General features: G+C 37.5%; 1 protein-coding gene across 3 annotated transcripts; it reads left to right on the forward strand.

The window, feature by feature from the left end:
* Positions 1-151,770: 151,770 nt before the first annotated feature.
* On the forward strand, positions 151,771-451,138 carry THSD7A (thrombospondin type 1 domain containing 7A). 3 transcript variants are annotated; one of them, XR_006740961.1, is made up of 29 exons: positions 151,771-152,316; positions 257,492-258,329; positions 286,606-286,854; positions 289,833-290,014; positions 319,601-319,756; positions 321,115-321,327; positions 352,633-352,827; positions 365,776-366,010; positions 370,814-370,929; positions 378,669-378,801; positions 380,204-380,307; positions 392,248-392,442; positions 394,865-395,128; positions 406,070-406,248; positions 408,675-408,680; positions 410,680-410,813; positions 419,031-419,184; positions 420,714-420,858; positions 422,207-422,322; positions 425,946-426,063; positions 426,308-426,453; positions 426,861-427,035; positions 433,145-433,318; positions 437,440-437,535; positions 440,880-440,962; positions 441,308-441,518; positions 444,602-444,689; positions 445,353-445,635; positions 445,863-451,138. XR_006740961.1 is itself a non-coding variant. In XM_045578315.1 (28 exons), the coding sequence occupies exons 1-28, from the start codon at positions 152,121-152,123 to the stop codon at positions 445,435-445,437; spliced, it is 4,986 nt and encodes a 1,661-aa protein (XP_045434271.1). In that variant the 5' UTR covers positions 151,771-152,120; the 3' UTR covers positions 445,438-451,138. The 3 variants fall into 3 exon arrangements, 2 of the variants coding, with proteins under 2 accessions (XP_045434271.1, XP_036285205.1); XM_045578315.1 differs by having other exon boundaries at positions 445,353-451,138; XM_036429312.2 differs by lacking the exons at positions 433,145-433,318; positions 437,440-437,535; positions 440,880-440,962; ... (2 more) ...; positions 445,353-445,635; positions 445,863-451,138 and adding an exon at positions 429,150-431,405 and having other exon boundaries at positions 151,772-152,316.
* Positions 451,139-552,361: the final 101,223 nt, after the last annotated feature.

Here is a 552,361-nt window from a genome sequence, read left to right on the forward strand (position 1 = left end):
AAGAGATTATGATCTCCTGAAACTGAACCAGGGAAAAATCTCTGTAATTAAGAAATTACATGTATAAATCCAGAGAAGTTGCCTCCCCTTGAAAAAGGCTTTTGACACCCCCGGAATCTCTAGTTGTGTTAACTGGGTGAAAGTCTTTCCCCTGTGCAAAGCCAACCCATAAAAAATGGAAGAGGTGCTGTGTTTTCAAATGCAAAAACTCAACAACCAAAAGAAACAAAACAACAAAAAATCACAAGGACACAAAGAAACATGGTCAAACAAAGGAACAAAATAAAATAAAGGAACAGAGATCTACAAACTATCTGACAAAGTAAATTCAGGATAATTGTCTTAAAAGAGGTCAATGATCTCAAGGGAATACAGACAATAACAAAATCAGGAAAATGCATGAATGAAATGAGAATATTATCAAAGAGATACAATGTATAAAAAATAATCAAACAAATTCTGGAGCTGAAGAATACAATAAATGAAATGAAAAATTCAGTAGAGGGGTAAAACAGATTTGATTAAACAGAAAAAAAAATCAATGAGCTCAATGACAGGTTATTTGAAATTATTGAATCAGAGGAGCAAAAAATAAAGGAAGAATATATAAAAGGAAGAAAGCTTAAAGGACTTAAGGGACATCATTCAGCAGCTAATCTATATACATTTCTAGAGGCCCTGGTGCATGAAAGTCATGCACAGGAGAGAGGTCCCCTCAGTCCAGCCTGCACTCTCTTCAACCCAAGACATCCCTCTCACAATCTGGGACCACTGGCTCCTAACTGCTCACCTGCCTGCCTAATTACCCCTAACTGCCCCCCCTCACCCCCCCTCCCCCGGCCTGGTCACCCCACATAGCCTGCTGTTCGGTCATTTGGTTGCCTGTTACTAACGCCCCTACTAATCTGGTTGCCCCATACAGCCTGTTTGGTCATTCATTCAGTTGCGATGGTCACTTAGGCTTTTATATATGTTTATATATATATATGAGTTCTAGGAGGGAGGGAGGGAGGAAGGGAGGGAGGGAGGGAGGGAGGGAGGGAGGGAGGGAGAGAGAGAGAGAGAGAGAGAGAGAGAGAGAGAGAGAGAGAGAGAGAGAGGCAGCATATTTGAAGGAATAATGGTTGAAAATTTCCCAAATTTGAGGAAGAAAATGGACACCAAAATTTAGAAAGCATTAAAGAAGTTCAAGTAGAATGAACTCAAAGAGGCCAACACCAAGAGGCACACTATAATTAAGCCATCAAAAGTCAAAGACAATGACAAAATCTTGAAATCAACAAGAGAAAGAAAATTTTTTTATGTACTAGAAATCTCCCCTAAGATTATGACAAGATTTCAATGCTGTTTTTATTATTAAACCTGACAATTTGTCTAATTACTATACAATAAATTTGATATGTTAACTATTTGGGGCCTATTTTGTAAATATAATTTTGGTGATGATACCTAAGGGTAAAATTGCTGACATGTCACAAGGACATATACATTCAGCTATGTTCAGCTTTAATAGGTGCTGTCAAAAAGTTTTCTCAACTGGTTTTATATGTTTTGAGCAGCATAAGATAATTTCAGTTCTGAGCTTGCTCACCACCATTTTTTGTGGTCAAACCATGTATTTAGTCTTCTTATGTAGCACTCTCTTATTGTAGTTTGTACTTGCATGCCCCTAAGACTATGAGTATATCTTTATTTTTTATAAATTCAGGATAATTGTCTTAAAAGAGGTCAATGATCTCAAGAGAATACAGACAGTAACAAAATCAGGAAAATGCATGAATGAAATGAGAATATCATCAAAGAGACAGAATGTATAAAAATTATACAAATTATCAGTGATTTATAAAGATATAGATCACTGGTGACTTAGATAAGTGTACTCTCATTAGTGAAATGCTGTTCAAATATTTTGCACATTAAAACATTTTCTTGCCATTGTTTTACTAATTAGCAGTTTTTTAAAAAAACATTTTATAGGTATGAGTATTTGCCAGATAAATCTATACTAAAAAAGGGTAATATGCTAAATAAACGTCCATCTGGACAAAGCCACAGTGGCTATGAGGGCTTAGGGCTGGCACAATGCAGGAAAGGCGGGAGGGTCCAGAGCTCATGCGGGAGGAGCAGGCAGGTGAGGTGCTGCTGGTCCAGTGCCATGGCTCCTTTCGAAGAGGCTGCAATAAGCTGGCGCCTCACCCTCTTCCACAGAGGCAGTGCAGGACAGGCCACGGCATGGCCTGGTCCCAGTGCTGCCCCTTCCACAGAGGCAGCCACAGAGGCAGCCACAGAGACAGCAGTGTGGGTCCGGTCCAGGCACCACGCCTCCGCAGAGGCTGGCTAGGATGCAGCCTGCTGTGTCTCTACTTCCCACCGCCCCTCCCCAGGCAGCCTGGCCCCAGATTGCCCCCACCTCTCAGTGTGTGGGGGCCAGGGCCAGCACTAAGAAGTGAGGGCCAAAGACCGGCAGCTATGGTGGCTGGCAGTGGCAGCAGCAGCAGGTGATGGGGGCAGCACCTTCCCCTGATCAGCCTGGTTGTCTCCCACAGAGGAGGACATCCCCTTCAGGCTCCTGGTCTGTGAGAGGGGGCAGGCTGGGCTGAGGGACCCACACAGTGCATGGATTTTCGTGCATGCACCGGGCCTCTAGTACATGTCTTCTTTCAGTTTTGAGTCTTCTGATGAACATAAATTCCTCATTTGAATCAAGTCTAATTGAGCAATCTTTCCTTTATCGCTGGTGTTTTTGTGTTCTATTTAAGAAAGTATTGACTTTCATTTGGTTATAGGTTTTTTTCTAATGTTACTAATATCTTCTGAGTTGGGGCTGAATGTAAAGATTATTAAAATGGAGAAAGAATGGAGGATTTAGGGTGTTAGAGTATCTCATCAGTGGTTTTCAAACTTTTCTATACATTAGAAGACACCTAGAAAGTTAAAAACAAACAAACAAACAAACAAACAACAGAACTGATGCTTCTCCTGCACTCTAAACTGACTGATTCAGAATCTCTTGGTTTGGAGCTCAGGCATTGGTATATTTTAAGCAGATGTGAGAGAGAGCATTTAAGCAGAGAATAATAGCCAAAAAAAGGACAGCATGGAAGCAAATTTGATGAATATCAGTTTGGGCCAGACTCTAGGCTCCAGAGAGTGATGTAATTGTGAGTCACATCAGAATTAAAGCTGTGGTTTGGAGAATTTTGAGTCCTGAATAAGGATTTAGTTTAATTCAACAAATAGTGGGGGGTTGAACATGGCTTTTGAGAAAATGAATACAATTCATTAATACCTTAGAAGGATTAATATGGCAGTGCAATAGGGGGAGATTAGAAGTAGGGTGGGGGGGGGATAAGAGCAAGTATTTTAGCTAATCTGTGCAGTCTGGCTCTGTAACCCTGCTAATCACCTGAAACTGTATGGTGAATTCCCCGTGTACAGGATATTTCTGGCAAGAGGATCTAAAGCTATTATTAGGTTTTCAAAGGAATCTGAAAAGTTTCAAAGGCTAGAAACAACTGAATTAGGGTTATTACACTTTTCCACTTAACAACTATTGAACAGAACAAACCATGTTTATGGCAGTTGAAATGGAAAAAAGACGGATGGTAGAAATGTTTGTGGGTGAAATAAGAGGTGTTAAAACTGATTGAATGTGTGTTAGGGGGGAATATAAAAAGATGAAAAATGGGGAGAATGAAAATATGATTAAGAGGAAAGTGATCAACAGGAATGAGCAATGGAAGAGATATTAAGTTAATCTTTTAAACCTTGAGTTAGGTAGCTCAAACTGAATTTCCAAATAATCTGGGTTACAGTGGATCAGAAAGAATAGTCATTAATCAATCCTGGCTCTTTATGTATTTTCCTTAAGTATTCACAGGTTATGACAGGTAGAAGACTAATTGTCATCCTAGTCATTTATTCTATGCACATAAAAATATATCCTTTTATTTTCTGCGTGGTGGTTTGCCCATAAAAATAATATTAAAATATGTATTGAAAATAGAAGATCTTTAACCATAGATTTCAAGAAAATAATTATTTTAAATGATAAAAATATGTACTTAAAAGTTTATATTTGTTTAAAGAATTACATATATCTCCTTTTATCCCCATCAACTCCCACCCCCAAGATAAGCCCCAACCGCCCCAGGGTACTTGTCTATTGGTTATGCTAATATGCATGCATACAAGTCCTTTGATTGATCTCTTATATCTCCCCATCCTCTGTCTTACCTCTAAGGTTTGACAATCTGTTAGGTGTTTCCCTGTCTTTGGATCTATTTTTCTTCATTGTTTATGTTGTTCATTATATTCCACAAATGAGTGAGATCATGTGATATCTATCTTTCTCTGACTGACTTATTTCACTTAGCATAATGCTCTCTAGGTCCATCCATGCTGTTGCAAATGGTAAGAGTTTCTTCTTTTTTATAGCAGTGTAGTATTCAATTGTGTAGATGTACCACAGTCTTTTAATCCTCTCATCTACTGATTAGGCTGTTTCCAAATCTTAGCTATTGTAAATTGTGCTGCTATCAACATAGGGGTGCATATATCCTTTCTGGTTGGTGTTTCCAGTTTCATGGGATATATTCCTAGAAGTGGGATTACTGGGTCAAATGGAAGTTACATTTTTAACTTTTTGAGGAAATTCCCTACTGTTCTCCACAGTGACTGCACCGGTCTACATTCCCACCAGCAGTGCATGAGGGTTGCTTTTTCTCTGCATCCTTGCCATCACAGGTCGTTTGTTGATTTGTTTGATGATAGCCATTCTGTCAGGTGTGAGATGGTATCTCATTGTTGTTTTGGTTTGCATCTCTCAGATGATTAGTGACTTTGAGCATGTTTTCATGTGTCTCTTGGCCTTCTTTCTGCATGTCCTCTTTTGAGAGATGTCTATTTAGGCCCTTTGCCTGTTTTTTTATTGGATTATTTATCTTCCTTTTGTTAAATTTTATGAGTTCCAAGGGATAAATTTTTAAAACTCCAAAATTTTCACATAGTGGTAGTTAAAATTATGGCACAAGGAGCGGACAGATGATCTAAAACTTACCACTGTTTTCCAGTTAAAGCTATGGTGAATAAAACAATTTGTGATTAATGAGAAAAAAATGGCAGATTCATATCTTCAACCATATTATGTATGTTTAGGACCAGAATACCAGGCAATGGCATTAGAAATCCTTGGTTAAATAAAAAAAGAAGCAAGAGGAACCATAGTTTTGTGTTTGGAGGATTGGACTCAGAAAGAAAAACCACATTTCATTTATACCAATCAAATACATTGAGTGTTGCTCAAGAACAGTCTTTGCAAATGGTTGCCACTTCAAACAGAAAGTGAATCATCACAAAGTTTATCTGTGCTTATCATCAACTTGCCACTTGATTTGTACAGCTTCGGGAAGCACATTAGCTTTTCATGATAAAATTAATTTAATTTTCTAAGATTTGACAATCTGATAACTTGATAGGGGCTTAGTTTTCTTTCTTTTCCTATACCTCTCCATACCCCAAATTTTCTTTCCTCCACTACTACTACTAATACTAATACTTCTACTACTACTTCTTCCTCTTCTTCTTTCCTCCTCCTCTTCCTCCTCCTCCTCCTCCTCCTCCTCCTCCTCCTCCTCCTCCTCCTTCTCCTTTTTCTTCTTCTTTTTCTTTTACTTTGTGATGCATTCAGAAATTTGTTAGGCATTATTGAAATTAGGGATCAGGGAAATTGGAAAGTCTTATTCTGTTTCACTATTGTTGGCTGTTTTTTAAGCATACCTTAGCAACCTAGAATCAAGTTCACAGATGGTGGGTACTGTGGATTTTAGCAGATGGGTGGGAGGAAAAGCCAAAAAAAGATGTCATGGGCAGATGCTGATGAGAGTATTTGAAACAATAGGCAATGGGATCTGAGCTAGATAGGAAGGACAGTAAAGCAAGATGATGCCACCAAGCAGGAAAGATGTAGACATTGGAGCCATTTAAATATGTTTTAGAGCATTGAGAGTGGGAACAATTAAAGCAAGATAATGAAAATCTGGTGTTTATACTCAGAGTGTGCAGTCTAAAGTCTTTTTATAGAGTAAATACGCAATAAATACTCTTTCTAGTGCCTTTTTTTCAGCTCACTAAGGAAAAGATAATTTGATGTGTGATATATAACTCCTTTAAATTATAAAAATGTGAAATTATTATGGTTTAAAATGATTACTAATGCTAAATAAAAATAGAGGTACAATGGCTATGACATATTAGAAAAGAACTATAGTAAAAGAAAGTGCCTTTTAAATGACTAAGACATTTTGTTTACTTTAACATTAGTTTTTAGAGTCTCTTTCACTGAGATAATTATACTGTTCATTTTTTTTGCAATATACTGATTAAGCACAGTTGGAATATGAGCATATGAAGCACTAAACTACTGTAAAAGAAAATATCACACTATTAACCAGTTTTTCATTTTGTATCGATATATTAAGTAATGAGGTATTAAATTATAGATATTCAAATTACCTTTATTTTTGCTTTATGGAAAACTTACTTAAAGATAGTATAAAAATCTACCTACTATAAAAGTGAATAAAAATACATACTGTAGTAAATTAGCTATGATGTCAAATCTTATATGGAAAACACTTTTGGGGGGGATTTTATTGTAAAAGTAATAACAAGAGGCTAACAATTAGAACTGCTGCTAGATGACAGGATAAAAACATTAAAAAGGCAAAACATTAATTTATGATGAATTATAATGCCTGATATGATCCAATTAAACCTTGGTCAAATTCATATTTAACTTTGTTAAAAATAACTTAAACTTAATTGTTGATACTTTTATTTTCCCTTACCAACCTAAGATGTGATTGCTTGAATTTTAATGAAGTTGGGGAAGGGCCAAATATTAAACAAACAGAGGTGAAGAGAGGTTTTGCTTTACCATTTATTTCTATTGTTGACAACTATTCAGAATTTATACAAGAGTTTTGGTGGTTAGAAATAGGTGGAAATTTCTGGCAAAGAAAAATGTCCTCACATTCAGATGGGGGTCTGAATAAAATTTATGCCTATGCAAATATAGGACTCATAGTGATCACCATGCTTTTTAAACTGTTACTCAAAAAACAAATAATTTCTACTGTCAAGGAACTTACCATCTAGAAGCATAGACAGATAAGGAGATAAGGTGTCTATGAAGCTACCAAGATGTATGAAGCTTAGGTCTGTTTTCATCAGATGAGGAATCAGAGGGAGCTGCACAAGGAAGATAATACTGCAGTGGGAGCTGGATGGGCAAATTGGATTTCATTGGTTTGGAGAGGGTTTGCGGGCCTATGTGAACAGAGATAAGGATTGTAGGTGGGGGCCAGGATATTGCAGACAGATAGATAAGATTGTGCAAAAGTCTGGAAATATGAAGGAATGTTTCACATGCTAAGTACTAAAAATAACGATGCATGGCAAAAAATGTAAGAGAATTATGAGGGATGAAGTTACAATGTCGGGCAGGGGCATATTGTGGAAGGACATATGCTAAGGTAAAGAAATTTATTGTTCAGTCTACAAAAGGCAATGGAAGGAGAAAAAGCAATGGAAATATTTTATTTATTTTAAAAAAATACTTTTTATTTATTTTTATTGATTTCAGAGAGGAAAGGAGAGGGAGAGAGAGATAGAAGCATCAAATATAAGAGAGAATCATTGATTGGCTGCCTCCTGCATGCTCCCTACTGGGGAATCAAACCTGCACCTCAGGCCGAAACCAGTTTGGCTCAGTGGTAGAGCTTCGGTCTGCTTATGACACTGATAATTTCCCAACACAGATAAAGGCCATTTTTTTTTTTTTTTTTTTTTTTTTTTTACCAAGATCTATAAACCAAAATGTAAGTTAGCCAGTTAATAATTTTCTATGACTTTCTCCCTTGCCCCTGTCCCCCAGCCATACTCTAAATGAAATTTGTTCTCAATGTAGGCCGTCGAAATAGTTATTCCCTCTTCCTGCTTTTCTCCTTCTTGAAGTAAATCCCATCTTCCCAAAAAACTTTCTCTGACTACTCAGTCTAGAATTTTACCACTCCTCATTGAGTATTTCATATCCTGGTTTCTTTTGTCTTTTTGGAACTAGTCATTGGTGATATTTTCTTTTGGTTTGTATTGGTTATTGCTGGTTAGTCCTCATCTCCACTACAGTAGCATACAAGATCCATAAGCATAGTCTTAATGTGCCTAATTCACCTTTTTATTCCCAGCACCCAGAACAGTTTGACTCAATAGTGGGCTCAGCATATATTTGTTGAATCAATCTATGTCTAACATAAATCTCCATTGGAAGCAGCTTTTACTATTTCTAAGAAAAGCAGATTCACACTTTTAAAAATGCTTATTTTACCTCATGTGTTTTTGGTTTGACTCTATATAAATTATCTAGAATATTTAGTCTAGAATAGTTTTTTTTAAACCAAGAAATTAATTATAAAAAAGAAATAAAATTAAACATTAAAAAAAAAATCAGGATCCAAGACTAAAACTTGGACTTACAGAAGCACACTTAAATATGCAGGGATTTTAGGAGCATCCAGTTAATATCTTGTAATACAATACTTTGAAAAGAAGTATGAAAAAAATTATATATCATTAAGATCAATGTTTAAGAATGCTGACAATGGAACCACTAGCAAATATCTGTTACAGGAAACTCTACCAAAGGAGCAAAACTGGAAGAAGGTAATTAATCTTCAAGAGTGAAAGTGTTGTAATGACCATTGTCCTATTTGAGATATATAATTGAATTTTCAAGAACCATAGACTCATCTGCTTTTAAAGGTGAAAACAATTAATATGTGAAGTTAGGACATTTCCTTAGCTTCACACTTATTTTTTAATGAAGAGTCTCAAACCGTTAATCTAGGTGAGATGCCTGTAATTCCTGATCAAAATCTCTCCAGGGCATGTTGACTAAATAGCTCATGATCATAGCCGGTGACAGAGTTTTAATGGGTTTCACCCACAAGGACTTCATGGTGCAAGAAGGGATGACTTTTCCTACAGAAGAAGCATTCTTTTCTTTTTGATGCTACCACCTTAAAATATCTTTTCATGAATTATACAAAGCTTACAGCATTTCTCTGAGTCCAACAGAACTTTTATGCCCTTCAGTGATAAAGTTTCAAAGAAAGGCCTTCTCCCCCATGAGAAACGAGGAAAGGAAAGTTTCATTCACTATTCAACATAGCACACAGGGCCAGGCATTGTGATGTGTAAGAGGTTTACATTGCTAAGTAAAATAGAAAAGTTTCTTGCATATTGGTGTTTTCCACCTAATAAATAATGGTTTTTTGTTTTTTGAGAACAGCTTGTGCTTAGTCTCTGAATGAAGTGTTCAAGACATAAAACAGTGGAAAAATTATAAAATCTTCAGTTAGAAGATTTAACATAGTTGTTTAACATGGATAAATATTATAAGACATCATTAATGCACATATGTGGTATGCAGAGCTTTTTTTTTACATTAGTAAATAGACTGAATTCACATTAGATTACCATTTTTATAGGACATCCAAATAAAAAGCTAAACTTTATGAACCTAGATTTATGTTAGAGAATGCATGAAAGAGAAATTTCATCTGAGTTGCAATTTTGTATTAGTCTTTGGTGTAGAAAACTGTATTCCTTTTGCTATTACTTTTAAAGAAGGGATACATTTTACTATAAAACCTATACAAACTTAGTCATGAGAAGAAATATATATGTATTTCTAGGATCCCAATGTGACCCATTTTTGGACCATATAACATGGAATCCAATGTGATCCCACGGGGGCCCATCTAACCAAGACCTGATCGGGGTGATAGGGACCAGCAGGTTGGCTGTGGGAGTGCACTGACCACCAGGAGGCAGCTCCTTCATTGAGCATCTGTCTCCTGGTAGTCAGTGTGCATCACAGTTACCCGCTGACTGGTCATTCAGTCAATGGTCATAATGGTCACTTAGGCATATATATATATCTAGGAACCCAATGTGATCCATTGAGATGTTAAAGGGATAATTGTGCTTCTGGATGTTGGAGAACAAGTGATCTCTAAAAGCTTAACATAATAAAATGCAAAGACTAGTTATAAATTGACCCACAAAAAAGAAAAATGGATATTTTCCTCTACGATTTTATAAAAAGCAGAGCCAGGTCATTTAGTTATTTTTACTTTAAGCTTAGATTAGAAGATAAACTGACACATTTTCTTCTTATGATTAAGTTTGTGTAGGTTTTGTAGTAAAATTTACCTCTTCTTTAAAAGTAATTGCAAAACAGAATACAGTTTTCTACATGTAAGGCTAATACACAATTGCAACTCAGATGAAATTTCTCTTTCATGTGCATTCTCTAACATAAATCTATGTTTATAAAGTTTAGCTTTTTATTTGGACTTCCTATAAAAATGGTAACATAAGGTGAATTCAGTAGGTGCCTATTTATTTATGTAAAAAAGCTCTGCATACCACATATGTGTATTAATGATGTCTTATAATATTTATCTTTGTTACACAACTATGATACCTGAGCACACAAAGGAAGATATTGGCAGACACAGCCCCAACTTTAAGGTAGTTGTAGTCTATAATAACATGGGTAAGAACAGTCATATCAAGAGTACTTGGGCACACAGACAGTGGGTGGTGGGAGCTTGCCTGGGGTGAAATGGCTGGGGGGTGTCAATCAGGGAAAAAGAGAGACATATGTAAAACTTAAGACAATAAAAAAAGTATTTGGGCAAATAATGCCAAAATTAAATAATAGTTTGAAATTACAGATGCTCCTCAACTTATGATGGGGTTAAATTGAAAATGCACTTAATATATTGAAATTACCAAACATTATAGCTTAGCCTACCTTAACCGTGCTTTGAACACTTCCATTACTCTACAGTAAGGCAAAATAATCTAACATAAAACCTATTTTATAATAAAATGTTAATTACCTCATGTTATAAAAATAAGAAACTTAAAAATAATAAGCTTGGGTATTGCTGAATTTTGGAAGAAATCAACAAAATAGTTATAGATATAATGTAAATAAATTCAGAAAAAAAGTTATTATTCTTGGGGAGAAATTCAAAGAAAAATATAGGCTTTTACTGATAGTTTGAATGGTAAAGGAAATAAATCAGAGAGAACTGAGAGCTGGATGTTCTTGATATCAGGTTTCCCACAGTATAGTGAAGAGTTTCATCCACTGAGAATATATTGATAATTAGATTACATACCAGCTATCAAATGCAGTTATATGATGAAGTCATAATGAAGCAATAATTGAGAGTCCCACAGCAGGACATAAGACAGCAGGAAACAATATGGACAAAATATCCAGTATTATTTTTGTCAGGCAATTCCAATATGGGCTTGGCTACTTATCATAACTTTATCTCTAAAACTGCATTTTCTTATCCCCAACATAGAAATAGTAAATAGTACTTACAAACACTCTCTGCCATATTAACAGTAATGGTCTATGGTTTGGATTGATCATCAAACTCATGCGTCATGGTATATTTTGACCAACGCCAAATTGTTCAGCTTTAAGGAAGGGGAAATAGGGGGAAGAACCCTGCATATAAAGCAACATCATAGCAGAGGCAATGTATTCTCCATGATTAACATGCACTGCTTTGGATGTCCCAGTCATTCCATACTTGGGACAATGAGATCATGAGAAAAGATGCTGAACAACCCAGGCTTAGAGGAGTATTCAGCGCTGCAATATCTTTAGCTGTTTTCTTTATTTAGACAGTCACCTCATGTGCTCATAATTAGCTCCAATCTTCAGAAAAGTTGCTACTTATCAATATAGATTATTCATTACTTGCTCTGGACAATAAATCAAGTGTTTGATTCAATAAATAGTTCTTGGCTAGATTCTCACTTATCTTCTTCTATCTAGTAACTTATTTTACTATAAATTTTGTGAAATACAGCTTGTCCCTCAAAAATGTATAAACACTTTAACAGCTGATGGCAGAACTGACGTTTTTTTTTTCTCTCTTTTTTTTCAGATTTAATTCATTGGATTTAATAATTATTCAATGGAGAGTTGACTAAGGGTTGACTTAGGCATCCCTAAAATTTGAGAAAAAAAGCACAGATACAGCTATTAATTTTTCCTTTTCACTGTCTACCTCATGGGAACTTATGGGTATTGAATGAAATACTATAATTGCAATGAATGTTAAGCACAGTGAATGGCCCATGATGCTTAACAAATATTAGTTAACTATTATCCTTATTAATAAGTTTCAACTTATAAGACTGATATTGAGTTTTGAGTATTTTTCTGACCAGATTTTATTTAGGCATGGTATCTGTAGCTGTGGTCACTGTTTTGTAATTATTACTACTACTGCTGCTGCTGCTGCTGCTACTACTACTACTACTACTACTACTATTACTACTACTACTGAGCATACACACCTTTATATTTTTCCTTTGTACCACATTTGGAAGCAATGTTTACATTGCTTTTTAATCAAGTATTGAAGATACTTAATTTTTTTATAATGTCATCACTAAATGAACACATACATGTTTATGTATTAGGTATAGTAATAATTAATGTCGTTTTCTAATACTTTTTTAAATTGAATTTATTTAAACAATACAAAAAAATTTAATCAACAATATAGTTGCCGTTGTTTTCTACTACTTGTGCCCAACGCTCAGGAAGCATTTTATTAATAATCCCTCTGTTGTAAAATTCTTGTGATTTTGATGCAAAAAAATCGGTCAATGCATTTTTGAGGCATTCTTCATTATTAAATTTTTTTCCAAGAAGAAAGTTTTGCAAAGAACGAAACAAATGGTAATCGGAAGGGGCAATATCAGGAGAATATGCAGGTTGAGGGAGAACTTCCCATTCCAACTGGCGCAGTTTTTCAGCAGTGATTCTTGCAGTATGCGGTCGTGCGTTATTGTGGTGAAGAATTACGCCCTTCCGATTAATCAGCGCGGGTTCTTTTTCTCTTAAAGCTTGGGCTAACCTTTCCAATTGGGCACTATACACTGCACTTGTAATGGTTTAGTTAGATGATAAAAGTTCATAATGAAGAATTCCTTTAAAATTCCACCAAACACACAACATCACTTTTTTCGCATGCAAGTCAGGTTTTGGCGTGGGCTGCGGAGCCTCATTTTTGTCCAACCATTGAGGCCGCCTTTTCAAATTAACATACAGCACTCATTTTTCATCTCCGGTAACAATTTGCTCCAAAAACAGCAAACGGTTTTGACGAGAGAGGAGTGAACTGCAAATTGTGACTCTTTGATTACGGTTGTTGTCGGTCAACTCATGAGGAACCCATTTTCCAAACTTTTGGACTTTGCCAAGTGCACGCAATTGATTGGAAATTGTTTTTTGTGAACAATTTAAAGTTGTCGCAAGCTCTTGTTGGGTAATTTGAGGATGTTGCACCAAAAGAGCTTGAAGAGCTTCTTGATCAAAATTGGACACACGGCCTCGACCACTCTTGTCATCTAACGAAAAATTTCCCTTGCGAAATTTCTCAAACCAACGCTGGCATTTTCTGGCTCTAACTGCATCTTGACCAAGAGCGCTACAGATGTTTTTTGCAGCCTCACTTGCTTTTCTTCCTAATTGGAACTCGTAAAGCATGCAGTGCCGAATATGCTCTTCATCCGCCATCTTCTTAGCCCTAGTTTTGCAACAAAAACCAAACCAAACACAAACTTTTTCAAGCAAAACTTGTTAATTGCACTTCACACATTCTGTAGATACCACATGTTTGAAGGTTATGTCAATACAAGTCAACGCCAAGCAAGATTTTAAACGAATGTTAAAAAACGACATTAATTATTACTAGACCCTATACTATTAATGAGAAATAAGTGGTTGTGATATTAAAACTATGCTTATTTTATAGCATTGGCTTTTTAAATTCTTAGTCTTCACTCAAGCAAAGTTGCTAAAGATCTTTTTCCTATCTTCAACAAAGTACTAGAATAATTGCCAAATTCTAGTGAAGTTTACAAATAGAAATTGATGTTCCATAGTATTAATTTACATGCACACTTATCCTTTAGTGTTATAGCTCTGAAAGCAAAGCAGATGGGAGATTACAGCATTAGTCTTCAGAGGACCATAGAAGTAGAGCAAGAAGGAAAGCAAATAATGTAGCTCTTTAGATGTTTTCATGGCTACTTTTCTCCCATGACTGTCTGAAATCTGTAGCAGAGAAATATCACACTTCTGAGTATCTGGGTGTCCTCTGACCCTAGGCCTTCTTATTTTTCAGATTTGAAAAATTTTTGAGCAAATAATTAGGGAAAATTATTTTTAAATTATATTCTTGTTTCTTGTTTCTTTTCTCTTTCAGCCATTTCTCTTTCTCTATTCTCCTTTTCTCCAATTTAGTCTGATAATCTCTTAATTACCTCAACCAACCAACTGAATTAAAAAACAAAAACCTGTAAAAGGTATAAACATTTAAAAAGTACAAAACAATAACCAACCAAAATTGGGACAATTCTTTTATAGTCAGAGTGTGTTTTCTCTTAGAAAGGATGCTTCTTTATGTATGAGGAACATATTTCTCTATGCTACTTTTTTTTGGGTAAATAATCTGGATTCCTAAAGGTGAGTAGGACTGTTTTTACTATACAGGCAAGAACTGTCTTTGAATGGAAGTGCCCAGGAGATCAACAGACAACTCTTTTTCTTAAATATTTCATGCTTAAATGATGATACTGTTTATTTCCCAGCAAGACTTAGAACTCAGTAACAGATAATGCATTTGTTTCCTAATGAGTCCATGAGTTAAGTCAGGACTTAATCATGTGCTAGCACATGCAGACTTAATAGTAATATATACTGAGGTCCTAGCATTTCGGACTGACAAAAAAAAAAAAAAAAGAGTAAGTAAAGATCCAATATAGAGCAGGAATATGAATACAACTGCAAGGCTGGATCTTGCAGTAAGTAACTACCTGCATGTTGTCTGAATGGCTTGGAGAGAAATTATAGATGTGGCGATTGTGGCTAACGATAGAGCCCTATGAGAAGCAGAAGTCTAACTGGCACAATGTAAATTTGTTGACATTGTGATCCAAGTGATCTGTCCACCATGAAATAATTTTGGTCAGTGATTGGGTCTGGGATGGGAGTGTACTGCACATTGAGGTGATAGCAAGAGTTAAGACAAGACAGCATCAGAACCAAGCAAAGAATGTGTGACTCAGGAGACGAGACGTTCCTTCCCTCTTTGAGAGCTGGTAGTGACAGGTGAGATGGAGAATCACAGACTAGTAGGTATGAGCTCATCCTGCTGAGAAGTTGGTGTAGTCTGTGACTATACAGGCCTGACACCATATACTATGTGGATAGCTGAGAGGTCAGTTATAATCCCCAAAGGCTGATAAGCAGAAGATACTGGAGAGAAGCCCACTCAGCTTCCACCTCCTTCACTTATTCATTCCCACTCTTCCATGGGAACCTTAGGAATCCTTGGGACACATGAGCAAAATGAGTAATTTTAGGAATAGATAAGCTGAAGTATATAGGCATCTACTGTCTAAGTCTTTAAAGAAGCTTGGTTTAATGAAATGATTTCACAAGTTGAAATACAGCCAATAACTGTGGTAACTTTTTGCCTAGTATTTCTTTCCCAATCAGCAAAGACCTCATACTATGATATGAGCACTTCAGTGTTGTTGTTTTTTAAATATATTTGGCACTCATTTTTTAAAAAAACTTTTCTCTCTCGAGGATCCAAGATGGCTGCGCCCAGGTGAACACCTAGCCGCAGCCACACACAACAATTTCAATAAAAAACAACTAAAATATAAAACGGACATTGCCCAGAACTACAGGAAGGTTGACTGACTGGAAATTCTACAGCAAGAAGCAAGGAGAAAACCAGAAGGAGGCGCGGAGGAGCTGGAAAAGCCCAAGAGAGGAAGAGAGAGTTAGAAACATCAATGAGAGAATCATCGATCAGCTGCCTCTTGCACACCCCCTACTGGAGATGTGTCTGCAACCAAGGTACATGCCCTTGCCCGGAATCGAACCCGGGACCCTTCAGTCCCCAGGCCGACGCTCTATCCACTGAGCCAAACCGGTTTCGGCATGAAGACATTTCTTCACGAAAGAAAAATAGATCAAATAATGATTCCCACAGGAATGACGGCCTATCTCCAGACTCTTGATATTCCAATAAACAAGCCATTCAAAGACAATTTGTGCAAGGAGATTAATGACTACATTGAAAATAGAATGGAGAGAAATCAGCGTGGAAACTTTGTGAAACCTAAACTGCAAGAAGTTGTGACTTGGGTGAAGAATTCATGGGAGAAAATCACTGACAGTTGCATTACAAATGCACTGCGAGCAGGCTACCTTGACAAGAAGTACTCATTTAAAGACAGTGCTATTGCTAAACATGAGAGATTTGGTCCACTGATTCTGAAAGAAATGGAGTCACAAGAAATTCACCAGGAAATTCAGGAATTGGATTGTTATGATGATGTTCCAGAAGATGATGACATGATTGTCATTGAATAAATGAGTAAATTCTTGATACTGTAGGATTCACAGTTTGTCTGGTTTGTGTTGACAACTACCGTACTACCGTACCGTATACAGGTAATAAATTTCCTTTATTTTCATTTAACAACAACAACAACAAAAAAACAAAAACAAAAACAAAAAACCTTTTCTCTCTGGTTTTTCTCAAACACAAAGAATTCTAACTAAAATTCTCACTGCAGGAACTCTAGGGTTCCTTGGTCTGACATGTTTGAATGTTATAAGGATGGTATTATGACCTTGAATAGTTGGAACTGCTATCTATTGAAGATTGTAAGCTTATGACCTTATAACTTGCTCTCCAAAATGTTAGAGACATCACTTTTTAAAAATAAAATTGAAGGCAGATTACATTTTAAACTCAATGGTAAGGATCTATACTGCATTAAGAATATACAGTATTCTTAAAATGAATAAGTATATTCTTAAAATGAATAAGTATTAAGAATAAGTATATTCTTAAAATGAATTAGATCAGCCATTTGATGGAAACTATCTCCATTTTCAGGTTATCCCTCCATTTAACCATTTTTCTATGTTAGAAAACGTATGTGGTGCATGTGAAATACTCTTCAATAGTCTATATCTCAGTTCCCAAACTCAGATTTCAGGAATAGCTAATCTTAGAGTTATTAATGCCTGTTTTAACACTAGACCTACTTCACTAGGTGACTGATCGAATTCAAAGTTTAGGAACCAGCTAGTTGTGGGCCCATTCTTCACACTTAATTGCAACAGTTTGTTCAATATTCAGAAAACATTTGTTGCTTGCCTACTATGTGCTGGAGACTTTGTAGGTACCAGTGATCCAAAAGGATGAACAACAAATCTTTCTTTAGGAGGAACACCACACCCTCCATCGAGTTCTAAAATACAGCACAATGTGATACACATTGCATTAGATAAATGCAAGTGCCACAGAAGACAAGACAAAAAGCCACCTGCCTTAGGAGAGAAGAGGAGCATGAACTATCTCACAGAAGATGTGACTTGTTAGCTCAGTCAAAGCAAATTTCCAGAGAAGCAGAAATGCCCGGAAAGAGAAAAGTAGCTATCCCCCATATGTTCAGAGACAATGAAAAGGTCTTGAGGTTGGAGCCTGATGTGCATAGACAGAAACCTATGGCTTAATTGAGAAGGGCTGTATGAATTATATTAAGGAGAGTCCCACTCTATAGGTGATGAGAAACATTGAAAGATTTTTAAGAAAAAGTCACATGACTGAATGGAGGTCTGTAGTTGCCCAAGTATTGAAATGAAAGTAATCTCTTAGAAGGAAGGTTGTGCTTTAAGGGCTCCACTGCATCGAAACAGCAAAATAACGTTATTATGAATAAACACACAGCATAAAACAATCAGTCCTGATAATTTAAATTTAAATGATTGGATTACTGCCATCTAGGACACAGAATCAAAGATTTCAGTACCTTGTTGTGGGCAATGTTCCCAATGAAGCAAATTCTGTATTTTTATGTAATGAAAGAAAAAGCAGTAATTAAGTTTATAAACATCTCACATAAAGTGTTTTTTTACTTCTCCTCTTTGCTATTGGAGCTTTTTGCTTGCATGTGGAATTCTTAAGTGTGAGTCAGCTGTGACAGCCACAGAGCTATCACACAGCACACCAAAGTGGCCTGATTCATGTTTGTCCTTCATCAGCTCAGAGAATCCTTATTCAATCTCCAGGGACACAGGAGAAATGAAAAAAAGCCTAAGGACAGGCCAAGGAGACTCAGACTATTTATAGAACAACCTTATGTTAGAATCAGCTCTTCAAAGAAAGGAAACTAAAGAGTTTTGTGTGTGTTTAATAGAAACAGCCGCATTGTGAAACGCAAAGAAACAACTCCTCTATCAAAGGAACACTTTGTAATTCTAAAATAATGCAGGGATAGACGTAACAGTAACAGTGAGCTATAGTGGAATGAGCTATAGTGGAATAGTCAGCTTTTCTTTCTTTCATTGTTACCTTGGGGATGGTGTATTTTGAGAATATTTTCTTACGCCAACTCTGCTGCTGCCCCAAGACCAGCCAAAACAGCAAAATATTACAAAGTTAGCTTCACTCTTGCACCTTGAGATTTAGCTGTATACCCTTGTTGACATTTTAAAATAGATTTTTACTTTTATTGATTTCAGAGAGGAAGGGAGAGGAAGAGGTAGAAATATCAACGATGAGAGAGAATCACCAATTGGCCGCCTTCTGCACACCCCCTACTTGGGATGGAGCCTGCAACCCAGGCATGTGCCCTCGACTGGAATCAAAACTGGGACCCTTCAGTCCGCAGGCCCATGCTCTATACACTGAGTCAAACTGGCTAGCGGCCCCTGTTGCATTTTTGAAAGTATAAAGATTGATAAATATTATCACATAGTGACTTTAAATAAATTATTCCACATAAATAATATTTAAAATACTTTAAGCCCCTCTTGTGAATTGTAAATTTGGCCCAATTGAAAATGTAAGAGAGAGACTTTTTTCTTTTTTCTTTTTGTTTAGAACCATTTTCATGGTGCTATAGTTATTTTGCAACACTTTTATTATATAACCGGGCCCAGAAGATCCCCATCCCCCATCTGTTCACTATAATGTTTTCTTCCTGTTTTATTCCAGGAGATGCCAAGACAGCCTCCTGGTGGGTTACCTTAGCAACCTCATGTGTCATGTTTTAGAATGTCCCAGGGCTGCAGTTTTATTTCCATTTGCATGCATTTCAGTCAGCTAACTGTAAATTAAAAAGGCCTATTGGAGAACAAACCGCTTCTCCCCCCACCCCCCCTTGCAGAATGAAAAACAGATAATTAGGATTACTGTTTTGTAAAATCCACTTATATTTAGTACTGTAGGAAAAATCGGGTTACTCTTACCTAAAGTCAAGGTATTTTTTACATTGAATTTTATAAATGATACTGTAATGTCAGATAACAGAACACACAGTGTATTATGCACACAATATAATACCCAGTGTGATTGCTTGATCTGATCTTTGGAAAGCATGTCACTTTGCAATCTTCTGATGACAACCATACAAGTCTCTTATTAATGAAGCTTTTGACATGTCAATCCACATAAGATTGCAGTGACTCAAAATTATTTTATTACTTCAACTATACATTCCAAATAGCCTCCAATCAAATATTGAAAATATTTCGCTTTAATGTTTTTCATCTGTAGAGTTCCATCTCTTTAGCTATGCTTTTTCAAAGTTAATGACATAATTCCTTTTTTTATAAGCTTAAAATACTTTAAACATATTTTGATGGTAAAGAGCTAACAATTTGTATTAATCTTTAAAGATAGATTGTTGCAATTTTATAAAAAGCAAGAGGTGTGAACATTTGTGTAGAGTTGTATGTCAAGTTAATAGCAAAGCTGAGATAGAAAACAATTCTCTTTGAAACTCCAGTGTTTATGAGTGAGAATGATAGATCAATGTTTTCAACCCAGGAAGATATTTTTTGCTTCTTGGGAAAGAGTTCAGGTATTCTGTGATCACTGATAATATTCTAGTAGGATATTCTACTATGGAATAGTGACATTTTTGTGTTACCCTGAAATTATTATAATAACCTTCTCTTTCTAAGAAAGGGTCTCTGAAGAGCTTTTTCTGAGTAATTTTGAGTAGGACCATATATTGAACTCTCTTTCTACCTTTCATTCCTTACAGGCACGGGCTGAACGTGCTTCAATATGTGCAGGGCAATTCAGTTGCAACTTTCTTTTACAGTGTCCCCTCCTAGGCTTGAATATCCTCACCATGTCCTATTTTAGCTTAGAATGTGATTAAAATGATGCAAACAGATGATTGCTGTTCATAAATTTTCTATTTTCTAAAGTTGTCCCCATCCTAAGTATTAGGAGGATCTTCAAATACAGTGCATTCATTGAAGGTTGTCTGTGCCTGAATATCGTGTGTGTGTGTGTGTGTGTGTGTGTGTGTGTGTGTGTGAGAGAGAGAGAGAGAGAGAGAGAGAGAGAGAGAGAGAGAGAGAGAGAGAGAGAGAGAGAGAGAGAGAGAGAGAGAGAGAGGGAGAGAGAGAGAGAATAACCTTAGAGCAATGTGGTTCTTTTCGACATGTGTTTAAAATGAATAATTCAATAGGGAGTAAGAGATGATCTTTTTTTTTTTTTTTTAAACCCGAAAAAGAGTAAAACTAGCTTGATATCTTATTTATTGGTGTAAAAATCCTTTGAAGTAGGTCATAAGGAGACAGGTCAGGACTAGTACCAGACTAACTTTGGTAGTGTCATTCAGCTTGGTCATGGTAGATAAACTATCAAAATCTCAATTTGCTGTAGCTATGTCTTGTTCTTAAAACACTATTAAAGTCTCTCCAAACTTTAGCTGAACATGACATCAATAATTGCTTCGATTTTTTTTTTAGGTTATAGTGTTAATGCTTGTATCCCAAGGCAGATCATTTCTCATATAATCATAGTAAGGTTAACTAGCACTGAATGACTATTGGAGTAGATTCTCTTTGGTACTGAGTCTCCATAATTGAGAGCATTGGGCAGATCTTCTAGTCAAGCATTATTTTTTAATTTACAATATTTTTATAGGACTTTAAATGCAGAGGGATGCACCTAAATGCATCTTTGTTCATGGAATATTATCAGTCAATATTGTTCTATGCAAAGCTCCTTTCTTGTTTTCATTCTTTGTTTTTTACAACTTTATTGTGGCATAATTTACATAAGACAAACTACACATACTTAAAATGTATGATTTGATGCTTTTTGATATATGAATATACCTGTGAAACCATTACTATAATCAAGATAATGAGCACATCCATCAGTCCAAAAAAATTTGTTTTGTCTCTTTGTAATCTCTCCTTCCCTGTAATCTTCCAACCATGGTTATATGTTTTTTAAAAGTCATTATAGATTATCTTGCAATTTCGATAATTTTCTATAAACTGAATCATACAGGATGCATTAGTTTTGTCTGGCTTCTTTCACGCATTGTAATTATGTGGAGATCCATCCATGTAATAGAGTGTATCAATGATTCCTTCCTTTTATTGCTGAGTAGTATTGTATTGTATGGAATTTATCAATTCATCTGTTAATGGATATTTGGGCCATTTGTAATTTTTGTCTATTATATTAAAGTTGTTATAAGCAACCATATATGTCTTTGTGTAGACATATATTTAACTTATCTTGTGTAAATACTTAGGTATGAAATAGCTGGGTTATTTAGATGAATTTTTACTTTTTTAAGAAAGTGTCAAATTGTTTTTACAAAATGGATGTGCCATTTTACAATCTCACTAGCATTGTGCAAGCATCCTACATTCTCACCAATACTTGGCCCTTGCCAGTCTTTTAATTGCCACCATCCAAAATCATGTTTAGTCATTTTCATTTCCCTAATGACTAACAATTTTGAGCATCTTTTGTTTATTTGAACATCATGTACTTATTTGCTATCTGTGTACCTTCTTGGGCAAGGTGTCTGCTTATTTATTTATTTTGTTTGTTGTCTTGTTTTTAATCTTCAACCAAGGATATTTTTTCATTGATTTAGAGCACATGTGTCAAACACAAGGCCCGCGGGCCAAATCCGTTCCGCCAGGCCTTGCAATGTGGCCCGCACTGCGCTGTCATCACTGCACTCCGCTGCGTTTCCATCACAATGACAGTTTATGACTGTTCAGTAAACCATTCGGCCCGCAATTTAGGCTGGATTTTAGATTTTGGCCCCTTCTCTGATTGAGTTCGACACCCCTAATTTAGAGAGAGAGTGAGAGAGGGAAAGACAGATAAATATCAATGTGAGAGAAACACATAAATTGGTTGCCTTCTGCATGTGCCCCGATCAGGGTCCAGGCAGGGGTCCCAGAATCAAACCTGAGACCCTTTGGTTTGCAGGCCCATGCTCTATCCACTGAGCCAAATCAGCAAGGGCCAAAGTGTCTGTTTAAACCATTTATTCTGAAATATGCTAGAGTATGGGGCAGGTGTTGTAAATATTGAGAATGCCTGTGAGAATTACAAGGGTCACCACCTTCTGCTCACATAGGATCTGTGCTGGAGAAGTCTAGGTGATTATGAAATACCCCTGTGTACAGCACACATAACCACAAACCTTAACACTCTCTTTGGTAAGGTGAAACTTCACCTTTTAGTCATCCTTATATTAGATGTTCAATATTAAAACATAATATGTCTCATGCTGCCTTTGTGTCTAAGCTCTTTGCTTTTACCTGTTCCACTTTTTCACCATCGTCAGTAATGATCTTCATTTGCTGACTGCAATTTGTCAAATTATAATTGAAGAGAGGGTTAGATTAAAAGACCTCTAAGTTATACTCTGGCTACGAAATTCTGTGCTTCCTAGAATATATTAATTTTTTTATTTAGCTCTCTTAATTAGTTTTGAAGCTTACCAAACAGCTGTGCAGTCATTTTGGGGTGAAACATTTTTTTTCCTTCATTTTTTTTGCCCCCATTTATCCTTTTTCCTTTATTGTCTGAAGGGAAATGCAGAAAAAGTTTCAAGTGTTCATAGTCTAAATAAGTTCTTTTGATTTTTCTACTAGGAGAAATCCAAGGTTTTCAACTTCATTCTCTCGTCCTTTCTTGTTCTTATTTATTCATTCTTCTTTATGTCTGCTGACTACCTGCTTTCATAAAAGGCATATTAAAAGAATTATTTTCAAAATTTTATATATTCTTATTAGCAAAGTGAAATTTTCTATATTCTTAAGATTATCTTGTGTATACTTGATGAGGTAGTTTTCAAGTTCATCAAGAGAGCCTTTCCATGTATCTTTTTTGACCTTGAAATTATGGATTGTTATGAGACAACTGAGACTCCAGAGTTATCCAAAGTCACAGAATAAGTTGGCTCTAGTCTGAGCTTAAATTCAGGCTTAGAAATTTCTGAATCTTCAAGTCTCAAGAAGGAATAGAGAGTTTCTTTATTAGATACATTGAGTCTTACTGTGCATTTTGGAGAGTTCTTAAACAGCTTTCTGGTAATCAGCCAGGTCAGTGAAGAAAAGCATTAAGTCAGTGTGGAAGAACAGAAAGAATAAAGGGTCAAGAACAGGTGTGGATCATCTGGGACAGAATGAAAGAATATAAGATAGCCGAAACCGGTTTGGCTAGATGGATAGAGCGTTGGCCTGTGGACTGGAAGGTCCCGGGTTTGATTCTGGTCAAGGGCATGTGCCTTGGTTGCGGGCACATCCCTAGTAGGGGGTGTGCAGGAAGCAGCTGATCGATGATTCTCTCTCATCGATGTTTCTAACTCTCTGTTCCTCTCTCTTCCTCTCTGTGAAAAATCAATAAAATATATATTTTTTTAAAAAAAGAAAAGAATATAAGAAAAAAAAATAGACATGTGTTCTTGCTCTCATTTACTGACTGTTGTTGAGGAAGGGCTTACATTTTTAGAGCTTCTCTAAAATGGAAGATGAAATTTCCCTACTTATTTCAGATACTTATGAGTAATAAATGAGTAATAAAGTAATAAGTAATAAATAAGTAATAAAAAGATCTGAAAGTTTTTTGAAATTTGAAAAGTTGAAGACACATGGAGAATTTACAAATGGTAAAGTGAAGTCATTACCAAGAGAGTGAGCAAGTTTTATGGGATGGCCATGGAGGTGAGTCAATGCAAGAGCTCTAAACATGGAATTATGGTGATAATTCCATAATCTTTATTGACTGCCTTTATTTTAGCTACTTTAAAATTTTGTTTCACATAATTCATTGCCACAGATAGAATTAATCTTTTAAAAGTTATATGAATACATTTAACATAATCATTTTAGAGCAGTTTTTTCTCCATGTCAAGGAAAATAAGGACTGGCATTAGACCTTTAATCAGAAAATAAATTATATGTATTTTAATGTATAACACATTTTCATTAAATTGGTTTTATAGATGAAGGTCTGAAACTTTGTCTATCACAGTATGTTGTATTTTTCCCTATTTTTTTTTTCCCCAGAGTTGACCAGTAAATTTTTTATTCATTTTCTGTCAGGTCTCTATTTGGGGGGCTTCCTATTAGTCAAGGAAAGGAAATAAAACATAGCATGCCAGTAAAGAAATTACCATGCACTTCATTTGCTTTCAGTTTTGAATAATATAGATAAAATATATATGATAGACCCAGGAAAACCCTAAATGTTGTCTCCTTACTATTCAAAGCACTCAAGGAATAACTTATAATGTAAAGAAATAGATTTGTCCAAGTTACTTGTAGAATTCAGTATTTGAAAGGTTTAGATCTGTGATTCTTTTTTTTTTCTTTTTCTTTTTAAATAATTCTTTAGTGTTGAAAGTATTACATATATTCCCCCCCTCCCCATTAACTACCTCCAACCCTCCCCCCACCCCCTTGCCCCAGGCCTTCACTGCCCTAGTGTCTGTGTCCATGGCCATGCATATATGCATACAAGGTCCTTATTGATAACCTCCCACCCACCCACCCTCCCCCACCTTCCCTCCAAGATTCTGCACTCTGTTCCATGCTTCCACGTCTCCGGATCCATTCTGTTCAGTTTGTTACTCAGATTCCTCATATGAGTGAGTGGATCTGTGATTCTTGAAGGGGAAGAGGAAGTAGTTCCGCTTCAAGGAAACTTTGGTAATATCTGGAGTTATTTTGGGTTGTAACATGTTTTGGGGTGCTACGTCTCTCTATCAGGGGTCCTCAAACTTTTTAAAGTGGGGGCCAGATCACGGTCCCTCAGAGAGCTGGAGGGCCGGACTATATGAACTACTAATTCCTACTGTAACACCTCGGCTGCGCTCACTGCCCAAAAAACCTGGCGGGCCGGATCAGACTCCTCTGCGGGCCGCATGTGGCCTGCGGGCCGTAGTTTGAAGACGCCTGCTAGTTAGTGGATGCCAAAGAGGCTAAGCATCCTACAATGCACAGGAGAGTCCCCCCGAAGCAATTATCCTGCACAAAATGTCAGCTGTGGCGGGTTGGCACAGCCAGCCCTTGGCATACTCAGTCTCGGGCACTTTATGTGCAGCACCAGCTCAACCAGGTTCAGTGACCCTGAGAGGGGGCGGCTGAAAGGCTTAGAAAAGACAGACAAGAGATTGAAAGCTGGGTCTCGGTGGGACGTTGCCCTCTCAGATGGAGAGAGACAGCATTGCAGACTACACATGGTCAAGATGTTTACAACATTCTTGTGGGTTTCCCTCCTACTCAATTACATGCACCTGAACTCTATCAAGCCCTCATCACTCAGGCACGTGGGACCACGTGTTCGGACCATAGGTTTAAGCTTACAACTACAGCTGTTGGCTATCATTGTGCTGGGAGGGCTCTGCCCTCCAAGCTGGCACTTGCACATGGCCACGCGAGGATTGTGCCCTCTCGTTGGTCCCAGGCTTGAACCTGGCCATACACTGTAGCTGCTCTCCACAGTCAGCACTGCTGACATTGAGAAACCTTGGCTTAGATTCAGTGGGTGATAACATTCCATGATTACTTGAAAAGAGCCTATTCATTGAGGGTTGTGGAAGGAAAAGCAGAGCTTTCATAGAAACAGATTGAAATAAGAAAAAGAAAGCTATGGTTTCAGCGTCCAGCAGTGCTGTGCTGTGCTGCTCACCCCAGGCTCACCGGACACTTTGAGAAGTTAGAGGCACAACCCAAGTAGACTTTTAATAAGTTCCATCTGAAAGCTGTCCTACTAAGGGTGTTGGGGGACCAGATCCATGGCCGCTTTGGCCTTTGCGTACCATGGAGGACGGCTAGGAAGAAAAAGAAATGGAGGGCAAATTAGACTAAGAACAGAATCCAAAGAGGAAAGTGAGGGAAGGGAATAGAACATAGTGGCATCTTTTGTTGTTCTCTTCAGTGTATTTGAGGGAAGGAGGAAAGTGGGGGTCACTACAGAAAGGGCTTGGGGACGATGTGGAATGTTTGGCTCAGGATCAGTTTTGAGTGGAACACTATGTGCCAGTTTCTCAACGCAGCCTTAGGAGGCATGGTGGTCCTGATCCCGGGACTGGCTAGGGTGCTGCCACATCCCATTTGGTGTACGAGCTTCACCACTGGTCCTTGGTGGACCCTTGCCAGGGGGAGTGACTCTTGGTGCTCTGACCAGGTTGTTCAGGAAAGGGTGAGACATGCAGAGACGTGGTGCCACCCCACTTGCTTCCACTGGGTCAGGAATGGTGAGGCCTCAGGGCACTGGGCTGGTGCATAGTGGCTGGAACCCGAGGCCAGGGCAGCCTGGGCGAGTCCCTGCGTTTCTCTGTTAGGCGGGGAGCTTGCCACTGTACCGCCTTAGGCTGAAGGCGCAACCAGCAGGGGCCCTTGCAGGGAGCACAGGGCCAGCCTGGCTCCAAGAACCAGGGGCGCCCCAACAAGTTTCTGCCTTCTTGGGCCCCGCCCATCCCGCAAGTCCTTTCCTCCAGGGCACTGCAAGGAGCCCTAGGATGTGCCTTGGGCACACAGCCCCATCAATGTGTGGTCCGGATGTTATACCAGAGAGGGTCCCTCTCCCGCAGGTCCTCAGCTCTGTGCCCAGTTCTTTTGGGCAAGAACCCATAGTCAGTGCTGCTGCTTGTAAGTATTGTCCGCTTAGTTAGGCAACATCCCAAGAACTGAACTTCCAAAATAGTCCTCCCTCTCCCTAATTTAGTGTGTGTGTGTGTGTGTGTATGTGTGTAGAATGGGGCTATTGGACCGGATGGAAACAATAAATATCTTAAATCAGCGCCATTTATGGTTTAGTTTCATCGTTCCAAGCTGTCATCTTTTACCCCCTTGAACAAATATGACCTCAAGTTAGACTTAGTGAAAAATGAAGTTCATGTCTTGAATAAAATGTAGAGGGTTCTCATGGGATGAGCAGACCTAGTTAATGGATTCATTCCAGTCAGCTGAGACAGGGCTGTTAACAAAGTGGCAGCATAAGTCATTTCAACACTTTAAAAGTTCCATCACCTCTTTCTTCTTCTAGAGGTAAAATTATTGTCTACTTCTAGAGGTAACATTTATTTTATATGAAAAGGAATTTAAGGTTAAGTTCACTAATTGGGTCATGCAAAACCCTGGCTCTGTGTATATTTTAGTGGAAAAAAAAAACCTCCCCAATTTGAAGAGTTCTGTGAATGTAACCTATTTGGAAGAAGATCATCAGGAGGGAGGAGTGTGTCGGTTGGAGATAAGGAAGCTTTTCAGGAATATAAAACAAATTTAATGCCAAACTTGTCAGCCAAAGCACTTGGACACAGCTTTGGTTCCATGTGCGATAGAGTAAAAGGAGTCTGAAGACTTTGTTGGATCTTTGCTGACTGGTTGTATGATCTGAACAAATCACTTAGTAGCCATTTCCCTCAGTTTTGAAAAACAGAGCCAGTTTTTTTTTTTATTGTTGGGAATATGCTGTAGAGCTATTTTCCACACTGTTCAATTAGCATTGTCACCCAACAGCTTTACGTAGATCAAGTGGAGGTGGGGTAGGGTGTTTCCCAGGTGATTCTGATCATGTTCGTCTTCCCTCCTCCCCAGGTAACCCTTGAAGCCTTCTGGATTAGAGGCTGGGTAAGTAGTCATTTGAATTTATAAACTCATGAAATATTTTATTTTTCTGACCAAGTTTTTCTTCAGTTTTTTGTTTTCCATCTGAGGCACAAAAGTAGTAAAACCTAGGTTTAAACAGGATAGGGTGACAATTACTTTACCTGGAGTTGTATTTGGAATATTTAGTTGAAATATTTTTGTGTCTTAACATGAGTATATCATATCACACATGTTAAATTCACTGTGTGTTTGTGCAGGCTTAGACTTCATTTATTTATTTTATTTTAGGAAGGGAGAGAGAGATATAAACATCAATGATGAGAGAGAGTCAGCTGCTTCCTGCACACTGGGATCATGCCCACAACTCAGGCATGTACCCTGACTGGGAATTGAACCATAGCTTCCTGGTTCATAAGTCCCGCTGGCCAGGCCAGGCTTAGATTTAAAAAATGAATACTTTCAAAGTCTTACTGAAGTATGAGAAAAGAGCTTTGTAATTTCCAATTTGGTTCACTGTGTCTCAGGCTGCCTGGATATGTTCCTCCATTTAAATTGGTCTCACCCAAACCACTTATAATGTGCCCTGCCATTCTGATTTCACTGGAATTTGCCTTGAATCACAAGTACCTGTGATGAATTTTTATCGTTATGTTGAATATTTATGCTATTTTATCATTAGTAGGCCACGGTTAGAAATTATCTTACATTTTGTTTATAATTGCTATAATATATACATGTAAATACATGTAAAGTTCAGTAAAACATTAAATTTTCTCTGATTAGATTATGAATATGCATATGTTCATGGGATTTTGAAGGATTGGGGATTGGATACCCCTTTTAATTGTTGATGTTAATAATTTGAACTAGGAGTTCTCTGCCTTTGATAAGCTGTTATTTGGGATTGCTTAGGCTGGATGGATATTCTGTGCAGATTTGATTCTACAAGCTTATGAGCTATTTCCAAGGTTACAATTCAGAAAATTCTCCTTTTTCTCTTTAACTTCTAAGATAACATAGCAGGGTGTTAAAATGAAAGAACTTCAACTAAGGAATACAAGAACTGTGCCATTGTGTTAGGCACATTTTATGTCACGACCACTCTACTCACATAGAACTTGGAGAGAGTGAAAATCTAGTTTTCAATTTTGAGCTTATCTGATAGTATGAGGTGTGAGTAGAGTTTTGATATGGCTGTTGAAACCTGTAGAAGGCATGTTTGGGCCGAATTGTGAGTGCTTTTACTCCTTTCCCCTGGGGGAGTGGTAGGGGATGCTGTAAGCATGGGGGGAATGTTTTCCCCTCACCTGAGGTCAGGTTGGAGTGGCTTCAGATTGTTCATGCCTAGGGCCTCATCCTGTTCTTGGCATGTAGGTGGTTAATACATGTGCCTGGAAAGATGAGAGAGTGAGCTGCCCCTGCCGGAGCTCAGAGAGCTCAGAAGCTGCCTCAGGAGTAAACAGCAATGACATGTGGTAGGGAAGGATGTACTCATTTGACTGATTCTTGGGAAGGAGTTGGCCTGAAGCCATTTTGAAAGTTTCTCTACCCAAGAGGACTAAAGGTAGAGCCTCTGGAAGCTCGAGGAAGTGAGTGGAAGCTCGGGCAGACAAAGGAATTTTCCATGGCAGCAGAAGCTCACTGTTCACAGTGGTCGAATCTTTAGGAAACAAGCAGATGTGTTCCTTCTGTCAGGAGTTGTCCTGTCACCCAGAGGACCCTGACTCCATATGACAATGGTACCTGCCCCTGTCCCTTCCCCCATCTGACCTCTGTTGAGTCACGCATCTAGTCAGTGAGTGTGGAGGAGGAGAAAGAAGCACCTAACCCTGACACCACTACAGGTTCCTCAGCCTAAAATGGGCTCAAGATGGGCAAAGAAGCCGTTTTATCTTTCTAGGAACATAGAGGCTTTGATTTTTGCATTAAGTAGACATTATAACTAGTGAAATGAAATTATTCTTTTAACTAAAGGGAATTATAAAGCTGTGGATGCTTCCTGAGGTTTTATGCAGGAGCTGGGAAGGAATTAGCCTAAAGAAGGTTTAAAGACAGTGGGAGAAAGGGCTTTGTGCTCACCAAGGAGTCTAACTTTTTAACGAAATAGTTGTCCCATAATAATTATTTGGACTCAGGCTCAGCTGTGGCATCTCAGCCATTGTGCTTAATCTGGCCATAGCTTTGGTTTTTATATTAGAACATGAACATAATATCAGTGCCTATCTCAAATCATATTGTGAGAATTAGCTTATTATTAAGATAGTGCCTTACGCAAAAACAAATATTACACATATTATTACCAGTGACTTTTATACAAATGTCATAGCTCCTAATTGAGTGTTGGGATCATTTAGGTACTAATTTATCTCATGTTAACTTGAATTATCAGAATGACTTGACTAAGGCAATAGGAACTAACAGATTTCTGAGCCGGGGCCAGAAGAAAGTGGTGACCAAAAAGCATACACTTGTCCGGCTATTTAATTGCAACTGTAGCTTCCAGATGTGAGGAAGGAAGCTGCAACCTTCCTAACCAGTCTTTTTCAACTTCTTCAGTCACAAGCACAATAAAACAGCTTCTTAAAGATACACCTAAATATGTAGTTGTGGCCATTTTTATAAAATAGTTTTAGGAATAAAAGAATCAGAATAAGTTCAAAATGGAGCTCAGTGGTTGAAGGCAAAGCTAATACTTCTAGGTCAGATTATGTAGAAGTTTAAATGCAAGTGCCAGTAAATTATTTTCCTATTAAAAATATATTTCATTGATTTTTTACAGAGAGGAAGGGAGAGGGATAGAGAGCTAGAAACATCAATGAGAGATAAACATCAATCAGCTGCCTCCTGCACAGCCCCCACTGGGGATGTGCCCGCAACCAAGGTACATGCCCTTGACTGGAATTGAACCTGGGACCTTCCAGTCCTCAGGCCGACGCTCTATCCACTGAGCCAAACTGGTTCCGGCTAGTAAATTATCTTCACATAACCCAGCAGCAAATGCACATGTGACTATGGGCAAAATATGTAAACATTTGAAATCTCAGAACCACTGCTATGGCTATAAACACCAGGAAGGTTCATGCTCAAATGGCGACTATCTAATTAACATCACTTTTGCTTTCCTTGTCTTTAACCTTTGATTGTCTGGTGAGAAAAATAAATCAATGTATTATATTATGAAACGAAAGACATACATTTCATGGGAATCATATGTATGTTTAGGAAGGCACTAAAGTGGGTAGAGGGGCTTTGATAGCCTCATAAACATAAAGGTTTTGGTTCTAGCCTTTTTATTAACTTTCAGTGAAATCACACAAGCAAGTATCTGCATATTAGGGAAAATATCCTCATTATTAAAACACCCAAAGGAGAAGGCATCCAATTCTCTGAAAAGTACCTCATTATGACTTGTTCAAGCACACAAATTGAACTATAATGTATAAAAATGCTGAATATTCATGGTGCATTTTTCTATCTTTAAAAGAAAAAATATAGCACTTTTATCTTTCTGTCTCTGTTCTCTTGACTTCTAAATGTGGTTTCAAGGACACTTATTTCTCCTTAAATATGTAATCACTAGGATCTGACAAAATAACTTTGTGCAATTCCCTGTTCATTTTCCCTCTATAGCTCTTAAATTGCCAAGATAAAAAAGAAAAATCCAAGCATGGGAGACAGGATGGTGCAGATCCATCTGAACTTGGCAGCATCCGTTAAATGTCTAAGTTTTCATGTCGAGAGATATATAGTATCAGTATCTTTTCATAATGTAAGCTATTTGTTTGAAGAACAGTAAATAATATAGTTTTAGTGAAAATGTCATAAATATTGACAGTTTTATATTTTTAAGAACTTCTTTGCTGTGCCCATCTTGTCTTCTGAAAGCAAATGTTCTAAACAAACTTGGAATAGAATTTTGAATTAAAATTATACTCATAGGCTGCACACTCCTTAATTTTATAGCTGAATCTTAAGTCAAACTACTGAAATACTGAAGCATGGCCAAAACTGAAGGCTAAAAACTAAACTATACATCTTTATTCTCCATGATAAAAAGCAACTCAGGAAAGTTAATCTGTGACAATAACTTGTTTTATTTAAACTATTGATTTTGGATAATTTTACTTAAGTGGACTGGTAGAATCGCTCTTTTGATATAATATTAGTCTTGTTTAATGAGTGGATAGGAAATAATACCTTAAAATTGTTTATGTAAATTATCTTCTTAGTTTATTTAGAGCTTCATAATCTGTGAGAGAGAACATTTAAAAGTTATCTGAAAAATAGAATTGTTGTATATCTATTAATATCCTTTCATTCTTCAGTAAAATATGGCAGTCTTTCTAAAACTCTTGTTTTTTTAAAAAAAATATTTTTATTGATTTCAAAGAGGAAGGGAGAGGAAGAGAGAGATGGAAACATTAATGACTCATCATTAATTGCAATCCCGGAGTGTACCCTGACTGGAAATCGAACTGTGACCTCCTGTTTCATAGGTCAACACTCAACCACTGAGCCACACCAACTGTGCAGGGATTGTTTGTTTAATAAATGTTAAGGAAAAATTGGCAATACATTTGGAAGGAATTGAATAGATTGTGAGTGAGTTTAAATATACGGTGTGCCCAAAAATATATACACACATTTTGAATAATGATTAAAAACTGTTTATTAAAATATATTTCATTTTTGAAATGGAGTTATCAGCTGTTCATGTGTGTATACATTTTTTGGGGGATACCGTGTACATTTAGTAAGAAAATATTTTAAATTTAAGTTAGGCTATACTTAAACTAATTACTTAAAGAGGATATTAAACTTATTAATGTACAAAACAAACCTTATGATTTATAAGAGAAATGATTGTGTTAATAGTGTTATTAAAATCAATACGTTTTTACATAAAACAGTGAATAAACTTAGCATTCGGTTTTCCTTAGAAGCTTTTGAGAGTTCCTATAATTTTACAAGCATTTGTCTACTCATCAATCTTGAATTAAAATTTTCTTTCTTCAGTCACCATGATTTAATGTAAAACAACTTTTGCACAGGGTAAAAAAATGATGTCCTTAATTTACCAGTCATGTGAGAGACTTGATTTGAAAGTAGTATGTAAGTAACAATGAAAGCTGCTATTAGAGACAAATATAAAATACATTAAGTAATTTCATAAGGCTTTTCATCTGTTTAATGTATAGTGATTTTAATGTCATTGGGAGTACTTCAGGGAAGATTTGGGTCATTAAATAAAAGGTGGATGGTGGTTCATTCATGTCAGTTCCTGAAGTTGGTTATAAAATGCATCATAAAGTAAACTTATCCTCTTTGCTATTGTGTCTTTAGGTATATTTGATATTGTGCATTAGATTACCAGAATGAAATTGTGTGATTTAAGCATTTAATTGGGTGATTCAAATCAGAAACATTAAGTATAGGAGCCTGGGACATCTGTGAATATTTTAAATATTGTGACTTAGGTAATATATCATAATATATTTAAGGAATGATTGGAACTGGGTTATCTTCCATAACAGTTCAAGAATCCAGAGTTACATTTGGTTCTAAAATTATATGATCATGAGCTTGTAATTCTTATTGTTGGTTTATCATAAAACAAGGACAGTGTTCTATGAGCATATATCGATGGTTATCAACATAATAGTGCTTTAATCACCCACACTAGCAATTTTATATTGCTATATGTTGGAAGGATGTTGCACTTTTGAATTAAAAAAGCAAACAAATAGAAAAACTAGTCCACTAATAGTAAAAAGTGTGGGACATTGGAACCAGACTAGTACATGCAAATCTTGGCCTCACCATTTTCTAGCCACAATTAACCCTCATGCTCTCACAAGATGGTTGCCTATGGCCAGGTCAGCAGGGGACTTAGTGATGGATGACCAAACAACTGAGCAAGCAGGCTGTGTGGGGTGACCAGGCTGGCATGGGGGGCAGTTGGGGGAGACCAGGCCAGCAGGGGGGGCAGTTAGGGGCAACCAGGTTGGCAGAGGGGGGCAGTTAAGGGTAACCAGGCTGGCAGGGGGGCAATAAGGGGTTACCAGGCTGGCAGTGGGGGGCAGTTAGGGTGACCAGGCAGGCGGGTGGGTGAGCGATTAGGAGCCAGTGGCCCATGGCTGTGAGAGGCATGTCCAACTGCCGGTTTGGAGAGAGTGCAGGCTGGGCTGAGGGGACCCCCCCTCTTCACCCTCCCCATGCACCAATTTTGTGCACCAGGCCTCTAGTTTATAATAGTTTAGGATATTTTCTTACTATAATTTTTCTAAACAAATAATAAGATAGTATGACCTAATCCTTTCTCTTAATGTTTGAGTCTTGAAGCACAGTAAATACAAGAATCTCCTTTTTAAAAATTAATTCTCACTGGAGGATATTTTTTCCATTGATTTTAGAATGGAAGGGAGGGGTTTGAGGGAGAGAGGAGAGAGGAGAGAGAGAGAAACATTGATGTAAGAGAGCCACATCAATTTATTGCCTCTCATACTGCCTCAACTAGGGTGGGAAACCTGCAACCCAGGAATGTGCCCTTGACTGTAATGCTCTACCTACTGATCCACACCAGCCAGGGCACAAGAATCCCTTTTATTTATTTATTTTTTAAATTTTTTATTGTCTAAAGATTTACATGTCTCCTTTTCCAGCTATTGACCCCCCACTCCTCAAGCCATGCATGGAGGGCAAGCATCCATGCATATTAACATAACACATCCATTGGTTATGTTAATATGCATGCATAGAAGTTCTTTGGTTGATCTCTAAGCCCCCCACCTTCCCTGCCATTTGTCTCCGGATCTTTTCTTGTTCATCAGTTTATGTTGATCAAAAAATCACTTTTAAAAGCATCTGATATCAGACAATTTAAAAAAAATCATTATTAATGCTTTGATATTCAAATCATTTGTTCCTGAAGTTTAGGTAGGTAGGTTGTTCTTTTCTTTAGTTTGTAATTGTTTAACTCTGGTATTTTACCATTTGTCCACGACTTCCCATCCGATTCTATTTTCCACCATGATGTTCAGTAATTTGCTAATTTTACTCTGTAATTGATTTAAAATTTATTTTATGCAGTATTACGGTCAATACTTCAGTTGACAATCAGTGAGGAACTGAACAATAACTAATATTAAATATGGAGATGAGTGTTAACAGTTTCATAGGTCATTAACACACGAATATTTTTGGGGTTAGTGCTTCGCATTCTTGAAAATATTCTAAATCTTTATTCAGTGTGACTGAAGGGTTTGGATTATCTCACTTATTCTTGGTCCCATAAGAAATTATTTTCTCAGGATGCACCTCACTTTGGAAGCCCAATTTAACATCTAGCAGAAGCAACTAAGAACATATTTTTTCCTTAAAATATTATAGATATATCAAGAATGCCCCTGTCTTTTTATGTCAAAATACCACTCAAAGAGTGTCATCTCCAAACCCCTCAATGTTATCTGCCCTGTTTTCATCTGGATACCATCTAATTGATGAGTCTTTTTTTTTGTTTTTGTTTCTGTTTTTTGTTGTTTAATTGATGAGTCTTTAAATATGTGGCAAGCAAGTACAATTGAAATACTATTGAAATACAACAGAAGACACATATTTGTGGCATGTATCTGTAAGTCAAAATGATATAATTTATACTTAATTTCAAATATTTAATCTATGAGAGGAATCATGGGTTCTTTTAAAAAATAGGAAAATAGTAAAGAGCTAGCTGACTTCTCAAGAAAGTACTCTTCTATGAAATAGCAAAAGAAATTTATTTATAAATTATATGTCTAGAGAGAACTTTTTAGATTTCTGTACCATGTTCATTAAATTGCTAAGTATTGAAAGCATGGCCTACTTATCTCCAACTTGTGCCTCATAGTACGTATTTGCTCTATTTTGTGAACTGCTATTTTCTCCCTGAGTTTAGTGTTCTGCAGAAAGCACTTCCAAAATTGACTCATTAAAAACAGATAGTTCTGTGAATCTTAATCAAAGATTCGTAGTTTATATTTATCTGGTTCACAGCTCTTTGAATTGCCAATTTTTGTTGAATTATTTACATAAAAATGAATACATTTTAAATGTTCTCTAATTGGCAGTGTCTAATAATATCTCCTATTGCTACTAGCCTTGTGGACATTAACAGAATTGTTCTGAAAAATTAAATTGGCATTTTGGGAAGCTGGCCTAGATATCTGGTTTCTGGAAAATTAGTGATTTACGGCAGAACATTAAAAATCTCTTAAATTACCTCACTAGTTTCTTCTATCTTCATGGACTCTATCTATTTTTGTTTTTTTATTTTTTATTATTTTTTTAAAAATATATTTTATTGATTTTGTACAGAGAGGAAGGGAGAGAGATAGAAAGCTAGAAACATCAATGAGAGAAAGTCATCTATCAGCTGCCTCTTGCACAGCCCCTACTGGGGATATGCCCGCAACCAAGGTACATGCCCTTGACCAGAATCGAACCCGGGTCCCTTCAGTCCCCAAGCCGACGCTCTATCCATTGAGCCAAACCGGTCTCGGCGTCTATTTTTGTTTTAAATTGTTTACCTTCTAGTTCTGATTGGGTAGCTCAATTGATTAGAGCATCATCCAGATATGCCAAGGTTGTGGGTTCAATCTCTGGTCAAGGAACATACAAGAATCAAGTAGCGAATGCATTAATAAGTGGAACAACAAATTCTCTCCCTTCCTCCCTTCCTCTCTCTCTTCATCCTCATCTCCCTCCCTCCCTTCTTCCCTCCCCTTTTCTCCCTCTCTCTTCCCCCCTTATCTCTCTAAAATCAATCAATAAAGTAAATTGTTTGCCTTCTAACCACTGAACCTGGAAAAACTTAGGTAAACACCAGCCAACAGAAGGAAAATTCAATAAATGTCATGTGACATAATTGCCTAAGAGCATAGAAACCATAAAGCCAAACTGGAATCCTTTTTTTGTCATTTTTTAGTTGGGTAGGTTTCTTAAATATGACTTTGTTTTCTGTGGCAACAAATAATGACATCTATGTCATGGAGCAGAGATGAGCTAATAGACATAAAAGGACTCTCAGTGCCTGGGATGTGGAAAGCACACAGTACATGTATCTGCTTTAGTACCTGCAAAATACAAATAACTAGAAAGTTATCTTCAACCCTTTGTCTAACAGTAACAGGAATCCTAAACCATTTTTAGTATTTTTCACATACGTAATAGATGGAAATTGATTAACTGAACTTTTTTCCTATGATTGTCCTTTGCACCAGCCTTAGTCCTGAGAAACTTAAAAAAAAAAAAAAAATTAACCAAATCCAGGACTGAAGCATTTAAACTGACAAGATGTTTTATTTTAAGAGGTATTATCCACAATTCAAACAATATGGAAAAGAGGTTCAGAAATGTTGTTTGCTGTTCAGGATGTTTGATCCTATACTGTAGGAAAAAAACCCACAATAATTCTCAGTAAACACAGACCCCATTCTAAAAAGAACTCCATTACAAAGCAATAACATGCCAACTTTTGGGTGTGGTTCTGGAGTTTGTGATTCCCTCACCCACCTCTCAGAGAGGAACCTCTAACACCTGAGGGCCTGTGCATTACGGAGCCTATGGCTGGGGGATGGTGTCCTGGATCTGATGCTAGCTTAAAGTATCTTCTTTGATTTCAGAGAAGATTATTCTGAAAAACTACTCACATGTCCTATCTACTTTCCTATTTACATGTTTTCTTTTTTCCTTGTTTGCTCTTCTATTATTTTTAAAATTTAGTATCTTTTTATTTTCACATATGATTACTCTTAAAATTTTATCTTTATTGTTGAAAATATTACATATGTCCTCCCCTTTTCCACATTGACTCCCTCCACCCCATATCTGTCTCCCCCCGTTCCCCCACTCAGGCCTTCACCACACTATTGTCTGTGTCCATGGGTTACACATATATGCATAGAAGTTTTTAGGTTAATCTCTCCCTATTTCTCTCACTCCCGCCTTCCATCTGAGATTCTTCAAAACCTAGATAAGCAGACCACAGGAAGGGCTTATCGCAAATGAGGGGAAGGTGGAGTGTGTTTTCTCAGTTCTCTCCTGAACCAGTGCCTGCAGACCTCATGCGGATCTGATCCCACACTATACAGAAAACTCAGGATGAAAATTCAAAGTAAGATCTAGAGATGGTTTAAAACATTTCTGAAGCGACAAAGCTGAGTTATTTTTCTGATATTAATACAACTTTAAAATGGCAAATGGCTTCTCAAATGTATCTTTTTCTAATACATTGAATATTTTATAAGTTATAACCTGTATGGCCGGTCAGTAATGTTACACATTTTAAAAATAACTGATCCACAGCCTTCAATATTGATTATAGTTCTACATGAATCAATACTAATCTGTTAGACAAATTAGTTTTTATATTGACCAAAACATAGTCATTATATGCATATTAGCTAGGTGCCATAACATGCATTGAATAATTTCAGAGGTGAGTGAAGAAGGTAGAGCTTTTTATATAATTTGATATATAAAATCAAATGGCTCAGTAAGTGAAATAAAATGTGTAAAATGTCCTGTACAATGTCTGCCACATAAAGGAGTTCATTAAATATTCTTACCTCCCTTGATTTTTAGCTTTCAAAATAAGGATATTAATAATTTAATGAAATCCCTTTTATACAGATAACACCAGAGAATTTGGCATTGGAATCAAGGACCATAAGTATGATGTGACTGCCTTACTCTTTGAGTGGGGAGTTGGATAGAGATTTCAAACTGGGGAAGTAGTGAAATGTTTTATAGGAACATTTAATGAAAAGGTCACTTCCTCTTCTGCCTCACTCAGGGCATGACCCATACAATCTGTGCGTGGGACTTTGAACTACTTGTCTAGGACTTTGAACTACTTGTCTCTGCTACTGCCATTTCCCCCTCAACACTGTTAGTGTTCTTAGCTATACCCTTAATTCTGTTCTTCTAACCTGCATTGCTTAGTGGAGTTCTCTTTTTACTCTACTTAAAAGCACCCCCTCACCCTAACCTGTTTGGCTCCGTGGATAGCCTCAGACTCAAAGGTCCCAGGTTCGATTCTGGTCAAAGGCATGTGGTCAAGGGCATATACCTTATTTGCAGGCACATCCCCAGTGGGAGGTGTGCAGGAGGGAGCAGATGTATGTTTCTCTTTCATTGATGTTTCTAGCTTTCTGTCCCTCTCCCTTTCTCTCTGTAAAAAATCAATAAAATATAAAAAAGCACCCCCACTTTCTTTTTTGTGACTAAAGACACTTAAGCCAGCGATTTTCAACGAGTGTGCCACAAGAAATTTTAAAATATGACTATTTAGTTAGGGGCACTGATCTCTTTACTCTTATATTGTCAAATAAAAAAAGGCAATAGCCAACACAACAAAAGCTGTCTGATATGAATGAATCAACATCTATTTTTGTCAGATATTCAAAAAATAATATAATTTTTGGTGTCACAGAATTTATTGGTTTTATGTGTGCCACGAGATGAAAAAGGTTGAAATTTGCTGACCTAGGTTAACGTTTTCCTTTTTGATGTTTAAAGTTTTAACCAAAAAAAAAAAAAAGGAAAAACTTTGACTTAAAATATGTCCAGCAAAAAATGATCAGAGACAACTAAATAAATACTAAGGGGCTAGTGTCCACTTGGAATGGAAAAGGAAAGTTAAAAAGTAGAAAGTAAAAAGAGAATCCAGATCTCAAAAAGAATTTGCTCAAATGAGTGATGTAATCTTTGCACATCATATAAGGAAATGGCAAGTCTTTATTTATTTATTTATTTATTTATTTATTTATTTATTACTACTAACAACTTCACATTTACCTGGGTGCATGAGGCATAGCTACATGAGCATGGGAACATTGATGGTATGTACACCAATGCTTTCAAACTCTTGCAGGAAGTAGCAGGATACATATTCTTTAGATGAAATTAATAGCACAAATTGTGGCTATCAGGTTTGACATTATTGAAAAAATATTCTGAGTATGTTAGAACTTCGTTGCTGTGTTTAATGCACATTGTAATCTGACAACCCAGAACAGAAAAACAGTGTCTCACAAGGGGCTCTTCGCTGGCATCCCTACACAGGGAGTTTATTTGAAGAAGTGGAGAAATTTGATTCCTCTTTGGAAATCAACTCCCTATTTCTTATGACTGAATTTTCCTTACTTAGAAAGAAAGCCCTTCTTGTTTTCCCCTGAAACAGCACTGTTGTGTCACCTATTTTATCTCACTAAGGAACATTTTGTTTGTGAACCAAAAGTAATTTCTTGTACAATAGCAAGTTCAGTTTCATTACTGTAAGTTTAATTAATTCTTGCTAAACATAATGAGTTTGAAATATGAACACATGTGGCTATAGAATAATAAAATGGTGTTTCTCTCAAGTTGTTTTCCTGTATAGAGAAGGTGGAGAGGAATACGGTATAGGGGAAGAGGGAAAGAAGGAGTGGAATGGAGGAGGAAGGGGAGAGGAAGAGAAATAACTATTCAGTTGTAACAATTCAGGTTAGAAGGTAGATAAGTGTTTCTGACTGAGGTCTAAATAGTATTAATCAGGCCATAATTAGGATACACTAGCATCAGTGACAGTTTCACTAAATCACCGTGATAACATAATGCCTGGGATTTAGTTTCAATAGCTTCAAGATGTTTCATTTTCTTGTTTCTGCGTGAAAAAAAATTATATATATATATATATATATATATATATATATATATGTATTGATACATATATATACATACATATATATGTATGTATGTATTCAGGCATTGGGGTTGAATTTAGGCAGTTTTACCTAAATTAAAAAAAATTATGTCATGTTAAGTCATATTTATATAAATATTCTAAATTGTATAAATGTAGAGCATCTAAGATGTACTTGGAATAGCTTTGTTTTTTCCTCTGCTATGATCATGCATAGAAATACTTTTAAACAATAATTATAAAATCTATGTGAATAGAATTACATACAATCTTTAACCAATAAAGGTAAGCAACATCAAAATTAAATAGCTTTTGAGAGTCTTTATACACTGAGTGGCCAGATTATTATTATCTCTGAATACTTAATAATCTGGCCACTCCTGTGTGTGTGTGTGTGTGTGTGTGTGTGTGTGTGTGTGTGTATGAGGCCTGGTGCATGAATTCAATGAAATGATGCATGGGTGGGGTCTGGCCAGCCTGGCCAGGGAGAAGGGACATGAGCAGTTCGCCGACCTGCCTGCTGGTTGAACTCCTGGTTGAAGGGACAATTTGCATATTGGCTTTTTATTATATAGGATATACACTGAGTGACCAGATTATTATGCATTCAGAGATCATAATAATTTGGCCACTCAGTGTATAGTATCACCTTCATGATGCACTGTGTACCCTGGTAGATATTTCGTAATCCATTTAGTTGGAGTTCTACATTGGCTGACTGACTTAAGGGGTAAACCAGTAATGAATGTCAGGCTCTAGCCTTTGTACTTCTCTTCTGTCTGGGATCATGGTCTCAAGTCCACAGACTTGGTAATTCTTCAAGGCCTTTAAAATGTGTAATTTGGACTTTGGATAGTTTTCCTAAAACCAGTGCTCACCAGGAGAATTGGTCTGTAAGTTTTTCTGCAGACCAACAACACAATGCATAATTGAAGATGCAAAATATAAAGTTGCTTAAGTATATTATTTATTTTAGAATTGGTGATAACCGATATCAGAACACATGACTAGTATACTTAAAATTATTCCTACTGCCTAGTAAATAGCTGCATGTTATGGGAGTGAGTAAACTAATGTACTTAAAGACAATATTTAATGGATAGTGGATAAGTTGGTTCCTTAATTGGTTAATCTGGATTTTCAAGTCAAATCATAGCCTATGTTTTACACTACAACATTATTCCATTGAAAAAGTTACATACATGTATAACCTGTGGTTGAAGGTCCATGTTTTAGCTAGAACAGGATTCCCACTGTAGGTCATGTTTCAACTTCACCTATTTCATTTTTTATCATTGAAATCAATTTTTTTGTCCTGTAATAAATAAATTGGTATTAGGTAAAGCATTTGAAGCTGAGTAATAGTACAAGTAATGATGACAAGTATTATAAAAACCTGAAAATGTATTAGTATACCTTGCTCTTGACTGTTAGTAAAGAGCTCAATGTAAGTTCACATTTCTTATAAAAATGTCATTTCTTATTGTCCCTGATGATAATCTTCTCCTTCAATAAATTAGAGGAAATGCCATTTTATTACTTCACATAACTCAACACTATGAATTACTACAAATGCGCATTAATATACCATTTCCCCAGAAGCCTATTTCACATAGCTTTGGAAACAAATGAGAAAGGCACATGAAAGGAATTAGATATTTAATCATTTAGAACCACTGCTAACATACGGCTTTGACATGACACTTTAACGAAACAATGAAGTGATTTATTTAAGAAAAATAGACAACAAATTACACTCTGAAATATTTGGCTTCAAAAATTTCAAATGTGAGTCATTATTATTATAATCTGTGGGCGTTAATTTAAGTATTGATGCTTTTTATTGATTGTTTGTGTAGATCAGTCTAATAAGGAAAACATTTCCTCCTCATTACTACTGCCAAACCACACTCATCAATTAAGCGGCATCTAATGAAGTGAGGATGGTTGCCTAAAACATTAGTATATTTACATACTAGAGAAGTTTGTGTTCTAATGAAGTTTTTCTGGTACTTGAAAAGTCAATAGTAGCATGACTTTCACTTGAGATGTATACAGTAACGAACATCGTATATGAATAATTTGTTGAGGCAATTTCTTATCTTTGACATGTTATCCATTTTGATGAATGTATTAATGTCACCATTCTTTATTTTATCATAGTGAACATCAGCCCTGAGCCTGAGAATGAAAACATACAATTCTATATAAATCTTCATATATTATTGCCTTCTTTTGCATTTATTCATATGGTGAATAAATCCCAAACAATTTAGTGTATTCTTGCTAAAACAAAATTTTGGTTTTTATCTTTTAGTACTAAGTGGCTATCAGTTAAAATGCATAGAAGTTTTTTTTTTTTTTAATTTATCTTCAGTATTGAAAGTATTACAGATATCTCGTTTTTCCCCCCACTGACCTCCTCCACCCAGAACTTCCCTCCCCATCCCAGGCCTTCACCATACTATTGTCTATGTTCATGGGTTGTGCATATATACATATACATTCTTTGGGTAATCTCTCCCCAGTGAGAAAAAGGAGAGAGAGAGAGAGAGAGAGTGAGAGAGAGAGAGAGAGAGAGAGAGAGAGAGAGATAGATCTCAAGAAATATCAATGATCAAACATTGATGATCTACTGCCTCCTGCAAGACCCCTACCAGGGATTGAGCCTGTAACCTGGACATATGCCCTGACCAGGAATCTAACTGGCAACATCTTGGTGCATGGCTAACTACCTGAGCCATACTGGCCAGAGCATGTTTATAGAAGTTTTTACAGGCACATGAATGCACTTGGTGCGTTCGAGCATTGATTCATTTTAACCATAGTTTGCATTCTATACACATGTTCTTACTTATATAGATACAACAAAATGTTTGGATTGTTGAACTAAGAATTATAGAAATAAATGCTAGCCACCAAGATCTCTACATGCAGAAAAGAAAGAAAAAAATAAATAATTTAAACAAGATAATAATAATTGTTACTATTATAATTATGTTATACTAGAGGCCCAATGCATGAAATTTGTGCAAGAGGCTCGGTCCTCGCAGCCGGAGCAGATTGCCTCAGCCCTCGCATCCCTGGCTGCATCTGGAAGGTCATCTGGAAGAATACCTGGAAGGATGGCCTGAAGCTTGTTCAGCTGTGTACTCTAATTAACATATTACACTTTTATTAATATAGATTAAAAGATATTTAATGCTTATGAAATGCTTAGAGTTCCTGACATTTTAGCATGACACAATGAAGCTCATAAAGAAGGAATGATAGTGACTTGGTTGTCTTCAGAGATGAAATGGGACATGCTAAAGAGCAAAGCTTAAAAAAATATAGTCCTGGTCCAAGCATGTTTTAGAATGTGTGATATCAAGTCATGGAACTTTATCATTTATGTATTACTATTCATACTTTAAAAATGATTTTACTTATAAGATTTATTAATATTCATATGCAGTTTGACCTCATACATGTAAAATTGTATTTATTTTCCATAATAAGCATGGTTCTTAGTTGCACATGCCAAATCTGAGAGGTGACACCTCTTGGCAGAGAAGCTTCCATTCATCTCTTCCTCTTGACATGTCCTGAGTAAAGAATTTTCCAGACATCTTACTACCTTTTTATAATGAAATGACCAATGAATAGAAACTCTGAATATTAGGCATTGTGAGGAATCAATAAGGTTCTTCTGGAACCTTAAAACAGAAGGAATTTGCTAAATTGCAGGTTGAAAAAATAGAAAAGGTGGAAGTTGAAGGAAGGAAGATTTCCTTCTTGTAGATCCTATACTCTTAAAACAGAGAAAGGTGTACTGAATTTCAAGAACTTCCAATATTTAATCTTTACCCTTAAGAGAATGAACTTCTGTCTTCTTTTGGGTTTTAACAAACCATCCAATGATCTCTTCTCTTCTTTAATCCTAGATACACACCAGGCCCTACCTTCAATGTTGAATCCTATTCACACTGCCCTGAATCATCTGTTCCTTTTCTTTCCCTGGTTCTGCAGAAGTGGCCTCCCCTAGTAATATATTTAAAGCAGGAAAACTGTTCATTTACAAAGTAAACTTTGCCTTTTTCTGACCTTTTAAGCAATGTTGTAAAAATAAAATCCTATTTGGCTCTACATTTCCCTGCTTTCTCTGGCAGAACGGTAGTGGTGATAAGTAGGGGACTAGATAAATACACCTAAATTTGCAAAAAAAGTTTCAGTGCTTACACTAAACTTGATTTGTATGCTGATGCATGCTAATTAGCACAGCAGGTTTCTCTAATAATAACAGGATAATTATTATGCTGCTCAGGCTAAAATGTTAGCTCATGTGGCATGCTTATCTTGTCCTTGTAAAGGATTGATTTCACTAGTGAATATGATAAATTTTTAAAAGCAGATTATTGTTTTTGTGTAAACTCCAATGTCTTGATAAACAAGGGATATAATTGCAAGAAAATAGGTTTGGGGTTGGCCAAGATAGGGTTAACAAATATAACATGAGTAAAACAATAATTAAAATGTGAGCAGGCAAATTCCCTCAAGCACTATTTTAATGATGGACACATTCCAAGAGGGCTCTTACCTCCTCAGGGCAAAAGCTAGAAGCCCCTTTTCTGTCTTAGACAGGAGGATGGCATCTCATTTTGGTTTCCAGGTAAACCTGTGAGGAGAAAAGCATCCAGACATGCACAGAAAGCATGCTGCTTTCTGGGAGGGAAAAACACTACAGCTATGAGGATCAGCTTCTTAAGAGATTCCTTGTTTTGCTTTTGCATACATAAATTTGCATTTGGGACAAAGGCGGTTTTTAAAAATTAAGACCCTTTTATATTTAGACAAAAGGAAACATATTTTTCTTCCTATTATGCCTTAGACTGAACCTGGAAGGGATTTGGGGGATTTCTCATTGTTTCCTTTGAATGGGCACTTATATGGATTATGATGTCATACTCATTTTGTAATAATATCCCATTTTGCAATGTACTTTATTGTGGACATTGCTATGTGTGAGTTGATGTACTTTTTCCTGCTTCGGGATGCTGAGCACGTCCTCGGAACTGGCTCAGTGCCTTGGCAGCTCTCTCCCGTCATGATTGCTGATGACCATAAAGCCCATGACCTTGCCAGCTCTCTGTAGAGTCCCCTGGGAAGGTCTGGATTCCTTATATAATAGTAACCCACACTCACTGTCAGCATTTCTGTGTGTGGGCAATTCCTTCTATTTAATCTGTAGTTCCCAATGCTGGCCGAGTATTTGAACCACCAAGATTTTTTACTGAATTGGTTTTGGGTATTAGTATGTTTTTTAAAGCTCCTCGGGTGATACAGTGTTCATGCTGGGTGGAGAACACTGCGTTAGATGTTTTAGGGAACCCCCAGGGCCATTCACTCCTGGCAGGGGAGGGGGGCATGGGGACTGTCACTTTCCTTTATACCTTCTCCCTGGACTAGGCCATTCCACTTACTACTTCTTTCCAAAGAGACTTGCCAAGTCCCACCTTCCGGCTAAGTTTTGCTTATTTTTGGGCACTGGATCTTGTACTGAATATGTCAATTTCCTCTGGGTTTCTACCTTGTGGCTATGTAGGACTTGGACTTTATTTAGTTCACCTTCCCTTCACTTCCTGTAGCTCCAGGTCATCCTCCTCTCCCAGCTAAGAGAGGAAACTGGACTGTAATCCATACTATACGATATATACAGGCTCATGAAACTGTTGGCATTTTACCTTAGTGTGTGCCTCCCAATTCAAAATGTTTGCAACCCCTCTATTTAGCATCCTTTTCTATAATGCAATGAAAATACATTAGCATTTTGCTATGTAACTATATGTTATTAAAACAAGTACATTTTTGGCCAAAAAGAACTCTATGTCACTTAAAGCTAGATAATATGGATCATTTGTTCCCTCTTCCGTGTATCGGTAATTCTAATTAGGTCAACTTGCAAATACTTTTTACCCAGGAAGTATAATTACTGTCTTTTCAAGAATGTATGATTATAGTATGAAAATTTTGATCTTCATAGATAAACTATGTTGATAAGTATGGTGCTATCTATTAGGAATATAGCTTGGTAACAGTTCCACATGATAGCAGAAAGGTTGGAAACAAAGGCAATTCGTCAACCAAAATATATGAATCAGTTGAAATTTTCTTTGGAAATAAAAATCTTTATGTTCTATGACTTGCATATTAATTGTTTTATATGGCAAGTGTGTTTATTTTTTCCCCTATGGGGAGAACTATTCTTATCAAAACAGATATAAGGGTGTGTGTGTTTTTTAAATTTTTAAATAAAGAGAGCCTTGTTTACTTAGCAAACAGTGTTGACATACCATGTATCTATTTATATGCATTCACAAAGTTTCAACAGTCTGCACTTTTACACTACATGGTGTTAATAGCAGTGATATTAAGATTCCTCAGGATATTTTTAGTGTTTTTGTAGTTGGCTCAGTTTTATTATTTGGAGTTAGCTAACTAGCTACAGCGTTCTCTCTATAAAGGAGCATTTTCACAGATGAAAACTTTTAATGACTGCACAGGATTAGGCTGTTGCAGTTATGATGATACTTTCTGCCTGTATCATCATAGAAAGACCCTGTAATATTTCTCAAATTGAGCTAGAGGGTAATCATTGAGGCAGAAATCCTGGCTCAGTAGCAGAGGTTTAGTAATTATATGGTTTGAATTGTTTTATTTGAAGTAGCATAAACCAACTAGAGATACTTCTTAAGTCAAAAGGCAAATTAATAATGAGGGTACCGGGGCACAGCCTGGAACCAAGGGGCAGAATTCACCCTTGTCTCACTAACACAAACAGGAAAAGTCATTGCGGCTTCATCCTTCACCTTCATTCGTCTATGCATGTCTGTTTTACTATTTTTGCAAACAAGTTTTCTACTTTATCTACATGGTGGGCTATGACTACCCCATCTCCCTCTATTGTATGTAGTTGGCCTAAGCATATATGAAATTTAAGTGGCTCTGGAAAAGAGAAATCTGACTAGTTGGTCTTTGCTCGGGGACCTACCCTAGGCCATCACTACTGAGGGCATGGTATTGGGATCACAGAGCACTGACCTCTGAGGGCTTGACCCAATGAATGCGAAAGGGCAATAAACTAAAATTGGTTGGACAGACAATCAAATAGTATTAACTTTCATTGGGAATGCACAAAAAGGTCTAATTCTATTTGTGTTTGAGGCTTGGAGGTATTACTTGCAGCCAAATGTTTCTCTACCTCCACTTATCTCTAGGAATGCCTCTCAACTCCTTTCCTGTATTTTTATAAGTACAACCTGCTTGCCACTTCCCATTTTGTCCCTTGAGATCCTGATTTGGTGTCTTCTATAACCCTAAGGCTGGAACAGCATATCATTTATCTTGAATTAAAGTGAAGAAAAGAAAATATAGGTTGTTCCTTTTCCTTCTTTCTCTCAACCTCAACTTATGTTACCATAGCAGCAGAGCCAGTGTAATAATTGTCATCCATAATTTTGATAATCCTATATAATAAAAGGCCAATATGCAAATCGACCTAACAGAGGAACAACTGGTTGCTATGAAGCACACTGACCACCAGGGAGCAGATGCTCAATTCCAGAGCTGCCTCCTGGTGGTCATTGTGCTCCCACAGGGGGAGTGCTGCTCTGCCAGAAGCCAGGCTTGTGGCTGGCGAGAACAACAGTGGTGGCGGGAGCTTCTCCCGTCTCTGCAACAGCACTAAGGACCTCTCCGGGGATATCTGAGAATGGTCCTGGACTGTGAGAGGGCACAGTCCCTGCTGAGAGACCCCCCCATTCTCCAGTGCACGAATGTCGTTTACCAGGCTTCTAGTGGTCAATGTTACTGAATGTTCATTCTGTGTGCAGGACTGGCTGGTCCTAAGGTTGCCCCATTTATGCTAATAAAAACCTTATACACAGACACTCATCTCCATTTTACAGATGGTAAACTAAAGCTCAGAAAAATTAACTTTCTAGAGGAAGCATAAGCATTAAGTGATGGTGTCGGAATTCAACTCCAAGCAATCTGATTTCTAGCCTAGTTTCTTAGCTAGGTTTTTTTTTTTTTTTTTTTTTTTTTTTTTTTTTTTTTTTTTTTTTTTTTTTTTACAGAAGTGTTGTGAGTACTGCCAGGCTTCAGGCCCACATCCCTTGCTTCCCCACCACCCATTCCATTCTGAGGAGGCTTTACTAGGTTCCTCATCCAGACATTTGTCTCAAGCTCTCTGCACCTGCATAGTGAGTCCTCCTGTAGAGTCACACCTTTACTTTCGTGCAACGTGGACTTTCCTAGGGAGGGAATAAGTGGATCAATGTCCAACCTCTGTTATGACTTGAAAGTTTGTGTCTCAAATTCCCCATCAAAAATTGAAATACTCACCCTCATGGTATTAGAGGGTGGGGTGTTCAGGAGGTCATGAGGGTGGGGCTCTCATGAATAGGATTGGTGTCCTTATAAAACAGAGGTGAGAGCTTGCTCTCTCAACTCTCTGCCAAGTAAACACATAGTGAGAAGACAGCCATCTGCAAGCTTCTCACAAACAAGTCCCATATAGTCTGTAGAGAAACTCCTTAATGCTCTTTATAAGCCCATATTTTGTTCAGTTTCTATTCCTGTTTGTATTTGAAATACTGAAATGATGGATCTTGAAAATAATTCTAAAAGCGAGTTCCTGATGGTTTGCCATCCTGGCAAAACACAGTATCAATAGATACATTATGTTTCAATTTCTCTTCAAATTATGTTTCAATTTCTCTCTCTATATAGGAAGACCAATGTAATACCAACAATAAACATAAAAAAAACAAACCAATAAAACCACTGTTTGGGGGGAAAAAAAGTTGACACGTTCAAAGTCCCAGCTTTCTTGACAAATTGCGATCTGACTTGGTTTTCTTAATATGAGTTTACTCTCTCTGATTCAGTGAAAGGAGTGTACATGTTGCTTACACCAGCGTTTTTCAACCGCTGTTATGCGGCACACTAGTGTGCCGCGAGATGTTGCCTGGTGTGCTGTAGGTGCAGACAAGACAAGAATTTTATAATTTTTCACTATTTTGTTTACTTAATATTTTATAATAAAGTAATTATAAAATACTTTCTTTGTGTTTATTTGATTCCTATTCAAGAGAATTACTTTATATATAGTCAATATAGGCACAGAGTTAAATTTTTTAACATTTTCTAATGGTGGTGTGCCTCGTGATTTTTTTCTTGAAACAAGTGTGCCTTTGCCCAAAAAAGGTTGAAAAACACTGGCTTACACATAGTAACTACCTTGCCAGTGTGTTGTAATCATTAATCTGGACCATTAATCTGCTCCTGAGTTCCAGTGGGTGCCAGTGGTCCTATGATGCACCCCAGTTTTACATTTTAAAGTAAACTTAAAGAGAATACGCGTAGGAATGTGTGTTAATTTCCTATTGCTGCTGTAACAAACTACCAAAGCTTTAGTGGCTTAAAAATGACACAAATTTATTATCTACGGTTCTACAGGGGTCCCAAGTTCAACTGGCCTGAAATCAAGGTGTCAGCACTGCATATCCTGTGGAAGACTTTTGGGGAGAACATATTCCATTGTTTTTTTTGTTTTTGTTTTTGTTTTTGTTCTTTTCCTGATTTCTAGAGGCTGCCCATATCCTTAAGCTTCTGGCATACCCCTCCACCTTCTGAGCCAGCAAGGTCTGTCTCTCTGATCATTTTGTTCTTACATCTCTCTCTGACTGCAGCTAGAAATAGTTCTCCATGTTTAAGAATTCATGTAGTTACTCATTGGGCCCACATGACTGATCCAGAATAATCTCGCCTTCTCAAGTTCTTTAGTCTTAATGAGATCTGCCAAGGCCCCTCTGCCATGTCAGGTCATCTATCACAGGTCTGGGGTCTGTGATGTGGACAGGTTTGGGGAGAGGAAGGACATTATTCTGCCTTCCATAGAATAGTTAAGGGAGCAGCACACAGAACCAGTAGGTAAAATGAGCAAATTGATTTATTTTTGGTAGCACTTTTTCCTCCACATAAATGATCTCTCAGTTCTCACAATGTGCGGTATTCTGCTTCTACTTTATTTTTGACTATTCCCACTTTATGTGAAAATCAAAGCTCATAAACTTGTCATAAGTCATGCTACCAGTTATAGGAGAAATCAAAGGCTGAATTGGACTTTCTGATTCAAGACTCCCTCTCCTATGGCTGTTCAGATTGTGTATATGGTAGAAGACAAAAGGATGCCCTTGAAAATTACATGCTAGTCCCTGGTTCAGGAACCCTCTGGGAATGTGGTCAATTGGTCCAGGCCCTAAATAGATTCCTTTTAGTAAGAATCATAAATCTTTTCTGTGACTTGTATACTGTAGGTAAAATGTGCAGACTGGCCAGGGCAGAGTTTGTATTTGAATTAAAATTTAGGACAAATAGAATTGAATCTGAAAATTTTATTTATTTATTTTTAAATATATTTTATTGATTTTTTACAGAGAGGAAGGGAGAGAGATAGAGAATGAGAAACATTGACCAGCTGCCTCTTGCATACCCCCTACCGGGGATGTGCTCGCAATCAACGTACATGCCCCTGACCGGAATGGAACCTGGGACCTTTCAGTCCGCAGACCGACGCTCTACCACTGAGCCAAACTGGTTTCGGCTGAATCTGAAAATTTTAATAATCTACCTATTTTACAGGGAAAAATAGTGAAGAGTTTACATAAATTATTGTAAAGACTAGTGCTTCTCAGACTTCGCATCAAAATCATCTGCAGGGTTTCTCTGACTAGTGTTGTTAAGGGTTGGAGCATTGGCCCACCTATCGAAGGGTTGCAGGTATGATTCCAGGTCAAAGTCATGTACCTGGATTGCAAGTTTGATCCCAGCCCCAGTCCAGGCATATGTGGGAGGCAACCAATCAATGTGTCTCTCTCACATTGATCTCTCTCTCTCTTCCTTCTCTCCTCCCCCCCCCCCCCCCCCCAATTCTACTCTCTGAAAACACACACACACACACACACACACACACACTACTGGAAAAAATATACTCACGTGAGGATTGACAAAAAATAAAAATCATCTGGAGGGTTTGTTAAAATTCAGATTGCCAGGCTCACCCTCAGAGTGACTGATTTCATACGTCTGGGGTGAATTTGCATTTATAAACTATTCTCAGGTGTGATCTTAAGAGCTTCTGGTCTGGGACCACCCTTTGAGAACCATTGGAAAGACTTTAATTTATATGGGCAAACTCCATCTTTCAGGTCAGAGATGGGGACCAGATGCTTCAATTTCTTAAACAAAATTGCTTAATATCTGCTCCTGAAGTAAATTTCTCATCAGCTTTATGTAAAGAACACCCTGTGATTCAAGTTTACAGCAACGTCCAGGAACCAGTGGATTATTATTAATTTTATGTGGTGCATGAGTTTCCATCATTACTGTCATCATCTTCAACTTCAAAACCTGGATGTGATTCTTCTTTTATTTTAAATTGTTTTTCAGATTTTTATTATATGGCTTAGAGTTATCTCCCCCTCAGCCCCCAATGTGTATTTTATCTTATTAGGATTTTTTAATATTTAAATTCTTTGTTGTTGAAAGTATTATATATGTCTTCTTTTTTCTCCATCGTCCTCTCCCTGCCTGCTCTGGCCCCTCAGCACAGGCCCTCACCCCCACATACTGTCTGTGTCTATTGGTGAAGCTTATGTGAATGCATACAAGGCGTTTGGTTGATCTCTTAGCCCCCATCCCCACCCCCAGCCTTTCCTGTGAGGTTCTGGGCATGATTCTTACCTTTACCCCTCTGGGGTTATAACATGAACTATGATCATTTCCTTCATGAGGAAGACTCCAAACTGATTGAAGACACTGAGCTCTGTGTCTGCTAGTTTCTGGTGTTGGCCTTTTGCTTCTTAAATTGAGCCCAATTCAGAGGGGTTCTGCCTCAAGCCCTCCTGTCTGCAACCCTGGGCTAGATTCCCTCCTGGCTCTCTGGACCACACTTCAAACTATTGTCCAAGTGTAGTCCCTCCTCTACCCAAAGTAGTTTTGCTGTGCCTTTCAGATTATTATCTGGGAAGTAATACTCCCATATCATCTAGGCATGACCTGCATAGAAAGTGTTAGTGCCAATTTTATTTTAGTCAAACTGGCTAGTACTGAGAGTTGCTATGAACACCATGTGTTCCCGAAACTACTGACAGCAGTTGCCAAAGAGCTTAGATCAAATGGTAATTGTGATTGAAATAATTGTTATTTATTATATAATTTGAGCGGTTCTGGTTTCCATGGAAAGATGTTATGAGACAATGTATTATGATAGACAACTGACAGTTGCATAGATAATACTAAACCACATGCACAGGGCACTCAGTTCTGGTGCCATGTTCTTACAGACCTTCTTGAATTCCCATTGTTGTAAACAAAACAGTTATGTGCTTCTCCACACCTGCATGTCTGACCACCAGTCTAGATAATCAACACTGGCACCCCAGGGTAACTTTTTTATTTATAACATTTTAATTGATTTCAGAGAGGAAGGGAGAGGGAGAGAGCGATAGAAACCTCAGTGATTGAGAGAGAATCATTGGTCACTTGCCTCCTTCATGCCCCCTGCAGGGAATCAAGCCATAATCAGGTCATGTGTCCCGACTGGGAATTGAACTATGACTTCCTGGTTCATAGTTCAATGCTCAACCACTGAGGCACAGCAGCGGGCTCCAGGATAACTTTATGAAAGTTTCAAAGGCCTTTACCGAAAGACATTTTTGTCTAATAAATGCAACTCAAAATGCAGGATGCCTAATAGCCATTAAAAAAATTTAGCATATTATTATTTTCATTACAAAAATAGCAAAAATACAGTCCCAATGGGGAAATTTACATTATTTATTATTTTTATTATAAAATGCTCTGGATATAAAGTAGTTTGTTGCTTTTTCTGATGTGATCTTTAACAAGTAGAGGAGCAGATAGTGTAAGCACAACTATAGAATGCTGCATGATCGAACGAGTGAAATGTCATAATATTTTCAGTACTGGATAGAATTCTTACCACACATTAAATTGAAATATGAGAGAAGCAAGACTTCTGCTGCCACACACTTGGGTAAAGAGTCCAGTTTTTCTGATACAAAAATAAAGTAGCCATTCCATTATCTTTTGAGCAATATCTCTGAAATATTACTAACCTCCATGGCAGAGGTTGCTTAATCTGCAAATTTATCAGCTAGCAAACCATTATTATTGCTAATAACCCTTATTCACATTACCCAGAGAACTGCCGCTTCTACCATCCCTTAACAAATGGAGTGCGGCATAGTGGGCGTACTGAAGCCTATTAAATTTTCACACATCATTAGTCCCCACCTCCTTTAAAGTTTTAGCTTGTATTTTTTTTTCTTTTTTGTCATTTTCTCCATGAAGGCATTTTCTTTCTACTATTGACAAATATTGGGCGAGATTTCATGCAGTTTAGTATAATTATCTTCTGTGATTTTATTTAAAAAATAGTCAAAGCATTGGCTCAGCATGGGTGTGTGAAAATGTGGTGACTCAGTCTGTTTGATAACAGTATTTCAGGAGTACAAAGAATTTGTTTTGGCCATGTGAACGGTGCCAAGCTCACAATACAGCACGTGACTTAAAAACAACAAAAACTATGATCCTTTAGTTTGACTGTCATGGTTTACCATGATTACATCACAGTGGACTCTCAACAGGATCATTTTTCAAGGTTGAGTTCATTATGAAAACATTGACTTTTGCCTCATTTTTTATTCATCTACTGGCTCAAGGTCATTTATTTAACTTCTGCACACCATGTTTTGGCACTTTCCACCTATGTTTCTGCTGAATTAAGTAAAAGTATTTTCAGAGTATCATACAAATGAAAGAGTAGGCCTGCTTTTAGCTTCTAATAACTTGATGTGTTTTTCTTTTTCCCTCCATAAATTTCTGGAGGAGAAAGCACCCTATCAATTAACAGTGAGTATTCTGCCTTTGGCCAAATTAAGACAGACTAGCTAATCACCTTTATGATCTCTCAGCAGTTCTTGAGAATCAGGGTATTTATATACTAGTGAGTACCAGGTGTGTCAAGTCACAGATTGGTCTTTTTGGATCAGGCTTGAACCAGGAGTCAGGATATGTATTGTGAAAGTCAGCAGAACCAGCTCTGTTTCTCAGCGGGTCAAGAAAATAAAGTCTGAATTTTCACAATAGCTGAAAATAGGATAAATGGGTGACTGGATTAGATTATGTTCCTCAATAAAAACAATTTTTTTTATTGATTTCAGAAAGAAGGGAGACAGAGATAGAAACATCAATGATGAGAGAGAATCATTGATTGGCTGCCTCCTGCATGCCCCCACAGGGGACTGAGCTCACAACCTGGGGATATGTCCTGACCAGGGAATTGAACTGTGGTTTCCTGGTTCATAGGTTGATGCTCAACCACTGAGGTATGATGGCTGGGCCTCAATAAAATTTTCATATGCAAATGAGGATGAATGAGTCTTTAACGTAGCATTTGTAAAGCCAGGGCCAGCATGTAAAGATCTTGGGAGTCATAACTCTCATCTTTGAAACAACAATAAAAACATAAAAAACTGAAAATTAACTCTATAGAGAGTTAATTCATCAAGGAACTGAAGTCACAAGTGACATCCAATATTATATTAATTTCAGTGTATAACATAGTGGTTAGACATTTATATAACCAAGTGGTTCCTTCACGTAAGTTTAGTACTCACCTGGCACAATACATAGTTTTATTACAATATTGTTGACTATATTCCCTATGCTGTACTTCATTTCACTAGAAAAAGCTTAGGTATGGGAAAAGTCAAAAAGGAATTAGGTTATAAGAGTATTCCTCAGTTCTTTCTGCTTTTATTGATATCACTTCTCCTATCTTTTTAAAAAAATATATATTTTATTAATTTTTTCACAGAGAGGAAGGGAAAGGGATAGATATAAGTTAGAAACATCGATGAGAGAGAATCATCGACCAGCTGCCTCCTGCACACCCCCTACTGGGGATGTACCCGCAACCAATGTACATGCCCTTGACCGGAATAGAATCTGGGACCTTTCAGTCCGATGCTCTATCCACTGAGCCAAACCGATTTTGGCAACTTCTCCTATCTTGTTCTGCTTATAAACTTTACCCTTCTCAAGTCAGAAGGAGTGCAAACATAGCTCAGAAGTTAATAGGTAAGACAGCCCTGAAAATAAGGACATTTTCTGAGAGAGTGGAATGCACAGACAAATTGATGATAGTGTCCTGCTTCCCTGTTCTTTAGTGTATCTGGATTTAAAAATACTTTCTGTCAAAATTTCAACTGCATTTCTATGTTTATTTTCAACTGTATTTTTATGACTAAAGAAAGTCTAGATAAAATTTAATTTTAGATTATTTCAACTGGTATACCTTTAAAAAATTTGAGTTTCTTTCCATCTCCTGTATCTACTTCCTTCAGTGCAAATAGCTTCCATACACAGTCACAGCCCCAGGCACACTACTCATTAATTCTAACTCCTGGATCTCGTGATTAACATATTCAGAGAAACCTTAATACTGAGCTTTTGCTTATAATGATTTCTCTCTGCTGCCACATTAAATTAGTTCCAAATGGAATTTGTTTATATACATACTCTACATGCCATACAGAGTGACTCTACATTGTATTTAATTATTTTGACAAAAATTATAAAAATTTATATCTTCATATGCACTTGCAACTCTATCAACTTGAGTGGAATTTTATAAAACTGTACACTCAGATTTTAAAATTTGCTAGTCTTTTTTATGTTTCTGTCATGACTTGTCTTTCTTACTCTTTTACTCTAGGTGTGTTTTTTTTTTTTAATTGGATGTTAAAAAGTATGCATTGTGCTAAAATATGTCACTTAAGGTCTTTGCCTTGGAGCAACTGACTCTGGGCATGATCTCTTATTGAATGTTAATTACACATCAGAGGAGCTTAAAAGTAGTGTTGAAAGCTACTATAGTCTCCTAAAAACCTGGGAATATTATAGTTTCCAGGTTTTATTTTGCCTTTTCTTAATATATACATTTATATTTTTATTATTTTCTCTTTACCCTGAAGACTCTTCTTACTCGAGGTTTTGTATTGTTCTTATTTTAAAAATTATTTTTTATTTATTATTATTTTTAATATGTTCCCCCTTCTCCCCATTGACCTCCTCTTACCTGCCCTGCCCTCTACCCCATCCCCCCACCACCCTATTGTCTGTGCCCATGGGTTATACATATATGCATACAAGTTCTTTGGTTGATCTCTTTCCACCCACCCACCTTCCCTGCCTTCCCTCTGAGATTCTACAGTCTGCTCCATGTGTATTATTATTACTATTATTATTTTCATGCTGTGCTATTATTTATTTCAATGTAGGTCATCATCTTATTTGCATATTGGTAACTGATATTGAGTTCATAGCTAGGGATGAAATCTTTCTGGTGATTTCTATTTTGCTGTAGGAATCTGATGCTAGTCATATTTCAAGAGAAATAACATTCTTCATAATTCATACCATCTTGCTTTCCTTTTCTTGCCAACCTCTGTTGCCTCAAGCCATTTTTTAGAAAAATTGACAGTGGGAGGACTGACTTGCCTAACTTGGCCTGTGGGTAGATCTCATTCATTAACAGTACATCACGTCTAGTCAGCATAGTGATGGGGCTACAACCTTCTCTTCTCTAGATTCAGTTCTAAGCACCTATTCCCAAAGTGAATATTCAGAATATTAAGGGAAATCTAAAGAATTTACTGTAGGCTTCAGGTAGTTGACCCAAAGTTTTCAGACTTAGTTGCATTCAGGGGTCTTCAAACTACGGCCCGCGGGCCACATGCGGCCTGCAGAGGAAGCTGATCCGGCCCGCCAGGTTTTTTGGGCAGTGAGCGCAGCCAAGGTGTTACAGTAGGAATTAGTAGTTCATATAGTCCGGCCCTCCAGCTCTCTGAGGGACCGTGATCTGGCCCCCACTTTAAAAAGTTTGAGGATCCCTGGTAGATGATGGGGTAGGTGGCTTAGCTGAACAACTTATGCTATAATTTCCCTATTCTCTGCCCTTTTCCTCAGTCCTCTCCTTTTAGCTTCTTTCGCTTTTCATCTGAGCTCTCCACCCTCCAACACACAGGATGTCCCAACCCTTCTGTTTTCAGTTATCCATTGGTTCTATCAAATTTTGCAGCTGAAGTGACCTGTGGAAAGTTATCCCCACTCTTCCCCTATCCTGAAGGTTCCCTGCTGGCCCTGCAGAAGGAGGATCTTTTGTGTTAGCGTTTCTGTGTCCTCTAGTCTGTTAGAGGAGCATAATGATGACTTTCTTTCCCATTAGGGAAAAAATTGATTATGGAGTAGGATAGGTGTTTTTACTTCAGGCTGTGTTATTTTCACAAAAAGAATCTAAAATCAAACACACCTCCCACTGTGATGATTCATTTATTTGTAAAGGTCCTCTCGTACAGCTGGTCTGTACGAGAAATTCATATTCCTTCTATTAACATAACTTTGACCTTATTTGTAACAAACAAATAACTACAATAATAACTCTGTCCTTATTATAACACAGGAGCATTCGCCTTTCCCTGCCCAGGGCTATGTTAAAAATTGTCTTATATTAACAGGCAATGAAAGGCATTATGCCCATTTGCTTCTCTTCAATTTCTAGATTTTTTTTTTTTTTCATGAATAATAGGAAGTATAGGAAAGACATTCAGTTCACCAAATCATTTTATAAAATAAAATTTTCAGCCTTGGCTGGGGTGGCTCAATTGGTTGAGCATTTTCCTTTGCACCAAAGAATCATTGGTTTGATTCTCAGTCAGGGCACAAGCCCAGGTTTCAGGCCTGATTCCTGGTGGGAGCATGCAGGAGGCAGTTGATGGATGTTTCTCTCTCACATTATTGTTTCATTTTGTCTATCTCCCTTTCCCTTCTTCTCTCTCTCAAATTAATTAAAAACATATTTTAAATAATAATAATTTGTTCAGTGTTGTCCTCAAAGTAATAAACCAGGAGACACACATCCTCTAAGACAGTGGTCAGTAAACTGCGGCTCGAGAGCCACATGTGGCTCTTTGGCCCCTTGAGTTTTTAGCAAAGGCCAGCTTAGGAGTACCCTAATTAAGTTAATAACAATGTACCTAACTATATAGTTTAAGTTTAAAAAATTTGGCTCTCAAAAAGAAATTTCAATTGTTGTACTGTTGATATTTGGCTCTGTTGACTAGAGAGTTTGCCCACCACTGCTCTAAGAGAGTCTTACTTTCTTCATTCCCATTCTAATCATTGTATATTTTATGTTGTATATCAAAGAGGAACGTTTACAAATACCTTTCTGAAACATTATATTTTTTTCAAATTTTCAAGACAGATAATTTAGAACTAAAATTATAGATGCTTTTATTTATGAAGGAAAGACAGAATAACAGGATAATCTACAAAACTTTGCTAAGAACACTCATGCTACGTATTCTTTGAGAATAATGAAGATTATCTTCATAGTCATGTAGATCTCTGAGTCTTTTGGGAACAATTTCTGGTGAATGCTGACAAAAGTAATACAAAAGCACTCAGGGTTGGTGTCCTCAAAGAATGAATATTTTCAAAAACAGATATGATTATACACTTTTTAGAAATAGCCACCAATTGCTACATTTTAAAATATTTTTATAAAAGTGGATTACATATCCAATTGTTATTTTAAAAACACCTTGAAGCTTTTAGTCTTCATACAATGTGTTTATAAATAATATGAATCAGAACTTTAATTTTTCTGAATGGTCTTACATTTTCTCTTTCACATATATTCTGGTATCTGCTGCTGCTTTCTCTAGTTAGCTAAAGCCTGCTATTAGTCCAAATCCTTATTATTGACATTATAAAATATAGAAACTATTCTTCACTCCTGATCCCTACCATTTGTATATCCCACTTTATTTCATCTTTCTCTGTATTTCTTGTTTACTTTTTTCTTTTCATCTTTGCTTACACCTGGACCAAATCATTACCAGATATTATCTTTATGATCTATTGTACCACTGCAGCTGGGCATCTTCATAACCTTTTATGAATGATTTGATCTTGGAAATGGGAAATGGTAGGAAGTGTGACCATCGTAATACAAAATAGTGAGCAAAGCCTGGCCAGTGTGGCCCAGTGGTTGAGCATTGACCTATGAACCAGGAGGTCATGGTTCGATTCCCAGTCAGGGCATATGCTCAGGTTGCTGGCTTGATCCCCAGTGTGGGATGTGCCAGAGGCAGCCAATCAATGATTCTCTCTAATCATTGATGTTTCTATCTCCCTAACCCTCTCCCTTTCTTTCAGAAACCAAAAAATATATATATATTTATTTTTTTAAAACAGTGAACAAAGTTAAATTTAATTTTTATGTAAAACAATTATAGAGTAAAAATATGTTCACATTTTTCAAATTGGGTAATGCAGTTAATGGAATTTTTTACATTGTCAGGATAAAAATTAGTTTTCATCCTGACAATGTAAAAAATACTATTACATTGTCAGTATAAAACTTAGTGGGCATCTATTTATTGACTACTATGTGACAGTTGCATGTGTTAGTTACCCTTTAACATCCTCTCTGAGCTACTGAATGGATGTCAGATACCATTTTAAACAATGTTGAAAAACAACACCAAGTTTTATTCATCTTTTAAATCTTTGTTAACTATTTTTTATGAATAAAGTGGGATAACTTTTCTCATAGGTCAGAAGCCCTGTTATCCACTGTGGATAATAGGTCAGAAGCCCTATTATCAAATGTGTAGGCTGGCACTTGGTTACTCTGCTAGGTTTTTGTAATACAATAGGAATGATCACTAGCCCTGTTATATTGTCCCTTCTTCCAGGGGAACCCTAGAAATAAAATTCCCAGGATCCCTTTTCTGTAATGGTTCCAAGTTATATTCAGTCAATGAGAAGTATTCAAATAATAGTAGTTATTAGAGAGAGCTAAAATCAGAATTTAAAATTGGATGCTTTGGGATCTGCTATACACACCAATTTTGATGACCCAGCTGAGTTCATTTGAAGTTCTGATTCATCTTGGATCAGTGAACTTCCACTGAACATTTGCAACAATTCTGAACTCAGTCCACATGGAAGTTTTGCAAATGATAATTTTCAAATAGCTGCCATTCAAAACAATGACAAGAAGCAACTGTTAAATTCATTGATAATTCTGTGTTACCTTTAGGGCAGACAGTGGTTTCTATATTTTCTCTCTAAGGGTCATATTTTTGCTGTTATTTCTGTACAAGGGGTGCTTTGTCTGTTGATATCGTGATGAGCAGGAGCCAGCTGTGTGTGGCCTTGCTGTATTGATCTCTTCTGTTGAAGTGTAGTGAACGTGGTCACTCTGAAATCCAGTCAGCAAAGCCCAGTAACATAAGGGTTGGTTAGAACCAGGCCAGATGGTAACATTATCAATAAGGGAAACACATTTTATCAGAGATGGCAACTAATTCTTTGAACAGCCAAGTTCATTTTTTAGAAATATGAACTCTAGAAATTTGTTGGATTAGGATAGCTAATACAGAGATTTTTTTTTTAGTACATTAAAATTTTCTCCAGCTGCTTTTTGTTCCATTTTCTTGATAAATATATAGTAGCTCAAAATTGCTAAGGAGACACTTCATAAGGATAGTTCACACAGAGGTCTATAAAAGATTGCACTATGTTGTATCATGTTGCATATGGTGGTATATTCAGTAATCTTAGTTGCATGTCTTGAGCCTTTAAATACATGTTGGAGAATGAAATATATATTTACACTTTGAAATATATATATGAAAAATATATAGTTTTAGAATATAGTATGTGCTATAACTAGAAATCTTAAGGACAATGGTTATGTTATATTTGAAATTTTGTCTATGAGCTATTATAATACCCCTGACATGCTTTATTCATAAAGCAGTATAAATGTTCAATCAAAATCTATATTGGAAGTATCAGTCCTTTGTATTTCAGGGGTCAGAAAACTTTGAGGTAAACAAAGTAGCAGGTTAATGATTGCCCCTAAAGATTGCTGAGATGGTTTAAAGAGAGTCCTGGATGGAGAAACACAGAATAATGTAAATGTAATTAGTTCTCTAATTTTAGATTCAGTTGTTGTGCTATTTCTTCTTCTAGATATTTCAGGGTGGCATGTGCAGCCATATCTACATATCTATATATCTATATATCTATATATCTATATATCTGTATATCTGTATATCTGTATATCTGTATATCTATAATATATATCTGTATATCTATATATCATCTATATATCTATATATCTATATCTATATCTATATCTATAAAAACCTAAGCAGCCATTACGACCCGCTGACTGAATGACCTATTGACCGATTGCTATGACAACACCCTGACCACCACGGGGCAGACGCTCAATGTAGGAGTCAGTGCACTCCTACAGCCAACCTCCTTTGGCTGGCCAACTTTCATGGTCCCTCCTCCCAGTGACTCCGATCATCCCCCATCACTGGCCAGGCTGAGGGACCCCACCTATGCATGAATTTGTGCACCAGGTTTCTAGTCTAGAATATAATGAAGAAGCAATAGTTTGTTTTTAAGTGAAAGAAACATTTTCATAATCACAAATATAGCTTAATTTTGTATCCTTGTGTTTTTCTTCATGGTGGAGATAATTAAGATCAAGGTTGTTCTAAAGAGCAGAGTATTATGAATTTTAGAAGAACCACTTCATTGAGAAGTAGGAGGACTTAATTGTGTTTTCAAATTTGGGCAAGTCTCTTGGTCTTCATATTCTTGAGTTTTAAAATAGAAAAGTTAACCCTAAAAAATGAGACTTATTAGCAACATTTCATAAGTATAAAAATTTAAGCTTCGAGAGACTATATAACTGCATGAACTACCAGGTATTTATGGATGTTGGGATTCAATCCCAGTCCTGTACTCATGTGAAACCTATCTTCAGGACTAGGAGTCATTCCTAATTTTACAAGATTTCTGCCCATAATTTTGGGACCAACTTTTCTTAGCATCATTTATTCTACCATTAATGTTCTTAGTTGTTTGTTTGAGTAAGAAAAACATTAGAAATTTATTTTTGTTATTGTTGAACCCCCAGTCACTTATTTTTTAACCCTTTAATTTTCCTTGCAATAACTTAAAGTCAAAGAGCTAGACATGACTGGGTTGAAAAGTGACCCCATCAGTATTTTCTCCTTTCAAATAAAAAATATTTTTTAAAAATTTCTTTTATCTCCACTGATATCACTTAGAGACAGAGCTAGGGATCACTAGATATGATTGTTATTTGAATAGCGCATTTACTAAAAGACAGAATTTGAGTTAAATAATGTAATCTTGATTAACATCTGATTTTGACATTAACATTTCTTATGAGTATAGCATTGGAAGACAACAATGAACTTCAGTTTTTATCATTCACTTCTATGGTTTAAATACTATCTACATGCATAAATGTGATCATTTATGTGCTAACCCATAACATTTTTAAATAACTCAAACTTATGCATTCAGTTTCCTAGTTGACATTTCCACTTAGCTATATCAAAAAATATTTTAACTTCTTAAAGTGAAATAAAATATACATATAAAAAGTGCCCAGTAACCACTATTCTAATACTCAACTACTATTCTAACATTTTAACTTTATAGCCATCAATATTTTAAATATATATTTATATGTTATTGATTTTTTAATTAATATCTGTTTATATAAACTGTGCTTCATCAGTACAAGGTTTTATTAATCATATTTCATAGCACCTAGCAGAATGCCTGACAGTTAGTAGATTGCTTATATAATATCATTGAATAACGAAGGGACTGTGTAAAATATAACCAATTTGTGAGATGCACACACACATAACCAGTTTGCTGATATGTACAGAATTTCCAGGTTAAATCAAGGGATAGGAAGAAAGGGTGAGCTGATTGCCAGTTATTGTGCCCATATTTTCTAATGACAAGATTTAATTAAATGTCTACATGTTCCGGTGCCTTCTTTGCCATTATTCAGCAAAATACAAAATAGTATTTTCTTCAGATGTAACAAATAGTAGTCCAAACATGCTGTCTAAATATTTCTCATGCGGAAAATTTTTGTACTTGTTTTTTTATCACCACTTTGAAGAGCCTCGTTAGGTCCCTTTGCTAAAATATGCCAATAGAATTCAGCTCAAAGCAGAGAACAATATGACCCTGTTTTGGAGTCTTATTGAAATTGAGAAACTCCTGCCCAAGGAAGCTGATTATATTTGCATCGGTTTTTGTCTCTTACTAAGGAATTCATCTCAAATTATTTACCCTATGAGAACCACTTTATGTAACTGCTGACAATTTATAAAAAGGCAATACTGTATAACTGGATTATAGTTGATAGCTTCATTGAGCACAAGTAATTAAGAGACTTATTTTAACCTCTAAAATGTGACATTTGCACTTATATACTCAATAATGTACTGCTGAGATTACTGACATTCCAGTCACAAACTTTTTTTCTTCAGGTAGGGTCAGAATCATTCTTGAGCATTTTAGGGTATATACATTTAACTTTGTCAGCCATTAGCTTCAATGCTGAAATAGTGGTATCATTCATAAACCCACATTAGGAGTTTTTCTGATCAAATGGTAGAGATTTTTGCATTTCTGGATAGTTTCTGTTAGTTTCTACTGTTTATAATTTACTCTGAAAATAATTTAGAAACATTAATATACAGGAAATTAATTTATTACTAGTCTAAGTGTTGAGAGGATAACACTAATAATTGAGAAGTAGGACAAAACAAAGTCAATTCACTCTAATATATCCTGAGTACCTTGCTTCTGCAAAACAAAATAGAACTAAAAGTCAGGAATATTTAAGTTGTTTTTTTTGTTGACCAGTTGAAAGACATAATTTATAGGAAACAGAAATCTGCACTTTAAGAGAATTTTCCTCAAATGTGCAATGTATATTTCAGAACTTTGGCGGGGGGTATATAGTAATTTTTAATAATTTAATTGGGAACCTGTGCCAGATGCATCTTAAACATTAGAAGCACCACAGATGAATTAATTTGTGATTCAAGATGGTTTATAGATGAATGAAAAGAGCTAAAATATAGCATTCCACAAGAGAGCAAATGAGATGTGCCTTACTGCTAAAATGAAACCTGACTCAAAAAAAGGCAGTTTGGAAAAATAAAATGGTTTGTTGTATGGTATTTAAATGTGCTTAAGAAAATAGCCATGACTTATGACAAATGTGAGGTTGTGTAGAATAATTTACTGAATACTATTTTGTGGAAAGATTTTGTAAAATCATGTTCATGTTAGATTTATTTTTTCCATTAAAGTATCAAAAGCTCCTTAGCAGTTTCAATTCCGTAAGGAAACTATAAATTATTGGTTTGATGCATTTCTCAAAGCTTATTTGCCTATTATATTTGATCTTGAATAATGAGAAAATAAACTTAAAGTAATAAAATACTGCTTTAATCTTATCTCTGTTTTATTGCTTTCATTTTTTCCCTTATGATGAAATGTGTATTCTGACAAAATTTAGAGCAGGGGGAAAAATCAACAAAAGAGAGGTTGTCATTTTATTTTTTTCTCAAATAAACAACTAATAGTAATGTAAAGATTAAATGAGTTATTTTTTATTTAAAAAAAAACTAAGAGCATGAAGTCTTTGTTTTTTATTGGTTAATATTCTTTAGAGAAAAAATTAAAATATGACTTATTTTTTAAATAAGTAATTAAAATGATCTAATTTTGAAATTAGGACAATAGTGTATTGGCAGGTTATAATTAATAGAGAAGATAAAGAACCATGTCTTAGAAAACAGTTCTCATATTCTTGTATTTTTTCCTTCTGACCTCTGAGTACAGATATATAGTTTACTTTTCTCTCATAATTGGTTGATTAGCTCAGCATGTTCCTCAAACTAAAGGAGAAAACCAACACATAGGCTCATTAACACCTTAAAGCATGAATACAGTTAATACTGCTGTCAGTACTCACCACTATGGCTCAGTATTCCAAACTTACAAAGAATAAGTGCTGTGGACAGAATTTTGTCCTATCCACCCCAAATTTATAGGTTGAAGCTCTAACTCACAGTATTGACATGGTAGGATCTTAAACCTATGAAATTGGTGCCCTTACACGAAAGAGAAGAGAGAGAGCTCTCTGTCTGTATCATTCATGTGAGGATCTAGGGTGAAGCCAGTCACCTGCAAGCCAGGAAGAGAACTGTCACCAGAAGCTAACTACGCTGACACCCTAAAATTGGACTTTCGGCCTCCAGAACTGTGAGAAAATAAATATCCATTGCTTAATCCATTCAAACTATGATTTTTTTTATGGCAGTCTGAGATGACTAGTGAATAATGAATAATGAAAATAGTGTACTTCAAAATAATGCAGTAGAGACAGATTGACACATTCTGATGCTTAGTCTTAAGGGATACTTATCTGATATTCCTGATCCAAGATGTCTTCTTTGCAGTAGGGTTGATCTGGATGTTCAGTGAATGAGGACCACAGTCTACTTGGTAATTTCTCAAAAGTTTTTTGCTTATATTTATTAGATAGTATACATTTTTATGCCACATCACACTTGGGATTCATTTAAAGTAGAATAAAGGCAGTTAGCAGCAGCTTTTGACTCAATATCTATTGCCAGAATCATTAGAATTCAGTCCCTCCTCTCAAATCCCTTCCAGGTGCAACTGGGATATTTCATACATGTTCTTGAATAACTTTGTGTGGCTACCTTCTTTTTAATAATCCTTTCTTAAATTTACCATGTTTTCTATATATATTAGTCAGGATCAGTTTCTGCTGCATATAACAGAACAAAATTAAGAACATCTTTTGAATTTCTTCCATTAGCCATGAGCAAGTAAGTGCTGGTGGTGCTTACGGGGGGTTGTAGGCGGTAAGGCATGTAGACTCCTTATGTATAGATTTTTATTATTATTATATGGCATTTCCATTAGATTGTATTCCCACTGGATAAAGAGATCTTGCCTTTGTTACTTACTTCTCTCTATATGTAACTTCTCATATATATAAACCCTTATACAGTAGTTTCTTAATATGCAAATGAATGAAATAAAGAGTTAAGGGAGTTGATACTGAAAACACAAATAAAGGTAATTTTGTGAACTATAATTTTTAAAGTGTTAAAAAATAAAATTTTCCCTGTGGATAATAGGGAAACTATTGTTCAATGATACTATTGAACATTTCTAAGATGAGACATGATAATTTTTTTTAATACTGACCACACTTTTTTTTTTCAGACTAGACTAAGCACATGTTTTAAAACCTTATCACATATTTTCTTATAAATTCTGACAGGTATAATTGATGAAAAAATGATTGTTTTAAATGTTTTTGAATTTAAAAATATTTAAATCTTTCATATAGTTTTAAAGTTAGTTTTATTGAAAAAAGAACAGATTATTTTTATGTAAGTGGCTAAAAATAAGGCAAATCCTATCTAATAAAAGAGTAATATGCAAATTGATCATACCTCCACTACACCCACCAGCCACGCCCACCAGCCAATCAGAGTGAGTATGCAAATTAACCCCAACCATGATGGCTGTGGCCACAGAGAACAGGAAGGAGGCTTGGGTTTCTCGGCAATGGAAGAAACCAAGCTTTCCAACTGCCTGGCTGGCCTAGGCCTCCACTCAGGGCTACAAAATTTCAATTATAGAAGGTAAACAAATCCAGACAGAAATGGTGGCAACCACAGAGCAAACAGAAGGCTTGGTTCCACTCCAGGCTACAAAGTTTCAATTGTAGAAGGTAAATAAATCCTTGCAAACCACCACAGGCCCCTCGCCCAGGCCGGCCCACACCCTAAAAGAACCCCCACCCTGATCCGGGACAACCTTCAGAGCACTAGGCCCCCACCCAGGCACCAGGCCTCTATCTTATCTTATAAAAGAGTAATATGCAGATTGACCATCACTCCAACACATAATATGGCTGCCCCCATGTCATCAAAGTTCCTGCCCCCATGTGGACACAAGATGACCACCAAAGATGGCCAGCAGGGGAGGACGGTTGGGAGGCACCAGGCCTGCAAGGGAGGGCAGTTGGAGGCGATCAACCCTGCAGGAGAGGGCAGTTAGGGGTGACTATACCGGTAGACGAGGGAAGCTGGGGGCAAACAGGCTGGCATAGGAGTGATTAGGGGATGATCAGGTTGTCAGGCAGAAGTGGTTAGGGGCAATCAAGAAGGCAGGCAGGTGAGCAGTTGGGAGCTAGCAGTCCTGGATTGTGAGGGGGATGTTTGCCTGTTTAGACCCATGGGATTGGGCCTAAGCGGCAATCAGACATCCCTCAAAGAGTCCCAGATTGGAGAGGGTGCAGGCTGGGCTGAGGGACACCACCACCCCTCCCCCACCCAGTGCATGAATTTTGTGCACCAGGCCTCTAGTAGGGTAATAATATAATTCATATTTCTAGTTAGTGAGAAGTACCAATGCAATATTTTGGTTTTAAATAAAACTTAAGAAAAGTATAGATAATTTTATAACTTTAAAAAACTGCTATTGATGTATAATGCACATACAGAAAATTGCACGTATAACAGACATATAGTTCAATTAATTTTCACAAAATGAACATTATCATAAAAAAATAAACATTATCCATTAAATCTAACTTTAGTAGCAACTGGGAGCCTTCATATATGTTAAGCATTCTTCTTACTTCTAACAGATAGATTAGTCTGTTCTCATATTGGATATAAGTAGATTTATATTACACATAGATTTTTGAATCTGGCTCTTTTGCTCAATAGTATGTTGGTGAGAGTCAACCATATTTTATCATGGTTCTAGAATGTTCATTCTCATTACAGTATAGGATCCCATGTACACATTTATATCAAATATATATATTATCAGGGGTAGAACTCTGATTTCTTTTTCATTAATTATACCTGTCAGCATTTATAAATGCTTAGCTCTAGTAGCTACTGCCAAAATTTTTCAAAATTATTCTATTAATTTACATTCTTAACATATCCTTCCAACACTTAGCATTAGTTTTCTTTTTATAAAATTGAATTTTTTAAATAGAAGTGTAATGATAAATTATCATCTCTCTGCTTTGTTTATTGAGAGGATGCCTATTTTTCAAAACTACAAAGGTGTATTATGTGTAATTTTGGTTGTTATAATGAAAATCACAAAGGGAATTGTTTTCCAAAAAGGCTAAAAATGCGAAATAGAAGCAGTGTTTGAAGATGAGGGAGCTTGGAAGTAGATTGTCCCTGAACTTGTAACTCCTTGGAAATTGAGAGACGTCTTCTCCTGTCCATGAAATTTGTATACTTGCTTTTTTTTCTTTTTCTTTTTTTTTCTTGAGGACATAAACTCCATGAAAAGAATTTGCCTTTCCATTGATTGCTATAGTTCCCAGTAATTAAAACTGTGCCTTGCACATAATATTATAGAAGTCTACGTATATTTGTGTGATGTGTAACGGAATCTCATTTTCCTTCCCAACATCTCTCTAACCAAGGTTCTCTTATCTTTACTTTGCTTGTAATGTAATTGAGTCTAAAAAAGGTTATGTGACATTCTTAAGTGAATAAGAATTAGAATAAGGTCTGTTTGAGATAGAAGAGCTTTTCATTCACTCTAAGTGTCTACAGTGGTTAGTTACCTTCTGAGAAACTGTATGGCGGTATAATAGCTAAGGACTCATGCTTCAGGGTCTAACTTACTGATCATCTCTGCCCCCATGACTTTGGGCAAATTACCTAACCTGCCTTTTGTTTACTCATCTTTAACTAAGGATGCCAGTATCTATCCCATTAAGTTAATACCTGTGTGTAGGAAAAACTTAGATTTTTTTTTTTTCTTTCCATGTAGGGAAAAACCCAGTTCTTCCCTTTCATCTGTCTCTCCTGTGTGTTTCCTTTACTCTTCATGCAAACATTTTACTTTCAGTCACCTAACATGTGGAGGCCTTTTTCACACGAAGCAATATTTTTGCAATACCAGCTGGATGTCCAAAAATTAGCTAATTTCTGATACTCTCTACCCAGAGGTAACATCATATCCCACAGGTTAAGGGCTCAGTCCCGTAAGACTGCCGCCCTCCATGCTCTAGATGCCAACTAAGTAAGTCCCCTGGTTACCCATAACTTCTGTTCAGTTTGGCTACAAATCAGAGACCCTCATGACTTTGTCCCAGGTTTGATTACTTTGCTCAGGCAGCTCATAGAACTCAGAGAAACACTTAAGTTTACCAGTTTACTAAAGGAGAAAAGATACAGATGAATAACCAGATGAAGTGACACATAGGACAGTGTTTTCGTATGATATTATATATAGCACAAGGTTTTTGTTTTTTAAATATATATACATGTATGTACATATAGATATATATTTGTTGATATCAGAGAGGAAGGGGGAAGCAGAGAGAGATAGAAACATCAATGATGACTGGGCATGTGCCCTTGACGGGAGTCGAACCTGAGACCCTTCAGTCTGCAGACCATTGCTCTATTCAGTGAGCCAAACTGGCTAGGGCGGTACAAGGTTTTGATGTGTAGATTATTTCACCTTAATATATTTAACTGTAGTTGAATTTAATGATTATATGTTATGAAAACCAAAGTTTGAACTTTTCGCTTATTCATTCAACCACAGTAAAATGCACTTTAAATATTTTTGTGTTAAGAGGTTTTTAGAGTCCATCTCAATAGTCTTAAGAACCTCAAGTACTTTTCCTTCAAAATATACCCATTAAAAATTACATTCATGTTGTTCCAGTGTAAGTTTTCATTTTGGTTTGCTTTTCTAACACTTTCTTACTTTAGCAAAGAGCTTCATTTGATATTTTAATAGCTTAATTATGACCTTGCCAGCAATTTCCATGTTGACATGTTTTAAAAATTCTGACTGCCAACTGATTTGAAATATATACCTCATATATTTTAATGGTATCATGTATTTCTCTGTAGTAATGTGTTCTTGGCTCTTTAACATTTGGATATAAAGCATTATTGAGATCTAGAGGTGAGACTTATAATCCTGAGAGCACATTTCCCCCCCTCCTTTATTACTCGTGAATGGGAGTGCATGCAAAGTCAGACCCTGACCTCAGCCACCCTCAGCCCTCCTCCTTCTTTTGTACTTCTCTTCCCTCATCTTCCCCCTACATTTTTCTTCTAAATTAAAGTGTTCATTAGCACTATTACAACCTTTGGATTCTTTATGGTTTTTTCCACAGCATCTATAATATGAATTTCCCCTTTTGTCAGCAAAATTATGACAGTTAAAACACATATTTTGAAAGCTACGTAAGCATTCTTCTAAAACAAAGCCTGGCTTTAAATGCAGTTTATTTTGCACAGTGGAAAGATATTCTTTGTAAGCCAGAGATTTGCCCAAATGCTTCTTTCATTTCTCAATATGTCACTTAAAATTTTGCACAGAGTAGAAAATGTCTAATAACTTAGGAATGGTGAATATAATTTTAAATACAAATACATTGTTAAGGCAATTTTTCAAACGTTGATATTTCACATTTTAGTTTATGACAGTTGAAAATTCATTAATTGAGAAATAATTTAAGTGCCTGAGGACATCTTTATTCAACAAACACAAAGAAAAAGAAATAAAACAAAGAGGAAATGCATTTATTTAATGCTATTTGTATGTAATAAAATATAAACAGATGCCAAAAACACTTTTATTGTTGTTTTTATTATTGCTGTCTGTTTTTAATAAGTCTGGGGGAACCAGAAACTAACTTATTTAAAGTTTATTGTGTGTCTAGTAAAGAACCTTTCTGGTTGTCCCTTCCCCTGATGTAGGAAGACAAGCCTATACACTGTATCTTCATTAGGAGAGATGGTTAGTGTTCTGTACTCTCTTTAGAGTTCAGATATCCTTTAATACTAAGATTTACTTTTATCCAAAATATTAACTTTTCTTTGAGAATTTTCTGTGATCTTTGTGTTCATTCCTGAATACTTTCTGATTATTTTCTAACTCTAAAATTCGGTGTCAAGAAAATAAAATAAGAAGTTGAAGCAGGAAACTTATTAGTATCTTTTTGGCAAATGCCAATTGAAAGTTTGGTTCAAATGAAAGGTAGGAAGGTGTTTTTATCCATTATTATGACTCATTATCAAAATGATGGAAAATTTAGATGAAAAATCAGTGGTAGAGTTACATACTGAATTCCAAATATCCTATATCCATAGTTGGCAAACTACAGCTCGTGAGCCACATGTGGCTCTTTGGCCCCTTTAGTGTGGTTCTTCCACAAAATACCATGGCCTGGGCAAGTCTGTTTTGAAGAAGTGGCATTAGAAAAAGTTTAGGTTTAAAAAATTTGGCTCTCAAAAGAAATTGCAATCATTGTACTGTTGATATATGGCTCCGTTGACTAATGAGTTTGCTGACCACTGGCCTATATAATCTATACAAATAAAAGGGTAATATGCTCATTGTAAACCTTGTTATATGTGGTCTAATTACTAAAATAGCTTCCTGACTTATTTCCTTCTGGTCTCTTACCATATTAATTCTACGTTTGGCTATATTTCTATTTTTAAAATACTGATTCATTATATATATATTTTTAAAATTGTTGTGCTTCTACTTTCCTTATGATTAATACCAAGTTTTTATTATTGAACTTTTAAGGATCCCCGAGCTTGGCCTTTTATTGAGTAAGGAAGTTGTTTTTCTTTCCACATCAGGATTGACATGTCCTCCATAATATTGTAGATGCTCAGAGGCAACATAATCTAGACAACATATATGACCTTAAGCATTTCCCTGAACCTCTGAATTTTTATAGTTATATCTGAATGAGAATAATAAAACTCAACTTACAGAATTATGATTAGTAATAAGTAGAGTAAATCACTTTGCACAATGCTTTGAAGATAGTGAGTTCTTTTTACGAGAGTTGGTTCTCTTTCTTCACCTTCCTGCTCCCTTTTATTTATCACTAGAGGCCTGATGCACGAAATTCGTGCACTCAGGGGTCCCTCAGACCAGCCTGCGCCCTCTCGCAGTTCAGGACCCCTGGCTCCTAACTGCCTGCCTGCATTGGAGGTGAGAGAGGCTCCTGCCACCACTGCTATGCTCTCCAGCCTTGAGCCTGGCTTGTGGCTGAGTGGAGCTCCACCTATGGGAGTGCACTGACCACAAAGGGGCAGTTCCTCTGTTGAGAGTCTGCCCCTGTATGGTCAGTGCATGTCATAGTGACCGGTCTTTCCTCTGTTCAGTATATTTGCATATTATGGTTTTATTCCCCATAGCTCTTTTAATTGGGCATCCCATTCATTTTGTGCCTAATATAAGTTCTTTACATATATCTTCATTAATTGTCTCTTTTCAAGGTTCATCAATGAAGCAAATTAGTCTGAAACTAGTAGTGTATTTATTATATATTAGGGGCCCAGTGCATAAAACCGTGTGGGTAGGGTCCCTAGGGCCTAGCCTCCTGCGATCAGAGCCTTCTTCCGTTCGCCAGTCCCCAGGCTGAAGGCTGCGTCTACTGCCAAGCTATCAAGCCATTGGGATCCCAAGCTCATCCCCAGCTGCTCAGGGAATCAGGCCTGCAGGAAAGTAGGAGCTGGTGACTTCACGTCCATATGCATGTGCCGGGCCGACCACTGATGGAATGCGCTATCCACTTGGGGCCACTCAACCGCTGCTGCTGTTGCTGCTGGAGCTTGAGGCACTGATGGGTGCTGATGGAAGCTGCAGGGTGCAGCCGTGACCTACCTGGGTGGACCCGAGCAGGCAGCGCATTATATCAGTGACATGGGTGGACCCGAGCAGGCAGCGCATTACATCAGTGGCCGGCCTGGCATGTGTGTATGGAGGTGAAGTCGTCGGTGCCTGCTTTCCCACAGGCCTGAGCCCCTGAGCAGCCAGGGATGAACTGGTGATCCCAACGGTCTGATAGCCAGCCCGCTCCTCCCTCTACCCACCCCAATTCCCCTGTTCACTATGGCTGATCCATCGGAGCCTGCGGGCTGGGGGCAGGAACCAATAGGTCAACTATTCAGCCTACTCTCCAGTCCCCAGTCCCAGTCACCCCACTTGTGGGCTGGAAGGGAGGACCCGAGACGTGCTCAAATGCACCTCATGTTGACCGGTCCTTTGTTCGTCATGGTCGTCACAGACACTGCTTTTATATATAAAGATGTTGCAACTTGAAAAAAAATAGCATGTGCTGAATATTTGAAAAAGACAGAAAATAGAATTCCTGCTTTAACTTCTAAAATATTAAGTGTGAAAAGATAAATTTTACATAAAAGAAAATAAGTCATTCATTGGTCCTTGCATTTGCATAACTGAGCATGACTGAGATAGGCAGTGTCAGCTTGAACTCTGAGTCTTTGAGACCTACATTGCGGTAACACTGTGGCATCTGTAGCAGTTCTCTCAGATTCAGTAAAACACAATTATTTTTCAGTTGCACTTCACTCTGGTGTTTCTGTTCTGCTCCTGAGTCCTGTTTCTCATAGTATCTCCCCTTAAGGTGAGCTAGTTGAAAGCGTTTTCACAGAAAGGAACCATAACCAAGGGATCTATGCCCTAGAAGCAGTTGCTAGCAATAAAAGGACTTTGGGGACATTTCAAACAACCTAAAGTACATAAAATTACATCTTCATTCTAGAGCTAAGGATTCTTTAGGAAATAAAACTTTTCTGAGATCATAGTATGGGAGCTTTTAGTGTTGCATTTTTTTATTTATTTATTTATATATATATTTTTTTTATCACTGACTCTTTTTCCCCCATCATCTTGCAACTTTTTGTCCTTTAGTGTTTAGTGAGTTATACATTTTTTTGGTTGGCTAAAGTCATTTCATTTCATCATAGACAACTATTCATTTAGACCTCAAGCATCTCCAAGAAGTTTATATATAAATATTTTATTAAAATAATGGCTTCTGGCTCTCAAGAGAACCAGCATAAAAACCATAGCCCCATTTATAAACCACACTGACTGAGTTTAATAAAACAACAGTATCTATAAGAACCTGACAAGTTAAAAGCAGCTCAAGAACTTCATTTATATTCTGGATTTATGTTATTTTGCTTTTTCCTATATTTTAGATACAAACTTTTAGGCATTCACCTAATTTGTAGATGCATATAATTATGTGTAATTCTAGACTAACTGCTCTGGGGCATACACATTATTTTATAATAGGTTGTAGTCTAAGGCAGTGGTTGGCAAACCCATTAGTCAACGGAGCCAAATATCAACAGTACAACAATTGAAATTTCTTTTGAGAGCCAAACTTTTTAAACTCAAACTTCTTCTAATGCCACTTCTTCAAAATAGACTTGCCCAGGCCGTGGTGTTTTGTGGAAGAGCCACACTCAAGGGGCCAAAGAACCACATGTAGCTCACAAGCCGCAGTTTGCCGACCATGGGTCTAAGGATTGGCAGTGTAGTTAGAAAAGAAAGAATAAAGCATAAAATATTAGATATTTAAATTAAAATGAGGCTATTCCCTAATTGGTTTGGCTCAGTGGATAGAGTGTCAGCCTGCAGACTGAAGGGTCCCAGGTTCAATTCTGGTCAAAGGCACATGTCCCAGTTGTGGGCTTGATACCTAGTAGGGGGCATACAGGAGGTAGCTGGTCAATGATTCTCTCTCATCATTGATGTTTCTCTCTCCCTCTCCCTTCCTCCCTGTAATCAATAAAAAATATTTTTAAAAATGAGGCTGTAACTATCAATTATTTCATAACCACCTTCAGCTTTACAATAAAAGACATGAAAATAAAAACATAGAGGTATAAAAAATCAGTAGCTATTAATAAAATCTAGAAAAAATTTCAATGAATTGAAAGGCTATTACAACTGAATTTAGAATGTAATCCAAATCTACTTAACTGCTGGAAACAGAACATACCTCTTGGTCTGAAGGAAGATTATATGGACTTTTCTCCATCCTCTATCCCCCAGTTTAGAAATGAAAGGGCAACCATCTATACTTCATTGGTGCTGTTTTTTAAACAGCCTTCGTGCTACTCTCATCATTCTACCCTTGCCATCTTTTATACTAATTTGTAATGAAAGTTATGGAAATGATTACTAGCAGGCAGGGAATGGGGTGAAACTTACACTGCTCTACCATATTTGTAGATAAAGTATGAGGGGAGAGGAAAAGAATAGCACTTTGCATTAGGAATTATGGTTTTTCATATGTCCCATATTTAAAAAATAAAGGGGTAGTCTCATACACAGATGACACAGTTCCATCCGAGGTTAACAAAGACTCCTCCAAAATCTCTGGGTTGAGGTGTGGTTCAGGAAAGTGGGCTCAGTTATTCAAAGTGGAAAAGAAAGGTGGGAGTATGGGCAATCCACACACCTTATTTATTTGTAATGACTGGGCATCTTTTCCTTTATGTTGCAAGATCTGTGTATTGCACTATGTGCCCACCACCCACTCAAACCTTCTCGTGCCACCATATATTAGGACTCCCCTCTCTCCCCACTTTGTTCCCTCTGGCAACAATCACACTGCTGTTTGTGTTCATGAGTTTCAGTTTTATATTCTACATATGAGTGAAAACATATGACTTGTAGCTTTTTCTGGCTGACTTATTTCACTTTGCATAATGTTTTCAAGATCCATCCATGCTATTGCAAATAGCAGTATTTCATCCTTTCTTATGGCTGAGTAGTATTCCATTGTGCGTGTATGTACCATATCTTCTTTATCCAGTTCTCTGTTGCAGGACACTTTGGTTGTTTCTATGTCTTGGCGACCATGAATTCTGCTGCAGTGAACATAGGGGTGTATATATCTTTGCAAAATACATGATTAAAATTTAAGACAGATGTAAACATAGTTCTTGTTTTTTTTTTGTTTTTTTTTTTGTGTGTGTGTGTATGTATGGGGGGGTTGTTAGCTTGCCTCTTCATTTCTTTTTTTTTTTTTAATCTTTATTGTTGAGAATATTACAGATGTCCCTCTTTTTTTCCTTTATTGCCCCCTCCATCTGGTTCCTGCCTTACCCTAGGCCCTCATTACCCTATTGTCTGTGTCCATAGGTAATGCATATATGCATATAAGATCTTTGTTTAATTTCTTGCTGTCACCCCAATCCTTTCCCTCTGAGAATCCTCAGTCTGTTCAATTTCTATGCCTCTGATTCTATTTTATTCACCAGTTTATTCTGTTCATTAGATTTCTTATTTTAATTTTTAGATTTAATTGTTGATAGGTATGTATTTGTTGCACTTTTGTTGTTCAAATATTTTATCTTTTGCTTTTTCTTCTTCCTCTTCTTAAATAATACCCTTTAACATTTCATGTATTACTGGTTTGGTGGTGATGAACTCCTTTAGCTTTTTCTTGTCTGTGAAGGACTTTATCTGACTTTTAATTCTAAATGATAGTTTTGCTGGGTAGAGTGATCTTGGTTGTAGATCCTTGCTATTCATCACTTTCAATATTTCTTGCCACTTCCTTCTGGCTTGCACAGTTTCTGTTGAGAAGTCAGCTGACAATTGTATGGACATTCCTTGTAAGTAACTGCTTTTCTCTTTCTGCTTTTAAGATTCTCTCTTTGTCTTTAGCCCTTGACATTTTAATAACGATGTGTTTTGGTATGGTCCTCTTTGGGTTACTCTTTGTGCTTCCTGGACTTGTAAGTCTATTTTTTTTTTCACCAGGTAGGGGATGTTTTCTGTCATTATTTCTTCATAGAGGTTTTTATTATCTTGCTCTCTCTTTTTCTGGCACCACCATAATGTAAATGTTGGTATTCTTGAAGGGCATTACCAGGGTGGTGCAAACAGAAATGGCTGCCAGTCAGCCCTGTGACTGACCAGGGATGTCCCAGCATAGGAAAAAAGATCCCTGTGAGCACCTCCATCTGGGAGAAAGCTGCCTCCAAGTTCCTGCCCTGATGCCAGACATTTCAGGTCTTCCTTATATGTCTGTGTCCCCAAAGCCTTGCCCTGGTGCTGGAGCTCAGAGGAAGCGGGACCTTGTAAGTTTAGCTCATGGTGCCTGCCTTTTAAGACGAGCACCTGGGTCTCCAGCAGCCTCTGTGTCACTGAGCCCAATCTGCATAGGTTTTTACAGCCTGTAATTCTTACTGCTCATAGGGACTTATTTTTCTAGCTCTGTGAGCCTGGGCTGGGGATCTGGTGTGATGCTGGTACCCCTTGATCCTCTGGGTGGGTTCTGCAGTGATGATCTCCCTCTGGATTAAAAAAAGCGATACACATGGATGCCAAACCAGCCTGCTCAGCACATCTGCACATTTTACCAGTCTCAGTGTGCTTTCTTCTTCACTTCTCTAGTTGTAGGACTTCCATCCATCTAGCTCTCTAGCAGTTCTAGATGATAGTTGCAATTTTGATGTGATTGTGGGAGGAGTCAAGGACAGGTATTTACCTATACTGCCGTATTCAAATCCTCTGTCAATAATTATGTTTTTATTCAGCTTTTTAACTGAATTGACTCCAGATAATACTCTCATAAATACTGGTGTTTTTTTCTAAGGATATATTTTTATTGATTTTCAGAGAGAGTGGAAGAGAGAGGGAAAGACAGAAATATCAATGTGAGAAAAACACATTGAATGGGTTGCCTCCTATGATTGTTCTCCAAAGCCTTGGCCATGGAGGAGCCTGCAACCAGGTACATGTCCTTGATTGGAATCTATCTACTGAGCTTATTTGTGACGGGGGCTCATAAATATTGCTTTTTACCTCCATTCACCTCACACTGTGCTTTGGAATTTGCTTTTTAGAATCTATTTTTCTTTATTAGACTAGCCAAGGAGATGTTTTATTCCTTTGTTCTTTGTATTCTTAAGAAAAATGTGATAAGGAACATAAATGCTTCAAAAATTGTGTTTTATTTTAAAGTTATCTGCACTATTAGTTATCTGATGCGCTACTAAGTGAAAAGGTAAGTTAAAATATAATGTACTCAAATGACCAATTTTTTATTAATGAAGGAAAATTAGGCATGTATATATTTGTATGAGATAAATTGTGGTATAGAATGATACATGCAAACTGATTTCCTTAAGAAGTAAGGTTTTCAATGTGGTAGAAAATAGGAGCCATTTTAAAAAATATGTTTAAATTATATAACTTATGAAAATACGATAGGTAATATGTTTTGAGTGTTTATAGGAATCAGACACTTTTCTAAGTTCTTTACTTAATTTATACCTCACAGCTAGTAAATAAGGCTCTATTATTTTCCCATTTTATAAACAGGGAAATTTAAGCACAAAAAGTTAGGGACTTTCCCAAAGTTTCACAATAGTTGGCAGTTGAGGTTCTAAATAGCTTGTGTTTTTGTTTGTCCTTTAGTCTGGTCATTTAAGAAGAAAGACAGTTAATAAATAATATTTTATAATAAGATCAATTTGCTTAATTTAGTTACTTTATCTCATTATACATTTGTCCAGAAGGCCTTAATTCCAATGTAGAATGAAATGAATTTTGATTCTGGCTAACTTTAAAGACCAGCGAGAATAAACCCAATCAATAATTTCAATGAAACTTCCATTTGACAATAGGTAACATGCCAAGGAAAGTCAAGTGTGTATAAATTCTTTGTGTCTTGATAGAATCTTTCAGTGTATTCTCTAATTTCTAATTCATACATGGTTAATGTGACTCTTGATTTTCTCCGTGGGATTGAAATACATTAGGGAGGACCAAATTCCCTTCTTTTTCCCCCCCTGAAATATCCTTTAGGGTCCTTTAATAAAAGATATTTTATAAATGCTGAAGGCTTTTGTTTAAGAATTGACTCTACTCTGGAGGTAAACATCTATGGTGGGTAGTAGCATCTGGTACACATGTTTAAATCAGGAAAGCATCTTCTATACAACAATTTTGACAGATGCTCCTTTTTAATGGGTAAGCCAGGTTATTCTCAAAGGTACTGAATAGAGAAAACAGTCATATATTCAATGGGTTGAGTTTTCCTTCTTTTAATTTCCCATTTCCCCATAACTGCTTTTATCTTTTCACTAATTGCTTCATTAATGCTTTGGAAATTTAGGATGTTTGTTATACTCTGTAGTTGTTAAGTCGCCTAAGGCAGAGTAAATTCTAAATTTAAATAATCTCAAACTTATCACGGAAATGCTACCATCTATAGTTATTTTATTTAACACTTAAATGTTTTTAGTTTATTCTGCCATTGATAGTTTTTTGTGCATTTATACTTGGTAGACTTGTATTTAGGATATTATGGAAATGATATCTCAGTTTACAAGTTTTTAGTTGTGTTCATTTTAATGATTTTTTTTAGCATATGACATATGAAAGACCTATTGTTATCATTATATATTGAAGATTAAGAGTTGCTTATGGAAATTTTTAACATCAGTATATCTAAGAATGAATACAATGCATTTAAGAGATATTAAGAGATAGATCTTTCTATTAGTATTGGAAGTATAATTGATACTGAGCTTGTGATAAATATGTTTTAAGTATAATATGAGTTGATTAAAGTTCTCTTATTAGACACTTGACACTATTCTCAGGTTAATATTGAAAAACGTTAAAATCTCCATGTAGTGATTTTAGATATGTTCACAAGTATCTAATGAAAATATAACCTCACTTTTGGACAAGGCAAGAAAAATATAAAGTGCTATACAATACTTATTACCTGAATTAATAGATTTAGACTGTGTGTTAAATATGACTAGCCTGATTGACCTAGCAAGTTTATTTTTATTTATAAATTCAGATGACCTTAAAAATAGAATGCTAAGGTAGATTCCCTCATTTCTATTTTATTTTACTCAAATACAATATGATACTTATTTTGCCACACAAGTATTCCAATTGATTAAAGAAAACTTTTGTATTAATATAGATTTTTGAAGTATTATGTTGTTTTCCATAAACAAATAAAATAAAATCCTAAAACACATTAGGATAGCATTCAAATGTAATCATTTCATTTAGCTTTTCATCAAGAAACAGTTTGATCTTCAGAACAATCTTCTGAGCTAAAGAAAATAAATGGATGATTATTGACACTGTATAGATGAAGAGATTCAGACACAAAGAAGTTAAAAAAATTTTTAAGGGTGGAATGAGTGTCAAGTATGCTGAATATCAGTGTCCTTTTATGTCAGTTATACAGGAATGGCCATAAAATCTTAGAATGAGTAATCCTTCTATTTGTTATGAAGCATGAGATCACAGAGTTTTATAGTAGTACAAGCAGTTTTTCCTAGCATTGAAAGAATTTTTAGAAAAGGATACAATTCAAGGGATATATATATATATATATATATATATATATATACACACATACACATACATTTGAATAAGTGTAACAAATAATTTCATAAATTAAAATAGCAATAAAATAGACTTATAAAATAAAGGCAAAATAATTATGTTCTAATTAACATACGGAACAATAAAATTGCAAATAGTTAATTGACTATCTCATTCATTCATTATTTTATGCCACAAATATTTATTGAATGTCTACTGGATGTTGGGCCCTGTTCTAAGATTGGGAATAGTAGAGTGAATGTCTTTCAGAAAGTTGTCTTTCAACTTGTATAGTTTCTTGAATGCTATATAATGATGATAATTATGGGTACTGATGTTTAAATTCTATGTACTTTCATATTAGGACTTCTTTAACATAATATACATTTGTATTATAAACAGTGGCATGATGATGATTATCACTGCTGTAGTTTAATGTAAAACATATTCAGTGATGTTGAATAAAACAAAAGAAAAACCCCTATTCCTCCCCTCCCCCCAAACCTGACAAATAATGTAAGGGTGATAAGAGAAATTGGAATAAAGGTACTTTGTCAGTTCTAATTATCCTAATTTGTAAAAGCAAATATGCCCACCAGATGTTACCACATGAGTTAATTCTGTCTTCAACATTAAAAGTAATTAACTTACATGCTTACACTTGTACAATTTCTTAGATTGCAATTAAATCCATGTTATGACTTTCGACAACCCTCTTTGAAACTAAAGCCTTTATTAGAGTGATGTAAATTCTCTGCGAATGGGAAAATTCTGGCTATTTACTTATACACTATCCTTTGAGGAGATGGCCCAGACCAGGGCTAACCATTCCCAGCATTAGTGGCAGGAAGTGGGGCCTTCGACTGTGTCATCCTGCTATAAGTGGCTGCTTGGCTGCTGCTCATTGAAAATTCCCTTGACACATTTTCTTTGTCTCCACAACTCCTCCAGAGTCCCATAAAGGGAAAGTAAACAGAGGCAGTGATGCTGTGGCTGTTTTCCATCTGCTGGTCACCTAATTGAATATAATAACAGCACCTAACATTTATCATATGCCAGTCAGTTATCTCAGTGCTTTACATATATCTAGATTTTTAATTCTTACTACAAGTCTTTCCATTGTTTTTTTCAGTATCTGTAGATGCACATATTCAGGCCCAGGTGGTAAGGAAGTCAGTAAGCACACATTTGAACCGAGGTGGTCTAAATCAGAAGTCACACTTATAATAAGTCATGACTATGGAACAAAAACATTTCATGATTTAGATTTTCTACTATTCATGTTTATCTCTCCAACCTTATCTTCCTATCAATAAAAGAGGAAAACCTTCCGTCACAGAGTTGTCATTGGTAAAAAATTTTACGTCTGAAAAAATATTTAGAAACTGTAAAATGCTATGTAAATATGAAGAATTATCATTATCACTTGGTGCTATTGATAATCCCCCTTCCCTTTTTTTTTTCCTGGCATTATGGCAATGCTCTATTTTAGCTTTTCTGTTTTTTTTTTTCTTTTGCAGGCATCATTTTTTTTTTTTTTTTAACAACCTCCCAAAAAGGGGGATGGAGGATGTAAATCCAAGGTCTTAGTCTTGATCTGGAGAATGAATATGTTACCCAGTATGACTTGTCCATTTCATAGATAAGGAAACATATTTTGAGTAGTTATCTGATGCCACAGGGTTAGTTTTGTCAGAGATTGTATTTGTTCAAGGATTCAACTACCTAATCTGAAGTTCTTCCACTGCATATGTTGGGCTAATTTAATGGGAGGCATTTTTGTATTGTCTTACTTTTACGTCAAAGGGTATCAGATTTTAAAGTTAATAATGGTTAAGACATAAAAATTTAAAGAGTTAAATGTTTTAAGATTACTTCTTTATAAGATTGCAAGTAGTAATATCCATTAAAAGTAGAAGATGGAAAAGATTAAACAAATTGTTTTCATAATAAAAAGATATGCAGTATCAAGGCAGAGTAACAAAAAAACATCTGTTTTTACGTCTTTTGGGGCAGGAAAAGAAACTAATTAGTTTTGGACTAATTCAATAGATGTCATTTCATTTTAAATTACTTCTGTCTACCAAAATAATGCATTTAGATGGAATAAGTACAATAAAGAAGATGGGTCTAAAACAGATGTCTAGCAATAGACATTCATACTACTAAAAAACTATATATGGAACTGCCTGCTAGGCAGGTTTATGCAGAACTGAATGTTGGGTCATTTTCAAGAAAATGAGTCTGATTGCAGTGCTTAGATTTAGTCACAGGGTTTCATTTTCAATCAACAGAGAATATCACTTGGTCAAGCAAGATGGAGTGATGTGCTTTGGAGTTGGCAGGGAAGAGGTAGGTGAAGAAGAGAATTGGTTGAGTTAATTAGTCCATGTAGAAAATTGACACAAGTGTTTATATTTTTGTTTTTAATTTCTAATTTATATTGCTTTCAATTTGGACTGTGCATGTGTATCTGTGTATCCACATCTATATATGTATTCACACAGGTTACCTTAGAGTTAAGCAATAACATATATTGTATTTAATTTAGAAAAGGTTTCATTAGACTTAACCAACCCTTTGTGCTGAGTTTTTGTTTTATTTTTTAATAAGGAAGAGAATGGTTGAAATGTTAGTCTGAGATGGTAGCAACCAATTATGTCAAAACGTAAAGGAATTTTAATTTAAATTGGCAGAGTATTTATGATAAACACAAAGTGCTATATTTAAACTTTAATGGCAAACTGAGTATCTTTGGGCATTTTCTTAGTGATACATAACCTCATAACCTATACAAAATAAATAGTATATAAACAATACTTACTTTATAACTAAATACTAGTTTTTCTTTCCCTGGACTTTATGAGTACTCCTTAGATATTAATCTGTTTATTTAAAACTAGAGTCCCGGAACACAAAATTCATGCATGAATAGGGTCCCTAGGCATGACTGGCGATCATGGCTGATCTGCAGGGCAACCGGCTGGCCTGGGGCCTGAGGGCTGGGGGCAGCTCCTGTGTGAGCATCTGCTCCCTGGTGGTCAGTGCACATCATAGTGACTGGTCGTTCCACCATTTGGTCAATTTGCATATTAGGCTTTTATTATATAGGATATTTCCTTCATGCCTTTACATAATGCATGGGGCAAGTGTTGGATAGGATGAATATAAGTCTTGTTGCTGAGAGTTTATGATTCCTTAAGGATAAAGACTATGACTCCCAAATCATGGTGATATGGAGCAGTGTTTTCTAAACTTTTGACATATGTGTACCCCTTCTATAATTTTCGTAACGCTGAGTACCCCTCGTACTCATGAGATTGTAGAATTAGGTGCAGCTAAGCATGGTGCAGTGCATATCCCCACCAAACTCTGGTGCAATGCATATCCCCACCAAACTCTTCCCGTACCCCTGGGGGTACGCGTACCACACTTTGGGAAACACTGGACTATGGGATTGGAACTTTTAGTATGCTCTATGACCATATGTAAAGGCAGCAAATCTAGGCTGGTGTAGGGCAGTAGGAGATATGTAAGAATCCAGGGAGAGATATTTGGTTACAATTTGCAAAGCATGGAGTGTTGACAAAAGCAGATTATGAATTGTCTAATGAACTATGTTAAGAATTTTGAAATTCATCTCATCAACAATGGAAAAACCATAAAATGGGCTTAATGAGGAGAGAAGTAAGTGAGCCATTTTGCATTTTAGAACATCATTGTTTAAATTGATTTGCTAGTTAGGATTCTTTTTTGGCGGATTTATTATCTCTAAATGTAGTTACAGTTCTGTGTCAATGAAGGCTTATCAGATACTACAATAGTAAAAGGAAAATTGTGATCTTTTTTTTTCGTGTTTTTTTTTAAATATTTTTATTGATTTGAGAGAAAGAGAGAGAGAAATCCATCAGAGAGAAACATCATTGACTGTTTGCCCTCCTGCTTGCCCCCTGTTGGGGGATTGAGCCTACGCCTGCCCTGACCAGGAATGGAACCCACCTAGCCCGTGACCCTTTGGTGCATGGGTTGGCACTCAACCAACTCAGCCACATTGGCCAAGGCGATTCCCCCCCCCCCCCCTGTTCCATTGTTAAGAAACATCACACATCAAACTATAATGTAACAAAATGTCAATTTGTAAATTAATGTAAAATAAATTTTGAAATGTCCATATGGAGATGTTTGTTACACAGCCAATAAAAATCACATTTTGTACAATATTTAATTGTATGCAATATGCTTAAGCAAAAAATAATGAAAGCTGAAATGGGTTTGGCTCAGTGGATAGAGAGTCGGCCTGCGGACTGCCCAGGTTCGACTCTGGCCAAGGGCATGTACCCTGATTGCGGGCACATTCCCAGTAGAGGGTGTGCAAGAGGCAGCTGATTGATGATTCTCTCTCATCGATGTTTATAACTCTCTATCTCTCTCTCTTCCTCTCTGTAAAATAAATCAATAAAACATTTAAAAAAATAATGAAAAGTTTCATGTGATAACTGGAATTATAAGTGATTTTTTTTGACATTGGATATCTTCGATAAAATTTGAAGTGAACTACTTTCTTCATTTTTGAAGGACTTTTCCTACTTTTATTTAATAAGCATATTTATCACAAGTTAAAAAATTTTTAAATTAAATTATTATCTCTGTACATATACCATTGCCCCTCCCCCCCCAAACATGCCCTCCCTTCCCAGAGTTTTGTGTCCTTTGGTTGTACTTATATACATGTATACAAGTTCTTCAGTTGATCTCTTATCTTCCTCAGATAAAATATTGATCTTGTTCATTTCTGGTTCACAATTATCCATCGTGTGTTTATTAGGCATATTGCAACTTGCTAGGTTATTTGGGGCCCAGTTCAGATGACCCCAAAATATCCCACAATGGCATATTAGTTACTTTGAATTAAACATCTATAATACTTTCATCACTAAAAATAACTTAAAAAATGAAGTTACTTGATAAGTAGTCCATGCAAGAAGGCACATTGACCCTCCCAGCCTCCCTGAATGCAGGAAATAAATCCTCTGTGTGGAGCATGCCCTTCTTGGTCCAAGGGTCTGAGAGGGAGACATCCTTCCTGCCAGAAATAAGGAATTCATTGCTGACAATCCTATGTAAATAAACCTGTTACTTATTTACTAATTTACTACCAAAGCCTGAGCTTTGTTTAGGTTCTTTAGTAACGAGCCTCCAAACCTAAGTCTCTTTTTCCTGTTAATTCTACACAAAGTTATAGTTTATTTTTGCAAAAAAAATAGAAAAAGCTGGCTGATTCATCATTTCTCTGAGCATCATTTGTGATCTGTGTGCACATATTGAATTGATTTTTCTCTGTTAATCTTGTTTTGTGTCAGTTTTATTATTAGTTCAGCCTCAAGAAACCGAAGAAGGGTAGGAAGGGGGACATTCTCCCTTTTCCCTCGTGTATAATAAGACTCCTGGAGGCTACGCCAGAGTTGTTCCAGCTCTGGGAGAGTTACAGTTCTGAGGAAGATCACTGTCCCCCCTGTTTTCTTTATTTATGTACTGTTCCTCTCAAGTTCAACCAATGCTGAATCTCCTTATGCAAATAACCTCGCATTTATTCTGATGGTCCCCCTCTCCCTTTTCTTCTCTACCTCTCTTCCACCAGGCTATTCTCTAATGGCAACCTTGGGTTGCTCCAAGAAAATTCTGTTTCAAGTAGCTGTCTTTTGAATTTATGTATGCAAGTCCCAGTTTCCTTGGATCATCACAGTCTTCTAGTATCTAGAAGACGAGTGTTATTTTTCCCCCTAAATATTACTGATTGCTTTTCATTGCATTGATATATTAACATGTTAAAACTGGAATGTGCTGATAAATGTGCAGCAACTGGCTCTGAAAGTGGGGGTCAATAAGCCCTGATTTGTAGCCACTGTCCCTAGTGTAAATAATTCCATGATTGCAGGTTTCACCCTACCAACATGACATCACTGTTTGTATTGATGGGAAAGGGATATGAACAGTTGGCTCTTGTACATTGGTATGATCCAGCCCCGGCATACTACTGAAACAGTCTTTTCCCACAACATGAGGCAATTAAGAAGACAAAAAAAAAAATTGTGTTCAGGATAGAGATCTCTGAAATCCCATCATCCCTCAGATGAACAAAATGAAGTAAAATGATTCAAGAGAAAATGGACTTGAAAAAAATTCTCCCTTTCATTTTAAATCATTAGCATTGTTCATTCAGTCCTGGGTTTAGAAACAGAATAATGTTGGCTTTTTGTCTATCATCCTCCTCTAGGTTTTGAAATCTAGCCTACAAAATGGCCATCAGAGAAATGTTTCTAAAATGCTCATGCATCATAAGAAAAATAATTTTTCCTCTACCCTTCTAGGTTCTTGGCTGAGACATTCCCCTACCCCTACCCCTCATAATGAAAGATTAACTGGAGAAAAAGAAACAAATTTCATAACATGTATTCCTCCTGTTTATGTGGGAGATACCCAGGAAAACTGAGTAACTCCCTGAAAACGATCCAAGCCACCATCTAAAGACAAAAGATATTTGGGAGTGGAGGGTCCAGTGAGGGAAGGGGAAGCTGTTATACAGATTTAAGTCAGTGCTTTACACATAGTCTAGAGACTTAGAGTCATCCTCCTTTTGTTGAAATAAAGAGGGAGACACCTTGCAAAGGTAGATTTCCCTTATAAATATACATTCCTCTTACAAACACTAACTTCTACTTAGTTTTGAGAGCTTTTAGCATTAGCTCTTTCTTAAACATAACCAGCCTAAAACTTTAGTAAACCTTATGCCAAAGATGCATATATTGAGGTGACACATTCTGTTCTTCTTCTCTGCCCTTCTGCCAGCTTTTTAAATTAGTCTGGTTTATCGGTGCATTATGTTTCTTCTACTTGTTCTTGACCTGATTAGGTTATATCTTAAAATTTGAAATGTATAAAAATAAATATAAAAAATCATAATTACATAAAGAAATATCTACTGTAAATATTTTTGATGAGTTTCCTTCAAATCTATCATGTCTGAGTCTATGTGTGTGAGTATACATAAATATATATGTAAATTATTTTTGCTCAGCACATCATACTGTATAATTTTATATTCTTCACTTTCCTCTTAAAAATAAATCATCATTTGCTACATGGTAAAAATTTCTAGTAATCCCTATTGGTAGTAGTTACATTATATTTTGTGATAAATATAATCACTTATTATTTGTAGAGTTTGAAAAATTAAGAAATTTATAATTATTTACTATTGCAGTACATGCTTTGAAAGCACATAATTTATATGCATTTCTAATTTTTTTCTCCTTGCAGAAGCATTCCCAAAATGAAATGAATTGTCATAAAAAGTATAAGTGGAGCCCTGACTGAGTGGCTTAGTTGGTTGGAGCATAATTTTATTAGTTCCATACACCAAAAGGTTGTGGGTCCAATTCCTGGCCAGGGTGCATATGGGAGGCATTTCCCTCTCTCCCTTCCTTTCTCTCTAGGATCAATAAACATATTCTTGGGTGGGGATTGAAAAAAAAGTATTCAAGGAGCAGTTATGTATATGTTACTTAGATAAAAGACACAAGGAAATCCATTGGTAGTAGATTAAGGAAATGGGAGAAAGAAAAGGTGGTTTTTGTGCTCTGGTGACAGCAGTTATTCTTCCAAATGTATGTCATCCTAGATAGATACAAACAATGAATGGGAATCACTCAAAGTTTTATTTTCTGTATTTATTTATCCATTATATTTGTCCTATTATAAACTGATCAGTGCCTGATCCATACCTTATTAAAAAGACCTAAAATTTGCTGTGGAGTAGGAGCTGGAAGGGTTGCAGCTATGAGTTATTTTGAAGTGGTGGACAGTGGGTTAACATGAGGGAAAATTGCAATACATCAGTGGATGGGTATGTCTCATAATAGACACTGCAAACTGTGGTCACTGGTAGTGTGTGTGTGTGTGTGTGTGTGTGTGTGTGTATTCATACATAGCTCTGTCCTGCTGGATACAGTTTTCTGTTGTCACCAAGTGTTATAAATGACATCACATTTTAGCAAACACAAAATACTTGCTATGCTAAATTTTTTTTCTTAATGTTCCAATTGTATTGGAACAAATTCACTATTTTTAAATGTTAAAGCAGAACTGACTTTATGTGAGAAACTCAAATGCCTACTCTGGGAATCCTTTTGGCACTGTGATTTCTTTTTTTTTCCTTTTTTTGATCTGTTCAGGTTATCTTCTGGAATTATTTGTGGTCATCTCATTAATTTTTATCTGCATTCAGAGTATACTACTCCTTTCATGGTCTGATATTAGTCTTTGCTTTGGCCCAGTGCCCAGCTCAACATTTTATATATGAGCCAACTGAGAAAAATATGAGGAAACTAATAGTTCCCAAAAGAAATTTTTATAACACGTTTACATCATTTCTCTGCTGCAACTGAAGCCATCTCTCCTTTGGAGCAATTTCCCCCCCAAAATAGTGCTCTATACTAGTGGACTTTGAATAAGTACTGTTTTCTGTGAAGCATGGTCCACAGTGGATAGATCTATTTATCTACACATGTTCTAATAATCAACCTTTTTCTATTATTTGTGCCTTCCTGTGTGTGGTTAGTATCTTTCGTTTCACTGCAGTAAAGCTATTCAGGCATATAACTGCTATTTTCATTCTATATCAACAAAGAACAAAAAGTTGTCAACAGTGCAACAAAAGTTGTACTGTGGTGGGCATTTCCCCATCAATATCTACATATATAAAAGCCTAAGTGACTGAATGACTGAATGACCAAACAGCCAGTCAACCGGTTGCTATGACGTGCACTGACCACTAGGGGACAGATGCTCAATGCAGGAGCTGCCCCCTGGTGGTCAGTGCTGCTCAGCTGACCAACGGGTGCCAGATGCCCAGCTGATGGCTGTTGAGCGCAGCTGCAGCAGTGCTACCAGGTGGTGGCAGTAGCAGGTGCAGCAGGGCCGGGTTTATCAGGAGTGGTGCGGAGGCTGTTCCGGGCTCTGGCTCCTTTCTGGCCTCTTTGCACACTAATACATCCCTCAGGGGGATGTCGGACTGCTGAGGGGATCAGGCCAAAATCAGCTGTCCGACATCTCCTGAGGGGTCCTGGATTGCTAGAGGGTACAGGCCAGGGTGAGGGACCCCACTGGTGCATGAATCCATGCACCGGGCCTCTAATATATTAATAATGATTGATTTTTATTTGTAGGCGTTACTGCTTGCCTATTTAACCTTCAGGAACACTGGGAGAAAGTATTATTGTAGCTGTCCACAAAAGCTGATTGTGATATTGATGATAATGTGCACCTTAGTGAAACAATTAATGGAGTTCCATTTCTATTAAATTTATTGTATACATCCCATTGCAAATACATTTTAATAGTGCATTACTAACTTGACAACTAATGGATAGATGATAAGCATTGCTATTTAAGTTTGAAATAATTAACCTGAAGGCCACATTCGTAATTATCTCCATCCAATGTTCCTATAGCTCCATTCTTCTCTAGAGATATAGATTTCATTTGAGAGGATTAATCACTAGACTTACCTATTGTGGTCCAATTAAATAGATACTAAATCATTACAGTGCTTCTTCATTCACTGAGATTGAGAGCTTGGTTGGAGTTGAAAGTAGTTCTTTTCTATAATGAGCCATTGGTCTTCATTATAGGTAGATTTGGAATCTCCATCTCTCTCCCTGCATAAAAGGAACCACTTCTAAGCATTTGCTCTGCTTTTTACCTGGGATATATTAACATGCCAAGCATTTTGATTTGTGTGTCATGACTGCCCCCCCCCCCCAAATATTCCTTTGAATCACTTTATTAGAGAAGAATTTCATTTTCTAGACATCTTACCAATATAAACAGTGCTTGTTCATCAACTTGAAAACTTCAAAACAAATGAAATCAATCTCAAAATTTTGTCAGCTTTCTAGATCATGCCTTCATAAGCATCTCAGAACCTTAACTTCTTTTGGAACCCCACCTTGCAGCTTTTTCAATATTCTTTTTCTGGATGAGCACATAGCTCTTCACACAGCTGGCCAAGCCAATGACCTGGACATTGACCTAGAGCACATTCCTTAACTTATTTTTTCAAGTACAGAAGACATACCTAATACATTTTGTTGAGTAAAATAATAGTGCATACTGTTTTACAAAATCTTGTTGGTTTTTATCTGAATTCATATCTCCTCTCTGAATGATGACCTGAGAATAAGAGGTAGACAGATGATTACAGCTTTAAAAAAAATTAGCCTAAGGAAGGGGAGGCTGATAATTTGGTGATAATTGGCTGCTTTTTAAACTATCAAGAGCCTCCTTTAAAATATGATAATGATTAGTTTATAACAACATTTCAGTTTATTGATGGGTGAAGTATACTCAATTCCAGGACAAACTTTTTCTGTAAAGGCGATTAAGAAACAATGTAGGCTTTGGTACTAAGGGGCAAAATTGAGATTATTTTTATGTCGGTCCCTATATCATCCTTTAAAATGTGATCAAATAAAAATGTAAATACATTATTTTAATCCCACCAGTCACATAAAAAACAGCCAGATTTAGTCTGCAGGCCATAATTTGCAAACTCATGCTCCGTAGCATACTATAAGAGAGTATCAAATTCATGGTGCAACGAAGCTGACTAAATTTTTAAAAAAACAATTAATTCCCAAATCATATGCCTTATAACTCCAATTATGCTATGTTAAGATTTTTATTGGGGGATAACAATTTTATATAAGGCTTAATTTTTATTTTTCTCAGTGTTACAGTTTCTTAGTAGATGCAATTGGTAAAAATAATAATAATAATAATAAATAAATAAATAAAAATAAAAAACAAGTAAAATTATTTAATTGCATTTTTACAGCAATTGCATGTGAGCAACAGATCATTTATATGGAAATGAGATTAATTCCATTCATTTCTTGTCATGAAGAGAGGTGATGTTAACCTAATTGTTAGATACTAGAAAAAAATGCTCACATTTGGATTTTTCACAATATCACCTTACTTATAACACAAATGTCATTCAGAAGAAGTGTTTATAAAACTTCTGTGTTAGTTTCTCTCTAGATGTAAATTCAGACGTGCTTACTCCCCCCCACCCCCACCCCCTTACAGTTAATAGGACTTTATTGTAAGGATACCTAGGGTTAGCTAGAGAGTCAGGAAAAGCTGGAATGTAGATTGTCCTTGTTGAGGGTACATCATTAGCTCTTGCAGTCTGTCAACAGCTCTCGTGACTCAGTGGAAATTGAGTTCTGCCCTGATTTGGCTCCCTTCGGTCCTTCATGCTTTTTTGTGCTCTGCCTTTTCTCTCCATTTTCTGATGAGCACTGTGATTTCTATGCCACAGAGATTTTGCTTACTTTCTTTTTACTGAATATTTGTGTATGTTTCTAGGATTTCTTTTAAAATTATTAACCTTGGCAGCCTCTGAAGGTGTCTCTAATCAAGAATGTAGACATGATTCCCTATGAAGGGTTTGGGGTCTAGTTTGAGAGTTTAACCCATTTCCTCTCTTGAAAACCATGTGTGTTGGATTGGCTTTTCCTTTGTAGAGGCAGTCAAAATCAAAGTTTACAACCAAAAACACTGTCATTGGAACAAGTTACAGTCAATACTTTAATATAAAAAATGATGATTCGAATATTGTTCTCCTAGAAGTTTTAATTTTCTTTTACCACTGTTTGGTTGGTACATATGTGCTATTTGGTCAAGCAGTTTCTTTATATCCATTTTATTATTTTGAGTAGCCACTTAAAATGGCTTTTGGCTACTAAAGCTATTCCAAGCATATCAAGTGGTTGATGCAATAGTCAATTTTACATAAAAGGAAAACAGCTGGACTAAAAGACTGAATTTTAACTGCTGCCCTACAGCACAGTTAACACTAGTGTTTTAGGAAGTTAGATGTTCTTATATTACTCAAAGACAGAAGAGTCTAAATGTTGATACTCATAAATTTACAGCTGACAAGCATCAAACCACACATTAAGAATAATAAAGAGTGTGATGAGTAGGAGAGAGCAACCACAGTTTAGTACACTTATGGAGGCTTTGCAAGATGCTAGTTCACAGTTGCCAAGTCATTTGATTTTGTCAATTAAAACTAAAAACTCAGAATTTGTTACAAAGCATTATGGGTTGAAAACTTCTCTTTCCTCCCACCCAAATTTGTATGTTGAATCCTAATACCCAGTACCCCAGAATGTGATCTTATTTTATTGTGAAGTGGGGTCTTTACAGAGATGTGATGATGTTTAAATCAGTCATAAGAGTGGGTCCTAATCCATTAAGACTGGTGTCATTATATAAAGGGAAATTTGGGTACAGAGATACACCAGAGAGAAAAATGATGTGTCAAGACATGGGGGAAAGTAGCCATCTTTAAGCCCAGGAGAGAAGTCTGTAACAAATCCTTCCTCACTTCTAGCCTTTTACATGACACTGAATTTCTGTTGTTTGTGATATTTGTTATGGCAGTCCTATCAAACCAACACACAAAGTCTCCCTCATTTTAAAATATTGGCAGCCTATTGAATTAAAGTTGAAACCAAAACGTACAGTATCTCCATCCTTTTTTCTTTTTACTCAGAATTATAACCTATTTATTTTAAACCATTTTACCATCAAAGGCAGTAGGCCATGTGCACCTGCCATTCTATGCTTGTAAAATGATAATTTAACATTAGTCAATGTATGTATGTATTTGTTTCAATTATTTTTTGTATTAATGCTAAATAATAATTCTTGCTAATTCTTTGTTTCCAATTCATTTTATTCAAGAGTGATAATTCAGTTTGTTGAAAAATTAACACACTGAATCAAATATTTTTACTTATCAAAGTTTCTTTCTTTATTATCATTACTAGAGGACTGGTGTACAAAATTTGTGCAAGGGGAGGGGGTGACCCTCAGCCCTCCTGCACCCTCTCCAATCTGGGACCCCTTGGGGGATGTCCGACTGCCGGTGTAGGCCCAATCCCTGTGGACATCCCTCTCACAATCTGGGACTACTGGCTTCTAACTGCTTTCCTACCTGATTGCCCCCTAACCACTCCCCTGCTGGCCTGATTGCCCACAACTGCCTTTCCCTGCTGGCCTGATTTCCCACAACTGCTCTCCCCTGCCAGCCTGATTGCCCACAACTGCCCTCCCCTGCTGCGACCCAACTCCTCTACTGGGATCTGTCTTCAGTGTGTGTGCAGCCATCTTGTGATGGCCATCTTGTGATGATGTGAGGGCATGATGCCACTTAGGCTATTATTAATACAGATTTTTATTTTTTAAACCAGACCATTTCAGTATCCCACTGAAAAACTCAAATCCAGTATTTATGGTCAGGGGAGCAGGCCATGACCAATCACTGTACAGTCACTCAGCAGTGGTTGTGGGCATAGCAGGTAATCAGCCTATCATAAAGTACTCTACAGAATAGTTCAAGTCACTGATTAAACACATGTAAGATATGGGCCAAATAAGGCTTGTCCACAAGTTTGTAATCTTTACTCATTCATGTTTTGAAGAGAGACAAGTAAAACTCAAAAGCATTTATGATTGGTCAAGACTTATGGCAACTGTGTTCATTAAAAAATTCTCTTAAATCTGTAACAACCGAATAATCAGGAGAGTTGCATATAGATAACAGAATGCATCAAAAACTATTTATCATTTAAACATAATACTTCTCTTGGCACTATTTGACTTCAATTCAAATTCCAAATTATGTAACAACGTAGTCTTTTTGGTCTGTTAGTGAAATGTAAATTGAAATAAACAACTGTACTACTAGCAGTTTATATATTTCACATTCATTAATGAGCATGTTGTTAAAATTACTATTTTCCCTTCGTATTTTGGACTAAATTAGGTTTAATTAGTGTATGTTATAGTAATAATTTTTTGGGGGGAAATTAAGTATGTATCAATATTTATTTCATAAGTGAATGCATTTTCTCATTGCAAAAAATATTTTGAAGAGATATGACCAAATCAATTAGATAAAACATTACATGTGACTCATATTCCTGACCTGTGAAATTAACTAGTTGGAGTATATGAATTATAAGTTCTATTCTAACTCTTAGGAAGAACAAACAAAAACAAAAGCAAAAGGGATATAGTTTTATCCCCCTAGTTGTGTAGATGATTAGAGAACGAATATTATAGAAAACAAGAAAGCTGTATTCATATGAATATCATGTTCTTTGATGTCAATCCATTTTCTTTAGACCTTTTTGCTAATGGCACAAATTATCTATAGCCTATTTAAAGAGGGTACAGATTATTTTCCCCCTATTTTAAATTAATGAGCATTTATTGAGGATTTTTTTTTTTAGAGTAAACTGCCTACAGACCTCAGCATATACCTCAGAAGACTCTGCTGTCAGGACAGGAACATAGCACTTGCAAAATAAATTATTCTAACTGTAATTACTATTTCTGTTGGTTAATAAGAAGGGAAAATCCTGAAATGCATATAACCAAACTTACGCCATATGCAGTAGCAGGTCCTTTGAGGGTATGAAAGAATGATATAGAATTTATTCTGCTTTGATGATACTGTAACTGAGGAAAATGTCATTCTGGGAATACAGACATTCACTTCTAGGTTATGATTAGCTAGACTGGAAAAACTGATGTTTAAAGAAGTAAGCCCTTTGATTTCTCTAGAGAGTTTCTGCAAATATCTGCCACATCTATGGCATCTCGTAAAGAATAAGTGCTCTTTTGGATATAATCCTAGTGACAGACTCATAGTTTCTCACCCAGTTCCAAATGCTAATTTCTCTAAATAATATGTAACCCCAAATTCTAAGCTGTATACTTGCCACTAACTTTATAGGATGAACATATATGTCAGAGCAAGGAGAAAGAATAGGGTTTAGACAGGATGATTTATTTTTGAAATATATATCTCAGTTATGATTGAAATATGTGCAGCAGCTGGTTTTTACTATAAAATACTATTTATTTACTTATGTATTTATTTATCTTACAATTTAAACTGGATAGATCTATTAAACAAACAGCAATGACTGGCATTATAGTTATCCCACTCAGGAAAATACACTCATTTATAGAATATAAAAGATCACTTCTGAATGCATTTTGTAAATATCTGGGCAGCACTTTAAGGTGTTTTGCCCAGGTTTTATAGGCTGCCACAGTAATTTTTTTTCCAAGTGATAAATTAGTTGAAGATACATATGAACCCTGTTGTACAACTGCTTCTTTCCATTTACCATTGGATTTTAGAAAACCCAAGCCATTCTCACAACAGGACAGGTTAAAACCCAATAGCATCCCAAGTAATGACAGCATTAACCAGCAGTTATAACCACCAAGGGTACTGAGCTCTAACCACAGGGAATTCATTTTTCTAAAGAACTTAGACTACTTAACACTTTGCCAGATGACAACAGATAAGTGATGAGTGAGTTTTATTGCAATTTACAATGTATAGTGACACTTAGAAATGTTTTATCATGTTAATATTTGTAAACATATTCTTTCATGTGTTTTCATTACTAAAGGGATGATTTCAACTATACTGATTTTTCTTTGAAATACACTTAGAAACAATAAAAAATAGTATAAAACTCTAGGAAATATAATTTGTTACATAGTTGTTTTTTTATGTGACTACCAAGTATCTATCTTATTTATGAGATCTTTTGTTCCATGACTCATACAGTAAGGAAAGGTTAAAAAGGGCCTGTTATGAACTTAATATTTATATCTTAAAGGACAAAATGGCTATGTTTCTACAAAAGTCTCCTCAAGAGCTATTGAAAAGCTAGCCTTAAGTTGCCCTATCTACAAATATTCCATTTTGGTAGATCAGGCTGAAATGGAACAAAAAAACTGAATAGTAACATTGTGTTTCTCAGAGTGATTCTGATGAAAATGATCCTGAGTGGGAGAAAATGTGGAGAATATTAGAAGCAACAACACTTAATGTAATGAATAATTTAATCACTAACTTATTCTTTTAACCATTCATTTAATATATATTAATTAATTACATGCATGTGACCAGTAACTCAGTATAGGCTTATATGATACAGAGTGGAGCAAAGTAGCTTTACAGTTGTTTGTGTGGAAAATAAAGCAATAATTATTAAATATTAATATATGAATAAACTTGTGTGCTCACAGCCATAAACATACTTTTGCCCACCCTGTATTTGTGTTGGAAGACATCAAAGGATACAATGTCCTTATTCTTAGTTTTATTTTGTTTTTAGGACATTAACATTGATATACTTTTATTAAATTATAGATCTTATTGGAGTTTTATCAGTTTTTCTTTTTTTTTTCTTTCAGTTTTTCTTTTAATAGCCTGTTTTGTAGAGTCTAGTGAAAAAAGTAATCTGATGAACAAAATAGAACCAGAGGCATGGATACATGGAACAGACTGACAGAGGGTCAGAGGGGAGTGAAAATGGGGAGCCTGGATGAAAGAAGGTGAGAGATTAGCCAAAGAAAATATGCATAGCTCATGGACACAGACAACAGTGTAGTGATGACCAAAGGGAGAGTGGGTTAGGAGAGAGTGGATAAAGCGGGGAGGGAAAGGGGGACAACGGTAAAAAGTGTCAAAAAGACACACAAACAAACCCACATGGAATAAATTAGTAAATCTAGATGAAATAAAAATATGTCAAATGATTAAATAATTTTTAAAAATCTCTCAAATAATATAATAGCATTTTAATTAGAAAATATGCTGAATATGATTTCAATACTTCTAAATTTATAAAACTTTTAGTTTATTCTTTGATTAAAAGTCAAGATGAGGTGTACTTACTGAAAATAACACTAGGTATTCCCAAACCCCAAAATGCCAATTTAGTGAATAATTTTCTGTTTTTAATTTAGATTTCTTATAATGCGAATTATTTGTCCTCATCCACAGATGTGTATTAAGACTCAGAATGGCCAAAAACAGTTTGGCTCAGTGGATAGAGCATCCGTCTGCGGACTGAAGGGTCCCAGGTTCGATTCTGGTCAAGGGCATGTACATTGGTTGCGAGCACATCCCCAGTAGGGGGTGTGCAGAAGGCAGCTGGTCGATGATTCCTTCTCATTGATGTTTTTAGCTATCTATCCCTCTCCCTTCCTCTCTGTGAAAAATCAATAAAATATATTAAAAAAAAGACTCAATGTTACACCAGGCAAGTATTAGGGTCAATAAACCTTGAAGATACCTTGTTTGTCTTTGACTGAGACATTTTGCTTTACTCTTTATTATAAAAAAATAAAACACATTAAGAAACATCAGAGATTTTCTTACTATAAGTGACTCTTCTTCATTGTTTTGTAGTTTTAAAGGCCCCTAAATATTCATATTTTTTTAATTAAAAGAGATTAAGGGTATGGTCTCCTTGGATAAACTCGAAGACTTAATATAATTTCTTTGCATAGAATAATATTTTTGAGGAATAGAAGAGACAAACTAGGGCTATTTTGGCAACAAGTAAACAATTAAAAATATACAAAACCAAACAAACAAAAGCTTATACCTTAAACTTTATACTTTTTCCTGATATGTTAAAGAAAAAGACAAATTGTATTATTTTTAATAAAATTTTTATCTAATAATTCTAGTTAGAAAAATGTATTCAAACAATTATTGAACTGTTATTTTAGTCAAACATAGTTTCCTCTTACCTGTGACATTCAGGGAGTCAATGAAAAAACAAAAAAGAGGGATATCAATAATACTTTCAACAATAAAAATAAATACCTATTAAGTTACCATTTCTGTTAGGAGATTGTTCTTTTTGTTTTTGTTAAGAATTGTCTAGTTTCATGCTGGTTAATTATTTTTTAAACTGCCAAATTTTCGACAATATTTCTTGTTAGAGCATTAGAAAAAAATGTATATGCAGAGACAAAATTATCTGACCTATTGTATTTATTAAAGATATAAAAGAAATGGTGTGAGCTAATTGAATCTCTGCTAAGTAATTACCAATGAAATGAGTTTGACCATTTTCATTTGCAGTGGGAAATTTAAACAATATTGTTGAGTAAATATTAATACTGTATTTGTGCAAGCATTAAAGGCACAAGCTTCTCATTTTAATTCCAAGGCTGTGGATTAGAAGAAGGAAAAGATTAGATGGAAATATCCTGCAGCATAAATGTATTCATGAGTTGGATAAATTATTTTAAATAGATTCAGATTTATAAAAGAATTTTCATATGCTAATAATTGCTCTTAAGATGATTTGACCATTTGGGGGTGAGATAACCAATTCTTCATTGAACATTATTAGAAACTAAGGGCCTGGTGCACAAAATTTGTGCACTGGGAGAGGGTGTTCCTCAGCCCAGCCTGCACCATATCCAATTTGAGACTCCTGGCAGGCAGTTGGACATCCCTCTAACAAGCTTGGACTGCTGGCTTCTAACCACTCACCTGCTTGCCTGCCTGATCACCCCTGAACCACTCCTCTGCCAGCATGAGTGATGCCTAACTGCTTCCCTGCCTGCTCCATCACCCCCAACTGCCCTCCCCTGGAGGCCTAGCCGCCCCCAATTGCCCTCACCTGCTGACCATCTTGTGACAACATAGGGAAAACCATCTTATGATAATGTGGGAGCTGCCACCCTGTGATAACATGGGGGTGGCCATCTTGTGACATGAGGGCATTAGGGTTAATTTGCATATTACCTCTTTATTATGTAGGATAATACCCTCTAGTAATTTTTTAATAAACAGAATTATTACATGGCATAATTTATAGAAGATAATTTGTCAATTATCTACCTTTTAGATAGATAGCAGTGATAAGGATGCATCCTTATTGTAATAGCCTTTTGTGAACTTTCCTCTAGGTCTTAAAAATGACAATAGTTCTTCAAATCTAAAACCATAGTATTAAAGTTGTTTTCAAAATGTCACTGTTGACTAGCATCAAATTTTACAATGGGTAGTTAATATTGTGTAAGCTTAACATTTATTTTAAGATGCATTTGGAATGAAATAGATATTCTCTCTTTTTTAGAGGAAAATGTTGATACTGCCTAAAATATGGTTAGACAAAGAATATTTTTTTTCAGAAAATGCACTGGATTACATGAAAAGAAATTGTTATGAAGAAATTATGTTTAGGATAATGTATTCTAAAGCCAATGCTACCTTTGAAATGGGTGAAAATGCTGAGGTGGCAGTCTTTTTCTCTGTGAATAGTCCCCAAAGGGGAGAGATTGTAATCTTTTTGCACTGAACAAGGTGACATGTGGACTGTTAAAATTTTAAAAAATATATGTTTTGAGTTAAAGGAAGGATATGAAACATATAAAGAAAGTAATAGTGTGACTATTATTTATGTGCTTGCTTCTCCATCATTCAGTGGCCTGGGCCCTGCATGAGACATGCTTCTCCATGCTAGCTTTTACTTCTGCCTGGGATACATGTTCAGTTCCATATCTCTAGCTTTGTTAAAAGGGGCAGAGTGAAGTAATTCTCAGTGAAAAGGATCAACATACATAAATCTTACTTCCTGCACCATTATCTAAAATGCTCTAAGCTCCAGGTGAGAAAGCTGCCAGTTGACCCTGTGATTTTTAATCTTGTTATTTTCTGAGCAGAGAACCTATATGGTGCTGAAACCTCTGACCTAAAGAACTGTGAGGTAACAAATGGGTATTGTTTTAAGCACCTAATTTTAAATTTTATAGTGATTTGTAATGTAGCAATAAATTACTATATTGGTAGAAGAAATTTCTTTATACTGTTGATTTCCCCCAAAAAAAATTTCTCAGGTTTTTTTTGGCATATGTTCTGTATTTACTTAAAAATTATTTTTCTGATTTTTTTTTAAAAAGCAATAAAAAGTAATGATCATTAACATTAAAATTGCATTACATATTAACTTTCAATCATATTAAATTATCATAATTTATAATAAAATGGAATTTATCTCCACTTACACCTTTTTATTCTTATGATATTGATTTTCCAACATCATTGTATAATTTTAAGTAGTTCATTTTTATTAGGTTTAATTTTAGTATAAGAAAATTTTTGTTATAGTTTTCAGATATTTTATAATTTTGAAAATTAATATTAAGAATATCATTAATAATGCTATTCACAAAGAAATATTTTCTTTTTCAATATATATTTTAAATATTCAATATTTAATTTTCTTGGTTAATTGTATTAGCTAAAAACTTCAAAATAGTGTTCAATGGCATTAAAACTTTATTTTACCATTGCATTGGCATGGTTCACATTTTGCTTTAAGAAGATTAGTTTGTTTTGCTGTATAGAATAGATTGGATCAGAGAGATTTAATGGCACTAGGAAGAACAGTTATGATGTTATTTCAAAAGTCTGGCACAAAGTAAAAATGAAACGAAGTACCAAAGAGATAAAACTGACAGAACTTGGGGAGTAATGGAAGACATTAAAGGGGGTAGATGAATTCAAGCTGACTTTCAGGTTTTACATATAGGTGACTATATCACTGGTGAATAAATTAACAAATACTGACAAGAGCATGGGATGTAGGAAATAGTTGAGAAGTCGATTAATTTGGATATAACTCTATTGGGCCTGTAATGCTGGAGGAACATCTTGGTGTAGGCAATTTGACTGTTACAGTTAAGATTCTCATGAACATCCGATAAAGGGTTAATATCCAAAGTTGTATAAGGAATTTAACTTAACAAAAAGAAGACAATCTTTCAATTGAATACAACTTAACAAAAAGAAGTCAATCTTTCAATTAAAAGATGGGCAAAGAACCTAAATAGATACTTCTCCAAAGTGAACATACAGATGGCCAAGAGACATGAAAAAATGCTTAAGAATCTCATAGAGTAGTCAAGAAAGAGGTAGCTTGAGAGTTTAGTCCTGGATTAAATTATGACCCTGATTTTGCTATGAATGAACTGTTTCTCTAAAACAAATGAGTGAACTCTCTGAATTTGTTACTTCATGTACTGAAGCAAGAAGGCAAATTAAGTTAACCAAACATTTATTGAGACTCTGCCACGTAGAAGATATTGTCCTAGGAATTATAGGGCTAAAACTGAAGTGCTCTGAAAGAGATGAAAGAAGAGCTATAATTAATTTTGTTGGATAAAGATGAATAACTGTGTTTGGGGGAGGGGCAGATAGGGAAGAAAAGATCTTATTTTGGAATAGTGATTCATTGTATTGAAATGGAGTTGGGATGGCAACATAGAGGGGAATAGGTTAATAGGTTAGGAGAGGAGATTGGTTCAAATTTATAAGAAACTTCATGCCCAAACCAAGGGTATGGCTTTTGAGATCATTGAGAAAACATAGATTGGTTTTGCCTAAGGAAATGGCTTCAATCTTCACTGTGTTAGCTCAAATCTTCATTCTTTCTCATATGAATTACTTGAGTGTCTTCTCATATTTATCTCCAATGTATTCAGACTATTTTATTCTCAGTACAATGAAATGGAAGAATTTTACTTTCCTAATGTAAACAACCCAATATACATTCCTCCATATCTCAAATATTTAAGTATATTTCCATTGCCTACAAGATTAAGTGTGAGCTCCTTAGCATAGTACATGGTTATTTATGACCTCTCCTGTCTTCCTCCCAGACTATTGCTTTCACTTTCTAATTTGTATTTTAGTCCTTAAGACCTGTTTATTATGCAAGTGCAACTATACCTAACCTTGCACATGTTATTCCTTCTGCCTAGAATAATTTCCCTGACCACTATGTTGCTTACTCAGGAAATATATTGACTCAAACCATTATGATAATCATCTCCTTTATGAGAATTTCTCTAACTTCCGTTTTTGCTCATGATAGCCTTCCAGTATTCCTCTCTTATTCGCAGGGATATGTTTCAAGATCCCCAGTGGATGCCTAAATCAAGGATAGTACTGATATACACACACACATACACACACACATATATACACACTAATAAAAGAGAAAGATGCAAATTGACCATACCTTTGTGACACACACCAGCCAATCATGAGTGACTATGCAAATTAAGCCAACAAAGATCGCAGGCTAATTTGCATACACAGGCACCACCCCCAGCCACTCCAGGCTTCTGGGCAGTGTGGGAAGGTGGAAAGGCAGCTTTAGGTTGGAGCAAACTCAGAAGCTCGATGCATGGAGATTCATGCAAAAATGGGCTTTCTATTTCCTAGCTGCTGGCACTGCCTTTCCACTCCGGCCAAGCCCTGGAGCCTCCTCTTTCTGCTCTGGCCCTGCCTTCCCACGCTGCCCACAGGTTCTGAGAGACCAGGAGTGGGGCGGAATGCCTGCGTCATCCCGCCCTTCCTCAGTCACTCAGTACCTGTGTATGCAAATTAACCACCATCTTTGTTGGGTTAATTTGAATATCACTCCTGATTGGCTGGTGTGCATAGCAGAGGTATGGTCAGTTTACATGTTTGTCTATTATTAGGCAAGATACACACACACACATTATGTTTCTTCCTATACATTTATGCACACATACATACATATATACCATGACAAAGTTTAATTTATAAATTAAACATAGTAAGAGATTAAAAACAATCTTACCTATTAATAGACAAACATGTAAATTGACCATACCTCCACTATGCCACCAGCCAATCAGGAATGGTGGTTAATCTGCCATGGTGATGACTCAGGTGTTTTAACCCACTCCCAGTCTCTCAGGGCCTCTGGGCAATGTGGGAAGGCGGGGCTGGAGTGGAAAGAGGAAGCTTCTGGAGCAGAAAGAGGTGGCTTTGGGGACTGAGCAGAAAGGGGCTGGGCCATAGTGAAAATGCGGTGCTGGCAGCCAGGGAAAGGAAAACCCATGCTAGCATGAATCTTCATGCATCGGACTTCTAGTAACATAATAAAATAGAGCAATTAATACACTGTAATAAGTTGTGTGAATGTGTTTTCTCAGAACATCTTATGGTACTATACTCACCACCTTTCTTATTACACAATGCCTACGTGCTGAAATGAAGTGAGTGAATGACATAGGCATTGTGATGTAATACAATAGTAGGCTACTTTAAGATATATTTGAACACAATCACTGGGATACTGCAACAGGCAATCTGAAAACATAGATGGTTACTAAGTGACTGACAAATAGCATATATGGAGTGGATTCACTGGATAAAGGAATGATTCTTGCCCCACAGGGATGGAGTGGGACAGGTTGAGATTTCATTGTGCTGCTCAGTGCACAACTTATAACTTAAGAATTGTTTATTTATGATTTTTTTCAGTTAATATTTTCAGACTTTAATTGACCATTAATAACTGAAACCCAGAAAGCAAATCATAGGTGAGGGGGGATATTGTATTCATATCTACATTACTGTTATTTTGTGTGCACCCTTCACTTGTTGGGTGTTAAAATATTATTTGTTCAATTATCTTTTTTCCCCATTAAGTGGATATTCTTGAAGAAAGGGCTTATGTCATATTTTTTTTTAAATTTTTTTATTGATTTAAAAGAAGAAGGTAGAGGGAGACAGAGAGAAACATCAGTGATGAGAGAGAATCATCAATCTGCTGCCTCCTGCACACTCTACACTGGGAATTGAGCCCACAACCCGGACATGTGCCCTGATAGGGAATCAAATCATATCCTCTTGGTTCATAGGTCAGTGATCAATCACTGAGTCACACCAGCAAGGCTAGGTCATAGTTTAATGTTTTCATTAAATATTTAGTCTGAGATATTTCATTTTAGCCTTTACCAGCAATTCTAGGCTCAGACAGGTCCACATCAAATCACTAAATAAATGTCACTGTAGACAGATGCATCTCACTTGCCTGAATTGCTATGTCTCTAGATTGTAAACATTTCTAAGTTTAAGGTAACACTCACTTGCAAGTTTAGGGGGCTATGAGTTTATCTAAAACAATCAAAAATATGTTCATTCATTTGGAGGCTATAGGGTATTTTCATATCTTTAGCTAAAAATCTTTCTATATCTGTAGAAAATGTTATAAAAAACATATTCAGTATTTTATTTCTCTAATCACATACACACTTGTAGACTTGCATCACAATTTATTTCGAAGTCAATTTAAGACTTTCCTCTATTAGCACATTTATAAAACTAGGACATCTGCTCCTATTGGACACTCAGTCCCATGTGTGAGCCAGCTGCAGCATGCATTATTTATTTGAACAGCTGTTTGATTTATAAGTTTCAAGTTTTTCCTCTAAAGGCATCAGTATATATATAGTTTGTGTGTGTGTGTGTGTGTGTGTGTGTGTGTGTGTGATTTAGGGGATATACAGATTTCTATGAATAGGACCTGATTAATTAAAATAATAACAGTGAGAAATCTGAAACAGTAAAGAAAAGGCATAGTGATGTTTTATGTTCTGGACAGAACTTACTAAAATACCTAACTTAAAGATAAAAACTTTGAATATTTTTATTTATACAAGTACTTATTAGTTGATCAAACCAGTAAAGTTGTTACATACAGAATATGCATGGTCACATGACAGACAAAATTCAAACAGCTTAGCTTTGAAGAATATTTTATTATTTTCTAATTTGATCCTATAAATTTTGTCAAAAACTGAATTATTTAAATTCTAGGTCTTTTAAATATTTTCCAAGAATTAAAAAATTAGAGCCAAAATATTTTTTAAATTGAATGTATTCTTTTTCCTAAAACAGTAATTGTTTTTCTTTGTTACTGTCATGAGGTACAAGACAGACAATGATAAAAATAAAAGTATGTTAAAAATAGTTTATGTACACATTTAAAATGGGTTATATGTAATTTTCAGGTTGTTTACTGAGACAAAGGGATGAAAACTGATTTCTGAGAATTTCATTAGAAATTCACACCCAATAAATACCACACAAAGAGTACTACAGAAGGTTTCACTATAGTTATCATATAACAGCCTGCTCATTTGTGACATATTCACCTATATTCTTCACTAGCTAAAGCTTAGATCCTGAAATAGTCACTTCGATGGTTGATTTGTATGGATCACATGCCATATTATGGGTTATTTTATTAGGATGGGTACTGTATTACATGAATTCTGATGTTTTTAAAATCATGGATTTCTGATATGAAAAAAATTAGAAATTTTATTTATTAGCATGAATACTGTTTGCACAATGACATAATATCATGTAGTCAAGTTGTCCAATGAGATCTATTGCATTGGTTTTCCTTTCTTGTTATTTCCTGTCTGTTTGATGATCTTATTTTCTTGCTTTCACGGGTTCAAAATATCAAAATCTCTTGGTAGTAAACTATTTCTTAGACTCCAAAGATCCACTGTATGTTTCATGCCTTTTTATTTCTGTTCTCACTTTTCTTCCCAGGCTCCATCACTGCTGTCCAGTTCATAAATAATGTTCCACGTATTAAGGAATAAAAGCCTTCAAGCTAGCTTCCACATACCTGACTGTCTCTTCAAGTCACCTCCAGGCACACTAACATGTATTCTTTTCCCCATATACACTCTGCTTTTCCACCTCAAGTTTTTATTTGTATATTTCTAGCCCCTAATATATGCAAACAATGTCTTATACTCTTTGTGGTAAAAATCATGGCCAAATAGATACAATCACATGTACTCATGAACTGTATCAGATTCCCCAGATGGGCACTTTCTACCTTTTGTAATTTCAAGATAATTGTAGAGATCGTGACATATTTATAGTATATATTTTTTACATTGTGTGGCTTTACTTGTAAGATTCTAGAGTTGTGGTCTCCTGTACTGTAGAAATTAGCCACATGAGCTAAGACTAGTCTGAATTGAGATGCCCTATAAATGTAAAATGCATACCATATATTGGTGACTTAGTGTAGAATGTAAAATAGTTTAATAATCTTTATAGTGACCTCTAGCAGCTGCAAGCATGTCTGTCTGACTGTCAGCAGTCTTCACATTTTTTTTTTTTTTAGCGCATTCAGGCCTCACAGGTACAACTTAACTAGTTACTGCTCTTTTTTTTACTATGGCAGAAAGTAGCACAAACATAAAGATGTTTGTAGAAAACTTTACTATGTTGATATTGAATTGATTCTAAAGTTACCAGTTTCCAGCAAAATAGCCTGATTGAAAGGAGACCTAGATCATCCTGGAGGGTAGGGGTGCTTTTCTTCCTCCCACCCCCCTTTCAATTCTATGTACAAAAGAAGCTAACTGAATCATCCTCCAAGCTTGAGTTCCTTCCTAGTGTTTCATACCCGTTAGAACAGCCTTGAGGTGGAGCCATAGTAAAAAAAGAGCAGTAACTAGTTAAGTTGTACCTGTGAGGCCTGAATGCGCTAAAAAAAAAAAAAAAAACAACAACAACCCAAAAAACCAGCTTCTTACATAATTCAGGGACTAACTTAGGACTAACGAATAAGTGTTACTTGATAATAATCAATTTTTGTTGCTTTGTGTTTCATTAAGTCATGACTTTGGTTTATGATGTGAAGACTGCTGACAGTCAGACAGACATGCTCTCAAATCAGACTTGTGTCTTTCTGGTACAGAATGACCTTGCAGCACAGTTGATGGACTCCTCCCACCTCTACAGCCAGGAGCATAGCAGTGTCCACTTGAATGGCAAATTGTGATAAAGTAACAGGAGCAAAATTGCATAGCATAATCACTGCAATTTTTTATTGAACTGAGCCCTTTGCTCTTTCTCTTGACAGAACAGTTTATTGAATGTGCATGTGGAAAACAAAGAAAGGCAATAAAGAAAAATACCTTCCTCTCTCTCTCTCTCTCTCTCTCTCTCTCTCTCTCTCTCTCTCTCTCTCTCTCTCTCTCTCTCTCTCTCTCTCTCTTTGCTTGAGAATAGAATAGAGAGAAAATGTGTCTACTTCCAGAATGTATTTTTTAAGTGGAAGAACATTTTCAGGTGCAAACAGACTCTTTAGAAATGTCATAAAACTGTACCGCTCAAGGGCAATGCAGTGACGGATGAGGCTTCTATTTGGCAGCCCAGTCAGCTTGAACAATGGAAGTTTCTTGTGTCCTGTATTCCCGGAAATGGGGAAATTCTACCAACTAATCATTTCTTTTCATTAAAAGATATAAAGGTGATTTTTTAACAGATAGCTAATTTATTTTGTACATTCAATAATAAAAGGTCTGTCGGCTCCAGGTTCAAGTTTTATAATGAACATGATTTAATAGGAAGTCAATTATTCAGACTGTGAAAATTGACACTGGGAATTTCTGGGTTTGAATCATAGCTTTAGCATTGATGCCATTTGAGTTATTTAGAATGAGGCTTTGAGGCTTTTCTTGTCATTCTTGAAGTTAATAATTTTTGGAAATAAAATACTGAAATTTTTTTATTTCACAGTCGCTTCACTTTAAAGCAGGAGCACTGTGTATCTACCACAAAATGTTTTGGTGACATTTATTAATAAAACAAAAGCCTCAACTTTTAGACATTCAATTTTATTATTTGGTTGTTTTTTTGTTACTACCCATTCCAATAGATGTTTGATTCTGATATAACCGAATTTTCATTGATACTGCTAGTATAATTTCAGCTTTCTGCAAAATATTTTAAGTATTCTTGAGGAAAAGCTCATAGTTAAAATAAATATAAAGGGTTTTGGTATTTTACCTTTTATACAATTTTATTCCCTCCTAAGATAATTTTTTATCACAAAAATTTGAAATAAATTATAGAATTATATAATATTGTCTTTAATACTAAATATCTTGGTCAAGATATTAAGTGGTTTTCTAAAAGTTACTTAGCCAAACATTATTTTATAGAGCATTTTATTTTGGAACTCCTTCAAAATCAAGTAGTATAAACTATATTTCGCTTCACACTTAACAAAGTCTTAGTAAATTTATTTAGAGAAAAATCCTTTATTTGGCAGAATAGCTTGAAAAGGTTAACAGATATTTATTCTTAACTGTTCTCTAGAGATTTCCTACTATTTATTTCAACTTTTGTTACTTATAAACATTCAATGCAAATTAATAATGTCTTACCTGAAAGAAAATTGGACTTACAGTATCAGGGGTTAATAAGTAACTAAAGTTTAGCCACTCTTGAATACCCATTGGCTGTTTTCAGCATGCCCCTTCTATTGGTACTCCAATGTGTATTTGCCAACTGAATAAAAATGGTTTATTGAACACTGATATGTAATTGAGAATTTAAAAGGAAAGGGCAATGCCAAGGACAGAAGATATGAATTTCATTTCTCTCTCCTTCTCCCCAGAAGCATTTGAGTTTATGTATTTATATGGTTCTCACAATTTTATCGTTCAGTCTCTGGGATTCAGATATTATTTAGGGCTTGGAACGCTATGGTAAACAACAACATTTTAGATCATCTCTTTTAGTGTTTTGTCTCTTTAATTCAATTAAGTGAGTAACACATATGTAGGAAAGAATTGAATGGCATTCAAAAAGAGTTGTCATAAAGATTATGTACAGTTAATTACTCAACTATTGATGGGGCTCACATATAAAGAAAAGTTAAAATACTAACATATTTTTATCTGATTTACTAGCAGGTATATCACTATCAATTTTATTAGTTAGCTTATTTTATATGTCCTAGATCCAAATTTTGTTAAGATATACATTATGCAAATAAAATAGAAAGCAATTTTCCATGTGAGGTATACATACAACCTAAATTTTTAAGTGGGCTACTAAACAACAAACCAGTGAAATTAATTTTATCACTTTGATTAGTATTCCTTTCTGTAGCAGGCATTTTGCACCTGATTTCATACCATCTGTTTGGTGTATTAAAACTCACTCTTGGCTTACAAGTTTTAATTTGAAGTTTAAGTACTAGCTGATAATTTTCTCACGTTTTCTTACATATTTTCTTGTGAATCTGTGTGAATTAACAGAAAACTATGATTTATTGCCCATCCTGTGCCGTATGTTTTTTGTGTTGGATTCTTATTATTTTGGTAGATTTTTATTTTTCTCAGATTTTGTCATTGGTTAGCTTCCTTACATCCCTGAAGCATATTTTTTTCCCCTGGTAGCTCAGTTCCATTCTCAGCCTGGAAGGATACAGTTGCTGCAAAGGCCCCTGTTGCTACTGTTTTGGCACTGATAGGCTTCTGCTGTTTTGGCATAAATGATGCATGTTCACAGTGAGAAAAGTTTTCTTGGTATTTGAGAAGACTGTTATTATGAATATGATGAATTCAGAACCAGCATGTGTTTTTGCACCCTGCATTCTATTTTTCTCCATTGTTTATTGTTATGGTGCCTCAAATAAGCATGATTTATTTTCACAGTTTTATATAAAGAGCCCAATGTACTCTCAGGTACGCATCCGAACATCTTTTGTTTTCCTACATGGTTATGTTTTTCTCCAGTTTATACTTGACACTTTTTTTACTATTTTTGTTCCTGTTTAGAATTCTTCTTTAGAAGATGTATGTGCTGTTGAAAAGCTCAGGCTTTGGGAAAAAAACATACCCTTGGTTTTATACCAAGCTGCATTCCTTGCTCTGTGATACTGGAAAACTTATCTCAAACCTTAAGTCTTAGTTTCATCTTATCAGAATGAGGATAATAGAATCTTATTTATAAACTTATTTTGATGATTTAAATAAAAAATGCATCTAATATATGCAGCACAGGGAAGATGTTGGACAAATTTTAACATCCCTTCTATCCAAGGATCTCATTAAAATTTTTCAAGTTAATAAGTGTTGAGGAGAGAATAAGGCTTATTTCTACTGGTCTGTGGAGCTTTAGTAAATAAATTCTGCATGGTCCTGTCATTCTAAATTGATTATATTAAGTTCTACAGCTAAAACTAAATGCTCAGGCTTTGGGCAACAAACATTTGAAGTTTTAAAACTCTGGAATTTGACTAAAGTAGGGTGACTTTGACCAAGACAAGGCTGGTATTAAATAATCTCATAGTGAGCACTTTCCTTTACAGCATACCTTAAAAAGGACCAAGAAGTCTCTCCTCCTTGCAAAGATAGTCTTCCCAATAAATATATCTCATTCCCACCCATTTGAGGAACATGTAATTGGCACAGAAAAGATTCACTGACACATACTAGAACAAGCAGGTATAAAATGAACAGGCACAAAATATTTACATAGTTTCCCAGTGTCCTTCCTTTAAAATTTTATTTCATAATTAAATAGGGAAAATAGTGTCTATGGAGGTAAGAATCCTGGCAAATACCACTTTATCCAAGCTATCAAGGTTATACTAGTAACACACATGGACCTCAGAGATTCCCTGATAGGATACACTAAGAAGGGCATGTCATCTCTGTAGGATTCTCCCCAGTAATGTAAATCTGGTTCCAGTCGTGAGAAAACAGCACTCTAAATGGAAGGATAGTTTAAAAAATAACCCAATAGTGCCCGTCAAAAGTGTCATGAATGTCAAGGGAAGACTGAGGAAATTACAGATAGGAGGAACCTGAGAACTAAATGCTATGTTAGACAGAACTGGATCCTAGAACATGAAAAAGACATTAAAGGTCAAATTTACAAAATCTGAATACATTCGGTATATTAGTTAAAAGTATTATATCAAAGTTAATTTCTTAGTTTTGATAAATATCCTATGGCTAAGTATAATGTCAAATAAGAAGATGAGTGAAGGATCTTCTTGGTGCATCAGGTATACTATTTTTTTAAATACATATTTTAAATATATTTTTTATTATTGATTTCAGAGAGGGAGAGTGAGAGAGAAATAGAAACATCAATGACAAGAGAGAATCATTGAGTGGCTTCCCCTTACATGTTCCACATTAGGGATCTAGCCCACAACCTGGGCATGTGCCCTAACCGGGAATTGAACCTTGACATCCTGGTTCATAGGTCAACACTAAACCACTGAGCCATGCTGGCCAGACTGTCCTATTTTTGAAACTCTTATGTGACTCTAAAATTAATTGCAAAACAAGTTCTAAAACTGGACATTTTTATCTTAAGCTGATAAAGCAGACTATATTGATTGTGATCAATAAACTCAGTTTTCTTTAACCATGTTCCAATCTACTATTCAGCCCCTTTTTTCCTATGTGTTTTCCTAATCTGCTTATCTGACATTTTTTAGAAATAACTTTGCTACACTCTGTTAGTCACCAACGTATACTTGATGCCTGAAGTTTGCAGAAAAATATTTGAGTAACATTATTTCCAAGGACCATAAAGTTTTTAGAAAGTGTTCAATAAATGTAAAAAGTGTGTTATGTAATTTTATTGCTATTTAAAAGCATTTTATTTCTAGAAAAATTGCAAAGACAAAACCAACAAACAAATAACAACAAAAACCTAACAACAATGCCTGTCTGAAAGGTAATATTGTGAGCATCAATTAAATTTATTTTCATTGTTTCCTATAAGAAATATTTACATTTTATTTTTGGGTGACTCTTTAAGTGAGGGAACATTGGATGGACATTTAAGAGAAAAGTTAAACATTAGGGACTGGATTTCATTATATTAACATAAAAAGTGAGAAGATAGCTTTTCCCACATAGTACAAAAAGTTGTGTTTATAACATCTAATGGAAAGATTTATTCTTTTATTTCAATCAGGTCCAGAAAATTATCAGAGGTTTTTTGCAGACTCGTTTAGAGCTCAGCAAGTAGGTGGCACAACTAATAATTAAGTGATAGAAAGGCAGTGATGTTTGGTGGTTTACCTAATACCTCCATATGCATCTATTTGCCATAAGTGCTCTCTGAGGAACTTAAAAGTGTGAAATACTCTAAGAAAAACCTGAAACCAAAAATATATTACCAAGACTGCTATCATTAAAGGGAGTTATAAGAATGACATCATAATGGAATGAAGTGAGGTGAGAGAGATACTGCCTGTTTGCTAGAGGGAAAAAAAAAAAAATTCTGACTTCTAAGTAATGTCAAACGAGTAAAAATGAGTTATATACAAGGAGTGGAATTGATATTATTTTGAACTATTCCTGTGTAATAAAGACCAAAAAAAAAACTTACTTCAGATAGAACCTTATTTTTTTTTATAGCTTATATAGATTTGTTTATTTTTTGCTTAGCATTGTGTCTGTTGTTTTGCATTATTTTCTAAACTTCTAGTAGGATGTGGAAAACAACCAGTGCAATAATTTAAGCCACAAAAAAAATTGCATCAGACTTTGTGGGTATTGAGTTATCAAAGAAGTTGTTTTGTTACATTGCTGCCCAGCTGATGTAATTTTAAGGAATTTTTGAGTCTTTTTAATTTTAGCCATTCTAATGAGTATGTAGTGATTGAAATCTCATTGGAATTTAATTTGCATTTCTTTGCAAACCTTCATGTGCATATTTGTCATTTGTGAAAGGCTGGATCAAATAGACTATTTTTAATTAGGGCTTAATTTTTATTATTGAATTCTAAGATTATTCTAGCTACATGTTCTTTGGCAGAAAATGCATTGTGATTATTTTGTTATGTGTGATTTGTCTTTTTATTTTCTTAATAGTATTTTTCAATGAGCAGTGTTTTAAATTGATATTCAATTTATTCTCTTTTGTGTTTTTTACTTTGTGCTTCTTATTACCTATCTTAGAAATCTTTGCCTATCACAGGGTGGTAAAAGTATTTCTGTTTTCCTTGAGAATTTGTGTAATGTTAACTTTTAAATTTATACCTGTAATTTATTTACAGAGCTAATTTTTGTATGTGGTGAAGTTAAAGGTCAATGTCTATTTTTTCCCCTATAGAATAACCAGTTGTTCCAGCCACATTTATTGAAAGGCTATCATTTTCCCCACTGAATAGCTTTGGAATCTCTTTTGAAAAACAAATGGCCATGCATATGTGGGTCCATTTCGGGATTATCTACTTGATACCACTGAACTCTTAGCCTTTTGCCAATACCAAAAAATGAAGATTACTGAAAATATACAGTACTCTTCGCAATCAAGTAGTATAAAACATCTATCTGTGTGTTTTTTTGTTTGTTTTTTTTAAGAATTGGTTTATCTCTTCAAAATCCTTTGTATTCCTATATATATTTTAGAACCCACCTATCAATTTCTTTTTTTTTTATTTTTAAATATATTTTATTGATTTTTTACAGAGCGAAAGGGAGAGGGATAGAGAGCTAGAAACATTGATGATGAGAGAAACATCGACCAGTTGCCTCCTGCACAACCCCTACTGGGGATGTGTCCGCAACCAATGTACACGCCCTTGACTGGAATAGAACCTGGGACCCTTCAGTCCACAGACCGATGCTCTATGCACTGAGCCAAACTGGTTTCGGCTATCAATTTCTTTCTTTCTTTTTCTTTTTTTTTTTTCTTTTTTTTTTTTTAATCTTTATTATTGAGACTAGAGGCCCAATACATGAAATTTGTTCAAGGGGCTCAGCCCTTGCTGCCTCAGCTGTCTTGCGGCCCGGCCCACTTGGTCATTTGGTAAGGTCCTTTCTGAAGGTTGTTCTGGAAGGTCATTCCTCCATCTGGTCTAATTAGCATATTAGCTCTTTATTATTTAAGATTATTATAGATGTTCCCCTTTTATCTCCCCATAGCCCCCCTCCATCCTGTACCTGCCCCACTCTAGGCCTTTGTCTGTGCCCTTAAATATATATATATATATATATATATATATATATATATATATATGTATATATATATATATATATATATATATTTATATATGCATATATACATATACGATCTTTGTTTAATCTTTTCCCGCCTCACCCCATTCCCTCTGAAAATCATCAGTCTCCATGCCTCTTATTTTATTTTATTCACCAGTTTATTCTGTTTATTAGATTTCTTTTTAGTTAATTTTGATTTTTAGATTAAATTGTTGATAGGTATGTATTTGTTGTTGATAGGTATGTATTTGTAGCCCCTTTGTCATTCATATTTTTTTATCTTTTTCTTTTCATTTTCTTCTTCCTCTTATTAAAGAATACTCTTTAGCATTTCATATAATACTGGTTTGGTAATGATGAACTCCTTTAACTTTTTCTTGTCTGTGAAGCTCTTTATCTGACTTCCAGTTCTAAGTGATAGCTTTGCTGGGTAGAGTAATCTTGGTTGTAGGTCCTTGTTATTCATCACTTTAAATATTTCTTGTCACTCCCTTCTGGCCTGCACAGTTTCTGTTGAGAAGTCAGCTGACAATTGAATGGGCATTCCCTTGTAAGTAACTAACTGCTTTTCTCTTTCTGTTTTTAAGATTCTCTCTTTGTCTTTTGCCCTTGACATTTTAATTATGATGTGTCTTGGTGTGGTCTTCATTGGGTTCCTTTTGTTTGGGACTCTGTGCTTCCTGGACTTTTAAGTCTATTTTTTTTTTACCAGGTAGGGGAAGTTTTCTGTCATTATTTCTTTAAATAGGTTTTCAGTATCTTGCTCTCTCTCTTCTTCTTCCATCTCTGTAATGTGAATATTGGCATGCTTGGAGTTGTTCCAGAGGCTCCTTAGACTATCATCATATTTTTGGATTCTTTTTGCTTTATTCTCTTCTGGTTGGTTATTTTTTGCTTCCTCATATTTTAAATCATTGATTTGATTCTCAGAATCTTTTCTTCTACTGTTTAATCCCTGTATGTTATTCTTTTTAAAAAATATATTTTATTGGTTTTTTACAGAGAGGAAGAGAGAGGGATAGAGATTTAGAAACATCTATGAGAAACATCCAATCAGCTGCCTCCTGCACACCCCCTCCTGGGGATGTGCCCACAACCAAGGTACATTTTCTTGACTGGAATTGAACCTGGGACCCTTCATTCCACAGACCAATGCTCTATTCACTAAGCCAAACTGGTCAGGGCTGTATATTATTTTTTATTTAAATAAGTGTATGCTTAAAATAATAATAAAAAAATTATACTGGTCCTTTTTCTTTTCTTTTTCTTTTTTCTTTTCTTTTTTTCTTTTTTTTTTTTGAGGATTCTTGAGTAACCTTATAACTGAGGTTTTGGACTCCATATTTAGTAGTTTGCTTTCTTCTGTTTATTTCATTTGTGACATGTTTATTTGTTTCTGCATTTTGGCTGATTCCCTGTGTTTGTTTCTATGTACTGGGTTGAGTTACTATGTCTTCTTGAGTTGGGAGAATGGCCTCATGGAGTAGCTCTTCTAAAGGGCCTAGTGGCTCAGCCTCCCCAGTCACCTGAGCTGGGCACTATACACGCACCCCTTTGTGAGCTGTGAGCACAGCCTCATTGTAGTTGAGGCTTGTTATTGGTATCACCGGGAGGAATTGGCCCCCAGACAAAATGGCTTTGAGGACCAGCTGCGACTACAGTGGGAGAGCTGCTGTGCAAGAGACACCCTTATAGAGCAGGACTTGCTTCAGTGGGGCTTTTCACTGAGTCTGTCCCTTGAGTGTGCCAGTTATGGTCTGACACTAACCACTATGTACACCGGCTCTTGGGTCTCCAGGGAGTTGCAAAATCAGCCACTGCCTGGGGCCACCTAGCATAAGCTACAGAGCCATCTGCAGGTTTCTCCTTTTTGTATCATGTTTGGAAGCACCAAGTAGCAGTCCAGCTATGAAGAAAGACAAGCTAGTGCTGCTGCCTTTTATGATAGGTTTGGGGCTCTCTGACCTAGTTACAGCTTGTTTGGGAGATTGTAGCCTGAGCCGGGTCAGGCCATTCATATGCAAAAGCCTCTTCTTGGGCAGGGTTGTAAATCGAATGAGGGGGGAGGGGGCTTTTAGGGAATCACTAGGGCAGAGCAGGCAGAAATGGCTGCCAGTCAGCCCTGTAACTGATCAGGGAGACCCCAGCATAGGATAAATGATCCCTATGAGAAAGCCATCCCCGAGTTTCAGTCTAGTTGCCAGACAATCCAGTTCCTCCTCGTATGCGTCTGTGTTTCTCCAGAGCCTCATGATGTGCTGGTGCTCAGAGGAAACAGGACCTTATAAATTCAATTTGTGGTGCGGCCTTTTAAGAGGAACAGCAGGGTCTCCAGCAGCCTCTGTGTCACTGAGGCCCAATCCACACTGTTTTTTTTTTGTTTTGTTTTCCCCTGGTGGTCTAGTGGTTAGGATTCGGCGCTCTCCACACTGGTTTTTAAGCCCGTAGTTCTTACTGCCCGTTAGGACTTCTTTTCCCAGCTCTGGGAGCCTGGGCTGGGAGTTTAGTGTAGGGCTGGGACCCCTTGATCCCCTGGGCAGCCTCTACAGAGACTATCTCCCTCCTGATTAAAAAAGTGGCACACATGGGGTGCTGGTCCAGCCCATTCAGCACCCCTGCACTTCCTACCAGTCTCATTGTGCTTTCTTCTTTACCTCTCTAGTTGTAGGACTTCCATTCAGCAAGCTTTCAAGTGGTTCTGGATGTATTTTAGTTGTAAATTTGATGTGGTTGTGGCAGGGGCGACTACAGGCATTTAACTATGCTACTATCTCCAAGATCTCCCACCTGTCAATTTCTTAAAAAACACACACAACTATTTTTGGATGGGATTGTGTTGAATCTACAGATTGATTCATTTGGGAGAATTTATAGCTTAACTATTTTGACTCCATTTGTGAATGTAGGGGATGTGTGTGTTTGTACACACACATATCTATATACTATTTAGTATGTTGTATATATTGTATATAATTATATTACATATAGCATACAATATAGGTAATATATGGTATTACATATAATAATAATAGATATTTTATATAGCATTATTAGATATAGTTATTGTTACATTATTACATATAATATACAGTATACATATTCTCTATTTAGAATGTCTTAGTTAAGTTCTTAAAACATGTACTTAAGAAAATATCTGAGTAAATTTAAGAGAAATTCTTATCAAAGTAGTTTTTAAGTTGTGTCCATTTTTGGCATATTTTAATAGAAAAAAAAAGAGCATAAAAGTCCATTATACCAGTGAGAAAATGTTTTCAAAGGAATAGTGGGTACAGTTGTTTCATTATAGGGGTTAGGCCTGAAAAGAACTTGGCAACAAGGAAGACATGACTCTCATAACCTGACCATAAACTATATTTTGGCTTTTCATCCCAAGAATATCCCTGTTTCAATTTTTTCCCCCACCCACTGGTTTACTCAAAATCTTCCTTAGGTTCTTTTATTTTTCTCTTTTTATACATTTTCTCCTTTTGTGACACATAGGGAAAACTAGCTCTTTTCAGTTTATAAAAATAGGTCTTTCAGGTCCATATTACGTTCAACCTTACCTTACTTTATTCTAATGTTGATCTTCATATTTCCAAATCACATTTCAACTTTATTAGAGGATATTGGAATATGACTTATTTGGATTGGAGTTATATGATTACATATTAGCTTGGCTATTCCATGGTACCTTTTTCACTTAAGCAAATTTGTTATATGCTGTCATCGACACAGATATTTTTGTTTGCTTTTTAATCCTCACTCAAGGATATTTTTCCATTGATTTTTAAAGAGAGTGGAACGGGTGGGGAGAGACACAGAGAAACATTGATGTGAGAGAGACACATAAATTGGTTGCTACCCACACACCTGGGCTGAGACTATGCATTGAGCCTGCAACCCAGGTATGTGCCCTTGAGCGGAATCGAATCTGGGACCCTTCAGTCCGAGGACAGACGCTCTGTCCACTGAGCCAAACAAGCAAAGGCATAGGTTTAATTTGAAAGACACAAAGTAAGAGACAATAGGTCTTTTTATTCTTATCATAGTTTTTTGTTCCTCTTCATGGCAGATTGGTCTTTTGTCAGCATCAGTCAATTAGAAGTGGCTGTCAGGAGTGCTGTAAGGGGAAAGACAGAAGCTACATATTTAGAGGGTAAAAGTGGCATAATCAAGTAGCAATGTCCATCAGGGGCTTGGGTGGCACCTGCCACTGTCAAACCTGTATTCTACTATTTGCCCCAAATGTGGGCCTATTCCCTTGTTGGTCCTCTCATTAGAAAAAATGGTTCAAAAAGAAATTCTAATGTTATTAATTCATTCCAGCCTTAGCATTTCTAATATTCTAATAATATATAATAATGTTATAGTCACTAATTTTGGTTTCATATGAGCATTTTTAAAGTCATTGAATTTCCATTTAAAACCAAGTTTATATTTGTATTTGTAAAGGATAGGGAAAAACATTAGTTTTTCATTACAGTTAGTTTGTAAAGCCCTAGGCCAAAGTGCTTTGATGAATTTAAATGACATCCCACATTTGGAAAAAGATTAGAATCTAATTATGAGATTATTGAAACACAAGCCTTATTTAACCCCAATTATTTTATATTAAACTAGAGGCCCAGTGAATGAAATTAGTGCATGGGAGGGGGTGTCAATCAGCCTGGTTTGCACCTTCTCGCAGTCCAGGACCGCTGACTCCTAACCACTCGCCTGCCTGCCTGCCTGACCACACCTCACTGCCTCTGCCTGCCTACCCCTAACCACTCTGCCTGCCTGCCTGATTGCCCCTAACTTCTCTCCCTGCCAGCCTGATGGCCCCTTACTGCTCTCCTCTGCTGGCTTGATAGCCCCTAATTGTTCTCCCCTGCCATCCTGATGGTCCTTAACTATTCTCCCCTGCTGTCCTGATCATCCCTAACCACTCTGTCTGCCTACCTGATCGCCCCTGTTTGCTTGCCTGCCTGAGCACCTCTAACTGCTCACCTGCCTGCCTGATTGCCCCTAACCACCTCTGCCTCAGCCCCCTCCGTGGCAGCATAGTCTGGAAGAATGTCCAGAATGACGTCTGGAAGGTTGTTCGGCTATTTGGTCTAGTTAGCATATTACACTTTTATTATTATAGATTTCGATGTCATATGGAAATCATTGTTAGGGACTTGTTTTTTCCCTTAGTCTCTTGAAAAAAACATATATGTATATATTATTGATTTCAGAGAGAAAGGGAGAGGGAAAGAGAGATAAAAACCTCCTGCACACCCCCTACTGAGGATCAAGCTCACAACCCAGGGATGTGCCCTTGACTTGAATTAAGCAAGGGACTCTTTGGTCCAAAGGCTGATGCTCTATCCATTGAGCCAAATCGGCTAGGGCTCCCTTGACACCCACAATATTTCAGGTCTCTTGACTACTTTGGCTTTGCTTTGCTATTTCCATTCACAGATAGCTCAAGTAGTTTTGAGACTTGACTATAGATTTTAAATGAATTGTTAAAAGAATACAAACTTGTAGTGGTAAAATAAATACATATGGGGATGTAATATACAGCATAAGAAATTAGTCAGTTGTGATAACTTTGTATGTTGACAGATGGTAACTAGTTTTGTTATGGTGATGATTTTATAATATTTGTAAAAATTGAATCTCTGTGATATTCACCTGAAACTAATAGGATAATGTAAGCCAATTATCCTTTAATTAAAAATATATGAAAATCATCAGTTCTTGAGCAAAGTTAGGAGATCACTGGATTCTTGGTGTAAAGTCATTGTTATATCATTTAAAAACTAAAAATAATACCATGATGTAGCTCAATAATACCAGGATGGCCACAGCTTATTTTATAGTTAGTACTTGCCTAATTAAAAAACATGTTACCTATCTGAGTAATTTTTCTGACAAGTGAATTATATAATAAAGACGTCTGTGAACAACTATAATAGCTTTGGCATATTTCATTTTTAGTGATTACTAGTTTTAAATCTTACACATTATTTTATTTCTGTTGTTAATAAGACTTAAAATGTAAATGTATTTAAGCACCCCTAAGGAATTACATTACTTCATCTGATTTATTATTCAAGGCAGTTTTGGATTAAATATTTGATGATTTTTTTCACTCCAAATAAAACATTGGTATAGCTTTCTATTCAAATAAGAAAAAAGGGCATATTGTATAAAGGCTTTCTTACTATTACTTCCATATAAAATTTAGCAGGCTGCTGTATAGAAATTATCTTTTATTTATTTGTGAACTAATTTATTAGGAAAAATAATACTTTTTAATTATGAAGTGCTTTTAGATGATAGGTTCATTAAAACTTCAAACTTTTTGCATTTCTCACCTATATCAGTAAAAAAAATTTTTTGTCAGATATTTTGAATCTCAGGTGGAGAAAGCTGGGCAAGTGGCCTTCATGTTCATATTTCTTTAAAAAATCATATTAGTGTGATTTAGCTCATTCTATGATTTATTTTTTCTTTAAGTAAAATCTAATCTTTCACCCACATTTTCTCATTTGTTTACTGAGTTAAGACATTTATTTGTTTCTTCTTAGATAATCTGTTATCTTACCTTTATTGAATTTTTAGATTACACGGGTTGCATTTATTACTTGATTACTAATGTACTAGTGGCCTGATTCACAAAATTCCTGCAAGGCGCTTGGCCCTCACAGCCCTGGCTTTGTCCAGAAGGTTGTCCAAACAATCATTCTGCTGATCGGCCATCAAGCCTAATTAGCATATTATGCTTTTATTATTATAGATTAGTCTACTTTTAAAATTTAATACCTTTAAATTTAAACATTTCATTTCCATGAATGTTTTTAATTCTTTGAATTTTCTCAAAGTTAACTCTGTATTATAAAGTTTAAATTTCTATGCTAGAGTTCTTTCTAGAACTGAACATCAATTTTATAGTATTTTTAGAGATATTTATAATAATGTATTCCCAAATGTGCTCTCCAGGTTTTTAAAAAATTATATATTTAACAAGCTTTTATTGAGTACTTTTGGTATTCCAGCCACTGTGTTGCTCACTGGGGTATAAAAATGTACACAGTTGGTCTCTATCTCTTCTTTTTAGATACCTTGTAATCTAGATGAGAAAGGTACTTTCTGTTGTACAGCAATAATTGAAGCAATGGGATGGCCATAACTGCTTTATTTTGTGATGCACCATACTTTTGTAAGGCTAGTGTGGTTTGATAAGTATTGGCAAAGAGAATTAATTTTATTTTGTTTGCTTTTTAGATGAGTATGGCATGCCTGTGTTTGGCAATGATATTTCTTTAACTGTAGAATTGAGATAGAAAATTGAAGTAGAGAAGGAGACAACTTGAAAGAGTCCCTAGTCTTGCTTAGGTTGGAGAAAAAATTTATTTCTTTAGAAAAGAGCACATGAATAATCATAAATTTGCTCATCATGCTAGCTAGTAACAAGGGACACATTTGAGGAAGTCTACACCACTTAGTATGAGTATTTTCTTCAGTCATAATCCCAGGAGAAAGAAATTCTTTGAAAATATTTATTAAGAGAATTTATTAAGGAGTGCACTCAGCAATAACATCTCTGAGGAACTGCGGAAACTAGAATTGGGCAGAGCTAAAAGTTGGGTTGCAATGTTTTGCAGCCAATATTTTTAAGTGTACAGTGAAGTTGTATTAAGATCATTAGCATTGTTTTATGCCCACACTTCTTTTCTTTTTCCTTCTTCCCTCCCTCCATCTCTGCCTTTCTTCCTTTCCTTCTTATTAAATTTATTGGGCAACATTGATTAATAAGATTATATTGATCTCACATGTACAATTCTACAACACATCATCTGTATATTGCATTCTCTGCCCACTACCAAAGTCAGTTTTTTTCTTCTTAAAAAAAAAAGTTTGTATTGATTTCAGAGGGAAGGGAACAGGAGAGTGAGAGAAACATCAATGATGAGAGAGAATCATTGATTGTCTGCCTCCTGCATGTCCCCCATTGGGGATCAAGCCTGCAACCCGGGCATGTGTCCTGACCGGGAATTGAACTATATCTTCCTGGTTCATAGGTCAGTTCTCAACCACTGAGCCACGCTTGTCAGGCTCTATAGACTTCTTAATTCCTGTTTGGGTTAAGATCATTTGCAATGTCTAATCTTCTAGATCATGGGCAGAAACAATTTTATATCCTCTAAAGAAAACGGTATTATAGATCACAAATATTTTATCCTTTGTTTTTTGCTTAATTTTTAGATTGTTATAGTACTGGGTATAGTAGAAAAATTCTTATATTTACTAATGTGTATTCTCCCTCTTATTATTCTATTTACACACACACATGCATACACACACACACACACACACACACAAACGCGTGCACATAAAGTGGGCAAAATTATGTTTACAGTTGTTTGCATGGAAGATAATACAATAATCTTATCTAATAAAAAGAATAATATGCACATTGACCGCCACTCCAACACACAAGATGGCTGCCCCCATGTGGTCAAAGATGACCGTCCCCATGTGGACACAAGATGGCCTCCACAAAATGGCCAGCAGGGGAGGGCAGTTGTGGACAATCAGGCCTGCAGGTGAGGGCAGTTGGGGGCAACTGGGTCAGCAGGGGAAGGCAGTTGGGAGTGTCTGGGCAAGCAGGGGAGGGCAGTTGGGGGTAACTAGGCTGGCAGGGGAGCAGTTAGGCATTGATCAGGCTGGCAGTAGAAGCAGTTTGAGGCAATCAGGGAGGCAGGCAGGTGAGCAATTGGGAGCTAGCAGTCCTGGATTGTGAGAGGGATGTCCCGTGGATCAGCCTAAATGAGCAGTCTGACATCCCTTGAGGGGTACCAGATTGGAGAGGGTGCAGGCTAAGCTGAAGGACACCACCCACCTCTGCACAAATTTTGTGCACCAGGCCTTTAGTTAATAAATAATATAAAAATAAACTATTTTGTGTACTCACAACTATAAATCTGCTTTTGCCCCAACCTGTATTTGCTAGTAGTAATCATTAAGATCTAGAAGTTATTTTTAATACAGTTATTAAACAATTAAATTAAAGTCAATTATTAATTTTATTTAGCATCATCATTCTTGGGATAGCTCTAGAGAGACCAGGGATGGGTAGGTGCAAAGTAAGGAAAGGGCTGAAATAGTCTCTCTCACAAAGAGCAGATTCCTTCCTGAGTAACAAATCAAATTTTAAATTGAATCTAGCATGAATCTTTTTAGAATAACCCTCAAAAGCCAATTTGCTAATATAACTTATCTGTATTGAACAGTCTACCCCATATTTTATCTGGTATCCATCCATAGGCCAGAAAGTAGATTTCTTAATGAAAAGATTTTCATTTTCAAGGTAATTTCCTGTTCGACCCTGCCGAGAAGCATATCTATTCTTTTGAACTTTCATATTGTTTGACTATGACTGTTGTTTTTTTTTACTTATCAGATTTCAAATCACCCACTGTGAACTTTAGAAACCATAATTAACTTGCTATGTTGGCGCTATCTCTTTTATTATTTATTTTACATAAATAAACTGAAAATCTATTAATGTCATCATTTTAACTCATTCTTTTAAACTTTCCTCCTATCAAAAAGCCAAGTCAAAGAAATGAGAGAAAAAGAGTGCAAAGTATAGGTCAGAACACTCATTCCTATATCATACTATCAGTTTACATCTAAAGGTACATTACCCACTAGGGCCCGCTTGTTGAAGCAATTGTGTACTTTATGTTTGCTATGCGGTTATTAAAACTTCTGTGTAAGTACTTAGGGGTCTGTAGGGAACTCTATTTGTCACTCTGGTTCCCTTTAACTCATTTCATCGTCTATGAGAAAATATTGTAGAATGGAAACAGCTGCCTAAGTTGCCATTGGGGGCCCATTCCCAAGGATTTCTTCCTTGAGCAAAAGAAACCACTGCTAGTGCCATTCACCCCAGGGATCTGTGCCTTGAAGAACAAAATGTCTAAAGTGAAATTAAGTGACAGAATATAGTATGGCGAACTCCAGTATTACCAGATCAATAGAAATCACTGAAGGCTTTTTGGTAAATTTCTTCCCCTCCCCTTTTATACAAAATGGAGATGTCCAAAACCCTAACTTGAAAATGGAATGATTTTTTCCCCCCCTGTGGATACTTTATTTTTATTTGTATTCTGTTTATTATTATTTCATTTCAAAATACCAAAACCAATATGTCTTATTATAATATTAACTGCTTACTATGATTTCATGGGATAGATTTTAAAGATAACTTAGTAAAAAAGAGAAAATAATATTGTGATACTTAATTAGGTCAAGTTTTAGCATTTTAAAATAGTTTATTTTTCAATAATCAAACTTACTGTATAAATTTAAAAACTAAATTTTTCTATAATTCTAAAAAACATTATTTCAATGCTGCCAACATCTAGTTTCTTTATTAGCATATTACCTAGTTTTGTGGTCTTTTTCTTCTTTTTTTTCTGCAGACTTCTTTATCATGCCTTAAAAGAAAAACACTACCATTATGCAAAAATTATATAAAATATTTAAGCTGGGTCTAAAGCAGTCAACATGACTAATATCATAGTTGATTCGTTAAAAGATATAATAATGGCAGACTGGTGGCTGGAGCAGTGAATTATTGAAGACTGTTAATGTTTTGAAATGTAGCCTCTGGGTACTTGTCATATCTCTGTCCAGTCAGCAATATTTGCAACCTTTCTGGGACACATGGTACAAGAAAAAGTTTTAAGCAGTAAAGAAAACCAACAACAAAGACATAGCCTTTTGTCATTTTATTCTTAGTCAGTAATTTAATTAGAATAATATAAACTCCAAATTGTTAAGCACTGATTATGTTTATCTGATATTTACAGATTGTCAACTTTTTTCCCCCCCTTTATTCCAATATAGTGGTTAGATTAGGTTGAAAAACACAGGAAAAATTCATGTGTTCATTATTATCTCAGTTTCTAAAATTAAATTGTTCTTGATAGACATGTAAATTATAATGTTTAAATGAGTTTCTTTACATGGTGTTTTTAAACTAAGAAAATTTAGATATAAATGATAGCTAAGTAAATTGAAAGTAGCTCTTTTGAGATTTCGTTTACCTCTTAGTCTCAATAAAGAGTGATGACCCTAGCTGGTTTGGCTCAGTGGATAGAGTGTTGGCCTGCAAACTGAAGGGTCCTGGGTTTGATTCCCGTCAAGGGTACATGCCTGGGTTGCAGGCTTGATCCCCATTAGGGGGCATGGAAGAGGCAGCCAATCAATGATACTCTCTCATCATTGATGTTTCTAACTCTCTCCCTTCCTCTCTGAAATCAATAGAAATATTTTTTAAAAATTTATTGTATAGCTTGAAGTATTACAAAGAGTAGTACATATGTCTCCTTTTTTCCCCCCGAAAAACTTTTTTTTAAAGAGCTCTGTATTGAGCTTCTGATGACCACGGTTTTGCTCTCAACTCTGCTTTTGAATCAATCATTGCTTTATCAATTACATTATCAAATTATTCAACAGAGACTAAAATTTTGTAAAGATAATATTCTATGATGTAAAGATTAGAAAGTCAAGGCTTTTTTTAATATCTAAATTTTGAATATTTTTATTGCAATATAATGTAGATGCTGTGTTTAAATAAAACTAGTGTGATTGATTTGTTTAAATATAAAATTTACTTTAAATAGTTAATAATATTTGAAATAAGGATACATTTTTGGAAGGCAGGATTTAAACTTTTTCTTTGCTATCTATTGTAGTGAGTGAGCTTTCATTTTAAATATCTTTTATAAATATGATTGTGGTTTTATCTAACATATTTTAAGAAAAGATAAATACAAAAGCAAAGTGGTGAATTTTGTTAAAACTTGAAGTTTTGAAGATGAAGTAATATAAAAATAGAAGCTGACACTACTGGCGTAGTTTTCAGCACTAATTAAGTTGTGGTCTACTGATTCCCATATGGTTTGCTTGGCTGCCACGATCATTGTTCTCTTATCTCTAGGGCTTTAAAGGAAGCATGGAAATAAGTGGAGGCCCATGTGCCCATGGTCTAATTAGAATTGGGCAGTTAGCCTAAGCCAAAATTTAGCACTTTACTTGTCCTATTTCCCTTATGACAAATTATTTTATTTATTTATTAATTTTTGTTTTCCTTTTTACTGAATTTATTGGGGTGACACTGCTTAACAAAATTACACAGGTTTTAGGTGCACAATTCTACAACACATCATCTGTACACTATATTGTGTATTCACCATCCCAAGTCAAGTTTCTGTCCATCACTGTTTATCTCCCTTCTACCCTCCTCCACTGCCACTCCTCCATTTCCCCTTGGCAATCATCACACTGTTGTTCATGTCCATGAGTTCTTCCTTTTTTTTTTCTTGTATGCCCCCCACCCAGTCCCATCCCTGACAGCTGTCAGCCTGCTCTTCCTATGAGTCTGCCTTTATTTTGCTAATTAGTTCATTAGATTCCACATATGACAGATTATTTTAAATCATTTTTAGTGAAACATCAAATATCTTTTCTTCAAGCAAATATCTTTGCCTTTTGGAAAAATTATTTTAACTCAATAAGTATTGATAAGGATGATTATGTATACTGAACTGTGGAAGGTAATGAGGAAACAACTAAAATGGGGTTCCTGCTCTCAAGGAGATTCTAATAACATAGAAAGTGTAGGTATGTGAACAAATAAATATCATAGTTATTTTCAAAGCCGGTGTAATCATGTTTGCCTAGGTAAATCAAGTAATAAATGGAATGATTTCAATAAATATTTAATTCTACATTCATTCCTTGTCTCTTGAGTAATAGGTAAATTGTTAGTCATTGTCCACACACTGTCATTATTTTTGTACAAGAGAAAATACTTTGGAAAATATTTGGAAAACATATAAAAATAAGAAAACTCCTTATTTTGGGGGTCAAATAGGAATGTCTTCTTTTGTCCTAAATCCACCATATCCAAGGTAACTTCTAGGAATGCAACACAATAGATAATAATGCATGAGGCTCAAAAAAACAACACTGGTAATCACTAATATTTAAATTATAAGACATAAAACTATGATGTATTTGCTTTAAATTGCTTACTTTTTGTTTGTTTTTATAATTTAATTACATTTAATATTCCCATCACCATTTATCTACTTTATGTCCTCTTCCTCCTCCATCCCCACAATCACCACACTATTGTCCATATCCATGAGTTCTCTCTTTGTTTCTATCATTTTGTAAACATTGCCAGAAAATTCCTTCTATTATTATTATTTTTTACCATTGTTTCTTCTTTTTCTCTCTTTTGCCCCTAGAATTTCCATTATAGGTAGCAGGAATTTTATGGCAATAATTGATCTGTCTTATGATACTACATTTTCATTATCTTACTTCTGAAACCAGGGAGAGTTTCTTGAACTTCATTTTAACTTGATATATTTGTTTTTATGTAAGATGCAAAAGTTATATACATCCTCCTGGCTTGGAAAGGGGCAAAAGAATGGAAAAAGGACAAAGAATTTGATAACAGAGTGTCCATGAATTGTGAATTTGGCTTTGATTTAGCCAATCATTCTATTGTCTTTTCTTTTTATAATAAGTCTCAAACAAAGAAATATTATAGATAAATAGAATTAATAGCAAATATAATTCCTAATAAGCTTCAAATCAGAAAGTTCTTTGGCACTTTGATGTTTTTACTTTAATAATGATAATTGCTAGGATGTTCTGTTACTCAAGTAGAACCTCTTGCTTTGTTTGTTAACATTTCAAACTGTGCTCAGGATGGAACTGCTAAGCCAGTTAAATCTGAATGAACACCATTTGGATTGCAGATATGGATCCTTAATCAAGTGACTGTCAATTAATTACTGCACTGCTTGAACAACTCAGTGTCTAAAAAGGATCTATGACTAACCTGAGATAATGACAGTTTCCTATCATTGTTTTCTTTGCTCTTTTTTATTGTTTCCTAGTGTGACTGTAATTGTTTGATGTTACAAAGACATAGCCTGACAGATTCTACTCTTGTTATCCATATGTATTCTTTTATCTTTTCAGTAAAAATATAAACTCAGAAACTTTGGAACTGAGGCTCTTTGTTCTAGAAAATAAACCCATCAACTTATAACAATATCACTTAATTTGAATTATTTTTATTTGATGCTTTGGAAATAACCTAAGGCTAGATTGCTTCTCTAGGCAGTTTGGGTAAGGTGATAAAAAGCCCATCGCCCTCACTTTGTGAGATGCTAACCCCCATAGTGCACACTAACGTGTGTTTTGTTAGCCCTCTGTGCCTGAATGAATCATTATATTCAGTAACTGAAGTATCATACACCCCTGCTCCTGTTTACTCCGCCTTGTACCACAGATGGAGTAAATGGACCTGCAATTCCTCAGGGTTTTAAAAAATTCACTGTCATAGTTTAGAAATTGTGACTGCATCATTGACTTCCTGCTATCACAGACTGGTTCAGGGGGCATCCTAGATGCAAAGCCTGCATAGATTAAACCAGGAGCTTTGCGTAAAATCTCCTTATGGGCTGTTAATCACCAAAGCAGAGAATATAATAGATTGTAAATATTTACCAGATTTGTGCTTTCATGTACAGCTGTGTCTAGGTGATTTAAGGTTTGCACAGCAATTTTTTCAAAAGAGTTTTGCAATTCTCAACTTAAACAAAGAAAACAACCCAGAAATGTATCATAAATCACAATGGTTTTGTAAAAACTGTAAAAACAGACTTAATATTATCTGGTAACTGCATATGGTTGCATGCTTAGGTTTAAAAAGATGTGAGTCTACATAAAAACTCATTGAAGTTTTTCCCCTGGGAAAACAGGAAATTGACAAGTCCATTCAAAGGGCAGAAAAGCAGCATAGAGTGAATACAAATCTTAGGGACAGGGATGTCATGGTTTCATTGATGACATTTTACTTGGCTGATGTACAGAACACTCATATCAAATGCATACACCATATAGGATCTCTATTTAATAAAAACCTGTCTCATGGATAAGCTCCTTCTCCCCAAGTGGACATTGCTTTATTTAACATTTTTAAATTGCCTGGCGAGACCTTTAAAGGGTGAATATTCAGGCGGCTGACATTGCCCTGATTTGACCAATTGTGCTTCCCTCTTCAGCCAGAATCTGTTTTGAAAATGCACACCCTCAAACACAAACCTGCTGTGCGAGTCCTGTAGGAAACCGGATGAGGAAACAAAAGGCTCTAACAATAAGCCACATGTATAAACATTTACCAGGTATGAGAATTAAAATGAACTCTATCGGAAGACGTTTATTTTCCTAAGAACACATTGAGATCAAAATCAGTGTTTGGAAACAGTTGTTAGAATAAACTCAGACATCCTTACAAAGGAAAAGAAACTTTGCACTTGAAAAGATGAAAAAGTCATGGGTCTTTTATGGCGGAAACCTTAAACTGTATGAATGAAAGATTAAAATATTAAGTGAAAATTGTTTGAAAGCATACAAACTGCTCTAGCAGCCTTGAGAGACAGAGGCTAAATATTTAATGATCCCATTTCTATATCAATGGAGGCATCTAAATGCTAAGTTGGATTTTCTTGAATAAATTGCAAGAACCAATTACCCCAACTCTGTGGCACATACAGCAATAAATGTGCTAAATCGATAAGAAAAAGTCAGGTTAATTTGTGTTAATAGTCTGTTCTTAACACTCCAGCCATTTATTTAAAGTATACTATGGAAGTATAGAGGTATAGCAGCTATTTCACAAAGGTTCCTCACGTGGAAAGAAAAAAGAGACTGTGTAATTAAGGTCTGGAGACCTGCTGTTAGGGCCTTGAGGGATGAGATAATCATGGGAGCAGGGAGGCTTTTATGCCACTTCCAACAGAACCAGCACGTTCTGTAGTAAACCTCTGAGGTTCCCGGTGCCGACTACAAAACGAAGCCCCTGGCACATTTTGGGCAGGGGTGGGACATGGAATGGGGTTTATTGAATGCTTGTCTAAGATTCCTGCTTATCTGTAAGCCTAGCTTAATTTTATCATCTGAAAATTAACTTGCCCTACTTTGATAGATTAGACATTCCTGCTTAGGATGGCATGAATTCAGGAAGAAAAAAAAAGATGGAAACTCAGGGCATATATAAACCAATTCACTTTATAGATTCATCTGTGTAAAATGAGGAAAGCTTCAAAATGCCAACAAATAAAATTTGGGGAAAGGTGGAATAGTTTCACGTGTAGTAGAGTGTGATTGCAGCAGTATTTGGATTGTCTTTTTTTTCCATGACCTTGAGAAGCAATCTTTATTCTAACATGATATTGCCATGAGTCCTGGCTTCTGTGGGAGAGTGTCAATTGCCCAGATGCCATTACATTTGTCTGTTTCCATTAGAGTTCTCAGGTCATTGTGCTCACTTATTTGTCTGGGTATATACATTGGTCTAGATATTGGTATGATGAGTTTAAGGTTTTTGTTGTTGTCGTTTTTACCTCTGTCCATTGATTATTTTTAAAAATAATTCTGTATTGTTGAAAGTATTACATATATCCTCATTTTTTCCCCTCTGACCTCCTCCAGCTCTCGGCACCCCCCACCGCCCACCCATTGCTTTAATTCCAAACTGTTAATGCCAATCTACTCATCCTTCTGTATTTCAATAGATTAAAGATGACTATTTAAGTCGACTATTTGGAACAGTGACTGTTTTGTTAGAATTCTAATTAATCTGTTTTTGGCAATGTCTCTGCCAACATGAAGTCAAACCCCTTTTTCTGATGGGAGTAAGTGGGAGAAAACTACATTCTAACACTAAAAGGTTAAAGATCATGTTAACTTTTTCATTTCTCTATTTAAGCTCACGAGAACTTTTACTTTTTCATATAGGTTATTGATTTTCTTTGAATTATACATTTACCTGGTTTATAATACTAAAGAAACTGTTAAGGATTAAACTAAAATAATTGTAGCAAAATAAAGGTAGGAGCTTAAACCAAGACATGTAACTATATGGCATATGTATTCTCAAGAGAAAAAAAAAACCAGGACATCTTAAGGAACATTGAATAATATGGAAATTGTCATTCAACTATCAGAAACCATAAAAGAGTTTTGTTTAGATTGAGGCTACCATTGGTTTGTAATTCCTGTGATCTTTTCTGAGGATTGAGAGGAAGTTACACTGATAAAGCATTTGAAACAAACTTATCAAATAAAAGACAGTAAAATACAGTTGGCTCTTCCAGGACTGTGGCAGTTGATAGCTAGGATTCTTTCTTGGTGAGTAAATAGGAAAAAAAAAAAAAAAGAAGAAGAAGAAGAAGAAAAAAAAAAATTTACCTGTAAAAATATGTCAGACCTGAAGGCTCTCCCCCTGAAGGGATGGGTTGTAGTGGATTATTCTAAAGGCTAAAGAAGTGTGTACCTTTGTTGGATCCAAGTTAAAGCAAACAAGCAACTGAAAGTGTCATTTGTTTGATATCATTTGAATATATATTGGTAAGTAGATGATACCAGAGAATTACTATTACTTTTCTAGAATGTGTAATGTTATGCAGTTATGTAGGAGGATCTCCTTATTTTTAGGGGTTGCATTCTTAGGTATTTAGTGATGAAATGCCTGTGATTTAACATAAATTTCAATAACAACAAAAAGAACAAATATATATTGAGAGAAATAAACAGATACAGTAAAATGTTAAGTGTTGTTGAATTGAATCTAGGTGATAGATATAGAGGTATTCATTGTAATTTATTTAACTTTTTTTGTGCATTTAAATATTTTATAATAAAACTAGAGGTTTGGTGCATGAAAATTCAGCCCAAACTGCCCCCTCTCACAGTCTGGAAGCCCTCAGGGCCAGTAGGCAACCCAACAATCAGGGAAAGGCGACACCCCCATCACATCTCTGCTGCTGCCACTGCTGGTAGTGCAAGCCTCGGCCAGCCCTGGTTACCTGATCCTCGGGCTGGCCCTAAGTGGCTGGGCAGCTACCATCCAAGGCTTGCCTGCACCTCAGGCTGGCCCTGGGCGGCTGAGAAGCCAACATCAGAGGCTTGCCTGTGCCTCGGGCCAGCCCTCAGTGGCTTGGGGGCTGAGGAGACTGGGGGGAATCAGGAGGCAGGCAGGTGGAGTGGCCAAGCTCACCTGGGGGTAGGCTCAGCCGTGCCACATGCCTGCTACCCTGGCGAAGCTGAGGGGACTGGATGCCGCCATCTTGTGGTTGTGGGTGCTGCCATCTTTGAGGATGTGACAGTCAATTAGCATATTCCCTCCTTATTGGCTGTGGGTGCTGCCATCTTTTGTGAGGGCATGACAGTCAATTAGCACATTCCCTCTTTATTAGACAGGATATTGAATAGACTCTATAGACTTTATAAAGGAGCATAGGAGCCAACTGAAAAAGGTCCCAATGGCCAAAGCCATTTACATAACAATTTGAGCAGTAAGTTAAGTAAAATAATAGATTATAGTGTAAAATATAAAATAATATAATTATTTGTATACATATTAATATAAACAAATTCCAATGTATAAGAATTCCAAATAATTTGTGTAGATACTTTGTTCTCAAGGAGAGGGAGCTTAAATCCCCACTCCTTAGGATGAGACTGCACATACCATTTTCCTTCCAATGAGTACAGTGTGCAAAGGGGGAAGAACAGAGACTAACCTTAAGAGAGGTCAATGGGGGAAAAAGGAGATATATGTAATACTTTTAACAATAAATAATTTAAATTAAAAAAATAAATGCATAAATAAGTGGAACAACAGCAACAACAAAAAGATTTACACTGGAACCTAACAAACACTACCTAAGCCAGATGATCAGATCAACATCAACATTAATGAAGAATGTGGATGTTAGGTACCCTTGACATGATGTAATAAAAATGGTGTTTTACCTCTGTGGTCTTCCAGTAACTCGTAATCCCACTGTTATAATGAGAAAAACATCAGACAGTTTCTGATAGCGGGGCAGTTTACAAAGTACCTGATGGATACAGAAAACTGCATTGTAACAGAAAAGAAGATTAGGCTAAAACTAAGAAAATGGGAATAAGTTAGGAGTTTTAGTTATCAATTTCATTCAATGTGAAAATCCTAATTCAACTCAGTTCATCAATTCATTAGCTAAATCAATAAAACCTTAGTTGAGTGTAATATATTTCTGTGAAGATATATTATTAATTGTGAAAAACCTAGTTCACATTTCAAAATTTAACTTTCATCAGATTCCTCAATAAATATATATTTGGTATAGAATTCTTTCTTTTCTTCCAAGGACTTTTTTTTGTCTGTTCCCTCCAAAGTATGTCATATGTTACTGATTAGTTACCACTTAAGATTTTCTCCTTCTTTGTGGGGAGATTGATTTTCATAATAAATTTGTCTTGTCCTAATAAACTAATTTGATAATTTATAATATGAAAGTAGTATAATTTAAAAGTGAAAGGGAACAATGGATCTAATGTGGTAAGTGTTACAGTGGCCGATGGAGGGATATTTTTATTAGATTAGAAATATTATATCTCACAACTGAAAATGCAAATTATGCAGTGCCATAAGGTTCCTTTCAAGCACAAAAGATAAAATTTGCATATCTAAATTGGATCAGACCAAATGGGCTTCCCTAGTCTCTCTCCCCTGAGCAGCAATCAGCCTAAAAAAGCCTGCAGGTAATCCCAGTTGAGTTTTGAAAGTTCACATTCAATAGTCTCTATGTGTATGTATTTGTATGTGTACTTACATATATGTGTGTAATTTATAATATATGTATAAATATGTATTCAGTTTATTTTCATTTTAATTTCTCAGAGACTGACAAAATCCTTCAACCTTTTTAAAATAACTAATTATACCTTTTTTAAGTAACTAATTATATGTCCATATTGCTATTTTTTCACAAATATATTTCTCTGCTGATGATTTTTCGGTGTGATAAATATTTGAAACTTTGAAGCCTAAATAAAATTATTTTTACATATTAATATTAATAGGCTATACTCTTCCATTCATTTTTAAGGAAATGTCTGAAATATTTAATAAAAAATAAACTATTTTGCTGACCTATTTTTTAAATCTAAAAATATCCTACATATTTTTTAAGTTCAATTTTTTATTCAAATTATGTTTTGTTTTTTTGGCCACTTTATTTATGGGTATATATATGCAACTACTTTTGCATATAATTCACTATTCAACAGATACAAAGTTGACTCAACAATGGGGTATGGTTAAATTTTTATATTTACATGTATTTTAATTTTCCCAAAAGAATTAAAATTGTTGTTCAAGAACTTTAAAATCTTACTTTTAAAAAATATGTCTTTATTGATTTCAGAGAGAAAAATGGTGATTGAGAGAGAGATAGAAACTCAATGATGAGAGAGAATCATTGATTGGCTTCTCTCAGATGCTCTTTATTGGGGATTAAACCTGGACATGTGCCCTGACCGGGAATCAAACCATGACCTCCTGGTTCAGAGATCAACACTCAACCACTGAGCCACGCCAGCTGGGCAAGAACTTTGAAATCTTATCTGGGTTGATCACCTTTTATACATTTACTAGAGGCCCGATGCACAAAATTCATGCAAGAGGGTCTGTCCGGAAGCCCTGGCTTCATTGGAAAGATCATCCAGAAGGTTGTTCAGCTGCCTGGTCTAATTAGCATATTATACTTTTATTATTATAGATAACTTTAGATGAAAATGAATATAAGGGAGAAGGCTTTAGTTGTATTAAATGATCACCTCATCATTAGGACTTATAGACACTCTTGGAAAAAGTTTGTAAAATAAATAACAGAATTAATTAATTTTGGATTCTATTGACAAAGACACATTTCTAAAAATATTCTAGGACAGTTAGGAATCAAACCTTTTGGCTTTAGCCACACTCAATATAATTGTCTCTAACTTTTCTAAATGTACTTTGTCATTGAGTGAGAAATTTAATGTTCATTCTTACTTGATAATAGCATAGACTATCCACATCTAAAATGCTGAAGTTCTGGGCATCCTTCAGTGGATGAAAATAAACAAGACTGTAGAAAATTTAAGAAGCCAATTATTGGAGAGGGCTCTAGATTGATGATAGTAAGTCTGTGAATATGAGTTTTCCATTTTTTGTTACTTTGTGACAATAATCTTAGATGCAGTTGTGGACTCCATAATCTCAGTTCTTGAATAAAATTGCTAAAGAATAATATATATGTATTTTTACTCTTTGTTGTTACTATGAGAAAGATAATGGTGCTGCTGAACATTTCCTATGAATATTAAGAATGATATTAGGAGATGAGTTGAACCCTGGGGTTAATACCATTCCAAAATACTATCAGGAAATACCCCAACAACCCATGAACCCTATTTAAAGAAACTCTTAGGCAAAAAATCCCCACAAACTCAACCTCAGACAAACCAGTTCATGTTGTATCTGTCTAACCAGTACCAACTGAATGTTGTCAGCCTTACTAATAGCTATTCTCTCATTTATAAAAGGCTGTGACAGTATTTAGTGAGTAATAAAGTATGTATTTTATTTGTTCTTTTGAAGGAAATAAGAATGGATAAAACCAAAATGAAAAGGCGGGAGATAGAAATGCTTGAAATTATGTAAGTAATTAAACTATATCTCACAGAAAAAATATTGCTTGAAATTGAGAAATATCTATAGAAAAAGAAACACGTCTTCTCTTCCTTGGAAAATTATAATGTGGGAAAAAAAAAACACATAGCTTTTCTTCTTTTAGAATGAAAATTCCTTTATGATACCAACACTGGGAGTATTTTTAAGAGCTGTAAGAATGTAGTTCATTTCAAGCTACTATCCAAAATAAAGAAGGCAAATAAAATTTCAGCAGTCCACAGGGCACATAACATTTTTTTGTTGTATGTAATTTACAGGTCTAAAAGTACACTGGTTGATTTGCTTAGATCCTAGACAACAAGGACATTTTGCAAAAGGAAAGGACCAAATCCTGACCCAGACCTACCGCTGATTGAGTTTTTGCCTTGGGCAATATGAAATGTTATTGCAGTTCAGATTTTGCTACTGAACTTGATGTTTCATTGTCAGCATTCTTCAACTGCATATTGTGTGAGCTTTACCTAACTAGTGACTGCAAGAAGTTCTGAACCACAGACTGCTGTTCGCCTGCTATTTACTCCCTTTGCCCCAGAGCCAATTGATATGGAAACCATGATCCAGGGAGATTTACTTGGGTCAACTCTTAATTGCTCCTCCCACATTTTGGTAGGATTGCAGCACAGGAGTTGAAGCCACCAATGAATTAGACTTGGACATGTGAATAGAAAAGTCTCTAAAACGCATGTACTGAGACTTCATGTTTAGTCTGTGTTTATTTACGTGGGTTATAACTGGGAATACCTATTACAAAGTGTGGAGATTATCTTGTGAAAAGTTTCAGAGCCTTACTAGTGCCCGTATCTTGGAGAAGGAAGTTTAGAGAAGACAATTTTGGCTGCTGTTGACTGTACAGCAAAGGCCTGGAGGAAGAGGCACAGAATTTTGACACATGAAAAGCCAAATTTTCTTTCAAAGTTTATTGAAGAGAAACTGTATGATTCCCTTAGTCAAAATCTCTATAAAAAAAATGCATTTTGCAACATTTGTTATTTCCGCTAAAGGAGAAAAATATCCTACAAAATTTGATGCCTGCATATTTCTTCAACCCCATAACTTATATTCTCTTTTTAGAAATTTTCTTTACTACATTATTATCTTGTACACCTAAGACACATACAATGTTATGTATCAGTTATATATCAATGAAACTTGGGAAAATGATTAAGAGAAACATTTTTTTAAAAACTCTGTTTCCAATAGTTCTTTAACATTTTGAGAGTTTTTGAAGACTTCTTGTAATAAGACTATTTAGTTTTTTGGATTTTAAGGATTATTCTACTTAGTAATGTCCCAATTAGAAACTAAGTTTTTCATCTTCATTTTACTTCTACGTTTTGGGAGATTTTCTTAACTTTACCTATTAAAACCTTTGTGTGATTTCTACTACCATATTGTTAGGTTTAAAGCTAACTTGTGCTCTAATACTTCCTCCTGATTTTATTTTCTTGTCTCTCTCTATTATTGTGTTTTTTTTTTCTCTTCCTTTATTTTTACCCATTCACTTACTTAAAAAAAAATATGACATATGCATGTGTTAGTTTATGTCATTTGTTTCAGAGGCTTTCTGTTTATTATTGGTAGGCATTTAAGAATAAAGTTCTGAAACTCAAATCAGACACTTCAGAGAGTTTTCTTATCTTCTAAATAGGTAGTATTTTATCCAAACAGCATCTATTTCCTTCATTGTTTCTCCATTGATTTGAAATGCTCCTTCATCATATTCTGAACTGTCACTATACTTTTGCTTGTTTAAATCTTCTGTCCAGTGATTTGCCTGCAGGCCCATTTTGCACATCTCCGGCTGTGCCACTTCCAGACCTGATTGCTGCCTCTGTCCCTCCAGTTTGCGAGTGGGGTTTGCACCCCAACCCTTCACTGTTTTCACAGAAGCTAGGGTTGCAGCAGTGGGGCTGCCTTTCTCTGTTCCTTCAGATGTCTCAATGGGTAGATCTCTCAGACATGCTTGTGTGCCGAACAAGGAATCATTTGTTGGATTAAAGGGGAGAGAACAAGAGGTCTTCTTTTGCTGCCACGAAGCTTATGTCACCCAAATTTTCTTTTTATATGTCTTATACTATATATTTCTATTAATTATTACATTTTTTTAGTTTATCTCATTTTAAAATTATAAATAAAAATCTTTTAAATCACATTTTATAATTTATTATTCATAGTTTTCAGAAAATTAATGATACTTTATATGTTAAAATTTTAATTTCTGAATTCTCTTTTTCATTTTTAAAGATTTTTCTACTGCTACTTTTGGGTTTCTCAGATATATAATTTTTAATTACTGATAATTTTCATTCCTGTTTCTAGTAGTTGTCTATTTATTTCTTTATTTTGGCTAATCATATTTTCTTGTACTACTAGAGTAATATACAACCTTTCTGGTAGTAATAGTATTTATATTATGTTCACTAATTTAGTGGGAAATATAGTAAATATTTTATGAGGTATATAATTGCCTTGTGGTAGGAGTCAAGCATCATTTATCATGAAAATATCAACCTATTCTTTTTTTTTTTCTTAAGAAATTCTATCAAATTTCTTTTTGGCATATGATGATGATCACAAAATGTCTCTTTCTCCCTATGAATATGGGGAATAATAAATCCTAATCTTCAACTCTCTTACATAAATGGACATGACTCTAAATAATATTATTGTGATATTCTATTTCTCTATCAAGTAACACAGTTTACTAATATCTTATTTCAAAACTTGATATCAATATTTATTAGTGAAATTATCCTACAATTTTCTTTTGTATCTTAATTATTATTATCTTTTTATTGTTCTGGCTTCAATGAAACAAGGAATGCAACTCCAAATTATATACTAACTCCATATATCGATATGTTATCTACATCAAGTTTTAAATAAATTTAGGGGAGATGAACTATATGTATTGTCTCAAGACAAAGATAGCTTTTTGCTATCCCCTCTCCCTTCCTTCTCCATCCAGCCTTACATCAGGCTGTTTTCTCAGTTAGTAGATTTGTCTGTATTTTTTTAAGAAACAAAATTTATTTCTATGAGTCCAGTGGAAGGGGTGTAAAGGGTGTGACTCATATAGTTATATATGGTTTTGTTTAATTTTAAATGGTAGAAAGAAAGGTTACCCCAACTACGACATAAATAGTACACGAGTGTGGTCATATTTATTATTTTATATAGGATAAAATAATAATTACTTTTTACTCTACTTTATCCTTTCACTGGTACACAACCAAACCAATCTTCTACTACCACATATGAAAAAAAAACTCTTTTATATTGTCGCTTAAAAGTGCTGAACATTAGCCATCCACCTTTTATATGAGACCTTAATAGTTTATCACTGCTATCACTGATGCTAAATTACTGATCATACTATTTCAACATCATGATACTCTGTAAATTGACATTTATATTTCCTTAATATAGTTTTCCAATTGTATTCTGTTAACAGTTTGACTGACTTTGAACTTTTGAAATGAACAGCTGCTAAGGCAATTGAACTTGATTTGTAAGAAAAATTAACTCATACTGTAATTGGACAACATTTCAATTGATACTTCTCATTTTTTAAACTTCTCTTCTTAAGAAAATATATTTCATTGATTTTAAGGAGGAAGGGAGAGGGAGAGGTAGAAGCATCATATATGAGAGAGAATCATTGACTGGCAGCTTCCTGCACACCCCCTCCCAGGGATTGAGCCTGCAGCCCAGGCATGTGCCCTGTCTGAGAATCACATTTGACCTCCTGGTTCATAAGTCAATGCTCATCCACTTGTCCAGGTTTAAACCTCTCCTGAATTCACATTTATTAAACGAAATAAATATACCTTTGAGCCTGCTCTCACCAATTCAAGGCAGAAATGGAATTTAATAAAAGACAATGTTAAAGTTTTATGTTTGCCAAACAAAAAAAGTAAAAGGACTTTACTTCAAAGCTGTTACTAAGAGAAAATGAATTTTACAGTTCTGCGTGTGTCTCTTAATAACACATTGACCCTAATCAAAATCATTTACTGAAAAAAATTAATATTGTAATCTCTATGCAAGTTTGAGGGTATCAAAAACACATTATTATCAAATAAAAAGTCTATAAAACTTTGAGTAAAAATAAGGCAATATTCTTTGGAAAACTAATGTTTTGAATTTCATACTCATTGAATTCAAGTTTATTTTTATTAAATTTTCTTTTTTACAGTTTCAATAATCTTTAGTAATTTTTATTATTTTCATTGCATTTGTTAAATAGGCTGGTATTTACATTAACAATGAGATATATAGCATCTATACAACAAGGTCAAATTGTGGACAGAGTCACAATTTTGAAGATAACTTACTTTTTTAAAAGTATGAAACTTTTGGTGATTCAGTAGTTTCAAAGTTAGATTCTAAAAGTATTTCTCCTGCCCTAACCAGTTTGGCTTAGTGGATAGAGTGAAGGCCTGTGGACTCAAGGGTCCCAGGTTCAATTCCAGTCAAGGGCTTGTACTTTGGTTGTGGGCACATCCCCAGTAGAAGGTGTGTGCAGGAGGCAGTTGATTGATGTTTCTCTCTCGATGTTTCTCTCTATCCCTCTCCCTTTGTCTCTGTAAAAGAAATCAATAAAATATATATTTTTTATAAAGTATTTCTCCTATCTCAGTCAAATAAATCACAGAAACTTGTTAACATTCTGGATTGAAAATACATAGAATGAAACATAATTTGATGATGGTTTTATCATCTGCCAAGGATGCCATAGATGTAAATATAGACTATAAAATTTACAACTTTTTTTTAAAATAAGTTTTTATTGTTCATATTATTACAAATGTTCCTTTTTTCCCCCCCACCATTGCTCTCTTCCACCAGGTTCCCACCCCACCCTCTGCCCTTTCCCCACTCCCCATTGTCCTCATCCATAGGTACACAGTTTATGTTCAGTCTCTTCCCACATCCCCCTCTCCCCTTTTCCCCAAGAATCGTCAGTTCACTCCCCTTCCATACCTCTGATTCTATTATATTCAACAGTTAATATTGTTCATCAGATTTTTTTTAATTTCCTTGGTTTTTAGATTCACTTGTTGATAGTTTCGTATTTGTTGTTCATAATTTTTATCTTTATTTATTTTTCTCTTCTGAAAGAACCCCCTTCAGCAATCTATATATTTCTGGTTTGATGGTGATGAACTCCTTTAGCTTTTTTTTATTAGTGAAGCTCTTTATCTGACCTTCGATTCTGAGTGATAGCTTTGCTGGATAGATTATCTTTGGCTGTAGGTTCTTACTATTCATCACCTTGAATATTTCTTGCCATTCCCGTCTGGCCTGCATGGTTTCTGTTGAGAAGTCAGCTGACAATCGTATAGGTGCTCCTTTATAGGTAACTACCTTCTTTGCTCTTGCTTCTTTTAATATTCTCACTTTGTCTTTTGCTCTTGGAATTTTAATTATGATTTGTCTTGGTGTGGTCCTCTTTGGATTCTTTTTGTTTGGAGTTCTGTGCCCTTCTTGGACTTGTAAGTCTAATTCTTTCACCAGGTGGGAGAAGTTTTCTGTCACTATTTCTTTCAGTATGTTTTCGATATCTTGCTCTCTCTCATCTTGTGGGACCCCCATAATTCTGATGTTGGTTCGCTTGAAGTTGTCCCAGAGGTTTCTTACATTATCTTTAATTTTATGGATTCTCTTGACTTCTTGCTTCTGTAGAGGAGTGTCTTCTGGCTTTTTATGTTCCAAATCTTTGACTTGATTCTTGCGATCTTCCATTCTGTTTTTAGGACTCTGTATAATATTTTTTATTTCAGACAATGTATTCTTTATTTCTTGTTGATCCCTTATCATTTCTTGTTGATTCCTTATTAATTCTAGTTGATCCCTTTTCTTAACCTCATAGGTCTTATCGATCTTTTCTAGGAAATTCTTGAAAAACCTTATAAGCGTAGATTTGAACTCTATATCCAGTCGCTTTTTGTCCTCCATTTCTTTCGTTTGTGATCTATTTCGTCTCGGCATTTTCACAGCTTTCCTGATGGGGTGGGGCTTCACGGTGAAGCCTACAGGTTCGGCTTCCGTCAGCCCCGCCCTATGTGGCTCCTGAGTATCAGGGTCCTTCAGTGCTTGCTGCAAGCGCCTCTGAGAGAAAGGTGCCCTCGATTTTCACCTGCTACCAAACAGTCTAAGCTCTCCCTCAATGAGCCCAGTATTGGGGTTCAGTTCAGTTGGAAGTGGAGTCAGAGGTGGCATTCAGAGCAGTCTGGAGCCCTTGTCTCCTTCCCGCCAGGGCAATCCCGTGGCACAGCCAACCGTCCCTTCTCTGCATGTAATGTGCGCGCCTCCAGGATCTCCTTTCGCCGCTCCCCCGGGGTTCCGCCTTACAGCCCAGCTCCCTCTGTGTGAGCCTGGGTCCCCAGGGTCTGGCCTAGAACTGGGGTTCAGAGCAGTAGGAACTGGGGCCCAGCACAGTCGGAGTTTTATCTCCTTCCCACTAGGGAATGCCAGCCAGGCACTCGGCCTCTCTCCTCTCCAGCTCCGTCCTCTCCGCGCGCCACGTGTTTCCGTACCTTGGGCTTTTACAGCTCCTCTGCTCTTCCTTCTGGTTTTCTCTTTGCTTCTCGTTGTAGAATTTCCAATCAGTCGACTTTCCTATAGTTCTGGGTAATGTCCATTTTATATTTTAGTTGTATTTTATTGAAATTGTTGTGTGCGGCTGCAGCTAGGTGTTTACGTGGGCGCCGCCATCTTGGATCCCTAAAATTTACAACTTTTAAAGATTATTTTCACCTGATTATTGTTTGTAGCAATGTTGGGACAATTGAAGAAGTCTTGCATGGAATTAAATTTGTCAAACCACTGGTATCTGGAGCTTTAAAGATTGGAGATGGCTCTGTGTAATGCAGTGACAACTTAAGTTTCCTGCAGCCATATAGGGATGTGAAAGTAAGCTTTAATTTCAGAGCGGTATGCACTCATGATCTTTTTGCTACACAATGAGCTCTGATTAATGCTTCCACTCAAGGTGCTGAGATATCGATAATTATTAACTCAACAAGAATCTTAGCTAAAATATAAACAATTAAATGAAGCTTTTAGTGCAGATTTTACAGGTTTAAAGAAGATTAAGCCGGGACTGGTTTGGCTCAGTGGATAGAGCGTCGGCCTGCGGACTGAAAGGTCCCAGGTTCGATTCCGGTCAAGGGCATGTACCTTGGTTGCAGGCACATCCCCAGGAGGGGGGTGTGCAAGAGGCAGCTGATCAATGATTCTCTCTCATCGATGTTTCTAACTCTCTGTCCCTCTCAATTCCTCTCTGTGTAAAATCAATAAAATATATTTAAAAAAAAAAAAAAAAAAAAAAAAAAGAAGATTAACCCATTAATTATAAGAAATTAGTCACATCTCTCCATTGTTGCTATTACTAAATGACTTATAGTACAAATTAATTTGTAGGATTTAATTACCATATTCTTATTAAAAATAAGTGTAGAAAACTCTACTAATCTGGCTTCTCATAAAAGTTCTTCTATTGGATTAATATGAGCTTCAAATTTTTAGAATTAATTGTGAGGAATAATATCCCACAACCATTTTGGGTAGCCACAGGCAACAATGAAATTATTCTGCTACCATTATGATCAGAAACAAATAATATTTGATAACATAGCTATGTAAAATAAATATTTTAATGAAGACTGACAAATCAAATGAACCAGTTTCAAAAGTAACATACTTTATGGTCATCTCTAGGTCACTATAGTTGTTAGGGAATTAAGATCACAAAAATGTTAATTAAACTCAAAGTAACCACTACACTGGGAGACCCAAGATAACTTAGGCATTCTGCAATTATCTTTGTTGAAACACAGACTTGGTGTTTTGCAAAGAAATCATTTGTTCTGCCTTAGTGAAGCTAATTATTCTCAGCATGCAGCCACTGTTTCAAATTGCAACAGGCACATCAGCCTTTGCTGTATGTTGTAGGAATTAAAACCCAATCAAATGAGATAATGAAGTGCACACAGAGAATATAGTACCAGTTTTGCAATGCAATAACAGTGAAAGCCATTTAAGGAAATGTTTCAAAAATCGTAATTTAGAGAGGAAAAACAAGTTGTAAAGCAAATGCTTATGAGTTTATTTTAATTACTTATTGCTTAGAGGTAAGCATTGGGTTTATTTATTGTATGGTTAAGACTCTTCTTGTTAAAGACTGAGGAATATGGTGGCTAACAGCCCAACATGAAGCAGCGTAATGCGGGAGCTTTTTTAATTTCATGGAAAACTAAGGAAATAATATGTATAATATGTCATAGGTAAACATATACATTGCAGGAATTTCATGAGACTACATCAAGAAAATAGTTATTAAGAATAGACTACCTTTCTTGCTCCTTTGTACTTGTATGTTCTAAAATAATGATTAGTGCTTCTATTCATTAAAAATCACCATCTGTTCTAACATCAACAACACGCCCATTTAAAAATCTCTCCTTACTCTTTTTTTGTGTGAAACTTATTTTTTTCTAAGAATACATAAACCATCAGTAGCCCCCATATATGCAAAATGAGCTATTGAAATGTGATAGGGTCTGGGTCTGAGTCCCATTTTACTAAAGAGAAATCTCTTGTATTAATAATTGAAACCCATTGAGTAAATATAATTTTTAATTGTTTGCTTTGCTGTTAGTTTTCTTCACACAAGTCTTTGTCAGTGATGTTTCCTGACCTGAACCAACACTACCTTTTAAGTCACACAGGGTGAAATGAAGATGGATTATAGGTTTTGTCCCTTGCTCCTTAAGGCAGAGTAAGCTTCCTTTTCAGTTGCCAAGAAAGTGCGGTCATCTCAGCAGCCTGGAATGTGAAAACAGCAGGATTCACACATCAGCAGTGACAACACAGAGAGCAGGAAGTTTCTGTTCATTACACACTGTGTGGCCTGCCTTTCTGGGGAGTTTATTCTGCAAAGTAATCGATTGAGGATAATGCCCACTGATAGTTATTTACATGCTCACAGAAAACCCTAGGTATTAACACATTTATAGATTTCTCTCTTGCTCCTGTGTTCTTTCTTCATATTATAATACATTTTACCTTTGTGTACATAATGCTGGTCATAATATTATGTTGTCCTAGAGTCAAGGAATGCGGCAGTTTGAATAGCACATACAGTTCCAAGCTCAGTGCCACGCATACATGAAGGCTCAGTGAGTGATACATGATGTGTAAGTCACTGTATCTCCAGAGCTTGACACAGTGCTTGGCACATAGTAGGGACTCAATAAATGTTTCCCCACTGGTTGAATGAATGGGTCAATTTTCATCAAGGGTTTGATTGGAGAATATATTTAGTAGAGATCACTTAAGAACTGTAATAAAATTGAGTACTATGAACTTTCCCATAACCACACCTGGGTATAATGGGAAGGGCTTAGATCTAGATTTCTGGCTCTCATAAGTTTGATAGTGTTGCTCTTAAGTCAGTGTTATATTCCTACTTTGAATTTGGACTAAAAATGTAACAACTTCAGAATATGCAATCAGCTGCAAGATGGGGTTTCTATCACTTTTCATTTGGAGACACATGCGGTTATAAGGGCATCCTGCCCACACTTTGGACCTTCTTTCATTGGGTTCTGACATCCCAGCTTATGTTAATCTTTTCAGTTGAGGAAAGTAAAATTGGATGTTGAGCTATTTGTTTAGCCAAAATCTGGCAGCTCTCAACCCATTGTTCAACTTAAAAAGGAAAAGGAAAACATTTTTAAATACCTTCTTCTTTTCCTTTTATTATCACCTCAGATCTACTCCAATAGTTTCCAAGCCACAGATTAGCAAATGAAAGAAAAGTTATTTTCTTTGTAAATTGCAAAAGGATGCAATTGTCATATGCTGAGACAGGTTAGCATCTGTATCTCAAGGGAAAAACTTTTAGAAGTAGCAGATCTGCCAGTAGCAATTAATTAAAAAGCTTTTCGTACTATTTTCAGTTACAGACATGTACTAGCAGCTTGAGAAAATTGGTAGTGATGTCTGCTGTCACCACAGGGTAGTATAGTGGATGGAGCTAATTTACTGACGTTTGTTTTTTCCTCTCAACGTGTCATATCTTCATCTTACACTGAACTTGATTTTTCATTGTCACACAGTGAATTCTACATCACTATAGATTTTTTTTATTGCATTATAATGCATGATGTTTGAGAGGTAAGCATATCTTATTCTACAAGAATGAATGCTTTTGCATCTGTAAATGTCAAGATATGTTGAACAGCTGGTCTCTTTTCACCACCCACCAAGCAGAAGTACAAAGAAAGGCCATTCTCTGAGCAAAGAAAGATTTATCAACTTAAAATAATCAGTAGCAGGACTGTCAACAATACTTGTCAATTTTTCTAAACCAAGTATAACTTTTATATAATAAATTTTTAGCTCAAGGACAAGCTTCATTTTTTTTTTAGTTCATTTATGGGTAATTATGTATGACAAGCTTCATTCTTTTTTAGGAAAGTACTGTCCTTGAATTCATTGTGCATATCTGTCTTGAAACATTTGGGCACACTTTTTTTCTTTCTTTCTAATTACTACATTAAAAAACAATTTAAAATTTTAGGAATATGAATTACTTATTTAAATTATTTCCTCCTTTTCACAAGTACTTGTCATGCCTCCATCATGGACCTTGTACTATACATAAATTCAGGTTAGACAAGTATCTGTGTATTTTTTCACTGCACAATTTCTCTACAGAATCACTGATTTTCAGAAAGCCATTTCTAATTTGGACAAAACAAAATGGATAAAGAAATATGGTATCCTGTGACTTTCAAACTCATCACTAACTACATGGAAAACATCGTTAAACTTCTGTGTATGCTTAACTTAGCTACTTCTTGAAGCACCTTTACCATGTATTATAGTTAAGATCCATCATATAGTAGGCTGAGTTCTAGCTATCAGCCTGCAAACTAGGAGAGGAAGTGGGGCAGGCCCAGCAAGGAAGAAGATGTGCCCAGCTTTTTGTTTTGTTTTGTTTTGTTTTGTTTTGTTTTTAAGAGAGAATGGAAGGGAGGGTGAGAGACACAAAAAGAGAAATATCAACGTGAGAGAGAAACACATTAGTTGGTTGCCTCCTGCTTGTGACCAAACCACAGCTGGGAATTGAGCTTACAACTGAGATACAGTCCCTTTGACTGGAGTCAAATCCAAGACTCTTAATTTCACAGGCTGACGCTCTATCCACTGAGCAAAACCGGCTACAGCATATGTGTCCTTTTCACTCTGTTAATGCAGGGGGCAAGAATCTCTTTTCAAGGACTCCTGGGATTCTCAATTGTTTGTTAAAGGCCTGTGCCTTCTCATTATACATCTGTAGGACATCAACACAACTGGTGATTATACTAGTGAATTCTGTTACACTTATATACTTTGTGCCTCTATACTTTATTTTCATTGTTGACACTATTGCAGATGACCCATTTCATCCCCGTTACCCTCTTCTACCTAATAATCCCCCTTCCCTCTGGTCATCACCACTTTGCTGCCTGTGTCCATGGGTTATGTGTACATGTTCTTTGGTTAATCCCTTCTGCCAGGGTGTTTCCTACAGAAACAGTCTCCCAGGTCACCACTGGTGACCTTTTTTTTTTTTTTTTTTTTTTTTTTTTTTTAACATTCTGGTGTTACCTTGTACTGGGGGCTACTAAAGTTTCAGTACCATATATGATGGGATCCTCATTGTAAGGTTTATGGTGAGTGATCATTCCTCCAGCCTTAGAGGGATCTGAATCAAAGTATTCTACATTTTAATCTGATATTCAAAACAAGGGGTCCCACTATTTATAGTAGATTCTTATTGTTTCCAAGCAGGTTTAATTTTGTGAAACTATCTGAAATTTAGGTTCTACTCTCCCTTCACTACACATCCCTACAAACTAACAAACCATTCAACCATCCAACTAGCTAACAAACAAAAGTCATTATAAAGTAAAATAAATTAAGAGGAATATAGAATCTGACTTTTAGTCAGATTTGGGAGAGAAAAGAAAATCTATGGCTACTTATTACAAAACCAAAAAGTTAAATGTTTTATCTTTTAATAATTTGGTGGGTGTGGCAAGAAGTGGGGAATAGAAAGAAGCCCAAAATAAATTTTGTCTACCCTAAATCTTGGTCAAGTATGACACCTAGAGGCCACACAAACAGAATTCCTTAAATAGGGCAAGATGCATTTATGTAGGGAAAAATATTTAAAATGTTTGTTTCAAAATGGGACATTGTTTGACACTACCCTATATAACACTCTATCTATGAATAACTATATTTCTTCACTTAGTTATTGTTTTTATTCATAAAAACTGATGCTATCAAAAGCTCTTTCCCTGTCAAGTAATTGAATTTTTGATGATTGATTTTAAATGTTGGTACCAATCATTGAAAGTCATTATCCATATGTCTTACAAGTTACAAAATATGTTTATATGTTCCTGTTCCCTAATAAAAAACACTTGCATAGATATGTTCCTACCCTCCCCCACTCTCTGGAGTTTGGAAATGATAGAAAAATAATAAAGACAGATGAAAGGATATCACATGAGAGGTGATAGTTTTAGAATTGTCTCACTTATAAGCATTAAAAAATATGCTTTGCATTTTTCATCCATTGGTTTGGAAAACTTTTATAGCCCTGGCTCATTAATATGTGAATAGTTCTTCATGAAAAATGATGAACGATTTACTTCATGGCAGACTGTACAGATGGTCAATTTAATCTGCATCCTTGAGACTTCTCATGACTAAATTTTGACATCATGTCATTAAGCATTTGTACGTTATTTATATCATACTCTAGAAAACAAAGAATGCGATGTCTCGCTCTCTTTTGCCGTCTATCAGTTTTATTGATAGGATTTACCCAGCTGGACACTACAGCTTTCACAAAGGAGCATGCATCTGAATATATATATATCGCTTGTGTCTCCTCAGAGACCCATACATTTCTGTCCTCAAGTGCAATAAGGACATTGTTATGGAACAGATATGTGGCAGTGGTGGAGACAGATGTTTATATGACTTAGTTTCTGTAACCTTGTCCAGAGATGTCTTTCCCGCTGACTGATTGCGTATTGCATGTTTGTGTGTGATCCGTAAGCCTTGAATAAATTGGAATTAGAAGAAGGAAACCAGTTGTTGGCTATTTTCAAACAGTATTGCAGAATATTCACTCTGGCTGTGTATTTTTAAATGGTAGCAAATTTTGATTCAGAAGTGGCCCCTGGCTCTTAAATAGAATGCTTGAAATTGTGGCTATCATGTTTAAACCTTTTCCCCAGGTGAGCCGTTATTATACAACCATGGGTAAATATAAAGACTAGAATCTTAAATTTTCTTTTGACATTAAGCTATTAGGTATGGCTTCTGATGACTTTTCAAATGGCTAAGTAATTACCCTGTATATTAAATTGTACTAACTAGACTCCTTAGTTCTCTGTCTTCCGTTCTTATTAATGAGTTTCTACTTGGTGAATTGATTTGGACTTCCCAAGAATGCTTAGCTGGGGATGATATTAACAGAGTACTTGTGGCATGAAATCCTCCCTGTGCCAGTTACTGGATTTTAGGGTTTAGGGCCCTTGCTAGCTGAGAAATAAAAACAAGCAGGATAGGAAAACACCACCATTAGTGGCACGGCAGTTTTCCCAAAGAGGACAGAGCCAGCCAGGTCCTATTTTTCTTTGGTGTAGTAACTGTTTCTGGGTTGGTGTTCTCCTTCAGGGAGCCACACGTTAGTTAAGATCAACCCATAATCTTTTGATTGTTGCCTGTTTCTCACCAGTGAAGAAACAGTAATCCACACTAGCTTATCTCTCCTAATCACAGACTCACATAGCTAGGGCTCTCTGAGCTTTTAATTCCCTCTTACAGGCCTAACAGAGTGGAAAATAAACAAAGAAGGAATTTGCAACCTTCAACCTTTGCTAATTTCCTCTGATGTCAGAATACTTAAACAGGCAGGATCTGGAGATTATTTGATCAAACCTGCTCTTAATCTAATGCACGCAGAAGGGCTGTGCCTGGAATGATCTGCAAAATGACAGGCGTCCCAGGAGAGCTTTATGGAAGGTTTCCTTTTTCAGAAACAGTAGCTTCCACAATGTAAACTCTTGGGTTGGCTCTGCAGATGGAGTACATTCATAAAAGTATTTTTCCTGCTTTTTAAATTTTATTTTATTTGGCCAAACATTGATGTTGACCCGATGCGAATAGCTTTCTCTTTGCAAAGTTTTTAATGGGCTAAATGCTTTGCTATTATTTTAGCTTTACTAGGAAATGAGTTAATAAAAGGTCATAATTGGGAGGGGGAGGAGAGAAAGAGAAAGGGCCAAGTATTATCAGATTTCACACACATCCCTCTGTTACTACTAGTTTAAGAAAGTGAAAACACAAAGAACAAAAGGCCCAAACCCATGAGGTATTTTAGATTATATTTTTCTACACTAAGAGTTCAGACAAATTAGAGCCAGGGATTTTTAAGTAAAGAATTTACTGATTTGGAGCTATCAAAAAAACACACAAAAACTTAGTTTTCCCTTTAATTTTATTCACAAGTGTAAAGTAAGCCTATTTTGGACAAAAAGTAGATAAAGGACTAGCACTTTTATTGACTCCTTATCTGAAATTCTATTTTTGATTACTTTTTGTAAAACTATATAACTAGATAGCATTGTGAATACTTACTGCATACTAATTCTATTTTTTTTAAAATCTTATTAAAACACAATGTACTTTGCTGTGTCAGAGGTGATCAATATTACAATTTTATTGAGAACAAATTGTTTTAAAAAAACATTTTAAAAAGTGGTTAAGCACATTTCAGCAGCAAGTAAACACCTTCAGATGTTTTTACTATGTTTCCCCCCACCACCACATCTGATCTTGAGTACTGCTCCCTCAAAAAGTGACTCAGAAGATTAGCGGTTACAATAAAAGGCAAACGCGGATGATGCTTTGTGTACACATAGACCCTGAGAAGAACATGCCACTCCACCTAGCAGTGGACTCGCTGGGTGACGAGGGGGCATCTCAGTGCCTGCTATTTTGTCACGAGGGAGCCTGGCGGATGATGATTCTTTTCATTGGTGCGGCCTCCCAAACATATTTCATCGCACCATGTGCATGGGAGTTCTTTGGGCGGGCGTGTCGCATCTGGTCGCCCCCCTCTCGGTGCTGCTGGCTCGCTGCCTTGCTCGCCCTCTGGCTCTCGCCCCCCACCCCCGCCTCCAGCCCCCTCTCCCTCTTCGGGCTTACGGTCCCTCCACCCCCCACCCCTCCACCCCCTCCACCCCCACCTCCCCACCCCTCCAACCCCTCCACCCCCTCCAGCTGGCGGCGGGCGCTGCGCAGCTCCCGGACTGGAGGACCTGCTCCGCCAGCCGGGCCCCCTGCAGACGGCTGCCCGCCCGCTCGCCCGCTCCCTCGCCACTAGGACTTGCCACTGAGCGCGGAATGGCAGCCGCAGCAGCATCCCCGCCGGCGGCGGCGGCGGCGGCGGTGGAGGCAGCCAGGGCCACCGCGGACGCTATTGTTCCCCGGTGTTAAAAGAGCCTTTTCCCTGCTTTTCCTCGGGAAACAAACAATAGCAGGGCACAGCTCTGCTTTCTGCACTCCTTCGGGAAGACGCTCGGAGGGCGCAGAAAAAATCCCCTGCCGTCCGTGTTCTCAGGATCCGGACAACTGGAGCGGCTGCAGGCGGCATGGGGCTGCGAACAAGGCGCTCTGCGCCCCGGAGCCCGGGAGCCGCGGGCCGGGGCGGGGGCCGGGGCGTCCGGCAGCTGCTCCCGCTGTTCCCGCTGCTGCTGCTGCTGCTGCTGTGGTGCCCGGGCGCCCGCGGGGCTGGGGCTGCGGCGCCGGGCGAGGCGGACGCGCCCACCCTCTATCTGTGGAAGACTGGTAAGTGGGACCGAGCTCGGCCCCTTCTCCCCCTCTTCACACCTTTTCACTGCGGGCTTCAGGAGGGACCCTGTGCTCGGCCACGAGGGGTCCGGCTGTGCCGGGCTCCTAAAGAGAAAAGTGTGATGCGTAGGAAGGGAATTGGGTCATGTCCCAGGCTATTGGGAAAGAGAAACCTAACAACTCAGAGGCATCCCTGAGCCGCTGGAATGAGTCTCCTCTCTCTCTCTCTCTGGCAGCTCCGCAGTTAGGAAGGGCAAACCGGCGCTGCACTTTGGAGATGAAGTGCAGTGTTGTTCACCTCTGGATTCTCATTCTGATGTGACTTTCTTAAATCTGTGTCTAGCAGAGAGCCCGCACACAGGGTAGCCCCAGTCTCTGTGCTGTCTTGAGGCAAACTCTTTGCTCAGTGCCATGATGCGGACGCTTGTAGGATCGAATGTGCTAAGTATAGCTTTGTGATCTGAGGGACACGTGGACACGGGCCAGACAAGGGCAGTTCTGACAGTTGACCCGCAAAGATGTGGCTCCAGTGAGCTCCGAGAGAGCAGGTGCAGCTCAGTCCTTCCCCGGCGAATTTTAAAGGGCTCAATTGTTAGGGTATTTAAACTTTTTCCGTCTGGAGGATTCTCTTGCCTTGTTTTCAACCCACAAAAGCAGCAAGGAATGAATCGTCCCTCTGAACCTCCTGGCAGAGTGCTGACTAGAGGTCCTGGCAGGGCAGTGACGGGCAGGAAAACAATGGAGTGAGGGAAGACTACCCCCTCTCCAGCGGCTCCTCCCTCCTCCAGAGGACACTGAGAATTCTGTAGCAGACTTGAAACTTGCGATGCTTATCAGAGTGAAGTGAGAAACATTGTGCTTACCGCTTAAGGCCATGGATCCATGTTGAGCAATGATGCCTAAATATTAAGAGAAGGATGCAGTAGAGAGGGGGAGGAGGGTATGTATGTTTTCAACCTGGGATTGCAAACAAGTTACTTCAGCGGTCTGTAGCTACACAGATCTGCTACACAGATCAGTCTGCTCTATAGTTATACCAAATCCGTAAAGAAGTTTCAGCTATCCAACAACTTAGTGGGTTTGGACAGAAATGGACTTAAAGCTAATGTACACAATCGTGCATGAAACACACACACAAACACACACGTTTTTAGAAAAGCCATTTGGATGAGTGTTAGCCATTCTCCTTCATGCTTGCAGTTTACAGATCAGTTGATGAGTGGATGTAGATAAAATCAGATTAATTAATTTTAATTTAAAACCAATGGTTGAAGATCTCTAATTTAGCTAAAGTCATGGCTTTACTTTTCAAAAGCTCAGTCATAACAAGCAATAACCAAACTATAATTTCCATTAAATAATATTATTTGGATGCTCAAAATAGTACTTGGCTGGTTGAAATGTGTGCTATTAAAATAACAAGAGCCAAGTAGTTATTCAGATAGAGGAAGAGTCCAGGCAACATTCGAGTGCAGGAACTGAGGTGCCAATATATGTCAACATAAATGTCATGGTGGCAACCCAAGCCAATAAACAGTTTAAAATAGTGGAAAGCTGTCAGGAGCAAGGATATGGACACCTTGGTTCCAGCACCAGTTTCGGCTCTTGCTAGCTGTAGGAACCAACGTTTACTTTTGACCCTTGGTGTTTTCAGCTGCATATAAACATGATGATACCTTCTCTGACTATTCACAGTGTTATGAAGAGCAAATGAGTAAGTTATGAGAAGTAATCTGTAAACTCCAAAGTTATGTTCATGTTCAGACATAAATAAGCTGGTATGAAGAGAATGATAAAGACATCTTTTTATTGGTGATCCTCAGTTTGGTTAAAAAAAAATGCTGAATTAAACTGGAGAGCAAAATAATGACCTCTTTCTTATTTTTGAGAGGGAAAAGAGACATTACCATATCTATAAAGGAATTGAGAGTAGTTATCAGAGCAACTAGGGAATATTTAAAGGTGAGGGATACATTGTAAATGAAAACACCGAGGTGACAGAATCATGAGTGTTTCTCATTTGATGAAAATGAAGACCCAGAAAGGGAATTGGGGGAGAAAAATGAGGTGAGATAGTCCAGGATATGCATTCCATTGGGGAAAGGTTGGTCTTGGTATAGCATATTATAGGGGGGTCACATTCTTGGTGAGATTTTTGAAGTGATACAGTGAAAAGTACATAGGATGAGAAAGGGACAGGAACTCTAACACTGTGTTTACAAAAACAAGCTATAGAACATTGGCAAAGTCATTGAATGCCAAAGTAATTTGGTTCTTGGTTTCCTATTTTGTAATATTCATTCATTAGAAAAGATAATACCCAAGGGCCTTGTCAGCCTGAAAGTGCTTCAAATGTATGTACATGTACATACACCATAAACATGCATATATTCATATATATACATAGTGTATTGACATGCATAGAGTATATATGTATATATATTGTATATGAACATAGTACATGAAGTTTATGACACATATACTATATACTACATATTATATGAAAATTTAATATAAATTGTATATTAAATGAAAGTTTTATTGTCAACCCACAACAAAGAATTATTGATGACTCACTGTGTGACTTTTATGAAGTCACTGTTGCAGTAGAAGCTATCTAGGCTATTGTCATCCCTACTCTCAAGAAACTCACAATTGAATAATACTGTACATATACAACAATTACAACATGGCATACTATCCTATCTAATAAAGGAGTAATATGTAAATTAACCATCACTCTGCTACACCCACAAGCCACATCCACCAGCCAGTCAGGAGTGAGTATGCAAATTGACCCAACCAAGATGGCTGCCACCACTGAGAGAGCAGGAGGGAGACTTGGGTTTCCCCTGTGATGGAGGAAGCCAAGCTTTCTGCACACCCTGCTGGCCCAGGCCACCACTTAAGGCTACAAAGTTTCAATTATAGAAGATAAATAAATCTCAACAGAAATGGCTGCCACCACAGAGCGAGCAGAAGGCTTGGCTCAGCTCCAGGCTACAAAGTTTCAATTGTAGAAGATAAATAAATCCCAGATGCCTTGGGTCGCTGAGGGGGTGGGGGTCAGCGTGGCTGGCCTCCTCAGGCCCCTTGCACAGGCTGCCCCACACCCCATGGAAACCTCACCCTGATCCCGGACACCCTTCAGGGCAAACTGGCTGGCCCCCACCCATGAACCAGGCCTCTCTCCTATTTAATAAAAGATTGACTATCATTCCAACACACAAAATGGCTATCCCCATGTGGACACAAGATGGCTATCACAAGATGGCCAGCAGGGGAGGGCAGTTGGGAGGGACCAGGCCTGCAAGGGAGGACAGTTGTGGGTAATCAAGCCTGCAGGGGAGGGCAGTTAGGGGTTCACAGGTCAGCAGAGGAGGGAAGTTGGGGGCAAACAGGCTGGCAGGGGAGCAGTTAGACATCAATCAGGCTGGCATGGCAGTGGTTAGGGAGTGATCAGGCTGGCAGGCAGAAGTGGTTAGGGGCAATCAGGAAGGCAGGCAGGAAAGCAGTTGGGAGCCAGCAGTCCTAGATTGTGAGAGGGATCCCAGATTGGAGAGGGTGCAGGCTGGGCTAAGGGACCCCCCCACCCCCAATGCACGAATTTCATGCACTAGGCCTCTAGTACTTATAATAAAACATTATGAAAGCAGAGAGGTTGTGTAGTTGATAAAGGGGGTTGAGGAGGCTTTAAAAGAAAAGCTAATGTTGATCTGTATTTTGAAGGATGAACTAGATTTGTTAATTAAATTCCACATATGAATGAAACCATATGATACTTGTCTTTCTATGACTGGCTTATCTCACTTAGCATCATGTTCTGTAGGTCCATCTATGCTATTGGACCTACAGAACATGATGCTAAGTAAAATTTTCTCCCTTTTTTTTTTACGGTGGAGTAGTATTCCATTGTGTACATGTACCACAGCTCTTTTGTCACAGTCATTTGAAAGTTACAATAACTTTCAAATTGTCTTTATGAGAATAATTGAAAACATTAAACATGGAGGTAAAGCACATTTTTATTATTGGGAGGTGAATAATTAGTTTTTCTGATAAGCTACTTATTTCCTTTTTAATATTCTATGGAATTGTTTCAATAATAATTATGGCTAATTCTGATCATCTGCAATTCTCAAGAGTATCAGTGCATGAAACAAGATGTGGTTGATTTAACAGGAGTAAGGCAGAAAATAGAGAATACATTCAATTTCTATCAATTTTTATCATAGAGATGTATTTTTAAAAGGTCTTGAAGTGACTGAATTAACTGTTTTAATAATGAAATTATATTGAAATTCAATAAATAGGTACATGCTAGCTGTTGCTCAGAATTCAGTTGATGAGGGTATTTAAAGGTGTGAGTTTCTCTCAAGGAAATTCTTTGTCACATTAAATGCTTCTGAAGAAGGTTCAGCCAATACAAGATAATACTATTAATGACAATCACTCTCTTTTACCTCCTTAATTGTGCATAAAATAATTCCATGCTTCAGTGAAATGTAAAAAAGTATTATCCTTTTTTTTAATTTCATGTACTTGTACTAATATAAAATGTTCTGCAGTGTTTATGGAAAAATATCAGTCTTAATCTTACTATTCATTAAATAACAAAGGAGAAAGGGATGCCATTCAGGTCATAGTAACATGAGAGTGGCATTATCTTAATAAAAATGATTTGCTTTCAGTTTGCCTTAATTTGGAATATGACACAGTTTGCTCATTAAATGAGGATAGGCATGGAGCAGGGTGGAAAGATTGTGGGTATCAATGTCAGTTAATCCAGAGCAACATGGATAGAAATATACCCACAATTGTTACCTATAAAATTATTTTTCTTCCTGAACTATTTTTTTTTCTATCTCCATTATGCATTCCATAGAGGTTTTCTGAGGATTAAATATGGTAACATGTAATGTCCTAGTAGAATGCTTGAAACATACTAGGACTCTAGTAAATGGTAGTTTTATTTTTGCTGTTCTTCTGTTATAGAAAGCAATGGCTACTTAATTTTATGACCTGGAGCAGGTCCAGTTATGTGCATTAACTTTCTCTAAAGCATAAACTTTTGTAAATGCACTAGAAATGACAAATTGATACAGTTAGAGTGCTAGGTACTCCAGCACATTATAAGGGAGACGGTATGGTGAGATGGAATGAACATGGATTTTAGGATCTGACCAGCCTCTGTTTAAAACTTGCTTTTTCCTGATGGTCAAGTTACTAAAACTCTGTGACTTAGTTTCCTTACCTTGGAATGGTGCAGAAGTTCTGGTGTGAGAGGGCATTTGTGGTGATTTAATAGGTAGTAACTAGCAAGTATCTAGCACAATGCCTTAAATGTAGTGAACATTCTAAATGTTAGTTCTCTTTGCATTCTTTATCTTTTTATCCCTAAAAAGTATACTTGTAGAATTATACTGATCCAACACATTTATCTGTGTTCTCCAACTAAAGTACACCGTGGAAAACAAAACAAATCTGGAAAGAAGTTATTTTATTAGAGGCTTGTCCCCCCCCCCCCCCCCTTGGCACATATGTATACAGCATGGACTAAAGACCACAAAATTATTTTAAGCAGAAAATTCAGGCTGAATTATTTTATTAAAGATTTTTAATACTTGGTTTTGTGTTGTGTCTCAGGGGATTTCTCAAGAATCTGACATTTCACATTCTTGTAATTGACATAGTCACATATGTCTTCAAATTAAATTATTTTACGGTAGAATTGTTTGTAGTTTATGCATTATTTTTGATTTATTTGTTAGATGATTATTTAAATAAACATAAAAAATACTGCCTGGCCAGCTGGCTCAGTGGTTGAGCATAGACCTATGAACCAGAAGGTTGCTGTTTGATTCCGATCAGGGGGTTTCAGGCTCCATCCCCAGTGGGGGATGAGCAGGAGGCAGCAGATCAATGATTCTCTCTCAGCATTGATGTTTCTCTCTCTCTCTCTCTCTCTCTCTCTCTCTCTCTCTCTCTCTCTCTCTTCCTTTCTCTCTGAAATTAATAAAAAATACATGTTTTTTTAAATAATTTTTTTAAATTATATTTTATTGATTTTTTTACAGAGAGGAAGGGAGAGGGATAGAGAATCAGAAACATCGATGAGAGAGAAACATCGACCAGCTCCCTCCTGTACACCCCCTACTGGAGACATGCCCGCAACCAATGTACATGCCCTTGACTGGAGTAGAACCTGGGACCCTTCAGTCCGCAGACCGATGCTCTATCCACTGAGACAAACCGGTTTCGGGGGGGGGGGGGAAAAAATACATGTTTTAAATATTACAGTTTTTGTCTTGTTTTCCTATCCTTCTTTCTTAGCATACATAACACAGTTAGTGCTCAAAATTCATTAATTATTTGGATCACAAAGTCAGATGTTCAGGTGGTTTTCTCAATGGACTGTGGTAACTCAGGTCACTCCTTATGGAAACTGCAGGTAGGTGCCTGGTTTGGAAAGTGATGGAAGCCCCAGCCAGGACTGATACGAGGAGTGCTGTAGAGCAGCACACACCCTGACTTTTTCTAGGGATTGTTGCTCTGTAGAAACTGGCTTGATGTTGGCGGGGTGAGATGCTGACATTCTGACTAGGGTGCTGGGGAAGTGTGATGTGCTTTGGAACCTTTTAGGAGGCTGTGAAGCCATCATGGTGACATAGGTTGGAATGGTGACACTGTGCAGCGGGATCTCTGTGGGAAGGGGAGGGTGGAGGCCTCTCAGTCTAGGAGGTGCTTGGAATTAATATAAAGGCACTTTAGAGTGGTCCTTAACAAAGAAGCATTGGGGAAAATACAGCTTTCCTATCACAAGGCCATCACAGAGTGTGAGGTAGAGGTGCTAATGAGTCTTAAGGTAGATACTTTTTTCTAACTTTTTTTTCAGCAGAGTTTTACTCTTGATAATTTTAGAATGCATTAAAATGATGAATGATAAAGGAAGTTACATTTAATCTCCAGGTACCCAAGCAGAAAGAAAAGTGGTATTTAGAGGAAATAATATAACAATTAAACACATTGGCAAGGAGTAGGGGAAGCATAGTAAAAAGTATGTGAAATCATAATCTTTTTTTTATCACTCTTATTGTTCCCATATTATTATATTAATACCAATATAATATTATGAGAAAATAAATGAAATAAGGACTAAAGCACAAATGTGCTCCTTTATATGGACAATAGTGTTCAAATGGCACATATAAGAGTAATGTTCAGGGGGCTTTAGGCCCCAGGAGACATCCTAGAGATGGGCCACGTGGAATTTACTAAGCAACATCAGTAAATTTAGGAGAAGCTATGCATGACTGCTGAAACCTGGGGGAAAGTGAGACATTGTAAGAGAGCAACAAAACAAGGAGAGAAAAGATAAAACAGGCAAATCATTGTCATTCTTTAAAAATTATATTTGAAGTCCATGGTTTATGATAGGGTTCACCTAATGTACATTTTATGGCTTGGACAAATATATAATGACGTGTATCCACCATTAAGTATCATACAGAGTAGTTTCAGTGACCTAAAAAGCCTCTGTGCTTCACCTATTCATCCCTTCATCTCTCTTCCTCCCCCTACATCCATGGTAACCACTTATCTTTTTTCTTTCTCCATACTTAAGCTTTTTTAAGAATGTCATGTAGTTGATATAATCCAGTTGAGCGTTTTCAGATGGGCTTCATTCACCTAGTAACGTGCATTTAATTTTTCTTCATGCCTTTTATTGGCTTGATAGCTCATTTCTTTTAATTACTGAATCATATTTCATTGTATGGATGTAGCACAATTTATCCATTGACCTGTTGAAGGACATCTCAGTGCTTCCAAGTTTCAGAAATTATGAATAAAGCTGCTATGGACATCCATGTGCAGGTTTTCAACTCCATTGGGTAAATACCCGGGGGCACGGCCACCGGATCATATGGGGAGAATATGCTTAGTTTTGTAAGGAACTACCAAACTGTCTTCCAAAATGGAGGCACCATTTTGTATTCTCACCAGCAACGAGTGAAAGTTTCTGTTGCTCCACATTCTCCTCACCAGTGTTGTCAGTGTTTTGAATTTTAGTTATTTTAATAGGTGTGTGTTGTCATTTCAGTTTGCTGTCCCTAATGACATAATATAGGTGTGTCAAACTCAATCAGAGAAGGGGCCAAAATCTAAAATCCAGCCTAAATCGCGGGCCGAATGGTTTACTGAACAGTCATAAACTGTCATTGTGATGGAAACGCAGCAGAGTGCAGTGATGACAGCGCAGTGCGGGCCACATTGCAAGGCCTGGCTGGACGGATTTGGCCCGCGGGCCTTGTGTTTGACACATGTGACATAAGATGTTGAGCATCATCTTTTCATCTGTGTAATTACCCTTCAATGTTTCTTCTCTGATGAGGGGGTCTGCATTCTTATTAAAATATGAAGATGAGTAGCATGAGCAGGGGGAATTCATGTGATAGTTCGGAGTCTCAGTCCACTGTGCTGCACATGTACTTCTTGCCCTGATGGTGAACTACACTAAAGACAATTGTTTTATAAAGAGAAGGCTCACATGGAAGTTAAGTAAAGAATACATGGAGCTGGGCCTAAACTGGTCTAGTTTGTTTCATCTTTAGGGGGACACATTGTGATAGAGTTTGGGCATGATGAACAGCCCCTTGAAAGGTAAGAAAATGGTCTGCTATATTAAAGGTTAATTTGAGCTTGCGAATGTGAGATTTTCAAGCGCACAACACACGTGCTGTATTGCTAGATGACTGTGATCTGGTTTATAAATCATCTAGTTGTATATGCACTCCTTCTTGCTCTTGCATGGAGGAAGCAATAGGCTGGTATAAGGCTGACGTACAATATCCTCCTGAACTTTTGGGAAGCCGTGGAAGTCCACTGTCCTTAGGCTCTGGTAAGCTGTCTGGGAACTATTCTGCTACTTCGATTGCTCCCACAGAGCTCCCCACGGACACAGAGTGTTGAGCACACACAGAATGGTGGTGGTAGAACAGTGACTCAGAAGTAGTTTGTGTGTGTACATAGGGGTAGACATACAAGACAGTATTGAAGTAGTTAACCTGGAACTATAGAGAACGCTTGATGGAAAATTAATTTTCCCAAGCAAATGTATTAAGCACAGGCATTGACTATGTAATTTGAATAATTTAACTTATGATATATGGCCAATGCAAGGCTTTCAAATTGTGTACATATTCTGCATTAAAAGTTGTCCCTTGGATTTTAATAGCAGAAGCAATAACAGGACATTCTGCATATCATAGATGGATGTGTTTACAAGTAGTAATATGTCTCCTAAAGAATGGCATCAGAACACAGATAGTGCCTATTTGGGGTTGCACTATTTAAATATTATTTTTGTTTTCTCTACTAAAACCAGAGAATGCAACTATAAGTGGCAGAGGGGTCTATTGTATTCAGGTACTTCTCATTGACAATAAAAGTAATTAGTTATAAAGAATTGAACCCATATCCCAAAATCAAAGAAGCACTGATTACCAAGTAGTTAAACAAATACGTATTTGTGCACATTTGTATGTGTGTAATAACTAAAATCACAATAGATGTTCAAGAATAAGCTTTTGAGCCAGACAGAAATGAGTATTGACCTAATTTTGTAATTTATTAAGATTAAGGCCTGTAATTTCCCTGTGTCTCTTATTCCTCAACCATACAATAGGTACAGTATCAGTATCTACCTCCCCAGGTTATTTTACAGATAACTTGAGATAAACACAGAGGCCACTTAGATGGGGCTTGGCCCGTGTCAGTGCTCAGTGTTTTCCCTCATGTATTGTGATCCTGGTGTGAGCTGGAAGAGCCTCCTCCCTGAGGTAGAGTTTGTCTCCTGCATCTGTCTGCACTCTTTCCTTCTTTTTGATTCTTTTTTGAAGCTGCATATGTATCTCAAACTCCTCTTCTTCTACCTGCTCTGAGAGTACAGTTGCACAGCCCTCAGCCTTGCTGTTATCAGAGTTATTCAAAGTGTAGTTTTAAAACACAGAGACAGTCTGCCTTAGTGTTTTATTTTTACATGAAATCATGCATGTCTTTGTCATACAGGAAATACTGAAGGTGTGACTTGTTAAGTGGGACTGTGCATTCCAAACTCCTTTGTGTGGAAACACTGAAGAATATTCTTGGCAAGACATTTGTGATCTGTGACCCTTTGAATGAAAGGGCATAGGAAGTCTACTGTGATCCTCTCCCAAAGTCCTCTTTTCTCTCCTTAAAGGAGATCTCTCTCTCTCTCTCTCTCTCTCTCTCTCTCTCTCTCTCTCTCTCTCTCTCTCTCTCCTTTGTGTATATAAATATGTATATGTACCTACATGTATATTTATTATTATTATTTTTAAATATATTTTTATTGATTTCAGAGAGGAAGGGAGAGAGTGATAGAAAAGCAATGATGAGAATCATTGATTGGCTGCCTCTTGCATGCCCCCTACTGGGAATTGAGCTCTCAACCGGGTCATGTGTCCTTGACCCGAATTGAACCCAGGACCTTTCAGTCTGCAGGCCAATGCTCTATCCACTGAGCCAAACTGGCTCAGGCTAAAATATGTGCAATTATGAATACTTTTCAGTAAAATCTTAATTACACAAGAATTTTTGTGAAAATATATTTTAGAAAACTTTGTGCCAACCGTATGCTCACCAGGAACCTGCTCATATAAAAAATCTTATTGTACAAGCCTTTGCCTGACCTCCCACTAACACAGTTTTCATTTTAAGATTCTTTTATGTCTAACTATCTTCTTGTGTTTGTCATTCTGGTGCCTGAGCAGTGTCTTCAAACTGCAGTGTTGGCACAAATGTCCAAGAAGTAATTTTTCTAAGAGCATCTGCCTGTTGCATAGCAATGCCCATCATTTATATGAACTATTACTTATAAATATTTTACATTGATTTGATATCCTTAAGCCAGGACTGGTAACAGACTTGGTGGAATAATATGGATTAGCTATTATTTTTTACTGTGTGTGTGTATAATAATGTATATATATTTTCTTATAAACATTAAGTTCATTTAGAGCCATTGCATTGCACAACTTTAGGGACTCCAGCCATAGTTAGAATTAGATGACCTTTTTCCTCCATCAGCTTGTGTAGATCAGGTTTGATTAAATAAAACTTGCAGACACTTAGTGTCTATTTTATGCCAAATTCTGTGCTTGGAGCAAATATGAATATTATGTGGACACATCCCTCCCAAGTTCCCTGTTGTGTAAATAAGTAATTCTTGTCTAAGAAACTTTCTCTAAAAACAGAAGCATATACATACACAAACACACACACACACAAAACAAACAAACAAACAGACAAACAAACAAAAAACAAAACAAAAAACAAGAAAGTTTGAAAAATAAATAATTTACAAAATGGACAAAGGGAGAATTTCAGAATTCCAGTCAAAGAGGAGCAATTGGGAAGAAATGAAATGGCACATGTCCAGGAACAGAAAGTTCTGAGGCATAAAAAGCTCGGAATGAGCTGGGGTGGGAAGAAGGGAGTGTGCGGACTACACAGAACCATAATCAGGAGCCCTGCCTTAGTTTGCTGTTGTTCAACTCCTGGAATCCAGGAGCCAAGTCTATTTGGACTGATACAGTATTACCAAGAATACAAGAATATATTTGCAAATGTTAAGTCCTATGTGGATTTATGAGTTTTAGAAGATTGTTAATTTTATAAACGAACTATTGTATTTCTCCTTACAAACTATGAGAGGTGCTACCTTTAGGTAATGCTAATTAAACAGTTATTTTAATAGTGGAGCATCCTCTCTGGCTTTTATATATATGAGCTATTTAATACTTTATAATTTTGATTAGACCAGTGTTGAAATGAATACGCCTTAAATCTGTGTGCCGTTTCTCCGATGGGGTCCGTGACAGAGATATAAATGAGTGATGTGGACCAGGCATGATGTAAAAGCTGGTTGTACTAACTTGTCTGTGTGGACTTGGCTAATTAAAGAGACAACACCACTCATTTACTGTGCTGTGGGTGTATTATTTGCCATCATCATCCGGGGAGCCCAAGTTAGATTAGGGGGTACTTACTAGTTTACAACCTTTGCCTTTGGCAATCATATCAGGTAATTCTAAATCTAAAGCTTAAATATATAGGGACAGGAAAAAGATATTTGAAAAATACTTTTTATTTGAGTTTTAGAGTATGACTACATGAGGATACACGGATCACCAAAATCAAATTAAAGTGCCCAAGCAGCCCTGTTGTCAGCCAACAACAACATTTCCCTGCACTTCTCTACACGCTGTGCTTCATTAGTTCTCATTAGTTGACCGGCCCTGTGGAATAAAAGGAGCTAGGAGGAGCGAGGCACCCGCGGCCTTGAGCTGGTGTGTGTAATCACAGAAATGCAGCGAAGATCATAGGGGCCAATCATTCTGTAACACAGCTTCTCCTGACAGCTTGCAGCGGTGACTCTACACCTCTAATGGGAGAGTTATCAAAATGGATTGGGATTTATGGAATCCAATAATTCACAAGGAAAGCTTTGACTGCTGCGGAGAGAAATTTCTCTTCCTGTCTTTTACTGCAAGATTTAGTGTAACTCCTTCAGTTCCCTTGGCTTGTTTTATAAGACAGCTGGCTTTGAACTGCTTCCGCTGGGAAAATGCCAGGAGAAGAGAATAAATATTACAGAGCAGACAAGGTGGTCTTCCAACCTTGGTTGATCAAGTGCCGCCTCACTGTGAACTCCGTGATGTCCCAAAGGATAATGAAAGTTTCAGAGCTTTCAAGTTAATTCTCCTCAAAGTTATTCTCTCTCTTGAGAGAATCATCTAAAGACTAAGAGAATTTGGTTATTTAATGAACATGTGAAAATTGGGGGAAGAAGAGATTATTGTACCATGTCATCTCTCTATATAAAAGCCTAAGTGACCTGAATGACCGGTTGCTATGGTGCACACTGACCACCAAGGAGCAGACGCTCAATGCAGGAGCTACCCCCTGATGGTCAGTGCACTCCCACAGCAGGAGCCCCACTCAGCTGACCTGCCCAGTCCACAGCCACTCACTCCCTCAGTAGTCTTGCAGGTCCAGTCTCCAGAGAACGGGCCAGGCACTGATGGACCAGTGCTGCCAGCATGATCCTGACAGTGCTGCTGACCTCCTGGAAGTCAGCCTCGAGCACCACAGCTGCTTCCCCTCCCTAGAAGCTCCACAAGGAAGAAACAATATAAAAGCGACTGTCAGGTGGCTCCCAATAACCAGTGCGAATGTCAGCAGGACAGATCAGGATCCTGGGCTGGCAAGGACATCCCACTCCCCTTCCCTTTGAAACCCCCTCCATGCATGAACTCATGCACCGGGCCTCTAGTTATATATAAGGGGAATCTGCTTTGTTGGCCATATGCAAAAAATTGGAATTGCTATCACAGACCCAGTTTTGAACTGCTTTTTGGATATCATTTAGATTCCATGCAGTTCACCTGCTTAAAGAGTAAAGTTCAATGGCTTTTAGTATATTCACACAATGGTGTGTTCCTGATCACAATCAATTTTAGAACATTTTGATTGCTTTAGGAAGCTATCACCCCATTTCTCTGTGTCAGCTCAGTACTAATCTATAGATTGGCCTATTCTGGACATTTCCTATAAAAGGATCAGGCTGTCTGTGGTCTTACGTGACTGGAGTCTTTTACTTAATCAAGGTTCATCCATGTTGTAGCATCTATCAGTACCCCATTTCTTTTTACTGCTGAATAATATTCCATTGTATAGGTAGACCACATTTTATTACCCACTCCTCAGTTGATGAACATTTGAGTTGTTTCCACTTTTTGGCTATAATTCTCCTATGAACATTTGCATACAAATTTTTATATATTTTAACTTCTCTTTGCTAGGTCTATGTTTAATCTTAAGGAAATTCCAGGATTTTAAGAGATCTTAAGGAATCTTAAGAAACTGCCAGACTATTTGAGATTATGTTTTCTAGGAACTTCAGTGGTATAGTGGTCATTTGAGAAAATACATTAAAGATCCAATAAAGGTACATTGTGTAATTAGAAAGTAAGTAGTAGAAAAGTAAAAGTATATTTATAAATAAAAGTAAGAATAAAAGTACATTTAGGAGGAAAATCTGAAGTAACCATGAGCACACTTGATAGGATACCTAAAACCTTTTGGGTTTTTCATCTGATCATATAGTGAAGGCTTCAATAAAGAAAAAGAATGTAGGTGGGATGAGTTATACTGTGATGACTTAAACCAAGACAGGATGACTTAATAACACCTATTTAAAATGCAGACTGTTGAATCTCAAATGGAAGATGTGTGGGGGTGGTTAGGAAGATATTAACCAAAAGAACTTGTACTAGTATGTATATATATGCATAACCTCTGGACACAGACAATAGGGTGGTGAAGACCGGGGTTCAGGGTGCAAGTGTAAGCTAGAAGGGCTCAATGGGAAAAAAAGGGAGACATCTGTAATACTTTCAACAATAAAGATAAATTTAAAAAAATAAAATGCATAGAGAAATCTAAGCGAAACTAATGAAAAATTTTAAGTGTCAGTGCAATTTAGAAGTTGCAGTTGGATTTTACAGCTTAGTGAGTATACTAACAATACCTGCTAGAGTTCCCTTGGTTCTCCACAGTTCCCTAAGCACATACGTTCTTTCACTAGGTTCTCACAATTTCCTCATTCTTGTAGGGTGGGAACGAAGGCTCTCCTCTAATGAAAGAGTAAACCTGGGTACCTGAGGTCAGTTGATTTGACCTAAGCCACACTTTTACTATAAGATTAGCAGTCAGTGCAATGCTTTTGGTTTCCTTTATGCTACAGCATACACAAAATAATAATTTTATACAAAGCACTTGGAAACATACTTCTACTATTTTTATACTAGAAGAAATAATCTTCACTTGTGTGAAGGGTAAGCTCAAAATATTTAAATGAGCATCATATGGTATAAATAATAGGCAATAACAGAAAATTAGGTTTAATACTTTTAGACAAGCATAGGGAAATATGGGAAATGATAGCAGATTTGTGTTTTAACTATTCAGTATGTTAACTGAGCATTTTACAGTGTTCTTGAGACTTTAACATTTATTTTTTAGAGCAATCTTCAATTTGTTACATTGAATAATAACATATTTAATCTAAATAGTTAATTGCCCTATAATAAATAGAAACATATGCTCATATGTTTGTTTGTTTTTTGTGATGCAATGAATCTTAACATAGAAAATTATAAAGTGCTGCTTCCAGTCATAATTCAGTATTTAATTTCAGTCTATTGATGTTACCATTTTTTTAAAAAAACAATGTAATGTAGATTTAACCTGGATTTTCTTGACAGTTTAACACAGGAATTTATACTGAGCCCCATACAACAAGCATCCTAAATCTCACTTTATATTTCCCAAATACCCTACAGAGCTTCTCTCTGACCCTCCTGTGACATCCTACCTTCCACCACAAACACACTCTAACTTGTAATAATCTCCTTTACCTGTCTTATGTAGTCTCAGGCTCCATTCACTCTCTCATGAAAATTCTCTTTACTACTAAGCTCTTTCTTTTCTTTCTCTCTTACCTTCTATGTCTGAACATCTGAACATCTGTGTTGTGTTTGGGTGCAATATGCCTTCTACCTGTAATTTCAGGAAATCATTTTCCAAGTATCTCTGCTGATAAAAGTTCATGAGTAGAAGTATTATGGACAATAGAAATGTTAACTTTTGCAGTGTTCTGCACAGGGAGAATTGCAATCCAGCTGTAGTTTTCATTTCCTTTTCTTCCCTGAAAGAGACAGAATGAAAACCTTGTTTACAGGCAGCCAAACTGTTCAGTGTTGACTGCTGGATGTAATACAGCTGTGAAATGGGCTAGGATTTATTATTGGAAGTGAAAGAACTAGTGTAAATTTATTCAAATGAAATCCCTTGCAAACACTACAGTAAATAGGCTTTGGAAATATTCTCATTCTGTCTCTTGTACTTTAAAAATGACTTTTCTCAAGATTCTACTTATCTTTAGGACATGTGATAAAAGAGATGAACATTAGGATTGTCAGCATTCAGGGATTTATGTGGTGTAAGGTTCTCTTTCCTATAGTGTGATGGGATTTTAAATTTGAATTCAGATCTATGCTAGTCTCTTTCTAAATATTGGAACGATATCAAAAGTTCCGCTTGATGAAGTAGATGACTAGCCACCTCTAAATGCATCATGAGCACATTCTAGAACTATTTTCTCTTTCAGTATATATTACAAATTTACCCTAGAGGAAAAGTTGGAGTATTCTTTCCATTTGAAGATCTTTACAAAACTTTTGTATAGTTCATGTCTTTCTTTTAAACTCGCTCTCTCACACGCGCTCTCTCTCTCTCTCTCTCTCTCTTTCTCTATGTGTGTGTTTTGTGCAGCTGATAATTCTCTTGGCCATTGCACACAGGAAATTTGGATCTTAATCAAAGTCTGTTTAATGGACAGAAGAGACATTATACACAAATCACCAAGTTTTAAAATATTATAAACCAATAAAATGTACTTAATACTAACATCATACTGCACATAATTTAATCTGTAGTTTATTGTGATGTGTAAATGCTATTAGAAGGCTGAAGTGCACAAGAATCTTTGTTATGAACAGAAATTTATTGCTGTAATAGAACTGTGAGGAAGTTCTGCGAGAAATTTCTGGTTGGTATCACGATTAAGCCACATTGGAGGAGTCTTTCAGTTTTTCTCATTTAATTGTGTAGTTTCAGAGCATATTTAAAAGTACCAGTATTTTTCTGAATGACTCTCTACAGTCAGGATTGTAGAGACCCATATCATTCTACTCACACCCATTCCTTTGAGAGTTGGAATTAAACCATTCTAAGGCAATGCTAATATCTTCAATGATTTTCCCTACATGTAAGTGTGTGTAGTGTTTATCATATCTTTTTGCATAATATTAATGCATCTAGAATGGAAAGATAAACTTGAGATGAAGACAAAGTGTTTGATATTTTATTTTTCAAGGAAAGCTATTCTCCACTTTTCCCTCTTTTTAATATATTACAAACATGTTAGTGATGCCAGTAGAAGGTGTGGTGCCCTTTGAGCCTCTTTATTTACTGCCCCAACACTTTCCTGACCCCTGGGCCAGATCCTCTTCTGTGGGGAAATACAGACACATGGGTCTGGTCCCTGGTCACTGACAAGCTCCTACCTTTGAAAGAGATGAAGATCGATAGCCATAAATCAGTGTAATTGGGGCTTTGGAAGAGGCACGTGGGAAGTGCTCTAAGGACACTGAAGAGAGAGTGATCAATCCACCCAGGCTGGGAAAGGGCAAGACCAGGAAAGGCCTGCCAGAGGTGTTGACAGTCATGTTAGGCTTGAAAGCATGAGTGAGGATCTGGGAGATGAGAGAGATGACAGGATGCTCACGGTAAAGACACAAAGGTGTGAATTAACAATCTATTCATAAATGGCTTTTATATGCTAAATAGCTCTGTTCCTACCGCTGGACCCTACAGCAACTCCCTGTGGGTCTCCGCAGCAACCTCAGTGACCCGTCTGTCTGCCTCTTGTTCTCCCTCCCAAGCGTGGCAGCTTTAGGAAGCAGCCGCCGTTGTTTACCTGATTTCTACTTCCCGGTTTCATCTTCTTGTCATGCCTCCATGCGATTGTCTGCTCGACTTCCACATTCTGACTTTATTCCTGGTTGATTACTTGTCCAAGTTCTTCAGTTTCATGTTATTTAACCGAATGGTCAGTTCAGTTCAACCTCCTTGTCAAGCCCTCTGTTTCAGGACCCCGAACTTCATTCAGTGTGAGCCCAGAAACACCAAACCACTAAAGTTGGATATTAGATACAACTTGCAGCTGTAGTTAGTTACCTTGTATCATACCATTGATGCTTTGGTACTTATGAGACCCATTTGGGGGCTTTAGTGGGAAAACCAAGTAAGGTCTGCTTATGAGAAATGTATCTTAATTAGACCCAGGAATTAAGCAAGTAATAGTTTATTCAAGTTTAAAAAATGTCTTAGCCTGGTCTTGATATAATAATACTCACTGTAATATTTAGCATAGTTAATTGTTATTGCTCCTCTCCACATAAAACATAATTTGATGCATTCACAAAGCTGTGAACATCCAATAAGTGGACTATAGTTTTCTTACTCTAATAGGCAACTGCAGGAAGGGAGGGATAGTGTGGGTGGTAAAATGTAGTGTCTTCTTTGAAGTTTCTGGTGTCTAAGCTATAGACAGCTGTCACTCTAAGAGGGGAAGCTTACCAATTTAAAAATTGCCCTTTTTCAAGACTCAGTTCAAATACCAATTCCTCTGTGAACCTTTTGTGATCTTTCTTCTTGATTTGTGGTACCACTTTAATGACAATACTTGATTTTTTTTTTTTTTTGGCACCCATATGTTTATGATATGTGCCTCCACAGAAATACCTGTATTTTTTTTTTTTTTTTAACTTTGGTGATTCTAAATGTGAACTTCTTCAGGCAGGGGCTATCTTAGTCATCTTTGTTCCTCAGCATCTATGCCATACTGAATATCAACATGGTTGATAATAAAGACATTACTGAACCATATTTTAGATTACATAATTTTATATCACATGCTATTTTGCTTTGTAACATTCGTGATAATTTTCTTAAATATTCTTTAAAAGTTTGATACCTTTTAAAGGAGTATATTTTCTATTATGTAATACTAGAGACCTGGTGCACGAAATTTGTGCACTGGATGGGGGGTTTCCCTCAGCCCAGCTTGCACCCTCTCACAGTCTGAGGCCCCTTGCTCCTTACTGTCCACGAGCTTTCTGTTCCTTACTGCTTGGCTTGCTGCTCCTTAATGCTGCTGCAGAGGCAGGAGAGGCTCCTGTGACCACCACTGCACTTGCCAGCCGTGAACTCAGCTTCTGGCTAAGCGGCTCTCCCCCTAAGGGAGTGTACTGAGCACCAGGGGGCAGCTCCTGCATTGATTGTCTGTCCCCTAGTGGTCAGTGCGCATCATAATGACGGGTTGTTCTGGTTGTTCTGCAATAATAGTTGCTTAGGCTTTTATTATATAGGTTGTTTCTTTCTTTTTTTTATTATGGGAAAGATGCTATGAACTAGGTTGTAAGTATATATTTTTGCACATTTCTAAGTGTTTTTTTTAAATGATGCAGTTATTCATTTTAAGAGATGAACATTTTTTAAGATGCTTGACATAGATTGTTAAATTTTTATACCTCCTAGAAGGGAATAAAGGTGTACATTCCACATGACCAAAACTGGGCAGAAAGGTTTAAAAACATTTGCCAATATGACAAATCTCAAGTCTTCTATATCAATATTATTAATTTTAAGTTTCAACTTTTAAATATGATTAAAATATATATTTTCCATTTGTTATATATATGGAAAATATATATTTTTGGTAGTTGTTTGGCTTATTTATTTATTTATTTATTTATTTTTGTCTCTTTCTAAACTACCCTGAAGAGGATGGAGCTGGGGCCTGGAGGTGCCCAGTTTGGCATCACCACAACAGCTCAGCAGGGAGAATGTGAGTGGATAGGAGAGTGTGGATAGAAGTGTGTGGACAGAAGTGAGGGGCCCTCTGGGGCACTTGGAACTGAGAACAATGGGTCGCATGTAGAAGATAGGCATGGGGTGGATATCAACAGTGTTCTGACAGTGTTTGACTTATTGGTTATCGTTCATTTTGGCATCACTTAATTTAGAATTATTGATCCTAGTTATGAACTGGGGGGGAAAGTTAGCTCTGAAATGCAAAAGATACACCTAGGGAACATGGTTTTTACCAAAATGCTTCAGAGTGCAAACGTAGCCTTGCAGAAGACTAGGTGCCCCCCTGTACCCCCTTTTTATTTTATTTTATTTTTATTTTTGCAGTGAATTCAGGCCTATGTATTGTAATTGTAGCAATTGTAGCAATTGATTTAAAATTTGTGTTAGATGATTTTATTACAGGGAGTAAACTGTTCAGACCTCTCCTTAGGTGTTTTAAATTTTTTCTTAATAAATGAAAAGCATACTGTATTAATTTACAGTAATAAATTAATGCTACAAATAATTCAGATTACATTTAAATAGTTTATTCAAAATACGTTTGGCTTTGGTTGGGGTTAAAAATTGCGATATTTAATGTTATTCTAATTAGGTTTATAGATATATAAATATTCAAATGAAATGGATTGTAAAATCAGTAACTTGTTTTATGCTTTTATTTTCTTTTATTATTTTTTCATATCATCTATATACGAAAGAAAGCAGACTTTTGATTTATTCAAAATATAGTAAGTAATTACAGCCTCTCCTAATACACAAAATAAGTAGTAGGTGGGAATACCTGTGTCTTAAATGCTTACCTCAGGCTATTTTCCTGACCGGTAGTTAATGCCAATTTGAAATATTTATGCAAATAAGATACTGTGTAGATCTTTTCCAAATCCACTTCCACATGACAAAGTTCCTGTGTCATGTGGCAACTATCCATATGGCTACAGCCAGTTACCGCATGTAATTTAGAAGGCCTAAAGGTGTAGCAGAATCTATAAACTTTCCTTAGAAAAAATGCAAAAGAGACACCTAGGGCAGTGGTCAGAGAGCTGTGGCTCACGTGCCACATGTAGCTCTTTGGCCCCTTGAGTGTGGCTCTTCCACAAAATACCAATGTCTGGTTGAGTCTATTTTGAAGAAATGACGTTAGAAAAAGTTTAAGTTTAAAAAATTTGGCTTTCAAAAGAAATTTCAATCATTGTACTGTTGATATTTGGCTCTGTTGACTAATGAGTTTGCTGACCACTGACCTAGGGAACATGATTTTTACCAAAATTCTTCAGGGTACAAAGGCAACTATCGATAGTAATGGTTGCTTGGGTCTATGCCATATCAACATAAAACTTTAAAACAAATTTAAAAGCTCCAGGAAGGAAGAGAGCACGTAAGGGAGTGAGAATGAGAGCAAGAGTAAGAAAGAGAAAGAGAGAGGCAGTGGGGAAGAGGGAGGAAAGAAGATTAATTGATTTCAGTCTATAAAAATAATCATGCTGCATCGAATATTTTGTGCAGGTGAGGCATTATTTCAGAGGTCTTAGATGCCAGTAGAGGAGAAACACAAAATTCCAAGGCGATTGCATGGGAAAAATAGAAAGCTTAAGCAAGACACAAATACACAGCCAAAAGGAGGGTCCTTCAGGGCTGGCATCTACATTCTCTTAGCTGCATACTCAACACCTCTCCACCAGCTCTCTGCTCACCACCACGGCCATCAGCCTTTCCTGCTTATTTACCCTGAGGTTCTGAATGACAGCAACCATGTCTGAACTCTGTGGACTAAAATTGAAGTCTCCTATTTATAAATCCTAATAAATTTTCTTTTAACAATTTCTCATTAATCATGGGAAGATGAACTGTATAGTTCCAAAAGGTCTATGTTTTGCATAGTGAATGTTTTAATTCCTGGAGACTTACTTTCCGTAAGGGAGGAAACTTGACCCAGAGTGATAAATACTTATTTTAGCCTATTTTTCCTTAGGAAAAATGCTAAAGATATACAAATGATATACACATGTTGTAGACTTGTAGACTTGAAACCGATATATGACTTTATTTTTTAAACATTTCTGAAACCTATATAATTTAATTAACCAATATCAACCAAATAAATCCAATAACATAAATTTTGAGATTAATTTAGGGAGTTATTTCAATTTAGATAAATTAAAAATAATTTTTCCTGAAATAAAAAATGCAAAAAATGTAGAATTTATTGCATAAATTAAAAAAGATTGACCTGAATTAAATACATATATCATGTTGCCTGATACAAAAGAACTGTGTTGAGTTGGCGGAGAAGGAAGTGGATTGTAGAAAAGAAGAGATTTCCATTTTCCTTTATATCTGGTCTGAAAGACACCACTAATGATCTTTAATTCCTGAGCAGAAGTTTGATATGGATATGATTCTAGGCCAAGAGGGAGCTATAAACTTGGCTTAATAAGAAATTCTCAATTAAATTATGCAGGGAAACAGTGTACTGTATGAGCTCTGAAGTACTGGCTGTAATTTTTCAGGTTCTGAGTAAAATTGTTATGCATCTGTGTATTACATCCTTGATTTTTATATTTTAAAAAGAAAGTGTAGAAAGTATACCTATATATTTTGAGCCCACAAACTTTTCTTTTACCCACTGTATTTTACTGATTTTAATGGAAATGAAATAACATTATAACACAATTAAGTGAAAATATAACAAGGCGATCTTTATGCACTTGAACATTCCTGTTTTATCCCATTCTCATATTAGGTGTTGAAAGTGGAACCCAAAATTCATTATGTTGTACTTCCAAAACTCTCCAAACTTTTTTTTTTATTTTTTATTTTACATTTGATTATGTGATCAACAGATTGATAATACATTTACATATTTGATTTTTATTTACTTCTGCTCTTGTTCTTAAAAAAATTGAAGAAAGGAATATATAAGAAAGCAGAAAAAATTTGAATATTAGAAGTCCAAGACATGTTTAAAATTAAGCATGAATCTTTTCATTTTTCTTATTCAGTTATTTAAAAAAAAAACACAAAACTAGAGACCTGGTACATGAAATTCGTGCATGAATAGGGTCCCTAGGCCTGGCCAGTGATCAAGGCCGATCAGGGCCTTTCAGCTGCTGGCCAGAGCCTTCCTTCTGATTGTCAGCGTGGGCCTCTTTTCCCCAGCTGCCAGCTGGTGGGGTGGGGGTTGGGGATGGGGGTGGGGCCTTCCTTAATTCTGCACTGTCCCCTGGTGGTCAGCACACATCATAGCAAATTGTAAGTCTCCCAGTGGAACTCCTGCGGAGATAATTTGCAAAATATATATATATATATATATATATATATATATATATATATATATATACACACACATACATACACACACACACACACACACACACACACACACATAGTTTGAAGGGGCTGTTTATAAATTTTTATATCTGACTTTTTAAATTTGAAAAGTATATGTAGCATTTCCACATAACTTTTTTAAAGGATCAGTATCTTGCTAAAACTGGTTTGGCTCAGTGGATAGAGCGTCACCTGAGAACTGAAAGGTCCCTGGTTTGATTCCAGTCAAGAGCATGTACCTTGGTTGCTGGCACATCCCCAGAAGAGGGTGTGTAAGAGGCAGCTGATCAATGATTCTCTCTCATCGATGTTTCTAACTCTCTATCCCTCTCTCTTCCTCTCTGTAAAAAATCAATAAAATATATATTTAAAAAATAAATAAAAGCATTGGTATCTTATTTAATTACTATATAATATCCAGTTTTGATCACCTTGTAATTTTTAACACTTGTTTTCTCATTTTTTGTATTAAAACAAGTTATAATCAGAATTATTTCATTTTAATATATTTCCTTAGTTTAGATTTCTAGAAGAAAAAACTGTACCTTGTATTATTATGATTTCTCCAGTTCTTAAATTTTTATTTATTTTGTAAGTCTAAATTTAATTTCTATGAAAACTTTTCTGATTTATTCCTCAAAGGCAGATTTTTTTTTCTAATTCACTTTATAGTTCGTGTATGCCATAGTTCTCTTTGTCATGGCTTTATGTTTTTACCTTACATATTAGAAGAATAAGTTTTTCTCTATGGCCATTGTCTTTTTATTGTTAATTATATTTTGTCTTGTTTATAAAGTAAGTATTAATTCAGCCATTTTTGATGTCTTAAAAACACTTCTTAGTTCCTTAATCTCTTTTTTTAATTCCTTCTTATTGTCTTCCCATCTCATCCTCTTAGTTTAAATTTTCCAGTGGTTGTCCTTTTCTGTTTCATAGAGATTGTGTAATTCTTTTATTCATTTGGAGACACCAAATGGATTTATTTAATCTTTTTCCTATTTCCAAAGATAACATCAAACACAGAACAAAATCTTAATTTGATCCATGGGAATCTAACTTTGAAATCACGATGCTATGATGCATTGCCAGGATTAAAAAAACTACAGCTCCCAGGGCCAAATCTTAACCACAACCTGTTTTTGTATATAAAAACTGCCACACGGCCACATCCAGTCCTTTACCCATTGTCTCTGGTTGCATCTGGGCCACAATGGAGATGTGAACAGTCATGACAAAGGACTGTATGGTCCAAAACATCATCAACTATTTATTATCTGGCCCTTTACAGAACATGTCTGCTGGCCTACAGTATAGTGGAGATTTTAAAATGTGTTAAATTTCTTTTGCTATGTTTACTTTAGGCTACCCACCCCTTTCCACCCTCTAAGAGCTTTCAGGATTTCTTTTTGGAATTTATAGATTCCTCACTGGATAGTTTTGGGAGATATTGCATTTACTCCATGGGCCAGATACATAACTGTAGCTAGTCTATTCAGGTATGCTACCCTTGGGATTTGTATTTGAGTACATAACTTTGCTGGTGAATCTTTTAGTATATTGTCACCACTATAAGACTTGCTACAGGATAGAGTCGGGGGAGAGCAGAGATGTTCATAAATTTAGGATGATAGAGTTTGGAGTTAAGAGTCAGATTTTTAAAGACTCATATACCATGAAGAGTAGTTTGCAGTGGGCAGCCATCAAGAACTTCTCAGCAGGAAAATGACATTCAGATTTATGCTGTAGGGCAGGCAGATCACTGCTCACTGTGGAAAAGCTCTGTTGTAAAATGGAAAAGCTTTTACATTACAAGCAGAATGATCAGGTATAAGTCAGAATAATCCAAGCCAGGAAGGGTAGGAAAAAACTTCAGCCAAGCAATAACGATGGAGAAGTAATAGAGTGATGTGAAGGGAGTAAAAAGCAATAATAGATAAGATGGCAAGAGTGAACAGGAGAGGGGTAGACCATTCCAGGGGTCCTGGTCTGGGTGACTGTGTTTATGGTAGGAAATGCCCAGTGAAGAGTGCTTTTACTAGGAACTAATGGCTCACTTTGTAGACATATGGAGTTGAAGGGGTCTGAGGGTACTCAGGTAAAGTTATAAAATGGTAGACCACCAGTAAACAAGAGTAAAATTAGGGAAAGCCTTTGGGTATATCACCAGGAAGTGCCCCAAAGTAATGGGTGAGCAAGGAAGAGGAAGCAGCAAAAACGAATAGGATGAGCCATCCAGAGAGGACATGGTGCATTGCACCATTACTTTATATGCTCCCCTCATTTCCTGTAAACTCTGTGAACTTCGAAAGTAGAAATTATTTTTATTTGCTTATGTGAAACAAAAATTAACCTTTAGTATAAAAATTTGAAATTTAAAGAGCTAAACTCTATAGGTAATGCCCTCCTTATTTCTAAAAATCTTCTTAAAAGGAAGACAAGAGGAGATACCCAGGCTGCCATAGTTTGCTATGGAATTCACTCTGTGAAACTTTGTTCCTATCAGCAGATAAAACCTTACCATGTAATGCATTTAGCAGAAAAACCTCAACCATCATAATCAACTCAACTTTGGGAAACCACAAATGTTTCCTAATCTTAACAGAGGGTAAACAAATCTGATCTTACCACTTATACTACAAAACTTTGGAGGAAAAGGAGAACATGGGCTTGGCGGCTGCAGGGGCGGGGCAGATAACATTTTTATCAGTACGAAAGAGAAGCAGTCCAATAAAATTTCCATAGTTATCTATAATAAGAGATAACCAATACCAATTGCCAAAGAAATCGGAGGAAGGGCTCTGGGTGTTAATCAGAGCAGACCCAGCAGAGTTAGCTGCTGAGACACACAGACTTCAAGATTTTAGGCTGTCATCTCAAACTGTCTTTATGTATTGACTAATCTGTGTTCCAGCAGGCCAGTAAAGCACATAGTATTAAAGTTGTCCGTAGATATAAAATAAATAAAATTTAAATGTAATTTTCTTTTACTTTCATTTTGTGAATTTATAGTAGATAAGAAAACTATTCAGGGCTTGATTTCCAACCTTCTTGACATTTTTCAACCTTCATAATATTGAAAAACCTGATTACAGATAATAGTAGAATGTGGAGGAATGTATAAAATGGGTTTTGTTCTTTGCCCGGCTAGTGTAGCTCAATGGTTGAGCATTGACCCATGAGCTAGGAGGTCAGGGTTTGATTTCTGGTTAGGGCCAGGGTTGTAAGCTTGATCCCAGTAGCGGGTGTATAGGAGGCAGCAGATCAATGAGTCTGTCTCATCAGTGATGTGTCTCTCTCTCCCCCCCCCTCTTCTTTCCTCTATCTGAAATCAATAAAAAAAAATATTTTTAAAAATGAGTTTTGTTCATTAAAAAAATGGGAAAGGCAGGGAGAAGTTGTATGAGTAGTAAATAAAGTAAAAAAAAAAAAGTTGTGTTTTTCATGCAAGATACATAAAAATGTTAAAAATCACTTATTGTATCACTGTCTTATCAGAATGAGTGTTTGCCAGTCCTAAAAATTTTTTTAAAATGATTAAAATATTTTTTCTCTCTAGAAGGGAGATGGAGAGAGAGATAAAAATATCAATGATGAGAGAATCATTGATCGGCTGCCTCCTGCATGGCCCTACGGGGGTTCAGGCCCGAAACCTGGGCATGTGCCCTTGACCAGAATTGAATCCAGGACCCTTTAGTCCACAGGCTGATTCTCTGTCTACTGAGCCAAACCAACTAAGGCTGCCAGTCCTTATATGTATACTATTTTTATAAAGTTGTAATAATATATATGTGTGGCATTTATATATACATACATGTGTACACTGGAATCTTAAATTTTTGAAATAATCATTTGGTAAAAGCTTTTCTAGACATCAGCATTTGTCAGCATAATGTTCTTCATCCAAAAACAAATTATAATTTTAGGGAAATCTTTAAGTAGAAAAATATCAATTTTTAATGTAATTTTTAATTTGCTTCTACAGAAATGTTCCTTTTATCTCTCATTTGGACAGTATTTTATAAATCTTAATCCTGCCTGTTGTGCTAAAACAGTTAATGAATCTGCATGTAAGAGTGTGAAGGGTTTGAGTATGAAATGATTCTATTGCAAAATGAGGCACAGGGTGCTTTTTGCCAAAGCTCTCCCAATTCTCTGGACAGTTGTTCTTGCCATTCCTTCAGTGCAAATGTTACCAGTCCAGTCAGAGGATATCATTTTACACCTTAGATCCCTTAAATAGAGTGTATTTTAGTTTCTCAATAATGTTGCTTATTTATTATACATGTCAGACAACACCATCCCCTTTCTGTTTTTTCATTTTCATTTTCTGTGCAGTATAGCAGGATTTGAGCTCTTTAATTTGGTTTTCAGCCCAAGCAGTTTGGTTGCCTGGGAACACTCAGCATTTGTGGCTCAATCATGCATGCCTTTATTTGGACTTTGATTGAGAAGTCAATAAATATTTAATTTGCCCCTTTCTGACTTCAAAAAGTGAGACTCTTTACCTTTTTTTTTTTTTAATATTCTATTTCAACACACATTGTGTATCTCCTTGTCTCTTCTCATTTTTATCTCCATAAGATTTAGCATTCGAGCAGATACTGAAAGAAACGTATCAGTGCCGTGCAAAGATTTTGTTATTCATATTTTATAGCATTTAACTTCCCATTCTAGATATATAAAATTAGGTATACAAAGTAGCTTTCTTCAGCAAATATTTATGATGCACAGTTGGAGGCCCAGAAGTCCATTTCACATAAACCCTGCCCTCAGGGAGCTTTTGGGATACACGTGAATACTTATACACCAAGTGCCATTAGGAAAGTGCAGGTGAATGGCCTTTTAAAGGAGGATCAGCCCAGTCTCTGAGACAACAGCACTTTTGGAGTTGACCCTGAAAAGCTCAAGGCTTGTCTACTTGGAAAAGAAGACAAGGGAGTATGGTCTCTTGCCTAGTGGATGGCAGTTTTATACTTTTGTGTTTCACATCTAGATCTGTGATTCATTTTGAGTTAATTTCTGTGAAGGGTATAAGATCTGTGTCTAGACTCATTTTCTCTTGCCAGGTGGATGTCCAGCACCATTGTTGAAAGTAAATCTTCTCTATTGTATTGTTTGCTTCAGTCTCAAAAGCAGCCATTAACCAATTGCCTCTGTGAGGCTTCAGGATGTACGGGTTGGTACAATATTACTTGACCCTTTTTTTTGTTTGTTTTGGTGAACCTAGACATCTAAAAAAACTAACATTTTTCTACTGCTTACGTGTTGGTAATTTAAAATTTATATGAATTCTTTAGAGCAAAGCATAATAACTCCTGGCATTAACATGCCCTGAGGGCCAACAGCTTGTAACCATTGCACTGTACTGAATGATTGGTGACAAAATAGAGATAGTAAGCATATAGAGTTCAGTTATCATTTTAATTTTTTGTCAGTTGGGTGTGGAAATAGGGAGAGAGATAAAAGAAAGTTAGATATCTGTTAACATCATAGTGGCTTGCAAATAACGAAAATAAAACTACAATGATTTTTGTTCTTGTTATTGGTTATTTATTATTCCATTAGCAAGAACTGTGGAGTGAGGCATCCAGGGAGTTTTGTGGCTGAAAAATATATCAGGGTCCCAGGTGCTTTCTGCTTTTCTACTTCACCTTTCTTAGCATCTTCTTTGTAAGGTGATGACTTACGATTGCAGCACAGCTACTGCACCGCTAGACTTAACAACCACGCTCCAGGCTGGGGGAGGCCGAGGAAGAGAAGTTATTTCTCCTGTCAAGACTTTGCCTTTCTGTATAATGAGGAAATTTCTCCCCAGGGTTTTCTAGCTACATTTCTAGCTACATAACCATGTACGGTGGCTATTCGTGACTACAAGGGAGGATGTGAAATTAATTTGGTGTACTTGCCTTCCTTTTATAGGAGGGTAAGGGAAAATAGTTTTGTGGGGTTGGTCCAGTGCTTTCCACAATGTAGTTCTAGGACAGGAGTGAATATAGAAAATTAAAATACTTTATAATGGGATAAAGGACTTGGTGGAGAAGGAGCAATTGAAGATTCAAAATGAGAAAAATAAGTGAAAAGTTATTATTTGAGAAGAGAAGGGAGAAAGAAAGGGATTAACATGCAGAGATACTCTGTGATGGACAAACCAGTTGAAAGGTTATCATTTCAGATTAAAATGGAAAATGAAATCCAGGGGGAAGCACAAAAAGGTTTCAAAGATTTCGAAAAGATGAATGAGAGATTACAAATTGGCCCGATAGCCCATCTGAGTATTGAGAGAGTTATTTTGTAGAGCAAAATTTTAGCATATTACTTTTTAAATTTTTATTGAGGCTTGGCAAACTGATTGCAACTATGTGTGAAGTTCAGTTGAGGCTAGGATGTATTCAGTGTTTATAATTGAAAAAGCAGATCGTGATATAAAATATAGAGAATATATGTGAGTGAATTCAAAATGCTTACTAGAATATTATTTTAATAATCATGGATTTGATCAATTACATAGGTTATCCTTTGCAGTGTGGGACGAAACTATACAAAACACAGACACAGATCATTGGGGGTATCTGTGATTCTAGTTCACATACTCCTGATATATTTGATAAAATGTTCTAAAATTGGCCAAAGGTTTTATATATGTTTTTATTCATTTAAGAGAAAGGAAGGGAGAGGCAGGGAGAGATAGAAACATCAGTAATGAGAGAGAATCATCCATCGGCTGCCTCCTGCATGCCCTCACCTGGGATTGAGCCCCCAATACGGGCATGTACCCTGACCAGGAATAGAGCAGTGACCTCCTAGTTAATGGGTCCAGGTTCAACCACTGGCTGGACGAGGGCAAAGTTTTTACTTCCTTTTATATGTCATAGAGTATATTCATAAATTATTTAGTTGTGCTTCATATTAATCCTGCCACCCAATTGATTGATGACTTGAAAAGCAAAGGAAATAGGTAAATCAATAAGCAAGTTAATATAACAGTTCATTCAAAGGAGGATGAGGCCTGCAGAAGCAGAAATAAACATCCAGTGGTAGAAGAATAATAGGAAGATGTAAGGTTGACTAAATAAGCTTAGGTGTAAATTAGAAGCTTTAACTGCAGATGATTCTGAGAATTTTTGCCTTTGCACAAAAAGAACATGACCTTAATTAAGAAGGCAAAACACAGGTAAAAAGTACTTTCCATAATGAATCTAGTTTTGATCCTAATGACCTTTATTCGTCAGACACATAAATTCAGATGAATATATCTAAGAAGGAGTTGGAAACTTTGATGTCCTTTTCTGTCAGTTTATTGGGTCTATTGCCTCTAATATTCTTTGTGTTGTTGGACATGTGAGTATTCTCTTTATTAAATTTAGGACTCCTTGTGATAAAACAGTTAGTAAATCTCTTACTGATGATATCAGATGGCACCAAATGTTCTCCTTCTGGGCTGATAGGGACAACTATGAGTTTGAATCCTGTGAAGAACATGGGCTTTATATATATTGAGCTGAGTAATTTATATTATTATTATTACTTTTTTTTTTTACATTTTCATTTCTTGGACATTGTGTCTGGTCATTTGCTGTCATGCAAAATAAGCAGCACTTTCTATTCTGTCCTCAGAATTGTAAATTATATCATTAATGCTTTTTTAACAATTGAGAATATAACACAGAATGGATACCTAACTGAGCAAATGTAGGACAGTTACACTTCTTGATGATAAATCAATTGCAAGATCTATTGCAGTGTTTGGAAAGTTATTAGTCGTTACTACTGATGGCTGAAATGCCTTAAATTTAAATTTGGCTTGATGAGAGAGAATCGTTAATAATTGGCGCTTTACATTTTAAATAGCTACTTTCAAATTCTATGATGTTAGGAATTTTTATATGAGAACAGTTTTATTAATTATCTGGATGTGCCTTTGGCTCTTTCTGAACGCTTCTGTAATGTTTTGTCAGTTCATTCAATACATAAAATGTCCACATTTCCAGAAGCTAATTTTTAAAAATTTTACAAATCGGGTATAAAAAATGGGTTGATAAACTCCAAGTTTTACACAACACAGCAAACATTAAAACAAAGACGTGCTGCTTTATCCACCATGATATGAATTTAAAGTAGTTTCTGTATAGTCATTAAACAAAATGAGACCTGATCATAATGGACCACCCTCTCTATTAGCAAATAAGGTTGTGAATAGTGACCAAATAATAAAGGGAGGGCTTTTTTTTTTTTTAATTTCCTTTTCTCTCTCTAGGGAATTCTGAAAAATTATAAAGCCTTCAACATTTTGCTTCCAGGCATTGTAGTCACAGCAGCTTGATGTGTTCCATTATTGGACTTGATTTTTCATATGCAGATTCCGTCTCTGGGGAAAACTTTCATATGTGAGGTTAGAACAGCTTCTTCTGCAAATTTGTTAGCTGCCCTGGAGGCAAAAATAAAACACATGCCCTCACTTTCATGTTTCAGATCTTTGGTGGTCTGGAAAGAGGCAGCCCCACCCCCACCCAACTCCCACCAATGAAGCTATCCAGAGAATCATTTTCAGTTTACTTCATTGAAATGGAGGCATTTTGGGGGGAAATTTAGAAAGTAGGTAGCTACTTTATTATTTGAATATTTTTAAAATAACCTATGGGACATTTAGTTTGTTTACTCTGAGTTTTTAAAATTGTAGTAAAATATGCACAATAAAATGTATAATTTTCACCATTTTAAAAATAATTTTTTTATTTTCATTACTGTTGACTTTTAATGCCTCAAAAATATTTATCCTTTTGTTCCCAGCAAACATAAAGGAGCCTTTATTAATAGTTAAATTCTTAGGTATACTGAATCTTATTTAGGTTCTTGATTTTATTTCATCATGAGTATTAGTGTAATTATTATAGTTGTAAAAAACATTTCTTATAAAATACAATTTGGCCTCATATCTACATTTCTTCCAGATTGTCTTGGCTGTTGGAATATTCTTCTCCAAGATGAATTTTAGAGTCACTTTTTCAAACTCCAGTAAAAAAGTATTACTGGAATATTGATTGGGATTGCATAGAGTAATCTGAGAATAATGTTATCGTTATAATAGCAATTCAATAAAGATTGAAATATTTTGATTGCCACTTCATTTATCAATGTTTTAAATGAGCCATTTCACATTTTTTCTATATTTAATTTCTACTTACATATTGAATTATAAACGTACACATGCTGTATTTTTCTCCATATAACATCTTCAACGGCTTAAGATTCTATCTTGTTTTTATATATTTTTTTCTAATGAGCATTAAATTAAAACTCTTTGATTGGTGTGTTCATTTATTCATCTTTATAGTTAGAAGTGCCTAGAATGTAATTAGTATCCAAATTGTACCTAGTTAGAAAATGCTATTGTTGATTTTTATAATTGGCGTGAAAGAGTTAATATATTTATGGGCTTTTAAATTATGTCATAAAGATGTCTTGTAATATTAATTATAAGAATCCTTAACGGTCTCTGTTAATATAGGTATCTTTTTCAGCCTTGACAAATTAGCCTTTGGGGGGGGGGATTAAAAAGGAAGGGTGTTGTGGGATACTGGTATGAAGAAATTATATCCTCTTTGTTAGTCTTCTATATATAAAAAAAATACAAACATTTAAAATATTCCAATATTTATTAGGTAAATTTATACAAGTGCAGTTTTTCTTTCACATGTAAATATGTCCTTGTGTGTTTTTTAAAAAAATAGAAATGTTACAAAATTCTGATTGTTACTATACCAAAATAATTTTATTTATTCAAGAGCTCTTGACATATTTCAATATATTTGGAGATAGAATATTAATTCATAAATATTGACCTTGCTTTTAGTATTTTTTGTTGTAAATATTCACTATATTTTAAAAAGGTAGTGATGTTATGTATATTTTTTCTCAAAATATTGGATGTTTAAAGCAAATTATTTAAACCACAGAATCTAGAATTATCTGGGATAATTCTATTTAAGATTCATTTTTCATACTGAATTTAATATTTGGAGTAGATTAGAGATTTATAGGAAGATCTGAGCAATGATAAATTACAAAAGTCAGATTGAAAGTGTCATTTGGCAGTATCCAGATGGTAATAGTAGTAGTTGTTTTTTTTCATGGAAAACACTGGTAAATGTGGCTCTTTATTAGGACTAACCTTGCTCTTCAAGTATACTTTTAACTTTAGAAAAATAGAAGCTATGTTTTGTAATTTCATATAACTTCATTACAATTGGACATTGAGTAAATCTGAGATTAAACCAGATTATTGCAGTTGCAGTTAAAATATAATTCTTGGAATGTTATTATTCTCATTAGCAAAATAAATATTTGGCTTGGCTTCTGAATGCAACATTAATTATTTAACTACTAATTTCTTAAAATTAACATTGATTTAACCTGATTCTTTTATTTATTAGAAGTGTTTGAGTACAATAAAATAATATTCAAATAGTGAAAAATAAAATAATTTAATAAAAGCATTCATGATAACTCAATGTTATTTTTTCTTCAAGTATTTTTAATTCTATGTGTTTTTTTAATTTTACATAAAAATCACAGAATATTCAATTCACTGGGTAAAAGAAAAAATGAACAGGTGGTATAATGGTATGAATGTTTAGAAAACCACTATTTACAGTCATATTTTAACGTTTGTTGACATATCTCATAATATTTCATATTAGCACGAAATGCAATAGTGACAAGGAAATGGAATTCAAGATTAGAATAATAGAAAAGAAATATCTGGTTTGCGAAAATGTTGTTTTTTTATACTATTTAATTTTTAAGGTGTCTGAGCTAATAATTGCTATGTATTATAGGTAACCATAAAGATATTTTTAGATTAGATTAACAGGAGGACTCACTTTGATAATTTTCATTTACAATTAAACTACTAGTGAGTAAAATTAAATATACAAACACTTAGATATAAATAAATCAACTTGATATAAATAAATTGGTAATTAAAAATATTTTATATAAATATTTGGAAAGAAAAGCTGCAGATAGTAAATAGTAGTGAGTGTATAACTGTTTACTAAAATGAATAAGTAAGGTGAGGGAGGATTACATGGAGAGTAGTAAATGCCTATGTGTAAATATCAAAAGTGTTTGTAACTATACATAATCAATAGAATTTTGCTTAGAAAAGTATGTTTTCCTACAGACTAGTTCTTGAGGAATAGATTTATACAAAAAGATAAATTTCTAGTTAAACTTATTTATCATCACAAGCTAATGTTAAATGGATACCTAATGATAACCTATGTACACACTTTCTTAAGTCCCAACTAAGGGACCACTACATTGATTACTTAATAATTAACTATTGTTTAGTTACAAATGTATTTGAAATCAATTTTTCAGAATAGACTACTCCATAAGTGATTATTTTAAAATCCATTAAATGTATTATGATAGGCCATGTGTTTAAAAGTATGAAGCATTGTTATCTTGGGATGGTGAGTTTGACTATGAGCCACAAAATTTGCAAAGCAAGTGATTGTAATTCAAAATATATATTTTCACTTAAATATTAGGTAAGGCTTGAAGAACAAAGTATTGTACATTATAAATGAATAATGCACAAGAAGTTGTCCTTAATTTTATCTTATTAAAAAATTAAGATATATGTATTAAACACATGGAAAATCTCCCAACACTATTTTTAGAAATGTTTTTATTGATTTCAGAGAGAGGAAGGGCGATGGAGAGAAGTAGAGAAACACTGATGGTGAGGGAGAATCTTTGAGCAGTTGCCTCCTGCATGTTCCACACCTGGGATCATGCTCATAACCTGGGCATGTGCCCTGACCAGGAATTGAACCGTGACCTCCTGGTTCACAGGTTGATACTCAACCACTGAGCAACACTGGCTGAGCTCCCAACACCTTTTAAAAAATGAAACCATTATTTCAGTGTCCTTTTTTCAAGGAATCTGTTCTTGAGCTCAGAATCGTATAATGGAGTTGGAATCATTTTTGGTCGTATTCATCACTAGTTTCCTAAAAAGTGCCACTAATACCCAGGAAGAGAAAAGTGACAATGTAACACATTGTCATGCCAGAGAAGAGGCTTTGAGTGTCATGCCTTCCAACCTAAAGATTCCTAACCATCTCAAGACTTCTAACCATCTCTCGCCATGCTCAGAAGTGTTTAAATGACTCTATGTTACCATGAGTATGCATTGCATGGCATTGGTTGTATATATCCTGGTGTCAAGCCAGTTTATGATAGCAGCTGGTTTACTGAGCACTTGAAATATGGAGAACTGATGAGGTGGTTTTGCCTCATGGCAAGTTCATGGTTTCAATTGCCATGAATGTTGAGATTGTGTGGTACCTTGTAGGACCCTGGTTCCTTTGCAGATGAGCTTTGAAGGCAGGTAACACACATTCTCAACATTAACATAAATACCATCACTAGATTATGATACTAAATAGTCTGACAAGTATGGTCTCTTTATTTAAATTTTGGTTGAACATTTCTTGCACATTACTTATCAGATATTTCATCCACATCTCTCTAGATTACATTTATGCTATATCCTTTGATTATAAATGAGCTTACTTACATTACAAAATCTTTAGAGAATAGTTAATATATTTATTTCAGTCCCATTTCAGCTCTTCATTCATGTTGTAATAATGAGCAAATATCTAAGGAATCTTGAGGTCACCTTTCATTCCTACTCATTCCTTGGATCTCCTCTCACACTTCTGTCTTCCTATGCTCAGCTTGTTCCTCTTTGGGCTTTTATCTTTCCACCACACAATCTCATGCTGATCTTTTATTTTCTAACTCCAAGGAAAGCCATAAAGCTGTTCTTCATTCATTACAATTTCAAAAAGAATTAATTAAGAATCAATTATGTGCCAGAAACTCTTCTATGTTTTTCATCGAGCAAAAATCCATCCCTCTTGGAGCTTATTTTGAGATAATGCATACAAGAAAAGCGAAAATACCATCTAAGCAAATATATAGCATTTCGAGAAACAGAAAATGCCCTGAAGCTTAATGTGTGTTGCAGTTGAGTTGCAATTTTAAATAAGGTAGTTGGACTAGGGCTCATTCAAGTGTCTTTAAATAAGGAATTAATCATCTCAAGAAATGATATTCCAGGCTGAAGGAATAGGCAGTGCAAAGGCATGCCTGATATGTTTGAGAAACAGCAAATGTGCCAGTGTGGCTGGAGTGAATTAACAAAAGGGGAAGAATTACATGCAGAAAGATCAGATCAAGTTGGGTTATAGGCCATTGTAAAGAATGGCCTAATTCAGAACAAAATGGCATACCAGTATACAGTATAGAGTTTTGAGCAGAGGAATAACATGATCTAATTTTTAAAATTTATCTTAAACCCACAGAAATGTTGATATAATATTCAGTCTACCCCTGTATACTTTTCCCCTAGATTCATAAACTTGATTTCTTTCTACAGTTGCTCATTCTACACACACACACACACACACACACACACACACACACACACACACACACACACTTTGCCAAGTCATTAAAAGTTGACTACAAACTTCACAACACTTCCTCTTAAACATTCCAGTTTGCATTTCCCAAAAACAAAAACCTTATCCTACACAGCCACAACCCATGATCACACCTACGACAAAAAATAGCAATTGCAAATTTGCCACATTTTCAAATTTCTCCAGTTTTTTTTTTTAATGACCTTTTTAGCTGTGTGGTTGTTATTTAATTCTGAATAAACCAAGCCTCACTCATTGCATTGGCTGAGTTGTCTCTTTAATTCCCCCCAATCTGAGTCCTTTGCCTGCCTTTATTCTTCATGGTATTTAATCTTTGGAAGAATTCAGGTCAGTTTTCCTGTAGATCACTCTTCATTCTGGATCTGTGTGACAGGCTCCTCATAATTGGATTCAGGTCCTAGTATCCAAATATACTTTGCTTCTTTTTGTTTTAATTGCTTGGATAGTTTGGCAGAGAAAATCAAACTTGTATTTTATAAAGACCATATGACATTCACTTGTGTAATATCTATAAGGACAGACATTGAATCAACAGAGTTATTTTTAAGAGTCATGTTTAGCTTAAAAGATAAATGAGACTCTTGGGAGAGTATGATCTTGGGTTCAATACCTTGTGAGTTTGCCTTGGAAAGTTGTATCTTATTTACCTATTTCACTTTTCCCATAGGGCAGGCCGTTGATTTCTAAATTTTGGAATGTTCTGGTTAGAGGTGAATTGATGAAATTGCTGGTCAGGCCTGATGACAATTTAATATAGAACAAAACTGGATTGAGTGACCTTTGCTGTAATTGATGTTGGCCTTTCTTTTTGTTAAGTGACTGGACAATTTATCTAACTTATAGGAAATATTGTGATTGCTAAATGGAATGTCATAAATGAAGATATACACCATTCATCTTGAAAAGGTTCACTGGGCAATAGTAATAAGAGAAGGTCAAGGGGCATGAAATTTCATAAACTTTCTTTTAAAATTCATTGTCCTTCCACACTTAAGTAGTTCAATTTTTTTAAACTTTTATCTATTTACTTAGAGTCAAGTGTCACTGAATATACACTATGACACTCAATTGTTAGAATATATTTTGCTAGATCATTACAAAGTCAAACTACTACTTAGATTTCTGTCTGGGATAAAAAATCATCTTTGTTTATTCTTTGAGATGGAACTCAGGCTCAGATAATTATTATTCAGTTAAGTTGCTCAGGTTCTGATGGCTTACTAAGGAAAATTGGATTTATTTCCTTATAGTGTCACACATCTTTGGTGTCCACACAGGCTAGAAGGGACAGAACCATAGAGTCATTACCAGTTTGGGGATAAAATGAAAGACTGCTGCCATGTACTGAATTAAACTACTCAAGGGAAATCAAAGCAGGTGAAATGTGTATAGCAATCTCACTTTGTGATAGAGTATGTGACTAAAATAAACTAAGAAAATATAGTTTAAAAATGTTTTTAAGTTGACAATAGCTTAAGTTCTTTCTCTAGAAATGATTATACAAACCAAATATATTTTAAACTCAGCCTAATGGAGATACGGGAAGCTAAGAAATACCCAGAATGTGAGGTTTCAGCCAATACTTGAAAGTTGAATGGAGTTGGTAAGGTAGATGAGAACAGAGATAGATATCAGCATGTGCATGTATCTGACTGTGGGAAGATTTGCTAATAAATGAGGTAGGAGTATAATTGGTTTTGAAGGAATAGTTGTAAAGGAAGATAAACAATTCAGAATGGACTCACCAATTATACCAAAGTGCTTTTTATTTATTTTTTATTTGTTTTGGCCGGGGATAGGGACACAATAAAGAACTTTGAACAAGGGGAAAATACTAGAGAGGCGATTGTGATATCCAAGTGGAGAAGGGTTCAAAGGGTGTCTGTGGCAACATTAAAGGCTTTTATAGAATTTGTCATTTTGCAATTCCTTTATATGGTATTACTTCCCATTCACTTGTTAATAAGTCTCTTCAGAGACACACTTTATATATCCAAGATATTTGCTCTTTATAAAAAAAAATCCATGCTAAAAGCATCTTCCTAAAATAAGCTCTAAAACAGTGTGTCCTTGTATCTCCAAAGATGTTATATATTAACCACATGGTAATCTTTTTCAACTTTAGATGAAAAGATTTTAGATTTTCCTTCTCCACGAAACAAGTATTCATTTTTATATCTTGTTCACCATTAATGAAATGCTTTATATTAATGAAAACCCAGGGCCCAGTCAGAAAGGATATATGCACCCCTATGTTTAGAGTAGCACAATTCACCATAGCTAAGATTTGGAAACAGCCTAAGTGCCCATCAGCAGATGAGTGAATTAAAAAACTGTGGTACATCTACACAATGGAATACTACACTGTGGTAAAAAAGAAGTTCTTACCATTTGCAACCATGGATGGAACTGGAGAGCATTATGCTAAGTGAAATAAGCCAGTCAGAGAAAGATGAATATCACATGATCTCACTCATTTGTGGAGTATAATGAACATAAAATGATAAACAAAAACAGATCCAGAGACAGAGAAGCATAGGTCAGACCATCAAACCTCAGAGGGAAGGTAGGGGAGGGTGGGGGTAAGGAGGAGAGGTCAAATAAAGGACTTGTATGCATGCATATAAGCCTAACCAATGGACAAAGACAACAGGGGGGTGAGGGCATGAGTGGGGGGTGGGAGTGGCAATAAGGGTATAAGGAAACATGTAATATGTTTCTTTAATCAATAAAGAAATTTAAAAGATTTTATATTTAGAAATGGGTTTACTTTTTAGGAATTAACTATAAAAATCTTAAAAAGCATTTTATGTCATTGAAGTTTTTCCTCAAGTTTTAGAAACAGCAATTAAACTTTTAGTCATTACTCAAATAGTTTCTCTTTTGTTCGACATATTTATAATTTTATATTAGACATGTTTTTTTTAAAAAATGTTTTTACTGATATCAGAGAAGAAGTGAGAAGGAGAAAGATAACCATATCAATGATAAAAGAGACTAATTGCTTCTTATGCAACCCACACTGGGGATCAAGCCTGCAAATTCAATGTGTGCCCTGATCAGGAATTAAACCCCAACTTCCTGGTTCATAGGGTGATGATCAACCATTGAGCAGCACTGGCCAGGCTGTGTTAGATATGTTTGTAGCTTATCACATTCTTAACAGTATGAAAGGCTTATATTATTGTAGAATTATAGCCGGCAGGCGTGGCACAGCTCTCTCATCACTGATCTTTCTTTTTATATATTTATTGTTGAAAGTATTGCATATTTCCCCTTTTTACCACCATTTATTCCTTCTAGTCTGCCCTCTACCTCCCTCATTATTGGTGTTTCTGTCTCTCTCTCTTTTTCTCTGAAATCAGTTAAAATATTTATATAAATAAACAAAAGGCCTCCACAAAACATTAAAAAAAAATTGCAAGGTAGAATACTATAATATGGTTTTATTTGTATTTCAAAATATGTAAAGTTAGTGGACAATTAGCTTTTAAGTAGTTCTTTAAAAAATAGAAATGATTAGTATCAGATCAAAACAAGTATAAACCTCATAACTTATTTGTAGTTAACAGCAATAATTTTGATTATCTGTTTTTAATTGGTTGTTTGCTGATATTATTAGCACAGTATGTGCTAAAGCCTCTGGTACAACATGAAAGCTGTAATAAAATCTACTGTAAACCATCCATGAAGGGGACTTTTACAGATGTTGTGATTATGTGAGCCTAGAGGCTACATTGCAATAATTGGCCTCCTGTGAGGCTGGAGTTCTGCATTTGTTCCTGGAAACTCAGTGAACAAGAAGATTGGATTTCACAACGTTTGCGTTTGTTGACTGATACTCTCTGTAGCAACATCCACATAATGGTGAACAGCAACCTAAGCTTGCATCACTGTCTTTTTTATACAAATGAAAATTATATTCTCTGTGTTTCCCACTACAGATTCAGCTATCTTAATATTTTTGAAGTGACTATTCAGTAAATATTATTTTCAACACATCGTATTTGTTTTTTTTCCCCTCTGTGCACATGCATTTAAACTCTTCTTATAACCTCCAAGTCTCCTCAATCATCATTCAGTTAATTGTTTTTGATCTTCTAGCTTGAAAGTTTTACACTTGATAACTATTCAGCGATATCAGAAATATTTAACAAATTCTAAAGTTAGTATTTTTCTTCTTGTTCTCCAAAAGACAAGTATTGTGTTTATCTACTTACACTAGGTAATCATTTATTTTTGCAGGCAGAGACTGTCTTTCTGATATGCATTTCTAGCACCTGACATAGGGCTTGTAATGTGCTAGACTAAAAACTCATGGAATGAAAGAATAAATGAATAAACCCAAGAAGCCAACTTGGTAAAAAAATAATTTGGATTCTAATAATAAGCATATTTGTATCAGTATAACAATTTGATTAAATTTTTCTGTATTTCAGTATTCTTAAATTTACAATATTTTTAATTTAAAATTTCAAGAGGAAGAAGTATTGAAGTTATTAGAATCACAATTAAACTCATTAGAGAAGCAGGTCAAGTGCCCATCTTTGTATTCACAACTAGAGCTACTTCATGGTATTTTTATAGAAGAATTGATAAAAATGAACATGATAAACATTAAAGGTACAAAGCACTATAAAATATTTAATATGTATAATGTGCTAACTCATTGCAAGTTATCAAGTCTATTAATATTTAAGATTCTCACTTTTGTGTATAATATGTTTTCATTAAATTATAAAAACTAGTAATTTTAAAAGAGAAAATATATTTTCTTTCTCTTCTGGAAAGCTAACACAGTTAATAATTGATACAACCATCAAAATATCTTTCACTCAAATACCTTGTACCTAGGTTAAATTCTAGGTAAGTGAGTGTTATTCATTTCTGGAAAGCAGACACTATTGGCATGAGGCAGTGATGATGATCAGTATCATCATATTTTAAAAATAAAGGCAGGCCTGGCTGGCATGGCTCAATGGTTGAGCATTGACCTGTGAACCTCGAGGTCACTGTTTGATTTCCCAGTCAGGGCACATGCCCGGGTTGTGGGCTTGATCCCCAGTGTGGGACATGCAGGAGCCAGCTGATTGATGATTCTCTCTCATCATTGATGTTTCTCTCCCTCTCTCCCTCTCCCTTCTCTCTGAAATCAATAAAAATACATTAAAAAAAATAAAGGTAAGAGGGAAGGAACAAATATTTCTTGTAACTTATTAGATTGCCACCTCCCTCCTCCAAATAGTAAAGTTTAACACTACCCTGTAGAGTGTGGGGTGAATTTAGTGACTCATTTCCAAATAATACATTTTTAATAAGGAAATTATCACTTTACAATGGAGAATCCTGGTAAAAACTACCCTAACCAAATGCTCAAGGTTAATATCCCTAGTGATGTAATGTTGAAATTATATAACCTTTACATATTGGGATGAAAAAGGCATTCCATCGATGAGATATTTGTTCATAAAACAAATAACCACAGGTTAATAATGAGAAAAGCATCAGATGAACCTAAATTAGGGAACATTCTACAGATTATGTGATTAGTTCCTCAAAATTGTCAAGGTCATTTAAAAAAAAGTCTGAGGAACCGTACAGTCTAGCCTGAGTATCCTAAGGAGACATAGTAACTAAATGCAATGAAGAAATTCTAAATTGATCTTAAAAAGGTTATTAGTGGAAAAAACTGGTAAAATCCAAATAAATCTAGAATTCAGTTAATAATAGCATACTAATGTTGGGTTTTCATTTTGACAAATGTGCCATGGTAATCAAAGATTTTAATATTAAGGGGGCCGTGGAAAAGTTATCTCAGAATTCTTTATATAATCTTTGCAATTTTTCTGTAATTTTTAAATTATTTCAAAATGAATGTTTACACTTATATAAAATATAAGGGCAAATGCAACAATTAATAATACCAAGTGAATACAGTTTTAAATTCATTAAAAGGTCAATTAATCATGGTACAAATGTAATGCAAACACATTAATCTACTTATTTTAATTGAAAACAAATAAATGTGTATTCATTACTAAGAATTTTTTAAAAGGTTTTTTTTAAATAGAATTTTATTGATTTCAGAGAGGCAGGGAGAGGGAGAGAGGGATAGAAACATCAATGATGAGAGAGAATAATTGATCGGCTGCCTCCTCTGCACCCTGCACTGGGGATAGCTCCCAACCTGGGCGTGTGCCCTAACTGAAATCGAACCATGACCTCCTGGTTCATAGGTCCATGCTTAACCACTGAGCCACACCTGCCGGGCCATTACTTAGTCTTTTGATGTCAGCTAAAGGTTTGGCTTATGTTTATTGCCACATGTTTTGGTACATTGGTCACAATGAATGCAGGGCCTAGTTTTAATCTAACAAAACAGTTATATTAAAGTACAATAAAAAAGAGATCTTCTAGTTTATTGTTAAGAGGACAGTTATTATATTAAAAACATTTATCTGCAGCCCTGACCAGTGATTGGAGTGTCGGCCTATGCACTGAAGAATTGTAGGTTCAATTCCCAGTCAAGGGCACATACTTGGGTTTCAGGTTTGATCCCCAGTCCTGGTCCAGGTGTGTGAAGACAACCAATCGATGAGTCTCTTTCACTTTGATGTTTCTCTCCCTCCCTTACCCTTCCTCCCTTCCACTGTCTCTAAAAAAATCAATGGGAAAAGGTCCTTGGGTGAGGATTAACAAAAATCACACCAAAACCCCCAATATATTTGGTTTTGGCAATATCTAATCTGGTATCTGAAAAACCATGAGATATTAATTTATGAGAACTGTGTGGATTAGTTTTGGGTTCCTATAAAACAAACAACAGGGCACCCCTAGAAATAGGTAGCAGTAAGAGCCTCTGAAGCAGTATAGTGTCAGGCCATGTCAATCTAGCATTAAGTGTCTGACAACTGGTTTACATTTAAAGTGGTTGCCTGGGGCAGAATGTAATAGGTGTCAGCCAAGTTAGCTATGTGCTCAAAGTTTATTTAATGATGGAATATTCTGTCACACGTTATTTTTATCTTAAGCTTGACTATTTAAAAATCCAGACCCTTGTTATTTTTTAATGGGCAGCTTGAATATCACAGAATAAGCCAGAGGTGCTTTTTGAAGAGATCCCTAAATGCAATGTAGGCATATTCGTTGGTAACCATAGCATAGGATTAGTTGTCTGCTAATACAACTCTGAATGTTTAGTAGGAGATAATAAGTGAGTTTGCACATCACTTTGTACTTAGTCTTCGTATGACCATGTTGTACTTTGTATCTATAGTGAAATGACAGTTTCCAAGAGGAATTATATCCTCAAGGAAACATATTATACACCAAGAGGAATATGTTAAAATGCAATAATTGAAAATAAAATCTGAAACCAGAATGAATAGTGTTAGATTACAAAAGGAGTGCAATATTTATTCTTAATTATTTGATGTTGTCAAAGAAGCATTGCTCTCCATTGAACTCATCCTGAAATTGATGAGATACTTACAGAACATGCAGAAGATAAATTTGATCTCTGAGACTTAGGTGCATGTTCCTTGTGGGTGATAAATTTATTTCCAGTTGCTATAAATTTCAGGTCTAAGAGATAAGGAAACACAGTACTAGTAAAACTGGGTTTGGTGTTTCATTCTAAACACCTCAACTATTTATTATTGAGCTGCCTTGTAAAGATAATGAAAATCAATAAAGCATTGCTAAGTATCTCATCTATTAGGGCTATAAAATATTTATATGCTTTCATAAATGTTAATGAAAGAGACTAGGTAAACAAATGTCACTGGCCATAAATTAGAATTTGGAAAAGCAACGATATATAGCACAGTGTTTTAAGTCATAAAATTTCTTGATCTTCATCCTTTGAATGAACCTTAAACGTTGTAGCTGATTTTTTCAGTTAGGAAGAGGAGTGGGAACTCCTAATTGCAGAGGTACATTTCTAACTGTGATGGTGATATCATTAAGGAATTATGTAAACTTTGAGGAACAAAATCATAATGACATAAAGACAGCCATTAATCAAGAGTGTAGTGCTGTGTTTTAAAGCCCTGGCCATGGAGGGGGAAATGCCACCTTTGAATAAGGGGCTTCTTCTCTCTGATCGGACCCCTCCCACTCAGATGTGCAGGTGATAAGTGTGCAGCAGCAGCAGGGATCCTTATGAACAGCAACATCCAATTCTCTGGCAGTCTCTGCAAGAGCAAGTGCCATGCACAGAGGCTTTCCTTCTCAGCTGAAGGGGTGTGAATTTTCTATGAGAGCTTTGTAGAAAAGGAGATAGAATTTCTGGGTTGTGCATCTAAGCCTTCATCTGTTAGACAGTATAGGAGTTCTTGGAATGTGCTCCATCAAGCCTCATTATAAGGATTTGGATTGAGAATTATCTTACACCTAGAGGCCTGGTGCACAAAAATTTGTGCACTGGTGGGGACAGTCCCTCAGCCCAGCCTGCCTCCTCTCACAGTCCAAGAGCCCTCAGGAGATGTCCTACTGAAGGCTTAGGCCCGCACACCCTTGCCCTCCCTTCTTAGTGCTGCCCCTCACCCCCCATTGGGGGTGATCTGGGGCCAGGCCAGCTGTGGGAGGGGCTGTGGGAGGTTGAGGCACAGCAGGTCAGGTCGCACCCCTTCCAGCCTCTGCAGAGGCGTGGCACCAGGACCAGGCCTCTGTGGAAGGGGCAGCACTGGGGACCAGGACCACGCAGCCCCCTCTCCCATGGCTTCTCCAGCACCACCGCCTCTTTCGCACAGCCTCTGTGAAAGGGACCACGCCACCCCACCCCTCCCGTGTCCCTCAGCCTTCACAGCCGCTGTGGCTTTGTCCGGATGGATATCTGGAAGACATCCAGTCTAATTAGCGTATTACCCTTTCATATTAGTATAGGTAGGTATAGTCTGGAAGCAATATATACAGTAAATACTATTTAACTTGTTTCTCTTTACTGGGAATAAAATTGAGGCAATAGGCAAAGGAACTAATTTTTACCGATGTAATCACTTTGAAAGAGGAATCAAACTTTTAAATGACAACTAAAAAAACAAACAAACTTGGTTAGTTGTTTTTCTTGCCCTATCCTGTTGTTATATCAAAGACTGTTGACTCTGATCATTCTAAGTCCAGTTGTTTTTTATACTGCCTCTGATTGCCAGCTTCCTCTGAAAATCACAGCTAGACAATGAACAAGAAGCAGGGAGGTCCAATTTTTATTGCACTTACGTTTTAGTACTCCTACAGTTAAAGGTGGAAGATTTGCTTGAAGGAACAGGAGGCACATGAACTTGGGAAGACTGTGTTTAAGTTCTAGATTGAGCTCTATGTGACCTTGGGCATGTCACTTATTCTTTAAAATTAACACCCACATCTTTAAAATGAAAATAGTTATGCTGCATTATCTAACATAAGGATTGTGTATGTGTACTAGGTGAACCAGTTAATTATGGCAGATTTTGTAATCAAAGAAAACACAATAATTTCAAAAAAAAACATCAAAAGTGCTTTATTCAAAGTAATGTCCATCACTAGCTACACATTTCCCCCATCTTTCAGGTAATTTGTGGATACCCTCCCAATAGAACTTTTCTTGTTTCGAGGCAAACCATTCAGAGACCCAATTTTCCACTTCTTCGTATGCTTTGAAGGGCTGCTCAGAAAGTGCGTGTGCCATTGATAGAAACAATTGGTCATCTGAAGGAGCAAGGTCTGGTGAATATAGTGGGTGGGTTAATACTTCCCAGGCAAGATCTTTTAATGTTTCTTCAACTGGTTTTGAAGTGTATGATGGTTTGTCATCATGAAGCAAAATTACTTTGCTGTGTTTTCTGGCACATTCTGATCATTTTACAATCAAAGCGTGGTTCAAATTGATTATTTGTTGTTAGTAACAATAGTGTTAATGGTTTCACCTGGTTTTAGAAACTCATAATATACCCCACCTTCCTGATCCCACCAAACACAGAGCATTGTCTTCTTTCTGAAGCCATTTGGCCTTGCAATCAATGATGATGGTTGATCTGGATCAACCCATGATTTTATGCATTTGGGACTCTCAAAATAAATCCACTTTTTATCTCCAGTCACAATTTGATGCAATTTTTATCTCCAGTCACAATTTTGTGCCATTAAAGCAACATTTTACTGATGACTTTCCGGTTTTCCATTTGTCTTTCGTTCAGTTTATGTGGCATCCATTTTCCTTCCTTTAAAATCATCCCCATTGCTTGTAAATGATCAGAAATTGTTTTCTGAGCAATGTTGAATCTTTCTGCAAGTTGTTTTTGAGTTTGACATACATCTCCATCCAATAATGCTTGTAATTGTTGGTCTCCAAACTTTTTTGGTTAACCTGGATGTTCTTTGTCTTTCACAATGAAATCATCACTTTTAAAACCAGTGTTCACAAGTATCTTGAGATGGAGCATGTACATCACAAGCTTCCTGAAGTATACGATAACCTTCAGCAGCACTTTTCTTTAAAATAAAGTAATGAATTTAAACTTCCTGCAAATGCTATTTTTTGGGGGGCTCCCTGCCCCACTTACACAGAGCCCAAAAGAAGTGTAACCAATTCTATCCCCTACCACAACCGCCACACAAAAAACAGCTTCTGTCTTTCCAGCTAGCCACCCCTCTCAGTCTGATCTGACCTTCCCAGTGTTCTCACTTTCTGGCATATAAAACAGTCTCCTCATTAAGTCAGCAAAATGAAAGAAATGCCAAAATATTTTCAAAGGGTTTTTATTTGCCTTCTTTGAAGTCCTAGAATGTCTTTTTTTCCCCTTTACCATTAAGTTTTCTGTTTGCATATAGGGGGATTATACTTCGCTCTCTCTCTTTTGAATATCAACACCTTTATGATTTTGCTGCCAAAAGAATAAAAACAGTATTTAGAGCTTTCTTATCACAGTCTTACACTAGCTTTGAACAGCCCTTGAAATGAAAGCCTAATTAAATTCTACATTTACTATGTCAGAAATATTAAGTATTATGAAATATGCAGAACTGGCTCTAGCTCCTATCATATGGACCTAGTTTAGTATTATTATTGCTATTATTCAAAATATATCTTTCAATATTTATCTTTATTATTGGAAATATTACCGATATTCCCCTTTCCCCTCATTGACCCCCTGCACCTGCACTGCCCCCCCCCCCAGGCCTTCACCATGCTATTGTCTGTGCCCATGGGTTATGCATATATGCATATAAGTTCTTTTAGTTGTTCTCTCTCCCCCACCCCCCACTTTCCCTCTGAGATTCATCATTTTAGATGTATTTATAACTTTAGCAAAGTGCTATCTTTACTACCTATGTATTCATCTTTAGAAAAGCATCCACTCAATGTTAATAAACACTATTTGATACTTCCTCACCTTGATTTTAATCTGCAAATGTGGTTGTAAATTAGGAATGTAAAAACGCTTTGGGGAACTTTAAGCATGTGAATGTTTAAAACAACATATTTAATTTTTATTTTTTTAAAATATATTTTATTGATTTTATACAGAGAGGAAGGGAGAGAGATAGAGAGTTAGAAACATCGATGAGAGTCATTGATCAGCTGCCTCTTGCACACCCCCTACTGGGGATATGCCCGCAACCAAGGTACATGCCCTTGACCGGAATCGAACCCGGGACCCTTCAGTCCCCAAGCCGACGCTCTATCCATTGAGCCAAACCGGTCCCAGCTAAAACAACATATTTAAATATGATTAATACAACACATGAAATAATCAATATACTGCCATTTGATTGTAAGAAATCAGGTAGTATTGGTTCCACTTTTCTGTTCATATTGTTTTCATTTTAATACACATTATTTTTTATGTATATTCATTTGTAATAGAAAAAGAAGAATCATCTTTGCCAGTTTCTTGTTCACTTGTTTCTGTGTACTTTGTCCTACCTTCAACTCATGTTTACACTTTTCAAGCCATTTTGGGAAAGTTCATTTATGCTACTCTTGATTATATAATCCTTTAATTTCTCAATTAATGTAGAAGGAAACTTCAACTCATTAAACAAGTGAAAATGAAAGAAAAGATATATCATGCCTTTGCTAGATCAAATTCTGCCTTCCTCTCAGAATAGCATATGCAGCAAAAGGATGGGTGGGGTTGCCAGCATCCATTTTGTACCCTAAATGTTAATAATACTTAATATGTTTCCTATTTTATAGGTAAGATATATTAGTAAGAGTTAATGAAACACATGGTGAAATTTTTGTAGGTTCTAATAAAGTAGGTCTGGGGGAAATCCAAGAGTTTGCATTTTAACAAGTTCCCAGGTAATTTAGGTTGCTGGCCTGTGGACCACATTAGGAAAACAAGATCCTATAACACTTCAGTGCATTTTTTTTTTTTTTTTACAAAGATCATAGGGAATTTGCTTCTAATTGGAAAACAGCTATAGAAAATGGGGCATCCTACATAATAAAGGGGTAATATGCAAATAGCCCAAATGGCAGAACAACTGAACAACCAATCAAAGCATAATATGCTAATTATATGCTAAGGCTGCTCAATCGCTTGCTATGATGTGCAGCAGTGATCACCAGGGGGCAGACAGTCAACTGGTCGACCAGTCACTATGACATGCACTGACCACCAAGAGACAGACAGTTGACCGGTCGACCAGTCACTAAGATGTGAACTGACCACCGGGGGCAGATTGTCTGACAGGTATGTTAGCTTCCTGCTGGATTCTGGTCAATTGGGACTGAGTGAGATGGGCTGGACACGCCCTGGCGCCCTCTCACCGTCCCTCCCAGCCCAATCGTGCACCGGTGGTGTCTCTCATCCTGGCCTGTGCCCTCTCCCAATCCAGGACCCCTCGGGGGATATCAGAGAGCTGATTTCAGCCTGATCCCCTTGGAAGGGCATGAGACATAGGCTCATGGCTGGTGAGAGCACTGTTGAGCAGCACGAGCCTCTCCAGATAGGGACTGATTGGGCACAAGCCCACAGCAGGCACAGTGGGGTGGATGAGCAGGAGCAACAGGTAGGAGCTGCAGGTGGCGTTGGACTGTGTGTTTCGACCCAACACTGGAAGGCCACCAGAGGGACCCCACTTGGGCATGAATTCGTGCAACAGTCCTCTAGTTATTTAATGATTTTCTAAGAGTCAAAATAAAATATAAAATAAAATAAAAAGAGATACCAATTTGTAAACTTTTGCAGTACCGAGGGAAAAGGTTTAGTATTGTTATTAGAAATGGAAAATAATAAATATATCCTGAGAGAAATGTAAATTCTACTATTATAAATGAACACATCCTACTGAGATTGGAATTCCCTTAAGTATTGTTTTGAGGTTCTCTTCTGTCATTTATTTAAAACACTAGAAGTATCAAATCTCCTAACTTTACTAGAAAAGTATAAAGAATATATTGAGGTCTTTCACTTTTTAAAAACATGAAATCCTTACTGGTGTTGCACATCTACCCATTGTGCTAAATTGGTAACAGTGTTTATCAATTATTTCAACATTGTGATCCCCAAATGATTTTATAAAAGGAGTAATAAATGAAGGTATCACTTCTAATAGGCATTTCTATAGGTGATATATTTATCAACTTATTCTACCATCATATCTTTGTTTTGAATTGTTCCTCACCCTTATTATAGGTGTTATCATTTTGAGATTTCACATTCTCATGGTAGGGCAAGAGAGAGGGGGGGAGGGAGATTGTTATAATTAGAATGAAAATATGATGACCTAGGAAAGAAGAAGGTCAATGAGGAAAGGCAAGGAGATATTGGAAAAGGAATGAATGAAGCGTTTAAGAGAGTTGAAAGTGAATATCTGGTCAATTTCAATGGCTGTACTTCACAAATATGTATCTATAACCTGCTGCATTCCTGGTACAAGGACGATTACAGATTTCTCCCCCCAACACCTCCTGCCCCCATCAGTTGTAGCCTATATTTTCATTCAAAAGATAATAGCTATATAATGTGGTATAATATCAGCATTTGGGGCTCAAGATTAAATTCAAATAATGATTTGGATGCCTCTGAAGTATGCTTGAGAACCCTTGTCATCCAGCCGGTGTTGGTGTATCATGTGGCTCTTATAGAGCTCCAACAGCTTTGTCAAGAGCTGTGCTCCAAACTTCTATGGTTTTTTACAATAGAGAGACTGGGGTAGACATGAGGAATTACTTTCAGGCAGTTGGAAAGGTAATCTAGAAAGCATGAGGCCCACCAGGCATGGGGCATTTGTATTTTACGATTCCCAAGTCAGTGTTATTTTCTTCAGAGGATGGAAGAAAATATAAGGGGACATAGTTCATTTCAGCACCACTCCTACACTGGTGGGGATTTATATGGCACTCACAGATAAAACAGCTAATGTGGAAAAAAATATCGGTCCAAATTGCCTTTCTCCTTCATTCAGGTATGCCATGAGGGAGTCACAATCCATTTAGAATATCAGTACGGTCATTGTCCAAATCATTCAGTTTAATGCATAGAGGAGAAAGGGAGTCATTAGGGCACCAAAAAGGGAAGGGAAAAAAAAATCAATTCCGGGCATCTCTCTGCTTGCAGACCTCAGGCCAAAACAGATTGAGTACCGAAAAGTAGGCAAAAGGGAAATCCCGGATTTCATTGTGCAGTTCATGGCGCTGCTCCTATTATGTGACTAATGAACCTTTCACTTTGAATCAGTGTGTTTTACTGCTGAACCTGATCGTGGTTTCCGAGACCCAAAACTGTGATGAGTGGCAGAAGTTTTAGATGAGGTGAGGGATGATGGATTGTCATTGTCACATTATTAATAGAAAAGTTCATTATATATTAGAAATAAAAAACATGATATTTTATTCACATCTCTCTTTTGGGCTCTGGCTCCAGCTGCCAAAATGAATTCTATCATTTCCAGACTGCACAGCTTCTCCGGAAGATGTAGAGCCTTTGGCAGTACATACATTAAATTACTTTTTATTCTGCCTCATGAAAACTGCTTCACACCATCTTGTTTCTCCATAAAGCAATTTTTCTAAATAATTTAAAATGTGATTAAACTAAAGTGTGATAACCATAATGAAAGAACAATTCAAATTAGTATGTCTTGTTTCTGTTGAAATAATTGAGTTTTCTAAATCACTTTCAATGTATTTATATTATACATGTATTGTAGAATTTAGTATTATTATCTCTTTTATAGGTGAAAAAAATAGAGACTCACAGAGGATAAATAATTGCCTTAAGGGGACTCCCAGCAAATAAGTATTAAGTCTATAATTTACAAAATTGTGAATCTAACCTAACTATCTTGATAATAAAGGTTCAAGAAATCAAGAGATTTGTACCAAAAGTCACATAAATGCTTATAGATGTTTATAAATATAATATGTATTATGCTTATCTATTCATACATATATATGTATGAATGCATGTATTTAGATAGCTAGATAAATAGTAAAAATACTGTAAACACCTCAGCATGCACAAATAAAAGTCCATTTTAAATAATGAAGTAGTTTATTTTAAAAACTCATTAACCACATAAAATTCAATATTAAAATAATTTTCTGTTTTTATATGACCCTACTGACATTTCACTTTCCAAGCTGGATTCTAAATTAATGTTTACTTTATAGAGTGAGAAAATAGTGAATTTTAGTAGATCCACTGTCATTCAAAGTCAAGCACCTAAGCATGTCTTTCACAACTTGAACAATGAAAACATTGCAGAAAACAATTTATTTGAAGATGCCTAGTACAAGTCTTAATCCTACAAACTCTTCAATGCTTAAGCAAGCTCAGTTCCTATGTGCAGTTTCTGATGAGAACATCTCGGGTTTAAGAATATAAAATTAATCCCGTTAATTCTACTTCATTGTATGTGTGAGTAAATTAACAAACAGTATCAGGCCTCCCTAGGATTTAGAAAGTAGGCTTTATTTTTATTAGTGTTTTTCATCTTAAAAATTCAGCATTTTTAAAATAAAAGTACAAAGGACTTATATTAAAACTTAAGTTAAAAATATATTTTTTCATGAATGATGTTTTAGTAGAATTTTAAATTTTTCAAAAAAAAAAATGTTCAGCAGTTAAATGGCTTCTCTGCTGCCTTTAATTTTGAGGAATTTCATTAATTTATGCATTGTTCTTGTCATAGGCCTTACTAAACACACTAAAAATTTGTGTTTAGGGGTTTAAAGAAAAAAGTGTTTCCCTTGTTTGATCTGGGGAAAATTCCTCAGTAGCATTTACTTTTTTGATTATTGCACTCACAGCTTACACAGCAAGCAGGCTTTATCAATGATTTTAGCTATTATACATACTTATGCATGTTTCTCCTTGTGTTCATGTAAAAACTTGGCTTCCTTAAAAGTTCACAGGAAGTTGAAAATAAACTGAAAATTATTTTTAAAAAATCTGAGTAGTGTCAAAATATCAAAATTTAGGCTTACGTACATTCTTAGAGTGGGGAATAATATACATTATATTAAAATGTGTATGTTTATATGTATGTACACTTATATGTATACATATTATAAATACACATTTTTCTCTTAATTACATTTTTACCTAGGTTTTGAGCCACAGTAATATTTCACATGACTGGTTGTAGTAGTAAAATCAGTAAGAGCTCTGCTGTCAGTACCACAGAGTCAGATCAGAGGAGTAACTTGAAAGTGTTTAATAAAGAGATGCTTCTATTGCATATGCCAAGAATGGAGCTAGCCTAAGGTTTTGTCCTATATTGAATTCTAGACTAAAAAATATGATAGTTTGGCTCCAGAACAGTATTCAGTCTAAGATTCTGAATAATATTATATGTCATTAAATGGAAACTTCATTCCATATACTTAGGCAAAAAAGTCTAGTGTCTTCTGTGATCCCTCTCTTACCCCTGTACCGCACATTTAATCTATTAATGAGATACATGAGCTCAGTTTTCACAGTACATCCCAATATCAGCATCTTCATGCCTATTATTTTGATTCAAGTCACCGTCATCTCTTGCCTGGATTATTGCAGTAGCTTCCTAACTGGTATCTTTGATCCCACCTTGATATGTTTGGGTCTATTCTCAATTCAGTAGCTAGAGTGTACATTACCCATACTTCCTGCTTTATTCAGATTATAGCCAAAGTCATGATGACCTATATGATCTGGCCCAGTTACCTCCTGTCTGACCTTACAGACTACTAATCTTCTTGCTCATTCTGCTCCAGTACTACTGACATCCTTATTATAATTGGACACACTAGTCATGTTTATCTCTCATATCCTGTGAACTTGCTGTTCCCTCTGCTGAAGTGTTATTTTTCCACATAGATGCTTAGCTCTTATCCACTTCATCTCCACTCAAGTGAGAACCCTCTGACTGTAGCTCCAAATAAAAGTGAAAAAAATCAATCCACCACTAACAAGTAAGCAATAGCAACATTTCCAATTTGCCTCATCTGCTTTCTTTATCTTCTTAGTACTTAATATTATTTAACATACAATGTAATTTACTTATTTATCTACTTTATTTTTCTATCTCCTAAACTAGAGTGCAGGCTCTGTTAGGGCAGGGACTTTTTCTTTTCTTCATTTCCATGTGCAAAGTACTTTGAACATCCCTGAAACCTAGTAGGCAATCAATCAATGTTTGTTGAAGGAATTAATCAATTTATTTAAAAAAGATAGTTCATAGGAATGGAAAATATATTGACTCCATTGCTGCATTTGTTTTGTACATGATCAAAAATTTTAACAGGATGTTTTGGAGACATGATAAAAATAACCATTATATGGATATTAGAAGGGAGGTTTAGCATACTAACGACATACATTTGTTTTTCCAGGCTAGTATTTTATATTCAGCTTATTTGTATATCTAAATACCAAATGAGTTGCTGCTTCAAGCTCTCAAAGTCATATGAAAGAAAAGCACATCTAAATGGCTTACATAAAGAAATAAAGGAAGCAAGCAAGAAAAGAGAGATATGCTACTTGGAAATGTAAATTGGCAAGAAAACAAATAAATCAACTCTGTGACCTTGTGCAAATTACTGACATTTTTCTGGATAAAATCATTCACATATTTAAAGTGAGGATATAGAAATAGATGATTTCTTAGATCCTTTATAGTTCAAAAATCTTTCATTATTGTATATAGAACATAAATGCGTTCTTGTTTAAGAGATATATATATATATATATATATATATATATATACACACACACACACACACAGAGAGAGAGAGAGAGAGGGAGGGAGGGAGGGAGGGAGGGAGAGACTGGGGTAAAAATAGGTTTACACCTGTGAGTACATGAAGCACAGTTTATTCTTATATATATATATTTTGAACAATGAATACTTCTGATTAGTGACCCAAGTTCTATTGACTTGGAAGAGCCTAGTTATTTTAACTAATTATCTTTACTATGAGGAATGAGAGAAGTGTAGGCCAGACTTGCACAGCCAAACATAAGTGAAAATGATAATAGTATCCTCATCTGGACCCTCTTTTTCATATGATTATTTCTGGATTCTCTCAGAGAACTTGGACATACCAGTGACCACATTAACAATTTGCTGTGGTTTTCAAGCTTGGAATTCTTTTAAAAAAAAATACATTTTTTATTGATTTCAGAGAGGAAGTGAGAGGGAGAGATAGATAGAAATATTAATGATGAGAGAAAATCTTTCATTGGTTGCCTCCCACACTGGGGATCAAGCTGGCAACCTGGGCATGTGCCCTGACCAGGAATCGAACCACTGAGCCACTCCAGCCAGACAAGCTTAGAATTCTTTGAACTTGATTGAGAAGATCCAAGTATGAAGAGGGACATCAAAGAAAAAGAATAATTATACAGAGTACTTGATGTATGCTCTTTAATGGTAAATTTAAATCTCTTTTCTGGTATATTTAAATCAAATAGTATCTCTCACCTCCAAATATTTCTATACTTTGAGAAAAATTCTAGATAAATGGCTTTTTTTCTTTTGTGGAATTTTTTTTTTATTAAGAAAACATTTTAATGTGGAATTGTTAAGATATGTACACATATAATACCTTAATAAAAAATTTTTTTCATGTATTTGCTAATAAAAAAAACACACAACAAAAACAGGGCAGAGACTGGGAGAGGCACCTTTAACTCTGTCAAGATGTTGTAATAGATTAAGAGTTAATCACTTATTATGAAAACATATGTTGTTTGACATGAATTCAATCAAAATGCTATTAGAAGGGCCTCTCATAATGGTCTCAGTTTAGTCTTTACAAAGTGGAAACTAGAAATACCTACCTCATAAGGTCAACGTGAGGATTACTTGAGAAAATACATTGTAAATCACAATGAATGTTGCATTGCACAGAAAACACACTTTAAAATATTATATTATTATGCTGTTATTTTATTAATATATTTGGAGATTTCAGCACTGCAGGAGTTATGATGTCAGTGCTTTCTAAACTTTTTTGATTGTGACTATCATAAATAATAGTTTTAAAACTAGGACAATATACACAGATATAACTTAAAAGTTTCCAAGAAATAACATTATTTTACATGGTGCACTCGTTTTTGGTTTGTTTGTTTTTCCTCTCGTTTCATTATTTTCCTGTTTTATTTTCCCTATTCTATTCTGTTCTGTTCGCTTTTAAGAGGACTGTCCATGGTCCACCATTTGAAAACAGACTATATTACCAGCATTCCATTTAAAAAATGTGAGGCATGGGAAAAGTTTAGGACCCACTGATAAGAATGACAGTGTTTAAGTGACAAGGGAATATATAGTTTCACTGTACCTATTGAATTTGTATAGGTTTTTCTCTAGACTCAGAAATATGACTTTCTGACTTCTATAATATCGGTGGAGATGTAAATTTTCCTTCAACCATAAGAAAAAGAACTTATGCATGAGATATACTTTAACTTGCTTCCAGAGACTTATAGTAAGCTTTTGTCAATCACTCTGTCCTAGAAGTTTCCTTATATTCTGTGTACACTTACATAGGCCCACATGAGTCATCTGCTGAAGGGGCAGAATGACAGTAAATTCACCCCTCATTCTCAGAGCAAGGGTGAGCAGGCAGTCCAATTATGATAGATTAGCAATCGTCTCATTTCTTTTAAATCTTTGCAACACAGCATGCTTTATTTTTTAATTAGTTTTTTAGTTTCTTTTTTTCTAATATATATTTTTAATCTTTATTATTGAAAGTATTATGTATGTCCCTTTTGTCCCCTCATTGACCTCTTCTAGCCTTCCCCCACTCCCCACCCCAGGCCTCTACCACAGTTTTCTGTGACCATACATATACCCTACTTTCCGGCATATAAAACGACTTTTGAAATGAAAAAAAGCCTGCTCAGATTGGTCTATTAAAAAAAGAACTGGTGTTGCCTAGGAAGTGGGGGGGTAGTCTTATACAGCGAATATAGGCCTAAACCTATGTTTTAACTGTAAAATTAGGGGGTCGTCTTATACACTGGAAAATACGGTATACATACAAGTTCTTTGGTTGATTTAGACAAGCTGAAAAAGACATTTAGAAAGGAAAAGATTATAAGCATAAATGTGAGTCCAGTAAAGTGACATCAGGACTTTTTCAGGACTTTTTTTATTTTATTTTATTTTTTTTAGCATATTCATTAGTTTCTTCCTGTCCTTCCCCTATGAGGGGTGGGAGGAAAACAAGTGCCTCAGGAGTTGAGTTATACATGATGTACCTGGGCTTCTCACTGGTTCAGCAGCATGTGCTATGCAGAACAGGGTTAATAGATGCGACATAGCAATGGAGCTAAAGATTAAGGCATCCTGTGTTTGGAAGAGCTATGACATTATCTGTCCACTCAGTCACTCTTTACATATGCATGGGCATACAATAATGGATGAGAGGCAAGTAGAGATATAACACTGTGGAAGTTCAAAGGAAGGAGAAATTTGATACTGGGTTTAGACTGTTCAAGTTGGAAGGAACATTAATTTATCAAGTTTCAGGATTAGTGTCTACTCTATATGAGTTATGTCCTTTGCCTTGTCATACACTTTAAGAAACTTTATTGGGAAATTGATGATTTCTACATAGGAAACAAAAAGAGTTTGATTCTTACAATCTATACTAATAAAAGGATAATATACTAATTAGACCAGATAGACTGGACATCTTTTGGATGTCCTTCCGGATGTCTTTTGGACAAAGCCAGGGTGGTGGAGGCTGAGGCAGAGGCAGTTAGGGATGATCGGGCACGCAGGCAGAGTGGTTAGGGGTGATCAGGCCAGTGGAGGAGAGTGGCCTGAGGGGTCTCGGGTTTGAGAGATGCAGGCCGAGCTGACAGATCCCTCCCTCCCCTCCTCATGCAGAGCATAAGGCTAAGGAAGCAAATCTGATGCTCTTAGTGGATCATTGGGCATCAAGTTCATCCAGGTCATGGAAACCTAGGATCTTGCAAATAGCTGTGTCCATAGGAAGTAAAAATAAATGCTGATATTTCGGAGTGAGGGGAATACCTAAAACATACTACCTAAATTAATAATTTGTGCTATATCAAAATGTTGACTTCTTTTAGATTTCAGTAAAGATTAGGTCACTTCTGTACAATCTGTAAACTCAAAAGCAAGTGGGTTTTTATTCGATGAGAGGAAAAAGTTATATATTCTTTGCCTGGATTTGTGATGATATATTTCTGTTTTACAAGCCCAAGCAATAATGAATAATCTCTATCTACAGCAGTAGACTATGAATTGTAATATTAGTGTTGTGTATATAGAGACAGCTCATGACCCGGGAATATAGGGTAGTAAATGGACCAGTCTTTTTTGTATGATGCTGTCATCATTCTCTCTCCTATTTTTTAAAAAAATATATTTTATTGATTTTTTTTTTTACAGAGAAGAAAGGAGAGGGGTAGAGAGCCAGAAACATCAATGAGAGAGAAACATCGATCAGCTGCCTCCTGCGCACCCCCTACTGAGGATGTGCCCGCAACCAAGGTGCATGCCCTTGATCAAACCTAGGACCCTTTAGTCCATAGGTCGATGCTCTGTCCACTGAGCCAAACCAGTTAGGGCTCATCATCCTCTTTAAGTAAATTCCCAATTTATACTAGACCCGCTAGTCAGCTGTAAGATACTCTTGAAACAGACACTATAGACACAAATTCTTTAGTTTTCAGATCCATATTTATGTGATATATTGCATGAGGGGTATTTTGAATATTTCATTTGCTGACTTATCTATGAAGAAAGTTTCAGCTGAGCATTTTTATTTATTTACTAAAGGTCCAGTGCATGAAATTCGTGCATGTGGGGAGGTGTCCTTTGGCCTGGCCTGCAACCTCTCCAATCTGGGACCCCTCGGGATGTCCGACTGCTGATTTAGTCGGACATCCCTCTCTCAATTTGGGACCACTGGCTCCTAACCGCTCACCTCCCTGCTGCCTGATTGCTCCTAACCACCTTTGCCTGCCTGCCTAATGCTCCTAACCACTCTCCCCTGCTGGCCTGATCACCCCTAACTTCTCTGCCTTCTTGCCTGGTTGCCCCTAACTGCCTCTGCCTCAGCCCCTACCACCGTAGCTTTGTCTGGAAGGATGTCTGGAAGACGTCTGGTCTAATTAACATATTACCCTTTTATTAATATAGATTTTCATTGTTTGCTAGGCTAAACTATTAAAAAATAGGCCCTTTCTGATGACTAAAAAAAGGAAATTTGAATAAAATTACTGAGCACCTAAGAGACTTGCAGTTTTTATTGATGTGAATACAAAGATGTTAAGTGACAGTTCTTATCTCAACTGGGATATTCACATATCAGTTGGTCTTCCCTACATTTCTTTTGTTCAGAGTCTTTACCCATAGAATGAAAATAGAGCACAACTGACTTATCCTTTGTCCCTGGTGTTACAGACTTCCCCCAGTTCTGACTGGGATGTAACTGGCTAGCACTTTTTTCCTTAACAGAAATTACCATGAGTGCCTGCATTGCACTACATGTTATAGCTTTATGTTTAATATTCCACATAATCCTAATACCTGTCTTACTAGTAGCTTCCTCATGAGAAAATTGGTGATGCTAAAACTTGAAAGTGCAGGTGTGAATTAATACTATATAATAAAAGGGTAATATGCAAATTCACCCTAATAGAGGAATGACCAGTCACTATGATGCACACTGACCACCAGGGGGGCAAACACTCAATTCAGGAGCTGCCCCCTGGTGGTCAGTGTGTTTCCACAGGGGGAGCACCGCTCAGCCAGAAGCTGGGCTCACCAGTGGGAAATGCAGCAGTGGTGGCGGGAGCCTTCCTGCCTCCTCTGCAGCACTAAGGATATCAGACTGCGGCTTAGGGGAACAGGCCTAAGCCACAGTTGGACATCCCCTGGATGTTCCCAGGCTGCCAGAGGGATGCCTGACTGCCAGTTTAGGCCTAATCCCCCAGGGAGTGGGCCTAAGCCAGCAGGTGGATATCCCCCAAGGGGACACAGGCTGCAAAAGGGTACAGGCCAGGCTTAGGGACCCTCCTCCACAAGTGCATGAATTTTTGTGCACTGGGCCTCTAGTTTATACATAAAGGAAAAGAAACAACTATGGAGATATTAAGTAGTTTTATAAGCTAATAAATGCAAGATTTAAGATTTAAGCAACATTTCAGAATCTTCACTAGGTCCCAGGAATGTCACACAGACCTGGGAACATTGACACTACCAATCATAAGGAACCAGATTTGAACTCTGGGCTATGTGGTTCAAGGGTAGACACCCTTTGTTCCTTCCTTTGTTGCACATGGAGTGGAAGACAAAACCCATGGTTTGAAAGACTGAGGCACAAAATTATCAGAAGCTCTTTGTGTATTTAGCTAAATACGTAGAGCACATTTGCTTATTTGATTGATTTATATTCTTTAATTTACCAAGGTTTTTAGCAGTCCCTTGGAGAATAAAAGAAGATAGTATTGGGAATATTCCTAAAGCTTTTTCTACAAAGGAAGTAAATTATAAATTTGTTTGTTGAATTAAAAATTTTAGTTCACATTATTTAATAGTTACATCTTAAAACCACTTAAGATAGTCTCTTCAAAACATTTAATAAGTACATTATTTTATCAAATATAGTAATAATCATGATTATTATTTGAATAGCAAATATCAGGAATTATCTCTCTCTCTCTGTCTCTCTCTCTCTCTGTCTCTCTCTCTCTCTCTCTCTCTCTCTGTCTCTCTCTCTCTCTCTCTCTCTCTCTCTCTCTCTCTCTCTCTATATATATATATATATATATATATATATATATATATATATATCACCTGCATAATAATCTGCTAGTCTAAAGCAGAGGAATGTAAAAAATAGAAATTTAATAATGCAATCAATTTTTTGGCTTATAGGGTGAAATGATAAATCAGTTATCCTCCTCAGAGCAGTTTGCAAACTTGATCAATCGTGCTTTCTTGAGAAGTAGGTCAGCATTCTGATTCTCTCTTCATTAGAACTCAAGAAGTGCTTTTTAATTCTGCATGCGAGAATTCAGCAGGGAATATCTCTTCCGGATTTTACCCTCCAATAATTCTGGCCTCCACCCCCTTGGGACTTGCAGGTAAAATTTTGCTGCTGTTTTTGTAGATGAAGACTTACACTATCCATTGCTGAATTTCCTCTCTGAGACATAAGCCTTAATGAGTGGATGGAACAAAATCAGAGACACTGGGAATTAATTTCAGGTTCCCCAAATGTCTGAAAGACAGATACATTACAAGGAAGTACATGTATTTGAAACTAGAAAAGCCATGAGCAATAACTCCATCAATGTTTGTTTTGTTTTTTTTTATTCTCTCCCGCCCCTCTTCCCCAACCCCATTTTTTAAACGTAAGATGCATTTAATTTATCTGTGATGCACTGGTTCTCAAGGCTTGTCCCATGGCCCATCAGCATCACCAGGGAACAGGCTAGAAATGCAAATTCTCAGGTCTCACCCCAGACCTACTGAATCAGAAGCTTCTGAGTAGATCCAAGCAATATGTTTAAACAAGCTTCGATGGGTTGCTCATACTAGGTAACGTTTTGAAACCACTTATTTTTTTTATTATTAAATTTATTGAGATGACATTGGTTAATAGGATCATATAGGTTTCAGGTGTACATTTCTATGATATAATATCTGTATATTGCACTATGTGCTTACTACTCAAACTACTGCTTTAATGCATACAACAGACCCCTCAATTTTGTAAATAGTGCTCATTCAATTATTTGTGTTTTCAATAGAGTCAGATCATAAAACTAAATTGGACTAAAAATTTACAGCACTCCTAAGTACAGTGTCCTTAAAGAAGTATGTAGAGGGAGCATGTATCTTACCTGCCTTTTTAAGTGTTAGCGACCAGCACGCCTGGCTGCATGAAGTCATATCTAGGTCAGAAAGCACATTTGCATGAATCCTGTTGGAAGCCAGAGTACCGTTAGCTTTCATGTCACATGGGAAGGGATCAGACGTTAACTAGAAGGAACCATGGCATTTCTTGACAAACAAACTTGCTGTGCTTTCTGTGGCTTCCCTGTTAGGATTTATCATCTAAATCTAAATGTTTATTTCCCCACCAGTAAGGAAAAGAACATTTTTTGCAACTTCCATGTTCTGATTCTTTTAAGCATTTAATGTTCCACAATCAGAGATACTTCATCTGTGTCTGTCAAGGTCTTATTCTGTTTCTTTCTTTTAACAATATGTCAGATACAGACTAAAATATAGACCAAAAGAGACAGCAGTTGAAATAGACAAGAGTCTCCTTCTGGTTCCTTCCATCCTAGCTGTGAGTTATGGTCATAGACTCAAATCTGATTCATAAGTAATTCAACTCATCATAACTCACTTACAAGGCCAAATCATGACATTGATAAGTCAGAAAGCACAGTAGCTCTGACATTCAGGTGGTGTGTAAATCATGCCAGCAGAATTCTTTTTTTTTTTTTTTTAAATCTCAGGCTGATCGGACTATAGTAGGGTGTTTGGAGTATAAATTCATGTGGTAAAGAGAATCTATCATTAAAGAGGTATCCATTGGTTACCTATTGTGTATAAGACACTATGGGGAATATAAAGATCCATTTCACATTGCTCCTATGCAGCTTGAACAGAGATTTGCACCAAGCAGGGTCTTAAATATTCTGAACAAATGGTTCAGACACCCTGCATCCTTGTCTTCAGTATAGACTAGCTCAGGTTATCTGAGTGCTTTCCATGGGCAGGCTTAATATAGCTTAATACTTTTTAATTTTTCAGGGCTTAAATAGAGCTTAGTATACAGTAAGTTTAAAATTAGTCAAGGTTGTTCAATTTCTTCCCTGTCTGAATTTTCCTAATAATAACTTTTTCAACTATTCATGTGTCATCAGTCATATGTTGCTTAAATTTTCATTATGTTTCCTTTGTTGATGTGTTTTATTTGCCCACAGACATTTAGACATTTAGCAACCACATTAAATAGCATTCTATACACCTCAACTAGTTGACTCACAATAACTCTTTGTTAATGATTGTGGAAATTGCACATTAGCATACAGTATATTAGATCACAGTATAAGAGATGACACCTAACAGAACACTGTCAGCTTGAGGGTCCAAAACTTTTGAATTCAGAGAATCCATAAATCTCTGGGCTGGAATAAGTGGAGAAAACATTATGGCATAATCCAGAGCTTGGGTAGGATTTAAAGATAATTTACTCAGAAGACTCTGAGAAGACCTAGTTTCTGAAAAATTAAGTGATTTATTTTAAAGGTCTCAAGGTTTTATGGTGGCTTGAATTTTGTTCTCCTGGGTTGCTGATCTTTGATAGATTTCATTAGCAGTTCTTTGTGCAAGGATGTGGTCCTTTTGCACCCTCAGTAGATGTAATATAGCAATGGTTAGAAAGCAAACAGAAATTATGGTTTCCACTTATTGTTGGTTATTCCTTTTGTTCAGACATATGGAAACATTCTCACATCTATGGAAAACATGAGTAGAGACCCTTTAATTTTATTTTAAAAATGAATATGCTTTAATAGTACCCATGGTGCTAAAGTGTCACTGACTTATAACGAGTATTTCTACATGCATTGAAGGAATAATTATAAATATTTAATACTGGGAAATAAATTATAACATTGTCCCTATATTATCTCTGTAACATATATAACATCTGTTTTCACTCCAGGCTTTGAGGCAGGTGTTTTGAAGATTAATAAATCTTGATTAGGCTTAAAGAAATGGGGTGGAAAAATATAGAATGGGGGGCAATTTTAAGGAATACTTAAGTGAGTTCTTGGCATTCCTCGGCCTGATTCAGCTGCATGCTCTTTTCTTAGCCAATTTATTGGTTCATTGTCTTAGGTTTAAGAAAATATGGATAGAGGAAGAGATAAAATACACATATTCAAACTTTTTGACAGTCTGGAAAAAATAAGTAGAAAACATAAAGAGATTCTTAAAAAAAAATATTTTACTTGTATGAGCTCCTTTCATTTTCAAGAGTTATTTTGGCCCAAGACAAATGAATTTCAAAGGAATATCAAATAAGCACTGAAGGATGCAGACATGGGAAGGAGAGAGTACCACATGCTGCTGAAGGCTTTAGAGTGGATTCCTTTGGGTCTTGCAGGCCCTAGTTTCAATGCGCATTTTATGTTAATTAAAAATAAGAATGAGATTTCACCACTGCTAGGGAAGACTGTAGACTCTCTGATGGTTTATCCTGCTAGGCACATGCATCTAAGGTTTTTCAGAGATTATAATGATACAATGTATTGATTTTTAGCTAACAAACAGCAAAACAAAAATCAGTTGGGCCTCCCCTTAATAATAAATGAGTTTTCCATGATTCCTGAACCCAAAAGGATTATATATACTGGTTCATCAAGCTGCCAACCCACTTGGCATATGAGGCAGGGTGTAGTGGTTAAACAGAAGGTCTGTAAAAAATTAATAGTCCATACTAAGAGACAACATTCAAAGTAGGAGGGCCAAAAATCTCTTGTAAAGACAAACACTGTGATTACCTTCCCACTGTGGCGTCACTGTGATTTACAGCTACTTGGGCATGAATTCAAAGAAAACCATGGAAGGAATCAGAACTGTTATTGGTGTCATGGCTAGAGATGAGAATTCAGAGGTCTATTTCAAAGTGTTCACTCTGCGTCATGGGCGAAAAGGACTGTCTAATTTTCTAAACTCAGTGCCACCTCCCTACATGGTTTAATGGTTAAATCATTTTGGAAATTCATTCCGTTTTATGTTTAAGCCAGTTGAACATTTTGTGAATGTTTTCTCTAGACTGCACTATTCTGCCTCTTTGATTCATGTTTTTTTATAAAAAGGAGGGAGATGATGTCAATGAGAGACTCTTCTTGCGTACAAAGACAAAGCTGAAAACCCTGACTCAGAGCTGAGTGGATTGCTTGGTATCTACTATGTTCAGATAATGACAAGAAGATGACTGATCACTTATTCACCAATAAGTCGTTGGTTCTTTAGGCTCTGATAAATGTATCTTAATGATTTTCTGTTAAGCTTGGGCTTAATCTTTGAAAGTAATTGGAACACATTTTCTCTGGTTTTTACTAGTTCACCTGTTTTATAGATGTATCTTGTTTTAAGATGCAAATGTGTTCCTGCAAAACAGTTGATATTTTTGTTTTTAAATTTTTAAACATTTTAGATGATTTTTAAAATCCTTGATTTTTAATTTAAAAAAAGGGTTTAAGTGTAGATGTTAATGTACTCCTGAAAAAAAGCAAAACACACATGTCATGTGTGAATAGACTATCCTTGTGGATAGAAGTAGATTGGATAACTGCCAAAGTATAAAGAATATCTTTGTAAATTATTGCTGTTTTTCTTTACTTTCTGCGGAATCATAGCCTCTTAAATCTCATTGTGTGCTTTCCCACCAGCAAGTCCAGTATGCAGTTTCTGCTTTGAAATGGTCATTTGCATCTAATTTTAAAGTAGCACTTAGTTTTATATATATTTAGTGTGAATTCATATTTAAGACCATAGCATTTGGGTTGACATTGGCACAATACACATATTCTAGCTGTAACAAAATGAGATATGTATACAAATTACAAAGTAATGCCTTTTGAGCAGTGCATTTTAATGTAAATGTAATGTCTGACAATACTACATTTAGATATTATCTACATGTAGGTATTAAGAACAACCTTCTTAAATCAATTTTAAAGTGTAAAATTATGGTAATTCTGAAACATGTTGTAAGAACCAGATCAATGTGGTTTCAAAGTATAATAGTCAAAAGTATAACCTGAATCATTTGTATAGCATGGAAACTATAATAATAAAAATGCTATTGATAATTGTGTGCTTTTGTATGTTGCAACATAGTATGTGCTCATTCATTTATTCAAAGAGTTTATATTAAAGGCCACCTGTAATAGGCGTTCTTAGAGGCACTGAGTAATAATAAAACTGGTATACAGAGGGTGAGGTCTTAAACTGTGAAAGATGATTATTTATTTTGGTAACCCCTACTATATTCACAAATAATTTATAGAAATTAATTTGTCATGGATTATGATACTTCAAAAACATTTTTTCATAGAAAAAAAGGAATTGCTGGGTAATAGGTAGTGAGGACCTGAGCAGGGAGGAGTGGGTAGGGGCTCAGGGTGGGGGATTGGTAGATATCTGTAATACTATAAACAATAAAATATATATTAAAAAAAAGTTAAAAAGGAATCACTTGCCTACTAAATCAAGTGACAGGAAATGTACCTAAAATACAGTACAAATTGTATTATAAAATCGAACAGATAAAAATGTAAAAAGGTAAAAATCCTCTTACTCCTCTCAATCCCCAATTTGAAGGCATTTTCCTCCTGTCCTTTTTTGTGGGGGGAATGAAAGAAGTTGGAGCACAGTGTAAGCTCCAGCTGCAGCAGGCTGGCTCGGAAAGGAAAGTGAAGAGGAAATCCAAGTCCCCTGTGCCTCTGCAGAGGAAATAGGATTCCTGGAGTCACAAAACACCCAATTAAGTGAGCATCACTGGGGCACCTTTCGGAAACAGAGGAGGGAACTAGGCCTGGCTTATTAAAATTCGGAGGCACTTTTATATTAAATTAGTAAAATTTGTAAAAGGTACTTTTTTGAACATTGTATATGACTTTTACTCAACAATTAGCTGAAACACGTTTTTAGGTTATTTAACTATTTCTGTGATTCTTATTAGAATAAACATAATCATGATGAGGCCTATTATATTACTTAGTTCACTATATCTGTAGACTGAAGGAGTCAATTTTTTTATGTTATCTCAAATTGCCAGCATAACAATAACAGAAACTTTCAAATTATACACAATAACCCAACCATGTTTTATTTTTCCTCTCTCGCCATGGGGAATTCGTCACTATGTATTTTTTCAAGTCATTTAGTTCTGAAATGTCAATTAATGATTAACATTTCAAATGTAATGCAGCCATTGCACTTAGATTAGGTAAAACACCTACTGGGAGTAAGTATCCTTTTACTTTAGAGAGCTATTTTAAATGAAGCATGTTAAATTATATGATTTTCTTTATGGTACCCCATAATATGGTGTCCAAACTACTACATATGCCCCAGAATTTCACAGAATTGATATAGGAGTAGTTTCAACTTTTTCTTGGTCATGCATCATTAACAGATTGTACACTGTGGACCTTTTCCCCAGTAAGAGTGTGGGAAGAGAAGCAGCACATATACATATACAAGAGAAGCTGTCCTATATAGTTCATGGACCCAAGGCTAGCCTAAGATCACAAACCCCACTCTGGGCAGTTGAATTGGTGGACATGCTTCCAAGAGATGATTAAAAACTGCCCTTTATGAATTTCTCCCACAACTACTGCTTAACAGTGAACACTACATAAAAGTGAAAGGAAATGGGCAAGGGTCCAAAGGTGTGTGGGAAGCTTTGGTCTTTGGTGGAAGAAAAACATGTGTACTGGAATAGAAAGTAAAGAAGAGAGAATAGTCCCACAAAATAAATAACGACAGCAATGTAGCAATAGTTATTATTTATTGAAACTTATGTGCCAGGCACCATATTATGCAGCTTATATGGATAATTTAATCCTGCAACAAGTCAATAAAATAGACTTAAATTCCAATTTCACAGATAACGGAACAGAGTCTTATAAAAAACAACTAACAGACCTAATGCCACCCGTTAATAAATGGAGCACCCCACCTCCCTGGCCCAGGATATAATCATTATGCAGAAATTAAAACAGTGGCAGGGTTGATAGGTTTGATAGCAGAAAGTTGATGCTTATCAGTGGTCTATTTGGTGATAAGGTCTGAGCCAATTATATCCTGGACTAAGGGGTAAGTTTGATGAGAGATTGATTTAAAAATATTTTAAGTGCTTTTTCTTTTTTCATGGAATATGTCTTAGAATGGACCAGAAAAGATGGTATGACTTGCAGAATTTATATGAGGATAATGATCATCAATTTATAACAATCTGGCTGATGATCAGATTTCCTCCCACCCCCACCAGCTCTGAGAAACTATAGTGCAGGAATGGAGGAAGCAAGCAAAAGAAAGATACTAGGATTTTGGCATGTCCACTAATGACACCATACGGTACTGTATCAAAAGATAAATAAGAAAAAAAATGTGAGAACATCAAAGAAGTAAATATACTCAAGATTCTAATAAAGTTAAAAAAAAAGTTGGTAGTGGGGGAAACTGAACAATCCAATTGAGGATAAAGAAATCATACTCAGAACGCATAGTCCTAATTTGGTGACCTTTCTGAGGATCCCAATACCCCTGAGGCACCCAAGGCTCTCCTCTCCTGCTTTTTCTCCTTGTCCATCTAATAAATTTAGCGAGTGAGGCATTGTTCTAAAACAGATATTCTACCAGTATCTTTTTCACAGTTTCCCAAGGGCTGAGCATACGTGACTACAAGTGTCTATCTCTATTCCCCACAGGTTAAGTCACTGAAATTGTACCTTGTGTATAATTTAAAAAACTTAGAATTCCATGACTAGTAAGGCATCCAGAGTATGGTAAAAGTATGTTTATAGTGAGTACACAGACTATATTGTTGTATTTATTTATTAATTTTTATATTATTTCCATATGGACAACTGTAAACCTACTTTGCCCCACCTTCCTTTTAAATATATCAAGAGACATTATTATCTAAGGTCACTTCCTATGTCTTAAAAATATTTTATTTATAATTTTATCCCCACGTTTAATTTTAAAATGCTGAGGATTTTTGGACTTCAGGCAGCCTTGTGTTATTTGTAGCAGTGTTGTGCATGATTCATTGCTTTCAGTTTTGCCTTATAGTTGAATTAAAAGTTATAAAAAGTTCTAGGTAAAAACTATATTTTCCCTACTGTGTTAAGATACTCTTAAGGAGAGTTTTCTATGGTTTCTTCCTCTCAATTAAATAATTGTTCTGTTTATAAAATTAGTGTAAAGATTAGCTTATGGTTGAAAGATACCATTAACTAAGTGATAATCTAATCTATTCTGAAACCTGTTTTGTTTTCAGCTCAGGTCTGTGTCTGATGCCAATTAAACCCAATTAATTCCAGTTTCGGTGTGAGGAATTTTTCTTCTGCCTTCCCTTCCCTGGATAGAGGGGATGCTCTTAATTGAAGCTCCTCTGATCTCCCAGCTTTGCTCTTCAGAAATGATATGCTACATGAAGCATGTTAATTTGTTCAGTGAATTTCAATAAGTCCTACTGTCCATCAGTCTCTTTGATCAGAGCATTAGAAAGATATAATATGTGAAATCAAAGGGAAAGAGGAGGTCGGAGTATAATCAGAGACCACAACATATATTTAATTTTTATATTCTCTGAACAAAAATGTATTAAATGTTGATTGCATGTAAGCCTTTACTTCAGGCACACTGAAGTAAATAGCAGTATGTTTCATAAACTTTTAAGAACCATGGATGCCTTCAGAAAAGAGCAAGTATTAATTCCAGAAGAATAGCAACTTCTCAGTTGTGACTAATGAGAGATGCAGTTTAATGACTGGGTAAACTATGGACATTGGATCTACCCTGGCCCAGTTTTAATCCTAGACCACTCATTGGGGGTAGTAAAACAAATGTCACTTAGTAAAAAATTATTTGTTTTGAAATACAATCTCTTTGGTCCTAAGATTTCTAACTGACAGAGGAGAAATAATAAATAACAAGCTCGGGTAGGGGTGTGTGTGTGTGTGTGTGTGTGTGTGTGTGTAATTGGAAGTCATTTGTATTATAGTTTGTAGTTATGCCCCTAGGTCTGTAATTAGGCAAGTTAAGACATTTGGGGAAAGTTTTTCTAGCCTCTTAGAAACTTCAGTGCTGCCAGGAAGGAAGTTTGAATGATGGTGTTCAGCAACACACATGCTTGTTCATGTAGGAAGGGTGAAACCGATGTGGGGCCATTCAGAGAGCTGATCTTGCCTAGAGAAAGCAGCTAGCTCAGAGTGTTGTGCACATTTTCCCTGAGCAGAAATACTTGGCCTTGAGCACGCATTCTCGAACAGGTGTTTAATAGAGTATCTTTTTCAGTTTCCCAAGAGCTGAGCATACGTGACTACAAGTGTCTATCTAAGAAACTAACAAGAATTACACTGAGCTAGCCTAGTACCAGAGGCAGGGATGAGAAGCAAAAGATGTCAGTGACCATAATATTGATAATAATATTTGTAGCTAATAGACATTGAGTACCAACAGATCATATGAGACAGGCATTTATAATCTAATTTACAGATGAATTAAAAAAGCAACTATTTAATATGCTCAGGCAGAATTTTACGATGGTTTCCAAAGTTTCCCAGCTCCTGATTATTCAATCAAACACTAATCTAGGCACTGCTGTGAAGAGACTATTCAGTTGATTATAAAATATGGAAAGTTATCCAGGTAGGCCTGCCTGAAAAAAATCACAAGAACCCTTCAATGTGGAGAGTTTTCTTAGGCTGGGGGAGAAGTCAGAGATTCAGACCGTGAGAAGGACTTGAGGTGCCATTGCTGCTTTGATGAGAGTGACTCCCTACCAATAGCCAGCAAAAACAGGGACCAGGGTCATCTGGTTCTCTCACAACTGGTAGATTTCCCATAGACTCTACAGGCAACCACCTAATCTAGCCAATACCTCTATTTCAATCCTATGATACCAGTCATACTAGATATCTGGCTTACAGGAGTATGAATGAATAAGTAGGTGTTATTTTAAGCTATTGTGTTTGTGGTGATTTGTTACATAGCAATAGGAAACTAATATAGTCCTAAATTTTACTGAGAGCACATGCTCTTAACTGCTAATTCTATAGAAGCAGAAGATATGATTAAGATGTGAAATAGACATCAGACCTAGGATATATTTATATCTAGCAGAGTTAAGGCCTGGAGGTTACAAGGAACAACCAATAGCTTGGTATGAGAAATTGTCTCCAGAGGAGAAAATGATCTAGGTGTGCTCAGATCTTGAAAGAAAGATAGATATAGAGATAGAGATCAAGATAGAGAGATAAATATAGTCATATAGAGAGAGATTGAGGGAGAGGAAGAGAGAGAAAAAATAGACTGAGTGTTTCAGAAGTAGGATCTCTCTGTAGCCCACTTATCACACTAGAGGCTCCATGCATGAAAATTTGTGCAATTGTAGGCCTTCCTTCCCTGGCTGCTGGCACTGGCTTCCCTCCGGCACCCAGGATCGAGCTGCTTCCCTCCTCCAGCTGCCTGCAGGCACCCTGGACCTGGGCTGGCTTCCCTCAAGCCCCAGATGGGTCAGGAAGGATGTCCAGAATGATGTCCGAAAGACATCTGGTCTAATTAGCATATTACTTTTTTTTGTTATTATAGATGAGTCAACCTTATAGTTTGAGACAGCACTTTCAGCTTAGAGGTATTTGGGAAGTGGGCAAGAAGAGTATGAGCATGTCATCTAGAGCCTTGCAACTGAGCATGTGGCTTGGGGACCAAGATTATCTACATCACCTGGGAGTTTTTTTTTAGAAAGGCTGCATGTCAGGTCCCACCCTACACCTAGTAAGTCATAATATGCATTTGACAAGGTTCCAAAAGATTTATTTGCATACTAAAGTTTTTAAAGTGCTTTACTAGGAAACTAATAGCAGTTTCTGTATAACAGTTTCTATCAATCTCCAAATAGGTGTAGCTAAGGATAAAAGATCTTTGTGGAATTTGAAGGATTCTTCTTTATTTTCTATTTTTAATATCCTCCTAGTGAATTGAAATGATTATACATATATATATATATATATATATATATATATATATATATATATATATTAGAAAAACTGAAAAATATTGTCCCTTAACAGTTTTTCTAATATATATATATATATATATATATATATATATATATATATATATATATATTAGAAAAACTGTTCAGAAGATTCAAAGATGAAAAAAACAGATTGCTGAACTAAGAAATAAAATAAATAACTTGTGTCCATGAATTTTTAAATGGTATGCACACATCTTTAAATAAAGATCTACATAATTGAAAATCTGTTTAACTTGCATATGAAAGCCCTGATAACATTTATTATATGCTCCATGCATGATCTAATTTATTTTGTTATATGACATCCCATATAAAAGAAAAGAAAAATGCACACGTGTTGTGTGTTTTTAATGGTTTGAGTAGTATGCATATCTTGAAACATGGCACTAGAATCCTAAGAAATATTATTCCATCTTCAAATGGAATAGCAAGTATCACCATTTTAAATTATGCAAACATATTTTTAAAGTAATGAGAATTACAAAAGAATGTTTAAAAATAAGTATATGGCCAAAACTGGTTTGGCTCAGTGGATAAAGCCTGTAGACTGAAAGGTCCCTGGTTTGATTCCGGTCAAGGGCATGTACAATACCTTGTTTGTAGGCGCATCCCCAGTAGGGGGTGTGCAGGAGGCAGCTGGTCCATGTTTCTCTCTCATCGATGTTTCTAACTCTCTATCCCTCTCTCTTTCTCTCTGTAAGAAATCAATAAAATATATTTTAAAAAATAAGTATATGAAAAGGGACAATATTTTTCACGTTCTTATAAAATAAAAACAATAATCAAAGATTGCATTTCTTCAAAGAAGACAATGCAAACAATCTAGGCATTTACATTTAAATACAAACAGTTCTTAAAATTACCAAGTTTTTTTTAGTGTGAAGCTGAAATAACTTGTAGATGAAGTCTGTTATTTTCCCCTAGGCTATGAAGTTATTATGAATATGGGCATACTTTTGCTCCCCCTGCCTTAGTAGATGGATAAGGCAGTGAAAATAAACAACCATGAAATCCAGGCACAACAGTCTCAACATGAGATTGCCATTAATATCAAAATAAATCACTATAATTTTCAGAAATATTTGTGGAAGATAATTTAATCTTTCACCTACTTTCAGGAAGGGCCATATGTAAGCTGGCAATCATAAAAACACTCCAGTTATAAGATAATTTCTAGTAAAAATGTATCTGTGAGATTCCTGCCATTTGGTTATACATACAATAAACCTGTTAAATTTTTTCCACAGACAGCATTAAATGTGCTAATTGTTTATTTTAGTTAATAACTTTTGTGTTAGACTTGAATATCTTTTTCCTTACTAAGTCAATTTTTTTAAGTAGGAAAATAGAATTACATAAAACTTAACTGGTTTCCAAAAGTTATGATATTTCCAATATCATATAGTGAGTTTTTATTTGAAATTAATGCCCTTAACTATGTCATTTTCGTACTCTTACTGTAGGAAAAGAGATTACATTATTTAATCAATTTCCTTCTGTTATCTCATAATTGGAAGCCTGCCAGGAATTGATCTAACGAGTGATATCTCCTTAACCTGATCTATAATCAGAAGACCTCCTATAAAGTACAGTTTATATCTTTAGCATGTTATGTCTTATGATTTTCAGAAAGAAAACACTTTATAAAAGAAGCAATTTAATTCAAACAGTTAAAATAAATATATGGTTTATAAAATGTTCAACCAATAAATACTATCTCCATATAATTTTAAGAGTATTCTTCTTATGCACTCTTCTGGCCCTGCTTCTAAATAAGTGAAAGACTTGACTAGAGAACCACAAGATTTTTCTAGTGTGGGACGCTAGATTGGGACAAGTAAAGGTGTTGTGTGTGTATATATTACACATTCAGTACCCTTCCTGACACCTCCGACAATGCAAATTACAGTCACTTTTATGACACACTATTCACAGGAGACCCAAGAAGTCAGTTATGCGGTAACTGCCACACTCCAGTTACCTAGGTGGAGATTTCACCCTGGGGAAGTGGTGCCACCAAATAGCAAAACTATCAGATTCTGAAGTTAAGTGCAAGTTTGAAGGGGATTTAAAAATAAAAACATAGGCAGTATTTATCTTTTTTAGTTTACATTTTTAGTTCCACAATTAACCTTTAAAGTAATTCATTATCTCAAATTTTAAAGAAACATATTTTTACAGATGAGAAAAAGGGAAGGGGAGAGCGAGGTAGAAACATTAATGATGACAGAGAATCATTGATTGGCTGCCTCACGCACACCCACTACTGGGAATTGTGCCCACAACCCGGGCACGTGCCTTTGACCAGAATAGAACCCAGGATCCTTCAGTTCGCAGGCCAACGCTCTATCCACTGAGCCAAACTGGTTAGGAGGGCATGATCTCAGTTTTTAAGAATTATTCTGCATTATGCAAGATTTACTTATATTTTGTATATATTTCACTTATACTTTTAGTGTATTGAGCTAAGGATTTGTAGTCATAAAATTAAATTGATTAAAAAAATAAGCTGATAAAAAGTTTTTAAGAATTGGTGCTAATAAATAAGCTGGGCATCCTGAGAAATACAAAGCTTAAATTAGTGTGTGTGTTTTTTTCTAGTGAATTTTCTCTAGGGTTTTTTTTTTTTTTTTTTTTTGTGAGTGTGTGTTTGTGTGTGTGTGTTTGTTTTGTTTTGTTTTTTTCCTCAGAGAGAAGGAATAAAAAGCACAATGTAAATAGAGCAATACTAGTGCAATATAGGTTTAGTGCAATAGGTCTAAACTATATTTATGTACTTCATTTTCCTTTTTTTTTAATGGCCAGGGGACATAATGTTTTAAAAAGTTAATGCTTTCAAAAGATTAAGGCTCTATTGCCTAGATAGAACCTGGGATTCCATGCCTCAAGGTCAGCATCTAACTAGCCTGAACACAGAAGTCACACTGTATCATTAGTATGACAGAAGTCCATTTATTTTCTTGCTGCAAATTTGCTGTATTGGGCTTTTCTGGCCCTTAATTAGTTATCTGACTTTTAGCAATGTTAAGGTATCTCAGCATTATCAATACAAAATCAAAAGAACCAGTAACATTTCAGGGCACCTTCATGAATATATGCTTATTTTTAAGTCACTTTTATAAAAAACAAAACAAAAACTAAAACCACGAAAAATAAATGAGCTAAGTAACTCAAAACCTGACCTGATTCTTCAACTTCAAATACCTATTTAAAATGATTAGACCTTTTAGTTTCCACAAATGACATTGCTCTCTCTTCACATTACCATTTTTGAAATCAGCAAATTCCTTAATCTTTGTACTTCCTCTTCAGTGTTGGATGATTCCAATTTCAAGTGTTGTTTTGAACCGAAATAGAATCATCCCAGAACAGCTCAATGATACATTGAGAAATAAAGGTGTCTTTGGAGAAAGAACTTCAAGTGCAAATTAACTTGAAATAATTTAACCTGAGTGTGGAATAATTTGCAGTCTTTCTTCGGTGCAGCTGTGGGAATTGCTTAGGTCCATCCCTTTGGGGGAGTTGCCTGGCTACTTGCAATTTTGTCACATCTGTCAGCTGTAGCTAAATGGAAAATATAGTAAGAGGTAGTGTTACAGAGATTTGGGATGTTCCCTGGAGGGTCTTGTCTCCTTGCAGCAGTGAATAAATTATGTGAAAGCTGAAATGAAATACAATATTGTTGATTTGCCAACTCATGCAATCTGAGAGTGAAAAAAATCACTTCTTAGATTCAAGGTTTAAATGCTCTCTAAAGCCAGAAGCTCCTATTGTGGCTATATATTCTGACCCAAATAACAAATCAATGTTATCTAGGCAGGTTGTCTGTTTTCTGATTTGTAAGTTTTTATGAAAATATTTTCTGGAGTAATAATCATTATATCATATCTAGGTATATTCAACAAATTTTTATTTTTGAAAAAAAAGTTACATGGATTCAGACATAGCAACAGACCTACAATATTAAGTATCAGAGTCCATCAAAAGCTAATTTAATGATTGTGATTATACAGTAAAAAGGCAACAGCTTCCCGATCAACTGGGGCAACATACAATTAATATATAGCTACAGCACCAGGTGTCAGACACTTAGGAGTTTACTAAAAGGTGTCATTGTGCAGTGCTTATTTACATGCATTTAATTGGTGTTATTTTTAGTGGAGGAATTTCATTTCAATTCCCAGAATGAGACCTAAGTATAGAAACTGGGTGATCTTCAATTTGATCTTCTTATTATGCAGGTTCCTGAATTTTCTACAGAGAGATCTTTAACTGACAAGTTATTAACAATAGTTTCCTCTTTCATCTTGAAGACTTCTTGTGAAGGTTAATGAGAGGACATTTGGAAGCATTTATAAACCAAAGGATCAATAGTGATAATAATTATATTTTTGGGATTCAATTAATAGCTGGAAAACAGGAATTACACATGCCTTTTTCTTGGGCTTTGTTTTTTCAAGAAATATTCACTATACATTAAATCTGTACAGAGTACCATATAAGATATAACATTGTGTAAGTCATCAGGGTCCTCAAGGAATTTGTAGTCCACAAATATGGTAGCATATAACAAGCATGAAAAAGAAATTGTTAACTGACTTAAGGAAAATGAGGATTCAGTTTGGTCTTCCTGAGATTATCTGTGAAGTTTTCCGGGAATGAGTTGGGTCTTAAAGAGGCAAAGAGCAGTCAACAGTCTGGGAATGTAATACAATGATGTTTCAGAAGGTTCAAGGCAAAAGATAGGTTGGTCAATGGCAAATAATACAATTAGATCCAAATATAGTAAATCAAACTATTATGTTAAAAATCAGAAGTTGTATTTGGGTCTAGTAATAATTAATGTCGTTTTTAAACAGTCGTTTAAAATCTTGCTTGGCGTTGACTTGTATTGACATAACCTTCAAACACGTGGTATCTACAGAACGTGTGAAGTGCAATTAACAAGTTTTGCTTGAAAAAGTTTGTGTTTGGTTTGGTTTTTGTTGCAAAATTAGGGCTAAGAAGATGGTGGATGAAGAGCATATTCGGCACTGAATGCTTTACGAGTTCCAATTAGGAAGAAAAGCAAGTGAGGCTGCAAAAAACATCTGTAGTGCTCTTGGTCAAGATGCAGTTAGCGCCAGAAAATGCCAGCGTTGGTTTGAGAAATTTCGCGAGGGAAATTTTTCGTTAGATGACAAGAGTGGTCAAGGCCGTGTGTTCAATTTTGATCAAGAAGCTCTTCAAGCTCTTTTGGTGCAAAATCCTCAAATTACCCAACAAGAGCTTGCGACAACTTTAAATTGTTCACAAAAAACAATTTCCAATCAATTGCGTGTACTTGGCAAAGTCCAAAAGTTTGGAAAATGGGTTCCTCATGAGTTGACCGACAACAACCGTAGTCAAAGAGTCACAATTTGCAGTTCGCTCCTCGTCAAAACCGTTTGCCGTTTTTAGAGCAAATTGTTACCGGAGATGAAAAATGGGTGCTGTATGTTAATTTGAAAAGGCGGCCTCAATGGTTGGACAAAAATGAGGCTCCAGATTGTGCTGCTATGAACATAGGGGTGCATATATCCTTTCTGATTGGTGCTTCCAGTTTCTTGGGATATATTCCTAGAAGTGGGATTACTGTGTCAAATGGGAGTTCCATTTTCAGTTTTTTGAGGAAACTCCACACTGTTCTCCGCAGTGGTTGCACCAGTCTGCATTCCCACCAGCAGTGCACGAGGGTTCCTTTTTCTCCGCAATCTCGCCAACACTTGTTGTTTGTTGATTTGTTGATGTTGGCCATTCTGACAGGTGTGAGATGGTACCACATTGTTTTTTTGATTTGCATCTCTCAGACAATTAGTGACCTTGAGCATGTTTTCATGTGCCTTTTGGCCTTCCTTCTGTCTTCTTTTGAAAATGTTCTATTTAGGTCCATTGCCCATTTTTTAATTGGATTATTTATCTTCCTTTTATTTAGTTGTATAAGCTGTTTGTAGATGTTGGAGATTAAACCTTTATCAGTGGTATCATTTGCAAATATGTTCTCCCACACTGTGGGCTTTCTTGTTGTTTTGTTGATGGTTTCTTTTGCTGTAAAAAAGCTTTTTATTTTGATGTAGTCCCATTTGTTTATTTTCTCTTTAACTTCCATTGCCCTAGGGGTAGTATCAGTGAAGAAGTTCTTTTGGCATATGTCTGAGATTTTGCTGCCTGTGGATGCTTCTAGTATTTTTATGGTTTCCCGTCTGATGTTTAAGTCCTGTATCCATTTTGAGTTTATTTTTGTGAATGGTTCATAGCAGCACAATCTACAATAGCCAGAATTTGGAAACAGCTTAAGTGTCTGTCAGCAGATGATTGGATCCAAAAACAGTGGTACATCTACACAATGGAATACTATGCTGCCATAAAAAAGGAATTCTCATCATTTGCAGCAACCTGGATGGAATTGGAGAACATCATGCTGAGTGAAATAAGCCAAACAATGAGAGAGAAACACCACATGACCTCACTCATTTGTGGATAATAAAGAGCATTATAAACTGATGAACCAAAAGATAGATATAGAGACAGTATATCAACAAGTAGACTGTCAAATTACAGCGGGGAGGGGAGGAAGATCTGGGGGAGATAATAGATCAACCGAAGGACTTTTATACATGCATATAAGTACAACCAATGGACACAAAACTCTGGGGATAGAGGGGATGTGTGGGAGGGAGTGAGGGGGGCAAAAAAAAAATCAATAAAATATCTTAAAATAAATAAATAAATAAATAAATAATAAAAAAAATGAGGCTCCACAGCCCACGCCAAAACCTGACTTGCATGCGAAAAAAGTGATGTTGTGTGTTTGGTGGAATTTTAAAGGAATTCTTCATTATGAACTTTTACCATCTAACCAAACCATCACAAGTGCAGTGTATAGTGCCCTATTGGAAAGGTTAGCCCAAGCTTTAAGAGAAAAAGAACCCGCGCTGATTAATCGGAAGGGCGTCATTCTTCACCACGATAACGCACAACCGCATACTGCAAGAATCACTGCTGAAAAACTGCGCCAGTTGGAATGGGAAGTTCTCCCTCAACCTGCATATTCTCCTGATATTGCCCCTTCCGATTACCATTTGTTTCGTTCTTTGCAAAACTTTCTTCTTGGAAAAAAATTTAATAATGAAGAATGCCTCAAAAATGCATTGACCGAATTTTTTGCATCAAAATCACAAGAATTTTACAACAGAGGGATTAAAATGCTTCCTGAGCGTTGGGCACAAGTAGTAGAAAACAACAGCAACTATATTGTTGATTAAATTTTGTTGTATTGTTTAAATAAATTCGATTTTAAAAAGTATTAGAAAACGACATTAATTATTATTAGACCTAATAGTATTTATTTGGAGATCACAAATTGAAAGAAAAACAAAGCTCATAGGAGGAAATTTTATCAGAATCCATTGTTCAATCCACAGAGATGGCAATCCCTTTGGCCTTGACAAATTTAAAGATATTGAATTCATTGCCAGTATCTGACATCATCTTATTTCCCACACAATTCTTATTTCCAGAGTTCATGAACTTCTGATCAGAACTATAATGGTGGGTTTGTTCTCTTACAGCCATCATCAGGAAACAACTCATTTTCCATTATAGTTAGGACGTGTGTTTTCCATAGTATGTTACTGCTGGCTCTCCAGTTATGTATGTTACCTGCCTGGTAGTATAGATATATGGGTTTGTAAACTTCATTAATATTTCACATTCATAATACTTTTTACTTCCTTCTCTTTGAACATTACTAAGAATTTTTTTCTTCTGAGATAGCACCTTCATGTTTCATAGCTTTTTAGAAGTTCTTCCTTATACAGAATTAAAATCTACTTTTATATTACAGCTATTTGTCTTATATATGCTTAATGGAATCACATTAGAAGTTTAATCTTTTTTTTCTGTGATAAATCTTTAAAACAACGTATTACCTCTTCACAATTTCACCCTCATTTATGGATTTAAATAACTGCCTACTGAGCATGTCTAGGTCTTTGTTCCGCACAATATGTCTGAATTGGGTTGAATTGATCTACTCCACCAAATCAGATTCTATTTCTGTATTCCCTAGCTTAGTTACTGGTCTCAGCATTTATGAAATTATTCAGTCTAGAAATCTAGTCTAGACTCTTTATTATCTTGATTATTGTTGGTATATTTTCTATTTTGCCAGTATTCTTTAATTGAAGTTTATTATGATCAGCAAGAGATCTACAGAAAACACAATTCTGTGATGAAAGAACTATGAACTTTAAAGTTAAATATAGTTGGTTTAATATCTTATTTCGTCCAAATGCTACCTGCATGATCCTGAGAAATGTAGTCACCTCACTGAATCTTGCTTTCTTCATCCATAAAATATGAATAATATCTGGTCATAGAATTATTGCTGGGACTGAGGATACAGTCTAGGTTAGTTAAGGATTCTGGCATGCAGCAAGTTTATAGTCAATTACTTATCTTAGGTTTATATTCTAGAACTCATCACATCATTGCAATATGTAATAGTCATCCTAAAATTTTTGTAGAGTACTCCTTCTGAACTAGAATGTGAACTTCCACTCTTGTGATAGATATTATGTTAATTTATATTTCTAAGAAATGTAATATAATGGTACATTGAGGTTAGAAAAGTTGGAATAAGAAGCATATTGCATATTTCAGTTCAAATATTATGACCATGTTCACAGTTACTGTGCTTGAACAGAAACCCATCTGTCCCTTTTCTGATTGCTATGAACTTAACAACCCTCATGAGCAGTGTGATGAACAATTCCTCAAGCTTGTGAAAGTTTCAGCACCTCACATTCAATGGGCATCACAGCCTGCTGCTCTCTCTGCAAGGCAGCATGAGTCATTAAACTCTCTGATTGGTATTGTGCCCTATGTCTGAATATTCCCAAAATTCAGTCGAACTGGAAAACTCTTCAATGGAGATAGAGCTTGAATTTTAGTGCCTGACCTCGAGTACTATATCTAAATCCAGCGGGGATTGATCTGATGGTTTCAGGTGGCCTGAGAACAGCATAGAGTTGGTCAACTTTTCCCCTCTTGCTTGAAATGTATGCAGGTCAACAGCAATTAATGGAAATGACTTACTAAGAGAGTGGTCCTGTAAAGTCCCAAAGGAAGTCACTAATCAACTGCAGCCTGGCTTAGGAAGATAGGCAAGAGGTGCAGCAAAATGAGACCCTGGGAAACAATGACTGATGGAGTCAGTGGTTAAACGTGGCAAGTCTTCTTAGCTACACTCACTGATACTTTCATATGCCTGCATGTTTTAAAATCTCAAATTGGAAACTTCTTTGAATAGCCCTATAAACTGAATTATTGGGATCTTGGGGAAAATAAGAAATGAAATTATTCATCTGAGTTTTTGAAATAAATTACTACAAAAATATTATCTAACTTTCATGAGAGTAATAAGTAGAGATGCCTTAATGAGTTGCAAGTCTCATATATTATAGAATTTTTTAAAAAATATGCATGTAATAATGTTGTGAACCATGGTAACAGCTGCCATATATTATGGTACATGAACCTGATAACATCCAGGTTCTGTATACATTTTTTTCTAATATGCTCCAACAGTAATCCTGTAAGTATTACTCTTCTTGTTTTCTAGATGAGGAGAGCAGAGTATAAAGATAGTCACTAGCAAAGCTATTACATTTCCATTAGGGAAATATAATACCATAGCTACCACTCTTTCATTATAGAAACAAAATAACATGGTGTCTAATTATGTTTAACCGCTAGTATTCTGACTGGATATATCAGCAATCCCAATCTTGAACTCAAGACCAAAAGTTAGTCTCACATTGAACATTTTTAGCTGGCTAACTTTGAGCAAGATACTTTAAGTTTCCCGAGTTTATTTTAATATGTAGAGAGTATATGTTATTACTAACTTTACTAGATTACAGGATCCATCCAGTTACTACATAATAAAAGTGTTGAATAAATTTGAATTAATGTATAAATTTATTTGGAATTACATTCCCTTCAATTTTAAGGAATATGAATACCTAACACATTGTGGACATTTTCACTTATATATAAATCATGTTCCTTCTTATATTTCTTTCAAAAATATAATAAAAATGTCACCTTTTTTTTTAAAAAGTGAGGAATTATTTAAAAGTTCTGTGACCTTATGATTTCAACATTCCATTTAAATTTTAACCGATACCTATCTACTTAGATAACATGTAGTTATTTAGAAAATATCATTTAGCATTTCAGAGACTAAAAATGGATAAGGGAAACATTACCCAAATATCCCACTATATGAACATATTTGTATTCAACTCAGCTAACATTTTAAAAGGGAATGTTTCAACTAAGCAGGAATGTTAGGAGTATCAGCACAAATATGTGTTTAGTTTTAGTATATTTTTAAAAAAGATTCTTTATGAAAATTGTTGACTTGTTGTTTTTTTAAGGAGAAGAATTAGAAAAGCATGAGTTGTTTGGGGAGTGGCATAAATTAGCCTTCAGTGTGCTAATCTCTCCCCCCCCCCCCCCCCCCCCCGCAAAAAAAAAGGTCTCTCAGGATGAATCAGCAGACCATAGAACAAGAGTCCTTAGCAAAACTAGCTTATCTCAAAATTCTTTTTCTTAAATATTTTTTTATTGATTTCAGAGAGGAGGAGAGAGGGAGAGAGAGACAGAAACATCAATAATGAAAGAGAATCATTGATTGGCTGCCTTCTGTATGCCCTCCATTGGAATGTGCCCTGACCAGGAATCGAACAGTGACCTTCTGGTTCATTGGTCGATGCTCAACTACTGAACCACCATGGCAAGGTTCAAATTTCTATCTCCTGAAATACTGGAGTAACTTCCTTAAATAGTAGAGCTGAAGAGAAAGCACCAACATCACAATAGGTCCTCATCTATATTAATAAAAGGGTAATATGCTAATTAGACTGAATAGACCAGACATCTTATGGTCATCCTACCAGACAAAGACAGTGGCAGGGGCCAAGGCGAGGCTGTTAGGGGTGATCAGGCCAGCAGGGAAGAGTGGTTAGGGACGACCAGGCAGGCAGGCAGGCAGGCAGGTGAGTGGTTATGAATCAGCGGTCCCAGATTGTGAGAGGGATGTCCTGGATTGGAGAGGGTGCAGGCCAAGTGGAGGGACTGGCAATACCCTTTCCCTCCCCCCGCACCCGCCCCCGGTGCACAAATTTTGTGCACTGATCCTCTAGTAGGAAACAAAATACCAGAGAGCCAGTGGAATAAATTGTTGCCATGAGTCAGACCTAGGTCTCAGGATATACAGCTTGAGAAAAAGAGAGATAACTAAGGTGTTGTTGTTGAACTGAGGACTTACCTTCATTCCAATATATTTATATTGTCCCTAAAATATTCTGCCATACAAATTTTACTTTGAGAAGCAAGCACTTTCAAAATATATAGCCACCTCACATTCACTGAAACAAGGTGAATGCATTCTTTGATTCTAGTATATTCACCAAGTTTAGTTACTTTTTAGAGCCTGAAAAGTTAGGTAGAAAAATATATTGTAGTTTGTTTTACTAGACAAGCAATATATCCCTCGGAAGATTAGTTCAAGAAATACTTTGATCTCTAAGAACTGCAGAAGGTGGAATGTTGTTGTTTTTTCTCCATTCTAAGAGTATGTGGTCATATTGAGTATTTAGGTTCATATTTGCTGTTATATATTAATTATTTATTTGCATGAAGCTAGACAACTTTCATAATATTTCCCTTGACATAAAAGGAAATTTATAATTTGGCAGTATTTTAGTAACAGCCAAAGCTTTGAATTTAATACTGGCAGGTACAAATCCCTGGAGCTCAGCTTGGCAGGGCTGCTCTGTGGGCTTTGTCCAAAGCTAATCTTTTTTCATTCTTTATTCCAAATGGGTGAGAGCTTTCTTAGTTGGAATAGATTCCATACATAAAAAGCTATCTTCACTCCATTTACTATTGATTTGTAAAGGCTTGACCTCTTATATTTTTCAAAATTGTGGGTTAACCCCCTTGCCTGAAGGAAAATGACACCTGGGAATGATATTTCCACCTTCTAAAGTAATGTCACTATAGAAACCAGACTAAAAATGGCCTGTGACACTAAACTGTGGCTCTTAAGAGGATAACATAATTTTCTTGGTTTGATAAAAGAGAAAAAAAATGTTTATATTTTCAGTTGACCAATAAAGAAGAAAGAGTATGGACTGTCTTTCAAAAAGTTCCTCAAAACCTTTTCTCAATAGGATAGGACAAGGATGAGGTCACAGAAGTGACATCTACCCTGTGCACTGGCAGTTGTTAAGAGTCATAATCCTGTTCCAGTAAAAGCTACTTCTCTATTTCAATCAGATTAGGGGAAATGACAGTTATGAGAAAGGCATTTTATTGCACACTATGATATTGAAGGCAGTCATTGAACCAGTAAGTGCTTTGACCTGACATAATAGTTATCATCATAGCAGCTTTAACCAATTTGGTCATAATTGCTGGGAAGATAGTTTGTCAAATAGAGAATTCCTCAGTTCAAACTGTGCAGCTTATCTTTATGGCATAGTCCTATCCCAGCCAGAGCTTACATTGTCATATCTTAAATGTATATATAGAAATTGATGTTTGTACACATTTTAATCCTAAAAAGGGAATTCTAAAAAATAAGTTTATTCACACTTGAACAAATAGAGAAGAGAGACAAACTTACTTTTAAAGTTATCTTTATAGTCTACATGAATTCCAGTAAAGTCTACAATATATCCTTCTTTATAGCTTGAACTTTTACATTTTGCTTACTCTAGATCTCAAAGACTTGCTCGGTGACTTACCTGTGAAAGAGTAAGGCTACTGCAGAGTAGTAGACTTGAAATGCAGGCACACAAAACTATTACTTCCTGGTCACCTCCCTTTTCCACGCCCCCATTTCACTCCCACCTAACCCTACCTCCCGCCTTGATGCCCTGCAATCCTGCACATCCATCATGGTTTGTATGTTTTTTTTTCCTGTTCAGAACATTGGCTTGTGTTTTTCTCTCTGCCTGGAATGTCCTGTTCTTGCCCCTTTTTATGACTGCCGCATCATCATTTTTCAACTCTATTAAAATGTTACCTCTGAGGAAGGTCTGTCTGTGTGCATCCTGGATAGGCAGCCCCTGCACTTTTCTAAAACAACATTCTTTTGTTCTCCTCTGGCCTCATCTCATTTTGAATGTATGGGTGAATGATGATATGGAGTGCCTGTGTCCTTCCTCTCCAGTAGACCGTACTAGTGAGTTTCAATTCAGGCTGCCCTTTATCTGAGGAGCTTTTAAACAATGCTGATGCTTGGGCTCCATCTGCTAGAAATGCCCAGTAATTGGCCTTGGGTAAGGCCCAGGTATCATTATTGCTTAGAAGTTCCCCAGAGGTTCCTAACAGCAGAGTTGAAATGCTCTGCCCTGGGGTGTAGGAAGGTACTAGTCCGCTTCATTGGCTGCTGGCACGGGGCTTGGCAGGTGTGAGACACATAATAATCATCTATGGGATATGGATGTTTGAGTTATTGTCTGGCTTATCACTGACATTCTCATTTTCTTTGTTTTCCAAAATGTTCCTTAGAGATGATAAAAATATCCTCAAACAACAATAAAAAAAATCTAAAACTTGAAATGAAAAAGAAACAAGTGTAAGAGTAAACTTTCAAAATGAAAAACACATCCTGTTTTCCCTTTCAGTACCTATAAATATAAAGATATTTTCCTTCAGGTCTTATACTGATTGTTTTAAGAATGTCTGTCACAGCATGTGTCCCTAAGCTATGTGTATGGATATTTCATTTTTCCTAACTGGGAGAAGGTATCTGGAAGATCACTAAAAAGCCATAAATCAGTATTTCCAGCACACGACAGTCATTTTTGCTCATTACAATCAAAATAAATAAATTTTAATTAAACATAAACTTATTCTTTTTTGTTTATTATAAAAATAATTTATTTTTAGTATTATTTGTATTTTAGTATACATTTTTTAAATAACTGGTGATTTTGTTCTATATCAAAGCCAGAACTAGGATATGGCAAGAGAGGTATTTGTCTCAGTGTAAAATTTCAGTGCCAAAACACTCAGTAATAAAATAACATTTTAATGTAATATTTTAAAAAGAAATATGAGAAAAAATCCAAGATAAAATCACATTTGGCTCAGTGATTGAATGTGCACCATGACCCAGGGAGCCCAGTGCTATTCCTGGTCAAGGCATAGGTTTGGGTTGTGGGGTCTACTGGAGTGTGTAGGAGGCAGCCAATCAGTGCTTCTCTCTCACCATTGATGTTTCTATCTCTACCTTTCCCTTTCTATCTCTGAAATAAAGAAATAAATTTAAAATTTTTTTAAACAAAGACTCTTGCAATGCTGAGCTGTATCAGAGTCTGAGGCAAAAAGAAAATTTGTACCCCTACCTATATCTTTTAAATTTTTAATAGGTAATTTTTATCACAACAACCTATTTGCTAAAAAATGTTTTAATGATCTATGTTTAATTATTTTATGCTAAAATTTGGCACAAAATGATTTATTATCATTTCCGTTAAAACATGGAAATTTTAGTTAAGCTAAAGCTAATTAAAATTTTCATAGATTGTCTCATGGTCAAGAGAAATTTTCAAACATTGCAACTTTCTCAACTCAAAAAGAGTCAGGTGAAGAAGTAGATTTTGAAAAAAAAAAAAAAAGATGAATGAGTTTGCTTTTATTACAGTCAGAGTCCACACATTTCCTTTGTGCCTCAGGCTCCATCATGGCTCCCCATAGCACTGTGATGATTGGGAATTTTTACTTACTAAGTAATGCAATTGCCTTCCCAAAAGAAAACGTGACACTATTAAATCAAATCAAAATTATTGGCAAAACTGATACAAAGATGATTATTCTATGTTGATATTGAAGGTTTAACATGTATGTCTTTGGAAACGTCGCATAATAGAGTACAAACATAAATATGCAAAACTTGTTCAAAATAAAGAATGAGCAATAATTGTATTAACACCTTAATATTAATCTAAGATGTAACATAATCCAATGAGATAATTTTAATAATAAAATGAAAGTGTGATTTAATGGCTTAGTATCAGCTGATCAAATTCATTTTAAATGCAGTGAATTATAAATAGCAATTGTACAAACTATTTTCTGATAGCAAACAATAAGAACAGGAATAATATTTTAAGCAAAAAGTACATTTTGAATTTGAAAAACAAAATCCTTTTTGAGATTTTAATATTTTCCCATGGGAATATCTAAAAGGAGGAAGTATAAAGATTCTCTAATTAGGAATGCCCACAGCCAGGAAATGAGCAAATCCTCCAAAGTTGTGATATCAAGTATTCCAGAAGTTCTGTAATATTTTGTAAGCTCTAACAAGAATAACTTTATAAAAGTTAAGAATTAAAATATCCTATATTAATAATTAATGTCAAAATAATTAATATTATTTTATTTTTAAAAGTGAGAGGGAAATAAAGAAAGAAGCTAAGAGAGCAAAAAAGATAAAACAGGTATTATTATTATTTAATATCCCTTAATCATAAGAACCTCAATAAACTATTTATTATAAACTCTCCTACTCCCTTTAGGAATCTGTTCAGTAGATAAACACAGAATACAAAAATTGAAACTGCTATGGAAAATTTTAATCATCTTTATTTGGATTACATATTATTACAGATACATTTGTAGATGGTATTTCATTGCCCTAGTAAGATTTAGTGACAACCAAATGCATCTTGTTTGAACCAATATATGTTATAATTTTCTAGTCATCTACCTATAAAGCTAAACATTACAATTGAGAAAGGAAAAAGCAACCAAGATTTTATGGGACCATTTTTTAAACGGGCATGTAAAACTATAAATGGGTTTCACAACAATTCAGCAAACTGCAAAATACAATGAATAATAAATGAACACAAGGCCGGCTCTGTAGCCTGTTTCTCAGCAAGAGGAATATCTTATTGACTTCTGAATCTCATGCCTATAAAATTCTTGTACTTTTCTTCCTCCAATTTAAATAATTAAGTATTTGATTATTACTAGTAAACAACGTATAGCTCAGAATCATGTCTGGAACTGAAAAGTAAACAGTTTTATCCTAGGAGTGTGGAATGTCTTATAACTGAAACCAGGCAGCACTGGGGACAAACCAGAGGCTATCAAAGGAGCTGGCCATTTAAGTTTCCTCTCATTTTGAAGATTGATTTCATGAGTGCCGGGGACATCAGGAAAGCAACTAAAAGCATTTACTACTTTCAGTCCTACTGTTTACCATCGGAAGTCTATAAATGTTCCTTTGTTGCCTTCAGGAATTCATTCCATAGGCAGGACCGGAGAGCTCGAGAGCTCTCCATCTGCTATTAGCCTCCAGACCTGCACTCACAGGAGAACTTATCAGACTGGAAACATCAGCAAACTTGTTAACTCTTAAAGAAATAACACTGTTCTACAGAAGTTAGGGAGTCTCACCCTCTGGAACTGCCAATCGACTCTGAAAATGTGAGCAAAGAGCAAAGGGTGTTAATTTAACATCACAGCAGTAAAGCAAGAGATATACAGATATTTGGAGCAGGTTGAGTACTCCATATATATAGCTTATGATACTTTGAAAGCATCTTCAAAAAGATGGGATCGAATCTCTGTAAATAATAGATTTATACCAAGGACTTTGAAATACATGAGTCCCGTGCTTTTGTTGAATAACTTAGTGCTGTCTACATGCTTTGATATGAGCCCCCTTCACTCCAGTGACTCATTCTGTTAAGACTATCGGAATTCTGGAAGTGGTGCATCTTCACCTGCGTGTCTTTGGTAAAGTCGGTGTGTTCCCAGCAGAGCTGTGTTAGATACAATGATGGCACAGCATTAATGCCCATTAACACTGGTTTGACATTTGATAAATATCATTTCATTTAGCTGCCTCATAGAGGCGTAAGGCAAACTCTTGAATACAATATTCTCCTTTATGTATAAAAGTTAGGAACCCAAGCTCCAACCAGATTGTGCCCTGCTCAATGCCTGGATCGTCTGTCCCCCATTCCACAGCCACAGCCTGTAAACTTTCGGCTTCTGCCTACTCAGTGAAGATTCCTCTGTGGTAATGGCTCTCCATTGTCCATACCATAGAACCCAAAGGTTCAAGTGTAAACTCATTAGCCCACCCTTAAGGCTCTGCAAAATCTGGTAAACAAGAGATTTCCAAGCTCATGTCCACTGCTTATATCTCACATTGTAATGAGACTGGACTTCCAGCAACATGTTAGTGCAAAGATTTTCTGCTTTTTGTTCTGCTTGGCATTCTTCCGAACACCCATAGGTTGCCTCCCGTATGTGCCTCAACCAGGGATGGAACCTGCAACCAGGGTGCATGCCCAGACCAGGAATTAAACCAGCGACCCTTAGGTGCACAGAACAACACTCAACTAAGCAAGCCACACCAGCCCGGGCAATGAGTAGACATGTCCATTTTTCTGACTTATTTAAATATGCTTGCATTAAATTACAAAAGATTTTCAAAATGCAGCAATACAATCTTTCCTAAATGATTAGCTGTGGAATGTCAACCTTTATATTTTTAAAAAGAAATATTTATTTTACATATCCTTAAGTATATTTTTAAACAAAATGTATTATAGATTAGCATAATATTTAAAGGAATAAAAAAAACCAGTTTGATCCCCACAGGACACTCAAATATACTATATGACATTGATAATAATTTATTAAAATATAATTTAATAAAATGTTAGTGGTCTCAAATATATACTAGTCTCTGTAATAGGCAATACATAATAGGCAGAATTTAAATTATAATAACATTAATTATTGCCTGCTACTATTTAAACACCTACAGGAACTGCTCAAGACATTTTCTAAATATATTATTTTTAAACTTATTTCTTACAATCTTTTGAGGTCCAAATAATGAATTGTGGTTCAGTGATGTCAATAGTCTGGTCACCTTTAACTGGCAAGTTAGAGGAAGGTTTACCTTTAAAAGAGTAGAGCCTCTTTCTTGCACAGACACTTTCTAAAACTCGGGGTGGAAGAAGAGGCTCGGCAATATTATCATGGGGTCACCTATTTTTGTATTTGTTGTCTTAAAAACTTGCAATTTGTGTCTGTTTATTTTCTCATTCTATAGGAAACTCATTCTTGGACTTGATTTTGTATCTGTAACTTTGTCTTCTTTTCTCAGAGAGGGCTCCCAAATTGTACAAGCTTCGGATCCTATAAAACCTACATCTGTTCCTGCAGCTAAAAAAGTGAGCTGGGCGGCTCCAGTGTTTAGGAGTCCCAGGGACACTGTCCTGTTTTCATTGTGGCCTAGCAATTTCAGAGAGAGCTCACTCAAGGAAAAGGTTTTATGGGCAAACATCCAGAGATGACAAGGGATGAGTATCCCAAACCCCTCATCTCCCAGCACTGTGGAGGGTTTGTGACCGTCACACTGCAGAAAGCTTTCTAGAGAAGAGAGAGGGACAGATTTTGATTATGGAATGTAAGTGGCAGAGAGCTCAAGAAAGGCTCAATTCAGGACACAATAGACACTACACTCATATTTGCCTTATTTTTCCTTTAGGGCACATGTGTCAAACACAAGGCCCGAGGGCCAAATCCGTCCCGCCAGGCCTTGCAATGTGGCCCGCACCGCGCTGTCATCACTGCACTCTGCTGCGTTTCCATCACAATGACAGTTTATGACTGTTCAGTAAACCATTCGGCCGCGATTTAGGCTGGATTTTAGATTTTGGCCCCTTCTCTGATTGAGTTCGACACCCCTACTTTAGGGTTTTTAGACCTCAACCTTACCACTTACCACTTCTACTTATACCATATTTACTGAATTTATATGCCTGCAAAGCTGTTCTAGCTGGCAGGGTCTGAAAATTATTGGTAATTAACATTAATGGGTAGGAACAACTTTAGTGGCAATTAAAAAATCCTTGGGCATCGAGTCATAATAACTAGTTCAGATGGTTGGCTCTTGTAGCATTCACATTTCCTCGTTAGAAATGAGCTTTGTTGCATGACCTTCTATCTGCATAGAGAACTGGGATTTTTCTTTTCTTTATTTGGAATCTAAACATGCTTATGCCATTGAGAAGCAGCCAAGTAAACTCTTGACATCACAGACAAAGCCTTTTGAATTGGTATTGATGGCCCCTGAATTGTGAAATTCTGCTACAATTTAATGCTTAAGTCACCCTTTCCCTTTTCTTTGATTTGCATCCATCTTATTAGAAAGTGACACTCTTTTATTGATTCCATTCAATCCTTGAATGAGAAGATAAGAGAAATGAAAATGTGACAGAGATAAGAGGCTCTCAAGGTGATCCATGGAGAGAGACCAAAGGGAAGGATTGTTTGCAGGGAAAACTGGGGTCTCAGGAAGTGCTGCAAAGGGGACAGTATTTAGAGGTTAGAGAAAGCGCTGTAAGGTTACACCATCTTGTACTTGAGAATCCGATCCGCTGTATATCCCTGGTGTAGTAATTTCAGTATCTTTTATGTTTGTTATAGTTGATAGTCATATGCAACCTCACAACAGTTTCAGTGGCTCTTTGCTACTCATTGCTGAATAATTAAAACGTCAAAATATGTCTCTGAACCTTAGGCAAATGTCTGATTTCTAGGTTCTTCCCTTTCAGTAATAATAATAATGCTAAATGCATGACCTACTTAATAGACATTCCTATGAGGTTTGTTCTCTTATTATCCTCCATATAAAAATGAGGAAATAGGTGCTTACAAATGTTAAGTGGTCCAAAGAAGTATAATAAATAAAAGACAAGCATCTGCATAAAGCCAGGTTTCTCTGTTATCAAATATATTCTCTCCATTCTGCTCTTCGGACTGCCATAGATTGTCTTTTGTTATAAATAAGGGCAACAGACATGTTTTGAGGTACTTTGATAATCCTATTTATTATTCTGACAACTAACATTTTATATTAGAGAATTTTATACTTGAGAAATTTATTGAATTTATCATAAAAGAATGTGGATGATAAAGACAGAAATAAATAAAAGATGATAACAAAATTTTATACTAGTGGTGAGGTCAGAGAGCACCAATATAATAAAAGTGGTGGCTAAAGAGACAGTTTTTAGTCCTAATATTATATAGAAGAAAAAGAGTCTAGAATGTAGGACAACTTCTATATTTACTGTAGCATGTTACATTTATTTTAAAGAAAAGTTTTCATAATTCATATTTTTTTTAAAAAGGAAATGATATAAAAATAAAATAAAGACCTATTATCATATGAGGTCTGATAACCCTGGTATATGGATCTCTTGTATCTTATTATTCTAAGCAATTTTTGGTTGAATGCTAGCCATGTACCTTGGTTGCAGGCACATCCCTAGTAGGATTGATGATTCTCACTCTCTATCCCTCTCCCTTCCTCTCTGTAAAAAAATCAATGAAATACTTTTTAAAAAATGATGTAGGAGACTCTGTATAATTGATATACTCTTCCAGGTAGGATTTATGTGTGTGTGTGTGTGTGTGTGTGTGTGTGTGTGTGTGTGTGTTGTTTAGGCCACAGAAATATCACCTTCATCTAATCTGGAATTTAGCAAATTAGAAGCATATACGTATATATATATATTTTCTTTTTACTTTATTTACAGAGTCAGCATTTTGGAAATTAAAATTGACAGTTGGGTTATTTTCCTTCTTTCTGGTCAATCCTATACATAATATTTTCTTCTCAGGTCTATAAAATGACTAAAAATTTTGTTTATACTTTTTACTTCTTGGCCACAGTTTAAGAAATGGAAAATTGCTCAAGAGTATAAGTAGAGATGAATCTCAGATCTCTTTTGCATTTCATTTTTGACTGGGATGTTGCTTCTTCAAGTTCTTACTCCATTAATGTATCTCTGAAGCCTTCAAACAGATTTTTTTTAAGCTAGCTATTCTAATTGTTCTTTTTGGAAAGATTATTTTGAGTCAGAGATAGAAGCAGAAGAAATCTTTCTCTGTTTTAAATACACATTCATATGTACTTTTAAAATTTCTGGTTATAAGTTTCCTTTTTTATAATTATCTCTATTATAGGTACATCATTTATTTTAGTATATGTTACCAGGTAGAAATTTAACTTATTTTGTCAAAGAATTAATAAAAAATTTAATGTTATTTATTTTAGTCAGTTTTGGTTAATATAAAATCCCACTTTTATTACATTTTGCTTACAATATATTAATTTGTTGTGCTTTTGAATATTTTATTATGTTCAGTTGAGCTGTTTTTCTGTTTTTACTTGGGCATCATATTTTATTTTTTACATAAAATATGACAATATAAAAGCAGACAAGGCCCAATATCATTGCTTTTATTCATAATGTTTATTTTAGATATACTTGATTTTAACAATTGGTGATGTTTGGAATAATTCCTCTTCCAAAATTATTAGAATTTTCTGTTAGCCTTTGCTTTAATTTTAAGTGTATAGTAGTTTTTGCATGTTTTATTTAAGCTCATCCTCTGAGCGGGTAGAATGTTGCATGAGGCAATAACTGCATCGTTTTTAAACATCCTGATGCATCCAGTGCTTCACATAGTATCTGGTAGACAGTTGCTACTCATTATCTCCTACTTAAAAGCATCAATGAATTCATAAGTTATTCTAGGAAAAATTGGTTTCTTTCCATATTAATTCTTTTCATGTATAAGCATATCCCTCTCCATCTACACTAATATGATGACCCCTTTACAAATCAGTATAAATGAATGAACTGTGCCTTTTAAACTTTAATACACATACAAATTATATAGGAGTCTTCTGAATATGTAGATTCTGATTCAATAGGTGTGGGGTTGGACCTGAGATTCTGAATTTCTGATCATTGTTGATATTGCTGTTCCATGTATTATACTTTAAGTAGAAAGGTCTAGAATCTTAGATAGGACTTTGTCTATAAATTTATATTTTAACTAAATTAAGGTCTTATGGCTCACTGGTGAAGGTATCTTCTCACTAATATATATTAGCAGTGATATATATTTTTTAAATTAAGCAGCTGGGATGTATATTCATTAAATAGGTGCTATCATAGAGATCTATTTGAGGAAAAGTGGTAAAGAAGGTGAGTGTGCACAATATTGGGAGGAAGCAAAATACAAGATAGGCTTGGAGAGGGAAGGGGAGGTCAACTTGTCCTAAGAGCTCTACTTTAAGAGCAACGGAAAAGCATCAGAGTTCTAAGCAAAAAAGTGGCATGAACAGACTTAGATATTGAAAAGAATCCTCTAGCTGGTTAGGGCAGAACACAGATTAGAGGTGGGCAAACGTGGACAAGTGGCTAACACTTTTAAATTCCAAGTTTGAGTACAGGTTATTCTAGTGCTTTTAAGCACCTTAATAAGATGCTATCATCAGTGAGAGCTGGTAACTTATGGCCAAGCATCTACACAATACGGAGATCAGTGACATGTGGGCAATTTCCAATAGAGCTGGAAATAAATTAAAAACATTTTTTTTAATTTGAATAAATTCAAAACCCAAAATATATATCATGTAATTTTCTTTTGGAAATATCTCCACAAAGTACAATTTAAGTCCTAAGAAATATACCTGATACTTGATAATTTTTCCCATATTTTTCACTCACCTTTGAAGGCATAAAGCATTCTACTGAGTTTTACTAAGAATCCTAAAATACTGTCAACTGTATTTTATTTGTGCTCATTTTCTTTCCAAGAGACTCAACAATTGCCATATTTTCCAGGAGCTACAGAGATCAGAGTCAGAGATAAAGGAATTCCCCCACCAGTAGTACTCTTACTTTATAATTCCTTATGTCAATTGAAAACTGCAAGATATCAAAGAACATAAGACTGGAATTTTTTTTACTGTGTAACAGTCTGAAAGACTGCTTATCTATGGGTAAAAAATGTAGCCATTGGCAAAGTGAGTTAAAGAACGGTCTAAGAGGTGAGATTTGTGAGATCAGTGAAGCTCAAATCTTCAGGGCAGTATATATCACAGAAGAAACCAGGATGCTTCAGGACTACAGCAATTAAGAAAATGGGGCTGGCCCTCAGAGAGACATTGTGACATTGAAAAACATGCCATTGAAATAATGAGTCAACCATTAACACCATCTGAGCGAACGCAGACCTATATGGGGAAAAGAATTTTAATTCTATCACTTCTTAGAGTCATCTTTACAAGCATATTAGCAAGTGAAAAGCAAGTCTAAAATAAATACACCTGATAAACATGCCCATCCCTCTGATTATAACCTCAGAGAAAGAAAAAAACAAACAAACCAAAATAAAAATAATGTTAAAGTTTATTAGTTTAAACAATCATGAGCGGCTCTATCTCACACTTTACATTTTAATTGTCCAATGTCCCTGAGCAGCTGGTTGAGATTTAGATTGGTTTTTAGGCATAAATCTCCTTAAATCTATAAGTTCATTTTCTCACCAATTAGTTTTGCAATTGATGCATTTTTGATGTTGGAATCTCCACCTGCTGGTCGCTTATTGATGCCGGCAGGATGGCCATCCTGTCTAGTGCATGACTTTCATTATTGTCACTTTTTTAATATAATATTACCTTGACCTTCATAGCCAGCTACTTTATTTTTTAGATAATTCATACAAGATGTCACACTATTTAAAAAAACAAACAAAACAAACCCAGAACCTTTCCTTTGAGGATTTCTAGAAACAGCTCACCAAGTATCTATTAAGGAACAATATCCATTATATTTTAAATGTTCTATGGAAAGGACTCTCATATCAATTTTTATTGACAGTCTAGCACTATAGTAGGAACTATAAAAGGGATATAATAAAGCTCCTATCTCTGAGTGGTTTAAAATCTTATTTGAGAAATAAGTTTGCATACACAAAATACTTGGTGAACAATAGAGTACAGAATTTAACAATATGACAAAACATGTGGGACACATAGTGTGATAAATCTTCTTTAGTCTCTCAATGTACCTATTGGTGTCATGGGTGTTAAATAATTAGACAATTGGCACACTGGTTTTTGGAAAATACAGGTGATATAAACTAATGCCTAGAGCCAAGGAAGATACATCAAAGAGATAAACATTAAAAATACATACTGCTAATATATTTTGAGATCATAATTTCAGTTCTTTTGTATAAATACCCAGTAGTGGGATTGCTAGGCTGTACTGTAGTTATATTTTTAAATTTTTCAGGAACTATTGTACTATACTGTTTTTCATAAGCACTGAACCAATTTGCAATCTCACCAACAGTGCGCAAGAGTTCCAATTTCTCCTCATCCTCTCCAACACTTGTTCTCCTTTGTTTTTCAGATAATAACCATCCTGACAGGTGTGAGGTGATATCTCATTTTTGTTCTGGTTGCTCTTACCTCATGATTAGTGACATTCATCATTTTTTTATACTTGTTGACCATTTATGTCTTCTTTGGAGAAATGGCAGCACTAATCATGATAGCCAAGATGTATATAGAAACAACTGGAATGTCCATGAACAAATGAATAAAGAAAAGTTGGTATGCAATGGAGATTAGAACAGTCAAACTCATAAAAGCAGAGAAAGGAGTAGTGGTTGCCAGAGGCAGGGGGAGGGGGAAATGAGGATCTACTAATCAGTATGCATAAAGTTTAGTTAAGCAAGATGAGTAAGTTCCAAAGATCTATTGTGTAACATTGGACTTAGGTATGGTCAACAATAATGCATTATACACTTAACATTTTTTGAGAGTAGACCTCACATTAAGTGTTCTTTCCACAATAAAACAAACTTTTGAAAAAAATATTAAAAATGAATTCTGGTAGGAACACAGTTTAGGTAATAATCCAAGTGCAAGTTTCCTCTGTGCTTCTGCTGTGTCCTATTTAGCCTGGAGACCATCTGTGGGCTGTGAGCCCCTAAGCCCTATGTACCCTAGCAAATAATGAGCATTCAGTGTAGCATGCTCAGAACATTTTTAGTGTTGGAATTGTTCCCTATTAAGAGACTTTAATGTATGAGTGGAATTTTGATTTAAATAATTCTCTTTTCTTTCCACCAATAGAATACTAAATGGAGGCAGATAAATGTGTTAAGCATTAACTATGCGATGACTCTTATTTCTTCATAACATGATATGCACACCATGTCAAAGCATGCAAACATATATTATGAACATTTATCTCCAAACATAAACTAAAACTTATCAATTCTAGAATATATAATGGAATTACACTCTTTTGAGAGAAAAAGGTTTAGGGAATGATTACGCAATGCATGGCACTTCAGGAACCCGGATTAGTGAATGCTGCTGATTAATCTGACTGAACCCAGAGGTGAAATGCACATCTACTTTCCTCAGTCAGCCTCTGTATAAGACAGATATATGGTATATATTCAGGCACAATATTTTCAAAATGTCTCTTTGTTCTTATGGAGTTCAGTTAGCCAAGCAATGACCAAAAGAATGGCCATTGTGAGTAAATTCATTACACAGCACAATGGTAATGAAGAAAGTCTGAGCCTTAACAAAATGTGTGTGAAATGAGTTAACAGAGTATTTAGAGACTTGAGGTGAGACTCACCATGTTGAAATGAATATGAGATTATTTGCATTTTTATTTTAATAAGAATAGAATATATCTATATATAGTTTATTTATAATATGTCTACTCCATCTAATATCCTTTACTAGTTCCCACATTGTTCTGTGATATTATTGTACATCTAACAGTGCCACAGAAAGCAGTAAGTCTAGTAATTAGACCAGAAGTCTTACTAGGAACAACAAAAAAAGGAGATTATTTATTTTGAAGATTTAAAATATTTAAAAAGCTGTTAGGAAGAGGTAGAGTAGAATTCTTAGAGAGGAAAATTTTATAGGAATATAGAGAAGAAATACTAAGTCAATAAATAAATTCTCCTTCACCAGAATGGGCAACTTTGTGTAACAATGAGCACTTTTCAGCTGAAGTGTTCCATCTGAGGTTAAAAGAATGTAAGAAGAAGAAAGATTGTGTTATAGGATCTCTGTGGTTCCTTCCAAATTATAGATGCCAAGATGAAAATAATTTTTGTTCATGTCAGCGAATGATTTATGGAGCCTAAGATAACTGATAATTTACTAATTTGAGTTTGAGAAATAGAGTTTCTTTGTGAGCTATTCATCTGAATCAAAGTTTCCTGAGTTAAAATGTTACTGAGCTGGAAAGTAAGGACATCTAGGTTTGGACTCTGACTTGGATGACTTTATAACCTGCATTTAACTTCTGATGGTCTTAAGATCTTGATTATAGCCCAGCCAGCATGGCTCAGTGGTTGAGCATTGACCTATGAACCAGGAGGTCATGGTTCGATTTCCAGTCAGGGCACATGCCCAGGTTGTGGGCTCAATCCCCAGTGTGAGGTATGCAGGAGGTAGCCAATCAATGATTCTCTCTCATCATTGATGTTTCTATCTCTCTCTCTCTCCCTTTCTCTCTGAAATCAATAGAAGATCTTGCTATAAAATGTTATACACTATCACTAAGTGTCCTTCAGTTTTAAATTTTACAATTTCCATGATTGTGCAACCAAAAGCTCCCTTATTCTTTCTCTAACCATCTTTCTTAATTGATTCTCCCACTATCATACTCTTGGACTCAATTACTCAATGAAACCACCTGTATCAATGCCCCAAATATATATATATATATATATATATATATATATATATATATATATATATATATGTGTGTGTGTGTGTGTGTGTGTGTGTGTGTGTGTGTGTATATATGTATATATATGTATATATATTTAAAATGTATCCTTACTGTAATTTTTAATCAAGCAAAAGAAATATTAAACTTACACTTCAAAACACTAATGATGTGTTCTAAGTTATAGATTGGCCTCCTAATCTGTTACGAATATAATCAGACTTAAACAATTTTGACTATTTAATACTTAAAGAATTTATCAGTCATAGAAATTTAATATGCAAGGATAAATTTATACCTAAATATGGAAAAAATGTGCTTAGAAACCCCCACACACATTCACACACAAAATGGATCTTCATTTCTGTCTAATTTTGTATAAAATCTTAATTTTTCAGGCTAAAAGACACTTTTTCTGGTTAAATATATCATGGCTACAATTATTAAAGAACAATTAACATAATTTCATGCATCTTTAAAAATGCTATATTGGCAACATTTCTTTGAAGATAAAACTGATTATCTGATTTTATTAATAGAGGAGATGTTTTGTATTCTGTTTCACAGATAGGGGAAACCAGAATTCAAAGAGGTTAAGTAATTTTCTTAAGAGAGATCAAACACAATAAGAACTCAAAACAGATTACTAATATATTTGGCAACTGTAAAATCACTGACTCCTCATTCATTGTCTTACCAGGTTGAAAGAGCTTGTCTTCATTTTATACACTTAACTTGATATTCTTAACATAATTTATTTTAACGTTTAATTACTTATTGAAGATGAAAGCTCATCTTGACTTCAGAATGATCTTTTCTTATCTAGCAAAGTGATTTGTCATTTGAGAATTATATTTTAAATTAAAATAAAATTAAATTAAAGTAAAACTCAAGTCAAAAGAACTGAGCTCCCCTTTTGTTTTGAAAAAATAAACTTCAAACTACTTTATGACAGAAATATTCAAAATTGAATTGTTTTTGTGTCCATAAATCTTTACAAAAGGAGTCTTCTAGACAGAGTGCATATTTTAATGAAGTTAATTAGAGTGGTATTTGAATGCCACAGTATGCCAGGCACTCAAGTAATGTGTAGGACTGCTTCAAGACAGACATTTAAGCTCACATATTTGCTTATGTCCTTAGAAAAAATTCTTTTAAATGCCCAAATGAGTACAAAGTAGACAAAATTATATTCCAGTGCTGAAAAAAAGAGAAGGATAATATCTATTTTCCAGAAATGTTGAGGTCTTTCTGGAGACCACAGTACGCAAAGGATTGGAGTTAAAGGAATAAAGACTTTACACTCAAAATAGTTAAAGGATGGATCTTTGAGGACATAAGCACCTAAGATTCCCCCAATAAAAGCCCAAATCTGGAAACAGCAGTCTGAAGATCTGAGTGTGTGTGTGTGTGTGTGTATATATATATATATATATATATATATATATATATATATATATATATTCATAAATTGCTGGTAAGAGGCAAACTAGTACATTTTGTTGGGCATTTTGGTAATACTAGCTATATCAAAAGCTTGATAATTTGCAAAACTTTTGATTAAATTATTTGACCAATGTACAATAACGGATGCTCATTGTAGCATGCTTTGTAAACGATTAGGAGGGGAAAGACCTACATTTTCACAAATAGAATATCAATTAGGTAAGTCATGGGAAATTAGTACAACATACTGTGCCACTATAGGATAGATCTAATTGTGAAAATATGAAGAGCAAATGAGATTGAGTGACTGTCTAGTAGGTTCTTGTATCTGAGGCTTCCACATCTATTGAAATTTAGTCATTTTAATAGCAAACAACCAGGTAAAAATGAAGATTATAAAATCATTTACAGCACAATCTCAAATTTATATAAATATATATTTTAATTGTCTAATAGGATTATATCAAAATATGAAAAGACGACTTTTCTGTAGTTTATAGGATTTATGAGGAATTTTCTTTTCTATTAATGAGCTGTAATTTCTAATTTTTTCTAAACTAATGTGCTTGAGTAAAAAAAAAAGTGTGTGTGTGTGTGTGTGTGTGTGTGTTTTAATTCTGTGAGCTGTGAAGTTCAAAGTAGGATACTGTGCAGCATTCAAGAGACAGAATTTAGTATATTAGTAAGTCATTTGTGCACTCCTTGATCCTGCAAACTAGAACATGCTGTTCCATAACCAAATCCAGGAGGGAAAAGGCACTGTCTCATCCGAACGATGCAAACATATTTAGCCTAACAAGAAACTGGCTCATTTGAGGCTTTTATAGCACACAAGGACAGAAAGTAGTTCGCATAATTTCCGCATGCTCCTTTTATAGTGTTTATCTTTTATAAGGTTATTTGGAACAGTTGCTAGTCACCTGTCAATAACGTGGCCTTTTATAGACTCAGCTTTATATTGTTCTCATGCCCTTGACATATAAAACACAGTATTAGAAGAAGTCAGTGTTGAATATGTTGAGCAAAATACTAATTTTAAATTTAAACGACCATCTTTTGTAGACTGAAATAGAGTTTAGAATGACATGAAGAGAATAGGCATGTTGTAAAACCCTCTTTAGCAGGAATGAAAAATTCATTTTTTATCGACACTTTTGGAAAGTTAGTTAAGAATTATTTTTTTAAAGCACTAGCCTATGGAAAAATAAGCCAAGTAGCACTCATTTAAAGTTGTTATAACAATTTTGCATAATCTTATATCAGTTCCAACTGAAAATATTTCTATTGTAAGCCTATCAATTATGTAAATATTTGGGTTTCTAAACACTCACTTCAAATTTTTTTTAGTTGAATAAGACATCCAGCATTTCTTTCTTGACTTCCATAATATCTGTCAGGCTAAATGTTCTACAAATATATTTTTGACCTACATCCTAGAAGTATTTTTCATGATACTAAATGAATACAATCCTACAGATCAGTATGCAGGAATACATTTCCTCTTATAAAGGGACATTAGCCAAGGCCTTAAGTAAAAAGGGGCCTAGTCTTTGCTTTGTGCAGTTGGAATCCAAGTTCCCTTTATGTTATAGTGAACAAGAACAGCAAGTAAAGCAAGTTTTAAACCGAGGCAAATTCTTTCTGTTCTTATTAAGAAGCAAAACACACACACACACACACACACACACACACACACACACACACACACACGTGAACAAACACATACCACCTTTCCAACTCCATCACTTCCCACTCTTAGTAATAGGAGACAGAGAGCTACAATTTAATATTATGCAGAGATATAGGAGTTCAATAGCAGAGTCCCCTACTGTGCTTGGGAGAGGATTTCTTTGTGTTTTTCTTGATAGAGTTTGCATATTGTGCTTTCAGTTTGCCCTTTGAAACATTTGTTCTCCATGACACATGGTAGCTAATTGGGCTAACAATTCCTAGCTGTCAGGAGCAATTTTAGATGTGGTCCCCTTTCTGTTCAATGTGTGATTATTTTAAAACTGCTGGAGGAAAGGAGGAGACAGCCCTTCATCGGGTCTACCGCGGTAAAGATCTGATTTTTCAAAGGGGTCTGCTAATTGGACATGTGTAATACCCAAGGTGCAATGAAAAGATAAGACAGCAGTTAAAGCCTGCAAAGTGAATGAATTTTTTTCAGGTTCACTTGTGATTATTTTGCCACCTCCACTTTGGCTGGGGCCCTCATATATTTTATCTTCAGCCTAGAGGGTGTTTTTGTAGATCTCCATGGAATTTTCTCTGGATCGCCTGTCTTCTGGTTTTCAATGGAAATATACTTGGAATAAAATAAGCCCAACATGGTTACCTATGCATAGACGGTTGATAGGAATCTGTGATGATATTTTTGGAATGAAAGTTGAATTGTATTTGTACTTAGAATGTATGCTTTTTCTAGTTATCTAAGTAAACCTTAGATATGCTTGCTCATTGTCAATGTATGAAATACTGTAGAAGTCTTCTTGAACTCAATTTCTTTCTTTCTTTCTGTTGGTATTGACATCAAATATGTGGTACAATTAAGTATTTTTTTTCTTTTTTTCTTTATTAAGGTATTACATATGTGCCCTTATCCTATTACCCTCACCCCTTCACCCCCTTGGGGGAGAGATCAACCAATTAAGTATTTTTAAATGCAAAATGTATCATTTGCTATAAAATTTAAAATTTTTACTTTGAGGCTAAAAAACTAATTTCTTAATAGTCCCAATCTGATTAATCAGTATAATTTCTCAATTAATACAAAAGTTTAGAAAACAATAAAATATCAAGAAGTTCCCACAAGTTATACCTGGAATTTAGACTCTGAATTAATGCAAGACACTTATATTGTGAAATTTAGGTGTAACAGCATATAACTTGTAACTTGAAGGTCTGACATAAATCTATCTTAATAGGCTGTGTTTCGGGTAGGGAGTAAGGATTACTGATTTGGTGAAGCACAGTAGGGAAAGGAATAAATACCAAAGATATGTGGAATTAACTGTAAAATTTTATATATATTATTATGTTCCCTTATTGAGAAGAATCCTAGGTTCTGTGATTCCTAAACTGAATATTTACAAAGTATCTAGAGAGCATTAGCAAGTTTATAAGTATATATTTTTCTTTGACAAATTAAAAATAAGATTAAAATATCTTCTGGCATTGCCTGTGGGCAGTGTAACAAACTCACTGGCTTTCTTACCTCATAAGGTTCTGACATCATCACTTTGGGAAGACTGTTTCTGTAAATGCATTTTAAGTCCTTTATGACTTTTCACATATGAGATTCATAAAGCAGTGATATATAGGTATGCCAAATATACAGTTATTACTTTCATGCAATAATGATTAGTTAGCACAATATTTTCAGTTGATCTCTTTTCTATTTATAAACCCATTATTTCATTTGTAATAAAGATAACATTATCAAATTATAAACACTTTGATATATAAATAAAAGTAAATGTTTACATTAAATATAAGCACATTCTTCATATTTTATTTGTTGCAGTTTAATTACATTATATAGGTATACCTAAGTCTTGAGCTCTAAAAATCTAGGCTAAATCATTAAACTAAAAGACGGGAATAGAATCAGAAATTAAGGTTTTGTTATTCATTCAAGATATGAACTTGGCAAATCACTTTCCCTTCTTGTCACCAGTTCTTTTCATTGATAGAGTGAATCTGTTGGCCTCATTTAGTAGTTTTCACTTTACAGCAATAGAAACATCTTGTCAGACAAAAATCTCATGCATAATCTCAAAATGTATAAAAATAAATAATAACAATGGAACTTTTCTTACAGAAGCAACAATGCAGGTTCAGGAAGGGCAGAAAGGTGGGGTTGGGAGACCCTGAAGTCCAACCCCATATACTAGCCAGAACCTCCTAAATGGCCTATTAAAGATGGCTCTAGGCTACATCAAATAATTTATTAAATTCCATGGAGCACATTTTGAAAATCATACAATTATGTGATCATTATGTTTCTTTAAAATTTCAAAATTATAATTGTCAGTTTCATAAATTGAACAGATTTGTCTGTTAAAGCACTGGAGTCTTATTCTCTTCCTTAAAAAAAAAAAAGAAATAATGCAGGCAGATATGAGGGTTTCAATCTATGCTAAAAAGGATTCAAAGGTCAAAGGCCCATATTTCACACTAGTATCCCATCACACTACACCATAATACCAAATAGTTCACACCTAGGAAATGAATAGATTGAAGGAACTCCAAATAACCCTTCAATGTTCAGAAAACTGCATATTCTTTTAATTAAATTTAAATTATCTAATCTGTTTTTATTCTTCACTGGGGAGATGAGAGAAATGATAAATTTAAGGGCAGAATGAGCTTAAATAATGATTTCTACTTGGATTACCAGAAAGTAAACACTTCTGTCAGCACACACATATACAACTACTAGAGGCCCGGGGCATGGCATTCATGCACTGGGGGCAGGGTGGGGGGCCCTCACCCCTGCCTGCGCCCTTTCGCAGTACGGGAGCCCTCGAGGAACATTTGACTGATGGCTGGGCCAAAGCTGCAGTTGGACATCCTTACTAGGACATCTTTACCGCTGCCACAGAGGCAGGCCCTTGTGCTCACCAGCCGTCACCCCAGCTTGTGGCTGAGCAGCGCCCCCCCAGCCCCAATGGGAATGCACTGACCATCAGCGGGCAACTCCTGTGTTTAGCGTCTGCCCCCTGGTGGTAAGTGAATGTCATAGTGACCGGTTGTGCCGCTGTTCAGTTGATTTGCATATTACCCTTTCATTATATAGGATTAGATTCTTAGTCACAATGTGTAGCAATAGAAAATGAGGCAGAACAGAGCATATTCTACAAAATAGTTCATTGCTTGGCAGAATAAAAGCCTGTGGGAGATTAAGTTCTTCACATGGGTCCATTTTCTTTCCCAGTTACCGACATGGGTGGTGGTGATGAGGCAGGAGTGGAGTTTTCACTGTGACTCATTTCTGATGTCCCCTCCGAAATTAGAGAGCAGGGGCTCTCTAACAACCTAAAATGAAGGAACTGAATAAAAGCAGACTTTCCATAATCCCCAAAGGCCCCAGCGTGAAAGTGTTCCAGCAGTTACCTTATATATTTAGTCTGACACAGTTCCCCTGAGTGCAGATCATTACTTTGCAAAAGTCTTGCACGGAGACCTACTTTCTCACCCTTCAGGGAAGTTCCTGTACTAGATCTTGACATGTCTTTTTCTGGAACGTGAAGCAACCTGCGGTTTCCCTCTGGCAGCGCTGCTAACTCTTGTGTCGTGTTTAGGTCCGTGGGGCCGGTGCATGGGAGATGAGTGCGGCCCGGGAGGCATCCAGACCCGCGCGGTGTGGTGCGCGCACGTAGAAGGATGGACGACGCTGCACACCAACTGCAAGCAGGCCGAGAGGCCCGGCAACCAGCAGCGCTGCTTCAAGGTGTGCGACTGGCACAAGGAGCTGTACGACTGGAGGCTGGGGCCCTGGGACCAGTGCCGGCCCGTGGTCTCCAGGAGCCTGGAGAAGGCCCTGGAGTGCGTGAAGGGGGAAGAAGGCATCCAGGTGCGGGAGGTCACGTGCATGCAGACGGAGAAGGGCGTTCCGGCGGAGGAGGACCTCATCTGCGAGTACTTCGAGCCCAAGCCGCTGCTGGAGCAGGCCTGCCTCATCCCCTGCCAGCAGCCCTGCGTCGTGTCCGAGTTCTCCGCCTGGTCCCAGTGCTCCAAGACGTGCGGCAGCGGCCTCCAGCACCGCACCCGCCACGTGGTGGCGCCGCCCCAGTTCGGGGGCTCGGGCTGCCCCAACCTGACCGAGTTCCAGGTGTGCCAGTCCAGCCCGTGCCAGGCGGCCCAGAGCCCGCACAGCCTGCACGTGGGGCCCTGGAGCGCCTGCACCGCGCTCCCCTCCCGGCAGGCCCGGCAGGCCCGGCGGCGGGGCCGGAACAGAGAGCAGCGGGAGAGGGACCGGGGGAAAGCCCTGAAGGACCCGGAGGCCCGGGAGCTCATCAAGAAAAAGAGAAACAGGAACAGACAGAACCGCCAGGAGAACAGATACTGGGACATCCAGATCGGCTATCAGACCAGAGAGGTCACGTGTACCAACAAGACGGGGCAGGCTGCGGAATTGAGGTAACCTTGCATTACCGTTAGCTGCACGGGGTGTGTCTCTTGTCAGTTCGCTGGTCTCTTCGCAGTGGTCGGCAAACTCATGAGTCCACAGAGCCAAATCTCAAAAACAGTACCAGGATTGGAATTTTATTTTGAGGGCCAATTTTTTTATACTTAAAACTTCTTCTGATGCCACTTCTTCCAAATAGACTTGCCCAGGCTGTGGGATGTTGTGGAATAGCCACACGCAAGGGGCCAAAGAGCCGCATGTGGCTCGCGAGCCGCAGTTTGCCGACCATGGGGCAGGTAGGGGTGTCGAACTCAATCAGAGAAGGGGCCAAAATCTAAAATCCAGCCTAAATCGCGGGCCGAATGGTTTACTGAACAGTCATAAACTGTCATTGTGATGGAAACGCAGCGGAGTGCAGTGATGACAGCGCGGTGCGGGCCACATTGCAAGGCCTGGCGGGACGGATTTGGCCCGAGGGCCTTGTGTTTGACACATTCTAGAGGGTAGGGGCCAGGAATGCTGATGAGCATTATAGAGTGCAGAGTACAGAGAGTCCTTCAGACATGCTCTGCTCAATCCCGAAACCCACGTGCATACAACCTAAGGTATAATGGTTAGCACCTTAAGCTTTGTGGGTTTCCTGGCATTGTTTCTGTTTTGCGCATGCTTAGCACTAGACAGCTTGAGCTCATTTCAATTGAGAGGTTAAAATGAGAGGTTCTCTGAGAGCTGCTGCCGCTGTAGGTCAATAGAGCTGATGGGGGGGAAACAAATACGTAAAGGCCTGAGTTTTTGGGATTTTGAATTCAGATATTTATTTTACTAAGCATAAGACACATTTGTAATCTCTCCAAGTTTATAGTATTTTGATAATTACCCTATAAACAAAATCTGAACAACCACCCAGGGAGCTATATCTAAGAATAATTCTCTTTCACATTTTATAAAAGGTAATAACTTTCCCCAGAGAAGAAAAGGGGAAATCAGCAGAAATTAAGGTGTTTAATTGTGAGTTTTCTAGTTTAGAAAATGTGTAATTAATTGGCTGCATTTTCTAGGCCAGAATTATTTGTCAAATTATCTCTGAGTAAATAATGACAATGTTATGAAGCAGCTTTCTCATGTGTGCTTTATTGTGAAGATATTCATTGAGGATCATTCATTAAGGATGAGCTAAAGGGTTTAATGTTCTTCAGATATTCTGAATTTTGCTTTTGGATAAGCCAGACCATGTGGGCGTGGCTGATGTGGATAATTTGCATAATTGCCCTTTCTGAAATATTTATGCAGTTATGATTTGGACTGAACTGAGAGAAATTGTGGTAACATCATTCAGAATTTTATTTCCTATGTATTGTAGAAATTACATTGAAAATGTCATCTACTTCATCACATGTCTGTTCTTTAATTAAAAGCACATAAGAAATTTCACTGCCATTTCAACCCAAGTGCTTCTGGTGAGCAGCTGGGTTGTTTTCCTGATGACCCCTGGAAGTCTTGTATCAGATTACATTTTCCTCTTTTTTTTGGCTGGGAATATAATAGGACTGTGTGACATGCATGTTGTACACTAACGTACTCCACTGGCTTCCTCTGTTTCTCATAATCATTATTTTTCTTTGCTTATTTTTGCCTAATGATTTTGCTGTCTACAGCTTTTGAAAGCTGGTTTGAAGCCTTTTTCAGTGCAGGATATAATGTAAATTAACGAACATACAAACAATTGACTTATCTAAGACAAGAATTTCTCTCAGTATACCACTGTTCTAGTCACTGATTTTAGGATATTTGCTACTACCTCCCCTCTTTGGATTGACACAGTTGTGTTTTCTCTCAGCCCTACAATAGTTTGCTCTTTCTCCATTTTGGTGTAATCAGCCCAACTCCTTGCCTGGTCTTGCTAAGGGCTGCTTGTTCTCCTGCCTTCAGTGTCCACGTTCCTTAAAACTCCGTGTGTGTGTGTGTGTGTGTGTGTGTGTGTGTGTGTGTTCACTTCTGATTCTGTCAGATGTACTTTCAAGTCAATTCCTGTTTTTACTCTTTTATGACTATCCTTATTCTGCTGATTTCTTGGGTCTTTAAGACAACTTGAGTTGTCTCCTGATGTCACTGGATTAATATGGTGTAGACATTTAATTTAATGTAGACTACTCAATTAAGAGTGTAATTAGCATAGTACCTACTACTGCATAGACTCGCAGGCGTCTTCAAACCACGGCCCGCGGGCCACATGCGGCCCGCAGAGGAGTCTGATCCGGCCCGCCAGGTTTTTTGGGCAGTGAGCGCAGGGAAGGTGTTACAGTAGGAATTAGTAGTTCATATAGTCCGGCCCTCCAGCTCTCTGAGGGACCGTGATCTGGCCCCCACTTTAAAAAGTTTGAGGACCCCTAGAGTAGGGGTGTCGAACTCAATCAGAGAAGGGGCCAAAATCTAAAATCCAGCCTAAATCGCGGGCCGAATGGTTTACTGAACAGTCATAAACTGTCATTGTGATGGAAACGCAGCGGAGTGCAGTGATGACAGCGCGGTGCGGGCCACATTGCAAGGCCTGGCGGGACGGATTTGGCCCGCGGGCCTTGTGTTTGACACATGTGCAGAGCCTCACGTACCCATGCAGCTGCTTAAAATAAATATATTTTAAAATCTGTAGATCATTTATCAGGTACTTATATTGGAAATACCATATCTAATTATTCTAATAAAATGATAGTGCATGTATGTTATAAATCATTAGGGCGTAGGTGAAATGTTAAGTTAAGCAAATTCGTTATTAACATTTTTCTTATTTAAGAATTATATATAAGAATATACATGACATGAATAAGCATATATAATTAGGAAAATTAAAGTGTTAGTAAAGAAGAGACAAAACCAGGTATTTTGACCAAATTTTGCTCAAACATTAGAAATAACAGTGGAGCTAATAAAATGAAAAGTAAATGGATAACACCATCAAAACACAAGGCTACAGATCATGGATTCGGTGATTAAATTTAAAGTGTCTCATCTTATATAAAATTGAGAAATAATTTTATCATGTAAGAGGATAAAAAATTAATTACCATGGCTTAAAAATATCATTATAATAACTAAATGAATTTAAATAAATAAACCTATGAGTATTATTGAAATAGTTGGTAGACAAATAATTTTAGCAGACTTACTGCTAGAACTCTCAAGTTAAAGAAGATAGATCTTCCCTGCTTCCTGCTTTATAAACAGACTAAAATCAATAAGAATAAAAATGCAAACAGAAGTTCCATTCTTTTATGTTCATAAGAAACAATCATAGTCCCAAACCACAACTGGCAGAGAAGATTTAGAGAATCTGGTAAAGTTAGATGGGACTTTGGGAAGAAACTTAGAGCAGCCCAGTGTCTTTGGAGCTTTTATGAACTCAAAATGTCTGAGTAGCCTGAACTTTCTAAGGGGCCAACCCAATGATACCTTGTCTATGGCCTGGTCTGCGTTAGTAAATGGGCTGCTGAAGAGTCTCTGAGATCTGTTTGAAGACAGAATGGCATAATAGGCAGGACTAAACAAGGAAACTCACTGTGCCGTTACCACCAAGGAAAGGCTATCCGTTTGATGGACTGAGGGATTGAAGATTGGTGCCAGTGGAAGAGAGTTCTAAGTCACTACACACACACCACCTACACAATGGGCTTCCCTGTGAAGCAGTGAGTTTCAGCCAGGCTTAAATAGAGTATTACCCCCAGGCCAAAAGATGGTATGAAAGTATGGGCAAAAAGTTCTCCAAGAAACAAAAAGTGTAAAAGATAATACTTTTTTTTTCCCCTGAACCAAAAAGAGAGGGAATTTCAATAGTCAAAGAAGAGTGTAGAAAACAGAATGAGCTTAAAAGTGATTTGGCAGAGAGTGCAAAAGAAATGGAGAATTCTAAACCAAGAAAAGAAATGAAATTCACATTACAAGAAACAAAATATGAGAAAATATTCTGTGGTAAGTGTCACTGATATAGTGAACAGTTGCAGAACATTAAGCCACTGTAATTTTTTTTTTTAAGATGATGGATATGAAACAAAATGTCACTATATGAAATTCTGGTGTTACTTGGATAGGACCAGAAAAATCAGAACAGACATAACAAAGACATAACAATATAATGGAAAACTGTACTGAAATTAAGGAAGAATTTAATCCATAGATTGAAATTGCACAGGGCCAATATTCTTCTGGAAGAGGAAAAATAATATCCTCAATTGATACAGAGCAATTGTTATAGAGAGAGATAGACAGAGACATCAAACTGAAAGCCGGAACGATAATTCTGAAACATTAGATGCTTTCTCTTTAAAGTAAAAAATAAGATAGGCCATCACATTATTTCCACTGATAGTTAACATTCATGTAAGTATTAGTCAGTGTAGTTGAAAGGAGAAAGAAATGAAAATTAAAAAGTATATTGCAAAATTAAGATTTCCCCTGCCAAATTTTATAAAACTCAAGATAATAAATTGAAAGTATCTTATAAGCAACAAAATAGCTCAATGGGACAGAAAGGAAATATCCCAAAATCAATATATTCCCTAGATGCAAACAGCAATTAGTTCAACATTGATGGAAACAAAGGATTATAATATCCATTTAAAATAGTAAAAAAAAAATCTGAAATAAACCTAACTATGGAAGTTCTGCACATAACACCAGACTTTGACAAGTGAAGCAGTAAATGCGTGCTTGTTTAGAACATGCAGTAAATATACCAATTGTTCCCATAGTAATTTCTTGACTATTACCAAGGAAAAAATAGGTCTATAATAAAAAGCCAGGAAGATTCTGAAAAATAAAAGTAAAGAGAAAACAAACCAGCATCACCAGTAAATTAAATGCATTTTATTCCATGAATAATAATAATTGTATGTTAATACATGAATAATCAGATGAAACAGAATAGAGTCTGATTTAGAAGGGAAAAAAACACCTTAAAATATGTTTCCACTGATAGAAGGAGCATTTCCAATTTTGGTGAAAATGAACATGTTTCTGTTTAAGGGTCAATTGCTTTGCCATTTAAGGAAAAAAAAAAAATAAAATAAAATCACCTGTTCCTTTGTCAATTGTTATTTCAAAACAAGTCCTGGTGTCATTCAGTACTTTTAAATGTTTCTTTCAAATTCTAGGAAAGATAGAAAGTTAATTAGTTTTTCACATGTTCCACAAACCAGTTCAGAGTAGAACATGGAGACAAATATGTACGTAGTGGATAGGGAAGATGACAGCTCTCAATGGTCTTAAAAGTAACTGCAAGGTTTTCCTCACTGGATGTGCCATGTGATCCTGAGGGCTCATTCCCACACTATGACTTCGTGAATAACTGCAAAAAGAAGGGAGTAAATTGCCCACTATTTAAAGTAATGCTGACTACTTTTAGGTTATTCAGAATCCATTTAGGACATTACTATTTCTCATGTATAAATAGTAGGCTTTTAGATTAAAGAAATTTCTGTGATACCCAAAGTGTCAATTTGCCTGCGAAGGTACCCATCATCATTTCTCACAAGCCTGCCTCCGCTGCTTGCTGGCCACATTTGACTAAAGAAATGGAGTCAAGATGCCCACAGTCCTTTGTCGATGGTATATGACTAATAAGAGAACCTTAACTTCTCTCAAAATGTAGAGCTGACAGGGCACTTTGCCCTTGAGAGCCACTCCTAACCCCTTTCAGATTCTGCTTATGTGCCCAGAGGCTGATCTTTGAGCATAACTAATCAATAACAATTAATAATAATAACAATAACATTAATAAGGCTTCCTAGTTCTCTTCTGATTGGATTCCACCCATGGGAGGCAGCAGCCATGTATGTGAAGGTGGGAGAAAAGGGAAGTTGGAGTATGTAGTCCTGTCCTTTTGGATCAGCCGTGGCTACTTTCCTATGGTTTTTGTCCTGCAGCTCTATCTACCAGTAAGTCCCTCTCAGGTTCTGGTGAATCCTTTCCCTCGGCTCTTTTATTGCCTTGGGATGATCATCTTCCCAGAATTGCTAGTCCCTGGGTGCTTCACTATCTCTTGACAATTTTTCTTAACACTGTGACACTTTTAATAATCCTTTTATTAAACTCTTCTGATTTAGCCCATAAGAGTTTACAATTGGTATTCTGCTAACCCTGCTGGATATAACTGATATATAGTATTATATAGGAGGATTACTTAGCTGGCATTGATGATGGTGGACTAAAAGCTAATATTGTCAGTATATACCTAAAAACATAAAATCAGAAGTTGTTAGCTTGACACCGGTGTCACTTCCCACATCCTAATGCTGTGACTGTTTCATCACACTTACAATATCTTCTTTCCTACACTTCTATTACCTCTCAGGAGTTTTTTAGTGTAAATGATGATCCTATCATGGACAGCTGAACAAAAGGGAGCTCTTAGGTAGCATTTAAAACATGTTTAAGTGAAAGGAAAAGATTTAGTCTGGGAATTAACCTTAAGCCACATTGTAGATATCACTGCCTAATCTTTCCTCACATGAACTTAAGAGTCCATTCCAATTCCCTTGCTTTTATTGAGAGCTTTATTAGAACTTCCCATTTGATTGTTCTAAGTTTAGCTTTCTTCCTTGAACTGGTGTGAGAACGAGATTCATTGAGAAACTTCCTTGAGCTGGCACTTCCTGGAACAGCCTGGCCAGGGATTGGGGCAGTGACCTTACATCTCTTTGTCAGGAACAGTGATCTCATCCATTGTTTTCATTTATTTGCTGGAATTGTGCTAGTTTTAGGTGGGTGGTACTGGAATATAACAAGAAAGGTTTAAATGGGAGGAAGTAATGTTAAAAGGGAAAAAAATCCACATAGGATAGGAATTTAATAAATCATTCATGTTCTGTTTGTGCAACATAATCAAGAATATGAGTTTACTCCGAGTCTGTATTTAAATCATGTATTTTATCATCTTAAAATTGTTGTGCATTACTGAGCATTATTTTAGGCCTCTTCTCACGCTTCTACCTTTTTTCCCTCTAATCTTGTATCATTTTTTTCTCTAATCATATGTCATTATTTTTTTCTAATCTTGTATCATTTTATTATACAGCAATTACTTAACTTTTCCCTAAAAGTTTCTTTGACAGATAGTTTATCCCCTATTTAGTACAAATATGTGGTCATCGATACTAGATTTTAAAAGGATGTGATCATGGAAAATATTTTTAGCTAGTATTTGCCAGCAGCTGAATTGTAAATGTATAAAGTAACTGGGCCGTGCTTAATACAAGAAGCCATTGTATTGAAAAGATCTTGGAATGTTGGCATAGTCATGCACAGTATAGAGTGTTGGAACAAACAAAGCAGATTTTTTATAAAGAAAAATCAATTATGACCACTGATAATTCTTCTCTGTGGTTTAAAAAAAAAACTTTTTAAAAGACTACTTATAGACATAAGCCAGACCACTAATATATTTCTATTAATAGATGAACAATAATAAACATAGTAAAAGGTATTCACACACACATACATATCCTAACTCGAGATTAATAACTATGAATTTGTCATAAATTATTTTCAGTTGCTTGAAATTTACATACTTTTGAGTTTCATATGAGATATGGTAAAATGATACAATTTAGTGTTCATGCCAGTTTTCAAAGAGTTTTTATAAAAGATATAATTCTCTGGCAGGTTCTACTCTACCAAGGATCCCATATAGGGGGGAAAAAAGAGAGAGAGAGAGAGAGAGAAAGAGAGAGAAGAAATAGAAAAACAAAAATACAGTAGATGTCATATAGTTACAGCTATGTGTAAATCATTGTTCCTTCAATTTATATCTATAATTTTATGCATGTGAGACAAGGAGAGAAAAATAAAAAGTGAGGAAAATAAATAAGTAAAATTACTTTAAATTACTGTAACTTTATACAGACCCAAATATTTCGCGTCTTTAATAGGTTGTATATGCTATAGTTCATGGTTGGTAAAAAATGCCTCATGAACAGATAAATCTAAGATTAAATGACTAAAGTTTTCAAAAGAAAGCTGCATCTGTATTGACTAGAGAAATTTACTAAGTTCATAGAATTTTATCAAGTTCCCCAAAATGGCTTGTATTTACCTTAGTGTGATGTAATGGGAGAAGTTTGCATTCCAAGTCAATCATGATTTTTTAAAACTCTGTGAAGTAGGAATGGGCAGCTTATCTATGGTGAAGAACTTATAGGACTCTAATTAAAGGAACATGTAAATAGTAGTAAATAAATTTAACATGGACTCCTGATGACCTTAACAGCATGGCAGAGAAATTTTAGGGGTTTTCCAATAAGCGGAAACAGAATCATATGTTCATAAACAGGAATGGTGTCAGAATGGATGGGGGGCCCCAAATCTTAGCATTTGGGCAGCCAGGGCTTAGATTATCTTTATAATTCAAGAATAGGACAAGGAATGCCTGGATTCTAAAGTGTCAGTCCTGGGGATTCTGAGGTCAGACACACCATACAGGATCAATTTAAGAGCAAATTCAATCTTGGCTGTTTCTACTTAACAGTTTGTATCTTCTGTTGTATTAGCCTGGTATTAGCCTCCAATTTCCAAAACTCTGATAATTAAGGGACAAAATGCTAGGATGGCTGTGTTAGCTAACATGGAACACTGATAAGTAGTAGAAAGAGGACAAGATGTTGCCTTTTCTATTTTGGTGGCCAGTTATTTCATGCTCCTCAAACAATATGCAGACTTTAAATCTGCCATTTTATTTGGGGTCCCGGTTGCTCAGTAGGTCAGAGCCAAGGACCCTCGGGGGATCACACCAGACCACTGAAGCAGACCCTTGGCTGTGCCTGTTGATACCTTCTAGGATGATAGACAACTAAGGTTGTCTTCTACTTTTTGCTAAATATCTCCATGTATATTACTTTGATCCTTATAATTAGGTACGCTCCCCAAGACTCTGCACTCCCCAGGTTTTATTTACCCTTCAGAAAAGGAAGAGAACGGAATGGAAAGAGATACTCTTTAAAAAAAAAAAAAAAAAAAAAAAAGATTTTTTATTGATTTCAGTGAGGAAGGGAGAGGGAGAGAGAGAAACATCAGTGATGAGAGAGAATAATTGATTGGCTGCCTACTGCACTCCCCCTACTGGGGATTGAGCCTGCAACCCGGGTATGTGCCCTGACTGGGAATCAAACTATCACCTCCTGGTTCATACGTCAATGCTCAACTACTGAGCCACGCTGGCTGGGCGACTCAGTATTTCTTAATTATCTTATCCTTAATTGTTTCCCAACTTGTAGGACACTGCTGGGAATTCAGAATAAAGCTGGATACAAAAAGACTTTGGTTGTACATTCGTGTCTTTAAGGGCCAAGGATTTATGTCTATAGTCACCCCTCCATAAAGATAGAATTCTCTGACTTAGTTCAGATCTATGTGGAGTATCTACACTAATAAAAGAGAAAACTGCATTATAATTGACCGTACCTTCGCTATGCCCACAGCCAATCAGAGCAAGTATGCAAATTAACCCAACAAAGATGGCAGTTAATTTGCATACACAGGCGCTGATTGGCCTGGGGGCTCATAGGCCTTGAGACCCTCAGAGCTTATGACTGCAGGTGCCAAGCAGCTGGGGGCTGGGCGAGTATAGGACTCTCTTTCACGGCCCGCGTAGAAAGAGTTCCAATTCAGGGTTCAGGTTCTGGAGAAGGGCCGCACACAAATGAAAAGAGACTTGAAGAAATTCAATTTGGCGATTTGGGGGCCAGGCGGTAGTCCAACTCTAGTGGGAGAACTACTCCTGCTCTGGCCCTGCCATCCCCTTTTATTAAGACATCTTAAGCAACATAAACAGAAATTTACATGTAGCCCTTAGGCAGGAAATAACAGAAACTTTCACGGACAAGGTAGATTCTGCTTCAGCTAACAAAATCTCAACTAAAGGTTAGAGCAATTAAGGTTGTTGACCAGCCTTTCTGGCTTCCTGTCAACATCTCTTTTTCAGTGAAACTGATTTGGTTTCCAGCAGGCAAGAACATCCCCGTGTCACCATAGTGATGCGGGGATGTTCCCGCCCCGCCTGCAGCCACTTGGGAATGCTCCAGCACCAAGCAGTGGTTTGGGGCCACGACCCCAGCCTGGGGTCTCAAGCCGGCAGAGGTGCCAGCACCCACATGGTGATTCCCTCCAGCCCAGCCTGGGTTCTCAGCCACTGAGTCACACCAGCCAGGCAGATATGGAGGAATCTTAAGTGTTTCTTTTTTAATATGTATTTTATTGATGTTTTACAGAGAAGAAGGAAAAGGGATAGAGAGCTAGAAACATCTATGAGAGAGAAACATTGATCAGCTGCCTTCTGCACAGTCCCCACTGGGTATGTGCCCCCAACCAAGGTACATGGCCTTGACTGGAATCGAACCTGGGACCCTTGAGTCTTCAGGCCATTGCTCCATCTACTGAGCGAAACCAGTTAGGGCTGACCAATATGTAAAAGAAAAAAACCTTTCTAAAAAATAGGGAATATGCAGGGGAGGGCAGTTGGGGATGATCAGGCTGGCAGGAGAGCAGTTAGGAGTGATGATCATGCTGGCAGGCAAAAGTGGTTAGGAGCAATCAGGCAGGCAGGCAAGCAGTTGGGAACCAGCAGTCCAGGATTGTGAGAGGGATGTCCGACTGCTTGTTTAGGCCAAAAGGGTCCCAGATTGGAAGGGTGCAGGTTGGGCTGAGGGACACACACCCCAGTGAATGAATTTCATGCACCAGGCCTCTAATTTTTATATAATAAAGATGATAAAGTAAGGTAATTAAAGGAAAATAAGGTAAACCAAATTTGTAATTAAAAAATAAAAATAGAAAAGTAAGAATTGTGTTAGAAGTTATGAAAAAATTGTTATTAAGGGGCTGTCATAAATACAAACATGAAGTTTATAATATATCTTGACAGAAAGAAAGAAAGAAAGAAAGAAAGAAAGAAAGAAAGAAAGAAAGAAAGAAAAGAGAAAGAAAGGTATAGAGAGGAACTATTAGGTCTAGTAATAATTAATGTCGTTTTCTAATACTTTTTTTAAATCTAATTTATTTAAACAATACAACAAAATTTAATCAACAATATAGTTGCCGTTGTTTTCTACTACTTGTGCCCAACGCTCAGGAAGCATTTTAATCCCTCTGTTGTAAAATTCTTGTGATTTTGATGCGAAAAATTCAGTCAATGCATTTTTGAGGCATTCTTCATTATTAAATTTTTTTCCAAGAAGAAAGTTTTGCAAAGAACGAAACAAATGGTAATCGGAAGGGGCAATATCAGGAGAATATGCAGGTTGAGGGAGAACTTCCCATTCCAACTGGCGCAGTTTTTCAGCAGTGATTCTTGCAGTATGCGGTTGTGCGTTATCGTGGTGAAGAATTACGCCCTTCCGATTAATCAGCGCGGGTTCTTTTTCTCTTAAAGCTTGGGCTAACCTTTCCAATTGGGCACTATACACTGCACTTGTAATGGTTTGGTTAGATGGTAAAAGTTCATAATGAAGAATTCCTTTAAAATTCCACCAAACACACAACATCACTTTTTTCGCATGCAAGTCAGGTTTTGGCGTGGGCTGCGGAGCCTCATTTTTGTCCAACCATTGAGGCCGGTTTTGATGAGAGAGGAGCGAACTGCAAATTGTGACTCTTTGATTACGGTTGTTGTCGGTCAACTCATGAGGAACCCATTTTCCAAACTTTTGGACTTTGCCAAGTGCACGCAATTGATTGGAAATTGTTTTTTGTGAACAATTTAAAGTTGTTGCAAGCTCTTGTTGGGTAATTTGAGGATTTTGCACCAAAAGAGCTTGAAGAGCTTCTTGATCAAAATTGGACACACAGCCTCGACCACTCTTGTCATCTAACGAAAAATTTCCCTCGCGAAATTTCTCAAACCAACGCTGGCATTTTCTGGCACTAACTGCATCTTGACCAAGAGCACTACAGATGTTTTTTGCAGCCTCACTTGCTTTTCTTCCTAATTGGAACTCGTAAAGCATGCAGTGCCGAATATGCTCTTCATCCGCCATCTTCTCAGCCCTAGTTTTGCAACAAAAACCAAACCAAACACAAACTTTTTCAAGCAAAACTTGTTAATTGCACTTCACACGTTCTGTAGATACCATGTGTTTGAAGGTTATGTCAATACAAGTCAATGTCAAGCAAGATTTTAAACAAATGTTTAAAAACGACATTAATTATTACTAGACCCAAAGAAATAAATGCAAGGGTTGAAATGAATGAAAACTATTTTTTAATTGAATTTGTCATTTTGGATAATGCAGTGTTGAGAGAAACATAATGGATCATGTCATGTATTGTTAATTTTGACAACTGTGAAAGACTAGGAAACACTGTGAAATCATCATGAGAGATGTATGTGCGCTGATGTTCCATCTTAATTTTAGACTTGCAAATTGGATATTTGAAACTGTTTGCATTTGAACAACCAAAGCAAGGTGTTGCGAAATAAATCAATTTGAAAAGAAAACATTATTGAAGTGATTTGTGGAGTTCCTTGGGAAGAGTGCGCTGGTGACATGATTTTGCATAATTTCATTTTACCTCCTACTTTCATTATGAAGCTGACAATCCGGAGCCCAGGGAAGCCAGAGGAGCTAGTGAAGCGGAGAATGAACTGGGAGTGGGGGCAGTTGTCCTGTATTATTCTGCACTGATCATCTCTATTAGAAATGACTGAATCGGTAATGTCAATTTTTAGAGTTGGTAATCTCCTTGTAAATCTGATATTTATATTTTCATTTGTATACAGCTGCATGATAGTACTTCTGCATACAAATTAAATAAACTAATCTAGGGCAGTAACTTCAGTGTCATAGGTATATCATTGATTTCAAATTTAAATAGTTCTGGTGAATTTTGTTCAGAAAAAAAAATGTAAAAGGCAGTATAGGTAAAACTATTTTAGACTTTTAAAAATGCTTTATAAGTACTAACATGTAGCCGAAACTGGTTTTGCTCAGTGGATAGAGTGTCGGCCTGTGGACTGAAAGGTCCCAGGTTTGATTCCAGTCAAAGGCATGTACCTTGGTTGCGGGCACATCCCCAGTAGGGGGTGTGCAAGAGGCAGCTGAATGATGATTCTCTATCATAGATGTTTGTAACTCTCTATCCCTCTCTCTTCCTTTCTGTAAAAAATCAATAAGAAATATATGTTTTTAAAAAGTACTAACATGCAATATATTTAGATTAAGAAAATTATTAAATCCCCCTCTATTTACCTTAAAGTTACTGCCCTTTATTGAGTTTTAATTAGAATTACAACTTTTAGGTATTTGTAGAAAGGAGGCATAAAGTAAAAACAGAATTGTTAGTTAGGTTTAACTAATTTTTAGTGAGAAAAGCTATCACCTAATTGATCAGATGCTTGGCAACCCCATGGTTTGACATTATCAACTTACTGTCTGTATTAGAGAGAGGTAACTGGATGTCCCAGATGTATGAGACCAGACTAGTGCCTTATTCTAGGTTAGAGATGAGTGGTACCTGATAGGGGCATGCGTATCAGCAATTTCCACTTATACCACGATGGAAATGATGTGAGATATGCACACATAGAATAATTATAAAGTTGTCACATTATTTTAGAAAGACAACATAGTTATATATCATTTTTATAATTAGAGAAAATCATAAATATTTAAACTGACTCCCATATTAAGGTCACTTGATATACATATGTTTCTGTGCCTTTTTCTATATTGTTTATCATACAAAAAGTATAAAAATGAAAGAAATTATTCTTTATTCATATAGCTATTTTAAATAAAAAGTCTTCATAGGCCGAAACCGGTTTGGCTCAGTGGATAGAGCGTCGGCCTGTGGACTGGAAGGTCCCAGGTTCGATTCCAGTCAAGGGCATGTACCTTGGTTGCGGGCACATCCCCGGTGGGGGGTGTGCGGGAGGCAGCTGGTCGATGTTTCCTCTCATCAACATTTCTAGCTCTCTATCATTCTCCCTTCCTCTCTGTAATAAGTCAATAAAATATATTTTAAAAAATGGAAAAAAAATCTTCATAGTATTTATAATCATATCAAAATTTATCTCTGAAATATATTATTTATGAATAGATATAATTGCAAAATTATAGTTGAATTACTTGTGAGCATTTGTAGTAATCTATAGATATAAAAGCCTGAGTACTGGATGACCAGACAATTGGCTGATGGCTATGATGTGCACTGACCACCAGGGGGCAGATGCTCAATGCAGGAGCTGCCCCCTGGTGGTCAATGTACTCCCACAGCCAACCTCCCTAGGCTAGACAACTTCCTGCTGTCCTTCACCACAGCCTGTCGGTACAGATCAGCCCCAATTGCCAGCCAGGTTTAGAGATGCCACCAGTACACGAATTTGTGCCCTGGGCTTCTAGTCAATATTATAAAACTATGTGAAAATTTCTATCTGAAAGCTTTGAAAATCCAATATATTTTAGTAACAATAAATGAAACTAGTTATTTTTTTTTTAGTTTCCTGATCATATTTCTTCCCCTTGTATCCTATAGCTTACATGTAAATATATAATTTAACTAGTGTTCCAGTACATAGATTCATGCACAGTGAAAGGAAATTAATTAGAAGAAACATTTTAATATCACTATTTGTGTTTTCCTAATGAAAAAACAACAACAAAAAAACAGGATTCCACTGAGTATCCTATCTACCTATTCTAGGACTTCGTGAAGATCAAATGAGATGAGGCATGGGAAAATGCTTACAAATATTTGGTTAAAGTGTAAAATGTTTGCACCTGGCTATAAAGCAAGTTGGGTTCCTGGACTGAAGAAAATCCGAGGATGCTAGTCGCTAGGGAGAGGAAGCTGGGCGTTGCTACGAGACATCATTTTCTGGCACCCACCGCCACTGTTTCTAGGCTGGGCTATGGACCATATTTTGTGCCATGGGGTTTCAGCAGTGCCCCATGGTGGGGTGTCACTCTGGGGTTGTAGTAGGACCTATGTCCCATTGGGGGCAACCGAGTAGTGCTTTATGGGCACCAGGTCCGCAGTGCCTTTTCTCTGTAAATGGCCAGTGTGCATAATGGCAGCTCCTGCTTTGAGTGTCTCCCCCTTGGTGGTCAGTGCACATTATAGCAACTGGTTGGAGGATACTTAGCATATTAGCTTTTATGTATATACATACATAAATACATACATACAGACGGACATAGATAATATTTGAAATATTTATTTTTATTACTCTTTTTACATAGTGGAGATACTTATTTTTCTGTTTATATAAGTAATACAGATTATCTTTAAACCAAGAACAATATATTAAAATATAAGGAAAAATGAAAAGCCACCTAGAATTCAACTACACTGAAATAACCATTTTGTAATATTTTGGTGGTTATACATCATGTTATGTATTTATATCCTATAGTTTCACATAAATTGGATTATGCCATACATGGTACATTTGTTATCCCCTTTCTTGCATTATATTAACACATTAAGCACATCTTCATTTTCCCGTGAAGTATGTTAACAAGCTGTAGTCATATGAACCTATACATATCAATTGTACATATACATGCATATATAAAACTAACTTTTTAAAAATTTATCTTTATTGTTGAAAGTATTACAGATGTCCCCTTTGTTTTTCCCCTCCACTGACCTCCTCCACCCTGCACCTGCCCCTTCCAAGCCTTCATCACACTGTCTGTATCCATGGGTTATGCATATATACATATAAGTTCTCTAGTTAATCTCTCCCCCCACCAACCCACTCCTACCCACACCTTCCCTCTGAAATTAGTCAGTGTTCCATGGTTCTATGAAACTAACTTATTTTGCTTAAGTTTTAAAAAATGGATTATACTGTGCACATTTTTCTGCACCTTATTTTTTCTTAAATGAAACTTTTAATTTATACAGAATAATTCTAATCAAGTCTTCTTAAATCTCCCATTGAGGGGGTTAACTTTATTTCTAGTTATGACCACCAGGAAACAACCTGAAATAAATATCCTCATATATATGTCCATGTGAATTGATATTTTGATTTTCTCTAGAGCATATTCCCAAGTGTGGGATTGCTGGATCAAATTTAATTTTAAAAGATATTTATAGATGTTTTTCAAAAAGGTGGTGAACACTAACATTTTTCTTTCATTTCTCTGAACAAAAGCTCTTAGTTGTTGCTAAGCTCATACATATCAAGTCATATCACATCATTTTGAATTTTCATTTCTCTGGGTAGAAACCTGAGAAGGTCATTTGTACAAGGCTCTTTGAGTTTCATTTTCCATGCATCTTATATTTGCAGAACAAAATATGTGTTTTTCTTACCAATTTTTGGCTCATGTTATTTATAGTAATTAAATCTTTGTAATATCCATATAAATATTTTCAGATTTATCAATGATTTACTAATTAGCACAAGTTTTAAAATTTAAAAATATCAGACATGTCTTTTTTTCTATTATAGTTTCTGAATTTTCAGTTGAGATTAAGGTGACCTTCCTAGATATAAATTACAAATTTGGTCTCTTAAATTTTCTAGAGGTTTATATTGTGTTGTTTAAATTTACATATTTCCTTTATTGATTTTATTTTGTAAATGTGTAAGCCAGGGCTTCAATTTTTATTTCCTTTCCTTTGAATATCTGTTGCCATTTTAAACAGGTTGTATCTTCCCCATTTATTTGAACTAATCATAGCTTAGAATTTTAAAAATAGAATTCTGGATTCTCTATATTATATGACTGATCTATTTGTCTTCTCCTGTACACCACCACATAGATTTTTCTACAGTGAATATATACTATATTTTGCTATATTTGAAGTGGCAAGTGCTTCTTTCTGTTCTTCTTTTTAATGTTTGTGTGTTTTTTTTCTATTCAAATGACGAGGTGTGTGTGTGTGTGTGTGTGTGTTTTGTTTGTTTGTTTTAAATAAGTTTTTATTGATTTTAGAGAAAAAGGGCCTGGATGGAGAGAGAGAAACATCAATGAGAGAGAAACTTCGATTGGCTGCCTCCTGCATGTCCTCTATTGGGGATGGAGCTGGCACCCCAGGCATGTGCCCTGACCAGGAATTCAGCCATACTTGGTTCCTGGATTGACACTCAACCACTGATCCACACTGTCAGGGCCAAATGAGGAGGTCTTTGTACTTACTTGTAAGAGGGAAACATGTTGTGATTTTAACTAGGATTATTTTTATTTAAATGTAACTATAAATGGCCATCAAATAGTTTTCAGTTTCTTCTGGTGTGTTATGTTTTAAAAGAATATAATTTTATACCAATTCTGGATAGTTCTTACTGCATTTATCCTAAGCATATTATGTGATTTATTTCTTGCTAATATAGAGATTTTAACATTATTTTTGTCTACATGATTTTTACAAGTGTAAATCTATGGATTTTTTTTTTGCATTTAGCTTATATCTATTTACATTGCCAATTCTCTTTTTAATTCAAAAAATGTTTTATTAGAGTCTCAACTTGACGACACTACTTTTCAAGTAAATAGTGATAGCATAGACAAAAATATTTTTTCATCTTTTCCAGTGTTTATATTAATTATTTTATTTGCATCATATTTTTACTTGAATGAACAAAGCAGTTACAACTATAATCAACACTTTTCTTTTGGGGGGATTTAGTTAAGTTTGCTGAAATAATTATTTTTAAATATTATTACAGAAGGAGAAAATTTGTGATCAAAATCAAGTCATGTAACAATAAAGAGTATTTGAGTTCTCTTTTATCTTCAGAAATTCTTCAAATAATTAAAAAATGTCACATTTATTCTGTGCTTCACAATGGGATTTATTATAAAAGTAATTCAAGATGAAGAAGCTTCATACTGGAGATTCTATGTTACAGAATTTATGCAAATTGGATCCTGTTTAAGGAAGTGCAAAGTGTTACTAGTTAGAATTCCTGTTCTGTTAATTCCCATGGGAAGCCAGAGTTGGCAGTGAGGCCTGTGGTCTTCAAATACAGTAATATATTCTTCCTCTCTGATAGCTAATTGAAAAGAGTCTCTTTATAATGGCAGTTTTCAATTAGCTCTCGATCTCTTAACTAGCCTATCACTTAAAGAGTAAGTTAGCATTGAAACAAAACATTGTGGTTAATTTTCCTTTATCCTAGCTCACTTCCTAATTAGTCCAAGCCAGAACATCTAACAAGAGGTATTCATGTAACAGCAAAGAAATTAGTGATTGTTGATAATCAGTGATAAATAGAATGCTGAATAGTGTGAAGTACTTGTATTATTTGCCAACAAGGAAAAACACAAGCATTATTTTTAAAATCTCACAGTGATTTATCCATTTCAGATCTCTGTTAGCATTCATATAATGTAATTATAATCTGTCTACTTTCAATAAGGATTTGGAGGTGTTTTATAATAAAGAACAAAACAAAATGAATGAACAAATCAGTGCATGAATTTATATATATATATATATATATATATATATATATATATATACACACACACACATATGTAAATATGTACACATGTCTATGTACATATAATTGGCAAAAGAGGACATTATATGAGGTATTAAAATCACATTTGAAGTTTGACTATAATAAAGAACAAAACAAAATGAATGAACAAATCAGTGCATGAATTTATATATATATATATATATATATATACACACACATATATGTAAATATGTACACATATCTATGTACATATAATTGGCAAAAGAGGACATTATATGAGGTATTAAAATCACATTTGAAGTTTGACTATAGCACTTAAAAAAACAAAAGTTAGGCTGACATACCTGAGCAGCTAATAGAAAAAAAATGAAACATGATTTACATTTTAAATTATGTCAGTGTGCACACGTGTGTGTGTGTGTGTGTGTGTGTGTGTGTGTGTGTGTTGTACATATAATCGTTTCTTCTGTCAGCTGCTAGTGAACTGTGAGATCACCAGTCTAGTCAATCATTCTGTATAATTCAAGAAGGATCAAAGTCCTGTGTTCTAGATAGAAAGTTTCTTTTAGCTAGAGGAAATTTTGGATTCATAGAATGTCTTGCCTAGATATATCTGCATATACTTACAATTGTTTTTCAAAGCACTATTATACCATCACTGTGAGATTCTAAAAATAATGCTTTTTTTTTCTTGAAGAATAAGGTGATGATTACCATTAAACAAAAAAACCACTTAAATGAATTATTGTTAGAAAATAAAAATCAATAATCAGTGATTATTCACAATCTTCTTCTATTCTTTTTGCTATTAGTGTTTTTCCTTTTGCCTTTATTCTCTGACGAGAAAAAAGGAAAAAGCTGCCAGGATGTATTCTATTATGAAAAGGAATTAGAGCAACAGAAGAGATAGGGTGGGGGTGGGGAAGTGTCTGTGGGTTAACTGAGTAAAAGAAGGAGAAATATAAGCAGTGCTGCTAAGAACCACATTTTTCAGGGTTCCCTTTAATGTGAGAAAAATTGAGGAAAAAAACTGAAATTTCTTCAGTGTTACAACATTCTTGGATAGGACAAAGGAATGCACCTAAACTCTATGTCTGCCTCTCTGAATAGCCTTGGATCAATCCTATCAGATGTGTTGTTATTACAGGACATGTACATTTCAGGGCTTCCCCCTTGTGTCCCCTTGACTTGATTTTTTTTGTTACATGCCCGACTTAGTGAGAGGTAAAATGAAGACACTGTGTTGAACTAACTTCCAGGTGCATGTTGTGATGATGCATTTGCCTCTTAAAAGCAAAGAGATATGAAACTGTGATAACTTATGCAGGAAGGAGTGTGCAAAGTTGCTTGGACTTGTAATGTGCCTTTATTGGTGCAGAGATTTACATACTTATTTAATTAGTTACATAATTTTTATTACACATAAAAACTAAGGGATTGAAACATTTTTTATTTAACATTTTAAATAGAGTATCAGCTTAGTAACAGAACTGTTTTAAAAAGTAAACGTAGAGCCCTCTGTACACTGTACAGCAAACTGAATAATAGCGGACTATTTTTTAAAATGTTAAATAGTAAAGGCAAATAGAAGAGACCATAAAAAGTATCTAATTTGTGGATGGATTTCCTCCATTAGAGTAATTAAAATAATGAAGGAAATCATAGAGGTCAAAATTACATAATGTGGTGGATGAAATACACTGGGAGAGACCAGACAAAGCTGGATTAAGTCAATGTGCTTCCATTTATTTTAAATGGACTATAGTCACTATAATTGCACATTGCAATTAGAAACTAGCAACTAAAAGAGAGCCAAAAGAAAAATGCATACCCTTGGGCTGAAGAGGAGATTAAGTTTAAAAAAACAAAACAAAACTGAGAGCCATTTATAAATAATAGGAAATGAGTACACTATATATTTGGGCAAAGCAGTAATTACAGAATTAAGTGAATTTGTTAGGAAATTAGTATTAGTATACTGATCAGTGTTCTTATCTGCAAATAATAGAGTCCACAATAGTTAGTTTAAAAACAGAAAGGAGTTTGTTGCTGGCAACAGGCAGAATTCCTGGGTTAGACAGGGAGACAAGCCTAGATGCCACACACCAGAAGCATATCTGGTAGAATTACACCTCCCGAGAGGTGACAGTTCCCAGGAGAGGTCCCATGCCTTTACTCACCACTCACTACTCACTCTCCCTAAAGACAGAAGCTCTATTCTAATCAGGGAAGAATAACCAAACACCTTTGTGACTGCTTATGTCCTTCTCGGACAATCACATTCTTAAGTTGCATGCAGCTGTGTTCTTAACCCTGCCCGCTTGCACATCATTGTATTAGCCTTGTAGGAGCCAGGTCACATGTGTAACTCAGACTGTGCTACGAAGAGGGAGAAGAGCAGGGTCATCCTGGGTGCTGCTCACTAAAGCCACGAGGAGTAGGAATCTGGTACCTTTCCCATAGGCAGTAATTCAGGGTATCATAGCAAGGAGCTGGGTACTGTCAGAACCTAGTGAGAAACTCAAGGATTCTCACTAGGTTTTGAGATGGCAGCACATAAAATGCTAAAGGCCAGTGGCAGCTATTCTATGCATCTGGCAAGTTACATAACATTTTTGGGACGTATAATAGTTTTTAACTCACCCATAAAATTGAGGAGTCAGTTGAGGGCATTATCTTGGATTCCTTTCCGTCATAGCTGTGCTTCCTGGATTAACACCTTCAACACCCGCCCTGTGTTTTTGTATATTGCTTTGGTTCAGGAAGTTTATAACCCTGTAAATTATAAAATTATTAAATCTATGAATTTACTGCATTTGATTATAAATCCAGTATGCATAGTAGCTATTCTGAGCAAACAGTGAAATATAATGCCTATGAAACCTTTAAATCAATGATTATGGTTGTTAATATTAATGAAATTGATCAACAATATTTATTACCTTGTAAACATTTAATGTACAGTCATTATTTTTTCAAGTGATATAACAAACAGGTCTTCTGTCTGAACACACAGTTACCCATTAATATTAGAGTGAATATACTCTGAAGGATAGCCTTATTAATCAGTTATAGAATATGTAGCACAATAAAATAACATATTGCAATCAATCCTCCCACCCCAAAATGAAAATCTATATATTTAAAAGTGCCATCTGCATATATTTAATGCATTATCTTTCTCTGCTTAAAATAGAAATTGGATCAATTTCCACAATAAATGTTGATTTGCGTAGGTCTTCCCTAACACTTGAGGCAGACTGCAATAAAAGAAAAGTGTGTCTTATCTTTCCACAGTCTTATAGTTTTGACAACTATGTACTATTGAGGTTGAAATGTGAGGTTCTTTCATATCTATGTTTATTCCGAGTCTATATCAAAGTTCAATTTATAACTTGAAACCTCCTATGTATTATTAGAAGATGTCAAATAGGTATTTAAAAAGGGAATCTGCCCTCTCTTTTTATTAATCGCCCTTAAGCATCCTCTTTGTAATTTAACAAAAGAGATTTCCAATGAAATTTAATTTTCTGTAAAGGGGAATAACTTTGAGATGTATATTGGAACATTGTGAAAAATTATGAGATAAAAAATATAGCTAACAATGGGGCAGTTTTTCATTAAGTTGAACAAATACTCTAGCATGAATTCCAATATAGCTGTAAGGACTGTATTTTTCCTATTTATTGCAATTTATCTAAAGATGTTGATTTTCAAGTCCTATTTCTGACTCTTGATTTCTTCCCTGAGCCTTTTTGAAACCTTTAAGAATGCATTATAGAATGGCAAATAGAGTTATCGCCATTTAAATGATGAAGCTTTCCTATTTCTCTGAGTGTAGAAAGAACTAAGCAAACTGTTCTTCATCCTGCAGACTGCATATCTCAAGAGTTTATTAAAGACTTTTTGATTCATGGATAGAATATTTTAAAGTACTATTTCTCAAGAACTCTTTATGTCTTCCAAGCCTCTTCTACAGTTTTATTACTCATAAAATGCCCTTGACTATCTTCAATGCTACATTGACAATGATTTCTTCCAATTTGGTTACCTACATCATGAAATTTATCAATTGAAAGTATGTTGTCTATGCCTTGCCCAGTATTGAGGCAAATTAAACAAAAGGATAAATAAAATAAGGCTGCAATATTTGAAGTATAAAGTCCAATAGAGGAGAAATAGTATCGCACATGCAGAAATTAGAGATGAACAAGGGACAGTAAATAATCAAGTGTTCCTCTCTGTGTCCAAGGAGATACAAGATTAGGTTAAGGGAGAATTTAGGTGTCTTCCAGAGAAGAAAGTTAATGTTGAAAGTTAGATTCAAATTTTTAAGTTTATTTGTATCGTCTTTGTGCCTAACATTTATAGGAATTGACAATTTAATCAATCATGACTATGGGATAAAGCCTCCATGAAAGCCCAAAAGGTCTGGGTTTAGAGAGCTTTCCTGTTGGTGAACATGTGGAGGTTGGGGGAGTGTCCCACCTGGAAACTACTTGGAGGTGACAAACTTCTTCTACACATTCTCCGATGCATCGTTTCCATCTCGTGGTTCCTGACTTATATATTCCTTTCTAGTAAACTGGTGAGTTAGTAAGTAAAATGCTTATGTTTGTCTGAGTTCTGTGAGCTCTACCAAGTTAACGGAACCCAGAGAGAGAGAAATGAGAACCTTTGATGTATAGCTCGTCTGTCAGAAGCACAGGTGACCATCTGGGCTTGCAACTGGCAGCTGATGTGTGTGGTGGGCAGTCTGGTAGGATGGAACCCTTAACCTGTGGAACCTGATGATACCTCTGGGTAAAGAGTATCAGAATCAAGTTGATTTCTGGAACAACTTGCTATTGTCTGGGAATTGCTTGTTGGTGCTGGGAATCCCCTCTGCTTCAACACACGCACAAATTCTTTCTTTCTCTCTCTCTCTCTCTCTCTCTCTCTCTCTCTCTCTCTCTCTCTCTCTCTCTCTCTCTCACACACACACACACACACACACACACACAGATACACACACATACACACACACATTGAAATTGGGTACAGAACCCAAAATAACCCCTAAAATATTCATGTAGTTATGTTTTTATATATTTATTTGTTTAGTTGATGTTTTAAAAACAGAGGCAAAAAAAATCCTTCATGCTAAAAAATGTCTTCGATGAAAAGAATTGCCAAAATCATCCATGCCACATAACGCAGTTTTCGAAATCTGGCAGGTAGTTTTTACCCAGCCTCGTGAAGCTATCTAGAGTTTTCACTCGGGTGGCTTTGGGATGGTGCCATGAATCTCCATGTTGGTCCGTTGCCTGAACTGCACGGGCGATAAGGAAACAGCTGCCTGTAAGCATTTGCTGTGTGAAAGGACAGAAAATGCAGGCACCAGCCCTTCCAGGGAGGCCTCATTGCTGCAGCAGTTTATCCCATTACTAGAGACGTGCCGTGCTGATAGCCCACATTCAGCTGTTGACCGGCAGCGTGGCCCTCAGCTGTAATAGGGAGCATATGATCACTCCAGCTGGCAGGTGACACCATCTGGCAACATTCCCGGCAGCTCAACAAAAGATTTTCCAATTTCAAAGCAAGGGGAAAGACCTCTGCCTTTTTTCTTTTCTTTTTTTTGAGTGGTTTGATTATGAATGCATTTTGCTTCCAAAAGAATTACTGCTTCTAACTTGATGAATTCTGCTAAGGAAAGGGCACACTCAGAGAATGAAATTAGCTGGGGGGAAAATTTGTTAACTTCTCTTTTACATTGATAAATAAGTGATAACTTATCGGAAATTAAACTTGTGCTTAAAAAGGACTGCAACTTGAATGTACAATAGTGAAAGCTTGGAAATGTTTGTTGGTGTTTTTTGTTAAAGGTTCCATCTGAAAACAGCCTATAAGAAGTGAGACTGGTTAGGTTATGAAAACATAAGAGTCTTAAGTTTTATTGGAGAAAGGGACCTTAGTGGACTTTTAGGAAAATGTGATTTCACCAGGTAGAAAAGCTGTGGGGCAGAGTACTCGCTACCAGGTCAGAGTCATGCACCTCAAGAGTGGCAGCTTGGGCACGTCTGGGGCCCTTGACCCTGAGCACCGAAGTCATCATTTTCTAACTTGCTACAGATTGGGGACTCAGAAAAACTGGGCAGTCCTCTGGGTCCATTCACTTTTTTCATTGAAAAAGTAAACAGTAGATGAAAAGGAAAAAACAAACGTACCTGAGCATTATATTATTTTATTAATCGCTGAATATAATGCTAACATTAAATCTGTTCATATGTACACATAAGATATGGGGCCATAGAAATGACTGCCAATTGGTTGATGGTTCTCAGAACCATATCAGTCACATATCGGTCTATGTAAAAAACGCATCTATCTCAAAAAGCATGTTTTTTTTTTTTTTTTCTGAAATAGTCACTAGAGTTACAATAATACTCTATATGTGGTTACCCTTATATTTTGCTGACCAAGATTAAGACAACCACTTTCATTCTTAGAACAAACTACCTAATCAAATAAAATGTGTGATTGTGTTGTCATAACAGAGTACAAAGCCCACATATATATTTTGCTTTATACAAACAAAATGAAAATTTAATCTCTGAACACCAAATTGTGTTATTTATATAAAATTTGGGGGTGCTTGTTGATACTATGAAAAGGTTTAGGGTAATATCCTCTATATAAATAATCTTCCTGTAACATGGATAATATTATTGAATTGGTTTGTACCTTTACAGGAAGAAAAAAAATGTTCTTTAATTCAATAATATTATAAGTGCTTATTATTGACTTATTCTGTAGGAGCTAAAAAACAAAACTAAAAAAAAACAAAACAGATTGCTAAGGATCCTGTTTATAGATATCTTCTTACGTGCCCAAATGATTTCTATTTATGAAAAAAAATCGTATGAGCTCATCATACTCTATAGGCCTCATGAAGAAGCTCGGAATTGGGCTGGGTTTGGGGGTTACCACAGGTTAGCTGGCTCATGAATCATCCAGTACCACCAGTACTGGTTCTTCTCAAGTTATCTATATTAAAGGATCAGATGCTGGCTGATTTTTATTTTTGTGTTTATTTGATTTTCTATAACTCCAACAACATGGTTTTACTGAGTATGTCTAGCATGTAGCTCATGTCATACACATCTTACCGTGGAATTCAACATGAACAAAACTGGCCTGTATAATGTTTGGTGAATCATGTCCACTGGTGGTGCACTTGAGTGTTGCAGACTTTAAATTGCTGTAACAATGCCTCAGCATTTACTTTCAGTACTGTGCTTAGCTCATTACATATCCCTCACCAACAGTTGCACTCATCTCTGGACCCCATTTTGAGTAGCCCTGTGCTAGTGGTATTTCCTGTACTACAAAGGCAGAAAACTAACACACAGCAAAATCTGCAAAGTTGCTTGCAGCCAGGTTTCTGGACCTGATTTAGACTCCAATAATGTGCTAGGTCTGGGCCTGGATTTTAAACGGAAGTCAGAGGAAGAAACAGACGTACCCATTTAACAGGGAAGTTTAGTGGCAGAAATGAGGCTTCTTGTAGCCACCAAAGAAGCTTTCCGGATCAGAGAAATGGTGAAGTGATTTTGAAGGCTGGAAGCTGGAGGCTCGGCTTAGAAGCCTTTCCCTCCAGCCTATCCAATTGTTGTATAAACCACCTAATACCTGATACTAAATTTCTTTTTGTGTGATTTAGTTGGTTCCTATTGTCTGAAAGAAATAAGGCTGCACTGATAAAGATCCATTTGCCAATTGTAATTATTGGGTGGCTTTATATTTTTTGACTGGTTAGCCGTTAGCTCTAGATCAGCGTTTCCAACCTCATTGTGCATATGGATCACCTGGGAATGTGAATACACTGGTTCTTATTTAGTAGAATAGCCTGGGGGGTCTGAGATTGTGCAGGTCTATCAAGCTTCCACAGACCAACCAACAAGCACAGCGCATTCCTTTGGCCTCCCAGAGTGTCATGTTTTTGTGAAAATCATAATGAATAGGATAGATAGTTCCCCTACGCTCGATGGTGTCAATTTTTTGCATGGCCAGAATGAAGGAGAGAATGGCTAGAGAACGGCAGCTGAATAATTTAGCAACCATGGATGATTTGGTGAACTTATTTAGTTTCACTAATAATAAAAAAATGAAGTTGATAAATATCACAGTGCTCATGGGCCTACCAAGGTTCACTGGAAGGCCACTTGTGAATTATGCAAGCCTAAAATGAGCCCCAGTACATGAGCGCTCAGCTACTCTCCTGGCCTTAGCTTTTGTCCTCTGATACGCTCATGGTTTCTAAAAGTCTAGAAGTCGTCTGGAACTTTACCAAACCCTGAACCTTCTTTCTGGGTCTACCTACTGGGTTCTTCTCTCTCTTGGATACAACCTGGGTGCATCCATTTTAAATCTCATGAAGGATAGGACATGTATCCAAGAGGAAATTAAATAGGAGAAAGTTTGTAAGAGAAGAAATACAGAGGTTATCATTTGGACATTATTTTGCCTGATTTCATGAATAAGCTCACAAGTATAAGTGTGAAAACTTGCTTACCACAGTTTTGCTCTATGGTTAGTGCTATATCTAATGCACTGTTAATTCCCGGTACATGATATTTGAGTAAAAATGACTTATTCTGTAGGTGCTAAAAAATATGTCTAATATTTATTGAAATATTAGTCCTCTCTGTGGTTATAAGAAAAACAGAGCTGACTCATGAGGCCTTTTGACCACCACTCGCACTTCATCCTACTTTCCAGACATCTCAACTCAGACAAATAGACTCTGATGCTTCTAGCTGTCTCCTAAGAATACAATTTTTGAACACATGCCAGTAAAATGAAGAGCATTTAATGTGAGTAGCACATTAAAATGGACCTGCCTCAGTACGGTTGATTACCTTAGTTAAATATAGCACCTGAATGACAAGAAGAACTATCAGTGCATTCTTCCATTGGAACAAATGGCTCTATTATGGCGACAGACTGCCTGTGTCTCATAAACATGCATTATTGGTTACTGAGAATGGGCAAGAGTTCAACTGAGAATCAACACGAGGTCTATCAATTCCAGGAGTATTCTCAAAGTGCATATGTCCTTAGTCATGGACATTCATAACATCATCTTCATCTTCATATATAGACATTACAACTTAAAATCCAACATTCCTGCAATTCAGGAAGGCATAGATAGATTAGAGTTCAGACATAAATACTTTTCAATAAATATTAGACATATATTTACTGGATATATCTATAGTAATATAGATATAAATGGATTCTATTTCTAAAGGTTATGGTATATTTAATTAAGATATTCGTATGTATACTGTGTATTAAAGTGTGAACTGGAAAAGTTGATTTATTTGAATAAACATGCAATATAATTATTAGTGACAATCAACATTTCAAATGATGCTAATGATAATGTTAAGCAAACTACTTTTTCTATTTAAAACCGTATTGTATTGAGTTGGCCAGGCATGTCTATTTAAATCACTAAACAGAATGGAAATTATCATATGGTAACAGTTCCTGGTTTCTCATTCTCTAAATTAAAACAAATCTGGAGTGAGTGAAATGAACAATATGGTAAACTTCGTTTCGGCTAATTTTGCTTAGTCCCTTTATTTTCTATTTCCCATAAATGGTTTAACAACTCCTACAAAATAGGAGGAAAAGCAAATGTTAGCTTTGGGTCTAACTGCTTTTACACATCATAAATGTTGATGCATTTTCAATGAAATTAGAATTCCACCTCCAAGTAGACATAAAAATGTCCAGGCTGATTTCACTGTGGAACACAGAAGGCCAAGTTCATAACTGCCTGTGTGTGTGATGAGAATATCAATGCTCTTTTGCAGATTGTGCCAGCAGGAGAAGCTGCCAATGACCTTCCAGTCCTGTGTGATCACCAAAGAGTGCCAGGTGTCGGAGTGGTCCGAGTGGAGCCTCTGCTCAAAAACTTGCCACGATATGGTGTCCCCTAAAGGCACTCGTGTAAGGACACGGGTCATCAGGCAGTTTCCCATTGGCAGTGAGGAAGAGTGTCCAGAACTTGAGGAAACTGAACCCTGCGTGTCTCAAGGAGAGGCAGCTGCCCCCTGTGCCACGTGAGTGAATCAGGCTGCAGCCTCTGTCGCCGTCTCTGCCCAAATTGCATGTCTGTTCAGCTGTTTAATTCCAACTGAAGAGTAGGTTGAGAAATAGTGATTTTTACAAATCTTAAGTGAGGAAAAATATCTCTTTACAAACACTATCCTAAAAAAATGATTTTAACCAATAAAAGTGTTGTTAGCAAGCTGTATTTTTCAAATTTCCATGAGGGCTAGACTTTTAGCAGCAATTCTCTGTTTATATATTTCTGTAATAGGTATTGGCAAACTTACTCTTCAAAGAGGAAGAGTGCAGCCCTGTCTGGTTTGGCTCAGTGGATAGAGCGTCAGTCTGCGGACTGAAAGGTCCCAGGTTCGATTCCAGTCCAGGGCATGTACCTTGGTTGTAGGCACATCCCCAGTAGGAGGGAGGCAGCTGATTGATGTTTATTGAATTCTGAAATATTTGGCACCATAACCTTATTCTTTTTATTGTTTAAAAATATGACTTCCAAGACATTACTGTGAATCATCTTCAAAATAAATACATTTCAGCTTAGTCTGAATATAGAGTACTTAGAATATTTATAAAAAAACAACTTGGAGAATCTCAGTTTCTCAGTAGATATATACAAGCTTCATTTGGTTTTCCTCTGGAATAGTACAAGCATTTAAAGAACATGAACTTCCTGAGTCAGAGAGGAGGAAAATATTACTCCTACTCCTGCTTCTAAGAAGAATAACTGAAGAATAGTGACGGTTTGTATGAGACCTTCCATCCTGCAGCACTTTGGAATCCTCCCTTCTCCCCCGATGTAACAAGTGACTGGAAGCCCAGAGAGCTTCCTGCCTGTCTCCTCTGCCAGCTCCTCTGATGCCTAGGCTCCTCTTCACGTAATAGGCTCTGGGAATTTGCCTGGATCTCCAGCCGGAGTATCCGTGCCCTGTGAATTTCTTTTATTTTTGTCTCAAGCTAGGTGTTTTATTCTTTCTCTTCTTAGATATTCAAGCACCATTAACAAAATAAATATATATTCTGAGTCTCTTTATCTCTCCCCCCGCCTCGCTGTTGGGAGAATAGCACTTTTAGAATGTGTGACCAATTTACTCCCTCTTCCCCCCGCCCCCCCCCCCCCCCGCCCCTACAGTTGATTTCAGAGAGGAAAGAAGAGGGAGAGAGACATAGAGACGTCAGTGATGAGAGAGAACCATGGATCAGCTGTCTCCTGCACACATCCCCACTAGAGACAAAGCCCGCAGCCCAGGCATGTGCCCCGAATGGGAATCGAACCATGACTTTCTGGTTCATAGGTTGATGTTCAACCACTGAGCCACACCAGCTGGACACCAGCTTACATTATTGGAAATGTATTCCTTTCTTAGGACTCCGTAGGTGACCTAAATTGAGACTGCATTCTATAAAAATGAAAAGTGTTAGTTTAACTCCCCTGATGAATGATTTCATTGGCTTTACTTTTCTCACACCCCTGCCTGCCGCCTTCTACACTTTGCCCAAGGCATCAACTACCCATGTTTTTAGAATTAACCTGAATGCTGTACTTCCTTTATAAACATGTGTCAGGAGTGTTATTGCTTGATGCGCCTGTTCTGCACCTTTGTTAAGCCATGAACCCTCACTTATGAAGATGAAAAAGGGTCAGGAAAGTCAGCTCTCCTGTCATGAAACTTTCCCATTGACAAAGCAGAGCATGGAGATCAGACATCGCAGAGCCCATTTAATATCTCCTCCTAATCAAGATGAGCATTAGCACATCCATTTGTACCTATGCTGGCCGTTAATCTGATTAGTAAGGGAGCGTCTTGGTTAAAGTGACTCAAAGTGCTAGATGAGCCATTTTCTTTGTGCTTTCAGACTATCTATTTTCCTTGAGGTGGAGAAATGCCACCACTTCCTATCTTCTTTGGCATCAGGAAATGGTTCCCTGCCTATCTCCTTAAAGCGTGTGCTGGGCTGACAAGATCCTGACATTTCTTCCACATCATAATCTTGATTGGAGCTTTAATTTAGAATCGCAGATTGTCTTTCCTGTGATCCACTGATTAGAAACGTCAGCTCTTTTCGTCATTTATCAGCACTCATCAGGGAAGCTCAGCGCTACAGAAAAACACTCATTCTTTTTTGTTGTTGGTAATCTTCACCAAAGGATATTTTTCCATTGGTTTTTATTTATTTTATTTACTTATTTTTATTGTTTAAAGTATTATATATGTCTCCTTTTTCCCTGATTGACATCCCTTCCCCTTTCCATTGGTTTTAAAGAGAGTGGAGAGAGAGGAAGAGGGAGAGACAGGCAGAGAGACTCATTTAATGATTGCCTCCCTCCTGCACCCCAACCAGTGCCAGGGATAAAGCCTACCAACTGAGGTGTGTGCCCTTGACTAAAATTGAACCCTGACCTTTGAGTCCACATGTCGATGTTCTACCCACTAAACAAAACTGGCTAGGGCAAAATCACTCATTCTTGACAATGAAGAGAAACCTCTAAACTGTTGTTACATTTTTTTAATCCTAAAGCACAATTATAATTTTGATCTAGTATGAAGAAGCAATTTTCATGCATTTTATTAAAGGCAAAACAAATGTTTGGGTTGATCATCACTTGGAATGTTTTTCATTCTTAGATTCAGCCCCACTTTGTTTATAAGTATCGAAAAAGAGCAAGCCTGAGTTTAGCTTAACGGAACATAAAATTTCATGTTTTCAGCATTATGCTCTCTTGTAATAAAATATTTATAAGCAACCTCCAGTGATCGCAATTAAAACAGGATCATCTTAAATTAAACTCTTCCTTAAACGGAGCACTGCTGAGGATAAAGGATAAGAGATTGAATCTGAATCTACACCAGAGATATGGTAGTTTACGATTGCTTCAAGAGGAAAGTGTTTTTTGAATTATTTTTTTAAGAAAAAAAAATGAGCAGAGCAGAGTTTTTTCAATAGACATGGCTGCCACTGATGGCGTTTTCTTTTTCAGGTATGGCTGGAGAGCCACAGAGTGGACTGAGTGCCGTGTGGACCCTTTGCTCAGTCAGCAGGACAAGAGGCGAGGCAACCAGACGGCTCTCTGTGGAGGGGGGGTCCAGACCCGAGAGGTGTACTGTGTGCAGACCAATGAAAACCTCCTCTCACACTTAAAGACCCACAAGGACAAAGAAGGTAAGCTGTGTTTCTTTTCAAGGATCAGGCATGGAGACTGAGCATGGGATGCTGCAGGAGTATATATCCAGTCATCTGGGGCATGCATAGCCATATTTCTGTTCACATTATGGTTGCTGACCACTATGGTGAACGATAATTCAAATTTTGGTAATAACAATTTAATTCAATTCCATCTTTGATCAGTTCTAATTTGTTGACAGATGTATCATTAAATTTTCTAACTTTAAGCTCTGAGTGAAAACTTAGGAGTAGTTATTTATAAAAATAGAATAAAAACTAATCTTATAATTATATGCAAAGAAGTATATATTCTAAAGCCCAATGTTTTTCGCTTGGTATAAGAAGTATAACCTGCTTATAAAAAAAATCCTCCTTTTTCTATTTATAATGTGGTTGAAAAATATGTTAATTATAGTGTTGAGTTAAAAAATTCAACTTGAGTTTAAATGAAATCAATACAGAATAAATACAGAATCAAACTACAGTAAAAACAGAACAAAAAGAAACATTTAACCCAAAAGTCTGACTTATTTTAACCTTATTAAACACATTTTAGAATATTTTTATTTAAATCTCAGTTTTGAACCAGATATAATAAATATACAAAAGGGTAAGTGATTTTGAGATGGCCAGGGCAAAATGTATAGATTATCATACATTAATATTACTCTGATATTCTAATCATTATTGGATCAAGTTTATATTCAATTACTAGCTTTTATGTCCATACAAATATGGATATTTTTAAGCAATGCTGTAAGCTAACCCTCTTACATTTCTCTCTACCTGAAGGATAACAGGATGTCTACCACTAATGTATTCAATGTATTTTTAGTTAATTAGAGAGTTCCAAAAATTATGTAAGATGGTGAAGATAGAAATGTCAATACAAATTTTGTGTCAGGAAAATGTTCATAGTCATCATGAGGGCACGTAAACAAGCCAACCTATAATGATTAAAGTATAATATGCTAATTAGACCAGAGAGCTGAACGACCTTCTGGATGTCCTTCCGGACAAAGCCAAGGCTTTAGGGCTGAGCCCCTTGTATAAATTTCAAGCATTGAGCCTCTAGTAATTAATAATGCAATATGCTATGAGTTAGAAATGAGTTTTAGAATCATGGTAGGGGGATCACAGAAACAGAAACCTTCATAGACGAGGGAATGGTACTTGAGCCAAGTGATGAGGAGAATGTGCCATAAAGTTAAAGGGGTCGGGAATGCAAGAGGGAACAGCATTAGCACACCATTAAAGAGGAGCAAAAACAAAAGAGAAATCTTGCCAGAAAAGATGAGTATATTGTATTTAGCAAGTTGTGGTATGATGGGGTAGTATTTCCCAGCAAATGTGTTGGTTGGAAAGGGTAAAGAATAAAGACCTTAGTTCATATTAACAGAGACCAAAAAAGGGGACAGGAGATATGTAGAGAATGAATCTGATCAAGAATAACCAGAAAAAAAAAGAGAGGAAAGAACCAAGAGAAATGGGTGTTTCAAAAACAAAAGATGATTTTACTACCTCCCTGAAAAGGAGTGGCACCTGTGACCAGCAATTCATGAAAAACAATCACGGAAGTTTTGCATGTGTAACTTGCAAAATTTAATTGTTTTTTATCCACTAACTTTCATAGCGCGTCAACTCATTTAGGAATCTAGCCTCGGGATACATTTTACTGCTAATATATCTTGAAGTTGTAAGGAAGAGGTATAAAACAGGTAATGTTAGTACATTAATATTTTCTTGGCCACTTTAATGGCTATGTTTTTAACACTCTTAGGTGGATTTATTATAGCCGTCCTCTCAGAATAATATAATTTCATTGCTAGAGGTAGTTCGGAGTTTAGTTTCTGAATGTCAATTATGTCCTGTAGGTTATTACTTTCAAAAGAGCCTTTGGGGTTTGGAATTGGAACTGGATACATTTTTAAAATCATTTTGTTATGGAGTTTCCCTCCTGCTGTCAAAACACAGCAGAATGCCAAATAAATAAATAAATAAATAAATAAATAAATAAATGTCACACCAAAAAGAAAAAAGAAAAAGAATATTACTGTAAGATGTATCTTTTGGAGTAGCAAATGCCAAAGCAAAGATCAGTGGATATAGAAATAATCAGTTCTTTTAAAATTAATATTTATCATGGAAGCATGTAACATGAATAACTTAGGAATATGTGTCCTTTTATGTCACATAGCAAGACTACTATAATCCTCTTTGGGGGGAAACAAACCAGTCAGTTGATTTTTTCCTAATAGTTTCAGCTTTTACCTCTCAGAATTTAGACTATGTAAGTTTCTCCCAAAAGAACTTAGCATTTCTCAATAGGAAACTTCAATACACCAGCATCCCAAGGACTATAAATATGTGTGGCTGGAGCTCAACGTGACTGTGGAGAATGTTCCGTGTATCTTCATTCAATAACTATGAAAGGATGAAGGCTTACTTTACGAAGAGAGGGAAATCTGTCAAAATAACTTCCTCATCAATTCTATGAAGAAGGTACTGACCTCAGGAAAGTCTGACTGTGTCACCATGAACATCCTACCCTAAGAGCAATTTATATTATACTTCATTTGAAGAACAAAATCTACACTTGTTTTGGCAGATCTATACGTCGTGTTCCAGAAAAGTTGTTTTCACCAAGCTATTAACATACATTAGCTCAAAATAAAATAATTCAAAAATAAAATTTTTTGAGACAAAAATACTGAAAAAAGATATTCAATTCATATAACTTCCTTTATTATCTTGGCATATCATATTTATTTTATAGGTAGTGACCACCTTAGCACGATTTAATTCAATTTTCACGGCCTTGGGTGGTGTGAGTCAGTTAACAGTAGTAAAGACAATGTTGAATGGAAATGTGACCTAGGATGTTGAATGGAAATACTTAATGGGACCTGGGTAACCCTTCCAACCCTGACAACTGAGAAGAGCTAGCAATAACACTCAGACAATTCTGTTCAGCCAGCTGATTAGAGTTCCAGTAGTCTGAAAAGTGTCCAGCTTACACTGGCATGAAATCTACCATTATCAGAAAGTGACAGGAAGAAGCCTTGCCCATGGCGAGGTTACTGGGGTAAGCCCTAGAAAGCTGATGAGATGTTGCTGATCATTGGACGCATGAACATAAATTGATTTTTTTATTTATAAGCTCAAAGTGAAATGAAAGCAGATTAATTACAGTCACTAAGAATTTCTTTCATTTGAAATAGATTGAACATGTTTTTAAATGAGGGCAACCAAAAGCATTGGTTATAAAGCACCATGGAGCTTGCCGTGATTTATATTATAGGAAACTTATGAACATTCTTTGGTAGAAAATATATCTAATAATCCACGTGAAATCTGGATGAGGTCTGTAGGATTTGAGGTAATTAAGAAAGACAACATGGATAATGAGCCTGTATGATGACATAGCATGATATAAACCAGCGGAAAGTTCTGGAGGATCAATGGAAAGATGGATGGAGTGAAACATGATTGAGCTGTGAATGGATAGACAGAAGGATGAGCACATACTCTGCAATAAATTAAGGAGAATAAAAATAGTCACTATCCCTAAATGAAATAAAAATTCTTTATGGTCTTTGTAGTCTATTATCTACCATTTCCATAAACTAGCCTACTTTACTCAAAGCTATTTTGAAAAAAAAAAAAAATAAGGATATTCTTATATTGTAGTTCTGTTTCCCTGTGATTTCAGAAAGTAAATATCAGAGTACACCAAAGGCTAGTGCTGTACCTTTCCTACCCATCATTTTGAAATTACAGGTAGGTAAAAATATTTTACATGACATCTCAATCAGAAATGTGTATCCCTACAAATTCTCTGATACAGTGGTAGAAAATATAGTGGTTTAGTTCTATGTTGCTAGAACTATATCAAAGCTGTCCCATAAAATAGAAATTATTTAATGTTTCTTTGATTATAGCATCATTATATGGATATAAATTATAGAAAAACATAAACATATTTAAAAATTTATTTATGTAAAACTGTCACTAGGACCCCCACAATTATAAAAACAGATATGTAAAGTTTGGTTGTGAACACTTTGTTGAGATAAATTAATGAAGGTATGACCATTTTTCATAATTTATCATATTTTTAAGCATAGTACTTTGTGCTCTACTAATGTCAATATGGTAAACGAAAAAGGAATTAAATCACACAATGGCTACATTTTAGAAAGAACCTACACTGAAACAGGGAATGTCAAAACCACTATAATATAGACAATCCCTAAGTGAACCAGATCCTTCTTGGAAATTAGATCTCCGGATATTTTGTGAGAGAGAAGGGCTGTTACACTATGAAGTTTCTCTGGATCAGTAGAGTAAAAAATAGAAAGAGAGATGCCAGGAGGTTTCAGCCACTGGGATAGAAGCTAATAAAAATGTACCTGCTGGGAATTAGATTAGCTCATCCCTCGTCTACTCTAGAAGTCAGTTGGAATTTTTAGTAGAGGAAGAGCTTACTAATGAGATACCAGGAAATACTCAGCCAAAAAGATACAAAAGAAAAATATGATGAAGCAGCTTGGACATCATGTAAACATAAAAATAGTACTTACACTACTTTTGATTTAGTTAACATTTAGTAAACATTTGTTATTTGATATGTTTGTTCTCTCACTTGTAAAATAGTTCAGTTTAATTAGTCTGAAGACTGCCTCTTGAACATACCAAACATACTTTCTTTAAGACCTTTTCTATTTCAGCAAGAGTTTATAGTTACACCAGCCTGTTCTTTACCCATGAATAAATATTTATTCACACCTCTGAGTTGGAATAGAGGAAACATGACTTAGTTGTTAAATCAAATGATGAGGGTCAAAATACACTTTATTTCAGGCTGGCCACTCATTTCAGAGAACGTATATTATATCTATTTTCTCTCTTCTAATAATACAGATAGCTTTAACATCAACCGAATTTTCATCCTAAGGCTACTTTCAGTAGCACACTAGACAATCAGAAGACCTGGTTTTTATTTCTGCGTGGCCCTCTGCCCTTATCCACTTAACTTTTATTTGTCTGAAAAGGCCTACTTAATGACTCTGAAATACGACTGGAAATGGAACAGCAGAACAACTGAATATCATCCTACATAGAACATCTAGACATGCAGACTACAGTATTGTTTTAAATGCTTTTAAGAGCAGAACTGATGTCTTGAAACTAAATGATTCCCCAAAAACAAACCAGGAAAAGTGAACTAATGCTTTCTGTGGTCATCTTTGGGTAGGGATGGTACAGGAAGAGAGTTGCACATTAAGGAGTCGGGGGGGCGGGGGTGAAGCCCAAAAGGGTCATGACATAAAAGTTTTAGGCAGAGAAAGAGAGCACAAGCAGACATGTTGCATTACACCATCCACCTCAAAAGGTTGTAGCATCAACGAATGAGCAGAGAAATTCAATTTACCTTTGGAGAGAGATGATCAGAAGCTGGTCAGCTTCAGCTTCAAGTTGGGGCAAAATCAAATCTCTCCTAAGAATTCCCACTATAGGTCTGTACCCCCACTAGTTTAAGTTTCAAATTTATGGTACTTCCATGAGTTGAAAGACCACTGAGAAATTAACATAACAAATGGTGTCAGGTAAATGGTACAACTGGGTGCCTGACAGAAGCAAAAATAAAAATTATGAAGAGGGAATCCCTTAACCCAAGCCACAGGATTTCCACAGATAAATTGCATCATTAAAAATTGCAGATTACACAAGGAAAAATAATCCATAGTAAACAGGATTTAAAATGCCCAACAAAGAGTAAAACTAGAGTCAAGATTGGAAATAGCAGATAGAGATCATAGAATGAATATGCTAAAACTTATTAAAGATGTAAAGAAAAAATTTAAATATTAGATGTAATGAGTCAGAATGAAAAAAGAACAGATTATAAAAGAAATAAATTCTAGAACTAAAGAGTACTTTGGCTGGAAATACCGTAAATGAAGAGATTAGAGAAATTAAGCTAAACAGTTAATTAACTGAAGATAAATACAAGGAAATTTATTCAAAATGCAACACTGAAAAAAGTTGAAGATATATGTGAATAGTCGTGCAGAATTAAATAAGAAGATTCAGAATGAGAGAATCAAGGGAAAAGATGAATTTCCTGAATTGATGAAAGACAGGATTGTGCAGAGTCAAGAAGAAAAGTTTCCAAGCAAGAGAATACTATATGCACATTTAGGCACAATGTAGTGAGATTTCAGCTCATAAAATGCAAGAACATATTAAAAAGAATTAGAAGTTAAAAATTAACTTCAAAGGAATTAACAAATTAAGAGCAAAATTTTCAACAGCTGCAAAGAAAGCAAAATAATAAAAATGATGTATTAAAGGTACTGAGAAGAAAAAAACTTTCAACCTAAATTATTTATCCAGCTCCCTATTATTATAAATTGTGGGCAAAATTAAGACACAAGTAGAAGGCTTTACCTCATTGAACCCTCACGGAAAGAACTGCTAAATGATAATGTCTAGGAAGAAGGAAACTGACCCCAGAAAAAGAATTCAAGAGATGCAAAGAATTTGGAAAACACCTGGATAACCTATTTAACTATAGGTCTGTATGAAGCAGTGCTGATATGTTTCATGACTAAACACTGAACAATTAGTTAATGAACACCATTAACATGTGACATGAGGGAGTGGTAAGGAGTATATTTGGGAAAGGATAGAGATACTAAAAATCCTTATATATAAATAATTAAGTCATTGTGCATGTTAAGTATTTAAAAAATATTTATGTAATAAATATCCTATATAATAAAAGCCTAATATCCTAAGTGTCTGACCATTCATTTAACCTTTTGGCCAGTTGCTATGATGCACACTTACCACCAGATGGCAGATGCTCTGACTTGTAGGTTAGCTTGCTGCTGGGGTCCCGCTGATCAGGACTGGGCAATACTGGCTGGACATGATGTTCTGAAACATCTGAAAATTCATGAGTATTTCAAACCTATCTCCTTTTCTATTATTCTATTTTTTTTTCCAGTTTGCTAAAGGAAAGGTGAATGACATTGGCATTATTACCAGCGGTCCCTCCCCAGCCCCAATCGTGCACCGGTGGGGTTGCCCCTTGGTCTGGCCTGTGGGGATCAGGCCAAAATCAGCTCTCCAACATCCCCCGAGAGGTCCTGGATTGCAAGGGGGCACAGGCCAGGACAAGGGACCACACTGGTGCACAAATCCATGCACTGGGCTGCTAGTTAATATGTAATTATATAATCATAAGAGAGCATAATCAGTTCTTAATAACAATTATATATATATACTTCATAATCTAACAGAGGAAATAAAAGGAACTAAATAAAATCCAATTGATTCAATAAGAGGTACTGAATAAGAGAAAAAAACTTTTTCTTACAGATGATCTAATTAAAACAAAGAATAAAAATTTAGAAATATGGGTTTTAAATATCAAAGTTTATTACATAAAATCGTTTTTAAAAATCATTGCTACATCTATGAAACCAACCAGCTGCATTGTTAGTGTTTACAGTGATCAAAGAGTTTGCATCACTCAGTCTGAACATTCCCCACTGCTGGCAAATACATAACACGCTAACAGACCACACACATTGCATTTTCCAGGCAGAGCCCTCTTCACATCAATGTACCAATGAAGATTTTATTTTCTCAAGGAAATAATGTGCGATTGACTGAAATTGTATATGTGCACAATGCTAAAACTATTTGGAAGGTTGAATGGTTAGATAGGTTAAATGGCATCTGATAGAAAATTTTCTTGCATGATAAAAAATGACTAAACTTTTCTTCAGTATATTTAGAGTAAAGGTTAATCTCTACAAACATAACACATAATAAAAAATTATATTGCCAAATTGGCACTGTTCAATGAAGCATGAAAATGATTGCAAACTTAAAGCTGAAGGAGAAAATTCTGAAACATCTGAAAATTCATGAGTATTTCAAACCTATCTCCTTTTCTATTATTCTATTTTTTTTCCAGTTTGCTAAAGGAAAGGTGAATGACATTGGCATTATTACCAAGCCAAAGGTAATAAAGACAAAGGAATATAATAAAATTCATTATGTGTGTTGAGGTCTTGGACAAAGTCATACATGATGTGTTGATAAAATAACTGTGTGACATTAAACTAATAAGGATAACACATTGGAAAATAATCTTATGACACACAGATATATTAATAGGCTAAAAACAGTGGAATTTCTCCCACTATGTGAGGCCTAATGAAATACTTACAAATACCTACATTGTCCTGAGTGCCCTCTCTGAAAGAAAGTAATAGTAACAATGATGAGGATGATATGGTGATGGTGACAATGTTGATGGCATTTATAAGGCACTATGTGAATTACTTGGTTGCTGTGGAAATTAAATGCTTAATGTGGGAACAACCAGTTGGAATCAATGCCTTCATGTTAAGCTCATTCTGTGTCTGTAATCACAAGTGTTCCTCTCCTGCACATCACTCACATCTGATGAATGAAGTGCTGCAGATTTGGATATCTCACTTGGTATTCCTTCATTAACTCAATAAGTATTTATTGAACAACTGTTAGGTTGCATCACTCATTTAGATGGTGACGGTAGAATGTTTAGGAAAGCAGACTTGATCCCTGTCCTCTGGGAGCAGCCTGTATTAATGGCTTTGTTACTGGGGGTTCAGGACTAACCCTTCCCAAGGTGGATGTAGAGAGACTTCCCAGACATCCCAGTTTGGGGCTTTTCTATGAAGCCCTGGAAACACACTATACATCACAGTTCATCCTTAGTAAAGAACCCGCACCCTTACTCATTGGGTGAATTATTTTTCTGGAAAGCACATACCCTCAAAATGCAGTGTAAGAATCACCTGGATGATTTAAGGAAATGCAAAACTTCCTGGATGTTATCCATTAAGATTATGGTGCTATAGTTTGGAATGGATACAGGAATCTCTGTCCTTTTTATGAGCACAATTGTGATTATAATCAGGAGTTGATTTTACTGAAAGGCTCATGAGAGTCCTCTTAAAAGGCTCTTTGCAAAGCTTTGGGCGAGACTGAGATAGGGACAGGGAAGTCCATGTTTTCTGAGTCCAAGTCTTATGCAATTTAGGGGCCCCTTATTGTTAATTTCTCTCTTTCTCTCTCACTCTCTCTCTCTCTTTCTCTCTCTCTCTCTCTCTCTCTCTCTCTCTCACACACACACACACACACACACACACACACACACACACACACACACACACAAATCACTAAGATCTCTGCTAGGGTCTCCGAAGGAGCCTGTACCTGTACATGTGAAATATTCTGAACCTTAAGCTTCATGGGGGCGTCTCAATAAATCTGTCCCAAATTCTAACATAAATTTTGGCCTCTTTTAAAACCAAAGACAATCCCTACATTAAGATGAAAAGCAGAAGCACAGACATTTCTGTCCTGAAAAGGCCTGTTCCCCACAGTTCTGGAGGGGGAAAACAGAGTGCCTGGGGAAAGTCTCTCTATGTCAGTTCTAATACCGGTTTTATTTGTACTCACTGAGCCCTGCTTTTAGGTTCCAGAGCTGCAGGCCTTTAGAAAGCCATTATACCTTGCTGGTCATTAAGCTAGGAAATTGGAGAGGAAGAACACCTAACACTCACAGATACTGTTTCATCTTACTTCATACCTGTAACGCAAGACAGAGAGAAGCCATCACTGTTAGTTAACGACCTTCCATTAATGAGAGAAGAATGGGGGATAGAATGTCACAAAACCTGACACCGTTGAGTGCCTATAGAATGTGTGATTTTTGTAACCCTTAAGCACTGATTTCATCGCTTCGGTTATGGGTGAGTGATGGCACCAGGAGGGATTTTGAAATGAGCACTCAGGGATGCACACTGGTGAATGAATAGCATTTTTTTTTCCAAGGCACACTCCTGCTATCTAAGAATGTGAAAGAAATGGTTTGTGGCTGCCTGTTCCCTGCCTTGCTGATGATTGCTCAACAGGGAGTAGCTACTCTCACCAGTGTTAACAGAGGAGTACAAACTACATTGTGGAACTCATTAATATTTATTCTTCTAAAAGCAATGGGCAATAAAAAGGGAAATAAACCAGGGAGAATAGCAGTGGGAAAGGAAGCCATGACAACAGATTTGTCTTAGAAAGGTTGCGCCATTTGTTCACACAAAAAAATACACTAAAAATTCAAGGATCCATGTTATTACTAGTATATTATTAGTCTGGAATCCACTAAAAAGGCTTGTTATTGAGTGAACTAATCTGTGAAAAAAAAATATGTACATTAAACACATTTCAAGAGTTCAAAGTAGCCACCCATATTCTAATATTATATGCATTTAATGTACTGCCTCACTATGTCACATTTTCAATAATAAGCAAAGCTATACAGTATCAGAGCCTGTGCTGTGTCTATCTATGGACACAAACCTTCTCTAACCGAAGGATCACCTCTGTTCAACAGAGACCAGTGACATGGCTGGTCTTTTTCTTCTGCTGCTCCTCCATTTTCTGCTTTGGAATGCTTCCAGCATTATCTTAGCTCTCCGCATATCCCTGCGTGTTTCAAATAATCCTTTTCACACTGTGAGACCTCAATAATCTTTCTTCATCCAAAGCCTGTAACCTTCTTATACTATATTACACAGTTCACTATGGGATTACATATAGTTCTATTCTTTTAAAGTACCTCATGAATATTCAGACCAACTCCCCAGGATTTTAAGCTTCTGAGGAGGCCAAAGCATCTTCCCCTCCTGAACTTTATTATTTCCCATCATTCTATTAACATAGGTCTGGGTACAGTTGCTAATGTGTCATTTAGAAGTATCTTTTTTTAAAAAATATTTTATTGATTTTTCACAGAGAGGAAGGGAGAGGCATAGAGAGTTGGAAACATCGATGAGAGAGATACATCGACCAGCCGCCTCTTGCACACCCCCCATCAGGGATGTGCCCGCAACCAATGTACATGCCCCTGACCGGAATCGAACCTGGGACCCCTCAGTCCGCAGACCGACGCTCTATCCACTGAGCCAAACCGGTTTCAGCCATTTCGAAGTATCTTTAAGAAAGACAGAGAAAGCCCTTTAATATGAGAATGTTGACTTCCTAGACATCTAATATATAGTATATCCTTTCGGATTCATCTATCTGCCTCGCTAACTTCATTTTTTTCTTCCTGTGCTTTCCTTTCCTCTGCAAAGGGCTTAATGAGATAACATATGTAAAATATCTTAGCATAAGGCCTTGCATTAATATATGCCAAATGAATGGTAATTACTTTTGTTTACTTTTCTGGTTAAATTGAGAAAAAGTAAGGAATTTGTAAAATAGTAGTTTTACTCCAAATCTTCCACACTTGGAAAGACATAATTGTATGCTGGCCTTGCTAGCTGAGAAACAATGCAGGCTGTATAATTCATGGATTCTTTTTACAATTTCCCAAAATCCTACGTGTGCTTGCATTGTGTCTGAAATTGCTCCTTTCTTAGAAAATGCAGACTTTCTCTGCATTACTCCAGGGTAGGAAGAAACAGAACTTATTTTACTTCTGTAGTTACTGGAGATAGAACCATTTAAACTTTCCTTACTTTGTGATGCTGAATCCATGAGAAGTCTAAGTAACATCTATTGCCAAAGAATTCTTGCAACAGCCCTGGGATTGTTCGGTTGCTCTAAAAAAGAATACTTTTGTTATTGAAATGCTCAATCTGAGAATGCCATGCTGGTCTATCTGCCCCTTACACTACACAAGACTTCTGGGCATCTAAAACCACATTGGTTAGGCAGCATTATGCCTTGGAGACTTAAGCTCTTTTTTACGAAGCAATATTAATGAATAGATGCAGAGAAAAGGATTGTTAGAAAAGAGTCTTGTTTTTTGTTGTTGTTTGTTTTGTTAACAGTTTCTTAGCGAGGTCTGGTTAGGAAGAGTTGGATCTATCAAGTTCATATTCCATTGGGAATCCCAGAAGAACTTTGAGAATAAAAAGTCATGTTCTTCACTAAGAAAGCTGTCAATCCATTTCTCACTGCCTTCCAAAAAACCATAGCACATGGGTAAAAGCAAAGAAACTAACATGCTGTGATAGGTAGTGTTTTCTCATTAATACAGGACTAAGTGGATAATAAGAGAATAAATTTCCCAGACATACTGAGACAATAAATGTCAGAGGACAGACTCAAAGCCAGTGTTTTGAGTACAAAGTCTGTTCTATCCAGTCATACCACTACTGCTCTGTGAATTTGCTTCAGAGTAAGTAACTGAGTGGCTGTCTGTAACTTTAGAAAAATTATTGGAAGTAAGTGCATTATATCCAATTACCTTATGATATGCTGTTGCAAAAATAAATGAAAATGGCATAGAGATCTGCCTTTTATAACAGAAAATGGAAGGAAATTAAGCATAGTTTGAGCTTTTTAGAATTCAACTCAAGTTCATTCCCTGAGATAGTTCTTAAAGTCAAAGTGGAGTCTTGTCCATGGTTATTTGAACCAGTCTGATGTAGAATCATATGAAATGCATATTTTTTTAGGTCAAGAAGCTGTTTATTAGTGGCAATTTCGTATGGTTCAGATGAATAGGGAAAGCTACTGTGTTGTATCAAGTCACCTGGTATTAACTATACTCCACCCAAGGATTTTCACTGTCAGAATTAAGCCTGCAGCTACTGGCTATGAATTACTTGTAGTCACTGTTTCCATGTGAACAGTATGCACTTGTGGTGTATGTAGTGTGCTTTCTAGAGGGAAGTTATTGTATTCTATAAAAATATGTAGATTCCCCTTAATACATACTTTTTATGGAATGATAACTCATATCTGAAGGCTTGAGAGTGACTTGAATTCATTAAGCAGTTTTGACTCTATGTGCCCTTAAGAAAGAAATCTGCATTCAATGGTGTTATTTTTAATACTTACCTTTGTCCCACTTTGTTTTATGGAAATGCACACAATAAAGGGAAATACAGTGATTTTAAGGATAAATGGATGAGGAATATGGGACAAAGAAAAAATGCTAGTAGAATGAGAACACCAACCCAATAATGAATATATAAAGGTAATGTACAAAATGTGTGTCATAAAAGCCTTTGAATTTCTTGATATAGGACCACAAATTTTACTCAAATAGCCAATGCAAATAGGCACTCTACATTAATCATGAAACTCACACTGCCCATTACACTAGAGAAATCACTTGTAAAGGAGAAGCAAAACAATTTCTGGGTTTAGGGTCAGAAAGAAAATTCACAAGTAGTCCTTCATGGAGAGGAAACTGTAACTATGCTGAATTACAATCTTATTCACCTCTTTACAATAAATACCACAATGAATTGTATAAGGAAACTTTTGCTTTTAGCAGTTTTCTTCAATGTAAGCCACTAGCATAAACATGAAAATGTAACTCAGCAAAAGCAAATTAGTGAGGGATAATATGATACAGTATAGATTTACAGGTTTCTGCTAAGCGTGATAACCTAGGAATAGAGTTTGGAATATCTAAATGAATGGATGTACAGATTTGCCCTCAGGCAACTCTCCTCAGAGCTTTGATAGATACTGGGAGGCAGAGAGTTCCCTTACATCCCCTGACACAAGGATCTGGAGTACTGCTATTTTGTTTTCTATTCAGTTACAGTTAAATGCAGAGACACATTTTCCAGCCATTATCTAAGTGAGGATAGGGTTAGCATCCTTAAAAGAAAACCAGAAGGCTTGAAAAAGACATAAACTTGAATAAAATACTATTTCTTTGGAACCGGGAGATGAGCCCAGGCCTAAGTAGATGCAGGGCAGAGAAGAGGCTTAGGCACAGATACAGGGAAATCAAAGGCCCGTGCATCCTTCCATAGCTCATAGCCCATAGCAAAAATCTGAAACGGATGCAAGAGATAACCAGCTTCAACTAAATGTCATCCCTTAGAAGAAGCAATTTAATTTTCTGGCATCTTCTTTAAGATAAAATGACTTTCAAGTCTAAATCTATGGAACTAATTGAGTTAGTTAACTTGAAGTAACAATGATAATAATAAGAAGCATTAGGAAGATAATACATAGACAATACATGTGAGACACTTTTATGTTTCTTTGCTTATTAGACACTATGAGTGTATGGAGTCAGTACTATTATTATATAACATTGAGGGAAGTTAAATAATTTTATGAAATATAGCTAGTAAATATCATAACCAGAATTGTGAATCAGAAAGTCTAGCCCCTCAGCCTGTGACCTTAATCATAGTTTAGGGTTATTAACTGTAAGCCAGTTTGATGTTGAGGAAACACTGTCTCCTTTCTAAGTGGTTTTAAAATATGTGCCTTTCTTGTAAATAATAAATACATCTCAGGGCCAATGGTCTGTTAATATTTTTCCTACTGAATGACAACAAAACTATACATGTATGATGATGCTCATGCTTCTTTTTTATATATCAGAAAATCTTGTATTCGTTTATTTGTTCAGCCAGTATTTACTGAGAGCCTTCTATTATAGGGGCTCTTCTAAATGTTGAAAACAGAGAAGTGAACAACACAGCCAAGATCCCTGCCATCATAGAGTTTATACTTTATTGGCGAGAGACAGAGTATAAGAAAAGAAATAAATAAACAAGATATTTTCAGATAGCAGTAAGTTCTATGCAGAGAATTGAAATAGGATGAAATGAGAGAGAATGACTGGGGAATTATATTATTTGGATCACCAGGGTATTTGTTTGGCTTCCCAAATTTATATACCTAGCCTAAAAATTTCCCCTGAAAAAACAAACTCTTATATTGATCCTTCTATTTGACACCTCCAATTATATCAGTCAGGTTTGCTTGTTTCCCTCCACACACTCTATTAATGGCAGAATAAATGTAAGCTTTAAAACAACATCACAGTATCTATATCCAAATTGATAAACTCCATGATCTGTTGAATAGATGTGTTAAAATAAATCCCTTAGAGCTACTCAGGTTGGGGAATCACAAACAGAATAGGCAACACATAAGTGTTCAGTAAATATTTATTGAGTAAATAATGGCCCCCAAGGGTTGATACAAATGATTACTAGCTAATTGTTATTCTGTCAAATTTTCTTCTTCTGGTTGATGCATATTTAGAAATGTATCACAAAACCTGGTAAGTTCATACTTTAAATCACATGTGTCAAACACAAGGCCCGTGGGCCAAATCCGTCCCGCCAGGCCTTGCAATGTGGCCCGCACCGCGCTGTCATCACTGCACTCCGCTGCGTTTCCATCACAATGACAGTTTATGACTGTTCAGTAAACCATTCGGCCCGCGATTTAGGCTGGATTTTAGATTTTGGCCCCTTCTCTGATTGAGTTCGACACCCCTACTTTAAATAATCAGAAAAGCAAACATCTTGTTAGGCTTCTGCTTCCAGCCATAATTGAGTAACTGGAACTTTCTCAATAAGAATAATTGTGAAGTGGGGCAAAATATGCAAAACAACTGCTTTTAGGCATTAAGCAACAAGGTGCAGAAAACTGATTATCACTGTGAGGTGATCAATCCTTTTCATTTTCTACCGGAGGCTCTTTACAAACACAGAGCTGGAGAAGCAGAGGCATACCAAGCATCAGGACTTTCTGAGCTAGAGTCAGAAACCTAAGTTCCAGGCTGCTGAAGTGGCTGGAAAATTCAGGGCAGGGTACATGCAAGGGGATCTGTACCGGGAGTGGTGGAACAGAGTCCAAGATTCTAGGTGGGGATACACTGTGGGTCCTTGGCCCAGGGCTGCGCTGCACAGGTGCAGATTGGGACTCTGTAAAGTCTGGCGGAGATCCGGTGCTGCAAGGCTGTGTTGAAAGGTGACCTTATAGGCAGGGCAGTGCTGGGAGATGTCAGAAGAGTACTAGCCCCTCCTGCGGTTCTTGGGAGTCAGAACCACACTGTCACAGCCAAGGTTAAGCCTGAACCAGACAAGCCCGAACCCAAAGGAAACCAAACCTGAAAAGATCAAAACAGCTTCCAGCCATTTAACTGTTTGACAGAAAGAAACAAACAAAAAAACCTTTAGAAAGTAAAACAGCCTAATCCAGAATCTCTATGACATATCACTCACAATGTCCAGAATATGATAAAAGGTCACTCCACATGCAAAGTAGTAGAATGAAGAGATCAATTACAAGAGAAAAGCATTCATTAGGAATATACCTTGAGAGGACCCAGATATTAGAATGAGTAGATAAAGACTTTAAGAAGCCATTATACATATGTTGGAAAACTTAAAAGATTGTCTAGGGGAGTGAACAGATGGGAGGGAGTGTGAGGAGAAAAATAAACATTATAAGAATCTGGAATTTCAAGAATGTAAAAAAAAAATCTGCAATAAAAATCCACCCAATAGACCTTTGGAAATTGCAAAAGACAGATCTCAATAGAAATGATTGGAAGTAAGTAGAGAAAAAGGGTTATTGATCTCAAAGACAAATCAATAGCTATTATATCTGAAGAATAGTGAGAAAGATGATTAAGTTAAGAGAGTTTAAGTGAATGGTGAAGTAATATCCAGGTGTCTATGTATTAATAATATTACAGTAGAAAAGAGAGTTATCTGACAGAAAACATTTGAAGAAATAATGGTCAATTATTTCTCAAATTTGTTGAAAAAGAAGCTATCAAATTTCAGATCTAAGAAGCTCAACAAGCAGAATAAGAACAAATACAGCAAAAATATACTCAAATTGCTAACCACTAAAGATAAAAAGAAAATTCTTAAAGGAAAAACAAAACCATGATGATGAATAAAAATAACAAATGAGGGTTGAAATCTCATTAGAAACAAGGAAGATCATAAAACAATGAAACAATGTGTTTACTGAAAAAAGCTGTCAGATCTCTACATCCTACAAAAATATTCTTCAACACAGGATGACACATTGACATCTTCAGCAACATTAAAGCTGAGGGAATTCATTATTAAACAGTTAAGTAGAGATGTGTCCCATGATCTTGGGCAGATTATTTAACTTCTCTGTGAATCTGTTAACTTCTCTGGAAAATAGGGATAATGAAACTTATAAACATTTTAAATGAGAGAATCCATACACTGAACTTACAACCATGCCAGACATATGCTAAGTTTGCAATAATTCTGAGTAGGGCACATGTTTTAGAATAAATTCTCCTTTAACAAGAAGTATGTAATTCAGCCATAGTGCTGAGAGAAGATGGTAGCTTAGACCTTGGAAAAAGAGAAAACCCTCCAGGCCCCAGTTATCTACCTTCTCCTGAAATAACATCCAAATTTCCTTTCTGGGGGAGTCTGTGGAGCCCCCTCCATTTCCTCAACTCCAGAGAGCTCTGTCCAGTGGAACCAAAACCTTTAGTCTTGAAGACCTGCTTCCCTTCTCATATTTGTGGCTTTTCAGATCTGTGTAGTGCCATCTGGCCTAAGGTCAGTCTTTATAAATGAATGTGGCCTTCAAACTGAAATGCAGCTGAGCCCATTGGGAAACTTCCCCTGACCTGAGAAATAGCTGAATAAGTCGTAGCAAGAGGATTCATCGATGACCCTATCAATAATGGAGACAAATCATCTTGACATAAGAACGCAAGAACCAAGCAAAATCCATAGAGCCCAGATCCCTAGTTTTGGATTCACTTCTAAGTATCCTCTTAAGAGTCCTTCACGGGCCTATGCCACCTGGTCCCTCATGGAGGTGAAGCCAGAGGCTTAACACCCATCCCCCCCTACCCCTTGCCTGCAGTTCCTCCTTGCTGGGATTGTAATGCTGACAGTTTTCCCCTTCACACTCAGTAATTCTTTGTGTCAGTCTTAATGGATTTTAACACATGTAGCTCTACATTAAACATTGAACACTGTGTAATATTAAAGCACAAGTTCATTTCTTAAAACAAAACAAAACACACACACACACAAAAAACACTAAGAGAAGCTTTAGGGTTAAGCAGAAGGTCAGCCGAGTGCAAGGGGAAGACCCTGCCCCATGTGCACTGCTGTAGATTCTCACTTTCTGTAGTACAGAGGGAAGAAACCTGAAAATATATGAGAACAGGGAATTTAATAATAATACCAGTGATTAGGAGTTGAATTTTTAAATTAAAAAAAAGGATTTGGAGAAAAAGTAATGAGGCAATAAATATGTTATTTAAAATGCCATTAAAATGAAAATGAAAAAGATAATAAAAAGGTAAGTTTTTGAATGATTACAATAGGCTAGAAGTTGACAGAGACATAAATATAAAAGATATAAAGCTGAGATTAAAAAGTTAAAATCCGTGAGATAAAATGTAAGGGATTCAATAACAATTAATAAAAATTCAACTTAAAATGGAATTAAAGTCTTTTGTCAAGTTTATCTTCTATTTATTTAAGATCAGGAAAAGGGACTCTGCATGAATATAAATAGAAATTTTGATAAAAGAATGGAAAAATTTAGAAAAAACAAAGTCTTACACTAGAGATATTTATCTCTGTTTGTTTCCCAATAAGCTATGGTCAGACCATGATAGTGGTAGAAACCAGCTACAGAGAAACTTGAGTTAGTACAATTTTAGCTCAGATTTATTTTTCTAGAATCTGAACAGGGAAAAGTTGATAAAATATGCCAGTGAATGTGGTGACACATCAGACTATGCTTAAGTTATTATTCACAAATGACTTCTTTCTTCAGTATTCCCTCAAGTTTGATATTATAGACTGAGTTGTGTGATCCTTCCCTTGCCTCTCCCAAATCAATATGTTGATGCCCTAATCTTCAGTGTGACTTATTTTGGAGATAGAGTTTAAAAAGATAGTGGAGGTAAATGAGGTGAGACCCTCCTCCAATATAACTGATTTCTTTATAAGAAGAGAGGAGACACAGTAGATGTGCAAGAACAGAGAAAAGGCCACATAAGGACACAGTGAGAAGGCAGCCAGAAAGACCTCAGAGAAACCAACCCTGCTGACACATTGGTCTTGGACTTCCAGCCTCTAAAACTGTGAGAAAATATATTTCTGTTGTTGAAGCCACCCAATCTGTGGTCCTTTGTTATGGCAGTCCTAGCAAGCTAATGCATGTAGTCATCAGAATAGTTATATATTTGGAGTAGGGTTCTTTGTCATTATATTGTGGAAAAAATACAGGTTCCAAACCACTTATTTTAATTGAGAATATCTATTAATGCTCTTTTCCTAATTAGAGGTGTTTTAAATGGGAATTTGAGTCAGTAATGGAGTGTTGCTGGAAGATTTCCGTGTGGGTTGTACATAGACTATTCTACAACACTCCTTGTTCTTTTTTAAAGAAAGAAGGAAAACTCCATATTTGCAGTGTTGCAACAGATGGTGCAGCCAGGTAGTGAGGGAGTGAATCCCTATCAAGCTGCTGATACAGTTTGTGGGATTTAAATCCTGACAATGATTGGCATTGCTACAGAAATGTATATCCTGAAGTCCCACCTATTTTTAAATGTTCTTTTCTTATATGATCAGGGTCAACAAGAGAAGTTATTTGGCATTTTTGTTCCTATAAATACTTAAGTGTATAGCACAGTTCTGTTATTCATGTCACGCCCTGGGGATTGTTGTTTTCAGGGCAATGTGACATTGGGCGCATAGACATATGGACCTCTCTCTGTAATTCCCTAGAATGACCAGCAGAAGATACAAACAGGGAAGCACACATCGGTTCTGGAAACAAGGAGAGAGCCCATCCACAGGGTATACCCTTAAAAGAGTTTCTATTTGCTAAGGTGATATTAACATAGAATGATGGGAAGGGGACACTGAGGCAAAGGAACAACCCTGTGAGGTTGAGCATAATTTCTAGGAGAAGTAGGAAGGGATTCTGACAGAACTCTCCCTGGCACCAAAACTCAAGCCAAAAAATAAAGGCTAAAGACAAGCCCCATATCTGGGTGCCCTCCTCACTCTGCTAACAGAGGGCAGACCAGCTGCATGGTGAGCTGAGTTCTTTATAAGGAGGAAATGGCTTCCTTGGAGTCTGTATTGTTTACAAATGCTAGCATTAGTGTTCATGGGCTAGTTCCTTTCCCACCACCAGTCTCCTCAGCACCTGTAACTGAGAAGTTAAAACTAGAACAGATAGATAGATAGATGGATAGATAGATAGATAGATAGATAGACAGACAGATAGATAGATATAGATATGCATATAGATAGATATAGATAGGTATATATAGATATATAGATATATAGATATATAGATGCACACACACACACACATACACACACACACACACACACACACACACACACACATACTAGAGGCCTGGTACACAAATTCGTGCATGGTTGGGGTCTGGCCAGCCCCACCCCAATCAAGAGGATTGGGGCTGGGCCAGCTGGAGGGAGGGGCCATGGACGGTTGGCCCGCCGGCCCCACACCCTGGTCAAACTCCCAATCGAACTCCTGGTCGAGGGGTCAATTTGCATATTAGCCTTTTATTACATAGGATGGATATATATTAATATATATATATATATATATATATATATATATATATATCCTACAAATAAAGAGATAATATGCAAATTGATCATCACTCCAACATACAAGATGGCCACCCCCATGTGGTTAAAGATGGCTGCCCTCAGGTGGACACAAGATGGCTGCCACAAGATGGTCAGCAGGGGAGGGTAGCTGTGGGGAACCAGGCCAGTAGGGGAGCAGATAGTCATCAATCAGGCTGGCAGGGTAGTGGTTAGGGGGTGATCAGGCTCTGGTAGGCAGAAGTGGTCAGGGGCAATCAGGCAGGCAGGCAGGTAGGTGAGCATTTGTGAGCCAGCAGTGCTGGGTTCCAGATGGCAGAGGGTGCAGGCTGGGCTGAAGAACACCCCCCACCCCACCCCCATGCACGGGCCTCTAATATATATATTAAATGTTCATTTTAACTGACTGAACAATAGGAGTGCAAAGCATTTTTAACTGATTTTATTTTAGATCTTTGGAATATCTTTGTTATCAGGCACCTTGTGCTTAATGGATAGCATTTGCTCAATACCTACATATAATGTTAGATTTAAACTCACACACACACACTCCTAGAGGCCCGGTGCACAAAATTCGTGCACTCGGGGTTTGCATTCTCTCACAGAATGGGAGCCCTCAGCCTGGTTTGGATTCTCTCACAGTATGGGAGCCCTCAGGGGATGGCAGTCAGTTGGGCATCCTTAGTGCTGCTGTGGAGTCAGGAGAGGCTCCCACCACCACTGCTACACTTGCCAGCCATGAGCCCAGCTTTAGGCTGAGCAGCACTCCCCTTGGAAGTGCACTGACCACCAGGGGACAGTTCCTTTGTGGAGCATCTGCCCTCTGGTGGTCAGTGCACATCGTAGTGCCTGGTCCTTCCACTGTTTGTTCGATTTGCATATTAGCCTTTCATTGTATAGGATATTATGGAAGAGGAATGCTCTCTTTTGGATTTAATCGAGACCTAAAGGAATATTTGGGAAGAACCTCATCTGAAATTATAACATGTATCTGGTATAACTTCCACTTGACTACTGGTATAAACCAAACTAGAGCAAATATAGGCTTCTTATAACCAAAAGGCTAACCAGAAGAATCAAGAGGCCTATGTAAAAATACCACAATTTCAAACGCAAGGACCATTGAAACAGCTTAACTCTGAAATAGCCTAATATAAGAAAAAGAAAGAAAACATTAGAAGCAGGTTTGTGACCTCAGTCAATGTTTTGATTTGTGACCTCAGCACAGTTCAGGAGGTCATGCAGGAGCCAGCACAAAGAGGAGGAAGCAAGCTGACACCAGGCAGGACAGCCTGGGACGACTGGCCAGGCTATCCATTCACGAACTGCACGGAAGCAGTGATGAGTCTGTTGAGTACTAAGGACATTAATTATGATGCAGAAAATGAACTCCAGGACTGTGCATGTGTGCTTCCAAAATAAAGTGTATAATGTCTTGAGTTAAAAGAAGAAAAGATTAATCAAAAACAATAGCTCAATAATGAGTTAATCATAGCCAGAAAGGACTGGCAGTTAGTTCTGAAGCACATTAAATACTGAAAGCTAATTCTCAATCATTGTTTTAAATATGGTTATAAAATTGATTAAAGAATAAGTGTATTATCTTGAAAACAATGCCCTGTAGAAAGAACATGATGGGTTTTATGTTCCCATTAACTATAACAGCCTAAGAAAGACAAGAGAAAAGGAGTTTCTGGGAATATATTTGAGTACAAGAGCATTTTCCAAAAAATTCAAGTAATTACCGATACATGTAGAATTTAATTAATTTTCAAAATAAAGGCTTTCATTATGGGCTTAATATCCATTCCTGGGAATGAATGTATAGCTACTCTACCTGATATGTAAGAGGGGCATTGTGTAAACCATCAAATAAAAGCTTGGAATTAAAATGGATTTGGTTAAAAATACCTTAAAAGCTACCACAAAATTGTAATAATTAAGGTATAAACACACACACACACACACACACACAAAAATCACCATTGCCATCACGATTGGTCCCGTAGTATCCTCTGGCATATAATTCCTAGCACCAGAGCAGGGCTTTGAATAGTGTAGAGTCTACACTGTAGACATTCAATGTTTATTTTAACTGATTGAGCAATAGGAGTGCAAAGCATTTTTAACTGATTTTATTTTAGATCTTTAGAATATCTTTGTTATCAGGCACCTTGTGCTTAATGATAACATTTGCTCGATACCTACACAGAAAGTAAGATTTAAATTCAAGGAAATTTTCTTATAATTGTGAGTTAGCAATCAAATAAGTTTGTTCAATGAAAAAAAGATACTATTTCAAGAAAAAGGTAGATTTTCAGGTAAGACAGTGGAAATGAATATATTATCAGGAGGTTTTGAGTGCCTAAAAGGCTCAACTATTTTCCTAACTGGACGAATACATTATTAAACATATTGCATTTCTCTCAACCTTTGAACCCTAATATATATTTTGCATGAGTACAGAAAAGGCTTTTCATTTTCCAAATAGTTCTGAAGTAGACTGGGTAGGAGATCTTGGTTTAAACAATTCTGAAAATGTAAATGTATATTTTCATGATAAAAATAGTTAGATTACACATGGTATATTTTGTAGGTGTGAGAACAAAAATTATTTCACTTACAAATTTGATATTAAAAGTAGATGAGAATTCAAACTGTTTCTTATTAAAATACTGAGTATTTATTTTCCAGATGAATATAACATTCAGTTACTGCTGCAACCAACCCCCTGCCACCTCCCAACACACACACACACACACACACACACACACACACACTCGAATAACCAAATACTGTCTTAAAATTTATTACATATTCTAATTAAGTCACCCATTGTATGATAGAGAAGAGACTTGGGGTAAGGCATGAGGAAAGAATATGGCTTTTATAATATTTATTATCTTGTCATAGCATAATAGAATGGATAACAGCATGGTTTTTAAAGTCAAATCCCAACTCCCACTAATTAGCTGTGTGACCTTGGGCAAGTTACTTGATCTCTCTGCTTCAGTTTTCTCATTTTTAAATTTGGGATTACAATTGTACCTACTTCATGAGATTGCTGTGAGGATTAAATGAATTGGAGCAGAACCTCCTACTTTGACTGGACAGCTAACATGTGATATCTGATAGAATGAAAATGTATTTTCAATTTTTAACTGGAACACTAAAGTCAGAATAATTTTCACTGATAGGCCAGCAGGGTCAATGTTGAATTATCTTGATAGCCTCATTCTCTATGTTAATGTGGCAAACACTATAATTAATAACCCCCATTAATTATACTTAACTCCTTCTCAACTATATCAAATGTATTTGCATATATGTGTGTGTGTGTGCATCTGTTCATTTACATAGATATTACATGTTATTGACACTCCCTCACATGTCCTTCCAAGATCACATGGAGTAGTAGTTAATTTGAAGTATAGTTGAAGATTATGGAGCCAAGCTGTGTAAAATGTGAATCCAAAATCTTTAATCTCTTAGCTGTGTGACTTGGAGGAAATTACTTAACTTCTACATATTTAGTTTTTTCAATTTGGGGATAATTATTACTCCCCATCAAATGGAAATAATTGAATATCTACCCCCAAAAAAATATAAGAATTAAATAAATTAACCTACGTTAAGTACTTAGAACACCATAACATTGTCCAGCACAGTAAAAACCAATAAGCAGTTGTTAGTAATAAACCAGAGCCTACTCTGTCCACAAGTGGAATTCCTATTCTGTTTTATGTTTAACATTCCCTGCTTTTCTTTGTGTTTGACTTGTTCTTCCTCTTCAGCCAGAGACTGCCAGGAACACCATCGTAGTTGAACTAGTCAGGTTTATTCCTCCTTGCAGGGAGGGGCAATGCACAGCACAGACATGTTGGCTGTCTCAGTAGCTGTGTCCTGAAGGACTTCTTATAGGACTCGGTCTTTGTTGTGAATTTTTAGGAAGGTTCAAGTAAGTGCACTTTGCCCTAAGGCAGGAAGGATGATTCTGTGACCAGGCATCTTCATACACCTTATTTGGAAGGAGGGCAGAGGAGAGGAGGACCAAAGCTGTAGCTGGTAAAGAAGCAGAGCTCATTCCTGTTAGCTGGGAGAGGGGCCTGTTTGACAGTTTTTGTGCTTCTCACTGTTACTTTGTTTTGACTTAGACAAACTATGAAGTAGTCTTTTTTTTTGTCTCCGTCGTAGCACAGAATGACCTTGTCTGATTTCATGTCTGTGAAATTGTTTTTGTCCAACAGGAGAAAGCCAGGCACAGCTCTGAGGGCCAGGCCCACTGCTAAAAACAGGGCCTCGCTGACACTCAGGCCAGTTTCCAGACAGTTGTGGCCACTAACCATATTCCTAGACTTATGTATTTATTCCAAAGCAGAACGATCCTGCTTGATTGTTCAAACTGTATATCAGTAGTATACTTTAGTATAGATTATTTTCTGTCTTTCTTCATTCTTTGATTTATTTGTGGATTTCACCATATTGAGGATTGTGCTCAAGCTTATTTATTTCCACCTCTGTATGACATTACATCGTACTGACATCCATAATTTAATACCCATTCCCTTTTTGTTGGACATGAGTAGTTTCTAGATATTTCCGTTTATAAACAATATTTCAATGATAGTCCATGTAAATATGAGGTAAATGTCTGATAGTTTTTGCAGATTATATACCCGGGACGATGCACATCTCAAACATTCAAAATAATTCCAATTTTTAAAAATAATGTTTAAAATAACTTAGGTTTTCACCAGTGGTGTTTTTCACATCTTCTCCCATATTTTTGGTATTATTAAACTTTTAAATTGTTGACTCACTAGTGGATTTAATGCTAGTGTCATTTTAAATTTGATTTTTTTCATCTAGTCTATCATCTCTAGCTTTTAGTGGTTAAAGTTAGTCTTTTGCCTTTATTTCTCCCATCTTATTTTATTCCTTTGTTTCACTTTTTCTGTTTTTTTGTTCCTCCTTTCTTCCCTTACTTTGACTTTATTGCAACAGTTTTGTTGTTATTATACTGTTTCCCATGGTTCAGAAGTTACACATCCTTATCCTACTCATATAAAGGGCTTACTTTAAAATGTTAAGGTCCAGACCCAAATGAATACTAAATGAGAAATAAAGTACAAGGCTACGTAATATGTAGGTTGGTGAAGGGTAATTAGAGGTCAAATAGCCTTTCATCATTAAAATTCTCATTTTCTGTCTGAAAAATGCCTTCCTTTGCCCAATAATTAAAGAATTCTGGATATCACTTCGCCCACCAGGCCATTAAAACTGAACTTCTGTGACCTGATCAGTAATGCCCCAGCAAGAGGCCAGCTTTAGGACTCCACTACCATTCCAAATTCATGCTGTGAATGTGGGGAAGACTTTGAGGATTTTTCTTTCCTATGATTCCTGTTAAATAATTAAAAGGTTTCATTTAAAAAATAACATATACATCCTGCCAGAGTAGCTCTGTTTGTTAGAGCATCATCAAAATACACGTATTTATGAATGCTTAAATATGTGGAATAGCAGATCAATATTTCTCTCTCTTTCACTATCCCTCTAAAATTAATCAATAAATAAAATTTTTAAAAAGACAAGAATGGCCAACATCTTTGGAAAATATCACATGCTATAGTATTATATATATATATGCAGTGGTATAGTATACTATAGCATCACAGAGAGTAGTTTTTAAAGCCCTAAAAAGTAATAATAATATATAGACTTCTGCTACCAGGAATATAGCAAATATGTGATTTTTTCTAATTCTCATGCTTGAAACAGAAAAACTATTGCTCATTATATAGTAAACTAGTATCCCAGTACATGAAATTTGGGGGAGGGAGGGAGTTGTCCCTCAGCTTGGCCTGCACCTTCTCCAATCTGGGATCCCTCTCACAATCCAAAAGTACTGCTGGCTCCTGCCTGCCTGATGCCCCTAACTGCTCCCCTCTGGCCTGATGGCCCTAACTGCTCTCCCCTCCTTATCTGATCCCCATAACTGTCTATCTGCTCTCCCCTCCTGGCTTGCTTCCCCTAACTGCCTATTTGCTCTGCCCTCCTGGCCTAAACCCCCTAACTGCCTATGTGCTTCCCCTTCCTCTCTGCGCCTTCAGCCTCCTGCTCATGAGTGCTGAGAGCTCTCTACTTTGACCCCACCCCTGACCTGATGCCCCCTGCAGGCTGCACCATGGGCCTGCAGGGCCTCTGGTGGGTTGGGGTGGGGGGTGGGGCAGCTGTTCTCTGAGGCAGCCTCATGTCCTGGTGGCACTAGTCCCTGCCCCCGTCCCCGCCCACAGCTCCTGTGCACACGCATATTGTGCAATATATTTTTAAGATCTTCACATTGGGAGAAATTGAATAAATGTATATAGAACCTCTGTGAAGTTATAATTTCATGTGATCTACAATTATGTAAAAAACAAAATGTTCAAATTTTAAAATAATACATTAGTTGTTCTTAGGGGTTATACATGATATATTTTCAGAATGCCTCATTGGCCTCATTGCTGTAAAGTAGTTTTAAGTTTGCTTCCAATGATTTTTTTTTTCTATTTGTAATGCTCCAAACATAAAGAGTACAAACATATTTTGGACCTGCAAAAAATGCATGTCTTATTTTTTTTGTTTGTTTTGCCAATTTCAGAAAGTTCAAACATTCTTTTGTGACCCCATGAAGCATGCAAAGTAAATATAATTGAATAACCTTTAAGTCCAATGAGAACAATAATATTTCTCCTTTGTTGTAAAGAGGTCAACAATAAGACTTTTTTTTTTTTTTTAAGTCAAACATATTTCTTTAAAGCCTGTATTGGATAAACAATTTCTTAGGTAGTACAATAATAATGAATAGGCTATTCTAGAAAATTCAAATCTTAGTTTTTGAGAGTATATGATCAACAATAACACTACATTATGTAATACAGAACTAGAGGAATTATATCCCACAAATTAAACTGGAATTTAGTAAGGTCTCTAGGGCCTGTCCTTTACCTCATTCATTGAATCACACTTATTCCAAATAACCCATAGGCAATTGCAAAAAATGCAATTGACTTATAGTTTTTGAGGAGCTCAGCTAGTATCTGTGATTTACATTAATCAATATGTACCCTATTTACAAGAAAAACCTATAATGAAATCACCAAAGGAATAAAATCATACAGAAATATGTACTCTCTTCCTATGTTTCTTTGATTGATGAAATAACTTTTATTTATATTCTATAAAGACATCCATAAAATGGAGGTTCTTTTTTAAGAACTCTATTATTTCAGTGTTGAATAGTTTTGCAGCTGCGAAGATCTCAGGAGTATTTTGCTTTAAGCAATACTTCCTCAAGCCTTTATTCAACACATTTCTCTCGTAATAGCTCCAGAAGATTTCTGTGACTGATTATTCTATGTGATTCACTCAGAATACACTAAATGCTAACATTAAGCTCACAATGAAAATGGCCAGGAATTAGAAACACAATATTTTAACCTGTTCCCTTGATAAAACCTCCTTTTCCTCCTAAAGTTTTCAACCTTATATATAAAATAAATTTCTTCAGGCTCTAACAGTCCTCACATTTACAGGCACAAAGGACTCCCCATTATAATAAGGATTTTCAAAACAATGTAAGGTTTAAAATTACTTTTACAACAGAAAAAAAAAAGGAGACATAGACACAATTATCATTTAAAGATAGTCCAGCAGTTTTTCTACCATGAGGGTCACACGGGTGTGTCACAAGAATTTTTAAAACATACAATACCTGACTGTTTAGTTAAGGGCACTGACCTCTTTTCCCAATAGATTGTTTAAAAAAAAAAAAAAAAAAAAAAAAAAAAAAAGCAGTACAATAGTACCAGTGTAAACGAATCAAAATTACCTATTTTTTGTCAGATTGGCAAAAAAGGTGGTAATGTAAGAGCCTTCAGGTAGCATTGATGAGTGAGTGTCTATGGGAGTGCAGGAAGCTGAGTAATGAGAAAGCACCCACAGTTTGAGTTAGAGTTTGAACCACAAGCTAATATAGTCAGTACTTTTATTTAAAAATTAGGACAATATAGCTTAAATTATTTTAATTTCTGTGAGCTTCTACATAGATACAATTCTATGTCGCTGGAATTGAATAGTTCTTTATATAAAGAGAATGAGAATTATCTAAGACCTTTTTTTTTAATTTCTGTCCTTGGTGCCAGAGGTATAGGCATTCTAAATTATCAGACAGAAAAAGGAACTTAAACTTTGATTAAAGGAAATGGCGTCCAAGACATTTACTTCTTAAAATGTTTACAACAAAATAACTGCAGCTATGTGTTATACAATATACACCTAAACTTGATTCTTTCCTGCTATATATGTAGCAAATACTTTTCTCCCTTAGTCGTTTACATTAACTGTCAAATGCATTTGCTGTACTTAATAGCCAAACTGCACACATCAACAGAAAAGAGAAGCAAAGGCAAGCAGTACTCATCCATAGTTTATTGGCCAACTTATGGACAAGCATAGACAATTAGCTTCCTTAGCAATTCTGAGATTTGAGTCACACAGGCAGATGATGTTTTCAGTAAAAGTTCTGGGAAGTATCCAGTGATTCATGCAGCTGGAGGGTGAGAGAGATGCCCCATTTGGTGGCATGAGCTCTTCCTTCATCACATTCACCAGTTACTTCTCTGGGACCAGAAGGAAAGGGAGCCTGCTCCACCAGAAGCCACAAAATATATATGTTTCCATATGCAGTAAAGCTGCAGTCTCCCTCCTGTTATTTCACTCCTCTGCCGCTTTCTTAGACTCTACGTGCAGAATTTTAGGGATTAAATTGACCTTAAGGATTATTTTACTGCCTAGGAAGGTAGACCTCGCATGATGAGTGGCATGACTGATTAGTGGTAAAGCTGGTGAACCAACAGCCTGCATGACTTCAAGTCCCTCCTCCTCTTGACTACACCATCCTGCTGCTTTCCATTCCTTCCCCTTTTATTCTCAGGACGTAGTTGAAAAGCATTGGGATAATGTATTGCGCTTCTTTAAGCCTTTTCCTTCTTCACACATGTAGGACAGTCAGGCTGTTGAGCATAACAGCTTGTGTAATTCTTAAGGAATCTCTGTGTTTTTCTCCAAACAGCCCCCAAACCAGTGGATTTGAAGTTATGCACCGGCCCTGCTCCTAACACTACACAGCTGTGCCACATCCCCTGTCCAATTGAATGTGAGGTTTCACCTTGGTCAGCTTGGGGACCTTGTACTTATGAGAACTGTAATGACCAGCAAGGCAAAAAAGGTATGTAATATTAACATGACGCACTTGGAATTCTCCTCTATTGAGTCAAAGCATGAGTTATTTAATAGGCTACTCTGTTTTTCTTGTAATTATTCATTTGTGATATTTTCCAGAATGGCTAAAGAGTATTGATTGCAAAGGATGAATAAACCTAGTCTTGCTGATGGTGCTAGAAGATTAAAATCGAAGTAGGCAAGATACTTGGTAATTTAGACAACAGATGGAGAATGTCTAAGGCAATTTTGCACAGTGGTTATAATTAGCTGTGGTGTCAGGCTGACCTGGATTGGAAACCCTACTCAGTCTTATATTGTTTAGATAAGTTAACCAACTTATCTAAATCTTTGTCCCTTTATCTTGGAGGGGGATGTAATAATATCTACCATCTAAGTTTTCTCTAAAGATTCAATGAGATAATAATGAGAAAGCTCTCAATTCAGTGTCTGACCCTTAGCTAGTGCCCAGTGAACAGAACACATTACTCTGAAGATAAAAGCAAAAACAAAATGTTGCCTATTTTATGATGCAAATGATATATCTAGGAAGAGATGAATGAATGCAGTGGTTTGTTATGTGGTAAGCCATGGTGGGATGATTTTAACATGATCCGGTAATTAAAAATCATTTCCCCGTTTTCTTTCAAAGGATAGTGTCCTAGCGATTCTAACATGTTCACATGGCAACAGACATTAATTTTGTTATACATTGTCAGGAAGGCAACACTTCGGTGCTACGAAGGCACAGAGCAGAACTCTGGCTACTTATGAAAGCCAAAATGGTTTATATTCCTAATTCCAATTTCCAGGGAGTTAAAAATCAACCAAGTCTCAAAGAGACAATTTTCTGGGACTATTGAACTTACCAGAAGTTCCTTTTTCAGATATAATTGTGTGATAGTGTTGAAGAATTTGAAGTAATAGCACTTTTGTCTAGTCATGAATATTCCTGAATAGCTTGGTATTTCATTGTTTCTTTGAATATTTTATAACTACGTACTGTCTACATCAAGCAAAATTAATCTAGATTTCTCTTTCTCTTTCTCTCTCTTCCTCCTCCTACCTCCTCCAGCCCTTGAGGATGTGACAGGAGATAGATGGCCTGTCTTGCCTTATTTTTACTATACTTAAGCTAAAACCAAAAGTTTCTCTTTGGCCATTCTGTTTATTCATTCAACTATATATTTAATAAATTATTCATAAACTCACATTAGGCTAGAGTTTAAGGGTAAACCAGTGATTAAAGCAGATATGATTTATATCTCCTAACCTCATCCACCTTTCACTCATTTTTTTTTTCAGTCTTCTACAATATTCAGCCCTCGATGGTAACATCAAAGTTTTCCTTCCCCAATGATTCAGGTTTCAAACTGAGGAAGCGGCGCATCACCAACGAGCCCACCGGGGGCTCGGGGGGCACTGGGAGCTGCCCTCACGTACTGGAAGCCATTCCCTGTGAGGAGCCGTCCTGCTATGAGTGGAAGGCAGTGAGGCTTGGAGACTGTGAGCCAGACAACGGCAAAGAGTGTGGTCCAGGCACTCAAGTTCAGGAGGTTGTCTGCATCAACAGTGATGGTGAGACCTATCTGTCCTGCTTTTGTGATTGTCTGTTTGACCCTATGCTTTATCCTCTCTCATCTTCTCTCATCATAATTGGTTCCATTTAAAAATACAGAAATAGCTGCTGATTCTTTCATTCTTCCCTTAGCTCCTTCTATCCCCCTCCTGCCTCCCTTCCTCCCTGCCTTCCTCTCCTTCCCTGCCTCCCTCCCTTCCTAATTGTGACAGTAAAGAGGTTCTTTGGACAATCGCAGTATTTTTTCATTTGAAAACAGGTAACACAGACTAAGAATTAAATCATCATTAGGCCAATAATGTATTACATCGCCAAATTTTAAAATAATGAGAAAAGGTAACATTTTCCTAATTGGTATTTTTCCCCTCTAAGAAAATGAGAGGCGTTATAAGGGTTGGTTGACTGTCCTGAGAAGCCTTTACCAGCATTTCACATCCTGATATTACAGCTTAGTGATATAATGTAATTTCCAGGTTCCAGAGCCACTGGGCCTGTCTCACCCTTGAGTTCCTGCATCAGCCTTCTGAGCTCTAGGGCCTCCCCTCGGGGACTGTCACACAGCCACTGGGATGGCGATTGTCCGTGGTTCTTTTCCTGAACTGCCTTGGACTTTTACCACTGAGTTTGGTTTGATAAAATATCCTGTCTTGTTAGGCCTGACATAAGATTGTGCATTCTTTCCTAGAGCGCTGCTGCTGTTTTAAGGAGATCCCCTTACTCCTCAGCTATCCCTGGGTCACACTTGGGAAGCAGACCTTCCCCAGACGTAGCTGAAAACCCCTGGCGCAGAGCATCCCTAAGGCTCCTTCTTGCTCTCCAATCTATGACTCTGCGCAGCAGGGCAGCTTGAGCACCATGCCCCAGGGGCCTGTGCTTCGACAGTCTGTGCTGTTTCCAGCACGCTCGGAAGCATTCCAGCGCCCTCCCAGGGGCACTGGGACATCTGGTAGCCATCATAATTCCTTCCGTCCCATTTTCTTACCGCACCGCATGCAGGACTGCTTCCGCCTGTGAGGCAGTCACTATGCAGTAGAGAAAGATATCCTCTGGGGTGAGAGAATGACAGGCCCTGTCAGCGCTGCCAAATTAGCCTTTCGACTCTGAAACGCACAGCATCGTCTTTGTCCAGAGCCCAAGGTAGTCGGGCAGGACATCACCACACCAGCGCCTGCAGCTGGAAGGTGAAGAAAGGGGTATTGATCCGATAGTTTGCAGCAAAGGTTATCTATTTTTCTTTTTTCTCGGTAGATACAGTTAACTAGGATACAGCCTCTCTCTCCCTTGTACCCAGTTCTGCCCTGAAATAAGAAAAGGAGACTCACATCTAGGAAAAAGAAAGCAGAAGAAACACATTCTGTGGCACTTGTACACCCACTTCAGCTCCTCATGTGGGTTGGATGGCACCCTCTGTGTTTCCTTCTGAGCTGCTGTAGAAGCAGTATGGGTCATATTTATTTTGGCACCCTTAGTAACTCCTTAACTGATAACACTTCTTGATTTCCACCCCCCTCAATTGAAATATTTTCTTTTATCCTCCTGTAGGCCTAGGGAGGAACTGGGATCCCATGTACTTGGTCTATTGGGGCAAGCTAACATTAAAAAAAATAAATGCGCAGATGAAAAGTTAATTGCCCATAAAACTTTTGCCTAAATATTATCAGATGAAAAAAATCAGATCTCACTTATTGCGGTGCTCTTCCTGAATGTTTGTGCAAATTGGGTATATCTTAAATATACTAGAGGAACCGGCTATTTTAAAACTATCAGTGCTTGTTTCTAATTTTGTCAGGCAAAATATTTTGTAGCACAGATATTTACCTCGTAAGTTGTCTTGTGGAACATGAAAGAACAAGCAGAAGAATGAGTTAGCTATGCCTGGTTCTATGGGAGAGTGATGTGTGTTATAACTTAAAAGGCAAACGGATAACTCGCAGTACATGTAAGCTGGTTTCACTTCATCTATTGCACAGAAAGAGTGATAAAAAAATGGTAAGATGTATGCTTATGGATATTGGATTTGTCATTATTGTCCTTTATTAGGACATCTCTTTCACCATCAAATTTTACTTCCTGACATAAATTAGTTGTAGTGCAGCTCAATATTTTAACTGGCTCAACTACAGGGATGTATAAAATCAAGAAAATCCTCTATTATTATATATCCTAGAGGCTGTCCAAATTTCTATGTAATGGAACCATAATTGCGCTGATAGAATCAGAGCCAAAGCTGGAACCTTATAAATACTCCTCCAGTACTGTTACCGTGTGGTTGGTCACCTATAAGTGTTTAGCAGCTGCACCAAATGTTATTTTATAATTAAATCGAACCCAGAGAATTAAAGTTGATTAGTTGTACAGGCTCTACCTCTAGGCCTGGCTGCGACTATAGATTTTCTTTTTATAATTAAGTTAAAGCTCAACTAGGGAAATGAAGAATTTGAGTCTATGAATATAGAAAATAATAAAAATACTTTTTTTTTTTTTACCTCCCACATTCCCCATAAATTTACAACCTTGTTAATGACCTTAAAACATTTAAAACGTCTATTTTTTTTTCCCTGAAATATTTTTGTCCGGGCTTCCGGAGATCATTAAGATTTGCTGGTGCTGGTTTGTTTATTTATTTACTTTTTCATTGCTCCAGTTGTCTTCTAAGGAGTGGGATTGGGGAAGGGTTGTGAGAGCCCTCAGGAATCCTGTGCAAGTTCTCTGCCAGGTAGAGACGTATAACAGAAGCAAGACAGAGAACTTAGAAACATTTCATGTGTAATAGAAAAATTGTCACTCATAATTTAAAGGTGCTCAGAAAAGCAATTTTAGATCTCTGAGCACAAACACAGGAACTACTCCAAAGGTCTGGCGCTAATGTTGGTGGGCCGGAATTGGACAATGAGAGAAGCCAAATCTTCTCTACTTCAGATTTTGCAAAATTTGCCCTTGTTTTAGTTAAGGGTGTCAATTTGGGGAGGCCAGAGTATTTTGTTTCCCCAATCAGTTGGTTAGAAGCAAAACTAAGCAAGACTATTAGGCTGAACGTGGGAAAAAGAAAATCCATTGTCTTTTGATAATTTAAGGACACTGTAACCAAATATTATTTTCATATTTTCCCTCCCTCTGTGGGAAAAAAAAAATAAATGATGCCATCCATATCTGATTACCACATGCTTAACTTCAAGTGTCAGTGTACTGTACTGACACCTCTCTGTGCCAATTTCGAAACCACAGTTTTGTTGATTTGTTTTGGTACTGCTTGGTACTGCTCAGCAGTTGTGAAATGCCTTCTGTGCCACCTTTCTTATTTCTCTCCACATTAGTAAAAGTAAACATAGGGACATTCATGTAGAGGACTCATGTTTATGCTTGAGTTTTATGAAACCAAACAATTACATTTCTATGAAAACCAACTGATACAACAATTCATCCTTGCATGGCTATTAATGGTGCAGTAGCAAGAGCAGTGACCGGCCAGGACCCTCAGAGTGGATTATGCTATTCTTAAAGCACTATGGCTCTGGTTCAGCTCTCTCCTCTTCCATAGGGGAAAGCATATAAAAATTCAACTAAAGGGGAATATCATTTTATGGATAACCGCAAATCACTCTAACTTATTGGTTAAAAGTAACTGACTTTAAATATCATTAACAACCAATGTTTTATATATACCTAAAATCTGATTATAAAACTCCACTGTGTCATATCACTATGGTTAGAAAGTATTGGATTAATAAGAACATCTGGTAACCAATTCCTCATGTACAGATAGAAGGACTTTAGATAATATTAGATGTTTATAAATCATATGTAAATAGGTATAAGATATATTACCATATGCATGTGAATTCATTACATGGAAACATTTTTCAATTTATTATGTGAGAGTTTATATCTGTTTTTGTTTCCCCAATATCAGAATCTCCTTAAAAGTGTGCTGTGAAATCAGATTCATAAGTCTTCTCTATTGACCCAGTAAATTACAACCTGTGAAGGCAAGTCCCAGAAAATTGCATTTTTACAAAGCTTCCTGGATGGCTCTGTTGTCCAATGAAGGTTGTGAAAATGACAACACTTTTTTTGTGGAACATAAGACCCAACTCTGTTATTAGAGGATAGGGAGCAAAACACCAAGAATAGAACAAGAGAAATTACAAAGTATATTGTTGAGACTAATATTTTGATTGATCGAGGATATACATAAACTCTCCTAGAAGCATAGGGTTTATTCAGGATGCACCCCCAGGAGAAACCAGTAAGACAAGGGGAAACAAAGAAGCAAAATAAAAATGTCAATTCATATGTTTAGAGCTAGATGAGAATGCAATTTCAGAAGCGTGATCACTCTCTGGAACTGGAATCTGCTTCTTAACACCAATTACACAGCCATTACATGAAAAAGCTGATCTTTTAAATGTAAAAATACTCTCTATAACTGAGTTGTTTTTCCATAATTTAAGCAATAAATCAACTTAGTTTCCTTCCTGTAGAATGCTCTGCTATTTAATGTGTTTGAAATATAATTAGGTTGGATATTATGCTTAAATCTAAAGTCTCTTACTTTACAATTAGGATAATCTAACAATGTTGGTAGGAGTTTGTTTCCTATAATTGAATTAAGATTCTCTATTTAATTTTTGTAAAGACAAAAATTTTCTTTAATTTAAGGCAGTGGGATATTTTTCACTGTTGGTTTGTAGTAATCACAATTTTACTTTGGCCTTTAAAAATCTGACATCAGATACCAAGATCTGTCTTCTGTGTGTTTGTTTTGGGTTTGTGAACTCTCAGGATTGAGCCGGGGCTCTTTTGCATAGCAATGCCTTAGCAAAGAAATAGAATTTTAGAAAGAGTTTTCTTCTTTAAAGTAGTGTAGGTTTAGCTGAAGCCTCAGATGCAAGATAAGTAACCAGTAATTTGCTTACCACTAATGATCCTATATAATAAAAGGCTAATATGCAAATTGACTGAATGGTGGAACAACCAGTTGCTATGACATACCAGAGGGCAGATGCTCAACACAGGAGCTGCCCCCTGGTGGTCAGTGTGCTCCCATAGAGGGAGAACCACTCAGCCAGAAGCTAGGCTCAAGGCTGGCAAGTACAGTGGCTGTGGCAGGCCCCTCTCTCACCTCCATGTCAGCACTAAGGATATCTGACTGACAGCCCAGGGAGTGGGCCTAAGCCATTAATCAGACATCCTCTGAGGGCTCCTGGACTGTGAGAGAGCGCAGGCCAAGCTGAGAGACACCCCCCCCCCCTCCCGCCTGAGTGCATGTGTACCAGGCCTCTAGTGATATACTAAATTCCTAGTAAGTGTTAGCTACTACTTCAAATGGCAAGTATAAGAGAAAACAGCCTTGCACTTTATCAGAAGTGGTCAATTGCTGGGTCCGTAAAAAAGCCAGTAGGGATAGAAAGCACAAATTTCCATCAAATTGAGCAGGAGTTTAATAATTAAAATTAATAATTAATTTTAACTACTTAAAGGTAGAAGATAAAGGGTAAATAAATGGTGATGGAAGGAGACTTGACTTGCAGTGGTAAACACATTATACAGTATACAGATGCTGGATTATAGAATTGTACATCTGAAACCTGTATAATTTTATCAACCAACTAGTGACCTAGTGCGTGAAATTGCACAAGACCCAGGCCCATGGGAAATTGTGGGAGACCCGAGACCCCATACCCTGCCGCGCTGTGGGACTCCCCCAAGCCACACACTCTGTGAGACCCAGAGTCAAGTCCTGGCTGCCAGTGTGCACCTCTCCGCTCACACAGCTGCCTGTAGACAGGTCTTTGGTCGTTATGGTGTTAGGGCCACTGGGTTTTTATAATATAGATGCTGCCCCAATAAATTCAATTAAAAAGAAAGAAAAATAAAACAACAACAAACATAACCCAGATGTACCTCATTTCTTACTTCCGTGGGCCTCTTGTTTTTTTTCTTGTGACTCTGCTTATCTCCTGTCAGACTTTGTCCTCTCATAACCTCATTGATTCTAGATTCCCTTTCTACCACTCAGGCCTTGGGTCATGTAACTATTACTGGTACAATCCACCTCCAAACTCATTGGCCGCACCCAGAACCAATGAGAATTTCTGCTCAGGTTTTCCCTGGGCTCACCTGTGGAGGTTGAACTATGACTGAAGGCCCAAGGTGGCCTCCTTCCCATAGTTTGCAGGTGGTGCTGACTGACTGACTGCTGAGGAATGTTGATGCTTCTCCATGAGGACTCCCACCCTAGACCAGCTTTCTTACAAGGCGGTTTCAAGGCACGGCTTTATTAGAACAAAAATAGAAATAGATAGGCCCTTGACCTTCTACAGTGTCACTTCTGCCACTTTCTATTGGTCAAAACAAATCACATGACAATGCACATAGAATGTACCTCTTGATGAGAGATGTTACAAAGAATTAGGGCAAAGAATTTCATTTACTGCAGTCAACTTTCTGATCACAATTGCTTTTACTCTTCCACATGCAAAATATAATCCCTCAACATCCAAGGCCACCCTAATTCTCCTGCATTTATACCATCACGCTTAAAGTTCACTTTCTCATAATCTGCATCTGGTTTTTGGGTACAGAAACTGGGGTGTGGCTACTTTCTTTTCACACATTTACTTTGAGCTGTTACTTTCAGGGTAGCTGTTTTTCTCCCACTGGCAATTGGTCATTAAGTTCTCCCCTGTGCACTTCAAAATAAGTAATTTAATGCTATCTTGTAATCATAGATTTTTTGAGAGGAAAAGGAAAATAAATCATTCAATATAAACTATTGGGGGTGTGAGCAGGCGAGTGACCCAAATTGACTTATATTGTTAAAAAATAACTCGTGTTGCTTTGCTGAGACTAACCATTAAAGGAGGAGAGAAGTGAAGAGGCTGTTGCTGTAACTCAGGGAAGAGATGAGGCTTGGGTAAGGGTTGCAACAATGGGAGGGTGCTAGTTTAAAAGAATTAAACTGGGAAGAACAGGGGTAGTTAGTTCATAGAGATATTGGTCTACTGGGATCAGGTTTTCCTTTTGGAGGGTTGCAGGTCTCCCATCATAAATCCCATCTCCATCATCATGTCATTTAGCTGCTTATAATCTCTTGCTGGCTTCCTGCTGCTTTTTGCATAAAGTTCAAAAGCCATTAGGGAATCATAGAACATTTCCCCTGATTTCATTTTGCCCATTTTCCCAATTGCTTTTTTCTGTCCTTTATTTCAGCATTGTATAGTTTATGGAACTTGGTTCTCTATCCTTTCCTCTTCCCATCCTCCCCTCTATGGAGTTACTATGGAGTGAGGCTCATGGCATATTTTTGTAGACGTATTTCCCAGCACTGTGCTCTACATAACAGATTGTCAGTAAATTTCCGTTTCGTCAATGATTTCTTGCTTTCTCTTATTTCTAAACATCACATACTTTTAGGAAATTACTCAATTTCTCCTGAAGTAAACTTGTGTTATTGTGCTAACTGAAAATTTAAACTTTACCTACCAGATATCAGATAGAGCATGACACCAAATTGCACACTCTGCTACCACCTCAAAATGCCTTCACATTCCATCACCCTCAAGTCCCAGTGCAGCAGAGCAAAAGAGCTACTGAATGTGCATAAAGAGGGGGGGAAAAGATAAACCAAAAGTACATAAAAACCTACAATCTGGAGGATTCATCTCAAAGCTTTTATCATTGGACTGTTTTCTGTTGTTGTTAAGATTCAATTTTCTGGAACCCAGTTGTTGGAAGCACAGGGTCTAGGTTCAAATAACTTTATTTGGCAAGTTATCTCAATTCTCTGTGATTAAGTTTCCTCATCTGTGAAATCAGGATAGTAAAATTACCTATTCATAATATTGTTGTGAAGTATGAGTAGTCAATATATGTTCAGAGCTAGGAGCTGTGTCTGACACATAATAAATACTGTTTAATCATTGTTACAATCATTCTTCTGAGGTGAATTCAATAGTGAAAAAGTTAACTAAGCACAAGGACCATTCTTTTTTGTTTGGTAAGAATGAGAATTTTACTACTTAATCATACGGATTAAATGATTTTACAGTCTATCATTTATTTTTATATAAATGATAAATATTTGTTAAATAACATCTTCATAAATATTCTGTAACACCCTCATAAATAAACTTATTTTAAAGGAATGTTTATATGGTTTTAAAGAAATGGGAGCCTTCTTCCTGCTCTATTAACTACTATAAAATAAGTATATAACAGTAAAATTTCATAATAGAAAATTTTTTCACCTGTTACACAAGCAAAACAAATCTAAATTGCATTTTTTTTCACTTGACACATGGTATTGATTCAAATTATTATACTAGTAATGTCTTTTGAAGAGAAGTACGATTGTTTCACCAAATTTATGAAATTAATTTTTGTAACATATTGCTATTAAGTTTAAAGTAGATTATGAGTGAGTATTTATCTATTTGTGTGACCTAACTATTGCACTGAGTGTGTCATATCAGGAACATGCAGTTTTCTTCAGAAGATAAGTCACTGACTACAGCTGGCAGTAAGACTTAAGTTGATTTAAATAAGATCAGGATATATTATTGTGGAATGACAATTAAATGTAATGAGAAAAGAAATCGATAGTAATCTTTGAACTTTAAGACTGCATTAAGTGGGAGCTAGGGAAAATATATCTTTCTAAAACTCACCAATCATTCCCCAAACTCACCAATAATCCACATTAGGAAATAATAGAGGAGACCCTATTTAGCTATGCTTCTCAATATGAGATTTCTTATATTTTAGAGGAACCCAGGTCACTCCCAGCTGGCCATCAGAGGAGGTGGGGACCTTCCCAAGCCTAAAGCCTCCGCCAGTGGGGTGGGGGTACCCGCTTCCCAAGACTAAGGCCTGGGGTGAAGGCTTGGGAAGGGGCTGAGCCTGCGACCAAATGCAGACCATCTAGAAGTCAGCTCTGGGTTGCCTAGCTGCAGCCTGGCAACCCAGCATTGACTACCCAGGGGGTTGAAATCCAGAAAGTGAGTCAGACTCTGATCTGAAGCCTCAGTGGAAGCTGCTGATCAGAGTACTTGCCTCTCTCTTTCTCTCCCTCTTTCTGATCTTTACCAGCAGCCAGGCTTTTCTTTCTCTCCTGGCCTCTGAGGGGGCTACTGTTAAGCCCTGCCTCTTTGATCAGGCCCAGAGATAGGCCTAGAGATTCTGACTGGCATAGGAACCGACCAATCAGAACCAAAGGTGGGTGCTGTGGGGAGCCAATGGCTGCTTAGGAGAAGCTTTTGATGCTGGCATATGAACCAATCAATCAAAAACAAATTGGCCAGAGGAGGAGGGCAGTTGAGGGCAACATCAGGCCTGCAGGAGAGGGCAGTTAGGGGTTATTAGGCTGGCAGGCAGAGGTAGTTAGGGGCAATCAGGCAGGCAGGTGAGCAGTTAGGAGCCTGTGGTCCCAGATTGTGAGAGGGATCTCCCAGGGATTGGGCCTAAACTGGAAGTCAGACATCCCGCAAGGGGTCCCCATTTGGAGACAGTGCAGGCTGAGTTGAGGGAACCCCCGCTCCATGCACAAATTTTGTGCACCAGGCCTCTAATGTTGTATAAAAAAACTGCAAGATTAATACAGTGCATTTTCTTAGCTTTCAGTCGGCCAATGGGCTAAAGCAGTGGTTGGCAAACTCATTAGTCAACAGAGCCAAATATTAACAGTACAATTGAAATTTCTTTTGAGAGCCAATTTTTGAAAAATTTAAACTGTATAGGTAGGTACATTGTTATTAAATTAATTAAGGTACTCCTAAACTGGCCTTTGCTAAAATCTCAAGGGGCCAAAAAGCCACATGTGGCTCACGAGCCACAGTTTGCCAACCACTAGGTTAAATGGATATAGAATATAAGTAAATTAATAAAAATTTTAAATCTTTGGTCAAAAGGGATTGCTAAATTGTTAAAAATTTTAAAAGATATATATTAATTATATGTTGCTTGTTTCCTCGACATTCATTCATTCTCTTCTCTAGTCTACTGTGCCTCAGATTTTTCTTTAAGAAATTCATGTGTCCCCTAAATTGAACATATTCATGAAGCTTGTTGGGATTGATCCCATTTTTCCTCCAAGGCTGTAACTCATCTACCTGGCCATAGCGATTGCATTAAGGATGAGCAGATCATCTAATTTGGGCTAGCAACAGAGCTGTCCAGTCACTACATAAAGTTGATGATTTTAAAGGCAGGAGGAGAGATGGAGGTATTAGTTGGTGTCCATTGAGCCATTAGCTCTGTCTTCATCTGAAGCCATATTGGTCATATCTGAAGCCATTATTTCAACCAGTAAAGTCTCTTCATTATTTTTACCTGAAAAGAGGTCTGATATCAAAAGAGATTAGAAAGGTCCTGCTTTAAATGAGTGGCAACCTGAGCTTCTGTTTTCAGATGTATACTAAATTCACCTGTAAGAAATTAACCACTCACCATTTTTTAAAAATAATCTGTCTATGATAACATTTGCAAAACTCCTAGAGTATATGAAAGAAGAGTCTAATACGGCCTTTCCAAGTAAATTAATTTCTGAGATTTCTCAGTGGAAACGCTGCAGATAACAATCTGATTGAAAGAAGAGGGACTTGTTTTGTCTCTGCAGAGCATTTGATGTTAGATTGAGAAAATATCATTGTCCTTACCAAAGCAGAAGGCAGCCAATCAGTGATTCTCTTTCATCATTGAAGTTTCTATCCATTCCTCCCTCTCCCTTCCTCTCTCTGAAATCAATAAAAAGCATATTTAAAAAAAAAAAGATTCCAAAATGTCAACTTTGATCCAAAGCTACATTAGCATTTTTGAATAAGAACTGTGTGCAGAGAGCCTCCTCTGGGCTTTTCTGACATACACAACCCAGCAGATGGCTACACTCCATGAGAAAGCTAGAACCCTTTAGAGAAGTTCTGATTTCATAAGTACATAAAGAAAGAATTGTTTTAAACATTGGTTAGATTTTCAAGAGTCTTCTCCCAGGACACATTCATTCATTGCTTCCACAACATTCATTGCGCCTCTCTGGGTCAGGCATTGTAGCTTGTGCTGGTGATATTCATATTAAGAATGTCAGTTTCTGTCCAGCAAGTACCCACCGTGTAATGGGAGATGGGAAAATATGTAGTCAGATTGTTTTAACATAGTGCAATAATTTCTGAATTAGAGACACGTTCAGAGTGCTAAGGAGCAGAGTGGGTAGGGTTTACGTTTTACCTTGCAGGGCACTGAGGGCTTTAGAAAATAGATGACTTACATGCTAATGCAAAGGAAAAATAAAATTGTAAGAAGGTCAATATATTTTAGGCTAAAATCACAGCTGTGCAAAAGCAAAGAGGTGTGAAAAAACTTGAGATGTTGGCAGAGCTGCAAATATTTGGGCATGTCACTGCAGAATTTGTATTTGGGAAGTTGGAGGAGATGAGTGTTTTTGTATAGTTCCAGATCAAAAAAAAAAAGGCCAAGTGAAGAAAGATTCTATTTCATTCTATTTAGAATTTAAAATATTCTGCCAGGGAAGTGGCATAATCAGATCATTTGGAAATGGAACTCCAACCCACAGCAGGAAGGAGGAGGTTGACAGATGTACTTGTTCTTTTTAAAACTAAACCAAGAAGTGTGGCTATAAAACAAAATTTGATCTAGGTATAATCTTGAGGTTTTTATAGCAATGAAATTTGTTTCTCAGCAGTGATGTTGATGCTATGTTGCTCACCTGTCGCACAGTAAATTTAGAAGGTGAGAAAATCTATCCATATGTTTTAGAATCTGTTTTATGTGAAAGACTTTTTATGAGTTGTCATAATGTAAAGAAGGAATGGTCCAAATTAGTATAATACAGCAAGTAAATGAAGAAAGAAGTAATACTGAAGACTGCTTTTTATATTTTAAGAGTCCCTGACAATGTAGTTAAAAGAATATATTTTGTAATCATTGGTAAAATCTATATCCAAGCTTCATGCACACATACCTCTGACATCTTCATAATAATGTTTAAAAATTGATATATCACAATAACAGAGGTAATGCTGTAATTTTTAAATACTACATTTCATGTGCCAGGAATTCTTGAAAAAATAACAGTATAATTGCATTAATTTTGTTATTTACAAGTAATAGGTTAAATTTCATGTGCGTGGAATTGATCTATAACATCATTAACAATTATTAAAATGTTCATTATTATTTCATTTTAAGTTTAACATTGATTTGTATAGTTTCAATTTGATATGAATAATAATATATTTATGCATTTTGTGGTTTTTTTAATACATTCATTTATAATGTTTCTTAACAGGGTAGATAGTGCTGTGTAGTTTAACTATACTCAGCCATGGTCTATTGATTGCAGTTGGGGGAAAACAATAAACCAAAGTTGCATCTGAGTCACAGAAGTATCCTTCACCGTCATTCACACTAATATTCTCTTATTCTAACTTGATTAAAGCCTTTTAAAATTGATTTACTGGTAGCTTAAAGTGTAGATTTGGTCAATAGAAAGGTTAATATCAATGTGAACAACATAATAATGTACATGAAGAATATAGCTTTCATGTCCAGAATATGGAACTGTTTATCTCAGGCTAGAATAAAGAAAGTCAGGGCTGGCTGCTACTATTTCTTTTAAGATAATCCCATAATCATTTAGTTAAACTCAGGAAAAAGAGCACTTCTTTGTTTTGGAACTCTTTAAAAATTGTATTTCATGTTGATTTGGGAGTATGCACTGACCATACATTCAGAATTCAGTAATTCTTTGTTCCTTTCCATCTTCACCTTACTCATAGGAGAGAATTGCAGTAATTCTTTTGAAGTAGAGTGGCCTCCATTATTCTGGTTTGATTGACCACTTTTGTAAGATGAGAAATAAAGAGTTCAAGAGCCATTGAGGCTGTTTAGATCTCTGTTTTGGGGTGCGGGGGTAGGCATATCAGTAGATGAGTGTATAAAAAAAAAAGCTGTAGTACATTTACACAATGGAATACTACTCAGCCAAAATAAAGAAAGACATCTTACCTCTTTTGATAACATGGATGGCCCTATAGAATATTATGCTAAGAGAAGCCAGTTTTAGAAGGACAAGCATCATTATCACATGATCTCACTTATATGTGGAATCGAATTAACAAAATTAACAAACAAAATAGAAACAAACTCATAGATGCAGAGAACAGACTGACAGCTATCAGAGGAGAGGGAGCTGGGTGGCTGGGTGAAAAAGGTAAACTTATTAAGCAAACAAACAAAAAAACCTCATAGAAACAGACAACAAATAAAGCAAATTAATGAGAGTATCTATTTTTCCCTATCTATAAAGTCAATAAAAAGAGCACCCAGTGATATGAAATAGAAACTCTTACATAGAAGAGGAGGAATTTTAAACTATTGTGATATTTAGAATGTTGTTTAACAATATATTAGTATGTTATAAATCTCAAATATGATCATCTATATTACTCTTAGTAATCTGTTCAATAATACTCAAAATGTGGATTCTTATAGGAAAAAAAAATTGTATACAGCATGACTAAAGAGTAAGAATGAATTTGTCAATAAAGAAGACCTTAAGAACTACAAGAAACAGAAGAGAACAATAAAGTATCCTATATAATTCAGAGGTAATATGCAAATTAACTCCTACACCCTCACAAGATGGCTGCCTATGAACAGGCCAGCATGGGAGTTAGTGACTACCAAATGACTGAACAAGCAGGCTGTGTGGGTGACCAGGCCCGCAGGGGGTTAGTGAGGGGATACCAAATGACTGAAAAAACAGGTTGTGTGGGGCAACTAGGTCAGCAATGGGGGACGGTAAGAGGTGACTGTGTAATTTCTTTTTACATAGGAAAATACTGTATATGATAAGTTTCTCTATACAATTACCTATACATTGAGTTGTTTCACACAACAGTGCCTATATTGAAGGCACTATCTCAACAGGCATGTTCAGGTGGTTGTGGTCACATTTATGCATTACATTATATATTATCTCCTTTATAAAAATTGTAGGAAGAAATTTACAATTTCTTATGTTTTTAAATCAAGAACATAAGAAATATTGGTTTGAATATTGATGAATGATTCAAAAAGTTTAATGAAATATATAAAACTATGCAGTAGCAGAGTCATTATTAAAAACTTGGCTCTCTTACTCCCGATCTCTAAAAATATGACTTAAATCTTTACCTCTTCTGAAAATTGTCATATCACAGGATGAATCTGTAATTAATCCTCCTTTGTGTTGATTACAAAAAAGCTTAGAACTAATATTAAGAGGCCCTGTAACCAATCTTTGGGATTCCATATATATGTATCTTCATGTTAACCTTACTTCTCTCATGTATCTACTTTTAATATAAAAACAATTTATCATCTTTTTAAAATTACTATTAGCTAACCCTTGGGTGATACAAACTACATTAAAACATTTTTGGGAACAAGATGACATATGAATTAATTAATGTATTAAATTCCCATTTCCAGACATCTGCCTTACAAATTCAGAAGACAGTGATTACCTATACACATTGTGTGACAACTGCCTTTTCCTCTGACACCCCAATCAGTCATTTGAAGGAAAAGTCATACAAAGGAAGCATAGTACTATTGAACCCCTTTTAAGCTCGAGGCTCTATCTCAATGCCCTAAGTTGGTGGTCTCCGTGTCTTTAGAGAGTTCTATCTCGGAGATCACAGTTGGCCAGTTAGCAAATAAATTTTTAAAAGTTAGTGTTTACATATAGAGATCTTTGAAAATATAAGGCTATGTAAAAATAGTTGGCATATTTCACTATTTAAAGATCTAAAAGACTGGAAGGTGACCTAGATGGTATTTTGTAATCAGAAGAGAAAGTAGTACTATTAATGGACAGCTCAGGTTGAAGACTCTTTTCTATACTTGACTCTGTGTGTGTGTGTGTGTGTGTGTGTGTGTGTGTGTGTGTCTGTCTGTCTGTCTCAATGTGTTCAGATGTATGAAATTTCAGAATGTGTAGTATTTTAAGAATTATCACTGTTTCTCAAATCAGATTGGTGATGTTTTGAAAATTCTCTAAAAAGAGTGAAATTTAAATGACAGTTTGGAAAGCAGTATTTGTAGGGTGTGTTTTTTTGTTTTTGTTTTTGTTTTGTGTGTGTGTGTTTTTTTAATATTGCAGTCAGCATTCTGATTTCCTATAGACCCCCTCAGCGTATTTGTAGACTGGTGGTCTGAATATTGATTACTCTTGTTTCCAAGACTAAAATTGATTCTCCCTCCACCCAAGATTTTTGCCTGTCATCAAACTTACTTTTTCTCTCATGCAAAAAATGATATTTGATTGGATTATTCAACAGAAGAAGGATTCTGTTGTTAAGCACAATCAATATGCTGTGTTCACTGATTTTATAGTCTTTTCAATAACTGCCTTCATAAATGAGTGCTGGAATGGTTCAGATTATACCAAAACTGGAAGATTTTTTTACAATTATAATCTTTTTTACTAACATAAAATAATATTCAGCAAGTCTATCTCTAATTTATTATGAACTCATATAAATATGATATCAATCAAACATTTAAAACACTTGTTATTTTCAAATTATGTAAAGGCATATCCATGGTTCTTAGTCTAAAGTGCTTTATTTTTCAGGGATATAAATAATATATGCATAAAAGATAATTAACAATAAAAATCTTTCATGACTAATGTTAAGTGAGTCATAGTGTCAATAATGATAGAATTCATACTTACCACTTATTTGAACAACTATTAAGTACTAGGCTCTTTATACTATGTTCAGCTATTATATCTAACAGATCTGTAATTTTTATAAGAGCCCTCCAAAAGAGTTAGTATTAACTTTTTTATAAAATATATTTTTGATTTCAGAGAGGAAAGGAGAGGGAGAGAGAGAGATAGAAACATCAATGATGATAGAGAATCATTGATTAGCTGCCTCCTGCATGTCCCTCAGTGGGGATCGAGCCTACAGCCCAGGCATATGCCCTGACTGGGAATCAATCCATGACCTCCTGGTTCATAGGTAAATGCTCAACCCTGAGCCATGCCAGTCAGGCTTAACTCCATTTTGCAGACGAGAAACTAGTAACTTCCTCAAGCTTGTGCATCTGGAAAATAATTTAAATAGCTCCATTTGACAACTGCAGTCTCTGAAAGCACTGTATTGCATCCCCATGGATGTTACAGATTTTCAGAAAAAGGGATTACTTCCAGGAATAGTGGTCAGGAAGATTTCACAGAGGTGGTCAGGTTGACTCAGCATTTTATGGTGTGAAGGATTCAATAAAGTTGAGAGAAGGAAGAATGGGTCTATGTTGGGGAGAAAATACATAAGTTGATATATACAGAGTGGTGGAAATTTCATCTGAAAGTAGTTTGGAGATAATTTGAAGGGAGAGTTAATAACGTACAATTATAGAAGGGCTGTATGCTACTTAATGGCTTGGAATTTATTCTTGAATGTACCAGATTTACTTGAAGGCTTTTGGGGGAAAATACTATCAAATGCTATATTAAACTTACTGTATTACTTTATAGGCTATAACATAGAAGGAATGTATGAGCATCTGGAAGTAGAGAGAGGAATTAGGAGACATTTAAACTTCTCCAAAGATATGGGGCTAAATTTCACAAGTTTCACACTAGAGCTAAAACAGTATAGGTGAGTGACATTTTAGGACTAATCAGATTTTTGCAATTGAATAAATTTGAGAATTTTTATCTTTAAGATTTAAGGACTGAGTAATTAAAGAAACAACATTAACATGAAGACATTTAACTAAACTCACAGTAGTAAATGACTTTGAGAAGAAAATTTGTTTAGATGAATTAGTTTTTACATGAGATATTAGTTTTTATATGAGTACTAGAGGCCCAGCGTACGAAATTCGTGCATGGGTACAGTCCCTAGGTCTGGCCTGCAATCAGGGCCATCTTCTCTGGTTGCCCACAGAGCCTCCTGCCCCCACTGCCACCCACCCCTGGTTCCCCATTCATCATTGGTTGATCAGAGCCTGCCGACCAGGGGGAGGGACTGAAAGGTCAGCCATTCCTGCCCACTTGCTGACCCTACCCCCACCATGGATCACCCTTTGTGTGTGGGATGATTGGCTGGGCAGGGGCCTTGGCCTGGTGCTGTCCGAGTCCCCCACCACCCACCCTTGGTTTCCCATTTGCCATCAGGCGATAGGAGCCTGCCAGCTGGGGAAAGGGACCAAGAGGTGAACAGTGCCTCTCATAGTGACTGGTTGAGCAGTCATCTGGTCATTCCACTGTTAGGGTCAATTTGCATATTACCCATTTATTATATATGATAAGCCAGTTGAAAGCAACCAGCAAATGATGAACATGAAATAATGCATCAAAAGAGACACCAGGAAAAGAGTATGAATTATCAAGTGTATAAAGATATACAAAGCTACTAGTAAGTAAAGAAAGTTTGGATGAAGCCAAATATAATTCTTGTCTGAGTTACTACCATGTGCAAATTATACACTAGAAAAGTTTAAAGGGAGTAGTATATTTCTTTTTTATAGAATAGTGAATTGAGACTCAGGTTAAGCTTACTAAAGTCACAACTAGCAATATTTCCACTACTAGTAATGACAAAGTAATAATTAAAACTAACTCTACTTCTAAAAAAAATTAGAAAGGGTAGGAAAACATGTTTATAGAAATCACGGATAACTAATAAGGAAGTAAAGAATTATAGGTCAAAGATATGAGAATGATAACAACATACAAGTTTGGATTTGAATCATTTTAGCTCTTTTGGATATCTGAAACTACAAAAGGGATGACTACAAGCCTGAGAAGATTAGCACAGCTTTTAATAGCTTCATAATACTATAAGGACAAAAATTAGAAGTCAGATCCCACCAACGAGTGCCTCAATTAACTCACCTGTATTTGGTGTGGGACCTTAAAGAGTTCTACTCTAGAATACCTGAGTCTCAGGCAGCCCTGCCATCTGAGGCTAAGCCTGTTCCTCTGGCAGGCTCTGGGCAGCTGGGGGACTGAGGGGACTGGGTGCTGCCATCTTGTGGTTGTGAGCACTGCCGTCTTTGAGAGCATGGCAGTCAATTAGCATATTCCCTCCTTATTTGCTGTGGGCACCACCATCTTTGTGCCCTCTTTATTAGATAGGACTAGAGACCCCATGCACACAAAAATCATGCAATAGTAGGCCTTCCTTCCCCCGGCTGCTGGCACCAGTTTCCCTCAGGCACCCAGAACCTGGTCTTCCCTCTTTGGAGTGATCATGGGCCCCCCTGATTGATGGCCCTGCCAGTTGGTGCCGTAGTTCTCTCTGTGGTTAGATCACGAGGAGATGGCCAGACCAATGGCATAGCACCTGTCTTGGCTGGCCTGACACCAGTGAATGTCATAGTGTGGTCCCGGATGGTCATCCGGATGGTCGTTCTGCTATTTGGCATTTCAGTTGATTTGCATATTATACTTTTATTATATTGGATATTTCTATTAATACCTTCTTCTACTTCAACTGTAAATGTGACAGATGGCAATATAGTTTATATCCAAAAATAATTATTTGGATGGGGGAAATATACTATTGCTTTCTCTTTCTTTAATCCTTTTGTAACATGTAGAGTCTTTTTTAACAAAAAGAGAAAAAATGTTTCAGATAATTAAGAATTTATAACCAAAATATTATTTTTAGCATTTAACTCTGAAGCCAGAAATTGGCCTTGCCACCTAGATAAACAAGGTCACTCTGCACATGGGCAAGGTCAGTTGTCTTGCAGAGCCTCATTTTATAGGAAGGTGGAGTGGGTGGCTATATTATATCAAAAAGTATACTTTTTTATAATTTCTTCTCTGTAAGAGCTACCAAATCAGTAGTAGGTCATCTGGAGTCATTAATCAATTCTTACACTGTCATTTCTGGATTACAGTGACATTAGCAAGGCCTAATCCACAACCCTACTTAACTTCTATTTTGCCTTTCTGATTTCAAGAAATGGGTCAATGAACTCATTTAAATTTTCTTATAGTATGAGTACATTTAATGGATGTATGTATTTTTATGAGTGTAATTACCTTGATTGTTGGATTTGAAAATGTTTTCAGTGAGTTCATTAAATTACAAATTAAATATTATACTCTATTATAGCTAAAATACAGCTTAAAATAACATTGTGTACAAATAATAACTCTTAGATGTTTCTAATTAGGAAGGGGAATTGGCAAATAACTTTAAAATAATTACCAGAACCCAGCATTCCCAATGTATGTAGTTTAAACAGTTTTTATTCACTACTAATTCACTCACAGTTTCCTCTAAAAGTCTAAATCATGATTGATACTGTTAAAGTATTTTACAGGCTCTTAATGTGTTTTGGCCAGTCACAGTTATAAAGTTTCAACTCATTTAGCCAAAACAGTACTCCTTTCTTCTCAACAGCTTGTGAGATTATATCCCTAAATAATACAACTAAGACATTATGTATGAAAATCATTGCCAGAGGTGTACTGGGAAGACTACTAAAATATGAATAAAGAGACCTGAATTCTAACCCTATGTTCTGTTACACTGAAACACAGGACAAGACTTTTTTCCTTTCACACACTCAGTCTATTCATCTCTGAAAACAATGGACTAGATCCCTAAAGTTTCAATTTTTTTGCAATGACAACTCAATATCTGGTCATGAATCCATCTAAATGCAATGATAATAATTTGTTTTTATGAGTAGTGTATCATAAGTGAAATTTTCATACTAAGCACAGATATCTTATTTACTTGTGCTATTTATGGCACTCGGGATTATTATATTGTCTTGCACGTTTACAGGGTCAGAGTGGAATTCTCTTCTTTCAACTAAAAGGTAGAAAGAATAATTTTAAGTCAAGATGAAAACTGTTAGAGGTCAAAAAGAGATATATTAAATAGATAACAGGAAAAAATACATTCAGCCAAAATCAGTTTGGCTCAGTGGATAGAGCTTCAGTCTGCAGACTGAAAGGTTTCAGGTTCGATTCTGGTCAAGAGCATGTACCTTGGTTGCGGGCACATCCCCAATAGGGGGTGTGCAGGAGGCAGCTGGTCAATGTTTCTCTCTCATCGATGTTTCTAGCTCTCTATCTCTCTCCCTTTCTCTCTGTAAAAAATCAATAGAATATATATATATTTTTTAAATTGGTTCAGTTTGCCGTCATCATCTCCTATGATTGTCTGATGCTAACCTTGTCGGAGTTGTGGCTTTTGTTAAAATATTGCACACCCAGGAACTAACTTTGATGTTTTGAGGCCAACATGGCTGATATAGAATCAAACAAATTGATTTCAGGGTTCAAAAGGAACTAAAATCATAGCAACATTTGTCCACTTTCAGTTGAAGGCATAAGCTTTAATATTTAATATTTTCTAATGGGCTTCCTAGTGCAATTGCTGTTTATATATAAAACTTTTCCTCTGTTGCTAGTGTTTTTAAAATTTTATTTATCACTTATTTTGCCATTTAAAACAGTAAACATAAACCAGTTTTTAATGTATATAACTATGAAGCACTGGTCTGTTTAGGATTGGATGAATGTCGTCTTCCTGGTAAATTCGGAATGGACTAATAGAAGTCGCTGTTCCTGGAGGCTGAGATCCCCCACAAATATTGATGATTCTTAGTTTTGGAACCTCCATTCAACCTCATGTCTCTGAATTCTTTTAAAAGAAAAAAATCATAATCTAGAGCAGAGAGACCAAGTAATCTATTTAAGTACATTTATTATTATTTTTTAATTTACCAAATAATTGTACTGCTCACCTGTTTAAATTTTTTGTAAAATATTGATGCATACAAATATATTTCATGCATGTTAAATGCCATAAAGCATAAAGATAAAATAAGCTTTAAATTAAAACATTATCCAATTACATAAGCAGAACATTACTAATAGAATTGAGGCTTCCTGAACCCTCATGAATTCATCCCGATGGCTCCTACTAAGCACCTCTCCAGAGTGATTTTCTAAGTGAATTTTTTGTATAATCATTATTTATTTATTTATCTATTTATTTATTTTATCACATCACATCATTTTCCACATGGAATGCAGCAGATGAATCAGCAAGAAAAGGGTGGAGGTGCCAAGAACCAGCTCATCACAAGGGCTTTTAGGACTTGGAAAATGATTGTACAGTAATGGGAAACCACTGGAAGATTTCAGCAGAGGACCAATGGAATCAGAATTATGTCTTCAGAGCATTTTCCTAACTGCCTAGGGGAGGAGAGCAAGAGTGGAAACAGAACCTAGAAAGTGGCTGAATCAGTAACAAAAGATCAGGATACAAATGAGCCAAATACAACAGTAGCCATATAAATCAAGTAGAGTCCTCATAGCTAGTGGGGGGGGGGGGGGGGGGGGGGGGAGGAAGGATTCTCTTGGCTAGAAAAGTGCTTAGTTAACAGAAAAACTTAAAAAAATAAAAACATCACAATGCTTGTATTTCATAGTGTCCCTCTGGTGAAGTTAAATTATTTGTTTGTGTTGATACCTCTACTTTCGTCCTGCCTCAGGAATTATGCCATCGCACCAAGACCTCATTATGACTATTATTGCCATAAGGTTTATTTAATTTGCTTGGGAAGTTCTTTTAAAACCAGGTACTCTTTGTAAAGCACTCTTAGATTCTGCGCTGCGTAATTTCAGGTTCTTATCCTGCCAAGTCACTACCAGAAAGGAACTAGATAATGAGTCCTACAGATATACAAATTTCCAGCTGTAATGCATATGCCAGTAATTCAATAACTTCACAAATGGCATTCAGTTAGCATGCTTCATTCCCTAATTATTTAAAATCCTTAATTCACTCTTAATCATGAAAATTTTCCCATAGCCTCATTCACTAAACACATCAATATTATGCAATTTCCTATTTTCACTCTAATGGAAAAGATGATTCTCCCTGAATCTATCTATGTCTTTTAATTATATAAATTTTCTAGTGTATTTAGTTATTTGCCTTAAATGTATGTTCAAAATACCTGCTTTTAATTTTAATGGCTCTGTCCATGGCAGAGCTTTTATTCTCAATTCAACTGAAAGAGTTACTTTGCCTTCTCTCTTATTGTTCTTCACAACTCTTTTGAATAAAAAAAATGTTTCTTTGCAAAATTGCTGTTAGATTTTGGAAACATAAGTTGTACCTAAGTTCAGTTTTTTTAAAAAAATATGTTTTCATTGATTTCAGAGAGGGGAAAGGAGAGGGAGAGAGAGATAGAAACATCAATGATGAAAGAGAATCATTGATCATCTATCTCCTGCATGCTCCCCATTGGGGATTGAGCACACAACCAGGATTTGTGGATTTATGCCCTGATAAGGAATTGAACCTCAGCATCCTGGTTCATGGCTCGGTGCTCAACCACTGAGCCACGTGGGCCAGGCCTGAGTTCTTTTAAATACTTAAATAATTCAAGTCTTATATCACATATTATGAATAGATACTTGGAATTAGGAATTATACATTTTTAAGACATTTAAAAGAGAAACATTAGGATGCTGATGAGCTAAAATTTTTAATTATTATTTCTCTTTATCAACGAATTTTAATCCTCTCATATTGAGGACACTAAGTTCAACCTCCTTTCAAAGAATAATTGAATTTTGTCATCCTCTAAAGCTTCATAAAGTCAAGACTTTTCCTAGGCAATGATATTTCTGTCAAATCCACCCACTAAATGTGATAAGAACATGATGGCCACAGCTGAGTTCAGCAATTGCGAGTTCTGAAACATACCTACATCTCTGCAGTCTCTGTTGCCTCATATGAACTTAATAGTTTACCTGGTCAGTTATCCTTAAGAAAAACGTTTTCTGAGTGGGACATGCTATTAACTATTATAGATTATTGGCAGCACATTGCACTACAAAAAGTGTTTACCAAATGGATGATCTGTGGTGTCCATGCTATCTTTGAAACAATGCTGAATGGGGGTTGAATTTGTTTGAACTGATTCTTCAGGAACTATCTTATTTCTAATGTCCCCAGGGGAAATGGAATGAAGTGAATTATTATCAGTACCATTAATTTTAAATTTGGGAGATGTGCCAAAACATCTTGCCTATCTCAGCAGATATATACCTATTAAAATTAAAATTAGCTTATTGATTTATGTCAATTTCTGGATCCATAGTTTCTATATTGTCTTCTGTAATAAAGTCTCCAAATTGTTTAGCTTCAGTTCTTTTATTTGTATAGGTTCAATTACTTTATCAGGCCAAGAACATTATCTTTCCTATTCCCAGGTTGTTGACTTTGGGTCTACTCTCAGTTGGCTGAATGTCTTCGATCGTTTTGTTTCACTTTCAAGAAGAATCCCACTGGGTGTTTATAACCCCATGTATATTGGAGTGAGATTTGCTGCTTTTATATTTGATGTGTGCAGGTTTTTCACTTATAAAAATTAGATAGTATTTCTTCTCAAAATTATTGTAAGCAGTTTACATAGCAGAGGAATGTTGCCATTGGGAAAAGTGTAATTTATTTTTGTTTTCTTGGTGCATCAGATAATTGAGCATAATGCTGTGAGGTACATATGTAATCTCTGTAATAGCATCTTTTATGAGAAAATAACAAGTGTTACATCTGTAAATCTCAGTTCCATATGATCACTAAATGAATACTAGAAACCCAACTATATCATTAATTTGTGTTATGATCTTGGGCAAGTATTTTCTTTGGGCCTTATATCATAATTTTTAAACTAGATGTCTCCCAATCTTTCTTTTCCTCTGATTTCTGTGATTATATGCAAATAACAGTGTTCTATTGGAAAATCACAAGAAAGGATAGGTAACTAAATTAGTTCACTCATATTGTAAGAAAGACAGCACAGTGTAACATTGGGCATATTGATTTTTTTTAAATGTATTTTTATTAATTTCAGAGAGGGAGGAAAAGAAACATCCTATGTAATAAAGAGGTGTTATGCAAATTGACCATCCACCCTCACAAAATGGCTGCCTATGACCAAGCCTGCAGGGGGGTTAGTGAGGGACAACCAAATGACTGAACAAGCAGGCTGTGTGGGGTGACCAGGCCAGCAGGGTGTAGGTGAGGTATGACCAAATAACTGAACAGTAGGCTGCCTGGGGCAACCAGACTGGCAGGGGAGGCAGTAATAGGTGACCAGGCTGGTGGGGGGAGACCAAGAGAGGGGTGCAGTTGGGGGTGATCAGGCCAGTGAGGGGTGCAATTGTGGGTGATTAGGCTGTCAGGGGGGCTAGTTGGGGGCAACAAGGCTGGCGGGGGGGCAGTTAGGGGTGACAAGGCAGGCAGGCAGGTGAGCAAATCAGAGCCAGCAGTCCAGGATTGTGAGAGGGATGTTTGACAGCCAGTTTAGGCCCGTGATCAAGCTTAAACAAGCAGTTGGACAGCCCCTAAGGCACATGTGTCAAACACAAGGCCCGCGGGCCAAATCCGTCCCGCCAGGCCTTGCAATGTGGCCCGCACCGCGCTGTCATCACTGCACTCTGCTGCGTTTCCATCACAATGACAGTTTATGACTGTTCAGTAAACCATTCGGCCCGCCCGCGATTTAGGCTGGATTTTAGATTTTGGCCCCTTCTCTGATTGAGTTCGACACCCCTACCCTAAGGGATCCTGGAATGGATAGGGTGCAGGCTAGACTGAGGGGACCCCCTCTCCCATCCATGAATTTTGTGCCCTGGGCTTCTAGTCAATGATAAGAGAGAATCATCTATCAACTGCCTCCTGCATGCCCCACACTGGGAATTAAGCTCACAACCTGAGCATGTGCCCTGACCAGGAAACAAACTTTGACCTCCTGGTCTATAAGTCAACACTCAACCAGTGAGCCACTCCAACCAAGGTGATTTTGATGCCTTAGTTTGCTTCTCTAGAATATGAGTATACTACTAATAACCTGTCAACCTCATAGGGTTGTTGAGAATTACATCACTTAAAATCTATAAGGAACTTAATTCCCATCACACTGAAGTGCCCATAAATATTAGCAAGGATTAGTTCCAGGTTGTGATTTTATGTTCATGTCCCATCAGACGGAAAATCAGAAGCATGATATTCACATATGAACATAGTATTTCTTTATACTTCTGACTTATTGTAGAATTGATCACTTGAAAAATTTATGATGTTAAAGAATAGCTCAGAAAATTTCCTTGCTTGAGTCTCTATTGTTATTCTTTGCATTGACTTGCCAGTAACTTAACTTGTCTAAAAATGTGAACACCTAAACCCCTGTTATTTTAATTCTGTGTATTTCATCTCATCCATCCCTATTCCCTCCAGCTTTGTAAGTCCATCCAAATCCAAGTAGAACAGCTTATTACTCCTTCCCGCAGGGAAAAACTTCAAAAGTCCAATTAGCATATTAGCTATGGAACTCGCTCTGCCTTTGCTTTCTCTCCTGGTTTGATCTTATAGGCAAACTCTGTTTCCTTTTTTGTATGTATACATAAACCAAACATTTTTTTAAAGATTTCTCTAAAGTCCTTTGATTTTTTTAAAGGACTTTTATGCAAGCATTATCTTGGTACACCATGCTAGAAGATACAGTTTTCCACTAGAAAGTACTCAAATTGGCTTTATGTTGTCTTCACTAATACAGTTTAGCTGCTTCTATAGAATTGGGAAATAAAAGTGCTGTCAGTTTCTAAGTGAACATTAGCCTTGTCTCCTTAGAATCAAAACTGATTTTTAGCAAAGATCCATATGTGTATGTGTTATTTATTTCTCTTCTTTCTTTATTGACTTATGGTTTATATTTTTGACATTTATCCTCATAATCATATGGTGCCAGTGTCTCCCCAAAGCTTACTTATCTAGTTATTACATATGCTCCAGAGGGATGGATCTCAGTCATATCTAGTTTCAGACTGCTTAGAAGCCAGATCCTCAGGCAGCAACTTCTAAAGCAGGGGTGGGGAACCTTTTTTTCTGCCAAGGGCCATTTGGAGTATTTATAACATCATTCTCAGGCCATTCAAAATCAGCTTAAAAATTAGCCTGCTATATTTGACCAAACATTTAATTAACTCACCACTAATACCATGGCAGGGCAAGACCAAATGATTTCATGAGCCTCCATCAATGGGACAACATTTTACACTGTTTATTTATGAATGTTTTATGTGATAAACATAATATCTCCATCATTTGGGCAAAATATCTTTAATTTTGGGCAAAATTCCAAAGTCAAGTATAGGTTTATTTAACAATTTTTTTAAAATTCCTATTCTGATTATCCTATTGTTTGCACATTGTGATCTTATAATAGCTATCTGTAGAATAATTTTACTTTGTTTTTATTTCTGATAATAACAAAGAAATCCAAAATGTAGGCATGGAGAAAGAGAGGTAGTAAAAATGTTTTCAATAAGAATTTTTGAAAACTAAAATTGATTTTTAACTTAGTCCTAAAGAGTTGATAAAGGCTCCAAGTCATCCTTTTCTAGGCAGTGAGGTCCCCTGAGCCTAGTCTAGTTGCCAATGAACCAGGGCATGGGAAATGGACGAGACAAGGTATGTCAAGTGGGGCCAGATGGCGGGATGTCTTAAAGCACAATAGACATGAATATGCATGCATGATCTGGAGAGCTACAGGGAATCGTTTGAGGGCGTAATGGACTCACAGCGGTGTGGCTGGCAGACTGTTTGGTAGATAATTTGCAGGACAGATTGGAAATGTGAGGCTCCCTCAGAGAGGGAATGTGAGGTAACCAAGACTTGAACAACAACAACCAAAAGGAACAAAGCAAAAAGGAAAGCCACCCAATGGCCCTTATCCACAGAGAGCCCCACAAGGTACCATGAGGGGATGGCAAGACTAGGACGTGCAAAATACTTGGCTGAAGAGAACACAGGAGTTGTGTTTATTACAGAGTAATGGAATTCTAATGACATGTTTGATGTGGAACTCCCTGTATACATAAGCTTTTAAAGTTAAAATAAATAAGCCAGTAGATCATAATAAATGTGACTGCTTTGTTAATTATATTGATAACTCCTCAGCACGACCCTAATATATAATTTCTTTCATTTAATAGCATAATTTCTCCCATTTAGTACTGTAATATTTCTCAATGTAACTGCCTCATAGCACTTGAAGAAGAAACGTTTTACCTTTTATCTAGAAAATGTCTGAGAGGCTTGCTGACTGCAACTCATGTGTGCAGCTGTTCAGTTTACAGTGTTTAAAAGTTTATGTAAATTATTTAGTTTATATAGAGAAAGGAGATTAAAGGAGCATTGTAGGATTCCACGTTTTAGAAATTGTGCTTATCACTGTGAGCTGAATATTCTCTGGTATAATTTTCGATTAAAATTTTTGATTAATGCCCAGAAGTTATTTATAACACAACTCTAAATAATTTTCAAAACATGAGCCAGAAAATGTAATAGTTATAATTTCATAAATTACTTTTCCTTGGATTTCTATATTTCCTTACAACCTTAGCACTTTAACAAAAAGGACAATACAAAATCACTGAATTAGATCATTCTGTGAGTCAAATGCAATGGTATTTGCTAATATCTTTCTGCAAGCCAATTTATGAGCAGAATTAGGAAAAGGATGAGTAAGCACATGAATTCAAGTTTATTGACACGCAGTGATGCTTACAATGGAGCAGATCCACTCCCATAGTGGTATGGTAGAACTGTCAACTCTTCCACTAACAGAAGGTGATGATGAAGAGATGGTATTGGTAAAATAGATAGCATTTTTTCAGTCATGACACTGGGCAAGACATTTGGCTTAAATTTTTTTCTCATTTAATATGCATAATGGTAGAATAAGATAAATATTATTATTAGTTTCCATTTTGAAAATTAGGAAGCTGTATCTTACAACAGGTAAAATGGCTCAAGAACATGTAGTTGGTAAATGGTAGTAAGATACTACGTATCTGTCAGTTATGTTAAAGTTCAGATAAAATTTTTATACGAAAGTGCTTTCTAGAAAGAGCCAGGCAAATATGAGACTCCATTATATTCCCATCTTAGTCTTTTTAAAAATTATATGTTATCAAGTAGTAACTCAATATATGTTATCAAATAATTAGGACTTTATCAAAGTCAATATGAATTTTTAAGATAATGCCTGATGAATACAAAAGACATCAGCAACTCAATAATACTTCTCAGGATTATTGTAGAGTTTGTGTAGGTTTGGCAAGAAGAATCTGATCTCAAAATTACAAAACTCGAGAGTTTCTAAATAGCATGTTGTACTTTTTAAATATTGGCTTTATATCTGGTGTCTCTGTGCTTTTATTACTCCTTTCTGTTCACCCCCATTTTAATTCCATTACATTGCCGAGTTTTGATTTTGCAGTGCCTTCTGGGGGTATGATGCACATACCACTACTGTGTGTGTTAAAAACCAACCATAACAATCTGCACATTTCTGTAATTAAAAACAAATCAGGATAATGCAAGGAACATTTAGGGAGTAGTGCTAATATGTATATGCCTTACATTAAAACACAATTATTATATTTTTAATGTATTAATGTTGTGTCTTGACTAAGTTTTTAAATTATAGAAACCTGGAAACAATAAAAAAAAAAACTTGATAAACCAAGATTTACATTTTATATTATATTTAGGCTGCAGCACAATGAATGCAAAAATGTTTAGTATATACTTTTACCAATGAAAAAAAAGAGTCTACCCTCTTACCCCAATTCTCATTTTGCATTATTTCTATGGAAATCTTCATGAATTTTTAGTGTAATTACTTCCAGCAGATGTTCAATTCCCTTATCCTGGTAATAGGAAACACAGTAGAGTGAAAGAATATCTTATAGAAGAGTATATGAAAGAGTTTGGCGGTGTTCATGAAAATAGGCCAAACAAGGGGAAATTTTCAAGTTACTTTAAAGATGTCAAAATACTTCTTTCAAGATGATTAAAGTGGTGAGTTATTAAAAACAGTCTTAAAATTATATTTTCAAAGAAAAGGGATAAGTGGAGAGAGAGTAACTTAAATATTAAATCCCATTTTGAATTCATAAAAAGAAATCCAAAGCATTTTCATTTTTTCAACCTTTTAGATTATCACAAACAAATTAAACCAGATGTGCAGATGTGCTTCAACGTAAGATGTAAGCTGTAATATGTGGGCATTTGTTACTTCATTTAGTCCTGTGTTCTATATGTCATGTAAAGTATACATTTTGCAGATTTGGTTAAAATGCCCAGAGTTTCATGGGATTGGGGGGCAGGGGGGATGGAGTTATATAATTGCAAAGCAGGCCTTTGGTTCGAGCATCATTTAACATAACTATTAGATATGTAGTATCTTACTACCATTACCATTTACATGGGCCTCTGGGCAGCTGAAAGGCGGCTCCGGCCAGAGTAAAGGCAGTGCCAGTGGCCAGGGGAAGGAAGGCCCACTCTTGCACAAATCTTTGTGCATCTGGCCTCTAATTAATACGTAAGTGCATTTCAATTGCCTTCTGGTTTTCTGTCTTGTTTTCCAAATATAGGAATAAAGGATTATACATTAAGTTGATGCCCAACCTTCCATCAGTGAGAAACAGCTTTGAGTTTTTTTAATAGTGATGAAGGGTGGCATAGATAGTCACCCTTTATCACCTTAGGGTACACATTTCTGATATTCACCCAAAATTATGGTTATATTCTGTGGCAAAATAGATTATTTTTTGCTTGTTTGTATATCATTTCACTTTGTTCTATTGACCTCATTAGCACCCTACATAAACCAGCTAAGCTACCTAATTGAGACTTTTTCCACTCTATTCTGGTTATTTCTTTGTAATTCTTTCAGTTATCTTTGGCATCTATTAACAGCAACGGTATTTTCTTTCTCATTGGCCTGTTGTATAATTCATTATATTCATTCAACAAATAGCAAATGAGTTTCCAGGGCAAGGGAAGAAGTAGAGTGAGATGAAGCTAGAAGTGTACACAACAGCCAGGTCGTTTGAGGTTCTGTAAACTTTTTAAAAATCAGAAGTCACTGGAGATTTTTAAGCACGTAAGGGACACCATAATAATTCTGCCATTTCCTTACTGTGTCATTTTTGCCCTCCCACAATGGGTCCTCCTTAAATAGTGCTTTTATAATGCTACCCTGTCATTTACATTTCTGGCTTTTTCCAATTAATGAACTAATTTTTTAATGAAAGAAAAAGAATAAACATTTAATTAAATTCTCTGGGTGTCACAGGAGTGTTTGCAAATAGAGATACCTATGAGTTGGATCATGAAAACATATGATTCCTTCTATGGATAGAGTCATTATTTATAAGTGATGGCTCATCTCCAATAACTAAATAAAGAGGAAAACATTTAATTGAAGCTCCTTCTTATAAGTGTAAAATCACTTACTGGGAAAGTATCTGCAGCATACAAATACTTTCAACAATGTACTTGATCTCTATATAGCTAAGCTTGATATAAGATATATATACTAGTGGTTATATCTATATCTATATATATCTATATCTATATCTATATATATATATATATGTATATATATACACACACACACACACACTCATATATATGGACATATATATAATAAATAATATATATTTTTTCTGGTGTGGTTTTAACATCTGGCTGGTCACTCTTTTGCATTTATATTTAACTAAGAACAAAAGGGAAATAACCTAATACATAAGTAATTGGTTTCAATTGCTCATTTTACATTTATTTAAAAACTAGAGGCCCAGTGCATGAATTCATGCATGGGTGGGGTCCAGCCGGCCCATTGGGAGGAGGTAACAGCAGGAGGTTGGCCGGCTAGCACACCCTGATCAGTAGTAGAGGCTGATTAGGGGTGGGGTCAGATGTGTGCAGGGGCTGTGGGTGATGGGCTGGCTGGCCCTGCCCCTGACCAGAGTAGGGGGGCTGATCGGAAGTGGAGCTAAACTTGGGGGAGGGGCCACAAGCCAATCAGGGTGGTAGAGATCCATCAGGGGCAGGGCCAGCTAGAGGGGAGGTTGCTACAGGAAGTTGACAGGTTGGCTCTGTCCCTACGGGGGGGGGGGGGGGGGGGGGGGGGGGGGCAATCAGGGGTGGGGCCGGCCTGGGGGAAGGGCTTCAGGCTGATCAGGGTGGTGGGGGTCCATTGGGGGGTTGGTCAGCCGCCCTGCCCTCAATCGGGGTAAGAGAGGCCAATCAGGTGGGACTGGCCACCCCAATCGGGTTGGTTCGGTGGCCGTAGTGGGCAACATAGCAACCAGTCATTAGGACATTCTGGTCGCTGGCTTTTTACATAGATATGTGATAGATTGTTGACGATGATGATGTCTTTCCCAGGAGAAGAAGTTGACAGACAGCTGTGCAGAGATGCTATCTTCCCCATCCCTGTCGCCTGTTATGCCCCGTGCCCAAGGGACTGTGTGCTCACCATGTGGTCTTCCTGGTCTTCCTGCTCACACACCTGCTCAGGGAAAACCACAGAAGGGAAACAGATACGATCTCGGTCCATTCTGGCTTATGCGGGCGAAGAAGGTAAGGTTACCAGCTTCAGAAGGCACCTGGGTTCCTTTCAGAAGTTGGCATGCATTTTCTTTGTCTTGCCTGGGTAAGATGATTCTATAGAAAAATCAACTTCCAAAAATCCAGCAATCCAAGGAGATTTTATATGTGTTAACGTACCTGACATCTTGCTTCTCTTTTGGGTTGTTTTCCTGAGCAGGATGAAAGGGTGATTTCTTTTCTGGGTCCTTGTCCAGACGGATTTGAAGAATGAAGCCCCAGATAAGAGATGGTATCAATAGATGAGAAGGGTAGAAATTTATTGAAAGCAAATACAGACTCCCTGGTAGGGAGGGGGTCCCAAGAGGGTAACCCACTAAGTTCTTTGTTGCTAATGTTTATAAAGGCTGTAGTTATCTCTTGACACTCCCTTCTCATTGGTCACTCTTTTGCAGAATATCAGCTTCAAAGCCCAAATCCTACATGTTGTCCTCCTATTTTCTCTTGCTTCAGTAGTATAATAAAATTCTCTGTCTTCTGTGAAAATCTGTTTTCCTTTCTCCCATTTGTCAGCATTTCTCTATTCTCTGGGAAAGTTTGTTTCCTTTTTCCCCCATACCCTGTGGCTTTTTCTTATCTTCTGTGAATGGAAGTCTTCCTCTCCCCTTATCCTGTGGCACCCCCCATTTTTCCCCCCTGCTGTGAATGTATGCCTTCTGGTGGCTCCAACCCCTCATCTATGCCTTCCTCCCCCCTGGACCCTCTTCATTCAGAAAAATCCCTAAAACTGCCTATTTTATCCCTAAAACTCCTTTTGTTTCTGTTCCCCAAAATTAATCTTAAAAGAAAATCTATACTAATAAAAGGATAATATGCTAACAGACTGGATAGACTAGATATCTTCCGGACATCCTTCTTGACACATGGTGGTGGGGGCCAAAGCAGAGGCAGTTAGGGGCAATAAGGGGAGAGCGGTTAGGGGCAATCAGGCCGGCAGGGAAGAGCAGTCAGACATGCCTTGAGGGGTTCCAGATTAGAGAGGGTGCAGGCGGGGCTGAGGGATTCCCCCTCATGCATGAATTTCATGTACCGGGCCTCTAGTCTTTAATAAAAGAAGAAAGACTTTTAAACATGAGCTCACTCTGCCTTTTTTCCTACCTAATAATTCAAATTCTTTCCAGTTCAAAGCATTAAACTTGTGAAAAGGTCTAAAAATGGCTCCTACAATTCCAGATGTCAGGTTTCATTGGGTTTTCTCTCTTTTACCAGTCAGTTTTTCTCTTTGAAATCACACTCCACCTTATAAATAGGCAAATATATTCAATAATAAACTTAATTTAAAAATAAACATCAGCATGGCTGATGCTTAACTGATTACATGAATTTTCAACCATTCAGTTTTCTGACCAGGGGCTCTGAGATCCACAGTCTCATATGTAGATTGTGCTCATTTAAAAAATATGTTGCTCTTTGATCACTTCATCCTACTGGGTGCATAAAGCATGTTTTGTCATATATTCATACCTCGCTTGTGTTTACTTCATTGTCAGGAAATAGAAGGCTCTTAGTAATTGTCTCTCAGACTTATATCCAAATGCTAATTTGGCATCTGTGTGTCTTGGTAATACAGTGTCATGCTTATTCTTGTCATTCTGGAAAAGAACACATGAGTAAGGAAAACACAGAAGTAAATCAACTTCAGTCACATTAAGGCATGTTCTGTCTTAGGATTATGTAGGTATATGTTATTTAAATGTGATTAAGCTGAATGGCTCTTCTCATTCATAGAACAAATGATGATTTCTATTTGTAGTAAGCATGTGTTTCTCTATGTATACTCTGAAATACTTAATTTTGGATGAGGTTTCAGGTTACCTATTATATTTTTCTGTTTATGAAACAGTGATAAAAACCCGAGAGTATTCTTATTTGGTCCAACTTGCTATCTGTATATGTAACATCTGTACAAAAAATATAACTTCTTTGGCTTAAATCATGAGAGAAAAAAAATATATTTTTAAAAAGTCAATATATAGGAAAATTTCCAATTTTCTGTAGTGTCTCATATTTTATTCCTGTATAAAATAAATGTATCTTTTTGCTACACACACAAAAAAAGGTGTATGAGTGGAACCTATTAGAAAAGTAGCCCCTTTTAGAGAGAAAATTATATTATCTGTGTTGTCAAACAATAACTCTAACCTTGTATAGGTTACTTTCAGACTTCAAACTCTATCAGCTCAGATTATGTCCTGAACTTCATTAAAATTAAATCTGTGGTCACCCTGCTTCCTATAAATCCATTATACTCTGCAGACACTTGCTGTGTGACTAGTAATGAGTGACTTTTTGCCCCATGAGTCACATGATGAAGATTTTGCCGTGCTAGCAGAACTCACCAGATCATTATTTCTGTAGACATGATGCTTCACACTGAAAGGTCATGAAATGCTTTAAAGGCAGAAATTTATGATTGCTCTTAGATATGTATCATCCACTTAGTGTGAAAGGGTGAGACTTCCATAATTTTTAATTAAGTCTAGTAGCTACATCCTAAGCAAGCTGTGCTGGAAAATCATAGGTGTTTATGTAGTAAATCATAAAGGCATAAATTCAAAACATAACCACAGAAAAGCCACATCAATGGGGAGTCTACTGCTATTTGTTTCTGGTAATAACACTTATAAAACCTGGTGTAATTACATGAAACATTTAATGAAGATTCTAATCTTCAGAAAATATTAATTTAATATTTATTATTTGCTGGACTCTTACACATATTTTATCTTCCTCAAAGCAGGCATTTTATCATTCTGAGATTTTTTTAAAGTACTTAGGAACTAGATTTCTAGGAACTTTAAAATATTTTCCTGAAACTAGATAACCCTTCATAATTCTAAATAAAAGTAGGAGGTCTTTGTGTTATTCCACAAGAATTAGTGTTTTGTATGTGTCACAGATGTCTCTAATTTTCTGTGAATCAGGAAATTACTGTGATCACATTAGTAAAATTACATATAGAGCTTTTAGACATGAATTATAGACATTTCTGGTGAAATAACTCTTGGACAAATTCATGAACAAAGTATTTATCTCGACTTTACAAAATAAATACAGAAACCTATACTTTTATTTCAGTCATAAATTTACCTTAAACATCATATGAAGATTATATAACCTCATAAGGACTAAATTTTGCTGCAGTAACAGACAGCTCAGAAGTTTCATAACTTTAAAAAAAATTATTTCTGCCTTGTAGAAATTTTGCTACTGTGTTGGTTAACTCTACAAAGCCATAAAATGTCTCAGCATTGCACCTCCTTATAAAGAACTACTTCATAATCTCCATGTCAATGGAAGAAGGTAATTGAGGAGTCTGTCTGCTAACTTACAGCATCCACATTAAATTATTCCCTCTAGAAGTGCTTTATATCATTTCCACCAACATTTCATTGGAAATTATACAATTATAACTTGACGTTAGACCTAACTTCAAGCAGAGTGGAGGCAAATGAAATGTAATCCTACTGTGTGCTAAAAAAAAAAAAAAAAAAAAAAAAAAAAGAGTGCTGGCTGCTGACCTTACACCTGCTTAATTCAGTCTTCTTATTGTGTGTATATGTGCATATGTTTGTCTACATCTATGTCTATATCTCTGTCCATAGATATATGATGAAGGACTATTCCACGTGGCCTAACTCAGTAGAGAAACCCGGCCTCTCCATTGTTAAAATGTAATAACTTTTATTGATTATTTCTTTATTCCTATTAAATAAAATATAACAAAATATAACTTCTTCCTCATATTATACTTGTGCTGTGCCAGCACAGCCAATGGTTCGGCGAGCCTGAGGGATGGCAGCGAAGGATGTAGAAAAGACAAAGAGAATAATCTGGGTCTAGGTGGATCTCTGTTCCTGACTAAAGCCAAAGAGAAATATCTAGAAGGCAAGCTGATGCTTTATTTTATAGTCAGAAATAAACAAGGTAGTGGTCACCATAGTTACAATGTTCTTGTGAGTTTCACTTGTTTTGGCAGCACTTGCTGCACCTCCCACAGCCCATTAGCTACCCAGGAAGGATCTAGGGAGTGTCATAAGGTCAAACGTAATTATGCTGAGAGGGCTGTGCTCTCTAAGCTGGGACTTATTTATGGCTTTGCCAACAGGTCAGTCCCAGGCTTAACCCTATAGCCATTCCCTACAATATGTCTTTCTTTTTCCTTTCCTTTCTCTTTTTTCTGTCCTTCCCTCCTCCTTTCTAGCCTTTTTCTTTCAGTTCTTGAACAGCCATTAGGTGGAGCCAAGCAGTTGAGCATCTATGCCAGCAGGTGGTTTGGGAGGGGGAGTAGAGTCTGAAGTGGTCCAGAGTGGGTTGTCAGAGTCACGCGTGGGTGAGAAGGGCATCCCCCATGGGAGGAAAGTGGCCTGGCACAAGTGTCAGAGGCACAGAGTATGCTTAGCAATGGGAGGTGAGAATTGTATGAGAAGGTAGAAGTGGAAACCTAACACAGGGCATCAGAGCACAGGCAGAGTGAAGAGGGAATCCCAGCACTGAGGCAGCCAGCCAGTGTGGAGTGCTGGGACCAGGCAGGGGTTGAGAAGGGTTTCTGTAATTGGGGTGTGGCCTGATGTAGGGTGTCAGAACAAGGCAGAGTCATGAAGGTATCCTGTGCGTACAGCAATGGAGATGGCAGAGAGAGATTGGTGGTGGGAAGAGAGAATGAAATAAGTACATGGGCCTGGCCAGTGGCCATGGACAACAAGCGGGGGGGGGGGGGCGTGAGGGCATATGTAGGGAAGGGCTTGGGATGGGATTGGGGGGATGAGAATAATTATATGATACCATAATCAATAAAAAAAAATGGGGGAAAATTTTAAAAAATAAATAAATAAATAAAAATAATAGGAGTCAGGTTTCCTATTGCTGGAGGAGCCAATCAGCTATATGTTAAGCAAGAAAACTAGAATAAACCCTGTTGTATTGCATTGGAATTTAAAGTTATCAATGTGAATTCAATGTATTCAATTCACTAAGACAGATGTAGAAATAAATAGAAATAGAAATCTAGCCAGCAACCAGAATGCTGTAATGACCAGAACTATAGGTCACTATGATACCCACTGCAGCCAGTGAACCAGCCCAATGGGGGTTGGGGGGGCAGCCAGCCAACCTCCTGCAGCCCCTCCCCCAGCTGGCCCCACCCCCAATGGGCCCCCACCAACCCAATTGGCCCACAGCCCCTCCCCTCAGCCAGCTCTACCTCTGATCATCCCTCCTACCCCAAAGGGGAAAGGGCCAGCCAATCACCTGCAGCCCCTCCCCCCAGCCAACTTCATCCCCAATTGCCCACACACATACCAACCTGGTGGGGCTGGCCGGCCCACTACCCACAGCCCCTCCCCATGGCCAGCCCTGCCCCCATTTGGCTCCAACACCCCATTTACCCATGGCCCTTCCCCCCAGCCAACTAGCTTCTGCTGTCTCCTCCCAACAGGCCCAGCCTTAATCCACCCCGATTGGGGCCAGGCTGGCTGGACCCCACCCATGCACAAATTCATGCCCTGGGCCTCTAGTATAATATATATATATAGCTATAGCTACTGAAAGGATCTGAAAAGTGCTTTATATTAATTCCAAGACTCCAGTAGCCACAAGCGCATTAGTGCTTAGATCTTGGTTCTAATGCTATTCTCCAAAAGAAAGGAACTTGGTTCTAATGCTATTCTCCAAAAGAAAGGAGAAATGGCTTATTCTAAGGCTAGAATAGGAAGAGCACAAGAAGTGCCTGGAGAATCTCAAGCCAGAAAAGAAGAAAGTGGAAAACGGTCGCAGAAGGGAGCTTGAAGGTCTCCACTGACCACATGGGACAATTTGAAAGTTAAAATAATGTTAATTAACAGATTACAACCCGTTAGGTAAAATAGGAAACCATGGATCCACACTTGATATAAGTAAACAAATGCTTTACTTGAATACCTGATGGAGAGCATTATATTTGCAGGGTGCATTATCTCCCTGACATACACCATCTTAATCCAGAGGTCAACGGTTGCATGGCCCAGCTAAAATCCTGTGCTCCTGGTGTGGTGTAGCGAGAATATGACATCACTTCTGTGATATTCCTGTCAAAAATGCATATTGCAGAATCTAAACCTGAGGAAACATTTGACAGATCCCAGATTGAAAGTCATTGTACAAAATAACTGGCCATGGATCTTTAATTCTCTAAATTATGGAAATCAAGGAAAGACTGCAGAACTATTTCAGATTGAAGGAGACTAACCAGACATGACATCTAAATGCCATAATTGATTCTGAACTAGGTCCTTTTGCTATAAAAAGGACAGTTGAGGACAGTGGCAAATCTCAATGGGTTTGAGGATTAGATGGTAATAATGTTTCAGTGTTATTAATTTCCTGGTCTTGAATACTGAATGTGCTAATGTGTAGGAAAATGTACTTATTACAGGAAATGCACACTGAAGTATTGAAGCAGTGGGGCATTGTTTCAATAACTTCTTCCCCGATGGTAGGGAAAAATTATTGATAGTATACTTTTAATTTTCCTGTAATTTTGAGGTTGGTTCAATATTAAACCACCAAAATAATAGAATAAAAATGATTTGAATAATATAATTGCTTACCTTACAACTTTGGGTAACATTATGTAACCTATTATCGGCAACACACAGAAATTGTCATAAAATGCTGCCTATGTTGAAATGTCTTTTGGAAACAAAATCACCAATGGTCACTAGAGATAATTAACATATGGGAGAAATTAAAAGTATTTCTTCTCAAATTAAAAAATAAAATGCATGTGGGGGGTGGGCAGGTGTGCATGTGCATGTACATGTGTGTATCTTCCAAAATCTTGACTTCTGGCTCAATAAAATTGTAATTCACTTTTAACATTATATGATACCTTAACGTAAGAAAACCCCACTTCCTTCTGTTGTGTAAACTATAGTCCCAAAAGCTACTTTAAAATATGTTGGAAGTTCTAAAGGAAGCAATCATTTAAGATGTAAATCCTTGATATTTTTCATATAAATAGCAATAGGTTGAATTTGTATTAAAAAGTTTTAAGTTGATGTTAGACTTACAGCCTCCTTAACTTTTTGAACCCATGCTGCAGATCCTTAAAAATAAGCGGTCTATAAAAGAAAAATAATTTTCTTTTTTTTTCTAATATATATTTTATTGATTTTTTACAGAGAGGAAGGGAGAGAGATAGAGAGCTAGAAACATCGATGAGAGAGAAACACCGACCAGCTGCCTCTTGCACACCCCCTACTGGGGATGTGCCCGCAACCAATGTACATGCCCTTGACCGGAATCGAACCTGGGACCTTTCAGTCCGCAGACCAACGCTGTACCGCTGAGCCAAACCAGTTTCGGCAAGAAAAATAATTTTCAAAGTGTTTTTCCCCTAAGTATAATAAGCAAAATCTGTTCATTCTCATTGTAAAGTTAATTATTCATACAGAGCCAGAAATGAGTTAATATTTATATTTTTCAAAGTTCAGGATGACTTGATGTTGTAACTTCATCAGCCAAATTTTAGTGTGCCTTCATACCTGCTTTATCCATGCAGAGAACAGATAAATCCAATTACACTAATTTTTTTTTCTCAAATAATTAGTAGCCTCGAATAATTCTATTTTTTTAGGGTACACCACTCAGGAGAGGACTGTTTCTATTTCAACTTGTTCAATTTTTACAGCTTAAATGATTTTAGTGCTGAGAGCCAGGGAGCACTTACATGTCCTGGAGGAATTGGAAGAACCCAGGATCCATTATATGTGTACTAACCCACAGGACTCCAACTTCTAAATAAATGCCACCGCTTCCTCATGCTCTCACTAATGACTCTGAAAAAAGAGTTCAGCTGCAGCCTGTCCTACAGGACAGCCACACAGGATTTATGAAGACTCCATGTGGGGGGAATCTTCTCTCTGCGAGGAAAAAAAGGAGAGGGAGGGAGTGGGGGATGGTGCTGAACAGACTCTCCTGAGGTTCTCTGTGGCTAATGCTCCTCCAGTTCCCTGAAATCATGCCGCTGCCAATGTGCTTTTCACCCAGCGGTGGTCTGCGATCAAAGGAATATGGATGCAACGGCAGGCAAAACTACAGGCATCTTAACACGCATTCAGAGCACAGGAGCTACCTCTCCTTAGCATAAGCCCAGTGCACTTTCTTATCCCTGTGGCCAGTTACCTCCCCATGTGAACTCTGCACTCTCATTGACTGCATCAATACTGCTAATTCCCAGGGTCATACCTACCTGCCTGCGTGCCTTTGCTTTTATTTATTTTTCCTTGTGTTTCAATAAAATTCTCACCCTTCCCAGAACTCTGAATGTCCAAGTCGTATTCCTTCAAATCTCACCTCAGTGCCTTTTACCTGAGGCGTTTTTCAGGCCCCCAATACTAATGACATCTCACACTGCCAAATCTCAATTATACTAAACCGGGGGGGAGGGGGAGAGCAGGGGTGTCCCTCAGCCCATCCTGCACCCTCTCTAATCTGGGACCCCTTGAGGGATATTTGACTGCCAGGATTGGGCCTAAACGGGCAGTCAGACATCCCTCTCACAATCTAGGACTGCTGGCTCCCAACTGCTTGCCTGCCTACCTTCCTGATGGTCTCTAACCACTTCTGTCTGCCAGCCTGATCACCCCTAACCACTCCCCTGCCAGCCTGATTGATGTCTAACTGCTCTCCTGTTAGCCTGTTTGCCCCCAACTTCCCTCTTCTGCCAGCCTGGTCACCCCTAACTGCTCTCCTCTTCCAGCCTGGTCACCCCTAACTGCTCTCCTCTTCCAGCCTGGTCACCCCTAACTGCTTTCCTCTTCCAGCTTGGTCACCCCTAACTGCCCTCCGCTTTAGGTTTGATCACCTCCAACTGCCCTCCCTTGCAGATCTGGTCCCTCTCAACTGCCTTCCCTTGAAGGCCAGGTGCCTCCCAACTGCCCTCCCCTGCTAGCTCTCTTGTGGTGGCCACCTTGTGTCCACATGGGGTCAGGATCTTTGACCACGTGGGCAGCCAGCTTGTGTGTTGGAGTGATGGTCAATCTATATATTACTCTTTTATTACATAGGATAGAGGCCTGGTGCATGGGTGGGAGTCGGCTGGTTTTCCCTGAAGGGTGTCCCGGATCAGGGTGGGGGTTCCCTTGGGGCATGGGGTCGCCTGGGCAAGGTGGTTTGCAGGCTGGTCATGCCCCTGGCAACCCAAGTGGAGGCCCTGGTATCTGGAATTTATCTTCTACAATTGAAACTTTGTAGCCTGGAGCAGGACCAAGCCTTCTGCTGGCTCCATGGTGGCAGGGGATTTATTTACCTCCTGCAATTAAGTGGAGCCCTGGGCTGGCCAGGGTGTGTGGAAAGCTTGGCTTCCTCCATCATCTGGGAAACCCAAGCCTCCCTCCTGCATTCTCTGTGGCCTCAGCCATCTTGACTGGGTTAATTTGCATACTTGCTCTGATTAGCTGGTGGGTGTGGCTTATGGGTATAACAGAGTGATGGTTAATTTGCATATTATTATTTTATTAAGTAGGATACCTTTTTAACATTAATATTTGTTTATCTTAGTCCCCCACTGCAGTAGGAGATCCTTGAGAGTAGCAGGAACTGTTTCTGTTTCAAATCCCTCTAGTTATCCTGTGATTCATTGGACATAAACATTGCATGTTGCACTCAATACATGTGTATCCAAAAATATCCTAACAAAGCTTTTATGGACTTGATATTGGGAGAAAAAGTTACTTTTTTTTTTTAATTTCTAAGACAACAGTTGCATATAGTAGGTCTTTTTATATGAACATGGAAGTTTATTTATTTGACAGAATCTCATTGAAGTATTTTAAACTCTCCTTAATGGAATGACAGAAAGCCTAACTAATCATGAAAGCATGAAGCATATACTTTTTTGTATGAGTTTTTTTAAAATACACATCACTAATTTTGTCAGGGATGACATTTTATAATTTCCACAGTACAAAGGAAATAACTGGTTGTTATTGTATAATGTTTATTCCCAGATGTCTGGCATTAGATCTTCCCATGAATAATAAATAAATTGAGTATCAAATCTATCAATTTTTCTACCATAAAATTATTCCCAAAACAACATGACAATGCTGCAGTGACTGATTATCCCAAGCCACGCTTTCGAAATTGCCATATCCTCATTATAATTAAAACCACATTGAGGCTCATCTAAACAAGGAGCCTGACATCAGGCCAAAACTGCTGGAGTGGTTTTCATGCGGATAAATAGCCTTTATGTCTGTAAACTTAACAGCCATCGTGCAGTTCCTCACCACGTTATGCTGAGGTGGTGGAAGTTTTTTTCTTTATCAGTCTTTCAAAGCCAACCAAGTTAAACCTGATGTCAAAAACAATTCAGGGTTTCGAAATCACAGTTTGAGCAGCATTGGTATCCTCACAGTAAAAATGAGATCTGTAAACACATTTTTGTATTATAGATCAGTAATTTTGCTATTAAATATTGGTTCAAATAGTTTCAAATAGTTTATCTATAGAGTCTATAATTAGCATGTATTTGTCTGAGATAAGATTGGATAAACCTAGAGCCTCGGGGAATGGGTAATAAGAGTACTGTTTACTTCTTCCCTACCCAATTAGTACGTTTTAGGATTCATTTCTGTTCAAATCTTAAACTTCTTTCCGTAGGCTGCCAAAGCCTCTGAGCTTTGTGATGGACGACAGAATATGAACTATGACAGATGTTTACACCTTCATGAAGCTGGGGGACGATAATGAAATGTGTTTAATGCAGGTTATTCTGATGTTGTTCCTATGTTTGACACTGCATAAATGATTCTAAATTGCAGTTAAATTCTCACATAAATTATATGTTGATTTATTTGCCGAATACAGGAATGTCCTTACTCATAAGAAAGGTGATACCTGAAGATCAGCTCAGGGTGTGGATTTGATTTTTTGTTTATGACTTTTACCCAAATCTCAAACTTTTGAGATCATCTTCCATGTTAAAGCCACTAGGTATCAAATCACCTTTTCTTCTTTATTTTTCACTTTTTAAAAACTCGCTTTCCAGCCGAGACTGGTTTAGCTCAATGGATAGAGCATCGGCTTGGGGACTGAAAGGTCCCAGGTTCGATTCCAGTCAAGGGCATGTACCTTGGTTGCGGGTATATCCCCAGTAGGGGGTGTGCAGGAGGCGGCTGTAGGGGGAGTGCAGGAGGCGGCTGGTCGATGTCTCTCTCTCATTGACATTCCTAGCTCTCTGTCTCTTTCCCTTCCTCTCTGTAAAAAATCAATAAAACATTTAAAATAACAAAAAAAACTCACTTTCCTAATATCTAAAAATCCACCTTTTATTAAATTCAAAATTATTTCATTTACCATCATAAGTATTTGTGATGAACACCCAAGATTTGCAACATTATACAATAACAACCAGTTATTTTCTGCTCCTGAGATGAAATCCAAAAGCTATATAACTTTTTAATAGCTCAAATTGAAAATAAATTAAGCAGTACATTATTCCAACGCTCTGCTTTTCATTTTCATAATTGGAATTATAAATAGCATAGTGGCAAGAAACTGGACTCCATAAATCATTAGCTGTTCCTGTGGCCACCATCATTTAAGCTGTATGGACTCTTCAACTTTATGATTTTTAACTTGTGAGTCAGTGGGTATAAAATTAAGTCTCACTACTAACAAAGTTCTAGGGCTAGGACATACAATAGGGCTAAAACATAAAAAAGGATCCATAATGACAGCTCCAGATCATATTCTATTAATTAAAGGATATTTCTATTCTACCCTTTGTCATCGCTATAATTACTCCTCCTTACAGTGGGTGCATCTTAAAACCAGTGTGGCCAAGCAGCAGTTATAACATTGTTGTCATTGATAATACATGTGAGTTTAACTGGCATTAACCAAGTCTATTATATTTCTGCCCAAAACAAACAAACAAAAACAACAAAGGACTATTGAGAATGGGCAATATATATAAGTCCTTCCTCAATTGCTTGCTTAAACTTTTCAATGGCGTCTTCTGGTGCCATTAAGAATGCAGCAGCATGAAAACTTAAAGGTGGGTACCAGTATTCTGAAAGAAATACTGCAAGGGAACACTTTTTTAAAGAAATCCTGCATCATCAGCTGCCACAAAGATAATACTGACTGATTGTTAGAAGAACACAAACTTTAATGGGTGTGTTAAACAGTGACTAGAAAGATTTGGATTGTGAATATAAAGAATTTTTAGGAATACCTTCTCTTTTAATGTATGATAAAGAGTGAATTTCTTAAAAGCTATGTAAACAAGTCATACAAAGTTATTTCAGTAAGCATACAATAAAAATTAGAGTTGATAAAAAACATTGTATTATCATTTAATTTCTCTTTGGGACACAGTGAAATATATTTCACAACCAATGACATCTTAGATTTCAAGAAATACATTACCATTACTGTATGGCTTTTTCTGTAATGCTATGGAAGATCAGTAAGCATTAGTTGATTTTAAAACTTGTTTCTAATCACCCTATAGCCTAACGTATTAAAATAAGCAGAACTTTAAAAGCTGTAATTAAGACTTTAGGTTTGGGGGGTAACCTTTGAAAACACACTTGGTTTTCTCCATCCACAGAGTCTTAATGCCCATGTTTCCTCTGGTCAGCAATCACATAGGTTTCTCTGGAAAACATTGTCCTCTCTCTCTTTGAGGTCCTCCATAAAGACCCCAAAACAGAGTTCATGTACAGCACATATTTTATGCTTTAAGCCACACCACACCACACCAAATAAAGTAAGGTTCATAGGTAATTTGCCTTAACAGTGTGCTGGTCATATGCTTTGTGCTATATATAAGTAACAGATGTCATTGTTATTGTTAATTTCAAGAAACAGGAAGTGATAAAGTTTCTGTTGGCACCATATCTAATCTGCTAACATTGTTCATTTTTATAGGTGGAACTCACTGTCCAAATACCAGTGCTTTGCAAGAGGTGCGCAGCTGTAACGAGCATCCCTGCACTGTGTATCACTGGCAAACGGGTCCGTGGGGCCAGTGCATTGAGGACACCTCGGTATCATCCTTCAACACAACTGCAGCTTGGAACAGGGAGGCCTCTTGCTCTGTTGGCATGCAGACAAGAAAAGTCATCTGTGTGCGGGTCAATGTGGGCCAAGTGGGACCCAAAAAGTAAGGGCTTTAGAATGTCAACCGTAAATCCTGTGGCCAGCCACGCAGGGGATTGGCTCAGGCTTCACTTGCCTCATGAAATAGAACATTTCGATGCTTGTCATATCTGCCCTCAAGAGTAAGATTTGTTTGTTTTGAGCGTCAGCCACTGATAAAGTTATACCAGCTTCAGAGTCTTGTGCCCTGGGGTCCATAAATTCTGTAGAAATGTTTCTGGGTGATACCTGCTTTCAGTTTTATGGTAGCACTTTCTGCTCTTATGAAGCTGGTGAGGCAATGAAAGAAGTGCTTGCTCTAGGCCTGGCTGATCAATAATGACAGGAAGCGAAGTCCTAGCAGTGTAGGTCATCCATGACTTCCTATACACCGGTAGGCTACGGAGACTGCCAATCTAGGTTAATTGGGTGGTAACCTTCTATGATCTGCCTTTCATTTCCCCTAGAAAATATATTTTAAAATACTGAGGCTGAACTGATTATGTCTTTTAATTGTTAAATGAAGCTATTTACATCCAAGAGAGAGTCTTGGGAGAGGATGAGTTTTATGATAAGTTTCTTACTGTGGTTACCAATAGTGTAATAACAAGGTGAACAGTTTGCTAAAGGGGAGGACAAAAAAAACAAACAAACAAACAAAAAAAAAACCTAAAAACTAAAGAATTGGAATATGTGCCTTGTGAGAAATATAAGCAAAAATGAGTCATGACATAACTGGGCTAATCATTCTTAGAGAAAAATTAATAAATCAATTCTAAAAATATAATCCTTTCAAGGGAAACTTTATCTTTTGAGATTTAGATATCACAGGTCTTTTAAAATTCAAACTATCTTAGTCATGTGAAACATTAGAAGTAAAACCAGTCAAGTTTTGCTTTGGTATAAATGGCTTCATGAGTTCCAAATTTCATAATTGGTCAGCTGCTTAAATATTAACTGACTGTGGCCTGTTTTCAGAGTTTACTGAAAAGATTTAATGGAAGAAAAATAGTGCAATGTAAGCACGTAATAAATCTTAAAAATAATTTTCTTTTAAAAATTTGAGCTACTTTTTAGTATTTCAGGGAAATGAAAATAATGTACCTGATCAATGAAAAAGCCCAAGGAATTTGTAAGGCTCCCCTTACCAGTTTATTTTACCTGGCCAGCATCCCACACATTAGGGATATTTCACCCCATATTTTGTTTATGTAGTTTGAAATTAGAAAACATATGGCAAAAAGAGTTGACCAATTGAGAAATTATTTCACATGCTTACCAGGTAGCTCCAAACCAATATTTTAACCAGTTAACTGCCATGTGTCCAAAACAGAAACCATCCCACTTGCGGTTATGGTTTACAAAGGATCAATAGAAATTATGCTAAAGTTGTGATGAATCTATCAAAGGAAAATAATGTACTGTGTTTTAAAATGTAATAGAGTAACAGCAGGGGCAGAAACCCTAAGTCCTGGAGGATTCTGGGTCTTGCTGGGACAAGCACAGAGGTGGAAACATTCACTGCAGAGGGTTCTGTCATGGCACAGGATAGAGGGTTATTGTGCTGTACTTCTAGAGTAAGCTCCTATTTTACAGTTAATCTCCTCTCAAATGTTGCTATTGATGGTTTCCTCACTTAAGCAAACTACAAAATATTTTGCTGAACAATGGAAGTACATGTGTACAGCATATGTGTGAAAAAGCCCTCTGGGTTCCTGTCATTAAATCATTCAGTAGGGAGGGTATCCTGGAGCCCCATGTGGGACCACAGCAATCCATTAAAAATGCGCTTTGCCCTTGCAGCCTATATGCAGTGACCTGGATACATGGATAGATTTGTTAAATCAAATGGATTTACTTTGCCCTTACAGTTCTGAAAAAGTAAGCAAATACTGTAAATTCAAAAGAAAATGTTATTGCCCTTATGCCTAAATGCTAGATTACACTCCATAAACGCTTTTCAGCACTAGTCATTTGAAACAGAAATGCAAATAGAAACCTTGTGTTCAACTCTTAATAAAACAGATTACTGTGCAATGGTAAAATCAATGCTATTGATCTCACCTATCCTCTGAGTAACAAACTTCAACTCCTATCACATCTGTTTAATTTGACCTTGAATAAGATTTGGGGGGAAATCAATTCCTTGATTTAAGCCACAGAGACAAAATACAGACAGTACAAAAGAGAGAAGAAGTGCGATGACTGAACCAATTGCCTGCCAAAGGAAGTCTGGATTTATTTTATTGGATGTAATCTGGGTTGTATAATTTATCTTAGTATGTTCACGGAATGGGTTTGTTGTTAGTAATTTTGTTCTCCACAGTGAGTCAAGTATCTTGCTGTGGATATATCCAAACAAAAGCAAAATTTTGGAGGTTGACAATGATAACATTATAAATTCCACTGATTTTCAGTGCTAACATTTTAAGAGCATGCAATTGAGTAATGCTCTCCCATGGTCTAAAATTGCCTCGTTGAAAAAGTGTGCTTCCAGTGATAATTACTAGTCAATAATTTCATAGTTCCAAAGAATGAACAGGATTATACGTGGGATTTTGCCATATAATGTTTCCTGGTTAAGAATGAAGGTTAAATTATAATTCCAGTGATTTATAGTCTCAATTGCATCAATACTTTAACTTCTGTGGTTCACAGCTAAATTTCTTTGTCATACACTGACTTTGAATAGAAATCATAATTAGAAAAACACAAGCTTATTCTTAACATAAACCAGGGAGATTTATTTTTTTTTTTTTGAAATGTTGAATCTTGTGTGAGAGAGGAAAACATGTATCTGAATAATTGAATGTAACATAAATAATTATAAGCTATATAAAAAATGAAGCATCAGTAAGGTGCTAGAAATAAATTATGGGAAAAAGATTAATGATTTTTTTTTCCCACTCATAGTTCAGTTTTGAAAACCTGATTAACTTACTTGTTAAAACACAATCTATCTTAACCTACAAAAAAAAAAAAATGGCTTTTCCCCAGGGGAATATTTTTAAACCCCATATTTCACTAATTTCCCAAGTTATTTCATCAACAGTTTTACTGGTTGTTTGGTTTATTTCTTCAGTGATTCTTAGCTTATTTGTTAATGATTTATATGACCTTAAAAGGGTTTTTTCTGGGTATCATAACTTTAAGTTACATGAATTATATTATTATATTCCGTTGTCTTAAATTACGTCTTCTAATGGTAATGCTCACAGACAACATTTGACTATTAGCAATACCAGACTCAGATTGTAAAGGTGCAGACAAGGGTTGGGAAATTTAAAAGTCATCCAGTAAGTACACAATAAACAAGACAGTATATTTAAGACATATATCAGCTCCAAAAATATTTTTTTCAAAAAAATAATATCGTAACAAAAAATGTTTAAATATTTTTATTTTATTCCTCACACAAGGACATGCTTTTATTGGGTTTAGAGAAAGTGGAAAGGAGAGGGAGACAGAGAGAGTGGAACATTGATCAGTTGCCTCCGGCTCACACCCCGATGGGGGATTGAACTACATATGTGCTCTGACTGAAGATTGAACTTGTGTCCTTTTGCTGTACAGGATGATGCTCCAAACTGCTGAGTCACACCAAATATTTAATGTTTTGGCTAGGCAAAACTTTTTAAAATTCCATCATCTGAAACTAAAAAGGTAATGGAAGAAAAATGATACTAAATGAAAGCAGGAATGAAGCAAAAACTGTTTATTATCATAACTTATACACTTTTATTATTTTATTATTTATTATGAAATATATAGCTATAAATACAACTCTTTTTTTAGCATGTATTGGGTATAAATAGGCTCCATTATAAATTTGTCATGCTATACATTTTTGTAAAAATAAAGTGCAGAATAACCTGAAAATCTATAATCCTATATAATAAAGATGTAATATGCAAATGGTCATTATGCTGTGAAGCATAATAACAACCACTTAATGCCCGGATCACAGATCAGCAGTTGGGTGGGGCAGTGAGCTACAAGTGGGTGACAGAGAGCTACAGGAGGGGCAGGGCAGCAAGCTGTGAAGGGAGGAGGGGTGTTGGGGGGAGCTACAGTAGGGTGGGGCATGCTGAAACCGGTTTGACTCAGTGTATAGAGCCTCGGCCTGCAGACTGAAGGGTCCCAGGTTCAATTCTGGTCAAGGGCATGTACCTCGGTTGTGGGCACATCTCCAGTAGGGGGTGTGCAGGAGGCAGCTGATTGATGTTTCTCTCTCATCAATGTTTCTAACTTTTTATCTCTCTCCCTTCCTCTCTGTAAAAAATCAATAAAATAAAATATATTTAAAGTATGTATATATATATATATATATATATATATATATATACACATACACACACACACACACACACACACACACACACAGTAGTGTGGGGCAGTGAGCAGAGAGCTACTGGCGAATGGATTTGTGCACAGGGCTACTAGTTGACAATAAGCCTAGTTAGTTATACAAAGATGTAAAATTGGGTCCTTACATTGGTAATTGGAATTCCACACATTTTTTTAAAAGCATGTTAGAAAATATAAATTTATTAATGGGTAAATTATTATAAAGGAGTATGGTCTAATTACTACATTTTGTCCTAGAAAACACAATTGCTATAACTAAAAATCACACATCTTGTTTTGAGATGCTTTACTGGGGCCTGGTTTGGAAGAATGTAGTTGTATAATTCTTGTCAACAGCAAAGCTAGAAGTTAAGAGTGGTGATGATTTAGCAACTTTAGCAATGAAAAGTCTAACCATATTAAATTACCTGGTTTGCAGGATTACCATGGAGACTTAGTGATTTCTTTTGGTTTTCCCCAGGTGTCCTGAAAGCCTTCGGCCTGAAACAGTGAGGCCCTGTCTGCTTCCTTGTAGGAAGGACTGTATCGTGACCCCATACAGCGACTGGACGACGTGCCCTTCCTCATGCGCAGAAGGTATGATCTGCAGGTTCTGGAGGTACTTCCCCTAGAAGACCACTTGCCAGCGCCGCTGAGTTCTCACTAAGCAATGTTTGTGATTCTTACATGGGTTGTGTAATCCTGGTTTAACATGAATCCCATAAAATGTTGGCTTCTATCTAGAAAATAATATAGCTTTGCCAAAAGAATTAGTTTTATGTCAAAACTGACTTAAAACTTTACAATATAAGTAAAAGTGAAAGAATTCTAGGTGTTGTTATATTTAACAGCTATACTCGTATTTTCCGGCGTATAAGACGACTTTTGAACCGAAAAAAAGTCAACCGAAAATCGGGGGCAAAAGACCAAAATTGCACAAAAATCACCTGCAGATCTTGACGACAAATTAAGTCTTTTCTTTGAAGTGGGGGGTAGTCTTATACAGCGAATATAGGCCTAAGCCTATGTTTTAACTGTAAAATTAGGGGGGTCGTCTTATACGCCGGTAATAAAAGGGTTATATGCTAATTAGACTAGGTAGACTAGATATCTTCCGGACTTCCAACTTCCTTCCAGACAAAGCCTAGGTGGCAGGAGCCTCCGAGGCAAAGGTGGTTAGGGGTGATCAGGCCAGCAGGGGAGCAAGCACTTAGGGGCGATCAGGCTGGTGAGGGAGCAGGATCAGGATGGTGTCAGGGAATAAGTAGATAGGGGCTAGATCTGGCCAGAGCAGAGGAGCAAACAGTTAATGGGTGAGAACATTCCACCGCAGGGGAGCAAGCAGTTAGGGGCCCCATAAGGCCAGCAAGGAGGAGTAAGAAGTTAGGGGACCATGAGGCCTGCAGAGGAGAGCAGTAAAGGGGCAATCAGCCTAGCAGAGAAGGAAGCTGAAGGTGATTAAGCCTGCAGGGAAGGGGGCCAGAGGAATGTGATCAGCTGGAAGTGGGCACCTGAACAGGTCAGTAGGGGCATGTAAGTAGCCAGAAGAGGGCACATCCGGAAGTGGGCAACTGAACAGACAGGTGGGGGCTCTTGAACACCAGGAAGTGGGCACCGGAACAGGATGGTAGGATCATGTGATCAGCCAAGAGTGGGCACCTGAAGGGACAGGAAGGGGCTCTTGATCACCAGGAAGTGGGCAGGTGAAGAGAGGTGGTGCGTCAGGTGATTATGTGAGTTGTTCTGCGAGGATGGAGGCGGGCCCACGTGAAGATGGGAGGGATGTGGGCAGGAGCCCCAGATGCTGAAGAAGTAGGAAGGACCCTCCTCAGAAGCCCTTGGGGGGAGCACAGCCCCAGACACCCTGGACCCAGAACGGGGAAAGCCTGTGTTCCTGTTTCTTTAAGCCAGTCTGTATTCATGGGAGCAGCAGCCTCAGGAAATTGACATCTCCTTGACCCTTCTCTAGGGGCTTGGCTGGGTTCCTGGGACAGCAGGGGCTCACAGGTAGATTCATCCCTGTGTGTGTGCCTGGGCCCTGTCTCTTCCCCCCCATCTCTTCCCCCCCACACACCCCACCCCTGTACACCCCGGGGTACTGAGGCAGTGACAGTGCAGTGGGCACACCAGGGCAGGCTGCATAGTGGGAAGTGCAGTTGACTTGGCACAGGGTCTCCTTAGGTTTCTGTGCCCCAGGCTGTAGGATGAGGCACAGTAATCCAATGTCTTGCCCTTACCTGCCAGGCCTTTCCCCTAATGAGTCCAGTCAGGGGCTCCCCTTTTTGAAGCAGGCAGATTGACAGTAGCCAACAACTGGTTTATATGCTGATTCTAGATGCCAAAACTGAGGCTCAGAGAGGGACAGCAGTGAACCCTTGCCGCGGCCCACCTCCCAGTCAACTCAGCCCAGCTGACAGGCGGCTCCACCAGGGTCCAGGGGTGCAGGGCCACATGATCAGACCAAGTGGGCACCTGAGAAGGGGGCAGGTGCAAGTGAGCATCTGGAAGTAGTCCTATCCTGAGGGGGCAGGTGAACAGGGTTCGGGGCTTATGATCATCTGGAAGTGGTTACAGCTGGAAGTGGACTCAGAACTTGGGGAAAGGGGCTGTGATCAGACAGAAGTGGACACACCCAGAAGTGGGCACCTGAACAGATCAGTAGGGGCATGTAATCAGCCAGAAGTGGGCACATCTGGAAGTGAGCATCTAAATATTTTGCCAGGGCATGTGATCAGCCCAAAGTAGGCACCTGAATAGGGTGCCAGGGGCATGTGATCCCCCAAAAGTGGGCACCTGATCGGAGAGGTGGGTGCTCTTGATCACCAGGAACTGCGCTGGTGAACAGTGGGGCAGAGACATGTGATTATGCGAGAGATTTTCTGTGAGGATTGAGGAAGGCCCACATGAAAATTGAAGAGATGTGGCCAGGAGCCCCCAGAAGGTGCAGATTTAGGAAGGACCCTCCCCTGAAGGCCTTGAAGGGAGCATAGCCCCAGACACCCTGATTCTGGACCCCCTGCCAGCCTGCTGGCCAGTTGTTTGGTCGTCCCTTGCCAACACCCCTGCTGGCCTTGTTGCCCCACGCAGCCTGCTGTTTGGTTGTTACTGTGAGGTCGTTGTGACCAATTTGCATATTACCCTTTTATTAGTATAGATGTATACTGCCACTGCTTTATATATTTCAAAAAGAATATACAGTGATCTTATCAGTACTCATAGTTTCCATCCCACTTATCACAAGAAATAGCATGGCACCAAGTAGTTTCTGTTCAGATTCAATTATACGAACCCAAAGGAGTAAAAGAAAGAGGTCCAATAGTTGGAGTGAGGGAAGTATTAGAGGAAGGAAAAGAATGAGAGATTGAAAATCCAGATATATATGTAGATAGTGCTGTGGGTCCAGGCGATGATAAAAGGCATTTGGGAGGTCAAGGTAGGGATAGGGGGAGGAGGGTGCTAGTTTCTTGTGAGTAACGGGCATGTGAGATGCCATGGTCTCTTGGGGGTGGGCAGGTTGCTTCTCTAAATAAAGATGCATGTTTCCACTCTGATACCATTCTCCCCTGGAGATCCTGGCGGGGTGGGGCCGGGAGGAGCTGTTAGGAGTACAGAAATGCCAGCTCAGAACACTGCTGTTCTGGGAGCTAGAGACTCAGAAAGGCTTGAGCACAGGTCATGTCACCAGGAGCAGGTCAGCCCTGCCCATTCCGTTTGGCATTTCTACGGCATGCTGATTGAGTCTCCTATAGCAAAAGGCTTTTAGAAACCCTTAGTCTCCGCACTCAGACTTAAAAGGAAGAACTGCAATTGTGTGTTGAGGAAATAAAGATTCGGGGGGAGGAGAGGCTTGCTGTTGGACAGCAGTGCCAAGATGCTTTGTTTCCTGGAGAAGCCTTGTCTGTAGAGCCCATAGATTGCTGTCACTGAGAAGAACGATACAGTGGTGTTAGAAAACTAGCCTTTTGTTATAAGGAAAATAAAGCATAGCGTGTGGTTAGTTTTTCTTTATTTGGTATGAAATGGGAATGGTCCAAGGTTTTGTTGAAATTGCACTGACTTTCTCACAGAATTAAAAAGCGCAAACAAGTTGAATGTTCAAGGATAGATAACAGCCACAGGAAATTAATTCCGGGGTGGGTGGTTCTTTTAAAGTTAGTTATGCAGGTGAAGTCTAAAGTTTATAAGAGTTTTGAATTAATGAACGTGTGGAGCTAACCTCCTTTTAAAAAGTAATTTAAAGAGGTAAAATTATGCTTTAGTATAGCAGAAAATGGAACAGAATAATGTAGTATCCCAGCAAGAAGAAAAAGAATTATTTGAAATGCTGTTCAGCCCTCTCTCAAGATATATCTTGAATGCAATAAAGACCAGAAATTGAGTAGAGTACTTAAAGCAGTGCACTTGTTAACTTTTCTAAAATTTTCATAAACTTTACAAAGGGTTAGTTTTTAAAAATAGAAACCATTTATACATATAAATTATTTGGAGCTCCATTCTTTAAAATATCATTATTTTTTGACAAAATAATACATTTGCTGCTTAAATTCTATTCACTCCCCCAATTCACACTACATTTATTGAATTGAGAGCTAGAAGGGATATTGCAGAAACATCTATTCTACCTGGTGCCTTTAACCACTACTGCCCTAAAATTACCCCAAAGATAGGAAAAATACCTTTACATTTTGCTTCTGAATGAAACATTTCTTTTCCAGTTTCTTACCACTGTGCTCCTCCATCCTGCTATTCCTCCCACTTCCAGCTTAACAGCTCTTAGTTTTGCCTGCCTTTTAAATTCTTCCCTCAAGTTATTTCTCCAGTGAAATTCACCTTGAATGTCTTAAAGCATCTGAAAAGTGCTGTAACTGTGTGAGAGAGTACATTACCCTCTGAATCTATGTATCCCATCATCACATAATTGTTTTCTGAATATGTAATTCATTTTTTATCCTATTCTTATCCTACAAAGGTATTTTCCAGTATAAACATCACAGGAATATTCCTTTATTTCCCCCAGGCTCCTTATTTCCAATAGACAAAATGATACCTTGTTTTTTATTAATCCTCAATGTGCAGGCTTAGTCCCCAAGTTTTTACTACTATAAGGAAATGAATAAGAGAAATAGAACTTGTTAATAATCCAGTTGAGAAGAAATGAAATTAGTGTGTTTTCTCATTCAGCAAATATTTATTAAGTCCTTGCTATGTATAACTGTTGTTCTGGGAGCTAAAACACAAAGATAAATGGAAACTATATATGTGTATTAAAACACATATAGTAAGCTGGCTATAAGTACATATAGGAAATTATGAAGATTGTAAAATTTCAGTTTGTCAGCTCAAATTATTAGTGGAGATCCTTTTTTTATTTTCTTCTTTTTATTGTGTGCCATAGCTCTCCTTTTGTCTGTACTTTGATCTGAGAGCTCTATAACCTGGGTGAGCTTACAGAGCTGTTTGAGCACACAAGTAATTTCTTAACTGAGAGCTGAGAAGAAATGAAGCCATGGGTAGAAACATGGATGTCATGGCACTTCCTGTGTAACCCCATTAAACTTCCTCTCTACATGTTATGGCTTTGAAATGTTTCACATGAATCAGGTCACAATCTCTGTCCCCATGGGCTGCACAAGGTTAAGGTATTTGAACTTTTTATAAGAATAAATAGATTGCCAAGATGGAATCAATTATGGAAGTGAGAAACAGTTATCGTAGTCTTATACATTAAGTACGGACTATCGTGGTTGTGTTGAGAAGGCCCTAGAATATTTCAGAGTTGTACATTAGGTGACGTTTTTGCTTTCAAGTAAAAATGAGACCATAACATTTGATTGCTGCCTCCCCAATCTGAACAGCCTTACCTATTTCCCAGGTGACAGCTAGGGGTTTTTGGCCCAAAGCTTCAGTCTGTAAGGTGCCCCTGATGCTGAACTCATAGTCACCTGCTTTGTCTGGATCCCTTGTTCCCAACTCCATGGCTATTGTCTATCTGCAGGTTGAGAGGGTTGAAGAATGGGAAGCAAAAGACCTACTCCTCTGTATTCTTTCCCCCTTTTCCCCTGTTATAAAACAAAACCTCCTTCCTTCCCCCAATACTAAACAAATGATAAGAATGGTCATTTAGTGTGTATACTCTTTTAAGAAGGTTAACAACAGATTATAAACAAAAATAATAATAGAAAGTGTAAAAGGATGGAGTCAAGTAGTAAATGAGAGAAGAAGAGAAAAATTATACTATGAAGTTAGAATTAAGGTAAGCTACTGCAATTGAGAAGAAAATTAGCTCTGAGATTCTGGTGAACAAAGCCAAAAATAGAAGCACTGTTGATTCTTAACTGATTGTCAGGGGAAACAAAATTTTTCCAAGCTCTAAATTATTAGAGGAATCTCTCACCTGGGCCTTAAAAATGGGATTCATCGGACAATAAAAATGGATGAAGACTACATTAACAATTTTATTAAAAGTCCTATTGGCATTTTTTAGATCTTTCCTTTGATAACAGATTTTTAATGTGTAAAAGTTGGAGCTAGCATTCCAACCACTACTGTTAAACTAAAAACATCCATGACAGCATTTTCAAATACTTGAGTTTTCTGCGACTCACTACCTCCACTCCCTTATTCCCTACTCCATTACCTGTAGTATTCCAGTTATTTACTAATATAGTTAATATAATCATTAAGCGTACAGGTTTCCCTCACAATAGGGATAATCCTAAAAAGTTACACATGAACCATACAATCTGAAATTGGGACAAGGCACATAAGGTTGTCTATTCTAGTAGATCTTTTTAAAAATATATATATTTTATTGATTTTTCAAAGAGAGGAAGGGAGAGAGATAGCTAGAAACATCAATGAGAGTCATCGATCAGCTGCCTCCTACACGCCCCCTACTGGGGATGTGCCCACAACCAGTGTACAGGCCCTTGACCGGAATCGAACCCGGGACCTTTCAGTCCACAGACCGACGCTCTATCCACTGAGCCAAACCAGTTTCAGCTATTCTAGTAGAATAGCCTGGGTATTCATCACAGTTCCCTGGCAAGCTTTGTAAAAAATCAGACTTTTAAACTCAGCTGCAAAAAAATTTCGAGACATGGTTTTGTTTTTGTCTTTTTAAGGAAATTATCCTATGCAGTCAGCCACTCAGGGGTCACTAATTTGGTCCATTCTCACATCTAACACGGGAATCTTCAATCCACATTGCTGGGAGTCAGTTGTCCAGACCACATTGAGGGATACCTTAACTTCATGAGAAAGGATATTTCATTATCATAAAGCTCTAATTGTCAAATCATATTTTTCTACTAACATAATAACTTGAAGAATGTTTCATCTCATTTCTGGTTAAGCTTTCATTGTTCAGGGCTGCTAACTCTTCTGAATTTCTCTGTTCCTGTGGTCTACACATTAAGTACTTAATGATCTTACAAAAAATTTAAATGCATTGTGCCAACTCCATTAAAATAATTCTCTAGGGTATTCTTTCCTAAGTGAAATTGTGCCATGCAGCTATTCATCTCTAAAGTGTATTTATTGTAAGTTGGAATATATTTTTATTAAAGTTGGCAATTCTTATAATCATTTGTTTCTAATTCTAAAAAAATTTTGAGATAATACTTTCAAGTTTATCTCTTCATTATAAATAAATCTTATTTCCTTTGGCTTTTTTAACATCATTTGGAGTTATTTACTTAGAGTAATGACCACTATTTCAAATGCTTCTCTAAAAATTCTGCCTCCAGGAAGTGACTTTCATTTCACTACATACAGCCCTGATGTTAAAGTGTGACCTGAATTGAAGATCTTAGACTGTTTAACATGAATAATAAATGACTAGAATAATTTATGAGTTATGCATTTCAAATTAAGTGAATAACAAAGAAATAAAATTTCTCATTAAAATCTGGAATATATTCTCCTAAGAAGGATTCATTACATGTGTATGAGTCCCATGTGGTAAACAGGGCTATGTGAAATGGCATGAAAATAAACTTAAGGTAGAGAAAAATAAATTAATTAGAGCTGTCATATTTCTCAAGGGGCAAGGAACATACAAAAGAGCAATTACTTTGCAACTGTGCATTGGGTAGCCTCGTTGACTATGGAACTGTTTTCCTCATTCTTCCCATTTTTAAATAGAAATTGATTGGGTTTTCGATATAAGCAGTCTTGGGGAGAATTTAGGAAATGATTAGGCTAGATGCATCCTCTCATTCAGGGATGTCAAAGCACGTGTAGCTAGAGGCCATGTGCCTTCTTCACACAGGATGGGATTTGGAGAGTCTTTTATCAGTGCAGAGTACAGAGGTTAAAAAGCTGCCTCATTCTAGGGAATTCCGGAGTCAAGAAGCAGTCTCGGCACCGGGTCATCATCCAGCTGCCAGCCAATGGAGGCAGGGACTGCACTGATCCTCTCTATGAAGAGAAGGCCTGCGAGGCCCCTCAAGTGTGCCAAAGCTACAGGTAAGAGGGTAATAGAAAGAGCACTGTGACCAATGCATTGAGCAAAATGCTTCAAGTCCAATGCTATCCTGCAGGCTCAGTGAAGTTCGGGATGTTTATAGCCCGTATGTGCCATCGCTAGCCTTTTGAAAGAGCTGCTCACCTGCTGAAATAAGCTCCAGAGACAATTACATAAATCCCCATGCTGTATTCTTAGCTCCAGGAGTTTGGGAAAACTTTATGTGTTGACGTAAACTCTAAGGAATGCAGAGAACCTGTTAATAATTACGTAAATATATGTTTTAGGAAGCAATTCTTTTTCACTGAGAGGAATTTAGTCTAAGCAGCTGTTCCTCCCAAATGCTGACATCCTTGCTCACAAAGTGATATCTTTATTTCAGGGATGCTAGTGAGATATTGGTTCTATTCTGGCCACCTCAAAGAAAAATAAGATTATTAATGTTATATATCATCATTCTGACAATTATTGGAGAAATTTTTCTTCAGAATTATGAAAAGGATATATAGACCTAAGAAACAATGCGGCATATAATTGCAATCTTGACAACAAATGAAATATTATGGCATCCATTGATGGAATGTGTGATCACAAAATAGCAATTTAGGGTGAAATTGATGGCAGATCTGCCATCTTCATTTATCTGTATTTAGTTCTAACAAATAATAATAATAATTTTGAAAAATAGAATAATTGCATGTTTAGACGGTGAACACTCACATCAATCCAGGGGTCCTCAAACTTTTTAAAGTGGGGGCCAGATCACGGTCCCTCAGAGAGCTGGAGGGCCGGACTATATGAACTACTAATTCCTACTGTAACACCTCGGCTGCGCTCACTGCCCAAAAACCCTGGCGGACCGGATCAGACTCCTCTGCGGGCCGCATGTGGCCCGCGGGCCGTAGTTTGAAGACGCCTGAATTAGACCAAATGTATTTATTTGGCGGATTTGTTTCTGTAAAGTGCATTATAATTGCAGTCTCTGAATTGTTGCTACAACACTAACCAAAAGAACACCATAGAAAAGGCTCACACCATGAATGCAGTTTTATAATATAACCTGAATATAAAATAAACACACCTCTGCTAAACAGAATGCACCACTCTGGTACCATCTGGCACATCCGCTGGCAGTTCCAATCATTAAGAAAGCTAAATGCTTTCTATAGAGTTTATTCTTATAAAACTTGGCCATGTTGAACTGTGTCTCCACTACCATAGAAAGTACTGCTCTGTTTAATGCTGCCTTTTTATAATATACCTTGGAGACTTACATTACAGATAGATAGGGCTGAGCATCATCAAATAAATTCCTCCTTGCAGTCATGCTTCCATGTCGCCATGTCCCTGATTGGCCTGGCATTTTTGCTTCTTCTTCATGAGGTTTCTTGTCCTTTCTTGTAGGTGGAAGACGCACAAATGGCGCAGGTGCCAGCTGGTCCCTTGGAGTGTGCAGCAGGACAGCCCCGGAGCACAGGAGGGCTGTGGCCCCGGACGACAAGCCAGAGGTGGGAGGCCTCGTTCCACAGCTGATTTGCTTTTCATTTATCCAACATCTCTAACCTACCCACAAGTTTGATGAGTTTGTCATTTGGTGCCATGCTTGGCCAATGGAGCAGAGCAGGCATGCATCTGCTTACTACTCATTCTACATAGCACAGAAACGTGTCTTTTTAAATTGTGCCCTTTATTCTTTGGCCTTAGCCTATAATTCCTCTGCTTGAATTTTTCCCTTGCTGATGTCTAGAAGACAATCAGATGAAGCTTTTGAGAGGGTTATGCCACAGATTGTACACTGCAGCTTGATGTTTGTTGTGGTGGTTTGTTTGGGGACGGTGGTCTTCCATAATACTTTTGCTTGTCACCTTCACAATAAGGTCCTTTGTATCCTTGCCCATCTGCATGCAATGTAATATAATTGGTTAAGCTTCCCAGAAATTCCCAGCAATGACATCCCTAACATTGCCAGGGCAATCTCCAATTTTGTTCATAATGCAGTACAGATATTTAAAAGGCAGGTTTATGTACTTCAACCTGCCATTTGTGGACAGCAGTCTGGCTGCACTGCTAGATCACGTGGAATCCTGAAGAAATGAGTGATGGAAATGTTTCCAACTTGCCAATGTTATTTACTGGGTATTATGAATAATACGGACATTCAAAGCTTTGGACTTGTTATTTATGCATGTAACTCCTACATACTTAAAATGTAGTTGAATATGCAATTGAAAACATTGATACCACCTCTCTTTCATTCATAAAGACATATTTTGATCCCTCATTCGTTGTTATATATTTGATGATGCAAAAGTCCAAACATACAGAATAGAATTCCAGCCTTTGCTGCTGTGATCTGGAGCCCATTTTCTTTGCAGTAAGAAGATTGCTTCCCTAATTTAGAAAAAACGAAAAACAAACAAAACAAAAAAACCCTGCTACTTCTTTATAAAAGTCTTCTATTTATATAACCATCATTTTAGAAGTCTTTATTTGAAATATAAAATTTAGTTTACAAATAAAATGACCAACTATGGACTTTTAGAAATTTATTTTATATGTTTACTTTTCATTATGTATCCTCCACCATCAGCTTTAACTAAAAAATAACCATCTCCTTTACAGTTATAGAGATTTAGGTATTTATTAATAGAATTGAAAGTCATTCTCATTTCAACTCATTCATTGAGAAATTGGGTGATATGAGGTTTTCTTGTCATGCCCTCCTAATTCCTCCTTGAATCAAGCACACATTTTTTTCTTGTTTATTTTTATTTTATTTTTTAATTTATTAATTAAAGTATCACATATTTGTCCTCATGCCCCCCTATTCCCATCCCAAACCCTCCCCCCCACACATGTTCCCACCCCCTTACTGTCTGTGACCACTGCTTAGGCTCATATGCATGCACATAAGTCCTTTGGTTGATCTCTCTTCCCTATCCCACCCTCCTCTACCTTCCCTCTGGGGTCCGACAATCTGATCCTGATCGATGCTGTTCTTGTTCATCAGTCTATACTGTTCATCATTTCCCTTAGATGAGTGAGCTCACATGATACTAGAAATACACTTATAAGAACCGAAAATGAGACAAGCAATAATGGTTATTCAAGCACACATTTGCATGTAATTTGGGCCCTACATAGAGTTTATAATGAAAACAGGTATGAGTTTGGGAATCAGGAAACACAATATTTAGTCCTTGTTCTTTCACTAATACACTGCAAGTCTTATTCATTACTTCACATATCTGGGTCTTCATCTATTTAAATGGAAAAAAAAGAAAGAAGAGAAGATTGGATGAAATGATCTTCTAGGATTATCCCAATATTCATATTTTGCAATCTATGCACAGTTAATATTCAGGGATCCAAGTGTGTGAATTGAGATTAGGTAAAACAGCCCATATATTTACAGTCTACCACTGGAGGAAATATGAGATATGGTGGCAGCAGCACAAGTGTGAAAACAGCTTCAGTTCCAGACTCTTTTACTCAACAACTGCAGAACCTTGTTCGTTTATTTCTTCCCTCTGAGGCTGAGAACATAATGCTCCTCAGATCACTTTGCACATGTCAAGTCTCCATTAAATGTTAAATCCTCCCCCCTTCTCGTTCATTATGGCCCCAGTGGATGTGCACCTGGGTCATAGCTGGCATGAAAGCAACGATATTAACATGGGTCTTTTGTAGCTTTGACATGAAGTCTGTATGAGAACTGCTCTGTCTGTGATTGGTAATCTTGTTATCTCCAAATCTGAAAATACCAGTTCATTCTTTATTTCAGGAGGCTGATTGCTTTGTAGTACCTAATATGGTGACCCACTCACATCCACTCACACATGAAAAGGAGTATTTGGCTTCCCCCATGCTTTTCTGATTGTTTCATTCTTGCTTTCCTCTTGCTGGTTCCTCTTCCTCTGTCTGCACTTAAACAATGACTTCTAATCTTGGAATACTTGTCAGATGACTTACTCTTATCTTGGCAACCTTTTCTATGCCCAGGCTATCTGAAAAGAAACATCATTTCTGCATATACTAAGAGCCCTCTTAAACTCCATATGAAGGTAATCTCTGTTGCTTGGGAAATTAACTATTTTTTTCTTAGAACCTATGTTCATACAGAAACATGAAATGGGGAAAATCAAGAGTGTAAAAATATATTTTGCTAATGAAATACTGGCAACATTTTCTTCTTTTGATGGTCATAGCTGTTTTTAGGATTCTGCATGATTCACCTACCACATTCTTGCTATTTTCACCTTTGTTTTTATCTGGTCAGACTTAAGAAGTGCCAACTTGTGCTAATTTTTAATGATTAAAGGAAGTGGGTAGTAAGGATTAGCATCAGTCAGGAAAGACTAGAGAGAAACTGCACCCTGTCCTCTCTGTACACCATATTACCTCATTCCAGTCCCTCATTCAACTCAGTGCATTCAGAAGACTGTGTAGCAAGAGCCATGAGTGTAGGGAAAGAATGAAGATGTTCAAGGCGGGGTGGGGGGGCTTACATTGGGTTAGGGAAGCGGTGTCACAGGTAGCATTATCCAACAGGTAGGAATTAAAGGCTGATCCATTGCAAAACCCATAATTTGAAGCTAAAGAGCTTAAGAAAGAACTAAATGGTAAGCTGAGACCGTAATATTAGAATTAGCAGAAAGGGGGTGGGGGATACAAAATAAGGTCAATTCTGTAAGCTAAGCATTTGAGGTATGAAAAATAAAAACATTAAATATGTTCTTAAAAAGTGGGTAATTGAAGCTCTGAAGACAAGCTGGAGCCCGGGGTGATTTTGTAGAAGGCTATAAATGTCAGGACCAGTATTTTAGGCTTTGTTCAGTAAGGAAGCACCTGATGAAAGCCGTGTTTTATCTGTCAGCGTGTAGGGAATAATTTAGGAGGATAAGACACATAGATCTGGATGCCAGCTAGTACACTATTGTAGCAATGCAAAAATGAAGCAATAGGGTCTCAGGAGCCACAGTGGTGGGAATGGGCAAAAAATAAATGGACTTTCAACATACAATAAAGTAATTTTAGGACTTAGTGGCAGGTGAGAGTGGCAGAAATATGAATAAGCAAGTCAAAGATTTGATTCTTAAACACCAATATTTTTAGTTTGAGAATAGTTACTACATATTGATGGAAATTCTTAGATCTGAAACTAGAGCTGATTTTAGAGAGTGTATTTTGTATACTGTGCATTAGAGGTGACAGCAGGGTGGCCAATTAAAAACATCCAGGTATGCATTTGAAATTTATCTATAGATATAGCTGAGGTCAGAAGATATAAATGTGGGTCAGATTTCCAGAAAGGGTTTTGCCAAAGCCATAGAAAAAGCTAAGGTCCCCCAGAAAAGTGATTATTGCATGTTACCATTAATAGATTTCTTTTCCTATAACCTGTTTGTATTTGTAGAGTGTTTAAGCATTTCTTTTTACCTAAAGAACTAAATGGTGTTAACTTTAAATTACTATTTCTTTGCTATGTCAGAAATAATACCCAATGAATTAACTTCTATGATTCTGAAGGTAGAAATTTTTATCCCATCAATTTTACCAGACCATTGGTCTAGACCAGTGATCCATAAACAATGGCCTGTGTACCAAACCAGCCCATAGTCTTTTTTAAAAATATATATATTTTTAAATTTTTAAAGAGAGGAAGGGAAAGGGATAACGAGCCAGAAACATTGATAAGAGAGAAATATCGACCAGCTGCCTCTTGTACACCCCCTACTGGGGATGTGCCCACAACCAGGGTACATGCTCTTGACCAGAATCGAACCCAGGACCCTTCAGTCTGCAGACCTACACTCTATACACTGAGCCAAACTGGTTAGGGCCTTAGCCAGCAGGACAGCAGAGCTGATCAGGCTCCCGTGGGTTTGAGCAGGAGCTGATCTGTGAGGCCAGCCAGGAGAGAGCGTACTGCCCACTCGGCTTCCATGCAGTGTCCCTGGGCAGCCCAGAGGCCCATGCTATGCCCTTGCCAGTGGTGTCCAGCCATGCTCACCACATTTCCGCGTGGGGACTCAGGCGCCATGACTCAGGCAGAGCAGGGTGCATGGGGGCCCGGGGCCCCAGGTGCTACCCAGAGTCCAGAAAGGTCACCTGGGACCTGCCCTTCCACATCAGACTCTTGCCCTTCAATTGCCAGCCATGCCTAGGGACCACACCCATGCATGAATTTTGTGCAACGGGCCTCTATTGTGTGTGTGTGTGTGTATACATATATATATATATATATATATATATATATATATATATATATACATATATATATATGTGTGTGTGTGTGTATACATATATATATATACATATATATGTGTGTGTATATATATATATATATATATATATATATATATATATATATATATTATTCTAGTGTTTATTACTTTGTGGCACATACCAAGAGTATGATACACAATTATAATAGATTAGATGCTGATATCTCTTATAAATAACTTCAAATTTGCTCTTGCTCAATCTCGGAGTAGTCTTCATGCTTCTTCTGACAAGTATACTTGCTATAAATAAGATAGAACCAGAGCAACAATCCTTAGGGTCAGCCCTGACTATCCTAATTTCCCAGCCTCCCTGTATCCTTGCCTGCCAAGGAGTGTCCATGATAATGTTGACTTGTCATTAGCATCTGACATCAGTCTCTTTATGTGGAAGCCAGCGTGATTCAGATGTATTCCCAAATCTAGACCACAAAAATCTTTAAAAAGCACACCTTCAGTCATATGCCTTACATGATGGGGACCCTTCTTCCCTAGTAACCCTTACCCTGTATCACTTATTAATAAGTTTATAAAAGGAGAGTCTACAAAGGGAAGAGTACGTTTTCATTCCCCACCAAAATTAGATCTAAATATATTGTTAAAATGCGAGATATAGGGATTTCACTACAATTTATGCTGTTATTTTTGTGTGTGAACAAAGATGCTTAAATCTTAAGGCTTCAGTTAAGTGGCTTCAGCTATACTGATGCCTAGGTTAGTACTCTGTAGCTTAAACTCTGGCTCACTTTATTCTTTTTAAATGCTTACATTTTAGAGGCATTACTGAGGTTATGCTCAGAATGTCTGGGCCAATTTATCTCAATAACTGAGATATTAATCTGTTAATTTTAGAGATGGTTATGCAATAGGAAGAAAAGGAACAGAAGTAGAAAAGGAACTAGGTAGAAAAGAAGAAATGAGCTGACCTTAAAGTATTTCCCTGCCACAATTTTTAAAATTTTATTTTGGCTGGCCAAAACCGGTTTGGCTCAGTGGATAGAGCGTCGGTCTCTGGACTGAAAAGTCCCGGGTTCCATTCCCGTCAAGGGCATATACCTCGGTTGCGGGCACATCCCCAGTAGCGGGTGTGCAGGAGGCGACTGGTCAGGTGCTTCTCTCTCATCGATGTTTCTAGCTCTCTATCCCTCTCCCAACCATCTCACTGATGCTTCTCTCTCATCGATGTTTCTAGCTCTCTATCCCTCTCCCTTCCACTCTATAAATAAATAAATAAGTAAATAAATAAATAAATAAATAAATAAAAATTCAATAAAATATATATTAAAAAAATAAAATTAAAAAAAAATTATTTTGGCTGGTGTATTTATTTGTTACCACCCAATAGTTTTTACATGCTTTATTTATATAAACTATTGTTTAAAACTTCTAATTTTTCTGTTTTTTAATTATTTCCTCTAATTTCCTAGGAACACTAGCTTCCTTGTTGATTCGGGGGTTTTATTTTTGTTTCTGTTGTTAGGAGGGCCCTGTCATAAAATGATTATTATCATTCCCTATTTTTTAAGTAGCTCATAAAATCAGCTTGACACCGTGATGTGTCTGTGATGGGCCCTCCATGTTCCATTTGTTCTTATGCCCTTAGTTAGCCTTCCCAGATCCCAGGGTGTGTGTATGTGAGTGGGGCGGGGGGATTCTCTGAGCTCTCCCCTGGGAGCTGATTATCATTTCCCAGTCCCTCCTTGCACAAGGACTTTCACATATATTATGAGCATCAGTGGGCCCGGGGATCATTGGTAACTGTTTAGGATCAATAAAAAAGAACGTGCATTTCTTTCCCCTTTCTGCCAGAATTACATTCACAACTTGTAATTAGGAAGTGTAATTTGGCAAACTTGTAATTAGGAAGTGTAATTTGGCAAACTTGCCCGGGAAAATCTCTTCCACAGAGAAAGACGAAGATCATTATATCCACCTAGCAAGCAATGGGAGTCCTCTTGCATTATTTATAAGTTCGGTCTTGTAAGCACAATTAGGTCTCGTGGTAACTAACTCCTGCTCACATTAAGCTGCTTCTTTTTCATTTCTACACAATGCAGTCTCACTGTTGCTGTTTTTTCATAACACCATAGGAAAAAATCACTCCCCTAATCACTCCATCAGCTGAGCATCGTCTGTCTCCAGTGCTACCCGAATGCTGTGGCTGTGGGATAAGCCATGTTAATGCTGCTCAATTTAATAAGTCAGGTCTCAGAGCTCCTTGAACTCTTTGTCACATATAATTCAGCAGCTTTGCCTGCGTGCGGGCAGTGATCTGATTCTGAACTTCGGTGAGCACATTCTGGTTCTTGCCATTTACTTCATTCTGATTATTTGAACAAAATGTCAACACGGTCTTACCTGCTGAAGGGTCATCCCATAGACCAACAGCACTTCTCCTTTTTATGCATCCTGAATAGTAAGAGAGTTTCATTCCCCTTCAAGAAAATGAAGATGAGCAGCTGCATTCTGAATTCTATTCCATTCACTTCACAGCTGCTCCGGTATCCTTCCATTTCCATTCTCAGATATGCATAACACTGATATCTGTGTCCTTTCTGCTCAAACCAATGTGATCTATTTCCTTTCATGTCAGGAACCTTTAGTGTTCTCCTCTTCAAAACAGAGCACAGAATTCGACTTAATATAAAAACATTCTGGAATCGACTCTGCTTATCCTACTTATTAATCTTTTTTAAATTTAAATTTATGGAACATTTCAATAATACATAAAAGTAAAGAGAATAATTTAATGGGTACTTGTAGTATTAGTCACTCACTCCCTCAGCCTCAAGTTTTTAACATGTTGCCATTCTTGGTCCTCTGCCACTCCTCACATACTTAAAAAAGATTTTGCTGGGATATTTTAAGGCAACTTCTATGTAAGAAACATGTCATCCATACATATGTAATTATTTTTTAAACATAACAGTATTATGATAGTATTAAAATTCACAATAATTCTTTAATATCATCTAACATTCAGATTACATTTTATTTCCCCCTGTTGTCTCAAAAAATGCCTTGTTTATAATTGACTAGAGGCTTGGTGCACAAAATGTATGCACTGGTAGGGTCCCTAGGCCTGGCCAGCCATCAGGGCCAATCAGGGCCTTCCGGCTGCCAGTCAGGGCCGTCCTTCATTCCGTGCCTCCCTCTAGTAGTCAGTGCACGTCATAGCAAGTGTTTGAACTCTGGGTCGATTGAACTCTGAGGGGATGATTTGCATATTAAACTTTTATTATATCAGATTTGATTAAATTAGGGTTCATGAAGTTCTCCCCATTGCATTTAATTGGAATATTTTTTAAGTCCCTTTGAAACTAACAATTCTGTCTCTTCTTTTCAGACTGTTTATTTGTTTAAAAATACTGGCTTTCTTACTTATTCTTCCAACATCTCCGCAGTGTTGATGGGCTGGCTAGATTCATGTGTAACTCACAAGTCAGTCACATGGATATCTTCCTGGCTTTCAGCCTGCCGGAAGCAGTCTGTCCCTGACACTTAAAAGGAGAGGTTGGGAGAGGTAGAAGAGGGTAAAAGGGGGATGAATGCTGATGGAAGGAGACTTGACTTGTAATAGTGAACACACAATACAATATACAGATGATGTATTGTGGAATTGTACACCTGAAACCTATATAATTTTATTAACCAATATCACCCCAATCAATTCAACTGAAAAACCTCTTATGCCTTAAGTACAAGTACAATAAAATCATCAATACATAAATGGATATAATCACCAGAGAGTTACATATGGGATTTTACTTTACAATAATCATTTTAATATTTGCTGACCTCACTAAGAAGGTTTTATGGTGAATTATTTGTAGGGTCACATGGTTTTTGGCCCATCTTCCTAAAAAAGATCTCAGCCCAGAGAAGAACTTGCAGCATAGTGATTATGCATGAGATGTAAATGCTCCACCTGTAAATACAGATACAGTTGTCTGAATGTATGCAGCATGCTGGTGTGCTAGGAAACCATGCCTTGTAAGATGCAGTTAAAAACATTCTGATTTTAGTGTCTTAGAAATTATTTTTTAAATTTATAAAGTTGAGAGACCAGATGATTTCCTTTCCATTTCTATTTTCCTGGCCCCCAGTAGCAGGAAACTCATTTCAGATTACATTCCTATGTTTGAGTTGTTGCATTTCCTCTACGCCAGAATAGAAACACGTTGAGATGTGTGATAAATTTTCAATATATTGTACAAATTCTTGTGCTTCTACTTGTTTGCATAACATGGCCTGAGTAATTCTCTCAAAGCACATTGTCTAAAATCTCTGATAAGGAGAGTGGAGTGCTGAGTGGGTTCTCAGAACAGATATGGGAATTATACATATTTTTTTTTCTTTCCAACTAGTCATAATATTAAAGATTTTATGTACTGCAAGTGTATAGAGAAAAGAACTTTAGATTTTTGTAAATAGTTTATATAGACCTACCCAAGATTAATTTATTTCTGGAATTATGGTAGTGATTTTATTTTGTTATTTTTTATTACTTGATGTGATGATAATTGGAACAGTTCTGAAATACAGTTGGTGAAAAAGAACTGTATTAGAGAGAGAACCTGAGTGGAGAACATAAGGCAACTTCATTTAGTTTCTCAGAAGATTTATAACCAGGTCTCTGTTTCAGAGAGCCCAATTGGATGAGTAGGTAAAAGTAGTCTTATTTCAAGGAACCCACATTTAGTCCTGTAATTTTCTTTTAGTCATAAACAGTGTGACCTGCTTCCAAGCCAAGAGTTCTGATATGGTCAAAGCTCTTATTTTCCAAATGTGTCATTCTTGGGATTCCTGCAGAGTAGAAAATCTAAAATCTAAAATATCTTCCTCTTTATCAATCCTTCCTCGTTAGCCTCCTTGGGGCAGCTCTGCTCACAAGCCACCAAAGCTTGCTAAGTTTGAAGTGTTTAAGCCGGAATCAACCCTGCTTCCACAGGTTTTGCAATAACTGCGAAAATCTTATTAGAATAATAAGCTCATTAGAATACCACATCACGGGACTCCTTCTACACCCACAGATGACTTTCTCCCAAGCTATGTGGATGCTCTTTTTGTATAGAGCCATTCTTTGTACAGATCCCTTGGAGCTCCAAGTTTAGAGCTTCCTTCGCTCATTCCCACATGCTCAGCCATTGTTTCCCTCCACTTGGCACCGTGCCAGGGTGATTGGGTGCCAGAGGACTTTTCATCTTAGCCACAAGTTTTGACCAAGTCCCTCCTTGTGCCTTCAGTGCTCAAGCCTAGTGGACCTTCAACTTGAATGTGCATAAGGCAATCTGAGCAGCTTGAGGAAAAAAAAAATCCATATTCCTTCACCCCACACACAGAATTCTAGTGCAGGAGCTTTGGAACGAATCCAGTATTCTCCACCTTTAAGAGCATTCCAGGCCTTTCTGATGCAAGTGGGAATATCTGACCTACTTGAGCAGTGGTCTCCATCCACGGTTACACATTTGAATCATTCAGGAAGTTTTAAAAAGATGCGAATGCCCAGGGCCCTGCCCTCCATCACTTAAGTCAGAATGTTTGAGTTAGGTAAAGGTGTGGACATTTCCCAAAGGCTATCCAGGTGATTGTAATCTGAAGTTTGATTTGAGACCCACTACCTCAGGTTGGTATGATCAACACAGATCACCAGACAGTTCTTCTCCCACGGGGTAAGTGTCTCTTTGGGACCATTAATGGTTTTTCCTGTCATATAAACCTTCATAAATTACTGTCTACTAGGCTTTTGTATCTTTAAAATTTAGGGAACCCTGTTCTTTTCATAAAATTGGCCCTTCCAGGGTTCTAAATACTAAATGAAGAGATACTTATAAGCTAAGAAATAGGTGAGAATCCATCTACATTTGCACAAGTATGAACTTTTTCTGTAGAAATTGCAATAACTTACAATAATTGTCCATCTACACAGATGAAGCCTTCCCTTGCTAGAATTGTTAGATCCTTACGCACACCCCATCACACAGTCCTGAACTACTCGGTGTTACGTTTACGTATACAGATTCCGAGAGTGTTGTATAACCAGAGGCCTTCTGTGCCCCCTTCACTGTAATTTGGGGTCAAAAATATCAGGCCTCTTTACCTTAGTTTCATAATGACAGAATCCTGAGCAGGCAGAGATCAGCAGACGTTTCAGCCTAGCCCATAAATCTGAGAGGCCCTGTAAATCAGCCGGACTAACACCATTTAAGCTAGTTCAGTAAAGACTTAACTTTAGGGCCAACGTATAAACGTTTCCTCTGCCTCCTCAGTAAGTGAATGAATTATTTTAAAACCAACAAGGAAAAAGGCAGAGGAAGTAAAGGTGTTTTAACCGTACTTGTTGTTGGTCTTTTTTTTATACTTCAAGCAGTTTTACATCTACATTTAAAAAGTAATGAAACTATGACATGGTTAATAGAAATCAGTAAGACAATATCTTGGGGAAATAACATATACAAATTAAAATTATTGATTTATCACACCATTTTTTAAGGGTCCAAATGTAGTTGTAGAAATATAAATTGTGGTATGATAGATCAAGGTTGCTGAAAGTTTTTATTTTATTTTTGAATTTTTGGTTGAGATTTATGTGTGCTAAGAGTGAGGGGAATGATATGGAATTTGACACTGCCCCTCTCATTAACCACTCCGAAGCCATCCCAACAAACTTCTAATGTAAAAAGTCAAAAAACAAAAATATGCAAATGCAGCTTCAGGACAAATTCCATAAGCATCCCCTTTCCACTCAACCCACCAACTCATTTGCTGCCACTAAGTCCCTTCTGTCTAGGAATCCTAGAGTGGCCAATGAGGTAAAAGCAATTATTAGAGGTGGGTGGTGTCTCCCAGCCCCTCTGTCAATAGCCTGTGTTCAGCATAAACTATTATCAGATCCCATATATTATTTATTTGCTCTGAAATAATTCATGCCTCAGTATACATCACATGTAACTTGAAAGTCTTCCTAGCATCTAATAAAAACCTAGCTGTGATTTTATTTTTTAAACTTACACCATCAATTATCGCAAACACTTCTTCTAGATTTCTGCTGCAAATAAAGGATAAAGAGAGGATTCCTCTGCTTAAGAGAATGTTAATTCCTAAATTGCGGAGTAATTACAGACATTCCAGTTTGCTATAAACAGTTCTCTGCTTTTCCTCTAGCCATTACCTGTCGAAAGCAAGACGGAGGGCAGGCTGGCATCCACGAATGCCTCCAGCACGCAGGCCCGGTGCCAGCCCTCACCCAGGCCTGCCAGGTCCCCTGCCAAGACGACTGTCAGTTTACCAGCTGGTCCAAGTTTTCCTCATGCAATGGAGACTGCGGGGCAGTCAGGACCAGAAAGCGCGCTATTGTTGGTAAGAATAATTAGCTGGAGTGCCTAAGTCACCACTTGTCAAGGTAGAAAAACACAAAGCAGTCAGACCAAGGAAGTCCCGACGATGCATTTGGAAAATGCACAGGTATGCCTTATTGTTGGTATACTTACACCTAATACATCACCAGTGGATTTGGATGTGGGTTTTACTGTTAGTTGGCAGCAACAGACACATTGTAATATTAGCACAAAGACAAAGTGGCCTTGAAAATCAAACTCCATCACCTGTACAACATGTGGAAGGTTATTTTTTGTTTAAATATGGACTTTTGGTGAATTGCCTACAAAGTCTGCAGGGCTGGGAGAAAAGGTCTTTGGGAACACGAGGAAATGTTGCCCCTTCATTTTTTAAGCCCATTCTCTCTGTCACGGCCTCGGATTATCCTGGAAGAGGACAGTGAGTTAATTCTGTGTCAGAACACTGCATTTTGAAAGGCAGTCACAATGACAAAAAGCAGTGATATAATGAGCAAGAACAGGAGACATCGTACTGACCTACACCCTGGTGCATTCAAAAAGTCTGTCAGTTGGCAAAAGAAACCTAAAAATATTGGCGCTAGCTGACTACTCAGAATTTAAAAGTTATAAAATAAGCCAGCTGTCATAAACAAAAAAAGTATATAAGCTAGCTTATGAAAGCTACAGATACATATATGTAAAATATATGCATTAACGGTATTTATATAATTTGTCTATAAGATTTAAAATAATAAATATAAATATATGTTATCTAATTAAAATGATGATATATAATTTTAAGCATGTATTACTGTTATACCTGAGTCGTTTATTTTATTTTATTTTTAAATTTTTTTTTAATATAGTCTATTGATTTTCTACAGAGAGGAGGAGAGAGGGACAGAGAGCCAGAAACATTGATGAGAGAGAAACACCGACCAGCTGCCTCTTGCACACCCCCCACAGGGGATGTGCCCGCAACCAATGCACATGCCCTTGACCAGAATCAAACCTCGGACCTTCCAGTCCACAGACCGACGCTCCACCACTGAGCCAAACCGGCCTCGGCCTGAGTTGTTTATTTTAAAAGGGGCTTTATTTACATTTATATATAAACAGTCTCTAATATTTTTCTTCATATTACATATCTTCATTTTGAATATTATTGATACCTATGTTAATCACAAGTATATCAAAATGATTATTCTTCAGAAATGCTGAAAGGGGCAAAATCATAATCAGAAAAGTAAATACAAAAAAAGTAAAAGCAAATGCAAATTCTCAATTTCTCAATTCCCTAGATAGCTATACCATCTATTTGAACTAACAAAAAAGCTGTGAAGTTCAGCCAGTGACTCCCTCTCCCATTTTATCTTTGTGCACATTTACAGGAGAAATTACTGTGGTTACCTCCCACCTTCCCCTCAGAACACATGATCATTTGGGAAGATTTTGAGCATTATTTATTTATTTATTTTAATATATTTTATTGATTTTTCTTACAAAGAGGAAAGGGGAGAGAGAGAGCTAGAAACGTTGATGAGAGAGAAACATCGACCAGCTGCCTCTTGCACACCCCCTATCGGGGATGTGCCCACAACCAATGTACATGCCCTTGACCAGAATCGAACCTGGGACCTTTCAGTCCAATGCTCTACCGCTGAGCCAAACCAGTTTCGGCTATTTTGAGCATTTTTTAAAGAGTATAAAATTCACCACAACAGTTAGAATCTTATAAGGGCTATTTTTATTTTATTTTTTTAAATATATTTTATTGATTTTGTACAGAGAGGAAGGGAGAGAGATAGAAAGTTAGAAACATTGATGAGAGAGAATCATCGATCAGCTGCCTCTTACACACCCCCTACTGAGGATATGCCCGCAACCAAGGTACATGCCCTTGACCGGAATCGAACCCGGGACCTTTCAGTCCCCAAGCCGATGCTCTATCCATTGAGCCAAACCAGTTTCGGCTGATAAGGGCTATTTTTAAATCAGCTATTTCTTTTCATTGATTTCAGAGAGGAAGGGAGAGAGAGAGAGATGGAAATATCAATGATGAGAGCGAATCACTGATGGGCTGCCTCCTGCATAGCCCCCAATGGGGATCGAGCCTGCAATCCAGGCAGGTGCCCCGACCAGGAATCGAACCATGACTTCCTGGATCATAGGTAGACACTCAACCACAGAGCCACACCAGTCAGGCCAATTAGCTGTTTTTACATGAAAAAATAAATAAAAATACTTTTTTTTTTTTCCACTATGGAAATCACCCCATACTCAAAAAAGCCTGGATAGAAAGCCCTGTGAGGTGAGAAGACGGTGTTTATTTACAGACTACTGTTGACTATGGCTCAAATGGACAAAGGAAGTTTAAGAAAGGAGAAGACGTAGGGAAGGCTTGAAATTAACAAGGGTACTTTCCAACGTAATTTTCTCCACAGGCAAAAGCAAAAAGAAGGAAAACTGTAAAAATTCTCAGGTGTACCCACTGATGGAGACTCAGTACTGTCCTTGTGACAAGTACACCGCCCAGCCTGTGGGGAACTGGTCGGACTGCATTCTGCCGGAGGGGAAAGCAGAAGTGCTGCTGGGGATGAAAGTCCAGGGAGACGTCAAGGAGTGCGGCCAAGGCTACCGTTACCAGGCCATGGCGTGCTACGACCAGAACGGCCGGCTGGTGGAGACGTCCCGGTGTAACAGCCACGGTAATCCCGCTTCCCTCCCGTGTTAAACACGTCTGCCTGTGGGGGTGGAGGTCACATGCACGTGTATGAGAACGGAGGGCAAGGAAGGTCTCCAGAATTACGTTCTAAGTGGGACATTATGGGACACCACACACTGTACGTACGTCACTTATATGTAACGGGACATTCGGTAGCACTTGTCTCGTTGTCCAGGAGTTGGCAGTGAAGCCAAAGAAGGCTTACAGGTAGGCACGTGCTGTCAGAGCCGCCTCTGGGATTAAGAGTCTGTTGAATAGACCCAACCAGCCCCAACAGCTGCACCGGAAGGGAGACAGGTTTCAATTTAATTTAATTTAATTTGAAAACAGAGTTTTAAACTAGACAGACTTTTAACAACCAAACTGGCAAGATTTGCAATGTGCCTAAAATGTCATTAAGTGTCAGAGAAGAAAGATTGAAAGCCATAATTGGTGAAAACTCAAACATATCCTATCTACTGCTCTATTAAGGTGAGGTTGACAAAAAAAAAAAAGTACATTCTCTTAGGAAACTGTGCCCACTTTTGATTTCTAAACCAAAAGGGAGGGAGGGGGAAAGGAAGGAGGGAGGAAACAATAAAAACTAAAATACAGTAATAATAACTGAGTTGCCAAAAGTTAGTGAAAAGTGACCATTTTTGACCAGTATATTTAGTGAACTCTTTGGTTCCAAGTCTTAAACAATGTTTCTCCATTATTCTTTTATTTTAGTACAGTTGTCTTTTTATAATGTCATGAGATCAGTTTACTGTGGGTCAGCCTGAAACACAGATGTCACATATTTGTAGACACTGGACCATGATCCTCCTCCCTTCTTCAGGGAGTTGGCCTAGAAAGATGGGTCAAATGACCAGCAAGAGTGTACATGGCAGTTACCTTCCAATGTTGCCGAAAAACAGTTCTATCCTAACGGTCTTCCTCTAGTTTTACCATATGGTTCAGAAAACAATATGAAGTAATTGGACCACCTCCCATTTACAAACCATCAAGGTATCATAGTGACACAGTTATTGGAATCTTTTACACATGGTCTTACAATAAAGTTTTTAAAAGCCTCATTCTTTTTTTTTTTTAACCTAATCTTACATTTTCTGTTTTATCAAAGTATAGTGATATAAGCCCCAAGGATGTTGAAGCTCTAGATATAAGTATGTTTCAGGTTAATATATGTGCCTTGCTAAGTTTTAGATTATTCCATACACTTAGAACAATTAAAGAAAAAAGAGTTTAGTGTTTATAATAGGCATTCTTTGAGAAACACCTCTAAGTATAACTGAGTATTTTATCCTCTATGTCAAATAACATAGGTGCTGCATATTAGATACCAGGAAAATGCAAATGCAGTTCTCATTCCGAGATGATCGGATGATAATATATACAATCATAATTAGTCATTAAAATGTAAAATTGAAGATCACTTGAGAAATATGTTTCTCTTGGAATGCAGCATGTAAGTGTTTGCTCACATTTCAAATTGTTATACATAGTGAATCACCAAGATAGTCACTTGTTTTTCACATAACCTGTGAGCTTTCAGAATGATTCTCATATATTCTCACTTTTACCCTGATCTGCTAATTAGATGCAAGAATGCTCCCGTCAGCCACTTAACAGTCAATCTTATTTTCAGAAAAAGCTTTAAAAATATCCTGGGACTCTCACAAAAATGCTTGATCACTTAAAAAAAAGTAAAAGCACAAAAATATCTGAAGTTGTCCAAAGGCGGAAGACTTCCTAACTTAGCACTGTCGATTCAAAGCAGCAAGAAAGTAGTACTGTATTCAGGAAGAAAAGTAAATATAGAAAAAGGATGGGTCCATGTTGGCAGTCAACTTCATGGGGGTTGGGAAAGGATCTATGATCCTTTACTAAATGAACTGTTCCAGTTTAGTTCTTTGCATCTGTCCAAGGTTATTCATTGTTTATTCCATCTGATCTATGATAGATAACCAGTGGAATATTTTAATGTTCACTAACATATTTACTCAAAGTAAAGTCTGAGGAAATTGAATCTCTACTGCCTCATTCCTTTGAAAATTACTACTTTTTAAATATAGGTTCTGTTGATTCTGATGGTGTTGGTGGAATGCTATAACTTTGTCATTCTGTCCTAGGTAAGCTCTAAATTGCATTTTTATGTCCACTGCCTTCTCTCAATCAAATCAGCTTTTCAGATAGTTGCTTTCAGGAAAAAAGTTTCCTCCTACTTTCAGTTGAAATATAAAATGAATTACCACATGTGTACAGTACAGAGACACGGATTCCCTATTCAATAATGGCCCTAGGGAATTTCTGTTTAATTTGTGTTGTCCATCTGTGAGTCATATTACCAGTTATTATACTAACAAAGCAATTTTACTTTTGCCAGTTTAATTATATTATTCTAAGCCATTTCCCATGTGGTAACTCTTTTTTTCAATGTCTTGACTTGTGGCACAATTCTATTATGTCTGGGATTCCTCATGATAATGGACTCTGTATTGAAAAGTGATACACACAAACTCTAAAAATCAGATCTCGAAGAATGCTTTGGGAGCCACATACTCGTTCATCCATCCTCATACATGGTATTAAATACAATTCCTGAACAAATGTTGATATATAAGTACATTTGGGGCATTTATCCTAAAAAGATAATACAAATTATACACATTTCCTTTTTGTATGGTATCACTATAGCAACAGATTTTAAATTCCTCTAAAACCAAATGAAACAGTTTCTGCTCACTGCTAGAATGCTCTGAGAATTTAAATGATATCGATTCACTAGAAATGTACTCAGTGCCTGACCACATAGTTTGTACTAGATATTTCTTAAGTTAATAATTTTTAAGATTTCACGGACAGGAGGTGGAATTTCTGAAACTTTCTGTTATATATTTAATCTCGATACTTTATTTAACCTTTATATTTTAAAGAATCTTAGAGGTAACCTACCTGATGCAAGATACATGTATACAAGGTTTCCATTTGCACATGAGGGACAGAGTTTTACATGCTGCCCCTCAACTCTACCCCGCTGTCCCCAAAACCCTTATCCTTCTCTACACTTTGTATTTCCAAAGCATGCATCATTCTATAACATAGCATATAATTCACTTACTTATTATGTTTATTGTCTATGCTTTATCCCCTCACGTGAATTCAGATGGATGAGGCTATCCGGGACTATTTCAATCACTGAAGTAGCCCCAGCACCTAGAACTGTAGGTGCTCCGTAAATATGTGTAGAATGAATGAATGAGTGAAGGGCTGGAGAGAATTTTTGTGGCTGCATTTCATTCACAATCAGGTTTGGACTCTTTCTTTTTCCCAGACTGTCCTCCCCTCTGTGTCACATTTCTGGGAAATAATTAGAAAAGGTCACTGAGAACAACTAACATCTGTGGAATAAGAGCCATGAAGTTTCTGTATGAAGATACTTCTCAAATAGCTATGCTTCTCTCTGCCTACTTAATGGGAGAAGAAATAATAGTCACACACCCACCCCACTGAATTAATCCTGTAATATCAACATTGACAAGTTTCTTTATTGCCATTTAGAGCTTATTCAGAATTGCCTAATTTGTATGACACCAGATTTGGACAACAGCTTTCCCTCTTGGTTCATATTAGTCATAGTGACAAGTTGCATTTTCCCAGACTATTTACACAACTTGTGTAAACCTGTGTTTGCCAGCCTGTGTTAATCAAGAGTGTGGGATGTTTATTTAACTCTCTTTGTTCCCACTCATCTTTCCTTGAGAAAATAAGGACTAACATTTTTATTAGCTTTATATATACATTTTAGGGCACTATGTGGAACTCAGAGTACAGCTGATAAAAATAATTAGTATGCCTATAGGGAGAGTAGATTCTAAAGATAATCTACCTGACCGCTCAATTATAATATAACAGGGATGTATTACTTTCTGTAATGGGATTCTATAGAAGTTTATCTAAGTTTAACATTAGAGGTTAATTAGAAACAAAATTGAATGAGAAATTGCTACTTATATAGGGGGTGCTCTTATTTGAGAAAAAGCACGTTTAATTACAGCACGTAAATGGGCAGAAAAGGCTATAAACAGAATCTTGTAAACAAGCCAGAATGGAGTGCTGATGCCTCTGAAAAGCATTTTCAGTTGATATTGTTTATTTAATGTCTAATTCATGTCAGAATTCAAAATTTCCTTTTAATAACACACGTATGGCTAGTGTTGCTTTTGCAGTTATCATTCACAATGGAGATGTTTTTCTTTTCAAATGTAAAAGAGAAGCAGGGAATGAGGGACAAACTTTTCCTGAGCTAATAGTTGCAAGTTTAAAGAGCCAGGGTGAAAAAGAAAAGGACTATTCTGGACACTTGAGTACAAAAAAAAAAAAAAAAAAAAAAAGCAATTGCCTAGGGTTGGATTAAAATGCGGATGCATACCAGCAATATTCTCGGACTCCCTGAAGGAGCACTGTGGAGATGATGATGAGAGAGACTTTATTTGGAAATTTTCCTGCAGCTGCCGCTCATGTCAGGGGTGATAGAAAACTACCTGATGTTAGTTCCACATCCTGGAGACCACAGCTCATCTATTACTGAGCAACATGGTTTTCAAACGGGGCTCCACAGAGCCCCTCAGGCCTGGCTGTCAAACATCGCTTCCAGTATATGCCATACACAAATTGGACTTTCCAGCTTTTTAGGAAGAAAACGTTCTGCGACGTAAAAATAGATTTAACTGCCGTAAGCATTATTCATTCTTTGCAACAATAAAAAAAAAATGGATCTTTGCCTTTATCAACAATTTCTGCTACTTTATTTTACTCTATCCTTTCCATTGGCTTCTGACCCCTTCTTCTCCATAATGCCTTACAGAAGTGGTAGCACCAATTTCAGTAGAATGATTAGAGTGTAATCTTTCTGAAATCTGTGGTAATTTTAGTGATATAACCAGATTGTTCATTACTTACGTTGTGATATAAGTTTTCATAATTAATACAGATGCTAAATGACCTGTGTAAATCCACGAATATACTATAGTCCAATATGTTAGTAAAGCCCTGAAAACCCAAAATATTTTTTTAAAGCTTTATACCTCATAGTTGAGTTTAGTGTCATTCCTAATATGTAGGTCTTTTTCTCCTTTAGAGCATCATCACAATGGTCATATAGGAAATAAGGCTTATACATAAGGGCTTGCTTTTATAAGTGAAGAAGGCATTCATTATTAGACATAAGCCAGATCTATGGACTCAAAAAAATAACCTGAGAATGCCCCAACAAATGTGGTGTGGGCAGTTAAATTTCAATGTGAAAGAAAAACATTTTCTTGTATTTACTCTCCATGTTTATCCCAGCTATATAAATATAAAAGCATAAGTGACCATTCAACTAATAGCTATGACATGCACTGACCACCAAGGTTCAGACACTTCGACCAGTAGATTAACTTGCTGCTGGGGTGTGGTAGATCAGGACTGGGCACGATGAGGCAGACATACCCATCCCCAGCCCTGATAGTGCACTGGTGGGGTCCCTCAGCCTGGCCTATGCCCTCTTATAATCCGAGACCCCGCAGGGAACATTGGAGAGTCAGTTTTGGCCTAATCCCCACAGGCCAAGCAGAGTTACCAGGCCGAGGGACCCCACTGGTGCACAAATTTGTGCACCTGGCCTCTAGTTTCTTCATAATTGCATTGAAGGTCAATTTAGCCCTCAGAAGAAATTTTTTTCACTTCCATTAAAAATAGCCATTTAAAAAAGCAACTTTAAGTTGATCCACATAACAGTTTTCCCTCCCTTTGCCATAAGTTTAACCTTTAAAGCTTTAAGACTTTTAAGCATATCTTATAATTTAAGAAGAAGAAACTCTCCTAAGTTTGGTGGTTTTGTTATTTGTGTGCTTTTACATTTTTTCGTATTTAGAAATGGACATAAGAAGAATTACTTGAAAAATATTAAAACTCTGTCCAACTCAAAACATGAATCCAATTTTAATGCATTATAATTACCAACTATGAATGATCTATTTCTCACTTGTTCGGTGAGATGCTATAGGAAAAAGTCATGAACCACAGGAATTCAGTGTCTAAGTTATCTTCTTAGAGATTCACATTAGCCAAAAAGGAAAGCCCAGGGAAAAGAGCTTTGGTTAACCAGTTTAATGCATTAATTTTCTAACTCACTTGACCACAGAATGCTTTTTGTAAAATTTATGTTTAATACTTATTATAATCCACCAGAACTGGTTAAAAGATCATCCTTTAGAAATGCTTCCATGACAATATATGATTTTCATTGATTTGAAAGAACAGAGCTTTGTTAATATTAGGTGAAGTTAAAAATAAGTTGCTTTAATTAGTTTCAATGTTCATTTATTTTCCATTACTTCATCTTCATAATCTGAACACTCAATAAAATACATTTATATTGCTTACAAAATCCTATTCCCAAAGTGAGTTTTGTAGAACTTATCTCTGATGTTTAATACATTATTGGTTAGAATTTTAAATGTTAAATATGGGGAGAAAGTCAGTAAATGCCTTAATGCATCCCCCAGATTTTTATTTTGGTTGAATGAGTAAACTATAAATACAGTTCTTACAGAAATAAAAGTACTTACGTCCTTTTAAAATAGAGTTCTGCTACATGCCCATTGTGACGATGCTTTGAAGGAGAGAAAGTTGAATGCAATTCCAGCATTACCTATCTAGAGTTAGGCGGACCATCACAGGCTCAGGTCTCTACTTGACTGTTCTCACTTCAGACATCAGCTACAACTTCAGTGAACCACAGATTAACTTTATTATTGAAAAGCTGGCCACAGATTGGGGGGTTCTCACCACCCCATCAGGTCCATTAGTTTACTAGAATGACCTAGAGAACTCAGGAAAGAACCATACTTACATATACAGTTTTACTATAGCAAAAGGACACAATCATAACCATCCAAAATAAGACACAAAGGCAAGGTCTTGTGAGGTCCCCGAAACAAGGCTTCCATGTTCTTTTCCATGGCACCAGGAGGCATCACCCTCCCTGCACATCAATGTTTATAATCAACCAGAAAACTAACCTGAGCTTTGGTGTCGTTGTTATTGGGGTTTCGTCACGTAGACATGATGGAAGGAATCATTGATCACATGGTTGGTTGAACTCAATCTTCCCACCCCAGAGGTTGGTCAGATATCATGCATCTTAAAGCTCCAACACTCTAAACACCTGCTTTGTCTTTAAATTCAACCAGGCTCCCTCCCACCAACATCTTTTTAGCATAAACTCGTGTTATACAAGGGGGCCCCCATGAATAGCAATGATACTCTTACCACTCAAGAAATTTCAGGGCTTGGAGTCTACTTCCCAGTAACCAGGGCCAAAGATCAACCTAATTCTTTATTATACATCAGAAAGCTTTACAGTTTGCTATAAGAAATGGCATTGATAATGAACTTATACAGAGATGTATCTATGAATCTGAATGTGCCATATCATTGGATAAGCTTCCAGTATTGGAATAATATCAACAAAACCCCACAGCCTTTAACACTGATGTTGAAATTTCCTGAATCTTTTAAGTACTTAGCGGAATGGAGAGATATGCCTTCATATGTATATAAAACAAATAAATATAAATTAAATTAAAATAGCATTGCACTGCAGTAATATCAATTTATCAGAACACTACTCTATGAAAATTTTAATTGCCCAGTGTTGATTCCAACATTCAATTACAAAAGTTTTGTTATACACCAAAGGACTTGTATACATGCATATAAGTACAACCAATGGACATAAAACTCTGGGGAGGGAGGGCATGGGAGGGAGGGAGGGAGGGGGGCAAAAAAAAATCAATAAAATATATTTAAAAAAAAAAAAGTTTGGTTATACACATAGTTGTTTGGTTTCCCTGAGTTATCTAGTTATCAGCCTTTAATATATAATTACAAAAGAATATCATGTTCATTTGGGAATATTTTTTAAATACTTTAAACCCACACAGACAACAATAGATAAATTCGTAGATAAATGCTCTCATTCTTGATTGTAATCATATGTATACAATACACATTTAAGTAGGAGAGATTTTTTTGAGGTTACTTTGGGGATTAATCCAGATGTTTCACATACAGTGCCAGTGTTGCTTATTCACACAGCTGTAAGTCAGAACCAGACAATATTTTTTTCATGTGTTTTCAAAATGATTTCTTTACTCTATCAACAGTGTACCTTTCAACAGCACAATGTTAATAGTTGTGAAGGTTGTTGACAGCTACTTTATCTGCAATTCACAGTTCAAATGAATGAGGTGATGTATCTAAAAGGCAGTATGTCCTCTGGTCGCCCCTTTAAGGCTGCTAGTGTTTTGCATCCATTTCGACCTCAAAGAACAGTCATAGAATACAAAAAAATATGACCAGAAGTCAGGAGTTTGATTTTTTTCATGTGTCAAATTCAGTGTTGAACTGCTAAAAGTTTTACACCCTAATTGTGAAGTCATTTATTTTATTCCAGTATTCCTCAGACGCCATAAATTGCTACAAGATACCAGCAGTTTATTTAGCCTTAAAACACATCAAATGTTTCTGTCTTTCTATACCCGGTGACTGTTGGGTGTTAATTGCCTTGAAAAATGATCTTAGTGAAGAAGGGAGGGCAATGATTACCTGGCAGTTCACTTCTAGCATTAAGGATTTTAATTGTGCTAGGTGAACATGACGGGCAATTATTGGAAGTTGTTACACATCTGAAAATAAAAATGGCAAGCTAAGCATTATATTCTGTCGCAGTTTTGTCTCAGGGTCTACACATATCCTTTAACAATTTAATACCTTGAGTTTTATTTGAGAGACATTTCTGGAATATGCTATTGGAAGATCATACATAGAAGTGTTAAGTGTTACTACTTGATGACAAATGTGAATCAGTCTGAGGTCATCCATGTTAAATATCATTATGGCATAATACTTCACCTGACAATGGAAGAAAAGAATTTCCATTTATCTGTTACTCTGTGAAGCAGTGACATTAAAGATTATGTGTTTCTATTTTACACTACAGTTACTAAATAACAAAAGGTTAAAGGTTTACTTTTACAGTCATTTTGAAATTTAACAAGGTGGAAAATGCAATTCTTCTAGAAATATTTCAATAACGTTACCTTTGAAATACTAGTGTCCTTTTGTCAAAGCTATTGATATCTGGAAATAATTGGGATTTTAAAAATTATTGGACTTGCATAGTTTAATAGTTTGATGATAGAATGGTATTCATTTGGAAATTAGACATTTTTATTTTATTTCTTAAACTATTACTATGCAATAAAAAAAGCTATTATATTTTAAAAAATTATTGGCCCTATCAGGAATTATGTATCTAAGCATCTCATGCTGTTTTAGATAAATTTGTTTACTGGCTGTGCTGTAATGGGATTTAAAATGTATTTCAACTCAAAATAGTAAGGGGAGCTTTGTTTCCACCTCAAGCCATATTTAAAGTCAAAGTATAACATTTAAGTAGATCACTCCACATATTTGAAGATTTTTATGTTTTTCAAAAAAGAATTGATAAAACAATGAACATTGGAAATAACTAGATTTATTTAAAAAATCAAAACAATATTAAGATGAATAGTTTATTATTCTAGGATAATTAGACTGATTTTGAAATAAAACTATTACCTAAGCACCTTAAGAAAAGTCACAGTCCAGCTGGTGTGGCTCAGTGGTTGAGCATTGACCTATGAACCAAGAGGTCACTGGTTCCAATTCCTGCTCAGGGCACATGGCCAGGTTGTGGGCTCGATCTCCAGAAGGGGGCATGCAGGAGGTAGCCAGTCAATGTTTCTCTCTCATAGATGTTTCTATCTCTCCCTTTCCCTTCCTCTTGCTCAAGAAAGTAATAAAAAGATATTTTTAAAATATCTACTTATAGATCCTAGTACAAATGGTTTATGTGATAATCATTTCTAAATCTAATCCTTCATTTGATGTAAAGTGGTATGACAGTGTTTTCTTGAATCAAGAACTACTCTGCACATAGTATTTGACTCTCGACCAGAGGAATTTTGCTTTTCTTACACATTTGCCTTGGGAATAATAGTGCTAAATTGATCTAGTGAGATGCCAAGTTGGTAGTAAAGGGATTGTTCAAGGAAAATGCTCCCATTCCTCAAAACTAATCGGTAGGCCATTGAGTGACTTGGCTGTGTGATTTGATGGAGTGAACACTGGACTAGACCTCAGAAAACCTTTCCTCACATCTCACTGAACGACCTTGCATTTGGCAATTATCTCTCTGCATTTGCTTTCTCATCTGCCCAGTAGACTATCCATTCCCACCCAATGTGTTTATAAGATTTTCAAGCAAATCAAATGAATACAAAGTGTGAAGGTGCTTTGAAGTTGGCAGCACTATAAAACTAGGAGACTTTAACGGTCTTCATTTTTCTTCTTCTGGCCTCATTTCCAAAGAAGGGGAAACATAGGTGCTAAGTTAAATGGTTCCTTTTGGATAGTGATTGAAGGGGCCCGGCTTTCTTCTTGAGCAAGAACATTACTTGGGCCCAGAAACTTGAACTTGTGTGACATGAGCGGACAGGATCCTGTGGAAAACTGTTGTAATTTTTTTTTTTTAATGAATCGTTCTGGCAGAGTGTGGATGATATGGCAGCAGACAGGTTATTGTCAATTAAACAGGAGCTGTCAGGAGTGCTGAAATGTGGTGAGCGTGAGTCCTGAGCAGATCATATGGCAGCTGCTCAGCTGTTATTTTAACAGAGTCGCTGCATGGATATGTCATTTTCCTGCACCATTCAATTTGAATCCTTAACGATGGAGACTCTGCATTAGCATGTTGCTGTCAAGTCAAACTTGGATCTTCTAAATGAGCATCTGGGTGGTGGTGGGCGAGTGGCACGAGGGAGATGGCTCTCCTCTCATTTCCTGCACTCAGGTTACATCGAAGAGGCCTGCATCATCCCCTGCCCCTCCGACTGCAAGCTCAGCGAGTGGTCCAACTGGTCCCGCTGCAGTAAGTCCTGTGGGAGCGGCGTGAAGGTTCGGTCTAAATGGCTGCGAGAAAAGCCGTATAATGGAGGAAGGCCTTGCCCCAAACTGGACCATGTCAACCAGGTATTTTCTGCTGTTGGCAATACTAAAGCATTGTGATTTAGATTGGTAATGATGTATTCCACACCCCCCCCCCCCGACACACACACACACACACACACACACACACACACCCCAAATGGACCAAAGTAAATAATAGCCCCTGAATTAGAAACTTGGCTCATTTTATTTTTAGAGTAGCCTGGATCAATACATGTATATTGTTAAAAACCCAAATCAGATATGTCATCTCTGTATTCTCAACAGACCTAGTACCCTGCATATTGTATGCATATGAATATGAAGCAATGGAAAGTAAATGAAAATTCCCTTTGAAATAATGTCAAGATATTTAACCTGTAATAAGATTATATCTAACTTGTGTGTTATTAAGAGCAAGATTGTCTCATTCTTAGAGTACCCCGAGACTCTCGAAGAAGACATCTCAATTACCAACCTCTTAAATTAAAATCAAAGAAAGTATTTAAGTTGAGATCTAAAATTAGGAAATATATACTGTTCATTCATTTGAAATTAGTTGATATAATTTTTTTTTTAATTTTAAATGGCCTCAAAATCACTGTAAGTATATCTATCAATTTAATCCTTGGCCTTTTATATCTTATTTTGGACTTTATTTGACTTCAGATGCTCCTTATTAGTTGCTATTAATAGTTGTATTCTGTTGGAAATATAAAGTAAAAGGCTAATAGAGGATATTGAAACTAATTTAAATGTAACATAAGATACATCAGACAATTATTATCGTGTTTGGCCTGCATGTGAGTTAACAAAGTACAAATTTGATATAGTCTATGAAGATGTTAAGAAGTGTATTTAAATCCAAGTCACAATCAAATGAACCAAGTCATATGTATGAACCAACCTTAAATGTATAGATATATTTCATATATAGATAAACTAATTTTAATCTCCAAACACACTGCCTACCAGGACCCAAACTTTCCTTTCCAAATTACCCTAAATTTGTTCTTAGCAATAAAAGTACACTGTAGAGAGAGTAAAAAGAATTTATGGATAAAGGGACTAGGATTAAGAAAGTGTAGAATTAAATTCTATAGAAAGTTCTCTGAAAGAATCTGGATTTTTTCCCCCAAGTAGCTACATTTGCCCTTAAATGAAACCAAAAGTAAGTAACATACTACCCTGCTGCCATCTATTGGTGACCGAGTGTCCCTGTGCTCAGGAATGTTTCCAAAGAAAAAGATGGAACTCCTTGACCAAGTGAAGCAAAATAACTCAACTGTAGTGTTTGTAAACAAAACAATACTTTCCTGTAAGTTTTGAAATCTTGAATTTCCAACAGTAAATGTAAATTTTATTACATTTTGATCCAGGGTTCTAATAAAGAGAAATTTCCTTTGATGGTACATTTGCAGATTCAAGATCTTATGCCAAATGGTCTTTGCAATGAAAAGGCTTTCCTCTAAACTCTCCAACTTTAATGTAGCCTCCTGCAGAGTTTGAAAAGGACATCTGGGTACTTGTTAACAGCTTACTGGTCTTATACTGAGCCCAACAACTAAAATATCAAAGCTAAAACAAGAAACAATTTGTTTAAAAAATAAACTTTTAAGAGTTTATATATTAGTAACGCCATTAGAAGAGCAAAGAACATGCAGAGGTTTGTGTTAATGTTGAAAAATGTTCAAGTCACATAGACTTTTTACAGTTATACATTCCTCAATATAATTGGTGGTACTTTGACTTGAAAATGGTGTTTGAGGTTTGATTTTTCCATTGAGGAAGCAAATCCTCATTTCTTATGAAATATGGGTGGATGGATGAAGATGGGTAAATTTATCAATCAATCAATCAATTGATCTATAAATAGATAGCCATTCACAGTTTGAAGCACAAGACACTTGCAGCTCTGTGTCAGTTCCCTATGAGTATTTTGAGGTCTACTCCATTGTCTAAGATGTCTGCATCCTGCCCACCTAATACTTTCCCTGATTCTGCTGCTTGCAGTAGTTATTAGTGTACCTTAACTTTATTATTATTTTTTAATATATTTTATTGATTTTTCAGAGAAGAAGAGGGATAGAGAGTTAGAAACGTCGATGAGAGAGAATCATCGACCAGCTGCCTCTTGCACACCCCCATGGGGGATGTGCCCGCAACCAAGGTACATGCCCTTGACCGGAATCGAACCCGGGACCTTTCAGTCCGCAGGCCGACGCTCTATCCACTGAGCCAAACCGGTGCCGGCAATGTGTACCTTAACTTTAAACAGTGAGTTGGTTTTTCTCTCCCAAGGCCTAAAAAAGGTGTTCTAATTATTTACTCGCCCCCCCAAAATTGTCTTTTCCATAGGGATAATAATATTTGAAACTTGAAACATGAGTTTTTCACATTCAATATATTGACATTTTACTTCTCTTTGCTTCTCTCCCCATCTTGATTTCTGTGGACTATAACCACTCCAGGCACAGGTAAGAACTCTTAAACCTGCATAACAAGGTGCTGTTTATTTTCTGTTCTGCGCCTGATTTCAGGGAATGTATTTTTTTTTCTACAATTGCCTCTTATTTTGCAGGGAGAAAAAATATATTTTTCATAAAGTTTGTGTTCTGCCGTTGTTCTCTCTTTATTCCCTTGCATGCCGCTGTGTTTTCTCCTTTTGGAACCCGGGCCTGAGGTGCAGGGGTGGGAAACAAGCTTCCCCTCACCGGCCTTGGGAAGGCACTGACACCTCCTGGTAATGACCTCATGCTTCCCACGGGGAGGAAAAGTGCAGGTGGGCTGAGAGTGGGTGGCAGGAGGAGGCTCTGACTGATTTGTAAGAGATTAACATGCAAGCCATCCAAGGACTAGAAATGATGGCATTACCCCTTCGGTTTGTGCCTTCCCCACAAGTGTGTAAAGTAATGTTTTCCACACCAGAAATCAGTCATATTTAAATACAGCTCCCAATATGAATGTGATCATATGACAGTAAATATAGTTCTTACTTCAATAATGCATGTACTTTATTATTATATGGCATAAATTTACTTTGTCTCTTTACTTTAGCATTTAATCCACTAAAATTTATACCAAGAAATAGCTCTAAAGACCTATTTAAATCTGTATTCTCTGTAAATTATTATATAAGCATTCATATGCTTGTGTGTGTGTGTGTGTGTGTGTGTGTGTGTGTGTGTGTAAAATAAGAGATGGAAGTGGATAATTACAGATTTTGCAATGATTTTTTTAAACACTTTTTCTACTATTTATTTGTCATTCTTCTGATTGAACAAAAGAAATCCTTGTTCATTGTTCTAAAAATCCTGAAACCAAACAAACACCTCAAACTTGGGACTGTGAAAGCTTGTATGGATATAGCGCACACACAATTTGCTTTGTTTCAAGTGGCCCTCACTGCGTTAGTCCTAACTAAAGTTTGAAGATAGCTTTATTTCATGTTATTTATCTTTTAATTTAGTTTCATAAATGGAGCACAAAAAAATACAAGTTTTGGTTGTTTGCACGTATTTTATAAACAAGCCCAGTTATTTGAAAAAGCTACTTTTATACACTATTTAATTAATTCATTCATGTATTATTCATTCGTTTATTTAACAAATCTCTATTGATTGTCTAACATATGAGTACCCTGGGGTAAGTATAGAAGACACACAAAACTATAAACAAGACTGATGGCCTAGGAAATTACAATACTGTGGTGATGTTATGGAGTTTGGGGCCCTTCGGTTTCCCATGATAGAAATCAAGCAGAACCATCAGAGAAATTTCTAGACAAATTTTACTAAGCTGATATTCAAACACAAGGGAGGCCACACAGAGGAAAGGAAGGTCCTCCAAACTGACTGGTGGGGGCGGGGGGGAAGAGAACATGGGGACCTGCCTCTGCTTGTCAGCTTTTATGAGCTGAGAACGAAGCAGATTTGCACACAAAGGTGGGTGTTTTTTTACAAAAGCTAACTGGTGAAATTTCCCATGTCAGGGCCAGGCTACTTCCTCCTTCTGTCTAGTTGCTTGGCAACTGTCTTGGTGGCTGGACTGCTCACTACTGCCATCCCAGAAGGTGTGTACTGTAGCAGTCAAACGTTGAACAACAGCATGTTTTGAACAGTGGTTTCAACTTCTGCAAGGAAGTAGTTAGAAGGGAGATACGAAAGACTACTTCATTGTTGTTCAAGGAGAAGCTGGGATGGGGACATTTTTGTAGTCAGCGTATCCGTGTTCCTTCTGTCATCTGGCATTCCTTCAGTCCCTGTGCTGTCTCAGTACGGTACCAAAGGTGGATCTCCAACTACAGTGGGGCCAAGGGCACAGCCAGTTCTGCCCTGCTGTAACTCCAAGAAATTTCAAATAATGGAGAGAAATGAAAGTAGCTAAAATGTGCATATAATGGTTATTGTGATGTAAATTCTTCCCACTCTCATCAGGTACCTGGGATGAGGTCGCTGAGAACTGTGTGTGTTTCAGGTGTACGAGGTCGTCCCCTGCCAGAGTGACTGCAACCAGTACCTGTGGGTCACAGAGCCGTGGAGCGTGTGCAAGGTGACCTTTGTGAACATGCCGGACAACTGCGGAGGCGGCGTGCAAACCCGAAAAGTGAGGTGAGCCCACGTCGGTTTACACAGAGAAGCAAAACACGAAAACCTCCCAGTGCCATACCTGCCAGCTTGAGCGTTCACTCCTTCCTCACTCAACCTCCCAATAAGTGGGCTTTAGTTTTATTTTTAGGGGATCTGTGTTCGTGAAAAACTCTAAAAGATCTGCTTCAAGCAGCAGCTTTTCATGTTCGGCCTTCTGCTCTGGGAAGCTTCGCTCTGAGGTGCTTTTCTTGCTGGAGAGCTGAACCGATGCTGATTTCCAAACCCCAGTAAGCTGGTGCCTTAAAAGCCTACAGTGTTTCTGGGTGTGTTTTTGCGGGGGCCTGATTCAGCGGGGATCTCCCTTTTCCGAGTCCCGCACGGAAAGAGAGATGAACAACCCAGTTCTAAGTGGAGGTGGCCAGGGATTGAGAAATAATAGAAATAAAGAGAGAAGACACAGAGATAGATTTTAAGTTTGGAGGGCCACCAAACTCCTCTGCTAGAGAGACAGACGATGACCTCCTGAGCCACGCAGGGCATCTATTTATTCTCCAATCCACAAGGGGATTTCACAGGAAAACAAGGAGCCTGGGAGGGCCCAGGTTCCACTCACTTCTTCCTCCTGGACAAACACAAGCCAGAAACTAAGAACATCTCCGCACCCCCAGGGCCCGGAGTGCAACTGACGTGACTCCGCCAATATCCCGGGCCCAGTCAGCAGCAATCTAAAGAATGTCCAGGTGTCTTCCCAGGTGGCCCTCGACACATTTTAATGGTAATCTGTGATAAACTCTTGTGCTTTTATGTCAAACTGCCCAACTTTGAATAATTTTGTCTGTTCTAGGAAGCCTTCCCTAAAACCCATTGGCTAATGCCCCTCGTTTCTTTCTCTGTGGCCAAGCTGGCTGGTAGGGTAACCATAGCCACATTTGGCTGTTTTCACTTTAAATTTAAAGGAATTAAAATTAGAAATGTGTTTTCCCAGTCACACTAGATCCATTTCAAGAGCTCAAGAGCCACTGGTGGCTCGAGGCTGTTCTCTCAGACAGCATGATATCCCCATCATCAGAGAGCTCTACTGAGCAGCATTTTTCTGTGGTATCATATACCCGGCATTGTTACGAAATGGCCTTTTTACATGTTTGCTACTATTCTTAATCCCCATGTTTCTCCATGCTGGGACCCTGTCATAATCACAGAAACTCCCTAACACCTAATACAAGTTTGACACTCATTAAAGTTTCTCTACAGCCTTTGCATATGATCTTTAGGGGTTCTGGAACCAGGGTAACAAATGTATGAGGTTTCATTAATTCCACTTGTTGGAAGTGGTTATAGGGTTAAGCCTAGGACTGCAAAGCCACAAACAAGTCCCCGTTTGGAGAGGGCATAGTCCTCTAAGCATAATTAAGCTTGATTTTGTGACTGCCCCCTAGATCTTCCCTGGGTAGCTAGTGGGCTGTGGGAGGGGCAGCAAGTGCTGCCAAAACAAGTGAAACTCACAAGAACATTGTAAACTACCTTGTTTGTCCCTGACTATTATATAAATAAAGCCTCAGCTTTGCAGGCAGGATCTGTTCTATGGCCTCAGCCAGACACCGAGGATCGACCTAGGCGGAGCTTTTTCTCTTTGTCTATCATTTCTCCATCCTTCGTCACTCCCACTCAGGCTAACAAAAAACCTTGGCTGTGCTGGTGCAGCACACCACTTTATAGAGTAGATTCACAAATACTAATTCACCAAGGACAGGCATCTACTAAAGTAACAGGGTTGGCACTCAAACCCAAGTCTCTTGTCAACTGTTTAACTCTATCAGTTTCTTCTAACCAGCTGAGTGGCACACAGTAAAGACAAATATAAAACCATCCAGAACTTGATACCTCATATTGTGAAGCTCATTCTCACCCATGGCCTACCTACTCATGAATTTAAGATTCATATTTTTTAATCTGTTTCAGTAGAAAAGTAGAACAAATTAATGTTTGTATTTTAAAAGCCTTGACACACTAGGTATAGCCTTGCTTCCAATAAAAATAATTTCTGTTTCTTTTTTTCAAAAGCCCATCTGAACTCTAAATTTATTTTTTTTAGAGGAACTTTTCTAAGATGGTGGGGAAGAGGATGTAATGAGTTGATAAGGGAACAGGGAAGAAAAAGAAAGAAATTATGCTTCTGCCCTTCTTCTCCGAAATTTAAATTTTGCTTTGAATTTAAAGATATTTTTTCTTACATTAAGAATTTGATCAAGTTGGTTTTTTGGTCAGTAAAAAAAAAAATATATCTATAATAATAAAAAGGTGCTAATTAGACTAGATCTCTTCTGGATATCATTCCAGATGACCTTCCTGACAAAGCTGGGACTTGAGGGAAGCCAGCCTGGGTCCTGGGTGACTGTGGGTGGCCCCAGTGAAACCAGCTGGGTCTCAGATGCCCTCGGACCATGAGGAGGGGAGCAGCCTGGGTTCTGGGTGCCTTCCAGGGGCTGAAAGAAGGAAGCCTGAGTCCCAGGTGCTGGAGGCAAGCCAGTGCTGGCAGCCAGGGGAAGGAAGGCCTACTCTTGCAACGAATTTTCATGCATTGGGCCTCTTGTTTATAATAAAGAACTACTATTCTTTCAGCTTTCTCTACAATTATCTCTACATGTTGCTTTATTTTTCTCTGTTAATAAATATTCTTAACATTTTCAAACATATCCTAAACTAAGTAACTTTTCAGATCAAATTATTATCCAGTAAACATCTTTACTGAAAATAGAGAAGAGAAAAGGTCAGCATTGATTGTCATCTCTGATCATGTAATAATGTTTCTGTACTGATTGAGAAGTGTACCTTGGCTAATTAAGGTCAAAACGTCATCCTTAGATGCAAGCATTGGGTGACATTTTAGGATACATGAGTCTTTGAGAGCAGGATTCAATATATTCCATCTTGTTCTTTTGCTTTAGGGTGGTATGACATTTCAAAGGCTGGGTGATAAAAGTGATTTGCTCTAGTGGGAAGAGATACTTTTTTCCCTGGCATGTTTTTTAAAGTGCCAGCACATTGTGATAATAAAAACAGAGCTATTCGGTTATTTTTATTGTTGCTTTTGAATTCTCTGCTGACAATGCACCTCCTTTTACTACACATGTGGCCTCCAACTTGAGTCTATACTATGTTTCTGAATATAATTCAGTTTTCTCACAGCATAATTTCTTTCATATAGAAAGAAAAAAGGCCAAGAATTTGAAAAAAGCAAATGAATTTATAGGGCCTTCCTTTGAGGTCAAAACTTGATCCAAATATTTATTATCATTCTATAATAGAATAATAAAATCATTAATGCCAAATAAAATAAATAAAACTTATAAATAATTTGTAAGGGTTTTTAGCAATTGTGGACATTCAAGTGATGGAATTCAAATATAGTCATTAAAATTAACAACTTAGAAAAATTAGATGTCTATAATATATTGTTTGTGAGTTTTCCTTTTCTTTTTCTTTTTTTTTTGAAATATATTTTATTGATTTTTTACAGAGAGGAAGGGAGAGAGATAGAGAGCTAGAAACGTCGATGAGAGAGAAACATCGACCAGCTGCCTCTTGCACACCCCCTACTTGGTATGTGCCCGCACCCAAGGTACATGCCCTTGACCGGAATCAAACCCGGGACCTTTCAGTCTGCAGACCGACACTCTACCACTGAGCCAAACCTGTTTCAGCAAGTTTTCCTTTTCTTAAGTGGTACAAATAGTGTTAAAGTTTTCTTGTATTTAATGAAAGGAAAATGAATATGTAAATATCTTTTTAAAGTGGTTATCTCTGATAGAATTATGTGAAATTTTATTATTTACTAGAGGCCTGGTGTGCGAATCCATGCATGGGTGGGGTCCAACCAGTCAGGGGGAGGGGGCATGGGAGGTTGGCTGGCTGACCCCGCCCCTTGGTCCAACTCCAGGTTAAGGGGACAATTTGCATATTAGCCTTTTTATTATACAGGATTCTGATTTTCTTAAAATTAATGTTACCTGCCTAATAAAAGTTAAAGGAAGAAAAAAACCTTTGAAAATGAATTTTTGTGTATATTACGACATTATATTGAACATCTGTCCTTCACTCTGAATCAATAGGTAACTTTGCAAGTTGATCCTTGTACCTGTCAGTACCCGCTATGAATGCAGTGTTTTCTTAGCAGCAAAATCAACTTTGAGTTTTGAACTATCCCATTTGTTCCATGTCCTCTCACAGCTGCTGTCAGCAGAACATTTTGAAAAATGCCAGTGAAGGTAGAACTTTTTTCCTGAGAAACTAAAATTCTCTCAGAGACATTTATAATTTAATTTTTCTTTCAACAATGAAGCCAGACATCTACCTTTCTGTTGTTTTGCAATTGCTCTTTTATGCAATTTACAAAAACTGCAGAGGAGGGTGTTTGTATAGATATTTTTTCAGGCTACGGAGCTAATTAAGACAGGAGCAACAGTACAGTTATTTAGCCTGAATGCATCACACAGGCAAACAACATTTCTTTTAAATTAGGCAGCACTATATAAAGGGCTATTCTGCAGAGCAAATATGAGAAGATACAGTGTTCCTACTGAATTCCTGAAAATAGTTGAAATTTCAGGTATAATTAGTAATGTAATTCAGCTCACAGTTTAAAACATCACAATGGGCCGAGGCCGGTTTGGCTCAATTGATAGAGCGTCGGCTTGGGGACTGAAAGGTCCCGGGTTCGATTCCGGTCAAGGGCATGTACCTTGGTTGCAGGCATATCCCCAGAGGGGGATGTGCAAGAGGCAGCTGATCGATGACTCTCTCTCATCGATGTTTCTAACTCTTTATCTCTCTTCCTTCCTCTCTGTAAAAAATCAATAAAATATATTTTTAAAAAAAAACAAACACAAAACATCACAATGGAATTAAGAGGCTTAAGAGCTCAAGTCTTCCTTTTCATCTCTTGCAATGCAGTTCTGTCCCTATACCCATTAATTTGATTGACCTTCCCAAGTGATAGATGAGGGGTAAGGTTTTTCTCTTTTACTAGAAATGTACACAGTTAACTATGGTATGAGTGAAGTCTGGTACTAGCCACATTTAATAGATTCCCAAAGATGGGTGAAGAGCCTTCATGACTGCTGACAATAGAATGATATGTAATAAAGTGTTTGAATTTATTGTTAAAAAGAAAACTAACCATCAAAAAGGTCAAGATAGAGGGAAAACCAACAAGCACATTTAGAGAATTTGTGCTACACCTATGCTAATTGTCTTTCCACTGCTGGCTCTCTGTTAAAGTTATCAGCAGATAAGGTGATAAATATCTTTTGTTTGCCAAACAATTTGATAAATGCCATCAGCTACTTTAAAAAATATTTTATGAAACCTCTTACTACTAGATTTAAGTGTGACTGGTCTTCCATTCATATATGAATCTGCCTTCACTATAGAATCTACCATTTTGTTCAGAAGAAAAAAATGGATTATATTCCCAAATTACAACCCCTCTATGAATCTCTTTGGAACACTTCTCAGTCTAGGTCAGTGGTTGGCAAACTCATTAGTCAACAGAGCCAAATATCAACAGTACAACGATTGAAATTTCTTTTAGAGCCACATTTTTTAAACTTAAACTTCTTCTAATGCCATTTCTTCGAAATAGACTCATCCAGGCAATGGCATTTTGTGGAAGAGCCACATTCAAGGGGCCAAAGAGCCTCATGTGGCATGTGAGCCGCAGTTTGCTGACCATGGGTCTAGGTCAATGATCCTCTCCTTTCAGAGGAAGACATATAGAGTTTATATACACACAGCGTCTATACTTTTTTAAAAATGTTTTTATTGATTTTTAGAGAGAGAGGAAGGAAGAGAGAGATGAGAAAGAAACATCAATAGGTTGCCCCTAAAATATATCTTACTGGGGATTGAGCTCCCAACCCGAGCATACGCCCTGACCAAGGAATCGAACAGAAACGCCCAACCGAGTCACATGGTCTGGCCACGGTGGCTAATCTATGGTAGCACTTTTTAAAAATTGTGACTATGCCCACAAGGATAATTTTTTTTTTTTAATAAGTTTTTATTGTTCATATTATTACAAATGTTCCTTTTTTCCCCCCCACCATTGCACCATTGCTCTCCTCCACCAGGTTCCCACCCCACCCTCTGCCGTTTCCCCTCTCCCCATTGTCCTCATCCATAGGTGCACAGTTTATGTTCAATCTCTTCCCACGCCCCCCTCTCCCCTTTTCCCCAAGAATCGTCAGTTCACTCCCCTTCCATACCTCTGATTCTATTATATTCAACAGTTAATATTGTTCATCAGATTTTTTTAATTTCCTTGGTTATTAGATTCACTTGTTGATAGTTACGTATTTGTTGTTCATAATTTTTATCTTTATTTACTTTCTCTTCTGAAAGAACCCCCTTCAGCAATTCATATAATTCTGGTTTGGTGTTGATGAACTCCTTTAGCTTTTTTTTATTAGTGAAGCTCTTTATCTGGCCTTCAATTCTGAGTGATAGCTTTGCTGGGTAGATTATTTTTGGCTGTAGGTTCTTGCTATTCATCACCTTGAATATTTCTTGCCATTCCCTTCTGGCCTGCATGGTTTCTGTTGAGAAGTCAGCTGACAATCGTATAGATGCTCCTTTATAGGTTACTACCTTCTTTGCTCTTGCTTCTTTTAATATTCTCTCTTTGTCTTTTGCTCTTGGAATTTTAATAATGATGTGTCTCGGTGTGGTCCTCTTTGGATTCCTTTTGTATGGAGTTCTGTGCGCTTCCTGGACTTGTAAGTCTAATTCTTTCACTAGGTGGGGGAAGTTTTCTGTCACTATTTCTTTCAGTATGTTTTCGATATCTTGCTCTCTCTCATCTTCTGGGACCCCCATAATTCTGATGTTGGTTCGTTTGAAGTTGTCCCAGAGGTTTCTTACATTATCTTCAATTTTCTGGATTCTCTTGCCTTCTTGCTTCTGTGGAGGAGTGTCTTCTGGCTCTTTATGTTTCAAATCTTTGACTTGATTGTTACAATCTTCCCTTCTGTTTTTAGGACTCTGTAAAATATTTTTTATTTCAGACAATGTATTCTTTATTTCTTGTTGATCCCTTATCATTTCTTGTTGACTCCTTATTAATTCTAGTTGATCTCTTTTCATATCCTCATAGGCCTTATCCATCTTTCCTAGGAAATTCTTGAAAAACCTTATAAGCGTAGATTTGAACTCTATATCCAGACGCTTTTTGTCCTCCATTTCTTTCATTTGTGATCTATTTTGTTGTCGCATTTCGCAGTTACAGATGGGACGGGGTTTCAGGGTGGAGCCTGCAGCTTTGGCTTCCGTCAGCCCCGCCCTATGCGGGTCCTTCAGTGTTCGCTGCCGGCGCCTCTGAGAGAAAGGTGCCCTCGATTTTCGCCTGCTGCCAAACAGTCTATGCTCTCCCCCAATGAGCCCGGTATTGGGGTTCAGTTCAGTTGGAAGTGGAGTTGGAGGTGGCGTTCAGAGCAGTCTGGAGCCCCAGTCTCCTTCCCGTCAGGGCAATCCCGCGGCACAGCCGAATGTCCCTTCTCTGTGTGCAGTGTGCGCGCCGCCGGGACCTCCTTTCGCCTCTCCCCGGGGTTCTGCCTTACAGCCCGGCTCCCTATGGCTGAGCCTGAGTCCCCGGGGTCTGGCTTAAAACTGGGAATTAGAGCAGTCGGGGGCCCAGCACAGTCGGAGTTTTATCTCCTTTCCGCTAGGGAACGCCTGCCAGGCACTCGGGCTCCCTCCTCTCCGGCTCCGTCCTCTCCGCGTGCCGCGTCTCCGTACCTTGGCTTTTCCAGCTCCTCCGCACCTCCTCCTGGTTTTCTCCTTGCTTCTCGCTGTAGAATTTCCAGTCAGTCAACCTTCCTGTAGTTCTGGGCAATGTCCGTTTTATATTTTAGTTGTATTTTATTGAAATTGTTGTGTGCGGCTGCGGCTAGGTGTTCACCTGGGCGCAGCCATCTTAGATCCTCCGCAAGTGGTTATCTTCACAAGGATAATTTTTAAAATCATACCAAAGCTCTATGAATATTTATAAGAGGCAGAGATCATTTTTTGTCCTCATGTTTGAAGAATTTTATTCATTAAATGCAAAGCTTTCCACACCACCGTCCCCTTTCTCCTCCTTACCCCCTCTCACAATGTTGTCTTAAAATGAGCCTTCTATTCTATGGGTTGGCCTTTGTTATTAACTGTCCTGGTTCCTTCACTGATAGGTATGTTTTCTTGCAGATGCATGCAGAACACAGCGGATGGCCCTTCTGAGCACGTAGAGGATTACCTCTGTGACCCAGAAGAGATGCCCCTGGGTTCCAGAGAGTGCAAACTACCGTGTCCTGAGGACTGTGTGATATCCGAATGGGGTCCGTGGACTCGATGCACTTTGGTGAGACCATTAGCCATTCATTAATTCATTAATACAGAGGTTGCTTGATTCATGACCACTGACGTTTTAAAGACATTATTCTAAATTACTTACCAAGTTAGTTACCAAAGCAAGGTGTATTTTCTTGGCTTCTTCATCCCATGACTGCGCCATGTGAAGTCAGCAATATTTCCCCTCACACTAGCACAGCTTGACCTCTTGCAGGCTTTGTGCTCCACCATCCTCCTCACCCAGCACAGACAGCCTGCAGATGGCTTACAAACACACAGCAGGTTAAGAACTGCCGTGGCGATAATGACTCCCTCCAGGTAAAGGGACAAAGAATAAACCTCTAGTAAAAGCACTTTAATGGTGTCAGGTTATTGTCATCCCTTGCTTTTTGCCCAATCCATTTTACTTAAATTGTAGGCATAATCTCGCACCCGGTGGGGGTTCTGCAGCAGGAGGATTGACACTAAAGCACAAATGATCCTGGAGAGAGAGGGAGTGGAAAGAAGGAAGCTGTGCGTCAATGAATCTCTTTCTGCACACTGACTCTGCGTGTCTTTGGGCCTGGGAAGCCAGCTGAGAGTTTCAAATCACACAAAAGCTTCTAGGTTTCAGCAGCCCGTAGGGGTTCTTCCATGGGACCCTGGGAAGAGAGTCGTTTGAAACGGAACTGGCTGGTGATGTAGAAAATTGGGTTTGCCCCTGGGCACCTTTGTAAAGCTGCACCAGAATGGCTTCAGAAGCATGGGAAACTGCATGAAATGTGGCAATAATTTGCTGAAATATAATACAGAACGACTTCAAAACATTTATAAAGCATGTTTTCAAGGAAAAATTAAATTCCTAGCTCAGTATTAATATTACTAAAGGAGCTGATTAGCAGCCAAGTGATAGAGCAGGAGCAAAACAGGGCTAGCAGTTGACTTGGATGCAGTTAAATTGTAATAAAGAATCAGCTGTTTTACGAGGGTATGCAAATGATTTCCTCATTCCATTAATGTCAGGTTTGAAGTTACTGCTCTTGTTCTTAGAAGCCAAATGCTTTCAGAACACAACTATACCAGTAAGAAAATGTGAACCAATCTTTTACCTGCTTGTGTATTTGTGTGCGTGTGTACATGAGCCTTGGGGGAAGTAAATATGACTAACAGCAAGTTATTTACAGTCACCCTTAAAATGTTTTCTTGGAACCAACAGACTATATTATTGATAGGTGATAGATAGATAGATAGATAGATAGATGATAGATAATGTCTGTATTAGTGATCTACAATAATTAATATGACCATATGAATGTGTTGTGAACCTATGATATGTGTCTATTAATATTTGACACATAAACCCTTCAGCATCCTATGGCTAGATCAGAAGTTCACCAACACTTTGATCACACAGAAGAAGAAATTGAAGTGGAATGAGATTGTTCCAGTTAGTCAGTGGCCCCAGCATACTAACTCCTGCTCCAGCGCTCTCCCTAACACATTAGCCTGGTGTGCCTGAGTATATTCACCTTTCTGAGGAGTTGTGTTATTCTCTGTCAGCCTTGCAATCAAAGCAATTTCCGGCAAAGGTCAGCTGATCCCATCAGACAACCCGCTGATGAGGGAAGAGTCTGTCCTGATGCTGTGGAGAAGGAGCCCTGCAACCTGAACAGAAACTGCTTCCACTACGATTATAACGTAACAGGTAGGTGGATGGTCATCTCATCACAGAGCTGAAGGCCAAAGCCCGCGTGTGTCAGCTTAGCAGCGATCTGTGAGAATGGTTCATCTCTGTCCGTGTGCCTTTCGGACAGGCTGCAGGAAATTGTTCTTTATTAATGACAGAGATATTTATCTATTACATTTTTAATAAATATCATGATACAGGAAGTGAAAATATCACACAAACATGAGCCCGGCAGTAGATTGTGAATAGTCCAATTCGTCCTGTTTAAGGCATCCTCCCACTTTGGGAAGGTGGAACTAAGATGATTTTCCTGTGGGTGTCAGGTTTACGGAAAAATGCCTTTCTTCTTCAGAAGTTGTTTAATTGCTGAACCTCACTGGGACAACAATTCTTCCTATGAGAGCTCTACATAAGCATGATGGATCCGACGTAAAAACAGCAGCAAGTTCACCCTTGCCAGAAAGTATATAAATATATTATTTCATCATTATCAAAGGTGCAGATAAAAATGGATAGATGGAGTATTTTTTTTTTTCAGGAAAAAAAAGGCTTATTATAAATTCAATTTTTTTCCTAATCCTCGCCTCTTACCATCAAGGTACATTCTCTAGGAAAGAGTATGTATGGCTTGGGGAAACACTGGAGCTTATTTTGGAATTTTTTCAAGCAATTTTCACGGAGATATAAAGTACAGAAATGGTTCACTGATACCCAGCACTCAGGTCGGCTTTTGTTCCTCTTGATTTTCCCCTTCAGTTTTCTTTGATGACACAAGGAAATTGCAATTCTTGGGGATATGCCAGGTTACTCTAAAAAGAGAGATGAAAGGATTCTTTTGAAAAAGACATGAAATGAAATAGTAATTAAATAAATGTGACCAAAATGTTTTCGAAATAAATAAGTGCATATTTTAAAACATTCTAAGTCTGGAAGTGTTTTATTTGAAATACAGTGTTTATTTGAACATAGCCCAGTGCAAGTACTATCTCTTAAAATTATGATTATTTTGCTAAAACAAATGTAACATTAAAATTGAAATTTCTGCTTTTATTAGAAAAAAAAAACGTTTTTAAGTGACTTGATCTGCAGGCCAACTCCATTTTTACACTATCACCAAATGGCTATCAAGATGGTCAAGTAGACATCTGCCTTCCAGAATAATCCCTGTAGCGACATGCAACCCCGGCAATTCCATCTGACTCCTGATATGTTCGGAGCCGGGACCCATATGCTCTGCATGTGGGATGATTGATTGTGGGGCTTAGGAAGCAGTTGTGAATTAAATATGGGATTCGGGTCATCAGAGTTTCATTTGAAATCTGTTTCATGTGTGGCCCTTGGTTCTGATGGGCTCCCTTCCTTGCAGATTGGAGTACGTGCCAGCTGAGTGAGAAGGCAGTTTGTGGAAATGGCATTAAAACAAGGATGTTGGACTGTGTTCGAAGTGATGGCAAGTCAGTTGACCCGAAATACTGTGAGGAGGTGAGGGGATGTTGTGTTTTATCTTTGTGAGTAAATTCTTCCCTGATAACTTCCATTCATGCTGAGCCAAGTGACCTGTGCACCATGCAGCTAGCTGCCAGCAGATGTTTTGTTGTTGTTGTTTTGCACTACTCAGGGGCCATTAAGCACCCTCTTGACAAGAGGCACTATCCAACATTACTGATTTCTACACATAATTTCCTATATTTTGTTCTGCTTGAAGCCCAGAGGTATGCTAATTACCATTTTCTGAAAGAAATGCTTGGGGAACAATAAGTAATCAAGGTGAATATAGGCAATAAATCTTAATCAGACTACTCATCATCTTTGTAATTTCATTTGAATTCTGTGTTGCCTGGGACACCTGCCAAGATTCATCATTCATTCTCTCTGTTGCTAAACATTGATCGCAAGTGGGTTTGTAGCAGATTTTGATATTAGGATCCGATACCCAGCTGCGAGAGTCTAATCACTCAGGTGTGGAGCAGCGAGAGCTTGGGATTCAAACAAAGGAATGGAGTCTGCTGTTAATGTCTTTCAGGCACAAAGAATAGTCCTTCTTAATTCTTCAATTTGCGGAAATAATGTCATCATTTCTAGGTAGGACCCTATGCGATGTGAGAAAACACTTGTTGGCCTTTCTTACTTTCATGAAGCTACCCTTCGTGGTTTAATTATATTGTCTGGTTTCCAGACAAAAGGGTACTCACATTCCTGAGAGGTGTAGACTCCTCCTGCGTCCGAGACCCACTGGGTTAAATGTGAACCAAGATAGACAGAGGCCTCGCTATGCCCAGAACACACAGGAAGAGCTTATGACCTCATGAGGGTTCAGCACACATGTTGACCATATGTCTATTTCTGGCTGCACATCTGCCCAGAGTACATTGTTCTGACTCCTAATGGAAAACTTGAGGTGAAAACATGTTAATCCATTTGATATCTTTATCATATAGACCTAACATAATTTCCTTACATCTCTGTCCATGTGAACAAAGCTCCCAAATGTGCTGGACACTAGTTGTCCAGTTAATAAGTTTCTCTCACTATCATCTTATAACTTTGTCTATTCATAATTTTGGTTTAATTAGAAATTATATACCTGAATCACTTTTAAAACTAATAACATGAAAGTAATGGAACCATTATAAAAAACAACATTATTATAAATGAATATTATTATAGTCATGTGCTGGCTGCAGAGTCTTCTATGATCTGCTTCTAGTTGATTAATATGTCTCTTTCCTTACCAATTCTCATATAAATGCCCTCCTCAGTTGGGATGAAATATACTAGTACAATGAATAAGCTCTAAGAGCTTTTTCAAAGCTAACCCCCAATCATACAAGACCAATTTTAAAATAGCTCATCTGACTCCAGGACAAAGGTACAAAAAGGGTCCTTATTTCTACAGTAAAATTTAAATAAAAACCTGACAAACAACTAATTTTAAGAATCCAGGAGGGTAGATAAGTTTACTCTATGTACAAATATTGTTCTGTTTGAATACTGCAATGACAATTAGGGATTTAAATTATAACAGTCTGGCAAACACTGTCTTCAGGGAGAACATACTACTCGCTGCAGGAATTGAATTAAACAACTCATATCCCATTTAGCCACCCCTATGGATGCAGTAGGATGAAATAATAGCCCTGAGAAAAGCTGGCGATCTTTTTAACTATGGATTGATTGCCTGCCTGGTCACACATGTGTAAACCCTGCATTCAGTGCAACAGCAGTAGCCAACTCTTGCTGTTTCTCTAACAGCTGAAAAGAAAAATGGCATTACTACCCAACAAAGAGGAAAATTGGGGTTAAGCCCATCCAGTATTTATATAGTATTTTTGTCTTTGATGTTTTTCAGACATTTACTCACCTGATACCTAGTAATTGATTTCTCCTTTCCTATTCTTTAATCCTTGAGCAGATTTTTTTATTAAACACATGTTTATATAGATGGTGATGATAGATAGATAGATAGATAATAGGCAGAAAAAAGAAATGTAATAAGTATAAATAAAAAAGTAGGATGGAGTTAAACTATTTTGTACTGGATGCCCAAAATATCTATAAACAGATATCCTTTTTAATTTTCTAGCCAAATAAATAAGTTAGTAGTAATTCAATTTTATGATTCAAACCCTCTCTTTTAGAAACTGCAATCTACCTTAAATATAACACACTATTTTTATCATATCACCTTAAGACTCTAATCCCCAGCCTCCCATGATGTTAAGTGACTTGGAGACTTTATGTAGTAAGTGATATGGCAAAAATGTTCATACCAAATACTCATCTTTGTCAAGTGTTACCAGTGGAAAATATGTGGGAGCACCTGCAGAGGGACGTACACAAATCATTGATCTGAGCTTCTCTCAGTGGATACCTTAAAACCAAGTGCTTCCTTGATCCGCAGAATAACATTTCAGAAAGTTTTTCTTTTGGCACCTCATAGTATATAAATTAGGTACCACAAACTGCTCCTTCCTACAAAAATAAAAAAGGTCTCAAAAATCCCAAGGAATATTAAATTAAGAAATTAAATTCTGCCTTACTCAGTTTGGCTCAGTGGATAGAGCATCAGTCTGCGGACTGAAGGGTCCCAGGTTCAATTCCCAGTCAAAGGCACATGCCCGGTTGCCAGTTCTATCCCCAGTAGAGGGCATGCAGATGGCAACCAATCAATGTTCTCTCTCATCATTGATGTTTCTCTCTCTCCCTCTCCCTTTCTCTCTGAAATCAATAAAGGTATATTTTTTAAAAATTATATTCTAACATGCACTTGAATTTTTCTATTTCAATGCTACTTTGTACTTTAGACTTTCTAAATGTTTGCATATACAGTAGATGAGTTTGAAATCTCATTTTATATTTTAAAAGTAAAATATGTGAATAAGTGTTGGAAGTCAGTGCCAATACAATGTCACATTATTATCTGATGAGAGATTAACACTAAATTAAATTATATCACTGTTAGCTTGAGATCAGTTTTAGAAGAAAAAAAATCTTTGTAATTAAAAATATATATATATAAATAGAAAAAGTCTAGTGACCCAGAGTTTTTTAGAGAGGTAGTGTACTAAAAACTGATATTTTATAGTATTTCAAAACATTATGTCATTAGTTTTGAGTAGCAATTTGTCTTGAAAACCTTTCCCTTTTGCTTTTCTGTTTAACGTGCACATATAAAAATAAGGTGTCCCAATGATACAATTATAGATCTATATATTGATGACACTCTTGGTTTTTAAATAATGGAAAATAGTCATGCTTACACTTATTTGTTTCTCACTTAGAGAAACTCATCCTACTTGGAGATTAAATCTACTTTTATTCATTGCATATTTGAAAAGTAACACTATATAAATATATCAAATTAAGTGGCTTCCTCCATTTAACCTATGCCCTTAGCTCCCATTCTCACTTTATATTTTTAACAGTTTGAGTGTTTGTCCTCCAGATATCTTTTTATTCTATTAGGCATCTTGCTTCTTCTTCCTCTCTCCTCTCCTTTCCTGTCATCCCGACTTCTATCTCTCCCTTTCTTCCTCCTTCCATCCACCACCCCTTGTGGTCATGCCTTCATGTCAATGCAAACAGGTCTGCCTCTGTCCTTTCAGCTGGGCCTGGAGAAGAACTGGCAGATGAACACATCCTGCATGGTGGAATGCCCGGTCAACTGCCAGCTGTCTGAGTGGTCTCCCTGGTCAGAATGTTCTCAAACATGTGGCCTCACAGGTTAGTTTATACCTTCATGAGCATGTGGCCGATTGTCAACAAATCCAAAATAAAATGTCCCTCTTACCTTCAGTCACACCCAATAAACTTCAGTAAGGTTGAATCGATGTGTCTTTCTTTCTAAAACACCTGAGACTTGTTTGTTCCTCAGATCTCCTCTGGAGAGTCTGGGATACCTTCTCCCCACAAGATGCGTGCTTGTGCAACATGTCACTAATGTCACATTGCTCTGTGTCTCTTAAAGGGAAAATGATCCGAAGACGGACAGTGACACAGCCCTTTCAGGGTGATGGAAGGCCGTGCCCTGCCCTGATGGAGCAGTCCAAGCCTTGCCCAGTGAAACCCTGCTATCGGTGGCAATATGGCCAGTGGTCTCCATGCCAAGTGCAGGTATCAAATCCCAGGACGTCGTGTGGAAATGTGTGTTTTTTGTGTGCAGACACAGTTTCAGAATTATTTTTCAGAGCTTACACACAGCATGCTTCCTCTTAAAGATTTTAGGTGCCTCGCTTTTTCATGACTGCTTTAATTCGTTTTGATAACAAGCACTCCCTGTCCTGTATTTTGTAAGTCATCTGGAGACCGACTTGTTTTAATGAAAATTTATTTGCCTGCTTTTGGCTAGAAAACAAATACATTGCTCATCGTGTGCTCCTGCGGGGCTCCTTCCCTAGGGTTCAAGTACTTCCTCAACTGCTCATAAATCAAAATCAGCGGCGCAGAGATGACTGTAAGTGATGAGCTTGCTAATGAATTATTTTTCTTTTCCTAATTAGTTATTTCTTTCTTCATTCCAGGATGCCCAGTGTGGAGAAGGGAGCAGAGCAAGAAACATTTCTTGTGTCGTGAGTGATGGGTCGGTTGATGATCTCAGCAAAGCGGTGGATGAAGAATTCTGTGCTGATGTTGAACCCATTATAGATGGGAATAAAAAAGTGGTCTTAGAGGAAACCTGCACCCAGCCTTGCCCAGGTAACAACATCAAAGCATAATTTATGGTTTTGATCATTTCTTACCTGGACCGGGACCAAGCTATAGAGTCTGAGTTAAGGGATGTCAACTATCCCCACATACAATCATATCTGGTAACAAGCAGAAACCATTGTGTGGATGAATGTGGGCACTGCCTCCTTACTGCTAAGTAGGAGTGAAGTCCAAGACCCCCATGTTGCCCATGTGGACACACACACCTCTAGGGTTTTAACATCTGCAGGTTTTAACATCTGTAATTAAGGCCTTAGGCTCATGTTTGACAGAAAAAGCATGAAAGGAAAGTTGATAAAATAAGAATGGAAAATACAGGTAGGTATTTTCCATTCCAAAATACAGACAGGTATTTAGGATGTCTACATGATACGAATAGAAAATAGGAGAAGCAGCATTTAAACACACGATAGCTAAAGAAAAATTTTTAGTATTGATAATGAAAGCTTCCTCTGGGTCTCAAATAGGATCAACAATGAATTCATAACTTGATACACTATCATTAAAACAGAAAATGCAGAAAACTAGAGTATTATTAAAGCATTCAGAAAGAAAGAAAGAAAAAACAGATTACCTGCTTTTGGAAGACAAAATTAGAATCATAGCAGAATTCTTCTTAGTTACAATGAAAGCCAAAAGATAATGGAATATACAGTCATGTGTCACTTAGCAATTGGGGATATGTTCTGAGAAATGCATCATTAAGGGATTTCGTCATCGTGTGAACGTCATAGACTGCACTTACACAAACTTAGGCTATGTTGGTAGAGCCTATTGCTTTTAGGCTACAAACCTGCACAGCCAGGGGAAATTGTAACAGTCTTATTTCTGTGCCTAAATATACAAAGGAAGAGTAAAAATATTGTATAGAATATTTAAAAGGGTGCACCAGTACAGTGCACTGACTGCGTGGAGATTGCTGGATTGGAACTGCTCTGGGTAAGCCAGTGAGTGAAGGTGAAGGACCAGGACAGTGGTCAGCAAACTGCAGCTCACAAGCCACATGTGGCTCAGGAGCTGTGGTTTGCCGCTCTGTTGACTAATGAGTTTGTCGAACACTGACCTAGAATCTCGATTGCAATAATTACAGGCTGTTGTTATTCCTTATGATTAAGCCCCTGTCCCAGTGGTCAGCAAATTCATTAGTCAACAGAGCAGCAAACCGCGGCTCTCAAGCCACACGTGGCTCGTGAGCCGCAGTTTGCCGACCGCGGCTCTAGGACATTACTGGACACTACTGTAGACTTTATAAACACTGTTAGACAAGCCCTTCCCCTGCTTCCTTCTCTCAGGGTCAGATATAGAACATCCAAGCTATCAGTGCTGCTCCAGGAACAGGGATATGGGCTGAACTGATTGAAAATATTGAGGAGAAACTGCTAGGCAAGGCATAGATAGTAACAGTCAGGGGGCAGTTAAAAGTGGCCAGAGGATCGGTAGGAATGAGAAGTCAAGATAGATAACGGAACCTTGGGGTTGTCTTGGCCATGTGGTTTGACTATTGCATGTTGGAGCATGGTCGAATTAAGGAAATGTGTGGTTTGTATAAAAATAGAAGTTGTTTAACATGGAGAGGATGTAGAACTGAGGACTCAATATTTTGACCTTGAGAATTTGTTCTTGGTTCCATTGACCCTTTCTAATCCAAAAAAGCTCTCTCTGGCATTGAATCGATGGAAGAAGTAAGACTTATCTATGCTTTACATCATTACAAGCTGAAAATATTTCCAAATTACAGGGACAGACTGGCTCCACACTATCACAGAAAGCTTCACTAAGCATCAGTGGCCCTTAAAACTTGTTTAAAGGTTGCTCCTTCGTACTTGTGTCCTTGTATAAGATCAATAAGAATTTATATCTTCGTACTCTGGAGACCAACAAGCTAGATCTGGAAGCGTTGTAGTGCCCAGTGAATATGTACTGATAGGGTGACAGGCTCTGTGCTGACACAGGTCAGTGGCTGATTGTTTGGGATGTAATCTGTACACTCAAAATTGAGGTGCTCTGGATGAGAAGGAATCTGTTGCCAAACCCCACAGATATTGCTCCCATCAAAGAAAAAAAAATTCCTCCTAAACCACATATCCTTCCATTTCTTACAGGAAATTCAGCTCCATTAGAATCTTATGGGACCACCATCGTATATGCGGTCCGTCGTTGACCGAACCATCTTTATGCAGCGCATGACTGTATTTGAAATGTGATGGAAAATAATCATCAACCTAAAATTCTGTCCCCAACTAAATTATCATTCAAGAGTGAAAAAATAATATTACAGAAGAAAGCATTGAAAGAGATCATTCTGATGCAGTGTTGGACAGGAGGGGTGCATGCAATAAAACGTGGAAAGCAAATGTTGTCTATCAAATAGTAAAAAACTAACTGGCAGACAGTGATAAGCTAATATTTAGGAATTTGGGCTTGATGCGGAGAACATTAGGGTAGATAGAAGGTCAAAATAAGCTCTATGTCAAGTATGAGCCTAAGGCCTTGAGAAAGATCTGGAGGCAACAGATGACTAGTGGAGTAGAAGAGAACAAATTTAACAAAAGTGAAAATGAATTACCTATATTTTACTCTCAAATGGAAATTTTTATTCTCCCAATTTGCTTATAATGATGATAAGAAAAAATATATCTATTTAAGAAATGAGTTACTTTGAATATGATCTCAAAAAATAAAAATGAGGATTTGATAAATAATGATGGGGCATAAAATATATTTTTCTATATAAAAAGGATATAACTTAAGGAAGCTTTAAGAATGGATAAGTTACATTTTTTTAAATTTTCTAAATAGAATTAAGTGTCTGAAAGCTGGAAATAGTGACAAGAAGGGTTGCCCATTCATTCACTCATCAATTTACTTATTCTTTAATAAGTAAATTACTTGAGGTTATAGTAATGGCAGTTTTTATAGCTTATTATTAAGATGAACTGATAATTGAACAAAGCAGTAAATAAAATAACCCCTGATACCTTGAACTATGTGCTAGACTTTGAGGGCATTTCTTATTGTGTATATGTAACAATATTTGCACACACTGGTATTTTCATCAGTTAAGAAATATATTTTTTTTAAAATCTGAGTTTCTGGACCTTGGAAAAGTGTTGCTTCTTTGACATCCCCACACCTGTCGATAATAACCTTTTCCTGATCCAGTCATTACCCTGTTCCATTTCCTGCTCCCCAGCTTGGTCTGGTTTCAGTTTAGATCTCATACATTATCTAATAAAATATTTTGCTTCACAGCAGACAGAGGTTTGAGGCTATGGCAACAGGTAAGGACTCTAAACAGGACCAAAGACTGACCCTTGGGGCTTTGATGTGTTTTGAATGGCCACATTGTCAACAAAAGCTGACCACAGCTTTTTACCTAAAAGTTGTAAGATTTACCTAGCCAGTGGTCGGCAAACTCATTAGTCAACAGGGCCAAGTATCAACAGTACGGCGATTGAAGTTTCTTTTGAGAGCCACATTTTTTTAAACTTAAACTTCTTCTAATGCCACTTCAAAATAGACTTGCCCAGGCTGTGGTATTTTGTGGAGGTGCCACACTCAAGGGGCCAAAGAGCCGCATGGGGCTCTCGAACCGTAGTTTGCCGATCACAGACCTAGTCCAGCACCACATCGCCAGTGCCAATAACAGGGTCATTGTTACACGCACAGTACTGGAATTCTTGTATTCAGGTATTGGCATACGCTGTACTGTGGAGCCTCCCCACTTATTTCCATCATACTTCCTGCAGCACGATCACCCATTCGATTATTCATCAGATGTTATTGTAGACTAGGCACAGGGCTCAAGGTTGGAGATACAGTGGGAAACAAACCTATCCTGTCCTCATAGAGCTTATCATCTTATGGGAGAAACTGTTGCTAATTCAATAATGACCTAAATAAACATAGATTAAAATATGTGGTAAATGATGGGAAGGAAAACTAAAGTATCCCTTAATAACATAAAAGAGGGCAAACAACACATCATTCTAATTAAAGAAATTACAAATCCAGGAGAAGGCTGTTCTTCTCTTATAAATTACAATTTATTCATTTCAGTTCCTCCGGTGATAGTTTCCTTCAATTATGGTTTTTTAAAGCAAGCAGTATGTGAACTAATATGCTTTAAAGAGAGAAATATTGAAGTAGGAAATGCATTTCATATACTTAATTGTCATATCTTTGGCAGGCATAGTGTAGTTTATTATGTTGATGGTTTATTTAGTCAAAATATAAAAATAGGTTCAGTAAAGACAATGCCTCACTCTCATGATTAAATCTTTGAGTCCTGACATGGATTATTTAGGGGGTAGTTATGATATCATTCACATACTATGATTAAATAATTTATTGAGTTTTGGGGTTTTTTTACAAAGCACATGTGTCAAGTGATATAAGCATAGAGATAAAGCCTACCAGTAGAAAGATTTGTTTATATTCATGTAGTTTTCGATCACTAAGGTAAAGTTATAACATTCATATTGATAGGAATTTTTCCATTTTAATAGTTTCTTTTGCATAATTAAAAATTGAGTTACCCAAAAGTAGCATTTCCTAGGAATAGAAATGTTTATAAAATGTTATCACACTACTTAAAAGTTCTTACTAAGTCCTTTTTCCATAGCACTTCCAAAATGTATAAGAATTTTCTGCCCTGTAGGATGACACTAGTTGAGAATTAATGACATACTATAATAAAGTCTACAAAAAATCACCCCACTTTACTATTATGTGTATGTATTTGTTGGTCAATAATTCATGTTTTTTCAAGACTTTCTTAATCATGGCACAAGAAGTTTGTTCATTAATCACGTATCCAGGCAACTTTGTGCTAATATTAGGCAACTTTAGCAAAATAAAAGGCTATATGAATTATTCATGTGATATGGCTGGAATAATTAAAGTGATAAGAACCTATTGTGAATTTTTCTGTCATAATTTTCTGTATCCTCTGAACAATATCACCAAGCAATCAGTCCTGAATAATAGATGGGAAAGGTGCAAAAGGTACATTTCATTAAATCCTCCCTGTTCACAAAATGCAAGATGTTGATGTTGAACACATGATGCACTATGGCCCAGCAATTCCACTCCTAGATATATACCCAAGAGGAATTCATGTATGTAACTTCACCAAAAGATTCGTACTAAAATGTTCACAACAGTAATGTTCATAATAAGAAAAATTTATAGCTCTCCACATGCCCATCAATAATTGAATGGATATCTGACTTGGGGTAAGTCCTACAATGAGAGGAAAGTACCACAATAACAATGAACAAATTAGAAGTATTATATACCAGCTGGGTCTCACAAACAAACATGAATGAGTGAAAGAAGCCAGACGTAAAAAACTACACATGGCACAATTCCATATGTAACATAGGGGGCTTCCTGAGATTCTGAGAATCCTCTGTTGCTTAATTTGGGTGTTGGTTATATGAGTATACAGTCAGGTTGTGAAGACTCAGCTATCTATGTGTTTATGATTATGTACATTATTGCATGCATGTTATTCTTCAAACAATAATTGACAAAAAGGGAGAGTGAATTGACGATGTAGATCAAGGAAATGGCGTGCATTATTGCCACTCCTGCAGCTGCTCATTTGGCTCCGGCTGCACACCTCTGAGAAGAACTAGGAATAAAGCATAAATGCCGGCTTTCTCAGACTTTGACTTTAAGCTCTTTTGAAATTATGAATACCTAGGAAACAAGTTTTATGTGTATTTAGATTTTCTTTGAGGAGTACCAAATGTTTAATAAACCTCTTTACAATGATAATGACAAGCATGGTGGTAGGTTCAATCAAATATTTGGTGTCTCTTAGGAGAGGGGAATCATAACAGACAGCAGTAGTTTACATTTGATAACATTACACAATGCATAGTCCATACCCATAATATCCACTCAGAAAATAACATTAATACAAATTTATAAAGCTACCTATAAACTTGGAAATATCAAATACTTATCTAAATATTACAAATATGACAGGCATACCTACAGGCGTTGCCCAGTGGGGTTAAAAATAAAATGATATCTGGCTGGCTATTCTTATGGAGATGGGTATAAACCACATGCCTATGTTTTGCAGGTGACTGTTATTTGAAGGACTGGTCTTCATGGAGCCTGTGTCAGCTGACCTGTGTGAATGGTGAGGACCTCGGCTTTGGTGGAATACAGGTCCGTTCCAGAGCAGTGATTATACAAGAACTAGAGAATCAATACCTGTGCCCAGAGCAGATGTTAGAAACAAGATCATGTGATGGTAAGTGGTATAATTCATGAAATATACTCATTTTAGTGTTTTTGTTAATAAGCAAAAGCCCAAGATATAGAATTTTCTGCTAAATAAGCAGAATTGGCCAAGATCTCACTTAAGATTGAGAATTGCATTAAGGGTATGATTATAAATTTTAAATATTTATAGGAAGAAAAAATATTACCACTCTCCATAAATTAGATGTTCAATATTGTGAAAATGTCTTCCACTTTTATGGGCTAAGAAAAGCTGAGACAATTAGCAGCTCATTATTTGTACACCTGTAACACTCCTGTTCATGTTTGAATCTAAAAATATACTCAATGTACTTAAATCAAAAGAATGAATAAATAAAAATTACAAATCTACAGCAAAAAGAGATTTTTACTAAATTTTCAGAAATTGACAAATCAAAGTACTGGTAAAAATTACTCTAAATTTGATACAAACCTATTTGAATATACATATCTGTAGTGTATATACATTTAGAACCATGCACCAAATACAAGCAAAACATGATATTTTGAAGAACCACAGAGCATTAAAATGTCATAGTTTGGGAATATAAATCAAGTCTAAATGAAACAAAATATTGCTGTGTAGTGGAGAATGTAGGGTTCAGCAAACAGCTCTCTCCTTCCTGCTTGTATTTGAAACGAAGGAGTATGGCATAGAATAGCAAACAGGAGTAAAAATATCACAATTTTATTAAAGTTGGAGGAGAAAGCTTAGAAGTTTGAATAAAATGCTTAAAATGAAAGCCAATTTGTCTGAAATAGAATTATCTACTTTGTCATTAGTTAAATCTTCCCAAATTTACCAGATAAAACATCCCATATGTCCTGGGAAAGAAGGGTCAGGGATTATAATAAATGATGTAATTTCCAAGTGAAAGAAAGAGAATTGTTTACCTAAAATGAAAATTAAATAAAATTATACTTTAATTACATTACAATTGAAAAAGATATCCTTCCCAAAGCACATAGAGAAGAAAAACTGAAAAACCACACTTTTAGAGTATTACATGTCAAATGTTGTATATTACTTAGAACTGAAATCCTTTCATGCTCAGATAGGAGGGAGAAGAGTTTAAAATGAGCTAAGCTTTTTACTCAATTAAAGAAAAGACAGAAAAGAAGAACAATGTAACCAATACAGATAAATACAAATTCATTGAGATAGAAAACAAAGAAGCAAGATAATCAACAAAATCAATAGCTTGCTTTTTTACCAAACTAGCAAAATAGGCCACCTCATGCAAAATCACTGAAGAAAATTGATATTGTTACAGATAAAATAGTGTTTAGAAAACTATCATTCTGTGAGTAAATTTTGCTAAAACTTAAAGACTATTTAGAATGTTATAATTTACCAAGAATAATAGAGAAGCCAAACCACAATTTTATAACTATTAAAAACTCAAATCTATCAAATATGTACTCACATATGCACACAAGGTAAAACTTAAGTGATTTGAATTATGAGGTTTGCCAAAATGTAAAGAAACATACACCTCCCATTTATGTGAAATCTTAAGTAGTAAAACAAAGTTGAGTGTATGTGTGGGGGGGGGGGGCAGCAGGGGGGGGGGGTTGTTCCTGGGGGTGCAGAATGGGATGGAAGATCTCCTAATATGAGACCAAAAACACAAACAAAACTGGAAAAAATAAAAATACCTTTAAACTTAAATCTTCTATACAGTAAAATAGACTATAAACAAGGTTACTAGACAAGCCACAGACTTAAAATTGGAGAGGTCAACCAAAGGACTTGTATGCATACATATATGCATAAGTGATAGACACAGACATCAGGGGGTGAAGGTGAGGATGGGGGCAGGACTGGGGGTATGAGGGGACAATGGGGGGGGGGTGTAAGGACACATTTGTGATACCTTAATAAAAAATAAAATAAAAGATACTCAGGATGTCAATTAATTTCAATGGATTAATGTCTAGAACAATTGTGAACTTTTTCAAAATAAGACTATTATATACTCTTAGCAAGTGAGGATCCCAAACTGCTCAATGTTTGTTAGTTTATTTTAAACTAGAGGGCCAGATGCATGAAATTCCTTGCAACCACTGCAGCTGCCTTGGCCCTCAACAGCCCTGGCTTCGTCCAGAAGGATATCTGGAAGGTCATTCGGCTGTCCAGTCTAATTAGCATATTATGCTTTTATTATTATAAACTAGAAGCCCATTGTACGATATTCATGCAAGAATAGGCCTTCCTTCCCCTGGCTTTGCTCCTGGCTGCCTGGGAGCCATCAAGTCTCCACTCTCGGGCCACACACTCCTATAGTTCCCTCAGTCCCCCTCCCTTCCCCTCATAGCAGGCATCCCCCACCTCCCACGGGCTGGTCACTCATATGCAAATTAGCCTGCCATATTTGTCCGGTTAATTTTCACACTCATTCCTGATTGGCTGTGGGAGTAGCAGAGGTACGGTCAATTTTACATGTTTATCTATTATTAGGTAAGAGATAATCATAAACCAACTATATGTTACTATAAATATTTCCTGAAAAATAATTATTTTCAAAAATAAAAAATAAGTTTAGTGGCAAGTATGATCTTGTTTTACACTATTTCAAATCTCTATAGGTAGCTTAAAGGAATACAGCTGAATTCCTTACCTGCTTTTGTTCAATCTATTGCAATTTTAATTTACTTTATGTACACCGTTGGGCAAAAGTAGTCGCTTTACAGTTATTCATATGAAAAATAATACAATAATTAATAAGTAATAATAAAAAAGTAAACTGTTTTTGCATATTCCCTACTTTTGCCCCTCCCCCCCCCCCCCCGTATATAAAAAAAAATCTACACAGATGTCACCTGCACATGCCCTAAAAGAATGTCAAAGTCACCTACGGTTCCTGAACCACACTCTAAGACTTGCTGTTCTAGAATAAAAAGCCCCACAATTCAATAAGAAAGAAAAAAAAAGTATAGATTTCAGTAGGAAAAAGGCCAAAAGATATACATGTACATGATCAATTCACATAAGAGGAAATCTAAATGCCCCCACACACCTTTGTTACTGTTTGATAGCTTTAGCAATCAGAAGACCGCAATTTAAAATGACAAGATAGCTTTTCACAAGACTGACAAAACATTTAAATCTGGACATCATAAAGGTCTGTGAGGGTGTAGAGCAATGGTAGCCCTTATTCTCTGCTGGTGGGTATGTGAATGGCCTTCTTTTAGAGGAGAAAAATGACCTACATTTAGTAAAGTTCCAGCTGTCTCTACGGTGATACCCAGAAATGTCCCTTCTAGAAAGTTACCTTAAGGATACACACGGAGGCTTACGTAAGGTTGACCACTGAGACTTGATATAATAGCAAAAATTGAAAACAACCCGCAAGTCCACCCTTAAAGGAAATAGTGCAATAAGTTATAGCAATTACTACCATGAAATTCTATATAGAAGCTAAAAATAAACTGACTATATCTACATTAAAATCACATAGAAATAATTCATCTGTAACATGGATTAAGTTTTAGAATGATTCAGGGTATAATACTTTTTAAATTTTGAGCCTGACTAAAAATAATGCCTTATATCATTTATAGTTACATATTTATAGTATATATATATCAAAAGAATATAAAAGGTCACAGAACAGATCTATCTACTTCATAATAGTGGGTATTGCTGGACAGGGATGGAGGGAGATCAGAAAGGAATGTAATAGGACATCAAGTTTATGTGTTATTTTTCACTCATCAACAAGCAAAAAAAAAAAAAAGACTTTAGCAAATATAACTAAATGGTAGTATTTGCTAAATGGCATGATGTGTAATTGAAATTTTGTAGTTATTCTTTGTCCTTGTCTAACTGTTTGATATTTCATAATGTTTCGATAAAATATAAAATTAAAATCTAGGTTTACATGAGATAGTATAACAGCAGATATGGACAATTACTTGGGATTTAGGTGAATATCGGAATTGCATAACATATGGCAACTTCAGGACAACAAATTGGCAATTGCATCATTTGAGATGGCCTTTTTATCACTTTTCAACTGCTTATAAATATTTAACTAATACTCTGTCTCCATGATTATCCTCCTGGACAGCACAATGCTTCTGTTAATGTGTATTGTGTCCCTGCAGATGGACAGTGTTATGAGTATAAATGGATGGCAAGTGCTTGGAAAGGCTCTTCCCGAACAGTCTGGTGTCAAAGGTCTGATGGTGTAAATGTAACAGGTAAACCTCCAATTTCTCTTTGTTCTTTGAAAGTTTTCCTATAACCCACGTGTAGTAGGTTAGAGAAAATAGTTAGGACAACAAAGACATTCAGTATTCAACACATGGTTAGATTCAAGATACCTGAGCTGTATATCTATCTGGGGCCAATGACCAATTACTTTATCTTTTAACATTTCAGTTAAATTCTTCCTCACCCAGCCATTTTAGACATTGCTGCTAGAATTTATTTAATTAAACTATTGTCTAACTCTAACAAATGATTATTGTAAGTAAATAATTCTCAGATTGTTTTTACTAGAAAATGTACATACTAATAACTCACTACGTGATAAGAAATAATCAATGTTTTGTTGACTCTATCTGTTTCTGTGCCTTAAAATGCAATACACTCACAAACCAAAATTCTTTCAAGGGAATATCCTATATAATAAAAGCCTAATATGCAAATCAACTCAACAGCAGAACAACCGGCAGAACAACCGGTCACTATGATGTGCACTGGCCACCATGGGGCAGATGCACAATGCAGGAGCTGCCCCAGCCCGCAGGCTCCAGGCCAACCAAGGTGGGTGCCAGCAGGGGCCCCTCATTGCCCCACAGATTGGCTCTAATCACCGACCAGGCCCAAGGACTCTACCCATGCAAATTTCATGCACCAAGCCTCTAATGATTACATAAGTCATGATACCTTGCTTGAATTCAGACATGTATGATTTATATAGTTCTTTTATTAATTAACTAGAGGCCCTGTGCACTCATATACTCAGGGTTAGGGTGTCCCTGGCCTATGCCCTTTCGCAGTCTGGGAGCCCTCGGGGGATGTCTGACTGATGGCTTAGAGGAGCGGGCCTAAGCCATCAGTTGGACAGCCTTAACTCTGCCACGGAGGCAGGAGAGGCTCCTGCCACTGCCGCTATGCTCACCAGCCCTCAGCCCAGCTTCTGGCTGAGCAGCGCTCCCCCTGTGGGAGTGCACTGACCACCAGGGGGCAGTGCCTGTGATGACCATCTCCTGCGATTAGCATCTGCCCCCTGGTGGTCAGTGCACATCATAGCGACTGTTTGTTCTGCCGTTCGGTCTATTTGCATATTACCCTTTTATTATATAGAATAGGGAAAACCTATTGTTAAATCTCCCGCTCAGAGCATCTGAACACTCACCCAGTCTGTCCCCACACAAAAATAATTATGCACCCGAAGAAGAAATCCAAGTGCAGAACTTTTGCGTGTCCTTCATACCCAAATTTACCCCAAAGAACTACTCTAATCTGCAGTGCTTAAAAGTTTCCTTATCTGAGCCCAGTAAAGGCAAGGATTCCTTTGAAGAGGTGAAAAAAAAAAACACAAACGTGGCTCCTGATAGTTACTGAGGTGAGGCACCTCGCAAATCTCCTAGAAAGAAACCAAGGTCGGAACCAGAACCTCAACCTCAAACATGTGGACCCAAAGATCTGTTGTCTCTTCTTAATTTATTTTTATAGATTTGATTTACAGGAATCTCCATAGCATAGCAGTAGCATGAGCACTGACAGCTATCTGTTCAGGGTGACCTGCTGACTTACCGCCATTGTTCTGACCCTCTGGCAGGGAGAAAGGTAATGTGCATTTGGGTGCCTCTGAGTCTATCCATTTATAAATTTAGCTGTAATATGTCCAGTAAGATAACAGGCGCAGGGATCCATGTGCTCTCTGGAAAGCATTAGTTTTTATATTGAATTTTAAATTACCTGGATTTATTGAAACCCAACTACTCATTTCCTCCCTATGAAAGTGGGAGCAGGATGTCAAACAGTATTCTTGTGGCGATAAGATTTTATGTATGAGAAATCTGTGTCAGGAAACCCTTGATAGTAACAACTGCCAGGGGACACATGCATGACCAAGAAAAGAGACCTTCCAGGAAACCCTTTGCTCTCTGAGTGTTATTTTCTGGGAGAACAATCTGTCCCAACCTCACCACTCTGAGAGAAGGGTAAGTGGGTCTTTCTGAACCGGAAGCATGGCCCACTCAGCTCAGTAGTTGGAAATGAATGTCTGCATTCTTCTTTAAGTTTTTCAGAGATAATTTTAAGCTTCCCCAGAGGGTCCTATTAGTTTTCAATGTGTTTTGTTTCCCAAGTAAGGATGCAAATAATACTTGTCTGCCTTTCCTTCTGCATGTTAAAAATCTCTTGTCCCCCTGAAATTGGGGCTATTCCCCAATGCCAAGGTAAGTCAATTTTTAGAGGACATACCTGTAGAAATCATATATTCAATTTCTTTTTAAAGCAGTATAATATACAAGATTTTTATTTCATACTACTGTTTGATACCAAAAAGCCAACGTATAAATGATTTGTGATCAACTTTATATGCATTCCTTTTCCATGTTTTAGGAGAGATACAATTCTCTATGAGAAGTAGACAATTCTGTAAAGTATTTTACCTACCTCAATGGACCGTTTTAATGTTAAGAATAGTTACCCTTATAAGAAACTCAGGCTGTTGTTTTCCTTTTTTTTTTTTTCTTATGTGTTTAATAATGTGACTTCCATGTGGCCATTTAACTGCAACTGCCTTGCAATGACTAACTGCTTTCATAACATTTTTTCTATGAATATTTAACTTATAATATTGAGAATTAGCAATAGTCACTCTGAGAAATTCCACAGGATCATTGATTCCTTACATAAAGGGAAAACTTTGCTTTGCTAAAATTCTGTTACACTGAACAAGAATGATTTGAAACTCCGAGTTCCTTCCATGTCACTTTATGACATCTATCCCTATCTTGATATAACCACGTAGGCACACTTGCTATTATGCTGGAAGAGGAGGAAACAGAAGAGGCATCAGTAGAGAGCTGCAATGTCAAGTTGAAACAGCAGTGCCAGCACACACTTAGTAGCTATATTTGTTTTCTTTCCTGTCCCCCCAAAATTCTTAAAATGATTTTTCTGAAAAAGAGATGCACATTATAAAGAATGCATTCATGTGGTAGACCATAAATTAAAGAGATATGAAAACTATTTCCTTGAATTAACCAAGAAAGGATTTTACCTTTAAGAGAAAATTAAATCTGCTTTAGAGTGCGGGACTTGGCCTTGGAAATAGCCTGTGTTCAGTCAGAGTTTTCAGGGTAGCAGCTATATAATCATCTGTTCAACACCTGCTCTTCGCCGTCTCTGAGTAAAGGCACCTCGAGTTCCTAAATACAATGGTCAAGGTTAACTAAATATTTCTCAGGAAAATCTGTGGGAGTCCCGGCATGGTTTTAGGGTTCAAAGACAAGCCCGTAACAACAGTGTATTCTTATCATTGCAAGAGACATGACTTGTCACAATGTGGTTTTCTGTTCCACAGGGGGCTGTTTGGTGGTTCACCAGCCTGATGCCGACAGGTCTTGTCACCCGCCGTGTAGCCAACCCCACTCGTACTGTAGCGAGGTATGTGTGAATCCATTAGGGCAGACAAGCCGCCTCCTCATCGTCACCCCACCGCCTCTTGTGCAGTCATTTCCCTTTACAAAAGGCATGTCTTGAGGCATAAAAATTCTAGTTTGGTACCTCTTTTATTAACATAAACAATTCAGGATGCCCGTGCTTCTATTGTTAGAATAAGCTTGTGTGCGGTACAAAAAGTGTGTTCTTTCTTTTAATGTAGTGAGACAGAAATTCCATGTAGCAAATTCCCAAAACAGTATTTCATTCAAGCCTTCCCTTCAAGTCAGGTCCGTTAGGCTTCCCAAACTCACCCGTGTGCAAAGTAGATCTCTTCTTGCTCTCCCGCAGACGAGGGCGTGCAGTTGTGAAGAGGGGTACACGGAAGTCCTATCTTCCAATGGGACGCTGGAGCAGTGCACTCTGATCCCCGTGGTGGCGATCCCCACCGTGGAGGACAAGAGAGCAGACGTGAAAACCAGCCGGGCAGTGCACCCGACCCAGCCCTCCCGGAACCCCGAAGGACGGGGCAGGACCTGGTTTCTACAGCCACTGGGGCCAGGTAAAGTGACTAGAAGATCTTGATGTAGAATTCTTTAATGATACACTTACCCAACACCAAATGATGACAAAATCAGCATTTTCATAGGAGCTACTTATTATTTCATTTTGTTCTATTGTTCCATAGAATCTTACAATATCTTTATCATCATTATGAAAAAAGCACTCATGCTCCAAGTTGAGAGAAATGAAATACCTTTCTTCCGAGAGAAAAAAGACGACAACAAAAATTTAGGATTGAGATTAGTTATTCAATCTCAGTCCTAAATTTACAAGTGTAATTATTTTCACATGAACAAAGAAATCTAACAAGGAAAATACTGATTGGGGGGTGGGGGGAGGCTGTTATCATTCATTACAAATAAAACTATAAAGACATTCAAGAACTTTTCATTTGAGCACAGAGCAGTAATAATTTGAACTCAAAATAGGAACATGAGGCATGTGGTTTCGTGCCAAGGGGTGGGGGGACACTAGGTGGTCAGACTGATTTCTGTGAGGCCTCAGTGTTAGCACAGAAGCTCAGAATCTATACTCGCACCAAACATGTGAGGGCAAGGATGGAGCCTTCCTGTCTAGATGGACCGTCTTGGAGACTGACCAGACCCTTGTCATATTAGGCTGCTCTTAATGGGTCTAGTAGTGGACTTGAAGCTTCTGCAGGCAAAGGCTTGAAGGCCCAATGAAATGCCCTTCTCACTGTGTACACTTTCTCTCGCCAGTGGGTTCAACCATACCGTGCCACTTTTTCTCACACCAAGAGGCCTCACTAGCTCATGACCAAAGGAAATCTCCAGGCAAAGCAGGGCATCGACTACTTTATAACTCTGTCAGAAACATGAGAAAGGAGAAAGAAATTTGAATAACTAACACATCCTTCTTTTTAATAGCATTAAGTCAAAACACTTACCCTGCCTGGAGAATCACTATTGGGTTTTTTTTTTGTTTGTTTGTTTTTTAAGTATTTTACACTCAACTACAGTCTTCCTACTTTAGTAGGTTTTTAGTTGAAAAAAAAAAAATACTTCATTTTGCAAACCCAGTTTGTCTGTGTAAACATGGAAACTCTCAGGGTTCAACATGGTGGGCCAGCAAGTGGCCATTAGCCACCTTGACCTTGATTCAGAGTGCAAGTGGGTCTCCTCACATCCAAACTGGGTTTTAAAAAGAGAGGATAGTAGTGTTGTCACACTTGGTTTAATATATATAGTTTCCCTAAAGTAAACATTTTACTATACTACAAACGTATGTTTAGAGCTAGGGGTGTCGAACTCAATCAGAGAAGGGGCCAAAATCTAAAATCCAGCCTAAATCGCGGGCCGAATGGTTTACTGAACAGTCATAAACTGTCATTGTGATGGAAACGCAGCGGAGTGCAGTGATCACAGCGCGGTGCGGGCCACATTGCAAGGCCTGGCGGGACGGATTTGGCCCGCGGGCCTTGTGTTTGACACATGTGGTTTAGACTCTGTTCTTGATTTTTGAAAAACCCAAATGATATTAATTAAAAAACAGTCGGGGCAGATGAACCCAGCAGTGGCACAGCTCTTTATATTTCACATCCTGGCTTAAGTTTTTTAAATCTTTAGAATTGACAGGAAATGATATTTTAAAAATTAACTTATTTCCAGCAAATGAAGTTTTAAAAAAGTGTCACAGTATTGATTTGCTTTCAGTGGCTTTCAAATGTGGACTAAACCAGCATTCCTTTCCCCAATCTATAGCATGACACTAGCATATGTTTAATTGCATGTATGCAACAGAATATATATGTTGATGTGAGGACCAAATTAAGCTGGCAAAGTCATGAACAGTGTCTTATGCTTGAAGTTTGTTCAGAACATAAAACTGAGAAGTTCAAATAGAATGAGATCAGGAAACCAAATGAGGAGGCCTGCCCTCTCTGGTTTTGTATGCAGATTCCCCTGCTATCCGGAAGGAGAGGGATCCTATGAAACTGTTCTTAAACCCCAAATGGCATAAAGAGGCAGTTACCACTAAATTATTGTACATGGGAAAAAAGTGTGAGCCGCCTCGGACCCAGAAAACCACATATGAATTTATACCAAATATGTTAATTATGTCCAGTCTTACACTAAAGGTAATACCTGTTGGAGCTCTCTCAGCTTTAGGACACATCTTGCTAACAGATGCACAAAGTAAATCGAGATAAAGCACAGATGCTCACACAGTTCAGAGCCTGGGCAGCTTGGTGCTGAGATGCTGGGTGTGGTTCCCTGGGAAGGAGCTTGGCTGGCCTTTGGCTCCCTGGGGGGCAAGCTGCCTCTGGAACACTCACTGCACTGCTGTTGCCTTCCTCCTTTTTTCATAAAACAGGAAGTCATCGGATTTCTTTCAGCTATCAAATACAGGTTATAATCAAAGATCATTCTAGAAAAGCAAGTGTACCATGAACTTAGGAAAAGAAGGGAATGTCTATAATAGAAAAGGTGGAAGTTATTTAGAGATCATTTTATATGTTAATCAAACTTGGTTATTTTTGCAAATGATATTTCAAATCAGCTCTAAAGGACTGTAAGCATAAACGAGATAGGAGACTATTACTTCTCCAAATTGTTAAATACATTCATTTTCAGTTTATCTGGAAAAAAATGTAAAAATGACCAAGTTGATGTGCAAATACCTGTCTGCATCAACTCTTAGTCGTGGGACTTCTTTGAAATTGCATTACAGTTTTTTTTCTTTTCTTTTCTCGTGAGCACAATCTCAAAATAAAATGAAACTCAAAAGAAAAGGCAGCATTATGCACAAATTGTATTTGAAGTAAAATTCAGATAAGAAGCAGCAGAAATTTAGATATAATAACTTGAAAGCTTGCACTCAAATTGAAAATATTACTTATTGCTTTTTAATTCAATTTTCATTGATATTCTATCTTTAATGAAGGAGCATCTAAGTCATAGTAGCAGCGTTGCATTAATCATTAATTGTGCCTAAGCAATAATTCACTTTGAGTTTTGAAAGGACTTGGTCGTATGTGAACTGGCCCATTGGTCATCGTTAAAGACTGTCATTTACATGCCAGACTAATGTGAATTAATGATTAATATCCATTCTTCTTAGATGGGAGACTAAAGACCTGGGTTTACGGTGTAGCGGCTGGGGCATTTGTGTTACTCATCTTTATTGTCTCCATGATTTATCTAGCTTGGTGAGTGTTTAAATATTTCAACATCTAAGAGGAAAAAATATTTCTCTTTTAGGGGAAACACGTTCAATTAACTATAACACAGGAATGGCAAACTAATGTCTCAAAAAAGTATTCTACATTTAGTTAGTATTCATCTGAAGTTCTACATAAACATAACTTTAGTCTTGGGTAGTCTAAAAACTACTAAATCGATGAGTCATTTAGTTTCTGAAAATGAGCCAGAGCTGCCTCAGGCCATCTTTTTAAGTACATTCTTTTTGGTTATGCAAGAGAAGACGCTGATGTTTATATTGAATTAATATCAGAGGAAGACATTATGGTAGTACCTGATCTTATTTAGCTGCCTTGCATTATTTATAAATTATGTATTATTTATAAAGGATTCTGGTCAAATATAAATGATTACCCTGTGATATCTGTTGTTAGTACTAGAGGAATTCTATTTGGATAATTAATCCCTTACAGTATACTCACATATTTGAAGGGTTCTGTTTCACGTTTATTCAAAAGATAGCAGAAAATTGAATGTTAAGTTTGAATTTAGGCAAGTAAGTAGTTTAGGTTTATCCATAAGTTTCAAACTTTTTTCATTTAAAATGGCAACATGTACAATGGAAGATTGATTTTTTTTTCCTCCCAATTTTCATGATTTTTTTTTAACAGCAAAAAGCCAAAGAAGCCCCAAAGAAGGCAAAACAACCGACTGAAACCTTTGACCTTAGCCTATGATGGCGATGCAGACATGTAAGGTCTGAGCTATCCCGGCAGCAACCAGCTTCAGCTTTCTGACTTTGCAGGAGAGGCCGCAGAGCTATTCCAGCTGCGTGGGTTAAAGCCCGTCGTACCTTTTCAAAAGAGCATCATTGATAAGAGAGAAGATCACAGTGCCATCGGAGATATCGATACGGTACCACTTACACAGAAACCTTCATTCCTGAGAGGTCTAGTTCTGTGGTCGGCAAACTGCAGCTCGAGATCCACGTGCGGCTCTTTGGCCCCTTGAGGGTGGCTCTCCCACAAAATACCACCGCCCGGGCGAGTCCATTTTGAAGAAGTGGTGTTAGGAGAAGTTTAAGTTAAAAAAAAATTTGGCTCTCAAAAGAAATTTTAATCGTTGTACTGTTGATATTTGGCTCTGCTGACTAATGAGTTTGCCGACCACTGCTCTAGGAGGTGGAGTTGAATACATGCTGCCTTCTGAGAGTCTGAGTGATCGTTCATGAAACCTACCAACTGGCAAAGTACTTTCATCTCTGAAATATGGTGGCAGGAGTGGCCATGTGGAATGCCGACACACGCCTCTGTCTGCAGTGCTCACCCATAGTGACATTTTAGCATGAAGAGCTTATACCAAGATCATAGGCAAGCGTAACGTCATGTACACGCAACTGAATGATACATACTATTATGTCAGATTATATACCTGGTAATAAGCCATTTTAATGCTCTACTTTGAGCAGAAAACTCATTGAGCAAATTCATCATTTGGTGGTTTGATGGTAGCTTTTCAGAGGCAAAGACTTTTTATAAGACTTAATCCTTGTCTTTCTCCAAAGTACAAGTGCTGGACCTGTCCTAGTATCTTAGAAGAACCCTCACGTTCAGTATTTTCTAGTGGTTATTGTCTGGAAAACTCATTTGCTTGTGTTAATACAGTAAGTTTCTACTTTCCCCACATTCAGACTGGTTGCCTGCATCTTTTTTTGCTGAATGGAAGGCACATTTTTGCACTATATTAGTGCAGCATGATAGGCACTTAACCAGTATTGCCATAGAAACTGCCTCTTTTCATACGGGATGGAGACAACGATGCTGAGTGCCATGGAGACATTGACAACTTCCTGTATCCTGAAGAGAGTCAAGTTCATTTTGGATGACGACAGGATGGAACACCTGCTGTGTACAGTCCTCCTCACCGCTGCAGCCACTGGGAAATTGACAACATGGTGGTAATTTAAGTGTTTTAAGTCCCGAACTCATTCATCCTCCAAAAGATGGACCCCACTAGTTGGTTTTTAATTGTACCTTGAAGGCTGTTTATGACTAGATTTTTATATTTCTTATCTTTGTTAAAAAAAAAAAAGAAAAGAAAAGAAAAGAAAAAAAGGAGCTGGTTGTCTTTTTAATTTTGAGCAGATGGAGAACGTAATGTATTGCTGACTTTTGTACCTAAAAGAAATCAAGATTGTGTGTTGATTTTTTTTTCCTCTCCCAATTTGTTTTCCTAATTTCAGACCAAATGTGTTTTGAAATCCATTGTTTTGTCATTCCTACTAGTAAAACCTGAAGTGGTCTTTTTAATTTATGATTTCAAAAACTAAAATTTTAGGAAAGAAAATGGTCAGTATTTTGTCCAGGGCTTCATTAAATATCTAGACCAAGGGTGGAAAAACTTATTCGGTAAAGAGCCACAGTGGTAGATATTCTCAGCCAGGTCTCTGCTACAGCTTCTCAATTCTGCCATTAGGAGAACACAGCCATAGAGAGTGCACAGTACATAAAAGAACAGCATGATGTCTTTCAGTGCAGTCTCTTTAAAAACAACAGCCAGAAGGCCACATTTGCAGGTCGTGGTTTGCTGACCACTAATCTAGAAGTTTTTTCAAAGCTAACTCTCCACGGTGTCATTTCTGGGTTTTACTCATTTACCCTCAGACTGAAATCAGAGTTTAGTTTCAAAGGTGAAAACAGTCACTACACTTATCACTGTGTTAGAAGTAACTATTTTTTACAGCTATTGGCCTGGAAAATTCACAGTGAAATAATATCTAACTTGGCAGACTTCTTTCATATGAAAAGAAAACTTAAAAGGTGCCACTTAAAAAAGCAATACCATTTTACTGCAACAGACTTTGGGAAGGGGGAGGATATTAGGGTGTCAGGTCTTTTGAAAATAGTGTAATGGCTGTTTTTGTCCTAAACTTAGCTGTGTGGCTGTGAAAGTGGTTTCAACTAGAAGGTATTTACCTTCATACTAGAGTTTTAACTCCCCCTGCTGTTCATTAACGTATTTGCAGAATTATATTGATAGAAGACATCAGATTAGAATATCATTGTCCCCCAAACGAACAGATTTCTATATATTTCAATAAGAATTAAATGTGGTAAACACTAATTCGTTATTTAATATTCATTGTAGTAGGCAAGGTAATTAACTTCAAAACAAACAAGTAGTCAGGAAGATTAAGTAACCAAGGAAAATTAAATAAGGAAAAGCATAACAACCAGTTCCATTTCATCTGGCTTATTGAAGAAGAAGCCATAAATAATATTGTTACTCTCAAACTGTGGTTGGCAATATATGCACTCGGGAGTCTTCCAGATCATGGATTTCTCTGACTAAAATGAATTCCATTTATCTAAAATAGTTGAGAATCTATTGCAGTTACTTGAAGAATTCAGCTAACAGCCTTAGGATATGAGTACAACACCTAATAACTTTGAAATTGTTGAATAAAATGAAATATTATTGCTACTAAAGCTGTACTTACAATTCTATGAAATTTCATTAATTCAGAAGAGAGATCAGCATCATCCTACCTTTATTATAAGAATTAACTTAATTGATCAAAATGATAAAATGGCTGGCCCTGGCCAGTGCGGTCCAGTTGGTTGGGTGCCATCCCGTGCACTGAAAGGCTGCTGGTTTGATTCCCAGTTAGGGCATGCATATGCCTGAGTTTGCAGGCTAGATCCCCAGTGAGGGTCGCGCAAAAGGCAGCTGATTGATGTTTCGCTCTCAATGTTTTTCTCTCTCTCTCTCCCTATCTTTTCCTCTCTCTATAAAAATCAAAAAACCTTTTTAAAAAATTATAAAATGTTATGAAAATACAAGATGATTTCATTCAAAAATGGAATACACATTACAATACAATGTTATGTACAGGAGACTAGTTTTAATGTGATCTAGCACTAGGGAGCATATTGGAAGTTCATTATTAGATAAATAAATACTGGATGGCCCTTTGTTAGAAAGGTTAAAAGGAGGGGAATGTACCTAGCTGGCTAACTTGGGGGAATGAAAGTTACTGTATTCATGTTTATGGCATGAGAATGGCATTATTTTTGTTCCTGGCATGAGTCAATAATGAATTAAATACTTTACTAAAATCTCATCAGATCCTTATCCCTCCTGTTCATTTTTTAAGAATTCAGGAGGGGAATATAGTAATAACTTGTCTATTGACACTTTGCCTTACCAAAATGGTCTGACCACAAAAAGATTTAGAACTACTATTATATAAGTATGAAGGTCTGCTTGGTTTAACAAAAAGAGAGGAGAGAGAGAGAGAGAGAGAGAGAGAGAGAGAGAGAGAGAGAGAGGGAGGGAGGAGAGGAAGGAGAGAGAATGCTAGCACAGTATTATACTATTTTGTTGGACTGTCAACTATGTGAACCACACGGAACTGATGTCTCTTGAAAGGGGTTGATTTGCTCATTCGTCAATACCTTATCTAGGGTCTTGGCCATAATCCTTATTTCAAAGCCTTTTGAGGACCCTGCAGTGTAGCATTAAGCCAACTTGAAAAGGAGTACTTAAAAGCATGTTCTTAATTACTTACAACAAAGCACAAATTGCTTATAACAAGGCAAACATTTATTAAATTATCACAGGTAAGACACTCTGTTAGTCACTGTAAAAGATTAGTGAGGCTTTTGTATACATATGTACCTAAGATATTCAAAAGAAGGAAAGAGTGCTTAACAGAACACAACAGCACTTACATGGCCCTTTAGATCTATTTTTCAATGTGGTCAGTGTCTTTCCTTCTGTAAGGTCCATGTCTCAGGCCTTGCTGTTCGGCCTTTAGTGTGCCTCTCCTCCACCCGCGAGCAGGTAGCTGGTCATTAGGGCTTACTTGGACACCTTGGAATTCCTGTAAAGTCCCTTATTTACAACTTCTTGCAGGAACAAGTTCCTTATGTTCCTGGTCTCTTTCTGCTCTGCTCTCTTATCTGCAGCTCATCTTGTCTACTCATACAACTTCTACTCAACATGCCCACATTTTAATAAGAAGAAATAAGAGCCTAACTCCTATATTTCCTTCCCATTGGAGTCAGTGTCACTTAGAATGTGAACATGTTGAGTTTCATAGAATATAATGGTCAAAGACCTGTGTAAAGAGGAAAGATGCAGATGAAAAAGAAAAAAGAAAGAAAAAGAAAAAAGAAAAAAGAAAAAGAAAAAAAGAAAAGAGAGGGAAGGGGTGGGAGGGAGAGAGAAAAATAAAACTCTTCTGTAAAAATGTCAGTTCCTACACTCAATTTAGTGCAACCCAGTACCTCTCTACACACAAGAATGGGGGAGCCCATGCTTAAGCTGATCTGGCGTCTGAATCAGTTTGCAGGAATCATTCCAAAATGATCTGACATCTCACCAGATGTAACAATATTGCCAAACTCAAATGTGTTCTTTGTTCTGTTTCCCCCCTAAGGCTGAGGGTATGGGAAGGAGAGCAGTCTGGGAACAAATGAGGAATCTTGCAACAGAGTGGCCCCTCCCGGGTGGAGTTTAGATGTGAGGGCTAAGATGGCTGGCAGCCCCACCCGGCCTGCCTCAGCTCTGGGGAAATAAGGCAGGCCGTCAGGGCTGAGCCAGGAGTGTGGGCCTAGCACTCATTAATAAATCTTTATCAAAAGGACGTGTGCTGTGGTAATTCTGTATCTAGCAGGGACACTGAAAAATGGGTATGTCTACATTCTTAAATAAGTAAATTAAGTCCTAAAGGGATAGTTAGTTTTGTAGTTTTATGTTTCATGCTTCTACCAAGCTAGACCTTAAAAAATGGCCAGTATATGATTTGTGGGCATCATGTTTTCAGCAATCAAAAGCCTATTTAGATATATAATTGGGTGTCAGTCTTGTTGTGCTTTGTAGATGTTTTCTTTTTCTTTTTTTCTTTTTTCAAAGCAATAGTTTCTATATCACCTACTTCGACCCTTCAATGAACTTTTCTCAACGTTTTGCAGGAACCTATTTGTATTGATTTATTAACAGAAAATATTAAGATTCCCTTTCTGGTACTTTTTTCCTGCATAATTCTAGCACAGAGACTTGAAGAGATCAGTATCTGTCACTGTAAAATATAACTTTATTAAATTTGCAATATGTCTTTCTATATATTATAATCCCCTAAATGTGGTCTTTGGTTAATTTAATTACATGAATATTTATTTTGTTTAAATAAGGAGGCAGCTGTCTAAGATGTTTTTGTTAATATTATTTTGTAAATTGTGTAATTTATTTTAAATTATGTACATTTCTTTTTTAATGCACAAAAATGTCTATGTACCAATTAACTACAGATTTGCAAATAAGCCACTAAGCTTTATTCAGTTAATGCAGATGGCATGTGAAGATGTAATATGCTTTTTTACATTTTCATATGGATAATTTGTAAATAACTATGATGCTGACAAACATAAACACGGAAATCATTTTCATTCTATTCATTGTGAGTCTGTTTTCATTTGCACCATTTGCTCCTCCAATGGGGGGCTAAAAAAATGTGGGTTTTTTTTAGTGAATGTCCAAATCCTGTTGCTACTTTAGTAAGTAGTGCCTGCTCCTGAATCTTTGTTAACAAATCCAACTTAGAAAGTTCAAAAGACACAAACCTTTACTTTAAAAGCCTGCTGAGGCCACCAGATTAATCGTCACAGACAAAGGACTTCTTGTTTCCAAACTTGAAAAACAAGGCAGAAGCTCCTACATTAACAAGTAGGTTCCTTTAATTCCCCAAATTAAGCAAGAGTTACAGTTCAGGAAGGGATGCATGATTTAGATAAATTACTGCCAGGATTGCTTGCCGTTAAAACGGTGTCTGAAATAGTTGTTTGCTAAATTATAACTAAGCAGGGTACCCTTCAAACATTTACAGTACTATGGGAACCACTCAGCACATTTTCTGGATTGTTCATTACAACGGATTCTGGATTAACAAAAAGTTCTTTATATCACCTAGGTATTTTTTTTTTTTATATATAGATAGCTGGACATTCATAGTCAAATTCCTAACTTCACTTTTATTTTGCAACTTCAATTTATGTCCTGCAGACACAGATATGAACATGACTGGGCTACATTCTATGCCTCTGAGTCCCTAGTGATTCCTTCCCTTTAAACTCTGAACACATGCCACAAGAAAAGCCAGGAGACACTTCAACTCACAGTTCTCATGTATCAATTGCTCTTTAAAGACTGGAGATACTTGTAATATACTTTTTTAAAAATATATTTTATTGATTTTTACAGAGAGGAAGAGAGAGAGATAGAGTGTTAGAAACATCGATGAGAGAGAGTCATCAATCAGCTGCCTCTTGCACACCCCTACTGGGGATATGCCCACAACCAAGGTACATTGACCAGAATCGAACCCGGGACCCTTCGGTCTGCAGGCTGACGCTCTATCCACTGAGCCAAACCGGTTTCGGCTACTAGTAATATACTTAAATGCAGTCCTGCTTTCTGATATTGCCTCCTTTTTCCTTTTCCTTTTTTGTTTCAGATGACTTTCCTTCCCCCTTTCCATCTCCCCCTCCCCAACAGAGGTAGCTCAATTTAACAAGCTGATATTTGCCCAGCTATGTATTTCTCCCAGTCCATATAATCTTGTAAATACATTGGGGACGGGAGAGGGGGGAGAGGGTGAGAGAGAGAAATTGGCTAAATTTAGTAGATGTAATTAGAAAACAGCTTCATTTTATTCCTATTACTGTTTTCAAACACAGTAAACTGTCCTTTGTTCCATCTCCCAGCCCTCCCTCCAGCCCACCCCTGCAGGATCTAAGCCAAATGCCATTGTTTTCAGTTACAATTTAACTCAGGAAAAAGTCCCAATTCTGGCAAAAATAGAACATTAATCTCTCATCATTTTCATTTCCTTTGTTATTATTTTTTTTTATGCCAGGCGGAGATGTCTTACAATGGCTCCTGCCACCTCATCACCACCCCCAACTGCCCCAGCTCTCTGCTATACTCTGACCATGCTCACCCATCTCTCACACCCACCCCCAGGGCAGTGTCACATGTGAAAGCTAAAGCTGGATCCCAGTCTTCTATATTGGAACCACACACTTTCCTCAGAGCTCTACGGGAACTGTTATCTGCCCCTGGAGCACTGTTCCCTTCAATATAGGTCTGGCTGCTCCCTCACTTCACACAGGCCGCTGCTCAAATGCCACCTCCTCTATGAAGCCCTCTTTGATCACTCCTCAGCCCTTCTTTAGTTTATTTTTATTTTATTTTATGGCAGCTGATATTGTTTATTATTATTATTATTATTATTATTATTATTATTTGATTTGTGGTTGTTTTTTATTCTCTCTCACATGTGGGAGAGGACAAGTCTTTGTCTGTTTTGTTCCTTGCCTAGAACAAAGCCCAATACATAGTACAAATAATGAGTTATTAGATGAATAAATGAACAAAAAAAATTAGTGAATAGTGAGGTTTACGGACAAAGTGGTTAAAATTAAGTAGCAGATCAGTTACAAAGAAGCCACTTGGATTAGGAGACCAACTAACTCATCCAAAGCCTCAAGTTGTCACTACTCCACCATTAATACATTTTATATTTATTTCACTTGCCAGCAGTATGTTGGCAAGTGAAATATCTTACAATGGCTTACAATGGCTCCTGCTGCCTCATCACCACCCCCAACTGCCCCAGCTCTCTGCTATACTCTGACCATGCTCACCCTGACTTTCAAATTCTTTTTACTTTTGCAGGAAACCAAGACATTGTATTCTACAGGGGGTGGCTTTTAAAGGGTCTATGGATATTTCCATGGTGATGGGATGTCCCCCTCTATTGTTCCAGAGTGAGTTCTGGGGGTTTGGGAAGCAGAACTCCTCAGAAGGCACAGTGTTGAGATACAGACAGAATAGTAGCAGAGCAAGAAAAAAAAGTTTAAGAAATAAAAACACTAGTGCCTGATCCCATAATCCTAGAGGAGAGAGAGCGGAGGATGCCAGGAATATGTGGACTGAGAGGTTTGGGAAACAATACTGAGAATGGAGTCGATATAAGAGAAAATTCTATCAGCACTTTTTCTCAGCCTTAAATTCATTGCATGGGGGGATGTGAGGTAGCTGGGGATACTGGAAAATGAGGAAGGAAAGTCTATTAAGAAAAGGGCAATTGCAAGTGTCTGAAAAGCTCTTATTCCAGGATGCAAAAGCAGCCGCCTATCCTATTCAGTATAGACTATATTATTGTATTTCATGGTATCAAAAATAGTCAAATGATTGGCTTTAAAGCAGAAATAAACAAAAAGCACAGAATAAGTCACAATTCAAAGTGCTTCCCAACCCCCCAGAACTCACTCTGGAACAATAGAGGGGACATTCCATAACCATGGAAATACATCCTTAGACCCTTTAAGAGCCACCCCCTGTAGAATACAATGTCTTGGTTTCCTGCAAAAGTAAAAAGAATTTGAAAGTCAGGGTCAGGCAGGAAGTAATAGGGAGGTGAGAAAGCGGACATCTTCAGGGAAGGGTCCCGGTCTGGTCTCCCATGAACTGTGATCACAGGGAAAACCCTGCCAGCCCGCATCCCCGGAGACCCTCCAGCTGCTGCCGTGACCGCTGATGTATGACCAGACCCTACATAATGTATCTTTGTGTAAGTCTCACTCGTTTATAGTGTTCATCTGCTGGGGGATTTGTTTTTTTAATGTTTAACACTTTTTACTATCTTTTTCTCCCGATGGCACTTCCCTGCTATTTATGGGAAAAGTGATTTAAAAAGTAAAGAAAGAAGAAAGTGTCCTGGCTGTGGCAAGTGATAGTGAACAGTATTTTGAACTGATATGTGTATACAAGATTTTTAAAATGACATGAACATCAATTTTATATGCTCATGTTCATTCTAATGTCCATATGTAAAAATGCACAGGAAAATCAAACAGAGATGTCTCCTTAATAAAGTAAAAAAAAAATATTAGACAGGCTATGCCTGGTGGCAATCATGGTATAATGCATGTTGCAAAAAGAATTTGGCAATATTTGTTCAGCGGGGAAAACTAAAGAGGCCTTTCTTACAGTCCCTTTCAGAACAGGCATCAGATTGGCTTTCAAAAATCAATGATCACCAGACAAAACTACTCCAATGGAATTATGGCTTTGTAATCAAAGCAGATGTAGCGATACCGTGCTTCATGGGGGAGACTACACACCATCTACAGCCACAGTCCATGGGCAGGTAGTGTGGAGAGCAGTACCTGCCACTGACAGTTATCAGACCCTGCACATTTTACAGTTTGCTTTTTTAAGAGTAAAATAAAAGCAGTCAAAAACCTTCATTAAAAGTTCTGTCTTGCTTCCTGGTAGTATATAAAAACAAGGCCCAAACAATAGAGGAGGAAATATAAATGGCTTTTAACTTATGGAAAAGATTCTCATGAACAACCATAGTTGGGGGGCTAGGGGAGCTGTGGGAAGCGATTTAAAGCAATGACCCAATAGATGGGAAAACAAAATTTGACAATATACAGTCTTTTCAAGTATAAGGCCTAGAGAAAAAGAAGAAAAGAAGTTATTCTAATAGGAAAATAAGGGGAAATTCAATGAAAGACATGCAGGCATTGCTTTTTAATTTAAAATAAACATATGCTTTGACTAGTAATGCCACTTCTAGGAACTGATCCTAAAGTCTATGATAGATAATAGAAAGATTGATAGATAGATATAGACAAATGACAGATCATTGATATAAAACATGTACACAATGATATAGGGATATGTATCACATTCGTAGTTACAAACATATGGAAGCACCATAAATGGATATAACTAATGGAAAGTTTAAATAAATAAATTACAATGTATAAATAACACTCAATTCTATGCAAAGTTTTGTCTGCAGGTCCTCTCATTCTGTCTTTAATTTTTTAGAACTGCATATAGGCAAAAATTAATGAGAAATCACAATACACATATTCACAAAATATTTCTTAATTATGCTTTATAAATGGACAAGCCCTGTTTTGTTTATGTTAAATTTTACAAACAATTGGTTGGATATCAAGAGTCAAGAATTTTGGTGCAGTATGAAACTCAAATACATTTCCTCCTAAGCCTACATTTGTGAAGCCAGCTTAAGAAGCAGTCATAATCAAGGGCCCTCCGGTTTAAATAACAGGGAAAATAATGCTAAATATTTGTCGTTTGGGATGGATCTTTTTTCTGCTTAAGTCCCTATCTTCTGAAATAACTTAAAAAAAAAACAAAAAAAAAAAACCTTCTGGCTCATTGTTGCTAATGTGAGGCTGAACTTTGGAAGTACCAAGGAAAAAAATAACTAAAATAGAATTATCTTGCATTTTAGCAATTGCCTGAAGTTAAATTTAATGAACTGAAAAGGGAGGTTTCTGCAACATTAGGGAGAGCAGCTGGAAAAGGGCCCATAGCTGTCTGCAGTGGTGGGTGCTTACCACATAACGAGCCAAATGCTCACAGCTCATCTGGACTTAGGAAAACATCAGCACCAACTTGGAAGCACAGAGGATGGGTGATTGTCTTTCTGATGAGATCTCCAGCCCTCGTTTTTTTTTGAAGCTAATAAAGTAGGCAGAGGGGGGAAAAAATCTCCAAAAACGTGCATGAGAGGGCTCTAGGAAAAAAAGGAACAAGTGTTTATCCAACTGGATGATCGCTGCCACACTATTAGTGCTTCGCTGTGAAGGAGAGTCATACACACGTGAGATGCTTTCCTCTTCTGTCCAGAGCCGGTTGGAGGAGGTTGAACAATGCTGGGCCCTCAGTATCAGGGGTCCATCCAGAGGCAGGTGTGATGAGAAGGTCACTTGCCATGTGAAAAGACCTAGTGCCACCTTCCCCACGTGCTTCACCAATACGACAACTGCTAGCAAGCTGCACGTATGTCACTCTACCGAGGAAATCACAGACAGGGAAAGCAGGGAGTCTGAGAAGACCACTGGGTTAGTGAGAAGCCTGAAATCTTCTCTGAGGTGGAGAGGTGTAAGTATTTACCCAATACAGGAAGGGCGTGTGAGGAATCTCTCTCTACCCATTCGCTCAGTAATAATTACTGACAATCTCTCTGCGCCAGCCACTGTTTCAGGCTCTGAGTAGTGGGAAGTGGAAAAGAAAAAAAAAGATAAAACTTCTGCTTACTGATCATACATTCTAACGAGGGGACAGGGACAATAAAGAAATAAAGAACTACAATATGCTGGCTGGTGAAAGCTGCCCTGGAGAACACAAAGGAGGATCTGGGTGACAGGGGTGCTAGAGTGCTGAAGGGAGCCCCCTCCAATTTACTGGGGAGGGAGAGGGGGGGAGAAGAGAACCTCATTTGTCCCAGGTCCAGCAGATAGTAAGTAGGCGATGTGATAAACTAAAAAGGCACAACTGTACTCAGTGAGGCCAGTTAAAATGGTTATTTGCCCAAAGTGAAGAAAATGCCAAGACTTCTTTCAGGTATCAACCATGTCCCCCAGGACCACGGCCTGAGAAAATAAAGGCCATTCTTTTCACTGTTTCCTGAGGACCCCTTCCACTTCACCCATTACCCGAGACGACTCCAGTGGGCAGCCCGATACCCAACCCGCCAACCCAAGAGCAAGCGGGATGGGGAAATAGGACTTCAACCTCTCACCCCATCCTGGACACCCAAAGGGAGTTTACCGAGGAGGAAACACTCCCTTTTAAACATGACACCACTTCATGGGCTCAGGGGGTGTAACTCAGAGACTCTGCTGGGCTTTGCGTAGCTAGGACACCACATCACTGTGAGTGTTTCAGAGACTGCCAGCGCTCCCATCTCTCTCGGGGCACGTGTTCTTGGATCCAGCGCCAGGCTGTGAGAGCCCCAGCGGCTCCATGGAGTTGCCAGACCAACGTAGGAAGGATTCTAGCCCCCAGCCCCCAGCACTGGCTGGACCCCTCGCCATTAGCCAGCACCAAGTTGGCAGAGGAGATGAGTGATCCTGAAAGTGAAGACACCCTACCTGTCACCACTCAGAGCACAGGGGAGCTGGCCCCACCTGACAACAACACAGCACAGGCTTGCGAGCCAAATATGTGACCTGTTCTAAGTCTCTAAATAAAAGGCTTTTTATTTTTATTTTTGAAGTTAATTCAGAACATAGGGACTTAAGCAGAAAAAAGATCCATCCCAAATGACAAATATTTAGCATTATCATCGCAGAGAAGATTTCAGGCATCTCACTAACCCAGGACAGAATCTGGTCTCTACGTTAGAAAACTTCAACCATGCGATGTTTGCTCTGCTCCCAGGCAGCAGGTGGGGGCTGAAGGGACTCGGGAGGATTGCCTGTGAACTGAGAGCAATCATGGAGCTTGGGGGTCATGTGAGAACAATTATTTAATCCCAAGTTGTTGAAGCGTGAAAGTTTCCAAGTATAAACTAATTTAAGAAAGAAAAACGATTAGTTTAGACTTTAATGCAATTAGCCTCTTTGGATCCCATCTCAGGAGTTATAAAATCAGATCGATCCAGAAAGTCTTAAAGTTCGAGAGATTAATTAACACTGGACCTGACGTGGCTGGGAAGCATTGCCAAATAACACTCCGTGTGTTGCCCAGAGTTTTCCCCCACTGACAGGACAATAAAGCAGGTGCTTAAACAATAGCAGGAAGGAATCAGGCTCCATTGAAAACACGCTTGGCAGGAGAGTGAAGCTTGTAAACTCCGAAAAGGTGTAATTGGTCACGTGTGACGGGGAGAAAACCTGGACAGGAAGCCTGGAAGTGGACTGTTAGCCTCAGGCCTCACTGGCCGGCTTTCGGCTGCAAGTGCCCTCCCTCCAGCGGCATGACCACGGAGCCATGTGTTACCATCTTCCGTAGCCGGAGACCAAGCCCCTGCGGGATTGATGGGATCCTGGCTCCCTGGCTCCGTTGTCATCAAGGGCCCGGGCTATGGGTGTCTCTCATGCTCTGCGTGTGGTTCCTACACGGGTGAGTACTTATTCACTGGCTACACGAGCCTCGGGAGAGGCTGGCAAACATGGCCTCTAGTTGGTCAGCCGTGTCTCAGAAAGAAGAGACAAACGGGTTGGGGTTGGGGAAGGGATACCCACCATCTGACACACAGAGTGTGTGGAAATAGCAACCAACACTAAAGTCAGCTCCTGTGTGCTTTGCTGGGCCTGTTGGAATGGTGCTCACCCTTGTTAACCAGCATCAAGAGGGAGAGGTCATTGGTGTTTGCAGGTGAATCCTGAGCCCCAAAAGGGCAGACAGGAAACCATTCTCTACAGCAGGCACAGTCCTTAAGATGAGCAATGCGGGGCAAGTAGCCAGCCAGGAGTCCCTCTCATGGCAGCATGTACACCCTGAAGTGCCTGCTGAGCACACCCTCAGCCTCAGGGATACAGGCAGCCAGCGCCTGCCCTGAGCTGCTCTGAGCTAGCAAATTCCCCAACCACATGCAGCACAAAACCCAGCTTCAGGGAGGCAACAGTGCTGTTTCCTCTTGTCTTACTCCTCACCTAGTTATTTGCGCCACTGGGGGTAGAACTTGAGGTGGAATGACCTGAGCTGAGAGAGCATGGCTATTCCTTGTTGTTGTTAATCCTCACCCGAGGATATTTTCCCATTGATTCTTAGAGAGAATGGAAGGGGCGGGGGAGAGACACCATGTGAGAGAGACACATGGATTGGTTGCCTCTGGCATGCTCCCCGACCAAGGCCGGGAATGGAGCCTGCAATCAAGGCACATGCCCTTGACCGGAATTGAATCCTGGACCTTTCAGTCTGTGGGCCCATGCTCCATCCACTGAGCCAAGCCACCTAGGGTGAGCACGGACGGTTATTGTTATTCTTAAAGCCACAGCCAGGCGTAAGAGGTTCGGCCTCTCTCACCAGCACACTGCTCTCTATCCACCCCAGAGGTGGTGTCCCCCATACCTAACCAGCAGCCAAATGGCAGGAGGCCAGGAGGAGGAGGAGGAGGAGACCAGGTCATGTCACACCCGCAAGGAGTCCTCACAGCTGGCTTCTGAAGGTGCCTGCTCGCTACTTAAAGCACCTTTGGGGAGCTGCTGCTTTCATTCCTTCGTAAAGAAAGCCTGGGTTGGATTCCTCTCCATCTGGGATGCTTTGTCCCATGGTTCCTTCCTAACCAGTGGTAGAGTGTACACCACAAGATGTTACCTACATCCAAGCATGTTTAACAGCCACGAAAATCTAATGTCTGTCTTCCAAAAGAAAATGTTTACGGCTTATGACTATATACAAATCCCAATCAGTCAGTACATGAAAACAAACTGGAATTTGTACTCATATAAGCATTGTGTATGTATTCATGCACGATAATCGTTCAATTACATGTGTATTTGTGGAATGCTAATTTAAATGGTTAAATTATTAACCTGGTGCATTTATCAAATGGGTGAAAAGATTAAACTTTTGCATATCATGACACTGCTGAATGTGTAGCTTGAGGTGTCCTGCACTTTTCTTACAAGGCTGCAGAAGTCACCTGTTTCTGCCTAATATATGTGCTACTGGTGAGGATGACAGATATCACTTGTAGAGACCCATTTTTGTATAATGGTAGAAGTTTTGAATTTTAAGGGGTATTTTGTCAAGTACTGAAATAATAATGACTTCACCATTTTAACCACACAAAAAAAAAAAGAAAGAAAGAAAGAAAATATCTAAATGTCATACTACTTTAAATGTGTGACAGAAAAATTGGGGCCATATAACCACTTATCTCACCCCAACCATTCACCCATAAAGCCAGATTAGCACCTCCTGGTTGTTAACCTCTGTTCCTGGTCCTGGTCTAGGCAATAGGATGGAGAGAGCCCTGCAGACAGTCCCTGCGTTTACTGCCATTGCCCACGAAACAAAGCTCCTTCAAAGCCCGCTGGCTGTGCTGTGGCACACGTGTGCATGCGCATACACGCATTTCCACAGATGTCTCAATTTTAGACAGATTGCCTTCAACTGTCTCTTAAGACGACAGTGGACCCCTGATAGTTTTAATACAAAAGTGTGTGCTAGATAATGGTAGACAACCCCGAGCAGATGAACTGTTTCACAACACTGAGCCTTACACACGGAATGCACAGGGGACAGGTAGCCTAACTCTCCAGGGACCGCTGTGCCCTCAGAGGCCGAAGATCTAGGCGCATGCAGGGTGCCACGCAGCATGTGCCTTTTGGCTCTGAACTGAGAGCTGCTCCAGGCCGCAAGGACTTCCCACCACCGCTGCTCTTCAGAGCGGCAACCTGCCGATCTAAACAACTGGCCTTCCAACGCCAAATGCTATCACATGACACCCCTGCCCCCAATAGCACCCTTGAACTACCATAACCTGTCAGAAATACCAGCCCCCAACCGCAAACACCACCTACTTCTGAGCGCCCCCGCCCAGGCTGGGGCCCCTGGTTTAGAGCATGTCCTTTAGTCCTGGCGTCTTCATCATGTCACTCTGCTGCTGACCACGGTGCGGCTGGTTAGACGATAGGAACCGGGGCCCCTGAGGACCTCAGAAAGGCCTCCCGCCCGCCCATGATGAGATGGAAGACAAGGTCCAGACAGACTCCCTCCCGCCTCTGTCTCCGGTGGAAGGAGGTCATTGTGTGTCATCTCGGGAAAGTTAAGGAGAGGTGTGATCAGAGTCTCCAGTTTGGATGTTGGAGTCCAGGGTGATACTGCGTTGAGCCAATCGGGGCCTTTTCCATGTGACAGTCCCTGTGTGGCTCTCTGGAGGACTCTGTTCCTGGCAGGTGGGGGCCAGGGTGCGGAGACCCTGAAAGCAGAGGCAGCAGCGCCCGTGGGCAGGTAGTGCTTCTGCAGGAGCGGGCCAGGAGCGGGAGAAGACCCCAACACCACGCATCCCCTCCTCTGACTCCAGTAACACAGCTTCGGAGAAAAGAAAGTGCCCTTACATCCTGAGTCCGCCCCAAAGGCAGAGTTTCCGTTACCCCGAGCAGCCCATCAGCTTCCCCAGGACCTTACAGAAGGGGCCAGGGCAAAGGGGAGAAGGGGAGCGTTGATGAGCAGCATTTTGGGGGGCCATATGTGGAGGGCCAAGCCTCACAGCATCTCTGGGCTTCTTGCCAGAGGTCCCTGTTCTAGCCCAGGGCTATGGGGGGCAGCATGAGGCGGTCCTGCCCGTCTAAGCACCACCCAGACACAGGACAATTGTTAGTGTGACTCCTGCATTCCCCAAGCTCCCCTTCGAGTGCAGAGGCCCCTGGAGAGGCACATGCCTGCTCTGGGGGAAACCCCACAAGACAGGCCGCTAGACAGACATCAGAGCATTTCCCAGCGTGGTAGGGAGCATAGTTGGCCTTCTCATGTATCCCTTTTTATTTCCTGAAATGTTCACAGAGAGTAAATGCTATTTCCATAACAAGGAAATACAATCATGATGGTTTAAAAAAAAATAAAACGGCAAGGAACCCACTTCTAAGTTCTTGGTTGCTCAGGGAGCCGACTTTCCTCCAACAAACACTGAATGTTCCTTTGAAAAGAGTCATTTCAATTAATAAAAAATTGAGCTTTAGCCAGTCATGAGGAAGTCAGAAATCCACAAGGATGTCAGAAATCTACATAAAAAGCATAATGGAAGAGGATGTTATCTTCTATCTAACAATGTTGGAAGCCGCCCATTGTCCTCACTAGCAGAGAGGTGTGGACGGAACTGGAGGGCTGGAGACCTTGAGCTCTGGAAGGTCAGAGCCCTGCACCCACTGTTTAGTTGAGACAATGGGAGCTGAAGCAACTTCCACCTTTTAGTCTTATGTAAATCCTTGCTGATAGGCTATCAATGAGCTATTATTGGAATTGCCTGCCTAAGGGCTATGGGTATATCCCGAAACCTGAATAAAAGGGATAGCAAAGTCTGAGCAAAGCGGAGTCTTTCCTTTCTCTTGAGCTGAGCTCCACCCTGGTCCCCAATCCCCAAACTTATATTTTCTTGACTAGTGTCTTTCATTTGTGTGCGGCCTCCTCCAGAACCCAAACCCTGAACCTGAACTCTGAACCACACAGGATGTGGGTGGGGGGAAGAGGGCACTCACATAACAAAGTAGGTCTTCTTTTTGTTTTGACCAAATTGCTCTGAAATAATCTAAGATAAATTCCACTGTTTGTTTTCTTATTGCTGCTGTAATCAGTTACTGTCGAGTTAAGTGGCTGAAAGACCGCACATTTATTCTCTCGCCTGGAGGTCAGGGGTCCAAAGGCAGGTGTCAGCAGGGCTGCATCCCTTTTGGAGGTTTCAGGGAAGATTCCATTTCCTCACCTCTTTCAGCTTCTGGAGGCCAGCTGCACCCCTTCTTGCTCACTCCTTGTGTCACGCCGCCCTCCTTCTTCCATCATCCCATCTCCTACTGTGATTCCCTCCTTATCAGACCACTTGTGACCACCCTGGGCCACCCCAGGTAACCCAGGATGAACTCCCATCTCAGAATCCTTAACTGGAGCACATCTGCAAAGTCCCCTTCTCGATGGAGGGCAGTACCTTCACAGTTTCAGAGATGAGCACCTGGCTATTTTGGGGTACAGAGTAGTGCTTACCTACCACACCCACCTATTATATATTAAATACATATTCTTATTAGGTTGCTGCACAGATATTGAGAAGGAAAACCCCTATTTGTAACAAACTGCTGTTTGGGATTTTCTACTGTTTTTCTTAGATAAAATGTTACTTTCTAGTCTGCTTTAGCCTGTTTAAAGAATGATGAAGATAAACTTAGCTCTATGACCTTGTAGGCCGGAGACTAGATCTGCCCATAATCTCAATGCCATGCCAGGTACATTTTTTAATTGGGTAGAACTGTATTGTTTTCAAGGCCAGCATCGAGATACCACTAAGTGCACAGAGGGCTGGCTCTTTAATAAAAAGGTAAGTTCGCCTTGTAGCCTTGCTTAGAATTTGAATTCATTTTCTCTGAGCCCATCGCGCGATGAATAACGTGAGTCTCTCCAAACTCTCCTCCTGCGTTGATTGTTCGGGAGCTCTGTAACAATATTACTAATATTGTCCACCCATTGCAAAATAAAATTTCTATAGTAATTTTTCCATTTCTGAAGAACTGTCAAATCTCTTGACTTTGCATCTCAAGTTGTAAAAAATCAGCTGGATAATTTCAGAGTTAAAGCTGTAAGGTCAGGCCTGTTTCTAACTGCCCTGGAAACGGCCAAGAGATTGCAATCTCAACCTTATGTTTGCATTTCCCCAGGCCAATTTGCATTTCCCCAGGCCAATTTGCCAATTTCCCCAGGCCAATTTCCCCAGGCCACCTGGGTGTGGTTTCTGCCTATAAAAGCTTGTAACTAACCTCTGTTCTGGGCTCTCAAGCGGCAGTCTTTTTCTGGACTGCTGCTTGTGGGTCCCTGCGCAGCGCTTGGAATAAACCTCCTGCTCTTTGCATCAAGACTCGGGTTCTGCGTTTGATTTGGGGTCGCCGCTCATCCTTTGGACCGGGGGTCTTTCAGGCCTTACATTCTGGGGGCTCGTCCGGGACCGAGCGGCCCCCCCCTCAAGCCCAGAACCGATCTTGGAGGTAAGAAGGGGTACCCCGAAGTTGTCTGTCTTTGTCTTGTGTTCTGTTATCTGATCTGGTTCTGTGTGCGCACTTCTGTAATCTGATCTGGTTCTGAGTTCGCAGCCGTTCGGCAACTCGTGAGGGTGGCCGAACAGTGGTCGGTAGACGTGTCGGAGGGCCACAGGCTGCAACCCTGGGGGACGCCCCAAGGGTGCAGGAGAGCCAGGGGCGCCTGGCGGTCTCCTATCAGGTGTCGGGTTCGAGTCCCGGCAATCAGGTGTCGGGTTCGAGTCCCGGCAATCAGGTGTCGGGTTCGAGTCCCGGCAATCAGGTGTCGGGTTCGAGTCCCGACAATCAGGTGTCGGGTTCGAGTCCCGGCGAAGATCGGATAGGTTTGGTTACTGAGACAGTGAGGCAGCCGCGACCGTCTGCCCCAATCGTGTGTTTGTGGAAGAGATTCAAGTGGAGACTCCTTGGCTCTGTCTGGGTTTGGAGTCTGGAGATTCCCTGGTTCTGGTCTGAGTGAGTGTTTTGTGAGTGTTGAGAGAGTGCGGCCGCAATCGAGTGTGTGGGAATTGGTAAAAGTGCAGTGTTTTTGTTTTTACTCTTTTGGATTTGTTTTGGAATTATTTGTTGCCTAACAAATTGGGAAGAAAGAGAAAAATGGGGCAAGGAAACTCAAAGGAGAGTCACCTAAGTCCCCTTGAATGCATGGTTAAAAATTTTCCGGACTTCAAAAAACGAGGTGAAGGCTATGGTGTTTCGGTAGATGCCTTCACTCTCCGGAGACTGTGAATTGGAGTGGCCGACATTTGGGGTTGATTGGCCTTCAACAGGGACCCTAGACATGGGGCCCTACACGGGAGTCCGGCGGATAGTCTATAGGAGCCCTGGGCATCCGGACCAAATTCCATACACTGATATCTGGATTGATGTTCTTTTTGATAACCCCAAATGATTGAAGGAGTGTGGTTGTCTCCTTGACAAAGGAAAATTGGGAAAGAGACCTCCCAGGTCCATCTTACTCGCCCGGCCACAGGCGAGCAGAGAGAAAGAAAGAAACCTTTAATTTGTTTAAAGCTGAGTGCTCTGGTGGCAGCACCGCCTTCGTCACCTGGGACCCGTTTGCTCCCTGCCTCCATTCACCTCCAGGAGTTGAGTAGCTGGAGGCAGCAGATAAATTAAAAACTGGTTTCCCAAGTCATTGTAAGCAGCTCTTGAAATTCCCCGCCATGAGGCGGAAACTAGATGGTAATGGTAACAAGTTTATGTGAATGGTGGTGAATGGCCCTGAATGGCCAGGAGTCTTTAGGTAAAGAATGTGTTCATTTGCATTTGAATGCTGCTCCAGCAGCCCACAATGTTTAGTTTTTGTCATTGATACCAGCTAAGCAGAGTCTTATATTGTAGCTACTTAAGTATGAATTGTGATTGACCTATGATTTTCTGACATTGTCTTAAATCCTAGTAAACTGCCTCTGGTGTGGAGAGGTCTAGGGGAGGCCGGAGAGCGAAAGACTATTAGTTCTCCTACAAAGAGATTATTCAGTGCTTTGTTTGAACTTGCCAGCTTTAAAAGTTCAAAGTATAAATTGAATTAGGAAAAGTTAATTGCAGTAACTAGATGCCTAGAATATGGCAGGCTAAACTGTATTATATGTGTTTAGAATAAGCAGTAATGATTCTCATTTGTCAGATGAAAAAGTATGTAATGCTTACACTTAAGAAATTATTCTAGGTCGGGTTTTCTGAAGTAATGTTTAATGTAACATGAAACTTTTGTATTTGATTTGTTTTGTTTTGCTTTTTTCATATGCCATTGTTGTCAATTTGGGCTTGTACCTGCATCTTGTATTTTGTACATTCGGTTGTTTAAACTTTGGGAATCATTTTTGGTTTCAGTCATGTGTATCTAGACTTCAACAATGTGAAAACGTGGTTTAACCCCCCGTAACTGCTTGGACACTTTTCACCGTGTTCTATTAGGGGATTTAAAGGCACAGTTAAAATTCTCCTGTGCCCCTTTTCAGTCTTATCAGAATCTGAGATCTTTATCTGTAGGAAGAATGTGGCAGTTTAAAATTCAAGCGGCTATTGGGAACAGAGTGCTAGACCTGCTCTCTCTTCCCTCTGCCTTTCCTAAATATTCTAAAATAATGGTTATAGATTTTTGAAGGACATAGGAAGAAGGTTTAAGAGCTAATGTAAAATAGTGAAAGTTTTTATAAAAGTTGTACATGTGATGAGAAGGTAGGGAGCGACTGACAGTCTATCTCCAGATTCTAGTGGCCGGCCTCAGAGGAGCCGCGCGTCGGCCCACCAATTTGGCTAAGGTAAGGGATGTCCTTCAGGGACCCACGGAGCCTCCCTCGGTCTTTCTTGAGCGACTAATGGAAGCATTCAGGCGGTACCCTGCGACCGAGGGGCAGCGGGCTTCGGTGGCTATGGCCTTTATTGGCCAATCTGCTTTATACTTTGCAGGACTTAGTTAAGGAGGCAGAGAAGGTGTAGACAGGAGAAGAATCTCACGCGCATCTTGGCAGCAGTGGTAGGTGATAAGGGAGAGGTAAGGGTAGAACCTGGGCGATCGCCTCCCACTCGACCGAGATCAATGTGCCTACTGTAAAGAAAAAGGACACTGGAAGAGAGAATGCCCAAGAAGGCAGAGGAAGGAGAAGGAAGCCAAGACCATTTTGGCCTTTCATGAGGACAGTGACTGAGGGGGACGGGGCTCGGAACCCCTCCCTGAGCCCAGGGTAACCATCCAAGTGGAGGGGAAACCAGTAGAATTTCTGGTGGACACAGGAGCACAATAAAAGCTCCCTTGGGGCCGATATCTAAGAAAACTTCTTGGGTCATTGGGGCCACCGGTAATGAGCAATACCCGTGGATGACTAACCGGACTGTAGATCTTGGGACTGGGACGGTCACCCACTCTTTCCTTGTGACCAAAGTCTCTTGTTGGACGAGGGGAGAGTCCAATTCGGGGCCCCCGTGACATTGAATCCTGCCTCTCTGCTACCAGAAGCAGACTTGGAAAAGAGAGAGATTCTGCATTCCTGTCAGAAGATATTGGCTGAAGAAACGGGGGCCAGGCGGGATCTCAGAGACACACCCCTACCCGGGTCCCCCCTCACTTGGTTCACAGATGGCAGCAGCTACCTCTCGGACAGGAAGAGGAGGGCAGGAACCGCGGTAGTCAGCACGGATGCACTGCTGACCCGTGGACAGAAACTCACGCCCCTCAATCCCTGCTCGCTAGGTTGAAGGCGTTGGAGACGGTCCAAAAGGACGTGTGGGTCCCTTTGGCTGACCACACCAGTTCCAGGTTGGGGACTTTGTCTACGTTCATCGTCAACTGGACAGCCAACTTGGAACCCCGGTGGAAGGGACACCCACCGCCATCAAGGTAGATGGCATCGCCTCCTGGATCCATGCCTCTCATGCCAAACCTGCACCACCGCCTGACGATGGATGGACTGTGGAGACTGCTTATAGACACTCTTTGGGGATGGTGGCTGCCACTGACTCCTACTCGCGGCGGGTCTTGATGATGCCCCGCCCAATCAGTTCCCCTTTTATGGGAGAACAAGGAGTGAGGCCCGGCGGTGTGGAGGGGCTGAGGTTTTCTTTTGTAAGAGCTGGTTTCAATAACCCTAGCTGTCTTGCTGGGGCTAGGGGTAACCGCCGGGGTGGGGACTGGGACAGCAGCTTTAATCCAAACCCCACAGTATAGAAGGGCTCAGAGTGGCAATACGAGCCATTGAACAGTCCATCACTATCCCTGACCTCGCTGTCTGAGGTAGTAAGGACGGTGGCCTGTGTGCAGCTTTGAAAGAGGAGTGTTGTTTTTATAGATCATTCAGGCATGGTGAAGGACTCTATGGCCAAACTGAGAGAGAGACTAGACAGGAGGCAAAGAGATAGAGAAGCTCAACAGGGGTGGTTTGAAAATTGGTTTAATCGTTCCCCATGGCTCACCACCCTAATCTCCACCTCATGGGGCCTTTGATTACTTCTAACCCTCGGGCCCTGTATCGCAACTGGGCAAGGGGAAACAGAATATGAGTTCCAGGGTTGAAACTCAGTCCTGAGAAGAGGAGGGAATGTAAGGTCAGGCCTGTTTCTAACTGCCCTGGAAACGGCCAAGAGATTGCAATCTCAACCTTATGTTTGCATTTCCCCAGGCCAATTTGCATTTCCCCAGGCCAATTTGCCAATTTCCCCAGGCCAATTTCCCCAGGCCACCTGGGTGTGGTTTCTGCCTATAAAAGCTTGTAACTAACCTCTGTTCTGGGCTCTCAAGCGGCAGTCTTTTTCTGGACTGCTGCTTGTGGGTCCCTGCGCAGCGCTTGGAATAAACCTCCTGCTCTTTGCATCAAGACTCGGGCTCTGCGTTTGATTTGGGGTCGCCGCTCATCCTTTGGACCGGGGGTCTTTCAGGCCTTACAAAGCCTATTAGACTATCTTTGCAGATGTAGATATCCTAATGGTCATAAATATTCTTTTGTAATGTAAATACTTTTTGTTTGTTTACTTTTAAATTTTTGTTGATTTCAGAGAGCAAGGGGAAGGGAGAGAGAGATAGAAACATCAATGATTAAAGAGAATGCCACACCATGGGGATGGAGCTTACAACCTGGGCATTTGGCTTGACTGGGAATCACACCGTGACCTCCTGGTTCATAGGTTGATGCTCAACCACTGAGCCACACTGGCCAGGCTAAATATTATTTATTTTTAATAACAAAAATTCTCTCTCACATATGTCCTTAACTTTCAATAAATGGAAAGTAGGAAAATGAATTAGTGGCCTAATCTTCAAAAACCACAATTCAATTAACAAAACTAAATAAGAAATTATAGTTTGCTTGAAGATATTGTATAAATGCTACCAAATGGCAGTCAGTAGACTCCATAGTAACGCTCCACTTTAAAAATGGTTGTTGATATCCTTCTGGCCACTTTTTGGAAATGTAAAAATTTCCAAATTATTCCTTCTCTGAATATTTAGTTCAGACATTTCATAATATCTTCAGTGAGTCTGGACCTGTTCATTTTCTAGGGGTGGGGGGGGGGGAGAGGAAGTAAACACTGAAGGTTGGGAGAGGTAGAATTCCCTTTGTTACCTAAGTTTCCACAAACTCAGAGAACTTCAAGAGTTTCTAGAATGAACCACAATCAGAACTGGCATTACCTTCCCCCCCAATATTGTGTGCGGACACACTCCAGGCCCCCTCCCTTAAAAGCTGGATAAATCAGACAGCCAAGGTCTTTGGAGGCAAGGATGGCAGGCACATATTGGAATCAAAGATAATTTTTTGTCCCTTAGAAAGAAACCTGCTTCCACATCTATTCACTCTCTTCTCAGAGCCATCACGTCTCTCCTTGACGAGATTGTTTGCATAAAAGTTTCTCAAGAGAGAAAGACGGGCACTAATTTACTCCTGCCATCTTGATTGACTGCAGAGCAGCTAAGCTGTCAGACAATCCCATCTCCATCACAAATTACTCTAAACGGTTTTGGAAGATAAACTTGCCCAGCCCGCTACGCCTAGCCGCTCTGACAGGAAAATGTGCAATTGACTTTAAATGAAAAACAGGAGGACCCATTGAGGGGATGGGGGATGTCTTCCTAATAAAACTGCCGCGACGCCTGTGTTTGTGGATGTTGAAGAAATCATAGCTACATCATATACATCTAGGAGAAAAGAGCCTTCACAGGCTCACTTATATGTCAGGCGATTTAGCAGCATAAAGCTGAGCTTGTCTAAAGCAACAGCCTGGAAAGTAAGCAGAAAATGTTAATAAAAAGTTAGTCATGGAGCACTGTGAATTTTTGTTCCCTTTGATTGTTCTTGATGCAGATAAATCCCAAAGGAAAGTCATGCATTTCTCTCTTCCACTTTTTCAGAGAGCTAAGTTGTGCAGACACTTATGAAAATTCCATCAATAACTTTCTTATCAGTTTTTGAATGTTCTTAGTTGATTTTAGAGAGAGGGGAAGGGAGAGCAATAGAGAGATAGAAACACTGATGAGAGAGAAACATCCATCAGCTGTCTTCTGTACGCCCCCTCCTGGAGATCGAGCCTGCATCCGGGGTATGTCCCCTGACCAGGTATCCAACTGGTGACCTCTTGGTTGAGAGTGGACACTCAACCCCAGCTGGGCTCAGCAAAGTTTTTGTTGTTTGCTTTTTTTTTTTTTTTTAATATATTTTATTGATTTTGTACAGAGAGGAAGGGAGAGAGATAGAGAGCCAGAAACATCCATGAGAGAGAGTCATCGATCAGCTGCCTCTTGCTCACTCCCTACTGGGGATATGCCCACAACCAAGGTACTTGATCGGAATCAAACCCAGGACCCTTCAGTCCCCAAGCCGACGCTCTATCCATTGAGCCAAACCGGTCCCGGCTGTTGTTTTTTAACTAAAGTGAGGTATAACGCCATAAGTCTATATTATTTCAGAATTTTTATCATGAGCTGTTTTTCCTCTGACCTGTCTTTATTATCTATAGTTCCTAGCATTTCTAGTTTTCTCTGCTCGGTGGCCTCCCTGGGTTAACTGCTACCCCTCCTTCCCAGGTCCTCCCCTTTCCCCTGGGCACAGGTTCTGCAGAGCACCCTCCGTGGACGTGTTCACTGAGGCACAGATGCTGGGACCAGGTGTGGGAGCATACTCACCGTAAAGGATTGCATGGGGAACCCAGTCTCTTCCCCTGGGGGGCAGGCAGAGCTGGAGTTAGAATGGCGAATGGATTCCTTCTGCTGCCCTGGTGGCTGGAGCATTAACAAATAAGCTTGGAAGCGTTGACCATGTGGCATGAGAAGCAGAGAGAGCTACTCTACTGAGAGGGCAAAGGAAAGCCAGAGCCAGGAGAAGGCAGCCACTAGGGTGTATAAGATTCAAGCTTCTGAGTCCAGCTGTAGGATGGGAAACGAGAAGCATGCTGACAGTTGAGTGACTTGCCCACAGGTAGCAATAGTGGGTCAGGTCCTCAGACCAGGTGGCCTGACCAGGACCTGGCTCTTAACCACTTTACTACTGTGTGAGGGTGAGATGAGCTATTGTTTCACATCACTGGTTTTTAAACTTGAGACCGTAAAGGGCCCAAACTGGAGGGAGACAAGGAGAGAAATGAAGGGTAACTCATGGGCATCACTTTCTCTTGCCTTCATTTTGGATTAGGATGTGAAACCACAAACAAGTGTGTAGTAGTATAATGTCACTCAAGGTGTCTCCCTATGTCAAAACGTCCAGGTTATCAGATGAACATCAGGAGAAGGGCACACTGTGGCTTGAAATATCATGCTCCTTGGTTTACCTGTCACGCTAATGAATAGAGGTTGGAGAAAAATGAGACGCCAAGGTTTAGTAATTGTTGAGTAGGGTGTAGGTGGGAGAAATATTTAGCAATCCTGACTGCCTAAATTTCCTTAGGACTCCATATTTGAGTTATCAAAGGAATGAACCTGACCCACAGTTACAGCAAGGAGGCACACATATCCATGTTGTCAGTAGCATTTAGATTATCTTCATTTCCATGCCTCCCAGCCTTCACTCATTACCCCCTTCTTGCCCCCACCTGATCCTTACAGAATAAAAGACATGTGGTCTGGAATAGCAAGGAATTTGTGACCCCAAGTCTTCCAGTGTTTCATTAAAATTATAATTAAAAAAAAAGAATACCCTAATAGCTGTACTCAAAATTAACTCTAATAATAAAAACTTTTCTACAATGGAGAGAAATTCTCCCTAATTAATGACCTATGGAAGATGCTGCTTCATTTCTTCTAAAGACTATGGGAATAAAAATTACATTGGGAGGTGATTTAACAAAAGAAGCAAATAAAATGATTTTCATCTCTAAAGGAGGGCTTCAAAAAGTTGCAAAATGCATGGTCTCTATGAAATGGAAATGAAAAGCAAAATACGGAGATGAAGGTGAACAATGAAAAGGACATTTCTGAACATAAAAGCTAAAAACAGTGGAAAGAGAACTTCGGTGATTTTTACTACACACTTCTACTACAAAAAAAATTAAACTTCAGAAACCAAATAAAACATACAAGAAGCTGGGGAAATGATTGGTAGTATATAGGATGAGAAATGATCAATAGTCTAACTTTAAAAATACCGTAACAAATCAACAAGAAAAATAGCACAAGAGAATAAAAGTATAAATAATTTTCTAAGAAATGCAATTTCTGGTAAAACATAAAGAATTCAGTTTATTTAATAAATCAAAGAAATAAAAATTATTATTTATTGAGACATTCTTTACACGTTTATTTAATCAAATGAAAATAATGTTGCCAAGATTGAAATGAAATGGATTCTCAATGCTAACCTGAAAAAAAAATCATTACAACTTTATGAAAGGTAATTTTGCTCTTTGAATCAAAAGCCATAAAATGTTTTGTAATTACAAACCCTTGAATTTCAAGGAAATTTGTCCTCAGGAAATAATCAGATTCTCATCAGCATGTGCATGCTAAGAGTTCAAGGTGGCAGTAACTATAAGAGCAAAATATTTGGAAACAACCTACTTTTAGCAATTAGGATTGATTAAATAACTTTTGTACATAATTGAGAAAAATATCTTTAAATTGTGTTTTTAAATCACTTGAGTAAAAATTATCATCTAGTAATGTTAATTAAGAGTAGTGGAACCAAACTTATTAAAATTTTGTCAAAGAAAAATTATGAATGTATTACATCTATGAAGAGATTAAAGGCTTACAGGAAATACATGAAAATGATTAAAAAGTGGTTATATTTGGAAAGCAAAATTACGGTTATCTTTTTATTCTTTATATATTTCTGAATTTTCCAAATTATCTATAATGAAACTGTGATTTTTATAATCAGGGAATATATTTCCAAAATCTTAGACTGATGATAAAAAATAAATATTTTCTTTACTCACTTATGCAGAAAAATATAAGTAAATAATGTAAGTAGAACAATTTAATACTCCAACAACTATTTGTTTGCCATTCAAAGAGAATCTGTCACAGCCTGAAATACTCCATGCCATACTGTTAATAAGGATGTTAATGACATATTTTTGTAATTTTCTTTTTCCAGGACAAAATGGCCTTGATCTTTGATGGGCCCCAGAAAAGATTCCTGCTCTTAATTTCAGTCTTTCTTATAAAATCATTTCTCTCATTAGTTTCACTATCACACTTTTCATGGCAAATAGAACAGAGCTACCTTTGGTTTCTCAACTCTTCAGAAGCTCTGCAAGATTTAATAAAACTGAAAACATAGTTATATATCCAGAAGCCATTTTATAATATTAAATGCAATTTTCAGTTTCACTAGACAAATGTGGTAAATTGGAATCCTGGCATTTCTTTGAACTCTGATGAAAGGAGTAATTTCTATTTCCAAGGAACACGGCCTGATTTAGATATTGGCTATAAAATGTTGTTTTGACCACTTTATTCCACAAGGTGGCAGATGTGGGACACTACATGTAACAAACTGAGCATCTGAACAATAAATTACCAAAAGACTAAGAAGAAAACAAGACCAAGAGGTCTGGTGAGGGTGAAAATGCTAAAATGATGAATATAAACAAACAAAGGGGAAATACTTAATAATCACAGCTAAGACTAAAAATGAGAAACAAAAAATAATCTCTCTTATCATTATTGAGTGCAATTTCAATGTATAGATCATTCCCTTTCATACTTTGCTTTCTTTGATTAAGAAACATAAAAATATAAACTACACAAAAGAGAAGTAATTAATACATTTTGAAAAATATAGCTGAAATATATTAGGGTATGAAACATGGACATCATTAAAAATAAAATGTTCTTTGATATCAACAGTTATATTAATAATATTATCTTTGTTCCTAATTATAATGATACATTTGCTTTTCTTTTATCCAAAACACTTTGGTGGATGTCTCTGAGAAGACGCGTTGCAATCCTGATTTAAAGTAACACTGAAAGTTACAAGGAGGCTGGGCAAGCGGCATTAGTGTAACTGGGAAGAACCAGTAGACAGTCTGTGCATGAGGTGATGTTGAGCAGACTCTGACGGGTGGATATGATTTGGACTCGTGACATTGGGCAAAACCAATGGACCAAAAAAGTATAGATCACTAGGCAGAAGGAACAGTGGACAGTTCAGAGTGATTAATGTGAATGTTTACTTATTAATTTTAAATAAACATTTATTGAGTACCTACTATATTCCTGGTACTCTTTCAGTCTCTAGGAATTTAGCAGTGGAAAAAAAACCTCAGCTTTTAAAAAATTCCTGCTTTTGTGGCAAATATATCTGAGGGTGGTAAGTGAGGAAAAAGGCCAGAGAAAGAGATGTGCTAGAGACAACAAGAGACTTCAAGGAGGAGAAGGAGATGGACAAGCTTCCCAGGGGTGGGATCAACAAGTGTCAAAGTCCAGCAACAAGAGTGTTGGCCTGTGGATTTAAAGGACCCAGGTTGATTCCGGTCAAGGGCATGTACCTTGGTTGTGGGCATATCCCCCGGTGGGGGGGGGGGTGCAGGAGGCAGCTGATGAATGTTTCTCTTTCACTGATATTTCTACCTCTATTCCTCTCCCTTTCTCTCTGTAAAAATCAATAAATTATTTTTTTTTCCAAGAGTTCACAAAGGGAAATAAAAGGAAACAACACTGGAAAGATCAACTAGGAGGAAATAAAGGACTGCAATCGTATTGGCCTACATCAGTGGTTGACAAACTGCGGCTCGCGAGCCACATACAGCTCTTTGGTCCCTTGAGTGTGGCTCTTCTACAAAATACCATAGCTTAGGCGAGTCTATTTTGAAGAAGTGGCATTAAAAGAAGTTTAAGTTTAAAAAATTTGGCTCTCAAAAGAAATGTCAGTCTAAACCAGTTTGGCTCAGTGGAAGAGCGTCGGTCTGGAGACTGAGAGGCCCCGGGTCCAATTCCGGTCAAGGGCATGTACCTTGGTTGCGGGCACATCCCCGGTAGAGGGTGTGCAGGAGGCAGCTGGTCAATGTTTCTCTCTCATCAACGTTTCTAGCTCTCTATCTCTCTCTCTTCCTCTCTGTAAAAAATCAATAAAATATATATATTTTTAAAAATCTCCTTTGTTCAGTGATGGCTCACCTACATCGGAGAACAGAATCAGGGATCACGGAATCTGGGAAGCCTCTTGTCTACGAAAAAGGAAAGGGGGGAGAATAAAAACACATTTGCAGTTCAAGGTGGCAGACAGATCATATCCCTTCATCGCACCTCCCCGCCCAACATACAACTTTAATGTATGCTAATGAAGAGATTCCAAAGAAAATGACTTCAAATGTAAACAAGGCCATTTCTGAAGCCCAACAGTGGAGACCATTTCACGGATTCCTTTCTGTGGCTGTAAAAGCTGGTGCTCTGCAAGGCCTTGACATTGAGAAACACTTCATTTCTCGGAACAGAGAGGATATGCAACAGTCCCCGACCCCCACCCTCAGACCGTGGGGTGCAGGCCGCTGTTGAACATGGCTCTCCGTGCTGTCCCTACTCTTCAGAGCGAGTTTGGGGATGGAATGAAGTTCCCAGTTATTTCAGGAATCCCACAGACGACGTCAGCAGCAGCATTAGACCACTGGGCACCAAGGACAGAGCCAGGCCTCTGAGTCTCTGGAATTCAGTACTCCTCCCACTAAAGTCATCACTAATTGAGACTGAATTACTGGTGCTAAAACTCGGCAGAAACCATCTAGTGGCGTTCATCTGCTGGGTCAAGAAGGACAGTGACTCTTCATCTCATTCTGTAAAACACGCGTCACTTGGTCTGTCCCTTCCAGGGTTCAGCTGGCATACCATTTCCTTGTCATCCTTTTCAGTGAAGCAGGGAGATTCCATAAGTATAGAAAGAGAATGGTGTCAGGCAACGGGCAGTTACCTTTTCGTGAATGTTGGATTGAATTTCAGGACATGATTTTTTTTTTTTTTTTTAATCCTCACTTGAGAAGTTTTTACTGATTTGAGAGAGAGAGAAAGAGAGAGAGAGAGATTGAGAGAGAGAGTCAATAGGCTGCCTCCTACATGTACCCTGACAAGTGGGGATGGAACCTGCAACCCAGGTATGTGCCTGACCGGAAATCGAACGTGCAACCTTCTGGTGAATGTGAAGATGCTCCAACCAACAGCTGATTGTTACCATCAGAACAATCAAAACTTAGATAAACCTCAACCACCTACATTTTTGAATCCTATAAAATAACACCTTACTAATGATAGAGAAGAGAATAATATAAGCATTAGCACTTGGTCTGTTACAAGAATTTAGTGACAGATATCTTTATCTGAGCAAATATTCTTCATTTCAAAGGAAAGTAAATATTTATTTTGTCATCCACATTTCCCTTCTACATTGTACCCAAATGTGGGCCTGGAAGTATTCTCTTTAAGAATCTCTATGTATCGTGTTTTAAAATTCACTGTAAAATAAGTCTATAAAGTAAACACAAATGTACTTGAACAGGGGTGTCAACAAAAGTAAACTGAGATCATGTCAATGGATTGAATGAAAATATTGAATTAAGAAGTTTGAGATTGAATATATAGCAAGACATGTTTTTTTTTTTTTTTCCTTAGGGAAAGGAAAGTTATTCCTAAAAGATAGTAAGGAAAATACTAATGACTAAAATATCAAAATTTAAAACTTGGCAAAGGGAAATGTTTTTTAATGTTGCAAAAAGCATCATAAAAATTTAAAATATAAGTAACAAATTGAGTAATAAATATTTCCACTAGACAAAAGATTAGGAGATCAGAATCCAGGATATATGTAAAAAATTAAAACTAGCTCCAAAAAATTGAATTATATACACAGTAAACCTCAGATAAGGGGAAAGTATATAGATGTGTCTCACCTTATTAACATTAGAAAATCATATATTAAATCTCAATAATATTTCCTTTTTACCCATTTGTTTTTTAAAAATGTGATAATATCAAAATCTGACAGGTGTGTGAAAAAACATATACACTACGTATGCCGTTGGCTTTATAATCGGTACAGCCACATTGATGGGTGATGGGTCTGAATTTGCCACAGATTCAGTAAATCCTTCCTCTGTATCTATCCCAGGGAAAGCTTGCACACATCCACAAGAAGACATATTCCAGAATACGTCAACATCTGACCAAGTGGCAAACAACATGCATTTAGTGAAACACTATTCCTCTTGTTCTTCACGGGAATTGAGCAAAAGAAGGGTTTCAGGGTTAAGTCGTTCAAAGGAAACTCCCGATTAAACTGCTACCATGGGATTGCTTGGTGCTTTCGCTGCTTGCTTTGCACTCTGCGTCTCTGAGGGCTCACCGTAGGCAGCACTTGCCAACCTTATTGAACCACTAACATTTTTTCCTGGATACAAGGAACTAATGGTTTAGTCAGTGGACAGCAACTCATTAGTCAACAGAGCCAAATATCAACAGTACAATGACTGAAATTTCTTTTGAGAGCAAAATTTTTAAATCTTAAACTATATAGGTAGGTACATTGTTATTAACTTATTTAGGGTCCTCCTAAGCTGGCCTTTGCTAAAAAACTTAAGGGGCCAAAGAGCAGTAGGCATGTGGCTCGCGAGCCGCAGTTTGCTCACCACGGATTTAGGGGATGAGCTTGTAGAGTTGCTGAGCTCCTGGATGGTGAAAGAGCGGTCGGGGGCCTCTTTCCACAAAAAGGGCGAAGAGCACGCGAGCTCTGGGAACTTGGTGGTCAAGTAGATTAAGCAATGAGTGGACAAGGAAGAAATGAGCTACAGGAGACTTCTTTAGCAAAGCCCAGAGAAATAGCATCCCAGACAGAGGGCAGTGCAGGATTTGTGTTGTTCTGCTTTGGTTGAGGGTTGTTTAGTTTTCAGTTTTTGTTATAATAGGACAGAGACGTATATATGTGTTTAGGTGGTTGGGAATAACTCAAAATACAAGCACACCTGAGAAGGAGGTGTGCATTCCTGAGACGGAAAAGATTAGCCTTGCCTAGAAGCGGGGGATTCTGGCAGCTAGTGCAAGGGTTTGGACCGTGGAGCCAGACAGATTGGTAAGTGAAGGAGGGAAAGGATAACTCAATGATTAATGTACTGTCATCTACTTTTTCAGTGAAGAGGAAGGTAAGATTATCTTCTGTGAATAAAGGAAAAATCCATGGATTAAGAGTTGAGGTGAGAGAGGACAGTTGAATGAAGGAAGGAGAAATTTAAAAAAAAAAAAAACAACACCTATTTAATTTCACTTTTTTAATTTCTTCAGGTTGGTGCCAGTATTTTCCTTAATTTTTACTTGCTTTCCATTTAAGTCAAGTTTTGTGTGAGAATTACCTTTTATTCAAAAAGAAAAGAAAAAAAGAAAAAGAAAGAAAGAAGAAAAGAAAAAATAACCCTAAAATGTTCAGATTTCTCTGTTTTACAGAGGAAGCTGTAAACTATTCAGGCCATGATCTATGTCGAGGAGGAATTGAAATGAATGGGTATTTTCTTTCAGGGGAAAGGTCTGTCAAATATTTTTTTAAAAGAATAATAGTAAAGTCTAGCCTTCCAAGAGGATGGGTGAAAGAATAAAGACAGCTGATGCATGCCACTAGAATTCTCAAACATTGTTCTGAGATCCCAATCAGGTGAGTCACTTAGAACCATTTCAATTCAGGCCGCACCTGCTAGCACTAGTATTTTCCACAAGAGGGCAGTATTTCTTCAGTTTTGAATATGCAGGGCAGGTTTTGCTTCCATTCTCCATCTGGATTGCCTTTTTTTTTCTTTTTTTTTTTTTCCTGCAAACCTCTGCTAAACATAAATGTGTTTTGTTTCTTCTGGGAACCTTGATGTGAGCATAACACATTCCTCCCTTATGCAGCTGAGACTTTATTGGCTACACTGTCACCATTTGCAGGAACACAGACCTGACACTCCATAAAGAACGTGTAGTGACAAGGGAACCATGCCGAAGCTGTTTGAGGTGATGTAATTTCATTTTACGCAAACTGGCAGAATTTTTCCCTTTAATAAGCATTGTTTACATTCAGAAAGCCTATCCTCCTCTCTTGGGTGAGTATATATTCACCAGAACCTTAAATGCTTCTGTAACATACATAATAGATATGGAGTAGTGTTTTCCAAGCTTAAAAAAAAAAAAAAAATTAACACAATTTCTTTAGGATCTTGCTTCCAGTACAAATATTATATTACAATGTTTTCATCTTTACTAAGTACCAAAAAAAGTGCTAGTTTCTAGAGCTCATACAGTTTAATGGAGCGTATTAATAATGTAAAAACCCGGGTTTTATTAATTTTTTATTGTAATTCACAAGAACAATACGGTGTTGCAGTTGGATACATCTTCCCAGTTGGTAGAAATGGTTTTAATGCCACAGAATCCATGTGATTAAAAGCAGGAAAGTCCTGTTGACTGCCTGGACTTCTTGGGCATTTTGCAATTTAAGAAAACTCTGATTTAATGAAACATCAGAGAACCTAAAACTGAAACCCCTCTGGTTTCTTCTACCCGTATTAACTGTAAAACAGATCTTTCGTAGTGGGTTTCGTTTCTGCTTTATTTTCCTTGAGGCTTGGGTTGCTTTCCCGGAGTGCATTCTTTACTAATACATTTCACCCTCGAAACAGAAGATTCCCCATCAAATTATTGGCATCCACTAACCACTAATAACCCCGGGATTCAGCTGTGCAGAAAAGCAATCTAAAGTGTCCAGGAGTGATGGCTTGTTCCACAGATAATTCTGCCTCTGCACAAAAGGAACCGGGGGAAGAGGTCTGCATTGTTCTTTTGATAACAAATAGTGGAGACCGTCCCTGATTTCCCCCCCATTACGCGCGCTCCAGGGATGAAGATGGAAATGCAGCGCAGAGCATGCTGGTCCTTGCTCATTACGATGCTGCAAAGTCCTGCCTTTTTCGGAAATGTGTCTCTATTTCCGTGGAGATGAAGCAAGGAAGGTCAGGCTGAGTTTTAATCAAAGGTATCTCCCTGCTGGGTTTGAAGGCTTCCCTCCCCTCCTATAGGTGTGCCTAAAGCGATGTCCAGGCTTGGCTGTATAGCTTTTGTGCACTTAATCCCTGAAGCTGAGTGCGGACACAGATGTCATTGACAATTTCCTGTGGCAGCATATTCTCGGCTCAACGGAGAGGTTTTGTCACTGGGGCCCGATCAAGGACTCACCCTTATGGAGAGATGTCATGGCTGAGCAGGTGTAATACAGCCCTGGCCATGAGCGGTCCCCATTCATCCAGGAGACAACTGGATGCCCCGTACATCAAGAGGAGAGTGTGTGATGCCGACTTCCATCACTTCCTCTGCTCTCTGGACTCTGGCCTGGTCTCTGCTCCACAGGTGTCCCTACTCCCTCCCTCCCTTCTTCTCCGCCTCTTGCATTGCTGGGAGTGTCCTTGCCCATCCCTTTGTACCTCGTGTCCCGGCTGGCACAGTTCATTCTGCATTAGGTGGGAATTGCTGATTGCCTCCTAGGTAACCCCATGCTCGGAAGCACTGATAAAGGAGTTCGTTCTTGGGCGAATAAGGAGGTCATAGCACTCCATGGCACCATGTCTCTCCTCCCAACTTGACATGGGCTGTGCCATTTGAATTCCCCTCTTCAGTTTAGAAGTCTCTCATGTTGCTCTAATGGGCAGGACTGTATGTGTTATAAACAAAGCTTGGTTTCTGTTTGAGTCTGAAACAATCCTGGGGCTCTTCCTTTGTGTTTCAGACATGTGAGATGATTGTAACATAGTCAAACCAGGCAAGACTACCCCAAGCCCCATGTCACACCACCCTATTGGCCCATCTTCTGAACACACACACACACACACACACACACACACACACTTATATATTTTTCCTGGCTGATTGTCTGCTTGCCAGCTTACAGATCCTCAATACCAGCTTAAATCAGGGCCATTGCCAGGGAAGTCTGCAATTGCCAAGTAAGAAGCAAGAAACGACTGTTATATGATATTGGAAGCCCCTTTCCCATGTTCTAGATTAATCTCCAAAGCCACTTCCAGGATTAGGGACTTTCAAGAGAACGGGAACTTTCTCCACATCCTCCTCTTCCTTCATTTCACTAGCCTTCCTATGGGATGCCTGACATTACACCCCACTCCCAAAATGTTCTTTTGCTAAACCACCTTGACCTGAACATATACTGGCACATCAGAACTTACTTTGCTGAATTCCTTATCTGTATTCCTTTTATCAGCTAAAACTATAGCAATCCTAATAACAGTTGCTATTTTAAGCCCTGTGATGAAAGCTATGGCCATAAATTTTACTTTCAATGGCCTCAAATCATCCGTGTAGCTCTGTTGTCTATATGGGAATGGAAAGATTTTTATTCTTTCCTGAAGCTGTAATGAAAAGAAGAGAAGCTGGGTAGAACAGTTTCATATTGCATTCTGTTAAACACAACAGAACCCAACATATGGTGTGTTTAACCAAAGAGGGTTTAACCCTTCATTAGCTAAGTCCAGAGGTAGGCAATCTAGGGTTGGTCCAAGGACTCCACAAGGACATCCGTGTCTCTCTCGACTTCTCCTAACCCTTCTCTGTCATACTCAGCAGATGATTTTGGTAGACATTGTTAATCCATAGCTACAAGATATCTGCTCCAGCTTCAACTTATTCTGCAATCCAGGCCAGGAAAAGAAGAGAAGGCAAAGGGGTGGAAGAAGGGGATGAGCTGAAATGTTTACTGTTCCCTTTCAAAGGCTTTCCTAAAAGCAGCATCCATTCACACCATATTTCCAGAGCTGTGTCCCTCCCTAGTCATCCCCGGCTGCAGAAGGGCCCAGCCAATGCCATTTTTTAAAGCTGAGTATCTTTTCTTAGAGAACATCAGAATTTCTTTTAGAAATAAAGTAGAGAATGGACACTGGCTATGCAACTAAGATACCTGCCATGCTCTTGAAACATTGTCAACTATTTTATTCGCCTCAATGAAAAATAAGCATTTGAGCTTCTCATCACTATTTTTAAAAAAATGTTTTTATTAGTTTTGAGAGAGAGAGAGAGAGAGAGAGAGAGAGAGAGAGAGAAGGAGAGGGAGAGAGAGAAACATTGATGTGAGATGGAACATGGATCTGCTGCCCCCTGCATGCTCCCCCTGGGGATTGAGCCTGAAACCTGGGCATGTGCTCTGACTGGAAGTCAAACCAGCAACCTCTTGGTGGGTGATATGATGCCCACCCAACTGAGCTACACCAGCCAGGGCATCATTGCTATTTTTAAAAAGAAGAATTTCATAGTAGGATACAGTCATTAAGAAGCTTTTGATAGCAAACAACGGAAACTAACTGGTAAACTTAAGCAAAAAAGGCGGAGGTTGAGAGGGGAGATGATACATGTGCACTGGGGTATTTTATGGGAGTGAAGAAAATTTTGAATAATCTACCCTCAGAAAGAAAAGGAAGCAGGATGCTCCAGTGATGCCTTGAACTTCACATAGTACGTCTTGCAAAATAGCACTCTAAAATTGCAAGGTGGTAACTGCCAGCTCATGTCACAGCCGGGTTTTTATTCCGTCATTGAATCATTCTAGAAGGCCAGTATTTCCTGAATGATAGGGCATATAATAGTGTCCATTAATCCCTGGGGTATTGTCCCATCGCCTTGCCACTTTTGCTGTGAAGTGAACTGGGAGTAATATGTTTACTCTGACAGTATATATGACCTTCAGTGCACTCAGAGGTGATGAGCACAGGTATACAGGGAAGAAAAAAGAAAATCCAAACCCAAAGCGTACATCTCTATTCTGATAGAATAAGGTCTCTGATTTGCTCACTGATGGGCAGGGGCCCAATGTAGCTGGTCTAATTAGCGGGTACGCAGAAAGCACTCTTGAGGGTTGCTGCTAGATTGTGGTTCAGGACTGGGTACATTTGCTTAAAATACTGGGCACTCAGCGATAATCCTACACAGGCAAGCCAGACCAGTCAGAGGCAATTCGTGCAGTAAAGCAAGCATGGCATCTGTCTCTGCCACCACGCCTGCCTTGTTCACAGCCCACCGCTTACCCACTGCACAGGCTAATAAAGGAAAAGGACATCTGTGGGCCATCCTGTCTACCTAAGAGTCTCTCCTGCAATGAAAGTCTTCTGAAAGGTGTATCTGAGGGACAATTGTTTTTATGCTCTCAGCTCATTCTGAGAGACCCATCCACACCGGCCCTACCCTAGATCTTCTTGTTACTAATATTCCAATCTTGCTCTTCCCCAACCAGGGTGAGACAATGACTTTGCCTCCGAAATCAATATAGATCGTGATTTCATGCCAAAATTTCCTTTCAGGCAAAGTAAACATTGGATTGTTATGCTTGGTGTTCTGGCCAAAAAGAGGTTGAATTTTCTGCGCTGTCTTTCGGGGCCACTCCTGTAGGATCCATGAGGTTGCAGACTATTTCCCTTCAGCATTTCATAGAGAACCAAGCACAAGTGCTTTATCTTTATTCAAATGGTCACATTTGAAGCCATGCATGGTATGCACTGAGGAATTCATGATGTGAACAAGGGGAGTGTCTGTGACCTGACTGTGAAAATTATTTATGCCTTCAGGAACTGGTTTGATATGAAATATGACTATTTAAAGCTAGGTATAGCTTGCCGGGTACAGTGGCTCAATGTTTGAGTGTCAACCTATGATCTGGGAGGTCATGGTTTGATTCCAGTCAGGGCATATGCCCAGGTTGTGGGCTCGATCCCCAGTGTGGGGCATGCAGGAGGCAGCTTATCAGTTATTTTCTCTCATCACTGATGTTTCTCTCTCCCTCTCCCTCTCCCTTCCTCTCTGAAATCAATGACAATATATTAAAAACAATATTATTAGAAGAGCATAGGAGTGGCTCACAAATTAAAATAAGAGTTGAGCAGAGGCTCTGGCGGGTTTGGCTCAGTGGATAGAGCATCAGCCTGCAGACTAAGAGTCCCGGGATTCCATTCTGGTCATATACCATGATAGCAGGCTCCTGCCTGGCCAGGGACCTGGTCAGGGTTCATGCAGGAGGCAACCAATTGATGTGTTCCTCTCTATCTTTCCCTCTCTCTAAAAATCAATGGGAAAATATCCTCAGGGGAGGATTAACAAAGCAAAAAAGGAAGAAAGGAAGGAAGGAAGAAAGGAAGGAAGGAAGGGAGGAAGGAAGGAAGGAAGGGAAGGAGGGAGGGAGAGAGGGAGAGAAGGAAGGAAGGGAAGGAAGGAGGGAAGGAGGAAGGAAGGGTTGAGCAGAAATGAAGATTTGAGAAGAAACCACGGAAGCGCCAGGGACTTTTGCAGCAGAGATTCAAGAACCTCCCTCTGGCGGTGGTTCTGGAGTTGGTCTGCACTGTGAGGACCACGTGGGAGCGGAGGCTGCTGGTGCTGACAGCAGTCCATGCTCTGAGGGAGCTTACTAGTAAACCACACCTTTGGAATGGGACTCAGCCAGCCTTTCAGCCCCACAGGTGATTCCAATCTGCAGCCTGGGTTGAAACCTTAGTGGCATCAAAATCACCTGGAGGGCTTGTTAAAACACAAATTGCTGGGCTCCACCCCAGGGTTTCGGATTTACCTGGAATCAGTTAGAAAGGATTGGCATCTGTAACAAGTTCCCAGCTGAGGCAGATCCAGGACCCTGTATTCCCACAGGCTCTCCCTCTCCCTAGGCCTGGGGCAGTGGGTCCACTGACCACACTGTACGGCTCCAGAGCAGTGCCTCACCATGTGGGCAAGCACAAACGGCATCGCAGATCTTCTCAGACGCCGACTTTTGGACCTGGGACCAGATTCTGATTCAGGAGCTCGAAGGTAAGGCCCACCATTTCCTATGTCTAAGTAGCCCTGTGATGCTTATGCTGCCGGCCAGGGACCACGCCCTTCATACATGCCCCAGAGCTGTGGTTCTGAACCAGAGTGACTCCCAGCAGGGGAACCCTGGTCAAAATACAAAGAAAACTGTATTTGTGAGTTGGCAGACTGGGAGAGGAGGTTGGGGAGAGAGTGCCACTGGCAGGGACCAGTGTGCAGGTAAACATCCCGGATGCCTAAGTCCTCGCAAGGAAGGGTCCAGCTCAAAAATCAGTAATGCCCCTGTGAAAAGCTGCTGGAGAACTGCCATTAACAAACTCAGGGTGACCCCTTCTGATGTCATAATTCCCTGTGAGAGAGACCAGCACTGCCCTGTCTAGGGCAGGTGTCCGCTGCTGGAACCTGCCCTCCAGGGGGACAGGGCCTCTGGACACCCCACAGCCCAGAGAGAAGCAATGGATGGTAGCTGGTGAGCTATTCAGAAAGTCTAGAGAAGTGGGGATAACCATCACTTGAGCCACATCAGCTGTGCTCGCTAGAGGCTGGAGGTTGTCGGGTCACAGGCATCTCTTTCTGATGGGGACCAAGGGCCAGTCTTCACACAGCAGTTCCTGGAGCTGGTGCTCTGACCCAAACAGCTGGGGCCTCCTTCCAGGCTCCTGACGCCCACCCAGGGCACCTGCAGGGAGCTCCCCATTTTCCATCCTTCCCGTGTTTACTCCAAGTAAACCCCCACGCCTCAGATAGCTGTGCCTGCTTCCTTCTTTGCAAACTGAGGTGTGTGCACACACAGGTAGGATGCATACACACGGTACTTGGTGTGGATGCAGTTTGAACCTTGAATCCATCCTCCGTAGGCACAGCTCAAACACACATCTGGCTGTGGTAAAGAAGGTGGCCCTGCCCCAGCCGTCAGCAGATCACCCCTCACTTTAGTGACTCAGTTCTGTTTCAGCTACTGAGTTTGTTCTACCAAACACTATCCTAGAATTTTCCTTTCTTCATTGGGGGTTATAATAGCTATCTTCTGTTCAGGATCTGTTCTGAATATATATATATATTAGTGTGTGTATATACAGTATATTAGTGTGTGTATATATATTAGTGTTTATATATATATATTAGTGAGATATATATATATATATATATATATATATATATATATATATATATATCCAGTGCACGGATTTGTGCACATTGAAAGGAAATTAATTAGAAGGTGGCCAGTGGGGCAGGACTGGGTGAGACAAGCCAGACATGCCCTGGAGCCAACCTCCTGTGGTCCCTCCGCACCTGGGGTGGTGCTGTGCTAGAAGGTTATCTGTAGAATGAGCAGAGTCCCTCTGGCAGGTGGGGTCCCTTGGCCTGGCCTGTGGGGATTGGGCCGAAACTGGCTCTCCAACATCCCCTGGATTGCAAGAGGGCCCCGGATTGCGAGAGGGCACTTCTTGGGTGACACACCCCAGAATTGGGCTCCCTCTTCTCTGGTTCCAGGTGCGTCACCCAAGAACCGCAGCTACCAAGTCACTGCAGATTGGCAGCTCCTATGTGGAGCATTTACCCCCTGGTGATCAGTGCATGTCATAGCTACTGGTCAGACAGTCAAATGGTCAGACAGTTGTTTAGGCTTTTATATAGAGAGAATAGGCATATATATTTGCATTATTCATACATAGAAAGTGCAGCTATACATATATGCCTATTTAAACACATATACACATGTATCTATTTTTAAAAAATACATTTTATTGATTTTTTTTACAGAGGAAGGGAGAGGAGAGATAGTTAGAAACATCCAAGAGAGAGAAACATTGACCAGCTGCCTCTTGCACATTCCCCATTGGGGATGTACCAGCAACCAAAGTACATGCCCTTGACCGGAATCAAACCCGGGACCCTTCAGTCCGCAGGCTGACGCTCTATCCACTGAGCCAAACCAGTTTCGGCCACATATGTCTATTTTTAATCCTCACGTCTTTCTGATGAAGCAATACCATTATTACTAATGAAGAATGTTAGTGTTAGGATGGATAACTTGCTCGATGTCATATAATTTCAAAAGCAGTAGAGCCAGAATACAAGCCCAGAAGCTTTCACCAGACCACTAGCTTCCCCTCCCCCCGCCTCCCCCCCCCCCCCCCACACACACCCCCGGGTTTCCTCTTCTGCCCGGTCCCCAGCAGGGACATGATGCAGCACAACATCCTCTGCCGCTGGGACAGGCTAGTAAGATCTCACAGCACTGTCATGAAAAGCAAATATAAATAAAAAGATCATCGGGATGGGTCACCCTTACAGTCCTTAAGGTTTGTGGAAGACAATTTCAATGCCTACTAAGAGGTACATAGCACCACTTCGTAACCACAGAATTGTCATGTCAATCAAGCTAAGCACACAGTGCCTAAGTGATTTCAGACCAGACGGTACAGGGAACTGAGAATAAGAGAGCTCTTATTGCAACAATTTTCTCAACAAAGATACCTCATCGGAGCCTGGAACTGCAACCAGCTCCCCGTAGATCACCCAGAAACATGCTGTCAGATCGGCTCAGCTGGAATGAAGCCTAAGTGTTAAAGAATGTACCAGGAATTCCCCCATGCTTCGGGGATTTCAAACGCGGCACTCCTCTGGTTCTTAACAGCAGCGGGTCAAAGAAGGCGCATGCATGTGCTATGCCAGCTCCTCCAAAGGTTGTGTCACACTCAGACCATCCACGCCGTTGGCCAGACAGCCCACCCTCCCCAGTGCTTTGTGCAATGCCAACCCTTCTGCAGATGGTTCCCCAAGTGCTGCATAATGACGGTTCTAGCTTTCATGGCTGTTTGCAGTACAGTCATTCTTTATGCACATCTTCTATGAACTGCCATTGTGTCTGCTCTCGGTGAGAAATGGCGTTATGAGTGACAAGATGGACCTCTAGCCAAAAGACAGCTTCAGAAACAGATCGTCTCGCTCCCAATCATTTCTAACTGTGACAGCATTTGACTGGAGAAAACATTAAAAACAAAATAATAAATTACAGCTTATTCTTTATGCTAGCTGTAAAATGTACAGCCATCCCTTCACCTGCATCTTTTCCGAGATCCTGCTTTTGAGGGTTAACCGGACATAATTCCACTCCGCTACATAATGCCATGGCGAAGAGGAATTTTTCTGCTTGGAAGAGACCATCTCACTTCAATATGCTGTGACATCTTTTGGAAACCAATATCCTCTATAATGGGGAATGGCTGCAGATCAAGGGCAATCATTTCTGTGATTTATGAGCAGGGCAAGCAGATGGTTTTTTGAATATTTGGCCTTTTCCCAAAAACCTCATGCAAGCTAAGCTGTTGTGTCTTATGGCATGAAAAGCCTGTGCTTCCAGGTAAGGGGTTGGGCTGACTCTCAATCTGACTTTGTACTTGAAAACAGGGACAGAAGATGCTGCTAGCCCAACAAAAGGCAGGGAGCTGTGTTTCCTGCAGCTAGTGGCAATCACAGCTACAGAGCAAGTTGTATCAGCCAAGGAAAGAGACAGCCAGTTACGTGGTCTGGAAAGGGAAGATGTCTCACTTTGCCGTGGTTAGATACATTATCAGTATTCTCCCTCCAAGACCTGCGGGATTCTCAGGGAACACTATTAGCCTGGCAAGAATTAATTGCAGGCCTGGTAAAGGTGACCTTCCAGACAAAAGCAAAAAAGGCAAGCTAGTCTTTGGTGTGAAGCACCTGAGAAGTTAGTAGGTTTGGCTAAGATTCTAAACAGGATCCAGGGAAATGCTATCTGGTTTAATTAAAAGAAGTGTGTTGACTTGTTTTAAGTCAGAGGTCAGGTGAGTGGGACAGTAGCCTGCTCTGTGACAGAAAATTTCAATGATTCAATATTTTGAAATGTGAAGGCTTTTATTTTAATTCAGCTGATCTTTTCATAGGAAAAAAAAGGGGGGGGGGGAGTTGAGGATTAAAGATTCTCAGTAAAGAAAGATAATACAGCCAAAGCTGGTTTGGCTCAGTGGATAGAGCATCGGCCTGTGGACTGAAAGGTCCCAGATTCGATTCCGGTCAAGGGCATGTACCTTGGTTGCAGGCACATCCCTAGCAGGGGGTGTGCAGGAGGCAGCTGGTTGATGTTTCTCTCTCATCGATGTTTCTAGCTCTCTATCTCTCTCCCTTCCTCTCTGTAAAAAATCAATAAAATATATTTAAGAAAGAAAGAAAGATAACCTAATTTCTTTCATCCCAACATCAGAAGACTTGGGGATGAAGCCAGTCTGAGTGACTTGTAACAGGGAACCACGAAGGGACTGTCTCCATAGTCAGTATATCCAGTGATGTGCCAATAGCTTGAAATGCCATTTGTTCCTCTTTCTTATCTAGAGAATTCATATTGGAAAAATGTGTAAAGTAATCAAAGTGAATCTTTAACAATCCCACATTCTTCTCTCCTTCATTTCTCAGCCCCCAACAATGTAGTAACCTTCTCCTTCTCCTGGTTAAAACTGTGTGCTCAGGAAAGGTTTAGTTCTCAGTAACAAACACTTCAGTGAACCTAAGTCACGTGATTACTGCAAAGGTTGTTTATTTTGATGTTGCAATTAAAGCCTGCTGTTCCTGTTGGAAGAATTTTGAGGGTAAAAACAGGTTTTGCCTCCAGAATGCCAAACATTCCAGATATGACCTCTGCCATTCCTCACCTGTGCATCTATGTTCACACAAAACTCAGCTCACCCGTTTCCCTATGAACACTCATTTGCAACTGATTTGTCCATTTTCACAGCTCCAAAGGGCAAAGGATAGAATCCTCTTTAAGAATGTAGTGTGAGTATCCTTAGGAGGTCTTATATTTTCAATTTTATTAATATTCTTTTATCCCCCCCCCCAAAAAAAATTCTGATTTTATTTGTTTACCTATTTAATCACTCATTCACATACCAATTTAACAAACATTTACTGATTGCCTGTTGGTTTAGGCCATAGTCCTGGGCTTCAAACTCAATACAAAACAGACAAGGCTCATGTCCTCCTGAGGCTTACATAAATTCATGTCTCTGCTTAACTTCATGTTATTTGGTCTTACCTTTAATGATTTCTTGTATTAATCTTTTTCTTTTATAATAATGAAAAAATTTCAAACTATGAATTTTCCTCTGATTACAGCTTTGCTAATAAACCATTAATATTCTTTCATGTTTTTCTTGTTATTATTTTTAATAACTAATTTGAACTTCTCTTTAAGAGTTTACAGAAGGCTGGTTTGCATTAATGTTTGCTTCATTTCCAACATTAATGCAAATATTGTAGGCATTTTGCTTCCTTATTTCTGATTTATTTTGCATTAGTGCAAAAGAATGTATTCATTATTCTGCTTTTTAGAACTTATTATGGTTTCTTTGTGGACCAATAAGACTCAACTTTTGTAGATGTTTTCATTTATTTTTATTTATTTATTTTTATTTTTTTAATTAATTTCAATTAACATTCAATTTTGTATTTGTTCCAGGAGTACCATATAGTAGATAGACAATTATATTATTTACAAAGTGATTCCCCAGAATATTATTGACTACATTTCCTAAGCTATAATTTATATCCCAATAACTATTTTGTAATGGCCAATTTGTACTTCTTAATCCCCTTCACCTTTTTCATCCAGCCCCCACCACCAACACCTTTCTCCCAACTTAATCTCATGGAAGTTTTATACTATTATTTCCTGATCTGTGATTGGTTCAATTTGTCCTTTCTTCTTGGAAGACCAATTTTCTGTAGGTTAAGCTTTTGTTCTTTGCCTTTCACATCTACATTCTTCTTTCTTGTTAATTTCTTTTTGTTGCTCTTATCCTCTGAATTATGGAATAATTGAAAAATTTTTTCCAAGTCACTGGTTACTTCTATGAGGATATTAGTCTTATCTGTTTTGCTTCTAACATAGACTTTAATTTCCTCATTACATTTTAAATGTCTTTATAATTTAGACTTTCCTTGCCAGTTCCTTTTATACTTACACTGTATAGAAACTCCTTTTTTCAATGTCATTTTTCTTCTTTTATTTCAGAGAATCTGTGCCTTCTTGAAGTTAAGTACATAGTTATGTATTTATGTTCCTTCTAGTAAATTGTCTCTAGTTTAATAAGTAATATATATACAGGAAAAACAAACACAATACAATATATATAATGAAAAGCAAATTTTCCTCTTCTCCTAAATATCCACCTTTTTCCTATATACAAACATTTTAAATAATTTCTCATTTTTCCAGAAATGTTTTATGTATACACAAGCAAATAAACATATATGTTTTCTGATTTAATACAAAAGGGGTCATTTTATTTTATTTTTTTTAAATATATTTTATTAATTTTTTACAGAGAGGAAGAGAAAGGCATAGAGAGTTAGAAACATGGATGAGAGAGAAACATGAATCAGCAGCCTTCTGCACACCTCCTACTGAAGATATGCCCGCAACCAAGGTACATGCCTTTGACCAAACTTGAATTCGGGACCTTTCAGTCCACAGGCCGATGCTCTATCCACTGAGCCAAACCGGTTTTGGCAAAAGGGGTCATTTTATATAGCCTTGCTTTATAACTTAATATATTTTGCAGATCACTTTATATTACAATATCACAATCATTCTACATCATTCCACCAACATAACAATACCATTGTTCTCAAAGTAGTATGCAAGTAGGATTCATATATACATATTTTTACATACATTTATGAACGCTTCTCTGCATATATCATAGAATGTCACATGTATTCACTGAAATAACACTGTTCTCAAAGTCCTGATCAAGTAACACTGCATGAATCCACCATAATTCACTTATCCACTACCCCATGAAGTATATTTAAGTTGTCAAAAATATTTAACTATGAAAAAGTTTGTGAAAGGTATGGTCTTCCTTTGATTCTTGAAATATGTTTTTTGGGGGATTGTATATATTATTCTTTCTGTTTTATTTTTCCTTCTTTCTCCTTTGCACCTTCTTGAATGATAAGAAACACATCAAGGTGGCTTAATTCTCCTTTTTCTTCATACCCCCTCCACTTTTTTAGTGTCCTCCTTCTAAACATAAAATTGAGGTGCTGATTCATTTTATAGACCCATTCAGTAGGTTTTCTTTTCATTTTGTTGATGAAACCCCAATTTGTTTAGGCAGAAAATGAAGGCACAAAATATTTAATAAATGGAAGTTCAATGAAAGGACTCTTTAGAGTGGTTTGGGCAGGATCCAAGAATCATCAACAGTCAGGTGATTTAGCACCAGTGGTTGGCCCCTAAGGCATGGAGCATTTTGAGAAAGTGAAGGAGACATACATCCTGTCTCTACTGTTTTGTTCTGGCCATTGCTATGGCAACCAGCTACACCAAGAGCAAGAGCACCTTGGCTCAGTTGCGCACAATGTGTCTTGTGCCTCAGGAATCCTTTGCCTGCATGAGACCCTGCATGAGACTAGCCTGCCTACCCGTTCTGCAACATGCTCAGCCACACGTGCAGGAAAGTCAGTGGCCCCTGATACAATCCTTGCCATTCAGTGGTGGAAGCTTGTAGATCAGCAGTTCCCAACCTTTTATTTATTTATTTATTTATTTATCCATGCCCCACCTAAGCATCTCTAAAATCCTGATACCCAACCCCCACCCCCGTGACATATAATTCTTATTTTTCAAAAAGTCAACTCCTGCTCTAACCAGTTTGGCTCAGTGGAGAGAGCATGGGCCTACAGACCAAAGGGTCCCAGGATCGATTCCAGTCAAGGGCATACCTTGGTTGTGGGCACATCCCCAGTAGGGGGTGTGCAGGAGGCAGCTGATCAGTGTTTCTCTCTCATCAATGTTTCTAACTCTCTATCCTTCTCCCTTCCTTTCTGTAAAAAATCAATAAAATATATTTTTAAAAAGTGAACTATTCACCTGGAGGAAGCCTAAAAGGCCATTAACTTGGTCTAAACAAGCTTCCAAAGAACATGGCATCCATGAAAGAGAAAAATAAAAGAATGAAAGGAAAGTTGAATTACTGAGGAAGAAATCACTAAGAAATATGTCACTACATATATATGTGTGTGTGTGTGTGTGTGTGTGTGTGTGTGTGTGTGTGTGTGTGTGTGTTATATATAAGGCCCCTAGAACCAAGAGAAATGCAAAAAATTCACTGTTAATAATTTATTCTCAAATTGCCCCCCTTAAAAATTAAATTACCACTCTTGTAGGGCATGTGCCCATGTTGAGAACCACTGCTGTAGATAAATAAATCATCTTCCATTTCTTGAGCAAACAATTTTAAGAGAGGACCTCCAGGAATCTTTCAAGGGTTCTCATTGAACCTGAGTAGCCTATAACGGTAACTAATACTCACCTTAGTAACTTCACTCTTGGATTATCTTTATTGCCTTTTTAATTTTCCTATTCCTAGTCTCCTGTTCCATAACATCATTTCCCAAAATAAATGACTTCATGTACCCATTTTCTAGGCTCTACTTTTGGGGGAAGGCCAAGATAAAAGAGACAGAAAGGGTAGCTCTGGAGGGGCAAAAGAAAATAACCAATCCATAGTATCCACCCTTCTCCCAAGTGAATCAGGAGTGGATAGCCCTATTCCAAAATGCATATTTTGAAGGAATCTGATTAGTCTATAGTAATGGCTCAAAAGATGTGTGTGACCAGTTTTGGCCAAAGATAAGAGCGATAACTGTGTTATTTTGCTTTATAGTGTAAGAGCAAACTGTACACGAGGGCAGCTCTAAAAAGGCAGCCTAAAATGTGAAACTGCTGCAAAATGCATACTTTCATTGGGTTCAAAGCATTAACTCTAAGGGCTTAGGTACAAAATACACACCATCAATCAAGCAGTGGTCTCTCACATTGCTGGTTCTTAACTCATAGATGAGAGCTTGAACCCACAAACTGGAGAAAGGGAATCTTGTGGTCACCACAAATGTCTAGCCAGAGTTCAAGGCATGGGACAGTCCAAGGCTAATACTTTGTCAACTATGCAATTTGATTCTCCCATAATTTAGAGGCTGTGCACGTTGATTTCTTATTTCACAAGATAATGTTGATTGTGTAAAGACCAGTGGTTGATAAATATTTTTTCTAGATAAAGCGATATAGTAAATATTTTAGGCCTTATGTATCATATCTATACTAATAAAAGGGTAATATGCTAATTATACTGGATATACCAGACATTTCCAGACAAAGCTAAGGTGGCAGGGGCCAAAGTAGAGGCAGTTAGGGGCAATCAGGCCAGCAGGGGAGCATTTAGGAGGTGATTAGGCTGCCAGGGGAGCAGTTAGGGGGCAGCCAGATTGGTAGGTGGGCAATTAGGGGGGGGCCAGGCCAGTAAGGGCATAGTTAGGGAACGACCAGGCTGGCAGCAGACCAGTTAGGGGGAGATCAGGCTGGCAAGCATAGACGGTTAGGGGTGATCAGCCAGGCAGGCAGGTGAGTGGTTAGGAGCCAGTGGTCCTAGATTGCGAGAGGGATGTCCGACCATCCCATAGGGATCAGGCCTAAACCAGCAGTCGGACATCCCCCAAGAGTCCCCAGATTGGAGAAGGTGCAGGCCAGGTTGAGGGCATCCCCTCTCTGCCCCCCATACATGAATTTCATGCACCAGGCCTCTAGTAGTATTTATATAAGCAGCCATAGAAAGTACATAAACAAGTGGAAATAACTATGCTCCAATGAAACTTCTTTTACAAAAACAGGTGATGGATTTGATTTGGCCTGTGGGTTATATAGTCCACTGATCTTTGTATTAACCAAGAAGCCCTTTGTTGCTACCTCACAAAGAACCCAATTAATACTTCAAGAACTTATAAGCATATATGCATAGCCCATGGACACAGACAAATAGACAGGTGAAGGCCTGGGGTGGAGTGGGAGATAGGTGGAGGGGTGTGAAGGAGAGAAAATGGGGGACATCCATAATACAACAATAAAGTAAATAAATAAATGAAAAATATTTTAATGCATAGTGCAACTTATACTAAAAAGGGTGAAATACAACATCAGTAAATAAAACACTAGACTATCCGGCAGCTGTCTTCCAAAAATGTATTTTTCTCTTAAGGATTGTAAGAGAAAAAAAAGATCAAATTAGCAAAATACTGTCGAATTGATCACATGTACTTTATTCATTTCACAAAACTCTTCATATTTCACTCTAAAACTTCTGCCCCCTAAAATTGAAATTTAAGCAGGAGATCTGTAAACTTATCTTGAAAGTCCATCAATTTAAAAGACACTAAAGTAGAGCTAAGGAAAAACACATTTGTTCAAATGCAATCACATAACTAAACCAAGAAGTAGTCTCCTGCAGATAGCCTTATGTTAAAAGATTTTCATGTTTTCTTGAGAGCCTTTCATGCTGAACTTTCTAAAAGCCCACTGGCTGCTCACAGTGGCAGAATGCAGCAATGATTTAACCACCCCAGGCAAAATTATATAACAAAGCAAGGATAAGGTGAAGTATATTTCTTATCCAGTAATAAGTAATCTGTGATTGCACAAATTAGGATTTGGTCAGGCCCCAGATGCTAATTGCAATGCCAGGCAGAGTGTACTCAAGGTTTAATTTACATCAGATAGAGCAGAGGCTTCCAGGCCCAGGCACTGAACCCTGAGTTAGAATGCTTTTGCCTTTCCCAAGGCAAAATAACACAGGAGCAACATCATTGTTCGGCAGCACCACAGGCATCTCTGTGGGAGCTTTCTAACAAATTACTGACAAGAATTGGCCCTATTTAATCCATAATCGTGAATGCCATCAGTGCCTATGGTTAGAAGGTTGCAAAGCCAAAGAATAGCACACACTTGGGTCTTGTTCAGACTAAATTGCTACAGAACAAGGGCCAAATTCCAAAGGAACGGTGACTATGTCTTTACACAGTCCTCTCAAAATAGTTATTATTTTTTTTTTGTCCTGAAAAATCATATGGAAAAATAAGCAATTCCTTTTAAGTTAGGAATTTGTTTTTATCTGCACGTTTGAGTTTCCCATCAAATAATGATTATTTTTTTTCTCATCAATATCCACAGTTTCTATAAAAGAGTACAGATTTTTCTTTGGCATCTTCTTTCGATATTCTACAAACTGGATTGGTATTTTATGCATAGATATTGATGTCAAGCCGTTTATGGCTACACAGTATAATTTAGTCAGAATTGAACCAATGAAGAAAGGACATAAAAAACTACTAATAAAACACTGAAATGTCTTAGCAATGGTAGCAAATGGCAGCAGTTCCATTTATATTCAGGTAGGAGGAATGCGTGGGGTAAGATTCCCACTGACTTCTGTTTCATCACGAAAGACCAGCTGAGAGAGAGAGTATTGTAGAAAAGAAGGAAATCCACGTGAGCTGGGAGATAGATAATGCATGACAGATGAAATAGAGAGAGAGAATCAATTTAAACATGTATATTCTGCTTAAATTAATGGGAACTGAGATAAATTTACATAAATAGATCATAGGACAAATAACCTGTGTATGCAAATTTGCAATGGTCCTAAAGCGATATGATTGAGATCATATTAAAGTTGTGTTTAACTATTAGATGGGAGCCTTAGCCAGTTTGGCTCAGTGGATAGAGCATCGGCCTGCAGACTAAAAAGTGAAATTGAATGTGATCATTCTAACTTGGGGTTCGATTCTAGTCAAGGGCACATGCCTAAGTTATGGGCTCAATCCCCAGTAGGGGGCATGCAGGAGGCAGCCAATCAATGATTCTCTCTCATCATTAATGTTTCTATCTCTCCCTCTCCCTTCCTTTCTGCAATCAAAAATATATATATTTTAAAAAAGTAATTGATGAGACATTAGAGGTCAAAAGAAGGTCATGATACCTGTGTGCAGAGTACTTTACAAAGAATGTTAAGTATATTGGTTTCATTTTTATTACAACCCTGTAAAACAGATATATTATCCCCAATCCTATATAATAAAAGGCTAATATACAAACAAATGAATGAATAACAGAGCCACAACCTTACCAATTATGAAGGTCTCAGACTGTATGATTTCCATATGCCTGATGCCTGAGTCACGGAGAAAAAAATGATAAAAGGCTTAAGGCAGCCTTTTCTAACAGGCTCTAGCAAAGTAGAGTAGAATTTGTGAGATTCTAATTTCTTTTTTAAAAAATATATTTTTATTGATTTTAGAGAGCAAGATAGAAAGGTAGAGAGAAAGATAGAAACATCAATGATGAGAGAGAATGATTGATCAGCTGCCTCCTGCATGCCCCCTACTGGGGATTGAGGCGCCAACCCTAGCATGTGCCCTTGACCAGAATCAAACCTGGGTCCCTTCAGTCCTCAGACCCATGCTCTATCCACTGAGCCAAACCAGTCAGGGTGAGATTCTAATTTCTTATCCTTTACCAATAATGTCAATTAGTAACCAAGACTCTAGATATACAATAGAATTTTGCTTGTGCTGAATGTTTTCTCCCTTATTCTAGCTTAAATATCTTGAATATATGTTTAACATAAAACTTATCCCCCAAAAGATGCCATCTTTGTTTGTAAGAGAAATTTATTTTAGTTTTTGTGCTAAAGCCAATTTTATTTTTCTCAGAATCATGGGACTGCAGTCCCACACAACAGAAGAGAAATTGTAATAATTTAAAAAACACATTTATATTAAATCTTTAACTCTAGTGGGAAAGAATGCTAAGAGTAATAGTGGGTTCACCACTTGGCAGTGTTGCTTTATTCTGATTTAAACGATTTTATTTACCCCTCCAATTGTGTTGCCTAAAAGAATAAGCCCATTATATAAAGAAAGCCATTTAAAGAATTTATGGGCATTACGTGAGCTGCTCTGCTCATCAGAACAAATGGAGAGCAGAATTGTCTGTGATTGTTGGAATCCAGAATTCTTGAACTTATGTCAAGGAGACTCCCCATCCACTAAATACCCAAATGTACCTCTGGCTGGAATGAGGTCCTCTGATATTAGAACCAATCAGAATCACATATTCTGGTTCCAGTTTAAAATAAAACAATCTCTGACTATTTTTTTTTTCTCTGAAGGTGGGGAAAACAGTAGCAAGAATGAGAATATTAACCATTTTTCTTTCAAAATATAATTCTGTCCTCCCCCTACCTCCAGTCATCGTCTTTCTTTTACTTTTACCAACATTTTTTAAGGTAAGCTTTTCTTTACTGAATTTTAGTTTGAAAGACTCTGAGTTTAAATTCTGTTGGTGTTTCCTGCTACTCTAGTCAGAACTCAGAGAATTATGGCTAAAGTATATCTTTAAAGTTAGTGTGTTGGCTTAGATACTGGCCAGGACATTTTCTGTTTGTTTGTTTATTTGTTTGTTTTCATTTTTTCCTACTTATTAATTAGTGATACATACCTACAGCTTCAGAATCTCTATTTCTATTATGTTTGTATGTCGGCAGCTTTAAGAAAAGCACCAACAAAAGTTCACTATTAATGCAAGTTTATACCCCTATAGGTAAAATGTAGTTGAGCTCTATTAAAATATTTTTATATTTACTTATAAACTGTTTATTGTTTTAAGATATTTAGATATGCACTTTTTTTTTAAAAGCATAATATAATCGGTACTTGAAAAACAGGGCCAGAAAACAACTTTGGAATTTTTATTGTTTTTATAGGTAGCATATAAAACAGGTTGCATTCAACTCTCCATGGACTAAGGTTTAGAAATGAGGCTGAATTATTTGAAGATAATAAATTTTAGGCCCTGAAATATGCCTGGTACATTGCAGAAAATCTTGTTGGTTAAATCACTTGAGCCATCAAGTTTTTCTTAAAGTGTCTCGATATGCTTTTGACTGATACCATCTGTTATCTACTGAAAAAATTATTTTCCTTTGGAAAATATTCATCAAATTATAGGTGACACATTTGTTTGAGAATATACTAGACCATCTGGTTCCATAAAAATGTGTTTCTAAAAAATACTGCATCCCATCTCAGCTATACCGTTCGTATTTTTCAGAAGCTCTTTTGTTATACTCCCAAAACAGGAACACATGGTATTTTTCAATCCTGATTAAAAAGGCAAAGGAAAACATTTACAAAAGGTTGTTCTAAGTACCATGATATTATACTTCTATTCACTAAAATAATAAACAGATGACCAAAAGTATAGAGTGTGGAGAAGAAAAAGAGAAGTCATGATGGACCCAAAGCAAATTTCATATCCTGTATTAAAAAATAAAAACAACATTCAAACAAAGAGCTTCACAAAATTTCTCTGCGTATATGAGCTTTGGAGAAGCCCTCGGTATTTTTGTTATCAGTAAAACTAAACTTTCAGTTTATAGTTTTACTTCGATCCCTATTACCACCTTGCAGTTGCTACTTGGTGATATAAAAAGTTATTTATTTTCCTAGGGGTATTATTTATTTATTAAAATAATAAATGAGAAACCTCAGAATATAATCTCAGCTCTGATTTTCTATTTGATTTCAATAAACTTGTTGAAGGTCAAATTTCCCCCAAATATAAAATGAGCCAGTTTCTCACCAGAATAAAGTTTATCTAAATCAGACTAAAATTTCTTTTTAATGACAAGAGCAATTATTCTCAGAGATTCCCATTGTAAATTATTAACTCTGTCTTTTTCAGTTATTTTTTACAAAAATCTGGTATCGTATATCCTGACATAAAGATAGCATATGGCTGCTACATTTAAAGTACTGATTCTGAGAATGGAAGCTTACTGAACAGCAAGTGCTCAATTGTCCAAGGGGCACTTTAGATGAAATTCAGGGTGCATCAGAACGTTGCCAGCATAACATCTGAGAAGACAATAAAAAATCATCAAAAATAAGTGTTAGTTTGAGAAATGTACCTGTTAGGAGAACCCATGGAAATGCAGAGATCTCAAAATAAGTTCAAATCCATTTCAAATTCCCCAGTAAAGGTCAGGCCCTTTGCATCCACTCATATAATGGCAAAGACATAAATGATTGAAAAAAGGAGTGACTAAATAAAAACAATAACCCCTACTTTAAGTGTTGTAGAAAAGTTCTTCCATGGTTGTTTCTTAAAATGATATATTCCTCTCAGAGAGAAGAAGAGAGATTCTCCAAAAAAGAGACAACTGCATTTCAGTTAATAGTTAAGGTCTGGGTGACTAAGATGTAAAAACAAAAGGCAAATAGAAGGCATTAGGCCATCTTTAAGAAGCTGTTCTCTATTGAGACTGTATCATTATTCAAAAAATCTTAATTTTAATATGTTACTATTTTATTGATTATATAAATATTCAGTAATGAAATATTTATTTAAGTCACAATATTTAACCTTCCTAATTATGGTAATAACTGGACAAGTGAAATATCACAGTGTGGATAAAATGCAAGCAACATTTTACTTCATGCATGATTCTAATGTATTTTCTGAGGAGCAACCTAATTAATTAGAAATAACTTATATTTGTCTTATAGATCAGATAGTCATTAATTAGGCTTCTAATCAAGATGGTGGCATAGGTAAATGCAGTATTTGCATCCTCCCACAACCACATCAAAACTACAACTAAACTACAGAACAACCATCATTCAGAACCACATGAAATCAAGCTGAATGGAAGTTGTACAGCTAGGAATTAAGAAACCACATTGAGAACTGGTAGGAGGGTGGAGACACAGAACAAACTGGTCTCACACCCACATGTGGTGGGTAAACATGGCAGGAATATCTTGGCTGCTGTAGTCCCCCTTGAGGAGCAGGGGTCCCAGTTCCACACCAGGCCTCCCAGCCCAGGCTTCTACTGCCAGAGAGAGAATTTCCCATAATTTCTGAGTGTAAAACCCAGAGGGGATTCTGGCTGAGTGAGGTGGAGGGCTTCTGGAGTCCCAGGTTTTCCTCTTATGGGGCCCATGGAGAAACTTACTAGATTTCACTCCCTTTGAGCTTCAGTGGTAGAAAGGCACCAAAGACATACAGGGAGGAACTGAATTGGCTGGCATCAAGGCAAAAGCTGGAGGGGCAGTTTTCTGCCAGATGATAATGCAGGCAGAGGCCATTGGTCTTTTCCTGCGTCGCCCCCACACTCAGAGCCATCAAATGGATACCATACCTGAGTCTCCATCATCCTGGGTCACCCTGTTTGCCCTACTCTGGTGATTGTCTGAGATGCCACCCACCCAACTTTCAGGCCCACCTAAGCTGTTTCCAGTGGATCTTCCATACAAATGGCCTTTCTTGGCTTATGCTTTGGACTTTCCTAAAATCTCTCAAATAAGCAACATATGGTCTCAGTGTGCCCCATTCACTAAGTGGCCTCAGGCCTGACACTAACAGCAGCTGGCCCTGGTTTGCAGCTTGACCTTGCCTAGGTACCTCAAACCTAGCACAAGTAGCAGCTATCTGCAGGTCACTTTGTAACATATTCCATGTGCCCCATGGAAGAATACAGGTGGAATCTGACCTTGGCTTGCACTTCCTGGGAAGCCCTGGAGCCAGCACAACTTTTGGACAGCTTCAGACCACTTCAAAGTACCAGCCAACCCCCTCCACCATTGACACACTGAAAGGGAAGATTCAGTGGGCACCTGAGCTCTGCTGAAATGAGTCCTGCTGGGTGGGGTGAGGGGGTGGAGGGTAGAGGCACTGTACAGCTAATACTCCATAGTGGTGGTTGGTGGTCTCAGACAGTTCTTACAACCAAATTAGCCTGGGATAAATTCCTCCTATTGATATACCAACAGCAATCAAGGTTCACCTACAATAGGAAGAGTATACAACCCACATGAAGAAGCATACCTGAATCATCTAGTTCGGGTACACCAGGAGGCTGTGCTACTGGATCCTACAGAATACTTGCTACATAAGGCCACTCTACCAAGACGAAGAAATATAGAAACTCTACCTACTACTTAGAAACAAATACAGGGAGGCTTCCAAAATGAGGAGACAGAGAAACATATCCCAAATGAAAGAACAGAACAAAACTCCAGAAAAATAACTAAACAAAATGAAGGAAAACAATCTTCTAGATGCAGAGTTTAAAATACAGGTTATAAAGAAGCTCATTGAACTTAATGAGAACTTCAACAGCATAAAAAGGAATTGGAAACCATAAAAAAGAACCAGTCAGAAAGGAAGGAAACACTAACTGAAATGAAGAATCATTTACAAGGAATCAACATAGTAGATAGAGATGAGAATCAAAGCAGCAATTTGGTATATAAGGAAGCAAAAACTACCCAATCAGAAGAGCAAAAAGAAAAATGAATTTAAAAAATGAGAATAATGTAAAGAGCCTCTGGGACAACTTCAAGCTACCAACGTTCACATCATGAATGTACTGGAAGGAGAAGAGAGAGAGCAAGAAATTGAAAACCTACTAGAAAAAATGACAGAATACTTCCCTATAATGGGGAAGGAAATAGGCATGCAAGTCCAGGAAGTACATAGAGTCCCAAACAAATGAACCCAAAGAGTCCAAGACATACCATAATTAAAATGACAAAGTTTAAAGACAATGAAATAATCTTAAAAGCAGCAAGCAAAAAGTGAACTACCTACAAGGGAGTCCCAAAAGACTGTCAGCTAATTTCTCAACAAAAACTTTGCAGGTCATAACAAATTGGCAAGAGTATTAAAAATGATGTAAAGCAAGAATCTACAACCAAAAATATTATATCCAGCAAGCTATCCTTTAAAATTGAAAGCCATATAAAGAGCTTCCCAGACAAGAAAAAGCTAAAGGAATTTTCCACCACCAAACCAGTTTTACATGAAATGTTAAAGGGTTTTCTTTAAGAAGAAGAAGGAAAAAAAGATGAAAAATATAACCAATAATATGGCAATAAATACACATATATTAACAATATCATCTAAAAGCAAAATCAAGGAGCAAGCAGAACGGAAACAGACTCATGGATTCAGAGAACATTTTGACGGTTGCCAGATGGGAGCAGGGTTGGGGGAATGGCTGAAAAAGATGCTTTAATATATAAAACTATATTGAATTAAAATATTGAATATATTAAATACTGTTCTGATAAACTTCAATCAATGTTACAAATTACCTAAATCCATTGAGTTATTTTATTTACATTATCTGAGTAAAATTTTAGGGCTAAGTGTTTAAATACCAAGTAGATTTATTGTTCTTTAATGTCGACTTGAATTGCAATTCTAAGACCCTTAATTAACTTCAAGACTTCAGACTTAATTAACTTTACGACCTAAGGCTTGGAAATGTTTAAGTAATTAAACCAAATAGAAACTTCTCTTTGCAACAGAGGATATGGCAATACTTTCAAACAAATATACTTGATCACCATTCAGTAATTTTTATTTTTGTACACTTGTTTATTTGTAAACATGTTAGTTCTTCTTAATATTTATTTTAAAAGGATAAAATTGGTGGGGTGAAAATATTGTCTTAAATGTGTTTATAAGAATAATTCCATTTTAAAAGTAATGATTCAAATTTAAGTAATATTTTATTGTGTAGTGTATGTCTATATATTTAAAATAAAAATATTTATAGGTAGTAAGATTAGATTTAAAATAAGCTATGCATAATAAGGAAGCACTGATTGTTAATAAAGAAAATCAGTCTTAAGTGTACCGCCTGTTCTCAATACAAGGCTGTACAAAGATATTTTTTTTCATAGTCTACCTCAATGATAGAACATTTTTGCCTAACTGCTATGTATGTACACTGTTAAAAAGTTTTTTTTTTTATTTGAGCTGTTTTAATATATTTCATAACTACAAACAATTATAAGCAAACAAACAGAAAAATAAGGGATTTCTCTATAAAGTCAACATTCCTTTGGTAGTTATAATGTATTGCTATGATTTATAACACAAACAACACTGTGGCCATTTATTGATTTTATCCAACAAACTTTTTATTGTTTATATTCTCCAGATAAAAACCCCAAATTTCAAAACCAACCATGTGTTTTTTAAATATTAAAACAATGTCTGGTACTCCCCTGAAGCACAGGCTATCTCTTGTAACAGAGATATAAACTCTGTCAACAAACTAAGAATAGGAGGGAACTTCCTCAGGCTGAAAAAGGGCATTTATGAAAAACCTATAGATAGCATCATGCTTAATGGTAAATGTTTTCACCTTAATATCAAGAACAAGACAAAGATGTCTGTTCTCCCCATATCCTTTCAACATTGTACTAGAAGTAAGAACAAAAATAAAAGCCCTATTAGAGAAGAAGGGGTAAAGCTCACTATTCACAAACAATTATAATGTCTGTGTAAAAAAAATTCAATGAAGGGAGGAAGGGAGGAAAGTAGAGAGAAAGAAAAATGAAATATTGAAGGCAAAGGGAAGTGAAAAGTAGAGGAACAAGGGGAGGAAAGAGAGGAGAAGTTGAGGAAGAAGGAAGTAAATAGGAGGGGAAGGTGAGGAGAACAAAAGAGAGTGAATGGAGGGAAGGAAAGAAAAGGAAATTCTGGGACAATAATGCAGCCTGGCTTTTTAAAAAATCTCTGAATATAAGTTGATTCTCTGTTCTTACTATATAATGACTAGTTTTATTAAGTAAACAGCAAGAGTCGTGATCAACAACTTTAACTGGACTGAGGTAAATAAACTAGATCACATTGAAAAGAGCATAAATAAAATAAAAGCTTTAGCCCACAGACTATATGGAACAGCTAAGACTAATTCTGGGTTGCTATCGGATTTTTCTTGGAAATATTACTATTATATACAAAAAGGAATGTCAGTGTATTGTAATGAAACATTGTGGATGACCTGGTAAATATGACTCCATTTAAAAAATGTAAAAGTGGTTACCTAGACAAAAAACTTAATACAAGATCTTAGTACAACTGTGTAATGAGAACCTGCTTTTTGATTGAGACAGACCTGTGAAGATTGTCAGTCAAAAGGAGGTCTTTAAACTAACACCTGTCCACAATCTGCTCTGAGACAGAATATTTTATGTTATATAATATAAAACCTCGTCCCAAGAAAAAGTGGTATTCTTGATTGACTACACAAGCAATTTCTGATAGATGTTAGCTGAATTAAAACACCTTCAAAGCAAGTAACCAACCCAACCCAGTGGTCTGTTATTAGACTGTGAACTAAATTTCATTTTGGATCTCAACACCCTTTTCTCTAAGAATGTCTCTATCAAGAGAGAAATCCTCGACATGGCCTGCTATTTCATAAATCTGTAAAATCCTTAAAATGCATACATAATTAATTACTTTGTCATTTAATAGTATTTTGTGCATGAGGAGCATAAATTGTAAATTTTTAACAGACATTTAAAAAACAACAACACTGAAGATAAACTGCATTCTTGTTGCCTAAGAATAAAACATCAAAATAATCATTACATTAGCCACTGGTATGAGGAAAAGATAATTCCAGGATTATCAGTAACATGTTGTGTGACATGACAACTACCCCTGAGGTGACATGGAACATATGCCTCAATGGGGAGAATCAGGACAATGACTAATTCGTGGTGAGTAGAGAAAATTGGGAAAAGCCTGCTGGTGTTTAAAGTTCTGAGCAAGATTAAATATTGCAAATGTCTTAGGGGTGTCAGGGAAAGTAGTCAGGAGATAGCATGTTACATAAGCATGGTGGTTAAGAAAGGAGAAGACTCAAGACAGATATGAATTTCAGCTATAAGGCAATAAAGAAAGTGACGCCTTTCTATTGTATATATGAGTTTGTGGAATTTCTTCTTGTTGTAGAACATACCATTCCTATTCAATACTGCTTTCTAGACTAACTGAACTTCTTCCCCCTCTCCTATTTAGCCTATGTTTTTGGCACATGCTTCCTTCACACTCCAAAAGTTCTTCTCAACTTCCTATCCTAATTACGTGTCTTGAGCTACCACAGACAACCAGCAAATGGCATTGCACAAACTAAGTTATTAGCAAAGTAAGTCAGCTCCATGTACACTCCTTACAAACATGATCTGCTCTTAAGTCTACTGACTTCTTTTCAATTGTTAGGAACTTTTTGTATTATTCTGGTTTTATTAATAACTAGAGGCCCACCCTAACCAGTTTGGCTCAGTGGATAGAGCGTCAGCCTGCAAACTGAAGGGTCCCAGGTTCGATTCTGGTCAAACACATGTACCTTGGTTGCAGGCACATCACCAGTAGAGGATGTGCAGAAGGCAGCAGATCAATGTTTCTCTCTCATCGATGTTTCTTACTCTCTATTCCTCTCTTCCCCTCTGTAAAAAAAAATCAATAAAATATAATTAAAAAAAAATAACTAGAGGCCCAGTGCATGAAAATTCACTCACCCAAACCTGTCCCCTATCACTGTCCAGGAGCCCTCAGGGGCAAGAGGTGACTGGCGATCAGGGGAAGGCAATGCATCATCACACTTCTGCTGCTGCCACTGCCAGCAGCACAAGGCTCGGCCATGGGGTTGGGCAGCTGACACCCAAGGCTTGCCTGCACCTCAGGTTAGCCCTGAGTGGCTGGACAGCTGCCATCCGACGCTTATCTGTGCCTTGGGCTGGCCCTGGAGGCTGGGGAGCTGAGGGGACTGGGGGACTACCATCTTGTGCTTTTGGGTGCCACCATACTTGAGGACATGGCAGCCAATTAGCCTATTCCCTCCTTATTGGCTGCAGGCACTGCCATTTTTTAGGGTGAGACAGTCAATTAGCACATTCCCACATTGGCTGTGGGTGCCGCCATCTTTGCGATGGTGTGAAGGCCAATTAGCATAGTCCCTCTTTATTAGCTAGGATGTAAAACTAATGCCCTGTCACAAAATCAAAGAGTAGATGTGAATGTGAAGAGTTTGTTATAGCAATGCCACTGAATTCTTTGTATTATTTCTGAATTATACACCAAACCAAAAAAGTCAGGTATAAATTTATCATTTTTTAAAATTCTACTTAGACTTCCCTTTGGTTGAAAGAAAGCAATTAGGAATCACCCAAATTATGAGACTATCTGTTACCTGGAGATTAGAATGTTTCACTTTCTAAATTTGGTCTCTAATATTTCCAGTTGAACCATTTTCAGTGCCTCAGAAGTTTTTATATCTTACAGCAGTGAATTAGATTAAAATAGGCAGGAGATAGGTTTTGTTCTTAAAAAAAAAAGTAGCATAAAGATTATCATTAAAAGGGAGTTGGCAAAGAATCTGAATGATGGATTCTCAAGCAGACCAATTTTAAAAAAGAGTTTAAATGGAAACTGGACTGAAAGTAGATTTCTCTTAAAACTGTCCATGTTTATATCCCTTTTGGAGAATTTATATTCCAGTTTGAAGAACAATACTACACATCATTCTAGAACTAGGGTTAGAAGAGTAAATAAGACAAACTTTCTGACCTCAAAAAAATTGCATTTAAGTCTGAGGACACAGATTTTTAGAAAGGTGTGTAGATATGTAATCAAACAAGATAATTTCAGATAATAGTAAGTGCCAAAAAGCATTTAAAGAGGGGTGAAAGGGTGGTCAATAAAAACTTCTCTGAAGGGATGACTTTTGAACTGAGACCTGAAGGATATAAAAGGAACATGCATAAATAAGAAGATATATCATGAATAAGCTCTGAAGCAAGCCAACAATTAATACTCCATTAAATTTGGGGGCATAATGGAGGTCATGGTCATTTTGACAAGGGCAGTTTCAGTGAAGTGATGGAGTGGGATTAAAAGTAAACAGGAGGTATGAAACAAAGAGACAAACAGGAGAAATTGGATGGTAGCTAGATAGCAATGATGGGTCAAGAGAGGGTTTGTTTTTATTTTTGTTTTGTTTTAATAGGAAGAAAGCCCCAGAACACATGCATTCTCTGAGTAATGGCCTAGCCCATAATGAGAAATGATGATACAGTTGATACAGGAAAGAATTGAAGAGTCCAAAGATAGGAAAGGACATGTCTAAAAACCCCATGCAAGAAAAGAATGAGATCCAGATTTTTAAAATAACTTGGAACCACAAGATGCTAACACTTACACTTAACTCCCAGGGTTGGTGCATTGAAACAGCGATGGGAAGTGGCCTTGAGACACTGTGAAGAGTTGAAATCAGAGCAACTGGTCCAATTGATCCCAATGCAATTTATACTAAAGAACACATAGCAGCAGCTTTTGGGGAAATGTACTGGTAAACTGGCCCTTTAAAAAAAAAAAAAAAAAAAAAAAAAGGAAGAAGATAGGTAAGAAGGAAGGGAGAGAGGAAAGAGAAAAAGACAGACGAAAGGAGAGAGGGAGAAAGTAAAAGAAAGGAGGGAAAAAAGAAAGGGAGGAAGGAAGGGAGAACCAGAAATCTATTAATATCCAGACATTTGCACTTGCAGAATCTGTGTGGTATGACTATTTTGGAATGCTGGAGACTATTGAAGTATTGTACCTTTCAGAAGAAGGCTTGGGCAGTAAATGGCAGTCAATTTGGTCTATTTCCACTCTTAGCACAGTAGCAGCTCCCCTCCCCCTCCCTTGGCAGGGAGCAGTGAATATGTTCCCAAGCTTCCAGAGCAACCTGTGCATGGCTTGCAGGAAACTGGTTGGGCAATAAGGACCCTGCTGATTCTGATAAAGAAGTGCAGACTGAGAGGTGATTAGCCATTACTGTTGCACTTCCTCCAATTATTGCAAGTCCCTCCCTGGGGAGCTGAAGTGACTTCCAGGGGACCTAATGAACTAGTTCCCTCCTCCTCCCCATTTGATTTTTTTCCCTTTTCCTCCATTGGGAGCCCAAATTAAAGATTAGGACATTACATGTATTTTAAGAACTGCAAATATAGAAAAATTAGAAAATTACTGTGCATGTCCAGAAAAGGTACAGACTCTTAGAAGACCTTAAGTATATTCCTTAAGCCAGTGGTCAGCAAACCACGGCACCACATCTGGCTCTTTGGCCCCTTGAGTGTGGCTCTTCCACAAAATTCCACAAGTGGGCGCACATGTACAGTGCTACTGAAACTTCATGGCCCACACACAGAAGTCGGTTTTGGCCTGGGCGAGTCTATTTTGAAGAGTTGTTCTAATGCCAAGCCACACTCAAGGGGCCAAAGAGCCAGAAGTGGCTTGTGAGCCTCGGTTTGCCGACCTTTGCCTTAGGCTGATCTTTTCTCTGATGGAAATACTAGCACATCCTTTCTCTGTGTGTACTTAGAATCACTTGGTTTACAAAACAATGAAAAATATTTTTTAATTAATCTGTACTTACTAGTCAGTATACTACCAAGAATGAAGTAGTTTTTAAGTTACCAATAACCTTACATTTGCCATTGTGTAGAGCACATGTGTCAAACACAAGGCCCACGGGCCAAATCCGTCCCGCCAGGCCTTGCAATGTGGCCCGCACCGCGCTGTCATCACTGCACTCCGCTGCGTTTCCATCACAATGACAGTTTATGATTGTTCAGTAAACTATTCGGCCCGCGATTTAGGCTGGATTTTAGATTTTGGCCCCTTCTCTGATTGAGTTCGACACCCCTAGTGTAGAGGTTGTATTACACAGCATGGAGCAAAGGGTGAATATGAAATGAAAAGCAAAAAAAAAAAAAAAAAAAATGTTATTTTTAGTGTCTAAGATGCCTTTATTGATATGTTCTATCCTATATAATAAGAGAGGAATATGATAATTATCCATTATGCCCTTAGGCATAACGACCAACCTCATAACGGAGGGTGGGGCAGCAAACTACAAGTGGAAGGCAGAGAGCTACGGGAGGGGGAAGGGCAGCAAGCTATGAGGGGGTGAGGGGAGCTACAGGAGGGCAGCAGCGACCTACTGGCACGTGGATTTGTGCGCAGGGCTACTAGTTCCTATATAATTCATGCTAAATAAATATAATGTAGAAACTAGATAGCATAGTAACAAAGAATTGAAACTATTTTTTTTTTTTTTTTGGTCATCACTTGAATCTACAGTTCCCAGGTATAACTGACTCAAAAAGTATTGGGCCAGCTGAGGAGTTCTGAAAATGCTATACATATACACATTTGCCAAATAATCAAAACACTTCCAGCAGAGAGGGAGAAAGAAAAGCCTTTCTATTGAAAAACACTTTTATGACCCAGAACCATTGAACTAAATGACTTTCAAATAAAGATGTGAAACTTACAATAGATTCCAGTCACATTCAGTATGAGGCAAAGATTTACATGAAAGACTGCCTTAGGTGTATGAGCATTCAGATGAGAGAGATGTGCTCAGTGAAGGAGAGAACCCAAAACACTTTGCAATAGCACTGCTGTCCACTGCTGGAGCATGATGACTTCAAAAGGGATTGCAGAAAGACACACAATTTTGGAACAAATACTGATTGAGCAATGAAAGGGCAGAATAAAAGCGAGTCTCCATATCTATAAACCCATGTCACTATATCATTTCTGTATGGAAGATCCAGAGATGATGAAGTCACAGTATGTCAAAATTTGAAGTAACCTTATACCTATTAACAAATTTTCTTTCTTCATATTTTGTGTGATGATAGTTTATTTACCCAGTTGTGTATGTGTGCGTGCACACACACACATACACGCACACACTTGATTCTTCAGTGTTTTTCATATCCTCCATCTTTTATCAGTTCTATTGATTTACTGCTAGTCTGGGCATTACTTTCAATATGTGTATCTTGCCTAGGTCACTGAATTGATCTTCATTGTCTCCAGTGTTTCTCCTTTCGATCTATTCTCCACATTGCTGCCAAAGTAATCACTCTAAAATGAAAACCTGATTATATCACTTCCTTGATAAATATCTTTCAAAAATGTCCTAGTACCAACAGGGATAAAATCCAGACTCCTTGGCAGGACACAAAAAGCCAGCTTTGATAGGGAGTAACCTCCTGCCTGCCCATTCTTTCCCTAGATATTCCCTGGTCATCCTTCCAGACCCAGTTCAAGAATGATCTCCTCTGAATATTCATTTATTATGATATCCTTATCTGTATCAGGTTCCCTAACTGCAGCACTTGGCAATTCCTTTTGCCTTAGAACTTACCTTACTTCGTTGTAATTGACTGACCATCTCTCTTCATCCCTCCTATTCTGTGAGAACCTAAGGAAAGAAGCCATTGTCCTTTATTTTTGTATCCCCAGCATGGAACACAAAACATAATAAGCAATTAAAGTGTTTGAGAAAGAAAGGAAATAGGGAAGAAAAATAAAACAAAAAACAGGAGGGACAATTAAATAACTCTAAGAACATGTTAGCTCTAGAATTCTGTCTCCATGATCACATTTATTTGGGCCCAGACCTTCATGTCATACACATATAATGTACAGGCAGTGAAAGGTAAACTATCAAAACCAATAAGCAATTCTTCTGTTCCCCAACCCCAGGAGACACAATTCCCTTATAAAATCCCCCCCACACACACACACACAGGCAGCAAAGAGGCTTTAAGGTCAGAAAAACTTTTAGTAGTATAAATTCTTCAGCAAGCCATGAGAAACAGATTCCCAGGTGTATGCCAGGGAGATGGTTTTAGCTCCCACAGGAGCACTGGATCACCTCCCGCACTGCAGAAAGTCCTCAAAGCCAAATGCAAGAAGCGACACCTTTCCCCACACTAGAGGGCACTCTTGGAGCAGCAGTCCGCGTTTCCAAGCTTATGAAGATTTCTTTGTCTGGATTTTTTTTTTTTTTTTTTTTTTCCGTTCATATCAAGTTAAAATGTATCTTCTCTTATTCCTAGACTCGCTTAGGCAGATGTGTTTGTGGCTTCCTCTGTGGCATATCCATAACTCTTCAGGAGAGTATATCTCACTGTTATTATTATTGTTATTATATAAGTGTTGAGAGGCAATTCTCCATGGGTGTGTAGTATTTCCAACCATTTGAGCAAAGACACTGGCAGTTTTTGCTTCTAACATCTTTTTTTAAAGAATGTTTGTATATCAAAATTTCTTAGAAGACAAGAGTATCTCCCTTCAAGGGGGAAGAAGGCAGGTTTTTTCCTTATCTATCTTGATAATAAAGAGAATGTCTCCCACCAAGGTGAAGGTTAGACAGATTTGTTAGCAGATTCCTTTATAAGATTAGGAGCTTCATAAGCTTAGGGTTCCTCAACTCTGATACCAACTTCCTGCACTCACATCTACCTGAGCCACTTTACATCACCCCCAATCAATGTGGTGGGGGTAAGGAAGGAATCCATGAGAGCATGAAGTTCATGCTGTCTGCTGTTCTGTGGGTAACAAAGTCCTTCTCTTTGACCCAGGAATCTCATGTTTTATGTCAGCATCTGAAGAACTGAAGCAGACTCATTTGCTAGGCATTTCAGTAGAGTAAAATCTCAGACCCTTTTAGAGTTCCTGATAATGTGCGATGTACTGTGTGTGTATGTGTGTGTGTGTGTGTGTGTGTCCATGTGCTAAACTGATATAGTTTCTTCTGATTATGAATTCCTTTAGAGTAAGAATTGTATCCAATCTGTCCAGGTAGCTCTAAGACCTAGCCTAATTAAAATTAAAATAGATATTATCTGTATAGCAATATAATGAGTACATGGTTAGTAAAGGGTTAAGGGAAAACATACTACCTAACTTACATCTTTTCACCACTTAAGTTAAATTAAGTCAAATTAATGCTATTGTTTCCATTTTAAGAAATAGACTGTTGTCCATATATATTGTTTACATGACAATTACGATCCTAACCCCAACTCTCACATTATCATTCTATCCTCTTATCATAAATTTTCAACAACATGAATACATTCATTCCAAGTCCCCAAAACAGATAAAACTTACAAGTTTTGCTTAGTAAAAGTCTGTGCTTAGATGTAATCAGTGATAAAAATGTAATATTATCCCTTCCCCTATGGCATGGCTTGAGAGGAAGTGAGGAAAAAAAACCCTTCCTCAACATATATATTTAATGCCACAGATTTATAAAAGGGAATTGGAGTCTCATGGTAGATAAAGAATTTGGGCCATGATTTTTCTTCTCCCCACTCACCAACCCACCATCAATATTAAAAATCATGTCTTTTTGCAATAAAAAAAATGAGAACTTCTTATTAAAAATAGAATAATAAGAAAGAAAGGGTTTGGACCTGTGTTCCAGACAAAAATGTTACTTCTGAATTCTGTTCTTAGTGAACTTTGGACCCGTCCTTAGTCAGTCACCATTGCACTGTGGGTATGTCTGGAGAGATGACTCTGTGCACATCCAAAGAGTTAAAGCATCATAACTAATAAACATTGGGAGCCAAGTAGTTTGGCTGTGGGGCTTTCCCCTTCTGAGTGTGATACTAAAAAAGTATGTGTTCTAGTCATTGAAAGGAAACCTCAGGGCTGGACCAAACATCCAGAAAAGTGAGGGGTTCAATGGTGATAGCAATGGCATTTGCAGATGACACTTGAGAACCAGAAGGAAAATTTGAGCATTGTCTCTGTGAGTCTCCTGGGGCTACTGAGGCTGCTCTCACTGGCTTAAGGAGATGGATCTCCAATGAACCTGGAGGCGCCTAATTGATTGGATGTACCTGATAGATAAGCTATCTGGGGGTCAGCCTCAGGGGGGCAGACAAAAGATCTGAATTTCTATTTCTTCCCAGATAATTGATTCACGGGCATCCCAGGAGAGCCTTAAGAAGTTTGGGAAAGGCAACCTTGCTAGTCTACTGGGTGAGATTTTTAAAGCCAATGATATTTGGTCGTAAATACAAATTCAATTTCATTTTATCCAAAGGTTGTGAGCATAGGGGACATTTGGTAACAAAAATACCAAAGTACAAAAGATAAATTTCAAAGGAAAAGTCTACAGTTTGTCCTCTGCGAGACAGACTATCTGGGATGCTCTTTCATCACAGTTAGTTAAATGAGAGCTCTGGCAGTGCAATGACTCAGAGATAACAAAATAAAGTCGTAACATCAATATCCTCAAATGTTTGGGGATGTATTTGAGAACATAAATATTAAATGTTGAAAAAGGGATTCAGCCTGCCCTTCAAGCCCAGCCAGCTGGCTCTCCTCCATCATGCAGTGTCCTCTACGGTTATCCAAATGGAAAAAAAAAAAAAAAAAAAAACCCACAAAAAACAAAACTCTCAAGGAGCAATAGACTGCAGCACTTTTAGAAACAAAAGTTTTAAGTGTCCTGACTCTACCAGAATAGATAGAGAGCTTACCTGAGGGGAGCTATTACATATAAAGGACTCTGAGCACTTCTAACCAAATTAAGCATTCTATCCATTGTTGCCATTGATAGAGAAATTTCAGCAACTCATCTGATGGGGGGGGGGGGGGGGAAGGACTTGTTGTTAGTTAAGGCCCATTGGTTAATAATGCACTACAGTCATTTTGTTGATTACTCTTTCCAACAGGGCAGTTAAGGAGAGCCAATTGGAATGTGAAGAAAAGTTAAGAACATGAGCTCCAGACAGGCTTCATTGTTATCCAAGACTTCCATAAATAGGAAAGGAAAAGGGGAAAACAGTAAAGAGGCAGACTTCATGGATTTGACCTGTAACCTGGTAATAAAGCCATGTTAAAAATCTAAATTCCTTTCTGTAGTATGGTTGTTTCTACCAATTCCTTTCTGTAGTATGGTTGCTTCTACCTTTTCTTGGAAGTGCACCTCTCAACATTAAGTTAGATGACAGCCACTTAGGGGAATCTCTGAGCCCCACTTGAGTGTGCACTATTTCATAGAAGTACAGTGACATCTTAACTTAATACACTAAAGTGAAAATCCCACCAAGAGGTAAAAGGTGGGTTGATAGAGATAAATATTCCCTTAGCATGTATGATTAGCATCCCTGACTATTTTTCTTAAATTCGAAGAGCTATTATTAGAAGAGTGAAGCCCTGTGCCGTTAAGTGTGGCAGATGGCATATAGGAATGAGCAGTGTGCGATTTACAGTAAACAAATTCTTTATCTTTGATGGATCATGGGGAGAACTAAAACGATCTCCAATTCAATCAGGGAATCTGCTAGAAAACACTGACACGCCACGTTCACTAATGACAGTGAAATGTGTTAAAAAGCTACAATTATCCCAATGGATGGAACCTTTTCCCATGAAGATTAGAAAAAACAACCGGGTGTCATGGGCTGACAGCAGGATGCCATTTGTAAATGTGCCCCCAGATTGGGTGACACCTGTTCAGAGAAGAGATTCAAGTCTTCGGGGCCTTCCACTTGGTCTCCTCTCAAGACGGGTACACTTCTTAACAGTATGTGTGAATATGATTTCTTCGGCTGCTTTGTAGCAAATAGGAGGCAAAACTGTAGCTGGCTTTTCTGACCGTCTCAAAACAGAGAGGATCATAAGGCAGTGGGGAAGTGATTCCCACAATATTCATTAGGTTGGTTATCACCAAAGTAACGTTTCAAGTACTCTAGAGTTTGACTTCTAGCACCACAAAAAGGGAAAAGGAAGCATAACACAACTATTCTGAAACGCATTTTTCAAAATGAGTTGTTTGATCACATATGGAGAGGTGATGATGAAAATGTATTAGACTGTAAAACAATGATGTAATAATGTAAACTCACATGGTACATAGGAACCACCCAAATGCTCTAGAATGTGTCCTGTATCACAGCACTTCATGGGGTTTACTCATGGCTTGGGGCATATGAACCCACACAGAGGGACAGTGTGATGCTCTTAAATGACACCATGAGGGACTTGGATCAAAAGGGATCACTGCATTGGAGAAAGAGTTGATCTGGATAATCCCTTAAATTTGATCAGATACTGGGATGTATAAAAGAACACTTCGAATTTGAGGGAAGTGTCTTATCAAACACCCCCAGGTATCTGGAGGCCTAGGAAACTTTACTGGATTTGTATCATTTTTGTGTGTATAGTGACCTGTAAGATAGCAACTATCCAAGGAACCTCAGGCTAGAATTTCAATCTGTCAATTTAAGCCAGTTCTATGAATGCCTTAAGCATCCTTGGGTATACCAGGCAAATTCTGGAGTATAAGACTGCAGACTCCTAGAAGTGGGATTACTGGGTCAAATGGGAGTTCCATTTTTAGTTTTTTTTTGTGTGTGTGTGTGTGTGTTTTTTTAGGAGACTTCATACTGTTCTCCACAGTGGCTGCATCAGTCTGCATTCCCACCATCAGTTCTTTTTTCTCTGCATCCTCTCCAGCACTTGTCATTTGTTGATTTGTTGATGATAGCCATTCTGACAGGTGTGAGATGGTACCACATTGTTGTTTTGATTTGCATCTCTCAGATGATTAGTAACTTGGAGCATTTTTTCATATGTCTCTTGGCCTTCTGTATATCCCAAGAATATATGAATTAGAAAGAATTAGAAAAAATATATGCACCCCTATGTTCATAGCAGCACAATTTACAATAGCTAAGATTTGGAAACAGCCCAAGTGCCCATCAACAGATGAATGGATTAAAAAAAACTGTGGTACAACTACACAATGGAATAGCACGCTGCTATTAAAACACACACACATACACACACACACACACAAAAAAAAAAACCACCAAAAAACAAAACAAAAAATGCCTCTTACCATTTGCAACAGCATGGATGGAACTGGAGAGCATTATGCTAAAGTGAAATAAGCCAGTCTGGGAAAGAAAAATATCACATGATCTCACTCACTTGTGGAATATACTGAATAACAAAATAGATCCAGAGAATCGATCAGACCATCAAACCTCAGAGGGAAGGCAGGGGAGGGTGGGAGGCGGGTGTAAGAGATCAAAGGACTTGTATGCAAGCATATAAGCCTAACCAACAGACACATACAGTAGGGGGTGAGGTACTGTGCTGAGGGGTAGGAGTCAGTGGGAAGAGGTCAATGGGGGGAAAAGAATACATCTGTAATAGTTTCGAAAATAATGATTTTTTTTAAATGTTGAATTAAAAAAAAAAAAGACTGCAGACTGCCTTGGAATCATGAATCCCTCATTTTAAGATGAGAGAATGAGAAATCACTATAACTAGGAAGGGGAAATGTCCCTCTCCTAGGGAAAATGTAACAATATATTATTTAAAAGACTAATTTGTAAAGCAGAACTAGGAGTTGTTTGACCCCACTTACTGACCACAGGCTTTATCCTGAAAGGAATACCGGCTTTGTGTTGGGGATCAGCCTTGCTAAGCCTGCATAAATAGCTATCAGGTGGACCTCATGACCACAGTTTGTTAATGTTGTCATTGTTTTCTTTTTAAAGATTCGTATTATATAAGAAGTAGTGGAGGAAAAAAATGAATACATTTTAATTCATTGGATCTATAACTTTTAGAACAAGAGAATTTCATTTGGAACTTGGTCTTAGAATTTCACTTAAGAATTCTGGAGTTTAATTCCTTTGTGTTCTTAGTCTTTAAACTGTCCTTTTCCCCTGGCGATTTGATAATAGCCTAGCACAGATATTCAAATTTGGGGCACCTCTATATGGTGACATTTTGTTTAGGGAATATCCTCTGGTGAGCACTAGTAGACCACGTGTCTAGAGCTAATATGGGAGGAAAACAGAAGAAGGTGATCTCTAACCAAAGGATAGAGCAAGATCCTGGATTTAATTTAAGGAGCATAGCAATTTCACTTATTTTTAGAGCCTCTAGACCAGTGGTTCTCAACCTTTCTAATGCCACGACCCTTTAATACAGTTCCTAATGTTGTGGTGACCCCCAACCATAAAATTATTTTTGTTGCTACTTCATAACTGTAATTTTGCTACTGTTAATGAATCATAATATAAATATCTGTGTTTTCCGATGGTCGTGACCCACAGATTGAGAACCACTGTAGAGCCTAAGATCATCAAGCTGTTGAGCACCTGCAATGTGGCTATTCTGAATTGAGTTGTGCTATACGTGTGAAAAGCATGGATTTCAAAGAGTAAGTACCAAAAAAAAAAAAAAAAGTAGAATATCTCCTTAATAATATTTCATATTAGTTTCATGTTGAAATAACATTCTGGAAATATTGGTTAAATTAAACTCATTATTAAAATTAATTTTCTAGGTTTTTTTAATTTTTTAAAAATAGAAATACTAGAAAATTTAAAATTGCATATGTGCTTGGCATTATATGTCTGTTGGACAGGTTTTGGGGCAGCAAATGGTCATACATCTATATATTATATTATTATGGTGTTAACAATGATACATATACCTAGTCCTTAAAAACAATAAAATCTTTATTTTCACAATATAAGTTTTAGCTAAATGCCTGGCACAGTGCTGAGTAATTTGCATATATTATTTTATTCCATCTTAATTATCACTCTATGAAGAAAATATTAGAATCCTTATTTAACAAATGATGATATATACCAAAAAGTTAGGTAGTTTTCTACAAGTTTATATGCCTATCATATGCCAGAGCTAGATTTGAAACACAGATCCTTTTGTCTGCCAAGAACTACTCTCCTATCACCTTGCTGTTGACACCCCATCCTTCCCACCTTCTAGCTATTCAAAAGAAAGGTTATTAAATAAATCTACACCATGTAGATCATTATAAACTCTTTGTTTTCATCTATATGTTATATTTTTTTTCTATTTTTCTCTTTCAGAAAATTACAGTATTTAGCATAAGTTACATTATGACTTACTGTTTCAGGTTGTCAAAGTCAACAACTGATTGGGATTTTTGGAATGAGACATTTTTATCTAATATGATTTCTGAAGCAAAAGCAATTCTCTATAGGTTTTATCTTTTAGGTTAGTTTCTCATATCTAATCTAACTTTGACCTATTTTAAAACATAGCTATTTAAAAAATATATATTTTATTGATTGTTTACAGAAAGGAAGGGAGAGGGAGAGTTAGAAACATTGATCAACTGCCTCCTGCACACCCCCACTGGGGATGTGCCCACAACCAAGGAATATGCCCTTGACTGAAATTGAACCTGGGACCTTTTGGTCTGCAGGCAGATGCTCTATCCAATGAGCCAAACTGGTTTCGGCGCTATTTTTTTTTTTTTTAACATATATCGATATTTATATTGACTTCAGAAAGGAAGAGAGAGAAACATCAGTGATGAGAAGGAATTACTGACTGGCTGCCTGCTGCATGTTGGACTGAGCCTGCAACCTAGGCATGTGCCCTTGACCCAAATCAAACCTGGGACCCTTTGGTCTGCAGGCCAACGCTCTATCCACTGAGCCAAACCAGCTAGGGCAAACATAGCTATTTTTAAATTTTCTATAATAACCAACTGACTATCAGATCCATTTGGAACCTCTGATCCAGCATAGACAAGGCCATATTTTCTATATATGTACAGGTGGTCAAATAATTTTCTATGTGTAAAAGTTTAAGAGCTGTATTTTTAAGTTCTGAAATATTAATAATTTCTGGAACATTTTGTTAATTTATGGGGACATCTGGAAAAACTATATATTTTTATTAGTAGGTACTGGGATTTCCAGAGCATTTGAAACCATACACAAATGTCCAGAAAAAAATTAATTGTACTTTTTTAGGTTCAAAATAAATACCAAAATAAGTTCATTAATTTGGGCTTTGTGACAGATTTTTACCCAAAGTCTAGTTCTTTTTTAGCGTCTGGAATTATGTCAATTGTAGATTAATCTGTCTCAGATTCATGTTCATCCATAACAGTACTACCCTTGCTATGCACTCAGGTTAGCCATATGCAATAATGGGCCTATAGCATTAAGGGCTATGTTGAAAAGTTACGACATTAACAAAAGTCCTCACAACCTCTGAGCACATAACCCACATACCTCAGTGTATATGTGGTATAACTCTGTATTGGTAGGGGCCTGGGGTCTGAGAAAGACTGGCATTACAGGTAGTCTTTTGGAATAATAAATTCAGTGTATTAAATTCTTCTAAGTAGTTTTATTTGAATACTTTTAAAAGTAAAGTAAATGATATCTAAAGAGTCCCATAATAGCCTCCAAGGAGAGAGATAAAGATTGGTCCCATCCTAAAGAAGAGCACAGAATAACAGCGCAGTTGAGAATAATAGACTCTCAGACTTCAAATGCAGGACTTGTTGCTATAAACTCCAATAATCTAAGGAGGTTTTGAGGTCTTAGATGGGAATGGGCATTGGGAGTGGGAAGCTAAGAGAACCTCAAAAGTAAAAAACATGAAGGTAGGAAAAAGAATTGCATTTTCTAAGAAAACTAAAAGATAAAGTTCATTGGGGTAGGGTGTGAAAGAAATGAAAGGGAAATTGGATAATAGAACATTTTGGCTCTAGTTTATATTGTGAAATAACTTGAATGCCAGACTAAGAGTTTGGATATTATCTTATACTGAGAGCCCAGTGCACAATTCTAAATCGCATGGTGCCGCCCACCCTCAAGTAGTTGGTCTGGCCCTGCCACACTCCCCAGGCCCTGCAGCAACTGCAGCCACTGCTGGTCCAGCCTGCCTCCCTCTAGGGCCCTTGAATTAGCCATGGCTGCTGCTGATCAGGCCCTCCCCCAGCACAGGTGCACTGAGGACCCTGCTGCCCTGCCCCCAACGCTGCGCGCACAACTTCCTCCTGTCCAGTTGACCCGTTATGGCATCCTGGTTAATTAGCATATTTATTAATATTAAAGAACTTTATGAAAAATGATGAGAACAGATTAGCTTCATAAGGTTCTGAACGAATGAGCTCAAAGTGAAGAAAAGGGTATGCAAGGCACAGGATAAAACAAGCACTGACAAAACTATGCCTCTGGTGAGACATACGGAGGTGGGGTAAAGCCAAATTGAAACTAGAAGACCAAGCCTGGAAGTTTAGAAAGACTTAGGTCTGGGTAAAAAATACAGAGAATATGGACATGGCAAGAGGAGGGTAATCTAGAGGAAGATCCCCAAACCCACTAATTCTGAGTTAACAGTACCACGAACAAGACACTGAAGCCACTCAAGGCTGTGGAAGGGATTGTGGAGTGTGAGGTATGTTTTCTGCCAGCTTTACCAAATTAAAGCAATATGAACAGTCAAAAATGGCTGAAAATTAGTTATTATTTATAAGATTTATTTACCTCTTATCTTGAATGACTTCCTGATTCTAGTTATATAACGAAGTGATTTTTTCCCCCAAGAGAAATCCCAAATAATTAGGCAAACAAACATGCATGCAGAAGCAAAGAGATTACTAAAGGCATTGATCCTCCCAATGTTAAAGATACCTGAACTCATAGTAACTTTACTACTTTGTTACCAATTGGATTGCACCGTTGCTTTGACATGGCAGAATTTCTCACAGCAGGTATGGTTCACCTTGAACTTGGATTTTTAAAAACATATTCAGCAGTTCTAAAAAAAAAAAACAAAACTCATTTTTATTCCACATTGCTTTTATATTGTACACCAAAGTATAGAAAGTGGGAGAACTCATAGTTTATGGACTGGTATTGATTTATTGATTCCTTTAATGTTTTATTGTTTAACCAAGATTATTGTTTAGTTGTCTTTAAGTTATTTCAACCATATGATCTTGCAAGAAGTATGTAAAGACTTGATTTGGGAAAGATTCATTTGGGAGGCTTGGTTCTTTATTTGGCCATGTCCTCAAAAGTAATCATTTTTAACAGGTTGGGGTCTATGTACCTTTCTGCTTTTTATCTAAAATTGCTTCCAAAGGTCTTGTTCCAGGTCAAACAAGCTCAGAAACAATTGAGACTTGGGAACTTTAAAAGTATTATAACTTGACTAATGCTTGATGACCCTTTACGATACATTTTAATAGTCAAGAAAATGACTTTCACTTTTTTTCTTCCTGACCCACCTCTACACCACAACTATAATAGAGATACCATGAACTGTATACTCTATCTTGATTCACTTGGGAAAGTAAAAGTACATAAAAAAATGTTCTAAGATAAACGGACTACTATTACTAGCACCACAGCTATTAGTATTATTTATAATTGTGACTGCTTTCTAAAAGGAGCCCCTTGCCAAAGGGATCATAAAAGCTACCGATTTTTGCTTCGGTCAAAATAAGCTTGTGGATATTAATGTCTCCTTTTGTCACATCTTTTTATTTTATCCAGCAGCGGTGAGAGAAAAGCTAAACTAGGCAGAACAAATAGAAGTTCTGTGACTTGTGTGACAGAAAATTCCCCCAGGTGAAAGCTTCAAACAGCTGTAATAAATCTTGATTTAGGAAAGTATAATATTTCATGATAAAAGATATTTCATTTCCCTAAGCTGCTGTGTTGCACATGCCTGTAATATAAAGAGCAAGAAACATGAAATTTTTATTGGCTGATAAAATTAGGCTGATAGTTACTTATGATTTGAAAAGGACAGTAAGCTAATTTGTAAAATTAAGACTATAAATTGTAGGACGGTATTAGTATGTATATTATAGGGTTTTTAAGAAGATCGAGAGATAATAACAAAATAGAAACAGACTCACAGATACAAAAACAGACTGACAGCTGCCAGTGAGGAGGGGGTTTGGGGGTTTGGATGAAAAAGGTAAAGAGATTAAGAAAAAAAAATTCAAACAAACACAAAAAACAACAGACACAGTATAATGATTGCCAGAAAGGAAGGGGTGGAGGGGAGAGGTGGAAGTGGGCAAAGGGAGGCTAAATGAAGGCAGAAAGAGACTTGATGTTGAGTGGTGAGGGCATGATGCAGTATGCAGATGGTGTGTTATAGAGTTGTATACTTTAAGCCTTTGTAGGCTTATTAACCAATGTCACCCCAATAAATTCAAATTTTAAAATGTAAATTAAAAAAAATAAGAAAAAAATGGGCAAATGACAATTGGCATTCCAGAAGAAGCTATCCAATAGAAACATAAATATATAAAAATAAACCCATTAAAAATTGAGCGCAGCGAACTCTTGTCAATCCACTAGACTTGCTAAACTGAAAAAGTGAGGATTTAACCTTCATATTACCGATAACCAACACGAGAGCGAGCGGATCTTTTTGAAAGAGTGATGATTCTATTGTTATCAAATAAAGAAAAATAAATATTTGATGAATAAAATAGAGAGACTATATATATATATATATATATATATATATATATATATATATATATGACCCTTTTGTTTTTCACAAATCAAGTAAGATTTTACTCAAATTATGTAGACGCAAGTTGTAGGAGAAACAAAGGGAGAATCCTAAATCTTTAACTAAAGTAGCTGTCTCGCTAGCCTTTGCCAAGAAATATTAAAGATGTCAAAAACTGGTCATTACCACTGTTATAAATTTGAACAGCCTTCAGACTAGCACAGTCTTGGATACTGTGGTTATCCTACAGCTGACAAGCTCTAATCCATTACACCCTAAATTGCATCTTCGTCCCCTACCCACCCACCAGCAAAATGTCCTAAGACAGCTGCTAATTTAAAGGCAGAATTAATTATAAGTGACTCAGTGACAGATGCTCTGCATTTGGACTCCAACTGAAAAGCCTCTATGTTCTGGGCACAATGCTGGTGTTCTACTCTAAAGATTCTGCTGCCACCATGCAGTGCTACTTGGTGGGTGGCTTGCTTGCAACCTGTTTGGGCACACCACTGTGACTTAGCCTAGTTTTCTGATTGCCCCAGCTTGCTGTCCCTCTTGCTGGCACTCTCCTGCTTTCCCTGTGGCTAAGGCTGTGTGTCAAGACACACAGGAGGAAGGAAATCCATACCAGAGAAATGTTCTTGCCCTCCCTTCTGGATCAAAGGACCAAACAAGGGACTACTGACAGAAAGCACTGACCTGGCAAAGGTAGTCATTTGCCTCTTGGGTATTAGTCACTGCCTCAATAGTTCCCAGCTACTGACGTCGGTTAATATTCCCACAAACCATTTGATTGCTCATGCTAGAAAAGAAGGCTAGAATTTTTAAATATTTATTTTAAAAAATAATACATTTGCATTTTATTTTTTTAATTATATATTTTAATGATTTCAGAGAGGAAGGGATGGGGAGAGAGAGCTGGAAACATCAATGATGAGATGTTGATTAGCTGCCTCTAGTGTGCCGCCTACTGGGGATCAAGCCCAAAACGCAGGCATATGACCTGACCAGGAATTGAACCATGATCTCCTTCCTGGTTCATAGGTTGATGCTCAACCACTGAGCCATACTGGCCAGGCCTACCTATATTTCTATTGAAAGAGAATATATAGTATCGTTCACTCTAGCAGATCAGGTAAAAGTGCTTGTGTTATTGCTGAATTGACCTCTCCAGCCTTCCACAGGAGATCTGTCATAAAATATATAACCTCTGTTATAGAAAATTCCCAAAGGAATAACTTCTTGATTTATAAGTAGTAAAGGCAAATTTGGAAAATCAAAACTTTTCTTGACCTGAAACTTTAAATTCCAAATAGGCACATGATTATGAACTAAATGTCAAATTTTTCTAGCCTCTTTCCCTGACTTTTTTTTTAATTTCACAAGACAATTTTTGATGTCCTCATGCTGTGTCTCATCACTCATCAGGACTTTTAAATTAAAAACATCTGACAGACAACTTGGATTATGAATTCATTTTCATAATGTTCAAATATCTACATCAAGGCTCTGTGCCTGGTGAGTGGCTTTTTTTTAAATAAGCATATTATAAGCCAGCAGGAGTCATCTTGCTAGTTATGTTTTCAGGCAAGAATTAGATATTAGGAGTTTCTAGGTCAGTGTAATCAACTGCAATTTAAACTTTTTTTTTTTTTTTTTTTTTTTTTTTTTTTAGGACTCACCAGCTTCTAGAAATGGGCTATCATGACTTCCAAATGGAATGAAAAATGATGTTTTTCTGATATCTTTTAACTAAAGTACAAAAGGTGATTAACAGATTTATAAAACATATTTTCTACAAGTCCTTTCCTCTCCCCTTTAATAAGACCTAAAACTTGGGTATCAACAATGATAATCTTCTCTACATGCCTAACCTCAGTAAGAACTTCACCCCCAAGCTCCTCATTAGTTGCCGAGGCTCCACAACTCGCCTGGGGTGTCCTTGTCCAGGTCTCCCTGCCTGAGGCTAGCCTCCAGGCTTGGAGAGGATAGCCACACCCAAAGATTAATAGTAGCCATTGAACACGTTATTCTTCTGGGCCCAACAATATGTACCTCGTTCCAGGCTTCCTGAGAAATATTTCCTTAACACTAGAAGGTTATTCTAATAGTCACCTAATTTTCATCAGACCGAGAAAAAAGATGTTCTGGTTCTCACACACTTTACACAGAGTCCGATGAATCTTGCAAAGAGAGAGGTATATTGTATGTGATTGAATACACCCAAAAGCCATATTGAAAACATTACTCAATAATTCATTGTACAGCAAATTTGAGCTACTTGAAACTTATCACCAATTCTTTGGGTTAGATAATAAAAAATAATCATCCTCATAAAACAAGACATTTTTAAGCACTTACTATGCTCTATACATTGCCTCAGCACTTGGTTCATACATACAACAGTCTATAGTTAATTAGACTGACACTACAGTTAATCTCAAGTTACTTCAGTAATATATGACCAAAAAAATGTTCCTGACCTATCTAGGTTATTTCATTCTGCCTGCTGTGCCCTGTAAGCTCCTTTAGGGCAAAAATCGGGCCAATATCCAGAACGATGCTAGCAACATAATTAATGCTTAATAAATATTTGTGAAGTGAATGGATAAAGTCAACTTCTCCATTGCTTCTGATATATCATTGTCATTCATAACATCTACACTACAAAGTCCTTTTATTAAATAGCTTAAAAAAATTTTAACATGCATTTCAAAAACTTTTAGGTTCTTGTTGTGAAAGTTCAAATACACTTTTTATCAACTATTAATTTCTTCCAAGGCACTTTGTAAACTTTTGGCTGTATATTTTGCTTAAGAAATAGCTTTTTTATATCTATCGCACTGTACATTCCTCCAATATCCCCCATGCTGTTTAGCCATTTGGTACCATGTCCTGTAGCTTCCATGTATACCCTCCAGCATCCTGAACAGAAGGCTCTCCCTGTCCCTGGGAAGAAATTCAGTTGCCTATTACCCTATTACACATGAATTCCTCACTGCCCCCTAGTGCCTTCCCCACTGTCCACAATCCAGACTCAAAAACTATAGAAACAGGTCAGGAATCAGATCCCAAATATAAAATTCACACAATCCTCATTTCTTATAGATATGGACAGTGGGAATTCTTTTTTTCTTTGATGTATTGATCACCAGCTGCAACAAAGTAGGGGAAAGTCAGGCACAAGGAGGGAAAAGTAGAAGAAAAAAAGAGAGACTGCAAGATAGGCTACTACAACCTATTCTCTGTTGTCTGTATCAGGAGGAAGCCTGTGTTGTGACTCCCTTTATATTTACTACCTATGTTTATCTATGATTTCAGCTTCACATAGCTATTAGGAAGTTTTTAAAGAATTAGGAAAAAGCCATTGGCCTAGACTAGAGAGTATTCTTTAAATTGTGCTCCCTTAACTTAGTTTTCCTCAAAATGCTTATGTGTTTACCATGTTAAGTGGTTCTTTGATCAAACAGACTGGGGAAAAAATGGTTAGAACAAGCAAATGGATTTCTTTGTACAGACTGCTTGGATACTTTTCAACATATACAATCATATTAATAGAAATTCTAGGGTAACTATGTTTATTATATTTTCCCACTCTTTAGACCAGCACAGTATAGTAAAGGTATGTTTTTGAATGCCTATAGAAATGTATTTTTGTAGAACAATTTCTTTCAAATTGAAGCTGAGGAATTTCATCTTTCAAAAGGTCTATTGTTGAAAACCCATGTGTCCAATGAATATGCCATTTGAACGTGCACACGTACATGCACACTCAGTAAACTTTGTCTTGTTTGGTGGAATTAATAATTCAGCATTTTGCAGTTCATTTTTTGGTAGGACCTTTCCATGCGTTGGGCACCCACTGTCCACCTAAATAATGCACCAAGAATGACTACAAGACCATTTATCAGTTCTATAAGATCCAGTAATATACTTAAAACTCATAATCTTTTTCATCCTCCTCCTTTCCTTTTGATTATTTGAGCTAGAAGGGTCCCAGGTTCGATTCCGGTCAAAGGCATGTACCTTGGTTGTAGGCACATTCCCCTATGGGGGGTGTGCAGGAGGTGGCTGATCGATGTTTCTCTCTCATCGATGTTTCTATTCATCTCTGTAAAAAAAATCAATAAAATATATATTTTTTAAAAAGGGCAATATGATATATTTAAAATGAAGCCAACCTAGAGAATTTGTCTTCCCATTATCCTTCAGGAGTACTATATAGTATGCAGCACCATCCACAATTCATACTTAAATCTTCTCCTTAACAAATAGGTCAAACTCCCTAAATACCATGGATGTGGGTTCACAAGGGGTTGGCAGTGGGGAGGAATAGGCATGCTGAGAGCTTGAACTGCCTACTCAGGCAACTTTCTTGTGCCTTTGGGATCTGCTGGTTTGACAGTCTATTTGATAATGGAGGTCTACTGGGCAACTCCAACTTAACAGGTAAGTAGATATAATACCAATTTATGAAGGGAGCTTTAGATCACTTCATCCCCTATGGTCTCTACTGAGCTAGTTACAAATAAGAGCTGCTCCTCAATAAGTACAGTTACTTACCCAAAGGGAATTATTTTGAATCCTCTTTGTTATGGATTCCTCTCTTAGAGTTTGACTTTTTTTTACTCTGTGGAGAGTGGCTACAGCATTTGGACAGGTTCAAGCCTCAGACTAATGAGAGGGAATGGTCCTCTTATGGCAAAGTCATGTGCAGGTCCCAGCTTGGAGGGCAAAGCCCTTCCAGCACAATTATAGCCAAAGGCTATTGTTGTACACTTGACCTTATAATCTGAACCTGTGATTCCAGGTGGCTAAGTGATGTAGGCTGTGGGTGGTGCAGCAAGTGCTGTCAAAAGAAAGCTTGATAGAGTTCTCAAATGCATGTAATTAAGTAGATTTGAAACTCAGGAGAACATTATAAACATCTTGGCCATGCCCTTGCTTTGCCTCATGGGATCTGATTATAAAATAAAGACTCGGGTTATAGGCTGTGGCACTGTCTCTCCATCTGGGAACAGTGCCTCACCTAGCCCCTACTGTATTCTCTTGTCTATTTTCTTTAATCCTTCACTGCTGCCCTCTCAGGTTCATCTCTGGCCATGCTGGATGCAGTTAACACTCAATTTCCCAATTTTCCAGAGGCAATGTTATAATCACAATATCTGTTAGTTCATGAGAGTGGCACAATTGTTTGCCTCGACCAGTTATACAGCTCTTCTCTTGCTCTGAAAATCTTCATGGTCACAGAATATGTACTAATAGAAAATGCATTACTTCTAAAGTGACCCTCAATAAAAATATCCAAAGAATTATACCTCCTTAATAAGCTCAATAAATAATTGTTTTTCACTTTGAAGAAATTATCTTGATATTCCCCAGGTACTTCAAAGAGGTAGCGGGTGCTATATTGTCAAGATTTGTATCCTCCTCTTATAGTACTTGATAAAATGTCTTACCAAGGCTTCCAGGGATTCTTCTACTTCTTTTTTCCCTCAGATTTTCAGGATGTGTAAATGTGGTGAAACTACATATCAGTGAAACAGTGATATAGCCACATTTTCTTTAGTTAAAATTTGTAGCACAAAGCTGGATAACTGACCAAACCCTAGCAAAAACAGTAAGAGAATACTGTTTTCCCTTCCAGGTAAGAACAAACCGTTTCTCCTATTTATTTACGAAGGTGGTGGTGGTGGGGGGTGATATCCAACAGTTTAATAGCTACATAACAGACTCAATAGGCTGTAATGATGTTTTCAACTAAGGAGACCTCATCAAGAAAAGCAGCTATCATTGGATTCCCCACCAGCTTATAATAACCAAATGTCATCCTTTAAGATAGATTTGTCTTCTACATTAATCTAACTGGGGATGTGATAGGAATCGTCAATCTTCATCTTTCAAGCCTTTAGTGGTGGCACTAACATCTAAGATTTCTCCAGAGATTCAGAGTTGATTTTGATTTAATCTTTTGGAAGAGAATGAAAATTCCAGATGTTTCCACTCTACTATTTACACCACAGTGGGATTTGTACCAGTGGTTCTCAGCCCATAACAAAGTTGCGATGCAATAAAGTATCATTATATCTCTCTTTTATTTCCCTTTGGCTCATTACTTCTAACTTTGCAGACTTAAGGCTTGATTTCTAACATCTTCCTAAAAGCAAAACCTGATAAGATATTATTATCATTTCCCCCTTGAAATACATCTCACATTGAAATAAAACAAAATCATAAGCTTCAAACAGAACCAAAAGGATTTCTAATGGCAAACCCATTACTTGCTAAATCGTGTTAACTTTGCCCACATTAATTAATTTCTCTAAGCCTCATTTTTCTCATCTATAAAATAGTGATAAGTCTAAAGATTTAATGAGGCATAAATCACTGGACATAGGTATTTTTAGTAACCACAGAATTGTAATAACATTTAGACAGGTACAATGAAACTCAACAAATTAAGCTAAAAATAAATATATTATCATATCAAAGAAAATTCAAGCTTGATTGTATTGATTCCAAGTTCAGGCAATACTTCTTCAAAGTAACATAAATATTATATTGATACTGGGGGCCCAGTGCTCAAATTTGTGCACCTTGAAAGGAACTGTGGGCTACAAGGCTACTGTAGGCACAGGCACAGGTCTCAGCCCATCCTCTGTGCCCCCACCTGGCCCCTCCTGCCAAGACCCTCTGTCCCCTGTTTGCCAGCAGCCTTGCTCTTGCCACCTCTGCTCCTGTGCACTGATGACACCTTCTGCACTCGCACCTGCTGACGGCCCAGAGCAATTGGGGCCAGCACCAGCAGCGGTTTCAAGTGGTGGCTGCCCCTTAGGAGCAGGGGGAGGTAAAGAAGCTCTTAGGGGCAATCGGGACTGGCACTGGGTGCTGGCAGCAGGTGCAAGCCATAGCTCCAGTGCCAGTTGCAAGTGGAGCTGGTGCTGGCAGTGGATGTGAGCACCAGGCAGGACCACGGCATGCAGGAACAAAGACTTTTTAGTAACCACCTGCGGCTTGCCCCAATAACATCACTGGGGCCACGCCTTGTTCTGACATCTTCGCTTATCTGTTCCACCATCCCGCCGCAGCCAGTGCCCACCATATTCCATGCACGCCCCCTTATGGGCAGCACATGTCATAGTGACTATTCAGTTGTTCCTCTGTTGTGTCTATTTGCATATTAGCCTTTTATTATATAGAATATGTAATTGTTAAGCTAAGATTCTAAAATCAAATTGACCATAGTTCAAATATAAGCTCTGCAATTTACTAGGTGAATGATCAGAAGCAAAGTTTTTTTTACTTCCCTAAGACCCAGCCCATTCATTAGTAAAATGCGGATAACTATTTTATAGGTTTGACTGAGAATTAAATAAAGGCATGTATTTAGAGTAATTAAAATGTATCTGGTACAAGGCTGATGTCAAGAATTATTATTTCTCATTACTAGTCATCATTGATAATAAAATCATCATAGTGATTATCATGAGGATGTGAAAAAGAGAAACAGGTCTTTACAGTCCTCAAATCTCAAAGTACTTTAGATTGTGGCTATAGTTGTTTATACACTTGACTCTGTTTTCAATTCCACGTTTTAGATGCTGACATATTTCTCTTTCTCAGCCCAGTTATAAAAAAAATATTTAAGAATTTGGGGTTAACTTACTTATTGAACCAAATGACCAAGGTTCCTTTGGTTCCAGTTTTCAAGTTTCATGAACATTTTGATGTTTTTGCAGTGAAGAAAAACTATTGTAATGCTCAAATGGTAACAGCACTTTTACCAGACGGTCCATTAGTCAGTTTTCTTGATATGAAAAGCTGTCATAAAAGAAAAACAACAAAAAAGAAAACTCGCTATCTTTTAGTTTCAAAAATAAGACAAGGCCAATAAAACCGTCATCAGGTCACTTTTCTCAGGAAAGCATTGGCTGTCATCTCAAAGGCAAATTGAATTGTGGAAAACCTCCCCGTAGATCTTTGTGGAACAAAGCAGGCCTCCAGTTGAAAATTAAGAAGGAAATCAAACTGTTACTGAGCACCCATTAGCTCACATTAATATTGCCTTTGTTTTATTTGCTGAACAGGGAAATAATCTGGGATTTGATTTTACTGTTAATTATGTGGCTGAAGGTTGATTAACATAAAAGTATTTAGTTTGGGGCACTTAAGCTGAGATGAGGTGTACCTAATTTCTATGGATGTTAACTTTGGATTTAGAATTATAGATAAATGAGTAAGGCAGCATTCTGTCATCTGGAATTGCAACATTAGAATACACTTCTGTAGGGTGGCTTTGTCCCTTTGGATCAAAGAGAACATCATAATTGAACTCACATTCTAATGGAGTATAGAAAAGAAAGAGAAAATAATAGTGCTCCATACAGATATAATCATTCCATACCTCACTAAAACTTTTTAATTTGGTAAGATAGCACTACAAATGCTGTTTATGAAACTTTCATCCTTTAGCATAATACTTCAAAGACTAAAAAGGACATTATAACTACCGGTAAGTAATAAAATAATTTATGGAATAAGAAAATACTGAGAATTATGTGCTTTCTTCCTCAAAGTATTTCTTTACTAACTTTTATTTAGATGAAAAATACTTCCGAGTGAAAATCTTAATGGAAAGTGTTTATATTTATATTGTCTTGAGTAATTTTTTATGCCCATTTAGATAGACTCCAGTTACAGAAACACCCTTTTAGGGTAGGTGTCCTTTTAAAGAAAAATAAGGTGGCCAAGAAGTCTAGGGGCAGGTTAAAGTAAAAAATTGCAATAAATTTTAACTAGAAAATAAAGGGTACATTTATAAAAGTAACAAGAGGATATTTTCCCCTGAAACTTGAGGTAGTCCTCTACCAAAGTATTATTTTGATGATCAGTAAAGGATGCTAAACAAACTAAACCATAATTTCTAGTGGGGTTTTTTTGTGGGAAATTTCATAATCTAATCCAAAAAATATAATAAGGCATAGGAATAGAAACTTTATTTTTAAAAATGAGGAAATGGGCATCTTATGACAAAGGGTTATATAGTTTTATTAACAAGTACATTAGTGAATAACTTAAGATGAAACTGCCATATAAATTATGAAGCTCTGGAAATATATTAGTGCCAAGAAAATTAATATAGAATTATAGATATAAACCTACATATACTCTTATCTAAACTAAAAGAGGTATTTACTTGAAAGGAAATTGTAATCCATATTTTAAATATATTTCATGAAGCCTCTGTTGTTTGATAACACAGTTTAATCAACTATCTCACCATAGGTTTTTTTTAAATTGAGGTACATTTGACATATAACATTAATTTTGAGTATACATTGTAGTAATTCAATATTTGTGCAAAATAATTGCCACAGTAGGTTTAGTTAACATCCATCAAATACGGTTTACAATTTTTTTTCTTGTGGTAAGGACTTTAAAGATTTACTCTTAGCAACTTTCAAATATTAATTACAGTCACCATGCTGTAACTTAAATCACCATGACTTATTGTACTACCCTGCCCTAGGCTCTTAGCTGTCTCTTAAACCTCTGTGATTGTCCCAGCAGCCTATTTTATTTGTAACTAGAAGCCTGGTGCACGAAATCTGTGCACGGCAGGAGGTGGTGTTCCTCAGCCCAGCTTGCACCCTTTTCAATCTGGGACCCCTCAGGGGATGTCTGACTGCCGGTTTAGGCCCACTTCCACAAGGATCAAGCCTAAACCGGTAGTCAGACATCCCTCTCGCAATCTGGGACCATTGGCTTCTAACCACTCACCTTCCTGGCTTCCTGATTGTCCCTAACTGCCTCTGTTTTGGCCATGCTTTGTCTGGAAGAACAACTGGAAGACTTCCAGTCTATCCGGTCTATTACCCTTTTATTAGTATAGATGGCTCCCAGTCGTTGAAGGTGTGCCAAGACCAGTTGGTGTCCCAAAGTGGTTGGGAAGATCTTGGCTCCTAGATTTAGACAGTTTAGAAGGCAGACTCTCAGGCAGCAGCTTTTAAAGTATGCAAATAGGTACAGTTCTTTGGGTTCTGAGGTGTAAGCCCCTCAGGCCACCAGTGCCAAGTGATTTAGAGTTCTCTGGGAGGCAGTTGAAAAAAAATCAGGGCTGTAGATGACTGTATAAACTTTTGTCTCTGTGTAGTGACACACAGAGAGAGCACAAGGATGGCGTGTGCCAGCCTAAACGCCCTTAGCTCAGTAGTTGGCAAACCGCGGCTTGCGAGCCACATGCGGCTCTTTGGCCCCTTGAGTGTTCTAACGCCACTTCTTCAAAATAGATTTGCCCAGGCCAAAAACCGACTTCTGCGCATGGGCCACGAAGTTTTAATCACACTGTAGGTGCGCGCCCACAGGTGGTATTTTGTGGAAGAGCCACAATCAAGGGGCAAAGAGCTGAATGTTGCTCCCAGCTACAGTTTGCCGACCATTGCCCTAGCTCAACTGCAGATCCTAGAGGTGCCACACCTGTAGCCTGCCTCAGGCCAAACCTCCAGGACAAGCAATTCAGCTGATTTCAAGAAAGACAGTGGGTGTGTCTCAGGCTGCTCTAGTGAAATGTCTCTCCAATGGTGGCCGTCCTGTGGGACCCAGGCATGCATACCCACCTGGCGACCAGAGCCAGGCCCTTCAGGGCATCTGCTGGGCAGCAGCCACAAAGACCAGGGCTCAGATGCATGCAAAACCTCCCTCTGGGAAATGCTGGTGCTCTGGAGCAGAGCAAGGGGGATCGGGAAGGCAGCACCTACCCACTGAGAGTTGGGAGGTTTACCATCAGCTCTCAGACGTGTTTCATTGGAAGCCTGCACACCAGGCTGTCGTCAGGCTGATGAGCTGATTGGGCTCCTCCGCAGAAAGGCTGCGCTCCTGGGCCTGCTGCTGAGCCGTGGAGAGGGCAGCTGCTTAAGAACTCTTTCTCCCTCGGCCCCCCCTGGCCACCGGAGCCAGGTGATGTAGAGGCTCCCCTGCCAAGGCCAGGCACCACATGTAAGACGGAGGCACCAGACGCATGTAGTAGCTCCCTTCTGGGGGAAAGGAAGGACAAGAGGAAGAGAAAGAGAGCAGAGCAGAGGTGAAGTGTGGAGATGGCGTCCACCAAGAAAGAAAAACGAAAAACAAGACCAGAACCAGCCTGGAGTTATAAAAACAATTGTGTCTATGGTGGAGCAAGGTGAAGGGAGAGGACAAAACAGGCCCACGGGCTGCGGCGTGGCCAGGAGACTGCAGTGCTGGCTTCCCTGGGAAAACACACCAAAAACCTAGAGCTGGAAGAGTAAGTGAGGGAGCCAGCGGCCGGAACAGGGAGGATGCAAAGGCGGCCCAGCTAGTGTCCATCCAGAGTACCAGCGGACTCCCCCAGGTGTCCATCACAGCCTGGCCCTCAGGCCAACATCAATGCCCAGGCCAGGCCCCGCACCCTCCTGAGGCTGCATCTGGTGGGCCAGCAGCGGTGAGTCCAAGGGCACAGCCCTTTGTGCGTTGCATGTCAGCTCTGTCTAGTCTTGTGGGCTTCGTGGACATGAGTTCCCTGGATTTCAAAGCTGCATGTTCTGGAGGCTTGTCTCTCAGGTGCAGGTCTTACAAGTCAGGTGCCTGTGTGTGAGGTCCAAGGCTTTGGTTTTCAATGAGAAGCTCCAGGTGTTGATTTCCCTCGCCATGGCAGGTAGCTGCTCGGGGTGGAGTTGATGGTGAGGTTGTGTCCCAGCCTCTCCTACCAGTTTCCTTTGAACTTTGTTTGCCAGACGCTTGGGAGTCAGTCAGACTGCTTTTAGGTGGTGGTTGTTTTTCCCCAGAGGAACTTGTTCCATATGTAGTTGTAGATTGGTTGTGTGTGAAGTAGAGGTGAGTTTGGATCTCTTATGTTGCCGCCTTAAACTGAAACCTAACCATCATTTTGTTGTTGCAGTGTGTGTGTGTGTGTGTGTGTGTGTGTGTGTGTGTGTGATTAGGCCCAAGCACAGTAATTTGGAAATGCTCACTTAAAATGCAAATGTGTTTTAAATCATTAATGCCTACCAATGTTTATTATTTTATTCCAAATATTGATTAAATACCTACTATATGGCAGGGACTTTGCTGCATGCTATAGATACAGCAGAAAACAAAGCCCATGAACCCATGGAATTTACCTTCTAAAGGAGAAAGCGTCAACAAGTATATTTTCAAATTATGGCAGATGCATGTTTCAGGGGGAAAAAAAATAAAGTAAAGGAAAAGAGAATGATGGGGTGTTATTTTCCAGTGGGACACTAAAGAATTCCTCTCTGAGGAAGTGGCATTTGAACAAAAAAATGAATAGAGGAGAGTGAGATGAGGAAGAGAAACCAGTGGGGAGGCTGTAGCCATGGCCCTGGTAGAAATATCTAGAAACACGGTTGGTGCATTGGTGGATGCAGAGTCCTAAAGACAGAGAGGAATAGTTGAGTTAGGGGACATTTACAGGGCAAGAAAATATATTTATAAGTATTATATTATTCTACCATGTTTCCCCGAAAATAAGACATCCTCTGAAAATAAGACCTAGCGCAACTTTGGGAGAAAAAAATTAATATAAGACACTGTCTTATTTTGGGGGAAACAGGGTACTAGTGGTATTTACCTCATTGAACAACTACTGCAAACTTCAGAAGGGCAGAGGTGGGAAGACTTTCACATGCACATCATAGAATGTAAAACTAAAGAGCCATTTCAGCATAGTAGAAAAATCAAATTCTTAGGGCTCTAAGGATTGCCAATTTTTCCATTATCCTCAACAAAAGGCTAAAATCAGTAAAGTCATGGTCAGAACACTTTCTGAGGAAGGACTATGAAAGAGAGACAATTACAGCCATGTGAACTACTGCTATTCATGGTTATATTAATTGCTCTAGGGGAGAAATAGAGCATGTAGTTATCTTACAATTTGAGATACAAACTTTCTGAAACAAGAAGATAGGGTAATTTGCTTTATGTTGCTAACCACAGTAAGTGACAACAGAGTCCTCAGAGTTTATTTGCAATAATTAAACATTTTACTCAGAATATCGCTTCACATTGATCAGGCTTGCCTATAATTTTCCTGAAATGTTAAAATCCTCTATGTAAAAAATAAGCATTTCTCTACCGTCTGCTTAATGTCACTGATAACTGAGAAGCACACACTAATAGCTTGGAAACTGTCAAGGAATAATGAAAATGTTCAATAAACTTAGTTCATTATCTTACCAGGATAGATAAATATTGTAGATGAAACCTAATTGGTGCCAGGTAGCAATCAGGGTTTTGTTTGTTTGTTTGATTCTCTAGTTCTAGAATATACCTTTGAGATTACAGAAGAGGTAGCTAGCAATAAGAATTCAAAGTCATAAAGCAAAGACTTCAGAGAAAGTTTATATTTTCCCTGGAAACACTGCATAGGGGTTATCTGGCATGGTGTCAGCAACAAAAAGTAATTCAGTGTTATTATTTATGGCACAACAAGATAAAGAGGAATTTGGACTGAATAAAGGCATAATCCTAAAATGCTTAAGACAATTTGCAATAGCACTTCTGACTGGGGCAGTCTGGCAGCATTCTTTGTTTTTTTAACACCTATTTGTTGTCATCCCACTAAAATGAGAAATGAGCCATGTTGATATTACCAAAAGCTGAATGAAAGAAAAAGTAGATGCTATGAAAGTCCCCTAGAGCAGCCAATCATTCAATAACAATATGATGTTTCCAAATAATATACCTAAATATATCTCATTACAACTAATTGTGGCTTGACACTCACAAATGTGTTGCATGGTGAGATTTGTTTTTAATTTAAAATATCTTAATTTGAACACTATTTTATAAAATTTGACTATTAAGTAAAATAAATCTGTACTATACAAAACTAACAACATCAAATACCTGAAATAGATACCTTTTCCTTGTTTAAAATCTATAGACTTCACACCTATAGCTTCTGTCACGTTGATAAGCTAAACTTTGCTTAGTTGTCCTAACTCATCTGGATCTACTTGTTCCCTCACAAACAAATTTTTCTTATGGATTTATTTCCTTGGCCTCAATAAAAAATGTAAGTGAATCAGCTGTGAACAATAGTAACTGACAATCCATGCAATGGTTACCGTGTGTTGTGTTGTGTTGGTCTTAATGGGTAATACCAACCTGGAGAGGAGAATGTGGAAAATTGAAATAGCTTCATGTATAAAGAGATAAAAATTTTTAGAAAGACTCGTATAATATATGACGAGGAAGGGATGAACAGTATGTTGTAACATATTCTGCTCCGGGGTCAAAGCAGAATGGATTAAAATCTATAAAATTAGATAAATGTGATTCAGAAAGTAAAAGATGCCTTGGTCCATAGGGACTGTACTAGTAGTTAAGGCTGAGTTTCTAAAGAAGAAAATGACAGATCCTTTGGGAAGGAAAGGTATTTACATTATGTTAAAAGGAAAATTTGAGTTCATGAGCTCAAGAGCATCTACCTGGTCAAGTCAATCAAGTTTTCATAGCTCTGTGATGCCTGTAAGGCCTGTGTTCTGCCATCAATACATGGAGAAATTCTAGAGGAGGAAGACTCAGAGAATCTGTGTGGGATCATATTTTCCTCTATTATAAGTAGATCAACCATTTATTTATTGTCCAAATAAGGACATTTTTGAGAGTGAGAGGGTCAACTATAAACATGTAAACTAGAATGATAGCCATAAACAGAAACTATCCCAGTCAAACCACATTTGTTAACCTAACTTTTAAGACCCTAGAATTTCTGATTTCTAGAACCTACTTTGCATAAGTATTGTGCCTGTTAACTTTAAAAATTACTAATCATATGATAACATAAGTATAGACATATTTTCAAACTCATCAAATTGTACACATTAAATATGTACTTTTTTTTTTTTTGTATACCAATTATACCTCAATAAAGATGGAACAAAATTGCCAGTTACAGGTTTTACCTATGGCTCTGGGAACTTCGTGCCAGTGTGGGTTGCTGAGAATAAGGTAAGCATCCTACCTTGCACAGGAAGGTTAAAAGGGGCACAGAGTGAGGCAGGTCTGTGGTTATGAATCATGAGTGCCCCAAATCACCTAGGGTACATTTTAAAAATCTCCAGACCAACTGAGTAAGAATGTCTGTGAGAAAGATGCCAGTGTAATCACTGCCTAAGTGATTGCAAAGCACATATTGAGGGTTGAGAAATAGTTGGCTGACCTTGCTCCTACCCTGTGGCCCAGAAGCATCAGCATTACCAGGGAGAACTCTCCCACAACTGAATCTAAATCTGCATTTGAACAAGATCCCCAGGAGATTCCTATGCACTTTTATGTTTATTTGAGTTTGTATTTTGGATGCCTTTTTCACTTTTTCTACTTATTGAGTTTTTTTAAGTCCATATAATGAACACCCCCAAATTCAGTGGCATAAGAGCAATAAGATTTCGTTCTCATACTCACAGGCCTGAAGTTGACTAGAGCGACAACTTTAAGCTGCAGGTGTTTGGGGAAGCTGGGCTGGCTCTGATCTAAGCCTCCTCCTGGGTCCAGGAAGTCCCCAGGGCGTGTCTTCTCACTGCAATGATCAAAGCATCACCATGCAAGTACATTTCACTAACATCCCACTGGCCAAAGCCAATCACACGAACAGGCCCAGCACACATGGGAGAGAGAGGGGAAGAAAGGAATACTTGCTGAACAAAAACATAAACTATTATAGTCTGCTCTCTTCTTTAATTCACATCTTCCATAAGCAGAACCTACTCATCCCCATTTCAAGACCCTCAAAAATCTAATCACAACATCAGGTTCTAAGTCCAGGACCTCGTGATCTATAGTAGGTCTGAATGTATCTCTTGATCAGAGACCTCTTACTAAAATGATAGGTTAGCCACCCAGAACATACTCAACATACAAAGGTAGACAAAGTATAGGATAAAAGCAATACAATCCATTAGAAGGAAAAAAAAAAAGGAAAAAAAAAGAACAGTATACCCATACATCACTATTTCACAGCTATTCTGAAATCCTACTAAGAAAATATTGCCAAATCCTAGTACTCTGGGGGTGGGAAATATTTCTTGAGTAGACCCTCATACTGTTCCTGAAAGTGATTCCTCAGTTCATAGTTTTCCATGATTCTGCTCTTGGCAGTGCCTTCATTTACCATCCTCCTCCTTGGCCATGTTGGGAGAGGGCATTGGAGGACATTTCATTTTTTGAACACTGAACAGTTTTCCCAGCCTTATTCCTCCCAGGACCTTTTTTATAGCTCAAATGATGTCAGTCTTTTAGTTCAAGCTGGCAATGCTTTCTCCAATATGATTCTTTCAAAATCATTGTAAGTTTCAGACATTGTAGCACCAGAATATATGGTAGCCATGATTTATTTTGAGACATACCTCTCTTTTTAGAGACTCAATTACAGATACTTTAGAGATTTCCAGCATCTATAGAACCAAGACCTTAATCTTTGTATGAACTTGTTTGTCCATGTAAGAGATTCTAGTAGGTAGGAACCTTAATCATTTCCAAAGTCTTAGCAAAGGGCCTTCCAGTCACAGCCTTGAATTAATCTTTGCTCTGAGGCAATGTCTTACTGGTAGTATCCTGAGTTTGTTACTTTCCTTGACACTGTGTCATACTAGCCAAATGCCTTTGGTGAGGAATAGTTTCATTTTCTATTTCCATTTCCACTGACATGTATTTTTCAAGGTATTTATTAAACAGAACTTGATGGCTCTACATGAGTAAGGACAATCATTCATATCATCATTCTTACAAAGACTATACTGGAAGTGCATGAAGTTTTCCAAATGCAGCCTTCAACACTTTAAATGTTATCTCAGACTATAGCTAATCCAAAATAACAGGGAATTTATAAAGCAAAAGTTACAGAGATTCAGCAAGAGGAACAAAATTAGTGATTACACTTCAGGCAAATGATCTGTTCTTGGTGCTGGTCTTCCCAAAGCAATAAGAGAAACTTAATAAAGAGTTTCAGATAGTATTCATGGACCAAATTACTGCCACACAGTAAGCATTATTGATGAATTAAGAGTGACTACCAACTATTATACCTGGAACCTTGGTGTGAAGAGAGCAATTAACAGCAATTAAAAAATCTGAAGGAAATGAATGTGCCTAATGGCTGCTATGCAATTATGTGAAAATATACCTTATCACTATCGCTGGAGACTGGAAAATAGTGCAGTATCATCAGTAAATCATGGATTGACATGTAGAATTGGAAAATATAAAGCTAAATAGAATTTCCTAAAGCCATGCTTTTGATCCCACCCTTCCCATTCTTGACACACGGAATCAGCTTCTGATTTCCTTTCAAATAAGATGAAAAGTCTCATCATAGATAACTCCTCACATCAGTCCCTTACAAACTATAGTCCATCCTCTGAATATAATTGATTCTTTTTTTTTTTAATTGATTTTGTACAGAGAGGAAGGGAGAGAGATAGAGAGTTAGAAACATCGATGAGAGAGAGTCATCGATCAGCTGCCTCTTGCACACTCCCTACTGGGGATATGCCTGCAACCATGGTACATGCCCTTGACCAGAATCGAACCCAGGTCCCTTCAGTCCCCAAGCCAATGCTCTATCCATTGAGCCAAACCGGTTTCGGCACACTTGATTTTTTTTCAATTCACTTTGTCCTTCTTTAGCTCTTTATCTTTAACCTGAATATGACAGTTGTGCTGTTCCATCAACCACAGTTCTATTCCCCTGTCTTTCAAAGCCTTGTTCCAATGCCATCTCCTCCATAAAGCTATTCCTAATTACATTGCTCAGAATTATTACCGTCTTAGAGTGCATTGTTTATCTCTCATTTGGGGACAATCACCATGTAATGCGTTTTATTGGAGGCTGATATGTTATAGTCTGTTACGCGTACTGGACAATGGGCTTCCTGAGGGAACATATGGGCTTTATCCCACTGTATCCCTTGCACATGATGTTCATTGTTCTAAATGTTGTTTAATGCAAGATGCTAGCAATTGAGAATTGAGTCATTTAGAAAATGATTCTGACTTAGCAATATGCTCAGACCCATTAGAGATAAATATACCCATCATCCTATTAACCTACCGTATTTTCCAGCATATAAGACGACCCCCCTAATTTTACAGTTAAAACATAGGTTTAGGCCTATATTCGCTGCATAAGACTACCCCCCCACTTCCTAGGCAACACCAGTTCTTTTTTTTTAATAGGCCGCCTCTCTGACTCTGGCCAATCTGAGCAGGCTTTTTACTAGAACACAGTGTAGCTTCAGGTACAGAACATGTATAATTTGCATGCATAAAAAGCCTGCTTGGATTGGCTGAGTTAGAGAGGCGGTCTATTAAAAAAAAGAACTGGTGTTACCTCGGAAGTGGGGGGTAGTCTTATACAGCGAATTTAGGCCTAAACCTATGTTTTAACTGTAAATTTAGGGGGTAGTCTTATACGCCGGAAAATACGGTAATAGTCCTTGATTTTTCTAAGCCATAGCTCTAGTCAACCCCATGATCTCCAAGTTCTTTAGAATGATCTTACATAATTTTAAGCCAGACATTCTAATTGGAATACTGCTAGCAATAGTAGTCTCAGGGACTCTCTAACATATGTACTACTTCATTATGCAAATGAGGAACTGTGAATATGCTCATATACCTATGTATATGTAGGCAGAAGATTTTTTTAAAGTTTCTGAGGTTAACTGCAGATGGCTGATCTGTAATCTACTAGAGTAGAAAAAACATAAAAACTTATTTATAAAACTAAATAAATTGAAAAAAGAGTAATTCCTGACACCTTATAAGGTATAATTTAAGTTACTAGTGGCCCGATGCATGAATTCATGCACATTGAAAGAAAATTAATTAGAAGAAATATTTTAATATCACTGTTTGTCCTTTCTCTATAATAGAAGTGTCAACCAAATTCATGATTGACAATGACAGATTGAAACACACACATGTGATTGGCACCAGTGAGAGCTTTATATTTATTGTGCATGTGTGAGTCAGCTTAGCCTTTTATAACTATAGAATAAAGTTGCTTAATTAGACCTGCTTTCTGATTTAGCTAAACTTTTTCCAGCCCAGTGAAGCACCCCAACTTCACTTTTAGATAATTATTAGCAACACAGCAGTAAATATCAACACAAAGCAGATTATTATTATAGATCACACAGGGAGAACAAAGGGTAAAATATTTAACTGCCTCAATGTTGACTACATTCTGCACAGTGAGAAAACCTGTAGTCATTTTCAAGGTCCACCATTTCTTATTCTTTTCAGTCGGTCAAGTTTCTAAGCTTTCTAAATCTCCATTATCCGGCTAATGAAAAGAAAAAAGGATTCCACCGAGTCTCCTATCTACCTACTCTAGGACTTCTATGAAGATCAAATGAGATGAAGCATGGGAAAACACTTCACAGACATTTGGCTAAAGTATAAAGTGTTTCCACATAGCTATAAAGCAAGTCATATTCCTGGGCTGAAGAAACTGCAAGGAGACTAGTCATCACTAGGGAGAGGAAGCTAGGCATTGCTAAGTGACATCATTACCTGGGTGGAGGGAAGGACACTTAGCATATTAGCTTTTTATAAACATACAAGATTCCCTATACTTCCACTGCTGTTACTCTCCTAAATTAGTCAGGAGCTCCTGTAATAATAAATGTGTTTTAGAAGTGGCCTCATTCAAGAGTTGTCACCCCTAGATGTTTGCACACATATTTTCTATTCTCCAAAGTCTCATTGAACTCGGTCTTTTCTGGATCAAAGTGGCCTAGAGATAAGTGGATGTTTGGACAACTCCTGTAGGGGACCCAATGCTGAGATTAAATTTAAAAAAGGGGGCAACAACAGAAGTTTCCCTGAGATGCAAGGCTCTGTTTTGTTACAGTTGCCTTCCTCCTGTCATCTGCATCTGTTAGAGTGGTCAACCCCAGTGACGGATGAGAAGTGAATGTGAGACTTAACAGATTTGTTCTTGAGCAGCTGATCTTGCATAACAAGACGGCAGCAAGCTGTCAGTTTTGTAGGTCCCTCATCTCTAGACCTTTGCACTCTCTCCCACACTGCAATCTGCAGACCTGTTATCCCATACACAAAAGAGTAAAATGCTGGCTTGCTGTCTGGCATGCTGTTTTCTGTGACATTGCCCATATTGCAAGACAGGAACTATTTTCCAAATATATTTCTTTTCCTAACTTGTTGAAGTGGGGCTGTGGCTAAAGGGAAAGTACTACAATTTTTTAGGCTTAAAGTACAATTAGAAATATAGATAACACTCTGTCATAAGCACCATAATGCACACAGAATGAGAAAACTATAAAGAAATGATAGGAAAATATTTACCATGGAAATAGGGGCTATGTTTGTGTCCCATGAAAGTACTCTAGCAATTTCAAAATCTAAATTGCACCAACAAGCTAACCCATGACTTCATATGTTCATCCAATGAGTAAATTTGTGTATTTTTTACAGCTTTGCTTATTTGCTTTTGTTTATATGTAATGATGAGTCTTTGAATACATCCCACTCTGTGACTGAATTTTTTTTAAAAATAATACATTTTTATTGATTTTAGAGAGGAAAGAAGAGAAATAGAAACATCAATGAGAGAGAAACATCGATCCGTTGCCTCCTGCCTGCTCCCTATTAGGGATTAAGCCTGCAACCCGGGAATGTGCCCTGACCAGGAATCCAATTGGTGAGCACTTGGCTCATGGGGTGATGCTCAACCACTGAGCTATACCAGCCAGGCTGTGATAGACTTTCTTAAGGTGGTTAGGCAATCATTTTATTTCAAAGTCAGTCCAGTCATGATATTAGTGTTGATTTTTCATAAACCTAGTATTTTCAATATTCATTATTTTTTCAATTCTTTTTTTTTTAACCAGAACATGTCTCCTTCTTTTATTTATCAGACAGAGCTTATATATCAGATAAAACTAATATGGATACCTTTATTTATAAGATATTTGATAGGATGGAAAAAATGAAATGAGACATTAGTAGATCAGTGTATCTGGATGTATATTTTTGGCCCCAGCTTAAGTACATAACCAGCAAACAAGCATGTGAGGGGGAAGCTCAGGTGTGTGCATTCACTCACTTTCCCCTAATCTCATTTGTTCACTAGGCCATATTTTATACATATCAAATTTGAAAAGTAAATGGAATTTTTCTGATTTATATGTCTTTCTGGGAGTAAAGACAGAAGAAAGAAAAACATAATCATAGGGAAATGCTATAGGCCAGGAAACAGTACTCTGTTGTAGCCAGCAGCACAGGGATGTTAACTGTGAATGCGAATGTCTTTCCAGATCCTGTCCTAATACATATGCAAATCCTAACACCATCCAGCAGGTGGCGTGAAGCTAACTCCAAAGCCTGGAAAGTAAGGCATCTCACATCCTGAAGGACCCCAAATATAAAACTGTAGTGCAAAAACAAAAAACAACAACACCCTGTTATACCACTTTGGGGCTCTTTATTTTATATATATATATATATATATATATATATATATATAGATATATATATATAGATATATATATATATATATATAATTTCAGAGAGAGGAAGGGAAAGGGAAAGGGAAAGAGAGAGAAACATCAATGATGAGAATCATCCATCAGCTGCCTCCTGCATGCCCCCTACTGGGGACTGAGCCCACAAGTGAACCATGATTCTTAGTTTAGAGGTCAACATTCAACCACTGAACCACATGGGCCCGGCTGGATTCTTTATTTTTAATTGCATTATTTTAATTGAACATAATCCTAGATTTACCTATCATATTCCTTTCATTCTCCTTTTACTCTACAGCTAAAGTAAATCTGGGTACTGCTTTTTAAAAACAACCCCCAAAAAAGTAACCAAAGAACACACACACATTTATTATGTTCAGTTTGATCAGCTGGACCTATTTGTCTGTCAATACATAATTAACATACACAGACCTATTGTTTTTCCATGTAATTTGTTCATGTGGTATAATGAGAAGTAAGTGGAATTGACAAGTGTGGAAGATTTTAGAATGGAAAGGAAAAAAATCGAACAATATCAAGGACTCTCTTGTTTTTTCACTAATAGCTACTACTTTTTGCTTCAAATTTTCTTAAGTTTTGTGAACAGTACAAATCCAATTGTCTCTTGTATGATATTCAGAAGGAAAAGCTTTTCCTACTGAACAGATTTGGACAGCTAATCAAGAGGACACTGATTTTAATTGCAATGTTAATTATAGAAACAGGGAATCTTATAGGAATGTAGGGATGGAAGTGGTGCATTTCATAAATGGACTATCACAAAATCCTAGAGTTGTTTATTTTCCTGCAAGACCATTGTCCCCGGCATTCTATTGTAATTTTACAACATTGTACAGTTTGTCCCTGAAGAAGTGTAGAATGATGACTATATTATAGATCGCATCAGTCGAATTAAGAAACTAAAATGGGCATATGTTTTCCAGTTATTATATCAGTGTGTGTGCTTCCTGGTGACTATACTGCAGACCTTCCCACTTTAGTGAGATTAGCATGTTATGTTGTAATTTGTGTGTTACATGTTTACTTCTTTAACTAGACTATAAACTACATAGGAGTATGCACATTCATCTTTACGCCCCCAGTGCCTAGCAGGCCTGAAACATAGAAAGTGTTCAGGGATGCCTGAGGAGTAGAAGTGAGTTCAGTTGACTAAAATGGCCATTTGATCACGGAAGCTCCCTTTCACCTGTTATGTGTAGGTTTTGTGCACAGAATCTCCTGCTCATCAGACAGTGGATGACGCCTCACAGGGTGGTGGTCTTTCTGAGAACTGGAGATGCTCTTCTCCAAGACAACCTGGCTCCCCTCACCTACAAGCACATGGGCCACAGCTTTACACAGGAAAGAAAATGAAGGATTCCAACCCCAACATCTTGGGAGTTCAGTGTGGTTGAAATGACCAGGAGTTAGTGCAATTCGGCATTGTCAGTAGCCTCACACGAAACAACTCGTGGAAAGTAGATGGTGTGTTCCTCTTGTTTGATCTCTGCCAACGAGGATTTTTTTCCTACCTTTTCTAGGTGTTTTTCAACCTTCCACACAAACACTTTTACTCAATTTATTTTTCTCTCTTCCTTGTCATACTTTGCAGTTGCTAAAACTCATACTGAAAGTGAAAAGGGGGAGAGGAAACCCCGCTGAGGAGTGATGAGTTGACATAAGTTCACATGACAAGGGGGTAGGGGTACACCTCCACTAGTCATTTGGGCCCACCTATCTGGAGGCAGGTCATGTTAAAGAAAAATCCAGAAATCTAAATATACTCCCTTCTGGTTTTTTTTTTTTTTACTACAAAGTGTGTTTAAAATTTACATAAATAAGAGATGCTGGCAACATTTTTTCTCTTTGCACAACGGTATTTAACTTCAGCCTCTACAGCTACCACTCAGTTGCTTTTTCCAGAATGATTGTTCAGTTTTCATTTCTTTCCAGAAATGTTCTGGGCACATCCACATTTATACATGTATATGTTTTTAAAATGGGATCCTGCTTTACAAACTCCTCTACAACTTGCTTTATTTTTCAATGCATACTACTGATTATTATTTTTCAATGCATACTACTGATTATTATTATTTCATCATGAGATTGTATTGTAATGTGTTTAACCAAGTCCCTTATTGACCAACATTTAGGTTGTTTCCAATTTTTCACTTCTAAGCGGTTCTTCTATGATCATCCCTCATCCATCTTTGCACATTTTCATGAGTATATCTGTAGGGAAATTTTCCTAGTAGTGCAACTGCAGGGTCAAAGGAAATTCACATTTAAAATTCTGCTAGGTATTTAAACTACCCCTCATAACAGTTCACTAAGTGATTTTGTCACCAACAAGGTACATGAACACTGTTCTTCATCAATCTCCCTCTTTTGATACTTGGGCAGGGGTGGGAGGGGGGAATCACCCAGATGTATTGTTATTAGCTGACAATTATTATATTGATAGATCACTTTTAAAAATGTAGGAGCACCATGCCAAGACCGGTTTGGCTCAATGGATAGAGCATCGGCCTGCGGACTGAAAGGTCCCGGGTTCGATTCCGGTCAAGGGCATGTACCTTGGTTGCAGGCATATCCCCAGTAGGGGGTGTGCAAGAGGCAGCTGATCGATGACTCTCTCTCATCGATGTTTCTAACTTTCTCTCTCCCTTCCTCTCTGTACAAAATCAATAATATATATATATTTTTTTTAAAAAAAAATATAGGAGCACCAGATAGACAATAAAGCTTATTCTTGACACATTATATATGTGTTCTTTTTATTATATTATTTTTGTAACAACAAAAGTCAAACACATGCCGTAATGAAACAGAAGGATAGGAATATAATCAATGTATGTATAAATTCCACTTTGCTTAGTCTCTGAGTCTCCTGCTTGCCGAGATAAAGGAGGCAGGTGTTGGTTTTAACCAGAAAACACACACACACACACACACAAAAGCCCCCATTACCCATAATTCCTTACAACATCTCTGCTCGGTGATGCACCAATGACAATACAATAAATCTGCTTGTTCGAGAGAGCCTGGCATAGCCCAGTTAGGAAAGGAGCACTCAGCGACCTGTATCATCATACATCACCTGGAGACGCTGCTGGCCACCTCCGGAGAGGGACGCTGCTCTGACTTTTCCCCTTTTGTCACTGGCTCCTCCAGACATCACTGTCTTGTTGAGTGTAGCTGATTCCTGGCCATATTTCCCGTCTCTCTACCTCCTTTCATTACTTCTATTCAGATAAATCTCTTCACTTTGGCAGAAGGGGTTGAATATACAGCCTCTTTCCCAGCGGTGATCAATACCTACATGGAGATAAGACAGCCAACGAAGGGTGGACAAGAGCAATCGGTGTGGGTTTTCTGATTGTCTCATGTGAGGAGCTTCTGACCGTCATGGTATAATCGGCAAACTCATTAGTCAAGAGAGCCAAATATCAACAGTACACGATTGAAATTTCTTTTGGGAGCCAAATTTTTTTAAACTTAAACTTCTTCGAATGCCACTTCTTCAAAATAGACTCTCCCAGGCCGTGGTATTTTGTGGAAGAGCCACACTCAAGGGGCAAAGAACACATGGGGCTCATGAGCCGTGGTTTGCTGACCACTGGTATAATCCATCATCATAATACATATTTTAGAAGGTAAGACCACTAGATAGACACTATCATGATGGTTATGAACACATGAAGAGAGACTTTCAAGTACAGACTACGGGCCCTGAGCCATAAAACCAAGCCAGGTATGTTCTCATCATTATTGACTTGTAACCCACATATTTCAGACCTTACCTACATATGGAATCAAGAGGGACTCACTATATCTACATCAACAGCAATCTCAATGACCTCATTCCATCTACTTATTCCAGTCCCTGCCAAGTCTGACCTAATCATTTTGGGGATCACACTGAAGTGCTCATACCAAGTTGTCAGTCACAGCCAGGGTTAGGCTGCAGCATCTACTCCTGGAAGAACTACCTGCGAAGGCCCTTGGAGATGCCACCCAACTCGCTATGTTTGTTATGAGAGCTTGAATGTCTCTGGCAAGAAGGTGGTCTCCTGATCTTGCCGGCCTTCAAGGAGATAGTGAAGCCCTGGTTTCTGGAGGAAGTGGAGGAATTCTTTTCTCCCCAATACTGCACTGCCCTTCCTCACCTGGGTACTAAAGCAACACTGCCCGTGCCCCTTGCCTCCCTCATAGAAATAGTTCCTCTAATCATGGCCACTAGACCTCCTTTATTGAACTCAACATAAGTCTCTGAGCCACAGAAGCAACAGATTTGGCATGGACCCTTCCACTCCTGTTTTCCATTTTCCTGAAGTCTATTTCTCCTCATCCCTACATGCTATGCTCCTTCCCAGGAACGTTCCATGTGAAGTAAGTAGTGGAGACAATATCTAGTCTGGTGGACAAGATCTCCGTGATCTGTGCCTTCCTTTTCTCCTGCTCTACCTTCACCCCTTTAAAACCACTTGTCAGTCATACTGAATGACTTTGTTTCCCAAACAAGTTTTCTATTGTATTTTTATGCCTATAACCCTTGCTCCCAATATAGCTCAGCCTAGAATACGTTTCTCCCCATCTACTCATCTTTCAAAACCCAGGTCAAGCATACCTGCAATGGGGAAGAATTTTCTCTCTCCTTCTGCCTCCTCCCTCTCTACCTTGAAAGAATTGATCACTCCCACCTCTGACTCAGCACCACACTCTATAAAATGCTACCATGGCACCATTTTATTTTATAAGATACAAACCTTTAAAAAATGATCTGAAAAGACATACATTAAAGCATTAACTATTCAGTCTCTATAATTTTTTTGTTCTCTTAGTTTTACTTATCTATATTTTGTAATATTTTACCGCACACGTATACTGCTTCTGTATTTAAAATAACATTTTAAAAAAGTCAGTGCTCCATTCAACTTTCAATCGGTTGTTTAGTTATTCTGGGACAGTTTCTATACCGTTCAGTGATAAATGAGTCTGAGAAACAAGGAAAAATGTAAATGGGCTAAGGAGGATCCCAGAATGCACTGTGGGCAGGATGAGAAGATACAAGCCAGGACCAGCTTCTGGGCCCACAGGATCCCATACATATCAGAGCCCGATTCTCTGTCAGGTGGATCCATGCCTCCCTGCAAACTCACCGACAGGCACCTCCCTGAGCCCAGGTGGGGGCAGATGCTTTTCTCACCAGCGCTGTGTGGTTTGTGTTTGCTGGGATTAGGGGCCAGCCTTCCTGCTGACTAACCGCACCTGATGTGACTGGGCTGGAAGCCTCCACGCACACATTCTCCATAAACTGGCTATCCCCCTCTACACTTAATCTTTTCCCAAACAATCCCCCAAAAGAAAGTAAATATTTGTAGATTAAAGGAGTACTACCTTCTCATCTTTTGCAGCTGCTGGTGTGCAGGCTGTTAAGCACCGAGTGTTTAATTAATGGGCAGACTCCATTAGAGAGGAGCTAGACCTGCATTCAGATGAGTTTGGACCGGAGGCGCCGGGAGATAAGGATCTGAGAGTGGAAAAGCTGGACGGCACTGGGTTCATTTATAAAAGGGGCTGTTAAGGGTCAACTGTGTTTTCTTGCACTAGAGATAAAGAGAGGCCATTAAAAACAATTGGAAAGTAATTCATAAGGGAGCCGCAAGTCACGGAGGTTAAATTAATTTGTCTTTCTGGTAGCAGGGTGCTCATGATGGGAAAGTAAATTTACCTAAAATCAAGATCTTTCAGAAACAGCTATTGATCATGTCTGGCAGACAAAGCCACTAGAATACGCTCTGGGAGCCAGGCCCACGGATTCCGTCTGATCACAGCATCCCCAGAGTTCACTGCAGCGCCCTCCAGGTCTGAGTATGCAGCATTTCCCCCAGAGGACAGTGCGTGCAGTGGCATTTCTGTGGACATGCTGAGACGCCTGAGCTTGCTGACATCTTCCCTGCACCTCTGATGAGCTGACAGCCTGGCACCAGGTCAACTTGTCGTGCACACGATCCGACGCACCTGACATTTAGCAACATATTAGATTTAGAACATTCTAGCCCATGGTACCCAACCAACAACCTCCTCTCCTCCCTGTCCTCACTCCAACACACCCATGTTCAAACATATCTTTCCGGATGAAAATTCCATATTTATCCAGAGGATATATCTACATTAATGACTGGCAGTCTTTTAACTCTGCACAGAGAACTGTCATTTTCTTTGTTCCTCTCTTCCTCAGGGTAAATCCTTGCATCCAAGCACTACCCACCTCCCTTCTCTTCCCAGCACGTCTGGCTCAGCCCGTGGGGTGACAAAGGGCAGTTGCTTTTAGTGCCTGGAAAGGGCAGCCCACTGGGACTCACTTCACCTTCCTCTGGGCAGGATGGGGGTTGTGTCTGCCTGCTGCCCCGCATGGGACAAATGCACTTTGTCAGGCTGTGATCTTGTGTGGACAACCTGGGTCTGGTCAACTTCTCCCCTTCTTCTTGTTGCCAGAGGAGAACTGTTTGTTGCCCTTCTGTCTTTCTTGGGCTTGGAAATTAATTGGGGTCTTTCTTTCTTGAAATCACAGGAATAATGAGCAATTCCCCGCAAAGGTCTCTCTGTGAACAGCCTGCATGTCTAGGCACATGCTAATGATAGCCTGGCTCAGCGAGCTGCTCACCGGTGTCCCAGTGTCAGCCAAGGAGACACAAAGAGGGTGAGAGGCAGTTCATGTCACACATTCACCATGGCTGGTCATCTGCAGGTTTGAAACACAGCTTTGCAATTCAGAGTCTGTGCTATAAGGGCTTTCCAGATTACATATCACAAGGTTTCATTTGGGCCTGCCACCTTGGAGAAACTAGAGACATGGGCATGGTCAGCATTGACTGCACTGGACTGCACGCACACACCTTGCTCATGTTCAAACTTTAAAAACATGATCATAATAGGATGTGCTTTATGCTGTAGTCTAGGGGTGTCAAACTCAATCAGAGAAGGGGCCAAAATCTAAAATCCAGCCTAAATCGTGGGCCGAATGGTTTACTGAACAGTCATAAACTGTCATTGTGATGGAAACGCAGCCGAGTGCAGTGATGACAGCGCGGTGCGGGCCACATTGCAAGGCCTGGCGGGACGGATTTGGCCCGCAGGCCTTGTGTTTGACACATGTGCTGTAGTCAGTGAACAGATCCCAAGAAATGGGAGTTGTTGGCTTAAGAAGGCCACCCTCCTGTATGGGAAGCTAATGAGAAATGGCCCATCACAAAGGAAGCCAAGAACAGCAACAACTGTTTGGTTGATGAATCTCAAGACGTAAGATAAAGGGCATCAGGTGCTTCTAAATGCCCTAACGATGAGAACTGAGAGGGTCAGTGGAGTGTCCAGGGTTGAATTCACGTTTATTTACTAGTGTAAAGAAACTTAGCACAAAGAAATAATATTACAAGGAGTCTCCGTTGGAAAACTATGCATTGTTATAGACATCTTCCAGGATTAAAGCTTTTATTGCCTTTGAACTATTTTACAATCAATGGCAAAGCAATTCATAACATGTCTATGCACATGCAAATGAGTTCTCTTTTATGAGTCCATTTGGAAATTCATTTTAATATTCCTAATCTGTAAATATATCTGTTCTTTGGATTATTCTTTAAACTGGTTGTAACATCTGCCTGGTTCCTTTGTTAATGAATAGCCCTAGCCAGGTAGCTCAGTTGATTAGAGCATCTTTCCAATATACCAACTTTGCAGATTAGATTCTTGGTCAGGACACATACAAGAAGGAGCAAATTAATGTATAAGTTAAGTGGAATAACAGCCCTACCAGTTTGGCTCAGTGGATAGAGCGTAGGCCCTGAGAATGAAGGATCCTGGGTTTGATTTCAGTCAAAGGCATGTACTTTAGTTGTGCCCTGACCAGGGCAGGTTCGATCCCTGGCCCTGGTCAGGGCACATGCAGGAG

The sequence above is a fragment of the Pipistrellus kuhlii genome, unplaced genomic scaffold (genome assembly GCF_014108245.1).
Source record: "Pipistrellus kuhlii isolate mPipKuh1 unplaced genomic scaffold, mPipKuh1.p scaffold_m20_p_10, whole genome shotgun sequence".
In the NCBI taxonomy this organism is placed as follows: domain Eukaryota; kingdom Metazoa; phylum Chordata; class Mammalia; order Chiroptera; family Vespertilionidae; genus Pipistrellus; species Pipistrellus kuhlii.

Excerpts from the sequence above, each read along its gene's own strand:
- THSD7A (XM_045578315.1), top strand. The coding sequence starts at position 152,121 with ATGGGGCTGCGAACAAGGCGCTCTGCGCCCCGGAGCCCGGGAGCCGCG. Across the intron at positions 152,317-257,491 it reads CCTCTATCTGTGGAAGACTG|GTCCGTGGGGCCGGTGCATG; the intron begins GTAAGTGGGACC and ends TGTCGTGTTTAG. Across the intron at positions 378,802-380,203 it reads CAAGTGTGCCAAAGCTACAG|GTGGAAGACGCACAAATGGC; the intron begins GTAAGAGGGTAA and ends CCTTTCTTGTAG.